The sequence below is a fragment of the Eubalaena glacialis genome, chromosome 13, assembly GCF_028564815.1.
Source record: "Eubalaena glacialis isolate mEubGla1 chromosome 13, mEubGla1.1.hap2.+ XY, whole genome shotgun sequence".
Taxonomy (NCBI): Eukaryota; Metazoa; Chordata; class Mammalia; order Artiodactyla; family Balaenidae; genus Eubalaena; species Eubalaena glacialis.
In genome coordinates this window covers 23,701,844-24,202,175 of record NC_083728.1, presented here as the reverse complement: position 1 = coordinate 24,202,175, position 500,332 = coordinate 23,701,844, and the positions used below count along the sequence as shown (strand labels likewise).

At 46.3% G+C, this 500,332-nt stretch overlaps 6 protein-coding genes and 2 non-coding genes across 25 annotated transcripts; 5 read left to right on the top strand and 3 right to left on the bottom strand.

Annotated features, from left to right (window-relative positions):
* Positions 1-20,559: 20,559 nt before the first annotated feature.
* On the bottom strand, positions 20,560-20,666 carry LOC133104601 (U6 spliceosomal RNA). Its single transcript, XR_009703662.1, has one exon. It is a non-coding gene; the product is annotated as a U6 spliceosomal RNA (small nuclear RNA).
* Positions 20,667-22,249: 1,583 nt separating this feature from the next.
* Positions 22,250-156,264, top strand: PHF20 (PHD finger protein 20). Of its 6 annotated transcripts, XR_009703173.1 has the most exons (19): positions 22,250-22,294; positions 42,407-42,522; positions 59,651-59,822; positions 60,696-60,780; positions 76,684-76,763; positions 79,739-80,126; positions 84,408-84,521; positions 85,310-85,498; positions 86,416-86,595; positions 111,654-111,932; positions 128,639-128,737; positions 129,400-129,564; positions 130,542-130,720; positions 138,140-138,239; positions 141,188-141,383; positions 146,719-147,124; positions 148,890-149,073; positions 152,272-152,478; positions 153,713-153,792. XR_009703173.1 is itself a non-coding variant. In XM_061208295.1 (18 exons), the coding sequence occupies exons 2-18, from the start codon at positions 42,440-42,442 to the stop codon at positions 153,853-153,855; spliced, it is 3,039 nt and encodes a 1,012-aa protein (XP_061064278.1). In that variant the 5' UTR covers positions 22,250-22,294; positions 42,407-42,439; the 3' UTR covers positions 153,856-156,264. The 6 variants fall into 6 exon arrangements, 5 of the variants coding, with proteins under 5 accessions (XP_061064278.1, XP_061064277.1, XP_061064279.1 ...); XM_061208295.1 differs by lacking the exon at positions 152,272-152,478 and having other exon boundaries at positions 130,545-130,720; positions 153,713-156,264; XM_061208294.1 differs by lacking the exon at positions 152,272-152,478 and having other exon boundaries at positions 153,713-156,264.
* LOC133104608 (U6 spliceosomal RNA) lies at positions 138,647-138,749 on the bottom strand. Its single transcript, XR_009703666.1, has one exon. It is a non-coding gene; the product is annotated as a U6 spliceosomal RNA (small nuclear RNA).
* Positions 156,265-157,723: 1,459 nt separating the features above from the next.
* Positions 157,724-158,600, bottom strand: SCAND1 (SCAN domain containing 1). The gene has a single exon (XM_061210173.1). The coding sequence runs from the start codon at positions 158,512-158,514 to the stop codon at positions 157,975-157,977; it is 540 nt and encodes a 179-aa protein (XP_061066156.1). The 5' UTR covers positions 158,515-158,600; the 3' UTR covers positions 157,724-157,974.
* Positions 158,601-158,797: 197 nt separating this feature from the next.
* On the top strand, positions 158,798-336,770 carry CNBD2 (cyclic nucleotide binding domain containing 2). Of its 4 annotated transcripts, XM_061210170.1 has the most exons (15): positions 158,798-159,052; positions 161,433-161,486; positions 181,392-181,529; positions 183,962-184,015; positions 188,492-188,655; positions 192,056-192,212; positions 192,723-192,874; positions 194,781-194,919; positions 204,620-204,734; positions 211,192-211,369; positions 213,340-213,460; positions 221,432-221,595; positions 286,514-286,564; positions 301,156-301,244; positions 301,490-301,534. In XM_061210170.1, the coding sequence occupies exons 1-15, from the start codon at positions 158,849-158,851 to the stop codon at positions 301,492-301,494; spliced, it is 1,785 nt and encodes a 594-aa protein (XP_061066153.1). In that variant the 5' UTR covers positions 158,798-158,848; the 3' UTR covers positions 301,495-301,534. The 4 variants fall into 4 exon arrangements, with proteins under 4 accessions (XP_061066153.1, XP_061066154.1, XP_061066152.1 ...); XM_061210171.1 differs by lacking the exons at positions 301,156-301,244; positions 301,490-301,534 and adding an exon at positions 336,681-336,770; XM_061210169.1 differs by lacking the exons at positions 286,514-286,564; positions 301,156-301,244; positions 301,490-301,534 and adding an exon at positions 227,163-227,489.
* LOC133103863 (cytochrome c oxidase subunit 6C-like) lies at positions 175,657-176,065 on the top strand. Its single transcript, XM_061209435.1, has one exon. The coding sequence runs from the start codon at positions 175,703-175,705 to the stop codon at positions 175,928-175,930; it is 228 nt and encodes a 75-aa protein (XP_061065418.1). The 5' UTR covers positions 175,657-175,702; the 3' UTR covers positions 175,931-176,065.
* Positions 301,159-392,534, top strand: EPB41L1 (erythrocyte membrane protein band 4.1 like 1). Of its 9 annotated transcripts, XM_061210160.1 has the most exons (26): positions 301,159-301,244; positions 301,490-301,560; positions 336,681-336,871; positions 337,788-337,952; positions 339,869-339,973; positions 340,583-340,625; positions 343,966-344,041; positions 349,807-350,025; positions 352,351-352,438; positions 352,977-353,129; positions 354,397-354,494; positions 354,761-354,936; positions 357,579-357,727; positions 358,604-358,639; positions 360,998-361,180; positions 363,525-363,629; positions 367,630-369,633; positions 370,140-370,247; positions 371,291-371,701; positions 373,462-373,566; positions 375,645-375,725; positions 380,230-380,316; positions 381,080-381,163; positions 383,162-383,242; positions 383,548-383,664; positions 389,071-392,534. In XM_061210160.1, exons 2-26 carry the CDS (start codon positions 301,500-301,502, stop codon positions 389,077-389,079), a joined length of 4,935 nt encoding a protein of 1,644 aa, XP_061066143.1. In that variant the 5' UTR covers positions 301,159-301,244; positions 301,490-301,499; the 3' UTR covers positions 389,080-392,534. The 9 variants fall into 9 exon arrangements, with proteins under 9 accessions (XP_061066143.1, XP_061066146.1, XP_061066147.1 ...); XM_061210163.1 differs by lacking the exons at positions 358,604-358,639; positions 363,525-363,629; positions 367,630-369,633; positions 370,140-370,247 and having other exon boundaries at positions 301,176-301,244; positions 357,582-357,727; positions 375,642-375,725; XM_061210164.1 differs by lacking the exons at positions 358,604-358,639; positions 363,525-363,629; positions 367,630-369,633; positions 370,140-370,247 and having other exon boundaries at positions 301,177-301,244; positions 357,582-357,727.
* A 3,131-nt stretch (positions 392,535-395,665) lies between these two features.
* AAR2 (AAR2 splicing factor) lies at positions 395,666-415,673 on the top strand. 2 transcript variants are annotated; one of them, XM_061208446.1, is made up of 4 exons: positions 395,666-395,716; positions 398,429-399,237; positions 402,890-403,119; positions 414,337-415,673. In XM_061208446.1, exons 2-4 carry the CDS (start codon positions 398,481-398,483, stop codon positions 414,502-414,504), a joined length of 1,155 nt encoding a protein of 384 aa, XP_061064429.1. In that variant the 5' UTR covers positions 395,666-395,716; positions 398,429-398,480; the 3' UTR covers positions 414,505-415,673. The 2 variants fall into 2 exon arrangements, with proteins under 2 accessions (XP_061064429.1, XP_061064428.1); XM_061208445.1 differs by having other exon boundaries at positions 395,671-395,951.
* Positions 415,674-500,332: the final 84,659 nt, after the last annotated feature.

The window sequence follows — 500,332 nt, the reverse complement described above, 5'->3', positions numbered from 1 at the left end:
GTTTCTTTTAGAGGGTTAATAGATTTTGCATAATTAGTAATATTCCCTTAACTTCTTTTCCTGAAAACTCAGATCCTCTTTTCATTTTTTATTTTATTTTTAAAAATATTTATTTATTTATTTATTTGGTTGCATCGGGTCTTAGTTGCGGTAGGCGGGCTGCTTACTTGCAGCTCGCCAGCTTCTTAGTTGAGGCACGTGGGCTCCTTAGTTGTGGCATGCATGTGGGATCTAGTTGCTGGGCCAGAGATCAAACCCAGGCCCCCTGCATTGGGAGCACAGAGTCTTAACCACTGCGCCGCCAGGAAAGTCCTTTCATTTTTTAAATGTTGAAAATCACCACATTATATTGACGCATAATATATCAGAAAAGACAAGCTAGCCTTTGCCTCTCTTTTCCCTGTAAGTGTTGTTAATTGTGCCAATATTAAAGCATAGGTGGTGGCCCCTTCTTAATTTTTTTCTTTGTTTGGGAACATGACAGAATTTGACCTTAACCTCTAGACTTCTTATTTGAGAAGAGAAAGGTTTTAAGCTCTAAGTCACTTGAGTATTGAATATCCCTTAAATTGTTTTCTGTTCCAGGAATATCAGAGTGAACCTGGCAATTGAGCACACAATCAAGGAACACCTGCTGGAAAACTCAGTCTCTAAAACAAAAGTATTTTTATACATTTAAAAGAAAATATTAACATAATATGCTTTTCATTCTCTTTGCAAAACTTCTCTCACTCTGTCTGGCTCATGGACTCATTGCCCTTTCATCATTTTGTTCTCGAGTCATTTGCAGTGAAGGTCATTGGGTTAAATCATCACCAGCACCAAGAATATCATTCTATCTTAAAACTTATGAAGAGGAGACCACAGCATAACTAAGCGCCAGGGATAAAGGAGGTAACAGGTATTATCCTTAGAGAATTTGGCGGAAAATTAAATATATTTTGCGAATGTGAGTTTTTTAATGTCCACGTATGATTTTTATGGACAGGGGATGCTATTTTTCACACTTGCATTTTAAAAACTAATATTCAACTTATATAGTAAGTGCATTTTTATCCAGTTTTCCTTGAATCTTTAAGACTGACGTAGAAAATTTGTTTGTAATTTGTTTGTTTTATTTATGAATCTAACTAAATAAAATTTTAGAATCATCTTCACTTTTTCTGTTAATATTGAGTTGAATTCCAGTTGAATGGACTAAATTCCCTTCAAAAACTCAGTCCCATTTATGTTAGACAAGTTTCCTCAAATTTAGTATGCTTTTATTAATTTAACATGATGTATTATTTTTGAGTATTTTAAAACTTTCCCGGGCTTACCTGGTGGCGCAGTGGTTGAGAATCTGCCTGCTAATGCAGGGGACACGGGTTCGAGCCCTGGTCTGGGAAGATCCCACATGCCGCGGAGCAACTAGGCCCCTGAGCCACAATTACTGAGCCTGCGCGTCTGGAGCCTGTGCTCCGCAACAAGAGAGGCCGCGATAATGAGAGGCCCGCGCACCGCGACGAAGAGTGGCCCCCACTTGCCGCAACTAGAGAAAGCCCTCGCACAGAAACGAAGACCCAATACAGCCATAAATAAATAAATAAACCCAAAGTTTAAAAAAAAAAACTTTCCCAAGTATGTAAACAATTCTTCTAAATCTAAAAAATTAAAATCACAAATAGAGTGAGTTTTAAAACTTCTTAAAGTATTCTAATGTAGTCTCATACCTTTCCATCTCAAGTCAATTACTCAATCACACATTTTTTATTTGAATTTCTAGTATGCCAAGTTCCCTTAAACATTACAATTTAAATACAGATACTACAAACTATTCTTAACCTTAATATGAAAGTTTTAAGACTTTAAACTTACCTGTATAAAAAGGACACTTAGAAGGGTTTTACTATTTTTGAGTTTAACATTCCAAGAGAATTCAGATATTATCTTAGCGGACCAAGGTTCCTGATGGGCGAGAGTTTCTGACCTGGACCAAACACTGTGTTTGCATGGTTTCCCAGACAGTTTCCAGCAATTCTTGAGCTACTGAGGGCACAATGAGCTTTTATTTCCCCCCCCTCTTAAGTCTCCATAACAATGAGAAACTCAATCCCATTTCATACTGATGGAGGTAATTTTGCCACCCATATGACTTGCCTGATTTGAGCGGATCAAATCATGCCCCTCCCCCACCCCCACTTTGTACTTGATTTTCTAATAAATCTACTTAGAGATTGAATTTGGCATTTGTTTCAAATACTTGCCTGTCTACTGGCCATAATGTCAGTGGCATTGTAGTGACATATCCAAAAGGAATTTGCATAAATTTGTAAATGGTTGGTCATTAACAGATGAGCCATTGCAGGGTTACATCACCAGTCACTTATTTGTCCTCCTGTGCATCCGATGAACAGAAGGATTGTGCAAGGGGCTTCCCTGGTGGCTCAGTGGTTAAGAATCTGCCTGCCAATGCAGGGGACATGGGTTTGAGCCCTGCTCCGGGAAGATGCCACATGCCGTGGAGCAACTAAGCCCGTGTGCCACAACTACTGAGCCTGTGCTCTAGAACCCGCAAGCCACAACTACGAGCGTGTGTGCTGCAACCACTGAAGCCTGTGCACCTAGAGCCTGTGCTCCACAACAAGAGAAGCCACCACAATGAGAAGCCCACGCACCATAATAAAGAGTAGCCCACACTCACCGCAACTAGAGAAACAACGCAGCAACGAAGACCCAGCACAGCCAAAAATAAATAAATAAACACTATTTTATTTATTTTTTGGCTGCGCCATGTGGCTTGCAGGATCTCAGTCTCCCAACCAGGGAGTGAACCTGGGCCATGGCAGTGAAAGCCCGGAATCCTAACTACTAGGCCACCAGGGAACTCCTGCAAAACACTATATTTATTTATCTATTTTTTCATTTATTTTTGGCTGCATTGGGTCTTTGTTGCTGAGCATGGGCTTTCTCTAGTTGTGGCGAGCAGGGGCTACTCTTTGTTGCGGTGTGTGGGCTTCTCGTTGCGGTGGCTTCTCTTGTTGTGGAGCACGGGCTGTAGGCGTGCGGGCTTCAGTAGTTGTGGCTCGCGGGCTTAGTTGTTCCGCGACATGTGGAATCTTCCTGGACCAGGGATCGAACCCGTGTCCCCTGCATTGACAGGCAGATTCTTAACCACTGCGCCACCAGGGATGTCCCGCAAAACACTATTTTAGATTGAAAATAAAAATGACAAAAATTCAATAAAATATAACTTAAAATTTAAAATACTCTTTTAGAGGTTTGTGGGGTTTTTTTTTTTGATTGAGGTATAGTTGATTGACAATATTATATTACTTCCACATGTTCTACATATTGATTCAAAATTTTTATAGATTATACTCCATTTATAGTTATTATAAAATGTTGGCTATATTTCCTGTTCTGTACAATATATCCTTATAGCTTATTTATTTTATACATAATAGTTTGTACCTCTTAATACCCTACTCCTATCTTGCCCCTCCCCTCTTCTTTTAGAGTTCGATCTGTGAAATGTGCCATTTACTGATTCATTCTCTGTTTATTTAGTACCCTCTGAATTTTTGGCACTCAGTGGACAATTTGTGAGTACCAAATAAATAAAAAACACAGTCTCTTTCCTTCAAAAGTTTCTAGATTAGTTAGAGAATTCTTGAAGGAACAAAATTATGTTCAAGATAGTGTTTTGTATTAAGAGTTTATGCAAGCTCAATGCCTTGACCATCATAGAACTAATAATAGCATGTTTATATAGCTCTTCACAGTGTATAAACCATTTTTATACATTATCCCATTTATTCCTCTAAATTTTGTTTGTTTACTTGAATTGGATGAAATAAATTGATGGGATCAGACTATGGTGGAAGTGATCACAGAATTTTCTGCAAATTGCTGATTGACATAGGTCATCAGAGCAGTTAAGGAGGTTTGCTTTTTTTTTACATTTTACTATGAAAATTATCAGAGAGGTTGAGAGAATAGAACGTATGCCTACCAATTATTTTAAATTTAACATTTTTCAATATTTGCTTTACCACGTATCTATTCATCTACCTATCCCTCTTTCCATCCTTCTATCCAGCTTAATTTTTTAATTCTTTTCAAAATTACAGACATCAGTACACCATCATCCCTAAACTCTTCAGCTTTGCATATTTTAAACTGAGTTTAGTAGTTCACAATTCTTTTTTTTCTTTAATGAGGTAAGTTTTACATACAGTGAAATGCAAAAATCTTAATTTTACCAATATATGAGTTTTGACAAATGCATACAAATTGGGTAATATTAATTTTATTTAAAATGAAGGAATGGCAGAAGCAAGCTTAGAGGACCAGAGAAAGCAATATATTTTATTCCAAAATATTCTGATTCGACAACCAGAGACGTGGATAAAACATTGCAAATTAGGAGGCAGAGTATTGTTTTAAAACATCTGCTAACGGAAGCAAAAAGAAATGTAATCAAACATAACATTGCAAAAGTTTTCAAATTTAAGCAAATTTAGCAATGGAGAGGAAGATCCTGCTGACAAGGCATCACAAGATGGAGATATACCTTGAAAATGACGGACGAAAAACAAAAGAAGCATCAACCCACAGTGATTTTGAATGAAAAGCATGTGATTCTGTGATATGAGTGAATGAAAATGAATAGCCCAGAAAGGCAGCATCTCTGAAAGTGTGTCTCTAACAGACTCAAAAAGAATTTTTTTTGGGAGCAGGAAAAAACGTTCCTTAACAATCATTTTCTGGAGGAGGCCCAAAGAGACATGACTTGCACAAACATCTACAAATAACCAGGTCCTAACTCAAGATAGAAATGAAGCATCAGAGTTGGAATATGTGCAGTATGAACATGACTTGCGTGCAGTGGTTGTAAAAGAAGCAAGAGATTTTGGTAAGAATATGGAGAAAGTGGAACCCTTAGACATTGCTAGTGGGAATGTAAAATGGTACAACTGTTGTGGAAAATAGTTTGGCAGTTCCTCAAAAAGTTAAGTATGGGGACTTCCCTGGTGGTGCAGTGGTTAAGAATCTGCCTGCAAATGCAGGGGACATGGGTTTGGGCCCTGGTCCGGGAAGATCCCACATGCCGCGGAGCAACTAAGCCCATGTGCCACAACTACTGAGCCTGTGCTCTAGAGCCCACGGCTACAGCTACTGAGCCCATGCATCACAACTACTGAGCCTGTGCTCTAGAGCCCACGGCTACAGCTACTGAGCCCATGCACCACAACTACTGAAGCCCGCGTGCCTAGAGCCCATGCTCCGCAACAAGAGAAGCCACCGCAATGAGAAGCCCTTGCACCACAATGAAGAGTAGCCCCTGCTCGCCGCAACTAGAGAAAGCCAACAGACAGCAACGAAGACCCAACACAGCCAAAAATAAAATTAAAATTAAAAAAAAAAAGTTAAGTATAGAATTAACCATACAACCCAGCAATTCCACTCCTAGGTATAAACACAAAAGAATTGAAAATATATTTTCAAACAAATATCTGTAAACCAATGTTCATAGCAGTACTATTTATGATAGCCAAAAATGAACACAACCCAAATGTCCATCAAGTGATAAATATATAAGCTGAATGTGGTATATCCATACAATAGAATATTAGTCAGGCATGAAAAAGAATGAAGTACTGATATATGCTACAAAATAGATGAACCTCAAAAGCATTATACTAAATGAAAGAAGCCAGACACAAAATGTCACATATAATTCCATGTATATGAAACATTCAGAATAGATAAATCCATAGAGACAGAAAGCAGACTAGTGGTTTCCAAGTGTTAGGGGGAGGGAGCAATGGGAAATGACTACTTAATGAGTATGAGATTTCCTTTTGGGATAATGAAAATGTTCTGGAACTAGCTAGTGGTGATGGTTACACAACATTGTGAATGCAGGAAATGACAAAAATTGGATAGTTTAGCATGGCTAATTGTTAATTTTCTTTTGTGTTATATGAATTTTACCTTAGTTTAAAAAAGAAGAGAAGGAAAGAAGGAAGGAAGGAGAAAGAAAGAAAAGGAAGGAAGGAAGGAAGAAAGGAAGGAAAGGAAGGAAGGAGGGGAAAGAAGAAAGAGAGGGGTCTTCTAAGGACCTCTAGAATCTAGAGCAAGATGCTACAGGGAGATAAAAGCCCCCCAAATCCCTGCTTTCTAGAACACATCTCATGTTTCACTATTTTCAGGATATTGCAATAATTTTAAACAAATGTATATTGAATTTCTATTATGTGGCAGTCACTGAAGTAGGCACTGGGAAAACAAACAATGGAGTGCAAAAAAAGTCATGGTCCCTGTCCTCCTGAACCTTACAATCTAGCTGGAGGAGGCAGGCTTTGATCAAAAGACTGTATCAGTAAATGAAGATGTACAACTGTGACAAGTGCTACAAGAGAGGTTTCTGGTGTTATGAAAGTATATTTAGTGTGAGAAAGAGCATTTAATAGGTGGAACATTCTAGTTAAAGAATAAAATCTGCAGAAGTCCTTGTAGCAACAGGGAGTATGGTGTCTTTAAGGACCTGCCAGAGGCCATGTGGCTATAGCAAAGAAGCTTGTGAGGATCCAGACCATGCAAAGCCACCTTTTTATTTTTCTTTCAGTTGTATTGAGATATAACTGACATACAGCACTGTGTAAGTTTAAGGTATACAACATAACGATTTGACTTACATACATCGTGAAATGATTACCACAATAAGTTGAGTGAACACCTATCATCTCATATAGATACAAAATTAAAGAAATAAAAAAAATTTTTTCCTTGTTAGAGGAACTCCTAGGATTTGCTCTCCTAACAACTTTCATATATAACACACAACAGTGTTATTAATTATATTTATCATGTTATACATTACATCCAGAGTACTTATTTATCTTTTAACTGGAGGTTTGTACCTTTTGACTGCTTTCATCCAATTCCCCTTCCCCCGAACCCCTCACCTCTGGTAACCACAAATCTGATCTCATTTCCTATGTTTGTTTTCTTGCTTGTTGTTGATGCATAATTGACCTATAACACTATGTTAGTTCCTGTTACACAATATAATGATTCAATATTTCAATGTATTTCAAAATGTTCACCATGATGTCTAGTTATTACTTGTTACCATACAAAGATATTACATATTTATTGACTATATCCCCCACACTGTATATTTCATACCCAAGACATTTTGCAACTGAAAGTTTGTGCCTCTCAACCTCCTTCACTTATTTCTCTCCACCCCTGATCTCCCTCCCCTCTGGCAACCTCCTGTTCTCAGAATCTATGACTCTGTTTCTACTTTGTTATGTTTGTTCATTTGTTTTTTAGATTCCACATATAAGTGAAATCATACAGGATTTGTCTTTCTCTGTCTGACTTATTTCACTTAACATAATACCCTCTAGGTCCATCCTTGTTGTTGCAAATAACATGAGTTCATTCTTTTTTGTGGCTAATATTCCATTGTATATATATACCACATCTTCTTTATCCATCTTTTTTTAAAAATATTTATTTATTTATTTAGGCTGCACCGAGTCTTAGTTGCAGCATGGGGGATGTTTTACTCGCGGCATATGGGCTTCTTAGTTGCGGCATGCAAGTGGGATCTAGCTCCCCGACCAGGGATCAAACCCAGACCCCCCGCATTGGGAGCGTGGAGTCTTAGCCACTGGACCACCAGGGAAGTTCCTCCATTAATCTGTTGATGGGCACTTTGGTTGCTTCCATATAGCTTAGCTATTATAGATAATGCTGCAATGAACATAGGGGTGCATGTATCTTTTTTTTTTTTTTTGGCTGCGTTGGGTCTTCGTTGCTGTGCACAGGCTTTCTCTAGTTGCGGCGAGCGAGGACTACTCTTCCTTGCGGTGCGCATGCTTCTCACTGAAGTGGCTTCTCTTGTTGCGGGGCACGGGCTCTAGGCGCGTGGGCTTCAGTAGTTGTGGCACGTGGGCTTCAGTAGTTGTGGCACGTGGGCTTAGTTGCTCCACAGCATGTGGGATCTTCCCAGAACAGGGCTCGAACCCATGTCCCCTGCACTGGCAGGAGGATTCTTAACCACTGAGCCACCAGGGAAGTCTGCATGTATCTTTTTGAATTAGTATTTTTGTTTTCTTTGTATAAGTACCCAGGAGTGGAATTGTTGGATCTGGTAGTTCTATTTTTAGTTTTTTGAGGACTCTCCACACTGTTTTCCATAGTAGTGGACCAATTTACATTCCCACCAACAGTGAACAAGTGTTCTCTTTTCTCTACATCTTTGCCAACACTTGCTGTCTTTTTTTTTTTTTAATTTATTTATATATTTATTTATTTTTGGCTGCGTTGGGTCTTTGTTGCTGGGCGCGAGCTTTCTCTAGTTGCAGCGAGCGGGGGCTGCTTCTCATTGCGGTGGCTTCTCTTGTTGCCAAGCACGGGCTCTAGGCGCACGGGCTCAGTAGTTGTGGCTTGCGGGCTCTAGAGCGCAGGCTCAGTAGTTGTGGCACACGGGCTTAGTTGCTCCGCGACATGTCGGATCTTCCTGGACGAGGACTCGAACCCGTGTCCCCTGCGTTGGCAGGTGGATTCTTAACCACTGCGCCACCAGAGAAGTCCCACTTGTTGTCTTTTTGATGATAGCCATTCTGACAGATGTGAGGTGATATCTCATTGTGGTTTTGATTTCCATTTCCATGATGATTAATGATGTTGAGCATCTTCTCATGTGCCTGTTGGCCATCTGTATGTCTTCTTTGAAAAAATGCCTTTTCAGATCCTCTGCCTAGTTTTTAATGGGGTTTTTTTTTTTTTTGATGTTGAGTTGTATGAGTTCTTCGTACTTTAACCCCTTATGGGATATATCATTTGCAAATATCTTTTCCTGTTCAGTAGGTGGCCTTTTCATTTTGTTGATGGTTTCCTTCACTGTGAAAAAACTTTTTAGTTTGATGTAGTCCACTTTGTTTGTTTTGCTTTTGTTTCCCTTGCCTGAGGAGACATATCCAAAAAAATATTACTACGACCGATGTCAAAGAGCGCACTGCCTTTGTTTTCTTCTAGAAGTTTCATGGTTTCAGGTCTTACATGTAAGTCTTTAAATATAAACAATTTTAAAAATTTGAATTTATTTTTGTACATGATGTGAGAGACTAGTCCAGTTTGATTCTTTTACATGTGGTTGTCCGGTTTTCCTATGCAAAGCCTTCTAAACCAGGTAAGGTGAGTCAGTTATTAGCTATTGTCTCAGCTCCAAATTCACCCTTCTGCTCTATGATTTCGGGGCTGAGACTCTGCAAACAATATTTCTCCTTTATATGCTGGCTCTCTGTTAAGCTCTTCCAATAGAGACTACTAGAGTGATATAGCAAAGCTGGAGGAGGAAGGATAGAAGCCTCCCTCTTACTTGCTTCCTATTTCTATCAGTTGCATCCCAGCAAAGTGTCTTAATTCCGGCAGTGGCAGTTCCCTCCCATTACAACAGCTGAATCAGTTTGCAGTTTTTCCAGCACTTCCAGAATCAGTATAGTTAGCACTGACTGCCCAGTGCCTCCTTCACACAGGTCTTGGTCCCAGCCCCTCTGAGTTCAGAAGCACAAGCACCCACCAAGCTGTGCCTCCTCTTCAGAGGTCTGTTTCAGTTCTGTTTGGCACCTCCTCTAAGTTTATGTGTTTTAATAATTTCAACCTCTTCCTTTTGTTCCCTCAGCCCTAAGTGTTGTAGATGTTCCTACAATTACTACCTTCATGATAGCTCAGATTTCTCCTTTTACTTCTTCAGTTATGTGGTTGACAACCCATTATATCAAATTGTTTCTCTTCAAATAACATGTGGTCTCTACCACCCTACATGACCTTGACTGATATATAAGCATCTGATATTTACTCTTCAAGGTCCAGTTCAAATGCTACCTTCTTTGCGTGTCTTTTCCCATTACCCTCAGTTAAAATTATTCTTCCAGTAAATTCTTAATGCCTTTCTTAAGGTCTATAGGTTTTTGTTTTCATAATCATATGCCAAGTCACACCCATACGCCTAATAACACCCCTCTGTGGCCCTACAATTACACTGAAACATCTTCACTCAGATTAATCCTGTGGATCCAACAAATTCACTTACCAATTCTAATAGGGAAGGGTAGGTGATAGAGCAGGTGGGAACAGACACGGGCTCTCATCTGTTCCCCTACATATTATAATTCTGTGCAATTTACTTATACTCGCAGTTAAGTTTGTTTCCCCAGCCTCACAGACTGCTCTGAGGATTAAGTAAAATAATATGGGGAAGATTAAGTAAGATAATGTATGTGGAGCACTTAGCACAGTGTCTGACTCACAGGAAACATTCAATAAACATGAGCTATTATTTTTGCTATTAGTTTATGATTTATCCAGCTACGTCTACCAAGACCTTTTCTTTAAGTAAAAAAAATAATGCCTAATTACAGTTATCACACTCCCCTTTGCAGATTCCCCCTTTCTCTGTCTGTTCCAGTCAACTGGCCTCTTTGCTCTCCCTTAAGTACCTAAGGTATGTCTGTGCTTCTTAGAGCCTTGACACTCCCCTCCAAGACAGATGCAGGTCTTGCTCCTTCCTATTTCCTTAAGGTTATAATCAGATGTTACCTTCTCAGTGAGGCCTTCCCTGACCATCCTATTTAAAATGGTAGCATGGAGGGACTTCCCTAGTGGCCCAGTGGGTAAGACTCTGCGCTCCCAATGGAGGGGGCCTGGGTTTGATCCCTGGTCGGGGAACTGGATCCCACATGCATGCCGCAATTAAGAGTTTGCATGCCGCAACTAAGAAGCCCACATGCCACAATGAAGATCCTGCTTGCTGCAACTAAGACCTGGTGCAGCCAAAATAAATTTAAAAATAAAATAAAATAAAATGGTAGCGGCTTCCCTGGTGGCACAGTGGTTAAGAATCCACCTGCCAATGCAGGGGACACGGGTTTGAGCCCTGGTCCGGGAAAATCCCACAGGCCATGGAGCAACTAAGCCTGTGCGCCACAACTACTGAGCCTGTGCTCTAGAGCCCGCGAGCCACAACTACTGAAGCCAGCACACCTAGAGCCCGTGCTCCGCAACAAGAGAAGCCACTGCAATGAGAAGTCCATACACCGCAAGGAAGAGTAGTCCCCGCTCGCTTCAACTAGAGAAAGCCCGAGTGCAGCAATGAAGACCCAACACAGCCAAAAATAAAATAAATAAATTTATAAAAAAAATAAAATGGTAGCGTGGGGACTTCCCTGGCGGTCCAGTGGTTAAGACTCCGGGCTTCAAATGCAGGGGTTGTGGCAGGTTCCATCCCTGGTTGGGGAACTGGGATCCTGCATGCTGAGCGGTGCAGCCAAAAATAAATAAATAAATAAATAATAAAAAATAAAATGGTAGCGTGCCATACTTATTACCCCTTTTAACTTACTTTTCTCCATAGCACTTGTCATCATCTGACATATCATATATTTTATTCATTTATTTGTTCATTGTCTATCTCCCACCATTAGACTATTGAATTACATTAGACTATTTGAATTACAATTTCATTGTAATTCAAACTTCATGAAGGCTGACATTTTTGTTTATTTTGTTTATTATATCCCCAGGGCCTGGAATAGTACCTAAGACTACCGATGGTGTTTTGATAAATTTGCTCTTAAAAAAAAAGAAAAAGAGGGACCTCCCTGGTGGTGCCATGGTTAAGAATCTGCCTGCCAATGTAGGGGACATGGGTTCAAGCCCTGGACCGGGAAGATCCCACATGCTGCGGAGCAACTAAGCCCGTGCACCACAACTACTGAGTCTGTGCTCTAGATTCTGTGAGCCACAACTACTGAGCCCACGGCGTGCCACAACTACTGAAGCCCATGCACCTAGAGCCCGTGCTCCACAGCAAGAGAAGCCACGGCGATGAGAAGCCTGTGCTCCGCAATGAAGAGTAGCCCCACTCGCCACAACTAGAGAAAGCCCCCGCGCAGCAATGGAGACCCAGACCCAACGCAGCCAAAAATAAATAAATAAAATAAATAAATTTATTTTTTTTAAAAAAGAAGCGTGATGTATAGAGTTTGCCAATGTTCATAGTGTAACTATTTCCACTATGGCCTATTTTAACCTAGCAACTGAATATTTAATAATCAGCTCTTGCAAGCCAGTACAGCCTGGCTCCAGCATTCAGCTGTATGTCTGTGACATTGAGTGCGTTATTTAACCTGTCTTAAGTCTCAGTTTTCTCAGTGAAATATCTGTGGGATAATAATAGAACCTGCTTTATAAAACTGTGGCAAAATTAAATGTGTTAATACAAGTAAAGCATATAAATCAGTGGCTGACACATAGTTTAATTTTTTAAAAAATTAATTAATTTATTTATATTTATTTTTGGCTGTGTTGGGTCTTCGTTTCTGTGCGAGGGCTTTCTCCAGTTGCGGCGAGCGGGGGCCACTCTTCATCGCGGTGCGCGGGCCTCTCACCGTCGCGGCCTCTCCCATTGCGGAGCACAGGCTCCAGACGCGCAGGCTCAGTAGTTGTGGCTCACGGGCTTAGTCGCTCTGCAGCATGTGGGATCTTCCCAGACCAGGGCTCGAACCCGTGTCCCCTGCATTGGCAGGCAGATTCTCAACCACTGCGCCACCAGGGAAGCCCCCTAATTTTATAATTTTTATTATAATTATATATTTATTATGTGTACTTTTCTCCATATCCCACCAACAATGCTTTTTGCTATATTTTCCAATGTTTCTAACTGATTAAACAGGTCTATCAAGTTCTATGGCATTCTTTGATCCATGGCTACCTAGTTTGTTGGCTATGATTTGCTGATAACCAACAAGTATAAGATTTTGGCAAACATTTCTCAAGATATTGACTTATTATTGTATTTCCCCCGTGTTCGTGACTATACATTGATTTTGACCACTTGCCCATTGGCAATTCTCCTATAATGGAGTGGAATAGAGTTTCCCACTGAGGGTTTGGGGAGCAAAGAGGGGTCCAGGAAGCCTAATTGTGTATTCTACAGCACTTTCTCAATCTGTTCCAGAACTCTCAAATTGCCTGTATCTCCCTGCCTTGAAAATGTCTGTCTGTAAAGATGTTTGTGTTTTATTTCCTTTAGGAAGTTGGTCTTGATCCTGCCCACCCTTGTTAGACTCAATCAATCCCTCATTATTGCTCCTCTTAGACTGTAATTCAACTTCCTTGCTTATGCATTTGCCTTCACTACCAGATTGTGAGCTACTCTGGGAATATCAACTGCTTCTCCTTTATCTCTACCCCCCAGCTCCTAACATCCTACCTGGAATGTGCTGGTTGTGTAACTACTGTTTGTTGAATTAGTTGGTGCTGCTTTGAAGATGCATCAGTACAGAGCCAAACTGAGGAAGGATGAAAGAACTTCTTAGAAATAAAGTACATTGCCCAATGACAATTAAGTATAGAACAAGCAGGGCATGTTCTTACACAGACAGGAATTCTTCATGATTTGAAAGTGGGCTGTGTGGGCAAGTTGGAGAGTCAGAGGAGATTCCATTGGAAAGATTGATAAGGGCTAATTTGTGAAGAGGTTTCCATGCTCTGCTAAGAATAGTGGCAGTGGTGTGCTGCAGCAGACTCATACCAGCTTATGAGTAAATAAGTGTCCAGGAATTTTGTGAGCCAGTTGATCTCATATTAGTAGTCTTAAATCAGCCACAGTGTGAGTATTTATACTACAGATATCACAAATGTTACAAATCAACCTTTTCTTTTTTTCTCAGAGAGCTAGTTGTTCATAGGCCACTGAAAAGTTTTGGACATCACATTAAAAAGGTTGTTAAATCTCATAAGATTGTTATAAAGATTAAATGAGAAAATACATATGTAAAGTACTTAGAATGCCTGGTGTAATGGAAGCACTCCAAAAATATTATTTAGTATTATCATTCATGCAAAATATTAAGCACCTGTTTTATGCTGGGTAGCATTCCATGTGCTGGGGATATAGCAATAAAGAAGACAAAGTCCCTGCACTCAAGAATTTCAAATTCTAAAGATATGAAACAGATTATTAACAGAAAAATAAATATGTAATATACTGGGTGGTGATAAATGCTTTGAAGAAAAATAAATGAGATTAAGGGAGATAGAGAAAGACAGGATACTGTTTTATTTAGGGTGGTAGGGAAAGCCTCTATGATAAAATGACCCTTGAACAGAGATCAGAAGGAAATGAGGTGCTCAGTCTTATGGGTATCTGGGGGTAGATTTTTCCAGGCAGAGGGAACAGCAAGTATAAAACCACAGGGAGACGTGAGATTAGTGTGTTCAAGAAAAAGCAAAGATGCTAGTGCAACTGGAGTGAGCAAAGCAGAGAGAAGAGAATTTGAGGTCAGAGAGCTGGGGAACACAAGAGGCAGATGAAGAATGGCTGGTAGGTAAAGATTTTGAATTTACTTTCAGTTAGAGAGGGGACAACATTATAACGGTTTGTGCAGAGGAGTGGATGATTTGATATGTTTTTAAAGGGTCACTTTGCTTATTATTAGTATTATGTTAGAATGGCAACTTGAATAGTTTGTAGAATTGGCCAGATTGGAGAGAGTTTGAGAACAGAGGAACTAGAGGAGTCTCAACTGAGAATTTGGTGAGTTCAGGATTAATAAGCATGAGACCTGGAGTTAAACTGCCTGTGTTTAAATTATTCTTAGCAATGTGACCTTAGATGAATAACTTAACTTCTCTGGGCCTCCATTTCTTCAACTGCAAAATGATGATAATACATAGGACCTCTCTTCATGGGTTATTGTCAATATTAAATGAAATAATTCATGTAAACGGCTTAGCACAGTGCCTGGCAAACAGTGAATGTTCAATAGATATTGTCATTATTTTTTTTTCCCAAAGGGATAAAAATTTGAAGTAGAATAGGAAGGGAGACAGGCAAAGGTGAGTGTGGTGTGCAGGGGTAAAAGGAAAATTTGGAAACTCTATAGGAAATATAAATATAACTTATTTCTCCATCTGGCCTTTGAAAAGTCAGAGGTTTTACCCCTGTCTTCCCTGGTGGGAAGACACAGGCTCTCTAGAGCAGGGAGAGTTCAAAGTGTGTAGGATCCAGCTCTCTATGTATTCATAAGATTTCAACATTTGGGGTTTTACGGCACCTTTAGTTTCTACTTTAGCCAAGTTTTTGCCTCTATTTTACCTACTACAACTGTAGGAGTGGGAAGAGGAAGGGTATGTAGGGTAAATAAATCTTTGAAAAGCATAAAGGCCTTAAAAGTGCTTATGAAGTAGCAAGGAAAAAAAAAAAAGACAGTGATATAGGCAAGGAAAGCCAGGGAAGTGGAATAAGGTGTGAGCGTACCTGTGATTACCCGTTTTTCCATAATTGTCATCCAACGACTTTTTTGGAGGTACTATTTAGAGCGTGGAATTTGGAATCTAGATTGGACTTCAGTGACTTTTTTTAGGCCCAGGGTTACTGTGAGCTGGGTTGGGTAGGGTGATGTCAAGGAGGTTAGATTTCAAACTCACAAATGTGCAACAACTGAGAAGCAGGGGAGAGATTTTGGGTCTTAGTGAGTCAATAAGCAGGCAAGAAGGAGTCCAGAGGGGTGTGAGGGGCAGAGCATCAATTATCAATGTTCTTCACCTCCCCCCCTACCTTTTTTAACCTCAAATGCGCATAATTGTACTAATACATTCAATCATACATTTGCTTCTTGGCACACAATTTCCATTAAGTGAGACACAGCCCCAGATTTTCCTCTCTTTTTCCTTTTTTGAATGTACAAGGCTGTTTATTGAAGCATTGTCTGTAAGCAACTGGAAACATCATTGTGAATGATCCTCAGTAAGGGAATTGTTTATTGCAACATTGTTTGTAAACATTGGAAACAAAGTGAATGGTCCCTCTTTGAGTTATTCTTCCTTAGCCTCCATTCCCTGTCTCATTTCCCTATAGCCCTGAGACCATCCATGTGTAGATATATATTCATGGATAGAATTTTTTTATGTTGTTGAATTTATAGTATTTTCCTTAATGGCTTGTCCTTTGCATGTCTGATAGATATTTACCCCTACATCAAGATCATCAAGATAATTGCTAATACATCTTTTTTAAAGACACATAGTGGGAATTCCCTGGTGGTCCAGTGGTTAGCACTCAGCACTCTCACTGCTGGGCCCTGGGTTCGATATCTAGTCGGGAAACTAAGATCCTGCAAGCTGTATGGTGGGGCAAAAAAAAAAAAAAAAGACACATGGTGATGACAGGTGTGACATATATGGTTGTGGAAGTGGGTTGTACACATTCCTAGCTGGATAACTGGAACATCACTCATTTCACTATCAAGAATGCAAGTAAGTGAGAATAACATTATGGGAATAATCTTGAAAGCATTTCTATTTCTTAAGCTATAAATAACATTGCAGATTTTAAGTGTTACAAGTAAAGATGACTTGTAACACATCTTGCAACTGTGGAGTTATATTTTGGGGGAATCTATAGTGGGTAACTTGCAATCTCTATCAAAATTATAAATGCATATACCCCTGTGGCTCAGTTCTCCCATATCAGAGAATAGATTACAGTTCTGTCTGCACACATGTGTTGAACTATTTCTAAATGGAACATAGTTTTTAAATTGCCAGGGATTGGAAACAACCCAAATGTCCTTAAATAGGGGACTGATTAAGCAAGTTATAGTATATCCACACAAGAAATACTATGTAGCAGTAAAATAAAACAAGATAATGAGAAGGTTATTTTTATACCATTGTACAAAATGTACAAGGTGTCCAAAGTGTGTTTAGTGACAAAATTAAGGTGGAGAACACCATGTATCAATGCTTTCTTTTGTGTAAAAAGTTCAAAATATATTTGAACTTATATTCAGCTTTGCTTATACTCATAAAGAAATACTGGGGCTTCCCTAGTGGCACAGTGGTTAAGAATCCGTCTACCAATGCAGGGGACACGGGTTCGAGCCCTCGTCCGGGAAGTTCCCACATGCCGCGGAGCAACTAAGCCCGTGAGCCACAACTACTGAGCCTGCGCTCTAGAGTCCACGAGCCACAACTACTGAAGCCCTTGCACCTAGATCCTGTGCTCCGCAACAAGAGAAGCCACCGCAATGAGAAGCCCGCGCACCACAACGAAGAGTAGCCCCCGCTCGCCGCAGCTAGAGAAAGCCCGCGCCCAGCAACGAAGACCCAATACAGCCAAAAATTTTAAAAACAAAAAACAAAACAACAAAAAAGAAATACTGAAAGGATTCATAAGAAAGTAAGAGTTGGTGGTGCAGTGGTTAGGACCCAGTGCTTCCACAGCAGGGGGCATGGGTTCGATCCCTGGTGCGGGAGCGAAGATCTCGAAGATCTCGCATGCCGCAGTGGCGTGGCCACGAGAAAAAAAAAAAAAGGAGCCGTTACCAATGGAAACAAGACAAATGAGGAACAAAAATTTGAGGGAGACTTTGTATTGTATACCTTTTATATAATTTCTGGCATTCGAATCATGGGACAGCATGACTATTTAAAATTAAATTACAAGAAATCTGGGGAGTGAACTGGAGTCTAGCAGATTTTTAGAGACTGTTTCTTTAATTGACTTCTTTATAGCTTCCATTCCAGTAGTCCCCGGGGCTAAACTCCTCCCCCTTTCTCTTTATCTCTAAACTGGCAAAAGTTTCAAGCCACAAGAAACAAGTATTAAGTATGCTTAAATTACAGGGAACAGTGCTAGGTACTGGGACTCCCAAGGGACAAAGGCGAACAGAACATAGTCCCTGCCCTTGAAGTGGTCCAGGTGGATTTTATCACTCTCTTTAGTGGCTATAACAAGAATAAAAAACGTCCTTCTCTCCCTGCCCCTACCCCTTCCTTATAATCTTGCAAAACGCTGGAAATATATTGGAATTCCTACTTAATTCTCCTCCCCCCCACTTGGAGAGCAGTAAGGCCTGAGGAGCTCAGGAACTTTCCATCAGGCCCAGATTGGAGAGACCTCAGACCAGGGGAAAGACTCAACCCACTTCCCTTGGGCCCCTGGTGCCTTGTGGAGGTTCTTGGACCTCAGATGCTGCTGTGACTGTGGTTTCCGACTTCCTGAGTTCTCACACTCAGCTTGGTGCTGCAGATGTCATACCCCTGTTCCTGCTTTGGAGACTGACATGCTCAGGCTTGGTGATACTCTGAGTACATGGGATCTGTGGGTGTGAGTCACAGCCAAGGGGCTTGCTTTTCTGTTTTAGTTTTCCCCTTTTCCCTTGACAGACTGATTGTAAATGCCTTGGTGTTGCATAAGGGCAGAGTATAAAGGTTTGCTGGGTAGAGGTTGAGAAAGATCAGTTTTCTAGTTGAATATCCTATCTCAGGTCTTTAATTCTGCTTTTCTTTAGCTAGGGACATTGAATACTCTAGACAATGAATCTAGTAAGAAAGCAATTGGAAAATCATTTATATAGAACTATGCAGTTTACAGTACACTCTCACATGTTATTTAACTTAATCGTGACAATTCTGTGAATGAGGGTAAATATCATCCCATTTTACAGTTGAAGAAAAGTGATGCTTAGCGAGAGAAAGGACACTTCCATGCAGGTATTGAATATCTCTGGTGCTACAGTATATTCTCGTGTGTATGTAGGGTTTCATTGTGGAGCTGTCATCTTATGTGCTGGGACCACAGTTCTGAAATGGTTGGAGAGATTCTACTCTCTGGAGTTGAGGCTGCTGTACATTCATTCTATCACTTGTTCACTCAATCACAACTATTAATTGAATGCCTATCTAGACAAAGAAAGGTTCTAGGTAAGAAAGAATTGGGAGGTTGAGACCAACTACTAGTGAGATGCTGGGGAGGACCTTAAGGCAGAATGATGGAAGCTGCTAAAGAGGCAGTGGTGAGACCTGGAGTTTAGACCAGAACTTTGCAAACTGGGATTCTGTGACTAGCAGCCCAGGACTGTTCAGTTCAGAAGCAAGCAAGCCAGGTTTCCGCAGGTTTTTTTTTTTTAATTTGTTTACTTTATTTATTTATTTTTGGCTGCATTGCGTCTTTGTTGCTCCACGCAGGCTTTCTCTGGTTGTGGTGAGCAGGGGCTACTCTTCGTTACAGTGCGCGGGCTTCTCATTGCGGTGGCTTCTCCTGTTGCGCAGCACGGGCTCTGGGCACACGGGCTTCCGTAGTTGTGGCACTCAGGCTCAGTAGTTGTGGCACTCGGGCTCAGTAGTTGTGGCTCGTGGGCTCTAGAGTGCAGGCTCAGTAGTTGTGGCGCATGGGCTTAGCTGCTTCGCGGCATGTGGGATCTTCCCGGACCAGGGCTCGAACCTGTGTCCCCTGCATTGGCAGGCGGATTCTTTTTTTTTTTTTTTTTACTTTATTATTTATTTGTTTTATTGTTGGTTGTGTTGGGTCTTTGTTGCTGCGCACAGGGCTTTCTCTAGTTGCAGCCAGCTGGGGCTACTCTTCGTTGCGCTGCGCAGGCTTCTCATTGTCACGGCTTCTCTCGTTGCAGAGCACGGGCTCTAGGCGCACGGGCTTCAGTAGTTGTGGCGCACGGGCTTAGTTGCTCCGAGGCATGTGGGATCTTCCCAGACCAGGGATCGAACCCGTGTCCCCTGCATTGGCAGGCAGATTCTTAACCACTGCGCCACCAGGGAAGCCCTCCGCAGGTTTTTTAATCAGGAAAAGCTTAACTCCCAAGGTATTTTATTCATACTTGTATGAAGTTATTTTTGTCTGGCCAGCGTCAGTCCTCCCCCTCTCTTTTCATTTGTGGGGCTATCCTTAGGGGCAAATCGTTCCTCTCTTCCCCTGGCAGCCTAGACTAATCCATGTGACCTGAGATTGACCAATCAACATCAGCTCCCCGCCAAGACTTTGCCTCTTGAGTGAGTGACTCAAAGACAAAGGGATGTTAGGATTGAATCCCAGCTGTGATGCGTGGTGCTGCTGGCTGCAGAAGCTGCTGTTTCTTGCTTCTTGCTGGAGCTGCTCTGTGCCGCTTATTTTCCAAACCTGCCCTCCTGTGCATGCTCTGGGCCCCCAAACATCCTTGTAATACATGTTTCTTTTGTTTGTACTTGCAACAGACAAAAAGAATTTTAACTTACAAATTGTGATGATTTCTTTACCAGGATGTAAACTCCTTGAGAGCAGGGCCTAAATCTCATTCTGTTCTGTGTCTTTTTTTTTGGCTGCACCGCCAGCATGTGGGATCCCACCCACCAGGGATCAAACCCGTTCCCCCTGCAGTGGAAGCACGGAGTCTTAACCACTGGACCGCCAGTGAAGTCCCCTGCTCTGTGTCTGTGATGCTCAGCTCAAGCCTGGGTCTCGATATGTGCAGGTTGAATAAGTAAAGAAACATGTTATATTTGTATGGGGCTATGGATTCGTGGCATGACTTCGGTTGCGGGGCAAAAAAATTCTCTATATGCTACAATAGCCACTAAAATCTGAGCAATTTCATGATAATAAACATAAACCCAGAGGATCCTGGGAAGGTCCTTTCTTCCTGTATCTGAGCCCTTAGCCGAGTTCATGTAGGTACTTTTGGTCCTCAAATTCCAGAAGGTGTTTTAAATTTTTTTTTAAATATGGAACACTTCACTAATTTGCATGTTATCCTTGGGCAGGGGCCACACTAATCTTCTCTGTATGGTTACAACTTTTGTATATGTGTTGTCAAAGTGTGTACAGCTGAACCTTTTGTCCCTGGTTTCCTAGAAGCTCTCCCTAAGCACCGCCCTCTGCCCTGACTACCTCAGCTCAGGAAATCCTCTCTTCAGCCTCCAGTCCAGATTTGAAAAGACCTCTCCTATGGAGCCAGGTCATTAAAGAAGAATCTACTCATTATTTTCAATTATCATTTTTTCCCCCAAATATTCTCTTTCCTTTCATTCCTTCCACAGATACACAATGAGCGTCTACTATTTGTCAGGCTCTGACAATTCAGTAGATACAAGATAGTTCCTAACTCTAATTTTGGGGAAAAAGACAAATAAAACCAAGAGAACAAACAAATTAAATAATTACAAACTATGTTAAGTGCTCTGATGAAAATTAACAGTGATAAGGTAGAGAGCAATTGCCCTGTACGAGGCAGGAGATCAAGGGGAGCACTTTCTAGCTAATGTAGTCAAAGAGAACCTCACCGAGGAGATGACAAACTGAAACCTGTTAAAGGGTTAGTTTTGCAAAAACCAACAGCCTAGTCAATGGCCCAGTGCCTGGACAGAGCTTGGAGAGAACCATAGAAATGACAGCAAGTCAATGTGGCCAGAGAAATAGCAAGGGTGGAGGATGTGATGGAGAGATTGGTTGTTCTAAGCAGGGCAGTGACATGATTACATTTACATTTAAAAAGTGCAATCTAGCTGCCCTGTTTTTCCAAAGTAAAATAAAGTCATTATTGCCTTCCTAAATAACAAATGTTAAGCATTCCTCTTTGGAACTTCCCAAGTCCCGCTGGGAAAACATCTCAGACCCTTGGGGGGTGGCTGCAACTCCGACCTGGTCCCCTGAGGCAGAATACTGCTCCTCTCCACACCAGCAATTGGAATCCTTTCCTAGGAGCTAATGAGGTGAAGCGGAGTGGGGGGATGAGTGCAAAGGCCCTGAGGCGGAAAGGAACCTGGCTTGTTAGAGGACTTGAAAGATGCTGAGAACTGAGAATGTGGGAGAGCTGAATGCGTGCGAATGTGAGAGAGGAAAGTTAGGTACAGACTCTGAAGAGCCTGGCACACAGTGAAGATTTAGATCTTAATCTGAAGAACAGTGGGCAACGGACTTTGAGCAGGGGATGGCTGTGAATATAGTTGCGTTTTGAAAAGCTCCCGCTGTCTGAGTGTGAATGCATTGGAAGGGGGAAGAGTAATTGGGTGGAGAGGACAACCATCATCTAAGAGAGAGGTGACGGTGGACTAGACTGGAGTGCTGGCAGCAGGATGGAGAGAAGTAGGAGGCTTTGAGATGCATTCAGGAGGCAAAATTAACAGGTGATGGATAGTGTCCAGTCCTGGGCTTCGTGTGATCACAGTGGATACGAGTGAGAGGGGACTTCGTGCTCCGGACCCGGGAGCAGGCCTGTTCCCGCGCCTCAGGGCAGTGGGCGTGTCCCGCCCGAGCCGTCGCCACGGTGATCGGGTGGGGCGTGGCCGGGGGCGGGGCAGCTGAGGCGCTGCGTCACTCGGTGGAGTCGATGGTGCGTGTGTTGGGGGGGGTGGGGGATACGCTGGGCGCGTCCCCGGGGTCACGTGGTGCGCAGCACGCAGAGTCCTTCAGTCGGTTGGACCCGGAGCGGAGCAGCCGGAGCGGGGCTGTGAGGTGAGCTCGCGGCAAGGCGCGGCGAGGTGAAGCTGGCTGGCTGGGGCAGGGTCGGGTCGGGCCGGGCGCGTCGCGCGCGCGCCGTGCGGGCGGGGACGGTGACGGACGCCACCGCTGCTCCAGTCTCCTACCCGGCCCCGCTCCCCGCCTGGCCCGGCTTGCCCAGCCGGGAGGGAGGCCCGGGGACCGCTGCTGAGAGCGTGGCGGGCGTGCGAGCGGCGCCCAATCCCTAGGGCTGCCCGCAGGAGTGACGGTGGCTTCGGCCAATCAGCGACTCCCGAGGGGGCTGGACCGCGGGGTGCGGGGCCCGGGGCGCGGAGCGGGCCGTGTTGGGGGTGGGGTGTAAGCGCTAGGGCCGGAGCCTGAGCTGTGTGGCCCTCGAGAGCTCCACCAGCAACCCCTGCCGTTGCCTTGTGCTTTGGGAACGCGTTTTCTTTTATTGACTCTTTTATCCTATTCTGGGGAGCACACCCCTTTCTCAAGCGCCAGACTATGGGAGTGTCCCCTTTCTCTATAGTTTTTAGAAAATGTGGTCGGTGCACCCCCTTTCTTAGGCTCCAGCCCTGGGATGTTATCTAAATTTCCAAAGCCTGCCCAACTGAGGATGTATCCCTTGCCCCACGACCCCCAAACTGGGAGGACACTCCCTTTTCGAGCCTCCAGTCTGAGTAAGCATCCCCTTTCAAATTTGGGGGTTCTTCCCATTAGCGAGTCTTAAATCTGGGGTCCAATAACCAAAATTTTGGGGGTACTTATATTCGCACAAAATCGAGGAAGAATTCCCTTTTCCAGGCCCCAAATCTGGCAACGTGCTTTCCAGAATTTCTTAAATTTAGGGGCTGCTTCCTTTCCCTGCTCTTTCAAAATCTGGGAGTGCACCTCATTTTCAGAGTCTACCGAAAATGAGATCCAAATCCTGAAATTTTAGGATACATATTTGTGTTTACACAAGGGAATTCTCTGCTTTTTCCAGTCACTCTGTTCTTGGGGTTGCACCGTTTTTCATGAGTTCTCTAAATCCGACCACCTTATTTCCTGGGGGAGATTTTCATATCTGAAAGTGTATTTGTTTCCTGTGCCCTCCAGATGTACAGTATGCACTACTTTTGGTTACACAATTCTCAGGGTGCAGCCACCTTCCTGGTGCTTGTTAAATCTGGGACGGCGCACCTTTTTTCTGAGTTCGTTCATTTCCATACGATGGTCCATGGTTCCTGAGCTTTTCTGCCATCCAAGATATTTTCTTTCCTCAGCTTCCTTCCCTCTTTGGAACCCCGTTTCCCTTTAGGTGCTCTCCCTGTTAGGGCAGTGCACCTATTTCCTCTTCCTTCCTCTGGTGAATAAATATCTTCAGCACCACACTTTCTCTGCTTCTGTGGCCTTTTTTCTGTGCACACTTCCTAGTGTTACCTCCTGAAGTCCCCTCCCCCTAGGGGAGGATCTCCCCGCCCATCCTAAAGGGGTTGCCTGCATGTTGTCTCCCATATGTCTGCTTTATCTTTTACTTTTCTGCTAACAGGAACTCTTTTCTCTTGGCTTGCCCTATCCCCGGGCATTTTTCTGGTTTCTTTCTTTCTTTGGACACTGCTCTGCTTACTGGTGGCTGTAAAGATTTTCCCTTTTCCTCCCCTTGCTCTGGAAGTGGCTTCAAGTCCAGGGCTGCCGGACTCCCCAGCACTGGATTTAAACTGGAAAGGAATCCCCTTGCATTTCTTTGGTTATTCACAGGGCTCTTAATCCTCCTGGTGGTTTGCTTCCTATAAGATTCTGGTTAGATGGGTACTGTTTTCTCCTTTGCTTTATTTCCCTTCGTTGGAAAAAAACAAAACCAAAAAACCCTCAAGAGATTCTTTAGTCTTGCTTCCAACTCATACGGTTCCTCCCTACATTGGCTTTTTTTTCTTCCTTTTATCAAGAAAGGGGGTCATTTGGAGGAATCTCGTGGTCACTCTTTTGTTGTTGTTGTTGTTCCTGGGGGAGAAGTGGGAGATGGATATTTACCTCTCCCCGTAATCCTCTCACTTATCTGCCAAGCCTTGCCCCCAACCCCCTCCTTAAAATCTGCAAATGTCTGAGACTTCTCCTCTCCTAAGAGCCTCTCAGTAGGTTCTTTCTTTTGTATTTCCCTCTGTCTTTCCAGATCTTACTCAGGGCTTCTCAGCGGGAACGAACCAGATTAATTTCTCCACAGCTGGAATCTCAAGTGCTTATGGGATAATGACACCTCTGACCTTTCTCCCTTTCGGGAAGTACTTGAGTGTGCAGCTGTATGAGGCCTCAGTGCGGGAGAGAGTTTGAGCCCGAGAAGCTACCCTGGCAGGACAAGGCAGAAAAATACTGCATTTTCAGGACCACGTCCTTCTGAATCTCATTTGAAGATTGGATGTTTGCCAAGCACCTGCTTCTTAGGGATGCTGGGGGATTTAATGATACTCCCAGGAACCTGTAGGAATTAATGGGGCTTGTGGTGAAGTGCTCTGAACTCAGTGTTGGAACTTGAATAAAATGAATCATTATTGTATTTTCAGAACAACTAAGCTGTTTTAAATTTGATGTGCATGAAAACGCTAGAGCTGTGTTATTTCAGGAAGTGAAATGGATCCCACATTTATATCATGTGGTCATTAGTAAGTACCAAATTCATTAAAAAACATTGGAGGTCTGTCTGAGCAGTACCTAATAAAATATGGTATACAGAAAGTGAACAGGTACTTTGTCTCTTATTTGCCTGTTTGGTACTCTATCTGTATAGTGCTATATATAGTCCACCCTTAAAGTATTCTGCACCAGTGCTGCTCAAACTTGAATGTGCAAATAAATCACCTGGGGTGGGGAGTGTCTTGCTAAAATGCTGATTCTAATCCAGTAGGTTTAGGGTGGGGCCTGAGTATATTCTTTTCTAATTCCCAGGTGATGTTAATATTACTGAACTACACTTTGAGTAGTTAGGTTCTGTGCACAAAGTTAAAGATTTCTCTTTGAAAATAGGAAGGTGGTGGTTAGCTTTAAGCTGGGATATTATTTTCCATTCTCTCTTTATCTAGATGCGCATTCCTTAGAGTTTGTACAAGTCCCCTTTGGAGGACTACTATTTATATTCATTTGTAGTTATTCTAGCATTTAACTTTTAAAATCATGGCTGGAACTTCTCCAGGAGTTTGATACCTATGTATTTTGTCAAATTTAAATGCTTAACTATTTCTTGGGACTTCCCTGGTGGCGCAGTGGTTAAGAATCCGCCTGCCAATGCAGGGGACATGGGTTCGAGCCCTGGTCCGGGAAGATCCCACATGCCGTGGAGCAACTAAGTCTGTGTGCCACAACTACTGAGCCTGCATGCCACAACTACTGAAGCCCGCATGCCTAGAGCCCGTGCTCTGCATCAAGAGAAGCCACTGCAATGAGAAGCCGGCGCACTGCAACGAAAAGTAGCCCCCGCTTGCTGCAACTAGAGAAAGCCTGTGCGCAGCAACGAAGACCCAACGCAGCCAAAAACAAATAAATAAACAAATTTATGTAAAAAAATAAAAAATAAATAAATAAATGCTTAACTATTTCTTGATTGAAGGTAAATATAGCCCTTGACATAAAATCATTCTAGTGAATCCCATGTAGTAATCAGCCAGCTTGCCTCTCTGGTTCCTCATCTATTACCCTACCATGGGTAGTGATTCTGAGATACTCCAAGTCAACAGGGTCACAGGTATTGGAATTTCCAAGGAGTCCTTCTCGATTTTCTAGGTCCTGGAAATGGGCCTGGGAGATGCAGGTGCCTGGACCCTGCATGGAAGCCACTGACTTGTCTCTGTATGGAGCTTCACAAAGGTGAATGCTGGTGGGAATATGACATTATTCTTTGGTGGGAATCATGGCTTATGATGCTCTCTCTCCTTTTGTATCCACATCTATTTTTAAGTCTTAGTGGGTTTTTCCTTTCTAAGTGTCTTAGATCATCTGTACCTATTTCCCTGGCTATCACCTGTCGTGGCCTTTTCCCAGCATGATCCTATTCTGGGCCCTAATCAGGACAAACCTGAATGACTAGACTATTTTGTGTCCTGATCCTCTCCCTTCCCCCCATCCCTCACATGAGTGTCAGATAGATCCTCTTCAGTAACGGATTTGATCTGGATTTGGCTCTAGTCCCAGCTCCTCCACTCACTGTGAGACCTCAGGCAAGTTACTTAATACTACTGGACCTCATTCTCCTCATTTGTAAAGTGAGGGGCTGATTATCTCCAAGGTCTACCCTGCTCTGAGCCTTTGTCCATGCCTTGCTTAGAAACCCAGTGTCTGTGGGAGCTTGTAGCAGATCTGATTTCCTTCACGTGCTCTTTTGGGCATGCTGCCAATCATTTCCATGTCCGAGTCACTTCTGCCACTGCCTCTTTTCTAGCCGAGGCAGCCACCTTGTCTTCACACCCAGCTTCAGCATTCTTCTGCCTCCGTGTCCTCTGCCATTTCCATGCTTTATTTCATTCAGAACTGTCTAAGCTTCTCAAAGAAGTCTTCTTTGAATTCTCCATTCAATGTTAGCTACTTCCCTGAATCACTAAGAGGGAGTCTGTAGTTGACATGCAATTTTGTTTATTTGAAAGTTCTCTTATCTGATGTGTATTTTTAAAATGTTTTTCCCTCCTCCTCACCCCAGCTTTCTTTTTTGCTTTGAATTAGCAGAGTAGGTAGAATGAAATTTAAAAATGAAGCAGGTAGTGTGCCTTTGGCTGGAGTTTGGGGAAAGTGAATGTAATGCGTTTAGCCATCTTCTCTCAAGGTCTCAAGGAAATCAGCTAGCTGGTTCTTCATCCTGGATTTTAAAGGTGCTTAAACACCCTATCAAATTTGAAAGTGTATCCTAAGTTCAAACTTCATTTTTTTAAAACAAATTTATTTATTTTATTTATTTATTTTTGGCTGCATTGGGTCTTCGTTGCCTGCGCGTGGGCTTTCCCTAGTTGCGGCGAGCGGGGGCTACTCTTCCCTGCGGTGCGTGTGCTTCTTATTGCGGTGGCTTCTCTTGCTGCGGAGCACAGGCTCTAGGCATGCGGGCTTCGGTAGTTGTGGCTCGCGGGCTCTAGAGCGCAAGCTCAGTAGTTGTGGCGCACGGGCCCAGTTGTTCTGCAGCATGTGGGATCTTCCCAGACCAGGGATCGAACCCGTGTCCCCTGCATTGGCAGGTGGATTCTTAACCACTGCGCCACCAGGGAAGTCCCCAAACTTCATTTAAAAATTACTTCTAAATGCTCTTCCTTCTAGGAACACACTCAGCCACAAAACCTGACAAGAAGTTGCTAAGGACAATGATAAGAAATTTAAATTTTAAATAACTTCAGTGAGTAAAGCTAACAATTTGAGAACACCTGATTATTCTCAAGGGCAGCTGCTGATGTTGCCTGGAAATCAGGGATCAAAGATGTATATAACCTCCTAATCCCCCTTCCTCATCTTTCTAGGAAGTGATGGGATGTTGACATGTTTCTTGATAAACGTTCTTTTTTTTTTTTGATAAACATACTTTAAACCAAAATGTGTGTTTAGTCAGAGCCTCCTTGGTTAGATTGTAAGCTTAGAGAGGGAGGATGCTGTCCCTGTCTTATTCATCTCAGCAACTGACCTTTACAGGTTGTTGATTAACTTTGGGGTAACCTGTTGAAAATTGAAACCTTGATTTGTAATAATGCTGTGACAACTTTGCTAGATCTTGTGCTAGGTATCAACTGTCCTTTGCTTTCTTTGGCCAAATAATGGAAGAGGTGAGCTTGTAGAAATCCCGTAAAATTTTAGCAGCTGGGTATGAGTCACCAAACATAAATAGGGCAGTTGTATGAAAGGGAGGTGGTTCCTGAATCAGTGGACTTAGGGGAAGGAAGAAGAGGAGGGGCCTGGGAAAGGATTTTAAATGATGGTTTTATTTGATAAGAGCTTTTCCCTTGTCAGGAACATAATCCTAATATTTTAAAGACTGACTCCCAGGCATCTTAGATGATGTAAGAGGTCTCATCTTGTCCTAGTAGAGACCTGATTTTCAAGAGGTCTCTTTTTCCTGTGGAAAAGGCACGTGGCTAGGTGGATTGACGTGCCTTCCTTGCTTATACAGGTGCTGGGATTTATAGGTTGTGGAACCCTAGCCTGGAAATGTGGGCATTTTAGTTAACATTTTTTGGAGCACTCTGTTAGGTCTTATTGAATCTTTACAATTTTTCCATTATCCTCATCTAATAGACAGGAAAACTGAAATTAAGTAATTTATTTGTCCAAGGTCATTTGGCTAATGACCCAGGTTGCTTTGCCTGCAAGCCTGGTGCTCTTACATCCTCCTCTCTACAGCTGCCTTACCTTTCTCCCTCAGGGTTGGAATAAGTCACATTAGTCACAATATCAAACAGGTGGCAGCCTGGAACGCAGGACCGAGGCACTGTTGAGAGAAGAGTTGGCCTTGCCACCTCATCTCAGATTCTGTTCCTGACTATGTAAACATCCCTTAATTGTAAAAGCCAAACTCTCCCAGCTGAGGCTGCATTTCTCCCCTTCTTGAGGCCCCGGTGCATGGCTGGTTTGGTCTCCTTGACAGTCTCTAAGTCTCATGGAGTGGTGAATGCTGTCCAAAGTGCTTTGATGAGTAGGACGTCGGTCATGCTGTGACCTATATGAGAATTACACATCTGCAATTCAGAAAGGCAAGATAGTTTAAGAGGCCACCTTTCATGTCCAGGCTGCGTGGTATGTGGTGGTGAAGGACCAGAATTTGGAGGCAGAACGCCCGAGTTTGCATTCTAGCATCTGCCACTCTGTTGGGGCTACATGTCATTTGGGCGTGGGGCTCAAACGTCTTGGGACTCTCCCTGTAGCACAGACATTGGAGGCAGACTTCCAGCATGGCAAGTTTCTAACATATCTGGACCTCTGTTTTCTTTCTCAAGTATCATCATAACTACCTCACATCTATCATTGTAAGTATGAGTAAATGTTACCCTTGTCTCTCCATTTCCTAATCTGTAAAATGGGAATAAGAAAATGTAATTTATAAGATTATTAAAACTTGGTGAGCTGTGAAGAGTTGAGTATATGTTACCATTATTTTGTTTTATTCCTCTTACAAAATGTTTGTAAAATCCCCTATATTAATTGTGTTTTTTTTATAATTGAAGTATAGTTGATTTACAATGTTGTGTTAATTTCTGCTGTACAGCAGTGATTCAGTTACACATATATATACATTCTTTTTTTTATATTCTTTTTTCATTATGGTTTATCATAGAATACTGAATATAGTTCCCTGTGCTATACAGTAGGACCTTGTTGTTCAAAGGCCTTATTTTTTTCAATTTTCTAAGTTTTTTGGCCGCGTCTTGCAGGATCTTCGTTCCCGGACCAAGGATCAAACCCGGGGCCCCCTATCCACTGGACTGCCAGGGAATTCCCTCAAAGGCCTTACTTTTGAACGCAGTATAAATACAGTGGGTTTTGGAGGAGGTCCTGTTTCTCAAATCCCAGCTCTTCCTCCTAGCCAGGTGACCATCGGCAAGTTATTTGCTCTAAGCCTCCTTTCCCTCCTCTGTAAAATGGGATAATACTGCTAACTTCTCTGCATTGTTGGGAATGAGATATTTGTCAAGGATTTAGCCTGTGGTGAAAACTCAGTAAAAGCCACTTTCTGGTGTTAATAATAAAGACCAGTAACAAAAGTTGACTGTTGAATAATTTTTATTTATCTTTAAAGCCCCATGGGCAGTGAATCAGTTGTAACTTAGGAAAATGTCTTTGGAGGTCCCCTGGGGTAATGACTCTATCTCCAAATTATTTTCATTTGTAATATAGTGATGCCTCAATTAAGGAATCCTGTAAGAACAGTTTAGTCAGGTATATTTAAAAAAAGATTCCCTTCCCTAAAAGGAACCCACACAAACCTGCTCCAGAGCTGCCTTCCGCCATTTATAGACTGGAGCCCTCCCTGTGACTGAAAACCGAGTACAGCTTTTCTTAGACTCCAGGGGCAGAATTGTGGTCTGTCTTCAGGGGCCTCGTTCCCGGTGCTTTGCCTTCCTCTGCCTTCCCCCATGGAGTGATAACAGTTCCTGCATTTACCTGTGGATAGCATTTCTCAAAGAGCCTCCATATCATTGTCTCCTTGAATCCCTACATCCCTTAAGGTGGGTGATACAGGTCTCTTTCCTGTCTTTCTTCCTGTTTTGCCAATGAGGAAGCTGAGGTTATCTCATTTAACAAGCATCTGACTGCCAAGTAAGGGCGCTGCTTGTTAGTTGCTGGGGGTGCGTATGAGGAGTTAAATGCCTGAGGAGAGAGAGGCTCAGAAACAGGCAATTTCAATGTAGGGTGCTGGGTTGTGGTCCAGATGGCAGGCAAGGCTGCCATGGGCGAATAATGGAGTGGGCCCTGGCCCAGCGCCCTTGGCGAGGTGCTGATGGCTGAGCCCAGTCTGAAGGACCAGGCAGAGGAAGCAGCACTGCAAGGAGTCTTGGTATGTGGGCGGCATGAGGGCTTATTGTGTGCTAGACTCTGTGCTAAGTAATTTTTATCTTCACAGCACCTGTATGAAGGTATGAAGTAGGTACTGGTACAGTCCCCATTTTACGGATAAGGAGCCTGAGGCTCAGAGAGGAAATGACTTGTGCAAGGTTATCTGGAAAATGGTGGAGCTGGGGTCCAAACCCAGGCAGTCTCATTTCGGAGTTCTGGCTCATAACCACCATACGCCGCTGGCCCTCTGCTGAGCTTGTCTGCTCCTCTCCTTGTAAGCTCCCGTTTCTAACAACCCCAGGTTTGGTTTGGTCATAATGGCTAGCTCACTGATGGCCTTGATGCTGCACTAGTAGTTTGAAGTCTGTTCTGTAGGGGAACTACTGAGCTTTTTTTTTTTTTTTTTTCTTCATTTGAGATATAATTGACATGTAACCTGAAGTGTTTTAAACAGAGGAGTCTTATTAGATTTGTGCTTTAGAAATACTACTGTAGCAGCATTGATGAAGAGTAGCCACAGTGCAGTAGTTGGCTAGTCAGATTACCTGGGTTCAGCTCCTTGTCCCAATACTTGGTAGCTTTGTCATTTGGGCAGCTTACTTTCTGAACCTTAGTTTTTGCACCTCTGAAACAGGAATAATAGTAATCCTCATTACAAACCTATGAGGTAGATGCTAAATGAGACGATGTGTATGTAAAGCACTTAGAATACTGTATGTCATAAAATAAGCACTCAGAAGTCAGTTTGTAAGACAATATTGATTTGGATCTGGGGAGGGTGTGGCTGGAGGTTTTGAGCTCCATTGAGAGTTGTTGCGGTAATTGGATTAGAACTGATGGGGACCTGAACTCGGCAACCACTGGGCAATGGGAGAAACCTAGAAGTAGATGTGACAAAATGGTGACTGAGAGTGAGATGCAAGGGTGATGCCCATGTTTCTAGCTTGGCACATTGGCCAGTCTTGGAGCCTTAAACTGTGATGGGGAGAAAAGGTGAAGGAACTTGTGAGGATAAGATGATTAGCTCGGTGAGGTTGAGTAATGTGCCAAAGGTCATTTAGCAAATATATTCTGGAGTCAAGCCTGGGCACTAGGCCCTTTCCATTGTTTCTGGGAAGATCCGCTGATTTAACCAATTCATTCTCAGTAATTCGGAATGAACCTGTGTTTGCTGTCTGTCTGAATTTTAATTGTGTAAGGAAAAGGTTGGCTCTTAGAGAAAGTATTTCAAGTGTCTGGGAAGAGGGTAAGGGAATTTTTTGGGGGGGCCTTTTTCTTTCTTCCTGCCTCCTTACTTTCCTCCCCTCTTCCCTTTGTTTCCTTCCTTACCCTCTCAAGTGAAAGAGGCTAATTCAGCTCTTTTAGTGTGACTTGGGCAAGGGCCTGAAGGAGTGGTAATGGTTGGGTTTAGACCCAGTCTTCTTTTTTTTTTTTTAATTATTTGCTTTATTTATTTATTTTTAAATTTTATTTATTTATTTATTTATGGCTGTGTTGGGTCTTCGTTTCTGTACGAGGGCCTTCTCCAGTTGCGGCAAGTGGGGGCCACTCTTCATCGCGGTGCGCGGGCCTCTCACTATCGCGACCTCTCTTGTTGCGGAGCACAGGCTCCAGACGCGCAGGCTCAGCAATTGTGGCGCACGGGCCTAGTTGCTCCGCGGCATGTGGGATCTTCCCACACCAGGGCTCGAACCCGTGTCCCCTGCATTGGCAGGCAGACTCTCAACCACTGCGCCACCAGGGAAGCCCTAGACCCAGTCTTCTTTCTGTGTTGTTGAGGAGAGGATAGTGATGGAGGGGCCCTAGCTCCTACTTGAACCAACTTGTCACTTCCCTAGGACTAAAGATATGCTCTTTTATGTTCTTTGTATTGGATACTATTTGTTAATATTGCATAATAATATTGACTGTAATCCTTTGTGTCTGATGTCCTTTTTGCTAGTGCTGCTGCTATCACGCAGCCATTTTATCACCAATATTGAATATTTAGTGTGTACTGTGCTAAGCACTTGACATCCGTTAGCTCGCTTATCCTCAGAATCCCAGGACGTAGGGGTTATTAATCTGCTTTTATAGATGGGCAAACAGAGGGAGGCTCAGTGATTTTTCTCATCTTCACTTAGCCAGCAATGAGTGGAGCCAGGATTCGCCAGAATCTGAGTCTGAAACCTGTCTGCTCCCATCCCTAAGTACTCCCTGGCCTTCCTCCAAGACAGAACTTTGGCAGAGTCCCCTTGGAAGCTTCCTCCTGTGAGACGTAGGTGTCACTGGACCTGCTGATATTGTTTATGCTTTTCTGTAACAGTGGTGAGGGCTGCAGGGAGCATCTCCACCTCCTAGGCTCAGGGCTGTGAGGGGAGCGGAGCTCATTCCTTCCTGAGGCACCTTGCCTCTAGGACTTCCCCTCTACCTAGAATTCTCTTCCTCTGGATCTTCACATGGTTGTCTCCTTGTCATTTATTTATTTTAAAGGTAGATTATCTATCTCCTTGTCATTTATTTATTTTAAAGGTAGATTTATTTATTTATTTGTTTGTTTATTTTTTTATGGCTACATTGGGTCTTCGTTGCTGCGCGCGGGCTTTCTCTAGTTGCGGCGAGCGGGGAGTACTCTTGGTTGCGATGTGCAGGCTTCTCATCGCGGTGGCTTCTCTTGCTGCGGAGCACGGGCTGTAGGCGCGCCGGCTTCAGTAGTTGTGGCTCGCGGGCTCTAGAGCGCGGGCTCAGTAGTTGTGGCGCATGGGCTTAGTTGCTCTGAGGCATGTGGGATCTTCCCGGACCAGGGATCGAACCTGTGTCCCCTGCATTGGCAGGCGGATTCTTAACCACTGCGCCACCAGGGAAGTCCCTCGCCTTGTCATTTAGATCTCTGCTCAGACCTCAGCTCCTCAGAGTTCTTTCTAACAGCCTTATCTAAAGTGGTCCTGCCGTGTCACTGGCTCACATTGTTTTGTTGGGTTTTCCCCCACAGAACATAGCCTCCCAGAAATGATCTTATTTGTATTTGTGTTTATCATGTTCCTGCCTTCCCCACTAGAGAACAGGGCCGGGGGTGTCTCATCCTCCCAGCATCTATCTCCAGCACCTGGCACATAGCAGGTACTCAGTAAATATTTATTGAATGAAGGAGGCATAAAGATGGTTTTTTTAAACATTTTTAAAAAATTTTTTATTTATTTATTTTTGGTTGCATTGGGTCTTTGTTGCTGCGCGTGGGCTTTCTCTAGTTGTGTTCTCTAGTTGCGGCGAGCAGGGGCTACTCTTTGTTGCGGTGCGCGGGCTTCTCATTGCGATGGCTTCTCTTGTTGCGGAGTACGGTCTCTAGGCGCATGGGCTTCAGTAGTTGTGGCTCGTGGGCTCTAGAGCGCAGGCTTAGTAGTCGTGGTGCACGGGCTTAGTTGCTCCACGGCATGTGGGATCTTCCCGGACCAGGGCTCGAACCCCTGTCCCCTGCATTAGCAGGAGGATTCTTAACCACTGTGCCACCAGGGAAGCCTGAGGCATAAAGATTTAAGCTGGTCTTTCACTTGCAGTGTCCCTCAGTTTGAAAGGCACCATCACCCTTTAATGGAGGTTGAATTGCAAGCCTGGTGTAAGCACTATTAGATTATTGTAAAGCCTGTTCTGTAGTTTCTGGTGGTTGACATTCTTTCTAGAGTTTATTTTCCCTTAACCCTGTCTAGAGCCGACTCATTGAAAGATCTTGTTCCATGCCCACCTATCACAAATTCTTTGTTACTTTGAGCCCTCAGTACCTGTCCCCGAGCACAATGCAGTTGCTGAGACAGGACCTCCAGTTACCATGGCTACAGTACTCTTAAACCTCTCCCAAAATAAAATCCAGGGTCCATGTCAGTACAACATTAAATATAAATGCATTAGGAAGTCAGAAAATTCTGCTGCCGTTTTTTGAGTACCTACTTTGTGCTAGACATATAGGGGCTTTGCAAATCTTTCTTTTTTTTTTTTTGGCTACGCTGCACAGCTTGTGGGATCTTAGTTCCCTGACCAGGAATCGAACCCACAGTCCCTGCAGCGGAAGCACGGTCTTAACCTCTGGACCGCTACAGAAGTCCTGCAGATCTTTTCCTTTTAGCACCCGAGATTAATCGGGTGCTAAAAGGGGCCATTAATCCTCATTTGATGAGTTAAGAAAGAGAATCCGAAGATGCAGCTCATAGACTAACGTGTGGTAGTGGTTAAGAATCTGGAGCTGCAGGGCCTAGATTCAAATCCTGGCTCAGCCCCTTTCTATATGGGTGTCCTAGGGTGTCCCTCACTTTTCCCTGTTCCTCTCTGTTTTATCTTTACAACGAGGATTAATAATAGTACTTGTCTCTGTGGTGGTTGTAAGGATTACATGACTTAACGTTTGTAGAATTAGTTATTATTACTATTGTCAGTGTTTCTTATGTAGGTCTTGTTCTGCTCTCCTTTTGTAAGGTTGGTTCACATCTTTATCATTTTAGTAGCTGAGTAACATTCTTTATTTAATTTATTAGGCATCTATTGAGTATCAGTCATTCCTTTCCCTAATGGAGCTTAAAGTGTAGACCTACTACATTAGGTTTTATTTAAATATTCTCTTACTATTATTATTTTTAATATTTTTATTTATTTTTTGGTTGTGTTGGGTCTTCATTGCTGCGCGCGGGCTTTCTCTAGTTGCGGCGAGCGGGGGCTACTCTTCATTGTAGTGTGTGGGCTTCTCATTGCCGTAGCTACTGTTGTTGTGGAGCACGGGCTCTAGGCATGCGGGCTTCAGTAGTTGTGGCTCGTGGGCTCTAGAGCGCAGGCTCAGTAGTTGTGGTGCACGGGCTTAGTTGCTCTGCAGCACGTGGGATCTTCCCGGACCAGGGATTGAACCTGTGTCTCCTGCATTGGCAGGCGGATTCTTAACCAATGTGCCACCAGGGAAGTCCCTCTCTTATTATTAAACATGTAAGTTATATCTAGCTTCCCCAGCATCGTATGTAAAGAGCTATTGTTTTTTTCTCGTTTTCACAAATGATTTATTTTTATCCTGGATTGTATCCTTCTGATTGAAATTACTGACTCCAAGTGTAGAAGCAGTTTTACAGCTTGTTCCTTTCTTCCAGATTGAGGTATAAAAAGATGGCCATGGTCAGGGCCTCAGGCAGTGGGTCAAGTGTTCCAGTTTTCTCACAGCTGGGCCATTCTTAGGTGTTGTCCTTTCTGAAAGATTAAATATTTCTGCTTGCTATAATGGTGTAATAATTCTGTCACAACATTTGAAAAGCATCCAATTGCTTCATCTTCCTGTATTCAAACTATGTTTATGTTTAAAGGCATGAGTATAAGCATAGCATGGACTTTGGTAAGGGAAAGAGGAAGGGCCTTCAAGAAATGGTTTGTCTACCTCTGGGAAAATCCTGTTACCTGTGGTAAGAGACATGTCTCCTGCCTTGGAGGACCTTGAAAGCAGTTAGCCCCTCTGAACCTCAGTTTCCTTTCTGTACGATGGGAATATCACATTTAGTCCTAACTACATCATTTGGCAGTTGTGTAGGTCCAGAAAATAGTGTAAGGATGAAGGCCTTTTACATATTTAAATAATCTTTTTTTTAAAGATATGAAGAAATTTAAAGAAGTAATTCAAAATTAAAATTTTACCAACTAGATAATCCCTGCTGACAATTAAAGTAAAAACAAAGAAGTACATTATTTTTTTAATGTATTTTTAAATTAATTAATTAATTAATTAATTAATTAATTTATGGCTGTATTGGGTCTCCGTTGCTACGCGTGGGCTTTCTCTAGTTGCGGTGACCGGGCTTCTCATCGTGGTGGCTTCTTTTTGTTGTGGAGCACAGGCTCTAGGCGTGTGGGCTTCAGTAGTTGTGGCGTGTGGATTCTAGAGCACAGGCTCAGTAGTTGTGGTGCACGGGCTTAGTTTCTCTGCGGCAATGTGAGATCTTCCCGGACCAGGGCTCGAACCCGTGTCCCTCGCACTGGCAGGCAGATTCTTAACCACTGAGCCACCAGGGAAGCCCCAGAAGTACATTCTTATGGTTAAAAAATTCTAACAACACAGAAGGGTAAAAAATGAGAAGTCAAATTTTCATGCTCCTTTCATTAAGGGAACTACTTAAAACAGTTATTTTCTTCCTTCCAAGAAATAATTTTATGCATATACTATAATAGATCTGTCTGTTTGCATTAAAGAGATAATACCAGACACAGGCCTCTACACCATGCCTGTTTTATTTGACATTGTATCTTGTAGATGGCTCCATATCAGCATCTACAGATTGCCATTTTTAAAAAATTTAATTAATTAATTAATTAATTAATTTTTGTCTGCATTGGGTCTTCGTTGCTGTGCTCAGGCTTTCTCTAGTTGCGGCGAGTGGGGGCTAGTCTTTCACTGCGGTGCTCAGGCTTCTTATTGCGGTGGCTTCTCTTGTTGCGGAGCACGGGCTCTAGGCACACGGGTTTCGGTAGTTGTGGCTCACGGGCTCTAAGAGCGCAGGCTCAGTAGTTGTGGCGCATGGGCCTAGTTGCTCTGTGGCATGTGGGATCTTCCCGGACCAGGGATCGAACCCGTGACCCCTGCACTGGCAGGCGGATTCTTAACCACTGCACCACCAGAGAAGCCCAGCCATTTTTCCTTTTAATAGATGTACAACATTCCATTGTATAGATGGCCATAATTCATTTAACTAGCCCTCTGTTTTGATGGACATTTTAGCTGCAGAAATTACAAAACTATATTGTTCATCCTTACAGGTAATTTGGCAGACTTTGGGGGATGTATCTGTCGGATAAGTTACTGGCAATGGGGACTGCTGGGTTGCAGGTATTTGCATTTTGTAGATAGCGCCAAGTTGCCTCTAGAAAAGATTTTCCAATTTATGCTTCTACCAACAGTGTATAAGCATCTTTTTTTCCTCATCCCTGAAGACACTGGGTATTTTACCTTGAAATTTTTAGTCTGAGAATTGAAAAATTGTTATTTTGATTTGCATTTCCTTTAATTTAGGGTGAGGTTATGTGGATAATATAATATCACATGCTTATTAGACCTTTACATTATTCCCCGCCCCCCCCCCCCAACCTCCCCCTTCCCTGGGAACCTGCCAGTTCTTACACTTTGCCCATTTTTTTTTTTTTAAATAAATTTATTTATTTATTATTGGCTGTGTTGGGTCTTCGTTGCTGCACGCGGGCTTTCTCTACTTGTGGCGAGCGGGGGCTGCTCTTCGTAGTGGTGTGTGGGCTTCTCATTGCGGTGGCTTCCCTTGTTGCGGAGCACAGGCTCTAGGCGCGCAGGCTTCAGTAGTTGTAGCACGCGGGCTCAGTAGTTGTGGCTCGCGGGCTCTAGAGCGCAGGCTCAGTAGTTGTGGTGCAGAGGCTCAGTTCCTCCATGGCATGTGGGATATTCCTGGACCAGGGATCGAACCCGTGTCTCCTGCATTGGCAGGTGGATTCTTAACCACAGCGCCACCAGGGAAGCCCATACGCTTTGCGCGTAAGTGAGTTAACTTTTTTCGTTCTTGGTTTGTATGCACTCTTTGTTAATAAAGGAAGTTAGCCCTTTGGTCATATGTGTTGCAGTTATTTTCTCCCAGTTTGTTGTTTGTGAAAGTGCCCTTTAAACTGTATTATACAGTGTACATTTAAAGTTTTCATTGTCATTGATGCAGGGGCATTGACTGCCTATACTGTATTTAAGGAAATAAACTGGGCTCTCTGTCTCCTGTGTAGCAGTGAGCTCACATTGTAGGAAAAGTTGTTTAAAAAAAAAATTTTTTTTTGCCATGCTCCGTGGCTTGCGGAATCTTAGTTCCCTACAGGGATCGAACCCATGCCCCATGCAGTGGAAGCGTGGAGTCCTAACCACTGGACCACCAGGGAATTCCCTGTAGGGAAATTTGAATGTAAAGGAGTAGTTTGAAGTCCTGCCAAGGTCTTTAAGTGGAATCATTTGTGAATACAGATTGCATCAGATTTTTTCTCATAGTTTTTCTGGATGTCCATACTAAACATATTTCCTTTTCCTATTCTGGAAGCTAGAGCTTTTTGGTAGAAAAAAACAGGCCCTGAAGAATGGGTAAGTTAAAAGCTACAGAATCTTAGCTCTCTTGCCTCTTGAGAAAAATTTGTGTTTAAAACTAAATGTGAAGCAACGAAGACCCAATGCAGCCATAAATAAATAAATAAATAAATAAAATAAATTTAAAAAAACTTAAAAAAACCCCTAAATGTTAGAAGTAAAAACGTACTTCTTATGTAATCTTTTAAATTCCTGCTTCTGTCTTGAACTCTCTTTTACTCTTTAGTAGATTTGTCAAATTAAATTGAGACTTTGCGGTGATTGTCCCTCACCTTGCCCTTTGTTAGAGCTCCTTCCTCTCTTCTCAGATTTGTGTTTGTCTTCCTGGGTGGACTGGAGCTGCGACTGAGTTGGATTTCTGATTCCTGATTTCCAGCACAGTGCCTTACTGACAGTGCTCACTAATGGTTTGTTGAATGAATTAACGTGAAATTTAAAAACAAACTCTGCCATCCCCAGAGGAGTGGAGGGAAGATTTGGGCATGGGTCATAAAAGCCAGATTAGTCCTTAGTCTTGTTCTGTGTGATAACAGATAGTGAAGCTTCAAATAAGTGGCTCAGGGACTTCCCTGGTGGCGCGGTGGTTAAGAATCCGCCTGCCAGTGCAGGGTACACGGGTTCGATCCCTGGTCCGGGAAGATCCCACATGCCGCGGAGCAACTAAGCCTGTGCACCACAGCTACTGAGCCTGCGCTCTGGAGCCAGCATGCCACAACTACTGAGCCTGCGTCCCGAAACTACTGAAGCCCGTGTGCCTAACATGCTCTGCAACAAGAGAAGCCATCGCAATGAGAAGAGTAGAACCCGCGCACCGCAACGAAGAGTAGCCCCCCGCTCGCCGCACAACGCAACCATAAATAAATAAATAAAACAAATAAGTGGGTCAGAGTTGCAGTGAAACAGGTTTCAGTTCATGATAAGGAAAACCTTCGACAATTCAGCCTCAAGAGGAATTGGTTTTCTTGAGCCATTGAGAATAATTTGCTCATTTTCATTCACTGCCTTGTTCCCACACTCCTGTATTTTAATGGAAGGCATCCTAGGGAAGTTGTGTGGTAAAAGAATTAATTCAGAAATCAAGCAGACCTGGGCTTTTGTTCTGGGGCTGGTCACTTAGCACCTGAACCTTAGCCCAGTTACTTTAAACCTAATTTCTTCATTTGTGATAACAGAATTATTAGTAGCTGCAAACTATGTAGTCCTTACTTTGTACCAGTGTTCCTTAAATGGATTATCTCATTTAGTTTTCACACCCACTGCCTGGAGATAGGTACTATTATCACCATCCCCATTTTAGGGAGGGGAAACAAATTCAGAGGGATTAAGTAATTTACCCAGATTCATTCAGCTAATAAAGGGTGGGGCTGAGGATTAAAGGCCAAGCATTTAATCCTATTACATTACACTGTATTACATGACATCTATAAAAGGGAGCTGTCTCCCTGCATGAAGTCTGATAAATACTAGCTGCTCTGGTGAGTTTTCTTTTTAATTTAAAAAAATTTATTTATTTATTTATTTATTTTTGGCTGCATTGGGTCTTCGTTGCTTCACGCAGGCTTTTCTCTATTTGCGGCGAGCAGGGGCTACTCTTCATTGCAGTGCGCGGGCTTCTCATTGCGGTGGCTTCTCTTGTTGTGGAGCACGGGCTCTAGGTGCACGGGCTTCAGCAGTTGTGGCACGGGGGCTCAGTAGTTGTGGTGCACGGGCTTAGTTGCTCTGCAGCATGTGGGATCTTCCCGGACCAGGGCTCTAACCCGCGTCCCCTGCATTGGCAGGCGGGTTCCTAACCACTGCGCCACCAGGGAAGCCCTACTCTGGTGAGTTTTCAGTGCTCTGTCTTTATTCTTGTCTGGCTTCACCTTTTCATATAATCTGAGAGGTGAAACTATTGGTATACATGAAGTCAAAAATAAAAAGATAATTTGAGGTGGTGTTTCTCGTAAGTCAAAGTGAAGACTCTTCTACTGATTGGATTTACTTGTGTCAGCTATCATATCTCATTTTCCTGGAGAGTGTGAAGAAGTATAGCCAGTCAAACCTCTGACTCTCCCTTTGCTAGGGTCCATATAATCCAAATACTCTTACTTGACGTAGCTTTTCAGTTTATTAGGTTTCAGATTCCTTAGTTACGACTGTCAACCATTCCTTTCTTGGTCTGATATGCTTTGTGCGTTCTCCAATATCAGCCCTTCAGAATGAGTTGTTTAATGTAATGGATAGCTCATCCTTTACATTACATATATTTTTTCTTATGGAAAATTTCCATTATGAAAAACAATAAATTTAGGAAACTGTTTAAGAGGAAAAGATCACTTAACCTTTTTTTTTTCTTCCTGTCTTTTTTTTTTTAAGTGCACATGAATTTTTATTTGAGCTCAAAGGGGTATAATTTTACATCCTGCTTTTTCATGTAATATATTGCAAGAAAGTGTGATGGTATTACACATTAGATATGAGGACCCACTTTTTTTTTTTTTTTTTCCATTTTTAATTTTTTTGGGCACACTGCACGGCTTGCGGGATCTTCGTTTGAACCCGGACCCAGGGCAGTGAAAGAAGGCTCTGAGTCCTAACAACTGGATGGCCAGGGAATTCCCATGAGGTCCCACTTTTGTGATTATTCCTCATTCATCCATTGCAAAGTTTGCCCTCCTGGTATGAGGCAGATACTGCCCTGGCAGTGCAGGCTGTTGGGTTCCAAAGTTCAGTGGGAGAGAATTTACTCAGGGATAGCCTTGCTCTATGGAGGTCGCCTGCTCAAGTGCCGCAAGAGCTCAGATTGGCTACATCTCCATCAGAACCACCACTAGCCCCTAAAAATAAATTTTACTCATATAGAAAATGACCATCAATTCCAGTACCAAAAGGCTCGATAAAGAATTGGGAAAATATATCAATAAATTGTCAGAATGTACTCAAGAATGGGTAGAAATATAAATAAATCAAAAAATATATAAATAGATCAAAGAATGAATAAATAGATCTTTCTTGTCCAGCCTTCCAAAAGTAGGGCCAGAAATCAGCATTCAGCTTTTGTTCGCTTCCTTTGTAGCACTTAAAATTCATAGCAGTTACAGCTTGCAGTTAAGTCATTTGTCTGTTTACTGGCTACATTTTTGTTTTCCCCCAGTAGACTGGAGGCTTCATGAGGCCAGGAACTGCGTCTCTTTTGGTCTTGACGACTGTTTTCCTAAATAATCTCTCAGCAGGTATTTGTTGCATACTTCAGCAAATGATTAAATTTAGTTCTGAGAGTGATTGTTTTTTTGGTGTTCTGAGAGGTGCCCCTTATAGGTGAATTCTTGGTAAGCAGTGTTGAGGGAGGGTCTCTTTACAGTTCCAGAGACTACAGGATGCTGCATAATAGAGAAGGAGGAACCAGTGGAGGACACACCTGTGTTAGGATGAGGGCAGGAGTAAAGGAGGGCGCTGACAGGGTTTCCTGGAGCTTTGTGTTTTGAATAATGCCTGTTTGTCTTTTCTGTGTAGTGAGTGTTACTCCACTCTGGGCAGACTTTGCCTAAGTTTCATAAATATTTAATTGGCTTTTTCAGGAGAATAAAGGCAGCCCCCGTTGATGACTGAAAATGACAAAGCATCCACCTAACAGACGAGGAATCAGCTTTGAAGTGGGAGCCCAGTTGGAAGCCCGGGACCGATTAAAAAACTGGTACTTTTACATTTTTCTGTTAATTAAATCCCTTCAGTAAAGGACTTTTGCCAGCACTGATAAAGAGGGGCAGCCTGGGCTTTTCTGTAGTGTTTTCCTGCTCCCTGACTCTTGGAAGGTGGAAGGAGACTTAAGTCTAGAGCTGTCCTTTGTCTTTGGTGCCGGGATCCCTGTGTTAAGGGGACCATCCTGTTATATTTGTTTCCCTTCTCTGCCTGTTCATCTGAAGGAGTTATGGGAAGAAGAAGCAGGAGTGGCTGCAGGGAAGGGAAGATTAATAGTGGCAGCTTTCTTGCTCTTGGCTGCCTGTCTGAAAGATCAGGGATGGAAGAATGAAGAAAAGGGGTTAGATTGGAACAGCTTGTGTGTTGTGAACAACTCCTCCTGTTTTCTGGGTGTATTGTTGTACAGTTGAAACTCAGTCATCATATTTTAGGGATAATTAGATTCAGAGGCTGAGAGGTTGTAGTCCCGACTTTGTCATTGACTTGTGACCTCTGGCTGGTAATTAACCACTTTGAGCATCAGTTTCCTCTATAAATGTGAGTACTAGTAATATTGACCTCACAGACTTTTTTCTGAGAATCAAATAATAGGATATGTTGGAAAAGGCCTTATAAACTGTAAAATGATGGTTGTTGTTGAGGATATCCTAGAATTTAGTCATTTGTTAATGCTTAAGGTGAAAGTGGGGGTTTCAGAACTCAAACCTTTCTGTGAATTTTCATAAGGAAGGGTATAGTGCTCTTGAGGGTTATCTCAAAATAGGCTGACCAGCTCCTGGGGTGTAGGAAGAGAAGATGGGAAGGGAAGCAGGGGAAATGCCTGGGGTAGAAAGTGTCTCTGCTGCCTTTTGGGGCTGGGAGATTTGATATAAAAATTAGAGACACTTTGAACACCTAGTTGTTTTTAGGCTGTTTGTATTTCTATAATTATTTCCCTTTTTTGGTTTCCCTCAGTATTTTTTTAAGGCAGCTTAATCAAGAGAAAGAATTCTTTTTAAATTTGGGGGAAAAAAATAAAATATAGAAAAAGTTTAAAAGTACAGCTAACTATAAAATAATCTGTGTACTTATCACTCAGAATTACTGAATATTAACACTTTTATTTTACTTATATTTTAAAAAATAAAGGACATAAAACATTTCTGGTATAATGGAAGTACCTTTTATACCCTTCCCAATTCAGTTCCCCTCCTGCATTCCTTAGAGGCAGCAAGCGTCCTGTAGTTAGTTCTGTCCTTTCTGTCCATGTTTTACATTTTTACTGTATGTATCCATAAATAATACTAGTTAGCATCACTTTGGGTATTTTTAAAAAATTCCTATAAGTGTTCTCATTGTTTCTCTCCTGTATTTCATGTTTTTGTGATTTACCCATATTGATATGACATATTCATCCTAATTTCTTATTTATTTATTTATTTTTGGCTGCATTGGGTCTTCATTGCTGCATGCGGGCTTTCTCTAGTTGTGGAGAGGCTACTCTTCATTGCGGTGCATGGGCTTCTCATTGCAGTGGCTTCTCTTGTTGTGGAGCATGGGCTCTAGGCGTTTGGGCTCAGTAGTTGTGGCTCGCAGGCTCTAGAGTGCAGGCTCAGTAGTTGTGGTGCATGGGCTTAGTTGCTCTGCGGCATGTGGGATCTTCCCGGACCAGGGCTCAAACCTGTGTCCCCTGAATTGGCAGGTGGATTCTTAACCACTGCACCACCAGGGAGGTCCTGTGTGCAAGTTTCTATGTGGACATAACTTTTCAACTCATTTGGGTAAATACTAAAGAGTGTGATTACTGGATCATATGGTAAGAGTATATTTAATTCTGTAAGAAACTACCAAATTGTCTTTCAAAGTGGCTGTACCATTTGGCATTTCTGCCACCTAGGAATGAGAGTTCCTGTTGTTTCACATCCTTGCCAGTATTTGGTGTTGTCAGTGTTTTGGGTTTTGGCCATTAAAATAGGTATATAGTGGTATCTCATTGTTATTTGAATTTGTGATTCTCTATTGAAATATGTCAAATATATTTTCATATACTTATTTGCCATCTGTATATTTCTTTGGTGAGGTGTCTGGTAAGGTCTTTCGTCCATCTTTTAATTGGTTGGTTGTTGCTTTTCTTTTTTTGTTGGTTGTATTCTTATTGTTGAGTTTTAAGAGTTCTTCGTATATTTTGGATAACAGTTCTTTATCAGATGTTTCTTTTGTAAATATATGGGATTTAAGGCCATGAGACTGGATGAGCTTTCTAGGGCTGCACTGTCCAGAAAAGTAGCCACTAGCCACAAGTAGCTATTTACATAAAATTAATTCAGTTCCTTAGTCACCCTAGGCACATATCCAGCGCTCAGTGGCTAGTGGCTACCGTATTGGAGAATGAAGACATAGAAAATTTCCACTGAGAAGGTTCCATTGGACAGTGCTGATTTAGGGAGTCAATATAGATTAAAAGGAGGATTGACCCCTGGTGCCTTCCAGTGTCTAGATGTTAGCAGATGAAGAGGAACCAGCAAAAGAAACTGGGAAGGAGTGACCGTTGAGGCAGGAGGAGATCCATGGAGGTGTCTAGAGCAGCGGTCCCCAACCTTTTTGGCACCAGGGACTGGTTTCGTGGAAGACAATTTTTCCACAGACCAGGGTTGGGGAGGGGGCAATGGTTTAGGTGGTAATGGGAGCAATGGGGAGCGGCAGATAAAGCTTCGCTCGCCAGTCCGCCACTCACCTCCTGCTGTGCAGCCCGGTTCCTAACAGGCTGTGGACGGTAATGGGGTGGGGGAGGGGTGGGGGAGACTTGACCCCTGCTGTAGAGGACAAGTGGAAAAGGTGTTTCAAGAAGCAGGGAGTAATCACTTCAATCTTGTGATGCTGGTAGGTCACATAAAATGAGGATTGAGTGACTGTTGACTTGGTTACATCAAGGTTGTGGATGACCTTGACAAGAATTGTTTTAATGGAGCAGTGGGGACAAAAACCCTAATTGGCATGGGTTCAAGGAAAACAGGAGAGAAGGAACTGTGGTGTGATGCAAAGTGGGAGGAATCGGCCATTGATAGGAGCAGATAGTTCATTTATTATAAGGGGAAGAGGGAAACTGGGTATATAGGTAGAGATGAAGGTTTACTTGTAGAGTTGGTGATGGGAGCATGTGTTTTTTTGTATTTTTAAATTGAGGTATAATTTACAAACAGTAAAATCCACTCTTTTCAGTGTATAGTTCCATGAAGTTTGCCAAACTCATACAGTCATTCATGCATGCACCACCATAATCAAAATGTAGCATTTTTATCACCCCACAAAATTGACTTGTGTTCCTTTGTAGTCAACCTCTCCTGCAGCCTCCAGCCCTTGTCACCTACTGATCCGTCCTCTGTCCATATAGTTTTGCCTTTTCCAGAATGTCGTATAAATGGAGTCATACAATATGTAGCCTTTTAAGTTTGGCTTCTTTCACTTACAATGCATTTGAGATTCATCCATATTTTTGTATGAATCAGTAGTTCCTTTTATTGCTGAGTAGAATTAAATCGTATGAATGTATAGTTTATCTATTTACCTGTTTGAAGAAATGAATTGTTTCCAGTTTTTGGTGAATATGAATGAACATGAATACAGGTTTTGTGAGAAAGTACGTTTTCATTTCTCTTGGATAAATATCAAGGTGTGATTGCTGGGTCATATGTTAAGTGTGTGTTTGACTTGATGAGAAACTGCTGAACTGTTTTCCAGTGTGGCTGTTCCATTTTGCATTTCCACCAGCAATGTATGAGAGAGTCCCAGTTGCTCTGTATCTTTGCCAGCCCTTAGGGATTCTTTTCTTTCCCTCTTTTTTAGTTTTTATTTTTAAAATTGAGATATAATTTACATACCATTCACTCTTTCAAAGCATACAAATCAGTGGTTTTTAGTATATTCACAAAGTTGTACAACCATCACCACTCTCTGATTCCAGAACATTTTCGTCACCCCAAAAAGAAACCGCATATCTATCAGCAATCACTTCCCTTAGTTCTCTCCAGCCCTAGGCAACCACTAATATACTTTTTGTCTCTGTAGGTTTGCCTATTCTGGGCATTTCATAGAAACCAAATCAAATAATACGTGTTCCTTTGTGACTAGCTTCTTTCGCTTAACATGGTATTTTCAACATTCATTTGTGTTATAGCATATATCAACATTCTTTCTCATGGATGAATAATATTCCATTATATGGATATACCATATTTTGTTTATCCATTCATCATTTGATAAATATTTGTATCATTTTCACTTTTTGGATATTGTGACTAATGCCGTTATGAGCATTTGTGTATGAGTTTTAGTGTGGACCTATGTTTTCATATCTCTTGGATATCCACCTAAGAGTGAAATTGATGGGTCATATGGTAATTAGCCTGTTTAAGCTTATGAGGAACTGCAAACTGTTTTCCACAGCAGCTGTACCATTTTACATTCCCACCAGCAGTGGGAATTCTTTTTTGATTGTTTTTATTTTTTAAGTGAAATAAGTAAAATCTTCAGCTGAGATCTTGGTCTTGGGTTTGAGGAAAGAAGATAAGGTATGCAATACCATTTAGGAGAGTGAAGAGGGATAAGATGTGAGAAATGTGGTAGGATCGCTGGTGCCATCAAGTGCCACTAAGGTCCACTGGAAGTTGGTGGTCATGAAGTTTTTCCAATAAGCTTCAATAAACTTTTTACTTTAGAATAGTTTTAGATTTACAGAAAAATTCCAAAGAAAATACAGAGTTCCCATCTGTATGTACACCCAGTATTTTTATTTTTCTTTCTTCCTTCCTTCCTTCCTTTCTTTCTTCCTGCGTTGGGTCTTTGTTGCTGCATGCGGGCTTTTCTCTAGTTGCAGCGAGTGGGGGCTACTCTTCGTTGCGGTGCGCAGGCTTCTCATTGCAGTGGGCTTCTCTTGTTGCGGAGCACCGGCTCTAGGCGCGCGGGCTTCAGTAGTTGTGGCACGCGGGCTCAGTAGCTGTGGCTCGCGGGCTCTAGGGCACAGGCTCAGTAGTTGTGGCGCACGGGCTTAGTTGCTTTGTGGCATGTGGGATCTTCTCAGACCAGGGCTCGAACCTGTGTCCCCTGCATTGGCAGGCGGATTCTTAACCACTGCGCCACCAGGGAAGTCCTGTATTAGTTTTTAGATTTTCCTTGTTTTTGATGATTTTATTTATATCAGTATGGACTCAGACATTTATTTTAGACTTTGGGTATAATCCAGTACTACTTTATTTATTTTGTTGCTCTGTTTTTATATTGGGAGCTCTTTCATTTGGCTCTTTTGTCCTATTGTCGTACTCCCATCATAATTTTGTGTTTAACACTTCCTTATTTCTGGCACTACAAAATATCCCAGGCTCATCTTGTGTATATTTCCTGCCCTAGTCTGAGAATCAGCTGTTTCTCCAAAGAGCCTTGGTTTCTTTTATTGGAAAATGGTATTAGATGCTGAGATCTGGATTCTAGGTATGTCCCTTGCTACTGAGGGGTCGCTGCTTCTAGGTTCTGGATGATGATGATTTTGAGTAAAAGATAAAAACAGACAAGTTATACAGGACCCAACAGGCAAAACCTTTAGAGGCCCCTTGGAGCCTCCTTGGCTCCTCTCTTCCACTCCATCACCTAGGCCATCAGCTCATCCTGTCAGATCCACCTGCAGAATCTTTCCTGACTCCGACACTGGCTGCCACCTTCACCCTACTACTGTGGCCCAGGCTCCCATTGTGGATCTTGTGAACCCTGGCAGTAGCTGCCTAACTGGTCTCCTGCGTCCTTCTGGACTCCTCCTCCTCCTCAGGCTCTTTTCCACTCAGCAGCCAGTGGTAGGCCCTGGAATTTTAAAAAACTTTTTTGATAATGATTTTTTTGGCAGTTTACAGTTGTAAGACATTGAATTAAGAAGAGAGAAAAGATGCTACTCCTTAAAAATGTTTATTTTTTATTTTTTTAAATATTTCTTTCTTTAGGCTGTGCCGGGTCTTAGTTGTGTCACGTGAGATCTTAGTTTCGGCATGCATGCGGAATCTAGTTCCCTGACCGGGGATCGAACCCAGGCCCCCCGCATTGGGAGCCTGGAGTCTTACCCACTGGGCCACCAGGGAAGTCCCCAAAATGTTTATTTTTAAAGAACTTTCGTAGAGCTATAATTTATATTAGAGTACACATATTTTATGTGTGTAGCTTGATGAACTTTTATACATGGATATACCCGTGTAATCACCCAGATTAAGAAACAGACATTCTGGGCACCTCAGAAGACCTTTTTTCCCATACCCAGTCACACAGCCCTCCTCACCCCCAGGGGGACCACTATTTGTGGCCATGCATTTAAAGTGAGACCCATCAAGGACTTCTCTGGTGGTCCAGCGGTTAAGACTCTGCGCTTCCAATGCAGGGGGCTTGGGTTCCATCCCTGGTTGGGGAACTAAGATCCCACATGCCGCATGGGGCAGCCAAAAAAAAGAAAAAGAAAAATTAAGTGAGACCCATCAGCGTGTGTGTATTCTCCAGCATAATCAGCTGCCTGGGTGCAGGAGTGGAGGATGTGGAGATTCTGATTTACCTACAGTTGGGGTTTGTCCAGGCAGGTATGATGGAGGGCAAGAGGGGCCAGGGAGTTGAGGGTATATGCAAGGAAGTGAGATTAAAGGATAAGATTTCCAGGATGAGACTGAAGCGTGAGAGCAGGCAGAAGGGACAGCGTGAGCAAAAGTATTGAGGGTTCAAAGAATATGGTGTGTTTTCAGAGTCTGGAGAGGGGACAGATCAGGAGTGGTGGGAGACTGGGCTAAAAAGGAAGATTTTAAGCAGGAGAGAGACATGGTCAGATCCTTTCTAGGAACTGAAAAGTGGTGGTGTTTATTCAGTCGCCAAACATTTATTGAATGTCTCTGTATCTGGCCCTTTGCCAGTACTGGTAGAGGGGTATAGGAGTTAACCTGGATGTACTGACTATTCAATTGTGAGAAATGGTCAGCTTAGAGAGGAGAGATGAATTCTAGACATTTCCTGAGTTAGAAGTGCCCGATATTGATTAATGGAAGTGGTGAAGGGGTAGGAAAAGCGTTAAGGCATCCAAAACAGCACAGTTTTTCTGCAGCTTAATAGTCAGCCCTTTGTTTTACACTAAATACAATTTCCATCTCCATCCCCTCTCCACAAAGGCTGGAGGTGGCTTAGAATGTTACTTTTGTGCATAGAGGTCATTTGCTTCTGGTGTGTGCCCTGAGCCAGGAATAGAGAGGTACACTCTGATTCTTGAAGTAAATGATTGCTGTATGTTTGCAGAAAGGCTCTTTATATAGGGAAGAATCTGGAAGCAGCCTGAATGCCCAACCCTTGGGGGAAAGTTTAGGCAAATTATGGGCTACCACCAGGTAGACCATTAGGTAGCTAACACAAAAGATACCTCTGTGGACCTGTGTTACTACAAGCATGTTTGTACGTGAAGTCAGGTTAAGAGCAGAAGGCTCTTCACTGGGTTTAATGAGAAGATTTGGATACTGATCTTGGTTACGCCTCTTCCTAGTCACTCTCTTTGAGCCTCCATTTCCAGAAATGTAAAATGGGTGCAGTGATAATAACAGTTCCTTAAGCCCTCATGGGATGGTGGTAAAGATCCCATGAGATACCTTATGTAAAGGCAGTTTATAACCCCTAGAGTAAACTACACACATTGGTTATTAGTAGCCATGTGAGTGAATGCTGACCGGTGGGAGTAGGAAATCAGAGGGAAATTGTTATCCTTTCTGTTCCTCTTTTTCCCCCTGTAACATTTCTTCAGTTTGTATTTTTGGTGTGTATGTGGGGGGACCAAACAGATTTCTGCCAGGCACTGTCTAGCTGCTTTAATTTAAGCATGTGCACAGTGCGCAGTGTTGGGCAGCTTAATTTTACACAGAAGCAGCCAAGACTCTGAGCAGCAAGCCTTCCTGGGACTTGAGGTCATATATTGTGGACAAGCCAACGTTGTATTTCTGTGTCAGACCTGGACTGTCCTTTGCCTTTCTGGACATGCAGGTGGAGTTATTCCCTTTTATTTGGTGTGGGTTTCACTGTCCCACAGCCCTCTCCTTTCCTTGGTGGAGCCTTAGGGGAGATTGGCTTATCTGGTAGTTTAGAGTAGTGTGTCTCAAACTCAAAAAAACATAGGGACTGGTGCCTCCAACCTATGTACTATCTGTGGATCCCACTTTTAGTAGCATTGGGGCAAAATGCTACTATGTTAGTTATTTATTGCTATGTAACAAATTTTCTCAAAATTTAGTGGCCTAAAACAACACTAAATATTACCCTTTCAGTGTGTGGATCAGGAATTCAGGAGCAGCCGAATGGAGGGTTCTAGGTCGAAGTCTTATGTTTGTCTTAAGCTGGTGCTAGTCGCTGGTAGGGAGACTTCTGGTTGCACGTGGACCTCTCCATAAGGCATTTAAAATGTTCTCATGACACGGCACCTGGCTTCCCCCAGAATGGGGAAACCAAGAAGCAGCAGTGCTTTGTGTGTGTGTATGTGTGTTAAAATATACATAACATAAGGTTTACCATTTTAACCATTTTAAGTGTATAGTTCAGTGACATTAAGTGCATTCATATTGTTGTATAACCATCACCATCACCCATCTCCAGAACTAGGTATGTATGTATGCATGTATGTATGTATGTATTTAAAGTGTAGTTGATGTACAGTATTATATAAGTTACAGGTGTACAATATAGTGATTCACAATTTTTAAAGGTTATGGTCCATTTGTAGTTATTATAAAATATTGGCTATATTCCCTATGTTGTCAGAACTTTTTCATCTTCCCAAATGGAAACTGTACATATTAAACAGTAACTCCTCATTCTCTTCCCCCACCAGCCCCTAGCAACCACCATCCTACTTTTTGCTTCTATGAATTTGACTACTCTAAATCATGCAGTATTTGTCCTTTTGTGATTATTTCATTAGTATAATGTTTTCAAGGTTCATCTATGTTGTAGGGTATATATAAGAATTTTATACTTTTTTAAGGCTGAATAATATTACATTGTGTGAACATATCACATTTTGTTTATCCATTTGTCTGTCGATGGACACTTGGATTGCTTCCACTTTTTGGCTGTTATGGATAATGCTGCTATGAACATTGATATACAGATAACTGTTTGAGTCCCTGCTTTCAATTCTTTTGGGTGTTTGCCCAGAAGTGTAGAATTGCAGCACTTTTTATGACCCAGACTTGAAGTACTCCACCATCACTTCCGCCACATTCTATTTGTTAGAAATGAGGCCACATTCAAGGGGAGGATAATTAGTCTCCACCTTTGGAGGGAAGGAGTGTCAAATTTGCAGATGTATTTTAAAACCACTACAGCTGCCTTTGGAGAGTGATCATATAATGCCAGGTTAATAGCAAACACACACACTAAAATTCGTTAGTAGTACTTGATTATATGGTGGTCATCTTGATCAGTGCATCTCAACCTTTTTCATGTTGTTGCTCACTTCTGATCCATTTGTGGCATCTCAGCTGGGAAGCTCTAATAAAGATGGTTTAGATTATGGAAAAGCACAATAAAACATTCCTCAAGGAGACCTTGTGGACCACCAGCTCTGTGTTCACTAACACCCAGTGATCCATGGATTGCTATTGGGGGAACAGTCATTTAGGGCCAGCTGCCCATCTGTACGATAGGTGTGGAATCCATAAGGTTCCTGCATAGTTCTCTACACAGAGTTGCAGTTTCTTTTCTCACCTTCAGTTTCTTTTACTTCCTTATCTTCCTTTGCTCTTCTCTTCCTCTGTACCTATGCTGATTTACTTATATTACACCCTCTCCCAGAAACACTCTTCAGCCTCACTGCCTCCTTCATCACCTGGAAAATGCCTACTCATCTTTCAGGATTGAGTCAACTGTCTCCTTTTCACTAGTTGACTTGGCCCTCCTTCCTCAGCCTCCTTCCTCTCCCCCTCTGCCTTAGAACTAGCCTTTTGCTCCTTGGTACCCTATTCTATCTTAAGTAGTCTTCTGTAGTTGCACCTGTGATGCTTTATTACAATTATTTGTGTGTATAGTTATACATTTATTCCTCCTGAGGATACTGCAGTAAGAGATAGATGTCTTTAGGGGTGTCTATAATATCCTGGGGAAGCAGGCCATATAAACATAAACAAGTAAACAGAGGAACGAATGAAATAATTACAGATTGGGTCGAATGTTATTTATGAAGGAAGCAAGCAGGAAACTGACACAGATTGGAAGGAGACAGGGGCTACTTGAGATAGTCAGGGATTCTGAGGCTGCAGGAGGGCAAGGCTGTTTCCTGGGAAGAGTGGGCAGGGGAAAGTGATTCAGGTGAAGTGAACAGACCCGGTATGGGAAGGCAGTATATGTCTGAGGAAATGAAAGGCCCCGTGTGCCTTGTAACATTGTCTTCCTGCCTCTCTCAGCTGTTGTGATCACATGACTTTATAGATTTTGCTCTGTATTTCCAAACCCTGGTACACTTCCTGGCCCAGAGTGGGTACTCAGAAAATGTCAGGGGAGTTGATGAATTTCTCTTTCTCTAATTTTTGTCATTCTCCTTGTGTCTTTACATTTGATTGGCTACACTGCCCTTCTGTGGCTTCTTGGTTTAGTGACCAATTATACCACTTGCTTAAGATAAGGTCACCATAGTAACCTAATTTACTATGAAGTTGAGGTTATCCGACCTTTCCAAGTTGAATTTTATTTTATTTATTTATTTTTTGGCTGTGCCGCATGTCTTGCGGGATCTTAGTTCCCCAACCAGGGATTGAACCCAGGACACGGCAGTGAAAGCACCAAATCCTAACCACTAGACCACCAGGGAACTCCCCCAGGTTGAATTTTATTTTTATTTATTTATTTTAATTTTTTTTTTCTGCAATTTTTTTTGATTTTTAAAAAAAAATTATTTTATTTATTTATTTTTTGTTGCATTGGGTCTTCGTTGCTGTGTGCGGGCTTTCTCTAGTTGTGGCGAGCGGGGGCTTCTCTTCGTTGCGGTGCACGGGCTTCTCATTGCGGTGGCTTCTCTTGTTGCGGAGCACGGGCTCTAGAGCGCAGGCTTAGTAGTTGTGGCACACGGGCTTAGTTGTTCCGCGGCATGTGGGATCTTCCTGGACCAGGGCTTGAACCCGTGTCCTCTGCATTGGCAGGTGGATTCTTAACCACTGTGTCACCAGGGAAGTCCTTCTACCAGTGTTTCTTTATTTAATATTTAAGCAAAAGCAAATATACTGTGTATTCTTATTTTCCTCTTTTGTAACACAAAAGGTATAAGATATGCATGATTTTATAGCTTGACTTTTTAAAATTTGGAAATCTTTGTCAATTCATAGTTTGTTCCCATTTTTTTTTTTTTATAGCTGCATAATATTCTGTTTTGTGGATGTGCCAAGCAGCATATAAATCCAAGAACCATGAAGCTACTGGTTGATATCAGCCCATTAAATATTTTTCAAAACTTTTAATTTAAAAGTATTTATTTTTGCTTACACAGGTATTTTGTGACTAAATCCTTGTAAAAATTAAAACCACAAGCAAAAGTCTCTTGGCCATTCCCAATCCCTCTCTCCTCCCCAGAGCTAAGTTTTGTTTCAGTTTGGTTTTTAATGTCTGCTCCTTTCTGGCTAGTATTTCCATTAGAAATGTGACTCCCAGCTGCAATATTAGTTTGGAAACTAGAGTCTCATCAGTGGCTGTTAGTTACATGTTGAAGTTGGAAATTCTCTCTCCCCTTTTCTGTCTATACAGATTCCATTCACATCGCCTCTTTTGTTAACCTTGCTGCATCTTCTCCAGCTTCCTTTATGGTTGTTCCAGTATTTAGGTTGAACCAGATAAAATTACTATTTTTGTCAGTAAAAAGCAGTTGATTATCAGCTATTTCACGTGGTTCCACCATGTAGGTTTTTTTTTTTAATGTAGTTTTTTTTTTCTCTTAATTTTATTGGAGTGTAGTTGATTTACAATGTGTTGGTTTCAGGTGTACAGCACAGTGATTCAGTTTTGCATATACATATATTCATTCTTTTTTGGATTTTTTTCTCATATAGGTTATCACAGAATATTGAGTAGAGTTCTCTGTGCTATACAGTAGGTCCTTGTTGGTTCTAGTAGGGTTTTTTTTAATAAAAATTTTTTATACAGTTTTTAAAGGTTACTTTCCATTTATAGTTATTACAGAATATTGGCTATACTCACTGTGTTGTACAGTACATCCTTGAGCCTATCTTACACCCAGTAGTTTGTGCCTCCCACTCTCCCATCCCTGTATTTCCCCTCCCCCGACCCATGCCACTAGTTTGTTCTCTGTATTTGTGAGTCTGCTTCTTTTTATTATATTCACTACTCTGTTGTATTTTTTAGATTCCACATGTAAGTGGTATCATGCAGTATTTTTCTGTCTCTGTCTGACTTATTTCACTTAGCATAATGCCCTCCAAGTCCATCCATGTTGCTGCAGATGGCAAAATTTCATTCCTTTTTTCTTTTTTTAATAAATTTATTTATTTATTTATTTATTTTTGGCTGCGTTGGGTCTTCATTGCTGCATGCAGGCTTTCTCTAGTTGCAGTGAGCGGGAGCTACTCTTCGTTGCGGTGCACGGGCTTCTCGTTGCGGTGCCTTCTCTTGTTGCGGAGCACGGGCTCTAGGCATGCAGGCTTCAGTAGTTGTGGCACACAGGCTCAGTAGTTGTGGCATGCGGGCTCTAGAGTGCAGGCTCAGTAGTTGTGGCGCACAAGCTTAGCTGCTCCACAGCATGTGGGATCTTCCCGGACCAGGGCTTGAACCCGTGTCCCCTGCATTGGCAGGTGGATTCTTAACCACTGCGCCACCAGGAAAGTCCCTTGTTCCTTTTTTATGGTGAGTAGTAGTCCATTGTATATATATGTACCATATATTCTTTATCCATTCATCTGTTTTTTTTTTTAATTTTTAAAAAAATATTTATTTATATATTTATTTAGGTTGCACCAGGTCTTAGTTGCAGCCGACGGGCTCCTTAGTTGTGGCATGTGAACTCTTAGTTGCGGCATGCATGTGGGGTCTAGTTCCCCGACCAGGGATCGAACCCGGGCCTCCTGCATTGGGAGCGTGGAGTATTACCCACTGTACCACCGGGGAAGTCCCTCATCTGTTTTTTTAAAAATAAATATTTTATTTATTTATTTATTCCTTTTTTGACTGCGCTATGCGGCTTGTTGGAACTTAGTTCCCACACCAGGGATTGAACCTGGGGCATGGCATTGGAAGCGCTGAGTCTTAACTACTGGACCACCAGGGAACTCCCTCCATTCCTCTGTTGATGAACACTTAGATTGCTTCCATACCTTGGCAATTGTAAATAATGCTGCTGTGAACATTGGGGTACATGTATCTTTTTGAATTAGTGTTTTTGTTTTTTTTTTTGGATATATACGCAGTAGTGGAATCGCTGGGTCATGTGGTAGTTCCATTTTTAGTATTTTGAGAAACCTCCATACTGTTTTCCACCTTGGCTGCACCAATTTACATTCCCACCAATAGTGTACAAGGGTTCTCTTTTCTCTACATTCTCGCCAACACTTGTTATTTGTGTTCTTTTTGATGATAGCCATTCTTACAGGTGTGAGGTGATAGCTCATTGTTATTTTGATTTGCATTTCCTTGATGATTAGCCATGCTGAGCATCTTTTCATGTGCCTGTTGCCCATCTGCATTTCCTCTTTGGGAGAATGTCTATCCACAGAGTAGTTTTAAAACTTAGTTGGTGTCTGGTTCTTCTCAAGGGCAGGGGCCAGAACCACATACATTTTATAATTTCTTCCAAGACCTGGAATTGACTGGCCAGATCAAAGTCACTTAATAACGTTCTGTTGGCTGATGAATCTGAGCTGTCCCCAAGGCAGCTGTGCAGTTGTGAGCCACCAAGCCTTACTGGGTTGATCTCTAAGATCAACTGCTTGTCTTTTCTGTGAAATGGCAGTTGGGTTTCCCCATCCACCATGAGTGACTTGTATCCTTGTCACACTTTAGAGAAGTAGGGAGAACCACCTTCTTCTTAGGAAAACTTACTGACCCCTTGGTTATTCTTGATCCTCCTGGAGAGATTTGTGTAGACTGCAGACAGTGGGATGCCTGTGCCCTGTGAAGTTTTTGAACAAGGGAGTAGCTTTTGGCTAGCTAAGGGCCCAGAGGTCCTTCATACTCTGAGTGTGCGCAGTGGAGTTACTAGCCTAGGATTTTGCAGTTATTTCTGTGGATCCAGACTTACCAGACTTTTAGAAGGCACTGACCAAGTGCAAATTCAAAAGAATTTTTGTGGGGTTGTACTGAGGTGCCAACTTTTTATTTTGCCAAATAAGGATATTTAAAATAAATATCTAATTATATTTTTTATATTTAATACATGCTCATGGTACAACATTCAAAACAAACAAAAGGATATATATTGAATAAAATAAGTCTCATACTTCCTCTCCAGTTCCTTAACTATCCAGTTCCCCTCCCAAGAGGCAAACCGGGTTGCTTGATCATCCTTCCAGAGATAGCCCACGCATTTAAAAACAGGTACGAATGTATTGGCTCTCTCCCCTCCCCCAAATGAATGGTAGTGCATTCAATACCGTTTCGCATCTTGAGTTGTTCCCCCTCCCAACTTTTCTTAGAGATCTTTAAAAATCAGTACATAGAGAGCTGCCTTATTCTTTTTAATGGCTGCATAATATTAGTAAGGATTAAAAACAATTACCATTGTTTTAATTTCAAAAGTATATTTAAGCACCAAAAAGTTAGAAAGAATGTGATCTTAGTATAAAGGAAAGTTCTATAAATTAAATAAATTTAGTTCTGTGAAAAATTAATTCTGCGCGTTGGTCCAAAGACCTGTTTGAAAACTATTGCTAGAGATAGTAAACCACTAAAGAAAGGGCTTTGAATAGGAGTGAGTTAGGGAGGCTTACTAGTCTCTGGTAGGCTGACTGAATGAGAGGGCAAGAGGAATGCAGTTGAGATATCCATATCCTTCTCCTCATTTTATAGAGAGGAATAGACTTAGGGAAACCTCTTTTATGTCCTACCATTGTACTACTCAGTTCACGAGATCCTACAATTAGCTAGTCTGTTGTCAAGATAGCTTACATTTATGGCAGCTGTGTGTAAGTTGGATTGGAGTAGGGGGACTAGTTTCAGGGCTGTTTATTCCTTTTGTTAATATTTTTTGAGCAATTAATGTATGCATAATACCATTAGGGATTTTGAAAAGCATACCCTGTCAGTCCTGTGTGAGAAATACCCACATGAAGTGATTGGGGCCTGAACTTAGAGAGTGACTGAAATTGGAATGGGTAGCTGAAGTCTGAGAGCTTTGGGTTTGAAGAATTGACAAGACACTCGACCTTTGGGAAGAATAGGGAGAATAGAATTCATTTGCTGAATGTTTATTGAATGCCCAGTATCTGCAACCTACTATGGTTGGTTAACTCCAAGCGTACTGCCTTAGCAGATACTAGTGTAGGGTTGAAGAGGACACAGTGTACAGATGACACAAGGAAGCAGGCCTTTTCATTTAGGTAGCACATATTTATTAGGATAGTAGGGTACTAAGTGTTAGATGTAAGAAGAAGGAAATGGTGCGTGTCCAAGTTGTAGGGAGAAAATACGAATAGGCAGAATGTAAACTTTCTCAATCTAGAATAGCATTCTGATGAATACAAGTGTATTTAAGAGAACAATTGCATATTTATTTTTCTTTATTTTTAACCATTTATTTATTTTTGGAATGAGCAATACATTTATATGGTTGAAAAATGAAAAAGTATTAAAAGGTATACTGCAAAAGGTCTCCATCCCACTTTTGCCCCTCCCTGCTGCTATACCCAGTGCCCCTCTTGTATCAGTCAGGTTTAATGCTGGAAACAGAAACCATTCTGGGTACTTGAACCACAAAAGGATTTAACACAAGAAATTGGCTACTTACAAAATTGTTGGAAGAGTTGGAGGAGTGGGACCCAAGGGGGCTGCCCTTAGAGTATAAATTTGAAGGACCCATCACTGGAGCTGTGATCTGGAGGTCAGGAATTCATTACTGCTCCTGCCACCCCCACCATTGCTGCAGTGACTAGACATTAGACCCTTGCCACTGTAGACCAGCATGTCAGTATCACCTGGGAGCTTGTTTAAAGCTCTTAGACCTTAGCTCCACCGACTGAATCAGAATCTGCATTTTAACAAGATCCTCTGATGATTTGCATTGCATGAAAGTTTGAGAGGTCCTGCACTGGAGCACTGGGTCTGGCCGCTACAGTTGCTTCCAAATCCACAGGTCTCCATGACCTTGATTGCCAATTGTAAGGGGAGTCAAGCAAATGTAGTTGTTGGTTTCCCCAACTCTCAATCTAGAAGAGTGGATTGGAGATTGAAAGAGCCCATCTAGTGAACTGACCATACTTCCACAAGTAACCAGTGTTAGTTTCTTGTGTATTCTTCTAGATGTTTTATGCATATTTAAGCATGTATGAATATATATATTCTTTTTCATCTTGTTAAAAAAATAAGCAGTAGCTTACTTACCATACACAGTGTTCTGCACCTTGCTCTTTTCATTTAATAGTTCATCTTGGGAGAGCTTTCCATATCATGACATAGAGCCATCTTCTTTTTAACAACTTCATAGTATTCCAATATATAGATAACAAAATTCTTAAAATTGAGACTAACACAATCTGGGCTGCATGGTCATTTGAATTTTTTAACACATGTAAAATATAATCTAGTTGTTAAATGTTTGCTTCCTGCCTGGTTTGTGCTTGGGTCTTGTGTATATGTAATCTTGTTTAACTTGCACTACAACACAGTGTGTTGGGTATCCTTCTTCCACTTTACATGAAGGAACTCAGGCTCTGAAAGGTTAATTTAATCACAGACTAAGGAATATCCTGGATGGGATTTGAACCCCAGGTCTGTTAGCCTTCATAATTTTCAATTTGACACAATGACACAGAACCTTTAAATGATAGGTTTTATTTAGTACTTTGAGACCTACTCCTTTGGGAAGAGGTTTGGAAGGATATCATTTTGATTATTTTGGGTGGGTATTAAAGGCATTTAATTTTCTTTTTTTTTTCCTGACTCAGGTATCCAGCTCACATAGAAGATATTGATTACGAAGAAGGAAAAGTGCTCATCCATTTCAAGCGTTGGAACCATCGTTATGATGAATGGTTCTGCTGGGACAGTCCTTATTTACGCCCTTTAGAGAAAATACAGCTGAGGAAGGAGGGCTTACATGAAGAGGAAGGATCATCTGTGAGTAACAGATCTGGGCAATTCAGTAATTAGTGGGGTCAGCCATTAGGTACTTTATGTTCCAGCCTTTGATGTTTAGTGTGAAAGTCTATAGCAGCTGGGGACCATCCTTATTTAGGCTTGTAGTGCAACTCAGATCTCCATGGCCCCTGGGGGGGGGGGGGTTGTTGAAGAATCTCAGCTGTCATCTGTTTGTATGACGTGATTGATTTGACAGCTCATAAACTAACTTGGTTGAGACTGCATTGATGATGAGTGGGGACTTTATCTCTCCCTTTTACACCACTGTGTCCCTTTAGATCATTTAGTAAGCTCATCTGCTGTCTGATCATTTATTAAGCAATCATTCCATGTGGAGCATTGTGCTAGCCTCATATTAAGGTCTTTTATAAGACCTTGAAGAATATTCATTCTTCAAAATGTAGCAATACAAACTGTGGGCTGGGAAAACAGTATGAAATATTAATGGTGAATGAGTGCCTCCTTTGTCAAAAGACCCTTTAAAAGTGTGGATGGCATTAGGTGGCATGAATGCTGCTTCCCTTAAGATGAAGTAGCCTCTCCTTCCAGCTTGTGTACTTGGTGTGTTCCCTGGTGGTCCTGGGCTCTTAGACTCACTTTCAGGGACAGGATAGGATTATCATTGGTGCTGTGCTATGGCTGTCCAGAACTCTTAAAATGGCAAAAGTCTGTGTCTAGCCCTTTTGTTTTGGCTCCCAATGCTGAACAGCAGAAATATCTTCCTCCATCCCAGTAGCCATCTCCCCTTCCTGCCCTTGTCAATTTCAGCTTCTTTTATGAATTCTGTTACTATGTATGTCCTATGAAATTGGATTGGTAACAGGATCTTTTTTGTTTTTTAATATTTTTTAGGAATTTCAAATAAATGAGCAGGTCCTTGCTTGCTGGTCTGATTGTCGTTTTTACCCAGCCAGAGTCACTGCTGTTAACAAGGATGGTAAGGCATTTGAGTTGTAATTGTTTCTACTCTTGACGTAGGGGTGAGTTTGTAATATTGGAGTTTGAGAGTGTATTTTCAGTATGTATTTATTGCCTAGGAATCCTCTTTCTTTAAGTTAATTACTCTGTCAGGAGTTAAGAAGAAATTATAAATGGAGAGAAAGGTAGGTTAAAGAGGGGGAGTTTGGTTCTTTGCCTTCTAAAACAGTCATGGTTCATCTGTCACTCTGCTGGGAAGTGTGTAGGTTCTTGCGGTCTAGGAGTTCCTAATATAATAGATGAAATAAATCCCTAATATTCCTTTTAGTTATTTGTGAACAGCCTAGAAATGAAGCAAACAGCAAACTTTTCTTAAAAATGTGCTTTGTGGATGCGAGGTGATTGAGAGTGGTCTGTAATGTCAGAGATACTAGTTGAAATTGGGGTACTGGGATTTAGAGCACTGAGCTGGAATGCCTTTGCCAGAGTTTAGAACATGTGAGGAGTCAGGACTGGGAACATGTCCCAAAGAGGCTCATTTTGCTAATACAAAGGCAAGAGAAGAGGAGGGTTATGAAGGTAATATGTGTGGTCAGCATCCTGACACACAGAGAACACACTGGGGGTTCAAGTGATACCTTTTTTCCTTTTTTTACCATTTTCTACCAAGATGTTTGTGGTATGTCCATGATTCCTACAGTGAATGTTTAGGGCAAACAGACCTCTTAGTACCAGTGTTAGGGGTGACTCTAAGGCCACATTGATTTTTCATTCAGTGAAGTTATTCAAGTATTTATTCAGCACTCTGCTGGACTTTGGGGTGACCAAGAAGTTTTGTCTGAGAATGGGTTGAAATGGTCAAAAATGAACATAACATTTGCATGTAGCAGAAATTTTAGTTCCTCTCTTGCTACATTCACCCCACCCCCAGTCCCAGCAGCTGTTAGACCAGTGTGGGTTGACAGATGTAGGTTATCCTTGAACCACAGTTCTTCTACCACAGGCCTCCAAAGCAAGGTTGTATCTTCTAAGTTGTCTAAACAGTTACTGATCCTCCTGTTCATGGTTGATTAAGTCTTTTTGGATAGTCCCTTGTTTCCCTAAGTTACTTTTATAAGCCAGTGTTCAAAATAAAATCCTGTTACTATTTTTCATATGTATCACTTTAACCTAAAAATTTATTTTAAAGGAAAGCTTACATGTTATTAAACTGCTTTAAATCCTTTTAGTAAAAGACATAGTTTATTATATCAAACACTCATTAAATACAATTTATAGGTCCATTTTTATTAAAATGGTGACTGATCTCACTTAATATGGGGTAAATCAAGTCAAACTCATAGAAGAAAAAGCTACAACGATATACTGTACAGCACAGGTAATATAGCCAGTATTTTTTTAAAAATAAATTTATTTATTTATTTTTGGCTGCATTGGGTCTTCGTTGCTGCACGCGGGCTTTCACTAGTTGTGGTGAGTGGGGGCCACTCTTCGTTGCGGTGCACGGGCTTCTCATCATGGTGGCTTCTCCTGTTGCAGAGCACGGGCTCTAGGCGTGCGGACTTAGTAGTTGTAGAACGTGGGCTCAGTAGTTGTGGCTCGTGGGCTCTAGATGGCAGGCTCAGCAGCTGTGGCGCACAGGCTATGTTGCTCCGCGGCATGTGGGATCTTCCCGGACCAGGGCTCGAACCCTTGTCCCCTGCACTGGCAGGCGGATTCTTAACCACTGCGCCACCAGGGAAGCCCTGGGTCTGAAATCTTTTGAAGTGATCATTTAAGGACTAAAAGTCATTGGCCGAATTATTGGCCGTAGTTAATTAAGGTTTTTAAATGTCTTTTAAACTTTGGCAACCAGAGCTTTGCAAGTTGTTTTAAAAAGTCTTTTCAGTTTATTTCCTCCATGAGCTAAAATTGTAGGAGGGAGAGTCTTGAGGTAATTTGTTCCTACAATGGTTATTTGCTACCCTAATATATTCAGTGAATTTCAGTTAACTGGAGGACATTGAAAATGAGTGGATATTTTTGGGAGAACCTGTTTTCCCCAGAGTTCTTCGGTCTGAAGTCCTGTATTATGCTGCCATCCTTTCTGGTTCTTGAGATTAATTGGAAGAGGGAGGAGAAGGAGGGACGTGGGGGAGGGGCAATCCTGAAAGTTAATGGAACCAGCTGTGTGGCATTATTGCTACCTCGTGGACTGCGAAGGAAAGCTAGCCTTTGTGGGTGCTCAGATCTGTGCCTGATTTTGAGATGAAATAATGACTCTTAGGTGCTGCCTTTGGGTTAGGTTTTTTTTTTTAAAGGAATCTTACTTTGTGTGGTCAAAGCTGGCTAAGATTGGACAGATTTATTTATAAGGTTTATTCATTTATTTATTTATTTATTTTGGCTGTGTTGGGTCTTCGTTTCTGTGCGAGGGCTTTCTCTAGTTGTGGCAAGCGGGGGCCACCCTTCATCGCAGTGCGCGGGCCTCTCACTATCGCGGCTCTCTTGTTGCGGAGCACAGGCTCCAGATGCGCAGGCTCAGTAGTTGTGGCTCACGGGCCTAGTTGCTCCGTGGCATGTGGGATCTTCCCAGACCAGGGCTCGAACCCGTGTCCTCTGCATTAGCAGGCAGATTCTCAACCACTGCGCCACCAGGGAAGCCCCTGGGTTGGGTTTAATCCAGGGGAGCTGGCAGTTTCTAGCTCATGATTTATTCTAGTAGTTCAGTTGCAGGATTGGTAGGGACAATGCTGGACTCTAATTTCACTCCTTCCCTGATGTTTTCTGCCCTGCCTCCATTCCGTCTGTAGCAGGGGCCACCACGGCTTAATGGTGCTATGAGAAGAACCTCTGCAGGCAAGGTGGTGCCTTTATTTCCTGTAAAAGTTATTCTGTCTTTTTGGTGCTGCTAGGAGGAGGCTGGGGATATAGTGAAATCACTTTCTATAGCTTCATCTTGGGAAGGCTTGGTCTGATTTTTCTGCCGTTCTTAACCTCCTTGATGGTTTTGCAGAGGCTGAGCGTTGACTGAGTAGGCTGGTGGGTAGTGGCCCTAGCCAGAGTGGAGAGCACTGGCTGCTGGCATTGGGAATCTGGCATGACTGAATCACAACCAGATAGCAACTTTTATTTTTTATTTTATTTAATTATTTTTTTTGCAGCAATAAACTTGACATGTTTATTAATTAAACTATCACTTAAATTTAAAAAGTGCATAGAAAATAAACATGTTTAAAAACTCCTTTTTTTTTACAACTATGTACACTTTTTACTTTTACATTCAGTCTTTCGTTGACAGCTTTCAGCACTATTATTTTTTGAACTATTAAAGTATTTTCCTTCATCCCTGTCACAGGGAGTTAACACTGATGGACTTGAGACACATTTTTTCTTTTTTTTCTCTTTTTCTCTAACCAGAAGCTTGGAAGAACACAAGGAAAAAAAAAAACCCAAAAGATCTGTTTTACATGAATAAGTTGTCAAGAAATGTCTTATTTCTAGAAAAGAAGCTTGTCATCTGTTGAGTTTTTGATAGCAACTTTTAGAGTTTCTTAAGGGAGTTATTTAGCACTTGGAAACTGGGGAGAGCAATGCCATGTTATTTAGCCCTTTTCATCTGGAATGATTCCTTGGCAATGGCAGTTAAGCATCATTTTGTGTGAAGGCAGCCACACCTGGTAGCCTTGTTAGATCCTTGGTCTGTGTTGGAGAAAAAGAAGGGATTCTACCTCCAGGGAATCTGTTTGGAAGCCATCTCTGGTGAGTTGACCACACCTCTGCTCAGCTCCCTTTTTTATGCCGAGGATGTCAGAGCCGCTTGTCTGTCAGGGGGTTTGTGCCCCTGCTCTGCAAGGCATTCTCTCTGGGGGAAACTGAAAGTAGGTTCACATTTACAACAAAATGAGGAATCATTCCTTCCTGTTGATCTGTGGTTAACTTGAGTGCGCAGGCGGATCAGGTCCCTCTTCCTTAAAATTATGCATATCCTTGGGTCACGTGCCCCCCTCGTCCCCTCCTTGTACCCCAGTTCAATCTCTTTGTTCATTGCCTAGAGTCTGCATTTAAACTGGGAGATTTTATGGAAATGGTCTTATTTCTAGAGTCTCTGGTTGAAGCAGTTGCTATTTTTTGTTTTCTTCATGCTGTAACTGAACCTACATTTGAAATGTGGGAACACTGGGACTATGAGCAGCTTTGAATAGAGATAAAAGGACAATTTAGGCCCATACGTGCAGGTGCTAGCTTGGCTCCTATCTTCTATGGGGGGGAAGGGGGTTCTCTTTCAAAGTGACTTGGTAGATGATGGTAATTAGAACCACATATTGATCCCTTGCTCTGTGACAGTCCCTTTGCTAAGCAATTTCCATATCTGATCTTATTTAGTCTTCACACAAACGTGGAAAGGTTGTTGCCGTCAACCCCATCCACATTTTACAGATGAGGAACTGAGCTCACAGGAGAAACTGCTTGAGGTTACAGAGCATATAGATAAATGGTAGCCTGAGGTCTGAATGGAGGTCTGGGGTGCTCCAAGTTTCCTGAAACTGCAGTTCCTACAGTACCAGGCTGCTTCTCTGGAGCAGGGTTTTCCTTAAACAGCAGAAGTTGTCAGGGCCAGATGCTCGCTGGCGGAGTGCGTGTGTGTACGTGCACCTGATATGGTAGGGTGAGTGTAGATGGTCTGTACTTCCTGGAGCCGGGTGGTGTCTTGAGAGCCCTGATTGGAGACAGGCCCTGTCCCAGTCCCTGCTTGATGATTATAAGCAGTTCACTCTCCTTGCTCTGGACTCATCTGAGCAGTTAGAAATGGGAGAAGGAATTGGACTAGATGAGCATTTTTGGAAATTGTTGGCTACAGAACCTAAGCCCATTATGTAAAATTTCTAAGAGGAAAAGACTTAGGGGGAGGTTGCCTGCAAACATGCACTTATCCCATCCCTCTGCCCACCCCCTTAGGCACATCTGTGGGAACCTCAGGACTTTGAGAAACCATGTTTGAAAGCTCCTATCCATGATATTATGGAATTCTCTGACTCCTGGAGAATGAGCGGGATAGTAAAAGGGCCCTGAGTCACAGTTATGGTAGATTTCAAGAGCAACAGAAATCGGTCCTTTCTAGAGTCACCTGTTTCCTTGGTCCTAGAGAAGATGAGCTTTCTACACGTCTCTAGTTTTGTTCTTACATCCCTTCTGCTATTACAGACTTCTGTAAGGTTGTCTGATATGCTGAGTCCTTAACCCCCAGAGGGCAAAGCCAGGAAGCTTTGTTTCATCTGGTGAAGACAGGAGCTTCTTAAGGGAGCCTGAGGCAGGTGGCCTTTGTGTCAAGAATGTTCTTATTTTGGATTCTGTCATTTACATGTTTTTTGTTTGTGGCCATGGGAGAGCTCTGTTGCCAGCCACCCTTGGGAGGACTCCGTGGGAAGACATTGTTTTAGTTATGCATGAAACCATTAAAGTAGATTTGGGGCCTCTCTCCAGAAGTGGGTCTAGACCACTGTTGTCTGTGAGATGTGTTGTTTTGTTCCCTCTGATTTATTGAAGCCCAGGTTAGGCTGTGTGCATGATCAAGGGAGAAAGTTTCAAGATGATCCCTTGTAGTTCTTTGGAAGTAAAAAGGGTCAGGACCAGGATATTGTTATCTAAGGACAGTGGCCCCTGAGCACCTTTGGCCATAGTTTGGGTCATTTCAGAGTGGCCAGTGGTGCTCTGGGTTTGTGGTTTAGAATTGAGGCTGAGGGACCTGGGGAATAGGCAGTGTGGGGTGGTGGGAGAAGAATTAGTCAGAGGTCAGCAGACAGGCTTGGGTTCTGCTTCTAGCTCTGTTGTAGACTTCCATGGAACTCGGAGTCCATCCCTTCATCTAAGGCCTCCATTCTGAGCCTGCTGTCAGGACTAAGCTTCAAAACTGACTTCAAGTAGCTGAAAATGTTGGACTTTTGGGTAGCATTTTGTCCTTCTGGATGTTTGAAATGTCTGTAAAAATGGACAGTTTTCATTTTGATGTAACTGATGATGAACTTTGTTGATAAGATAGTTGAAAGTATAGACTTGGGTGGCTTGTTGGCATGCTTAATATTTAAGATTTCTTGAGAATTCGGTTCTTAAGGTCCCCACCCCCAAACCCCCATCCTTAGACTGGCCAGAGCTTTGCCATGGTTGCTTGAAAAGAGTCTGTTTAAAGTTCCACAGCCTTGCTTATTATCATTGCTCCTTTGCTTGCCAACACCCTCACAATAGAGGCAGGAAGACAGAAACCCAGGTCTTTGTTGTAAGTATTCATCAGTCATTGCTGACATGCCTTATGTAGAATACTTATCATAGCCTGTCATCTCATTGCTTGCTTTAACCAACCAACTATATATACCTGTATAAGTATTATTTATATATATATATATTTATATATATATAAATATATATATATATAAAACCAACTGTGTATCTTTGTGTCTGTCTTGTTTGCTAGCCACTTTTCTGTGTTGGTGACACTTGTGACAAATAATCACTTTTATTTTGTAATTACCAGGAGTAAAACAGTAGGTAGTTACTCATTGTTTACAACAGTGGTTCTCAGACTTCAGTGTGCACCAGAGTCACCTCAAGGCTTTATTAAACATTTTTTTTTTTACTTTTAAAAAAATTTTATTTTATTGACGTATAGTTGTGTTAGTTACAGGTATACAGCAAGGTGATTCAGTTATACCTATATATACATTATTTTTTTCATATTTTCCATTGTGGTATATCACAAGATATTGAATGTAGTTCCCTGTGCTATACAGTAAGACCTTGTTGTTTCTCCATTCTTTTTTTTTTTGAATTTTTGAATTTTATTTATTTTTTTATACAGCAGGTTCTTATTAGTCATCAATTTTTTTTTTTTTAATTTATTTTATTTATTTATTTTTGTCTGCGTTGGGTCTTCTTTGCTGCGCGCGGGCTTTCTCTAGTTGTGGCGAGAAGGGGCTACTCTTGGTTACGGTGCACAGGCTTCTCATTGCAGTGGCTTCTCTCTTTGCTGAGCATGGGCTCTAGGCGTGCGGGCTTCAGTAGTTGTGGCATGTGGGCTCAGTAGTTGTGGCTCGCGGGCTCTAGAGCGCAGACTCAGTAGTTGTGGCTCATGGGCTTAGTTGCTCCGCGGCATGTGGGATCTTCCCGGACCAGGGCTCGAATCCGTGTCCCCTGCATTGGCAGGCGGATTCTTAACCACTGCGCCACCAGGGAAGCCCCAGTCATCAATTTTATACACATCAGTGTATACATGTCAATCCCAATTGCCCAATTCATCACACCACCACCACCACCACCACCCCTGCCACTTTCCCCCCTTGGTGTCCATACGTTTGTTCTCTATATCTGTGTCTCAATTTCTGCCCTGCAAACCGGTTCATCTGTACCATTTTTCTAGGTTCCACATATATGCATTAATATATGGTATTTGTTTTTCTCTTTCTGACTTACTTTGTATGACAGTCTCTAGATCCATCCATGTCTCAACAAATGACTCAATTTCGTTCCTTTTTATGGCTGAGTAATATTCCATTGTATATATGTACCACTTCTTTATCCATTCGTCTGTCGATGGGCATTTAGGTTGCTTCCATGACCTGGCTATTGTAAATAGTGCTGCAGTGAACATTGGGGTGCATGTGTCTTTTTGAATTATGGTTTTCTCTGGGTATATGCCCAGTAGTGGGATTGCTGGATCATATGGTAATTCTATTTTTAGTTTCTTAAGGAACCTCCATGCTGTTCTGCATAGTGGCTGTATCAATTTGCATTCCCACCAACAGTGCAAGAGGGTTCCCTTTTCTCCACACCCTCTCCAGCATTTGTTGTTTGTAGATTTTCTGATGATGCCCATTCTAACTGGTGTGAGGTGATACCTCATTGTAGTTTTGATTTGCATTTCTCTAATAATTAGTGATGTTGAGCAGCTTTTCATGTGCTTCGTGGCTGTCTGTATGTCTTCTTTGGAGAAATGTCTATTTAGGTCTTCTGCCCATTTTTGGATTGGGTTGTTTGTTTTTTTAATATTGAGCTGCATGAGCTGTTTATATATTTTGGAGATGAATCCTTTGTCCGTTGATTCGTTTGCAAATATTTTCTCCCATTCTGAGGGTTGTCTTTTCATCTTGTTAATGGTTTCCTTTGCTGTGCAAAAGCTTTGAAGTTTCATTAGGTCCCATTTGTTTATTTTTGTTTTTATTTCCATTACTCTAGGAGGTGGATCGAAAAAGATCTTGCTGTGATTTATGTCAAAGAGTGTTCTTCCTATGTTTTCCTGTAGGAGTTTTATAGTGTCCAGTCTTACATTTAGGTTTCTAATCCATTTTGAGTTTATTTTTGTGGTGTTAGGGAGTGTTCTAATCTCATTCTTTTACATGTAGCTGTCCAGTTTTCCCAGCACCACTTACTGAAGAGACTGTCTTTTCTCCATTGTATATCCTTGCCTCCTTTGTCATAGATTAGTTGACCATAGGTGTGTGGGTTTATCTCTGGGCTTTCTGTCTTGTTCCATTGATCTATATTTCTGTTTTTGTGCCAGTACCATATTGTCTTGATGACTGTAACTTTGTAGTATAGTCTGAAGTTAGGGAGTCTGATTCCTCCAGCTCTGCTTTTTTTCCTCAAGACTGCTTTGGCTATTCGGGGTCTTTTGTGTCTCCATACAAATTATAAGATTTTTTGTTCTAGTTCTGTAAAAAATACCATTGGTAATTTGATAGGGATTGCATTGAATCTGTAGATTGCTTTGGATAATATTGTCATTTTCACAGTATTGATTCTTCCAATCCAAGAACATGGCATATCTCTCCATCTATTGGTATCATCTTTAATTTCTTTCATCAATGTCTTATAGTTTTCTGCATACAGGTCTTTTGTCTCCCTAGGTAGGTTTATTCCTAGGTCTTTTATTCTTTTTGTTGCAGTGGTAAATGGGAGTGTTTCCTTAATTTCTCTTTCAGATTTTTCATCATTAGTATATAGGAATGCAAGAGATTGCTGTGCATTAATTTTGTATCCTGCAACTTTACCAAATTCATTGATTAGCTCTAGTAGTTTTCTGGTGGCATCTTTAGGATTCTCTATGTATAGTATCATGTCATCTGCAAACAGTGACAGTTTTACTTCTTCTTTTCCAATTTGTATTCCTTTTATTTCTTTTTCTTCTCTGATTGCCGTGGCTAGGATTTCCAAAAATATGTTGAATAATAGTGGTGAGAGTGGACATCCTTGTCTTGTTCCTGATCTTAGAGGAAACGCTCTCAGTTTTTCACCATTGAGAATGATGTTTGCTGTGGGTTTGTCATATATGGCCTTTATTATGTTGAGGTACGTTCCCTCTATGCTTACTTTCTGGAGAGTTTTTATCATAAATGGGTGTTGAATTTTGTCAAAAGCTTTTTCTGCATCTGTTGAGATGATCATATGGTTTTTATTCTTCAGTTTGTTAATATGGTGTATCACATTGATTGATTTGTGTATATTGAAGAATCCTTGCATCCCTGGGATAAATCCCACTTGATCATGGTGTATGATCCTTTTAATGTGTTGTTGGATTTGCTAGTATTTTGTTGAGGATTTTTGCATCTATATTCATCAGTGATATTCGTCTGTAATTTTCTTTTTTTCGTAGTATCTTTGTCTGGTTTTGGTATCAGGGTGATGGTGGCCTCATAGAATGAGTTTGGGAGTGTTCCTTCCTCTGCAATTTTTTGGAAGAGTTTGAGAAGGATGGGTGTTAGCTCTTCTCTAAATGTTTGATAGAATTCACCTGTGAAGCCATCTGGTCCTGGACTTTTGTTTGTTGGAAGAGTTTTAATCACAGTTTCAATTTCATTACTTGTGATTGGTCTCTTCATATTTTCTGTTTCTTCCTGGTTCAGTCTTGGAAGGTTATACCTTTCTAAGAATTTGTCCATTTCTTCCAGGTTGTCCATTTTATTGGCATAGAGTTGCTGGTAGTAGTCTCTTAGGATGCTTTGTATTTCTGCGGTGTCTGTTGTAACTTCTCCTTTTTCATTTCTAATTTTATTGATTTGAGTCCTCTCCCTCTTTTTCTTGATGAGTCTGGCTGATGGTTTATCAATTTTGTTGATCTTCTCAAAGAACCAGCTTTTAGTTTTATTGATCTTTGCTATTGTTTTCTTTGTTTCTATTTCTATTTCTGCTCTGATCTTTATGATTTCTTTCCTTCTGCTAACTTTGGGTTTTGTTTGTTCTTCTTTCTCTATTTCTTAGGTGTAAGGTTAGATTGTTTATTTGAAATTTTTCTTGTTTCTTGAGGTAGGCTTCTATAGCTATAAACTTCCCTCTTAGAACTGCTTTTGCTGCATCCCATAGGTTTTGGATTGTCGTGTTTTCATTGTCATTTGTCTCTAGGTATTTTTTGATTTCCTCGATTTCTTCAGTGATCTCTTAGTTATTTAGTAACATATTGTTTAGCCTCTATGTGTTTGTGTTTTTTACGTTTTTTTTCCCTGTAATTCATTTCTAATCTCATAGCGATGTGGTCAGAAAAGATGCTTGATATGATTTCAGTTTTCTTAAATTTACTGAGGTTTGATTTGTGACCCAGGGTGTCATCTATCCTGGAGAATGTTCCGTGTGCACTTGAGAAGAACGTGTAATCTGCTGTTTTTGGATGGAATGTCCTATAAATATCAATTAAATCTATCTGGTCTATTGTGTCATTTAAAGCTTGTGTTTCCTTATTAATTTTCTGTTTGGATGATCTGTCCATTAGTGTAAGTGAGGTGTTAAAGTCCCCCACTATTATTGTGTTACTGTCGATTTCCTCTTTTATAGCTGTTAGCAGTTGTCTTATGTATTGAGGTGCTCCTATGTTGGGTGCATATATATTTATAATTGTTATATCTTCTTCTTGGATGGATCCCTTGATCATTATGTAGTGTCCTTCCTTGTCTCTTGTAACATTCTTTATTTTAAAGTCTATTTTATCTGATATGAGTATTGCTACTCCAGCTTTCTTTTGATTTCCATTTGCATGGAATATCTTTTTCCGTCCCCTCACTTTCAGTCTGTATGTGTCCCTAGGTCTGAAGTGGGTCTCTTGTAGACAGCATATATATGGGTCTTGTTTTTGTATCCATTCAGCAAGCCTGTGTCTTTTGGTTGGAACATTTAATCCATTCACGTTTAAGGTAATTATCGATATGTATGTTCCTATGACCATTTTCTTAATTGTTTTGGGTTTGTTTTTGTAGGTCCTTTTCTTCTCTTGTGTTTCCCACTTAGAAAAGTTTTTTTAGCATTTGTTGTAGAGCTGGTTTGGTGGTGCTGAATTCTCTTAGCTTTTGCTTGTCTGTAAAGCTTTTGATTTCGCCATCAAATCTGAATGAGATCCTTGCTGGGTAGAGTACTCTTGGTTGTAGTTTCTTCCTTTTCATCACTTTAAATATATCATGCCACTCCCTTCTGGCTTGTAGAGTTTCTGCTGAGAAATCAGCTGTTAACCTTACGGGAGTTCCCTTGTATGTTATTTGTCATTTTTCCCTTGGCTGCTTTCAATAACTTTTCTTTGTCTTTAATTTTTGCCACTTTGATTACTGTGTGTCTCGGCGTGTTTCTCCTTGGGTTTATCCTGTATGGGACTCTCTGTGCTTCCTGGACTTGGGTGGCTGTTTCCTTTCCCGTGTTAGGGAAGTTTTCGACTATAATCTCTTCAAATATTTTCTCTGGTCTTTTCTCTCTCTCATCTCCTTCTGGGACCCCTAAAATGCGAATGTTGTTGCGTTTAATGTTGTCCCAGAGGTCTCTTAGGCTGTCTTCATTTCTTTTCATTCTTTTTTCTTTATTCTGTTCTGCAGCAGTGAATTCTACCATTCTGTCTTCCAGGTCACTTATCCATTCTTCTGCCTCAGTTATTCTGCTATTGATTCCTTCTAGTGTAGTTTTCATTTCAGTTATTGTATTGTTCATCTCTGTTTGTTTGTTCTTTAATTCTTCTAGGTCATTGTTAAACATTTCTTGCATCTTCTTGATCTTTGCCTCCATTCTTTTTCCGAGGTCCTGGATCATCTTCACTATCATTATTCTGAATTCTTTTTCTGGAAGGTTGCCTATCTCCACTTCATTTAGTTGTTTTTCTGGGGTTTTATCTTGTTCCTTCATCTGGTACATAGCCCTCTGCCTTTTCATCTTGTCTGTCTTTCTGTGAATGTGGTTTTCATTGCACAGGCTGCAGGATTGTAGTTCTTCTTGCTTCTGCTGTCTGCCCTCTGGTGGATGAGGCTATCTAAGAGGCTTGTGCAAGTTTCCTGATGGGAGGGACTGGTGGTGGGTAGAGCTGGCTGTTGCTCTGATGGGCAGAGCTCAGTAAAACTTTAATCCGCTTTACTGCTGATGGGTGGGGCTGGGTTCCCTCCCTGTTGGTTGTTTGGCCTGAGGCAGCCCAACACTAGAGCCTACCCGTGCTCTTTGGTGGGGCTAATGGCAGACTCTGGGAGGGCTCACGCCAAGGAGTACTTCCCAGAACTTTTGCTGCCAGTGTCCTTGTCCTCACGGTGAGACAGAGCCACCCCCCGCCTCTGCAGGAGACCCTCCAACACTAGCAGGTAGGTCTGGTTCAGTCTCCCCTGGGGTCACTGCTCCTTCCCCTGGGTCCCGATGCACACACTACTTTGTGTGTGCCCTCCAAGAGTGGAGTCTCTGTTTCCCCCAGTCCTGTCAAAGTCCTGCAATCAAATTCCACTAGCCTTCAAAGTCTGATTCTCTAGGAATTCCTCCTCCCGTTGCCAGACCCCTAGGTTGGGAAGCCTGACGTTGAGCTCTGAACCTTCACTCCAGTGGGTGGACTTTTGTGGTATAAGTGTTCTCCAGTTTGTCAGTCACCCACCCAGCAGTTATGGGATTTGATTTTATTGTGATTGTGCCCCTCGTACCATCTCATTGTGGCTTCTCCTTTGTCTTTGGATGTGGGGTATGTTTTTTGGTGAGTTCCAGTGTCTTCCTGTTGATGATTGTTCAGCAGTTAGTTGTGATTTTGGTGTTCTCGCAAGATGGAGTCTTTTTTTTTTTTTAATTTTTGGTTGCGTTGTGTCTTCGTTGCTGCGTGCAGGCTTTCTTCTAGTTGTGGCGAACAGGGGCTGCACTTTGTTGCGGTGTGTGGGCTTCTCATTGTAGTGGCTTCTCTTGTTGCGGAGCATGGGCTCTATGTGCGCGGGCTTCAGTAGTGGCTCACGGGCTGTAGAGCACAGGCTTAGTAGTTGTGGCTCACGGGCTTAGCTGCTCCGTGGCATGTAGGATCTTCCAGGCTCACGGGCTTAGCTGCTCCGTGGCATGTAGGATCTTCCAGGACCAGGGCCGGAACCTGTGTCCCCTGCATTGGCCGACAGATTCTTAACCACTGCACCACCAGTGAAGTTCTCAAGCCCTTATTAAAACACATTTCTGTGTCACACTGCCAGAGTTTTTGATTCAGCATATTGAGGGTGGGGCTGATAACTTGCATTTCCAGTAATTTCACAGGGTTGTTGATGCTGCTGGTCTGGGGACTACACTTTGAGAAACACTGGTTACAGGGAGCCTGGCGCTGTGTGAGAAACTAGTGTCAGATGTGGTCTCTAGCGTTGGAGAGCCTGCCTTCGATTTGGGATCTGCCTTCTATATGAAGGCACCTAAATGTGAGGCTCTGCAGGCCAGGTACCAGATGAGTCTGAGAAGTTCAGAGGAGGGAGAACTCTCCAGTAGCAGGGAAGTCAGGAAGCTTTTACTGAACTATTGTGGTCTTTTGAGCTGAGTGCTTAAGGATCAATGAGTGGCACATTACAGGCAGGAAAACACTTTGATAAAGATGTGGAGGTGGAAATGTTACAAGACAGTTTCAGTGGGTGGCAAGTAGCTAGTCACTTTGTGTTGGTGGGTATTGTATGCTGGTAATTCGAAATAAGGTTTGGAAAATAATTGGGCTCAGATTGCTTGGACTTTGAACACTGAAGAGGGAGGGTTTCAGTAGAGGTGGCTAGCCATGGGCAGGGCCCTATTCAGGGCTGGAGGAGAGGGCCGGTGGGTGGGGAGAGAATGTATAAGAAGGAGGCAACCAGCCAGAAGATCTTAACTTCATTGTTGCATTATTCTGCTCCCAACCCTTGGGATTTATTTTATTTCTTCCATGTTGGGTAGTAAATTGGTCCTGAAAACTGACCATGTTTACTAGTGGTAAATCATTACATGACTACCAGTGGTTCATTGATAATCTTGACAAGATTAACTGTGATTTTTTTTTTTTTTTTTTTAAATAAATCCCTGGGACCAAAAAGAAAAAAAAAAGAGAGAGAGAGAGAGAGAGAGAGAAATGGGTGGGTTCTAAAATGCAGAAGTTTGAAAGTGTTGGTTTGAGTACAGCTAATGAGAACTTTTGTAGTTGGATGCGTTATTTGGGGAGATAAGATTATTTGTATTTCCAGTTCGTTTTTTAGCAGAGGGTGATTTTTGTTGGACTTAAAAAAAAAAAAAAAAGGAACAAAACTAACAATGTAGCGGTCACCATTTAGTGCTTTGGCCTAGTCTCTATTTTGAAACATTGTAATATGCAGCTAATTCATATGGATTTTGAGAGTAATGTGACCTCTAAAAACATAATACCTTTAGCAGTTGGTCGTATTTCTTTTAAAGTTTAAAAGATATTACTACTTCTAAGCCAGAAAATAAAGATTAAGTGATAAACATTAATAATTCACCAAGCAATAAATAAATCTGCATTTTCCTTATATCCTATTTTTTTTAATTGAAGTATAGTTGACATACAATATTATATGTTACAGGTGTAAATATAGTGATTCACAATTTTTAAAGGTTACACTCCATTTATAGTTCTTATAAAATATTGGCTATATTCCCTGTGTTGAATAATATATCCTTGTAGCTTATTTTATACATAATAGTTTGTACTTCTTAATCTCCTATCCCTATTTTGCCTCTCCTCTGTTTCCTTCTCCTTACGGGTAACCACTAGTTTGTTCTCTGTGTCTGTGAATCTGTTTCTTTTTTGTTATATGCACTACTTTGTTGTATTTTTTAGATTCCACACGTGAGATCATATAGTATTTGTCTTGTCTAATTTATTTCACTTAGCATACCCTCCAAGTCCATCCATGTTGCTGCAAATGTCAAAATTTCATTCTTTTTTCATGGTTGAGTAGTATTCCATTGTATATGTATATGTATATTTATGTACCACCTCTTTTATCCATCCATCTGTTGATGGACACTTAGATTGCTTCCATATCTTGGAAATTGTAAATAATGCTGTGAACATTGGGGTGCATGTATCTTTTCGAATTAGTGCTTTTGTTTTTTTCAGATATATACCAAGGAGTGGAATTGCTGGGTCATGTGGTAATTCTATTTTTAGTATTTTGAGAAACCTCTATACAGTTTTTTCCACAGTGGCTGCACCAGTTTACATTCCCACCAAGAGTGTAACACAGTATATCTTTCCATCTTCAGTTTCTTACGTCAGTGTCTTATAGTTTTCCATGTACAGGTCTTTTATCTCCTTAGGTAGGTTTATTCCTCTGTATCTTATTCTTTTTGATGCAACAATAAATGGGATTGTTCCCTTAATTTCTCTGATAGTTCATTGTTGGTGTTTCCTTACATTCTTAATTGTTTTACTGCTCTTTGTTCTTGGTCTAAGTCAGTGCAAGTTTTTAAGATTTAGTGAAGCACCATAAAAATGAGGTTTTTTTTGATGGATTTTGATTTGTACAGATAAAAAGATTTGTAAAGATAAAGAGGAAAAGGCAAGTGTACTATTATCTTGGACATAAGTAAGACTGAATGTGATTCTTGAACGACTTTTTAATTCCCTTATGTTTATTATTGTGGTTGGAGCTCCCTTGTGTTTATGCTTTGAAAAGTTTTGTTGCTTTCATGAAACTGCAAGTTAAAATCATATCTTTTTGAATTTTAGGTACTTACACTGTGAAATTTTATGATGGAGTAGTTCAGACTGTCAAACATATTCATGTCAAAGCTTTTTCGAAAGATCAGGTGAGAGATGTGGTTTTATGCTTTGTGGTATGAATAATGCTAATGTTATAGTTTAGTTTCTCAAAGATGTTACATTTGTTTATGATGACAAAATCTTTCCTTCATCTGACATGATTTCACCAGAGAGCAATACACAAGTTTTCAGAAATTGTAAATATTTGTCTCTCTCTCTGCCTTTTTCTTTTCATACCAATTCTTTTCAGAAGTGCCAGTACTTGAGTACCATTACCTGTTATCTGCCTTTTTCCCAAAGCACCTGGTTGTTATTCTTTTTTCTCTCTTCCTGTGCCCTGTCCACAGAGCTGTTTCCCCTCACAGGGAACTTGCTGAGTGGTTGAAGAGATGGAGATATTTTCTCCTCATCTGACTTTGTCCTTCAGCTCAGGACCATGGCTTGGTGGTTACGGAGCCGCCATTTGGCATAGATTTGGCAAGCACTTGTGCTAGATGTGCCTGGGTTGAAAATTTTGTTTCCTTTTGTCCCTTTCACCATCCATGTACTTGTCTAAGCACAGGTCCTGAGTTTTGATACTGGAAATACGGTGCACACAGATAGATTCTGGCCATCTAGAAGCGTTGCCTACTTTCTTCATGATTTTTTTTTCCCTTTTAGTTTTTTTCATATTTATGTCTTAATGAAATAGCTGAGGGGAAAGATTCTGATTGTAACTAATTGTTATTTACTTCTTTGGGTGGTTGTTGATATGACAGTATTTGGTAATCCTGGAACCTTCTAATAAATTCTTCTGAACATATATTTAGCAATTCCAAAGCATCATGATGCATGATATTGTTAAAGATAATCTCAAAAGTGTTTTTGCCTTTCTGGTTTTCCTCTTCAGAAAATTGACAAAATTATAAAGCTTTAGCCCTGAAGATATTTTCTCTTTGATCATTTGCTTCTCAGGCATCTAAGGAGCCACACAGCACTCTAAAGCATTATTTTCGCCTTCAATTTGGCAATTTTTGTGTTACGTTTGTGGAATGAGTTAATATAGATAGAGGACTGTATTAAGAACATGTCCAGAACTGTCAGATTGTATCTAGAATTTCCACAAATGGAAGTCTAGGGCTCCACATAACAAACGTTCATCTGTTTCCTCTGATTGATAGTACTCATGGTGCCTTGGCTTGGGGATGGGCACCTCACCCTGTATGGATTTGTGGGACTTCAGTCCTCAATTCCCAGCTGCCTCTGAGTGTCTCATGTCATCTCAGACCTGGCAGGTGGTCAAGCACAGGCCCATGGCTCCTGTTTGTTTTTCTTTTCCAAGAAGACATAGTGGTTTGGATAAATGACTTCTCAGCTAGGCCACTTACAAAGCAAAATTTCTTACAAATATCTGTCAGACAATTTTTAAAGCTTTTTTCATATAGTATTAGAGTAGATTTTTTTTTGTTTTTTGTTTTTTAAATAGGATTGTACTGCCCTAAGTGGTTTGATAATCTATATTTCAGGAACATTTATCTTTTTTTGAAGTTATAGAAACAATATATGTTTGCTGTAGAAAATTTAGAAAGTACAGAAAAGTGCAAAGAAAGTAAAAATTGTATAATTCTATCATCTAGATGCAATTGCTCATAACATTTTAATGTATAGCCTCCTGTATTTTTTTAAAAAGATATTTATGTATATATATTTTTCTTTTCCAAATTTGAGTCATATGTTACTGTTCTATAACTTGCTCTTTTAACAAAGTAACATTTTCCCAAGTTCCTAAGTACTGTATGGGAATATAGCTTTTAATGGCTAAGTAGTATTTATAATATGTATGTAACCCTACTTTGTGTAACCAGTTTTCTAATGGTCATTTAAGGATATTTGTAAATCTGGGTACACACGTCTGATTATTTTGTTAGCAGATTTCATTTCTAGGAATTCATTCTAGTTCAAAAGTATAAACATAAGACTTTTGACCTAAATTGCCAACCCCCCTTCCTGGTGGTTGCAATTTATATTTCTGCCAGCAGTTACTGAGGAGTGCTTGTTCTCAAACCTGGCTGCTTTCAGAAAATTTTGGGGACTTGAAAAAAATATTTTCTTTTAGTTTCTAACCACAGGGATTCTCCTTGTTTATTACTTTTCCCTCTGGAACAAATTAAACTTTTACTCACTGTGTATTTAGGCAGTCCTTCCTGCTCCTGGCAGAAATCTGTGTGCCAAGTGTGTGCTTGGTGCTAGGGATCCAATATGAACATGATGTGGTGGTCTCTGCTCTTCTCTTGAGGTCTTGAAAGAAAGATACTTACACAAATAAACTTAATTGTAGTTTTGGAAACTCCAGAGCTTTCAGAGCTGGCTTTATTATAAGACAGTATACTAGGACACAAGATTTTTAAGATGAATTTTGAAAAAGTAATTTAGGAGGAAAGTAACCAAGAAACAGTACTTTCTCCTAATGGACCAAAACTCAGTAGCTCAGGAACGCAGTAGGTGGCTTGTTCGACTGAGCACAGCCTTTACCCAGTAGAGGAAGCAAAGACCCTGTTTTTGAGATGGAAAATCTTTACAGCTTTTCGGTTCGCCTCTAGTTATCAGTTTGGGTTCTTCTCTACACAGGACATCAGCATCTGCTGGGAAACTGAGCCAGCCTCTGAAAGGCCCTGGGTCAGTGTAGTCATTCTTGGGAGGAGACGGACGGGGCATGAAGGCATCTCTGTCAAAAAGATTGCTTCCCAGAAGAGGTCCCTGGGGTAGTTGTCTGTCCCTTTAATTATTTTTTAGTGACTTCTAATCAAAAGGGAGATAGCATTGTGTCAGAAGGAATTGAACATGGCTGTTATTTTCTTTAAACTTAGGACTGGTTTTCAAACCTCAGAATATGGGTGTATATTTTCAGTGGCGCTTTCCGTTACGTGACCTGATACATGTCCTCTTTTAATTTCTTTGTCTTCATAAGTTTACAAAAAAACATCTGATTTTATATTTGCAAGTAATCCCAAAGTGTGTTTCATCGCTATTTTGCTCATTTTAGAATATTGTGGGTAATGCTAGGCCTAAAGAAACAGAACACAAAAGTCTTTCATCATCTCCTGATAAACGAGAGAAGTTTAAAGAGCAGAGAAAAGCCACAGCCAATGTGAAGAAAGACAAAGAGGACAAAGCCTTAAAGACAGAAAAGAGACCCAAACAGCCTGATAAAGAAGGAAAGTTAATCTGTTCTGAAAAGGGGAAGGTGTCAGAGAAGAGCCTTCCCAAGAACGAGAAGGAAGATAAGGAGAACATTTCAGAAAATGACAGAGAGTATTCTGGAGATGCTCAAGTGGATAAGAAACCTGAAAATGACATTGTGAAGAGTCCACAAGAAAGCTTGAGGGAGCCAAAAAGAAAGCGAGGCAGACCCCCTTCCATAGCTCCTACTGGTGAGTTTCCCAAGCGTGCAATGCCAGAGTGTTCTTCTGTGGTCCTTTGTGGTTCTTTATAACTTCTGTACTTCAAGCCTTTGTTTTTGTGACTGACTTTGAATCATCCTGTCATCTAAAAACAAGTCATGCCCATAGAGCTGAATTTTATGGGAGGCATATATCCAGGTGAACATAAGTTTCGGAAACATGTTCTTCACTGGGCTTCTGGGGTGACAGATAACTCTTCACTAGATACTTCAGCTTATATGATAAAGCCTAATAAGCTAATAACGCCTTTTGCTTTTGCCAATTCAAATGATTTCACTTTAAGTAAGCTTACTAGAACGTAGAATCAGGAAATAGCGTTTTCATGAGCGACATGAAAGGGGAAAGGAGAAGTAAATAGGTGTGGGCATCTGGAGGAGGCGACAAGAAAGAACACTGGACCTAGGAAGGTATTGGGTACATTTGAAATTGAGATCTCTGGAGAGTGATTATGGATCAGAAATTTTCCCTGTCTAAATAAAAAGCTGAGATGGCTAATTGGTAGAGTCAAGGTTAGAGGATTTAGGGAAGAATACACGATTATTTTAAAAAGTTGAAATATGGAATTCTTCTAGAATAGCCAAGAAAGAAACAAACCCTGAATTTCTTCCTAAGGCAAACATTCCTTCTCTAGATTGAGTGGCGTGAAGAACCCCCAGGATCTCTAGACTGAACACTGCCTATGATTATCTGGCAGTGGCCTTCAGACATTCTTGTTTACATGTTCTTTACATAAATATTGAAAAACTGTGAATCCCCTAGTTTTAAAGTGATACCTGGGGACTTCCTGGCAGTTCAGCAGTTAAGACTTCACGCTTCCACTGCGGGGGGCGCGGGTCCGATCCCCGGTCGGGGAACTAAGATCCCACACGATATGTGGTGAGGCCAAAAAAAAAAAAAGTGATATCTGTTTTTTTCTTACAAGTTTGAATAGCTGCCAAAGGTAAATTTAAAATATAAAATATGACAAAATATATTTTCATCAAAACTGTGGAACTACAGAGTTAGCTCATTTGTTGTTCCCTTATGATGTAGAATGCAAAGCCAGTCCTATCTATCAATCCAGACAGCTACACCAGACTTAATTTCTGTGGCAAAAACTCTACCTTTATTTACTTCAAATAAATGTATTAGTACTCGTTCCCAGTAGACAGCCTTCTTACATCTTCTAATTTTAAGGTATGAAATAAGACAATAGATTGATATCTTCCCAGATGAAGTAAGGCACTTCCCCCTTCAGTGGTTATAAGTGGGTTTCACTTTCAAGATCTGAGCATGCTGGAATTGTCCCTGTGCCTAACTAGAGCCTAGACCTGTGCTGTCCGATATGGTAGCTGCTAGCCACCTGTGGTTATTGAGCACTTGAAATGTGGCTACTCTGAATTGAGATGGGCTGTAACTTGTAAAATACACAAGGGAGGGAATTCCCTGGTGGTCCAGTGGTTAGGACTCTGCACTTTTAGCACCGAGGGTTCAATACCTGGTCGGGGAGTTAAGATGCTGCTAGCCGTGCAGCGTGGCCAAAACAAAACAAAAAACCACACTGGTTTTCAAATAGTACAAAACAAAACGAACAAACACCCAGGAATGTAAACTATCTCAATAATTTAAAAACATTGACTACATGTTGGAATGATGTTTTGGATGTATTGGGTTAAATAAAATATATTCTTAAAATTAATTTCACTTTTTTTAACTTCTTACAGTGACAACTAAAAATTGAAAATTACCTATGTGGCTTCCATTTATGGCTCTCATATGTCTATTGGACAGCACTGGCCTCATTGGCTTTCTCAGTAGGGTTCCAAGAGAGAATTAAGCTCTAATGCCCAAGGCATCTGTGACCTCTAATGAATTGACTTCTGCAAATTGAGAATGATACTAGAATGATAAACCACTCTTGGGAGAATTGAGAAAATTACCTTTGTGTTCTGTTTTCAAATGAGGAACCCTAATTGAGAAAGTCCGGAGGTTTTAAACCTCTGGGCAGTGTACCGTGTTAAGATGTGGGATATAATAAGCAGGCCTTTTTATTAAGTGTAGGATTTCACACCAGATAGGATCAATTTAATAGAGAACTGGAATTTTCCAAGCTTACTGAACACTTCCCTGAGGCATTCCTCCCCAGTCAGAATCTTCTGAAGCAGGATCTGGGAATGCTAATGGTTAACAACCTTCCCAGATAATTCTTACTGTAATAAGAGTTTGGGAAACACTGAAGTTCTGTATGGTCAGCCCAAGTTTGTATGTGGTGTCAAAGTGAAGAAGGTTTGCCAGTATCTAATATATAGTTCAAATCCCCTTTAAAAATTGCTTGGAATAAGTTCATTGACACGGTGCAGTCTTGAACTCTCTAGATTGTATAGACCTTATTGGAACAGGATCTGAGCTGTTTGGGGAAGGCTGTTTGTGTTTAATTTGGAATGTGTGTGATCTCCAAGTTCCCACCCTTGGAACAAAATAATGTTGGCCCATTGAGAAGACTGAACACAGGAAGAGCCAAAGAGTTCAGCATTCTCATCAGGTTTGCCTCCTCAGAGCTCAGCCCTGTCTCCTTTGGCCATTTGACATGGCAGGTCTGAAGCTGCTGGTCTTAGATGAGTCTTTTCTCTCCCTTCCCCCTTCCCCTCCCATTTCCTTCCCTTCCTCCCTCTTCTTTCTCCTGGCTGCTTCTTTATCTCATTTCAACCTTCATCAGATCCCCAGCCCTACCTTTGCCTCAAGCTTCCCAATTTCTTTCCTTTTCTTTTTTCTTTTTTTTAAAATTAATTAATTAATTAATTTTTGGCTGCATTGGGTCTTCGTTGCTGCGCACAGGCTTTCTCTAGTTGCAACGAGCAGGGGCTACTCTTCATTGCAGTGTGTGGGCTTCTCATTGTGGTGGCTTCTCTTGTTGCAGAGCACGGGCTCTAGGTGGGTGGACTTCAGTAGTTGTGGCATGCAGGCTCTAGAGCACAGGCTCAGTAGTTGTGGCGCACGGGCTTAGTTGCTCTGCAGCATGTGGGATCTTCCCGGACCAGGGCTTGAACCCGTGTCCCCTGCATTGGCAGGCAGAGTCTTAACCACTGTGCCACCAGGGAAGTCCCCCACTCTTTCTTTTCTTTTGTTTTTTTTCTTTTGCCTGCCTTTTGGATTCTCACCTTTCCTCATGGGGGAGAACTTCTTAAGTGTTAGGTTTAAAAATAAAGAGTGAGGGACTTCCCTGGTGGCGCAGTGGTTAAGAATCAGCCTGCCAATACAGGGGACATGGGTTCGATCCCTGGTCCGGGAAGATCCCACATGCCGCAGAGCAACTAAGCCCGTGCACCATAACTACTGAGTCTGTGCTCTAGAGCCCGCGAGCCACAACTACTGAGCCCATGCACCACAACTACTGAAGCCTGCGCGCCTAGAGCCCCTGCTCCACAAAAAGAGAAGCCACCGTAATGAGAAGCCTGCGCACCGCAATGAAGAGTAGCCCCCGCTGGCTGTAACTAGAGAAAGCCCGCGCGTAGCAACGAAGACCCAACGCAGCCAAAAATTAATTAATTAATTAACTTTAAAAAATAATTAAAAAAATAAAAATAAAGAGTGAATATTATCTAAGGGTTTAGCTTCTGCACTGCTAAATTATGTCAGGGCTGGATTTTCCAGTGTTAAGCAGCCTTGCCTGGCACTGACTATCATATGGCGTAGTCTCCTGAGATTTTTCTGGAATTGTTTTTAAGAGGTTGTAAATGTTGACATTCTTTTTGGTCCTTCAAAATTAGGACCAGTGCCAAGCTAACCAATTTAGTAAGTAGAGGTTGAAAATAATAATCAAACCATAGTCCCAGGGTACACATTTTAAGAATTAGCCTGCCTGGTGGATTTCCTGAGTATTGTATAAGCCAAATTTTGATAAGAAGATTCGATTGTGATAAAAACGACTTTTCTGTTGCCTTTGTACCCTCATATTTTAAAGCAGTCACGTTGGGGTATTTACAGAGAGGGTTTCAGGAGATAAATATATGAATAGAGCTGGGTCATAGGAGAAACCAAAAAGATTCAGGAGGTCAGTCTGCAGGGTGTCTGCGTCTCCTACAAGGAAATAATTTCTCACCCATTTCGCTTTTTTTTTCCCTTTTGGCTTAAGTAAGAATTCCCTTTGAGGGCCTATTTATCATGCAAGGATGTGTGTGGATGTTTATATATATGTTTTATTTACATATAATATGAGGATTGGTCACTAAGAAACTACATACATTTTTTGGTGTGGTTTTATATACCTTATAGCTGTGGATTCAAACTCTCAAACTTTGCAACCAATAACATTGGAATTGAGAAGACGGAAGATATCAAAAGGAAGTGAAGTCCCATTAAAGCGTCCTCGGCTTGACAAAAATTCATGTGAGTCTTCAGTTTGTGTATGTGTGGCTAGAACTTGACATCCATTGGGTTAATTCCCCTGTGTCCATCTTGTCCCCTATTCCTTATAGGCGCTGATGCTTGTCCTTGATCACAGGGGCTAGTGTGAGTGGGATGTGGTTGGATCAGAGGAGTTCTGCTAGAGGAAAAATAAATCTCAGAGCACAAGCTGTGTTAATGTTGGGGTCAGTAGTGTTGTCTCTATACCCATAAACTACATCTGATGTGAATTCCACTGGAAATTTAATGGCTTAGGAAGGGATGGATTTCATATGCTGAGTGAAACTTTAAAAATACTATCTATTGATTTTACTGTATAGTACAGAGAACTATATTCAATATCTTATAATAACCTATAGTGGAAAAGAATACTTAAAAAAATACTATTTATTGATTTTTTTAAAAGTACCCTGTTGGCTCCAGAAAGGATTTGTGATGGCTCTAAGGCTCTGTAAACTCACTGACTTGGGAGGTTAGTATGCAGACTTTTATGTTGGAAAGCCCCAAAATAAAACTTGTCAAGATTGGGACATGACCTTGGCACATATTTTCAGATCATGAATCCTTAAATTAGGAAAATTATATCCTGGCAGAAGGACTGTGCCTTTACTTAAAACTATAAACCAGGATAGGGTGTTTCCTTTCATCATTGATCTAATATCCCAGAAGTCTCTGGTTGAAGCCCTTATAGAGGCAGCCAGTCCAGAAATCTGTAGTAGCAGAATTATTTCTTCAGGTCTCTTGACTACAACTCTCTTAATGGTTTATAGCCCAGGAAAAGTCAAAAAACTACTCGGAAAACACTGATAAAGACTTATCAAGGAGACGGTCCTCCAGGCTGTCCACTAATGGGACCCACGAGATCCTAGATCCTGACTTGGTTGTATCAGATTTGGTTGATACGGTTACTACTGATCCTTTGCAAAACACATCATCTGGTACCAAGGAGTCTGAAGAAGGTAAGTCAGAGTCTGTTCTGGAATGGTCTTGCCAGCATGCTCCCTGTCTAGTGAGAACCAGTCTAAATCTGTCATTGTGTACTGCCTTATACAAGTTTTAGATGGTCTTGAAATCAAGTTATTGAATTGGCTGCAGTGTTTCTTACATTCTTCACTGAAGATTTAATAGACAAACTTTTGTTTGCATTTGTGATTGGTTTTGCTTATATATGTCTGAATGTTGGGTTGGAGGTATAGTGCTTGAAGAGCCCTGTTCCTGTCTTTGTCTTTCTGATGCCATCTCACTCCAGTCCCTCTGCCTTTTTGTTAATATTTCCAGCAGATCCTCCCTTCACTTTAGCTTCTTATTAGCCTTCTTCTTTGATATGCTCACAGCCCTGGCTATGTGTGCTGGAACCTGTGAATGTATTCTTGTATGCCATGAAATGAATGGTTTCCTCTAAAAGACCCTGGCTTTATCAGTTTTTTTTTTTTAAATTTATTTATTAATTAATTTATTTTTGGCTGCGTTGGGTTTTCGTTGCTGCCTGTGGGCTTTCTCTAGTTGTGGCGAGTGGGGGCTACTCTTCATTGAGGTGCACAGGCTTCTCATTGCCATGGCTTCTCGTTGCGGAGCACAGGCTCTAGGAGCACGGGCTTCAGTAGTTGTGGCTTGCGGGCTCTAAGAGCGCAGGCTCAGTAGTTGTGGCTCATGGGCTGTAGAGTGCAGGCTCAGTAGTTGTGGCCCATGGGCTTAGTGGTTCCATGGCATGTGGGATCTTCCCAGACCAGGGCTTGAACCCGTGTCCCCTGCATTGGCAGGCGGATTCTTAACCACTGCACCACCAGGGAAGCCCCTTTATCAGTCTTTTGTGGGACTTCTGGTTCTCAGATTATGTACATGTATATGTTCCCCAGTCTTTCTTTTTTTCTTCTAGGTCAGTTGAAATCTCCTTTGGAAGCTGGCCAGGTCTCATCTGCACTAACTTGCCACTCCATTGGGGATGGACTGGGGCCTGCAGGCTTGGAGTTGAACTGCAAGTCAATGGGAGAAAACACTATGAAAACGGAACCGGCTTCTCCCCTTGCTGAGTTACAAGAGATTTCTACGGTGGCAGGTTCATATTTAGAGTTAACATAATCCTCTTCTTATACTTTTGCTTCTCCTTTGATTGTGAACTAAAAAAAATGGATTTTCCTAATGATTTTTTTTCACCTTTTATTAATAATATTTTCTTATTTTAATGCTATATACATTTTAAAAATGCTGTATACTTGTCATTTCTGATATTGCTAATTTGGGTTTCCTCTCTTTTCTTGATTAGTATAGCTAAGGATTTATCGATTATTGTCGATAATTTCAAAGAACCAACCTTTTACTTTAGTTTTCTCTATTTGTTTTTTTTTTTCATGTCATTGATTTCTGTTTTGATCTTTATTGTTTTCTTCCTTTAAATGTTTCTAGCAAGGTAGGTCATTAATTTTAGATTTTTCTTCTTTTCCAATATGAGCATTTAAAGTTATAAAATTTCCCACTAAGCACTGCTTTAGCTACATCCTACGAATTTTGGTATGTTGTATTTTCATTTTCATTCAATTCAAAATATCTATGATTTATTTGTTGACTATGGGTTACTTAGAAGTGTGTTGTTTCATTTCCAAGTATTGGTTTGTTTGTTTGTGTTTTTAAATTGATTAATTTTTGGTTGCATCGTGTCTTCATTGCTGCGCACGGGCTTTCTCAAGTTTCGGCGAGTGGGGGCTACTCTTTGTTGCTGTGCGTGGGCTTCTCATTGCGGCGGCTTCTCTTGTTGCGGAGCACGGGCTCTAAGTGCGTGGGCTTCAGTAGCTGTGGCTTGCGGGGTCTAGAGTGCAGGCTCAGTAGTTGTGGTGCATGGGCTTAGTGGTTCCACGGCATGTGGGATCTTCCCGGACCAGGGCTCAAACCAGTGTGCCCTGCATTGGCAGGCGGATTCTTAACCACTGTGCCACCAGGGAAGTATTTTATAGATACCTTATTGTTACAATTTATAATGTAATTACATTATAGTCAAAGAACATACTCTGCAGGATTTCAATCTTCTTTGTTTTTGTTTTTGTTTGTTTTTGGCTGTGCCGCGCGGCATGTGGGATGTTCCCGACCAGGGATTGAACCTGGGCTGCGGCAGTGAAAGTCTGGAATCCTAACCACTAGGCCACCAGGGAACTCCTGAATTGTCCCCTTTGTAATGTGAAATATAACTCTGGCTTTGGTGATAGTCTTTTACTTGAAGTGTACTTTGTCTGATATTACTCCAGCTTTCAAAAAAGGTACTCCAGCTTTCTTTTGCTTTCTGTATGCATGGTATATCTATTTCTGTCACTTTTCTTTCAATATAACTATGTCTTTAAGTTCAAAGTGTGTCTTTTATAGATAGATAGTTGGGTTTGGATTTTAACTGCAATGTTTAGTTTAGTTACATTAAATGAAATTATTGATATGGTGCTTTTAAGTCTACCATTTTGCTTTTTGTTTTCTGTTTATCCTATGTTTTGTTCTTTTTCTTCTTTCTTGTTTTTTCAGGTCAATTGAATTTTTTTAAATCCCATTTTAATTCATCTATTAGCTTTTAGCTGTACTTCTTAGCATTTGTTTTAGAGGTTACTCTAGGCATTATGATTTATATATATATCCTTTTCATGGTTTATTTAGAGTTAATGTTGAACCACCTTATGTAAAATGTTGTATAATCCATTAACACCCCCTTTTTATGCTCTAGTTATGACATGAATTGTATCTATATGTGCTGTAAAGTCCACAATGTAGTATTATAATTTTTGCTCTAAACAATTATGTATTTTAAAGAATAATACAAAAGAGATAGTGCTTTACACACGTATTTACCATCTCCAGTGTTCTTCATTTCTTCTTCTTCCTTTTTTTTTTCTGTAGTGCAGGTTTCCTGGTGACATTCTTCTGGTTTTTGTTTATTTGAACGTAACTTTATTTAATTTTCATTCTTAAAGGATATTTTCACTGGATATAGAATTGTGGGTTTACAGTTTTTTCCTTTAAGTACTTTAAAGATGTTATTCATGGTCCGCTTTTGCTTCTGAAAGGAAGTTAGTAATCATTCATATTGTTGTTTCCCTGGTTGTAATGTGTTTTCTTTCTGGCTGCTTTCAAGATTTTCTTCTTTATCTTTGGGTTTTCTTTTAGGCTGCTTTCGAGATTTTTTTCTTTATCTTTGGTTTTTAGCAGTTTAACTATGATGTATTTAAATTTGTTTTAGTTTTATATTTAACCTGCTCGAGATTCACTGAACTTGAATATGAAAATTGATTTATTTCATCAAATTTATGTTAGACCTTTAGATACTGTCCCACAGGTCACTGGGACTCTGTTGTCTTTTTTGTTTTCATTTAGTTTTCCCCCCTCATTTTCAGACTGAAAACTTTTTGATCTGTTTTCAAATTCTTCTCTCAACTCCAATATGCTTTTAAGCCCATTCAGTGAATTTTTTATTTCTAGTACTCTTTAGTTCTACAATGTCCCTTTTATCTCCCTAGATTCTCTGCTGAGATTTTCAGTCTGTTTATTCATTATAAGCATAGTTTATTATTTTATTTTATTTTAATTAATTAATTTATTTTTAAAATTTAGTTTTGGCTGCATTGGGTCTTCATTGCTGCACGTGGACTAGCTCTAGTTGTGGCAAGTGGGGTCTACTCTTCGTTGTGGTGTGCGGGCTTCTCACTGCAGTGGCTTCTCTTGTTGCGGAGCATGGGCTCTAGGTGCGCGGGCTTCAGTAGTTGTGGCTCGTGGGCTCTAGAGCGCAGGCCTCAGAGGTTGTGGCGCACAGGCTTAGTTGCTCTGCGGTATGTGGGATCTTCCTGGACCAGGGCTTGAACCTGTGCCCCTGCATTGGCAGGCGGATTCTTAACCACTGCGCCACGAGGGAAGCCCATGAACATAGTTTTAATTGGTGCCGTCTACCAGCATCTAGATTATCCTGACGTTAATCCCCATTGATTGACTTTTCTCTATAGGTGACACTTTCCCTTTTCTTTATATGTCTAATGTTTTGGACTATATCCTGTGCATTGTGAGTGGTAAGTTGTAGTTTGGATTATGTTATGTTCCTCTGAAGAATAATGATTTCTTTGTTTTAAAGGGCAATTCATTTGGCTGAACTCAAACTCCAAGTTCTTTTCCTCTGCAACGGGCAGTGTCTGAAACCTCCGTTCAGTCTTTGAGCCTTAGTTGGTCTTCTTGAAACTCTGTACGTTCAGAGATCAGCCATAGATTTACACAGAATTTAAATGCATTAAGTGAGGCCACCCTTTTGTGGCTCTCTTCTTTCTAGGATTTTACCCCTCACTTTCTAGCTGTTGTAGTTGCCCTGAACTTTGTCTTCTGTTTCTTTAGCCAGTAAGACTAAAGGGTTTTAGCTACACAGTGCTACTTTCTGGAGCCTGCCTTTAGGTGAAAAGCCTCGAAAAATGGGAAACTCACCTAGCGCCCTTCTCTTATTCCAAGTATCCGACTCCTGTTTTCTGCCTCTCTTTGTTGCTCTTCAGTGCCTTTAGATATTTGTTTTTTTATAGTTTTTCCCCAGAGTTTATAATGGTTGTAAGCAAAAGGGTTGTTTCCACATGAGGTCTTCTACCATTACTGAAAGAGAAAACTCTACCTTATGATAATAGACACACAGTTTAGGAAGTTGTACATATCCATGGCTACACAGAGGGATTTTTTTCTCTGAAGTAGTGATTGCTTGTTGCATTCATAGCTATTTGGATGTTACTGGTAATTCAAACTCTTGGTTTTGGTAATGTTATGTTTGTGATAAATGGTCCCTTTTGATGGATATTTAGATTATTTCTGAGCAATAAGAAAGTATTTCAAACAATAATGTAGTGGTAATCCTTGAACATTTATTTTTGACTGCTTGGTGAATAGACCTATAGGATACGTTTTGTAAGTGTGATTGCTGGATTCAACGGAATGCAAGTTTTAAATTGCATCAACAGATCACCCTTCAAAAAGACCGTTCCACTTTATATAATGCCCAAGAGTATGGTAGAGTATGTTTTCCCTACATTCTTGCTATCTATGGATACTATTCATCGTTTGAATTTTCTTTAATTTATGTTAACATTAGAAACAAGGTTTTACTTTTTAAGTTGTATTTTTTAAAATGAAGTTTAGCAGTTTTTCATATGTTTATTGAATATTTTTATTTATTTTTGTGAATTATCTTTTCATATTCTTTGCCCACTTCCCATAGGATTATTTGTTTTTATTATTGATTTGCCAAGTGTCCTTTGTATATTATTATTATTATTATGAGTTAATTAATTTATTTTTGGCTATGTTGGGTCTTTGTTGCTGCACGTGGGCTTTCTCTAGTTGTGGCAAGTGGGGGCCACTCTCCATTGTCATGCACAGGCTTCTCATTGCGGTGGCTTCTCTTGTTGTGGAGTGGGGCCCTAGGCACGCAGACCTCAGTAGTTGTGGTACGCGGGCTCAGTAGTTGTGGCACGCGGGCTCAGTAGTTGTGGTACACGGGCTTAGTTGCTCCGCGGCATGTGGGATCTTCCCGGACCAGGGCTCGAACCCATGTCCCCTGTATTGGCAGGCGGATTCTTAACCACTGCACCACCAGGGAAGTCCCATACATTGGTGTCATTTTTATTTATTGTATTTCATAATACTGAAATCAAAGAATTTAAATCTACATTCTTTTTTCCTCAGTATTTAAAAAATATAGTTATGATCATAGTATGTGTATAATCAGTATTATTACATATGCATTTTCCCATATTATAAACTCCATATTAAAATCATTTTAATTATAATATAAGTCACCCTTTAAAAATCTTGATAAGATCAAAATATGTCTTCTACCCATGGCTCATGTTCCAAGGTTTGATCAACATTCATCTTTAAAAATTTGTTTATTTTGTAAAGTTTGACTTATCATTAATTGAAAGAGGTAGAATAGGGGAGAAGGGAATTAGTATAGGTAAATTCTGGTGTTTCCTAAATACCCATGAAGGCTGAAGGGCTTGTAGGATAGCCCTCTTGTGGACTCAGCTATATTCTGAACTAAGGCAGATTTAATGGGGGGAAGACATGGCCTTATTGGAGAATTTAGCCAGAAACAAGTTATGGAATCAAAACTCATGAGATTCTATTGATGACTTGGTTCTGGACCTGGGAAGTGTTCCTTTGGTAAAACTGGGTGGTCTGTAACTTTCTTCCTTCACTTGTGTGGAGAGGATAGGCCCTGTAGTTCCCAGAGCAGAGCTTCCTGGGTGTGTATGAGCCCAGAGGAAGAATGAAGAAACTTGTGGAGATTTGTGGGTCACGCATTGTTCGTGGAGATTTGTGGGTCATGCATTGTTCCTGGAGAAGAATGTGCAGACAAGCTTTTAGTGAGAGACTCAGGGAAATAGTGGAGGTTAAATGAAATTGTCTTCCTGTAGTTAGGGCCTGAAAGGGGAGAAGAGATGCTGCACACATGGATGTGGAAGCTCTGGTTGTGTATCTTGTTTTGCTCAGTTCAGTTAGAGTGTCCTGTTGACCTGCTGAGTAACAGGCGCTGTGCTAATAAGCATCAGTGGTGGAAGATCAGTCAGACTTAGTGCCTGCCTGGGAGGCATGACGTTTAAGCTGAATCTTGATGGATGTATAGCACTGTCCCATGAGTAACACATGAGGCTTAGGTATTCCAGTAGATGAAACTATATGAATAGAGGATGTAGCACATCTCTTATTAGGCTATTTGAAATGGAGAGAAGATAGTCAGTTGAATATTTAGTGATTCTGTATTTTGACACTACCTACTTGTGACTTTATTTAATATAAGCTGTCATGAAATCTATACACTTATATACTCATTTGTGTTTTATTAAATATATAAATTAGATTTATATTTAGTATTAAATGTAAGGTTTGAAATTCTTTGCCTTTCTTCTGGAAAGGCAAATTTCAAACATTAAGAGTAATTTAAATTTGGTCCAGTGGTTAGGGCTCAGCGCTTTCACTGCTGTGGCCTGGGTTCGATCCCTGTTTGGGGAACTAAGATCCTGTAAGCTGTGTGCGTGGCAAAAAAAAAAGGTAATTTAAATTATAAATAGAAAGTTTTACAGTGTTAAAAGGTTAATGACATTTAAATATTTTTTTTAATAAGAGTTTTATACTGTAAAGACTATGTGTCTACAGAATTGCATACTTCTGTTTGGATAATTTCAATTTAGATTGGAGGGGCAGATTTTCTTCTTTTTTTTAAAAAATAAATTTATTTATTTATTTATTTATTTATTTTTGGCTGCGTTGGGTCTTCGTTGCTGTGCGCGGGCTTTCTCTAGTTGCGGTGAGCAGGGGCTACTCTTCGTTGCGGTGCTCGGGCTTCTCATTGTGGTGGCTTCTCTTGCTGCAGAGCACGGGCTCGGGCTTCAGTAGTTGTAGCATGCGGGCTCAGTAGTTGTGGCGCACGGGCTTAGTTGCTCCGCGGCATGTGGGATCTTCCCAGACCAGGGATCGAACCCTTGTCCCCTGCATTGGCAGGCAGATTCTCAACCACTGCACCACCAGGAGGTCCCCTTCTTCTTCTTCTGCTTCTTTTTTTTTTTGGTCTTGATCAGATTCTGTGTAGTTAACATAAATGCAGTGGCAGAGCAGTTCTTTGAAAATAGTAAACTGAAAGTACTCAAGTATCATTCCTGACTCATCCCTGGTGCCTTTATGTTGGTCTTCTGTTCCACTGGGTCCAGAGTGTTATGCCTCAGCCATGTGAGCTTGTGGATACAAGGGCTCTCTCCTTTCTTGCTGAGCCTCCTCTCAGTGGCAGGGCTCCTCTCCTCAGCCTAGTTTCTCTCCTGTGGGGGAAATTATTAGACTTGATGCGCAAATTTGGTGGAAATTTCATCTCAGAATTTAGTAGTCCATGTTTTGGCATGGAGAACTCTCTATGACAGCCATGCCCCTTAACTCAGCAGACTAAGCTCTTCATTTTGCTGTCTTAAGGGTGGTGTTACATTAGACATCACTTGAAATTGGAAATGAATTGTTCCTATGCCACTAGGAAATATGCTGAGCAGATGAGATGAGTGAGAGGACTAGGTCAGAGGCTAAATCCCAGTGCTTGTTTTAAAGTTTTCACACACATACAGTTTCTGTCTCATGTCAGTTAATTTAGCTGCATCTCTGGTTTGTGGAGAAGATGGAAATAAGGTAAAGTGAGGGTGGCACAGGTGTCTTGGGAAAGATGATGGGAAGATTTCTTGTTGTCTTGCTTCTTTATGTTGCACATAGGATTTTCTGGGGAATAATTTTGAAACCACTGCAACTAACTGAAGCACTTGCCCATTTTCCAAGAGAGTGTATAGTAATGGTAATGGTCCAATTACCTGGATCTTGAGCTATGAGGAGTAAAAGCAGCATGGATCCCATTGCTGTTCTCTTTTGGAGTAGGCTCTAAGCTATTTGCTTTCATGACTTAAGTGCCAGAGGGGAATGCAGTTGAAATTGTTCTACTTGGGTAAGCATTTGTTTATTCTGTAAAACAGAAATTAGAATAGATGCCCTTAGAAGTTGCGATCTCAGATTAGTCTCTAAATCTGGGCCCAGCCTATTTGGTCATTCACAGATAACCAGGGCTGTTGGAAAATGGGCTGCCGTCCATTCATTCATTTCAGTCAGGGAATATTTAACAAGTACCTACTAAGTGCCAGACTCTCTTCTAAGCTGTGTCATTTGTGAATGTTCTACATGAACCATAGAATGAACAAGAGAGAAGACCCAATAGAAGTACAGGCTTATTCAGCTAATTTTTTTTTTTTTTTAACTAAATACCTGTTAGAAATGGGATACTACCACGAGGTGTAGTGTCCCATTGTTATGTTGTCAGTTATAAAATGAATAGGAAGTTATTTGTCACTGAATTATTAAACGTTTACAGATGATTGACTTGTAAATTAACCAGGTTAGTTTCAGTGTAATGCCTATAATAGTTCTTGCAAATGATTTATTTTTAAATTAACATGGTCCGGTTTAGTGTAATGCTTACAATAGTTTAGGTTTCAGACACTTGTGTTCTTCCATGTTTTCTTGAGTAGGAGAGTCATTGACTTATAGCCATTGTAGTTTGGGGAGTTGGGAGTGTCTGTGGTCTGTCATCAGACATATAGTGGTGGAACATTGGCTGAGAATTCATTGTTCTGGGGGTTAGAGAAATGAATGAGACATCTGGTCAATGTCCTTGTAGGTCTTTCTGTCCAGAGGAATGAATAAGACTGCAGGTACCTGCATTACAAGAGAGACAGTTAAGGTGGTGTCATGAGAAATACTTTAAAACTATGGGAGAGAAAACTGACAGTGATAATGTGTGCCTGCCACATGGAAGATGAACTCAGGATTAGCTTGTTGAGCCCTTACTATATGCCTGGGAGCTCTGCTGTCAGTGAATGGGGCACTCTTGGTCTTAGTGTTCATTAAATGCTCTTTTTATCTGACTATGGAGAGAGGTGATATTTAGGTTGGTGGTTTGGGGGCAGGGGTGGAAGAATATGGAACTTGCACAGGGCCTTGAAGGATGAGTATCACTTAGGTATTTGGAGATGGAGGCAGAGCAGTATCAACAGCATAATCATAGGGTGTTTTCTGAGACTATTAAGTGTGCTTTCTGACTTAATTGCAAGCTTCCTGAAGTGGGTTAAGGCTGAGCAGGTAAGTTGCTGCCAAACTGAGGTCAGTTGCTTTGAGTTGCTTTTTTATTTATGGAGCTATTGGAAATGCTTCGTTTGCAGGATAGGGAGATAGCCATCAAATGTTCACTTGGATCTCTGTTGGTAAGGTTGCTTTCCTCCTACTTAGCTGTTCTGTGGCCTTAAGGCATTTTGAAGTATTTTTTTATGAATTGTTTGACAATAAGTTGCAGACTTTTACCCCTGAATATTTTGATGTATATTTCCTAAAAAATGAGGGCATTCTCTTATGTTACCACAATTATCAAAATCAGGACCTTATTCAAACTCCACCAGGGATTTCATTGGCACCTTTTACCTCATTTATGGAAGTGATCTTGTCTTCATTCAGCACTTTCTTTTTTGGTAAGTTGCTTTTTTATATTCATAAATTTGTAGAGAAATCTAGAAAAGTACAAGAACAATGAAACTAACATTCATGTTTCCCACCACCCAGAACTGTTGGTATCTGGTCATGAGTGAGTGCCTCAGGTCCTTACTGTGGCCCGCAGTGGCCCTGCTTCTTCTGGCCACCTGTAACCTCTCCAGTTTCATCTTTCCTCAGTCTCTCTCCTTCCTGCTGTCTCTGCTCCAGCAGTAGGCCTTCTTGCTATCCTGCAAGCACAGCAGGTACACTCTCACCTCTGGGCTTTCATTTAGAACACTTATTATTATTATTTTTTTTATACTTTCTTGGCCGTGCCGTTGCAGCATGTGGGATCTTAGTTCCTCGACCAGGGACTGAACCTGCGCCCCTTGCATTGGAAGCGCAGAGTCTTAACCACTGGACCACCAGGGACATCCCTCAGCACACTTTTATTGAATACCTTTTATTCCCAGCCAGAGCAAATGGATCCATTGGAAAACTTATTTCATCAGTCAGTTAGTGGGTAACATTTATCATCAGATCATTCATTCAGCAATTGCTTGAGCATTTCTTAGGTACCAAAACTTTGGAAGGGGGTGAGAGGAAAGCTGGAATCGTTTATGAAAACACAGAAAGATGAATAAGTTATCTCCTTGACCTCAGAGAGACACTTACTTATAAGAATGGATTGTTCTGGGGCTTCTCTGGTGGTGCAGTGGTTAAGAATCCACCTGCCAACACAGGAAACACGGGTTCGAGCCCTGGTCTGGGAAGATCCCACATGCCGTGGAGCAACTAAGCCCGTGTGCCACATTACTGAGCCTGCGCTCCTAGAGCCCACGAGCCACAACTACGGAGCCCAAGTGCCACAAATACTGAAGCCTGCGTGCCTAGAGCCCGTGCTCCGCAACAAGAGAAGCCACGACAATGAGAAGCCTGCGCACAGTGACGAAAAGTAGCCCCTGCTCATCACAACTGGAGAAAGCCTGCGCACAGCAACGAAGACCTAACACAGCCATAAATGAATGAATGAATGAATGAATGAATGAATGAAAGAATGGATTGTTCTGGATACTTCCAGTTGACTAGTGGTGAATAGCATTATTGATTGATCATTGTCCAACTTAAGCATTTCTAGATCTGCCATAATGTTGACAACTGTTTTTCCAAACAAAATTTCAAGTAAGTCCTATTTTTTGATGCAGTGATTCTTTTCCAACGTATATGATCAGATAAAGAATCTATTTTGAAAATTAAGGTGAAAAGGTATATTAATATTTTCTAAGATATTAAAAGTTAAATCACATCAGTTAATCATTAGTATTCTTCATTGAAAAACAACATGGCAGGAACTTAAGATCATCACAGACTGTGTGCACTTAGTATGGTCATCACTTTTGAGTCATAAGGAGACAGCAATGAAAGGTTTTATTTAATGATGATTTTTAAAATTTAGATTTGATTTTTCACAATTAGAACACTAAGGAATACTAATTCTTTATAAGTACTACTTCTTTTTTTTTTTTTTTTTTTTTAAGTACTACTTCTTGATGAATTTTCACAACTACTGTGATGTAAAGGCAGTTAGGACCCTTATTTAAAAATTATTAGGGCTTCCGTGGTGGTGCAGTGGTTAAGAATCCGCCTGTCAATGCAGGGGACATGGGTTCGAACCCTGGCCCGGGAAGATCCCACATGCTATGGAGCAACTAAGCCTGTGCGCCACAACTACTGAGCCTGTGCTGTAGAGCCCTCAAGCCACAACTACCGAGCCCTCGTGCCACAACTACTGAAGCCCTCGCACCCAGAGCCTGTGCTCCGCCATAAGAGAAGCCACGACAATGAGAAGCCCATGCACCACAATGAAGAGTAGCCCCCGCTCACCGCAACTAGAGAAAGCCCGCACATAGCAACGAAGACCCAACACAGCCAAAAATAATAAATAAATTTATTTTTTAAAAAATTATTATATGAAGAGTCATTTTGCTGGGTTTTTTCCCCCCAGTATATTTCAAAACCAATATATGCTAGGAAAAATTAAAACTAAGTAAAAGGGAACAAAACGTGAAAAGTCCTCCCTTACTCTTCTCACTCTTGAAGGAACCATGGAACAGTTTGATGTGTGGTCTTCCATCCTTCCACGCATGGTTCTGCTCATATGCAAACATACACATACCCATGTAGCTTTTTTTTAATAAATTTATTTTTTTAAATATATTTTTGGCTGCGTTGGGTCTTCGTTGCTGCGTGCAGGCGTTCTCTAGTTGTGGCGAGCAGGGGCTACTCTTCGTTGCGGTGTGCGGGCTTCTCATTGTGGTGGCTTCTCTTGTTGCTGAGCATGGGCTCTAGGCGCGTGGGCTTCAGTAGTTGCAGCACGCGAGCTCAGTAGTTGCGGCACATGGGCCCTAGAGCACGCGGGCTTCAGTAGTTGTGGCGTGTGGGCTCAGTAGTTGTGGCTCACGGGCTCTAGAGCGTAGGCTCAGTAGCTGTGGTGCATGGGCTTAGTTGCTCTGCAGCATGTGGGATCTTCCCGGACCAGGGATCGAACCCATGTCCCCTGCATTGGCAGGCGGATTCTTAACCACTGTGCCCCAGGGAAGCCCCTCATGTAGTTTTTTAAAAACACAATAATAGAATCATATTCTTATATTAGTCAATGGCTTGTCATTTTAATTTATAGTATTTTTCCATGTCAGTTCATAGTTCTTTCACGATTACATATGATTTATTTTGTTGGGTGCGTATTCCATAATTTATTTAACTATCCACTGCTGAAAGACATTAAAGGTATTTCTAATTTTTCACTATTAATTCTCCTTGTTTTATAGAAGAGCCTAGTACTTGGCAAGAAGGGGTAACTTAGCCAGAGTTAGAGTATCACATTTCCTAATAACTGGGTCATTCTGACTCCCATCTTCTGACTGAGTACCTAATGCCATGTGATGAGATGCTGGGTGCTATGTAAATCAAGTGACGTGAACACAGTCCCTGCCTTTAGAGAGGTTGCACTACTGTGCACTGTTCTTGGGGGCACTTGTTAAAGCAGTGTGTATACTCTGAGTAAGAGGCTTAGTAGGGTGGCCTACTAAGAAGAGCAGTGTGTGGTACAAGTGATGTCAGTACTCCAGGCAGGGTGGTGCCTTTGGAATTCTTTAATTTGAGGGGGGAGGAAGTGTTGATCTGGAAACTGAATGGTGTTCCTGGTGTGTTTTTTGGAACATGGGCTTAGTGGTGAGTACAGGACATCCAGAAAGATTGCTGGGAGAGAGGGGGGGTTGTTGAGAACTCATTCACCAGGAATGTGTTACGTAAGTAAGCAGGAAGGAGGGCGGGATCATCCTCAGAAACATCCAGCGAGGCCCCTGGAGGCCAGGATGCTGCTGTTTTAGTCACTGTTTAGAGTTTGCTGTCCTGAGCTGGTGCCAGTCTTGGAATTTCTAACTTGGGATGGAGTCATGATCTGAGAAATTAGTGTGAAGGAGGCTCTTGGGCAGCAGGAGGAAGAGCTGGGAAGGCAACACTATCTAGTCTAGAGCAGAAGAGGGGCGTTAGCTGCATATGGAGCAGCTCTGGCATTTGAGGCAGCTCTGCCATCTTGTGGAATAAATGCTCACTGATTTTTGTGAGGGCTGAGTATGGATAGCCTTGGCAAGGTTGCTTTCCTCACACTTAGCTATTCTGTGACCTCAAAGTATTTTTTAGATGTATTTTAAAGATGTTTTTATTTTGAAATAATTTAAGACTTATAAAAAATTGCAAAAATAATAGAAAGAATTCCTGTGTGTGTTCAACCAGATTCCATGCTTAGTTGCTCTGCGGCATGTGGGATCTTCCCAGACCAGGGCTCGAACCCATGTCCCCTGCATTGGCAGGTGGATTCTTATCCACTGTGCCACCAGGGAAGTCCCTCTATGCATTTTCATAATAGCTTTTTCCCCCTCTGTAACCATGCATGGGGTCATACAGTATGTACTGGGCAACTTCCTGTTTTCATTTAACAGTGTATCTTGAGATTATCCATATCAGTATCAGTAAGTACAGAGCTACTTCATTCTTTTAAATGATTAGGATTACATAGTGCAGACTTCCCATAAATTATTTAACTGTTCCTCTGTTTATGGACATTTTGTTATTTTTTTATTCTAAACATTTGACTGGACTAACTGTGAATATTTAAATCTGTTTACATTTCTCTTTGGTTGCTTTTTGTTGCTTTACAGCAGAGAAAGTTATTCCTTCACAGACCTGAAAAAAGTTATATTCATTATAGAATTTCAAGTACATGTCAAAAAGTATTAAACTACTGGGGTCATGTGGTGTCTTTGTTGACAAGAATACCAACTGTATTAGGGGTCACTGCTGAGGAAACACAAGACGATGAGCCTTATCCTCTGTCTGGAGAAGTGACAAACAGCAGATCCAGGAACAGATCCGCAGTGCTAAAGGTGGGGTGCAGTAGATAGTCATTTGTGCCAGGAGTTGATAGCATGTGGTCCCTGAGAGCCAGGGCCATCTGGATGCCTTCTTGCATTCGGAGTGAGCTAGGTCTGAGTGGAAGTAAAGAGTTGGCTGAGGCAGTGAGGAATGGCAGGGAGCGGGCACAGCCTGAGCAGAGGTGCAAGCTATGAGAGCATGAAGCAGTTGCTGGGGCCAGCAATTGGCTGGGGCAGCTGCTGAGGGCTCATTGTGGATTAATTAATGGGAGATGAGTTTGGAAAGCAAGATGGTGCTTAGATTGACATGGACTTAGAATTCCAGACTGAGTATTGCCAGCCAGAGTGAATACCATCATCATAGTCAATCCAACTGTGAGGTTTTGAGGTACTGGCAATGGGTATACAAAACAACTACTGAAGCCCGTATGCCTAGAGCCCGTGCTCCACAACAAGAGAGGCCACCACAATGAGAAGCCCGTGCGCCACAACAAAGAGTAGACCCCGCTTGCTGCAACTAGAGAAAGCCCACGTGCAGCAACGAAGACCCAACGCAGCCAAAAATAAATAAAATAAATTTAAAAAAAAGGGGGGGGTTATATAGGACATTATTTCTAAGCCAAGTTTCAGAAAACATAGTTTAAAAACCTTTTTTATTATAAAGGTGATATATGCTTATCATAAAAGGGAAAGTATAAAGCATTGCCCCAGCAAATAGAAAACGAGAGCTTCTGATCCTACTCTGTGTTATCTATTGCTGTGTGACAGTATTACCACAAACATAGTAGCTTAAAATAACATTTATTTTCTCACAGTTTCTGTGGGTTGAGGAGTCTAGGCACAGCTTAACAGGGTTCTCTGCAAGGCTGAAATCAAGGGGTTGGCCAGGGCTGTGTTCTCATCTGAAAAATCTACTGGGGAAGGGTCTGCTTCCAGGCTCACATGGTTGTTGGCAGCATTCAGTTCCTTGCAGGCTGTCAGACTGAGAGCTACAGTTGTTTTTTTTTTTAAATACTCTTCTTCCTCCCTCCCTTCCTCCCTTCCTCCCTCCCTCCCTCCCTCTCTTCTTTCTTTCTTTTCTTTCTGTTTATTTATGGCTGCGTTGGGTCTTCGTTGCTGCACTCAGGCTTTCTCTAGTTGCAGGGAGCGGGGGCTACTCTTCCTTGCGGTGCGTGGGCTTCTCTTTGCAGTGGCTTCTCTTGTTGCGGAACACGGACTCTAGGTGTGCAGGCTTCAGTAGTTGCGGCTCACGGGCTCTAGACCACAGGCTCAGTAGTTGTGGCTCGTGGGCTCTAGAGCACAGGCTCAGTAGTTGTGGCGCACGGGCTTAGTTGCTCCGCGGCATGTGGGATCTTCCTGGACCAGGGCTCGAACCCGTGTCCCCTGCATTGGCAGGCGGATTCTTAACCACTGCACCACCAGGGAAGTCCCAAGAGCTACAGTTTTTTTGTGGGCGCTCTCAGTTCCTTGCCACATGGGCTTCTCCATAGAGTAGGTCACAACATAGCAGCTTGTTGCATCTAGCCCGCAAGGGAGAGTGCCTACTAGTAAGATGGGTGTTACAATCTTACAAAACATAATTATGAAAGTGACATGCTGTCACCTTTGCCTGTTCTATTAGAGGCAAGTTATAGGTCCTGCCCACACTCAAGGAGAGGGGATTACACATGGGCATGAATACCAGGAGGCAGGATTATTAAGAGACATTTTATAGTCTATTTCTACCCTTCCCCCCCCAAAAAAAGAGAACATTCCTTAGAGTTATGCCATTATTAAAAGCAAATTCAAATTCTGTGGACCATTTTTCCCCTCATATACCAAGGTATAGTAGTAATTTGGGAGAGGCAAGAGCAGAGGGTGACTTGGGATTTTGAGCCTGGGAGCCTAGGATAGAGCTCTATGCTTTGCCTCAATTCTTCTGTACAAAAATCTGTTCAACATGAGGAAGAGCACGGCATTTAAATGGTAATACCCATAACTACTTGCAAATACTGATTTCCATACTACTTTCTAAAACAAAAATAAATTGGTTTCAGTAGTTTACCCTCTATCCCAAGGATAATTTGATTACCCCTGGCTTTTGAACCAGGCTCCCTGGAGGGTTTTTTTTTTTTTTTTTTAATTTATTTGGCTGTGCCGGGTCTTTAGTTGTGGCACGCGGGATCTTTAGTTGTGGCATGCGAGATCTAGTTCCCTGACCAGGGATTGAATCCGGGCCCCCTGCATTGGAAGCACTGAGTCTTAACCACTGGACCACCAGGGAAGTCCCACTCCCTGGAGGATTTTATTTACATATTTTCTGCCCTTTGTCACCTAGTAACTGCTCTCATGTTGACAAAGGACCATAGTATCCCTAGAGTGGATGATGTCATTTAGCTGGTGCCATCAGTGACGTATGTTCCAAATGAACTGTCCTCCCATTGGGAAATAGACACTGTGTGTGAGACTTGGGATTTTTGTAGACTGTGGCCCAGCAGGCCCTTTTTTAAAAATTTTATTTATTTATGGCTGTGTTGGGTCTTCATTTCTGTGCGAGGGCTTTCTCTAGTTGCGGCAAGTGGGGGCCACTCTTCATCACGGTGCGCAGGCCTCTCACTATCGCGGCCTCTCTTGTTGCGGAGCACAGGCTCCAGACGCGCAGGCTCAGCAATTGTGGCACACGGGCCTAGTCGCGCCGCGGCATGTGGGATCTTCCCAGACCAGGGCTCAAACCCGTGTCCCCTGCATCGGCAGGCAGACTCTCAACCACTGCGCCACCAGGGAAGCCCCAGCAGGCCCTTTTGGCAACCATTGACTCTCCTGTTTGCTTGACCATGCTTCCCTCACCATGTTTCTTTTGTCACAGGAACACCATTCTGGGGACGAGTGTAATATAATATATAAAAGAATTGTATTCTTTCTACTGTGAAATAATATGGGTATTATAACATGGAAGAATAGGGAAAAAAATCAATTTTTTTTACCTTGAAATCTCATATGCAAAATGGGTACCATTGTTTATATTCTTACAATTCTAAACAAAAAATACACTATTTTATATGTTATTCTTATATATAATTTTGTTTTGCTGAAACTGTTTCTTTTGAGGGTTTTCTTTAGCATGGTTATGCTGTGCATATTCTGTTTTAAAATTCTTACTTTTAAAATGTAAAACATTTTTACTGGTTGCATCATTTTGCTGTTCCTGTTGTGCTTTTATTAATTACCGCTAACACCTCAGTGTTTGATTAATAAAGTGGGGCAATTAGATGTTAAATTTTTTCAGGTCGTGCCCTGGTACATGGATCCCTGGCTGGGATTATGCATAACTTTGTTGGAAGCAAACAACTGTGAGGTCAGTGCCAACCCAGATGACAGCTAATGTTCAAGTAACCTATTGCAGTTAGTAATAGGCTTTCTCTTCTAATACCTCATGGAAACATGTGGGAGCCTTGTGAAATAAGTATTTTTATTCCCATTTAATGATAAGGAAACTGTCTTGGAGAGGCTAACTCTCTTGTTTGAAGTAGTAGTATGCTGAGAGGAGTACTGTAAGAGTAAAGAATGGAGCACATTCCTCATTTCAGTATTTTAGAATAAAGAATGAACAGAGCTAACTGTAATACAAATAGAAAGGGACAGATACTACGAGATTTGTTTTCCATGAAGTACTTATGGGAATTCAGAGAAGGCAGGATAGAATCTTTTTTGCTCAGAGACCAAGGAAAAAGCATCGTACAAGTAGGTGGCCTTTGAAGGCTGAACAGGGCTTGGTTTGCATGTGGGAGAGGTGTGCCAGAGGCCTGCGCTGGCTGAACTGGCAGTTTTCATTGTGTACACAGAGGGCTCATCTGGCTGCCATATGGGAAAATTAGGATAAAATTGTGAAGTCTGGAAAATGCAATTTTTCATATCTCTAAAAAATTTGTTGGGTTCAGTTTGCAAGACCTTCATGAAAAAGGAGCAGTTACTTAAGTCTTGGGGTATTTGATCTACTTCTTCATTTGTGAGTCTGAAGTTATAGTTTTTTGTTTTTTTAAAAAATATTTATGTTATTTATTTATTTATTTTCCTTATTTTTTGGCTGCGCCAGGTCTTTGTTGCAGCACGCAGGCTTCTCTCTAGTTGCAGCGTGCGGGCTCCAGGGCACATGGGCTCTGTAGTTTGCAGCACACAGGCTCTCTCGTTGAGGTGCGCAAGCTTAGTTGCCCTGCGGCATGTGGGATCTTAGTTCCCTGACCAGGGATCGAACCAGTGCTCCCTGCGCTGGAAGATGCGTTGTTTACCACTGGACCACCATGGAAGTCCCTGAAGTTACAGTTAATTGTGTAATTTATCAGATTTTGTCACAGGCTATTATCCACAATTAATTTATACCCTCTTTGCTGCTTGTCTCACCCTGATGCTTGTGTTGATTGTGTTTTCTCCACCATTGCAAGGTAGGTTATATTTACCGGCTTGTAATCAGAAGGGCTTGCATATCAATGAGTTATATATATACTTCACTGAGTTGAGTTTATGGGGAGAATCTTATTACTTCCTGAACTTCCGTGGTTGAAGATTCATAATTCTCAAGCCTTTCTTATTCCTTCAGACAAAAACCAGCAACTCATTTTGTCTTATTAAAGTTGCCATCTTGAGAAGAGCTCTTGGTTTGGCCAGGGGCTTCATGACAGTGACACCAGGTAGTGTCTTTTCTCCTGGGGAGTTTATCTGTTTACCTGAGCCTCTGTGATCCTAATACCACCTCTGAGGCAGGTGGCCACCTGAGTGCCAAGCTTGTTTACCTTTGGAGGACCAGCTGTTTCCACTTTCTGCTTACCTGTGAGAAATCAAGGGTTTTGCTTTTGGGGGAGAAGAGTTTTTATCCTGCCAAACTAAACGTATTTCCTTTTGAGAGGCTTACTGGATTGGTAGACTATCTGTCTTAATCCATTTGGGCTGCTGTAACAGAATACCATAGACTGGGTGGCTTATAAACAACAGAAATGTATTTCTCACAGTTCTGGAGTCTGGGAAGTTCAAGATCAAGGTGCCAGCAGATTCAGTGTCTAGTGAGGGCCAGCTTCCTAGTTCATAAACAGCTATATTCTCACAGTAACCTCACATGGAGGAATGGGCAAGGGAGAATTCTGGGGTCTCTTTTATAAGGGCGCTAGTCTTATTCATGAGGGCACTGCCTTTATGACCTAATCACTTCCCAAAAGCTCCACCTCCAAATACCATCACATTGGGAATTAGGTTTCACCATATGAATTTTGGGGGTCTTAGTATAGCACTGTCAGACTAGGTATATCTTTATTTCAGCAGATAGTTTGACCATATTACTTTTAAAATCTATCTATGGACAAGGAGGAAATAGATATATGAGTGCATTGGTAATCTGCATAGGTGAAGTTCAATTGGTTCAGGTAACTCTACCCAGAGTGTACATTAATTGATTGGTGTCAGCCTAAAGCTTGTTCTGAAGGCTGTCCTCAGCTCTGTCCTACTGGATCTTTATCAACAGCTTGGATAAAGACCTAAGAATACATAGGATTACAGAAACGAGTTATAAAATTCTTGGACTAAAATAATAAGATGGAGTTTATTAGGGTTAAATGTAACTTCCAGCGTATAGTTTGATAAAACTTTTGGGGGAAATGGAAATGCACTTTAATTTGTGTTTTAAAAAGACAAACAGGACAAAGTTCAGGATTTTGGTGGCTCAAGCTTGGTGTACTGTCCAGCACCATGTAATATAATTATTTTAAAAAATTTCTGGGAGGCTGAATTAGTGAAAGTAAGATGTCCTGAAAGGTGGGGGTAATAATCCCACTGAATGGCCATGCTAGGAATCTTGTGGTTGGTTTTGGATTTCACATTTCTAGTAGGATGTAGACAAAACTGAATGCTTACAGAGTGATGTGTCTCCCAGCCAGAGCTTATGAGGGCTGGTCAAAGGAATGTTTCACTCTGGTTGATAATTATAATATTGGGTTGGCCAAAAAGTGCCTTTGGTTTTTAAGCAAAAATAAAAGACACATTTTTCATTTTCACCAAGAACTTTATTGAACAACGTACTCACCCTTATGTTCCACTATCTTCTGCCATTTTCCAGGCAACTTCATAATTCCATCTTCCCCAAACTTCTTATCTTTTTGAGCAAAGAACTGTTCCAGGTGCCTTTTACAGTCTTCCAGGGAATTTTTCCATTAAGAGAATTTTGTAAAGACCGAAATAAATGGAAATCCGAAGGTGCAGTGTCTGATGAATATGGTGGATGAATCAGAACTTCCCAGCCAAGCTGTAAGTTTTTGCCTGGTCATCAAAGAAACAGGTGGTCTTGCATTATCCTGATGGAAGATTATGCGTTTTTTGTTGACTAATTCTGGACACTTTTCGTTGAGTGCTGCTTTCAGTTGGTCTAATTGGGGGCAGTACTTGTTGGAGTTAATCGTTTGGTTTTCCAGCAGGAGCTCATAATAGAGAACTCCTTTCCAATCCCACTGTATACACAACATCACCTTCTTTGGATGAAGACCGGCCTTTGGTGTGGTTGGTGGTGGTTCATTTTGCTTGCCCCACGGTCTCTTCTGTTCCCCATTACTGTATAGTAGGGGCCCCCAATCCCCGGCCGCAGACTGGTACTGGTCCGAGGCCTGTTGGGAACTGAACCACACAGCAGGAGGTGAGCGGCGGGTGAGCCAGCGAAGCTTTATCTGCTGCTCGCATTACAGCCTGAACCATCGCCCCCTCCCCCGCCCCTCCCCACAGGTCCGTGGAAAAATTGTCTTCCAGGAAACCAGTCCCTGGTGCCAAAAAGGTTGGGGGCTGCTGTTGTACAGTATCCACTTTTCATTGCCCGTCACAATTTGTTTTAAAAACGGAACATTTTCATTATGTTTAAGTAGAGAATCGCATGCAGAAATACTGTCAAGAAGGTTTTTTTTGCTTACCTTATGTGGAACCCAAACATCAAAGCGATGAACATAACCAAGCTGGTGCAAATGATTTTCAGCGCTTGATTTAGATCTTTTGAGTATGTCGGCTATCTCCCTCGTGGTATAACGTTGATTGTTCTCAGTTAATGTCTTGATTTGATCATTATCAACCTCATTTCAACTGGTTTGCCTTACCGTGGAGCATCATCCAGCGAGAAATCTCTAGCGTGAAACTTCGCAAACCACTTTTGACACGTTCGATCAGTCACAGCACCTTCTCCATACACTGCACAAATCTTTTTTTGCGTTTTAGTTGAGTTTTTACCTTCTTGAAATAATAAAGCATAATATGCTGAAAATGTTGCTTTTTTTTTTCCATCTTCAATATTAAAAATGGCTACACAAAAATTCACCAATTTTGGTAAGTTTTTTTTTTAATGCATGCTGATATGACAGCTGTCACATACAATCTAACAAAATTGTTTCGTATGAAGTTAAAGACAAGTGCAACTAGAGCCATCTTACGGAGAAAACCGAACGAAACTTTTGGTCAACCCAGTATCTGTCTCTTGCCACGTTCCATAAATGACATAAGCCTGTTTATCAAGATTATTTTGTATTTGAAATAATATAAAATAATATATTTTAATAATATATTATTTTATATATAAATTATTTATATATAAATAATATATTTTAATAATATATATAAAATAATATATATACTTGGCCTGTTTTGTGCCAAATCTTATAGCCCTCTCTCCAACTCTTTTGAAATGGGTGGTGGTATTCCCTTTTATAGATAGGAACCTGGATAATAAGAATAGTTTAAAAAAACCATACACAGCTTATTTATGCAGCTAATGAAGGGTAGAGCTGGGATTTAAAGTTGGGTTGTTTCCATTATACCATACTGCCTCTGGAATGAGCATGCAGTGAAGCTGGGAGTGATGGGCACTTCTGCCCTTCTGCTATGAGCAGGTTAATTTCTGGAAGGCTGTTCATAAGTCCCACTTGTTCTTAAGTCCAAAATGATACTATATACACATATATACATTCTTTTCTAAATATTCTTTTTTTAAACTTCTACTGGTCTTTATTAAAAGGAAAACTATTATCTGAAAACAAAGACCCAATGTAGTCTCAGGCTAAGTCTCATTGACAGAACCCCTCAAGCTACAGCCCAGGCACCTAATCTTGGCACTACAATGTTGTCCTTGACCTGCCCTCTCTCTCCCCATCCCAAACTCTGGGGATTCGCTTCCTACCAGGATATTCCTCTCCAGCCAGGCAAGATATCTCAGTCCCCAGGACGCCACCCTTCCTGCCAGGATGGTGGCCACAGGGTCATCCCCCTATCCCCGCCCCCTACACACCCGGTCAAGGTGAGTGCTACACACGCGGGGCCGCCACACTCTCAAATCCAAATGTCCTTGTCTTGTCAGCACCCTGGGTACACTTTAAACGTCTTTAAAGTCTCCAGCCTATTAACAATAGGGTCACTACAACAATAAGGCAGACGCAACCTCCTCTGAGCTCAGTGTGGTGGCGTCCAAAGCTCCTAAAATCCGAGACTTAGGTTCTCCCACCCCCACGTCACTCCCTGGGGCATAAGAACTACTACTGTCCCTCAGGCCTCAGCTCGAAGGTGTCTTCTCTAAGAAGCCTGCCCGGCACTTGACAGGCCGAGCCGGGCGCGTTCTCCTGGCGGCCCCGTGCCCCCTCAGTCTGGGCAGAGATGACACCCGGAGTCGGCGAGTGTGCCCGCCCCGGCCACTTCCAGGGCCAGGGGCTCCTCGGGTGCAGGAGGGAAGCCGAAGTGCGCAGTTATGGCGTCCACGTGCTAGGCCTGCGCAGGATTGGGCGCCTGCTCCTCAGACGGGAAGACTTTAACTCCATGAAGATAGGGGTCCCCCGGTGGCCCGTAGGCCTCTTTCCCGGCGCTTCCCGACGCCTAAATATTCTTTTCCATTCTAGTTTATCCCAGGATATTGAACAAAATGATAACTATATAGTAATAAGAGCCGATATTTATCGAACACTTATTATGAGCCAGATGTTTTTCTAGAATCTTTGCACATAATTCATTTAATTCTTACAACTCAGTGAAGTAGTTACTGTTATTACTATCTCCACTCTGCACATGAGGAAACTGAGGAGGCAGGAGGAGTGATTAGAGGAGCCAGGATTTGAACCAGGCTGTCCAGCTGCAGAGCCCACACTTTTTTTTTTAAATTAATTAATTAATTAATTTATTTATTTATTTATTAAACTGTGTTGGGTTTTCGTTTCTGTGCGTGGGCTTTCTCCAGTTGTGGCGAGCGGGGGCCACTCTTCAGCGGGGGCTACTCTTCATTGCGGTGCGCGGGCCTCTCACCGTCGCGGCCTCTCTTGTTGCGGAGCACAGGCTCCAGACGCGCAGGCTCAGCAGTTGTGCCTCACGGGCCCAGTTGCTCCGCGGCATGTGGGATCTTCCCAGACCAGGGCTCGAACCCGTGTCCCCTGCACCGGCAGGCAGATTCCCAACCACTGCGCCACCAGGGAAGCCCCGAGCCCACACTTTTAACCACCATCCTGTCTTTGCCTTATGCAAATGGCCCGTGTGTGTACACAAGGGTGCAAAGGTTTTGAATAGAAAGAGTGGTAATTCTTCATGGAATTGGTTCAAAGTTCTCATTATTTTTAACTTTTTTTTTTTTTTTTAATTCAAAGGTATTTGTATTTTGGTATTCTTTTCTATTATAAATAAGTTGATCTCAAACAGGCCTTCAAACACAAGCCAAAGGATGGCTGAGTTTACTGAAGCTGAATTTGACTGCTGAGGTCCTCAGGTGATAGTAGGCAGGGTTCATGCTCTCTGACCTCCTCAGACCTTAGCTTTGTTCACACAGTGGTAAGTGGAGTTTTCTGCAGTGATTTTTTGAAACATTGTCAGATGGAAAAGGAACTATTAGGTTCGACCATATGAAATGGTCAATATCTAACCTTTCTTAACCTACAAAAACGGCAAATTCGTATGGTTCAACTTAATAGGCCGAAGGGGAGGAAATTCCACAGAAACTGTTTGTATTTTAAGAAAGAATTTTAGGATATATTGGAGGTTTGAATTTTGAATTGCTTCACTGACTTTTTTGTTTTTCCTGTACAACTATTTGTATGAGAAGTATGTATTCCATTTCATTTCATGTTACTTTTTCTTAACTGTATCTGATTTGAACCTCTTCGTTATGTCTCTTGTCATGGATAGAAAGTGATTTAAGGCATTATGCTTTGGGATGTGTGTGTGTATATAATTTGTTACTTGTTTAAATGCCTATGTAACAGAATCCATCAGATCATCAAGCCTACCAGTTTTATTTATGTATGTATGTGTGTATGTATGTATGTATGGCTGCGTTGGTAGCCATTGCTGCACGCAGGCTTTCTCTCACTGCAGCGAGCGGGGGCTACTCTTCGTTGTGGTGTGCAGGCTTCTCATTGCAGTGGCTTCTCCTGTTGCGGAGCACGGGCTCTAGGTGTGCGGGCTCAGTAGTTGTGGCTCATGGTCTCTAGAAGGCAGGCTCAGTAGTTGTGGCACACGGACTTAGTTGCTCTGTGGTATGTGGGATCTTTCCGGACCAGGGCTCGAACCCATGTCCCCTGCATTGGCAGGCGGATTCTTAACCACTGTGCCACCAGAGAAGTCCCAAGCCTACCAGTTTTATAAGCATACCCTAGTGCTGATTTTGAAATGTAGAGGATGATTCAGATTGAGTTTAATAATTTTTTTTTATTCCTTCTGATTATGGAATGGTACTTGAAAAAGTAATCATAATATTTACCAGAAGTTCAGCATGCTATTCGCTTCTAATGGAAATTGTGTCATTGCATTTAGGAAAAATTTGATTCACTCAAGAAAGTTCCATCCATTCAGGATATTCTTGGGTGACTTAATCTGTAGAGTAGGAGTGATTTGAGTTTATGGTGATTGCTCTCATTAGGGTGAGGGCATTGTGAAGGGAGTCTTCAATAAACTGAGTTTCTAACACTCATGAATTCCTTGTGACAGCATTACTTTTTGTCATTGATTCATGACAGACCATTGCCTTCTGTTTATTTGGTTTGGGGAGAGGGTGTCAGACTTTTTTTTGGTCTCTTTGAATTTGATCATTGAGTTCTCCGAGTTCTCCACATGCCTTCCAGCTCCATTCAGTTGGTTGTCTTTTTTTCCTCTTCTTTTCTGAATCTTCTTGATCAGAGTACACGGTAGTGAAATCTCAAAAGCTCAATACTAAAAGCTTTGTAATAGTTACTCTCCTTGTGCAAAAACCATTGTAAGATCCTTTCAGTTTCATAAAGAGATCCCACCAGAATATTCTCTAGTCTTGTCTACACAAAGGTATCGGGATGGTAGAAAGTCTGAATCTGGTCCAACCTATGAATAACAAGTGCTAGGTTGGATCCCTGATTTTTTTTTTTTTTAGGATTTTCCCTTGTTCTTCTGAAACCCTGAGAACTTGTGTGGCTGCTTTAAAAAAGAAAAAAAAAAAGTTGATCTCTTCTTTCTAAAGATGAATCACAGTTGAGTCTGTTATTTACCCTGAAGTTACACCATTCTTTCAAACAGCAGTAGTCATTGATGTCTCCGTCTACATGTGCATGCTGCTCTCTCACTCTCTGTTGCCATGTGTTGTGTTAATGCATGTATTGTAATAGTTCGAATAAGCATGAGGGATCTTTGTTTTTGTTTTTTTTTTTTTCAGTAACAAATACTTGTAAGAAAACAGATGATTTTGTGACATCTAAAGCACCAGCTGTCGACCTAGATCACAAGTTTAGGTGCAAGGTTGTGGATTGTTTAAAATTTTTCCGCAAAGCCAAACTGTTGCACTATCACATGAAGTATTTCCACGGAATGGAGAAGTCACCAGAGCCAGAGGAGAACTCAGGAAAGAGGCATGTCCAGACGAGGGGCTCTTCAGCTTCAGACAAGGCCAGCCAGGAGAGCCTGACCAGGAAGCGGGTCTCGGCCAGTTCCCCAAGTAAGCATTTTGGTTCTGGGTTGTATCTGTATCATGAAGGGTGACACAGAAAGCGGGCGTTAGGTTGGTCTGGTCCAGTTGAATCCCTCAAAATTGAAAATGACAAGTGATCCTCAGAAATTGCCTTGTGGAGTTGTAGCCTTCCTGGAGGAAGTAGAAATACCTGACTCTCATTCTTACCTCCACCTCTTGCTGCTCAAGTTACCTTGAGAAAGTCACTTAGCCTCTGAAGGTCTTGGTACTCTTGGTATGGAGTGGGAACAGTCAAGGAAAGGGAGCTCTGTTAGAAGCCAGCAGGAGAACTAGTGCTCAGAACAGCATGGGTGCAGTCATCCCATCCCTGCTAACAGAACAGAAGAACTAAGAGGTGATGTGGGATTCTCCTCCTGGGTTCAATTTCGTCATAATTGCAACCGAAGATATTTTCTAACAACACTGTTTATTTTACATAGAAACTACAGTGGTGGTAGTAAGGGTAACCATAAAATCTCATGTTCACGTCTTATTCTAAAACTTACAGAAATTGAAAAATTACATGTTTCTTGGGAATTTCAGAATAATTAATGAGTTTCCAGGAAATTCTACAAGCTTCCCAGCTTCGTTTTACCTGAAATTGTAACATCATTATATATTTTTTGGCTTGAACTTCTCTGTTAAAATACTTAGGTATTAGATGGTATATGGAACTCCTGGGACATCTGACAGTGTTCCCAAGGGAGTACAGAGTCAGGTTTCAGACAGCAGGTCAGGGCTATGCAGACTAAGGTGATCTCTGACCCTGTGAGAGGTCAGTTCTTAGCCAGGTTGTGAAGACATAATGTGTCAAGTGGCAGTTTCTTAGTCATATGTGCTGTATTATCCATTAGAAATATAATGTGAGTCAGCCTGTAACTTTTTCTTGTAGCCACATTTTAAAACGTAGAAAGAAACAGGTGAAACTTCTTTCTTTTTTTTTTATATTTATTTATTTCGTTGAGTTGGGTCTTAGTTGCAGCACGCAGGATCTTCGTTGTGACACGCGGGCTTCTCTTTAGTTGTGGTGTGTGGGCTCTGGAGCTCGCGGGCTCATTGGTTGCAGTACATGGGCTCTCTAGTTGTGGCGTGTGGGCTTAGTTGCCCCGCGGCATGTGGGATCTTAGTTCCCCGACCAGGGAACGAACCCACGTCCCCTGCATTGGCAGGTGGATTCTTTACCACTGGACCACCGGGGAAGTCCCTGAAATTTCTTTTAATAAATTTTGTTAACTCAAAATATCCAAAATACTATCATTTCAGCATGTAATCAGCATAGAAATTACTACTTAATAAGCTATTATGTATTCTTTTTCTTGCATTAAGCCTTTAACATCCAGTATGTGGGACTTCCCTGGTGGTACAGTGGTTAAGAATCCGCCTGCCAATGCAGGGGACACGGGTTCAAGCCCTGGTCCGGGAAGATCCCACATGCTGTGGAGCAGCTAAGCCCGTACGCCACAACTACTGAGCCTGTGCATCTAGAGCCCATGCTCCACAACAAGAGAAGCCATCGCAATTAGAAGCCCACGCACTGCAGCAAAGAGTAGCCCCTGCTCACCACAACTAGAGAAAGCCCACCCGCAGCAACGAAGACCCAACGCTGCCAAAAATGAACAAATAAAATAAATTAAAATAAAAAATCCAGTATGTGTTTTACATTTACTGAACATTTCAGTTCAGACTAACCACATTTCAGGTGCTAGTAGCTGCATATGGCTGGTGGCCACAGAATTGGCCCACGCAGCTTGATTACTAGCTGTAGACTAGCTGTAGGCAGTCTAGCTGTGCACTTGGCGAGCCCAAGTATTGAGCTAAAAGGAGCTCCCTGAGGAAGGCCAGCTGGCTAGTAGTCATCCAGGAGGGGCTCCCCATGTGGGCTGCAGGGCATGGCAGCACTCTCCACCTTAGTGACTTCACCAGAGTCCTGCTCAGGTACCCACCAGTGGATGGATATCTCTCAAAACAGGGTGGTCTGAATCAGATAGCAGTAGATGATGCTCAATGCCAGGTGCCAGTTATTTATTTAAAACGAAGCCAACAGCTATCAAAACTCCTCTGTCTAGCTTAGACCTTGTTTATTGAGCATTGGAGCAGAGCACTGGAGTTAGAAATGCCTCAGGCTAAGATAGATTGACTTGTTCATTCAACGACTATTTATCGAATGCCTCTCTTCTGGGGAGTAAAAAGGAAACCTAGGTCTCCTTCTGCCTGATGCTCTTGGTTGTGGGTATTCCTGGCACAAAGAAGAAAGGACAGGCTCAGTTGTTAGATGGGAGCATCCTCTTGCCTGGGCAGTGCTTGTTTTATTAGGGCCACTGATTCCTTAGGGATGTTAATAATGTCTTCCTGGCCAGTCCCACTGGCTTTGGTGGCCATTTTGTGTCTTTTAGATAAGTTTATATCTCTCTGCCGTTGAATACATGGTTAATTCTGGGGGCAAGCTTATTTCTGAGAACTTGAGAGAGACCTGTCAGTGAGATCCTTTCCTCCCCTCCATGTGTCACCTGGCCCAGGTCTCACCTGGAGCAGTGGCCAACTCAGCTGCCTGGGAGTCACTGGGTGACTTGTTAAAAGTACAGATTTATTGGACCCTGCTTTACAGCATTCCAGTTCAGTGGCTCTAAGTTTAGAATCTGTAGTTTTTGTACACGCGCCCCCCTATATAAAAGTGACATATGATTGCTGTAAAATCCATACAAAAGAATACTAAGGGAAAAAGCCTCCCTCCCACTGGTAGCCCCACCTCCCTTGCAGATATAACTATTTTTAACAAACTCTTTTATAACTTTTCAGATATTTTCTGTGCGTATCCAAACTGCACATTTCTATTATGTCTAATAGAAAATATCTTTTTATATAGTTGGTATCATATGCAGCTTGCTTTTTTCATTAAAGATACCTTGGCACTCATTTCATGTCAGTATAGATACGTGGTTCTACCTCATTTTGACAGTGGCCATTATTTCATTGTATGGGTGTACTGGACTTTAAACATTTTCCTACAAAAAATTATGATTCACCGATTTTTTCACTCTTACCAAGTGCTAAAGCAAAGTAAACCTTCCTGAAGATTAATTTGCTCTTGTGTACGAATTAATTCATGCGATAAGTTTCTGGAGGCGGGATTTGCTTGGGAAAAGGGTATGCATATTTAAATTTCTGATAGATGATGCCAAATCACCCTTCAAAAAGCTTGTCCCAGTTTGTAATCTCCCACCAACTGGTTATGCACATCAGTTTCTTTACAATCTTATCAGTATTATCAAATTTTAAATTCTTGCTAATCTGATAGGTAAAAAATATTGTAGTGACTTTAGTCTTTTATTTTAAAAATTCTGGAATATTTTAAATATATAGAAAAGTACATAGGATTATATATAGCAAACATGTATGTATCCAACCCCCACCTACACTTAAAAAATGTTAACATTTTGCCATATTTCCTTCAGATTTTTTTTTAAGGGAAACAAAACACTAGGATGAGGTACAAACCCCCTGAATTGCTTTTCCTTTCTTTCCCTTTATGCTTTCCCAAATACATGCATATATGTTGAGAAATAATGTATAGTATTTAAAAAAATTTTTTACTGGAGTATAGTTGATTTACAATGTTGTGTTAGTTTCTGCTGTACAGCAAAGTGACTCAGTTATACATATACATATATCCACTCTTTTTTAGATTCTTTCCCCATATAGACCATTACAGAGTATTGAGTAGAGTTCCCTGTGCTATACAGTAGGTCCTTATTAGTTATCTATTTTATATAAAGTAGTATGTATATGTCAATCCCAGTCTCCCAATTTATCCCTCCTCTCCATATAGTATTTTCGAGTGTTATTAACATTTATATTGGTAAATTATAGAGTATTTTGTGTGTTTTAAAAATATGTATAAATAGTATCATATTATACTTACTCTTTTGGAACTTGCTGCTTTTTGTTTAGCATTATGTTCGTCTTCATCCCGGTTGAAACCTGTAGGTGGATCTCATTGATTCTTCAGCTGGTGTATTGTGGGGTTTTGGGCACGCCCATCCACCCTTGTAGGTGTAACTTTTTTTTTTTTAAACGATAGTTAAGTATGCCAGAGTTTCTTTAACCCCTTCCTACTCAGGGTCATTGAGGTTTCTAGTTTTTTACTTTTATAGATGATGCTTCAGGGACACTGCCTGTGTACACATCCCCTGTGCGTGAGCGTTTCTTTTGAGTATTTACCTAGAAGAGGAATTGCTAGATGGAAGGGTTTTAGTTAATGTACCAGAATGTACTTGAAAATGGTGGTTCTGACTTCAACATTCCTGTCAGCTCTGTGATTTGTCTATATCCCCACCAGCTTTTGGTATTATCTGACATAAGTTTGCCCAATCTTAGGAATTTGAAGTGATTATCTCCTTGTTTTTCTCAATGAGAAAAACGTTTGTTTTGTACTTTTTAGATGAGAGTCGGAATTGTTACAAACCTCCCCTGTTTCTGCTGGCTCCCACCGCAGCGCCATTCTCGGACAGCCTGAGATAGGAAACCGTGATGTGAGGGATTTGGTCTGCTCTGAGGACGGTTCTCTCTGAGCCCCTCTCTCTGTGGATTGGCCTGGCTTGCTGGTTGGCTCTGGTCAGCTGACCTCTGACTTTAGTCGGCACCCTCCCCTCCTCCTTCCCTTTTCAGTGCTGTGGTGGAAGGAAGGAAGGAACAGTGGTCGGGGAGCCTGAAGGTCTGAGTTTGGGACCCAGCTCTGCCACTCGAAGTTCTCTGGTATTGATTAAATCCCTCATCTTCTAGTATGTAACATGGAGGTTAAACTATTTGCCCCCCACAAAAATGCTGGGAAGGTCTTTATGTTAGGCATTTAAAATTATTTTGAAATGTGCACACGTGTTCAAAGCAGCACTGTTCTTAAGAGCCCTAAATTGGAAACAGCTCATGTGTTTATTCACGGTAAATAAATGTGTGAAGAATAAATCGAGTAAATAAATTGTGGTGTCTTGATACAGTGGAATACTATACAGCAGTGAGTGACTGAGCTACAGCTATACCCACCAACTTCTCACAAATATAATGTTGAGCCAAAGAAGCTAACATAATCTCATATATATGATATGGTAGGTATGTATATAAAGTTCAAAAACAGATTAAAATGAATCTGTTATGTTTGAGGTCAGTACAGTGGTTATCCTTGGGGGGTAGGTGGATGAATGACTGAAAGTGGGGCAGGAAGGAGACTCCTGGGGTGCTGGGGTTCTGTTTCCTTATCCGAATGGTGATTGTAACAGATGATCATGGTAACTGTCCGAGGAGGCACCTTGCCCAGTGTAATGCACCTGAGTACAGGGTGGGTGTTCCCGCACAAGAGGGTGTGCGGACCTCTTGTTTGGTTTTGGAATTCCTGATTAACTATACTTGAGGGTCTTGATTTGTGTTGAGTAATATGAGCAGGCTTGGAGTCAGCACACCTGAATTTGAATCTAGCCTCCACCCCTTGCTTCCTCTGTGACCTTGGGCAAAGAACTGTGAGCTTCAGTTTCTCCATCTGTGAAATGGGGATACCGACCTACCTCAGAACTTTGTTACATTAAATGACCTAATGTAAAATGCTTAGCACAATGTCTGGCCTACAGTAAACTCTTAATAAATACTAGGTCTTTATCTTAGTGAAAACATTAACCCAGGCAGTCAGAGAGCTGAGTTCTAAACTCAGCTGACCTCCGATAAGCTGCTAAACCGATAGACAAAGTGTTGCCATTTTGATAAAATGAAGAAACCTGAGTGAGTGATTTTCTACTTTTATGTACTGCATTTGGGTCTCATACCAATATACCGACATGGGATTTCTAAAATTCTCTCTCTTAATACAGAAGGATCCCTTTCACTGGGGTTTGGAAGTCCCTTGGTGAATTGGGGAAATTTGCCTGCCAGGTTTTAAAATAACAAGATCTGCTGTGGGTATACTTTCCAGGTTGGCAGGGGTGGACAGTTACAAAATGCTTTAGGGGGAACAGAAGGGTATTTTAAATCCCTGTGTTTTAACTTGTTACCCCCCTGCTGGTCCTTTGTAAAACTGGTCAATTTGGTGGCAGAGTGTACCACACAGGCCTCTCACCCATGTTGGGGTATAGCCTGGTCATTCCTGTACCCTCTCAGATGGAGAGCAGGTTTGTGCAGCCAGGAAGGGACATTTCCGCCCCTACACCCCCATGTCAGGTGGACACAGACCACACAGACGATTTCACAGCTCTTCCAGGCTTGATTGCTGAGATTGCCAGCAGTTCCCAGGCTGAAGCAAACTAGACCATTCATCTTGCTGTGCTCTAGCTGGGAAATTAAAAACCTGGCCACTCGTCCTGCCTCTGCCACTAACCAGCAGGAGCCTCAGTTCTCACCATCTGTGAACTGGGGTCAGTAGACATGTTCAGCCTTCATCACGTCGCTGGATATCAATGAGAGCAAACACAGAAGCATATTCAGCATATTCCATAGGCCCCAGCCCTCCAGAAGGCAACCCCTGTTCCAGGCATTGCCCTCACTTTTTTCACATCAGAGTCTCCTTCCGTTTCCTCATGGTTTTGCTGGGTACTTGATTAATCTGATGACTAAATTTATTAAGATTTGAAAGAATAAAACCAGCTAAACAGATCGTCTGTTCTCTCAGCACATCTAGTTTTCACCTCAACTTCTAAGAAAGCTCTTATCTTTAGGGGTGGAATTTCAGACAGTGGGGGGAGTTCAACTGGGGAGATGTTTCAAGGTGAGACTCTGACACCAGGCAGCTTGTGTCCTAGTTCACAGGCAGTGTGAACTTGACGCTATGCTTAAGTGAAAATCAAAATATTACAGAATGTGTGCTGCTTGGGACAGCACAATTACTGTACTGTAATTGGGGACAGTTATTTGGGGACAGTTACTGTAAAAAAGTACTCCCGTTATGCCAAGTACTCTGATTTTGGGAACTTGGGTTCTAATAGATTTCTCAGATGGAGATTTCTGGGGCTTCTGGCCCAGCAGGACCAGAAAACGCTCTGCAGAGATTTATTTTTTGGTCTATCCCCCCCAACCATTTTCCTGCTGGTAAAGTTAGGCAGGAGAAGTATTTCTGGTCTGAAGTCCACAGACTCTTATCTTAGTAGCAATTCTGCTCCTGTTCACTTGTGATCTGAACTCTTCAGAGATCTGATTTCCTCCTTTCCAAAATGATGATGTAGGACTAGGTATGAATGAGGCAGGGCTCTTTCATGTGGGGAGAAAAGCACATAAACAGTTACAGTGAGAACTGCTAAGTTCTATGTAAGGAACGTGTGAAGTGTTGTGGGAACACAGATTCAGATTTTGCCTGAAGAGCAGGGGCTGGGATGTCGAGAGGAGGAGGTAACATTTGAGTTAGGCCTTAAAGTGTGAGGGTAGGTAGGGGGTGAACCAGAAGGCAGGGGAATAGGAAAGGGATCCCTGTGCTGGGAACAAGCAGAACAAAGTTCAGAGGCATTGAGAGGAACAAACTGTCATGGATGTCTGTCCCTAAGGTACCCCTTCTGACTCTGGCCTTCAGATGTTTCCTCTTCCCTCAGCCAGGCCTTTAGTCACATAAGTTAATTTGGAAGGTCAGTTTAGATTTGCTTTTCTAAATGAGGTTTCATAGAATACCAGAATCCATTTAGTAAATTCTCTTCCAGGGGTGAGCTTAGGCTTCTTTGGTGCTTGTGTTTGATTCTGCATAGGTGAGTTCAGTCCTGAGTAGAGGTTTGCTGCAGAAAGAATATTTGAGGATCAAAGGGAGGCTCACCTGTGCTCATTACCTATTGTTACATCCATTTCATTCGTATTCTCACTCTGGGTAAACCTTGGCTTTAGGCCGAAAGGAGCCTTGGAGCACCAGAGTGGACAATTCTTTGTATCTTTTCTTGTGGTTCTAGACTGGCCTTCTCACAGAACCGTGCCCTCTCCCCTTAAAGGGAAGGGAGAAATAGGAGCTTAATTAGGATATAGATTATGGTGCCTTAAAGAGAATACCGAAGAAGCTGGCTTAAGAGAGAGGTTTATTTCTGTCTTTAGTCAAACTGCAGGCTCTCCACGGTGGCTCTGCTGTGGCTCTGAGGAGGTGTCCAGGTGTCCAGGGCCAGCTTCCTCCTCAGTGCCCCACCAGCCCAAGGTGTTGCTCTCTTTGTGTGGACCAAGATCGCTCACCACCTTGCCTGTCTTTCGGCAGCTGCGAAGGGAAAGACGAGGCATGCCTTTTTCTTTTAAGGGCACAACCCGGAAGTGCCACACATCACTTCTGTTCATATCCTATATGCCAGAACATCTGTACATGGCCACACCTCACTCAGGGGAAGCTGGAAAGTGTACTCTTTTCCCTTTGGGAGAAGTGGGTATTGGAGAATGCATGGCAGTCTCTGCCATATGAGCCAAGGTAGAAAAAGGCAGGGCTTGAGGAAGGGGTTTATTGGAGGGCCCCTTTGGGCCAGTGTCTGGGTGGGATCCATGGTGGGGGACTAATTGGAGATGAGGCTGGAAAAATAGACAAGGTGAGGGACTTCCCTGGTGGTGCAGTGGTTAAGACTCCGCGCTCCCAGTGCAGGGGGCCCGGGTTTGATCCCTGGTCAGGGAACTAGATCCCACATGCATGCCACAACTAAGGAGCCCACACGCCGCAACTAAGGAGCTGGCGAGCTGCAACTGAGGAGCCCACACGCCACAACTAAGGAGCCCACATGCTGCAGCTGAGGAGCCCGAGAGCCACAACTAAGACTCGGTGCAACCAAATAAATAAATAAATAATTTTTAAAAAAAGAAAAAAGAAAGACAAGGTGAAATGATGGTGTTAGGCCATGAGACCATTTCCTCTGATAGGTGGTGAAAATCCCTCCAAGAGCATACCCACGCCTGCTCTGCCCTTGAGTTGCCCTCCCCTCGTACAGGTCAGAACAGACTCTGGTCACTGCTTGTCCCTGGCACGTGGCAGTGCTCTGTGGTGTACAAGCAGTTCTCCCATAGGGGAGCGTGATGTCATTTTTTTCCTCTTCCTTCCTGGAAGCAGCAGTCTGATGTCCTTCTGCTATCATAACATAGTGATCTGAGGGAGAAATAGGGAGCAGGCTGTATAGAGGGAGCAAGGAGGGCTCTGGTATTTCTCCTGATGGGCACCTGCAGCCTGAGGAGAGGACAAGTGGCCATCTGGAAAAGCCTTGCCCTCCTCAGGCGACAAGCTGCTCTCTGATCCAGAGCGCTGACAGGAAGTTGCTCTGTGTCCAGCCAAGTCTGGGCATTCAGGAAGAAGCTCTGTAGCCAAGTGTCTGTTCTGTGGGTCATGGAACAATTGGTCAAGCTGTTCGGAGAGAGAACTGACCACAGACGAGTACCACCTTCCAGGGAGAGAGTATCGCAAATGAGATAACAGCTAATTTTTTGCCGGGCACTGTTCCAAGTTCTTTACTTGTATTGTCTTGTGTAATCCTCAAAAAAAAACCCCTGTGAAGGAGGTACTATTGTGACGACTTTATGGATTAGAAACTGAGGTGCTGATGAGATGGATTAACTTGAACCAGTATAGACACATCTAGCATGTAGTGGAGCCACAATTTGAATCTAGTTGCAGAACACGTACTCTCACTTTTAGGCTCTGCTGTCTTTTAGGATTCCACGGAAGGATGCCCTGGCCCTGGGCCCTGGGCCTTGGAGTGGGGAATAGGAGTGCCTCCCTGTAGGAGACTTCTGTGCACATGGGTGGTCTGAACGAGTGAGTGAGTTCTGCCTGTTGTCACCTTGTCTGCCCCTGTTCCTCAGGGACTCACCTGGGTTAGCTTAGTCCCTGCTGGGCAGTTCTCCCTGTGAGCTCTGTAACCTACAGCCACATGTGACTTTACAGTCTTCAGCCAGAAGCCAGGGTGAGCCTATGAATGCTTTCTCTCTTCCCTCTGTGTTCAGAGAACACAGGTTTCTGTAGAACAATTTCCTAGAATATCTCTTCTTTTTATCCTCAGTGCTTACTCCTCTAATTGAAGCCTCAGGAGTGGACTCTTTAAAGCTTAATATGACCATATTTCTGACCAGCTGCAGCACTTGGGATGCTTTTAGTTACAAGTAACAGGAAACCCAATTCAATTTGATTCCACGATAAAGGGGATGTGTTAGTTCACGTAATAGGGAAGTCCATGGGAGCTGTACTGCTCCAGGCCTGTTGGTTGTCTTATCGTCTCACCTCTCAGTGCTGTTTTCAGGTTAAACCCTTGTGGTCAGAGGATGGAAGCCAGTATCATTTAAGACTCCATGCTGCTTCATTCAAATCTAACAAGAAAGTAAGAGCATACCCTTTTAATAAACTTGGGACCAGAGTCCCGAGTTCGGGTTGGATTACTCCATTCCTGTCCCTGCCTTATGAACCAGTTGGCCGAGGCTCAGATTGTCTAAGCCTATGACTGTGACAAGGGGCATGGGATTACTCTTACAAGTTTAAGTGAGTGTGAAGTCAGTCTTGTCCAAATCCCTTAGATGCTGCACAGTGAAGGAGAGGTAGAAGAGATGCTGGGAGATACCCACAGTTTCGGCTGCACCCAGCAAAATCTGCACAGCCAGGGAAAGGGTGGTGGTGTTGTTGAACTGTAGAGCAGATCCATGCCCTGTGCTCATTTCCTGTATCAGGGACAGTGCACAGGGCCCACAGCATGGCCCAAGTCCTCAGACCCATAGGTCTGAGTTCATCTTTTCTATACACCAATTTATATGATCCTGCAGCTTCTCTGAGTTTCACTTCCTCCTCTGTAAAGTGGTAATCATGTTAAGGTATAGATGTATTTTATGCAAAATTGAAGTTGATCAGTTTGAAGTTGTGTGATACAAATAGCCTTATGTATAAAATTTGAATTAATACAGATCCTACCAAATTGACAAAATTCATCAACCACATGATTTCAAAGCTGGTAGGCCAATGAAACTGTGTTCATTATGCCTTTATTTTCTGGAAATATTAGTCGTGAATTATGTGGGTTTGAATAATGTAGGGTGTTCAGGAATCTTTTGTATGGAATGAACTTCACCATTCTTTTCTTAACTGCCTGTTGGGTTCCCTAAAGGTTGTGATGTTGTTTTATAAAATGTGAAATGCAAAAAAGATTGTTGTTGGAGAAGCCCAAAAGAACTACCATACTAGGTGATAACTGGGTATGCTCTGGCATTTGGCAATTTATATCCTGCATCTGGACCTTTCTGTCTCAAGGATCCAGAACCTAGGTGGTATCTCTTCAGCCAGTTCTGCTAGTGATTGGGTTAATGCTGTTAGCATTTCAGTAAGCTAATGGAGACAGTTACTTTAGTTTGAAGGTCATTAAAACCTGAGTTTACAAATCAAAAACTGGATTGGGCAATTGTTTCCCTATGTGTGTGGGTGAAGGTACATCAAATCCCATCAATCATTTGCTCAAATCCTTCCAGTGAAGTTACTCATAGTAAAGGCCAATTTCCTTGTAAAGCATAAAGTTTCATTTCTTCTGTTCCAATTTATATTTTATTTCCTTTTCTTATCTTATTGTACTAGATAGGATGTCTAGTACCATGTTGAAAAGAAGTGTTGAGAGGGTACATCCTTGCCCTGTTCCTGATCTTAAGAGAAAGCATCCAGTTCTCACCATTAAATATGAAGTTAGTTGTAGGTTTTCTGTAGATGTCCCTTATGAAGTTGAGCAAGTTTTCCTTTGTTCCTAGTTTTCTGAGAATTTTTATCATGAGTGAGTGTTGGATTTTGTCAAATGCTTTTTCTGCATCAATTGATACTATACATAGAAAATCCTAAAGATGCCACCAGAAAACTACTAGAACTAATCAATGAATTTGGTAAGGTTTCAGGATACAAAATTAATGCACAGAAATCTCTTGCATTCTATACACTAACAACGAAAAATCAGAAAGAAAAATTAAGGAAACAGTCCCATTTACCATCACAACAAAAAGAATAAAAATACCTAGGAATACACGTACCTAAGGAGGCAAAAGACTTGTACTTGGAAGACTATAAAACACTGATGAAAGAAATCAAAGATCATATAAACAGATGGAGAAATATACCATGTTCTTGGATTGGAAGAATCAATATTGTGAAAACGACTATACTACCCAAAGCAATCTACTGATTCAATGCAATCCCTGTCAAACTACCAACGAATGGCATTCTTCACAGAATTAGAACAAAAAAGTTTACAATTTGTGTGGAAACACAGAAGACCCCGAATAGCCAAAGCAATCTTGAGAAAGAAAAACGGAGCTGGAGGACTCAGGCCCCCCGACTTCAAACTATACTACAAAGCTGCAGTAATCAAGACAGTATGGTACTGGCACAAAAACAGAAATATAGATCAATGGTACAGGATAGAAAGCCCAGAGATAAACCCATGCACATATGGTCACCTAATTTATGACAAAGGAGGCAAGAACATACAATGGAGAAAAGACAGCCTCTTCAATAAGTGGTGCTGGGAAAACTGGATAGCTACATGTAAAAGAATGAAAATAGAACACTCCCTAATACCATACACAAAAATAAACTCAAAATGGATTAAAGACCTAAATGTAAGGCTGGACACTATAAAACTCTTAGAGGAAAACGTAGGAAAAACACTCTTTGACATAAACCACAGCAAGATCTTTTCTGACCCACCTCCTAGAGTAATGAAAAAAAAAACAAAAATAAACAAATGGGACCTAATGAAACTTAAAAGCTTTTGCACAGCAACGGAAACCATAAACAAGACGAAAAGACAGCCCTCAGAATGGGAGAAAATATTTGCACATGGAGCAACGGACAAAGGATTAATCTCCAAAATATACAAACAACTCATGGAACTCAATATCCAAAAACAAACAACCCAATTAAAAAATGGACAGAAGACCTAAATAGACATTTCACCAAAGAAGACATACAGATGGCCAAGCGGCACATGGAAAGATGCTCAACATAACTAATTATTAGAGAAATGCAAATCAAAACTACAATGAGGTATCACCTCACACCGGTCAGAATGGCCATCATCAAAAAGTCTACAAACAATAAATGCTGGAGAAGGTGTGGAGAAAAGGGAACCCTTTTGCACTGTTGGTGGGAATGTAAATTGATACAGCCACTATGGAGAACAGTATGGAGGTTCCTTACAAAACTAAAAATAGAACTACCATATGACCCAGCAGTCCCACTACTGGGCATATACCCTACATCAATTGATATATTATTTTTCTTTTTTAGCCTGTTGATATGATGGATTACATTAATTGATTATCAAATGTTGAACCTGCCTTGCTTGTATACCTGGAATGAATCCCAGTTGGTTGTGATATATAATTCTTTTTATACATTGTTGGATTCAACTTGCTAATATTTTTGCATTTGTGTTCATGAGAGATAATGGTCTGTAGTTTTCCTTTCTGTAATGTCTTTATCTGATTTTGGTATTAGAGTAATGCTGGCCGTGTAGAATGAGTTAGGAAGTGTTCCCTGTGCCTATTTCTTGAACACTGAAGGCCTTCCTGTCCTTAGAATCTTTGCATTTGCTGTCCCTGGCCTGGAAGACTCTTCTCCCAGATTTCTGCATGTTTTGTTCTCTCACTCCTTTCAGGTCTTTACTCAGATGTCCTTTTCTCAGCGAGGCATTCTCTGACCACAGACTGTTAAAATTGCAAATCTCCCCTTCCCTCATCCCTACTATTCCCTTTCCCTGCTTTATTTTTTCCATAGCACTAATCACCTCCTAAAATACTATATGACTTACTTGCTTTCTGCCCCCACCCACTAGAATGTAGCTCTGTGAGGGCAAGGGTTTTTGTCTTTTTTTGTTCATTGCCTTATCCCTCCTCCCTAGAATGGTGTTTGGAACATGGTGGATGCTCAAATATTTGTTAAATAAATGAATTTAAACCATGACTGATAATGTGGTTGTAGCCAAGCGAATGTGCAGAAATGAGTTGTTCTGTTTCTATTCCTGAGGAAGATTGTTTCCAGGATCAGAGGAAAAGTAAATATTGTTGATAGCTTTTATGAATGAAATTTAGGAGGCATTTAACCATGTTTTGCTTATCAACTGCATGACTTTGGCTTAGTCAACTTATTTCTTTGGGCTCTGGTTTCTTAATCTCAGAAAGAGTACTTTTGTAAATTAGACTAAGGTCTTTTCTAGAGTTCTTGTTTGTTGAACTTTGTTTCCCAGTTGCAGAGTATTTTAATAGGAAAGGAGCTTAGAGACCCTTAAGTCCTATGTTCTTTAGCCAGTAGATTAACTTCTACCTCTAGAGCCAGGCTTGCCAGCTGGGAGATGCAGCCCATCGTCCTCTCGTACAGTTCCTGGATGCCTGTTTGGGAGAGGGGCCTCGGAGGTAGTGCTGACTTGGTGCTGGAGAGCCAGATGAACCTGTTTTTAAATGTCTGTATGATGTCAAGCAGGTGTCATCACCTCACCAAGCTTCAATTTCCTCATCTGTGAAACTGGAATAATATACACAGGTGGTTGTTAGGGTTAAATGAGATGTTTGTGATATTTGCACACAAGTGCTCAGTTAAAATCAGTTGAACCTGACTGCTTATCCTACCCCACACTTGCTTTGTGATCCATCTTGATTCTACATCAGAATCACTTGGAGAGTGTTTTTAAAAACCCTGATGCCCTTGAAAACGTTACGCTAAGTGAAAGAAGCCAGGCACAAAAGGTCACTTATTGTATATATATGAAATGTCCAGAATGGATAAATTCATAGAGACAGATGCAGATTGGTGGTTGCCAAGGGTTGAGGGGTTGGGGAGAATCTGCTTAATGGTAAGTGGTTTTACTTCGGAGTGATGGGAATGTTTTGGAACTGGGGTAGAGCTGGTTGCACAGTATTGTGAATGTACTACATGCCACTGGATTGCTCTTTCTTTTTCCCTCCCTCCCTTCCTTCCTACCTACTTACAGCTTTATTAAAGCTTAATTATTGTTCAGTGGACTGCACATATTTAAATTGTATAATTTGATGAGATTTGGCATATATATATACCCAGCCATTACCACAGTAAAATGGTAAACATATCCATTACCTCCTAAAATTTCCTTATGCCCCTTTTTAATTCCTCCTTTCTACTCCTCCCCCCTCTCTCATCCCCAGGTAGTCTCTATTCTGCTTTCTATTATATAGATTAGTTTTCATTTTCTAGAATTTTATATAAATGGAATCATGCAGTATGCATTAGATTTTATTTATTTATTTATTTTATTTTATTTTATTTTTTGGCTGTGTTGGGTCTTCGTTTCTGTGCAAGGGCTTTCTCTAGTTGCGGTGAGCGGGGGCCACTCTTCATCGCGGTGCGCGGGCCTCTCACTGCCACGGCCTCTCTTGTTGCGGAGCACAGGCTCCACACGCGCAGGCTCAGTAGTTGTGGCTCACGGGCCCAGTTGCTCCGCAGCATGTGGGATCTTCCCAGACCAGGGCTCGAACCCGTGTCCCCTGCATTGGCAGGCAGATTCTCAACCACTGCGCCACCAGGGAAGCCCCTGCATTAGATTTTATATGGCTCCTTTTACTCAGCATACTTATTTTGAGGTTCACTTATGTTGCTGCATATTATTAATAGTTTATACTTTTATTGTTGGAGGTATTCCATTGTATGGATACACCACAAATTATTTGTCCATTCACCTGGTGATGGACATTTGGGCAATTTTCATTTTGGGAGATTACAACTAAAGGTGCTGTGGGCGTTCATATACAAGTCTCTGTGTGGACATAAGTTATCCTTTCTCTTGAGTAAATATCTAGGAGTGGAATGGCTAGGTCACAGGGTATATGTATGCTTAAACATATCTTAACACCTAAAAAGTAAGGCATGATCAATTATTTGAAATGCTACAGATATGTTTGATAAGATAGAAGAAACAAGTGGATTTTTGCAATGGTTAGGCTATTATTAACTTGAAAACTACAGTCTCAGTTGAGTGGTAGGTGGGAGGCTTTTTAGAGGGGAATTAGGAAAACTGAATTGAGAAGTTTGGCAGGGAGTATTGATAACTTAAGAAGTTTTGCTGTGAAAAGTAGCAGAGAATGAAGTTGTGGTTTTTGGAAGGTGTGAATTATTCCTTTTTAAGTGGATAATTTTATATTATATGAATTATACTTCAATTATTAAAAAAAAGAAGAAGAAGAATCAAGCAAACAAAATCCTGATGTTCAGGTTACACCTCAAGCCAGTTAAATCAGAATCTTTGTGGGTGGGACCTGGGCATTCACTTTCTAAAAATCTCCCTTGGTGATTGCAATATGTAGCCAGTGTTCAAAAGTAGTGATCTAAGTAGGGTTGGCACATTTTTTCTGTAAAGGGCCAGACAATAAATATTTCAGCTTTGAAGGCCATAAGGTCTCTGTCTTTACTCCTCAAATCTGCCATTGAAGTGTGGCAGCAGCCATGGTCAACATGTAACAAATGAGCATAGTGTATTTTCAATAAAACTTATTTATAATAACAGGCAGTGGGCCAGAGTTTGCCAGCCTCTGGTCTAAAGGCTTGATGATAGACAAGGGGCTGCAGAGCTCTGAGGAGGATGGAAGGTGACCTCCCAGGCAGAACCAGACCTGGAACTCTGTTCTACTGACTATTTTAGTTCTTCACATTGTGCATGCTTACTTACTTAAGCATAAACATCCCGGCATTGAAAACAAAATGTTAGAATGCCAGTACTTACACTTGTATTTAATTCTAGCTGCAAAAGACAAGGAGAAGAATAAAGAGAAGAAATTCAAAGAGTTTGTGAGGGTGAAGCCAAAGAAGAAAAAGAAAAAGAAAAAGAAAACCAAACCTGGTAAATTTTCCCCTGGGGCGTTTCACTTGGATTTCCTTACTGTAGGTAGGGAGGGGTTGCTTCTCCCCAGTCTTGGCCTCTGAGGAGAGGAAGGGCCAGCAGGCCTTTAATGGAGCTTGTGGGCTCAGCTGACCCCAGGTGCTACAAGGCCACATTGGTATTTAGAAAGCCCTCCCTCTTGCTGTGTTGGCCGGTGTGCTCTGTCACAATGGAAGCGCCATTGTAGGAGAGGATATGCAGGTGAATGACTGTATTTGTCTGCACACACAACTCTTAAACACACGTCTCTGAACCCTTTCAAGAAAGGATTCATTTCTTGAAAAGTGTGTGTCTAGCCCCAACAAAAATGCTGATTTTTAAGAAAATCAGTGTTCCAGTCTTGGGAGCTAAAGGGATGCCACATTTTATTCTCAAAGTATCTTCTGGCTTAGAAAAGCAATCTTATCAGAAAAAGGGGAGAAGGGTGATGGTGAGGAAGAAGCTTTTTGTTTTGAGGTTCTTGGAGGTAGCTAGAAGTATTAATCCCTAAATCTGTTCTAGCTGAATTGCTTCTGAGCATTTGAGCTCTTTGAACAGCAGAGCTGTTGGTTGGATGGGGTTGATTCTGGAATGCCCTAGTGATGTCTGAGGGTGCTAATTTCTTCCTGATCTTGTTCTTCCAGAATGCCCCTGCAATGAGGAGATCAGTGATGCCTCCCAGGAACCTTCTCCACCCAAGGCATTTGCTGTCACCAGGTGTGGGTCCTCACACAAGCCCGGGGTCCATATGAGCCCACAGCTCCATGGCTCAGAATCTGGAAACCACAAAGGGAAAGTGAAAATGTCCGGTAAGGAGGCTCTGCTGGCTTGATCATTTGTACAGCACGGCAGTCGGATTTATGGATTTATGGATTTATGTTGATATTGTAATCTACTCTCAGGCCTTCTGCAAGTAGTCTGTTAGGTCTTTTAAACAAGAAGTACATCAAATAAATAGGCCATTAGCCATACCTTCCCAGAACTTCCCTTCTCTCCAACTTTGGTCTTAGTAGAATGTCTCTTTGGTATCTCTAAGCCAGTGTGTCTATAACCAAATCCGTTATCCCCCAACTCCTTGCACACCTGCCCCTCCCGTTCCTCCATTTCTTGTTGGTGGCCTCTGCATCTAACCTGGTTGCTTGGGGAAATCTGAGTCAACCTTGAAGTTTCCCCTTCTTTAGCAACTTATAGGGTGATTGTGAGTTTAAAAGTAGTTAATAAGTATATGGAAAGTACTTAGAACAGTGGCTGGTATAGAATAAGTGATCAGTAAAGGTTAGCTGTAATAACCACTAATCAGGTACCAAGATCTAGTGATTCTGGTTCTGATTATCCCTGGAATCTGCCCCTTCCTCATTCCCCAGTGTTTACAGAGTTTTAAAGGTAGCTGTGGATACAGACTGGGCTGTAAGCCAGGTCACGGCTGGGTGGGGTGAGGTCAAGGAACACGTTTGAGTTGTTAGGGATGATGATCTGTGTGGCTCCTGTGGAGTTGCAGTTTCTCTGCCAGTGAGCTCTGTGACCTTGAGCAGCCATTTACCTTGGGCTTCACTGTCAGGAAAATGAGGAAATGGAGTTTAGTTCACTGCCAGGCAGCACATATCATTCGGGTTGTTAGTAGATGACAGGCCTGAGGAACAGATTGGAGTTCGTGTTTCCCAGCTCTGTGAAGGTTCACAGAGGAGAAGGTCTGTAAGGTCATTTCTACTCTTGACAATCTAGGGGTTTTTTAAAATTTTATAACTATAATTTTAAAAAGTGACTGTTGTTTTCCCTTTCCTCTCAGAAGAAGATAATCTGAGTGACTCCTCCTCTGAGAGCTTTCTTTGGAGCGATGAGGAGTATGGCCAAGACGTTGATGTGACCACTAACCCAGATGAGGAACTTGATGGGGAGGACCGTTATGATTTTGAAGTGGTCCGCTGCATCTGTGAGGTTCAGGAGGAAAATGACTTCATGATTCAGGTAGGTGGAGCTTCCAGGAGACACAGGTATAGAGGAGCACAAACTGGTCCTTGGAGGGAATTTTGAGGGAATACAGTCTGAGGCCAGCAAAAATAATGTCATGTCAGAAGCCCCAGGTAGGCAGTGCTGTCAGCAGCAGATTGAGCTTTGCTTACTGGCTCAGCTTCCTCTGCATCTCAGGCTGGTATAAATAGCCTATGAATAGAATAAGAGAGGACTTGAGGGATCACTGAGTCTAAACCTCTTATGCTCTGCTTGGGCCAGCTGGACCCACAAATGGGAAGGGCCTTGCCTGTGGTCACACAGTGAGGAGTTGAACAGTAGGGACCCAAATCTCTGGAGGGGCAGTTTGATCTTCCTATGGACCCATATCTTCTGTCTCAGGTAAATTTTCTTTATGGCCTAAAGAGATGGAGGCCAGTTTTATAACTTGTCTGTTTCTCATTCTTCATTTTCTTGGCATTTGTATTTGTCATCTCCGTTTCTGGGATGTGCCTGTTGGGGGGCCTTCCTGCCTGCTTGGGGAGAGCATGACTGGCCAGCACCTGCTTGTCTCTGGCGCTTCTCTTGCTCTTAATCACAGTTCTGGTGGAGGTGGCTGCTGCCTGGCTGACTCCAGGGAGGCTGAGTTTTTTAAGTAAGTCACGTTTATGTTGGTTAGAATTCTTCTGGGAGTTTCTTTTTTTTTTAATAGCCTTCATGGCAACCTCTGGGAATTCAAGGTACATGAATGGTCTCAAATAGCTCCTGATATTTATGACCTTTAGAATGCATTAGGTCAGTGGTTTTCAAATCACTTTTTCAGCATCAGAACCCTTTTCCCTAATGGACTCTTTTCACAGAACCCCCAAATGTGTAACAGATAAAAGCAGTAGTTTTGGAAGTTCAAAATGAATAATTTTCACTTTTAAGTTCAAAAATGTGAATGGCTGGCCTCTTCCCATGAGGTCTAATATGCAGGTGGGGTTGTGAGCGGTGGTTGCCAACTTGGAGCATTTCAGTGGCTCAGTTGGTTTCCTTTTTTTGTGAGACAAGCCTAATGAACATGGCCATTGTATGGGGACTTTTCCTAAACAGCATGCTGTGTAGTCACTTTGGTTAATCAGAGATGGGAAGAAAAGCTTTGTTCTGAGGACAGCGTAATACTAAGTTAGCCCAGCAGTACAGAATTATGTGTACTGGTGGGCTCTGTTGTCTTAACATTTAAGCTTGGAGTGTGCATTTTTTGTTTTGTTTTGTCTTCTAAAATAGTCCCATTTTGTAAAACACACCCATTTGTAGAATCTCTGAAGCTCAGTGGAATATAATTCAAAAACTTATGTAACATGAAAACCGTTGGTTTTTTTTTTTTTTTTTTTTTGCCCTCCAGTAGAATTTTTTTTTAAGTTTGGCTTTAAAAGGATGTTGAAGGGCTTCCCTGGTGGTGCAGTGGTTAAGAATCTGCCTGCCAATGCAGGGGACACAGGTTCGAGCCCTGCTCCGGGAAGATCCCACATGCCGTGGAGCAACTAAACCCGTGCGCCACAACTACTGAGCCTGCGCTCTAGAGCCCGCGAGCCACAACTACTGAGCCCGTGTGCCACAACTACTGAAGCCCATGTACCTAGAGCCCATGCTCCGCAACAAGAGAAGCCACCACAATGAGAAGGCTGTGCACTGCAATGAAGAGTGGCCCCCATCGCTGCAACTAGAGAGAGCCCACGCACAGTAACAAAGACCCAACGCGGCCAAAAATAAAAATAAATAAATAAATAAAATAAAAGTATGTTGAAGATCGTTAGTTTTCATCCTGTCTCTCTGGGTGTGTGCTCAGTTCTGGGCCTTGGCAGCCTGATTTGGTCCTCATTTGTCCTTAGAAATCATTAGTGGGTGAGTAACGAAGGCCTCTCCTGGCAAGGCTCTTCCAGCTAATCAGTATAAGAGATGCAGTTCTGAGCCACCACGGTACTTTCTCCATTGACTATTCTGTAAGTGGCAAGGATCATGGGGTGTTTGGGGTGGGTAGAGCTTGAAGTGCCATTTTGTGCTGTGAGGAAAACTAAGTTTGAAAAAATTGAGGCCACACCAGTTGTTACATGGCAGAGTCAGGAACTGAATTCCATCGCCTGCTTCCCAGGCTCCACATGACCTTCCCCGCAGCTCAGCTCAGCACTGTGGTTTCCTGTCTGGCATTGTGGTGGTGACGAGCTCACTTCAGAACACCTTGGGTTTTGTTGTAGAAGACTCTTCTTTGCTGTCCACTTGTTGTCCAGCTGGCTTTGTGTTATAGAGGGACAGTTTCTGACTATACCTGTCATTGTGAGCAGGGTACCTTTTTCCACTCAGTAACTTTAGCAAAAGGCATAAATTTAGAGGGAGCTAACTGGAACAATACAGTTTAAACTTTTAAAATGTATTCATCTAGTTTTAAATATATTCATCATTTAGGAAAGTTCAAATCATTTTTTCTTAAAATAAATTTTAAACTTACATTGATAATTTGCACAACCCTAGAAAACATTTAGAATTTGTTCTCTAGAAGATTACTTTAGAGAAATAGTTTTCTTTGATCATTTTCATTATTTGGTAGCAGTATTGCTCATGTGTATTATTATTTGATTTTATTTACCAGTGCTAATTTAAATGAATGGAAGGTTAAAATCCTACTTAGTAATCATGAATGTTTGAGAAATCTGGGTACCACATAAAAAAATGAACATCAGGAAACCCATTTAATATTTAAATTATTTTAATTGCTCTAAGGCAGGTTTTGGCAAACTTTTTCTTAAAGGACCAGAAAATAAATATTTTAGGCTTTGGGCCATGTGATCTCTGTCACAACTACTCAACTCTGCCCCAAGCATTCAGAGGCAATCCAAAAAAATGAATGACCATGGTTATGTTCATATTATACTTTATTTACAAAAATAGGACTCAAGCTGAATTTGGCCTGTGGGCTGTAGTTTGCTGACCTTTGCCCTAGAGCAACAAATACATAAAATTAGGTGCTGGACCCCAGTGAAAATTGTGTAGCAGCTTTAATAAGAAGCCCATTTTAAAAACTTTATTTGCTTTCGCTGGAGGCAGCCCTTGTCATCTTCTTAGGTATCACTCCAGAAACATTCAGTGGCTAAACAAGCGATATCAAATATATTCTCTCCATTTTTTTTTCTTTCTTTTTGTGATAAAATATACATAAAATTTACCATCTTGGGGCTTCCCTGGTGGCGCAGTGGTTGAGAATCTGCCTGCCAATGCAGGGGATACGGGTTCGAGCCCTGGTCTGGGAAGATCCCACATGCCGCGGAGCAACTAGGCCCGTGAGCCACAGTTACTGAGCCTGCGCGTCTGGAGCCTGTGCTCCGCAACAAGAGAGGCCGCGATAGTGAGAGGCCTGCGCACCGCGATGAAGAGTGGCCCCCACTTGCCTCAACTAGAGAAAGCCCTCACACAGAAACGAAGACCCAACACAGCCATAAAAAAATAAATAAAATAAATTAAAAAAAAAAAAAAAAGAATGAATGAAAATTTACCATCTTAACCATTTTTAAATATATGTGGCATTAAGTGAACTGGCATTGAGTACATTTACATTGCTGTACAACCATCTTTTTTTTTAACACAATGTTATTTTAATACATAGTGTTTTCAGTATCTTTTTTTCATTTAATAATATATGTTGAAGACCATTCCATTTTCAAATCTAAAAAAGCTTCCCCATTCTTTTTAATGGTTGCATAATGGGTGGATCATCATTTATTTAACTCTTCCCTTGTTGATGGACGTTTGGATTGTTTCTAATCTTAGCAGTGATGTAATGAATAATTTTGTGTAAGTATATCTGTGGGACCAAATTTTGAAAGTAAAATTCCAGGACCAAAGTAGGCGTGCATTTATTATTTTGACAAATACTGTTGTCATAGCAATATTCTATAAACCTTCCCTGGTGTACCAAAAAACAGTCTTACCAGCGCCCTTGTCAGTACAGAGTACTATCAAACTTCTTTATCTTTGCGCTTCAGATAAGTGAAAAAACAATCTACTAGTATAGCCATTTTGTAATTTAATATACTTAAAAAATTTTTATGATTGTGGTTTTCTGCATTTTCCAAGAACTACAAAGAAGAAAACAAGGATTACTCAGATTATTTTTACCCAGGGATAAATCACTGTTGTTATTTTAGAATACACACATACACATGCATATATAAATGAAAATTATACTCTATAAACAGTTTTTCATGAGAATAACACTTGTGTGATGAAAGTAGTAAATGCTTATTGTAAAAACTTCAGGCAATACATAAAGGTATGAAGAATTAATTGATATTTACATGTAATCCCAGAATCTAGAAATACTAATGTGTATGTATATTATTAGGCTGGTTTCATTTGACATTAATTTATATTAATTCAAGTTCCCTTACATTACTTTATTCTTATAATGGTTGCTTTGAACATCTTTTTATTTAAGATGTGTTTTTTTCCTTTGACCTGCCTGTTCATGTCCTTTATTCAGTTTTCTGTTGGATGGTTGGTCGTTTTCGTACCCATTTGCATAAGCTTTTTTTTTAAAAAGATTTATTTATTTATTTGGCTGCACTGGGTCTTATTTGCGGCACACGGGATCTTTGTTGCTGCGTGCAGGATTTTCGTTGCCGTGTGTGGGATCTTTAGTTGTGGTGTGCGGGATCTTTAGTTGTGGCACGCTGGATCTTTTAGTTGCGGCACGTGGGATCTAGTTCCCGGACCAGGGATCGAACCCGGTCCCCCTGCATTGGGAGCATGGAGTCTTAACCACTGGACCACTAGGGAAGTCCCTGTGTAAGCTTTTTGTAGATATGTTTTTGTATCAGCTGTGAGAACAGTTACAAATATTTGTACCCACTTTGTCATCTGTCTTTTGGCTTGTCTTACAGATTTTTTTGTTTTTGTGAGGTCAAATATGTCAAACTTTTCTTTAATGGCTTTTGAGATTTGAATAGCAGTTGCTTCCTCATTGGAAGTTCATAAAAATTTATAGAAAAGTCAATAAAAGAATTTGTCATGGTTTCTTCTGGTACTTTTGAGGTTTCATTTATTTTTTGAAAACCATATAAATATTTGATCCGCCTGGAATTTATCCTGGTATAAGGTGAAGGCTCTCTCTACCCAGTTGTCCCAACACTATGTCTTATTATTGAAACGCCGCCTTTATTTACTCTATTTCCGTATGTAGTTTGGATCTCATTCTGGATTCTCTCTTCCATTGATCTCTCTGCCTATATATTTACTTGTACAATTCTATTTTAATTATTATACCTTTATAATATTTTAAAAATATCTAGTAGGGCTAGTACCCCCTTTGTTCTTTTTAATAAATTTCCTGGCTATTAGAATCAGCTTCTGTATAGTTCCAGAGCTATTAATTTATTATTTTGTTGGCATTACATTATTTTTATATATTAATTCAAGGAGAACTGACATCCTTATGATAATGACTCTTGCTATCCAGGAATAAAGTACAACTTACCATTCATTGACTTAAGTCTCCATGTCCTTCAAATATTTAAAAATTTTCTTTACACAGACCTTGCATGTTTTTATTCTTAGTCTCAGATTTATTCTTAGATATTTTATCTTTTCTGTTATTGTTCTTGTTCACTTCTAAATTTAAACTTTTGGGGAATTTCCTAGCGATCCAGTGGTTAGGACTCAGTGCTCTCACTGCTGGAGGGCGGGGCCCTGGGTTCAATCCCTGGTCGGGGAACTAAGGTCCCTCAAGCCGCGTGGCACAGCTGCCCTCCCCCCCCAAAAAAAATTTAAACTTTTATTTTTAATATTTATTTAAAAAATTTTTTCACCGCACCACATGGCATGCGGGATCTTAGTTCCCCAACCAGGGATTGAACCCACGCCCCCTGCAGTGGAAGTGCAGAGTCTTAACCACTGGACCGCCAGGGATGTTCCGATTTAAACTTTTTAAAAATGAATAATGTATATTAGCCAGACCCACATGAAAAACGTTATTTTGAAATTTTCAACTTAGGTGTATTTGATTCAATTTTGGTGTATCCTAGTTCTTAAGAGACGAAGTCATTGGTGGGAGAGACTTTCATTCTTAATTATTAGTCTGTTTTCTGCTACTAACTGCCTTTGTTGTCTCACACCCTTTTCTTTCCCTCTGAGCCTTTAGTTTCCTCATTGGAAATGGAAGAATCTGGATCACATCTTATATGAAGTCTCTGTTCCAGCTCTGCCCCTGTTAGCCCATAAAAGCCCTTTGATGCTGGGGCCTATCTGACTCCAAGTGGCTGAGGACTGTGAGCTTTCTCCCTTGGGGCCAGGCTGGTGGCCCACCCTCCAGACCATGTTGGAAGCTCGCTGTCCACTTTCCAGAGCTATCCATTTGGTTGGGTAGTTAAAGGTTTAGGGCCTTGGTTTGGAATTGCTTGAAGTGTCCTAGTATCTCCTTTGGCATCCTTTTCCTCTCCATTCCCTCCTCTGGACCCTTAGCCCTCAGGCCAGCCACACGTCTGTCTCCCAGTGCTGCCCTCATCCTCTGCTCCTTTCTTTCCCTCTCTGCCTCCTGCCCCTTCTCTCTTTCCCCCTTCCCCAGGGAAGGCAGTGGAGCCTAAGGGTTAAAAGAACTAGCCTTGCAGTCAGCCAGGCTTGTGTTCTGATCCACTGTTGCATCTTCTCAGCTGTGTGACCGTTGGTAAGGTTTAGAAAGAACAAATGCAAAGTGCTAGCACATGTTGAGTCCAGGAGGCATCAAAGTGAGTTAGCCTACCCATTCGTAGCAGTAATAGGCTCTTAATACATAAAAGCTGTGTGCTGGGCTCTACGATATGGACTTTGACATGTGACCCATTGATTCCTCACAAACAGCCCCACACGGTTGGTAGGAATAGTATCCTATTTTGCAGATGGGGAAACTGAAGCCCAGGGTGGAGAAGTGACCTGTGCAAGGTCACACAGCTAATGAATGTCTGAGCCAGAATTCAAACTCAGGTTTTTGTCTTTCTAAGTTAACCTCCCTCTAAGGACTTAAACAGTTTTTCCTCTCTTTATAAAGTGATCAGAAACATGAAAGCCTCTAGAAATGGGAGGGTAAATAGTCATTTTTCTGAGATCAGTACTGTTTAATTTAAATGTTCTTCATCTGTGCTGTCCAGTACGGTAGCTACTAGCCTCATACGGCTGTTGAGCACTTAAGATGTGGCTAGTGGGACTAAGGAACTGAATTTTAAATTAGTTTGTTAACTGAAATGTTAAAAGCACAGGTGGCTAGTGGCTGCTCTGGAAGAGTGGTTGCAGCTCAGCTCCCACTCCCTCCTCCTCCTCTCCCTCCCTCCTCCTTCCGCCTCCCACTGCCCCTTTCCCCCCACAGGTGGGTCTTATTTTTGGATGGAGGATTCCTTCTGAGTTTAATTTTTGTTGCTTCTTTAATTCTAACAGTGTGAAGAGTGCCAGTGCTGGCAGCATGGGGTCTGCATGGGATTACTGGAAGAAAATGTGCCTGAGAAATACACCTGTTATGTTTGCCAAGACCCTCCAGGTAGAGATTTCTGGAGTCAGGGATATTAACAGTATGTAGCCTTTTCCTTAGCACAGCTGGCGGTGAAGCAGCCTGAGTGTCTGTGGTCTTGAGACTCATTTCTTCAGCATCGGCTAGACTCTGCCTCCTCTTCGCCTTTGTTGCTAGCTCACCTGGTGGCCAGCTGTCCTGAACTTGGCAGTAAGAGAGCATGTATGAAGAGGTTCACCTAGTGGAAGGCCTGGCCTTGAGCTAGAATTTTGTTGTGGGGGGGGAGGGTGAGTGGGTGGGTAAAAATCATATAACATGAGCTCTACCCTCTTAACAAAATTTTAAGTGTACAGTACAGTATTCTTTATAAACTATAAGCACAATGTTGTATAGCAGATCTCTAGAACTTTTGCATCTTGTACGACTGAAACTCTGTATAAACAGTGGAACGCTGTACCGGTTTGCATGTCATCCTTGCGTGTTGGCCATGCGAATCTTTTCTCTGTTGTTCTAGTTTTAGAATATGTGCTGCCAGAGCAAGCCCCTTTTCCTTTTCTTGAGAGTTCATGAGAATGTGGGCTCTGTCCTTGGCTTTTCAGGGCTGTTGAAGGGTTGGAAACCGGCCTCTGCTCCCTCTGGTGGCATCTGCCTTCCATTGCATCGTTGCCACCTGGAAGGGAGATATGCCCTTGAGGGGAGGGGAAAGGTGTGTTTGCAAAGAGCCTGTCTGCCACCCAGAGCAGTGAATTAATTCCTTAGGATCAGTTCGTTTCATTGTTCCTTGACCGCAGGGCTGGCCTATGGCTCTTGGGTTCCCCTTTCCAGAAATCTCAGGGGTGGATTATAAATCTGTGGTTCTTGTCTTGCTGTCAGTGGGATGTGACATCGTCTCCATTCATCACCTGTAAGGTTGCTCCCCTTGGGTCCAGTCCCATGATCCCCTTACAGCTAGACAACGCTGGAGAGCCTCTGCTTCTGTTATTCCTTTTTGTCCTATGAGGTGGGCCTGGTAGGAGCTCCTATTCCTATTTCTGCTTATGAGGAAGAAATTGATGCCCAGGGAAATGAGTGACTTTCCTAATCTCATGAAGCAGATTGGAATTAGAACTGACTGGTGGGACCAAGTCTCTTGACTTTGCTGGTTGTATAGGGAGGGACTGGGCTACCACAGTTCATTTTCCAGCAAGTAGGTCCCCCTGGGGCCTGATAACCTCTATTGTGACACTGTGTCTTCCTGTGCTAGATTAGTCTATAGACAGAGAGCAATCTGCCTCTGTTTTTCCCTTTATCCCAAGGAAAGAATATGGTCAGAAGATTAGTCCATAAGTCATAGAATATAATTGATGGGCAGGATCTCAGAGACCACTTAGTTTAGCCTTGACATTTAACAGGCAAGCAACAGGCCCACAAGGGACATGATTGGCCTAAGATCACTCAGACAGTGAGTGCTAGATAGGAGATGACAACTGGTGTCTCTGACCTTTGTCTTGTAAAACAGGTAGTGCTGCTTTGAATCCTGCTGCTCAGGCTGCCTCTGTGGCAGCTGCCTCTGAGACACCACACATAATCCCCAGGGCTCCTTTAGGGCACCGTTTAAAAATCTCTTTTGTCTACTTTATTGTCTCTCACTCTTTCTGTCCACTCTTCTCTTTTTAGAAATCATATACACCATCTTCATCAATCCCTATGCACTTTCTGAACTTTTATAACTAAATTGCCAAGGCTGGGAATAGATTCCTTGAATTGAGCACTCAGTGACTGTCACATTTATTGACTATGTTTGATTCTGCAGTCTTGGGCCAGAAGTTTAATCTAACAGATCTCTTCTTTAAAGGTTACTTAAAGGTGTTGTTAACAGAGTGGAGGTGTATCCCCACCATGTGTCTTAGAAAAGCCGGAAAGAGCGCCAGGATCTTGATAGGGTTTGCCTGGGTTATTTTAGGATCTTTATAGCCATTGAGAGGTGAACAACAGTCTGATTGGAAGCTGTTCCCTTGGCTTTTACAGCAGGAAACACTGTGCCAAGTCACGTGTGGTTGTGTTTTCAGTCCTTCCTTAGGATCCCTGTAATGAACAGAACCGCTGAAGCTGTTCGGTTCATCTGTCATTGTTACAGATGGGAAATGGAGGTCCAGAGAAGGGAGTGGGGGGCCTGACCATTCATTTAGTTAGGCGGTATGTGACAGTTGGAGGGGCACTTGGGGCTTCTTTCCATTTGATAAATCCATTCAAGATGCCTTTTGCCAGACACTGAGGATATAACCATGAACAAAACAATTCCTATTCTTCTGGCTTTTAGTGGGGTTTGGACCAGAAACGGATGTCAAAATAAGTCATCTAAACAAGAACATGTTAGGTAGGGATGAATGCTTTGAGGGGGCAAAAGCCCTCAGATCGGGTATGACGAGGAGGCACGGAAGAGGCTCTCGTACTTTGGGAGGTAACCAATGGCCTCTCTGAGGAGGTGGTAAGGAGCCAGTCCTGCAAAGGCCGTGGGGAATAGTGCTCCAGACAGGGGTATGGGTGCTAGAGCAGAGACCCTAAGACCAGAAAGAGCTTGAATGTGTTCCGGAAAGGGTGGGGCAAGGAGGGCAGGAAGGAGCCCGGTCCTGCCGGCCTCCTTAGATCAGTCAGGGCTTTGGGTTTTCTTCTGTGCACGATAGGAAGTCATCGAACGTTTTAAGTGGGAGAGGGAATGATGTGATTTAACTTTAACAAGATATCCAAGTTCCCGCTCTACCTCTGGCCAGTTGCAGAGATCAGGAAATTTATGTACTTTTCTCACTACCTTATCCCCAACACCTAGTGGAGAGCCCAGCATATAGTAGGTGCCAAGTAAATGTATACTGGATGAATGAATGAACAAAATGAACACACCAGTCCATCCTTCCAATAGTTTGTGTGATAATTGTGCGATGGTGAAATGGTCTGGGTTTCCTTCAAACCAAGGATTAACTCTCTCATTGTTACTGCTTTAGGTCAGAGGCCTGGCTTCAAGTACTGGTATGACAAGGAGTGGTTGAGCAGGGGACATATGCATGGCCTGGCATTTTTAGAAGAGAACTATTCCCACCAGAATGCCAAGAAGATTGTGGCCACCCACCAGCTTCTCGGCGATGTGCAGAGAGTGATCGAGGTTCTGCATGGCCTGCAGCTCAAGATGAGCATCTTGCAGTAAGTGTGGCACCTGCAGCTTTGGGGATGAGTCTGATTTGGTGTGGGGAGAGGGCAGGATAAATATGAGAAATTGGAAAGCCACAAAATCAGTGATAAGATGGATAAGTTTGAGACTTTTATTTAAAATTCTCAGTTACATGATAAACATTCTTTTTAAAAAAAATTAACTCTATTGAGGTATAATTTACATATAATTAAGTTCACCCATTTTAAATGTTCATTGAGCTTTGGCAAATGTATATACAAACACTACTTTAATCAAGATATGGTGTGTGGGGACTTCCCTGGCAGTCCAGTGGTTAAGACACCACACTTCCAATGCAGGGGGTGCAGGTTCGATCCCTGGTCAGGGAACTAAGATCCCACGTGCCACATGGTGTGGCCAAAAAATAAAATAAAATAAAATGCCTTAGAAAAGAAAAAGAAATGGTGTATTTATAGTTTGTTTTTTGTGTTTTTTGTACCATTCTGAGTTGTTTTTTTCTATTTTGGCTGCGCTGGGTCTTTGTTGTGGGCTTCTCTAGTTGCAGAGCATGGGTTTAGTTGCCCCGCAGCATGTGGGATCTTAGTTCCCAGACCAGGGATTGAACCCGCGTCCCCTGCTTTGGAAGGCAGATTCTTAGCCACTGGACCACCAGGGAAGTCCCCGTTCTGAGTTTTTGGGTTTTGTTTTTTAAACTGTGGTAAGATATACATAAAATAAAGTTTGCTTTCTTAACCATTTTTAAGTGTACAGTTCAGTAGTGTTAAGTACATTCACTCTGTTGCAGCCAATCTCCAGAACTCCTTGTGTGGGGCAAAACAAACTCTGTACCCATTAAGCAACTTCTCTCCATTTCCCCTCCCCCAGCCGCTGACAGCCACCCTTCTGCTTTCTGTCTCTCTGAATTTGACTGCTCTGGGTACTTCATATAAATGGGATTCTACAGTATTTGTCTTTTTATGACTGGCTCATTTCACTTAGCCTAATGTCCTTAAGGTTTGTCTATGTTGTAAGTTGTATCAGAATTTCCTTCCTTTTTAAGGCTAAATAATATTCCATTATATGTAATACCACATTTTGTTTATCCATTCATCCTAAACATCGTGTTTTGGTTTTTTTTTTTTTTTGGCCACACCTCGCGGCTTGCGGGATCTCAGTTCCCCGACCAGGGATTGAACCTGGACCGCAGACTGTGACAATGAAAGCCTGGAATCCTAACCACTAGGCCACCAGGGAACTCCCATCCTAAACATTCTTGATTGGTAAACAAAGTAAAATTGAAAGCTGTTGAGACATTGTTGGTGGGCCCGCTCTCTAGCGTAGTGGTTGCGCAATAAATATGTCTCTTGATGTTTTGCTCATACAGAAAAGTTTTAGGCCTTTTGGAGCTGGACTTCTGTTTAATGGCCAGGATTTGGAGTCAAATTGAGTGTGAATTTCCTTCTGTGGTTGTATCCTACCTGTCAGATGACCCAAGTTCACGTAAGCTCTGAAAGAAAGAAATGTGGCTTATATTGGGGTCTGTTGGCTTTTATAATCTGCTCCCACTTTACCACATAGGGCAATTGGGCCTTGAGTGGGGCAACCCCTCTCCCGTGGTTTCCAGGGGCAGAGCCAGGACTAGAACTCAAGTCCAGCTCCCACCAAGTACTTGTCCTAATCTTTCTAACTGCCTCTCCTCAGTGGTTCCAGGAATTTTCTTTTGGTGTTTGCACAGTGTGTGGCAGGGATAGCTTCTCTCCTTAAATTCTCCCATGAACCTGCCCATAGGGTGCCATTTTAATGAAGTCATCAACAATGCAAACTCTAGTGCCACAAGTGAGTTAGACTTGATAGGCCAGTTCCCGACAAGGTTTCCTTTGTGCTATAATTAGTCCTGAAGGTCTCTTGGTGTCAGGTGAAGCAGAGTGTCAGAGCCCGGAGATGACAGAATGGGGGTCTGCTTTCTCTTGCATTCTGGTGCACAGAGGCCTGGCTTCAAGTACAGACATGGCAAGGAGTGGTTGAGCAGGGCACATTCAGCAAGGGTATTTGTTGATTTGGGTAAAAACCAAGCTGCTATAACAAAACCAAAAAAATAAAGGCTAAAACAAAATGGAATTTTCTTTCTCACATAAGGCATGGTCCAGAGGTAGGCAGGGGTCCAGGCCAGGTAGGTGGCCTTTCTCCAAGATTCCAGCTATGGACGTGGGGACTTGGGTTCCTTCTGTCTTATTGCTCTGGCATTCTATTAGGGTTCATCTCACCTGCGTGGTCCAAGCAGATGCATCTGTACCTCAACTCTGCTCTGACCCCCAGGAGGGGGAGCAAGTGGTTTCATGGACACACCTAACTGCAGGAGGCTAGTAGCAGGTGGCTGTGTGCCCTGAGCAAACTCAGGAGTGAGGGTGGAGGTGGGTGTAAGAGAAGGAAAGGATGGTTACTGGGGAAATTAACCGTTACTGTGACGGTATCTGTTGAGGTGAACTGAATCAAGTGACCCTGTTTTGGATGTCTTAGACTGGGTATTCCCTCACATTTTATAAAATCAGAAAATTTTCTTCCATATAAGCCAAGTGAATTTCTTCTTAACGAGATGCCAGAAATTGACTGAGACAGGTGGAAGGTGAGGGCAAACCTCAGATGATGCTCCTGATTGTAAATGTTGCTATGTTTCTTTTCATTTGAGGATTCAGTCAGATGGTGTTCTCTTTCTTCTCACTGAAATACCAGTGCTCCAGCCCTGTCCCATATTCCAGAACCTTGTTCCTTCTGAATCCCCATTTAGATCCTTCATCTTTATTTGTTTTTAAATAAATTTATTTATTTTATTTATTTATTTTTGGCTGCATTGGGTCTTTGTTGCTGCTCACGGGCTTTCTCTAGTTGCGGCGAGCGGGGGCTACTCTTCGTTGCGGTGCATGGGCTTCTCATTGCGGTGGCTTCTCATTGCGGAGCACGGGCTCTAGGCGCGCGGGCTTCAGTAGTTGTGGCTCGCGGGCTCTAGAGCACAGGCTCAGTAGTTGTGGTGCACAGGCTTAGTTGCTCCGTGGCATGTGGGATCTTCCCGGACCAGGGATCGAACCCGTGTCCCCTGCATTGGCAGGTGGATTCTCAACCACTACTCCACCAGGGAAGCCCCTAGATCCTTCATCTTTATAGCAGTGACTTTGTACTGGAATTAAATCTGACTTCTCCAAGAAGTTCAGGAGGGAGTATAGGGAGATCTTGTTAGTCATTATATATGGAGAAAAGAGCCTGGGAGACAGGGAGGTGGTCCCAGTATGTCTCTGTACACCTGGATAGTCTCTGCTATCACAGGCTCTGGGTCTTCATTCTCAGAAATTTTGTTCCTAAGTGACCTGGTGGATTCATTTTCAAAAGCAAACGTAAAACTGGGAATAACTTCAAATGTTGTCATTTCAAAAGTAACATGCATGGCTGTGCATACCTTCTTCATGATTGACAAGGCTTACAAAGAAAGGCCAGGGTCATCCTTGTGTAGTAGCTGGGGCTTCAGATCTTAGCTGGGAGGATGAAAATTGTAGGAGGGAGGAAGCAAAGACTTTTGTGATTTTCGTGCAAGAACAGGTCCGTACTGTGGCCTCTATGCTCCAAGTTAACAATTTCAGGCTACAGTAGACCTGAAAGTGAACAAGGACTCCCATTTCCTCTGATGCAGTTATGATGTCAGAGGCATGTCTGGGGTCCTAGGTTCCTGGTACAGGCTGTGAATACCCTGTTGGAGGTGGCCAGGGACCCAGGCTGCCTCGATGCTGGTGGTTTCCTCTCCTTCCCCAGTGGATCGGAGTGGTATTGGGGATTGCTGGGGTGGGAGAGCCGAGAAAGGATAGTTGTAGCCCCTTGCGAACAGAATTTTAGGTTCTGTAAGATCATTCCATGCTGTCCTATTTATGGCCTATTCCATTTCTGCAGGAAGGCTTCAGGAAAGTGTGTGTGGGGCTGGGGGGGTATCTATATGGGGGAGTTGCTGGTGAGTTCCTGCTGATCTGGTTTCAGTGTTTCTCAGTTGGGACTGGTGAAGGTAATGTTTACAATTTTACCATGAGATATTTCTCTGTATGTGTGGAATTGTACCGAGCATTACAGGATATTTAGCATCTCTGAATTCAGTGAACTGAATGCTGAGGTCACATATGTGACAATCAGTAGTCATTGTGACAGTTGGAAAGGCTCCCACACATTTCTGCACATCTGTGAACCAAATGTGAGTAGTACCTGTCCGTCCTCCCACTTGCTTGCAAACACCCCTGCCAGCTAGGAACTGCCGGTAGCTGATGGGCCTTACTCGGGAAGCCCAGTTTTTCTTCCTCCGTCCTTTTCTCCTTTCCTTTCTTTCTTCATTTCATTTAATGATCCAAGGTTATAATGGAAGTTCTGGATGGTAAACAAGAGTTAAAAAGGTGAAGTTTATCTAGAGTCGTGGCTTTTAAACTTAAATATATATCCCACAGTAAGAAATACATTTTATATCACTCACAAGTACAAAACTGAAACTAAAATTTCACAAAACACCTACTCTTACTTAGAATGGTGCATTCTGGTATTTTCTGTTTTTCCTTTTTTACAATTGATTATGATCCAGTAAATTAAAGACTTTCTGTTGGGTCAAACCTCAGACGGTGAATGATTGTGGGAAACTCTGAAGTCATACACAGAGTTTTATGTACACGTATACATGTAGCAAGAGCTTTCAGATTCTCAGAAGTGTCTGTGGCCCAAAAAGGGAGCAGAATCCTTGTTCTTTAATAACAGATTTTCCTCTTTGGAATGGTGCGAACAGAAGATTTTGTTATTAATGGCCTATGCCTAGATGACTTCTGGTTACCACCTCCCTCCCGGGTCACCACCGGATTTGTGTAATTGAGTGCCATTGCATGCCAGGATTATCATGGCTGTTTATTAATAAGTTAAGGTTATTTTTAGTCACATTTGAAGAGCACTTTACTGCCAACAAAGTACTATACTTCCATTCAAATTAATTCACTTTATCTATAGCAGACGCAGTGGTTGCTGGCAGACAGGTAGCTGGTTAGCCAGATTTGCAGAGGAGGAAACGGGAATGAGGCTGGCTGAGTGACTTGGCCCAGCTGCACTGCTAATCAGCGGCTGAGCTGAAATGCAGTCAGGTCTTCTGACTCCCAAGTCCAGTCCCACTCACTGTGAGTGATACAGCAGGAGCTTGCCTGGAAGTGGTCTCCTCAGAGGCTGCTGATTTACATTCCTTCTTGTGTGGCAAATGGTGGCTTGTACCAGTTGGCCCAGGTGGGAGGTGTTCCCCCCTATTGGAAAGCCCCTGCAGTGGTCCCAGGTACTCCAAAGCCCTCTCCGTGTTTGCCCTCCCAACAGAAGCCGGGAGCATCCTGATCTGCAGCTGTGGTGTCAGCCTTGGAAACAGCATCTGGCGGAGGGGAGATCTCATTCCAAACACATCCATGTCACTGAAGCCAAGAGCAGGGAGGAAGCCCCAAGCTATAGAACTTTGAACGGGGCGGTGGAGAAGCCTCTGCCCCTGCCCTTGCCCCGGTCTGTGGAGGAGTCATATATCACCAGCGAGCACTGCTACCAGAAGCCCCGCACCTACTACCCTGCTGTGGAACAGAAGCTGGTGGTGGAGACCCGGCGCTCTGCCCTTGACGATGCAGTCAACCCCCTCCACGAGAATGGTGACGATTCCCTCTCTCCGCGCCTGGGCTGGCCTCTAGAACAAGACAGGAGCAGAGGGGACAGTGACCCCAAACCCAGCTCCCCAAAGGTATGGGGCTCGCTTGTACTGGTTCTTAATTCGGTGTTTGAGTGCTTGTACCTTCTCCTCCTAGGGCTAAATGTTCTGTGGAAGATGTTTATTATAGAGTTGTATTTACTGTAAAATTGTATATAAATTTGCTTATCATAGATGTTTTTTGGTCTGTTAAAATGAGTACAAAGTCAAGAGAGCCCACTTAAACCCCAAAGATCATTGGTTCTAGGAAATGTCCACAAAGTGGCAGAGTCGGGGGCGGGGTGTGGAGAGGTGGGAGGTAGCAGGGGAAAAGGGTTGACTGGAACTTGATAAATGGAAGTAAGTTAGGAAAGTGAGTTTTTTTCTTCAATGCAATTTATAGTTGCCCGTGGGTGCTAATCCTTCGCACAAGCAAAGAATGAGTCAGGTGTTTTGTTAGGCATAAGGTTTTCAGTACAATTCTATGCTGGCTTTACTTTTCACTTTGCAGCCCTGACATAGGGATAGTCCATTGTGTCAAAATATTTGCTGGTTTCATCAGTTTTCCCAAGAGATACTCTCAGTTTCTTGTTATTCAAGTCATTCTCTTTTGGAGCCCCCTGTGTTCTCTTGCCAGTGTTCACTGGTCTCATTCTGCCCTATCCTCAGTTGTCAGTGAGGGTTTGTGTGATTTGAGAGCTTCTCCACCCTTGTCATACTTACTTTCACAGACTTCATTGTGTGGGATGGTATCACCAGCATAAGTCCATTGCTGCATCTTGCCGAGAGGGAGCATCCTAGGTTAGAAGCCCCTCAAGGGTGGGCATTATACCTCGTTCAGCCTGTATCCTTGCCAGGGTCTAAACAGTGCTGGATGAGACTGGTGAGGACATAGTCTTTGGAGACAGACCCAGTTTCAAGTCTGGGCTCAGCCACTTTATATCACTGTGTGATTCTGAGCAGGTCGCTTCACCTCCTCAGACGTGTCTCCTTACCCCCTGTCGAGTGGAGCCAGTGGCAGTGCCCTCTCAGTTACTGTGCAGCATATCTGTGAAAAGCTCTCAGAACATGGCTTTGCACATAGTCACCCCTAAATAAATGTTAACTAGAACCTGTTTCGTTTCAAATGAGTGAATGAAAGGTTGCGGTCACAAACCCCAGAAAAGGTTTGTGATCATGCAGACTAGGCACATTGCCTAGAGGTGTCTGGCACATCATGAAAAAATCAGGAAATACTGGGCCTAAACAAGGCAGCTGGGGTTAAAAATCTCTTTCATTGGTAGCAGGCTGACCATAGGCCGGCACTGTGTTTTATAAACATTATCCTATTTCATCCTCATGAACCTTTAAAGTAGGATTTACTACTTCCTTCTTTCCCATGAGGGAACAGAGGCCCAGAGAGGTGAAGTAACTCATCCAGAGACATGCGTTCAGCAAGATATGGAGCTAGGACTTAAAGCTAGTTTGTCTGACATCCACATACTAACCCTTGTCTACATTCGCCCTGCTGTATTCTGATCTCAGGTTTCTGGAAGCCCTTCTCTGAGGCCTACTTCAGGCCTAGGGCATTGGGCCATTCTTTGGGAAGCAGCTGTGGGATCCTCTGAGCCGGAGGTCTGTGCTGCCCTGAGGTGGTTGTTATTGGTACAGCAGGCACGCTTCTGCCCAGTGCCCAAGAGGGGAGGAAGGGGGCAGGGAGGTAGAGAGTTGGGATATTCAAACTGCAACTGGGTTTTCAAATGATTGTGGACACTGGCTGGTTGGAAAAGGGGCTGGGAGCTGTCTCCATGCGGTAACTTCAATGTTGTTGCATCCCCAGGTGAGGGAATATGTCTCCAAAAAGGTCCTACCTGAGGAAGCCCCCGCTCGGAAGCTGCTGGACAGAGGCGGAGAGGGGCTGCTGAGCTCCCAGCACCAGTGGCAGTTTAACCTGCTGACACACGTGGAGTCTCTTCAGGACGAAGTCACGCATAGGATGGACTCCATTGAGAAGGAGCTGGACGGTAGGGCTCCCTCCTTGGCTCCTTGCCCTTGGCAGGCACTGTGGGCCCGCCGGGGTGAGCTGCTTTCTGAACCCCCTGATCTGGCTCTCCAGGCACAGCTGTGTTCCCACCTCCTCTCTGTCAGTCTCACCACCTTCATTCTCCCCTCAAGATGGCAGAGCCTTACTTTTAGTATTGATCGGGCACTTCTAAGGTTTGTGCGATGTCAGGGGTCCTGCCTCACTTTCCCAGTCCCTTCTGCCAAGGAGAGTGTGCAGAAGAGCTGCTGGACTCTGCCTGCGGGTAACGTGTGATCTGAGCAGATCTTCACTAAGCCAGTTCTGTGGGGGATTGAAACTTTGACCTATTTGAGCTTTTAGGATGTCTGAGGATTGATCTGAAAACACTTTTTATTTCAGCCTTTCTTAAAATCTAATATGAAGCCTTCTCCTCTTCATCAGTAGAGATTTAAGAACTTGACTAAGTCATTTACGTGGCCCCTGGGTATTTGTCCCAGATGTTAGTGGTAACAAATGGGCTTGGAGGACTGAACTCTTGATCCCCAGGATGTTGTCAGTTGGCTTTTTGAAGACAAACTTCCTTCTTGATTATTTGTTGTCTTATTCTCTTACTTCCTAATTATTTGTTTTCATCCTTAGAAAGGAGACTGATTAAGAAATAAATGTTCTGTTTGAGGATTCTGAGTACAGCCAGGCTGTTATTACTGTAATTGGGGATGAAATAACTCAGAAGAAAAATGCCATGTGTTATGTAAGCGAGGGCCACAAGGTGTGGCTGAGGCCAGGCCAGGGGAGGAGAGCTGCTGTGAGGGGAAGTGATAACAGGAAGGCTTCCTGGAGCTCCTGGGACTGAAGGGGAGCCTTGAAGAGAGTGATGTTTTCTGCTACGGGGGCGGTGACTGAGGGTAGATGATAAGAGGACTGGCTCGACTGGGAAAGGGTTGGCCCTGTTGGAGGACAGTGCGAGGACGAAAGCCTAACATGCCCTCATGCTTTCTTTCCTGCCCTGGAGGCAAACCTGCGGAACTGGGAATGGGAGGCCAGTCCAGGGTCCATTGTGAGGGCATTTCTGGAAGGTGGAGTGTTTCTGTCTCTCTTTTCACTTCTGAAAGGTTTCCTTGGGCTCCTTAGAACTGTAGCTGATGCCAGGTCTGTGAAAAACCCTGCTATTAGAAAGCTGAAAGAGGATCGAATGCCAGACTGAAAATTGTAGAGTTTCAGACAGTGGCGGTAGAATTGGCTCTGGGTCCCTGAGAAGAGGCTTAGCACCATGGAAACAGGACGAAGGTTCTGTTGTTGCCAAAGGAACCTGCCCCTAGGGGAGAAGTCAGAGCCTTCTTTCCTTCTTCCTTCCTCCCTCCCTCCCTCCCTTCCATTTTATTTTTGGCTGCTTTGGGTCTTAGTTGCGGCACGTGGGATCTTTTGTTGCGACGTGCGGGCTTCTCTCTCTCTAGCCGTGGCACATGGGCTCCAGAGCGCGTGGGCTCTGTAGTTTGTGGCACGTGGGCTCTCTAGTTGAGGCGCGCGGGCTTAGTTGCCCCGAGGCATGTGGGATCTTAGTTCCCCGACCAGGGATCAAACCCACATCCCCTGCATTGGAAGGCAGATTCTTTAACTGGACCACCAGGGAAGTCCCAAGAGCCTACCTACTTCTTAATCACTGACTTACCCCTGCCACCCAGCTTGGGCTGCTCCGGCCCTGAGTTCACTGAGTGGTCAGTGTGGCAAGGATGATAAGCCTGGGCTCCCTTCTCTGGCCTTCCAGAGGACTCTTGTGTCCTGCTCATCTGGGGCCACATACTCTGTTTTTGTTCTGATATTCCAGGCCCCGAGAGGTACTGGAAGCATGAAAATCAATTATAAAGTTTAAAGATTTTATTCAGGTAAACAGAGTTTGCATTGTATTTAATTAAGATTCATCAGAATCCCATTGTATTTCTACTATCTTCATTTCATCTAAATACCATCAAGAGAAACTGAGCTTTTATAGGAATTTGGATACAATATTCCTTTTTAAAAAGTCTGATAAGGTATTATATTGACTTTAAAAAATGTCATTGTTTCAGTATTAACCATTATTTAATAACGTATGTAGTTGTGTGAACAGTCTTATAAAACTAAAAGATAAAAGATATTTAATGACCATGAAAATACTGAACCTTTTAGCATTAGAAAGATTTTTTTTTTTAAATGTTACCGAAGTGAGCATTGGCCTCTATCTAGATGGTCTGGGGGAGTGTATTTGAAATGAAACTTTACCTTTATAACCTTCTGCCTTGCTTGGAATCATGATACTGTTGAGAAGCTGTTGAGCTTCCTTAAAAGAGAAACTTGGGGTGATGGTCCAGCACCTGGTGTGGAGAGAAGGCTGGCTTGCTGGATGCTGGGGTCCAGAGGAGGTGCTGCTGGCTCCCACAGTTCTGGGTCTGGTCTTCTTCGTTCCTGCTAGAGAGAAGACTTCCACCTTCGGGGCTCCAAACACTCCTCTTAACCAAGTTCAGAGACTATGAGTGGCCTAGACTCTTCCAGTCTGCACACTGACTGATGCTCTTTCTCCCTGTGCGTGCCTGCTGGGTCACCATGGTGTTGGGGGACGTCTTGGGTGAGCCCGAACCGGATCTGAGGTAGTTCCAGTAGCTTTAAGAGGGGCCTCTCAGCAATTGTAGGATCATCTTGCCAAGGACAGACTGACTGACATTTTCTCTTGGAATCAACCCAGCCAGCCTTGACTGCCTTAGACTCACCCAGATGGGCTCTTACGGCATTAACTTTGAGTCTTTTCTCCATTTACTTTTTTTTTTAAAAAAAGGATTTATTTATGCATGCATGCCAGGTCTTTGGGATCTTCGTTGCTGCGTGTGGGATCTTTAGTTGCGGCATGTGGGATCTAGTTCCCTGATCAGGGATCAAACCTGGGTCCCCTGCATTGGGAGCGTGGAGTCTTAACCACTGCACCACTGGGGAAGTCCCCCCTCCATTTACTCTTGTGCTCTTTAGCTGAGCAGTTCCTGTCTCTCTCTAGTCTGTGGACTGCTTTTTCTTTTTCTTTTTTAATAAGACTTACTGTTGTATTGAAACTGGTCACTATGGAGTTTTTCTTGCTCAGGAGGTCACTGGTCAATGTCATTTAACTTTGATCCTTTACTCTTGGTTTTCAAGTTCCGTCTGAGAAGTCAGTTTTATATTTCTTATTTTCAAGTCCTTGTACTTGTTGGGATCAGGAGGAGGGAAGGTTCCTCCTCCTTGGAACCCCCAAGTACCAACAAGAAATCTGATGGAGGAAGGTGAACTCTGCGGAGCCCGAGCGTTCAGTGGGGCGTATCGCTGGACTGTTCCTGCATTCTCTCACTGCCTCTGTTGAGAACCTACTATGTACCAGGCATAGCTGAGTGTTAGGGATATAATGGTGAGTAAGGCAGACTCTGCCTCTGCTCTCATGGAGCTTGATCTTATGTTAGAGACAGATATTAATTAAATCATCCCGTTATGTTTAATTACAAACCAGGATAAGTGCTCCAAAGGAGAGCAAGTGATAGCATAGCACCTGTGACACAGGGACCAGATTCAGAGTGTAGAGTTGGGGAAGGCTTCCCTGAGAAGTAACTTGCAGGGAACAAAGGATTTAGAAAGGTGGGAAGGAAGATGGAGGGCTGGTCTGAGGAGGGCAGAGGATTGTGTGTGAGGCTGCAGGCTGCTTGAGGAACAGGCACTGCATGGTCTTCCTCTTTCTGCACTCTGGCTCCAGGGTCCAGATGGTGCTCAGTAGAGGTTGGTGCACAGACTAGAAAGGCTATGGGCAGGCCGGGGTAAGCACAGGGCCTGCCTGGAGGGGCTGGCTCTTGTCAGAGATGCAGGGCTCTGGAATGGCCCCTCCCCAAATGCCAGAGCTTAAGGGAGTGGCTTGGGGAAGAACAAATACCTTTCTATAGAGAAATTTCTGCTCTCAGAAGCAAGACAGCTTTTTAGATATTGAACTAATTGTAGTCAAGTTTGTTAGTACCTGGACATTTTACATTAAGTATTTAGAAAATAAAATCAGAGTGTTCTGTGCTACTGATGATAGGAATCAATATGAAGCAGATCAGAATTTATGGAGACAAAAATAGACCTTTTCAAGTCCCTTTAGATTCTCATTTTTCTTAACAGAAGGCTAAAAACACCAGGCTTTCTGATTTTCAACATGGGAAAGCCTTATAAAGATGGGGCGGTAACACTGAGAAAGGTGGGTCCTTCCAAGCCGGCTAGACTATAGAGCTGCACGAATGCAGTAGTCACTAGCTATGTGTGGCTATTTAAATTAATTAAAATGGAATAAAATTTAAATTCAGTTCCTCAGTTGCACTAGCCACATTTTAAGTACTCAGTAGCTACATATGGCTAGTGGCTATATTAGACAACACAGACATAGCCCATTTCCGTCATTGCAGAAAGTTCTGTTGGACTGCACTGCTCTACAGCATTTGAGCTTTGTCCTAGGAGTAATACTTTGCAGAGAGGGTGATGAGTCAGTGTTGCCTGAAATGGCCCTCCCTCCCCGTCCCCCATGAGTGGTTAGGTGGGATAAAGTGCTGAAATTCTTGCTGACATTCTTGCATATCAAGTGTTGAGAACTCACCGGGTCCTCTCTCTTCTGCCTACAGTGTTGGAGAGCTGGCTGGACTACACTGGGGAGCTGGAGCCCCCGGAGCCTCTGGCCAGGCTTCCGCAGCTCAAGCATTGCATCAAGCAGCTGCTGACGGACCTGGGCAAGGTGCAACAGATCGCACTCTGCTGCTCAACATGAAACTGGGCACCCCACACTAATGGGGGCACAATCCTGGGGCACCTGCAGGAGGAGCTTCACATATTTAAATAAATAAACCTAGCATGCCGAATGCACGTGACACCGACTGACTTCAGGGATCTGGGCAGGGGTGTGATGGACTTGGACAAAGAGGCCGTTTTGGCTGCTGGAAGGGAGGGCACTCTGATCTCGAAGCCTACCAAGAAGGTAGCAAATAGACTCTTGGGATTCCCTTCTTCTGTGCACATTGTTGAATGGAGAGTGAGTCTTTTTGCACAAACTTCACTTGAAATCGTGCCACTGATGATAAATGGAATGAGAGCCAAAAAAGTTTAGTCGGAAACAGTTGTAAATTCAACTTGCAGCTTATTTAATTGACTTCTCTGTCAGGTTGGGGCACATGCCAAGCCTTCTGGTTTTCTGCCTGGCATGGATTTAGGCAGCAGGCATCATTTTCGTTTTTCCAGCTTCGTGGGAATGTTGTGACTTCACCATTCTGTGGAGGTTGGGAAGGAGCAGAGGCCTTGGTGCCCTGCCTTCTTAGAACTCTTCACTTTCTCACCACCTCTCTTGCATGACTTCATGGTACCGGGGACAAGTTTTGTATGCTTTCACCCCAGAATTGGCTGGGTTGTGTCTTTTGTAGCAGAACCCATACAGCCTGTGGAAGAACTAGAATCTCACTGTAATAAGAATCTAGGAGGAATTCCAAACTGAAGCAGGCAGGGTCTGGAACCCAAAGGACAGCATTTTCTACCCACTTCTTGACAGCTTACCAGTTCTATTTAATGTCCAAAAAATGGTTCCCCCAAATTTGAACTCTCACTGTAAAGATTTGTTACAAAGAATGTGGTTTGGGGAATTACCTTGCTTTGTATTGTTGTAAACAAACCAGATTCTACATCTGCTGCCGCTTTTCTCCTTCCCCGAAGGGTATATGTTCAGTAGTTGGCATTTTCAGAATTGTTTTAATATACTTTAACACTTAAATTTCCTGTTCGTATTATTTTGTGAGATCAAGGTGATTATGCTGCTTAAGGTCCAGGTACAGTTTGTACCTTTTGAGACAATATTTGTTACTCTTCCAGGTTACGGTTCCACGTGTAATTGTTTTGTTTTTCCTTACTAGGCAAAGTTAAAGAAAATGTTCCATGCTTTGAGGAGTGACCCATTTTACCATTTAGTTTTCCTATCACTAAAGGCAAAAATCAAAGCACATCTATCCATTAACACTCACAAGTTAATTATGGGTTTATGAATCTGTAATGTTATATGCTGCAAATATTTACTATGTAAACGTGAAGTAGCCAATATCTCAATAGCAATGACAGTATCTCCGGTGACCCTTGGGATGGTTAGGCTTTAAGGTACAGGTCATTGCAGTCACAAAGCCCTCTGTACCAAGATTTGTTTCAGGGTATGCTTTGTCTAGTAATTTAACTCACCATTTGATATGAAATGAATTTAGGACAAGTTGACCTGCTGTAGCTCATCCATCAGAGGGAATACATGTGGCTATGACATCTGTAGTAAAGCTGACACAATTCCTCTGTAAGAGGTTGTTTCCCATTGCTAATGTTGGTGTTTCTGGTGTGGGAAGAAATGCTCAAGGAGTATGCATGGCATCTGTGTTTTGCATAATTTATCAGACGGCCACATTATAAGAACTGTGTGAAGCTTGTCTGAAAGGGGAAGAAACAGGATGATTTTCTGTAGCCACAACTGTGAGGTATGGTGACTTATTAGATTACTGATTTTTCTTTCCTGAAAACACATTTGAGCATAACTTCTGGGGAAGCTGTAACTTTAAGGGAGTCAATCTCATGTCTTTTTCAAGATGAAAGAAGAAACTGAGTTACCCTAATTTTGCGAAGTGGCCATTATTGGGTTTAATGTATGCTTTTTGTAAAGGAAATAATCCCATTTCACTCATTGTGACCTTTGTCCTTAGGGAAGCAGGGGGTGACTCCAAGTTCTGGTAAACCCCAGTGTGCTTCCCTAATTTAAAGCCATGTTGAGGGGCTCCATCCCCAATTCCTGGGTCAAGTTGAATTAACCCCAGGCTGGAGCACTGGAAACTGTTATTTGCAAATATTACTGTTACCATTTAGAAATATGTACACTACCTAAGTTTTCTTTTGAGAAAAACTATCCACCTATAAAAAAAATTGCCTTGACAAAAACAGTTCTGGTTTGACTAATCATTTTGTTTAAGTGATGAGTGTATGCAAGGTGGACCCTTGATGAGCCAGCATTGCACTGTGGATACATGTCTATGTTTACGCGCTATTAGAACAGAAGGCGCTGTATATAGAAATGTTGCTTTGAAGCAATATTTGCAAAACATGCAAACTTCTGTATCTGTATTTGGAAAAAATAAAACAGGTTTTTGTTGCTACGTTTCAGTCATTTGTTGTAGTTACCCTATTTTTCTTTAATATAAATTTATTTTTTTTTAATATTTATTTTTAGCTGCATTGGGTCTTCGTTGCTGCATGCAGGCTTTCTCTAGTTGTGGTGAGCGGGGGCTACTCTTTGTTGCGGTGCACGGGCTTCTCATTGCAGTGGCTTCTCTTGTTGCAGAGCATGGGCTCTAGGCATGCAGGCTTCAGTAGTTGTGGCACACAGGCTCAGTAGCTGTGGCTCGCGGGCTCCAGAGCGCAGGCTCAGTAGCTGTGGCGCACGGGCTTAGTTGCTCTGTGGCATGTGGGATCTTCCCGGACCAGGGCTTGAACCTGTCTCTCCTGCATTGGCAGGCAGATTCTTATTAACGACTGCACCACCAGGGAAGTCCCATCTATCCTGTTTTTAATGTGCATTAATTTTCTATAAACATTACCTTTTAAAGGAAGTCTGCTTTTACATTCTAAATAGATGTATCTTCTGCAGGGAGGCAGATGCAGGCTTAAATCCAAAATCCCAAGGAAGTATGCAAAATACTTTTGAATTCATTTAAGTGTCTTTAATATTCAAAAGTAAAATGCCCCACACCACCCTCTAGCCCAGTCTGGCTCATGCTTTGTGATGTGAGCTGCAGGACTATTCAATTTTTGATTGTTGAAAGCAGTGCAGGGAAAATAGGTCTGGCCTGCCTTATATTAAAAGATGGGACCCACTGCAATTAGGACCCTTCTGAGGCCAAGCCAAACGGCCTATGAACCCCAATCAGCTCCTTCCTGGGTGTGCGGAAGACTCAAGGAATGGAGTCGGCTCTAAGGTTATATTGCAGAGCTTCCCTATTACTTGCCACATTGCTTCTTCCCTCCTAAACAATTATGCTTATTAAAAAAGTTAAGGGAGGCAGTTGGAGAGACATTAAAGTGAGTAGCAATCCATTAGTTCACACCAGATATGCTCCTTAAATCTTTCAAGAGCCTTAAAATTTGGTAAGAAAGGCGAGTATGGAGGCTTAAACCAGAGCTCACAAACAAGAACTAGCCTATCTCTGTAAACACCTGCACTAAACACTTACTAAAATAGCCCTATAACTTGGGCCTTTGGGGAAGTCTGTGCCCAAAGGGCAGGCTAATGGAGCAAGTTGGTGGCAGCATTGGTATAGCAATAGCCACTTAAATAAGCACTAGTAGAGCCAGCTATTTGCCGGCACGACCCACCGCCATCTACAAGACAACAGAACACTGTCATCTGTTCTCTTAGGGAGGAAAACAAGCTCAAATTCTAGCTAGTGAGAGGTAGGGGCGACGATGGAACACAGGCTGCTTGCTGGAGCCCTCATAACGTAGACTCCAACAAAACAAAGGAAACCCAAGTGGGGCGCTGGGGAACGCGCAGGAAAAAAATTTCCCAGATGTGGCGGCCCAGGCCTAACCAACACATAATGATCCCACAAAAGCCAACGATGGCCAAGTGAATGAGAAACAAAGGCTTTATTCTCATGGGCTCCCAAGTTGGTTTCGTCACCAGCCAGAAAGGAGGTTGGAAATAGGCTCGGGAAAATAAGCACGGTAAAGGACGAACGAAATGGACACACGAGACTGCAGGAACTGCCAAAACTCGTTTGTCATTAACGCGTAATGGGGAGCCAGGCTCAGGGCCTCGGATTTGATCATGGCTCTAGTCCAGAGAGCGCCCGGGCCCGGCCGCCCGCAGCTCTGCCGCTCAGCCGGTGATGCGCACGTCCGTGCGGCGGCGAAGCCGCCGGGCCCGCGCTGCCTCGGGCAGGATGGCGAGCAGCTGCTCCTGCACCAGCATCTCCACGATCTGCTCCTTCGTACGGATGTCGGGCCGCAGCCACTGGCGGGAGAGCTCCCGCAGCTGTCGGAACGCCTCCCGCGGGCCTGCCGCGTCCTGGTAGCGGAACTGCCGGAATCGCTGGCGGAACGTCTCCGGGCCGGGCCGGGAGCCGCCAGGGCCTGGGGGGGATCGCGGAGCGGCTTCGGCAAGCGGCGCGGAGGCCAGGGGCGCGGGCCCGAGGGGCAGCTCCAGGGCGGCGGCGGCCGCCGCGGGAGACGTAGGATTTGCTTCGGGGGCCGCGGCGTTGAGGCTGGACGACTCGGGGGCAGGCGGTGAGGTCTCAGGAGTCGAGGAGGAGCCCATGGAATTACGCTCCGGGCCTGAGCTCAGGCCGGCCCCTTCCTCTTTCCCCGACAGTGGCGCGAGGCTCTCGCTTACTGACAAGCTTGGCTCACTCGCCGCCATGACTCCGGCTCCGGACGTCACTCTTTGTCTGGCAGCTGTGGGCGCAGCACTGCGTCTGTGAGGGGGCGGGGTGAAGAGGGAGACGTTTCCGCTAAAGGGCGGAGCCCGCGCGACCCAGAGGGAGAGGGGCGGTGGGGGCCCCCAGCCTACCAGCGCCCGCAAAGCGCCTGGGGCAGCCGGAAGTGGGCGTCCCGGCTGGCTTCTCTATGGTGAGCTCGGCGCGCGAGCGTCCGGAAGCTGAGTCCGGGCTCCCGGAAGCGGCGCCCCCTCGCGTTCCTGAGTCGCGGCAGGAGGCTGTGGCTGCCGCAGGCCCGCCGTCCAGTCGAAGCGTGCAATGGCTGGCTCCGGCTGGTGGCGCCTCCGAGCACCAGTTCGAGGAGGAGGAGAAGTCGAAGAGTCGGAGGAGGAGCCGGAGGAGGGGTCGGAGGAGGAGTCGGTGCCGGAGCCGCCGCTCAAGCCCAAGCCCAAGCGCAAGCCCAAGTCTAAGGAGAAGGGGCCCAGAAGGGTCCCTATCCGCCTAGATCGCTTCGGCTTGCAGGTGACCTGCGTCTGCCCCTGCATGCGCGCCTCCTTACTTGACCCTAATTAGGATGATGGCGAACCAATGGCTCCCGGGGGCTGGCGCCCGGCAGGTGGCGGGAGCGGGACGGCTGTCGGGCGCTGGAGGAGGGCCCAACTCGGGAAAGTTCTCTCGCTCACTCAAAAGAGGAGGGCAGTACACCCGCCTTGTGGCGAGGATGACACAAGATAACGTGTGTAAGATCTTCAACACACGTAGTAAAAGTTGCCCTTTTCATGGCACAAAGTAAATCCTCAAGAACTTTTTGCCATTACGATTTTTTTTTTTTTGGCGTGGCCTCTGAAACCAAGGGACAGGTGGCTCTTTGGGTTTTGCTTTTAATTTCAGGATTACTAAATAGACTAAATGCGTAGCCTCATATAGTGGCCACTAGCCACATATGCTTACTGAGCCCTTCACATGTGGCTAGTGGGAATTGGGATGTGATGTAATGTAAAATACAGCCAGGACTTAGTATGAAAAAAAGATGTAAAATATCTCAGTAATTTTTTATATTGGTTACATGTTGGATTGGTAGTATTTTGCATATATTGGGTCAAATAAAATATATCATTAAGCTTAATTTCATGTGTGTCATTTACTTTTAAATGTGGCTACTAGAAAATTTTACATTACGTATATGGTTTTCATTATACATACGTTGAACGGTAAAACTGTGCTACCCTATTGGAGTCAGGCTGCCTTGGTGGAATCCCCGAAGGGTTTATTTGCCTTAGGCCAGAGTTGCTGAGGGGATTAAATAGTGAAGACTTTGGAAAGAAAGGGCTTTTTAAATGTTTGTCTTCATTTAGTAAATTGCTGTCTCTGAGCTACAGTTTAATTATCTGTAAACTGTGGATGTACTAGAACTAACCTCATTAGTAGTTATGAGAATTCAGTGAGATGATGCAGGTAAAAGCATGTAGCTCTGACAGCCCTTTGGTAAGTGATATTCTTTTTGACAACTGGCTCACAAATATGTTTTGTATGTATTTTACAGACTGGGAAACTAAGGGAGAGACAGGGGTCCCTTATGAAGATTTTGTATAACCCTTGCAGTACCTTTGATTTCTATGCAGAATGAGTGGGCCTCTTTAACAGCCATCAACACACCAGTGGCCCTGATGTAAAACTTGCTTCCCCCATAGGATGTGCTCTTGTAAATGGGTTGAAGTAGATCCTCACAGAACAGTTTCCACAGCCTGAAAACCTTGAAAGTCATCACAATGGGTCTTTAATGTTTTTAGTTAGTAATATGTAAAAATTGAGAGATTTCACGTGCAAATCTGGATTTCCAGTTTTTCTTGAAAAAGTGGACAAGCTGGCTGCACTGGACCCACCCACATTCCTGCCAGTTAACAATCAGCTGGAGCTGAGTCTCCTTCCTTTAGACAAATACTCTGTTCCACTCAGGCTCAATCCCCACTCACCATTCCCTATTGTTCTCTGAAACAGAATGTTGTTTCATGTTACATTAACATTCAGAAGAGTTCATTTACTATTGCTCTCAGGTTGTCGTTTTCCTTAGAGCCAGTATTTTTCCCTATTTTCTTTTCAAAGGTGGGAAAACAGGGGCCTAGAGTATGTGATACCTACCAGCTTCATACCTTTCCTTCCTCTGCCAGGCCCCTTGGCAGTTGGGTTTGCTGCCCTGAGTGAACCAACAGTCCTATTTCCTGTGTTGTAATAGGCAGGTGGTATCCAGGGCTAAGGGAGCCCACCAAACCCTGCTGTAAGGATGAGGGGTCCTGGAAGTCTTCACTCAGGAGGGGACATTTAAGCCTAGACTCAAGAAGAAAAAGGGTGGAGTTAGGGGCATTCCAGGTAGAAGGCACTGTCTGTACCAAGGCACAGAGTGAATGGGAGCAAAGCTTTGTGGAAACTGCAGGCTGAGGTGAGGTCTGGGGAAGGGATAAGAGCTGAGGTTGGAAGGTCAATTAGAGGTTAAATCATAAAGAGCCTAGAATTCCATGTTGAAAAATTGAATCCTTGTCCTCTTGCAGAAGGGAACGAACTCTTGTGGTACTGGGAATCACGAGTGTTAGAGCTCTAGCCCATTTCTTCCATCCCTATTGGAATCACAGGACATTAGAGATAGAAGGAGACATCTTAGAGTTCTACTAGAATTGTAGAATATTAGAATGGAAGGGACCTCAGAGATTAAATCCAAAATCAGTTTCAGTTATAAGCCCCCAAAATCTATTTTTTAAAAAATAATACCTCTTCTAGAAGAAGGATGCACTTACATACTTCTGCATACAATTTCAGGTAATTTCAGATAGCCTTGAACCCATCTGGAGGGCTCAGGTTAAGTTTAAAATATATATTTACATGCATTCTATTCTCCTGAATTTTGCAGGTTAAGAAATCAAGATACCAAGAGGCAAAGGATTGGTCCAAAATCAAAAACCTAGTAAGTGTTTCCAGGAGGACAAAATTCTTTTGACTTCCTAGTCCAATGCTCTTATCGTATTAGACATTTTTATTAGCACTAGGTTGGGAGCTCCCATGGGAATGGATGATAACTCATTCATCTCATATCACTTAGCTTCCAACACAAGGCCTGACTCCCAGCTGACACTCAGTAAATGTTGATTAAAGAGGACAAGCAGTGGATTGCAGACCATGCCTGTGAAAGGAGAGCTCCAATAATGATTTCCAGACTCTTTCAGACAGATTTTTTTCTCTTTTGATGGCACATTGTTCGGGGTTGTGGAACAGAAGCCTAGACACTATTTTTTTAAAAGCTTTTTATTTGGAAATAATCACAGATGCACAGAAAATTGCAAAAAGAGTGCAGACTTCACTTGGTTTTCCCCGGTGGTAATAACTATAGTACAATATCAAAACCAGGGAACTGGCATTGATATAATCCACAGAGTTTATTCAGTCTTCACCAGTTTTATATGCGCTTATTTGTGTATGTATGTAGGCCTATGCAATTTTGTCATGTGTAGATTAGTGCAACGATACCACCATAAATACCTAGAAATGTTTGATCATCACAAAGGTCCCTCATGCTGCTGCTTTATAATTACACCCATTCCTTTCCCATACGCCATATCCCCAACCGCAGTTAACACTAATCTATTCTCCATCTCTTTAATTTTTTTCATTTCAAAAATGTTGTATAAATGGAATCATTTACTATGTAACTTTTGGGGATTGGCTTTTTTTTACTCAGAATAATTCCCTGGAGATTCTTCCAGGTTTTTGTGTGTATCAATAGTTCGTTCATTTTTATTGCTGAGTCATAATCCATGGTGTGGATGTACCATGGTGTGTTTAACCAGACACCCGTTGAAGGACATTTGAGTTATTTCCAATCTGGGGCTATCACAAATAAACCTGCTGTGAATTCTTTTATAATATGGCCTTAGGTAAGTCATATACTCTTTCTGAGCCTGGGGATAATAACACACAGAATGGCTCTGAAGAGTCAATGAGAGAATATATGTAAAAGAACCAGTACCAGGTCTGGTATTATTTAGATGTTCTTTAACTTCTTACATCAATGTCTTATAACTTTCAGCATACAGAACCTGCACATATTTTGTTATACCTAAGTATTTCATGTTTTTAGTGCTACTATAAATGGTATTGTTTAAATTTTTTTGATTTTTAATTGTTTGATAGTATATAAAAATACAATTGAATTTTGTTTAGTAACTTGTGTCCTTCATTAAACCAGGAAACTCAGCCCCGCTGGGGTTGTTTCTTCAAGTTTTTACTACCCTCACTCCCAAAATCCACTTGGCATTATTTGCTTTTCAGATTCTGAAGTTGGTTGCTGTTTGTATTTTGTCCAGAGTTTTTAGTTGTAACGGATGAGGGAGAGAGGCTGTAATGGGATTACTCCATCTTGGTTGCCACTGGAATTCATTATTTATTCTTTTTTTTTTTTTTTTCACACACACACACTGTATTTTATTTTTACAAGAGATAAATAGACTGACACCAAGCATTGTACATGGATGACCACAACAAAAGCAACAATGATTGCAATTACCAAACATGAAACACACTCATACTATGTCATAATATTGACATTCAGTCCAGTAATCCTCCACTGTAACAGCTCCTTTACTTTGCAGTGAAAATTGATTTGTATATTCTTTGCCTCTGAGTCCTTGTGGGATTTTTTTTTTTTAATTCAAACAGAAAGTCACAAAAATTATACTCATCCTCATCAGTTCACTCAGTCCCATGTAATTAATTTTTTTTTATCTTGATCTTTTGTTAGCACTTTTATGAGTTCATCAGTTTTTCATTAGAGTTCTGAAAATGCTTACTCATTCAGTTCAGCAGTACAGTACAGTCAGTTACCAGAAACCTGTACTTGTCAGAGTCTTTTCCATGAATTTCTTGATGAAACCCTTTTATAGGAACATATTTGCAAAAGCATCAGAGTACACCCAGAACTGTCTGTAAATGACAAAAGACTTAAAAATGACCACAGTTAAAGATTTGATGAAAGTTCATAATAATGCAGTTGACAAGAAAATTAGTTATTTCTGAGATATACATTTTAAAGTAATAACTAGGATTATGACTTATAACATTATACCAGAACATATAAGATTTTTAGAAATTTCATGCAATGTCTGAAACATTCATATTAACATATTTCCATACAAATAACCCAATGAAAGTTTAGTATTAGTTGTTTTGTTTGTTTGTTTTTTTATACTGCAGGTTCTTATTAGTCATCAATTTCATACACATCAGTGTATACATGTCAATCCCAATCGCCCAGTTCAGCACACCACCATCCCCACCCCACCGCAGTTTTCCCCCCTTGGTGTCCATATGTCTGTTCTCTACATCTGTGTCTCAACTTCTGCCCTGCAAACCGGCTCATCTGTACCATTTTTCTAGGTTCCACATACATGCGTTAATATACGATATTTGTATTTCTCTTTCTGACTTACTTCACTCTGTATGACAGTCTCTAGATCCATCCACGTCTCAACAAATGACTCAATTTTGTTCCTTTTTATGGCTGAGTAATATTCCATTGTATATATGTACCACAACTTCCTCATCCATTCGTCTGTCGACGGGCATTTAGGTTGCTTCCATGACCTGGCTATTGTAAATAGTGCTGCAATGAACATTCGGGCGCATGTGTCTTTTTGAATTACGGTTTTCTCTGGGTATATGCCCAGTAGTGGGATTGCTGGGTCATATGGTAATTCTATTTTTAGTTTTTTAAGGAACCTCCATATTGTTCTCCATAGTGGCTGTATCAATTTACATTCCCACCAACAGTGCAAGAGGGTTCCCTTTTCTCCACACCCTCTCCAGCATTTGTTGTTTGTAGATTTTCTGATGATGCCCATTCTAACTGGTGTGAGGTGATACCTCATTGTAGTTTTGATTTGCATTTCTCTAATAATTAGTGATGTTGAGCATCTTTTCATGTGCTTCGTGGCCGTCTGTATGTCTTCTTTGGAGAAATGTCTATTTAGGTCTTCTGCCCATTTTTGGATTGGGTTGTTTGTTTCTTTAATATTGAGCTGAATGAGCTGTTTATATATTTTGGAGATTAATCCTTTGTCCGTTGATTCGTTTGCAAATATTTTCTCCCATTCTGAGGGTTGTCTTTTCGTCTTGTTTATGGTTTCCTTTGCTGTGCAAAAGCTTTGAAGTTTCATTAGGTCCCATTTGTTTATTTTTGTTTTTATTTCCATTACTCTAGGAGGTGGATCAAAAAAGATCTTGCTGTGATTTATGTCAAAGAGTGTTCTTCCTATGTTTTCCTCTAAGAGTTTTATAGTGTCCAGTCTTACATTTAGGTCTCTAATCCATTTTGAGTTTATTTTTGTGTATGGTGTTAGGGAGTATTCTAATTTCATTCTTTTACATGTAGCTGTCCAGTTTTCCCAGCACCACTTATTGAAGAGACTGTCTTTTCTCCATTGTATATCTTTGCCTCCTTTGTCATAGATTAGTTGACCATAGGTGCGTGGGTTTATCTCTGGGCTTTCTATCTTGTTCCATTGATCTATATTTCTGTTTTTGTGCCAGTACCATATTGTCTTGATTACTGTAGCTTTGTAGTATAGTCTGAAGTCAGGGAGTCTGATTCCTCCAGCTCCGTTTTTTTCCCTCAAGACTGCTTTGGCTATTCGGGGTCTTTTGTGTCTCCATACAAATTATAAGATGATTTGTTCTAGCTCCGTAAAAAATGCCATTGGTAATTTGATAGGGATTGCATTGAATCTGTAGATTGCTTTGGGTAGTATAGTCATTTTCACAGTGTTGATTCTTCCAATCCAAGAACATGGTATATCTCTCCATCTGTTGGTATCATCTTTAATTTCTTTCATCAGTGTCTTATAGTTTTCTGCATACAGGTCTTTTGTCTCCCTAGGTAGGTTTATTCCTAGGTATTTTATTCTTTTTGTTGCAATGGTAAATGGGAGTGTTTCCATAATTTCTCTTTCAGATTTTTCATCATTAGTGTATAGGAATGCAAGAGATTTCTGTGCATTAATTTTGTATCCTGCAACTTTACCATATTCATTAATTAGCTCTAGCAGTTTTCTGGTGGCATCTTTAGGATTCTCTATGTATAGTATCATGTCATCTGCAAACAATGACAGTTTTACTTCTTCTTTTCCAATTTGTATTCCTTTTATTTCTTTTTCTTCTCTGATTGCCGTGGCTAGGACTTCCAGAACTATGTTGAATAATAGTGGTGAGAGTGGACATCCTTGTCTCGTTCCTGATCTTAGAGGAAATGCTTTCAGTTTTTCACCATTGAGAATGATGTTTGCTGTGGGTTTGTCATATATGGCCTTTATTATGTTGAGGTAGGTTCCCTCTATGCCCACTTTCTGGAGAGTTTTTATCATAAATGGGTGTTGAATTTTGTCAAAAGCTTTTTCTGCATCTATTGAGATGATCATATGGTTTTTATTCTTCAATTTGTTAATATGGTGTATCACATTGATTGATTTGCGTATATTGAAGAATCCTTGCATCCCTGGGATAAATCCCACTTGATCGTGGTGTATGATCCTTTTAATGTGTTGTTGGATTCTGTTTGCTAGCATTTTGTTGAGGATTTTTGCATCTATATTCATCAGTGATATTGGTCTGTAATTTTCGTATTTTGTAGTGTCTTTGTCTGATTTTGGTATCAGGGTGATGGTGGCCTCATAGAATGAGTTTGGGAGTGTTCCTTCCTCTGCAATTTTTTCGAAGAGTTTGAGAAGGATAGGTGTTAGCTCTTCTCTAAATGTTTGATAGAATTCACCTGTGAAGCCATCTGGTCCTGGACTTTTGTTTGTTGGAAGATTTTTAATCACAGTTTCAATTTCATTACTTGTGATTGGTCTCTTCATATTTTCTGTTTCTTCCTGGTTCAGTCTTGGAAGGTTATACCTTTCTAAGAATTTGTCCATTTCTTCCAGGTTGTCCATTTTATTGGCATAGAGTTGCTGGTAGTAGTCTCCTAGGATGCTTTGTATTTCTGCGGTGTCTATTGTAACTTCTCCTTTTTCATTTCTGATTTTATTGATTTGAGTCCTCTCCCTTTTTTTCTTGATGAGTCTGGCTAATGGCTTATCAATTTTGTTGATCTTCTCAAAAAACCAGCTTTTAGTTTTATTGATCTTTGCTATTGTTTTCTTTGTTTCTATTTCATTTATTTCTGCTCTGATCTTTATGATTTATTTCCTTCTGCTAACTTTGGGTTTTGTTTGTTCTTCTTTCTCTAGTTTCTTTAGATGTAAGGTTAGATTGTTTACTTGAGATTTTTCTTGTTTCTTGAGGTAGGCTTCTATAGCTATAAACTTCCCTCTTAGAACTGCTTTTGCTGCATCCCATAGGTTTTGGGTCGTCGTGTTTTCATTGTCATTTGTCTCTAGGTATTTTTTGATTTCCTCTTTGATTTCTTCAGTGATCTCTTGGTTATTTAGTAACGTATTGTTTAGCCTCCATGTGTTTGTGTTTTTTACGTTTTCTTCCCTGTAATTCATTTCTAATCTCATAGCGTTGTGGTCAGAAAAGATGCTTGATATGATTTCAATTTTCTTAAATTTACTGAGGCTTGATTTGTGACCCAAGATGTGATCTATCCTGGAGAATGTTCCGTGCGCACTTGAGAAGAACGTGTAATCTGCTGTTTTTGGATGGAATGTCCTATAAATATCAATTAAATCTATCTGGTCTATTGTGTCATTTAAAGCTTCTGTTTCCTTATTTATTTTCATTTTGGATGATCTGTCCATTGGTGTAAGTGAGGTGTTAAAGTCCCCCACTATTATTGTGTTACTGTCAATTTCCTCTTTTATACCTGTTAGCAGTTTCCTTATGTATTGAGGTGCTCCTATGTTGGGTGCATATATATTTATAATTGTTATATCTTCTTCTTGGATGGATCCCTTGATCATTATGTAGTGTCCTTCCTTGTCTCTTGTAACATTCTTTATTTTAAAGTCTATTTTATCTGATATGAGTATAGCTACTCCAGCTTTCTTTTGATTTCCATTTGCATGGAATATCTTTTTCCGTCCCCTCACTTTCAGTCTGTATGTGTCCCTAGGTCTGAAGTGGGTCTCTTGTAGACAGCATATATATGGGTCTTGTTTTTGTATCCATTCAGCAAGCCTGTGTCTTTTGGTTGGAGCATTTAATCCATTCACGTTTAAGGTAATTATCGATATGTATGTTCCTATGACCATTTTCTTAATTGTTTTGGGTTTGTTTTTGTAGGTCCTTTTCTTCTCTTGTGTTTCCCACTTAGAGAAGTTCCTTTAGCATTTGTTGTAGAGCTGGTTTGGTGGTGCTGAATTCTCTTAGCTTTTGCTTGTCTGTAAAGCTTTTGATTTCTCCATCAAATCTAAATGAGATCCTTGCCGGGTACAGTAATCTTGGTTGTAGGTTCTTCCCTTTCATCACTTTAAGTATATCATGCCACTCCCTTCTGGCTTATAGAGTTTCTGCTGAGAAATCAGCTGTTAACCTTGTGGGAGTTCCCTTGTATGTTATTTGTCGTTTTTCCCTCGCTGCTTTCAATAATTTTTCTTTGTCTTTAATTTTTGCCACTTTGATTACTGTGTGTCTTGGCGTGTTTCTCCTTGGGTTTATCCTGTATGGGACTCTCTGCGCTTCCTGGACTTGGGTGGCTATTTCCTTTCCCATGTTAGGGAAGTTTTCTACTATAATCTCTTTAAATATTTTCTCAGGTCCTTTCTCTCTCTCTTCTCCTTCTGGGACCCCTATAATGCGAATGTTGTTGCGTTTAATGTTGTCCCAGAGGTCTCTTAGGCTGTCTTCATTTCTTTTCATTCTTTTTTCTTTATTCTGTTCTGCAGCAGTGAATTCCACCATTCTGTCCTCCAGGTCACTTATCCGTTCTTCTGCCTCAGTTATTCTGCTATTGATTCCTTCTAGTGTAGTTTTCATTTCAGTTATTGTATTGGTCATCTCTGTTTGTTTGTTCTTTAATTCTTCTAGGTCTTTGTTAATCATTTCTTGCATCTTCTCAATCTTTGCCTCCATTCTTATTCCGAGGTCCTGGATCATCCTCACTATCATTATTCTGAATTCTTTTTCTGGAAGGTTGCCTATCTCCACTTCATTTAGTTGTTTTTCTGGGGTTTTTTCTTGTTCCCTCATCTGGTATATAGCCCTCTGCCTTTTCATCTTGTCTATCTTTCTGTAAATGTGGTTTTTGTTCCACAGGCTGCAGGATTGTAGTTTTTCTTGCTTCTGCTGTCTGCCCTCTGGTGGTTGAGGCTATCTAAGAGGCTTGATGGGAGGCTCTGGTGGTGGGTAGAGCTGACTGTTGCTGTGGTGGTCAGAGCTCCGTAAAACTTTAATCCACTTGACTGTTGATGGGTGGGGCTGGGTTCCCTCCCTGTTGGTTGTTTTGCCTGAGGCAACCCAACACTGGAGCCTACCTGGGCTCTTTGGTGGGGCTAATGGCAGACTCTGGGAGGGCTCACGCCAAGGAGTACTTCCCAGAACCTCCGCTGCCAGTGTCCTTGTCCCCACAGTGAAACAGAGCCAGCCCCCGCCTCTGCAGGAGACCCTCCAACACTAGCAGGTAGGTCTGGTTCAGTCTCCCCCGGGGTTACTGCTCCTTCCCCCCAGTCCCGATGTGCACACTATTCCGTGTGCGCCCTCCAAGAGTGGAGTCTCTGTTTCCCCCAGTCCTGTCAAAGTCCTGCAATCAATTCCCACTAGGCTTCAAAGTCTGATTCTCTAGGAATTCCACCTCCCGTTGCCGGACCCCCAGGTTGGGAAGCCTGACGTGGGGCTCAGAACCTTCACTCCAGTGGGTGGACTTCTGTGGTATAAGTGTTCGCCAGTCTGTGAGTCACCCACCCAGCAGTTATGGGATTTGATTTTACTCTGATTGCGCCCCTCCTACCGTCTCACTGTGGCTTCTCCTCTGTCCTTGGACGTGGGGTATCCTCCTTGGTGAAGTCCAGTGTCTTCCTGTCGATGATTGTCCAGCAGCCAGTTGTGATTCTGGTGCTCTCGCAAGAGGGAGTGAGAGCACGTCCTTCTACTCTGCCATCTTGGTTAATCCTCTTCTCATTATTTATTCTGATACTCAAATTATCTCAGATTTGACCAGTGGGAGCCCCTTCAGGCTGACTTCTGTGTCCTTTTGATACGTCTCCATCATTTTTTGAGTATTTTCTTACTTTCTAGTACATCTTGTACCTTCTCTGTCTCAGCTCAGGATTCAGTCATTTCTCCAAGAAAACCTTGTTCTTTTAGTGGAGAATGGTGTTTAGAAACCAAGATTTGGGCAGTGGGTTTGCTCATTGCTGTTGGAATGGTCACTGCTCCTAGGCTGTCTCATGGACAGAGGGAGGGTATATATGTATGTATATACAGTAAGTGCACGTACATTTATATCTGTTTATTTCTACATCTATCTATATATATTGAAATCCATGAGTTCACACCAACACATTCAACTCCAGTCCAACACCACAGGGTTTATTCTAGTTTTCTCTCTTTCTATACATATAATTCCCTTCTTTGACAGAGAGAAACCTGGCTCTCACGATCTTCTTTGACCAGCCCTCCTGAATGTAACCAGTCTCCTGTTGTTGCACGCTAACCCTGTCCCCCACCACCATGCCCTCACCCCAGTCCCCTCACCCTGCTCAGGGCTCCAGCACCTTGTGCTACCCCACCACAGCCTCCCTCTACCCCCAGACAGATGCCTGCTATGCCTGGCCTCACCTAATGGCTTCTAAACAGAATCATTCAGGAAGGGTGGGGGAAGGGGAATGAAACCGTACCTCGAAACCTCACACCTTAGATGGGACTCAAACCCAGTTGCACCTCAGATGGGACTTGACCCACAGTCTCTGGCTTAGAAGGGTACTCGAACCCACAGTCTCCCGGCTGAAACCGCACACCTGGGCTCAGACCGTAAGGAAGCTCAGGTTCTTTACGTCTCAGCGCAGAAGGAATTCAACAAGAGGCAAAGTGATAGGCAGGAAGTAGATTTATTAATATAGGATGCTTGTGAAGGATACAAGTGGGCAGGGAAGAGGGATCTGCCCCAAGAATTAAGTGGGCTACATTTTTATAATCAAAGGAAAAATGAGGACGGGGAGAAGACCACCTTTGTCCTCTTCCTTTGTAAAGATGTAGCAGGAAAACGGGGCACAAGATGATGGTCACGTCCCAGGTCTTGGGTGAGTTCCTGGGACAGGCCACCAAGTGAGGGTCCTTGGCCTCGCACAGGAAAGAATTCAAGAGCGAGCCATAGTAAAGTGAAAGCAGAGACACACATTCCATAGGCAGAATGCGGTTCATCTTAACAGGCGAGAGCGGCCCTGGGAGAAACACTCCACAGAGTGTGGGCCATCTCAGAAGGTAAGAGTGGCCCAGAAATATGGGGTGGTTAGTTTTTATGGTCTGGGTAATTTCATAGGCTAACAAATGGGAGGATTATTCCAACTATTTTGGGGAAGGGGTGGGGATTTCCAGGAATTGGGCCACTGCCCACTTTTTGGCCTTTTATGGTTAGCCTCAGAACTGTCATGGTGCCTGTGGGTGTGTCATTTAGCATACACTAATGTAATACAATAAGTATATAATGAGGCTCAAGGTCTATTGGAAGTTGAATCTTCCATTATCTTGGGCCTAATTGGTTCTAACCAGTTTTTGTCGTATCCTCGACAGCTATGTCATTCTCTTCAAGGTTGTGCCCTGCCCCCTTCCCTCCTGTCTCAGCAATTGTGGTAAAATACACAAAACATAGAATTTACCATTTTAACCATCTTTAAGTGTACAGTTCAGTGACATTAAGTACATTCACATTGTCCTGTAACTGTCACTACCATTCATCTCCAGCACATTTTCATCTTCTTCAACTGAAGCCCTGAACCCATTAAACAATGACTCCCCATTCCTGCCTCCTTCCAGCCCCTGGTAACCACCATTCTACTGTCTCTATGAATTTGACTCTTGTAGGTACCTCCTACAATATTTGTACTTTTGTGTCTTATTTTACTTAATGTTTTCAAGGTTCATCCACATTGTAGCATGTATCAGAATTTCCTTCCTTTTTAAGGCCAGTTTTCCACTATATATATGGCACATTTTGTTTGTTTATCTATTCATTTGTCAATGGACATTTGGGTTGTTTCTCCCTTTCGTTTTTGTTTTTTTTTAAATAAATTTATTTATTTATTTATTTATTTATTTATTTATTTATTTATTTATTTTTGGCTGCGTTGGGTCGTCGTTGCTGTGCCTGGGCTTTTCTCTAGTTGTGGCGAGCGGGGGCTACTCTTTGTTGCGGTGCGCGGGCTTCTCATTGCAGTGGCTTCTTTTGTTGTGGAGCACGGGCTCTAGGTGCACGGGCTTCAGTAGTTATGGCTCAGGGGCTCTAGAGCGCAGGCTCAGTAGTTGTGGCACACGGGCTTAGTTGCTCTGCGGCATGTGGGATCTTCCCAGACCAGGGATCGAACCCGTGTCCCCTGCATGGGCAGGTGGATTCTTAACCACTGTGCCACCAGGGAAGTCCCTGTTTCTCCCTTTTGACTATTGTTTATAAAGCTGCCATGGACCATGGTGTACAGAAATCTCTTTGAGTCCCTGCTGTCAATTCCTTTGAGTATATACTTGTTACCCGAAAAACTGGGTTCGCCTCTTGGTGAGTATCGAGCCAAAAGACACAACCAAGCCAAAAATCTGGAGAAGGAAGGATTTATTATTACTTACAGTAAGTAAGGAGACCACTGGGGATGTTTCCCAAAGCAGTGTCTCCCCAGACAGCAAACTCGGGCAAGTTTTAAACCACGGGCACATGCATATTCATGAAGGGGTTTGGGCGGTCAACAGAGTCCAAGCTTTAGTTGATTGAAGTCACGAGGGTCAGAAAAGGTCAACATCATCATCCCTTAGGTTCCAGTTGATGTAATGGTAGAGCATTTCAGGCTGATCTTTACCACTGAAACAGAATTGGGAATCTTTAGAACTGATTTATAATCTTTGCTGTTGTTACATCTTGTGCCTAATGCTGAGACCTGTTCAAGGACAAGCCTTGTGGCCAGGCTTAGATCACAAAATGTCTTAGGTCAAAAATGATGTCTCTTATGTCAAGAAAGCCATGCCTGGTTCTCTTTCTCTGGGGACCCCCTACCCTATCTTCTTACATACCCAGAAGTGGAATTGCTGGATCATATGGTAATTCTATGTTTAATTTTTTGAGGAACCACCTTATGTTTTCCACAGCAGCTCCACCATTTTACATCCCCACCAACAATGCACACGGGTTCCAATATCTCCTCATCCTTGCCAACGCTTGTTATTTTGCATTATTTTTTAAAATGTGAGATGTTAAATAGAAAATTTTAAGGTAAGTTACCAGTGATCAAGAAATTCAGATTTTCAACAGATTTAGTAATCCTGTAATTTCATTTACACACACCACATACTGCATACATCATTCCAGGGGGCCAGCTGTGCTCATGGTGAAGAGGAAGCAGGTTCCTCTTGCTAATGAGGTGGTTTGGATAAAAAGCCCCAGGCTATTCCATTTGTGTGTGTATGTGTATGTGTGTGTGTGTGTTTAATTTTTTATTAGGAAGTCTAAGAGGCTTGCTCTGGTCTCTCTACTGACTATTAACTTCTTTTTGATAACCTTTTTTATCATATATGTTTGATCTTGGGATGAAGGTCTGTTTTATCTTTTGATGTTTTGATGAGCTGAAGAAGATAACTGGTCTAGGGTGCTCAACCTAACCCTCTGTAGGTAATTACGTTTGCAACTAACTCTTATTATTAGTAATTCTCATTCTTGATAAACCAGTGTAAATTCAGTAGCCTAGATACTTCATCATCTTTTTGCCTTTCTCTCCTTTCACTGATTTCTATTCAGTTGCAACCCTCCTAGTTCCCAGTTTCAATGAACCTGTTTTTACTGTGGCGCTCTACCAGTAGCTCTGTGTTCCTTATTGTACTGCACTGATTTTGTTTTATTACTTAAAAACTGATTCAGTCATTTGAATAGGTGAGATGTATATACATATAGATAGACAGATAGATAGTACAAAATTCAAAAGTCAGAAAGAGAGTAATTGGGACTTCCCTGGTGGTGCAGTGGTTAAGAATCCGCCCGCCAATGCAGGGGACACGGGTTCAATCCCTTGTCCGGGAAGATCCCACATGCTGTGGAGCAACTAAGCCTGTGTGCCACAACTACTGAGCCGGCACGTCACAACTACTGAAGCCTGCGTGCCCTAGAGCCTGCGTTCCACAACAAGTGAAGCCACCGCAATGAGAAGCCTGTGCACCGCAGCAAAGAGTAGCCCCCGCTCGCCGCAACTAGAGAAAGCCCGCGCGCAGAAACAAAGACCCAATGCAGCCAAAATAAATAAACAAGTAAATAAATAAATAAAATAAATTTAAAAGTTCACACTGACCTTTAAAAAAAAAAGATAATTGTTATACTTCTGCTTTTCTTCATCCTTTCCTATCCAGTTTTAATTATTATTGTTAGTTCCCTTTATATCTTTAAATGTGCTTAGACATCTGTTTCTATGTTTATCAGATTTAAAAGGTATCTTAAGATTTACAGGTGTAAAAGTTGAAGAAACCCATGTGCTTAACCCTCCCACTTTCTTGCCCTCTGTGTCTCCATACTTGTTAGCTATATTATTTCTTGGTTCCCTTTTAATTGTTCATTTCCAACTCCTTCACTTGCTTTTTGCAATCTTATCCTCTGTATTCAGCAAGGCTCACTTCCTTGTTGATGTTTCTGAAATTACCTTCACTTCTGAGGTTTTTTTTTTTTTTTTAATACTTTCTTTCCTGAGCTCTGCCAGTGCCATCTCCTCCAGTTGCTTCATCATCTCTTCTTTGAACTATAGCATCCTTGCTTTGATCTCTTGCTTTAAAATTCATTAAGCCCTTTGAGTCCTTTGTTGTTCATGATTATCATCTGTTTCATGTTAATTTTTTTTTTTTTTTGGTGAGTGCCTTTTATCTAGCATTTGTTTTCCTTGTTCCCTGCCTCCCCCGCTCCCACTTTTCTGTAATATATTTATATAGGTCTGGTGCTATTTATTTTTTTACTATAACTCCCCTTCAAGTGAAGTGAGTTCTTCCTGGTCAAGCTATTTGTTGGAGTTGTGCATGGAGAGGGGACTAGAGTAGAATTCCAGGCTGGCAGGAAGTCCTTTAAGGTCATTAGCGAAGCTCCTTAGGACAAGGGTTTTGTGTGAGTGAATTGTTTTAGTTTTTTCCTCTTCCCGGCAGATGGAGCTTGGCAGAGGCAGCGTTGCAAAGATGGCATGTCTGTGTGTTTCCCTGGTCCATGCCCTGCTTCTCCTTGGTGCCAGTGGTACCAGGGAGGCTCCCAGAGCCAGCCCTTGCATCACAGCCTCAGTGTTCAACAGAAGGTGTTGTTGGCTCTGCCTTCAAGGTGCATGACCGGGCTTCCCTGGTGGCGCAGTGGTTGGGGGTCTGCCTGCCAATGCGGGGGACATGGGTTCGGGCCCTGGTCTGGGAAGATCCCACATGACACGGAGCAACTAAGCCCGTGAGCCGCAACTACTGAGCCTGCGCGTCTGGAGCCTGTGCTCCGCAACGGGAGAGGCCGTGACAGTGAGAGGCCTGCGCACCGCGATGAAGAGTGGCCCCCGCTCGCCGCAACTAGAGAAAGCCCTCGCACAGAAACGAAGACCCAACACAGCCATAAATAAATAAATAAATAAATTTATTTAAAAAAAAAAAAAAAAAAAAAAGTGCATGACCTTCTCTGGAGGACTCGGAGCTCTGCCAGCTCTTTTCCCCTGAGACCTCAGTCCCAGGCCTTCTCTATTGACTTGAACCCTCTGTGTCTTTTCGGCACTTGCCGTTTCTTCATTGACACGATGGGTTCCTACTCTGAACACCTTTGCCAGAGGGCTTGTTCTGCCACTGGATTGCTCAGCCCAGAAATGCTGGCAAGTGAATGCCTTTAGGAGCAGCCCTTAACCAATGGGACAGCTCTGAGGGGTAGGGGAGCAAAATTTGCCACCCCAAAATATGTCTCTTTGGCATTAAGATTAATTTAACCTGATTATTTTTAAGAAACAGAAACCGGTCCATTTCTCCAAGGACGTCGTTGTTGAGCTGTCAAGGAGAAAAACTACCATGGCTTCCAGTTCTTTGACAAAACCTCAGATGCGTGGCCTTCTGGCCAAGCGTCTGCGATTTCGTATTGTTGGAGCATTCGTTGTCTCCTTGGGAGTTGCAGCTTTCTATAAGTTTGCTGTGGCTGAACCGAGAAAGAAGGCATATGCAGATTTCTACAGAAATTATGATTCCATAAAAGATTTTGAGGAGATGAGGAAGGCTGGTATCTTTCAGAGTGCAAAGTGATTTTGGAATATAAAGAATTTCTTTGGGTTGAGTTCCATGGAAGTTTGTCACTTACCTGTGTTCCTGAACTATGAACTACTAATATCTGGGCTAAGGAATAGTTTCTCATGATAAATAAACGATTAACAAATAAAAAAAAAAAAAAGAAAGAAACAGAAACCTCAGGAAGTCTTTCTTTTTACCTCCCCCTTAGCTGCCTAGAGAATTTAGATAAAGGGCCTGCTCCTGGAATAGAGCTAATGCCAGAGATACCTGCAGAGAATATGAGCTGAGTGTGGTAGGGGAAACGTGCAGGACCTTAGTGATCAGAGTGCATTGTGTGTCCCATTGTCTCTGCGTGGCCCAGGAAACATTTGTTTACCAAATATTTGTTTTTTTCTATCTCCGTGTAAAATTGCCTTCCTCTCCTTTGAAGTCCCAAACCACAACCCGCAACATCCTCTTTCGTTTTTAGCTGAAGAAGCTGAAATTTAAGGTGAGGATTTTGGCCATTTTGGCAAATTACTCAGTTTTCCCAGGTCTCTCCCAAGTATACATGTTATTAAACTCTTGTTTGATTTTTCTCCTGTTAATCTCCTGTTAATTGTCTCATGTCAATTTAATTCTTAGACCAGCCAGAAGAACCTAAAAGGGTACAGAAGAGGAAAATTTCTTCCTCCCTGACAGAGGCATGCTAAGCCCGTTGGAGCCCCAAATGCCAACAAGAATGACATGTTCGTTAATGTGTGTGCCTCTCTCAAAAATTGTTTTTAATGTATGACGAAGAGCAGATGATTCTTCTCCTTAGTCATCTAACATAACAAATTATATTTATGCATTCTCTATTGGCCATCCTTGCATTCCTGGAATGATATGCTATTTTAAAGTGTACTATTGAATTTCATTTGCTTAATATTGTATTTAAGATTTTTAAAACAATATTCATAAGTGAAATGAATCTCTAGCTTTCTCTTTTTATGCTACCTTTATCAGGTTTTAGTATCAGTATTCTCCTTGCTTAATAAATAGAATTTGATAGTTTTCCTTCTTTTTATGCTCTGGAACAGTTTAAGAAACATCAGGATTATCGGACATTGCCTGTGAAAACTTCAGGACCTGGTACTCTTTTCTTTTTTGGTGGTAGTGGTGTTGAGAAAGCTCTTTTACAACTTTCTCTATTTCTCCTATGAAAATTAGTCTATTAGATGTTTTCTATTTGGGTCACTTTGGTAAATTATTTTTTTCTAGAAAATGACTCATAAAATCCCAGTATTTAAGTGTTGACAACTAACTCAAAAATTTTTGAAAACTCTGTCAAAACTTGCCAGCAGGCTAGATATGGCCTGTAGACTACCATTTTGCAACCCCTGATTATAGTCAGAGGATTTTAGACCTGAAAGAGGCCATATAGATCCTATACCAGGGGTTGCAAATAGGTAACATGCTCACAGGTAACACAGTTGTGTGAGGTGAGGACTTTGGTGAATTGGAGAGCCCATTCCCCAACTAAAGATAAGAAAGTTAAGTTTTCACAATATTTTAACCAAAACACCATGTGGATCAAATAAAGCAGTCTGCAAGCTCAGTTTGGCCCATGGGTGGCTTGTTCGTGGCCTCTGCCAGTTTAACCCCACTTCCTGCCATACCTCCTGGGCGTCTCACTTTCCAGCCACATCTTATGCTCTCTGAACAAGCCCTGCCCTTCCTGCATGTATGTTTATAGCTTTATTCTAGTGAGACGACCACAGCTGGCAACAGATGAAGTTGGGAGTGTCTCCTTTTGAGGTTCCATCAGGTTTTTGGTTCTACCTACCGGCATCCTCTAATGCCCCTCATTAGCCTGGTCCTCTCCATGTCACTTGGATCCTGAGGCAACTCAGGGGCAACTCAGGGGACTGATGGGACACCCCCCTGTCCATATCTACCTCCTACTGTCTCCTTTGCTTTCCCCACGTCCTGCAGTCGTTTCTCTCTGAAACCCTCTAAACATTTGTAGGGGATCTTCTTATATTTTCTTCCTCAAGACTAGGTCTGGGGTTGGGGAGGCAAAAACTCCACACTGCTTCTCTCTCTTTCTCTCTTTTTCTGAAACTTTTTCTTCCTCTGTTTATTCCTGAGTTCTTTACATCTTTTCTCTAGGTAAGGGGGAAAAACCAGTTCTATCTCTTCTCACCTCTGTAAGTGATTAGTGTCTCACCCCAGGAGTGGCGGCCTTTGAATTTAGTAATTTAGAGCCTGAGTATTTCTTCCCAGCTGTCCAGCTGTCCTCACTGTATTCAGTACCCTTCCATTTGGCTATCAGTTTGGGGGGGCTTAGCCGGATAAGAATGGCACATCAGGCGGTAACTTGAAATCACAGTTTTTCACTGAGGATTCTAGTACAAGAGCAAGTTGGGATTATCAGCTGCCATCTTTGATCTAGTAGAAAAAATTACTTTATAACCTATATTCTTCACTTTTGGAAAGACCTCAGAGTCATTGAGTTCCAGTCACCAAATACCTTTTAACACTTGGCACCCCATTTGGTTGAGGACTTCCAGTTTGCTGAGTGTTCCTGATTTGCTGGTTTAACAAGATTTATAGGATAGTGCCAGGCACCTACACTCCAGGGTCCTCTCCAATTTCTAAGCCTCAGAGTGGTCCCCAGGCTGAGGTTTTGGATGTCCCCACCCCAAGCCCAGAAGCCTCCTACTTTCTTTAAGCTGGCCCTGTGACTCTGGCAGTCATTTAGCTACTTTGAGCCTTAGCCTCATGCAGGGAGTGGGTGTGAAGTCCCTCACCTTATAATAGTTGTGAGGATTAACTAAGATGATACCTATGAGTGTGCACTAAATGTTAGATTCCCAGATTCCAGTTACTTCCCACTGCCCTCTCTTCCTTCCAGACTCTTCCAGTGTGACATAAGGAGGTTCTGAGAATAGATTCGTTAGAATGAGGCTTCCAGCCACTGTTGGTTGGGGATGAGGAATGGAGAGGAGCTCTTACCTTGCCACTGAGGGAAACTTTGTGTCTAGTATAACTGGATTCTTGGGGAAAGACATGTGGTCCTACCCTTGAAAGGCAAAGGGGCTGTTGTGCCATTTGCCAACTCAGGAACCATGAAGAGATATATGATGTCCCATTCCTGGCAGATCCTGAAGAAGGAATTGGTGAGGAGTGTCAAGGGCCCCGGGAGGGAACAGTGGAAGACTGAACAAACAGGTACTTTGAGGAAAGGAGAGGCAGGTGTAGGAGGCGGCCTCGGATAAACGTGGCCACCCTGTACCTTTTGGAGTCACAAAGGAAAGAGTTCCAGATCAGGCTTCAGAAAGACTGAATTCTGACCCCTGCCCTGTAGCCTACTCTGCCCTTGGCATTGGCTACACTTTGAGCCCCTGAGAACTGCTCTGTACTCACCCTTCTTGCTATTAGGAGAGTCAGAGAGAATAAGGCCCAGCATCAGGGTAGAGTAATAGGTTAAACTTATGGACTCTGGAGCCAGACTTCCTGGGTTTAAATCCCTATCACCTATTAGTGGCTAATATTAGTATTAGGCAAGTTACTTGATTTGCTGTGCCTGTTTTCTCTTCTGTAAAGGGTGATGATAACAGTACCTACTACACTGATTTATTATTGAGGATTAAATAAGTCAATACATATAATGGGCTTAGAATAGAGCCTGACAATGGCAAATTGTATTCAATAAATATTAATTTTATTAATAAAGCTTTTCCCCATATTTCCTTTAGATATATAATTTTTAAAAAATATTATAGTTACAGGTAAAGCGCTTCACCATCTCACTCCCTTTCTCCTCACTGGCAACCACTTTCCTGAGATTGATAAGTACCCTTCCTGTCTATATTTAAAAATTTTTATTATATCTGTGTGTATCCATAAGCAACTGCAGTATGCGGCACATTTAAAAAAATGGTATCATAAGTGACATCTCATTTCACCTTTTTTCCGCTCAAAATTATGTGAGCTTTACCCACATTGACACACACTTTAGTGCCATGTCCAGTCCCGTGACTCTACCAGATGTATTTTTCTTATTTGTCCCTAAAACGTCTTTTACAGCTTGTTATTATGAACCAGAGCCAATCAAGGTTCATATTTTGCATTTGTTTGTATGTCTCTCTTTTTTTTATTTTTATAAATTTATTTAGTTAATTTATTTATTTGGCTGCGTTGGGTCTTTGTTGCTGTGCATGGGCTTTCTCTAGTTGAGGCGAGTGAGGGCTACTCTTCGTTGTGGTGTGTGGGCTTCTCGTTGTGGTGGCTTCTCTTGTGGAGCACAGGCTCTAGGTGCGCGGGCTCAGTAGTTGTGGCTCGCAGGCTCTAGAGCGCAGGCTCAGTAGTTGTGGCGCACGGGCTTAGTTGCTCCGCGACATGTGGGATCTTCCCAGACCAGGGCTCAAACCTGTGTCCCTTGCGTTGGCAGGTGGATTCTTAACCACTGCGCCACCAGGGAAGCCCTTGCAACTGATTTTTTGAAGAAACTGGGTTAGATGACTTGTAGATTGTTTTACATTCTGGATTTGTCTCTTTGGTGTTGAACTTGTTTCCCTGTCCCTTATACTTACTTGGCAGGTAGAAGGTGACTGCCCTTACTCCTCAATTCATATTGGGATGGAGAGGCTGATTTGTTCTCAGCTCCAATTCCAAATTCCCAGGGAAAAGATAGGATGGCTTATCTTGGATTAGGTGTTATATTAGTTTTCTTTTGACAGCTGTACCACAATTTAGTGGCTTAAAACAACACACATTGGGACTTCCCTGGTGGTCCAGTGGTTAAGACTCCGTGCTTCCAGTGCAGGGGGCACGGGTTCGATCCCTGGTTGGGAAATTAATATCCTGCATGCTGCATGGCGTGGCCAAAAAATAAATTAAAACAAACAAACAAACACACATTATCTTCTGGAGGCTAGAAGGCTGGCACGGGTTAAAATCCAGGTGTTAGCAGGGCTGTGTTCCTTTCTCGAGGGTGGAGGGAAGAATTCATTTCCTTGACTTTCTATCTTCTACAGACCACCCACATTCCTTGGCTCATGGCCCTTTCTCTGCCTTCAAAGCCAGCATTGTTGCATCTCTCTGACCATTCTTCCCTCAGATGCATCTGATTCCATCATGCAGGCTCTTCACATCACCCCTCACTGCGTGCCGCTGTTACTTGTGCACATTATTTTCTGGACCGAAGTGAAGGACTTGACAGTTAACTAAAGCTGTGCTGGTGAATGTTTTAACAGGCTCCTGGGGAGGGAGATGCCCCCATTTGTAGTAGTTGCCAGTTTCTGTGGCATAAATACTCCCACCATGGCCAATTTCAAGCTACCAATATGATTTCAACAGGCTTGAAAACTTCCTAAAGATGTAACTATGGTTCCAGCAACGACACTGCATTTAATCCTATTACATTTCACCTTGTTCAGCACTATCCAGCCTGCTGTTGACTGTTGAAAACAAATGGTTTCCACGGATCTTGTTTGTTTTGTTTCCACAGGGGCTGTACCAGCTCACCATGGATATCATTATGATGAACCGAGTGTGTAGAATGTTCCGCCGAGGCCTCAGGGGATTTCGGGAATATCAGATCATTGAGACTGCTCACAGAAAGCACCCTGTCTTCTCTTTCTGGGATGTAAGCTGCTGGGCTTAGCAGGTTTATACACGGTTTAAAGGGGTCCAATAAATAGCACCTCACTTCCCAGCCCAAGTTCTGAATCAACTGAGAGAGAAGACAAAGGGTAAAGCAGATGGGAGACTGAGCTGTCACTTTTATTAAAGACAAAACTTATATTGGAGAAGCTGATGGGTGTCATCAAGCCAGAGGGTTACCTAATACTAAATCCCAGAGTTGGACAGCCTTATCGACGACCCCAGTCACAGGCAGTGCTGGACCAAGGCAGGCATCCACTGCAGTAGCAGGGTCTCCTGCCCTATACTCACAGCAGGGAAGGGCAGAGCAGAATGTGGGCTTGGAGGGATGGAGAAGGGGATGATCATGCCCGGTTTCTCCTTCCAAATTCACCAAAGAGTTTAAGTCACTCCTTCTCAGTGTGAAAGGAGAGGGGCTAGTAGTGTTCTGCTAGTACAACTTCCTCCACGTAGAGAGAAACATCAAGAGTGGGGAAGAAGCCATCTCCATTCCAAGAGTGATCAAAACAGCCAGAAGAAATTCAGAAGCCACAGTGGAGCCAGGATTTCCCAAATACCTACCAACTGTTCATCTTCTCTGCCTTCTTTCCTGTCCCCCCCACCTAGACAAGAAGGGGACATTTGCAGGGCCTCTCTGGTGACCTTGCTTTCTAGATTTTCTGGAAGGTCCCAATTTCAAATATTTTATCCCAATGGTAGATCCTGAGCCCCTTTTTGGGTCAGGAAAGTTGATCACCATTCTGTTAACTTGTTCTGGGTCCCCAAGGGTGTCTTCATTACTATCCAGGGCTCCAAAGTTTCCCCAGCCAATACCTAGACAAACCCTGCCCAGATTCCTATTGTGCCAGCCGCGCCTCCCCACTGCATCCAGCGATTGCCTCCAAAATATTTCCCAGAATGGTTTCTGAAGCCTAGCAGCCAAGGAGAGGGGTGTGGAGGGGTGGTGATGGGGAAAGGAAGGTGTCTTAGGTTGGTTTCTGAGGGACCAGCAAGTAATGTAACTGTGTATATGTGGCGGAGTTTAAGATGGAGCAGGGAGTAGGCACCTGGGGGCAGCTTGAGGGGAAGGGCTTGCCCCATCTAAAGACATTCAAATTCATATATTTTGAAGACATTTTGGTGGCCAAACCAAACAAATCTGCAGCCAGGTTCTGCCCTGTAATTGGGCCATGAGATGAGAAGGGTTGGAGCAGGAGCGTCGTAACCTCAAGAAGGACCTTCTGACTCAGGGTGTCACGCAGTGGTGAAGCGAAGGGCCCTGGAGGCCAGGAGTCTGTGGTTACCAGAAGACTTGGGTTGGTGCCTGGGCAGCTGGAAGCTGAAGACCAGAGTCAGGCTTGTCATCACGGGAGTGCGAGGCTAAACCTAACAACATTGCTCTGTCAGGATGGCCTTGAGCGGAGCAGAAGCCTCTCAGGGACAGCCTATGGGGGTCATATGGCTTCCGGGCAGGGAGCCGGGGGGTTGGGGCATAGTGTCGGGCAGAGAGAGCCGTAGACTGGTTTTCAGTGGACTATGTGAATCCAGATCTTTCTAAACATCACGTCCTTCTTTCATTGGCCTCCTTGAGAAGCACCACATGGATGTGTAAACTATAAATGGAGGGAGAGGACAGGGAACTGAGTGGGCTCTGGGGAAGGACGTGAGGTGTGCCCAGAGAGATGAATGGGGGGTCCTGGTTTGCCCCAGGATGCTGTTCAGGGCCTTGTTTGTCCCTTTCCTCCCCTGCTACTCCCCCCTACATATCTTTTTCCTCTCTCTCTGCCCTTTCTCTACCCTTTCCACATCCTCTCTGCATCTGTTAGGAAATAGGGTTGAATTAGTTCATCCCTAAGACCTCCTATACCTCTTCTTCCTGGCCATCCTTCAGATGAGGACCATTTCCTCACTGTGTGATTTTTGGGCAACTTCCTTCACCCACTTCAGGTCCTCAGTGGAGCTGCTCAGTAATACCTGCTTTGTCCTGATGATGAAATGGAATAAGATAAGCCGTGCCTGGCTCGTTATAGGCACTTAATGAAGGTTGGCTTCATTTGTTCCTTCCTTTTTATCCCCCTTTTCTGTTCTTTTTTTTCTCTATACTTTCCTTTTTTTTTTTTTTTTTTTTGGCTTCTTTTCCCTCTTCCTTTTCTCTCTCCATCCTTCTTCTCTTTATCCTCCTTTCCCTCTCCCCACCCCCGTCTTTCTCTGCCTCCATAATAATACATTGTCAATGCTGGGCCCAAGTCTTCTGTGGAGCTGGGGCTTTTGAGCGGAGGTGGACATGAGAGGCCCAGCTGGTAGGAGGTTTCCCAAGGCTTCCTGCCTACCACAGTGGCCCAGGTACGCAGAAGAGTTTCAGTGCAAAATTCTAGAAACAGTCTTGCTGATTCTCCTTCCGCTCCGCAGCCCCGCTTCCTTTTTTTTTTTCCCCAGAGAAAGAAACAAGGCCGAATCACATTTGATACTATGGACTTCATTGCAGAGTCGGTATGTATAGACAACTCTGACCTTGCTGCTGGGAATTTTTTTTTTTTCTTGCATCATAGCCTGAAAGAAGCCCTGGGCTGGGTATCAGGATAGCTGGGTTCAGACCAGGTTCTGCCACCAACCCAGTGTGCCACCCTGAGCTAGCCACTTAGTTTCCTCACCTACAAAATAGCTGATCTTGGTGATCCCTTTCAGTTCTGACATCCCAAGACTGTGAGCCTCCCCCGCCACCCCGCCCAGCCGAACCCCAAACCCATTGTTGCTTTATAGCTGAGCAGAACCAGCACGGGAGATCGCCTGTGCTTGGACCAGTGGGAAAACCGTAGAAGGCAAAGGAGAGGGTGTGAGAGCCCCAGACAGAGGAGAAATAATCAGAGTGGTGGGAAAAGCACTGGCCTGTGTGTGAATTCTGGCTCTGCCCGAAACTTTCTGATAGATGCTGGGCACGTCTGTCTCTCACCTGGGCTCAGGTGGCCATTCTGAGAAGGGAACGCCTTCATGTCATTTGGACTATGTGATTTGTTCTCCGAATTTCAAGCACTATTATCTTCCTGGCTTCTCCCCACCAAATCCTGGATATTAAATTAAAATTTAAAATTTAATTTAAATTTTAAAGGGGCTTCCTTATTTATAGGGAAGATCTGAAGTTCTCACCAATGTAGACCTGACTTGACCCTGGCCTGGAGCAGCCATGCTGTTTTTTCTCTAGGAAAAGCAGGGAGAACAGAGCTTTATAACTGGTACCAGGACCACCTGTGCCACCCTGCTGCCTCCTCCTCCTTTGGAACTAAGGTGTGGCTTCTGTTGACTGCCTCCCCTGGGCATAATCTAATTTCTCATGCCCCATTATATATGAAACACAGTAAAGTCCTGCAAATTCTGAGTTTTCTTCAGTTTTTGAGACCAGCCAGTGTCCGACACTGCGCATTGAAGGTTACCCAAGTTTTGCCCTTCACACAAGAGAAACTAGGGGTCTCTCTGAGAGCCACAGAGCTCTGGAGATGGAGGCAATTCTGTGCATAGCAATAGAAGGAGAGAGGTGAGTACAGAGGAAAAGTCCATCATATAGGCAAGGCCTCTCTGCCTTTTGAATGGGTTATCACTGGCTCTGTCTCCAGCACAGAGATGGAGAGTAGAGACCCGATTTAAAAACCTGCCCTTTGAGTGACTGCGAATGGGTACCAGGTTTCTTTTTAGGGTGATTACAAGGTTCTAAAACCCACTGTGGTGATGTACCACTCTGTGAATACACTAAAAATTGAGCTGTACACTTTAAATGGTGAAATCATATGTTATGTGAATTACATCTTGATCAAGCTGATACACACACACACACACACACACACACACATTTTTAAACATATATAAGCTGTCTCTCAGACAACACTGGAAAACTCAACTTCCATATAGTCTACTAATGCAAACCTTCTCAGAAAGAATCCTAAGAATTATAGAGGCTTAGAATCGTAGACTCATTTATTATAGCATTTGTGAGACATTGGAAACAATGGGTACATTTCTAAAACATGGTTTAAAAGAAATATTGAGTGAAAAAAAGGCAAATTGCATAAACGATGTCAGCAGTCTAACATTTATGCAAATAAAAATAAAACAATTCTATACATATTCTGTGGGCACACGTATGAGTATATAATAGTATGTATAAATGGTTAACTCTGGTGGTGGGGAGCAGGTCTGGGTTACTGGTGACATGGTACAAGGGGATTTTAACTGTATATATTGTTCTGATTTTTAATGGAAAATAGTCATGTATTATGTTATTTTCAAAAATTTTATTTATGCATAAGAAAAAGGCAGGAAACAAGAATGCCGCATGTAAATGGCTAGTTCTGGGTGGTAGGATTATGGGCAGCCCCTCTTGTTTTCCTTTATCCTTTCTGTATGCTAGATGAACACAATGAGGAGATGGCTGGCCTGAAGTGAGTGAGGGTGACAGCGCTGAGAAATGGTGTGTGAGAAACAGGCAGGGCTCTGTTTGAATACTATTCCCTTTTCCCCATTCCAGATATCTTTATGAGCTCCTAAGGTAGGCCTAGATCTGTGTCTGGTGGTGGGGAATACAGTCAGCTCTCTGTATCTGCAGGTTCCACATCCGTGGATTCAACTGACCATGGATAGAAAATATTCAGAAAAGAAAAATTCCAGAAAGTTCCAAAAAACAAAACTTGAATACTGCTTGCAGACAGCAACTATTTATTGTATTTGCAACTATTTACATAGTATGTACATTGCGTTAGGTATTATAAGTAATCTAGGGATGATTTAAAGTATACAGGAGGATGTGCAAATACTACACCATTTTAGGTAAGGGACTTGAGCATCTGCAGATTTTGGTATTGGCAGGGGTCCCGGAACCAATCCTTCCTCCCCACCTTGTGGATACTGAAGGACAAGGATGACTGTGCTAGGTTGTGTAACATTCGCACGTTCCCTTAAGGAGCTAATTAGGAGTTAAGGTGATGAAACTTACCCAGGAAGTTAATAACAAACTGTCACTTCTGTAGGAATCCACAGAAGGGAGTCTCAAGGGTTAGGGGTGATAAGAAGGATTTCCTGAAGGAATTAGGGCCCTAATTGGGCCCGAAAAATAAGTTTGGTTCATAGAAGCCAGAGGCATCTGTTTTGCCATAAATAGACCCTATGATAGAAATTCTAATGGGTTATTGATAGTAAGAGAGAGAAAGGAGAAAGATTGGATTCAGACCATAAAAAAGACCAGCACTTCCATAGCCCTTGCTCTGCGCCATGCACGTTGTAAGCCCTTGACATGTATTAACCCTGCTATTTGTACATGTAGTTTCTGTTATCATCAGGTAGGGAAACAGGGGCTCCGGGAGAAGAGACTTGTGCCAGGACACACAAATGGGAAGTCCCAGGACAAAGTTCAAACCCAGGCACCTGGCAGCAGAGCCTGTGTGCTTTTAACCACTGTGCTACACTGCCTTTCCGAGGGAATATGCTAGGCTTCAGATCTGTCGTTGTGAAGATCAGAATTCTGCATCATGTCCCACGTTCCTTTTGCTTCTATGACAGTTACTGTTATGTAAGACTGCCGGTATTCATTCCTTCCTTCCATAAGTATGTATTTTGTTGAGTGTCCACTACAGATGAGACATTATTCTAGAGTGGGAAACAAGGTAGACAAGGCCACTATCGTGTTTCTATTGGGGCTTATATTCTAGAGCACCTTTGTCCGATGGAACTTTCTGTGACAATGGAAATGTTTAGTAGTCTGCATTATCCAAAACAGTAGCCAGCAGACACACGTAGCTACTGAACACTTGTCGTTAGTGTGACTGAGGGTCTTATTTTTTATCTAATTTAATTTAAATTTAAGTAGCCACATGTGGCTGTTGGCTGCCGTAGTGGACAGCGCAGTTCTACACGTGTGTGTGTGTGTGTGTGTGTGTGTGTGTGTGTGTGTAGGGTGGGGAAATGACAGATAATATCCACATTAACAAAAAAAGAATAAGGTCATTTCAGAAAGTATTAAATGCTTTGAAGAGAATGATTCAGAGCTCACAGAGTGCTGGGAAGGGGGCCTGCTATTTTAGCTCAGATGATCCAGAAGGAACTCCCTGAGGATTTGGCACCATATGAGCTGAGAGCAGAGTGAGGAGGAGGAGACGGCAGCCATATCCATGTGAAAACCCAGGGGAAGAACATTCTGGGCAGAGGAAACAGCCCAAGCAAAGATCTAAAGACAGAAGTGAGCTTGGCACGTGCAAGAGATGGGTAGAAGGCTAGAGGCTAGAGAATGAGGGGAGAGGCAGGAGGAGAGGTTGGAGGGCAGTAGGCAGGTAGGGAGTCAGGCCATGTGGGGCCCCAGGCTGTGGTAGGAGTTAACATTTTCTCCTAAGTGCAACGGGCAGCCAGTGCGGGATGTTAACAACTCACAGTGCCATTTCCCCGGCAGGTAGGAGTGGTGAGTGAATGGGTAGATCTGCCCGCCCCCTGGTCCACGAGTCCTGGCTCCTGAGGGTTAGCTAAGAGTCTCTGCAGGCTCTCTTTGTTCCTTAGGCTCCTGGAGCAGGCTGAGGTATAGGCTGAGGCAAGGGAGCTCTCCCCTGACTGAAGTGTGTCAAAGGGCCCCTGGAGCCCAGGGAGCCCCATTATTGACTTGGGGGCGTGGTCAATGAACAGCAGAGGTAGTATGATCAGTAGTTGGGGATACAGGCCTTGGCATGTAACAAATCTAGGTAATAATCCTGCCTGAGTGTCTTCATCTGTCAAAGGGGATAATAATCGTGCCTGGCTTCTTTAGGTAAAGATTCAATGAGACGGTGTGTGTAAGTTGCCTATCCCGATGCCTGGCACACAGGAAGCACTCATTACATGTCAGCCACTATTGTATGGGGAGTGGGAAAGTGTGAAAGCAGGAGTGTGGGGAGTTGCCTGCTAGCCCCTGGGGGAAACTGCTGGGTCCTCTGTGTCACTTTGGCTCTCTCTTTCCAGGGTCACTTCCCTCCAAGAGCCATTCAGATCACGCAGAAGAAGCCTGCTTGGAGGGCAGAGCGCGAGATCCAGTCCCTCTGTAACCTCCTGCAGGTTCTGGATAGTTACCGGAACTACTCGGAGCCCCTGCAGCTGCTCCTGGCCAAGGTCATGCGCTTTGAACGGTCAGTGAGGGGCACATCCCTTGGCCCCTGGGCTGGGGCTGGGCTGGGCAAGAAGGGCCCGGCTGCGAAGCCCACGACGGGTCTACCAGCCCCTCTGCGGGGTGTCAGCCGTGAGAAACCATCTGTCACTTCACCTTGGTGCTCACCGTTATGACTGCAGCCCACTGTGTCTCAGCCATTCATTGAGAATCTACCCAGAATTAAGGAGTCACTGAGTCTGGAGAGGATCTGGTTGGAACCTCAGAAAGGATCTAGTCTAATTCCCTCATTTTTCAGATGAGGAAACTGAGGTTGGGGGGGGAAATAAGTCATCCTAGTTCACCCAGAGAATAAGTAGCAGAGCCGAGACTCAAATCCAGGCCCTAAAAGCCAGAAGGGATCACAGATGAGGTACTACATCCAGGTAGGAACAACTAGGGCAAGGGTCTGTGAACTTGGATGAGAAAAAATATTATATCTGTATTTTCATTAACCTCTGAAATTTATAATTTCCTTCAGTCATGAATGTGGGTAACAAACCACTGCATACTATTTATTTATTTGGCTGTGTCGGGTCTTAGTTGCGGCATGCAGGATCTTTTGTTGCAGCGCGCAGGCTTCTCTCTAGTTGTGGCATGCGGGCTTAGTTGCCCTGTGGCATGTGGGATCTTAGTTCCATGACCAGGGATCGAACCCACATCCCCTGCAATGGGAGGTGGATTCTTAACCACTGGACCACCTGGGAAGTCCCTGTATAATTTTTTTTACCAAAATAAACTACAGGTATTATGACATATTCAGGTTGCTGCAGATTTCTCAAAAGATAATTTATATTTATCACATCTTTGAAATGATGGTAGTTATTAGATCTGCTGCTGGCTCTTGTTTTTCAGTGCCTTAATAAAGAGGCACATATATTGCTATATCACAAACTTGGTTTTTTCTTAACTGTAATTCTAATGTATATTATTTTATACATTTAAAACATTGTTCTGTGAAGCCTTCACCAGATTGTCAATTGGTCCGTGACACACACAAAAAAGGACCTTGTAAATCCCTTGTAGTAGAGAAGCCTAAGAGGTGCATGTGAAAATAGTTATTTCCAGGACATTTCAGTGGCCTCAGGGGGGCAGCCTAGCAGAGTATTTGAGGTAAGACCTGTCTTGAAAATCTAAGATGTAAGGTCACTATAGGTTTGTGCCCTATCTTCCTTCATAGCGGTCACAGTCTAAGACATAACCACAACTAACTACGGATTACGGATGACCCTTTATGACCCATGCAGGGTCTCTTTCACAGGTAATAAGCCAGGAGGAGGTAACCTTCCAGCTAGCTTGGCCAAGGGAGTTTCACAGAAGAGGTGGCATTTGAACAGGTAGATTTGACAAGTGGAGGTGTAGACGGGACATTCCAGGCAGGGGGAGCCATCTGCTTTGTTCTAGCCCAGTAAAGAAGAGAAGGAGTCACTGCTGTCTTAAAGTAAGATTCTATAGCAGGCAGAATGGCGTCACAGAAAGAAAAAGAGTCACAGGCTTAGAAGCTCTGGAATTTAATGCCCCGTCTGCTGTGTGACCTCAGGCAAGCCACTTAACCTTTCTGAGCCTAGTATCCCCATGAGTGATATAAAGATAATAATATGAATTTTACAGGCTTTTTGTGAACATCAGGAGGTGGTAATTGTTAAACCCCTCCGCTAGTTGCTGATTACTATTTCTGGGACTGGGAATTAGCAGATTAGATAGAATTCTTCCACTTGCAAGCGACAGAAAACCCAGCCTAAGGGAATGCATTGGTGGCTCATGTATCTGAAAGTCCTGGGATAGTTCTCCAGCTTCAGGCTCAGCTGGATTCAGGGGCTCAGTGTCACCAGGACCCACGTTTGTGTCTGTCTCTCTCCATCTCTTGGCACTTCATTTGCATAAGCAGCTTATGCAAGTGCAAATGCAAAGGAGAGTCTCTGTCTGAGACTCTCCCTTCATGGTGGCAAGCCGGCTGCTACAGCCACAGCTCCAAACTTCTAGCTTTCCAGGTTCAGTCCATTGGGAAGGAGAGAATACCTCTTCCCAGTCAAGTCAGAGCCTTGGGATTAGTTCTTTCTGAGCCAGGGTGATCTCACTTGAATCACCAGTGGGTTAGTGATGTTCCGATTGTCTAAGAGTCAAGAAAAGGTGTTTCCCACAAAGTAAAATCAGGGTGCAGTTGGTGGAAAAAGGTGACCAGATGCTTGGCAGAGAAAACAACAGATATCTGCTGTATGAGATATCTCTTCACTCCCAAAATGTAGGTTATGGTCTCTGAGGGTCTACCCTGGAATGAAGGCTGGCCTGTGCTCCCTCGTCCCCAGAGTCTTATTTCCTGGCTGAATATGCTTGCCTTCTCCCATCTAGTCATTGTCATCTGGGCTGTTGCCTCTTTCCTCTATTGATAAAGCCTCTGGTTTGTACATTGTCCTGTCTCATGGAGCTTACTGTTCTTTCTTTGAATATGCCAGGCCTCCAGCCATCTCTGTGCTTTTGGACATGGTGGTCCCTCTGCCTACGACACTCTTCCATCTCTCTGGCCACCTGGATGACTCTAGCCACCATCCTAGAGCCTTCTCTGGCCTTCCTAAACTGGGTTAAGTGCCCTTTCTCTGTGCTTCTGAATTAGCCTGTGCCTTATCTCTTTTAAAGCATTTTTAAACCTTATTTACTTCTTGTGCTTAACCAAAATTTTGAGAACAAAATTTGTATTTTTTATCACTACACCTGTTAGGCACCACTGGTATTTGTCTAACTTATTGAATGAATGAAGGAAATGAATAAATACTAAAAGAATTGAGATTTGATTTGAACGTGCGTTTGAAATACAGAAACTATCCTCCTCTGAGCTTAAGAACTGTTAGTTTGCTCTGAACCTGGGTACCTCTGCCCTAAAGGTTCCTAGTTGGATAGTGAGCTATTAGGGATCATAATAAGATCATTTATCCATCTCTTTCTAGGTATGCTCATCTGCATTTTACAGACAAGAGTAACTGAGGCTCAGAGGGGGGATATGAGTTGCCTAGTGTCCCACAGCTAAGGGCAAAACCAGAATTTGGATCCTGGTCTGACTCTAAAGCCAGTGCTCATAATCATTTAGCTACTCATCCATTGCTTCCAGCATTTGTTCATTCATTTACTCAACAACTGTTCATTGCCTAAGCAGACTGGCAAAGGCTCTGCTCTCCGGCAGCTTCCTCTAATGGAGGTGGGCTGCTGGACAAATGTTAGTGAAGGGGTCAAGCTTGATGGGGATGGGGCTGGGCTGTTCTGAGGTCCCTTCTAGTCCCAGTCTGTGCTTTCATACTCCAGAGCAGAGAGCACGGCCCGTCCAGATCTCCTCCCCCTGGGGACCAGACCCTGTGTTGCTACCAGATCAACTGGCCGTGGTCTTTTCCCAGGTTTGGTCGCAGGCGTGTGATCGTCAAGAAGGGCCAGAGGGGCAACAGCTTTTATTTCATCTACCTGGGCATGGTGGCCGTGACCGAGGACGAAGATGGCAGCAGTGCCTTCCTGGACCCCCACCCGACGTTGCTGCAAAAGGGCAGCTGTTTTGGGGTGAGCACGGGGGATGGGTCTGCGTTCCTGGGGTGGGGTTGGGGGTGTGACAGGACTCCTGCTACAACCTCTAGGCCAGGCCCAGTCCTGCATTTCACTCTGTGCAAGTCACTGCCCTGTTGTGGGTCACAGAGCCCTTACCTGTCCAATGCCAATTGAGTTGGAGCCAGTGATGTCCAAGTCCCACCACTTCGTCTGTGATGTTTAAGGAGTATGTTCCCTCCATAACCCTCTAGAGATGCAGTGACTCCTCAGCAAGGCCTTTCCAGCTTCCTTTCTCTGCCCTGGTCAAGCCAGTTGCCTCTTTTTCCACAGGCAGCATAATAAGAGGGAGGGGCGTGGGCCCATAGAAGCAGGGAGTGAGCAGGGGCACAGGACGGTCCAGGGAACCTGCAGTCTGGGGAGGAGAGATTTCTCAGGGGAGATGGAAGCAGGGAAGAGGTGGTCAGGGCTGCGGGCAGAGTGCCAGGGGTGACCTCTCACTTGCCTTTGCCCCTGTCTACCCAACAGGAAATGGGCTTTCTAACTTCTTCTGTGAGGAGGGCCACCGTGGTCTGTATGGAAGAAACAGAGCTCTTGGTTGTTGACAGAGAGGATTTCCTTGCTAATAAACTGGACCAGGAAGTTAAAAAGGATGCTCAGCATCGGTTTGAATTTTTTAGGTAACTCCACCAGCCAGCATCTTCCCCCTGTGTGTTTATTAGGTGCCTTTGTCCTAGACCCAGTGGGGAACACTAGGTGCTGTTCTCTCTGCTTGGAATGCGCTTTGGTACCCACCTCCCACCCAACTTCTCGGTCTAGCAAACTCCTAACATACCTTCAGGTCGCAGTTCAGATATCCCTTCCTTATGGGATAGTAACAACAGAATAGCTAACATGCATTGAGCACTTGCTGGGCCAGGCAGGATGCTCAGCCCTTTGTACCACCCGTTATATCTAACCTCACATTCAACCCATGATGTTCTTTCTCTTTTTCTCCCCAGTTTACAGTGAGGGAAGCAAGGCTCAGGATGGTGATGTGTCCAGAATGCCTGACTCAGAAGCCTCTGGGCTTCACCGCCCCGCCTCACTAACTAAGCCCACCTACCCTCACTCCAGAATAGAGAGGGTGCCCCCTCAGTGCTTCTACCCTGTGTTTCCTTAAAGCCCCATCCAAACTGTAATTCTTGATCATCTAATACTTTCTTTACGGTTTATTTGTGCCACCAGACAGTAAGCAGCACAGTGGCAAGGGCAGACCTGCCTTTTCCACCATCATCATCCCTGTGTTATCACAGTGCCAGGCGCATGCAGGTGCTCATTTAATTATCTTTAGTTACTTGCCTTGAGGAAAAGAGTGAAAATCAAATGGAGCATCTGCACTGGCACTGAGAATACAGGTTGTAGGGTTGCAGGGCCATAGAGAAGCGTGTTGAGCAGAGGGGTGGGCTGGAACTGAGAGAAAGCCATCTGCGTGAAGGGGCTGCAGCCCGAAAAGGGAGGGACTCGGTTCTGAAGGGAGGGGCAGTTCATTTTTTTATACAGTGGAAGAAAAATAGGACCGTGTTCTAATCTCAGCTCTTAGGCTTATCCACCATGGGACCCTAGATAGGTCACTTCACTTCTCTGGGCTTTAGTCTCCTGCGCAGTAAAATGGGGATAACAATTCCTCTCTCCCGAGGTCACTGTAAGAATCAGATGAGGTGATCGTGGGAAGTGCGTGGCTCAGTCTTGGCCCAGGAGGTGCTCCTTCTGTGGTGGCCCTGCTTTCCTCCTGTGTTTCCAGACCCTTCTCCTCCTTGGGCATGGCACTGACCCTGTTCCCCTTTGATGCCCTGGACAGAACTCGGTGGCCCCTCACCTAGGTTGAGGCCTGAATCACCCGAGTTCAGAGCTCATAATCTGTTGGAGCTGAGAAGATCTAAGATGATTTTTGTTGGCAGCCCCGTGGGGCCACCTGCGAGGGAAGGGAAGCCCCACGATCAGCGGTGTATGAGGTTCAAGATCAGCGGAAGGGGCGGTCACTGCCGGGTGGGCCTTTCACCACAGGGCACAAACAGGCCAAAAGAGGAGAGTCCAGACTTCCCCCATTCCCAGGCCCAGGGCTGAGGATTTGAAGCCAATAGGCTGGAGGAGACAGGGGTTGGAATGAGCTGCCCAAACCAAAGGTAGGGCCCGGACTGCTGGGCTGGGGGACAGGATAGCCAGCGAGCTGAAGTGAGGAACTCTTGGATACTCCTTGGAATGGGAATAGCTCAGTGGTAACAAGGTTGGCAGGGGATTCAGCCGGGAGAAGCTCCTGCAGGGAGGAGCGGAAGTGAAAGAAGCAGAGCTCCAATCACCCCGGGTGCCTCTGAGGCGCAGTGAGGGGAGCAGCTGAAGGGCAGGGCCTTGAGAAGAGGGCAGGCGAGCAAAGGACAAGTGACAGGAGACCGGCTGCAGGCTAGGCTAGTGAGCAGAGTGGGTGTGAAATCTTCCGCCTCAGGCCTTTGCAAGAGCAGGAGAACATATTCCTTTTCCGGAAATTGCTAAGTTCTGAGCCCCCTTGGTGACGGAGGGCGATGAAGTCTAACAGGCTTTTCCCATCAGGAAGATGGATCTGTTTCACTCCTGGTCCGATGAGAAGCTCTGGAAGCTCGTAATCCTGGGGAAGATAGAGAAGTTCTCATATGGGCAGCTGATCTCAAAGGACTTTGTAGAATCGTCCTCCATCGTGTTTGTGTGTAAGGTAAGAGGTCTGGGGTGGGGTGGTGAAGCTGGGAAGAGCGTGCCTAATCTAATGTCCTGTAGCCAGGTGACCAGCAGAGCCCTGGCCTTCAACACGTCTTTTTCTGAGCGCCCACGTCCTGCTTAAAAAGACAAAGGAGTGTTCATCGACAGGTGAATGGATAAAGAAGATGTGGCACATATATACAGTGGAATAGTACTCAGCCATAAAGAGAAACAAAACTGAGTTGTTTGTAGTGAGGTGGATGGACCTAGAGTCTGTCATACAGAGTGAAGTAAGAAAGAGAAAAACAAATACCGTATGCTAACACATATATATGGAATCTTAAAAAAAAAAAAAATGGTTCTGAAGAACCTAGGGGCAGGACAGGAATAAAGAGGCAGATGTAGAGAATGGACTTGAAGACACAGGGAGGGGGAAGGGTAAGCTGGGATGAAGTGAGAGAGTGGCATGGACATATATACACTACTAAATGTAAAATAGAGAGCAAGTGGGAAGCCGCTGCATAGCACAGGGAGATCAGCTCGTGCTTTGTGACCACCTAGAGGGGTGGGATAGGGAGGGTGGGAGGGAGGGAGACGCAAGAGGGAGGGGATATGGGGTTATAGTATGCATATAGCTGATTCACTTTGTTATACAGCAGAAACTAACACACCATTGTAAAGCAATTATACTCCAATAAAGATGTTAAAAAAAAAAAGACAAAGGACACACTTTGGCCTCCCTCCCTCAGAGGGTTGCTGTGAACGTTAAGATATAGCTGTTATATTACAAAGAGGGCAGGTGTGGGGAGGGTACCCCCTCCTTCAGCTCATATACATGTTTATTTACAAACAGATACATATTTAAATTATGCATTTGGCTCTTGAATTTTAATGATGCCAGGTCATTTATTTATTTATTTATTATTTCTTTTTGGCTGCATTGGGTCTTCATTGCTGCGCACGGGCTTTCTCTACTTGCGGCAAGCGGGGGCTACTCTTCGTTGCAGTGCGCGGGCTTCTCATTGCAGTGGCTTCTCTTGTTGCGGAGCACGGGCTCTAGGCGCGCGGGCTTCAGTAGCTGTGGCACTCGGGGTCAGTAGTTGTGGCTTGCGGGCTCTAGAGCGCAGGCTCAGTAGTTGTGGCGCACAGGCTTAGTTGCTCCGTGGCATGTGGGATCTTCCCCGATCAGGGCTCGAACCCGTGTCCCCTGCATTGGCAGGCGGATTCTTAACCACTGTGCCACCAGGGAAGTCTCCAGATCACTTTTTATAATTATAATCTCTAAATTGTCAAAGTGATACTACCACATTATACAACTTTCCAGGAAGAGGGACAAATGAGCTCATTACCACAGAATAGATTTCCAAAATCGAAATTGCTTAGCATCACCATTTTTATGACTCTTGGAACAAACTGCTTTTCACAAGGAGGGATCCACTTTCTCTAGCTCCCAGCAACATACAACTTTGCCAGTGCCACCAACCTCTGCCGTCATTCTTTCAAAAGTTTTAAAATTTAATATGTGGCAATTACTGCCTCATTGAGGATTTAACTTATGTTTTTTTCTGATTACTAGTGAGATTAATCATGTTTGTTTACTATCTAAATTTTGTGTTTTGTGAATTGCTTTATGTCCTTTGCCCCCTGCTCTGTTGGTTGATAATGAAAAGAAAACTTAAGGAGGTTGATATTGTCATTATTCCCATTTTACAGAGGTGGAAAGGAAGGTTAAGTGGCTTGTTCAAGGTCACGCAGTTGATGAGGGGCAGAGGCAGGGTTCGACCCGGGTCTGTCTGACCCCAAAGCTCTTCTTCCCAGAAGCTGGGACTTGGGATTTGAGTTGACCTTTCCATCAGTTGTTGACCCTGCTCAGATCTTAAGTAGTTCGTCATCATCATCATCATCATAAGAGTCACCATTTTTTTTGAGGCTCTTTGCTCCTGTGCTAGGAGTTCTACTAACATCATTAATCTTTTTTTGTTTATTTAGGAATAGGTAGTACTTCACATGGTTCAAAATTCAAAACGTTTACAAGAGTGATGTCTCCCTGCCCCCTCTCTCTCCCAGAGTATCCCTCCCCAGAGACCACCACCAGCACCAGTTTCTTATGTCTCTGTCCTCCACACGTTCTCTCTCTATACAGGTAAATGCGTGTGTATATGTTTTTTCCTTTTTTTTCATAAGTGGTGTCATCCTATACAGACTGTTCTGCACTTTGCTGTTTCATTAAGAGTATTTCTGTATGTTGTTCCATATCAGTACATAAAGAACTCATTCATTCTCTTTTACCACTCATGAGTATTTTACTGTATGGTTGTGCTTTATTTATTTATATATTTATTGGAGTATAATTGCTTTACAATGTTGTGTTAGTTTCTGCTGTACAGCAAAGTAAATCAGCTATATGTATACATATATCCCCATATCCCCTCCCTCTTGTGTCTCCCTCCCACCCTCCCTATCCCACCCCTCTAGGTCATCGCAAAGCATTGAGCTGATCTCCCTGTGCTATGCAGCAGCTTCCCACTAGCCATCCATTTTACATTTGGTAGTGTATATATGTCAATGCTGCGCTCTCACTTTGTCCCCGCTTCCCCTTCCCCCTCGGTGTCCTCAAGACCATTCTCTACATCTGCCTCTTTATTCCTGCCCTGCCACTAGGTTCATCAGTACTGTTTTTTTAGACTCCATATGTATGGTTGTACTTTAACCAGTTCCCTAATTGATGGATATTTAGGTTATCTCAACGTTTGCTATTTCAAATAGTGCTTTGATGAATAACTGTGTACCTAGTACCATTCTACCATAAATCTTCACCGTAGCTCTACCAGGAAGATATTATTATTCCAAGTTTACAGATGAAGAAGTTGAAGCTAAGGTGCCTTAAGAAAGGCCACCTAGCTAGTAAGTGGCAGAGCCAGAATTCTGCCCCAAAACTCCCATATTTAATATCTCCTGTATACCTGTTGCCTACATGTTAAGCCACCACAGACATTTGCCAAGTTTTTGCCAAGATCATGACACAGTGGCCCAGGCTCTGGAGGGATACAAAGGTGGAAAAGATTGGTTCTCTGGGGCTTCCCTGGTGGCGCAGTGGTTAAGAATCCGCCTGCCAATGCAGGGGACACGGGTTCGAGCCCTGGTCCGGGAAGATCCCACATGCCACGGAGCAGCTAAGCCTGTGCACCACAACTACTGAGCCTGTGCTCTAGAGCCCATGAGCCACAACTACTGAGCCCGAGTGTCACAACTACTGAAGCCCGCGCGCCTAGGGCCTGTGCTCTGCAGCAAGAGAAGCCACCGCAATGAGAAGCCCACTCACCGCAACAAAGAGTAACCCCCGCTTGCCGCAACTAGAGAAAAGCCCACGCGAAGCAACGAAGACCCAACGCAGCCAAAAATAAAATAAATTTATATATTAAAAAAAAAAAAAGAAAAGATTCGTTCTCTCTCCTTATATATCTTCTCCACTGGATTCTGAGTGTAGACAAAGTTGTCAATGCCGACTACCAAGTGATTAGTACAAACTCTGTGAAATACAAGAATTCAGGATGGGGAACTCTCTAAAGGCTCCAAGGAGGGCTTCCTGGAGGAGGTGAGGTGGGAGATGAGCGTTGAAGTATTGGGCCCTTAGACAAAAGTAGGGGGCAAGATTGGTTGTGTGCTGGAGCTGGCTCTTCCTGGCCTACGAGAGCTGATTGTTAAGTTCTCAGGAATTTTGCAAGTCAGTACACATGATAATTATTAAAAATTAAATTACATAAACCTACAATTAAATATTGAAAACGGGTAATAAATACAGAAAAACTTATCATTTCCTGGATTTATTATATTTTACTATTATCTATGCTCTTGAGGTTACTTTTGCCCATCGTATCCATATGGTGGAAATCTCTACCATTGTGCACATCTCTTCTCAGTTCCACGTGCAGTGACTTCCCATCGGTAGCTGAAAATCAACCATGGTGGGAGTATGTGCACACACAATGGAAACAGGCAGACGCTCTAAGTCAGGTCTTGATTTATGGCTTTGCTGATTGTCTTAAGAAAGCTATAGAGAAAATGTTTATAATGCAGATTAAATTTCAGAGTGGGCTGGGTCTGTAGCCATTACATTGTAAAGAGCAGAAAATTAAGGAAATGTTTTCCAGTATTTAAAAATGACTCATCATAGATTCATCATAGAAGTTATATAGTTGATGAACAGGTGAAGTTCTGATAGACATAGTGTTAAAGCTAAAAGAGGTTTCAATTTAATGAATATAATTTATAAGAGGGTGAGAAATAGTTTACCAGTAGAGTACAAGTCAGACTTAATAATATTAAATTTATAGATTGGGATGCAAATTCATTTGTCAAATTATGGTTGAATTGTGACTATAGACTAGCCACTGATATGAGTTCAGCCAAAGTCAATAAAAGCATTCTGTGAGAATCAATTGGCTATATGGAATTTCCAATAAGAGTGTGGTATATTTTATTATTATTTATAAATTGTGTGTAACACACCCTTCATAACAGTAAAATGTGTAGATGTGCATACATTTTACCCAAGAGCCGGTTGTTTCAGCATCACCAGGGATGTGTTTGTGTTGTGATTTTTGGGTTCAGTCCCAGAGAACCGTCAAGTCTAGCTAATGCAAGCAGGAAGGGATTTACTGCAGGATGTTAAATGGCTAACAGATTTACTGGTGAGGGGAGAGCTGAAGAAACAGGCTCTAGACGGAAAATGACTCGCAAACGACTTCAAATCAGACTCCAGAACTGGACTGTCACTGGTGCTGCTGCTCCTGCCAAGTTCAGGAAGCCACCGTCTCCACTAGCAAAGTGGATGCCCCACAGTTCCAAAACCAAGCCTTGTCCAGGTGCACTGGATTGGTGGAACCCAAATCCCATCCAGAGCCTTAGCTTCAAGGTACCTTGGGAAATGTAGTGTTTGGTTTCCAGCCTCTACACACTAACACTAGAAGGGGATTGGATGCACAGGATCTGACCCAGAGGAGGGCGAGGATGAGGATGAGGTCCTTGCCAGTGGAGGGGGGAAGAGTTTGATAAGTTTGGAGAATCCTGATGGTCATGTGAGGAGAGGTGGGAGAAAGCATAGAAGAGAAACTGGTGGTGGAGAGCCCTGAAGGCCAACCTGAATAATTTGCCATTCTTTCTCCCCCTGATATCTACTTCCTCTTTCCTAAAATATTGGGGTGATGGCCTCCAAAGCCAAGAATGCCATGTGTCTGCAAATTTAACTCTAAGCTCTTTTTTTTTTTTAATTTATTTTATTTATTTATTTTTATTTATTTTTATTTTTGGCTGCATTGGGTCTTCGTTGCTGCACGCGGGCTTCCTCTAGTTGCGGCGAGCGGGGGCTAGTCTTTGCTGCGTTGCGCGGGCTTCTCATTGCGGTGGCTTCTCTTGTTGCGGAGCACGGGCTCTAGGCACTTGGGCTTCAGTAGTTGTGGCGCGTGGGCTCAGCAGTTGTGGCTCACGGGCTCTAGAGCGCAGGCTCAGCAGCTGTGGCGCACGGGCTTAGCTGCTCCGTGGCATGTGGGATCTTCCCGGACCAGGGATTGAACCCATGTCCCCTGCATTGCCAGGCGGACTCTCAACCACTGCGCCGCCAGGGAAGCCCTCTAAGCTCTTTTGATACTGTATAACCAGAAAAGATGGGGGAGATGAGCAGTAAGGGATATAAATTCAAGACTTTCTTTACTCAGCATGATGGTTACATCCTGACCAGCAGAAGGTTCTTAATCTGGTTTAGCCTTCATTTCTTTATCTGTAAAATGGGACTATGTGCTTACTTCATAAAGTCTGTGAGGATGAGATTAGCTCAGCACATACTCACTCACCTCAGTCACCCTCTAATCCAGTGGTTCTCAAAGTGTTGTCGCTGGACCAGCAACGACACCTGGGAACTCATTAGAAATGCAAATTCTCGGGCCCACCCAAGAGCTATTAAACCCAAAACTCTGGGAGAAGGGGCTCAGTAATCTGTGTTCTGACAACACTGACATCTGCTTCTGGGTGATTCTGATGTGCACTAAAGCTGGAGGACCCCTGATCTAAGAGAAGAGTTTTCAAATTTTGGTAAGCATAACAAACTTCTAGAGTGCTTCTGAAAATGGCAGAGTCCTGCCTCACTCCAGAAATTCTGCTTCATTAACTCTGGAAATCTGCATCTGAATAAGCATCACAGGTGATTTCTAATGCTTGAACTTCATTCTGAGAAAAATAATACAGATGTCACAAAATGACAGCAGGTAGAGAGCCTCTTGCCTAGCAGATGAGTTGGTTTATCCCTTACAGTGTTTTGCTAAAACCTGATTTAATTGTTAATGTGAAGATTCTACATAAAAGTTCTGATTTCTGGCTTCTTTTGAATATTCAGAAGATCAGGCAATACCAGGCTATATTCTGGTGTGGCCACTCTGGCTGGAGTTGAAGTGCACCTGCCACCTCTAAAGGGACTGATCTTTTTTTCTCATTTTAATTTCCCACCTGACCAGCTGCTTAAATGTTCATCTGCTAAAAAGAGTTGTCCCGACTCCTGTAGTTTACTGATATTGCCACTAGAGGGAGAAATCAGCATCGGGTGACTGTGCGTCCTTGGGGTCGTGGCAAAGTTGGAGAACATGATTTCCGCTAGCACTGCAAACATAATTAATGCCCATAATCAACTCATTTTGAACAGTTTATCATTTGGGAACACATGGTGAAATTGTTTTTTCCACAGATACAGATGCGATTAAAGACCCATGAGAGTCTTTCCAGAGAGAACTGCTCATGTGTGTTTCTCCAGTACCTGCAGTTCCTGGTGGATAAATGTTTGTTGAATGAATGTTGAATAAAGCTCCTAGCACAATGCCTGGAATATAATAAGGGCTTATTAAATGTTTGATCTCTTCTTCTCCTTCCTGTTCAGCAGTAATCTATCTTGAACCTTAACCCTTTATAATGTGTCTTTTAGAATTCCTACTAAAAAAGATTAAGATTTTATAAAGTATGAAATACATAAGAAAAATGACGTATCTTTCTTGCCTCTCAGATTAGAAAAGATTAAAAGGGTTGTGAGAACCCAGTTGTCAATGTACTACAAAGATGTATTACAACAGGTTCTGTTATGCACTGTTGGACAGAGTGTAAACTTATCTAACATTTCCAGGGACTTCCCTGGTGGCTCAGTGGTTACGAATCCTCCTGCCAATGCAGGGGACACCGGTTCGAGCCCTGGTCCGGGAAGATCCCACATGCCACGGAGCAACTAAGCCCGTGCGCCACAACTACTGAGCCCACGTGCCGCAACTACTGAAGCCCGCGTACCTAGAGCCCGTGCTCCACAACAAGAGAAGCCACCGCAATGAGAAGCCCGCGCACCACAGCAAAGAGTAGCCCCTGCTCACTGCAACTAGAGAAGGCCCACATGTAGCAACGAAGACCCAATGCACCAAAAAATAAATAAATAAAATAAGTAAATTTATTAAAAAAACCCAACTTATCTAACATTTCTGGAGGGCTGTTTGGAAATATGTATCAAAATTTAAAACATGCATAATACCTTTAGGAATGAATCCCAAGGAGATAGTCAAGCATAGGTATTATATTAGGATAAACTGGATTAAGCCACAATTATTTTTAAAATCCTCAGATCTCAGTGGATTGACAAAGATATATTCCTTCCTCCCACTACCTGATCATAGCAGGTCAGCAGGAAGCCTTACTCCTCATGGTCACTCAGGGACCCAGGTCACATGGAGACATGGGCCCCTCTCGACCCATGATTCCATGATCAATAGAACAGGAGAAGGTAATATTGAGAGTCAAGGGATGGCTTTTATTTATTTATTTATTTATTTAGGCCTCGCTGAGCAGCTTGCAGGATCTTAGTTCCCCAACCAGGGATCGAACCCGGGGCCCCCGCAGTGAGAGCACCAAGTCCTAACCACTGGACCGCCAGGGAATTCCCTGGCTTTTAAAGTTTCTACCCAGGATTATCTCAAGTCACTTTGCTAAGGAAATTGGCCAAAGTGGTAAGAAGGCCATGCCTAATTCAAAGGGTAGAAAAGTATAATCCTGCCATGTGCCTGGAAGGAGAACTCAAGTACTTGCCTTAATGACCACTACGGGCGTTAAGATGTAAGTACAAGGTTATCAGTTAAAAGTTGCTGTCCACTGCAGGTCATAGTATTAATAGTCTAGAATTAAGCAATCCAGGGCTAAAACAGCTGTCCTAGGAAGTCATCAAGAACCCAGACCCCTTCTAGCTTCTCCCTTCATCGTCCACAGTTCATGGCTTTCATCCTAATGGTGACAATATGGCTGTTCCACCTCCAGCCATCACATCTGAGTTTCAGGCAGAAGGTAGTGGGAAGGATAACCATAGCTTTCCTTGGAGATTTATCCATCAGTCTTCCACTTATATCTCATTAGCCAGAATTGAGTCACTGCCAGCCCCACTGTAGGAGAGTTTGGGAAGATGGTGAGTTTTTATAAACTGGGGATTTTGTTGTCCTGAACGAAATCAGAGTTATATATAATACTGGCAAATTAGAAACAACTAAATATTAATCTTCAAAAATGTTTTCCTGAGGTGTAACATATATGCAATAAGGACCTCAAATCTAGACTTTTACAGCTTGATGAATTTTTACATATGTATACCCCTGTGTAAGCATCACCCAAATCAAGATAGAGAACATTTTCAGTACCTCAGAGGCTCCCTTATGTCCTTTCCCAGACAAAATGCCCCCACACAGGTAACCACTCTTCTGACTTCTGTCACCACAGATTACTTTTGCCTATTCTTTAACTTTGTGTAAATGGAATCGTATCGTATGTGCTCCTTGTGTCTGACTTCTTTTGCTCAACGGAATATTTATTTTTAATTTTATGTAAATTATGGCATACATAGAATAATAAGCAATCATTAAAAACAATAGCATAGAACCATATTGCTTGGCATAAAAAGATGTCCTTGATATATTATTGAGCTTTTAAAAAGGTTACAAGAGTCTGTTTTGCATAAAAGGACTTATTTATGAAAAATTGTATTTATACATCTTATATGCTTAGAGAGAAGAGTTTGAAATAATATTCACCAAAGTGTTACCCTTGTTATTTCTGGGTGTTAGGATTAACATAGTTTTAACTTTCTCTATGTTCTTCTTTGTTTGATTTGAATATTTTTTAATATATTCATTTTTGGAATGATTTTAAATTTACAGAAAACTTGCAAGAACAGAACAAAGAATTCCTGTATAACCCTAACCTGGCTTCAACAATTATTAACATTTTGCCACATTTGATTTTATATATATGTATATTTTTTTCCTGCCTGAATCATTTGAGAGTTAAGTATCATTCATCATATTCATTTACCCCTATATACTTAAGTGATTATTTTCTAAGATCAGAAATTAACCACAGAATAATTTTTGAAATCTAGGAATTTAACATTGATATAATATATAATCTATAGTCCATAATCAATTTCACCAATTGTCCCAATAACATCCTCAATGGTGATTTTTTGTTTTTTTAGTTCTCATGCCTCTTTAGCTATTTGAATTTTTTATGATGAATAGATAACATTTTCATTTTTAAAAAGGACCTGAAACCACTTGCATTAAGCAAGTAAAACAAAAGAGAGCTTGTCTTCAAAGCCTAGCCTACCTGGAGCTGGGGTTAACCCTTCTGCTTGTGTCTGTTGACGTGTCCAGGGCAGCTGTGAAGTACTGCAGTTGATAGACCTTGCAACCTCGCCCTTCTACCACAAGTGGATCTGGCAGCACCTGCAGCTGATAGACGACAGACCTCCCAACACCCACCTCAAGGGTAAGCCGACATCCACATCCAGCAGCCCGCAGCACGGCCGGGGGTGCCTGATCTTGCGGGTTCTCAGTGCCTGGTCCACAAAATCTTAGAAATCTAGAGCTGGAAAGGCCTGGCAGGATAGACATCCTTCTTCTACCAGCTGTGGAAACCGGGTCCACGTGGCCCTCCGAGGTGAGGCTCCTGCCCGCCCCTGCAGCCAATTTCAGCCTTTCCCCTTTGCTTCAGGTTCTCCCAGGGAGAGGGGTGGAAAAAAGAGAGCTTGGAGCTAGAGAGAGCCAGGTTTGAATACCACTGATTAGCAGGGTGATTTTGGTGAGTACTCAAGCCTCTGGGCCTGGTGTCTTGGGGTCTGTCGCTGGTGTCGTGGTTAAGAGCACAGGGCCAAACTATGTTTGAATTCAGGGTCCTTCTCTTACTAGCTGTGTGGATACTGGCCAAGTGATTCCGTGTCCCTGCACACCAATGCCCTCAGAGTCTGTAAAATATGACTCATGGTCCCTGCCTCATAGGCTTGTTATAAAATTAAGCAAATGAATATAAAATCCTCTTAGAACACTACCTAGATGCATTAGTATATAGTAGATGTTCACTGTCATCGTCACACAGGTTACTAGGAGCGCTGAATCACATCATGTGTGCACAGGGCCTGGGAGGTGCTCAGTAAATTTCAGCTCTCTTCTCATGTCAATTCTTTTTTTCTCTCTTTTCCATTGCTAATCCACCAGAGAAAAAGCTACATGCCACATATTTTCCCCCCCATTTTTTTTTTTTTTTTTACTATGGCAAAATACACATATCGTAAAATTTACTATCTTAACCATTTTTAAGCACGCAGTTCAGTGGTATTAAATACATTCTTTTTCTTCCCTGCCTTCTTTTGTACTATTTTGTATGATTCCATTTCATTTTCTCTGTTGGCTTATTAGCTCTAACTCTTTGTCCTTTTATTTTAGTGGTTGCTTTATAGTTTGTTGAACATACCTTTAACTTATCACAGGCTACCTTCAAGTGATATTATGCCACTTCACATACAGAATCAGAACCTTATGACAATATACTTCCATTTCTCCCTTCTCAGATTTGGGGCTATTGTCAAATATTCTACCTTCACATATTTTAAAAACCTTACAATACACAGTTGTCACTTTTGCTTTAAACAATTATCTTTTAAATATATTTAAATAATAAGAACAAAAGTATTTTATATTTACCTATGTGGTACCATTCCTGATGTTCTTCATGCCTTTGTATAGGTCCAGATTTCCATTGTACAATTTCCTTCTGCCCAAAGTATTTCCTTTAACATTTCTTTCAGCGTTTCTATGTCTAAAAATGATTTTGTCTTAATTTTTAAAAGAAATTTTTTGTTGGGTATAGAATTCAAGGTTAACAGGGGTTTTTTTGTTGTTTTTTTTGCTCAATATTTTAAAGATTTGCATTAAAGTCTGTCTTCTGGCTTGCATTGTTTTCAATAAGAAGTCTGCCAACCTTCTTATCTTTGTATAATCTCTTTGCATAACTTTGTATATCCTTTGTACATAATAATGCCTTTTTGCTATGGCTGTTCTCTTTTCTTCCAGTTTTATTGAAATATAATTGACATACAGCACTGTGTAAGTTTAAGGTATACAGCATAATGATTTGACTTAAATACATCATGAAATGATTACCACAATAAGTTTAGTGAACATCCATCGTTTCACATAGATACAAAAGAAAAAAGAAAAAAAAATTTTTCTTGTGATAACTCTTAGGATTTACTCTCTTAATAGCTTTTGTATATAACATACAGCAGGGTTAATTATATTAATCATGTTGTACATTACATCTCTATTACTTAGTATTTATCTTATAAGTAGATGTTTGTACCTTTTAAAAAAATTTTTTTTAATTTTTATTTATTTATTTTTGGCTGCGTTGGGTCTTTATTGCTGCCCGTGGACTTCCTCTAGTTGCGGCGAGCGGGGGCTACTCTTCGTTGCGGTGTGTGGGCTTCTCATTGCGGTGGCTTCTCTTGTTGCAGAGCATGGGCTCTAGGCACACGGGCTTCAGTAGTTGTGGTGCACGGGCTCAGTAGTTATGGCTCACAGGATCTAGAGCGCAGGCTCAGTAGCTGTGGTGCACGGGCTTAGTTGCTCCGTGGCACGTGGGATCTTCCTGGACCAGGGCTTGAACCTGTGTCCCCTGCATTGGCAGGCGGATCCTTAACCACTGCGCCACCAGGGAAGCCCCAGATGTTTGTACCTTTTGACCACCTTCATCCAATTCCCCCTCTGCCCTACCCCCTGCCTCTGGTAACCACAAATCTGATCTCTTTCTATGAGCTTGTTTATTTTTGAAGGGTAATTGACCCACGACACTATGTTAGTTCCCGGTGCACAACATAGTGATTCGATATTTCTGTACATGGTAGAGTGATCACCACTGCCCTGCCCTGGTTGGTTTAAAATTTTTCTCTTTATCAGTAGTTTTAAACAATTTGGTCACACTGTGCCTTTGCAAAATTTTTGTCATGTTTCTGTGCTTGGGGTTCATTTAGTTTTTTGGATCTTTGGGTTTATATTTTTCATCAGATTTGGAATGTTTTGACCATTATTTAAAAAAATTTTTTTTCTATCTTTCCTTCTTTCTCCTCCACTTTGAGGACTCCAATCACATGTATATTGGACTGCCTGAAGTTGTTTCACTGATGCTCTATTAATTTTTTGTTGTTGTCTTCTCTCATTTTTGATCATTTTTATTGCTATGTCTCCAAGTTCAGTAGTCTTTCTTCTGCATTGTCTAATCTGCTATTAATCCCATCCATGTATTTTTCATTTCAGACCTTGCAGTTTTCATATCCAGAAGTTTGATTTGGGTCTTTTTTTTTTTTCTTAAATAATTTCCATGTCTCTGCTTAATATACACACAATTTCCTCTTTAGAATACAATTATAATAACTATTTTAATGTCCTTGCATACTAATTCTGTTATCTGTGTGATTTCTGGGTCAGTTTCAGTTTATTGTTTTTTTCTCTTTATATGGTTCATATTTTCCTACTTCTTTGCATGGTTGGTAAGTTTTCACAGAATGCTAGAAACTGTGAATTTTGGGTGCTGCATATTTAAAAATTCCTGTAAATATTTTTGAGATTTGTTCTGGGATGCAGGTAAGTTACTTGGAAATATTTTGATCTTTTAAAGACTAGTATTTAGGCTTTGGTAGGTAAGATCAGAGCAGTGTTTAATCTAGAGCTAATTTTGCCCCATTCATGAGACAAAGCCATTCTGAATATTCCACAGGTGCCCACGACTTGTGAGGCTTTCTATTCTAGCTATTGAGAATAGGAACTATTTCTGGTCCTGTGTGAACTCTGATTATTTATCCCTCTAAACATTTTGGGTGGTTCTTTCCCCAGCCTTGGGTAGTATTTTTGTATCTATTACTGCATAACAAATTATCCCAAAACTTAGTGACTTAAAACAATATTTATTATCTCTCAGTTTCTATGGGTCAGAAATCTGAGCATGGCTTAACCAGCTGCCTCTGGCTCAAGTTCTGTCGTGAGGTTGCAGCTGTCTGCCAGGGTTGTGGTCTCATCTGAAGACTCACTTGAGAGGGACCCACTTCCAAGTTCACTTACGTGGCTATTTGCAAACCTTGGTCCCTCACCTTGTGGGTGTCTCTACAGGGCTGTTTTATGACATGGCAGCTTGCTTCCCCAGGAGTGAGAGAGAGCAACACAGAGTATACCCAAGGCAGAAGCCACAATCTTTTAAACCTAACCTCAAAAGTGACATCCCATCACTTCTGCTATATTCTATTTATTAGAATCAAATCCAGCCCACACTTAACGGGAGGATAGTACACAAATGTGTGGCCATCAGGAGGTGGGAATCACTGAGGGCCATCTTAGTGGCTGCCTAACCACTGGTGGTTTCTTAACATCATTCATGTATTGCTCAGTACTCAGCTGAGACCGAAGGGGACCCTTGGAAGATCTTCAGAGTTCTCTCTTTGTGCAACTCTCTCCTCTCTGGGACTCTGCTCTGTGAACTCCAGCTGCCTTGTCTTCCCTGGACTCACTTCTGTCTCATTAATTCAGAGAGATTGCTGGGCTCCTTCTGTGTTTCCCTTTCCTGCACCATTGCCCAGAAGGTCTCCAGGTGGTCGGCTGGGGCAATAGTAGGGCTCAGGCCATTTGTTTTCTATCTTGCAGGGATAATGGTTCTTCATGGCCTGATGCCCAGTGTCATGAAAGCCACTTTTTTCATGTATTTAGCCCAGTATTTTATTAGTTTCAGGTGGGAGAGTAGTCCCTGTTACTCTGTTTGGCTGGAAGCAGAAGTCTAGATCTATGGTTCTTAATAGCTGAGTTTTATTCTCTTGTATGGATATACCACAATTAAACCAATTACCTTCTACAGATATTTTGGGTTATTTCCAATTTTTTGCTATTACCCTACTGTGGTGAATTTCCTGGTGTGTTTATCTTTGCATACTTGTGCACAAAAACATATTGGATAAATTCTTAGAATTACTGGATCAAGTAATTGGTCCAGTGTGTACTGGCTATGCACATTTAAAATGTTGATAAGTATTGCTAAAATGCCTTCTAAATAGGTTGTACTTAGGGCTTTTTTATATATGCTTTGTTTTTCTAGGCCTGCTCCTTGTGTAGTTTGAGTTTATTTCTATTAACATTAATTTTAATACTAACACTGGAGAGGTTTTTTTTTTTTTTTTTGTCGTGCTGCACAGCTTGTGGGATCTCCATTCCCCGACCAGGGGTTGTACCCAGGCCACAGCAGTGAGAGCCCAGGATCCTAACCACTAGGCCACCAGGGAACTCCCAGAAGATCTATTTTTTAAATCAATATCATTAAGGTTTCATTTTCGTACAATAAAAGACACACATTTAAAGTGTGTAGTTCAATGAATTTTAACAAATTTACATCTGTTGTAACCACCACAATCAAGTTATAGAACATTTCCATCACCCCCGAAAGTTCCCTTGTGCCCCTTCCCAGTCAATCCCTATCCTTCACCCCTGGCCCTGGGCAACCACTGATCTGCTTTCCATCACTATAGGTTACATTTGTCTTTCCTAGGGTTTCATGTAAATGGAGTCATATAGTATGTACTCTTTTGTATCTGGTTCCTTTCACTCAGCATAGTGTTTCTGAGTGGTATTCTCTTGGAGATCTTTTTATTTTTAAAAAAAATTTATTTATTTTATTTATTTATTTTTTTGGCTGCATTGGGTCTTCGTTGCTGCGCACGGGCTTTCTCTAGTTGCGGTGAGCGGGGGCTACTCATTGCGGTGGCTTCTCTTGTCGCGGAGCACAGGCTCTAGGTGCATGGGCTTCAGTAGTTGTGGCGCATGGGCTTCAGTAGTTGTGGCTCGCGGGCTCTAGAGCACAGGCTCGGTAGTTGTGGCGCGCGGGCTTAGTTGCTCCGCGGCATGTGGGATCTTCCTGGACCAGGGCTCGAACCCGTGTCCCCTGCATTGGCAGGCGGATTCTTAACCACTGCACCACCAGGGAATTCCCATCTTGGAGATCTTTTTTTTTTTTAATTTAATATATTTATTTATTTATTTATTTTTGGCTGTGTTGGGTCTTCGTTGCTGCGCGCGGGCTTTCTCTAGTTGTGGCGAGCGGCGGCTACTCTTTGTTGCGGTCCATGGGCTTCTCATTGCAGTGGCTTCTCTTGTTGCGGAGCACGGGCTCTAGGCATGCGGGCTTCAGTAGTTGTGGCACATGGGCTCAGTAGTTGTGGCTCGTGGGCTCTAGAGCGCAGGCTCAGTAGTTGTGGCTCACGGGCTTAGTTGCCCCGCGGCATGTGGAATCTTCCCGGACAAGGGCTCGAACCCGTGTCCCCTGCATTGGCAGGTGGATTCTTAACCACTGCACCACCAGGGAAGTCCCGGGAGATCTTTTTAATAATGCTCACAGAGGACCTATTATGTTCCAGGCACTGTGTTAGGCATAGCACATACTTTATCTGTAATGCTTACAATAGTCCTAGGAGGATTCCAGGAGATTGAGACTTGTCCAAGGTTCTATGGCTGGTCATCCATTTATTTTCTATTGCTGCTCCTGCCCCCAGTCCCGGTTTGAAAGCCCAGAAAAATGTGATCTGTTAATGGAAAGACATGAGCTTTGAATCAGAAACACCTGAGTTCAAATACAAGCTTCAGCCCTTTCCTGGGTGTTAAACTCTGCTTCTCATTTTCTCTCTTAAATAAGGCTAATGACATTTGTCTAGATGTAATGGTTGTAAAGGCTCTCGCTCAGGACCTGGCACAGAGGGACAATAGTGGAAGCCACAGTGTTTTTCTTTCCTGTTTTTCTTAATTTCCCTGTGCATCAGACTAGCCACACAGGAGATTGTGATATACCTCCAGACACCTCCAGCACAACCCTCATGTATGCAAAGACCCATTAATGTGTTTTCCTGTGCTTTCTCTAACAGATCTGTCTCCTGTGGAGAGATTTAAGGAATTCCAGATCAGGTCATATCCTGTACAGGATTTTAGTTTTCTGAAACTTCTGCATCTCCGGAAAGCCCAGGAGCAACAGGGATCCAGCTTCAGTAGGAAGATTAAAACCTCAGGAAATACTCTCCCAAAGACCTTGGGCTCAAAGATCAAGTAAGCTTTGCCCTTGACAGATAGAAGGGTCCAGATTCTGGTTGAAAAGGGGGATATAACTTACAGGGCAGAATGTCAGGGATGCTGGGGAGGGGGCGGAGGTAGCAATCACAGCTTGACCCCAAAGGTTGGGATGTGTGCAGAAGGCAGCCTACAGAGGTCCTAGGTTTGATATGGGGGCTGCCTTCCCTGCCTCCAGCTCACAGGGCCCCTTTAGGTGGTGGCTGCTTCCTTTCTCAGGGAACCCATCTGAAGAAGAAGGGGCAGGACACAGTTTTTGGTGATGACATTCTGTCTGTATATCACTGGGCCTTTTTGACTCTGAGCTTCTTTTTTTTTTTTTTAAACATCTTTATTGGAGTATAATTGCTTTACAATGGTTTGTTGGTTTCTGCTGTATAACAAAGTGAATCAGCTATACATGCACATACATCCCCATATCTCCTTGACTCTGAGCTTCTTAAGAAAAGTCTGCTCATTTAAGGGAGGCAGTAGATAAGCGCTTTGGAGTCAGTCCAATCTGGGTTCAAATCCTGGCTTGGCCACTTATTTTAGCTCTGTGTCCCTGTGCAAGGGACTTGACCTCTCTAAGCCTCAGTTTCCTGGTCTGTAGCTAACAGCATCTAAGTCTCAGGTTTGTTGTAAACCAGCAGTTAAATGAGATAATGATAATTATAGCTAATACTTATGGAAATGACTCTGTGCCTGGTACTGGATTATCTAATTTAATTCTCCCAACAACCCTGCAAGGTAAGTACTGCTATTATCACTCACATCTTTCAGGTGAGAAAACCAAGGTACAGGGAGAGGTTAAGTTACTTATTCAAGGTCACACAGATAGAAAGTGGCAGAGTCAGGATTCAAACCTGAGCAGCTTGTTAGGGCTCAGTCTTGCTATCTGGTATGATCATCATGACAGAAACAAGGTGGATGCACAATGAAGGCTGTGCTTTTTGCCTTTCCTGGAGAGGAAGGGACACTCAGTGGGCACTGGCCTAGAGGCAGTTCAGTGCCTGCCCCTTCATTACATATGAAGTGAAAATATCATACTAATAATGGCATCAGTGTCACAATCTCCCTGGTGCCCCGATACCACTTCACTGGAATCCTTTGCCTGTTAACATTTCCAGCCTGCTTGCCTCCATAATGAGCACACCGTGGTTGCTTTGTTGTTTTTACCTCTGATGGATACTCTTTCCAAAGGATCCAGTGTTTGAAATCCCAATCCTAGTTCTTCTGAAGGTAGAGATGGAACAGACTTAGTTTCTCTGCTGTAAATAGTGAGGAAAAAGGGGACAGGCTGTCCCCACAGTAAAAAATAAAAGACATATGCTGGGCATGTCCTGGGAGGCAAGAATGGAAGCCTACCTTGTGTATATGTTGGGTGAGTTCAGCTATGTTCTCAGCTGATGAATAATCTTTTCCCTGCCTCTAATCCAGATAGCATACTTTGTCTCTTCCTTCTACCTAGCCTGAGACCAAAGAAAGCACAACAGGATTGCCTGTGTAAAAATCACTCCAACGTGAACAAACTACCCAGTCTACAGACCACTCAGGGAAACCCGTTTTTGTAAACAAACAAATGAAGCCATCTCTTCTCTGCCTGCCTGTCAAGAAGAGCCCCAACCTCTGCTGTGTCCCCAGGGGGACAGAGCTTACGCTTTCTCAAAGTAGCCTGTTCCATTTTTAGACAGCTCTGACTTAGAAATCCCTTCCTTGTGCTGAGCATTAAGTCAGCCAGCCTAGACTTCTCACCCATCAGGCCTGGCTCAGCTGCATGTCTTCTCCCTATTAAACCTCTCCAAGTCCTGACAGTCGGTCTGTCCCGGGGCTTGATTTTCTGTTTTCTCACCACCTGGGAGAAGGGAGGGATGATCTCAATATGCAGTTGAGTGGGGGCTGCTTATCCAGGGCTTCATGAACTGGCTGTGTTACAAATGAGTTCTCTTTAACAAGGTGTCAAATTTCAGATCCAGGTGTCCTCATTTCATCGAGTGTCCCATGATTGATACGAAGTATGGTGATCTCCCCAAGGAGGCTGCAGTGGGGGCCTACATGAAGATCCACACCGTGGAGCAAGGAGAAATCTTGGTAAGTGTGCAGAGAGCCTTGTTCACAATAGAGTATGTAACACGAAGGGCTGGGGGTGCTAAGTAATGAGAGTAAATGTTTAAAATCATCCTGTTCTAAATTCGGTGATATTAAGGAATATTGTTGATTTTTTTAAGATATGATAATGGTATTGTGGTTATGTTTTTTAAAGAGTCCTTATGGGACTTCCCTGGTGGTCCAGTGGTTAAGATTCCGCACTTCCATTGCAGGGGGCATGGGTTCTATCCCTGGTTGGGGAACTGAGATCCCACATGCCACGCAGGGCAGCCATAAATAAATAAATAGATAAATAAATAATAAAGAGTCCTTATATTTAGGAGATACATATCCAAATATTTACAGATAAAATGATGTGACATCAGGGACTTGCTTTAAAATAATCCAGGAACAAGGCAAGGATGTCCCTTCTCACTACTCCTATTCAACATTGTTTTGGAAGTCCTAGTTAGTGCATTAAGAAAAGGAAATTAAACACATACAGATTGGGAAGGAAAAAATATAGCTGTCTTTGTTTGCAGATGACATGATTGTCTATATAGACAATTATAAAGAATCAAAAAAACAAAACAACAACAACAACAAAAAAGAACAAATAAAACTTCCTGGAGCTAATAAATGATTATAGCAAGGTCACAGGGTGTAAGGCAATGAACAATTGTAATTTGAAATAAAAAACACAATGTCATTTACAATAGTAACAAAAAATGAAATACTTAGGTATAAATCTAACAAAATATGTACAGGATCTCTATGCAGAAAACTATATAACTATAATGAAAAAATTCAAAGAAGATTTAAATAAATGGAGAAATATTCTATGTTCGTGGATTGGAAGACTCAGTATTGTTAACATGTCAGTTTATCCCAACTTGATGTGTAGATTCAATGCAATCCCAATCAAAATCCCAGCAAGTTATTTTGTGGATATTGAAAAACTGATGCTAAAATTTACATGGAAAGGTGAATATAAACAAACTGATAAATCCATACAATGAAATATTATTTGGCAATAAAAAGAAATTAGCTAGGAAACCATGAAAAGACATGGCAAAATTAAATGAATATTTCTTTTTTTTTGGCTGCACCAAGTATGGCTTGTGGGATCTTAGTTCCCCAACCAGGGACTGAACCCGGCCCCAGCAGTGAAAGCCCAGAATCCTAACCACTGGACCACCAGGGAATTCCCTAAATGAATATTTCTAAGGGAAAGAAGCCAGTATGAAAAGATTAAGTATTGTATGATTCTAATTATGTGACATTTTGGAAAAGGCAAAAAAATGGAGATAGTAAAATGGTCACCAGAGGTTTGGAATTCAGGAGGAGGGATAAATAAGTAAAGCACAGGGGATTTTTAGGGCAGTAAAATTACTCTGTAATTACTGTAATGGTGGATACAAAACATTAAGCGTTTGTCAAAACCCATGGAACTTTACAGCACAGAGTGTACCTTAATGTATGCAATTTGTAACAACAACAAAAATCATTTAGGAGGTGGGGAGGGGGATCCCCCAGGAAGAAATGCAGACTGAGGAGAGAATCTAACAATATTACAAATCTATGAAACAACTTCAGTGAAGAGGATGGGAGAGAAAGGTGCTGACCTAAGTAACGTTGGAGATGAGTGGAGTCTCTAAGACTGAAAACAAAAGGAACTGCACATGAGCATTGTACTCTATGACAAAGTTTTTTCCATGGGTGTGTGGATTAACAATTCTGATACTGCTATACCTGTCTACTGAAATGTATCAATTAAGTAAATGAATGGCAGAGGGTAGGAGCCAGGTTTTTCACCATTGGAGTGGAAATATACAGATATGCAAGGGGAGGAGGCTAGAATGATCCATGTGGTAATGGGTTAGAGTTACAGACATCATGTGAACTTATGTCTATCGTAATATAGATACAGATGGTTCCATAAAGAAATATTTATAGATATATGTATAAACATGTATCTTTTGCTCTGTTAGCTGACAGGGCCTAAAAGAAATGACACACCAGTAGCAATGAGCACACATAGCGCCCAAATCTTGGTTCCTAATACCATTCTTCAAAAGAAACAAGGGCTCTTTGGTTGAGTCTAGAACCAGGACAAGATATATACAAGTGAGCCTGGAGCCTTTTGTAGTGCCAGGAAGTAAGGAAGTTCTGGGGAGAAAATCCCTACATTGATGGGAGTGGGCATATCAAAGGAACACAGGGGCCAACTGAAAGAGCTCCCAGTGGCCAAAGCTGGAACAATGTGAACAACTAAATAAAGTAGTATTGGATTATAACCCAAAGTACAAAATAAACATCTGTAAGTACATACTGATATAATGCATAAATAATGAATAAATTAATAAACAGGGGAGAAAAGACAAATCTCCAATGCAGAAGAATTCCAAATAATTTATGTAGATACTCTGCCCTAAAAGAGAGGGTATATAACTCACCACTCCTTAGGTGTGGGCTGCACATAGTGACTTCCTTCCAAAGAGTACATGATAGAAAGGAGGAAGAAAAGAATAATTTCACAGAGGAAAAACCATTGAGTGAGCAGTGCTTCCTCACTCAGGTGATCAAGGCCAAGATCAACAGTAATAAATCATGCTGATAGTATGTCCCCTTAATATGAGATGATAAAAGTGGGATGTGGTGTGATGAAAGTGGCACGCTGCGGTCCTCTTCCCAATAACCCATAACCCCAGTCTAATTGTGAGAAAAATCAGACAAATTCTAATAGTGGGGCGACCCAAGAAATACCTGACCGGTACTCCTCAAAACTGTCAAGATCATCATGAACAAGGTAAGTCTGAGAAAGTGCCACAGCCAAGAGGAGCCTAAAGGGACATGACAATTAAATGTAATGCTGTGTCCTGGATAGGACTGTGGAAGAGAAAAAGGAAATCTAAATAACTCGTTGGCATCAGTTATTGATTATGTATCCATATTCGTTCATTAATTGTAACAAAGGTATCACAGTTAATGTGAGATCTTAACAGGAAACCAAGGGCAGGGTATATGGGAACTCTGTAGTATCTTCTCAGTTTTTCTGTTAAGTCTAAAACTGTTCTAAAGAAAAGTCTATTCATGAAGTCATTACAGCGACTGTGACTGTGAACTTGTGTATTTTCCTCAGTGATCTATACGCCTCGCTATAGTAGGGATTGTCTCAGAACCCAGCACAGAGACTGTCAGTTATTAAAATTTCAATAAATATATGTCCATGAATAAAGAGAGTTCCATTACTCATGGAAATCTGGTAAATGTATGTCAGGAGCTCACAGAGCCAGAATCTGAATCTGAAACCTGAATCTGAAAGTGTTGAATAATATGAAAAAATAAAGGACATACAAAAGGAAAAAAAAAAAAGTCTATTAAAAAGTAATTATACACGGGACTTCCCTGGTGGTGCAGTGGTTAAGAATCCGCCTGCCAATGCAGGGGACATGGGTTCGATCCCTGGTCCAGGAAGATCCCACATGCTGCGGAGCAGCTAAGCCCATGTGCCATAACTACTGAGCCTGCTCTCTAGAGCCCATTAGCCGCAACTAGAGAAAGTGTGCTCACAGCAACGAAGACCCAATGCAGCCAAAAATAAATAAATAAAATAAATAATTTTTTTTAAAAAGTAATTATCCAGGGCCATCCCTGGTTGTCCAGTGGTTAAGACGTCGCCTTCCAATGCAGGGGCTGAGGGTTCAATCCCCGGGGAGCTAAGCTCCCACATGCCTGCAGCCAAAAAACCAAAACATTAAACAGAAGCAATATTGTAACAAATTCAGTAAAGACTTTAAAAATGGTTCCCTTAAAAAAAAAAATCTTGGGCTTCCCTGGTGGCGCAGTGGTTGAGAATCTGCCTGCCGATGCAGGGGACATGGGTTCGAACCCTGGTCTGGGAAGATCCCACATGCCGCGGAGCAACTAGGCCCGTGAGCCACAATTACTGAGCCTGCGCGTCTGGAGCCTGTGCTCTGCAACAAGAGAGGCCGCGATAATGAGAGGCCCGCGCACCGCGATGAAGAGTGGCCCCCACTTGCCGCAACTAGAGGAAGCCCTAGCACAGAAACGAAGACCCAACACAGCCATAAATAAATAAATAAATAAAATTAAAAAAAAAAAAAAAAAAAAATCTTAAAAAAAGAAAGTAATTATCCAATAGTGGAGGGGGGATGTATGGGTGAAACAAGCTTGGCCATGAGTTGACCACTGTGGGAGCTGGGCCATAGGTGCTGGCACTAGGTGGGCGGGTGACCTGTACGGGGAGGGCACGAGGCCTCCTGGTGGGTAGCGATGCGCCTCAGTCTTCCTGGAGGTGGGGAGACTGTCTTCTGATGTGTGGTCCTCGTTGTTGCCATGAATCTCCAGGGTCCTCACCCCGTGCTGTGCAGAGCTCTTAGTGCTCCTGCTCTGGCCTGTGCGCCCCCCGAGGCAGGGAGGTCAGCCCAGCACCGTCTGGGGCCCCAGGCCCTAGCACAGCCCTCAGTCAATACCGAGCAAACATTGCCGAGCTTTTCAGCAGCTCTTACTTTTGCTCAGTAAAACTCTGCCTCTACAATTTTTAACTAGCTCCGACCCCCGCTTACCCATCCCCCCAAGAACAAACAGAAATCAGCTTCCTTGCCACTTGGTGGCCTCTTAGATATTTAAAGAATGCTGTTTTGTTTTTCATTCAGCATCTGTGCCCCGTTAATTATTTTCTTACGCAGGGAAAACATTCCTCCATTCCTTCAGTCTTCATGTGATATAGTTCCCAGCCTTCTCACTTCCATTTCCCTGCAGTTTCAGTGTCTCAGAGTGAGGTGCTCAGGACTGGACACAGGCCACCTGAGGCCAGGCACCTGCCGTGCATGCAGCCTCGTGGGCTGCCCGCGGAGGAGCCGGGATGCCTGGCACCCTGGGTGCATGGAGGAACCACAGGGCAGACAAGGCGTTGCCTACTCTGGTATAGGGTGACAGGAGCGGGAGGCTGTGGAAGATGGAACAAGAGGGACTTGGGACTTGATTCTCTAAGCAATCCTGGAAGGCTCGGAGCAAGGCCCTGACTGCCTCATTCACCACACGGGACCCAGGGCAGAGAAACTCCCACCACCAAATATTCATTAACATGATCCTGTTGAAGAAAATGCCTGTGATGTGCCTTTGGTAAAATTCTGTTCTCCCTGCTTTCAAGGCCCTGGCTTCATCTGCAGGAGAATGAATGGTAACAGCTGTGACTGTATTCACCTACCAGGAGGTAGGAGATCACATTTTCCTTTGGAGGCAGGAGTGTAGAGCTGAGTCGGCACTGGAAACAGCAGAGCTTGGGGCCTGGAGTACAGAGACCCAGCTTTTGAGCCAGGGGGTGTAGGGGAACCAGCTTCTCCAGGGAACAGGTGGGCTGAGGCCTCAGACATGGTCAAGACTGGGCAGAGCAGCAGGGAGATGGCAGATGGGCCACCTCACATCTTTTAATTTTTGCTTCTAATTAGCTTGCTGTGTGGCCTTGGGCAAATCACTTTACCTCTCTGAATCTGTACCCTCATCAGAAAATGAGGACATTCACCTGGGTGAGCTGCCGACTTTAATGTTCTGTGATTCCATTGGAGCATTCACTCAGCAGATATTTCTTGAGGATCTATCATGCTCCAAGCATGGCCCAAGGTGCCAGTGTGGGCGAGTAAACTGACATTATTCTTGCCCTTATGGGGCTAATGATCTAGTCTGGAGACAGACAGTAAACAGATAAAGCAGCAAACACACAGAAAGTTTTAAATTGCTGTTGGGAATGGAACAGAAAGCTGTGTTGAAGGGGGTGGTCTTCCTAAAAGGAGTGGTCAGGGAAGGCTGCTCTGAGGCAGCCATGTTTAAGCTGGGACCTGAGTGACAAAAGGAATAAACTACAGACAACCTGGGGGGAAGTGTTCCAGACAGAGGAAGAGCAGGTTGAGCCTGAGGCAGGAAGCATGTTGAGGGGACTGGAAGGGAGGGCAGCATGGCTGGAACAGAGTAAACGAGGCAGCAGCCTCACAAGGGTGAGATAGCCAAAGCCTCGGTGGCCACAATGAAGAGTTCTGTTTTATCCTGGGCGCTTTGGGAAGCTACTTGAAGACCTGACTCCGGCTGGAATGTGTGGGGTGGATTGGAGGTGGATAACAGTGCCTGCTGACGGTGCTGCCCTCAGTGAGGCCCTGGACAGATGGCTGGTTCAAATCCCGGCTCCACCACTTTCTGTCCTGTTACCTTGGGCAGGTTAGTTAACTTTGTGCCTCAGTTTCCTCGGAGTGTAGTGGTTAAAAGCATGGACTCTAAAGACAGGCCCCTCCGAGTTCAAATCCTAGCTTTATTGCTTCCGTGCTGTATGATGTTGGACAAGTTTCTTAATCTCATCAGCATCCTCTGTAAAATGATGATCATAAAAGGACTCACCGCATGGGGTTCTAGTGAGGGTTCCATGAGCTAACACACCCCAAAGCTACAAGAGGGCCTGGGATTTAGTGAAGGCTCGTTAAACATTAGCTGGTGCTGTCGTCACCGTCATCATCATCGTCATCATTGTTATTGTAATTATAAGATACATGACCTTTGACAAGTAAGTTTCCTTTTTTGAACCTTATTTTCCACATCTGAGGCTGATAATCCCTATACCCCCGGGTGGTTGTGAGGATTACATCTACACGCATGTCTCTCCCACACAGTAGGAGCTGACTGAAGAGCAGCCATCTGGCTTCTGTGCAAGGCCTGGCGCTGGTCAGAAGGGCCTTTACGCCCAGCGCACTGAGCACAACTAAAGTGTGGGGAGCTTCGCGTCTCCCAGAGCATCCTCACACACACCACCTTGTTTGGACCTTCAACAGCTTCATAAGAAAGATAACACATCTCCATTCCAGTCTTACCAAGGAGAGACAAGGCCAGGGCTCAGAGTAGATGGTCATTCTTCAAGGTCTGGAACCCAAACAGTGGTGGTGGTGTGGGTGAGGGCGGGGAAGGGGAAGCTGTTCCAAACCCTACTTCACATCTCCTTTCAAACTGAGAATCCTTCAGAGACATGCAGGGCAGGTATTCTCACCTCTGTTTCACAGGTGAGCAAACAGTGGCCCAGGGACGTATAACTTTGCCCAAAGTCGCATGACAAGTAAACATATGGATCTTTCTTCTGAAGCCAGGATTATTCTCAATCCCACACGGCCTCTATAGAGCAGAGCTCTTGGTTTATGGCTGATGTCTTCTTAAGCCCAAGACAGCTGGGCATTGTAGGCTCTGGACCTCCCCTCCCCTCCTTGCCTGAGTCTTAATAGCCGAGAGGCTGAGTGAGCCCTGGATTGGGGTTTCAGCAGCAAAGACTCTGGTCCCGGCTTTGCCCCATCTCAGAGTGTCTCCTTACAAAGGGGGTTGCACTCTGTAAAGCTGTGCCTGTTGATCTCCATCTCCCTTCCAGATATAACTGAGTAGGAATCCACGCCAGGGAGCCCGAGGAGCAACGGGAGCCGCACAGGGACTGCCAGTGGCCCCAGAGCCTGTGAGGGACGGAAGGAACTAAGGCGACACACGCTTATGAAGGAAGCCCTGGAGGAAAGGGTGAGGGAGGGTGTGACAGCTGTAAAAGGGAAGGTGTAGAAGAGGAGGATGAGCAGTCTGTCATAGTCCTGAGGAAGAGAAGACGGGCTGGCCTGGCACAAAGAAGAGTCGAGACCGGACACCAGGGAAAGCTTGTAAAATGCCGTCGCCCGGCAAGCGACTGTGCGAGTGCGACTCTTGCAGAGCCTGCTGCCCGTGGGTAGGACAGCTGACAAAGTGCCTTGAGGGCTCTTCTAATGTGAGGAGCCCGAGGACTTTGATGTCATTAGCAAAGAGAGTTGTGGACTTCTCCCCGTCACTTGCTGAATGACCCCAGATGGATTCACCTCCTGTTCCGGGCCTTGTTTTGCCTACCCTGAAAATCTGCTTGTACAAGTGGATGGTCTCAAACTTTCTGGGGCTTCTTTTTTCTAGGGCCTTCACCAGATCCTCCTCCCGGAGAGCCAGCATGACACTCGGCCCTTGATCCTGGTGAGCCTGGGAGCTGAGGTGATACGGATTAGGAAAGAGAAGTTTTGTGAACTGATTGACAGTAAGACAATAGAAAAATTGTCGAAGTTCGAGATCAAGTACCCCAGGTCAGTGCTGGAAATGTGCGTACCTCCCACGAGATCAAATGAACAATTTTTTTGCCTCTTATTTTGGTAAAAGAAAGAAAAAAGTGATGATACCTAAAGCTGACACTGGTGGAATGAAACTGATAATTGTTGGTACACTCGAAATTGGCTCAATCCTTTTGATAATAATTTTAGATAATGTTTCAAGGGCCACAAAACTGTTCCTACCCTTTGAAGCAATGGTCTACCTGTGAATTTATCTGTATGTAACTAAATTATAGGGAAAGCTACATACACTAAGATGTTCGTAGCCGCCATATTCATAGTAGAAAAACAACCACCTTTACCCACATGTGTCACACCAGGGGGATAGTTTAGAAAACTGTGGTACATTCCCTTGATAGAAAGTAACTTTTATTTAAAAATCGTAAGTAAATGAGTGATAAAATGCTACAAGAAAAGGACAGGGTACAAAATTGTATATATACATACTATGACTATGCCTTTGTAAAACACATGAGAAAAATCTAGAAGGAAAATGAGCAAAAATGATAATATCTGTGGTATTGCCCAATTTGTAATAGTCATTCTCTCTGGAAGGTCGGACTAAAAGGGACTTTCTGGTTATAGTTATATATTCCTCTGATGTTTAATTGGTTTTGCAGTGAGTATGCATTTCTTTTATAATGAGGGGAAAAAAAGATATACTTTTTAAAGTTGTTGTCAGGGTAGTGACATTCCAAGTGGGTTTTTTTCCCTTTATTCTCCAAATGTTTGTTAATGATGATATATTACTTTTATAATTAAAAAAATATTTATCTTGAAAGATTTTATAAAAAAGATTTTTTAAAAAATTAATTTATTTATTTTTATATTTATTTTTGGCTGTGTTGGGTCTTCGTTTCTGTGCGAGGGCTTTCTCTAGTTGCGGCAAGCAGGGGCCACTCTTCATCGCGGTGCGCTGGCCTCTTCACTATCGCGACCTCTCTTGTTGCGGAGCACAGGCTCCAGACGTGCAGGCTCAGTAGTTGTGGCTCACGGGCCTAGTTGCTCTGCGGCATGTGGGATCTTCCCAGACCAGGGCTCGAACCCGTGTCCCCTGCATTAGCAGGCAGATTCTCAACCACTGCGCCACCAGGGAAGCCCCAAAATTTCTTTTTATATTTCCCTAGTTTCCAAATTTTCCAGAGTGAATACTTTTATAGCGTGGAAAAAAAAACTAATTTTTAGGTAAAAACGAATTTATTGTCTGGACCACTGCTCACAAAACTGTTTTGATCTAACACCACTATTACTAAAGAGTGTTTGAGTGTATACCCCCAGAATATATATGTGATATAAATAATATATGTTATTTAATTTATTTCTATTTATTATGTCCATATATTGCTATACGAATATATCATATATATTATAAACATGCAACAAATAGATCTTTAGAAAGAATAAGACAAAGATAAATATAAATGAAGTCCTACTGTTTTCTTCACACAGCCCAGTGGATCTCATTCACCTCCCTGGCTGACACCCTCACCCCCACTTTGGGATCCCCAGCCGAGACTTATGTAGCCGTCTTACCGCTGGTCCCCTGCCTCGGTCTCTCCCTGCCAGATCCTTTCTGCATACTTTGCTCTTGCTAAAACCCAAATCTGGCCGTGTTAAACTCCTGCTTAAAACCTTTCAGTGGTATCTCACTGCGTGTAGGATACAGTGCAGATTCAATGCCACGTAAATGGCCCTTCATTTTCTGACCCTTCAACTCCCCTGCAGCACCTCCTGCCACCTCTAACCCACTCCAGCAACCCAGGCAGATTGCCTCCTGGACCTGCACATACTTGCCTTTGCCAGTGCAGGCCCTCTGCCTGCAATGCCATCCCTCAATCCTGCTCCCCTCCCCTTTATTTTCTGATAAATTTCTTCTCATTCTTTAAGGTTCATCTCCTCCAGAAAACCTTTCATGGCTGACCCCAGGCTGGGCTAAGTACACCTTTCTGTGCACTCATAATCCTCCCTACGTAGCTCTCACAGTGGCCACACCACGTTATATTACAGCTGTTTACAGCTGTGTAGTTTTCGCACAGTTCTTTCCCCACCACTTGGTTAATTGCTTCATGAACGCAGGGATTGGGCTTTATCCACCTTTCATCTCTAGCACCTGTACAGTACCTGGCACATGGTAGGTGTGTGATAAACGTTGGGCGAGTGAATGAATAAATGGGACACACTCATTAGGGAAAACTGGAAAATGCTGAACATTTAAGAAGGTGAAGACCTTCTTAAATGCATTTGCATTCCTCCAACAATCTCAATTAGCATTTTATGTATTTCCTTTCAGTATTTATTTTTTACCGCATGGCTGTGTACCAAATAGGTATTTATCGTTCAGGCACACAAAGCTTCATAATGGAGATCATACCGATTGTACAATTTTGCATCCTCCCTCCTTTTTCTTTTCTTGTGGTGACGCTGTGATCAGACATCGTTTTGTGGGCAGGTGTGGGAAGCAAGGGATTTCTGTGGTTGAGAAAGAGGAGGTGTGAAGGCAAGCAAATCTGTAGAGTTGCTTCAGCAGTGTCCAATAAGCACATGAAAGAATTTGACATGGGATCTATATGACCTTGGATAAGTCATTTTCCCTCCTCTAGGCTTCAGACTCCAATCTACAAAACAAGAAAATTAGACTAGAACAGTGTTTCCCGAAGTATGGATCATATTCACAGAAGGCTTACAAGATGACTTTAGGTGGTACGCGGATTGTAAACAGCTATGTATTTATTCTAGTGTGAACTAGAAAAACATGACTAGCTCACTAAACCCATGATTTGACAAACTTGTTGCTTAGAACAAAGCCAAAGTAAATACTTAAGTAAAAGAAACTAAGTAGAATTTAAAAAGATCATTAATAAAAGAACAGATGATATGTAGCTATGGTCCAAATTGGGGCAGTTTTGTGAAAAAAAAAAAAAAAAAAAAGTTGTGAAACACTGGTGGTTCCTTGCAGTTCAGCGATGCCCCAATTCTCTGATTCCTGCGTACTACCAACATAAAAAATAGCTATTTAGAAAATAGCTACTCAAAAAAGGATTTAAGGAGCCTTAGCTTCTCACATAACATCTGGTACATGATGGGTGTCAGTTAATGTTGGTTGAATTGAAATTCAGAGAAGGTTTATGTAGCCTTGAGGGTGGCAGATGTTTGGGCACTCAGCATCTGTGCTGCCCAGTCAGCACTTTGCTGCAATCGTCTGCAATGCTGACAGATAGAATTCTCGCTTATTCATTAATTGTAGAACTCATGGTTTTCTAGACTGCTAAAGCAGGCAGAAAATATAAGCATTATCTAGCTCAAATGCTCCATGTTTTAATTGAGGACTGTGAGGCCCAGGAAAGGGGACGTGACATCCTGAAGATCACACAGTCAGTTGGTGAGACACCTGTCCTGTGGATGCTATGGGCTAGATTATCTGAAGCCTCTCCCCCATGTAGAATATGAACAGCTGAGTTCACAGGAAAGAAGGGAAATCTCCAAGGGCCCAAATGAAGAGCAGCCTAAAACCAAAGCACAGAGTGTGATCTAGTGCTGGATTGCCAGGCAGGCATGGGGTGGGGTGGTGGCTGAGGGCACCATGGGCTGAAGTGTTGCATCCTGCAAGGACAGATGACACTTTCAGTTCAAGCGAGGCAGAGAGTGGAACTGGAATTGCTGCATGAAGCTGAGGACTTTAGAAGAGCTGCCCCATTTAGTGAAAGACTAGACTAGAAATCAATGTGACCATCGGCATCAGGAGGTTATGTGGAATCTTGTCTGTCTTAACTTAGACTCTGGATCAAAAAAAAAAAAGAAAAAAAATCCCTTCATCTGTAAGCACGTGCTTGCCCCCTCATAGGTTTTGGTGAGTTCCTTCGCCCCACTGAGACTTAGTTTCCATGTTTGTGAAATGGGGTGGTCCTGAGGATCAAATGAGTTAACAAGTGTAAAGTGCCTGGTCATGGTAAGTGTGAAGCAGAGTTAGATATTGTTATTTATTATGTAAGAAATTGGGAGTTAAAGGGACTTTTTAGTTGGAGACTATCCAGTGGTGTGCTGGGAAATGTTCAACAAGCAGCTCTCTGGGAGGTGGGAGGTAACCTGATTGGAAGTGTTTGCTGGTTTCTGTGGTGCACATACTACCGCCATGGCTGGTTTTGAGCTACCAACCTGATGTCATCGAGCATGGAGTTGCTCTCGTGAGCTGGTAGGAGCTGACGCTGGCAATGCTGAGACCACCAGGACTAACTTGTAGCCCATTCTGACCTCTAGATTTTATATTAAGTTGATCTCTATGAATCAAAGTTGATTTTGTCCTGGTCAATATAATCTACCCAGAAGAATGCTCTAATGTGTTAGTGATTTATCAGAGTTGCCTCCTTAGGTGAGAGTACAGGTGAGTCAGTGGAAGTTGAGTGTGCCCTTCCCTTGCTGAGATCTCAGAAGAAAATAAACCAATGAGTCCTGAGCCCATTCCACCCTCCCCCACTTTCCTCACCCTCACGTGCTATGAGGGAAGGGGGCAGAGTAGAGCCAGGGCACCAAGACCAGTCCAAGGTAGCTACCAATGGACTTTCTATAGAGTGGCCTTGTCTGGCCATTTCAGATAAATGGAACTATGTATATGTGACTGGCTTCTTAACATAGTGTTTTCAAGGTTCATTCATGTTTTAGCATGTATCAGTACTTCATTCATTTTTATTGTCAAATAATATTCCAGTGCATGGATATACCACTCTTTTATTTACCCATTCATCAGCTGATGGACAGTTGGGTTGTTTCCACTTTTTGGCTATTATGAATAATGCTGCTATGAACATTCTTGTTCAAGTTTTTGTGTGGACATATGTTTTCATTTCTCTTGGGTATATAATTAGGAGTGGAATTCCTGGGTCATAAGTTAACTTTAACCTTTTGAGGAACTGCTAGACTGTTTTTTCAAAGTGGCTGCATCATTTTACATTCCTGGAAGCAATGTATTGGAACCCTCGCTCCAATATCTCCACATCCCCATTAACACTTATTATTATTTGTCTTTTTAATTATCATCATCCTAGTGGACATAAGTGGTATCTTGTGTGGCTTTGGCTTACATTTCCCTGATGGCTAATGATCACATACGTAATTTAAAATTTTCAGTAGCCACATTATAAGAAATCAAAAGAAATGGGTGAAATTAATTGTAATAATATATTTTATTGAATGCAGTATATCTAAAATGTTATCGTTTCAACATGTAATCAACATAAAAATTATTGAGATATTCTGCATTCTTTTTTTTGTTGTTCTAAGTCTTTGAAATCTGGTGTGTATTTTACACTCAGAGCACACCTCTAATTCAGATTCACACTTCAGGTACTCAGTAGCCACATGTGGCTCATGGCCACCACATGGAATAGTACAGGTCTAGGTGATGAAAGTGCGGAAAGGTAAAGGAGGCAGAGGGAAGAGTCTGGGAAAAGGCGCGGAGGTGGGACAGGGCTCAGTGTGTTCAGGGACTGGAAGGAGGCAGGGCTGGAGGGGCTTGTGTGGGAACCTCAGCATCTGTGCCTTGCCTTCAGCGATGAAGATGTGTGCCAGAAGTTCCTCGAGGAGAACAGCTGGAATGTCTTCCGGAAGGACCTGATGCGGCTGCTGGTGGAGCCTCGCCAGTGTCCACCATTCACCCCAATCCAGCCCAAGAAGAAAGGGATCTACGGCCCCAAGGCTGTGATGCTGGATTTGTGTAGCTTAGAGAAGACTAAACCTCGTCATCCCATTTTTATGGCACCCCAGAAATACCTCCCCCCATTGAGGATTGTCCAAGCCATTATAGCACCCCGGTACAAAATCCAAGAACTCCTGCCTCAGTATAAGAATGCAGGGGTCCTTGTTTAGAATCAATAAAAGATGTTGGGTTGACCCTCGTGTTTCCTGAATAACCACCATGGGAGTTGCGGGCCTTACAGTGGGGGATCCTGGGGGCTGAGCCATGGGTCCGGAGAGGTGTTTGGGGCCGCACCTGGGGCACTGTCTCTCTGGACACTTGTGGGACTGAGTAAGGGATGGCTGGGAGGCTGGGTGGGGATGGGTTAATCACTGGAGGTGGCCTCAGAGTGGGAGGGTCTTATCTGAGGAGACGGATGGGAGACATAGAGGCAAGATGGGGTTGCAAACTCAAATGCCTCGCAAGGCCGGCAGGTCTTCTCAAGGAGTGTAGCAGACGGACTGGGGCGGCGGCAGGGAACGGTGAGGACTGGGGCGCACGTTCCCCATCCAGGTGGGGCCGCTGCTCCGTAGACCCAGTCAGCTGATGCCATGCCAGGAAGTAATGCAGGCCCGGCACTGCCAATCTTTAGATTTTTCAGGAGAACCCAGAAACGCAGTGTTTCAGATGATTCCTACCGGTTTTCAAATGTGAGCAACGAACTCAAATTGTTTTTGAAATACTGTGTTAGGCAAACAGAACACATACGTAGGCTGCGTTGGGCCCACAGGCTGCTGGTTTGCCAGTAGCTTGTCAAGCAGCTCTGTCAGAATGAAAGGGTGTTGCCAGAGACTGGAGTGAGGCATGACCGTGGGGGGAGGTACAAGGAGCCAGAGACAGATGGGCAGCGTGACAGGAGCCGGCGTCCCGGGTCAAGGATGAGGAGTGAGCAGCCTGAGAGGGGATGCAGACCAGAGACAAGGAGGCGGTCGGTGGGACCTAAGGAGCTCTCCTTGGTCCCTCCGGCGGGGCCTGGAAGCCATCGGTCACTGGCCTGGGCTGGCTCTCCTTGTTGGTAGCGCTGGGCCTAGAACTCAGGGTGCCTGTCTCACTCCAGCCTCGGCACCACAGACCCGGGACCAAGTCACCTCTCTCCCTTGGGAAAACCCATGGTTTAGCTTTGAGAGCCCTGAGGGGCCTGGTAGAGGCCATGGCAGCACAAGAGCCCAGCCTGGCGGTGCCAGGAGAGACAGGAGCCCTCCCCCACCAGTACCCACCCCCCAACACCACCCCCGCGAGGAGCGGACTCAGAGGAACACCGGGCACTGAGCCGGCATCGGGAGCTCTGGAGAGCCCGGCTCTGCTTCTGTCCCGTGGGACCCCCTTGAGTGCCTTGAGTCCGTCACCTGCCCTCCGGTTTCCCCAGTGACAAAATGAGCGTGTTGGACAAGATCAGTGGTTTTCACGAGTGAGGGGTGAGTATAGTTTGAAAAGCACATTCAACATTATACTTTTGTTTGTTGAATTTAGAAGAAAGCTGTTTTCATGTTACACAGCAAAGAAGGAGGAGTAGGGAATTTGTCTGTCAGAAGAGCGAGTGGATGTAAGAGAGGAGAGAAGCAGTGGACTCAATCATCTCGACTTCCCTGATAGCTCCAGAGGGTCGAGGAGTCTGGGATGTCTGCAGCAGTCCTGGAAGGGCTGCCTGTGACCTACAAGGATGGGGTGGCATGGTTTGGGGACCAGGTAAGTTGGGGTGTCTGACTATATTTAGAGATCTCCTTGCGTGTAGGTCTGTGGCTCCAAGATGATGGTGTGGACGTTTTGTTCATTCATTTGAAATGTATTTATTAAGTACTTGCTCTGTAGCAGATCCAAAGGAGTATAAGAGGCAGTCTGCGTTCCCTCTTATTCTGTAGGCCAAGGGTCAGCAAACTCTTTCTATAAAAGGCCAAATAATAAATATTTTAGGTTTTATAGGCCTTATGGTCTCTGTTGTAACTACTCAACTCTGCATGGTGAAAGCAGCTTTAGTGTTCCAATAAAGTTTTATTTGCAAAAACAGGTGGCAGGCGGGCTTCCCTGGTGGCACAGTGGTTAAGAATCCGCCTGCGAATGCAGGGGACACGGGTTCGAGCCCTGGTCGGGGAAGATCCCACATGCCACGGCGCAACTAAGCCCGTGCACCACAACTACTGAGCCCGCACTCCTAGAGCCCGTGCTCCGCAACAAGAGAAGCCACCGCAATGAGAAGCCCGCACATCACAACGAAGAGTAGCCCCCGATCGCCGCAACTAGAGAAAGCCCGCACGCAACAACAAAGACCCAACTCAGCCAAAAATAAATGAATTTATTTTTTAAAAAAACAAAACAAAACAGGTGGCAGGCTAGATTTGGCCTGTGCGCCATTGTTTGCTGACCCCCTGCTCTAGGCAATAGGGAGCCCTTGAAGGTTCGTAATTTTATTTATTTATTTATTTATTTATTTATTTATTTATTTATTTATTTATTTATTTATTTATTTATGGCTGTGTTGGGTCTTTGTTTCTGTGCGAGGGCCTTCTCTAGCTGCGGCAAGTGGGGGCCACCCTTCATCGCGGTGCGCGGGCCTCTCACCATCGCGGCCTCTCTTGTTGCGGAGCACAGGCTCTAGACGCGCAGGCTCAGTAATTGTGGCTCACGGGCCCAGTTGCTCTGCGGCATGTGGGATCTTCCCAGACCAGGGCTCGAACCCGTGTCCCCTGCATTGACAGGCAGACTCCCAACCACTGCGCCACCAGGGAAGCCCGAAGGTTCTTGAGTAGACCTGACATGACCAAAGAAGGGGTGGGAAGCTTTTTATTGAGCATTTATTCTATGACAGCCATCTTGCTAAGCATCTGACTGGAGTCTAATGACTTGGGCTAAGATCCTAGGTCTGCCACTTAATGGCTGTTGAGGATTAAAAGAGGTGGTACATGAACAGCAAGGGGGAGGATTTTATTCACCAGGACCGCTGCGTCCAGCTTCCTGGGAAGTGAGAGAAAAAACTTCCAGCATAGGAGGCAGAGCAAGTTTTCTAGGGGAGCGGTGGGTGAGAAATTAGACTAGAAGAGCAGCCTGGGAGCAAGGGCACCATATGTAGGGGGAGAGGCTGTGAGGGCTGGGGCTTTGGGAAGTCTTGAGGGGAACAGAGAAAGAACAAAGCTTTTTCTGAAGCTACTTTGTAACAGATAGAAGAACTTGAGAATGAGAAATGCCCAAAGAGGTCTTCAAAGAGCTTTTCTGTGCACTGAGAATGTGTTTCTCCTTTGGCATTTTCTTGAGAAACCAAGTAAACATTTGAATAGCTCCTTTTTTTTTTTTTTTTTTTGAATAGCTCTTATTTATGATTTTATGCAATAGTGCTGTTTCTTTGAGTTCAGTTACCAAGCAGACAGTGGGCAGCATGAGGCCCTAGTTATGTTCGGTTACACATGTAAAGTCCCTGGTACATAGTATGTGCTCAATACACGTTAGATGGTATTAGTACCTTTTTTTAAAAAATTTATTTGTTTCATTTATTTTATTTTTGGCTGCATTGGGTCTTCATTGCTGCGCGTGGGCTTTCTCTAGTTGTGGCGAGCGGGGGCTACTCTTCGTTGCGGTGTGCAGGCTTCTCATTGCGGTGGCTTCTCTTGTTGCGGAGCATGGGCTCTAGGCGCGTGGGCTTCAGTAATTGTGGTGCACGGACTCATTAGTTGTGGTTCACGGGCCCTAGAGCGCAGGCTCAGTAGTTGTGGTGCACGGGCTTAGTTGCTCCGCGGCATGTGGGATCTTCCCAGACCAGGGCTCGAACCCGTGTCCCCTGCATTGGCAGGCGGATTCTTAACCACTGCGCCACCAGGGAAGTCCTATTAGTACCTTTTTGATCAAGATCAATTTGGCCATCCAGAGACTCTCTTCCCCCTTCAGTGGAATAGGAAGCCAAGGCTTTGGAAGGCTAAGCCTTCATAATCAATGATAAAGACCATCTCCAAGAGATTTGAGACAGGAGGGTGCTGGCTGTCATCTCACCCGAACCCCACACTCTAAGTGAAATGGTTAATGTCAATATTAAGGGGCAGCATTGGAGGGACAGAGCAGAGGCAGGTCACCAAAGCATTAACATGCACTGTGGGTAAGGGTGCTATTCGAAGGAAGAATGAGTGGGACAGTGTGGGGAGGGATGTGTGAGAACCTCCCAGCCTCCGGGCTGTGAGCTTCAGAATCCCTCCCCTCCCGCATACACTCTGCAACAAACAGCAGCGGATCAGAATCAGGCAGGGAGGAGGACACATCAGGATTTATTTGGGAGAAAAGCTCATTCAGAAGGAACCAGTTATGACACCCCTTGACACAAGTGTTAGTAATAAACATACTTTCAGTGCTACAGAGGTTCTTACTGCCCATCTGGCACAGATCCAAGGGCCAGGAAGCCCATAGTGACCCATCACAAGGGAGTAGGGCCCAGCTCAGGTACGGAGTGCTCCCTGTGTGCCCACATTGTGTGAGGCACTCCATAGAGGCTATCACTTATCCTGAAAATACTTCCTGGCAACTAACCAGGTGGCATTGTCCCCATTTGACAGATGAGGAGCCTGAGGCCCAGAGAGGCAAAGGCCTTCTCTAAGCTCACTCGCTACCAGGTGGTTGCTCCAGGAAATCTGAGAGCTTTCACTGCACCCCAGCACCCTCCCAGGCAGGAAGCGTCTCACCGTGTGCACTGTGACACCACCCTCACTCATCTATCCCAAAGGAGCCACCTGTTTTCAAAACAAATTCTGTACACACAACCCTGGAACTGTGCTGGAGAGAATATATTCACCCTCTGGGATGATTTTCCATATGTAAATAAGCCTAGTCATATTGGAGAGGCACACCCAGGCCACTCAAGCCAAAAATACAGCCCCCTCAAGCCAAAAATACAGCCCCCAGTACTGATAGCTTCCACTGTTTGGGGAAAATGAAAAAACCCATTTGAGAAACACAGGAGATATTGCCAGCATTTGTTATAGGAAGCGTTTAAGATCCCTCCTTGGGGTTGGAAGCAAAAAGCATTCTTTAAGTCCTCTATTCCTTTTATATAACTCATAGAAAAATCTTACCTTCCAGTTACAGAAGGTCTAAGGGGTGAGATGGGTAACTTCGCAGCCTCCATCGCACTCACTAGAGGCTATTTTGCCATGATGCTTTTCTGTCATTTGGGGATTTAAGGGGTTTAACCACAAGGGTGCTGAGTTGCAGAATTTGTAGTCACAGGTTCAGAGCTGACGATGAAGAAGAGTAATTTCTAGGTGGCTGAGAAGCAGCACCAAAGCTGGAACGAGGGTTTTTCATGGCTTCTAAAGGCTGTGGGCTTTAGCCCTGGGGACAGAGCCTGGGGATATTGGGAGGGTGGCACTTCTGGACAAGAGCTGTGTGACTTTCAGCCAGGCTCGTTCCCTTTCTGGAGCTTCACTACCGTCATCTGTAAAATTTGCAGGGTCTGGTAGGTGTTCTTCAGCCTCCCTCCAACCCCAACAGAATATCAGAAACAAGAAGAAAATGGATTATGGAGACCCTTGGTGAAGTGTGAAAATGAACAGCGGATGAGATACTAGTACTGTATTAATGCTAAATGTCCTGATGTTGGTAATTTTACTGTGGTTATGTAAGAGAATCTCCTTGTCCTTAGGAAGTACACACTGAGGTCCTTGGCCGTTAAAGGAGATGGTTTCTTCAACTTACTTTCAAAAGATTTAGAAATATATTGTGTGTATATTTAGAAGAGCAAAGCATATATAGCAAAATGATAACAACTGGCGAATCTGGGTGAAGGGTACTTAGGAGTTCTTTGAACCATTCTTGTAATTTTTTTTTTTCCAATTTGAAAGCAGTCACTGTTTATTAACTGACCAGATTACAAAAATAATCATGGTAGACACCTTAGTTCATCCTTCATTCTTGTAACTTTTAAAAAATTATTTTAAATTGTATAATACACATAAAATTTACCCTCGCAGCCATTTTTAAGTATATGTTTTTAAGTTCAGTGGCATTAAGTACATTCACACTGTTGTTCAACCATCACCACAGCCATCTCCAGATCTCTTGTCATCTTGTTAAAGTGAACCTGTGTACCCATTAAACAATGACTCCTCACTCCCCACTCCCCTCTGCCAGCTCTTGGCAACCACTGTTCTACTTTGTCTATGAATCTGACTACTTTACATACCTTAAATAAGTGGAATTATACAATATTTGTCTTTATGTAGATATCTTCTTTCATTTAGGATAATGTTCTCAAGAATCATCCATGTTGTAGCATGCATCAGAATTTCCTTCTTTTTTTTTTTTCTTCAGAATTTCCTTCTTTTTAAGGCTAAATAAAATTCCATTGTATGTACAATACATACCACACTTTGTTTATCCCTTCATCTGCTGCTGGACATTTAGGTTGCTTCCACCTTTTGGCTATTGTGAATAATGCTGCTATGAACATGGATGTACAAATATCTTTGAGACCCTGCTTTCAATTCTTTTGGTATATACTCAGAAGTGGAATTGCTGGATCATATGGTAATTCCATTTTTAATATTTTGAGGAACTGCCATACTGTTTTCCATACTGGCTGCACTATTCTTGCAATTTTAGTGTGAAATCATTTCAAAATAAAAATTACAACTCTAATTGACTTTATAATTGACTTTGTAATTAGGTAATAATTTATTTTAAAATCTGGTGAGAAGCTCCCTGATATACAGGGCAAAAGGGGGAAAATGCTATTTCACTAGAAATGACAATTAAAATGAAGAAGAAAATGGAAGAAGTCAATGTGGATTTGTATCAATATGAGCATTAGCCCTGATGATTGTAAAATCTAGCCTTGAGCTCTCTGACAGCCAAGGCAAAAAAAGAAACATAGTATTTCCTTATTTGAAAGGAAGAATCTGCTCAGTCCCTGAGGAGAGTAACAAAATTTTTTCTCACCCAAGGAGGGTAGGGAAGTTTGTCTTCACTCCCTTCTTTCAAATGTGCCTCCTACCCATTTTACTGGGAGCTACCTTCTCCCAGGGTGCTTTAAATTAGGGGCCTGTTTCTACTTGGCTCTGGACTTCCTGGCCTCAGGTCCCTTCTGGCACCACAAAGTCAGTATCTAGAATGGTTGGCTGCCGGTGAGGGCTGTTCCCCGCTTGCTCCCTTATCACGTTTATCACGTGGAAGGAGGTGGACTCATGGTCTTTAAGTCTTAACAACACTGATCATCTATGATTTTAATGGTTAGAAACTGAGACCATATCTTTTCCTGAGAGCAGGTTTTTATCTTGAAAGATACTGTCAGAAAGTCCTTCTTCTGGTCATAACTTAAAACTCATGCTACTGTTCAAGATTTTTTCTTGTTTTGTGTGGAGATGGAGGGGAATTGCTCATTGCTCTTCTGGAAGCCTCTTCCCCATAAAGCCAGACCTTTTCCTGTCCTTCTGTCTGATTTTACCGACATCACAGAGCAGGAGGAGCAGGCTTATGAGCAGGAGGTCTGGATTTAGGCTGCTCTGCTTCCGACCAGCTGTGTGACAGTAGGCAAGCGACTGCTCTTTGCCTCAGTTTCCCCATCTGTAACATGGGAATAATAAAAGCATCTGTTTCATAAAGTCACAAAGATTAACTTAAATAGTCCATATAAAACACTAAATTCAGAGTTTGACTCTCAGAAAGCAAATACCTGGGGTGGGAGAAAAAAGGGGACCCAGGGACAAAATGATACAGACAGTAGGTCTGTGAGACTTGCAGACCTACCGGGAGGCCAGCCCTGCCCACAGAGTTGAAATAGAAGAGTCCCACATATGGGCATTTCTCAGTTTAACAGATCACAGCAGCTGGGGGATTTGCACATGTAAAAAGCTCTCACCGGTGAATCATTCTGCATTTGCACATTGCTCTGTTATCATACACATCTTATCAGCTTCGATGATTACCAGCTCATGCGGTCCTCTGCCTTTTTGAGAGGAGAGCCCTGGAGCCTGCTGGCTGCCTATCTCCTCCTCCTCCCTTTATGCCAGTGCTTGTCTTCTGTCCCTTAGCTGCCAGGCTCCTGGCATCTCCATTAGATAGGGAAGCATATGGGAACTGGAAGGACTGAACTAAAATCTAGATGAATTCAACCAGTATATCTCCAATTAGCAGACATGCTGTAGGGAGAGGGAGCTGGTCCGGGCTTAGAGATACAGCACCAAACCAAACCAAAGTCCTTGGCATCAAGGAGCTTACATTCTGTGTCAGTGGTTAAAGAACACAAGAAAAATCAGGGTAACTGGGGGATGGTGGTGGGTTAGAGGTTACTACGTTGTAAAGGATAGTCAGGGAAGGCTTCTCTAAGACTGTGATATTGATGACTACAGGAAGTGAGGGGATGAGCCATGCAGATATCGGGGCAAGAATGTTCCAGGCAGAGAGAGAGCACATTTAAGCATAACAGCAAGAAGGCTGGTGTGGCTGGAATGGAGTCAAAGGAGAGAGAAATTGAAAGAGGGCAAGGGCAGAGAGGGACTGGAGGCCAGCTCATGATCATGTGAAGGGAGCCTTTGGAAAGTTCTTAGCAGAGGAGTGATATGATCTGACTACAGACTTGGGGTTTAAGCATGAGGGTGGCATGGGGAGACAGGGGTGGGGGACAGTTGGGAAGCCAGTGCCATAATCCAAGTAGGAGATTACAGTGGCTCAGATCACCATATTGATTGTGGTGGTGTCTCGATGGGGCTGATCGTGGACATATTTCGATGGTAGAACCGATCAGGGTTTGCTAAAGGACTGAATGTCAGGAATGAGAGAGAGGAACTAAGGATAACTCCAAAGATTTTGGTTTGAGCAAGTGGAAGGATGGAGTAGCCATTCCCTGAGACAGAGAAGACTGTAGGAGAAGTACATTTAGGGGCGACTATCAGGCGTGTGGTTTTTAACAGTTTAAAAAAAAAAAAAAGGATTTAAGGATGATGTGATAACACACGTAAAGCAGTTGGAACACCACCCGGCACTTCACACTCATGCAAGGTTAGTATTACCCCCATTTTCACACTGCTGGTTTGGTAGAAGAGCCAGAATTCAAACCTGGGTCTGTTTGGCTCCAAACCTCGGTTTGTTTCTCTTCTTAAACATCCTCAGTCTTCCATGATCCCCTGTCCTTAAGGTTTCATGTTGATACTGTCAGAAAGTTCTTCCTCCTGTTTAATGGCAGTCTGTCCTATTGCAGTTAGAGCCTGGCCCTTTGTTTGGGGCTCTTGGGTTATGTCAAGTGAGGTGAGCGAGATCCTGTTTTGCGTGGTGAAGCAGGAGGCACCCATGAGCTATTTGCCTCTTCAAGAGTTATTGGTAGCGCCGTGAAATTTAAATTCCCTTTTCATAGGTCTTTATCACAAGAAAGGTCATTTAAAACTTCACTGGCATCAAGTAATTCCTAAAACATGCTTTTAAAAATATAGACAGACAAGTAGTAGGTAGGTAGGTAGATATTTATCTATATAGATATAAATATTAGAAAAATTCTAAAAAATTTTTTTTCATAATCCCAAATTTTAAATGTATATAATGAGAATTGAAACATTTCCACTATTTCACCCATCTAATCTCATCTCCCAAGGATAACTTGACTAACAGTTTGGTACGTAACCTTCTCAAAGTTCACATACTCATACCCATTTCCTTATTTATTATTTTAACAAAAAAAAAAAAAAAGGAAGAAGCTATACCAGCTCTGTCCAGTAGAATTTTCTGCAATGATGACAATGTTCGATCATACATGTCCACCAGCCATATATGGCTACTGGGCACTTGAAATGTGGCTAATGTGACTGAGGACTGAATTTTTAATTTTAAGTAATTTTATTTTATTTTATTTTTTTAAAATTAATAGCTACTTTATTTATTTATTTATTTTTGGCTGTGTTGGGTCTTCGTTTCGTGCGAGGGCTTTCTCTAGTTGTGGCAAGCGGGGGCCACTCTTCATCGTGGTGCGGGGGCCACTCTTCATCGCGGTGCGCAGGCCTCTCACTATCGCGGCCCCTCCCGTTGTGGGGCGCAGGCTCAGTAGTTGTGGCTCACGGGCCCAGTTGCTCCGCGGCATGTGGGATCCTCCCAGACCAGGGCTTGAACCTGTGTCCCCCGCATTAGCGGGAGATTCTCAACCACTGCGCCACCAGGGAAGCCCTAATTTTAAGTAATTTTAAATAGCTATAGGTAGGTAGTGGCCACCATAATGGACAGCACAGTGTTATACATTTTGGTTTTTTTACTTAACAGAGTATCATGGACATTTCTTTTCTGTTTAATTTTATAAATTTTGAAATCATCTCACAGAAAAGTTGCAGTTAGTTACAATACAAAAAAGCCATTTGAGAGTAGTAAGTTGGGACCGGATGCATCAGCACATCCAAATAATTTAGTGTTTATTTCCTCAAACAAGGACATTCTCTTATATAACCACAACGATCAAAATCAGGAAATTGTCATTGACAAATTACAGCCATCGAATCCTCAGGGCCCATCCACATGTTGCCAGTTGTCCCAATAACATCATTTATAGCAAAGGATCCAGTTCACGATCGTGCAGTACACTTAGTTGGCATGCCTCTTTGGTTTCCTTCTATCTGATATAGTTCTCAACCTTTCTTTGACATTCATGACCTTGATACTTTTGAAGATTATAGACCAGTTATTTTGTAGAGTGTTCTTTCTACAAGAAAGGGCCTGTTTGATGTTTTCTCATGGTTCGATTTAGGTTATGCATCTTGGGCAGGAAATCCCAGAAGTGATGCTGTGTTCTTCCCATTGGATGTTATCAGGTGGTACAAGATTTCGATTTGTCCCATTACTGGTGGTAACTTATTATTGGATTAAAATGGTGTCTCCACTGTAAAGTTACTCTTGTTGTTTATTTCCTTTTCATTTTAAAGTGTATGTATGTATGTACGTATGTATGTTGTGGTTAAAAAAAAAAACCACGTAACATGAAATTTACCATCTTAACCATTTCTAGGTGTATAGTTCAAGAGTGTTGAGTATATTCACATTGTGAGAGAGATCTCCAGAACTTTTTCATCTTGCAAATCTGAAACTCTGTACCCACTAAACAACTCCCCTTTCCCCCTCCCCACAGCCCCTGGTAACCACCCTTCTACTTTCTGTCTCTATGAACTTGACAACTTTAGATACCTCATATAAGCAGAATCATACAGTCTTTGTCTTTTTGTGACTGGCTTATTTCACTTAGCACGATGTCCTCAAGGTTCATCCCAGTTGTAGCATGTGTCAGGATTTCTTGCTTTTTTAAGGCTGAATAATATTCCATGGCGTGTATATACCATATTTTGTTTATCCATTCATCTGTTGATCGAAATTTGGGTTCCACCTCTTGGCTTTTGTGAATAGTGCTGCTATGAACATGGATATGCAAATATCTCTTTCAGACCTGTTTTCAAATTTCTTGTATATATATCCAGAAGTGGGACTGCTGGGTCATATGGTGGTTCTAGTTTTGATTTTTTTTAAGAAACTGTCATCCTGTTTTCCATAGCAGTTGCACCATTTTACAATCCCACCAACAGTGAACAAGGGTTGCAATTCCTCCAGATCCTTGTCAACACTTGTCATTCTGTTCTTGTTAGTAGCCATCCTAATGGGTGTGAGTTGATATCTCATTGTGGTTTTGATTTGCATTTCTCTAATTATTAGCGAGGTTGAGCATCTTTTCATATGCTTGATGGCCATCTGTATGTCATCTTTGGAAGAATGTCTATTCAAGTCCTTTGTCAATTTTTTAATTGGATTTTTTTGTTGTCAGAGTTTTTTATATATTCTAGATATATCAGATATATGATTTGCAAGTATTTTCTCCCATTCCATAGGTTGCCGTTTCACTCTGTTGAGCGTGTCTGTCTTATTCCCTTTTAATAGGTATTTTGTGAGGAGGTGCTTTGGAACTATGTAAATATTCCCTTCCTTATCATACTTTCCATTTATTCATTTATTTATATCAGCATTGGACTCATGGCTTCCTATTTTATTCAGTGTATTATCTGTTATTATCATTTTCTATTTTGATGCACAAATTGCCACAGATTAGGCCAATGGAAGCCACTTCAAGCTGGCTTCTGGGGTCCTTTTGACCTGTTCCTATCATTCTCTGAGGCACTTTCTTGTTTTCTGCTGCCACAGGATATTCCAGGATGATCTCGTACTTTCCTGTTGCAGCAGTGGAATTAACCATTTCTCCAGGGACCCTGCTTCCTTTTAATAGAGAATGGGATTTAGAAGCTTCTGGCCCAGGCTCTGCTGCTGAAATCTGTGGCTTTGAAAAGCCCAGCATCTGATCTGGAGAGGCGCACCTCATCAACCAGCCAGAACAAAGCCCTCATTTACAGAGGGGACTGAGGCTCAGACGGGATCAGGTGGCCAGTGTTCCCTAGCTTGTGAGAGAGCTCAGACGAGAGCCGAGGCCTCTGACTCCCTTCCAGTGCTCTTTCCCTGGCAATACATGTTGTTAGTTATGAGGTGTGATCCCGGTGGGGCCTGTCCCCTCTCTGGACTTCACTTTCCTCTTCTGTCCACTGAGGGTTAGCTTTGCCTGGGGGTCCAGGACTTTCTGAGAGCTAACCTTTTCTCTTGAACTCTTCATGAGCCTACCTTCCCCCACCCCCCCAGACCTTTATGGATGACTCCACCTTTAATTACAGAGAGCTTCAGCTTTTACCTCCAGCTCTGGTGGATTGGGGTTGCAGACTGGTCCTAGCCTGGGATGAGTTGTCCAAATGCACCTGGTTCTCCCCTTCCAGGCCAGGGGTTCCAGGCATATGTGCCTCCCTGAAGCCCATCTCTGTCAGCTAACACCTGTCTCATAGGGGCGTCAACAGGAGAAGATGGCAATGGGAAGGGCCTCCTCTACCTGCCTTCACTGGCTCCCAGCCCACCCATGTTATACCAAGAGCACTCAGGGAAGCACCAGAAATGCCACCTCCCCACATTTCGAGGCCAGTGTCTCTTGAGCTTCACTCTCAAAGCTGGGTGTAAGAAACCCTCTGGTAGTCCATTAGAGAATATTTGATGCCTGATTGGGGTGGGTGGTGCTGCATCCAACCTTCACCCTCTGGTTTGGTCAGCTGATAGGAACCGCCAGCCTGGGAAGCCCTGACTGTTCAACTGATGCCGGCAGCAGCTACGCCATACAACTGTCTGAAAAGCTGAGCTTTTGGCTCTTTTGTATTCAACGGACATTTCCTAAGCACCTACTATGTGTCAGGCATTCTGCTGCACCCTGTGGTAAGATGATTTAAGCCAGAGCTCAATCCAGTAGAATTTCAGGTAACAATGACAGTACAAGTGGGTTCCATATGTCGATACAAGAGGCACAAGTAGGGGCTGCAAGGGAAAGGGCCTAACTTCTGACATTTGGTTCTGGCGTGTCAGGTTCTTGTAGGCAAGACTGTATACAAAATTTGAGGGCAACAAAGAATGATTTTGCTAGATGAAAAATGTGGAAAGGGGGGCTTCCCTGGTGGCGCAGTGGTTAAGAATCGCCTGCCAATGCAGGGGACACGGGTTCGAGCCCCGGTCCAGGAAGATCCCACGTGCCGCGGAGCAACTAAGCCCGTGTGCCACAACTACTGAGCCTGCGCTCTAGAACCTGCAAGCCACAACTACTGAGCTCGCGTGCCTAGAGCCCGTGCTCCGCAAGAGAAGCCACTGCAATGAGAAGCCCATGCACCACAACGAAGAGTAGCCCCTGCTCACCGCCAACTAGAGAAAGCCCGCGTGCAACAACAAAGACCCAATGCAGCCAGAAATAAATAAATAAAATAAATCGACAAAAAACGAAAGAAAGAAAGAAAGAAAAACGTGGGAAGGGCGCTATGGGCGGAAGGAATAGCTTGAGCAAAGCTGGAATCACCGAAGCGCAGAACTAGTTACCTAGAACAGCAAGGCACGGCGCTGGGGGTAGCGGGGCTTACATCTAAGCAATGGAAGGCACCGTAAGACATGACACTTCAGATACCTCATAGCCCAGGCATGAAGGGTGTGGACACTATGCTTCTATGGAGACTTCATTAAGGTTTTCAAAATAACATTTATTTCTTAAAAGTTAACATGTGCATAATAGGAAACCAAAGAACACAAGAAGCAAAAAACAAAGTCATCCATCATCACAAGCAGTTTACCATTTGATGTGTCCTTCTAGGTCTCGTTTGTGTATTTAAACACAACTAAGCATCCATTTTTATGTAATTAAGATCATACAGTTATGTATCATGCTTTTTCACACATCATGAATATTTACCACTTCAAAGTCCCAAAGCTATGAGTATTTTGATAACCAAAAATACACTACACCAACTCAATCTGGAAGGAAAAAAAATGTAATCCTTTCTTGGCGACAAAAACTTCAGAAAAGACAAAAATGGCAACAGGCCTCTAGATAAAGATATTGGCAGAGTTATGATTAAAATACTACATTCCCTTAACATTCAATTAAAAATGAGACATAAAGCAACAGTGTACCCAAAGTATAATGCTTTTAAGAGGATTCATTATCTGATCTAAACTATTAAAGTATTAGCAAGGAGGTATGTTTCCACTGAATTACTTAACAATGTATTCCTATAGTACAGCTAAGAGATGCACACACATCAGTGGTTATCATCAAAATATAAAAAGGAACATATCCACATACTTCCCTCCCTTTTATACTTCCTTCTGCTCCTCTGCTGCCAACCTAATGAACAAGTCCTGGTGTACATTTCTCAGATGGTTTAACAATTCCATGTCCAAGATGCTACTTTTTTATCAATTGTAACAAAGATATTTACAAATCGGTTAATTCACTAGCTCTACTTTTTATCATACATTGTCACCTCAGGACTCCTAAAAAGCCTATATGTTGCAAAATAATGAATGAACCTTGTCCATAATAAGCATTGGTACTTTACAAAAATGCACATTTAGACCTATGGTTATAACCTAAAACTTTCTTCTAGATATGGAGATATTAGCCAAGAGCCCTTCCCTTCACCCTTCCTCTTACCCCTCCTCCAGCATATCAGCGACTAAGTACAGGACTATATCTAGCTCCAAGAGGTGGATTAACATAGACGCTCCCAGAAGACACAGCCCTTCCTAAAAACCAACAAAAGGGCATTTATTAAGGGGTTATTTTACTACCTCTACTTTTAATATACTTTGGGCATTAGGACTTGCTTATTCTTTAATACACAGCAATTAACTAAAACATACAAATAGAACAATGGTTAGACAATCTGAACTTGTCTAAAGACTCGGGCACAAATCCCTTCTCTGTACTTCCTTCCCTGTCCGCTCCCCGCCTCCCCACCACCCAGTGAATAGTCAGCTTACTCTCCAAGGCTCAAGTTTAACAATTTCCACTCCCCCAATACAATCTTCCTATGAATTAACAGAAAAAAAATACTTAAAACGTGTTACTTTTAATTCTCTACTTTCAACATATGTTGTGCACTTTTACACATCTAGAAAGATTAGATGTTTCAAATACGGATTTAAGTTTGTCCACTATATATACATGTAGTAGCACTGAAGAAACTGCACACAAAGGCTATAGTCACAAAGTGTCTCCTAAACAGGAACACTCTGGCCTAGAATGCTTCCCCTTCTCATCTCTATCAACCCAGTGGACAATAATAAGCATCTGTAATGCTTAGAGGGGATTTTAACAATTTCACTTCCTCCAGTTGTTTTCAGAAGTCTTTCCTATGAATTTTAACACAAAGTGTACACAATGTATTTATCGGCTATTTTTGTCATACACTGGCAACCTCTTTAACATCTAGGAAGACTAGATGTTGTAAATTTGGACCTCTGTCCTTTATGTACACTATGTACACAGCCAAGTAAAACAAAACGCAGAGACATACCGGACAATGGTTAGTCTTGGTATAAAGCCCTTTACACTTTCTTCTTTCTCCCTGAACCAGCACAAATAAAATAATGTGTACTGCTCAGAGAGGTGGTTTGATCATTTTGATCACTCCATTTCTAAAAGACAGTATTTCATATGGATTTTAACAAAAGGATGTATCTACAAAATATGTTACTTCACTACATCTACTTTTAACATACTTTGTGCACTTCTAAACATCTAGAAAGACTAGATGTTTCAAATAAGGACTTAAGTTTGTCCACTATATACACAGTAGTGTTGAATAAACTACACACATGTAACAATGGTTAGATCTGAAAGTGTCTTCTACATAGGAACATTCTAATCTAGAACACTTCATTTCTCCCAGTACCTCCTTTCGGCCATCCATCCAACATTGGGCAAGTACAGGCACAGGTGTCACTTAGATGTGATTTACAATTTCACTTCCAAAGGTCCTTTTCAGAAGACGGCCTTTCAATGAATTTTAACACAAAGTGTACAAAATGTGTTAGTTTACTAACTCTACTTTTGTCATACATTGGCAACCTCTTTAATATCTAGAGACTAGATATTATAAAATTGGGACCCATTGGTCCAGTATATACAAAATATATACAGTAAAGTTAAACAAAATGCATGTAACATAGAGAGCAATGGATAAGTTGCAATGTTCTAGTAACTGCTAGCAAAACATCTTTTGCAATCTTCCCTCCCACCTCCCTAAACCCAATGAACAAGCACAGAGTATACTGTTCAGAGAGGAGGTTTAACAATTCCATTTCCAAAGACAGTATTTCCCATCAGTTTCTAAAAGCTATTTACAAGAAGCATTATTCTACTAAAACTCCTTTTAAATACATCAAGCACTTCTAAACATCTAGAAAGAATAGATATTTCATATAAGAACTTACTTGTCCACTATGTACACAGCACTGTTAAATAAAATTGCACAGATGTAACAACGGTTATAATCTGAGGTATCTTCTAAATATGACCATTTTGGCCTGAACCATTTCCTCCCTCACTTCCTTCTCTCCGCCGCCAATCCAGTGGACAAGTACATGCATGTGTAATGCTTAGAGGTGGTTGAACAAATTCATATCCAAAAGTCATTTACAGAAGACAAGCTTTCCTATGAATTTCAATAAAGTGGACAAAATGTGCTAATTTTACTACCTACTTTGTCATACACTGGCAACCCCTTTAACATCTAGAGACTAGATGTTGCAAAATTAGGACTCAATTTGTCCATTATATACACTATATACACAGCAAAACAAAATGAACATATAAAAAATGGTTTTGTATGAAAACGTCCAGGTATGAACACACTAGCCTATTTACCTTTTGCAATTCTTTCCCTCCCTGCTCCAAACCACTGAACAAGTATAGACAATAGTATACTGTTCAGAGAGGTGGTTTAACATTTAACATTCCCAAAGACAGTACTTCCTATGAATTTTAGCAAAAAGATATTTACAAAGTGATATTTTACTACCTCTACATTTAACATACGTTGGGCACTTCTAAACATCTAGATGGACTAGATGTTTCAAATAAGGACTTAAGTTTGTCCACTATATACAGAGCAGTATTGAACGAACCGCACACACGTAACAGTTATAATCTGAAAGTGTCTTCAAAATACCAGCATTCTAGCCATTCTAAGACCAACCCCCTTCTCTCTCTCCCCCCCTCCAACCCAGAGGGCTATAATGCTCAAATTTTCAGAAGACAATCTTTCCCAGAAATTTTAACACAAAATGTACAAAATGTATTATTTAGTAACTCTACTTTTGTCATACACTGGCAACCTCTTTAACATCTAGAAAGACTAGGTGTTGTAAATTAGGACTCATTTGTCCATTATATACACTATATACACAGCAAAGTGAAACAAAATGCAGGAACATAAAAAAGACAATGGTTAATCTTGCCTCACTATAAACACACTGGCACAGAGCTCTTTGCACTTCCTTCTCCTCTCCCCGACCTTGAACCAGTGCACAAACACAGTGCATACTGCGTACTGTTCAAAAAGGTGGTTTGGCCACCCCTCCCCCCCAAAACAACATTTCATACGAATTTTAACAAAAAGATATTTACAAAATGTCTTTTTACTACCTCTACTTCGAACATATATCAGGCACTTCAGAACATCTAGAAAGACTAGATATTTCAAAAAAGTACTTATTGTCAACTACATATACAGTAGTAAGGAATAAAATGCACACACAAAACAATGGTTCTAATATGGAAACGTCTTCTAACTGTGACCAGTCTGGCATAGAACCTTCTTTTCTTCCTCCTCAACGTCTGCCATTCCATGTCCTCTAACCCACTGGACAAACGTGGACCTCTGTGGCTCCTGATGTCGCCTCTAGAGGTGGTCAAACAACTCCATTTCGAAAAGTCATTTCCAGAAGACATTTCTTTTCTACGGTTTTTTTAAAGAAACAAATGGGCATTTACAAGACATGTGACTTTAACTCTATCATACGTCGGCAACCTCTTCACATCTAGAAGGCCTATATGTAGCGAAAAGTTTTCTTTCGAAAGGTTGGGGGGAAAGTTGAGAGCAGCTTTTTCATATTATATACACAGGCCTTCTATAAACGGCCAGTAAATCTTCCCAAAGGGTGGCGGGCACTTCCTATTGGCTGCATGTGGTACGTTATTCTACCATTTCTATCTTCCGACATCGAGGTCTTGGTAGAACGACGACCAACCGCCCGATGACCCGCTAACGTTCCACCCGTCGTCGACCGGGGCTCCGCTCACCTTCCGGGCCCGTTCAGGCCTTTGTCCGTCGTTGTCTGGACGAGGTGAGGTCTCGTCCAACTGGGACAGAGAGGTCACCTCAGGTCCCGGATCCGCGCGGGCTCCAAGGCCTAAGGGTGGCTGAGCTGGCGTCCACGCAGACCCCCCCCTTCCCGGGCCCTCGAGGCTCTAACGGCCCTCCGCGGCGTTCCAGTGGCCGCCATTCTTCTCGCCCTGCCACGCCCGACGACCAAAGGCGCCACGTCCTCGGTGGCCTGCCGGAGGCTTCGCCTAACCCCTGCAGCGCGGGGTCAAGAGACCCGGCGGTGGGCGGGATCTGGGCTCCAAGGGGCCGCCGCCATTAGGTCGCGGAGGTGGAGGTGGGGGTGGGGGTGGGGGTGGGGGTGGGGGTGGGGGTGGGGGTGGGGGAGAAGTTCGTTGCTGCTTCCAGGCTCGGGCCCTGCCAGTGGGCGGCTGCGGCGAGGGCTCTGGGGCTCGGCAAGACACAGCCTGAGCCTGTTCCGGGGGCCCCCCAGTTCACCTGCCGACCGGAGGCCGGAGGGCCTGGAGGGCCCCGGGCTAGAAGGCCGCGATCCGCTTCTCACCGCGCTCTCTGCCGGAACTGACTTGGCAGTTCTCTTTGCTGGCTAGAGAAGAGAGGTACCGGAAGTGCAAGCGCGCGGGACCCGCGAGCTAAGGTTCCGGGACTGAAACGTTCCGGCAGGGGGAAGGACGAGGGAGGTGTCACGTGAGGTCCGGACGCCCTCTTGGCTTGCCCTAACAAACGGTAATTTTTCAGAATTCCCCGAGCATGCGTATTTCTCCATTCCCTCACACCCCCACTGTTAAGACACTGAGGCTCCTTACAATCTTTCATTCGTTCACTCATTTACCCCCTATTAATTGAGCACCTACTGTGTGCCACATAAGCACTGGGGAATGCAGCAGTGAAGGGGGGCAAAAATTTCTGCCCCCTTGAAATTTACACTATAGTAGGGAAAACAGACAACCCTTAAAATGTGTAAAAGGGCAGATGGTGAAAGTGCTATGAAAAAATAAAAGAAGGGGAATATGAGGTGTGAGTGTGGAATGTGGCCAGGTGACTTTTGACCAGACATACGGAGGTGAGGGAATGGAGCCATCCAAGGGGATGTCGGGTGGAAGAGCCTTTCTGGCAGAGGGAGCGGCCAGTGCGCAGGCACTGAAGTTGAGGCGTATGGGGCTGGCCTGATCGAGGGACAACAAACAGGCTGGAGCAGAGTGAGCAGCGAGAGTGTAGACGTTAAACCACTCACATAATGCGAAAGACGGAAAAGGGAATTTGGTGTATTTTTCTGAGTGAAATGGGAGCCGTTGGAGGGCTTTGCCCTGCAGTATGGAGAAGAGCTGAAGTGGGACCCGAGGTAGAAGAAGCAGGGAGACCTGCTAATAGCCATTGCTGTCAATGGGGTGAAACTGGATAGTGGCTTGTTCCAGGATGATGGCAGCAAAGATGGCAAAACAGTGATTGAATTCATGATAAATATAAGATCCAGCCTGCAGGTTGCTGATAGACCAGATGTGAAGTTGAAAGAGAGAAATCGAGGATGGCTCCAAGGCTTCTGGCCTGAGCAAATAAGGGAGGGAATTGCCATTAAGTGAGATGGGAGAAACCATGGAGGAGGGAGTTTTGGGGAGAATATCTTGACTTCAGTTTGGGGCATGATAAGTTTGAGATGTCTGTTTGACATTCAAGTGGAGATGTCAAGTAGATAGTTGTATTTGTGAGTCTGGCATTCAGGGGAGAGTTGGAGTTGGATATATACTTTTGGGAGTCATCAGAATACAGATCCCTTTAAAGCTATGAGGCTGCATGAGAGAACCAAGGGTGTATGCAAAGAGAGAGAGAGGTCTCAGGCCTGAGCTCTGGGGCACTGTAATACGTAGAGATGAGGGCAATGAGAAAGAACCAGCAAAGGAGACTGAGGAGTGACCAGAGTGGTAGGAGAACAACCACAGAATGTGGTATCCTGGAAGTAAATGTGTTTCAAGGGAGACTGCTGATAGGTCATGTAAGATATGGTTGAGAAGTATACGTCTAGCTTTTATAATAAATGCCGTGAGGAACTTTCTTGTGGATTTTCAAACTTTGTGGAGGCTTTCTGATTTCCTTTGGATGCAATTTTAGAAATGTAAACAAGGATCAAAGCCTTGGTTCAGGCTTAAAACTTTTGATGCAGACCCAGACAGGATTCCCAGGAGGGAAATCCTACAGTCAGAAAGACCCCTCTGCTAGAAGGCAGAAAGCAGGAGTGGTGAGGCCAGGAGCTCTGGGCCCTGCGGCTCTAGTCCACAATGAGATGACAAAGGCCTGAGCCATAGGAGTGGCTACCGGAGTAGAAAACAGTTGGGGTGAGGGTTTCTAGCTTTGCAAAGTAAGGCGTCCCTGAGCTCCATACCTGGAGAGAAGAGGGAGGAGGGGAAGGAGGAGCCACAGATCATAGGGTTTCAAACAAGGACTGGCTGGCTTTGTGGATGATTGGAACAATAACCAAGACAAGAAGAAGGAAAGCCTCAGTGTGGAGTTCTTGGTCCCATTTCTGATCTCCCACCCTTCTGAGCAGCCAACAGCCTGGTATTGCTGGAACCTAAAGGTGATGATGGCTACCATGTACATATACTACTTTCTACTTGATATCTCTAGTTGAATGTTCCAACAGTATTTTAAACTCCTCTTGTGCAAAACAAAACTCTTGGGACTTTCCTGGTGGTCCAGTGTTTAAGACTCCGTGCTCGCAACGCAGGGGGCCCAGTTTCGATCCCTGGTCAGGGAACTAGATCCCACACGCCACAAAGAAGATCCCGCATGCCACAACTAAGACCCGGCACAGCCAAATAAATAAATGAACAAATAAATAAATAAATAAATATTTAAAAACAAAACGAAACAAAACTCTTGGTATCTCCCCAGAGCCTGCTCTTCTCCAAGTCAGTAAATGGTAGTATCATTCTCCCAGTTCCCCAATAAAAAAACTGGGCATCGTCCTTGATTCCACTCTCTCTCACTCCCTATCCCCCAACCATTACAAGTTCTATCTTCCTCCTAAATATATTTAAGGTACAGCCAATTTCCTGTGCTGTCCAACATAGTAGCCGCTAGCTACAGGAGGCTATTTTTTTTCTTTTTCTTTTTTTTTAGTATATGCGTTTCTTTTTTTTTTAAAACATCTTCATTGAAGTATAATTGCTTTACAATGTTGTGTTAGTTTCTGCTGTATAACAAAGTGAATCAGCTATATGTATACATATATCCCCATATCCCCTCCCTCTTGCATCTCCCTCCCACCCTCCCTATCCCACCCCTCTAGGCAGTCACAAAGCACCAAGCTTATCTCCCTGTGCTATGTAGCTGCTTCCCACTCGCTCTCTATTTTACATTTGGTAGTGTATATATGTCAATGCTACTCTCTCACTTCATCCCAGCTTACCTTTCCCCCTCCCCGTGTTCTTAAGTCCATTCTCTACGTCTGTGTCTTTATTCCTGTCCTGCCCCAGGTTCATCAGAACCTTTTTTTTTTTTTTTTTAGATTCCATATATATGTGTTAGCATACGATATTTGTTTTTCTCTTTCTGATTTACTTCACTCTGTATGACAGACTCTAGGTCCATCTACCCAGTAGGCTATTTTTTAAAAATTGAAGTATAGTTGATTTATAATATTGTGTTAATTTCAGGTGTACAGCAAAGTGATTCAGTTATATATTCATATTATTTGTATACTTTCAGATTATTTTCCATTATAGGTTATTACAAGATATTGAATATTGTTCCCTGTGTTACACTGTAAATCCTTGTTGCTCATCTACTTTATGTATAGCAGTTTGTATCTGTTAATCCCACGCTCCTAATTTATCCCACCACCCCCTCCCTTTCCCCTTTGGTAACCATAAGTCTGTTTTCTATGTCTGTGAGTCTGTTTTTATTTTGTATATACATTCATTTGTATTATTTTTTAGATTCCACATGTAAGTGATACAATATTTGTCTTTCTCTGTCTGACTTACTTCACTTAGTATGATATTCTCTAGGTCCATCCATGTTGCCACAAATGGCAATATTTCATTTATTTTTACGGCTGAGTACTATTCCACTGTATATATCACACCTTCTTAAACCAATCGTCTGTTGATCGGCATTTGGGTTGTTTCCATGTCTTGGCTAACGTAAATAGTGCTGCTATGAATATTGGGGTGCATATATCTTTTCGAATTAGAGTTTTCCTCTTTTCCAGGTATATGCCCAGGAGTGGGATTGCTGGATCATATAGTAGCTCTATTTTTAGTTTTTAAAGGAAACTTCATACTGTTTTTCACAGTGGCTGCACCAATTTACACTCCCATCAACAGTGTAGGAGGATTGCCTTTTCTTTACACCCTCTCCAGCATTTATTATTTGTAGACTTTTTAATGATGGCCATTCTGACGAGTGTGAGGTGATACCTCACTGTGGTTTTGATTTGCATTTCTCTAATAATTAGCGATGTTGAGCATCTTTTCATGCGCCTGTTGGCCATCTGTATGTCTTCTTTGGAGAAATGTCTATATAGGTCTTCTGTCCATTTTTTTGATTGGGTTGTTTGTTTCTTTGTTATTGAGTTGTATGATTTGTTTGTGTATTTTGGAAATTAACTACAGGAGGCTATTTAAATTTTAATTAATTAAAATGACATGAAATTAAGAATTCAATTCCTCAGCTGCACCAGCCACATTCTAAGTGCTCAAGAGCCACAGGTGGCTAGTGGCTACTGTATGAGCACAGATATAGAACATTTCCACCATGCAGAAAGTCATAGGACAGTGCTGCTCTATAGTCTAAATCAGCAATATCTCTAGTCTGGGTGACTCTAATAGCCTCTTAATTATTTTTTTTTATATTTATTTATTTGGCTGCGCTGGGTCTTAGTTGTGCCTCGCGGGATCTTTTTGGTTGCGGCTTGTGGGCTCTTAGTTGTGGCATGCAGGATCTAGTTCCCTGACCAGGGATCGAACCCGGGTCCCCTGCATTGGGAGTGCGGAGTCTTACCCCCTGGGCCACCAGGGAAGTCCCTATCTTCCTTTTAGAGATGAGAGGCAATGTAACTTATCTAGTTCTTAGGAAGAACTAGGATTCTAACCTAGGTCATGTGACTCCAGAGCTCCCTGGGAAGGCACTATAGAGGGTTTAGAGGCCTGAGCACACACCAGCCTGCAGCCACCCACAGTTCAGACTAGAAGCAGGGAAATTAAAAAACTTCTTTCTTGAAGGGCTTTCTATTTCAGATCAGGCCAGAGATTCTGGAGCATCACTCCTTAACCAGGAGGTAGATTCAGGGCCTGGGTCAGGGCTCAGGATCGTGCAGAGTAGGGCAAGCTAAATACTCCAGTTCAATGCTGAGCATCCTCAGTGGGGCTGGGGGACTGGTCTGCAGACCTCAGACAAGACTCTGAGCCAAGAGTGTACCGGGTCTGACCGCTGAGTCCACCACGTCTTTCTGCCTATCTCAGATTAAGGATGAAACACGGGAAAAAAAGTAAAAATAACGAGCCTTCCTGGCACTTCTCCTCGGGAAACATCACATGTCAGGCCTGTGACACGGAACGTGTTTGTTAGGCCAACGGTTCCAAGCTCATTCGCAGGAACGGTGCTGAGCTGCAAGCCACCCACGCAGCTCGTTTGGGAAACAGTGCAGCATCCATCCGTCCCGGGCCTGGGCATGCGCAGTTCCACCGTTATCAACATCAGCACGCATCTGCACTGAGACAGGTCTACCTGGCAGCAGGGCCCTGGGAATGGCTTGTGTGTGGGTGTGTCCCAGAGAAGCTGCTCATAGTCTCATCGTTATCATCACTGCCTGAATTTGGGACTTGGTTCTGCTTTAGTACAGATGTTTCTCAAATTTGAGTCATTCCCTAATCAGCTTAACAACTTCCTCCATACCGATGTACCATCAGTACCAGTTTTTACTTAATAGCTCTCTGTGAATTGACTCACTTAGCACAACCAGCACTACATTAGCCTTGTCCTCAGTGGTATTTGTGAAATTGTCAATTTGACATGCAGGTTATGTTTTCCTAAGATCTATTAAAGTAAATATACAACTCTTAAAAAAAGATAAGCTGAGTTCCACTTGAAATCATCTTGGTGTAACCAAGATGCAAAACAATTGGTGTCAAAGGGACATAAGAGACATCCCAAAAGAGCTCCCAATGGCCAAAGCTGGAGCAATTTGAGCAACAAAAGAAATAACATAGTACCAGATTACAGCCCAAAGTATAAACTAAATATCCATGAGTCCATACTGATGTCAATAAATAATTGAATAAATATATAAATGGAGGAGGAGGGACAAATCTTCCTAATAGAAGAATTCCAAGTAATTTATCTCCTCCAAGATGTGGCGCTTAATGCCCCCCTGAGAGTAGGCTGCCCTTAATGACTTGCTTTCAGAGAGTAGAAAGAGAGAAAAAACAAGTAACTTCACAGGAGAGAAACTTGGCAAACACTACCTTGGCCAGGTACTCAAGGTGATCAAGTCATATATTGATATCATGTACCCCTGACATGACGTCATGAAAAGGGCACTTTACCTCTGTGATATCCTTCACCGAAACCAATGATCCCAGTCTAACCATGAGAAAACCATCAGAGAAACCCAAATTGAGGGACACTTTCTAAAACACCTAACCAATACTCCTCAAAACTGTCAAGGTCATGAAAAACAAGGAAAGTCTGAGAAATTGTCCCAGGCCAGAGGAGACTAAGGGGACATGAAGACTAAATGTAATGTAATATGTTGGATGGAACCTTGGAACAGAAAATGGATGTTAGGGGGAAAGCTAGTAAAATCCAAATAAAGTGTAGAGTTTAGTTAATAGGAAGGTACCAAGGCTGGTTTCTCAGTTGTGACAAATGCATCATAGTCATGTAAGATGTTAGCAATATGGGAAACTGGGGGAGGAGTGTATGGGAACTCTCTGTGCTATGGGAAATCTCTGTACTCTGTAAATCAGAGATTTACATTTATTTTCTGTAAATATAAAATTATCTAAAAATAATTTTATTTTTTAATAAGGGGGGGTTATGTATACACTAGGGGTTTGGAGCATGAATTTTTGAAGACTTGTAGACGTGTGTATTTGTTTCCTGTGGCTGATGTAGCAAATTACCACAAAGCTGATACCTTAAAATAACAGAAATGTATTCTCTCATAGTTCTAGAGGCCAGAAGTTCAGAAGTAGTTTTACTGGGCTGAAATAAAGATGTTGAGAGGGCCATGTTCCCTCCAGAGGCTCTAAAGAAGAATCGTCCTTGCCACTTCCAGCTTGTGGCTGCCTGCATTCCTTGGCTTGTGGCCACATCACTGTGATCTCTGCCTCCGAGGTTGAATTGTCTCCTGCTTTTCTGTGTGTCTGTCTGCCTCTCTCTTTCTGCCTCCCTCTTACAAGGATATTTGTGATGGCATTTCGCGCCCACTTGGATAATCCTGGATGATCTCCTCAACTCAGCATCCTTAACTTAATCACATCTGTGAAGATTCTCTTCCCAAATAAATTAATATCTACAGGTTCCAGGGATTAGGTCTCTATATCTTTGGGAGGCCATTATTCAACCTACTACAGTCTGGCTGTGTGAAATTTAGGACTTCTGTAGTATCAATAAGCTTCCTCTAAAATTGAAAATAACAAAAATTATATAACTATTTTTAAACTGTTCATTTGGGTTTCACCTGAAATCATCTCAGTGCAACTGGTGGGACCAAGCAACACCTTGCAAAACAACTGTTGTAAGAGACTGGCCTTAGAAGTCAGAAAGACCTAAGTTCTAAATCTGGCTCCATCATACACAAACTTGTGACCTTGGGTAAGTCAGCATACTTTTTGAAGGGCATTCTCATCTTCTCTACAAGAGGAATGCTAAGCTCTGCCTAGAGGAATGCTGTCAGAACCCATAGACCATGTAGCAGATGTACAACACATATTCAGTCAACCTCCTCTTCATACCCCCTCCACTTTACAGAGTAAGTTACAGCTCACAAAATATTTTCTACATACAAAAACATGTTTAATTGCCATAATATTTCACCCTGTGAGATAAAGCCAAATATTCCTTCCCATTATGCAGATGGAAAAACCGAGACTCAATGTTAATTGACTTACCAACATCATCCAGTTGTTAGAAGGCTAGAGAAAACAGGTGTCTGAGAACATGATGGACAGGAGTCAAGAGGCAGTGCCCCCTTTAGATGGGGAGAGTTTGCCAATCTAGTCACTTGACTTGTTTTCATGACTTTCATTACCTTTCTGGCCCTTGTAGGCATTTGCGTTTATGACCCATGATGTGTTTCTAACTCCTGGCTCACATTGCTGGAATTTGTTCAAAGATCTTTCAACTTGAACCCCTGAGGGGCCATGCTCATAGGGTTCCCCACTGACAGCTTTCAGTGGCCTCTTGGCCCTGGCTTCTTTCATCTCACAGGCTTTCCCTTCTCTGAACTCTGTGAGACAGACCCATAGTTTGTCCCCTGGTTGGGCCAGGTTCCTGGTTTTGATAGCTCCTTATTCTCAGTCCTTAAAGCAGAGACTCAAACAGGAGCCTTATGCACAGGGTTGGGCATTCTGAAACAGACCAGGGAGGCCTGCTGAAGGGGACTCATGCTCTGCCCTCGGAGGTCACAAGGAAAGGGCCAGAGGGTGTGTTGAGGGCCCAGGAGTGAATGTCAGGAGTTAGGCTGCCTGGGTTCCAATCCTGGCTCACCCCACAGCCTGCTGACCCTGGTCAAGTTACCAACCCTTCTGTGCTTCAGTTTCCAATATGCAAAAAGGAAATCATCATTATTTCTCTCAAAGGAAAATTGTGAGGCTCAAGTGAATTACTGTACACGAAGCTGTTACTACAGAGCTTGGTACAAGGCGAGTGTTCGCCCTAGTCATTATTAAGCCCAAAGAACCCTAAAAGCCTCTTTGCATGGGCTGTTCTCTCTTCTCGATACGCACCCTATGCCTGGGGAAATCTGATTCCTCCTAAAGGAGAGCGCAGGGTTCTGGAGAGGAGCAAGGGATCCAGAGGTTCTGGGTCTCTGTCACTGTGTAGCTTGACGTGCGTCGTTCCTGGTCTCCCAATCAGCCTCATCTGTACAAGGGGATGACAAAAGCGCGAGCCGCAGCCTCTGCCGCCGTGCGGAGGGCAGCCTGTCCAACCCCGCCGCCCCTCCACTACACCGCCGGGACCTCCACTCCGCAGGCGCGGGGGTCGGGGGTGGAGGACCCCGGGGGCTGGGAAGGAGCGACTCCGGCCGAGTCCGAAGCTGCCATGGCAACGTCCGAAGGCTGCCGGGAGAGGGGTGGACGGGCGGTCCAGTGCAAGAACGAGGCCCCGCCCCCAAGGAGGCCCCGCCCACAACAAGGCTCCGCCCAGAAGGAGGTTCCGGGCCTCAGTCCCTGGCTTCTGTGGCCTCCGCGGCGCTCTGATTCCATCAGTGCCTGACAGACTGCCTCTGACTGGCCGACTGTGTCTCAGTGACCACAGACGCCATCACTGCCTGATAATCCGTGTCTGTCTGGCTGTGTCGGACTGAACACAGATTTCATGGATGCCTGGTGGACCAAGACCGCGTGATCTGTCTGCCTGACCGCAGTTGACTGACTGACTGACTGCCCTATCTGGCTGATGGCATCTGGGCCTGATGGGGCGTGTCTGACTGAGTCGATCTGCTTCTGACTGACCGGACTCCATCGGTGCTCGACAAGCTGTATCTGACTGACCGAGGCCCTCTGTGACTGACTGACCAGTTCACTGATACCTCTGTGCCAGCGTTTTGACCCCAACTCTGCTGAATGGGCTAAGCAGACAGCCTGAGCAGCTGATTCTGACTACGGCCAGGCCCGCGCGTCTGCCCGAGTCCCCTGACTGGCTGGCTGACAAGCTGGCTGGCTACCCTGACTGCACTGGCCTCATTACAGCCTCTGTGCCTGGTGGGGCCCTCCTGACTGGCCATCTGACAGGTGGGATCAGCCCGCCTGATGGGCGGACCGACCGCATCTGCCAGACTGCGGTGGCTGAGGCTGCGGCTGCGGCTGGCTGGTTCTGGCTGCTCGTCTGAGTCTAACTGGATCTCAGGCACCGGGTTCTGAATGACGGAGTCCGCCTGACTGTCCCTTCCTGACCGCCTCTGCCTGGCTCAGCTCGATGGACAGCGTCTGTGTCTGGCTGCACCTGCCTGACCGCCGCCTCCTCTACATTCGATAATGTCAGTTGAGTCAGACTGCTGCCTGAAGTACAGCTGACCAACTGAATCTGACTTGGCCCCTGAAATTCTCTCCCTGATGACCTCCTTCTCTCCAGCTGCCCAACAAATGGCTTCTGAAGTGTTACTTCTCCAGGGGCCTGGGGCCTAGACATTTTCAGCTATAAGTCTGGCCTTGCGGGGGGGTCCATAACAAGGCCGCCAGCAGGAAAGGGAACCCAGGATGGAGGCCCGTGGGAGAGGGAGGCAGCAGGAGCAGGATTCAAGGCCAGGTAGGGAGCAGCTGGGAGACGCTGTCGGGGTCCTCAAGGCCCTGAGCTCAGGGGTATAATTCTGTAACAGAGTCAGCACCTGGAGGAGGTGGGCTGGTGTGTGGCTGCCACAATGCATGACCCTGGAAACGTTGTTTCTTCCTGTTTGTGGGATGTTTCTGTCAGTGCCTTGCTGCTCTTGCAGCAAGAGCTCAGGTCTCCTCACAAACTCCCGAATTTAAATCTTTCCCATAGTGTGTGTGTGTGTGTGTGTGTGTGTGTGTGTGTGTGTACTGGCCACATCAACTGCATGGAATGGAAGAAGAGGCTGTGTACTAGAATAAGGGGAAAGGAAATACAGGGAATTAGATTAGAGGGAAGTAAAAAAAAAAAAGCAAGCATGTCAAGCGCATGGGTGTGCTATGAATTATAGCTCTTGCTATTAATAATAATAAATGAGAGCACTGGACTAGCTTATCTCGATCGAGCTCTAGCATTCTAAGATGCTGCCTTTTCTTTAATAACAGAGGTCTAGCAGCTTCATTGATTTCATTATAAGCTAAGGGAGGAATGGGAGGAAATAAACAGCTCTGCTCCCAAGGGCTCCGTCTTAGTTAGCTTGGGCTGCTATAACAAAATGCCATACACTGAGTTCTTTTTTTTTTTTTTTAATTATTATTTATTTATTTATTTTTGGCTGCGTTGAGTCTTCTTTGCTGCGCATGGGCTTTCTCTAGTTATGGCGAGCAGGGGCTGCTCTTTGTTGCGGTGCGTGGGCTTCTCATTGCGGTGGCTTCTCTTGTTGCAGAGCACGGGCTCTAGGAGCGCAGGCTTCAGTAGTTGTGGCACACGGGCTTAGTTGCTCCGTGGCATGTGGGATCATCCCGGACCAAGGCTCAAACCCGTGTCTCCTGCATTGGCAGGCGGATTCTTAACCACTGCGCCACCAGGGAAGTCCCAGACTGAGTTCTTAAACAACACACATTTGTTTCTCAAAGTTCTGGAGGTTGGAGAGTTCAAAATCAAGGTGCAGGTGGATTTGGTTCCTGATGAGGCCCTTTTCCTGGCCTGCGGATAGCTGCCTTCTCACCGTGTCCTCACATGGTGGAGAAAGAGAGGGAGCTCTGGTCTCTTTCTCTTCTTATAAGGACCCTAATCCCATTGTGGGGACCCCACCTGCAAAACCTCCTCCACACCTAATTACCTCCCTAAGGTCCCATCTCCAAATATCATCGCATCAGGGGTTAAGGATTCAACATATGAATTTGGGGTGGGGAGGAACACAAACATTCAGTCCATAGCAGGCTCTCACAACATGAAGCTGGATCTCAGCCAGTGTGGGCAGTGGAGCTTCCCCAGGGCAGGGGCTCTCAGGGGCTGGGAAAAGAGACAGCAACAAGTTGCATGGAGTACTTATACCTCATTTACTTATTCATTCATTCAACAGGTTTTTTTTTTTTTTTAAATATATTTTTGGCTGTGTTGGGTCTTCGTTTCTGTGCGAGGGCTTTCTCTAGTTGTGGCAAGCGGGGGCCACTCTTCATCGCAGTGCGCGGGCCTCTCACTATCGCGGCCTCTCTTGTTGCGGAGCACAGGCTCCAGTCGCGCAGGCTCAGTAGTTGTGGCTCACGGGCCTAGTTGCTCCGCAGCATGTGGGATCTTCCCAGACCAGGGCTCGAACCCGTGTCCCCTCCATTGGCAGGCAGACTCTCAACCACTGCGCCACCAGGGAAGCCCTCAACAAGTATTTTTTGAATACTATGTGCCAGGCACTGTGCAGGGCCTTCAAAGAGCTTAGATAGATGGGCTCCAGGAATCCTTTCCTGTGCCTCTCAACTCTGGTCCTATCAAGGCCAGTTACTGAGTACCAATTGCTTTCTTTTTGGACAACGTGCACAGCTGAAGGTGGAAGAGCTATTGTAGTGCAGTGGTTCTCAAAGAGTGATCACCTAAGAACTTGTGAGAAATGCAAATTCTTGGGCTCCACCATAGATGAGCTGAATCAGAAACTATTAGTACTCTATGTTTTAACAAGCCCTCCCAGTGATGTTGATGTGTACTAAAGTTTCAGAACCACTAGTGGAATGACTGAGTGTGTTAGCTCTGGTGTCAGACTGTCCACATTGGAATCTCAGCTCTACTATGTAAGAGCTGTGTGACTTGTGCAAGTTAATGCATCTTTCTGTGCCTCAGTTTTCTCATTTGCATAATCAGTATAATTATGATCACTTTAAACTCTTTTTGAGAGTATTAAGTCATATAAAGAAGTTAGCACATAATTTCAATTCTGGGAATGTATCCTGTAGACCTATTCCAGCATATGCTGGATGATGTATGTTCAGGATATTCATTGATGCATTGTTTATGATAGAAAAGAAACACCCTAAATATCTATCCATAGGGGACTGGTTTAATAAATCATGGTCCTGCCATACGAAGAATGAGGCAGCTCTTTATAGACTCATATGAAAAGATCTCCATAATTTTCAAGTCAAAAAGCAAGGTACAGAACGGTGTGTCTAGTATGCTCCCATTTGCATAAAGAAAAAGAATCTATAGAATCTTTAAAAATGCATGGATTATCTGTGAAAGCATACTCAGGGTACAGCGGGACAAGAAATGGGTGGCTGGAAAGAGGGGAAGGAAGGAAATTTATTTTTACCATACATATATCTTTTTATGACTTAAAATTTGCAGAATGTACATGCATTTTCTGTTCACAAAAATGAAGTTTTTTAAAAAAGGAACTACTTAGCATAGTGCCTGGCAGCGATGGTGGTGGCATGACAGCTCTAAGCAGATGAATCATTGCAGAAATGCAGCCCAGAGGTGTCCAGGGTGTGGCCACGGCCTCTCCTCCCTTCATTTTCTATAGTCCATGTTGCCCCATTAGAGAATCCTTGCACTTCAGAGATGGAAAGGGCTTTAAGATTCTCTGGTATAACGATTTTATTTTAAAGATGAAGAAACCAAGCCCCAAGAGAGGCCATAACCAGCCCAAGTTCTCCCAGAGGACTGAGGCTCAACCTGAGGCCTCTTTCGTAAGATCTTAAGACTAAGCTTTCAAAAATTCTGCTTTTAGAACCCCATCACCACTCTGCTTGGAAACCGTAAGGACTCCTCCACATGGCTGTTAAGACTAGTTGAGGTTTAGTTCCTAACCAAACTTTCTAGCCTTATTTTCCACCTTCTCCTGTGTTAATTCTCTACCCTAGCCAAATAGGTCTCTTCATTTACCCCAAATACTGCTGCTTTCCAGCCACCACAACTTGCCAGTTCTGTGCTCTGTCTGAAATGCCTCTCTCCTTCCTGTCTGTTTGTGGAGATTCTACCTACACCTACACACTGAGGCAGAATCACACCTAAATCACACTTCCTCTAGGAAGTCTTCCCTGATTACTCAAGCTCACGGAGCTCTCTTTTCCCTCTGAACTAATTTAAAAATTTCTTGTAAAACATCTACTTCTTAAGACGGGAATAGGATGGTTCTCTGCTCCTTGAACAATGGGAAGTGGACTAAGATAGAGCCAGCTCCTTATCCTGACTCCATTTCTGGAGAAAAGTGGGTAAATGACCTTGGCCCTCCTTATCGTCTCAGGGAAGCCCTGGGTGAGGATGCCACTGAGCCAGCCCGGAGCCAGGACCCTGTCTGCAGAAACTGCTGGGCCTGTTCCTACCCTGATGTTTACTTGGCCAGGAGGCCCAGCGCGATGAAACCCGGCCCTGTTGCCGAGCACCTTGGGAGGCCTCCCTCCAGGGTCCCTCTGTGCTCAGACAGTGGCCCTTTGTGGAGCAGAGGAGAAGGACTGAAAGTGGAGCCTCTGGAAACCCTTCCTCCTCACCCCACCCCCCCGCCACCCGCCCCCGGCAGTCATGGACCATCCTGCGCCTGGGTGGCCTCTGTGCAAGTCCACGGCTGGCGGAGTGAGGTAGGTCCTCCAGGCAGCCAGCTAGGCTGGAAGGGTGAGGAGGGGTCCCGCCAGGATGGCCTGCTGAAACAGAGGCTGCTTCTAATGGAGCTCTCCAAAGAGGAGACTGGTCTCCCTGTGGGCCAGAGTGACACTTTCACCATTCCCACCACTGCCAAATATGTCCCTAGGATTTAAGGCTGGCCCTCCCTTCTGATGTGGGTTGTCCCTTCTGCCCCTGTTTCACTGGACCCTATGCTTACTCGGGGGTGGGGTTTGGGGGGTGGGGGATGGGAGGGCAGATTGGGAATGCTTAGATGTCCTCCCAAAGCTGGTAGGTAGGAATCAAGGGGAGGGACTAGTGACCACAGGAAGGAAGGTCAAGTGTGGTATAGGTGAAAGTGCAATCACTGATCGGGGGTCAGGAGGCCTAGGACTCTAGTTCCTGCTGAGCCACTGACTTGCTGGGTGACAATAGCTAGTTGCTTTCCTTTCCTGTGCCCCTGTGTCACTTTCCCAGCTGCAAACTTATGGAGGCAGAGTAGATGAATGTCAAGGACTTTTGCAGTTCTGATGTTTCAAAATTCTGTGATCACAGGCAGGAAAAGGAAGAGCTGGACGTGGGTTGGAGGTAGGTAACTGACACAGTACTCTCCGTGGATTCACCAGCAGTCGCTAAGCAGCCTCTTCTCTGCCTCCAGGATTCTTTCCCCCTCTCGTTTCCACCCCACTTTGAGGGCTTCTTGTGATGAGATCTAGAAGCTGTTTGATTTAGATTTGTTTTATCCCATATTTTGCCCCCAGAGGGAGGGGACTGTGCGCAGAGCAGGAAGGGGGTCAGGAAATAAAAGAGAGAAGAAAAGTAAGAGGTAAGGGTGGTGGGATTTCCTTGGTGGCGCAGTGGTTAAGAATCCGCCTGCCAATGCAGGGGACACGGGTTCGAGCCCTGGTCCGCGAAGATCCCACATGCTGCAGAGCAATTAAGCCCATGCGCCACAACTACTGAGCCCATGCGCTGCAACTACTGAAGCCTGTGCGCCTAGAGCCCGTGCTCCGCAACAAAAGCCACCGCAATGAGAAGCCCGCGCACCTCAACAAAGAGTAGCCCCTGCTCACCGCAACTAGAGAAAGCCCGCACACAGCAAGGAACACCCAACACAGCCAAAAATAAAACTAAAAAAATACAAAATAATAAATAAATAAAATTTAAAAATAAAAGAATGACATAGCCATAGGACATGACAAAAACTGGTTAGAACCAAGTAGGTCCAAGATGGTGGAAGAGTCAACTTCCAGTAAACCTTGAGCCTCATTATATGCTCTTTGTAATATATTAGCATACTAAATGACACACCACTAGCACCATAACAGTTCTGAGGTTAACCATAAAAGGTCAAAACATGGGCGGTGGCCCAATTCGTGGAAATCTCCTGAAATAGTTGGAATAATCCTCCCACTCATTAGCCTATGAAATTACCCAGCCCATAAAAACTAACCACCCCATATTTTGGGGCCTCTTGTCTTCTGAGATGGTCCACACTCTGTCTGTGGAGTGTGTTTCTCTCTAAATAAATCCACTTCTTGGACTTCCCTGGTGGCGCAGTGGTTAAGAATCTGCCTGCCAATGCAGGGGACATGGGTTCAATTCCTGGTCCAGGAATATCCCACATGCCTTGGAGCAACTAAGCCCGTGTGCCACAACTACTGAGCCTGTGCTCTAGAGCCCGTGCTCCGTAACAAGAGAAGCCACCATAATAAGTCTGCGCACCACAGCGACACAACTAGAGAAAGCCCGTGCACAGCAACGAATACCCAGATCAGCCAAAAAAAAAAAATCCACTTCTTACCTATCACTTTGTCTCTCACTGAATTCTTTCTGCGATGAGACATAAAGAACCTGAGCTTCATTAAGTCCAGGGACCAAGTGTGTGATCTCAATTAAGAGACAGTAGGTTGGGCTTCCCTGGTGGTGCAGTGGTTGAGAATCCATCTGCCAATGCAGGGGACACGGGTTTGAGCCCTGGTCCGGGAAGATCCCACATGCTGCGGAGCAACTAAGCCGACGAGTCACAACTACTGAGCCCGCATGCTGCAACTATTGAAGCCCACGTGCCTAGAGCCCGTGCTCCGCAACAAGAGAAGCCACCACAATGAGAAGCCCACGCACCACAGTGAAGAATAGCCCCCGCTCATCGCAATTAGAGAAAGCCTGTGCGCAGCAACGAAGACCCAGCACAGCCAAAAATAAATAAATAAAATAAATATATTAAAAAAAAAGATGGTGGGTTCTGGCTGGGTTCGAGTCCCAGCCTATGGGTTCAAGTCCCATCTCAGTTGCATGGTTTCATAACCATATGAGTCAATTCTTTATAATAAATCTATCTATCTATTGATATAGACGTAGATATATAGAATATATATCCTACTGGTTCTATTTCTATGGATAACCCAGAGTAATACAATTTATGATTTTTATGTCTTGTTTAAGAAATTCTTCTGTATCCTGAAGTCCTAAATATGATTTTCTTTAGTTACTTCTAAAGATTTTAAGGTTTTGCTTTTCAAATTTAGGTCTTTAATCCAACAGGTTATTATTATGTATGCTATGAGGTAGGAATCCAATTTTATTTTTTTCCAAATGAATAACCAATTGTTCAGTATCACTTAAAAATAATCCATCTGTATTAATTTCCTAGGGCTGTCATAACAAATTACGACAAATTGGGTGGCTTAAAACAACAGAAATTTATTCTCTCACAGTTCAAGAGGCCAGAAGTCCAAAATCGAGGTGTGGACAGAATTGGTTCCTCATGGGGGGAGGGAGAAAATATCCATGCCTTTCTCCTACCTTCAGGTGTTTGCCAGCAATCCTTGGTGTTCCTTGGCTTGTAGACACAGCACAGTAGTCTCTGCCTCCATCTTCACATTGCCTTCTTTTTGTTTCTGTGTGTTTTCTTGTTTTCTTATATGGATAGCAGTCATTGGATTTAGGGCACACTCTAAATCCAGGATGAGTTAATCTTGAGATCCTTGACTAATTACATCTGTAAAGATCCTATTTCCAATAAGATCATTTTTTTTTTTTTTGGCTGCATTGGGTCTTCGTTGCTGCACACGGGCTTTCTCTAGTTGCAGTGAGCAGAGGCTATGCTTTGTTGCGGTGCACGGGCTTCTCATTGTGGTGGCTTCTCTTGTTGTGGAGTACGGGCTCTAGAGTGCAGGCTTCAGTAGTTGTGGAGCTCGGGCTTAGCTGCTCCGAGGCATGTGGGATCTTCCCGGACCAGGAACTGAACCCGTGTCCCCTGCATTGGCAGATGGATTCTTAACCAGTGTGCCACCAGGGAAGTCCCAAGGTCATATTCTGAGGTTCTAGGTAGAAATGAATTTTGGGGGGATACTATTCAACCTGTGACACCATCCTTTGCGAGCCTTTTGCAAATGTCATTTCTGTTGTATATCAAATGTCCATATATGTGTGGTCAGAGTGATCATTTTATAACGCAATTTCTGATGAAATGGTTATACTTTTTTCACAAGATCATCTTATTTAATCCTCACAACAGTTTTATGAGGTAAGTACTACTAAAATCACTAGGTTATGCTAAGTTATGATGTGACAACAAACAACCCCCAAATCTCAGTGGCTTACAACAAAGTTTTCTCCCTCAGATTACACATAGATAGCTGTGGGGCAGCTGTGGGGCAGCTGTTTGTTGGCTGCAGCTCTGCTTTCTGTGTCTTTTCACTCTAAGGTCCAGGCTGAAGGCACAGCCCCCATCCAGGTCATGCCATTCCAGTGGCAGAGATTAAAGAGTTTGATTTTAGACTAAAACATGCAATGGTTCTTCAAGTTTCTGCCTAGAACTGGCATGTATCTCTGCAGCTCAGATTCCACTGGCCAAAGTAAGTCATGTGATCAAGTCTGACATTGGTCTGGGGAAGTGTACTCCTCCCTCTGGAGTCACATGGCAACTGGCTAGAATGTGTAAGCTTACTGGGAAGGGGGAGAGCAAATAATAGGAGACAATGATATCTCTCCCAGAGGGGTTAAGTAACTTGCCCAAGGTCAAATAGCTGAGAAGGGACAGAGCCAGGATTCAAACTCAGGCAGTCTTTCTCAAAGCCATAGTGCACTCCATACCTCCCTATTGCCTGCTAGATGGTGTGCAAATACATCTAAGCTTTAGCGCTTCTGCCTGTGCGTTCCTGCAGCCTGGAGTGCCCCTCTACCTCTGCATGTTCAACTTACCCTTTAAGACTCCACTCTGATCTCAACTCCTTTGTGAACTTCTCTCCTTGGAATTCATCACCATGTACCCCCATCACTCTTTATAAGTATATATTATTTTGTACTCACTGTCCTATCCCCTCTGAAGGGTGGGAATGCATTCTGATTTCTCATGTCTCCTCTGCCAGGCCTTGCACAGTGTCCCCTAAATGTTTGCAGTATTTGGGGATGAGATGAGTAAGGGGGGGGCCCGAGCTGCAACTGGGCCGTGCTCCTGGGGATGAGAACACTTGGCCTACTTTTCCACCCTTCTAACCTAAGCTTAGCACCTGATGCTCCAGTGACTGGCAGGTCAGCTCTGCGTGACTCACTCTGTAAGCCTTCAGCACTGTCACCTCGAGGCCCTGGGCTGGGGTGTGTGTGTGCTGGTGGTGGTGAGTGAGGAGATGGGAGTTAACTTTTGCCTTTCAGAAATCCTTCCCTCCCCCTGCCCCAGGAAAAGGACAAGTAAAATGGTCTGGGCAAGTCCCTACCGATCAGGCCTAGGAAGACTGGGGAGGCCCTGGAAGGTGCAGGGAAGGAGGAAAGCACTGCTGGGTCATAGGAGAGGAACAGAGAACAAGAAAGAGTGTGAACTGCACGTTGAAAGCCTTTACTAACTTGTCCAAGTGACTTAATTTAAACTTTCTGAGCTTCCGTTTTCCCACCTGTAACCTGGAGACCGTACTGATCTTGCCCTCTTCCCTAAGCTGTTGTAAAAATACATAGTAAAATGCTAGAAGCCTCTAGGAATGCAGGCTTGACATCACACAGACCTGTATTGGAATCCCCCTCATAAACTATGCAACTGTGGGAAAATTGTGAATCTCCATGCGCCACGGTGTCCTCATCTATAGAATGGGGATAATAACTAGAGCTACCTCCCAGGGTGAGAAAGCTATGTAAGTAAAGTGCTTAGCACATAGTGCTCAATAATATTGGCTGTTTTCATATGCGTTGATGATACTTATTATTTAAGGGAAGGACCACAACCGGTGTCATTTGGGATCGTTAAAAGGAGGGGAACAGAGTCTAACTTTTCCTAGAACTGATTGCTTCCTTTAGCCAAATATGAGGTGTGGCTCAAAGGAATGAGGAAGCAGTTCATGTGGTGACAGCACACAGCACGCTGCCTTCACAGATCTTGGGGGAGGAGTAGAGAGGTTAGCTGACGCTCCCCAAAGATTGGAGGTCCTTGTCCCCTGACCCCACCCCCTACACATGCAGTCCATTGACTCCTCCTTGTCCCCTCCTACCAATCTCGTCACCAAGTTCTGGGGAGGCAGCCTTTGTAATAATAATGATAGTATGAGACTAGTGATATTGTTCCTTTGAAGCATATAAAGGCTGTCTACTACATTGTCCCAGTTAGCCTTCATAATCTCTTTCCCATAAACAGAATCCAGAGTTAGCAGGGACTTGGAGATTATTCTGCATTTCACAGATGGGGAAACTGAAGTCCAGAGAAGGGAAGGGATTTACCCCGTACCCCACAATAAGTTAATGGCAGAGGCAGGACTAAATCCTGTAGCTCCTGACTTCCAGCCCAGGGCCAGTGCTTCTGTCACCACACACCTGTCCTTGGCTTTCCATTCCCACTGCCACCTAATCTATTCTGTTATCTTCTGGACCACTGCAATGGTTCCTAACTGGTCCTCCCTGCCTCTGGTCCCTTCATATCAATCTGTTCTATATATACAGCCAGGTAACTGTCTGGAAGCACGGCCTTGATCTTGTCTTTCCCCTCCTAATAGAACTTACTCATTTTTCGGTTTGAGGGGTCATCTGATTCCTAGTTCAGCCTCCAGTTGAAGACCCAATCTTTCTTTGAATACATTTATTGGCAGGGAGTTCATCACTCCCAGGGTGGTCCATTGTTTTCTTGGATCGTGTTGACTGTCAGAGATCTTTATAATAAGCTGAAGTTCTCCTCCTGGATGTCCACCCACCGGAGCTGAGTGGAATTCTATCACATCCCTTTGTCAGCAAATTTGTGTTTAATATGAGCCAGGTCCTGGGTGGATTAAGTGCTGAGGGGAACAGAAAGAGGAATTAGACATGGAGAGGGGGGCTTAGGGGTTCGCAGAGGTTTTTATTTTGTTTACTAGACCTAAATGATAAGAAACAAATCAAATCCCCTTTCTGTATGACAGCCCTTCAGATGTTTGGAGACAGCCACTATATCCTCCAGTGCTTTACCTTCTCAAGGATATTTAAATCATTCACCACACAACATGGCATCCAGGTCCTCAGCATTCTGGTCTCTTCTAGACTTGCTCCAGTGTGACAGTGTACTTACTCCTCAGAACGTGGGGCCCAGAGCTGAGCCCCGTGGTCCAGGTGTGATTGGCCCAGGGCAGCATAGAGCCCCTAACAGAGGCTAACAGAGTTAGAACCACAGAGGTCTAGCCTTTTGTTTCTTTGATGCAGTTTATCATGTTCACTCTCCTCCCCTTCCTTTTTTTAAAAAAATTAATTAATTAATTATTGACTGTGTTGGGTCTTCACTGCTGCGCGCGGGCTGTCTCTAGTTGCCGAGCGGGGGCTACTCTTCATTGTGGTGCGCGGGCTTCTCATTGCGGTGGCTTCTCATTGCGGTGGCTTCTCATTGCGGTGGCTTCTCATTGCGGTGGCTTCTCTTGTTGCAGAGCACGGACTCTGCTCCGCGGCATGTGGGATCGTCCCAGACCAGGGGTTGAACCCGTGTCCCCTGCATTGGCAGGCGAATTCTTAACCACTGCGCCATCAGGGGAGTCCCTCCTCTTCTTCCTTTTTTCTTTCCTCCTTCCCTCCCTTCCTTCTTTCTTTTTTTTGTAGCCACATTGCATTGTTGAGCTTGAGGTCAATTCAAACCTGTAAGTCATTTTCACCGAAACTGCTCTTAATCTAGATTCTTTCTACCCTGTATTTTGGGCACTTGTCCAATATGGCAGCCACTAGCCCCATGTGACAATTTACATTTAAAGTACATAAAAAGAAAAAAAGAAAAAAAAAGTTAAAATTAAAAATTTTAAATTAATTGAAATTAAAATTTTAGTTTCTCAGTTGTAGGAGCTACATTTTAGGGGCTCAACAGCCACAGGTGGCTTGTGGCTACTACATCAGACAATGCCGATTTAGGACATTCCCATCATCACAGAAAGTTCTGTGGGACTGCTGCCGTTTGGACTGAGGGGCAGGAGTTTACATTTATCCCTTGTGGTACCTCATCTTGTTAGTTCCAGCTCAGCTCCAAGGCTGCCGAGATCTTTTGGAAACTAATTTTGGTTTCTGGAGTGTTTGAGGGCCCTCCCAACTTCCTGATGGCTGTAGATATGATTAGCATTTCATGCCTTCTTCTGCTTCATCTAAAACCACTGATAAAAATGCCCAGCACAGCAGAGAGAGGTGCAACCAAGCCCTGCACACGGCCCTCTGCACTCCAGCCTCAGTCATGCAATAGTTTAACAGATGAGCCTACATTCCAGGCCCTGTGTACTGGGTACTGGGTACACACAGCGAGACAGAAGATGGCAAGTAAAGAGTCCTGCTGTGGTGGGTGCCCTAAGAATTCAAATGCCTTTGCCTCGCATTCAGGCCTGCTTCTGTCTGGTCTGTGGTAGTTAAGTGCAGGCTTGGGAATCAGCTTCCTGGGTTTGGATCCTGGCTCTGCCACTTTATAAACTATGTAATGTCTTTGTGTTTCAGTTTCCTAAAAAATAACCTCCATCCCACAGTGTTGTTATAGGAGTAAATGAGTTAGTGCAAGTGAAGCTCTTAGAACAGTGCCTGGAATACAGTAAGTGCTCCAAACACATTAGCTATGATTAGTTCTCATGATTAATTATAATTTTCCCCTGGACAAGCCATACTCAGTCCTGCTTTGGGGTCTCAGTGCCCTCACTTCTGCCCTCTTTTAGTTTGTGGAAGTCTTTCCAGGCCCAAACTAGGCCCGCCCTCCTTGATTTCTTATGTTCTTAGCTGCTCACCTGGCACTTAGTATCCTATACTGGAGGGGGGATCGCAGTGAAGAACTTGAATAATTGTTGGGCTTCATCTTGGTTCTGCGCTGCCTGCTGGAGAGACCTAGGACAAGCTTTCATCTATAAAATGGGTTTGATCACAGCTGCCGCATAGGACCACGGTCAGGGCTAAGTGAGACAAAGTAGGTGAGAGTTCCTGCACTTAGTAGGCCTTTTCATCCAGTAAAACCGCTGAAAGTGCTTCTTCCACGTCTCTGTGTTTTATGTAGTATCTAACAAAGGAGGTCAGGCTCATTATTCCCTGCAGTTCTGGAGGGCCTGCCCCTGTCCCAGGAGCCCTGGGCAGGAATTCCCTGTTTCTTCTTCTATGTAATGTGGATATCTAATCTGTTCCCCACCTTCTCCTCGCTGCTATCTCGGGCTTGCTGACCTTGGGGTGGTTCCTCCCCCCATCCCCCCCGCCCCGAGCCTCAGTCTTTACTAGGACCTGAAGGAGCACCTATAAGGGCAGTGGTGATTTTAACTCTAATTTAGGAAAGCTCTTTACTTTGGGTGGGCGTCGGCGCCCAGAGCCAGGGTCCAGCCCTTGGGGATCCTCTCCCCAAGGGTCCAGAGGTATCGCCACCTGAGGGGGGGTAGGAATGCGCGGCGCGGTCTTCCTCGAGCTCGGGCCGCGGGAACAATGGGAGGGCGGCGGGGAGGCGGGTGGGCGTCGGCCAGGTCAGGGCTGGAGGTGGAGGAGGCCGGCGAGCTGGGCGCCGGGCCGTGGGGTTAGCCCGGGGCACCGGGCGGAGAGCCGACGCGTCTGGGCCAGGGAAAACCGAGGTTGGCGCTGGCGGGGACCAGGAGGAGGCGGGGGGCGGGGCCCGAGCCCACCGGGCTGGGACGGGAAGGGCGAGGGGGCCCGGGGTGGGGTCTCCTCTTCGTCGCCCCGCCGCTCGCCCCAGCCTCCGAGCTCCGCGGCGGCACAGGTAGGCGCCGGCGCACGTTGGGAAGCGGGCGGCGGGTCACCAGCGCCAGGCGGGCTCGCAGGGCTCAGCCCCCTCCGCTCCTCCTCTCCCCAGGGGCCCGCGCGGCCCCTCCCTACGCGCGGCCCCGGCTCGGGCGGCTCGGGCGGCGCTCCTCCGGTTGCTGGCTCGCTCGCCCGTGGCTGCCGCGGCGGCCGGGATCGCCGCCGCTTCCTCGCGGGGAGCCGGCCGGGGCGGGGCGGAGGGGGGAGACCGGGTGAGGGGGGCGGGCGGGGAGGGGGCTGCGACGCGGGAGGGAGGGAGCTAGCGAGCAAGCGAGTGAGCGGGGCATTTGTGCGCAGCTCAAGTGCGCCTCGGAGCCCGCCGAGCGGCCGCGGGACACACCGACCGAGGACAGACAGCGCCCGGAAGCCGCGCCGCCGCCGCCAGGTTAGCCGCCCCCGCCGCCTCCTCCGGGCCCCGGGGACCCCGCCGCGTCTGGGCTGGTGTGTGTGGGGAGGGTGATCGCCGAGGGCTCCAGGCTCGGTTTCCCGTCCTCGAGCACTGACAGGCCGGCGGGCAGGCTCGGGGGGCTGGACAGCACCGAGGCGGGGGGCGGGCGCCCGAGCCGGGAGCCCCGGACCTCGGTTTGTGCGTCTCAGTGCTGGCGCGGTATGTGTGTCGGGGTCCACGTCGCCGGGTGTGTGCTGGGTGTGAGCGCGCGTGTGCCCGTGGGTCTGTGCAAGTGGATGATCACGCGCGTGCGTGTGTGCACCGGGTGTGCATCTGTGTGTGTGTGTGAGAGGGTGTGTGCCCTGTGTGTCTCCGCGCGTCTGGACTGGGCAGTGTGTGTGCGCGCGTGTCTAAGCGTGAATGTGTTTATGAGAGGGTGTGTCTGAATGTGTAGCCGAGTGTATGTACATTTGGATGAGGGTGTGTGCCAGTGGCTTCGCTTGTGGCTGGAACCTGTGGCGGTGTGTGTGTGTGTGCGCGCGCGCCACTGTGAGTCCCCGTGTGTGCGCGTGTGAGGGCGGGTGTGCAGCCGCGTAGCCCCGCGTAGCCCCCGTGTGCGTGTGCGCGGCTTTGTCTCCGCACAGCCGGGAGGAAGGGGTGGGGGCGGCGGCCGAAGCGCTGCCGTCGCCGGGAACCGGGCACCTGGCCGGGGCAGAGGGCGGCGGCGGCGGCGGGAGCGTCCCCGCCGGGCCTAGACTCCTTGCCGGCCGGTGGGCGGCCACACCCCGGGGGCCGGAGGGAGCCGGGCTGACAGAGGGGCCCGCTGGAGCGGAGGGCGTGTCCTGCCTGGAGCCCGGGTGTGTGTGTGTTGGTGATGGTGGAGACAGCGGTCCCCAGGCTGGTGACCCAGTCGGTTCAGGGATCCATTTCCTGTCGTGGTGCGGGGACGGTCGGCCAGAGCCAGACCGGGCCTGGCCAGCTCAGCCGCACTCCCATCCTCACCCCTCCCAGCTCCCTGGGGTAGAGCCGCACCTTAGGTGCCCTGAAGGGAGGAGGGAGAACCACTCTCTTAAAGGGCCAGTACCCCCGCTCCAAGGAACGCCCCCTCAGGAGAGGTCTACTTTGAGAGAGGTCTCTGGGTGTGTCTTACTCCGTTCTCCATGTATCGGTGCAGCGCATGCACCGATGTGTGCATGTGTGTGTTCTCTCTGTGTGTTTCTTGTGCATTTGGGGGTGCAGATGTATTTTATCAGTGAACAGTGAATAATGCATCTCTTGAAGTCTATGTGTATGTGTTTTTTAATGAGTTTTAGTAAATTTGTTTTTATGTATACATAGCTGTTTGTATGTTAGTGAGTCTGTGCATGTGGGTTTGCAAGATAAGTGGCATTTTGCTGCCAACTGGAATAGGATAGAAAAATTCTGTCCAGGGCCACCCTGTTTTAGAAAAACTGGGTGAAAAGGCAGTTTGGAAATTTAGCCCCCGGCTTTGTGGGTTTCAGATGCTGGTACTGAAATGTAGGTAGACTGGGATTAGACTGGATATGAGGATAGAAACCGAGACTCTTACAAGAAGAAGGAAGTGTTCTGGAAGAAGGCTATCCAAGTGTAAGAATTCACCCTCCACTTCCAGTTCTTCTTCCCTAGAACTTCACCTCCCCCTCTGCTACTCAGCTTGCCAGGATAAAGTGCACAGGATTTGGAGTGTAAAGGGAGGGAGCTGGGAGTGTGAAAGGCAGGAGGGTGGATGGGTGATAGGATTGGGGGCCAACAGCAGATTTTTGCAATTTTAAAAATGTTTCCCTACTGAAGGCAGCAGAAGCTGGGGGAAAGCTGAGCTTGCTGTCCCCTTCCCTGAATCCCTTTCCCAGGGCAGGAAAGGCTCTGGTCTGCAGCTCAGGAGCCCTGGAATTTGGTGCAGGGGTCTCCTTTGGACTTTGGTCAAACCTTTCATGTTTTTACCTGTTCACTCAACACATTTTTATTGAGCTTCTCTATGTAAGGGTCTAAACCCCCTAAGCCTCAGTTTCCCTAGCTGAGCAGCTAGTAGGCTGGATTCTGAGACTTTGAGTCCCCTTCCCTTTCTCAGAGTGCTAGAGTTTGTCTCATTGTTACCCAGATTTAGGAATCTACCCTTTTAGCCCCCAAGGATCCTGGCTATGGGCCCCACTCACCACTCCTCCTTGCCCTTGTATATTCTAGTCTAGAGCAGTGGTTCTCAAAGTATGGTCACCCCACCAGCAGCAGCAGGGTTACCTAGGATCTAGTTAGAAATACAAATTCTTGGGGCTCCCACCAGATCTACTGAATCAATAACTCTGGGGGTGGGGCCCAGCAGTCTATGTTTTAACAAACACAGGAAGTCCTGATGCACATTAGAGCTCAAGAGAGGTACAGGCAGGGAGCTGGAACCTCCTATAGGATGAAACACCTGGAAAGCATCTCCTGCCCCTTTCCACACACATACCTGAAGTAGCTGACAGCCCTAACCTGGCCAAGTAGAGGTTCTGGCTTCAAGTCCCAGGTCTTCCTTGTGATCTCGGACAAATCATTTCTTCACAAAATAATTCAATGACTTGTTGATAGCATCTGCTCTGGGCTAGGTTCTGAGCAAGGGGTTTCCCTGCTCTGCTTCGTTTCTCCATTTCTTACGTTGATCTACAAGGCTTGCCCACCTCTCTAGAAACCAGTCACTCTGGCCTTCTTTTAGTTCATCCAGGCACCAGGAGCTCTTTTGCCTCTGGGATTTTGCACATGCTGTTCCCTCCGTCTACCACACCCTTCCCCTGCTTCTTATGTTGGTTAACTCCCACTCTTCAGATTTCAGCTGAAGAATCACTTTCTCAGGGGAGCCTTCACAAACAACTCCTTTAAGATAACTCAGTTTTTCCTGTTATACCTTCTTATAGCTCCCTGTATTTCATAACACTTATGAGAGTTTGTAATTATACATGAACTTGTTAGTTGTTTGTCTGTCTCTCCTCACTGGATTACAAATGCCATCTGGGCACAAACTTGCTTATCAGTCTTCCTAGTGCCCCCACACACTGTCTGGCTTATGACTGGTGTTCAATAGATTTGTTGAATGGATGACTTTATAATATGGGAGATGGTATTAAATGATACCGTTTGTCCTCTCAAGCCCTGACATTGTAATATCTAAGCAGGCTTCAGACTTTTCTTTCTTGGCTGCGTCAGATCTTAGTTGCGGCATGCGGGCTTCTCTCTAGTTGTGACGTGTGGGCTCCAGAGCGCATGGGCTCTGTAGTTGCAGCACACAGGCTCTCTAGTTGTGGCGCGTACTCAGTAGTTGTGGTGCACGGGCTTAGTTGCCCCGCGGCATGTGGGATCTTAGTTCCCCAACCAGGGATCGAACCTGCATCTCCTGAATTGGAAGGTGGATTTTTAACCACTGGACCACCAGGGAAGTCCCCAGGCTTCAGACTTTTTTGAAGTAGATTTATCTGTCTTTTTTACTGCTAAGTCGCCTGGCTATAGATTTGAGCCTCTATTGTGTGGCCAGGCCTATGCTGGGTTCTGCTCTAGGGGAGACGGGAAAAAGCTCTTTAGGAGATACAGCCTACCTTGTTTTCTGTGTCCTCCTGGATTAAGATCCTGCAAGAATGAGAAGAGGAAGAACACTGAATAAGGAATCTAAAGATCTAGGTCCACGTCTTGTTACCTGACTGTGGGCAAGTCACTCTTCCTTTCTTGCTTGTTTCCTCTTCTGTAAAATGAGGGTATTAGGATGGATGGTGTACCTAACATTGGTTACTAGCACTGGCGCTAGAGTGTGGAGCGCTGGCTTCGCTACCTACTAGTGGCGTGGACTTGGGCAAGTGACTTCATCTCTTCATTTTCTCACCTGTAAAACAGGATCAGTAATAGCATCCGTTTCAAAGGGTTGTTTTGAGAATGAAACGAAGTAACATAGGTGGAATGCTCGGCACAGTGCTGAGCACATAGTAAATATTTGGTAAATGGTAGCAATTGCTACTGTTATGGCTACTCCACAGTTCAACATTCTTGAATGCCTTTATACTGGGCCCTACGCCTACAGTGACAGCAATGAATACAACAGTGTTCCCAGGCTGAGTGTGTGGGGCAGACCTGTAAAGATGAACAATGTACAAGGTGGCAGGGTATGGCTGTTCATGGAGGAAAAGGTGGTGTTTGGGCTGGATTTTATTTTCCAGGTAGTTGGAGCAGCATGTGCAAAGGCACCATGACTTGTTAGGGGAAATACAAATAGTTCCATGTGGTTGGAGCAGAAGGCGGTGAGTGGTGGGGACAGGTGGGGTGAGTGGCTGGAGATAAAGAGGAATTTGAGGCCAGATCTGGCACAGGCTGAAGAGCCTGCGTCCTACAGGTTGTGGGGAGTTAGGGAAGAAGATTAAGCTAGCCAGGAAGGATCGAATTTGCATTTCAAAACCACAGCTCTCCAGGTGGTGGTAGAGGCTGGCCTGGGTGGAGGGGGAGGATGGTCCATCTGGAGTCGGGGCTCAAAGGGTGCTTATGTGCATGATGGAAGGGCCCAGTGGGATGGCTAGACACCTGGGACATGGAAGAAGCCCAGTTGATGGACTTCAGGCCAGCCTGAAACAGGGAAGTGAAGAGGAGATGAGAAGGACTCCTCCATGGGCCCCAGGCCTCCATTAACCTCCAAGGCTGCCTAATGAGTGGGAATCTGAAAAATGGAATTTAAGAGTCTCAGGTCTGCTGCTCAATGGACTCACTGTGTATTAATTTCCTAGGGCTGCTTAATGAAATACCACAATCTGGGTGTCTTAAAAAAGCAGAAATTTATTCTCTCGCAGTGTGGAGCTAGAAGTCAGAAAGCAGGGTGTCGGCAATGTTGGTTCCCTCTGAAAGCTCTGAGGTGGGGTGGCAGGGGCATCTGTTCTGTACCCCTCTCCTAGCTTCTGGTGGCGGCCAGTAATCCTTGGAGCTCCTTGGCTTGCAGCTGCATCTGCCTCTGTTGTCACATGGCTTTCTCCCCTTTCTCTGGTGTGTCTCTGTGTCATCTCCTCTTCTTCTAAGGACACCAGTCATCTTGGGTTTAGGACCCACCTGTATCCTGCATGACCTCATTTTATTTGAACTAATTGCTTCCACAAAGACTCTATTTCCAAATAAGGTCACATTCTGAGCGTCCGTGTAGACATGAATTTGGGGGGACACTATTCAACTCAGTACATACAGGAAGATGGAAAAGAGTGCAGGTCTTGGAGTCCCACAAGCCCAGGTCCCAATCCAGGCTTTGCAATGGAGCAGCCATGAGGCTTTTTCTCAGCCTCAGTGTCCTCTTCTCTGAAACGGGGACAGTAGCACCTGCAGTGCTGGGTTGTGGTGGTGAGACTCGGTCAAGATAACAGATAGAAGTGAGCCTAGTGAGGTGACGTACAGCAGGCACCCTGTAATTACTGCTTCTGCTTTGGCTCCCCCTTCTCTACACTTAGTAGCCTGGACAAGCCACTTAAATCTTTTTTTTTTTTTTAATTAATTAGTTTATTTGTTTTTGGCTGTGTTGGGTCTTCATTGCTATGCGCGGGCTTTCTCTAGTTGTGGCGAGCGGGGGCTACTCTTCGTTGCGGTGTGCAGGCTTCTCATTGTGGTGGCTTCTCTTGTTGCGGAGCATGGGCTCTAGGCATGCAGGCTTCAGTAGTTGCAGCACATGGGCTTAGTAGTTGTGGCTTGCGGGCTCTAGAGCGCAGGCTCGGTAGTTGTGGTGCACGGGCTTAGTTGCTCCACGGCATGTGGGATCTTCCCGGACCAGGGCTCGAACCCGTGTCCCTTGCATTGGGAGGCAGATTCTTAACCACTGCACCACCAGGGAAGTCACAAGCCACTTAAATCTTGCTTCACTTTCCTTATCTGCCAAATATGAATAATCATCGTCCAGCTCTACTTAACTCACCAGATTGTGAATCCCAGGGGATAATGAGAAAGCTCTTTGTAAACTGCTTTAGAGTTTGTGGCTGTGTTTTTAAATTATAATCGTCATCTTCATAATAACCCTTGGCCATTGCCACATCCATGGCACTCTCAGCAGAGCCCAGCTCGGCACACTCCTCTTTTGAGGCAAGTCCTCTTTGCCCCTTTGTGCTCCAAGGTATCCTACCAGCAGGATAGCTGCTGTCAGAGTTGGGAGAACCTTAGAGAAGCTCCTCGTCCTCCGTTGCCCTCATTAGCCAGAGGAAGGAAACATGCTCTGAGGGAAGTGACACCCCGCAGGTCACACAGCTGGTCAGTGGCAATTTGAACACCTCGTTTGTGGTTCCTGTTTAGAGTCTGAATGGTGCTTTTTCCCTAGTTGCAACTTCAGCCCCCGAAGCAGGACCTTGGGGCAGGTAGAGGCCTGGAGAGGGCTCCGCATGGGACCCGGAGGTGGGGATCCAGTGGGGAGAGTCCTGCTGAGTCAGGATCAGAATCCACAAGGGGGTCCCTGAGTCCTAAGTGAGCGAGTAGTGCCTCTGCAGGCTGAATGGGCTGGTGGTTTTGCTCTCAGCCTGGCTCTGGCCATCTCTGCCTGCTCCAGGGGAGGAGGCCGCCATGGGCAGGCAGCAGCCGCATGGGGAGCCAGAGCCTGGAGGTAACCCAAGGCTTCAATGTCCCTACTGACAGCCAGGGCGGTGCTTCTCAGCAGACTGTGTCCCTTTAAGCCTTGCCTTGGCGGGCCTAGGGAAGGCTCTGGAAAGGAGAGAAGGCTTATCCTGTCTTGGCAGTTTCCCTGAAGTCATCTTCCTTTCCCCCAAGCTGGGGAAGCCAGGCCGCTCCTCACCCTTGATTTTCCTTTCCCTTCCTCCCTCCTCTTCTCAGTTTTCTTTCTCTCCCTTCCCCTGCCTTCCCCTCCTCTCTCTCCCCATTGTCTCTCCGGGTTAAAAGTCTAAAGATAAAGCCTCCAGACCCAGTTCAGGTGGGTGGTTTGGGCGTTGCTTGAGGCCACCTAAGAATTAGAAAGCCTAGAGTCTTCCTCGTCAGAGGCTCACTCTGGTGACTGATAAACAAGTGCTTACGTTTATTGGCTCACCATGTGCCAGGCCCCATGCTCAGTGCTTTATGTGCCTTATGTCTTTTAATCCTTGCAACTACCCAGTGAGGCAGAGATTACGGTCCCCATTTTATTAAAGGAGGCTAAATAACTTGCCCAAGGCCTACCCAGCCCTCAGCCGGCAAGTCGCACAGCTGGGATTTAAAGCCAGATCTAGCCAAAGCCCAAAGGTGGTCTGGAGTCTTTCCTATACTGCCCCGGATGGAGCCTGTGAGAACGTTTAGGGGTCCACAGAGGGATGCACACTTGCTCAAATTTGGAGAACAAATTCTTGGCTCAGAGAGTGGGGTCTCCTGCTTCCTAAACCTATGCTGTCACCCCATCAGGGACTGGCCTTCCTACCAGGAAGGACAAGGCTCTGAGCCCCTCTGGTTCTAGGCAGCTGCCCACCTGTTGGAGAGATGCTGCATCAAGAGCAGGTAACAGGGCAGGACTGAAGGCACTTGGCTTTTTCTTTAGATGTTGTTTTGTCACTGGCCACCTTAGTTCTTCACTGATTATCTTGAGTCTCCCAATTAAATGAGCTTGTCATCTGCAAAGCATGATAGTTTTATCTCCTCAGAAGGGTGCTTGGGGGCTTGGAGGTCTTCTGTCAGGCTCGGTGATGGAGGGGAGGGAGGCAGAGGCTGCAGCCAGGAAACGGAGATTCAGGAGCAGAGTTGTGTTAGAAAGGAAAAGGAAGGGAGCCGGACCTGGCTGAGGGCCGGAGTGAGAGTCTGGAGAGAGGAAAAGAGCCTTTAGGCTGGGGTTGATAGGAACCCTCCTCCCACCCCAAGTGCAGCCCAGGAGTCCGGACTCCCTCCCAGGCAGGGCTGCTGATCTCAGAATGTCAATTCAGAATCTAGCCAGCTGCAGTCAGCTTGCTGGGCCTCCACTCACCCCCACCATGACCATGACCATGACCAGGGCCAGCTTGAGCAGCTGGCTCAACCAGAAGGGACCTTGATTAATGAGCAGTGGCTTTAAAACTTCTAGCCACGGAGCCCTCTCTGTGTTCAGTCTGCGAACCAGCTAAAAGGAGAGCGGCTGAGCACCCCGTGGTGGGGGCCCTGGAATCAGCCTGTTTTAATAGGTTCCAGTTGAGGTGACTGGGACACAGAGGGTTCTCAGACTGCCCTCGGGGAACGCTGGTCTCAGATGTTTGTGAACTTCCGAAATGGCATGCACAGTTCTCAGAGTGTTCCCTGTCCTCGGGAAAGGATCCACAGGCACCACGTGAGTCTTTTGAGTCACGACCCATAAAAGTTCAGAACTGCCGACTTCAGGGCTGTTTTGTTGAGTGGGAGCCTAATGACTGGAGAAAGGTCGCTGGGAGGTCATGGCAGAGTGAAGCACTGAAGGCAGATTTCTCCTACCTCTCAGCACATGGCTGGTTCTGCTTCGAAGGGACTGCAAACCAGTCTCTTCCCCTATCTGGGCCTCAGTTTTCCCAGCTGTAAAAATGAGGGTTGGACAGGATAAGCCCAAGGTCCCATGCAGCTTTGATCTGTAGTTCTGGAAGCCATGTCTCCTGCTGCCCAATTCACAGTCTTTGCCCCTTTCCTTGTTTCCTCCCCAGCGTCACCCACTTCTGGTGGGACCACCTCCTCCCTTCAGCATCTCCCATCTTGAGAGAGTCTGTACAGAGCCTGGATTCTAGCCCCTTGAGCCCCTTCTGGCAGACCATGTGCCCAGGCACTCAGCCCTCTCTCCCTTTCCATGCCCGCTTACCAGAATGAATCAGCTGCCTGGGAGTCTGGGGACGCTCATGGTGGCCTCTCTTCAGGGCCGGACACCTGGGACCAGTGCCAAGGGAAGGGGCTTGGAGAATGCATTTGCTGTGGCTCCTGGGACACACCCAGTGCTTACCTGTGTCTTTGCCCTAACTTCCTGGGTTCATCTCTGCCAGGAATGCCACACCCCGTCCTTCCTCAGTCACTGGTGAAATCCTGCCTGCCTTGTCAAGGCTCAGCTCAGATGCCAGCCTCTGTCCCCCAAAGCCTTGTGAGCCCTCCCGTCCCCAACCCCACAGGGAGATTTGTCTTTCCGTCCTCTGCATTCCCTTAGCACCTTATCTGGTCTCCTCTGGGGACAAGTTCTGCTTGCTCTTGGCTTTATCCTGGGACGTGGCTTGTCTCTCTTGCTAGATTGTGAGTTCCAGATGTCTCATGTAATATTCTGTGCTCCCAGCACCTAGCATAGGGCTTTGCACAGAGTAGGTACGCAATAGAAGTTTGTGAAGTTTTATTTACGGAATCTGCCTCTGGCCCTGGGCTGGGCTGGTTTCTGTGGGGCCCCCATGGCCCCATCACTGGCAGGTCACAACTTTCACATATCCCCTCCTTTATGTGTGGATTGGAGGGAGGCCAAGTAGGGCGGTGGATAAGAACTTAAATTCCAGTCTTATGACTCTGCCATCTCCTGGCTTTGTGACCTTGGGCAAATCATTTCACCTCTCTGAGCCTCAGTTTCCTCAGTTGAAGACAAAGGGGTAGGAATAACAAGTCTACGGGGGACTTGGGAGGATGAACTGAAATGATACGTGTAAAATGCTGAGATCTGAGCATTGTAAAGAATAAATGGTCAATAAGCAATTATAATTCATTATTTTTCAGGTAATGGTTATTATCATCGTTGTTTTAGCAGGCACCTACTGTGTTCTCACGGTGCTGGGGGGCAAGGGTGAGGGACAGAGAAAAATAATTGCAGGAGTTCCTTGGTCTGCAGGGTCTTAAGGTCACATAGGGCTGGTAAGCCTCTCCTCCGGGGAGCAGTGTCTGGGAGAGACATGGCTGAGTGACTTGAGGAGTGAGTGATCAGTGTAGACTCCGTGCTGGAGGTTTGAGCTGGATGGGCAAGAAGCGGGAGGGGGCCGTGGAGAGCAGGGAGACAGGTATTCCCTGTGGAGATAAAGGAGGCGAGCGCCAGGCCGGGCATGGGAGAGTGGGGCGCATTCTTGGAGCGATGCGGGCAGGATGCAGGAAAGGGTGGAGTGGAAGCCGAGGCAGCTCTAGAATCTCCACTTAGAAGGGCCTTAGGGTCAGCACCTCAGATGGAGGGGGAGCTTCAAGCTTTGTTTCACCAGGAAGAAATTGGGGGAATGGTAGCTCATGATGCCGCTACTGAGAACGACAGAGAGAAGACTGGAAAGGTGGGGCAGAAATAAAAAGTTGGGGCTTTATGGTGGAGGTAGGAGAGCCCAGTGAGCCTGCAGGGCCTTTGTCCCTCTGCCCAGGCTTGAGCTGAGAATGCTCAGGGGTGAGCCGCAGCTCTGGGCCTCTGCAGGCCTGGCTCAGAGTCTTTCTCGTAATATCAAGGCTGCCTGTTTCCCTGGCCAGGATCTGAACTCTAGTCTGTCTGAAGTTAAAACGCAAACTGATCCCAGAAATGTCAGAATCTCTAAATATCAGGAGAAGCGATCTCTTAATCCACGCCCCCTCACCTCCACATTACACAGATGGGAAGCAGAGGTCCAGAAGCGGGGTGCCCCCGCCCAAGAACGCAGAGTGAACGGGCCACAGTGAGTTTAGCGCCAGCCTGGTGTGGGGCTTTTGTCGTTTGTAGGCCTGTGTTAGGGGTTGGGGGAAGAGGGTGAGGAGGGGGCCCGAGGAGGGGGCCCAGGGAGGGGTGTAAATGACAAACAAATGCCAAATCAGGAGCCGTCTGTTGCCAGGGTGTGTGTGTGTGATCCCAGGTGAGTGGGATGTGAGTGGGCTGGAGCCATCATCATCCCGGGCTTTCCTTCCCGGAAAGGAAAAGGGCCACATAGGTAGGATCCAGGGGAATATTGGGATGTGGGGGAGTTCAGGGGGTGGCCTGAGAAGAGGAGGCTGATGCCAAGCAGCGAGGGACATGGCTGAATTACAGCGGCACAGAGCATCCCAGCCTCTTGGGCCTGGCCTTGTACAGCCCTGTAGGTGATACCGTAGTGTTATCCGTCACCGCTTGTTTATGGGGAAGAAGGAGGGCTGCAAAGGTCACAGCTAGGAAGAGCAGCGCCAGGGCTGGGGGACTTCAAAGCCATTTCCCGGCATGTCCTGGGTGGCTACCCTCCTGGTTCTCAGCCCAGCTTGGTCTCAGCAAGGACCCAGGACAAGTGAACTTTTGCCTTCCTTCATTTCTCCGCCATCACTCCACCCCCTTATTTGTTAATTAGAAATATTTATTGAGCACCTACTATGTGCCAGGCGCTGTCTGTGACCTTATAGAACTTACGCTGTCACCCCTTAGCTGCCCCACACTGGTAGGTTGGGACCGGAAGGAGGAGGTGGGTTGCTTCACTAACCACCCCTTTCTCCCTTCACACCAAGCCCTTCCCCTCTATCCCCTTCCAAGTCCACCTACCCCAGATGGGACTTTTTGCTGGAACTGCCTCCTGCTGAAATGGAAACCAATCAGAGTTAATTGTTAAACCTAATAACTGGCGAGAGTTTCACCCGGTTAGGCTGGAGGGAGGGGGCTGAGTGCTAGCTGTGCTCCCCAGGAGAGGGGTGGAGCTGCCCAGGTTTTTCTGGCCTATACCTGCCACCCTTTCCCTACTCTGGAATCTGCTGCCAGGGCCTGTTCCTCCCCTCCTCCCGGGGGGGGGGGGAGTTGGGGGGGTGGGGGGTGGACTGCCTCTTGGATCCTTTCCCTTGACTCCAGCTGAGGTGACCCTGGGAGGTGAATACAGGCTCTGGCCCTAGTCCAGGGGCCTCTGGGTGAGTGTTCTTGGGCGAGATGTGGGGGAGGGCCTGGCGCCGAGCCTCGGAGACCCAACCCAGAGGGCAGGCGGCCAGTGGACCTTGCTGGCTTTGCCTCCTGCTGGGTAAGGGTGGGGAGGGTTGGGAATCGTACCCCAGTGGCCTAAGCCCCGTGTGCAGGACCATCACCGAGTGCAGCCCATGCCACTTCCTTCCCTTTTCCCCTCTTCACTGGGTATCCTGTTAGGGGCCATTCTTTGCCATTTAGACTGGGACAGGAGGGAATTTAGTGGCAAAGGCTAGAAGCCTGAGCCCCAGACCGGGCCCCTGCCAAGCTTTAGGGACAGAGCTTAGGCTTCCAAGTCAGACAGGCTGTGGGTCAAACCTGGGGGACCTTGGAGTGGTGGCCCATCCCTCGGAGCCATAGTGCCATCTGAGCAATGGGTACTCTGTCCCTTTGTCACCAGCGCTGTAAGTATAAAGGCACCAGAGGTAAATATTAATATCAGGCTCCGTAGGGGGTTGGAATGAGTAGACACCATTCTGTTGACATTCAACTTTATTTTGGGAGGCCTAGCTCTGGCTTAGGGCCAAGGAGGCCACAAGTCCCGCCCTCTAGGACTTGACCGTTAGAGCTGCCCCATACAGTAGCCACCAACCACGTGAGACTACTGAGCACTTGAAATGTGGCTGGTGTCACCGAGGAACTGAATTTGTAATCTTATTTAATTTTAATTAATTTAAAAATTAGAAAGAATACTCCAGTTATTGGAAAACTTCTATGTATATTTGTGAACTTAGATTTGTACAAATACTTTTTCAACTGTAAAGGCGAAGAGACTCTAAATATCTGATGAAAATTTAGTGTCAGAATTGAGATGTGCTGTAAGTGTAAGGTGTACACTGGATTTAGAAGATTTAGTATGAAAAAAAAGATTGTAAAATATTTCAGTAATACTTCTGGATTTTTTCTTTTTTTTCGGGGGTGGGTCTCGAGGCTTGCGGGATCTTAGTTCCCCAACCAGGGACTGAACCCGGGCCCCCAGCAGTGGAAGCGCAGAGTCCTAACCAGTGGACTGCCAGGGAATTCCCTCAATAATACTTTTGATATTGATTACATGTTAACTAAATATACTATTAAAATTAATTTCACCCATTCCTTTGTACTCTTTTAAATGTGGCTACTGGAAAATTTTAAATTACATATTTGGCTTGTATTATGTCTCGATTGGACAGCGCTGTTCTAGCCTGAGTTGAGTTGGACATATTTGAATAATCATACAAGAAAATAGAGCCTAGTTATTTGGGGAGGTTTGGGGGTGAAGGTGAAGTCGAGATATTCCCCCACTCACCACCCCCCATACCTGGGCCACACTCCATGGTGGAATGTTACGCAGAATAACTCCATAGCCTCAAGGATAAAATCAGGGCTTCTGGTGTCAGACGAAGAGCCCCTGTCTGGGTGGCCATGCTATGCACTTGCTCTGTGGGTGACCTTAGGCAAGTCACTTCACTTTGCTGAACCTTAGTCTATCATCTGTAAATCTAGATTAAGGGTGGGATTTATCTCGTTGATGGAGGGGATCACCTGAGATATAATCCAAGTGCACGCTTAGCACAGTGCCTGCACATTTGCACGGCCGAGTCTTAGCTGTGGCAGTGGTTACTACTACTCCTGGTTGTGGGAGTTGTTGCTACTGCTGTTGCATCTGTCAGCTTGGATTCAGTTATTCCATTTGTCCAAATGGGACATGGGTCAGAGGGAAAGGAGAAATTAAAAGAGCTTGAGGGTGGGAGCTGCAATGGGGATTGCTTGCCTTTAGGGGAAGCTCCTTGGATCTTCTGGTTCTATAGGTGATCAGGCAAAGATGTGTGCCCATTTTATAGATGAGGAAGGTGAGGCCTGTTGAGGGGAAGTGACCTGGCTATATAGCCAGAACCTGAATGCAGGACTTCCCATGACTATTGTAGGAATATTGGAGCCAGTGTTAAGAGGCCCCCTCTGGGGCTTGTGAGAGCAGGGCCTGACCAGGAGTCTGGCGCTCATGAGAAATGGTTATGAATAGTCTTCTATAACTGCAAGGGATCTCGACACCATTCATTACAACTGTCTCATTCTTGAGTTGAAGAAACAGAGACCTGAGTGTGTGTATGTGTGTGTGTGACCTCCCTAGGATCAGCCAGCAAGTTGGTGGCCAAGCTGGAACTGTTTCTGTTTGTTTAGATCCAGCCCTCAGCTCGGCCCTGGCGGGACGGATGGCCCTGCTTGTCAGCCCCTCCTCTCCTGCCCAGTCCCCAGTGAGTGCTGAGAAAGAGGCTTTTGTTTCACCCGCTCCTTCTGGTTTCCTCTCAAGGTAGCTTCACCACCACCCTTACTCCATCTGCCCAGATTTGCATTTGTCCCTGTTCCAGGTTTAAAGGGCCCCGAAATCTGAAGCTTCTCCACACACATCTACTTTCTGGATAGCCGTGGGGGAGACCAGGGGCTTTTTCATCAAGAAGGCCTAGGTTCAAATCCCTCTTCTACCATGAATTCCCTCTGTCGCTCTGGTCAAGTCACTTGTAATTTTTTCGTCTCAACGTCTTCATCTAAAAAAGAGGAGCCCAGGGGCTTCCCGGTGGCGCAGTGGTTAAGAATCCGCCTGTCAATGCAGGGGACACAGGTTCGAGCCCTGGACCGGGAAGATCTCACGTGCCGCGGAGCAACTAAGCCCGTGCGCCACAACTACGGAAGCCCGTGTGCCTAGAGCCCGTGCTCCGCAACAAGAGAAGCCACCGCAATGAGAAGCCCGCGCACCGCAACGAAGAGTAGCCCCCGCTCGCTGCAACTAGAGAAAAGCCCGCACGCAGCAACGAAGACCCAACACAGCCAAAAATAAAATAAAATAAATAAATTTTAAAAATAAATAAAAAAGAGGAACCCACATGGTTAGCGTATAACCTGGCAGTTAAGAACCTGACCTCTGGGTCTCACCCCTGTGCTGATTCTCTAATGATCTTCAGTGAGTCATTTCAACTCCCTGGGTCCCAGTGTCCACATCTGTAAATGGCGGCTCCTCCTGGATTGTTGTGTTAAGGAACTGTGCTGAGTTCTCCACATGTAGCATCTCATTTAATCCTCCCGTTAGCCCTGGAAGCAGACACTACGACTCCTGTTTTCCAAATGAGGAAACTGAGGCTCAGAGAAGTGAGGTGACTTGCCCCAGGCCACTTTGCTAGAGAGAGGTGGGGGCAGAATTCAAACCGGTCTGCGTGGCTGCAGAGCCCCAGCTTAAACCACTGTCCTGCACTGCCTCCCGGGTCCCTCGGTACCTGGCCCCCAGGGTAAGCCTGGGCTCTGGGAAACAGTGGATGGGGAACCAGGTTGTAAGCTGCTGGGTGATGGATGTTACAGCTGCAGCGGCAATGTCCTCAGGCCCCTGCCAGCCTCTGGAACCGGGGGCAGGAATAAGTTGCTCGGGCACACAGCTTCTGCTTCTGCTGTTCCAACCTCAGCCCAGGTGGTCTTCCTATTTGCTCAGTTCTTGTGTTCTATGTGAAGCGGAAATACATCATCCCACCCGGAGATTACTGTTCTAAGTGTGTGACTCCAGGGGCCCCGAGGTTTCTCCCTCCAACGATCCTGCCCACTGTGTACTAGGCCAGGCCTGCAGTTGGGGCTTAAAGATGATTGAAAAGGGGCTTAAATACTCTGTGAGTGAATTAGACCAGAACAGAACATGAATGCTAAAAAGACCTTAGGGACCCCTGAGTCCAACCATGTTTATTTTATTTCATTTTTAAATTTCTTTTAAATTTATTTTTTGGCTGCGTTGGGCCTTTGTTGCTGCGGGCGGGCTTTCTCTAGTCGTGGCGAGCAGGGGATACTCTTCGTTGCGGTGCACGGGCTTCTCATTGCGGTGGCTTCTCTTGTTGCGGAGCATGGGCTCTAGGCGCGTGGGCTTCAGTAGTTGCAGCACGCGAGCTCGGTAGTTGCGGCACATGGGCCCTAGAGCACGCGGGCTTCAGTAGCTGTGGCTCATGGGCTCTAGAGTGCAGGCTCAGTAGCTGTGGTGCACGGGCTTAGCTGCTCTGCGGCATGTGGGATCTTCCCGGACCAGGGATTGAACCCATGTCCTCTGCACTGGCAGGCGGATTCTTAACCACTGTGCCACCAGGGAAGTCCCCAACCATGTTTATTTGACAGATAGGGAAACTGAGTTAAGGATAGGCCAGGTTGAGAGAACAATGGGTGTGTCTCGTCCTGGGTGCTGGAGACCAGGGGACTGACATGAAACAGGCGCCTGAGGGGTTGGCAGACCTCTCTCTCCCTCATCCCCCCAGATCTGGTCCACCGCCGAAGTCTGGAGATACCACCGCTCAAAGAGCTCTGGAATCCATCCACCTCATCCCAGCTCTGCTGTCCCCACCCAGCCTGGGCCCTTGTCACATGTCCCCAGACAGCCACAACAGCCTCCTAACTCACATGCCTACAGCTACTCTTGCCTGTTTCCAGTACATTCTCGACCCTACAGGTAAATGGTTTCTCATTGCTCTTAGTCTCAGGACTGAATTCTTTACCTCGGCCTCCAAGGCCCTTCATGGCCTGGCCCCTCCTGGCCGTTCCAGTTTCATATTTGTTACTTTCCCTTTTGCTCTGCATAGTCACACAGGCCTTTCTGTGTAACAGGTTCAGCAACTTCCCAAAGGTTCCTCAGAGAGTCAAATGCCAGCCTCTCAGTTTCCAGCTCCACGCTGGGTCCACGAACTCAGTTCGGAGGTGCTAACACTGTTTCCTCCTTCCAGGTGCCTGACTGCCGTCCTTACCCCCAGGGAGCTGGTGTGGTCGCAGCAGGGGTGAGTGTTACAGAGGCTCAGCCTCATCTTGGCTCTTTTGCTCGGGTTGGACAAATTTGGTCTTTCAGCCCTCAGGCTGTTTTAATATATTTTACTGCTGGGGAGGTGAGAGGGTTTGTCTAGGCCACAGATTCCTGGTGGGTTTGAAAAAGCGGGGCAGTGCTGAGGGTCATCTCTGGTTTTGGCTTGTTTTGAGGAGGGACTGCAATGGGTATTCATCAAGCACCTCTGTGTTAGGCAGCATGCTTTGCCCAAATTGCTGATCCATCCACCATGGCTGGGGACGGATGGCCTTGGACCTGGAAGCCGGATCTGCTGACTTGCAGACCTTGTTTTCTTTTGCTTAACCATTGTGAGGTTGTAGACTAGATTCAGAAGAGGGTGTTTTCATTCTGTTCTGCCACTGACTCCTGCGTGACCTGGGGCAGCCACCTCCCTCTCTGTTGGCCTCAGGGTCATATATACATTGTCAGGGTGGGGAGGTGGGGTCAGAGTAAATGAGTTGCTTTCAAACTTTCCAGCAGTGAAATCCCCTTTTCAAATGAACCCCAGAGAATCTCAGTGTACAAAACAGTAAAGGGGTGGGATTGCAGCCGTGGTCAAAGTTGCGGTGGGCCGGGGGACTCTAATTGGCTAACTCCTCAGCACCAGCAGCCCTCAGACAATGACGGAAACCCATCCTGGGCTCTGTGCAAGACACTTTGCAAACTGCTGGCCTGGGACATGTCAAAGCCCCTTTCCACCTCCCGGGTTCCGTGACACTGGCAGGGTGAGGGTGTGGAGAGGGAACCGGGCCAATGAAGTTATACTGATTGGGAAATTGCGAAGTATTATGCAAATGTCATTGTGGGGTTATTAGTAAAGCACAACTGCCAGGGCTGTGATGTTGTCATTCTAGAATCCTCTGGTTTTTACTTTTGATTAGATGTGAGAGTACCTAGGGGTACTCTCCTGTGTGTGTGCTATGTGTGTGTGTGCGTACGTGTGTGTGTATGTGTAGGGAGCAGGGGCTATGGGCGTTGAGGTGGGGCTGAGCCAGGCCAGGGCAGGTAGAATAGATGCCAAACAGAGCTGGGAGCGTGTTGCTCCTGGGGGTGGTAGGGACAGAGGTGCTTTAACGCCAGTTAAAAGGAGCGATTTGGCTCTTCCCTGCCAGCGCATGGGCCCCACAGAGATCTCTGGGCAGGAAGCACTGCGAACAAGGAATCCTCTGTCCACAGTCACGGAACAGCCAGGACAGAGGAGGTGGATTAGGAGTTCCCAGGAGGGGGCCTGCCAGGCTTTCCCTGACGTTTGGGAAAATGGGTGGGGAGAAGGGGAACTAAGTGTATGTGTACATGGTAGGGGGAAGGTCGCGGTTGGTTCATACATTTATTCCACAAGTTCCTTGAGTTTCTGGAGCCCTCCAAGGAGCCAGGCTCAGAGGCAGGCAACTCTGTAGAAGTCAGAGCTGAGAAAGGTGAGACTCTAGATATTAACCACCATCAGTTTACCGGAGGAGACAGGAAATGTGAGAGATGATAGATTTTCACAGGCAGCCTGGTGCAGTGGAGTTCATTTGGCCTCCGAGTCCAGAGCCCTGCATTCAAGTGCGTGCTCTGACACTGACTTGCTCTGTGGCCTCGGCCTCATCACTTCCCCTTTCTGGGCCTCAGTTTTCTTTTTTGGAGAATGGGGGTAGACACGGCAGTCTTGGTTACTTCTTAATACTCTTTTGAGTATCCATTAGAATAAGGTATTTCAAATCTTTTGGGGCAGCAGAATCCTGATACATACGCATTTGCAACAGAACTGCTGTGGTTGAATTGGCAGCAATTTACACAGAATCTTGTTGCCCTCCTTACTGCCCTTTGTTCTGTGGGTGTTTTTGGAGGTGCCTCTGCAGATCCCCAGGGCTCCGGGAAGCAGTGTGTGAAGGCCATTGGGTCAGGATGATTCTTTAGAACGTGCTTTGCAGACTCTCCTTTGCAGCCCAGATGGCAGGGATTGTGCTGGAACACACAGGAGCAGTCATAATACTGCCTCTGCCCTGCCCTGCCCATGGCCAGCACAGACTATGTCTTGGAAAGAGCCTGTATAATTGGGCCTGGGTTTTTCAGAAGCAAGTGACAAAAACTCTATTCAAAGTGGCTTTGAACTTCAAAGTGGACTTCAATGGATCCTGGGGCAGTTCATAGAACTGAAGGATGAAGAATCAGATAGACTCTCCATCTCTCTCCCATCACGGCTTGTCTCTCCTCTCTGCCCTTATGAGGAACTGGCTGTCCACTGCCCCAGCTTAGCAACCCAAACAGAAAGAGGGAACTATTTTTCTTCTAGGATCTACATATCAACCCAAGGGAAGGATTGGTTCAATCATTGTTGCAGGGGGATAGGGACATTCCCTATAGTGGCCAGGCCTGAGTCAAATGTCTACCTGTGTAGCAAATGGAGGAGCAGAGCTAACACCAGAAGAAGGGGGAGTGGACAGAGCCATCAGAACATATGAACATGTTAGTGGAATCTTGGGTTATAGGAGAATGAATAGTTTATAGGCCTGCAAAGCACCATAACTCCTCTCTTCAGTAATAGTAATACAAATATCAACAATGATAACAATAAGTAATGTTTATTGAATTACTCTCTCTATGCTGAGCATGGTCTATTGTTTTTCATGTATTATTTCATTTAATCCTCATGACAATCCTTTGGGTAGGTGCCATTACTCTCCCCATTTTATTGATGGGAAAACCGAGGCATAGCTAGTGAAGGTCACACATTGAGTAAGAGGAGAAGCTGGGGTTCAAGTCCAAGGAGTCTGTCTTCAGAGCTCACGCTCTGATCACTATGTCTACTGCCTCCTGTCAGCAGTTCAAGTGGATCCTACATCTACTTGCATGCTGCTCCGTGACACAGAGCTCATGACCTGCAGAGACAGCCCAGGCCCAGGTTATTCTGCTCTGGGAGTAGAGAAAGGCTTCCTTATGTTGCACACAGATCCACCTCCATAGATATCCATTCATCCGTTGTGTGGCTCTGTGGTAGGCTTTTCAGGAGATGTAAAGAAAACTCATCTGTGGGACTTCCCTGGTGGCACAGTGGATGAGACTCCATGCTCCCAATGCAGGGGGCCTGGGTTCGATCCCTGGTCAGGGAACTAGATCCCACATGCTGCAACTAAGAGTTTGCATGCCACAACTAAGGAGCCTGTGGGCTGCAACTAAGAAGCCCATGTGCTGCAACTAAGGAGCCGGTGAGCTGCAACTAGGGACCCCGTGAGCCACAGCTAAGGAGTCCATCTGCTGCAACTAAGACCCGGTGCAACCAAATAAATAAATAAATATTTCTTTTTTTAAAAAAGTGCAGATTATTAAAAAAAAAAAGAAACGAAGAAAGAAAGAAAGGAGGGGAGGGAGGGAGGGAGGAAGGAAAGAAGGAAGGAAGAAAGAAAGAAAACTCATCTGTGAACTTGCCTGAAGGGTCACCGTAACAAATAAGTAACGTTACTGAGCTCTCAAGCTGTGCCAGGCTCTGTGCTGAGCACTTAATGTGCATTGTCTCATTTAATTGCAACAACAGCTCTGTGGAGTAGGTATTATTATTGCCCCCATTTTCCAGAGGAAACTGAGGCTCAGAGAGGAGAAGTGATTCTCCCATGGTCAGGTGACTAATAAATGGCAAAGCTGGCCTTTGAGTTCAGGTTTGCCTAGCTCTGAGCCTGTGCCAGGAACCACTGCAATCACCTGTGCCCCCCAGAGGGGAATAAATAAATGTGTGCAGGTGTTGGCTGTGACACAGCCAACAGTGCACATTGCCACTGGAGAGGGACAGGAAACTGATGCTCAGAGAAACAGGGGGGCAGCGTGGGGCACAGCAGTCAAAATGTGCTTCCGGGAGTAGGGGACATTTGATCTAGGCCTTGGACGGAGCTGGATTGGGACGTTTGATTCAGGGAGGGCTCTCCAGGAGGAGGGAGCTGCCTGGAAAAAGGCGTGGAAGGGAGAAGCAGGAGTGGTTCAGTTTGGCCAGAACTAAAGAGCTGGGGTTGGGGAGGGTGACTAGCCCATCTTTCAGGCTTCCCAGAAAGACCCCTCCTTCCATACTATTCTCTTCAGAGATGTGAAGAAGTTTGATCGTCTCCAGCTGCACACAGGTGCCCAGATCCTTCACCTTTTATCCCACATAGATGGTGGACAAGGGCATCTGGGCACCAACAGGTGTCAGTCCTTCATTCCTGGTGGCGAATGATGGGAAGAGTGCTCCCCTGTGGTCCACTGCCCAGGGGTCAGCCTTTCCTCCAGGCAACACAAGCTCAAGGAACCAGGATTGTTTCTAAGAGCCTTGGTGAGCGGTAGGATTCCCCATCCCCTCCCCAGCCAGCAGGCTGAAGCATGTACCTCTAACCCACGGAGAGGCCCCTTTTCCTTCCCCCCGCCCCTTCCACACACAGCGGATCTCATCTACCTTGTCAGGAGATGGATAACGCCCCCAGGGCCTGGGCTCTGTCCTGAAAGTGCCTTCAGATTTTTTCTTTAAATAACTCAGGTGGAAAATTGGGGGAAGAAGATGTCAGCACTGGGAACCTCCCAGGTTTCACAGGATGGGAGAATGACAGGCATGTTTATTGAACTGGACTCACGGTGTGTCAGAGGCTTTATCACCCCCATTTTACAGAGGAGGAAAGTGACACAGGTACAGTTGTCACATGAAAGGTGACATCATTGTCTCTTGCAGGAGGGATGGAGGTGGGGGAGACTCAACAGGGGAGCACCTCCCACCCCCAGCAGCCTCCTCCCTGCTCTTGCCCAGAAACTCCTCTCACAGTGGTGGCTCGGAAATGCTGACTCTGGCTCCCCTGTCTGTTCCCCAGCCTCTCCCCCACGTGGATACTGACCATTTCCCCTGGCTTGCTGCCTGCCTGAGGGCTAGAGGGGCTGTCTCGGGGATGGGGGGGCCAGGCTTCACAAATGTCATCCAGACAAGATGCAGATGTCCAGTATTCCTTCTGTGACCCCTCTTGTCTCTGGGATCCCTGGATTTCTCCGACCCTTCTTGGAGGGATTCCAGCATTTCTGTAAGGGGAAAAGAGGTAGAAAAGGGCAGGGGAATTTTTTTTCTTGGGGCGGGTGGGGTGTTCTTCATCGCCATGGCTCTTATCACCTGGACCAGAAACAAAGTCCCTTATATTTTTCCTATAAGGGCTTTTCTATTCATCATCTCATCAGCTTTCCCCCATAATCCTGAGAGGTAAGGCAGGGAGGATAGAATTATCCCCATTTTGCGGAACGGTTAACTGAGGCTCAGAGAAGGTAAGTGACTTCTCGAAGGTCACACAGCTAATGAGTGGCAGAGCAGAGCTAGAAGATAGAAACCAGTGTCTGGAATCCTGACCTTTCTTCCTGTTGCTAATGGTTACAAGGACAGCCCCCTTTCTGGCCCAGTATGTGGGGGTCGTCCCCAGTTCAAACTTTCCCAAGCTTCCTAAGGCCTGCAGAATAAAGCTTCATCACCAGTTCTGAATCTGATCATCCCCTAACCCAGCCCGAGCCTACTGCTCTTGCCAATCTCGGCTGACATAAGAGGATGGCCTTTATCTTCTGATAAGGTGGATGAGATTAGACATTTGTTGGGGAGGATCCCTCTGTGGAACGTTGGAGGCACATGTTTCAGCCTGCTGCCCAGGGAGCAGATGGGGAAACTGAGGCCAGGGGCAGCACAATCGTTGCATTCAAGGCAGCTACAGAGGCAAGGCTGGGAAAAGGCTTGGGCTTGGGCTGGGCTGATATAGTGGGCCCCTTTCCCAGAAAATCCACAACTTTGTTTCACTAAGTGGAACACAGTGTCCACTGAGTGTTTACATTTTGCTCCACTTCTGCCCCAGAGAAATTCTTCCAGGGGCACCCTGGCCTTCTGGCATCTGGGCCAAACCAGGGAGGAGCCCTGTGTTCCTAGGAGCGTTGGGGCTTGAAGCTCAGCACTTGCTAAGTATAAATGGGGTTCAGGCAGGAATTAGTGGTGATGGTTGCACAACTCTGTGAATACAGTGTGGGCACGTTCTCTACCTCCAGACCTCCCTGGATTGGGGGCAGCAGGAAGCAAAGGCGCTGAGACTGGCTTCCTGGGCTTTATGGGGGCCTGGGGCAACTGTGTTGGCCTCTAGAACTCTTTGCTGACCAAGTTAGTTTCCCCATTTTTAAGTTGGGGACTAAGACTCAGACTAGGAAAGTAATTGACGTCAGTTGCTGACCCTGGATGCAAAGGGGGTGGGGCAGCTAGCAGTGGAGTGGGGGGCAGCATTATAAAACTAGAAGAGCAGACACTGTTTTCTTCATATGTGTGTCTCACATATGAAGAAAGGTCTCAGGAAAGATCTGAATGAATGACCTGGGCAGGTCCCTTTCCCTCTCCAGGCCTCAGTTTCCCCCTCGGGATCCACTGTCCACAGTCCTTTGTATTCCTGCTCTTCTATGATCAGTGAGTTGAGATACATGGTTGCCAAGTTTTCCTGGAGGTCAGTTGCCTCATTTGTCAAACAGGGACGACAAAATCAGCCAATCCTACCCATCTCAACGGTTACTGCTGCAAGGGTCAGAGAAGTGACCATATTGCTTTGGGCCACGGTCAGGCTTTGGCAAATGGGGAGTTGCTTTAGCAAGGTGACATGCTCCCACGGGGCAGTGGAATGAGCTGGAGCTACAGACTCAGACAGAGTTGGGTGTAGTCTGTGTCTGCTCCACCACCTATGGTGTGAATTTGAATACTTCATTTCTCTATGCCTCAGTTTTACCATCTGTAAAATGGACACAATAATAATTCTTGCTTCAGAGGTTATGGAGCCCAAATGAGAGAAGGCAGGCAACCTGCCTGGGACAGATTCAAGTGTTTAATAACTGATAGATTTTGCTATCAGTTTTTGGTGGCCATAATGATGATGATCATTGACCTTTAGAGATTGGGATTCTCTGGGGGCCAGCTGGGCTAGTGGTGGCAGTGTTATTGTTATGAATAATCTCATGTCTCTTTGGCACTTTACAAAGCATGTTCACATGCATCACTGTATGTGGCTTTCAGAGCATTCCTTAAGAAGGCGTCGCCATCTCCATTTTATTTATTTATTTATTTAAAATTTTATTTATTTTTGGCTGCGTTGGGTCTTCGTTGATGCGTGCGGGCTTTCTCTAGTTGTGACGAGCAGGGGCGTCTCGTTGTGGTGGCTTCTCTTGTTGCGGAGCATGGGCTCTAGGCGCCTGGGCTTCAGTAGTTGTGGCTCGTGGGCTCCAGAGTGCAGGCTCAGTAGTTGTGGCACACAGGCTTAGTTGCTCCGCAGCATGTGGGATCTTTCCGGACCAGAGCTCGAACCTGTGTCCCCTGCATTGGCAGGCGGATTCTTAACCACTGCGCCACCAGGGAAGTCCACCATCTGCATTTTATAAATGCAGTTGTGAGTCTTAGGAGAAGTGGCGTGCCCCTGATTTTAGCTCAGGTCTTCACGCTTTGGGAGCTCAACTCCTGGCCAAATGTGCTGCAGGGATCAGCTCTGGGTCTGGCAGCACCGACAGAGAAGTGGGGGATGATTGTTACTGACCCTCATTTTTACCCCGTAAGTTTTGGAGAGTGAGGGAGCAAGTGACTGAATTAAATGACAGAGTGGCTGGCTTGGTGGCCTTGCCAAGTCACAGAAACACACACACAGGTCTTTTATTTTGGCCGCGCTGCGCAGCACGCGGGATCTTAGTTCTCCGACCAAGGATCGAACCTGCGCCCCCTGCAGTGGAAGTTCAGTCTTAACCACTGGACCGCCAGGGAAGTCCCCCACACAGGTCTTTCAGTCCATACATTCAAGGTGATTGGGGGCAACCTGTCTCTCACTTTGGGGCCCAGGATTTCTGAAGCTGTGGGCCAACAGTGTCCCTGCTTGTTCAGTGCAGCCTGCCTGGATCCTGAGCCTCTTCAGTTTCTCGCTTCTGTTTCTGGCTCCCAACCCCCATCTCCAGGGCTGGGGCCTAGAAGTGGATTCTGCCTCCATTCAATCCTCCACTGAGTCTTGATTTAGTCAACCAGTGTGCACTGAGTTCCTGCCGTACACCAGGCACTGCCCAACGTGCTAGGACACAGAGGCGAACAGAGCAGGTACACACGTGATCCGTATTGAACGGCAGAACTTCGTAGCAGTCTCTGGCAGTTTCCAAGCAGTGGCGAGGAAGGTGTCTCTCGGCTCCTCCGTGGGATGCGTGATTTTGGATTTGGGAAAATGTGCTGTGGGAGGAAGCAGGTGCTGGAAGCCCTGGGCTGAGGGGTTCCCCCTCTGCCGTGGCCTTGCTGTGTGACCTTGGGCAAGTCCCTGCCTCTTTCTGGGCCTTCTCCTCCCTGTCTACCAAGAGAGGGCATTGGTTGAGGTACGAGAACAGTCTCTGACGTTTGTGGGGCACCTGCCTGGCCCATGTGTCCCAGGCTCACAAAAGCCCAGACTGATGCCAGGGTCCCTTCCTGCCAAGCGGTTGGCTTCTGGGTCTTGCAGGCCTTGGGAGTGGTCTCTGAACTGGGTTCTGAGCACTTGGGAAAAGTTGATTGAATCATCAGCCCCCCAAATAGTCTGGCCTGTGGGCCCCGTGTCCCCGGCTGGCACTAGTGCTGACAGAACAGGTTCCGGCAAGGCAGCCCCTGACACAGAAGCCTTGTCCAGCAGGGGCCCTGCATACTGGTGGGTGTAACCTCTTATGCTTTCCTTTGGGCAGGAGGTGATGAGAGGTGGGGTGGAGGTGGGGTGAGAGCAAAACTTAAAGGCTCCCTGAAACATGGAGTTGACCTAGCACCTCCAAGGGAAGGGTGGCGAGATTGAAGACTGAGAGGGCAGGTTTTCCCAAGTCCACACCGAGTGTCGAGTGCTGAAGAGCTACCTAGGAACGACGATCTCCTGCCCCCCTCCTCCAACAGTCACATCTTGTGCTCAGCTATTTCCTGGGTCTTGGTTACTGAGGTTGGGGGAGGGCAAGGGGTAGAGCATGTGTGTCCCCAACAAAGCAGAGAGGGTGGCGGGACTTCATCCTGGTGGCTGTGGTTGGGAGAGGAGAAGTGTTTGTGTGTCATTTTTGTCACATTTCCCTGCCTCCTGTCATGTCTCCCAGATAAGTTCCTGGGTCTCTTGCCCTGCTGGCACTGACAGCTGACATGCTGAGAGTCCAGAGGGGGAGGGGAAGCAGAGGGCAGGCCCTTGTGCCAGTTGGCGCCAGGAGGCCTGGCAAGTCCCGGCTGTGCCTGATTCCGGGTGACGGAGCAGTTCAGCACTGAGCGCCCACCCTGGCCCTGGGGCAGTGCCTGTGTCCTCCCTGCCCCTTAGCTCTTGGTGTCTGCAGCCTACTCACGCCCCTGTAGCTCTGGCCTCTGCCACCTACACCCCTGTAGCTCTGGGCTCTGCCCCTTGGCCTGGGCACAGGCACTGGTTTGGCAGGTTTTGCTGCACCCATGAACAGTGGGAGGGTTGGGAGCTGGAGCAGGGCCGGCCGGAGGAGGCAGTGCTGCCCTGTCCTTGCCTCCCTCCCCACCCACAAGGCCAGCCTCACCTCTGCCCCCGTTGCCATCTTTCTCAAGGGAGGCTGCACGGGGAGCTGGAAAGCAGAAGCTGCTCAGACTCCTAGTTCTTTTTTTTTTTTTTTTAATTTATTCATTTATTTATTTATTTTTGGCTGCATTGGATCTTCGTTGCTGCGCGTGGGCTTTCTCTAGTTGCGGAGAGCGGGGGCTACTCTTCGTTGCGGTGCGCGGGCTTCTCACTGCAGTGGCTTCTCTTGCTGTGGAGCACGGGCTCTAGGCGCACAGGTTTCAGTAGTTGTGGTGCGTGGGCTCAGTAGTTGCGGCTCGCGGGCTCTAGAGCTCAGGCTCGGCAGTTGTGGCGCACGGGCTTAGTTGCTCCGTGGCATGTGGGATCTTCCCGGACCAGGGCTCGAACCCATGTCTGCTGCATTGGCAGGCGGATTCTCAACCACTGTGCCACCAGCGAAGCCCTAGACTCCTAGTTCTGACTCTATCACTTACTCAGCATGTCACATCTCTTTCCCTTCTTGGACCTTAGTGTCTTCATCTGTGCAACAGGGTTTTCAGCTCAGTAATCCTCAAACAGCCACATACTATGATTCTAGTTCAAGCTCTGCCATGTTCTTTGCATCCTTAGGCAGGTCATAGCACACTGAGTGCCTCAGGTTCTGAGTGGGTAGAATGAGGGCCACAACCCTTGTCTGTTTCCTGGGGAAGGTGATAGGATCAGCCAACATCCTAGCAAGCAGCCCGTCTCCATCTATAGTCCGGCCTGCCCTTATCTGGCTCAAGCAGAGGGAGAGAGTGTACCTAGACTTGGGGCTTACTCCAGGGCGCCCACCACCCCGCCATCCTGAGCCCATAATTGCCTGGGAACCAGGCTTTCAGAGCTTCTCCATGAAGAGGTTGGGGGAGAACCTAGGGGGAAGGCCTTAGCACTTGCTGCCTCCACTTCCTCCTGACTTTTACATCAACTGTGGGTCCAGTTCAGGGGAAAGAGAGAAGGCAGGAAAAGTCCACCACTGCTGCAGCCCCGCTATGTGACACTGGGTACATTGTATCCTCTCACTGGTCCACATCTATACAGATCATTATATCCTCAGAAAATTCAAATTATGACAATGTATAGGTCAGAAGGAGGAATAGGAGTTAAAGCGGACATTTCCAGCCTGGGAAGGGAGTAGAGAGAGAGAGAAGGAAAAGAGGATTAACATTTACAGTGCCAGTTACTTTGCATACATTACATACATTATCTGTATTCTCAAGTCTCCTTTCCAAGTGGCAGGCAGAGTGGTCTTCGTAAAATACAAATCAGACCATATCGCTCAGGGTCTTTCCTCTGCTCCTAGAATAAACTCTGAACTCCTTACCATGGCTACAGGGCCCTGAATGAGCCTGTCTCTGCTTCCCCCTCTCCAGTCATGTATCTCCTCATTGGTCATTTATTTCTTCTCTCTGTTGATTTAACAAATTTTTCCCCACCTCAGGACCTTTACATGTGCTGTTCTTTCTGCTTTGAATTCTCTTTCCCTGGCTCTTTACAGTCTAGGATCCTTCTTATCCTTTACAACTCAGCTTAGTTAGACACCTTCCTTGCCGGCCCCACTGCACTGCTCTCTACCTCCGCCTCGATTCCTCACAATGCTTACCACAATTTGTAACCATTTGTCTTTTATTTTTAACAGCACGTTCACTCCACATTGCATGGCACCTAGTAGATATTCAGTAAGTATTTGTTGGATGAATGAATGAATGAGTTGTAGGGAAATGAGATGCTAGTTAAGTGCCTGGCTCAGGGCATGGCTCTTAGTAGGTGCTCAGTAAATGGCAGCTTTTAATGAGAACCAACATGGCTGGGATGGTAAATACTCACCAATTTATTGTGGCTAGAGCACGCATGTATGGGGCCAGCGGATGCAGTGGGAAATTAAGGTTGAAAAGATGAGCCAGGGGACTTCTCTGGCTGTCCAGTGGTTAAGACTCTGTGCTTCCAATGTAGGGGGCACGGGTTCGATCCCTGGTTGGGGAACTAAGATCCCACGTGCCGCGCAGCATGGCCAAAAAAAAAAGAAAAGATGAGCTGGTACCAGATCCTGGTGATCCCTTGATGCTAGGCCAGAGAGTTTGGACTTCCTGAAAGACATTGCTGGGAGTCACAGCTGGGCCATTTATGGGAACTGTAGAGCTCTACTTCTGAGCTGGGGGCTCAGACTCTTTGTACTTGAAGAGGTGGTGCTGTGTGGTTGGGGGAGAGCAGGGTTGGAGGCAACCTCAGAGGAACAGGCTGGGCCCTCTCCGGAGGCTCTCTGAGGCAGGCTATTCCCAAAGCCCAGAAAGAAAGGGCACTACCGGGAACAAGCTGTGTTTTCTGATACCACGTTGCCACTTCACTGTTCCTGGGGGCGCAGAGGACTGGGGCCACCTAAGAGCCCAATGCTTGGACTTCTATTCTGGCTCCTCGCCTTATCAACCACGTGACTTCTGCCAGCTTCATTCACATCTCTGATCCCATTTCTTCAGCCGTAAACAGGCTGCGTTAAGTACCTGCCTTGTAGGGTCTTGGCGAGGATAAATGAAATGGTGCCTGCACAGGGCTTAGCAGAGAGCCTGGTGCATACTGAGCACTCAGTAAAGGTGAGCTAGCTCCATCCAACAGTGGGGGGTTCAGAAAGGGCATTCCAGGCAAAGGGAACCTCAAGTGCAAAGAAAAAAATGCACAGGCATGAAACAGGAGGGTGCTTTGGAGTGGTGGGAGTTTGCTGCGCACGCTGGGGATGACAAGAAAAGAAAAGTGGACCACAGGCCGGCCCAGGTCCTGCAGCACATGTGTACTGGGCCAGGAGCTGGAACTTGTCTGGAGGGCGATGAGGGCCACTGCAGGGTGTTAAATTGGGAATGGTGTGATCTGATTTCTGGTGGCGGGAGGATGGGTTGGAAGGGCAAGGCTGAGGCCTGGAGGCCAGTGGGCAAGCTGTTGGCGTGGCCCTCACCACTGTTGGCAAGCTGCAGTGGTGGGAAGTGATGGGCCTAAACTCGGGCAAGTGGAAGGACAAAAGGGAACAGATGAGAGAGTGGGTGACAAGGGTGAGTGGATGGAGCACAGGGCCTGATTGGTGTGGGGCTGGGGTGGGGAGAGCAGCCGTATCCTGGATGGCTGCAGGGTTTCTTTCTTTCTTTTTTTTTTTTTTGGTGGGATCTTAGTTCCCCGACCAGGGATTGAACCTGCACCCTCGGCAGTGAAAACATAGAATCCTAACCACTGGACCTCCAGGGAATTCCCTTTTCTATCTTTTTTTTCTTTTTTTTTTAGGTTTTCTTGATAGGTCCCTGAGGGATCGTAGAGCTGAAAGCATGGCCAGTGCATGTGGGTTTGGATGTCAATAGGTTGACTTTTCTGGGAATTGAGAAGCTTCCTAAAAAACCTTTTTTTTGTTCTGACTCTCGGTGTGGAAAATCTTTCTAAAATCTGAATGATTGACTCCTCCCTGAGCGAAAGACAGCCTTCTGTGGGGATGCTGTGCACACCTCGTCCCTGCTGGGCTAGGGACTCGGCAAGGGAAGGAGTGCTGGCTTGGCCTGTAGGTGGCCAAAGCTGGGGGTTTTATCTGGAAGTGGTTTTTCAGAGTCCATCTGTTTTCTTGTGATTTTCTTCCTTCTTCTCAAAGTGTGTACAAAGAGGTCATTCCGGGGAGTGGAATGATTTATGTATTCCAAGGCTCTGGACCAGGGGCCAGGCAAACTTTCAAAAGTGGTATAAGGGGGACTTCCCTAGCGGTCCAGTGGTTAGGACTCTGCGCTTCCACTGCAGGGGGCACGGGTTCAGTCCCTGGTCAGGGAACTAAGATTTTGCAAGCCGTGCGGTGTGGCCAAAACAAACCGAAACAAAACTGAAAAATAAAACCCAAAAGTGGTGTAAGGTAAGCTCCTGCCTATGCCCTGCCCTCGGTAATTTTTTTGGTGAGTGTGGACTGGGAGCTGTCCTTCCAAAGAACCATAAGTCTTAGATTTTATACTTTACAGATGGAGGAAATGAGGCCCCAAGAGGAAGCGGATGAGACTTGCTCAGGTCCAGTTGTGAATGAATGCCGGAGCTGGGCCTGGACCGGGCGCCGCCCTTCCAGCTCCAGGCTCTCCTGTGGCTCTGCGGCTGGCACGGCCTCTCAGAGGCGTATGGGGCTGATGAGCTGAGGGACATCCACACAGGCCCCCAGCCCAGCTCAGGGGCACACACCTGGTGAGAGAGGACCCCCGCAGACAGGGCAGGACTCAGCTATTGTCCTAAGTCCCCAACTAAGAGGTCCATCCCTGCCCCTCCTCCTGATCTGAGATGGGTCCAGAGGCCTGGCTGGAGGTTGGAGGCTAAAACCAGAAGGATCGGGTTGGTTCCCTCCTTACGAGAAAAGGAGCAGAGAGCCCAGTCTGAATGGGGTGGAATACAGTCTGCATCCTACTTCAGCTGATTGCTGTGCTGAGCAGAGGCCTTTGTCTGCGTTGCCAGGGGAACCAAAGCTTCTGCCTCCTTCCGGGGCTGTGATTGGCTCCTGGTAGAGCTTGAGCTTTGGTGAATGGAGGGGCTTCCCTCCTGCCTACGTCTTCCATGGAGGTGAGAGACTAGAGCGAGGCTGCGGTCCCCATGGAAGCACCGCATAGGTTTTTGTGCTCTGCTCCTTCAGCTCTAGCGGCGATGGGTCCCCTTGTTCGTTCACTCTTTCATTTATCCCAGGCAGCATCCGTTCCAGGCCCTTCATTCTTCCAGGTCTAGGAAAACTAACCTATGAGACAGAGGACCTGGCAGAGCCACAGACTCACTCTTGGCCTTGGGCGGTTCCCTTCCCCTCCCTGGGCCTCAGTTTCCTTACTTGTAAAAACAAAGGCATTGGGCTAAACTCTACGGTCCTTCCAGCTCTGACTTCCCTGACCATACAGCTCATATCTTCTCCTTTCTGACTTCCCATCCTCCCGTCTGGCCTCTTGTTGAGCTCTGATCATGTTCTTTTTTGTAGGTGCCCATGCAAGATACAGGGCAGAATAGGGAGTTGCAACCAGCTCTTAGCATTGTTTCTTTTTTTTTTTTTCCCTAGGAAAGTTTTGTTCTCTGAAGCCTCTCCTAGAAGCCCCAAATCCTGCAGCCCCTCTTGTCTCATCCCCTTCACTTGGACCCAGGCTCGGGGTAATATGCCAAGGAGTAGCTAACGATGGATGCCCATCTCTGCTCTGGGCGGGGCGGAGCAGCAGGCAGGGCAGAGCGGGCTGGGGCGGGCGGGGATGGTTAGAAGAGCCCTGGGGCTCAGCAGTCCTGGATTCCAGGCCTAACTCAGCTACATGCTGGCTGGGTGACCTTGGTCGGGTCTCTCAGCTTCAGTTTCTGCATCTGGGACACAGGAGTGATAATGCCACCCTTGGGGTTTTGCAAAGGTTGAACGTGATGACATGCCTGCCCAACAGGAGGCACCGAGTCCCCTTCCCTGGTCTCTCCCCTAAAAAAGGTAAGGAGCTGGGGAAAGTCCAGACTGAGGAGGGCTGGGGGTGGCAGGGCCTGTGGTGCCACGTGGCAGACTGTAGCCGCTGCTGTTTCCTGGCAGTGCCAAAAAGCAGGGAGCAAAGTGTTGCCTTGGGCGGCTGATGTCTGAGTGGGGGAGGCCGTGTGTCAGAGCTAATGTTTGAATAACACTTTTAAGATCCTCCAGGGACCTCAGATAAGGATTTTTCAGATGAGCTGAAAATGGAGCAAAGTAATAAGGCTGAGCTCACTGGCAGGAAAGGGGGCAGCCTAATTGGTACTGGCCTTGTCTCACCCAGCCATGCTCATTACCACAGGCTGACTGGGAGAGTGGCCCCTGCATCTGGACTGTGGGCTGCAGCAAGGAAGGTCAGTTTTCTCAGAACGAGGGCGTAATGGGTGCTTCTTGTTGACTCACTAGATTGATGGTCAGAGGTGGCTTCTTAGGTCATTGGTCTTCAGAGGCTGGTTTAGCGTTTAGCCCTATGACCCAGCCTCGCTCCACCACTGGGCTGTGGGAGCTGCCGCCTGGGCTGGGCTGCCGCCTGCCCTGGGTGTGGTGGGAGGCTGGGATGGGACAGTGAAGTGGGATATGCGCACTGCTGGGGGCTCTTCCCTCCTCTGCTCAGGTCTGTCGGGCTCTGTGGTGAGGTGGGTGGACAGAGGAAGGGGCTTCTCAGGCAAAGAAAGCAGGCTGGTGGTGTGACTCTGGGCATGCTGGGTGCCTGCTTACACCACGGAGGCCCAGCATCTATGGGATGGGTCTCAAAGAGGCTGAGGAAAGGCCCAAGAAGTGAGTGTGTGTGTGCGTGCATGTGTGTGTGTGCAAATGCACCCACGTATGTGCTTGTGTAGAATGTGGTCCCCACGGAAACAGGTGGCAGAACTGGTGAGTGGTTATGGACCAGGAGTGCCTTGTCCTGAAGACAAAGAAACTCCTGACCGGGCTCTTCTACCTGAAGCCTCCTCTGCTTTGCTGGGCCTGGGCTGGGAGCGGATGGCCGTGGGGCGGCGCGTCTCTGCTTCTCCTGGGTGCCTGGCTTCCACTGGAAGTGCTGGTCCTGGGACACTGGCCACTCTGAGACTCCTCAGTGGGGAACGTGTGAGGGTCAATGACTGATTCTTCCTGGTGCCTGGGTTGCCTTGTGAATGCTGTTGGGGACATAGGGACAAGCATCTGGTCACCAGCACCTCCCAGGTGCCTCCTGGGGATCCCCACTTCCTTCTCTTCCCTCATCTCCGTGACACCACGCCCTTCTTTCCAGCTTCCCCACTACCTCCCTGGCCGGCTCGAATTTGCCTGTTCCCCCTCCTCTCCTTGACTGCTCAGTGTGTGGCGTCCTCAGGGCTGCATTGCAGTTGTTTTTTGTTTTTTAATAATCCCTTTTTTTAAAAAAATGAGCAAAGTAATCACAGTACAGAGATTTTGGAAAACAGGAAGAGGAAAAAAATGACTCCTGAGTATTGCTGAGAGTTTGGTTTCCTTCCAGCTCTTTTTTTACACAGTCATCGTCTTCCCCAGTTCATCTTCAGGGCTGTCCTGCGTTTTTCACTTAACGGTGGATGCGAAGCCACCTTCGGTGTCATTACAGAGGATTCCATTAAATACGTGATCCATTTACCCCTTTTCCTGTTGATGGATAGTCAGGTTGTTTCCAGTTTATTCTCTTGTAAATAACATGGCAATGAACATTGCCTAAAAGTGTTTTTTCTTTATTTCAGATGATGTCTCTTAGGGTGGGGTCCCAGAAGGGGAATTCTGGGTCAAACGCTGTGGATGCCTTTCAGGCGCTCAGTAAATCTTGCCCAACTGCTGTGCCACTTTACAGCCCCAGCGTCCAGGGTGATGGGACAGGAATTGCTCTGGATTCCTTTCAGGTCTGAAGAGCCTGTTCCTGGTGTCCAGCCCCTCATTCACTCTACGACGGGGGCAGAATAGGGCTGTGGAGTGAGGCTGCCTAGGTTCAGACCATGCTCCCCTCTTGACCTGCTTGAGTCTGTTTCCTCGGCTGTAAAATGGGCATGATGGGAGTGACCGCCTCGCAAGGTCATCGTGGGGCTTTATCAATCCGTGTAAAGTGTGCAAGCATACAGCCTGGCACTTGATAGATGCTGAGCCATGGTGACAGTGGCTCAGAGAGAGGAAGCTACCTAGTGACTCAGACTAAGCTGAGGCCAGCACTCAGGCTTCTGCCTTCCGGGAAGTCTCTTTCCCTGAAGCCAGCCTACCCCTGCAGATGGTCTGCCTTATGGGGATCAGGGTCCCTTTGTTGGAGAATGTGGTCGAGGGGCCAAGTCCGAGTGTAGCTGTAAGGTAGCGTCTCCCTTTCCTCCCAGAACCATCCGTTTTTCTGGAGTGCTGTTTCCACCAAAGGTGTCTCTCTGGCCTATTCCCTAGGGGTGATTCAGGGTATGTTCTGGCCCTGGGAATCTCCCTGGCTGGCCCTTGAGAAAATTTCATGGAGGATTTCAATCTTGGAGGGAAAAGTGGGCTCCAAGGCTATATTAATTTTCTTTTTTTTTTTTTTAAGGGTTTTTTTTTTTTGATGTGGACCATTTTTACAGTCTTTATTGAATTTGTTACAATATTGCTTCTGTTTTATGTTTTGGTTTTTTGGCCACAAGGCGTGTGGGATCTTAGCTCCCTGACCAGGGGTCCAACCCACACGCCCTGCATTGGAAGGCAAAGTCTTAACCATTGGACCGCCAGGGAAGTCCCCAGGCTATATTAATTTTCTATTGCTGTTGTAACAAATTGCCAGGGAAGTAGTGGCTTAAAACAACCTGAATTTATTACCTTATAGTTCTGGAGGTCAGAAGTCTGAAAGTGGACCTTATGGGGCTAAAATCAAGGTGTTGACAGGGTTGTGTTCTTTGTAGAGGCTCCAGGGGTGAATCCGTACCTTGCCCTTTCCAGCTTCTAGAGGCCACCCACATTCCTTGGCTTGTGGCCCTCTTCTAGTAATGGCATCATTCCAACCTCTGCTTCCATTGTCATACCTCCTTCTGTGACAGTCACTCCACGGCTTCGCTTTTTTACTTATAAGGACCCTGTGGTTGCATTGGACCCACTTGGATAATCCAGGCTAATCTACCCATCCCCCAATTATTAACCTAATCACATGTACAAAGTCCCTTCTGCTATGTGAAGTAATATATTCACAGATTCTAGGGATTAGGATGTGGTCATCATCGGGGGGCCATTATTCTGCCTACCATAGTGGCCAATTCTGGGGGCATCTCTGGATTAGTGGACCCCCAGGTACTGCTGGAATTGTGCCACCAACCTCCACGATGGAGGAAAGGTCAGGGGAACCCAGATCTAATTATGGTGCAGTTGGGGAGGGGCCTAAGAGACCGTATCACCAGGCTCTCTGTGGTGGAGGCCCCTGAGGGGAGGCAGTGTACCCTGCTGCAATGTGACAAAGGTGTTCCACAACGTAAGCATCAGAGAATGTAGCCCCTGGTCTTCACTGATAGGTGTGGGCCTGCTGTGAGGCACAGGAAGCCAAGCAGCCCCGTCCAAAAAGCGCCATCACTGCCATGTGTATATGTGTTTGTGTGTGTGGTTGGTCACTCATCTGCGTCTCTGCAGCAATACTCTTGGGAGGGGCCAAGGAACAACTCTTTAGAAAGGCCCTTTCTGTTCTTGTTCTAAGCAAAATAATTACACAAGTGACTAATTTTATCCCTAATCCCGTAATTACTTTATTATGTAACTGGTGAGAGGACTCCGAGCTGGGCCTATAGGGCCACTTTGGCTGCTGGCCAAGCTGGCCTGGTCCGCCAGCACGGAACCCCACCTTGCTTCTGCCCTGGGCCTTCCATGATGCCAGGGTTGCTGCTCTAGTTCCACTCTGGCTGAAGCCAGCTCTACTTTGGTATTTGGGGTCTAAAAGACCATCCTCCCTTTCCCCCAAATCCACGCACAAACACAGCTGCCTGGAGAGTAAGAGCTCGTGCTTATGGAATTAAGTCCGTAGGAGTCAGGAGATCTGGGCTCTCATTCAGCGTTCTCATTAACTTGCTCCATGACCTTGAGCTAGTCATTTCCCTCTGGGTCTCGATTTATCTGTAAAATGGGGCCCTTGCCAGCTTTAACATTCCATGATTCCATGAGGGGAGCTGAGAGAGCAAGAGCTTTGAGACGGAGGTACCTTCTTGCTACCTGCTGGCAGCATGCTCCAATCATAGCATTAAAGATCGCAGTACTGACAAGAGACATCATTTATTGAACAAGCACTGTACCAGGTCCTTTCTTAATATTTTTCTCATTCTATATTCAAATGACTGTACGAGGCAGGCTTTACAGAAGAGGAAATGGAAGCAATGATTGTATAGGGACTTACCCACCAGGAAGTGGCCGAGCTAGGACTGTAAGCTCTGCTCTTAGCTGCTGCCCTCCCATTCAGCTGGGAAGTGGTGGAGCGGGGGTTTGAACCCAGGTATGTCTGTCCCCAAAGTTCTTGCCTTTCCCATAAACCCAACATCCCAGAGTTAGGCTTATAGGGGTGACTAAACCTCTTGAAATTTGAATATTTAAACAAAGTTGACACAACAAAAAAATAGGGAAGGCAAAATAGGAAACTCCAGTAGACCAGGGAGACAGATGCCTCAGGGTTGCGTTCCAGCTTTGCCGCTGGCTCCCATTATGGCCTTAAGCAGGTTCCCACTTATCTCCAGTCTTCAGTGTTCCCATCTGTATGACGAGGGGTGGAATTAGATGGTCTCCAGAGGCCTTCCTGGTGTTGAGGCTCTGCGACTGTAGGTCACCTGGTTCCGGAAGTTGCCGTGGGGTGGGGGTCAGCCCATGGTGTAGGCCAGCGGGTAGGTGAGTTGGCAGCCCTGGTAGTTTCTATTATGTCCAGTCCCGTGAGAACAGAGACTGCTCAGATTTCATCCCACTGGGCGTCTGTAGAGCCACTTAGGCAGGTCACGGAGTCAAGAACACAGTGGAGGAGGTCCTTTCCTGCTGCTCCTACATGGTTCCTGCCCAGCTTGGGCTCTTAGCGCTATCTGGGGTCTGGGTCTGGCCTCTGCCTTGCTCCAAAGACTGCACTAGACTCAGCCAGGGACAGACAATGGCTGCAAGTCTTTGTGTGGTTTCTGTGGCGGGTGCCTAGAGGCCTAAGCATAATGAATAATAAAAGCTACTTTGTGTTTCTTAGGATGACCGCGTGCCAAGCACTTTTCTTGCGTTATTATGTTTGATTCTCTTAAAACCATATGACGTAGGTGCTATGGTCATTCCCACTTAACAGTTAAGGAAACAGACACTCAGAAGCTTGAGTAATTTTCTCCACATCACACAGCTAGTGAAGGACAGAGTGGGATTTGGGATTCTGACTGTAGAACCCATGGTCTTGGCCTTATGTCCTGGTATCCCATGGGCTGAAGGAATAAGCATGAGGTTAGGAATCAGCTGGTTTTTAAATCCCTACTCTCTGTTTACCATCTGTGTTTCCTTGGGTAAGTTACTTTATCTATCTGAATTTGCATTTCTTCCTCCATAAAACGTTAATACCTGCCTGTTAAGATTAAAGGTTACTGAGATGATGATGTACGACAATGCCCAGCATGTGGTAGGTGGTCCGTAAAGGCCTTTTACCATTTGCCCCACTCTCTCCTTCCCACTTTCCTCTATTATACCAGAGGCTCTTGCCACCCTGGAGTGCTCCCCACATGTAGCACATAGCTCGAGGCCTTTGCACATGCTGCTCTGCTGCCTGGAAGTTGCCATCTCTACACGTTACTCCTTCCTTCACTTCCTCTGGGCTTTGATCTTTCCCTGTTTCTCTGAGGATTCTGGGCAGCGGTAGAGGAGTGAGGCTAGATTTTCCCACAGGCTTGTGCTTCAGTGATGACCAGAACCACCACGTGGTGGGGCCAAATTTAGGATAGAGAACCCGCCCTGAGCATCCTGGAGGTGCAGGTCCCTACTGAAAATTCCTCCATTTATGCTCAACGGCTTTGCAAGGGTGTGCATACAAAGTGTGTGTTTCCTCTTTGGGTCACCCAATTTCTGTATTACGATACTCTCACTTTTTCAGTTCTTTCTCTAGCTTGGTCTCTTAGTCTTTTACTCTCTTTCTTGGTTTTCAGACTGGCACTTTTTGTTAAACATTTTTTATTGTGGTAAAATACTCATAACTTAAAATTTACCATCTTAACCATTTTTAAGAGTAGAGTTCAGCAGTGTTGGGTACGTTCACGTTGTTTTGCAGCCGTCATCACATCTCTCACCAGAACTTTTGTCCTGTAAAACTGAAACTCTATACCCATCAAACAATAACTTTCTATTCTTCTCTCCTCTCAGCTCCTGGTAACCACCATTCTACTTTCTGTATCTACGATTTTGACTACTCTACATATAACATATAAGTAGAATCATACAGTGTTTGTCCTTTGTGATTGGCTCATTTCACTTAACATAATGTCCTCAAGGTTCATCCATGTTGTAGCATGTGTCAGAATGTCCTTTTCTTTTCTTAAGGTCGAATATTCCATTGTATGTATGTACTGCGTTTTGTTTATCCATCCATCTGTTGTCGGACACTGGTGTTGCTTCCACCTCTTGGCTATTGTGAATAATACTATGAACATGGATGCACAAACATCTCTTCGAGACCCTGCTTTCGATTCTTTTGGGTAAATTTACCCGGAAGTGGAATTGCTGGATTAGACGGTTAGCACTTACTTTGAAAGCCACTGTTTATCGTGTGCTTACTATGTGCCAGGAACTGGGTTAAGCACTTGACATGTCTTGCCTCATTCAGTGCCTATATTCACTCTGTATTGTGAATACAATACAGTGATAGAATTATCCGCAATTTGCAGCGGAGACAATAAAGGCTCAGAGAGGCGAAGTTATTTGCTCAGTCTCCTAGCTGGGAAGCACTGGAGCAGGGCTTGGAGCTCTGACCTGCCGCCAGTCCTTGACCATCGTGCTGTACTGCCTCCCAGTGGCCTCTTGTTCTCCACCTGTCTGTCACATTTTCTGCCTCTGCTGTGTAGTTTCTCTCTCGTTCATGCTCACATTGTCATCCTCCTGCTTTGTGTGTGTTCACCCTCTCTGGAAACTTTGAGCAACTTGAGTAAAGCCCCTCTGATTGTTAGGAAGTTTCTGTGACTTGGAAACCTACAGAGGGAGGCCTGTAACTTGCTTTCTAATCATGGCTCTCTGGATTTACAGCTGCCTCTCTCCCAGTGGCCTGCAGGATCTCCTTCTGCGTCATGTGGTTGTGGATCCACAGAGAGCCTGCCCGGTAGGGTCAGTTCCCCCGGGGGCAGGGGCACTGTATCCCCCAAAGGGGCAGTGTGGGAAGGGAGAAGGCCCAGCCAGTCAGAGTGGGATTCTCCTGTCTCACTGGTTTCCTAGCAACAACACAGAGGTGGAGAATTTTATAGAAGGATGGAGAAAGAGAGGCTATGATGTGGGTTCCAGCACACTTGCCTTTTCCTGAACTTCAAAACAATCAGAGCGGACTTCCCTGGTGGTGCAGTGGCTAAGAATCCACCTGCCAATGCAGGGCACATGGGTTCGAGCCCTGGTCCGGGAAGATCCCACATGCCGCAGAGCAACTAAGCCTGTGCGCCACAACTACTGAGCTTGCGCTCTAGGGCCCGCGTGCCACAACTACTGAGCCCGCGTGCCACAGCTACTGAAGCCCGCGTGCCTAGAGCCTGTGCTCCGCAACAAGAGAAGCCACCGCAATGAGAAGCCAGCACACTGCAACGAGGAGTAGCCCCTGCTCACTACAACTAGAGAAAGCCCGCGCGCAGCAACGAAGACCCAATGCAGCCAAAAATAAATAAATAAATAAATAAATTTATAAAATGGGATAGCCTGGTTAAAAAAAAACAATCAGAGCAAAATATCCCCAAGTTTGGGTGATTTTACTGATTATCTAGTCCATCTAGACTTAAAATTTACATATTCATCAGCCATCTTTCTATAGTCCTTTTAAAACTGTTTTATTATGGAAAATTTCAAACATGAAGAAGAGTACTAGAGAGAATATTATAATGAACTTCCATGAACCCATTGCTCAGCTTTGACAATTTTCAGTAAATAGTCACTGCCCATCTACCCAACAGTGTGGAATTGAAATAGTTTATTATTCACATTTCTAGCTCCATGCATCACACACAGTAGTTGTTCAGTAAATAAGTAAATGCTGGATGATTACAAATCCTTTCCCCTCTCTGGGTCTCAGTTTCCCTATCTGTGTGGTAAGAGGGTGGGACCAGATGATTTCTAAGAGATGCGGCGTGGTACGGTGGTCAGAGCATACGCTTTGGTGTTAGACACACTTGTTCAAATTTTGTTCATTCCTTAGCTGAGTGTCTTTAGGCAGATTACATCTCAGGTTCCTCATCTGTAAAATGGGGATGCTAGCTCCTGCTTCTCAGGGGTGGTTTTGAGCACTGAATAAAGTAACTCTTTTGTGGCTAGTACTTATTACTGCTATTTTTAATATTAATATTCAGATGGGAAGATTCCAAGTATTTCAAAAATGCAAAAGTAAATTGGAATTGACCAGAATTCAAACCCTAGGATTCAGCTTCTTTTTTTGTCCCAGTCAGCAGATAGTCAGGAGCTCAAGAAAAGGGCAGTACAGCCAGAGCCAGTGCCCCAAATGTGGAGCTGGGAGCAGGCCCAGAGTGGGGGCCATGCAGGCTGATGCCATCTCCTCCTCTCCCTGCCCCTACCACACATGGGTGCCACAACCCCTGTGAGAGGAGCCTGCTGGCTGCCCCCTCCCTCAGTGAGACAGGCCCAAGCTGGAGAGCCCAGAGGTGGAGAGAGAGGTGCCACAGGATGTCTCGTTGCTAGGAGACCCGAGGAGGCAGCAAGGACCCGTTGCCAGAGCTGGAAGGGAATGATGGACTGGTGTGGAGATGCAGGGCATGTGGCCCCAGAAGGGCTTTTGTGGGGTTCTGGGTAGGGGGTGGTGGTATAGCAACTGTGAGCTCAGCTGGGAGGAGGGGCTCTGTAGAATTCGGCTCCTTAGAAGTGGGCTCAGGGTAACCTGTTCAGTTCTTCCATTTAACTCCTTCTATGTCGAACTCAGACCTGCATTTGAATCCTGACTCACTCTGTGACCTTTGGCAAATGTTGTGCAGCTATACTTGCTGGGCCTCATCTGTACAATGGGTATAATAATGCCTGTCTCACAAACCTTTGGGAGGGTTCAGTGAAATGTGTATAATAAAGTACTCTATAAAAAGGAAGACAGAGTATAAATGTGAAGATTCACTACCACTCTTATCTTTATTATAATAATTATTATTTCTCTTACTGTAAAATGAGACACACTCTCTCTGGGATTGGACTCTCCCTGTCTGGATGAGATTCATGAACAGGGGGCCTTGGAGGAGGGGACTTCCACTGTGGAGGCCTGTGTCAGGGGACTCTGGGGAATGGCTGGATGGGGCCCCCAGTTAGTGAAATCCCAGGGGGGCAACTTGAGGAAGGCAGCAAAGTTCAAAGCCCGAGGGAGACTTGATAAGAATGGTGGCTGAAGGTGGGGGGGCGGGGGCTCTGCTGAGATTCCAGGAAGGGCTATGATGGTTCAGGCCAGAACCTGTGAGTGAGGTGAGGGTTATGGGCCTTTCTTGTTGCCTCTCTCGTATAAATAATATATGTCCACACACGTACACACAGCAGAAAATAAACGATGAATTAAACCAAACCCAAACAAGCACAAAAGTAATTCCGCTATCATAAAACAATCCCTGGGAACATTATGTTTTGAATATTTCCTTCCAAGTTTTCTTTTTTCTATGTATGCATGCACATACTTTATAGAAATTGGGTCACATGTCCCATATGCTTTTAAAAACTCTGTATTATGTTATGAACATTATTACATAGAATCATATAGATCCATGACACTATATTTTAACAGCTGTATAGTGTTTCAGGATATGTGTTATCACTATTTATATAAAATACCCACTGTTTTTGGACATTTATATTAATTCCAAATTTCCACTTCACTCTGGTACACTAGACTCCTGTATACAACAGACAAATGTTCTTATGGCTACATCTTTGAGTATATCCATTAGTCTCACAGATAAATTCATAGAAGAGGAATTTCTGGATGAAAAGGTATGCACATTTTTAAGACTTATCATGCACTTTTCGAAAGTGCCCTCCAGAGGGGACTTCGCTGGCGGTCCAGTGGTTAGGACTCTGCACTCTCACTGCCAAGGGCCCCTTTCCTCCAGAAAGATGAAACCAGTTGATGGCTGCATTGACACTGTCCAAGTCTGCCTGGTTAACTGGGTGCCCATTAATAACCAGATTGCAGTGGTGTGGAGTGGGTGGCTTACAGATAGACTTGGGAGGGGAAGAGGTATCAACAGCCACTCTAAAAGGACTTGTGCAGAGAGAGGCCCCTGGTGGCCTGGTGGCATAGGCTGGGCTGGGCTGGGCTGGGAGAGGCTGTCGGTCTGGGTCGGCTGCACTGGCTCAGGCTGGGCGTCTTGCCCCTGGTGTGATCCTGGACTCATGCTGGTGTGATCAGCATGGTCACCAATCCAAGGCATTCATTCCAGAAGCCAATGCAGCCTCTCTGGCCATGCTGACAGATGTGGACATTCGCGTAGTGGGTAGTGATTCATCGGAGCTGGTGGTGGCAGTGGGAGCTCTGACAGAGTGGAACTGCTCTCACCCGTCCTGTCACTCAGCCTCTAAAAATAACCCTCACCTGTTCCAAGTGGCCGCACCACCAAGTGTCTGGAGGTGCAGTCCCTTGGCTGTGGCTGTGCGAGGGAGGGCATGTGCGTGGTGCTGTGTGTGTGTGTGTGTGTGTGTTTTGGGGGGTTGGAGGTGGCATCTAGGAGCGTCTTTAGTGATTGGCATCTGAGCCAAGGATTTGGGGTGGGGGAACAAGAGGCAGGCCAGACTCCTCCTCTTCTACCTTCTCGTGGCCGGGGAAAATCCGTCTACTCTTTGGGAAGTGCCAGAGACAGCTGGTGAGGCAGGGGTGTCTTTCAGGACTATGTGCTCACTCTCTGCTGAGTCGGGGGGGGGCAGTGTGGGGAGACTACCAAGGCCATATGACAAGGGTGGAGGTAGGCTCTTGGAGGGATGCATAGCATTTAGCCGATCAACAACTGAATCTTCTGAAAGCCCATTTCACATCTCATCTTTTTGGTGAAATTTTTAACATAGGGTTCCTTTAAATTAGATACAAATATAGCTGACTTCTTATCATGATGACTAGTGACCATCTAGCCAAGGTTTCTTAACCAAGTGTCCATGGACCCAAGGGGTGAACTATGCATGGGTTTCATGAGGTTTCTTGATGCCTGAAATCATAATAAGGGGTGTGTGTGTGTGCATGCGTGCGTGCGTGTGTGTGTGTGTGTGTGTGTCTGGATGTGTGCCCATGTGCATTTTTCTGGGAGAAGCTCTGCAGTTTTTATCGCATTTTCAAAGGAAACCATGACCCATAAAAGGTTAAGAACACACTAGTCCAACACCCTCACATTAGAGGCAAGAAAATTGAATCCAAAGAGGAAAATAACTGCCCGAGATCTCACAGCCAAGATCAGAAACCAGGTTTATTGACACTGTCCTCCCTGGCTAGTTCCCCGAGTCAGGATTGAGCTACCTGCAGTAGACAGAACCCCAGGTACCATTTCCTATGTCCTTTTGGCTGGCATGGATCCGAATGAACAGCCTTGAGGCTTTCAATGGCAGTGGGCAGCTGGGTGCTCACCTCCAGACATCCTATTCCCAGGTGGTCTTGTAGGGGAAGACTCCTGGGGCATCTCCTGACCTGCTTCCTACCGGGACATCTTAGCTCAGGACATTAAATCTGCCCCTTTTGCCTTGACATTCTCCCCTGGTGGAAATGCTCCCTTGACACAGGAAGTGCCCCTGCCTTCCGGGAGAAGAACTGGCACTCTGGGCCTGGAGAAAAGTAAATGGTGGGACGGGGAGTGGGCCTACGAATATTGTATGATGGACAGGCAGGTAGAGACAGATGCTGGTCCATTGTCTGTGGGAGGAATTCAACTTTGTACCATAGGAGTATAGATGAAGTGGCCCATGAGGATTAAAAATAATTAACATTCATTGAGCACTTCCTATAGGCCAGGCACTCTTCTCAGACAAGTACATGTATTAACTCCTTTAATCCTTGTAAGACTGAGGCACAAAGGAATTAAGCACAGCTAGTAAACAGCTGAGCCAAGACATGCAAGACATGGAGGCAGGTCTTCTGACTCCAGGTTGTAGAGGTGTAGAGTCTGGAACCAGAGTGGGCTCCTAGCCTCTATGCTGGGAGCATGCATCAGAATCAGGAGAGGGCTGATAAAAGCACAGGCTGCTGCTCTGAACCCCCAGTTTCTGACTTAGTAGATCTGGGATAGGGCCCGAGGATTTGCATACCAAGAAGTTCCTGGGTGATGCTGCTGTTCCAGGGACCACGCTTTGAGAACCATGGCTCTCTGCTTTCCTGCTTACTGATAGGAAGAGAGGAACCCAGGGAATAGACGTGGTTATTGATCTCACCTGGATTATTGCAATGCCTGCCCTGGGTCCAGGCCTCTCTTACCTCCAGGTACCTACCCTTTACCGGGGACAAATTAATCTTCCTAAAGCCCAGCTCCGATCATGTCGCACCTCTGCTCAAAGTCTTCTGGATTCTCTGCTGTGTGTACCGGCGCTGTCCAGTAGAACTGTCTTTGGTGATGGAGATGTTCTACATCTGCACTGTCCAATATGGTAACCATCAACCACACGTGGCTATGACTTTTACATTTTGTCCCATTTTAATTAATTTAAATGTAAATAGTCACGTGTGGCTACTTGCTGGACAGTGCAGGAAACCCTTGGTGTGCCATTTGAGGCTCCCATTGGCACTATATGCCATTCCAGCCCGAGCCTCACCCTTTGGCATCCTTGGTTCTGGGTCATTCAAGGCCAGTTTCCTGGGAATTCCCTGGCAGTCCAGTGGTTAGGACTTGGCACTTTCACTGCCTGGGTTCAATCCCTGGTTGGGGAACTAAGATCCCGCAAGCCATGAGGTGCGGCCAAAAAAAAAAAAAAGGCCAGTTTCCTGAGTCTACCCTGTACTTCCCAACCCTGTGCCTCGTTTTATGCTCTCTCCTCCATCTAGACTGTCCTTCTGGCCTGCCTTTAGTGCTCAACCTAAATGCTACCTCTGCCTTGAAACTTTCTTTGACACCTGCTCCTCTCTCATTTCTTTCTCCTCTGAACTCCCAAAACATTTTTTCCCTTTCTGACAACCTTTAGTATTTTAGCCTTCTATTGCGGTTGGCTGATATTGGTGTTTCCTCTCTTTCCTTAAACTTTCAGCTTCCGGAGAACGTGACCGTGTTTTCTAGCGAGCCCGCGCCCCCAACACAGGTCCCTCCAGGCACACAGAGGCGCTCAATAAATCCCACAAACCTTTGCCCTGGTGCCTTGGGGAAACAGAGATGGATAACGTGCCCTTCCTGTCTTCAAGCTGCCACAGGCTCTCATGAGAGTCTGATTTGTGCCCAGAGAACCACTGAAGCCAATAGTTATTTTGGGCAGGAAGATAAAAGCCACAGAGGGCCCAGTTGGCCAGGAGAGTCCGGCAAGAGCCGCCCAAGCAGAAGGCTGGGTTTACATACGCAGACGGCTTCTCTGCCCAGCCTGGCCTGGTACGAGGAAATGGGAACATCCAGACGTGGCTGCCTGGCCATCTCATGAAGCTGGGGATTAACAGTGATGCAGCGGCTGGTCTAGCTGTCTGGGGCAGATGGGTGGATGTAGAGAGGATTGCAAAAACTGCAGAGCAGTGCCAGCTTCTGGAAGTTGAATATTGGCTAGGTGGCACCTGGGCTGGGAATGTAAGCGCAAGAAAATGTTTGTAGTCTGAGCAGCGGACAGACAGCAGGTGAAATTTTGCTGGTCTGGCTTGGGGGTTTATGAGTTCTTTAGGATAGTCCCTATTGAAATGGAAAGATGGTTGAAAAGAAAAAAAACGAAACCCAGGTTTCTAGCTTCAGACTCTAATACTAAGAGTATTTCACACCCCCAAAATCTCTAGCATGGATTCATCTCTGGGACAAAAACATTAAAAAAAAAAACCTTATTGAAGTTATAATATAAATGCAGAAAAGTACACAGATCATAAGTTTACACATATTTATGTAACTACTTCCCAGACAGGAACTAAAACATGGCCAGCATCTTTAGAGTAAATTTGTGTTAAATCAAATGTATGCAGGATTAATGGTGGACAAACAAGCTCTGGAGTCAGGCAAACCTAGAATTGAATCCTGGCCCCCTACCTACTAGCAGTGTGACTTTGGACTAGTGGCTTATCTGCTGTGAGCTTCATTTTCTCCCCTGTAAAATCAAGGTGGAATATATAATCTCTGCCTTACAGAGAAGTCAGAAATTAAAAACTGAAAATGCACGCATATTGCTAGACACAGTGCCAGCACGTAGAGGAGTCCCAAAGGCTCTCTGCGATGCTGATGTTGATTGATGGTGTCGCTGCAGCATCTTCTGGCACAGGGGACCACAGACAAACACACATAGCCTTTCTCCTGTTGCCTCCCACTGCTCCCAGCCTCAGTGTGATCCTCTCCAAGGTCTCTTCTGACTGCAAGAAATCTGTGATGCTGTGATGATGCAAACCTCAGCTGACACTTCAGGCACCCGATGGGAGGCTGGGTGGATGTCTGAATCCAGTGGGAACGTGGCCAGATCTTTTATGTTCAGGCCCCAGGAGTATGGCTCCCAGACGTCTTAGGGGAGGGCTGATTTCCCAGGGACAGCAGGAGCATGGAGAGCCATTAAGAAATGTAGCCGAGGTGGAGTTTGGGTCAGCAGGACTCAGCAGGGTCCTGGCATCCGGGGTGAACTCCTGACTCGGGCTTGCTCCCTGGCCTCTGGCTCAGAGAGTGCAGATGTGTCCCAAGGGACACACACCATGCACATATTTTGAGCTGGGCACTGAGGGGAGAAATTCACACATCCCAGGGCTGGAGGGCAGAGTGTAGGAGGGAGGGGAGAGGCCAAGAGGTTCCTCCTAGCTGGGAGGGGTTATTGTAAAGAGGAGGGGATCAGGAAGGACTTCCTGGAGGATGGCTGAAAGAATGACCGTGGGAAAGGGAAAGAGGGTCTCCCAGGGAGAGAAAAGAACCCCTGCAAAAGCAGAGAGGCAGTGCCAGCACCGCCGTGCCCTGGGGGCCCAGAACCATTCAGTTTGACTGAGCCTCCCCGCAGGGACCCTGAGGATGAGGCTGAAGAGGCAGGTGAGGCCAGGCTGTGAAGGACTGCAGAGTCAGGCGGAGAGATTTGAGTTGCTTCATCAGAGAATGTGTGGCCACTGAAGGTTCTTCCCGCGAGGGAGCAGAGCGGGACCAGCTCCTCAGAATATGCACAGTCATCCGACCCACATTGTTTTTGGCCAAAGATAGTGGCCAAGAGTTCAAGCCACTAGAGTGGGCTGTGAGAGCCTCTGGGGTGCGCAGCCCTGTGCAGGGGCCTGGCTGTGGGGGAAGTGCAAGGAGAGGGGGAGGGGGAGGAGCGATGGAAAGGAAGGGACAGGCAAGGTTCCCACCTTTGACAAACTGCAGTCTTGTTGGAGAGGTCAGAGAGCCTCATCACAACTGAACCCCAAATTCAGAAGTAGAGACAAGAGATGTGTGGGCCAGCAGGCTAGAGGAGGGACAGACTGGGTGGCAGAGGCATGGAGGGTGAACTTCCTGGAGGAGAGGTGACCTTTGGAGGCTTTGGAGGGACTGAGGGTACCACAGGGGCCTGCTAAGCCCTTCCTGGGTATTCTCTCATGTCATGGGAGCTTGAAGAGGTGGTGCTGATATTACCCCCATTGTACAGAGGTGGGAACTGAGGCTCAGAGAGGTTTAGGCCCTGCCCAAGGTCACACAGCTCCTGTACTATTAATGTAACTCCCCTGTCCTTGCCCCTGACCCCCACCCCGGAGGTAACCATTGCCCCCAGGCTCTTCACCACACTAAGGATGGAAAAGTGCTTCGTGCTTTGTGACCCTCTGGGCAGCTTCATCATCATTCCAGGCCAGAGTATGACCGAAGGCAGGAGTGTGTAGTTCCCACGGTCTGGGCTGGAAGGTTTGAGGGGATGGCGAGGTCCCTGGGGAATGTAGTGCTTTGGGAGGCTTCTTGGAGGAGACTGAAGGAGCGGCGGTAGGGGCAGCTGGAGCCGGGAGGTCCCTGTCAGGTGGGCATGGCTGCCCATCCCTCCACCTGCTCCCTACACCCGGACACAGCTGCCCTGCAGGGCCTTCCAGAGAGCACCAAGGATCAGTGAGAACAGCCTTGTCAGGCAGAACTTCCCAGGCCTGTAGATCACGCTGATCTGGAAAGTTTGGCTCTGGTAACTTCCTCCACAAGCTGGCCCAGCTCTCAGCTCCTGGGGCTGCAGCACAGCCCACCCAGGCCTGGCCGCCCTCTGGGACCAGAGCCAGAGGCCCTGCAGCTCTCTTGCCCTGGCATACCTTCCTCCCCATGACCTTGCCTTTAACCCAGTTCGGTTTAGGTGTCCCCTTCTGCAGGAACCCTTTTCTGAGCCCCATGGGCTGGGCTAGGACCTCAGAGAATCTAAACCTGTGCTGACCAAAAGAAATATGTGAGCCACACATGCGAGCCACATATGTAATTTTAAATTTTCTGGTAGCCACGTGAAAAAAAAAAAAGCCAAAAGAAACAGATAAAATTATTCTAATGATATATTTTATTAAACCTAATACATCCAAAATATTATAATTGCAATACAAAAGTTATTGAGATACAGTACATTTCTTTTATTAAATCTTCAAAATCTAGGGACTTCCCTGGCGGTTCAGTGGTTAAGACTCCGAGCTTCCACTGCAGGGGGTGATAAGGGTTGAAGCTCAGCGCTTGGCATCAGACAGATCTGGCAGTCACATCCTGGCCCTGCCATTTATTAGCTGGGTGAACTTTGGGAAGTCGTTAACCCCAAGCCTCAGTGACTCCAGCTATGAAAGAAGTTAATAATTTCTATGCCAGAGAATTGTTATAAGGATTAAACAACTGTGTGACTGGTGCCAGGCACAGAGCTAGTACTCAGAAAGTGTACTATCACTTACTGTACCCTCTGATGTGCACGTTTGTGTGCCTTTCTCCGCCACTGGACTGACGGTGAATGCAAGGACAGAGGCTACCCAATTCCTCTTGCCTTCCCCAGGCTCAGTGTGCACGTCACTGATTGCTGAATGAAAGAGTAAATCCTTGCACTACGAGTGCTTGCCACCCCACCCTGCCGACCCAGGAATCAAGGGGCCCCTGGTGTCTGGGAGTCGTGAGACCATTGACTACCTGGGGTGACCTTGGCAAGGTGCTGCTTTGCTCTGGGCCTTGGTTTCCTCATCTGAAAGATAAAAGGGGAGGGGTGGGAGGGGCCTGCCGGAGTATTTTGTTTGGTTTCTGCCCCACCAGTGGCCTTGGGGGACTGTAGCGGACACCATGTGTTTTGCCTTCCCAGCCAAGGGAGAGCATCACTTCCATCCTATTCCTGGCTTTCCTGTATCCTAGCACTTTTGCACCATCAAGTACCCTCCAGTTAAAATTTAAGAAGAAAGACTTTCTCCTGCTTCCCAGGCAGACCCGAGAGGGGATGAGGGGTCCTGTCCTTTCTCTTCTGCCAGCATCTGCTAACCCATCACAGCAACTCAGCGACAGAAGTAGGGCAGGAAGAATTTCTCCCACTTTATAGGTGAGAAAACTGAAGCTCAGAGAGGTCGAATCATCTACCCAAGTAACACAGAAAGAAGTGGCAGAGCCAGGGCTGGAAGCCGAATTCAGAAGAGCCCCTCTTTCCGGGGGGTGGGGTGGAGGCTCCTCATCCTGCACCTGGGGCCCTAGCATTTCTCCATAGGGGCTTTCACAGGATGTGGTTCTGGGTTGGGCCTGTGCCTCAGTTTCCCTGCCCTGGGAATGAAGGCAGCCAAGTATCTGGGGTAGTGATTTCAACTGATGCCTACAGGGGGCCGTGTGTTCTTCAGAGAGTTCCCCCACCCCCCCGCCCCACCACAATCAGATTTCTCTGGAAAAGGTTATTGTGGGGTGAAGTGGAAGATGTCTGGTCCAGAGAGTCAGTGTTACTGTGCAAGTGTGACCTTGGACAAGTCACTCACTGCTCTGGACCTCAGACTGCCTGTTTATAAAATGGGGGGGGGGGGGGTTGACAGTATGTCACAAGATGTGAGGATGGAACATGAAAGTACTTTGCAAACTAGAAAGTGCTGATAGAAATGTTAGCCAATAATAATAATAGAAAGAGAAATAATGATAACAGTAAAAGAAGCCCAGTTTTCTGTGTGGTCCCACTGACCTGAAGGGAATTGGGCCCTTCGGGTATAAAACCAGAACGATGGCTGGGAATGTTCTGCCTTGGTTTTTGGAATGTAGCCTGGATTCTTCTGGGAAAGTGAGAGGCTCCATCTAGCTGAGGAGGGTGGGAAAGTGGTCCTGCCCCAGGGGAGGGAGGGGAAGGCTCCTGCCTGGGGAAAGAAAGGAAGGGGAGGAGGGTTGAAGGAAGGAGAGTTGAACTAGGAGGAATGGAGGGCTCTGGCTGGGCAGCTCTGTCCTGCCCACAGGAACCCAGGGTTGGGAAAGGCAGCAAGCAGAGGAGGCTAAGAATCAACTTGGAATAAAAATACTTGAAGCAGGCAGTCAGAAATCTCTTAACAGATGTGTATATGAAACAATAAGTTCATCCGGGTTTAACTCCTAAGTTTTACTGGTCCTTTCACTCATTCATTTGAATAAATGTGTGGTGAATTGAATTCAAGCAGAGCACCCCAGAGTGGCAAAGTGACTTGCCCAAGGCCATACTCCTTAGGGCTTGGGGAGTTCCTGGGAAGAACTGAATTTTGGAAGCTGGGGAACGAAAAGTCCAAAGGCAAAGGAGAACATCTATAGGGAAGTCCGCCCAGCAGGACTCTGGTCCTTCTGGGAATTGGCCCTGTGCTGGTTTGTCCATCTTCCTGTCTCCTGTCTGGAGGGAGGGCATGTTCTCTAGGACTGGGAGGATCTGGTTTCCTTCGGCTCTCTGCTCTCTGACCACTCCTGAGCCTAGTGGGCAGCAGAGAGAGTGAAGGCACCGGAAGCTGTGTCTTGGGAACATCTGGTGAAGGAGTTCGTGACATTTAACTTGGAGAAGAGAAGGCTTGATTTGGGGGTGGGGAGAAGGGACATGGTTGCTATCTTGGGTTCTCTGAGGGGGGGCTGGGGAGAGGGCATAGCCTTGTTCTGTGGAGGCCCGAGAGTTGGTACTAGGACCTGGGGTGGAAGGTCACTGTGATGGAGCATCCACCTTGGGAGAGAGGAGTGGAGGGAGGGGGCTGCCTGTTGCTGGAGTGTGGGAGTTCAGATGGATACTGGTGAGGTGGACGCTGAGGGACACAGCCCAGTGGTGAGGCTGACACTGAAGGAAATGCAGCCTGCCATGGGGAGGGGGTGGTGGTGCGGATGGCTTGGTTCACACCTGGGTGGCGTCCCAGCTTTGGGCCTCTGTGATTTCCAGTGTGGTGGATTCTGCAGTGCCTAGAACAGTGGCCAGCACATAGTAGGTCCTCAGGAATGATTTGAAGAATGAAAGAATAGATGTGTATGCCTGGGATGGTGGCGATACTGGCTAGGGACTAGGGGTCATGTGGGCTGCAAATGTGGACCCGTGGGCAGAAGTCTTTGGGGATCATGTTGTGGGTTACACAACCATCTCTCAGGACTTCCCCACAAACTGGGACCCCGAGAGATAGGTACATCCACCCTTTCTTTCACTGTTGGCAAAGTGAGGCTCAGAGCAGGAGAGCAACATGCCCAGAGGTACTGGTTGACCCATGACAGAGCTGGACTAGAAGCCAGGCCGTTGGAGGTCCTCGCTGTGGATCTCCTGAGTTGGTCTGGAGGGCTTTCTGAGACAGCGCTCCTGGAGGGGAGGAGCAGGGCTTCACTTGGTTTTGAGCCAGGACCTCAGTGCCACAGGCCAGCTGGCCACCCCCCAACCCCACCTTCCTGGAGCCTGGATGCACACCTGGCACATCCAGAAACATCTGTACACGGGCCCACTCCCCACTGTTACACTTATGGTCATTGTCACCGAAGCACATATGAACAAATGCACACATACACACGCGGGATCCCAGGAGACATTTGCATGACCTCCTCCCCGGTGGGGGAGGAGCGCTGAGTCCCAAGGAAGTTCTGACCCGAGCTCTGAGCTGCCGGGGAGGTGAGGGTATTCGGCTGGGCTCGGTGGGCTGAGGCTGAGTCACCCCTTCTGAGTCAGGGATCCTCTCCTCTTCCTCTCTCCTCCGCCCCCCCCTCCCCCGCCGAGCCCCCAACAGGGGTTGGCCCGAGCGGGGACAGGGGCTGTCCTAGGCCAGGGTGGGGTCAGCGGAGGCGCCGGACTCGGCTGCCGACGCACAGTCCCGCGGTGGTCCGGTAACTGCCGCTGTGGCAGCGCCCGGGAGGAGGTGGCCTGGGAGCCTGAGAGAGAGGGAGAGGGAGACCGGCAGGGAGGAGGCGGAGGCAGGGGCAGGGCCGCCGCGAGGGAGCAGGCAGGCGCGCGGCGGCTGCCCCAGGGCTGGGCGCAGAGGCCGGGCGGGGGCGGGGACTGGCCGCGCGACGGGCGCCAGGCCCGGGGCTGTAGGCACGGTGCCCAGCCCCCGGCGCACGCCGAGCCGCCGCCGCCGCTGCTGCAGTCGGCATCCATCAGCGGGCGGGGGTGTCGCGGACCAGGCTGCTCCGCAGAGCCCAACGCGGCCCGGCGCGCCCGCCCCGCCCCGCGGCCTGCCGGCCCGCAGGAGCCGAGGGGGCGCCCCCCGCCCAGCCTGCCCGAGATGGGGACCCCCAGGCCCAGGTAGGCACGTGCGGGGGATCAGGTGGCACGGGGGGCTAGGGGCTCGGTACCCGGAGGCCCAGCCTCCAGCCCTGGGGGAGGTCGGGACCGACCGGCAGGAACTGAGTTTGCAGGCTCTTGGCCCTCCGGCCAGTGCGGGGGAGGTCCTTGCAGTTCCTCCCTACCTCCCAGGTCTGCAGCCTCCCCGAGGCCTGGAGAGAGAGGTGGGCAGGCGAGGGGGCTGACGCTTGCTGTAGGGATGAACGATTGTGCTGGGTGCTGGGCTGGCCCGCTCCGTTCTCCGAGATCACTCCTGCCGCCTCTGTGGAGGCCGAGAGCGCTCTGGATATCTCCGTCCAGGCTTCCGATGCTGCAGGACAGTCTCTTGGCTGAAGATTGGGATGCTGGGGAGCTCTCGCCCTCACCCTCACCCTCTGGTTACAGTCTTTTCCCCACTCGGGGCTCACTTCCCATCCCACCTCCCTTCCGAGTCTCCCGAAGCTGGGGGGATAGAACTTAGCCCTAGGACCACTGAGGTTCTGGCCTGGTGTTGTCCTGACCAGAGGCTTCCCCTACCCGTTAGAGGGAGAGGACTTGTGGGTCCCAGTTGTGTCTGGCACCTTCACACTTGGGGACATCCAAGGGCCCAAGAGGCTGGGATCTTGGGGGCAGGCATGGTTGTGGTGGCGAGTGACTACAGCCACCAGGGTACTTGCCAGATGCTAAGGCCACTGTCTGGCAGAGCTATGGCTGGGGGTGGTCCATGGGGACCGTAGGAGGCTGGACAAGGATGAGGAAGGAGCTCTGAGGATACTGGTCTCCTTTGCGGCACCGGCTGTGGTCTTTGCTTCCCAGCTCCCACCCCCACCCCCTCCCGCCCCAGAGCTCTGAGAACGCATTGGTGAGGGAGAGACACTGCCGTGCGTTCCTGCCTTCACTTCTGGATCCTCATATCGCCTCCTCTGCACCCAGAGGTGGGAGTGTAAGAGGGCTGGGTTTAGGACCTCTCTGAGGCCCTGTGCGGTTCAGCTGCTCCATCTCTCCGCCACCTCCCAGCATTAGGAGTCTTCCAGATTCAGTAGCAGCTGGGCCAGGTTGAGAGCTGGGGACGCGAATGATGCCCTCAGAAGCTCCTGGAAGAATCGGTGCTGCCTGTCCCGGACAAGGGTGTGGAGAAGAGAGGCGACTGTGTGCCCGCCTGCCCACCCATTCCTCCATATGGAGCCTGCGGCAGTGGCGGCCTGTGCCAGCCTCCTCTCTGAGCCACTGTGGCCCAGGGAGGCTCTGCCAGCTCCGTGCAGAGATGAAGCTGGCTTCTGCTGACCAGTCTGAGGTCATGCCTGCCTGCTGACCCCATGTACCAGATTTGTGTGCGTGCAGAGCATGGTTCCTTGAGGGGCCCCTCAAGGCAGTCCTGGAGGAGATCAGTGCAGGGGGCATTATTCCTATTAAACCCTTCCTGGGCCACATGGCCATTCCCTGGGCCCAGTTCTGTGAGCTTCATGGAAGACTGCTTCCCAGAACCAGCATGAGTGGAATGCTTGGTCCTGTAGTCCTCACTCAGTAAATATTGAAACGTTGAATGAGGCCTAGAGAGGAAGAATGACTTGTCCAAGGTCACAGGCAACTGGGTGAGAGAGCCAGCACTAATGTACCCAGCTCTTCTAACTGGTTTGGGTTTCTTGCAGCCCAAATGCCTGCTTCTCTGCTGCTGCGGCTGTTCCATACACAGGGCTCTGATGGGCTGGGCGTTATAGCCTGGAGCCTGAGTCTCCCTCTTAGGAGGGGCCTTACATTGGTCTCCCAGCCCTTGCCCCCAAAAGGTGAGAAGGAAAGGTCAGGCTGCCTCACAGATAATGGGCCAGGGCTGAGGCATAGGTGGCTGGTAGCCCTGGTCCCTCTTGGGAGTATCCAGAGCCAAGAGGATGCTGGTGCCCAGGCAAGTTCTGGGCCTGAGCGTGCGGGGGCAGTAGAGAGGGTCTCCTGACTAGGCCAGCTGAGGTAGGAGGTGTCTCTGTGTTCGCTCCAGCATGGGTGTCCTTGTGAGCCTCTTGGGCTTCTGTGTCCCCATTTATAAAAAAAGGATAATAATCTTTATCTGGAGTAATACCAATGATTACACAATCAGAGTGAGGACATTTACTGAGCACTTACTGTATGCCATGCACTGGGACGGTAAGTGCTTTGCATTATCTCACAGCAACCCTGACAAGTAGGTGCTATTATTATCTTCTTTTTACAGATGAGTAACTAAGGCTCAGAGAGATCGTGTTACCTGCCTGAGGTTACACAGCTGGAAAGTGTGTGGTTGAGTCCAGAACCCCTCTCTCTACCATGGCATTGTACCTGGGGCAGTGTCTGGGAATACCAGGTTGGTGTCCTGCAGAGCCAGACACCTGATGTGCCAGGGCTGGTCCAGATGGAGAGGTCTACATGTTGGATCTTGTGAGGCAAGGGCGGCTCTTTGGCCCGAGTGCTCCTGTGGTCCTGAGGGGTAGGGGCAGAAAGGTACTGGCTGGGAGCCTGAGAGAGGGGTTGGCTGTGGCTTTGTGCTTCCCGGCCAGGATCCCCTGGAAGTGGGGAATGCTCTGGACTCCCTGCTCCCATTGGCTATGAGGGAAGATTGGTTGGCTCTGAGGCTGGTTGGCCCTGACACTCACCCCTGCCACATTTGATAGGAACCCAATGACCAGAAAATACAAGGGAGGGAATGCAGGGGCACCAGCTGGGACTGTGAAGAGGAGGCCCTGAGGGGAGGGGACGGGAGCGTGGGTGGGCAGGTGGGGGTGGGAGCACGCTGGCACCACTTCCTTTGTGGGTGGGAGGCTTGTGGGTAAGAATAGTAGCAGCCAACATTTATCGAGCACTTACTACATGCCAGGCACCTGCTTTAAGGGCTTAACTCATACAATCTTCACAAAACCCTTTGAGGTAGGAATTCTTCTTCCTCCCATTTTACAGATTGAGGGAACTGAGGCTTAGCAAAGAAAAGACAGTTGCTCAAGGTCACACAGCTCGGTCGTTGGGGAGCCAGGATTCAAATCTAGGCAGTGTGAGTCAGAGCCACATTCCTGATGGCAATGCGAGCCGCCCACAGTTTCTTCTCGGAGGTCATACTCAGTTTTGTTCAATTTGAAAAGTATTCCCTGAGTACCTCCTGCAGGTCGTATATGTCCTCTGGGGAAGCATCCTCTCCTCAAGGGTCTCCCAGTCTAGCCTAGAGAGACACGGACATGACACAGGGGAGGTAAAGGAGGTGCTATGGCCTATGTCAGCGTGGATTCCTATTCTGGTGATCAGTGGAGGCTTCAAGGAGATTGGGGCCTTTGTGCTGGGCACCAAAGGCCAAGTGGAATTTTGATAGCTGTGGGGGTAAGGGCACCCACTCCCCTGGATCAGAGGGGAGGGAAATAGGGGCGTCTTTGAAGAATGGGCAGTCTGGTGTGCATGCAGCTGGTGCAGGGAGCTGGGGGTGCTGGGAGGTGACTCAGAAAGTCAGCTTGTGTTTGGGTCTTTGTCAAAGCTCTGGAATCTGCCGGACCTGCGCTCTAGTCCCAGCTCCACTGTGTACTAGCCACGTGCCCTCGGGCTATCACTTAGCTGATCTGAGCCTTGGCTTCCTCATCTGTCAAATGTGGACAAACACACCTGTCTGATTGAGACCACGTTAGGGTTGTTATGTAAAGGACCTAGAGCAGTGCTGGCGCACCACAGGGGCTCAGCTAACATCAATTCCCACCCCCTTTAGTCTCTCTCAAATGTCAGACTAAGGTGTTTCCACTTGACAAGGAGCCTGGAGGCTGCCGGAACCTTTGCGGGTGTTTGGTCTGCACGGGGCACGCGTTTGGGGCATGACAGAACCATGTCTGGGAAGGTCCCTTTGGCAACTGTAAGGACCATAACGAACGGGTGGGCTCGGCCTTGCAGGAAAAACATCTGCACCGTGGACCTCGAGGGCTGGCGAGGAAGGAAGGTGGAAACCGCACTGAGATGTCCCCTGGGGTGGTTGGGGGAGGAGCAGCTTGGGGTGGGGGGGCGTGCATTTGGTTTGCAGCCTCATGAGTTTAAGACGAAGGACTGGTCTCCCTTCAGTCATTCCGAAGGTTGTGCAGCGTCTTTGTGCATCTGGGTTTTTTTTTTTTTTCTTTTTGCATAATTTCCTTTGGATGAATCCCCATCAGACTTCTCCCATAATAGTAGCAAATTGGGACTAAGTGCCCGACAATAGGAAGATGATTGAGAACGTTTGGGAACATCCAGTGGATAAAATAATATGCAGCCGTGAACAGCCACAGAAATACTTATACTTTTTCATTCTATATGCTGACATCTTTCCGTGTCAGTGTATATGAAATCCATCTCAAAAATGTTCACAATAGATATGTAATACTTTTGTAATTCATTTTTCTTTTTTTAAAATTAATTAATTAATTAATTAATTAATTTTTGGCTGTGTTGGATCTTCGTTGCTTCACGCAGGCTCTCCCCAGTTGCGGCGAGCGGGGGCCACTCTTCTTTGCAGTGTGCGGGCTTCTCATTGCGGTGGCTTCTCTTGTTGCGGAGCTCGGGCTCTAGGCCTGAGGGCTTCAGTATTTGTGGCACGTGGGCTCAGTAGTTGTGGCTCATGGGCTCAGTTGTTGTGGCTTGCGGGCTCTAGAGTGCAGGCTCAGTAGTTGTGGTGTACGGGCTTAGTTGCTCCGCGGCATGTGAGATCCTCCTGGACCAGGGCTTGAACCCCTGTCCCCTGCATTGGCAGGCAGATTCCTAACCATTGCGCCACCAGGGAAGCCCCTGTAATTCATTTTTCAATGGATAAATCCTAGTTCATTTGGCCATCAACAGGGGGTTGATGGACATGTAAAGTTGTTTCCTATTTTACTCTATTCTGAAAAACGCTGACAATGAACTTTCCTAGCGTTTAAACAAAATCAAGTGAGAGAGATTCAGAAACTGCGAGATCACGAAGCGTTGCCAGGGAAGGTCTGCTGCTTCTCCTGACTTCTTTCCCCTCCTTGCCTCCCTTCTCAGCAGAGCCTGGAACCCGAGGGGGCAAGGACACTGCTCCAAAGCCCGTGTTTGTAACTTCAGTTCCGTGCTCCCTCTCACCAACTGCTGATTGGTGAGGTCCAAGCGAATGATGATAATAAACGGATCCTTTAGATTGTAAAGCACCCTGCACCCTCCCTGTGGGAGGGGTTGATACTGCTGTTATTATTTCTACATCCAGAGCAACGGTAGCTTTGGTTACGTGGTTGACAGCAAGTCGGAGGTGGTGGGATGTAGCAGGATCGAGGGGGAAGAGCATGGGGCTGTGAGTCAGCAGACCTGGGTCCAAGTCCCGGCTCTACTCAAGCTGAGTAGCTGTGTGACCTTGGCCAGCTGAGCCTGCCTGGGGAATAAACCTACCTATCTCGTGTGACCCTTGTGGAGCTCAAAGGAGACGAAGGCTGGAAGACAGCCAGCTCATTGTCCGGCTCGCAGAGGATGTCCCGCCAGAGGGAGGTCTCTGTCTGCCTTTGCAGTCGTCAGTGTGGTCCAAGCGGGAGGCACTTCTCCTTTCTGATGCTGTTACTCTGCAGTTCTGGGCATGTCACGTGGTCCCCGGCCTACAACTGCACATCAGTCTGTGGCTCCGCGGTGGCACGTGAAACCTTGGGGCAAGAAGCCAGTGCTGACGGGTGGCAGCCTCTTCACATTGCTTGGTTTTATTTAATGCGGTGCCCATGGGTACCGCAGGCCTCTGACAAATTGCCGTCTCCCCACTGCCGTGTACGGACCTGAGCAGCAGTGGGAATGACTGCAGGCCCACCTCCTGTTTCCACCCCTCTGACTCCATTAGGGGACCGGCTGGGAGGGCGGCACAGTCCCCCTCCTCCCTCCTCACAGGCGGTCATTTCATTCATGTCCACCTGGAGATTGTCACTCAAGGAAGTGAATGTTCCGTACTGGGGAGATCCCGATGGCAAGTAACATCATCCCCAGAGGGGAAGAATAGCAGGCTCTCTCTCTCTCTCTCTCACGGTGTTTTTTCTTCTAATTCTTTTCTTTTTCTTTTCTGACTCCTAAGTAATACATGCTCATAGTAGAAAAATTGTGTAACCCAGAGAACCCCCTTTAAAAAGCCAAAAAAATTCCTGCTCTAAGGGAATGGTATTGTTAACATTTGAGCCTTTAGACTCAGAACTCAAGATGAGAATTTCTAATATTTCTTGAGCACTAACTGTGGATTTTGGCATGTAAGTGCTTTACGGGCATGGGCCGATTCTGTTTTCATAGTAAACCTGTGAAGTGGGTAAGATTATCATCGTGATTTTACAGATGAAGACACTGAGTCACACGGAAGTTAAGGGAGTGTTCAAGGTCTCCAGTCTCCTATTTTATCCTTAACCACTAGACTAGACTGCCTCTTCCCAATTTCTCCTCCCCTCCCTCTCTAATTCGTGTATCTATTTAGGGTCAGGTGGTGTATCAGTCAGATTCTGGCAGAAAACAGAATTCCACTCTGATGCTTCAACTTGGAGAAGTTAATAAAGCTGCGAGCAGGGTTAAGGGAACCCACAAGGGGTACCTGCAAACTCACAGTGACAGCTCTTACCTCCCTTTGGCCTGAATGAACAGAGGGAGGGAATAGTGTTACCAGAATTCAGCAATGGCTGGGCCTGTGCAAGGAGCTGTCACAGAGGGGGTTCAGCCACCACCAGAACCACAGGGAGGGCAGTTGGGAAGATACACCCCTGTCCCTCTCTGCTTCCACCCTCTGACCTCCTGCCAGTGCCTCCCATTGGCCAAAGGCACCCAGAGGTTAGCAGGCAAGGGAGTTCAAAGGATAGTCCAAGGGCTCATCCTCCCGCTTCTTTGAGTAGGGCATGGTTCTGGGGGTGCAGATGAGGACCAACAGCCCAGGAGATGGTTGGAGGGGGACGGGGAAGATGTACACCCTGGTTTCCCCAAAAGAAAGAAGGATTATCCTGGTAACTCTGATCATTGAAAACATCATTCAGAACAGAAGAATCTCACTTTCTGCCTAGCATTCTCTTTGTTTTGGTGTTTTCCACACCCTGTCCATTTCTTTCTCTCTCCACTCCTTCCTACCATTAGTTCCTACCTGGTTCAGCATTCCCACAAACACCTGGGTAGAAGTCGTCAGTGTCTCAGATTTAGAACAGAACCTTCCTGGCTAGGGAGTGATTGTTCATCACCATGGGCACTCGTGGCTGTGTGTGCCCTTATGCTGTTCCTTTGCTATGTGTATGTATGCAAAGGCACGCTTCCGGTACACATGTCGTAAACATCTGTGATATACTCTCCCTTGTCTTTAGCGTGACTGTAACTTTTGTATTTCAAAGTCCTTTTGTTCTCTGAAACATCCTTTCTCTACACAGCCCTGCTCTGAAGTGGGAGGACAGGAGCTCTCATCCTTATTTGACAAATGGGGAAACTGATGCTCAGAAAGGGGAAGTGACTCACCCAAGGCCCATCAGATAGGAAGTGGCAGAACTGAAACAAGAAACAGTGGTCCTGATTTTGAATTCAGCTCTTCCAAGTGTATTTGCCTTTCAATCTTGGGAAGTTTTTCCTTAGCCAGCTTCACCCCTGGGAGAAATTATTCAGCACGAACCCCCTGAGGCTGCTGAAATGTCATGTAGTGGGACGGACTTTGGAGCCAGAGAGACTTGGCACACCTTATGACCTTGGGCAAATCGGTAGACCTCTTTGGGTCTCTGTGTCCTCATCAGTAAAATCAGGAGGATAATAATCAGGAGTTTGGATGGAAAAGTCAGCTGCGTAAGGTCTGATAGGTTGTCAGGACAGGCTGGCTGGCTGGTAGCCAGAAAGGCTCCCGAGGTGAATGCAGCCCAGGTCTCTAGACTTGTCTCATTGGTGTTCCATCCACCCATCACCCATGTGTTTTTCCATTTATCCATCTACCCATCCATCTGACCCCAGACTCCCTGGGTTTGAATTCTGACACTGCTATTTACTGGCTGCGTGATCTTGGGCAAGTTACTTCACTTCTCAGTGCTTTAGTTTCTTCTTTTGTAAAATGGAGATATTAAGAGTACCTATTATAGGTTATTATGAAGATTAAATGAGTTAATTGATGTAAGATGCTTAGATCAGTGCCTGGTAAATAGCAAACTCTATAAATGTTAGCTTTATTATTGTTATTTATTAAGAACTGCGCTAAACCCTGGGGAAAATGGCAAATGAGACAGATAAATTTTTTTTTTTTTTTTTTTTTTGGGCCACGCTGCACAGCTTGTGGGATCTTAGTTCCCTGATCAGAGATCAAACTCAGGCCTCCTGCAGTGGAAGCTCAGAGTCCTAACCACTGGACCGCCAGGGAATTCCTGAGACAGATAAATTTTTGTCTTTGTAGAGGAGGAATAGAAACAAGTAAGTCAGTCAATCAGTATAAGTTCCGTTTGTGAACTTATGAAAAAACCAAACCCGGCATGCTTGCTTCATGGGAACAGAGTTTCTGTTTGAGGGGCGATGAAAAATTTTGGAAATAGATGGTAGTGGTTGTTGTACAACATTGTGAATGTAATTAATGCCCCTGAATTGTTACACTTAAAAGTGGTTAAAATGGCAAAAACAAAATAAAGCAAAACCGAAAAACCAGCTATAACCAAAAAAATAGAAGGAGGGACCCACTTTAGACAGAGTGATCAAGGAGCACATAGATTGAGATCTGAAAGGTGAGAGATGTCAAGAGACAGGGGACAAGCCCACTGTCCCTGCAGAGGGACCATTAAGGGCAACCCCCAAGATGGGGGCAAGCCTGGCGTGGCTGAGGTGCAGACAGAAAGCCAGTGTGACACCATCATCACAGTGATGGTGGCAATAGGGGTGGGGAACTGGTGGGAGCTGAAGCAGGGGCTGTGTGCAGGGACCCAGAGCTTTGATAAAGAATTTGTGTTTTATTTTGATGGGAGGTCATTGGAGGTTTTAAAGAGGGCATCCAATGGAGTTTTGAAGAAATCCCTGTGGCTGCTCTGTGGAGAATAAACCCTAAGAGGGCCCGAGTGGCTACAGGGAGGCCATGGAAGAGATAGACCAGCCATGCAGGCAGGAGCTGAGAGTGGCTTGGACCTGGACGGAAGTGGGGATGGAGAAAAAGAACAAATCCAATTTACTGGGCTCAGAGATGCTGAGTCATGCTAACCCTGGTGGGACAGCTTGATGTATAAACTGGTCGATTCATTTTTAATGAGAGGTACAACTGCAGGCCAAGTGGATATTGCCTCTTCTGGGCAAGGACACCCTCTCCCTGCAGGCCACCGAGATGGAAAGCCACAGCGTCTGAAGGCTGCTTAGTGACCCCGGAAGGCAAACCCGGGGAGCCAGCCAGTGGTTGCAATGTTGAAGAGCATCAGAGGCTGACAGGCTGCTGAGCTGGCCCCAGAGGGGGCCAGGCAAGCATGCTGGGCCTCACTGGGCCCCTCTCTTCCAGACAGGGCTGGCGCAGGCACTGTCAGTATTTACTTCTCTGGCTGACCTTTCCCTTTTCTAATCCTGTGCATTTGGGTTTTCATATGTTAGTGTCATCAGTTAGGCTTTGCCGGCCTCTGTCTCCCTCTATCCATCTGTTCTGGGTGGGCACTTCTTTTTTGTTGTTTTTTTTCTGGCCGCGCCATGCGGCATGTGCGATCTTAGTTCCCCGACCAGGGATTCAACCCGTGCCCCCTGCAGTGGAAGCGTGGAGTCTTACCACTGGACCACCAAGGAAGTCCCTGGGTGGGCACTTCTAAACTCCTGCTTCGCAGACCACTCCCCACTCTGGCTTCCCATTACTGCTTGTAATTCTGGACCCTCTCAGGGTTGTTTTATTGGGTGCCCTCTTTATGTTATTTTCCTGAATCTCCATCACCCCCCCCTGAGAGGGAGGGAGGACTATCTCTGTTTTATAGGTGAGGTGACCTTGGCTCAGAGGAGTGAAGTCACTTGCCCAAGGTCCCAGGGTGAGCTAGTGGTGGAGCCGGGCTCCATGTCTAGGTCTGACTGACCTGGGTCTGCCCCCTGCCTTGCTGCCCTGCATGGAGGGGTCCGTGAGATGACTGTGTATGGAGTCCCTGATGCTGGGCCTGGCCCGCAGTGGCTCAGCAATGGGAGTCTTGCCCTTTCCAGCAGAGTAACACTTCTGACTCTTGCAAAGCTGCCAGCCCCCATCCCCCCACCCCGCTCCTTCCCTTCTCCCTGACTGCAGCCTGTCCCTCCTGCCAGGCTGGGTGGAGCTCACCTTTATAGGCTTCTTGTTCCAAGAAGTCAAGATGTCAAGGCTCCTCCCTGTCCTCCGCACAGCCCTACTTATTCCCACATCTGGGCGTTTGCCCACATAGTGACTCAGCCCAAGTGCCCTCCCTGCCATCACCTGTCTAGATTCTCCCTTTTTTCAAAACCTAACTCCCTCACCCTGCACTCCCTACCCTATAAGTCTTCTTTGGGAACTCCAGGCCATACTCCTGATCACCAGGTCCTAGAATCTTCTAGAGGCTGAAATGTACACTGGCAAATCTAAGTCACATCCTGGGTGAGTATCATCCTCCCGTGTTGCAATGAGCTCCACGGGAACCAGCACATGTCCCTCTGGGTCCCCTACAGTGCCTGGCCGGCTTGGCCGCCCAGCGGGCTCCATCAGTCTGTGCTGACCTGGGCCTGGGCAGAACTGTGCCCACGTGACTGGCTGTGGCAAAAGCCAAGGCCAGGTTCTTGGCTCACTTTCTGTGCCCCAGTGAGAGAACCATGCCATTATCCCTGGACTTGTGAGATAAAGAAGGATCTCATCATAGGTTTAAAAAATAATAATGTGATTTTTCTTTTTAATTCATAACTTTTTTTAGAGTTTAAACAGATTTTATTTATCTCTTTCTCATGCTGTCATACCAGGCCATGTGCATTGGAAAAATTTATTTTTTAACTTCTAGTTTTTTTAAATCATTCAAGAAATCTCCAAGTATAGTAGAAAAAATGAGAACTACAGTTAAACAGAGAGAAGAAAAAAATAATTTGTATACCTGCCTTCTAGAAACAACCATAGTTAATACTTTGCTGAAATTTCTGTAACTGTATGTGTGCATTAATCAAAACAGGGTCAATCTGTACAAACTGTTGTGTATCATGCTTTTTCACTCAGGTGAAAATTTTCCATGAGTCCATGATTTTTTAAAAATATATATATATTTATTTATTTGGCTGCATCAGGTCTTAGCTGCAGCACACGGGATCTTTCGTTGCAGCACGTGGGCTTCTCTCTAGTTGTGGCGCACGGGCTCCAGAGCTCATGGGCTCAGCAGCTGGGGCACACGGGCTCTCCAGTTGTGGCGTGTGGGCTCTGCAGGGCGCAGACTTAGTTGCCCCGCGGCATGTGGGATCTTAGTTCCCTGGCCAGGTATTGAACCCATGTCCCCTTCATTGGAAGGTGGATTCTTAACCACTGGACCACCAGGGAAGTCCCTTCCATGATATATATATATATTTTAAAAATATATTTATTTATTTATGGCTGCATTGGGTCTTTGTTGCTGTGCGTGGGCTTTCTCTAGTTGCAGCGAGAGGGGCTACTCTTCGTTGCGGTGCACGGGCTTCTCATTGTGGTGGCTTCTCTTGTTGCGGAGCATGGGCTCTAGGCGCTCGGGCTTCAGTAGTTGCGGTACACAGGCTCAGTAGTTGTGGCTTGCAGGCTCTAGAGCGCAGGCTCAGTAGTTGTGGCACACGGGCTTAGTTGCTGAGGGCATGTGAGCATGTGGGATCTTCCTGGACCAGGGCTCAAACCTGTGTCCCCTGCATTGACAGGCGGATTCTTAACCACTGTGCCACCAGGGAAGTCCCACTCAAGCCTCTTTTGCTCTCTGGGTCTCACCTGTAAAAGAAGAGGAGAAGACTGAATTATCTCATAAGGCTTCCAGCTCCTTTCCTCTGAGGTTCTCCCAGCACCAGGCAGTCATGCCAGCAGCCTCTGCTGGAGACCTGGGTGGTGAAAGACTGGGACATTTATTTAAGATTACTTCCCTGGCTATTTCCAAGATGATGCAGGCCCAGGGAAGGTTCAGAGAGTACGGGCTGAAATCAGACTGAGGCAGAGGTGGGAGTAGGTGTGCTGGAGTCTCTGGGGCTCCCTGGACCCATGAGGGGCATGTGGATTCTGCTTCTCGCAGCACAAAACATACAGATTAGTCTATGGGTTCTGGTTTTTTTTTTTTTGAAGCAAAGTGAAGCAGGCATTTATTTTAAGGGTTCTTCCCTGTAGGCCTTATCTAGCATTGTGGCTGATATCCTCCAGTGAGGGCTTAGAAGAAATCCAGAGCCAGGCAGATATGTCTCAGTTTGACACCACGAGGCTGTGAGCCCCCCTGGAGCAGCTCTTCTTGCTTTGAGCTCTGGCACAGAGTCAGCACTTAGTGTCATATAAGCAACAGAGAGCCTTTATTTAACTATGGCTTTAAATTATACCCTTAAAGCCCAGGGTAATGACGTGAGTGGAAAGCATTTTTGGGTGGGGATGAGGCAATGTGGACCAAGGCCTTCCCTTCCTCCTCATCTTCTTAACAGCGGCATCCGTAACAACAGACCCTCTCATTTGTGCTATGAGCTCCAGCTTACAAAGTGTTCCACTCATTATCCACGAGGTGGGAATTGAGGATGCTCGTGACCCCTCTAGGGCCCTAGAGATGTAGGGTGGCTGAGTGGTGCTCAGGGCCCCTGACTTTCTGTCCAGTGCCCCTTGCTTTGGGTGGGGCTGGTGGCCTCTGGAAGGCAGGGGGAGAAACTGAAGAATAAAAAGGAAACGTGGGGCTGGGGCTTGGAGCATGTGCACAGCCCAGGGTGAATCCCGTGTCTGTCTGTCTAACTGCCCATCCAAGGCCCCAAGGTGGGTGGGGTGAGGGAGGGACCTGCCAAGTCTCATCTGGGTCTTTCTCATTTAGTATGATGGATTCAGAGGAAGGCTCTAGACTCAGGGGTGAGGGTCCCTGCTCATTTCTCTGTTACCCGGTTTTAGCTCCAAACTTTTTTTTTTTTTTTGAGAGGTTTGTTTTCACCAATGGGGGTCAGAAATGGGTGCTTTTGCCTTCCTAAAAACAAACAAACAAACAAACAACTTGTGGGTTAAAAAAATATAGATGTATTTTTTAAATTATACAAGTAATTCCAAAGTGTATGAAGTAAAAAATGAAGCTCCCTCTCTTATCCCACCCTGTGGAACTCTCTCTTTTTCCTCTATCTACTTCTGAATTATTAACCTCTCTTAACAGTTTGGTAAGTATCTTTTCGAATCTTTTACTACATGTGTACAAACACAAAGATGTATTGTTGAGGTTATTGGTATTTTTTTTTTAATATAAAAATGGGACCATGCCATTCTTTCTTTCTCTCTCTCTCTTTCTTTCTCTCTCTCCTTTTCTCTCTTTGCAATTTGCTTATTCCAAAGAGCAGCTGGGCAACAGGTCCTTGATTCTCTGAAATCTCCTCACTTCCTGCTCTGAGGGAGAAATGATAAGAATAGTCGGTTGCAGAGATAATTTCTAAGTCCCTCACTTTTTGGATGAGTCCTAGTGAGACCAACCGACTGCCCATTTGTGGCAGATGTGGAGCCCGAGCCCAGTTCGCCTGACTTTGACATCATCAGGGCTATGCGTTTTTTAAGAGTACCTTCCTGCGTTATCCCTTTAAGTACATCCTGACAACATCCCTGTGAAGTCAGGGGGCAGGAATTATTGAGGCTTGGGGCATGAAGAGCCTTGTCCGATGTCAGGGCTGGAAAGGCCGGGAGCACAGGGCTCTTTGGGTTGAGTTCCATTTATCCAACATTGATTGAGGGGCTACCGTGTGCCAGGTGCTGTAGTGGGAGAGACAGCCTGGCCAAGGGCCTGACTGGAGGTGGTCACTGACTGTCCCTGGTGCTCTTGGCAGAGCGGGGCCGCCTGGAGAGACTCTGCTCGCCCTTAGGAAGGGCCCTGATTCCAGACCTGGGCCGAGAGCTTGGAGTCCCTGAGGAGCTATACGGGCACAAGGGTGGGTGGGGGTCTGTGACCTCGGCTGTTGCCACTGCCCCCTCGCTTCTCATGACTCTGTCCCCATCCTCACTTCCTCTGTCTCTCCCTCCCTCCTCCTCCTTCTTTCCGTGGCTCTTTGTCCATCTGTCTCTCTGCATGTGTGGTTCCTGTCCCCGTCACACCGTTCTGTCGCACCATTGCTGCCCCTCTCCCCCATCACATGCTCTCTCCTTCGTGCCAATGCAGGCGTGCTGGTCACCATGACAACAGAGACAGGCCCAGATTCTGAGGTGAAGAAGGCTCAGGAGGAGGCCCCGCAGCAGCCTGAGGCAGCCGCCGCAGCTACCACCCCTGTGACCCCCGCAGGCCACGGCCATCCCGAGGCCAACTCCAATGAGAAGCATCCGCCCCATCAGGACGCTCGGCCTGCTGAACAGGTGTGTGCCTGAGAGCACGGGATCCCTCTTCCTGCCCAGCCCGTCCTCCAGGAGGGAGGAAAGAAGGAAACTGAGATGTATTATTGACCCATTACATGCCAAGCACTGTGCAGGGGGCATAGTGTTCATTTTTATAATTAATTCTCTGAGACCTAAGAAGGTAACTATTGATTTCCCCATTTTACACTTGGGGAAACAGAGCCTCAGCAGGATGAAGTGAGTTACCCAAAGTCACATTGCAATAAAGTGACAGAAGTGCAAGTCAAATCTAGATCTGATTTTGAAAATCGGTGTTCTTTCAACCTTATTTTCCTATCCCCCAAGGCTGTCCATTCTAGCGGGGCAAGCCCAGGGTGACTGCAGAGCAAAATTCATCACCCTAAAAAGAGACAGGGGACTTGGGGGTTCATCTAGCCATTGAATTCACACCTCCCCTAATTCACAACTGGACCAGAGAGGGCAGGGACTTGGCCAAGGTCACTGAGGGTATCAGTGACAGAGTTAGGACTAGTGGGCAGGGCTCTGACCTCCCTTTCCTCCACTAGATCAGTCCCAGCCTCATGCTAGACCCAGTGACAGACTGAGAAGGAGGAGACCATGTCCTGATCACTCATGCACTGTTCTAGGCAGATAGGACACCTCTGGCCTCTGGGTGTGGTTTTTGTGGGATGCTCCCACCTGCAGGGGAGCAGTGGACCCCTCGTATGAGCCCACCCAATTGTACGCAGAAGCTCTGGCTCTCTTCCTGCACACACCCACCATAGACCGTGGTCACCTGGTGGGGGGGCTTAGAGGGCAGTGGCTCTCATTTTGGGGTCTGTCTGAGCCCCAGCTGCATCCTTATTGCATCTCATTTGGATGAAAGGCTATGGTTTCTAGCTCGCTGACTAAACCCTTCCCTTGGTTGGACCTGCAGAGCCTAGACATGGAGGAGAAGGACTACGGGGAGGCCGATGGCCTGTCAGAGAGGACCACGCCCAGCAAGGCCCAGAAATCGCCCCAGAAGATTGCCAAGAAATACAAGAGTGCCGTCTGCCGAGTCACTCTGCTCGATGCCTCTGAGTATGAGTGTGAGGTGGAGGTAGGGAGCACCACAGGCCCTGTCCCTGGTCGACCGTCCTCAGAGCCAGGGCAGGCCTCTGTGTGCATTCAGCCTGGGCCAAGCCAGAGGGCATCCACTCTTCATGGAGGCCTGGACCGACTGCCGCGTCCTGGGGAGATGACCCGGCCAGCCCTCCTGTGCACAGATGGTGGCACCGAGGCCCGCAGAGGGCTCTTCTGATTGCAGATAGTGTTAGGCGAGGCACAGGGCTGGTGCCAGGAAAAGGCTTCTCAGGGTGGCTGTACCTTGGCAAGGAGTCACCGTTTCAGGGCTGATCTGTAGCCTGGTAGGACCTGGGCTCTTTCATCTCGCCCAGCAGATGCTGAGGTTTCAACCAGAATCATTTTCATGTATATAACGGGTGTGGAGAAGGGTTCTCCCTGTGAAGCACCCTATCCAGGGCACCAGGACAAACTGGTCACTCGAGGCTTCCGTGGTGAGGTGTCCCCCAGGCATAGGGAGGTGGCCCATTGGAAGGACCCTCCCCCCCCAGGCTCTGGAGACACCCTGTGGCATGGCTCTGGCCCACAGTGGGTGGCTGGGCAGACATCTCCTCTCTGGGGTCAGCCCTCCTGGCCCCACATGTAGCATCTCCCTTTCCTGTACGGGCTGGAACTCCCACCCAAATTCTGAGCTCTCACTCGCCCCCTTCGAGGTTCTGCCCCGGTCCAGGCACCATTCCTGGCCTGTCCACGTGTATGGAAGAGTCCAGAGGGTGGCCTTACTGCTGAGAGTGACAGGACCCACCTCCCTTTCTCCCCCGATCCCTGGTCTTAAGGGACCGACTTCTGAGGCCTGGGAGGCTGGCTCTGTCGTCTTTGCCGGGTTGGGTTTTTTTTTTTTTTAACGTTTATTTCTTCCATAGAAAGGTTGCAGGGTGGACACCTTGCCTACTCCTGGGCAAAACAAAGGGATATCTTCTCCCTCTTTGCTCCTGCCCATGGTGGCCCCAAGGTGCTGTTTCAGCTGCCCTAGAAGAGTGTAAGGGTTTGGCCGAGGCCACTCTCTCTGAAGGTCTCCTCCAGGCTCAGGAATCCCTTGGTTTTCCAGCTACTCCCCACAGTCAGGCCTGGCGCCAGTCCCCGGTGGCCTAGCCAGACCTTGCAGGGACCTCACCTGGAGTCCGCTGCCTCTTTGGGTAGTGACTGCTTCACACGCCCCCTGCCCCGTGATCTCTTTATTGACGCTTATCCTCACCCCTGTGGGTTTGGGGTACCCAGCCAGGTTCTGGGCTTTGTCCTTCTGAATCCTCAGGCCCAGATGGTGTTCAGAGAGGTACCACGCCTTGCTGATGGGAGTTGGGGGGAGAAGGTGTCTCGAACGGTGCTGCTTGCAACTGAGGCTGATTTAGGCTCTGTGAGCCCCCGTGGAACCTCACTTGCTGCCTGGGTAGAGGTGATGCTCCCTTAGTGTAAGGGGAGGGGCCAGGGGAGGAGAGTCACTCTGTGACCCTGATTCCCAGGCTCTCCCCTCCTCCCCTGCCCATGTCCCTCACATGTCAGGTGGCTTGTCTCTTCCTCTCACACTCAAAACTCAGACTTTTGGCTTTCTGCTCCTTGGGTCCAACTTAGCCTGTTTCTCCTAATCACTGTACAGGAAGGAAAAATCAGTCACTCCCCCACCCCACTCTGGCTTTCCCCCAAGCAGGTCTGAGTTCTAGGAGGACCCCAGGAGGGCTTGGAAGAAGGCAGTTGGTGGTCTAGGCATTAGTGTCCCCCCAGGATTCCTTAGGACTTGGAGAGCAGAGCCAGGTGGGTGGCAGGAGTGCTGAGATCCTCCCCAGATGCTGGAAACCTCTTGCGGGTTTTCACGTCTTCCTGGTGGAGCCTGGGGCATCTCCCCGCCCCACCCTGAGGTGTGTTCCGGCCTCACGGCAGCTCTGCTCTTCTCTTCAGAAACACGGCCGGGGCCAGGTGCTGTTTGACCTGGTCTGTGAGCACCTCAACCTCCTGGAGAAGGACTACTTTGGCCTGACCTTCTGTGATGCCGACAGCCAGAAGGTACCTGGGCTGGGGAGCGGGGCTGGCTGGAAGGCCTGCCTTGGTTGGGGGGGGGTCTCTTCCCTTAGGCCCCCATTGGCCTGGCCACGTCCCATGGCTTCCATCAGCCCTCAGCTCTTCATTAGGTACCTTCTGTCTGCACGCCTCCAGGGTTCAGCCTGCCCTGTCCATCCTCAGTTCTCTGTCTCCCCTGTGCCCCTGTCCTTCCTTGGGGGCCTGCAAGTCAGCCTCAGATGGGTATCTGGAGAGCCGTGGCATGGCTTCCTGTGGGAGCTGAGGCACTCACCCCCAGCCCCTCTTCCCCACCCTTGGGAAGCTCCTGCCTGAGTTTCCTTCTTCCCACCAATCCCACTGCAGCTGCATTACCCGTTCACCGTGCTGCCTCCAAGCAATGCCAGGCCCAGGGCCCCGGGTCCCAAACCCTGAGTGAAGCCAGGCCTCATTCCCTCACCTCCCAGTCCCAGGGGAAGGGACCCAGACAGCTCAGCCAAGGAAGGCTGTTCCCAGCTAAGGGGCTGTTGGCAGACCATTTCGGGACGTTTCTCTCTCCTAGCCCTACCCAAGTGCACTCCTCCATCTCCCTCTAAAGAACTCTATCTTCTCCTACAGAACTGGCTGGACCCCTCCAAGGAAATCAAGAAGCAGATCCGGAGTGAGTGGCTTGCTGTGGTTGGAACTGGTAGTGGAAGGGTGGAGGGGGAGCGTCAGGCCTTGAGGGCCCTAGCTGTGCTGCTTCTTCCTCCTTTGGGAAGTGCGTTCGGACCCATGAGTTCGTTTGCTGTGTGTGGCAGATCTTGGGGAAGGCAGGGTATTGTTTTATAGATGAGGAGCCTGAGGCCTGGACAAGAGGAATGACCGTCTGGAGTCACCCAGCAGGTTAGCAGAGGGACCACAGCTGCCTTCAGGATGTCAGGGACCTGCAGAGTCATCTAGGACAAGGGGACAAACCGATGGCCTCAAAACAGCCACCCTTCTGTCCAGGGCCAGTGCGGGCTTCAGTGATCAGTGACCTTTGACTCAGCTCAGATTCCTTGTCCCCACAGTACTCTAGGCCACTGCCAACTGAGAGGAGTGAATGTGTCCTGTGTTTAGTGATGGATGACTGAGGCCCAGAAAGAGGCAGTTATTTACCCAAGATCACAGAGTGAGGTATGGGCCATGCCAGGTCTTGTGCCCTGGCCTCCCAGCACCATCCTGCACTCTTTTCAAGGCCTGGGTCGAAGACAGATGAGCAGGCCAAAAACCTGTCTTTTCTGGCCCAGAGGAAAAAAGGCATGTTGGGAGGGGCGGGGCAGCCTTCAAACACCAGAAGGGGGAGGTAGGTGGCCTCAGCCAGGGGGCATGCAGTGAGTGGGGACTTGGAGCCTAGAGGCAGCGGTGCCTCCACTGGGGGCTCCTCCCCTTGGCTGTGCTTGGGCTTCCTGGGCCCCTGGCTGGAAAGCTATAGCCAAGCCTGTTGCCGTGACAGCAGGCAGCTGGGCCTTAGGGATGCCAGCTGACTGTGCAGGAGGGGGCTTGAGGGATGCTTCCTGTAGCCTCCTGTCAGTTGGAGATAAAGAGGCAGGCTCACGGACAGAGCCCTCTTCTCTGGGGCCAACAGGGTCCTAGGCCTGGCCTTTATGCTGTCCCCAGGAACCCCAGCCCAGCTGGGAGGCCTGGCTCTCATGCCTGAAAGAATCAGAACGCACACAGTGGCTGAGAGTGTTTGAGGAGGACCAGGACCTTAGAAAAGAGAAGCTGCTGACAGAATCTTTGGGTCTCGGCTCCCTCCCCAGGGCAAGAAGTGATCCCCTCGGGTTATGAAGGAGCAGGGCTTCCTCCTTTATTTAGTAAAGCCACAGTCTCTGTTCCTACCCCTGCAGTTTCTACCCATTCACCCCAGTTCTGGCTTCTGGGGCCCCCACAGAGCAATTTTTTACCCACTTTCTTGATTTGTGACAACTCCAGCCTTCTGAAGGTGGCACCTGAGTCCTTATGTCCTGGCCTTCAGAGTTGGGTATATTTCCTCCCAAATCTCAGTGCCCATCACCTAGGGCACTGGGGGCAATTCCTCCACCTCTCTGGATTCCCGCATCTCCCTAGCAAGTGGATTAGTGATTACTGCCTCACTAGGTGGGGATGAAGGTTCAGTGATGTGAGTGTGGACAACAGCCAGCACATAGTAGGTGCTTCACATAGTAGGAGGCAATCTGGTGTGACGGTTAAAAGGACAGACGCGGGAAGTAGACTGCCTGGATTTGAATCCTGACTCCATCACTACTTCTCGTGTTATTTAATTGCTCTGTGCCTCATCATCTGTAAAGTGGGGGTAACCCTTATCTTTAGGGTTGTTGTGAGGATTAAATGAGTTATTAGGTGTTCAACACCTAAAAGGTGCCTGCCCATAGTAACACCCAGTTTGTATTAGCCATTATTATTATTATTAATTATTACCATTATTCTCTCGCTCTCTTTTTTTCTTGGCTGTGCTGTGCGGCTTGTGGGATCTCAGCTCCCCAGCCAGGGATTGAACCCTGGCCATGGCGGTGAAAGCCCGGAATCTTAACAACTAGGCCACCAGGGAACTCCCCCATTATTATTCTTGAGACAGGGGTTGTTTCCCCTTGAGGCTGCTGTTTCCAAGGAGTCAGCTGCAGTCAGGAGCCTAGGTTGTGGAGTCATATGATCAGAGGCTAGACCTGTTTTCTATCGCTGACTAGCTGGGTGATCCTGGGAGAATGACTTAACCTCTCAAAACCTTCATCTATTAAAAGGAAAGTCTACCTCAGGATCACTATAAAGATTAAATTCCAAAAACACGTGTAAAGTTCTTAGCAAGCCAAGCGACCAGCACTTAGTAAGTGTTGGAGACATGACAGCTGTATGGTGAAGATGGTGATGCCCACAGGGACAAGGATGGTAGTGATGGCATGGCCTCCAGCCCTTCATGTCCACAGCCCTGCTCTGGATGGGCCTCTCTTTCTCACTTTGTCAGAGGTCCCTTTAGAGCATGGAGCCCAAAATGTCCCAGGGGTGGTCTGACCATTGTTTTGGATTATGGCCTTTCATCAAGGCCTCCTCCCTCCCCCCTCTTCTTAAGTGGTCATCCCTCTTCTTGGTTTGCAGAGCTTGTTTCCAGCTGAAACCTCAGCGTTTATTTTTCTCTACCTTGTAAATGTGTACCATTGATTTTTCATATCTAAACGTGGAGGTTAACATTTACCCCTGTGAAATGTTCTTTGTTACTTTTAGCCCATTGTATTTGCTTTTGGGTCTTGTTTATAATCCAATTCTGCCATCTGAGATGGAGTCAACATCGTATAGGGCAGAGTTTTGCAACATGTTTTCTGAGAAACTTTAATCTGGAAGGATGCCCTGTGACAAATGGATGCAACAGGTCAAATGGATTTTGGAAACTCTTGAATGCATGTCCCCCTTCAAGAGGTGCAATGCACAGTAGCAGAGTGAGGGCTCTGAGAAGTCCAAAGTTAGGAAACCTGTTTAATGTGGTATTTTCTAGATTAATTATCTTCCCATTAATGTCCTGGGGCACAGACTTTGGTGTAGAGGGAAGAGCATGGGCTCTGGATCCAGGTGGCCTGGGTCTGAACCTCAGCATTGCCACTTCCTAGCTTGTGACCTTGGACTGGCCACTTTACTGCCTGGGCCTCACCGTCCTCATTTACAAAATGGGTTTAATCATAGGACTTACTAACAGGGATGTTGTGAGGTTTAATGAAGCAATGTTTGTATAGTAATTAACAGCATGCCTGGCATGCACCATTGTTTTCTTTCTTTCTACCTTCCTTCCCACTGCTAGTTCACAAGTCTGTTAATCTGGGCCTCAGTCTCCTCATCTGTCAAGTGGGAATAATGTGCCAGGGTCTCTTATTGGATTGTCCTAAGATGATTGTTATGGGAAGACTGAAAAATTGCCCATGGCATGGTGCATCTGGGCCACCCACGGGGGAGATGGGGCCTCTCTGATCTCTTCCCCCATCTTCTCCTCTCAGGCAGCCCCTGGAATTTTGCCTTCACAGTCAAGTTCTACCCCCCTGACCCTGCCCAGCTGACAGAAGACATCACAAGGTGAGGGCTGGGGAGGGGTGGTGGTGGAGGGGGATGGACACAGAGCCCTGGGTGACACAAGGTGGTATATGGGTACATGATGGCAGGTGCAAACCCAGATGCTTACTGAGGCCAGGCAGACAGCATCAACAAGGGAAACCAACTCAGTGCAAGAGAAAGTGATGCAAACAGTGGTCGATGGCAACTGACCCTTGACTTCAGAGGGGGAGGTGTCACGGGGAACAGTGGGGCTCAGTGTGAATTCAAGAGGACAGATGCCACTTAAAACAGTTGCTGTTCTGCTCGGGCAGTCACTGCCATGTGGGAATCAGGCCTGATAGTTGGAGTGAAGCTAGAGATTTGAGAGTAAAAACCACACTTTTTAAATATTGGCAACTAATTTAAACTCTTAAAAAGCATGGTGTGGGCCATCTCTGGGTAGGATAAACCAGACATGTCTGAAGACTGATGTGCTGGCTGGACCGCCAGGTTTTAACTTTGGGGATAGGAGGGATTAGAACACAGATGCCTTTGCAAGTGGGAGTTTGGTCCTGTGTGCTACTCTGTGCACATGGCAGGCGTGTGGGGGTCAAATGAGGCATGTGACCACCCCAGGGAGGCAAGCCCAGGCTGCTGGGGTGAACGTGGATTGTAAGTGCAGGCCTTGTGCCTCAGTGCCAGTAGATAACAAGGCTTAAAGATTAGAAGGGGGTGCAAAGCATCTCTCAGGATGAGAGCTTGCATGGGGCTCAGCCTGCCTCTGAAATCCAAAACAGGGAGGGGCCTTTCTCTTTATCTAAGCCCCTTCCAAAGAGATAGTCTTACTTTACAATATCCTGGGGCTGTGTCATCCAGTGTGCTGGGCCCTAAACACCCACCAACCATAGGATGTGGCTTGGAGTTATTCCTACAGCAAGAGAGGGAGCTACTAAGCCATCCTCTGTCTCCCATTGGGTCCCTCCTTAATCTCTGCCATTTGCCAGGCAATGGGCCAAGGTCAAGATACCGACTCTGGCCTTGGGAGATAAAACAGATATCCCTGGAATAGATCAGACCTGAGGCCTTGGCCTCATTAGCCCTGCTCTAATCCCTGAGGTCAGCTTGGGGCCAAGGTGGCAGCAGCAGGGTCTAAACTTCATTCCCGAAAGGGCTGAGAGCTTTAGACCAATACAGCCCCCATCCCCTGGTCTTGCCCACTGGTGCCTCTCCTCTTTGTGCTGGTCCCTGGACATTGGGCCTCTAGGGACACCAGGAAGGAAGTTAGCCCTGCCCGATGTGGCTGGCCTCAGAGGATGGGGTGATAGTAGCAGCTGATTTAGTCAAAAATATTTAGAACCCAAATAAACTGGTCAGAATGACAAAGTGACTGAAATGAAAGACTGATCAGTGTGTTTGGTAATGATTTCTGAATTTGGAGACCTTTGAATGATATGCTTATAAGCCCACACTCGGTGCCTGTAATGTTTGAGCTGCTGCTGATTCTGAGCCTCTGCCTTGGCTCTGAGCACACACTGAGGCCGCATATATTGTACTTTTGGCCAGAGCTTCAGTTCTGACTGCAAAATAATGTCGTGGAGCAGTAAAAACTATACTAAGTAAAAGCCACTTAAAAGGAAAAGAAACAAGTAATTGGAAAAAAATGGTGAAACATAGCGAAGTGGGCAAGAAAGTATTGCAGGCTGAGCATGAACTGGAATATTAAAACAAAAATACACAGTAACTTAAAAAGCAATAAAAAGTGCTTTGAAATGGTTCTAAAAATTGTAAAATCATCCAAGTGTGCATGAAAGTTATAAAAAAAATCATGGCCTCGTGGTTGGAAATGTTTCTTTTAAACCAATTTGGACAATTCGTTTAGAGCTGGAGCCAAATAAAAAAGTTTTGAGAAAACATTGGCAAACAGGTTTGTCCAGACAGTGGAATATGGTGCAGAAGTTAAAATGAATAAAGTCAGGTCACGTGTGCTGACATGGGAAGGGCTCTAAGGCACATAGTTGGGAGTGAAAAAGCAAGCTGTGTGGTCAGATATAGCATTTGATAGCATTTACATGGTAAAAACACCCATGAACCAAAACCACATGCATTTTAAAAAATTTATTTTATTGAAGTATAGTTGATTTACAATGTTGTGTTAATTTCTGCTGTACAGAAAATGATTCAGTTATATATACATATATACATATTCTTTTTCATATTCTTTTCCATTATGGTTTATTATAGGATATTGAGTATCGTTCCCTGTGCTATACAGTAGGACCTTGTTGTTTATCCATTCTATATATAATAGTTTGCATCTGCTGATCCCAAACTCCCATTCCATCCCTCCCCCACCCCCTCTCCCCTTTGGCAACCACAAATCTGTTTTCTATGTCTGTGAGTCTGTTTCTGTTTCATAGATAAGTTCATTTGTGTCATATTTTAGATTCCACATATAAGTGATATCATGTGGTATTTGTCTTTCTCTTTCTGACTTACTTCACTTAGTATGATAATCTCTAGTTGCATCCATGTTGCTGTAAATGGCAATATTTCATTCTTTTTATGGCTGAGTAATATTCCATTGTATATATGTACCACATCTTCCTTATCCACTCATCTGTCGATGGACATTTAGATTGCTTCCATGTCTTGGCTAACGTAAATAGTGCTGCTGTGAACATAGGGGTGCATGTATCGTTTCTTAATTACAGTTTTTTCCGGATATATGCCCAGGAGTGGGATTGCTGGATCATATGGCAACTGTATTTTTAGTTTTTTGAGGAACTTCTGTACTGTTTTCCATAGTGGCTGCACCAATTTACATTCCTACCAACAGTGTAGGAGGGTTCTCTTTTTTCCACACCCTCTCCAGCATTTGTTATTTGCAGACATTTTTAAAAAATTATTTATTTATTTATTTATTTATTTATGGCTGAGTTGGGTCCTCATTTCTGTGCGAGGGCTTTCTCTAGTTGTGGCAAGTGGGGGCCACTCTTCATCGCGGTGCGCGGGCCTCTCACCATTGCGGCCTCTCTTGTTGCGGAGCACAGGCTCCAGATGCGCAAGCTCAGTAATTGTGGCTCACGGGCCCAGCTGCTCCGCGGCATGTGGGATCTTCCCAGACCAGGGCTCGAACCCATGTCCCCTGCATTGGTAGGCAGATTCTCAACCACTGCACCACCAGGGAAGCCCCTGCAGACTTTTTAATGATGGCCATTCTGACCGGTGTGAGGTGGTACCTCATTGTAGTATTGATTTGCATTTCTCTAATATTTACCGATGATGAGCATCTTTTCATGTGCCTATTTGCCATCTATATGTCTTTTTGGAGAAATGTCTATTTAGGTCTTCTGCCCATTTTTTGATTGGGTTGTTTTGTTTTTTTCGTTATTGAGTTGTATGAGCTGTTTGTGTATTTTGGAAATTAAGCCCTTGTTGGTTACATCATTTGCAAATATTTTCTCCCAGTCCGTAGGTTGTCTTTTTGTTTTGTTTATGGTTTCCTTTGCTGTGCAAAAGCTTGTAAGTTTGAAAAAAAAAAAAAAGCTTGTAAGTTTGATTAGGTTCCATTTGTTTACTTTTGATTTTATTTCTATTGCCTTGTGAGACTGACCTAAGAAAACGTTGGTATGATTTATGTCAGAATGTTTTGCCTATGTTCTCTTCTAGGAATTTTGTGTTGTCCTGTCATATATTTAAGTCTTTAAGCCATTTTGAGTTTATTTTTGTGTATGGTGTGAGGGTGTGTTCTAACCTCATTGGTTTACGTGCAGCTGTCCAGCTTTCCCAGCACCACTTGCTGAAGAGACTGTCTTTTCCCCATTGCATATTCTTGCCTCCTTTGTCGAAGATTAATTGACCATAGGTGTGTGGGTGTAATTCTGGGCTCTCTGTTCTGTTCCATTGATCCATATGTCTGTTTTTTTGCCAATATCATGCAGTTTTGATTACTGTAGCTTCATAGTATTGTCTGAAATCTGGGAGGGTTATGCCTCCTGCTTTGTTCTTTTTTTTTTAAATAAATTTATTTATTTATTTATTTATTTATTTTTGGCTGCATTGAGTCTTCGTTGCGGCGTGCGGGCTTCTCATTGCAGTGGCTTCTCTTGTTGCGGAGCACGGGCGGGCTTCAGTAGTTGTGGCTCACGGGCTGTAGAGTGCAGGCTCAGTAGTTGTGGCACATGGGCTTAGTTGCTGCGCGGCAGGTGGGATCTTCCCAGACCAGGGCTTGAACCCTTGTCCCCTGCATTGGCAGGTGGATTCTTAACCACTGCGCCACCAGGGAAGTCCCTCCTGCTTTGTTCTTTTTCCTCAGGATTACTTTGGCAATTCTGGGTCTTTTATGGTTCCATATAAATTTTAGGATTATTTGTTCTAGTTCTGTGAAAAATGTCATGGGTAATTTGATAGGGATTGCATTAAATCTGTAGATTGTTTTGGGTAGTATGGCCATTTTAACAATGTTAATTCTTCCAATCCAAGAGCATGGGATATCTTTCCATTTCTTTGAATCATCTTCAATTTCCTTTATTAATGTTTTATGGTTCTCAGCATATAAGTCTTTTACCTCCTTGGTCAGGTTTATTCCTAAGTATTTTATTTTATTTTTGATGTTATTTTAAAAGAGATGTTTTCAGCAATAATGGAGCTTCTGCATGTAGAGGATTGGTAACTTGTTCCATGGTGGCAAGAAGGAAATCTTTTTTTTTCTTGCTGTATAATGTTTCAGTTTTAATAATTTTGAAACACTTCGATGCATTCAGAAATTAAAAATAAAAACCATAGATAAAAAAATAAAAGGGATTTTTTTTTTTTACATTTCCTTTCTGATATTTCATTGTTAAGTGTAAAGAAATGCAACCAATTTCTGTATGTTAATCTTGTATCCTGCTGTCTTGCTGAATTCATTTGTCAGTTCTAGCAGTTTTTGTGTGGTGTCTTTAGGGCTTTCTATATATAGTATCATGTCATCTGCGTATAATGACAATTTTACCTCTTCCCTACCAATTTGGATACATTTTATTTCTTTTTCCTGACTGATTGCTGTAGCAAGGACTTGAAATACTATGTTGAATAGAAGTGGTGAGAGTGGGTATCCTTGTCTTGTTCCAGATTTTAGCGAGAAGGCTTTCAGCTTTCACTGTTGAGTATTATATTGGCTATGGGTTTGTCATAAGTAGCTTTTATTATGTTGAGATATGTTCCCTCTATACACACTTTCATAAGAGTTTTTATCATGAATCGATGTTGAATTTTATCAAATGCTTTTTCTACATCCATGGAGATGATCATGTGAAAACCACATGCATTTCTATACGTCCATGGAGGAAAAAGGTCTAACACCACAGGGATAACAGGAGTGACCTCTGGGGGAGGGAGTTAGGACTGAGAATGGACATCAAGAGGAAATTCAGAATTATCTCTAAAGTTTACATTTTTCCCACAATAAGAGTATATTAATAGTATAATTAAAAATACATCACATTTAAAAAAAATGGTTAAACCAGCAAAGCAGTCCTAATTTAGCTTGAAAATGAGTTAGAAATTGAAAATGTTCCTATAGTAGGAAAAATCCCTCAAACTTAGAAATGAACAAAAATGCTTAACGTTGCATGAAATGTTACATAACCATCTTCTAGGATACACCCAAAGTATTAACACACGACATGCCAGTGTCTGGGAACATTCCTCTTCTGCTGCGCTGAGCGTTGATCAGTTGGTGCTGACGTATCAGTGGGCAGCTGCGCTTGGGGGAATCTAGGGAGGGAGTGGCCCCCGTGCCCATGCCAGCTCTCCCCTATGTCCAGATACTACCTGTGCCTGCAGCTGCGGGCGGACATCATCACGGGCCGCCTGCCCTGCTCCTTCGTCACGCATGCCCTGCTGGGCTCCTATGCCGTGCAGGCTGAGCTGGGCGACTATGATGCCGAGGAACATGTGGGCAACTATGTCAGCGAGCTCCGCTTCGCCCCTAACCAGACCCGGGAGCTGGAAGAAAGGATCATGGAGCTGCACAAGACGTACAGGTGAGAGGGCCTCCGCCCAGGCCTCCCCTTGCTCCTTGCCCTGTTGGCCAGAACCTTCCTGGCTAGGCCACCGGATCGTATGCTGTAAGTACCCCACCTGGCTCTGCCGCTAACGTGAGGTGTGTCTGAGAGCACATCATCTCATCAGATGGGAATGATGGTAACTTGCTATGTGACCTTAAATGACCGCTTGGGACCCCAGGTTCTTAAGCTCTTGTACTGGTGTAGTAATTCCCTGTCCTTAGCCTCTGAGAATCGGTCTCTTTAACTGCCAATTGGAGATGATAATAATGATTGTGTGTCCCTGGGTAAGTGTCCTGATGTCTCCGGGCATAAAGTTCAAAAGTTTACATTCTAAAGCCAGACCGTCTGGTTCACCTTTTGGCTCTGTCTCTTTCTAACCAGGGGATCTCGGGCTGGTCATTTCACTTCCCTGTGCTTTTAGTTTCCTCATTTGTTTATTGTGGGCACTAGTAAAACCTATGCTGTAGGGTCCTGGAGGGCCTAAATGGTGCATATTAGAGACACACTGCATGGTGGCTATTATTGTTGCTCTGTGATTTGAGGGGTTGAGTAGTTGATTGTGCAGTGGAAAGCAGCTTGTACCAGGAGTTACAAGATAGTTAACTAGTTGTGTGATTATGGGCTGGCTATTTAACCCATCAGCCCCATTTTTTACCTGTATTTGTAAGGACTTAGATTATCAGTGTTTCTCAACTACTGGTATTCAGGGCAGGAGAATTCACTGTGCAGGATGTTTGGCATCTCTGGGCCCCAGGCGTTAAATGCCCATAACACCCCCTCAGTCATTGTAACAACCAAAATGCATCCCCCATTTCCAAATCCCTGCCGTGAAGGTGATACCCACTCCCTGGGGGGACCCCTGGAACTAAATGGTCCTTTTAAGCTGGAAGTACTCTAAGTCCAGTCTTGTCAGGGAAACCCAATGTGATAAATGACGTGGAAGTGCATTGTAAACTGTAAAGTGCTATGCATGTGGGAGGGGGTATGGTGATATTATCTCATTGCTAATGAGGATGGAGGGAATGAGGAGGGTTGCATCCTGGGGAGAGAGGCCATCTGGAGAGACGCCCAGGGCCAGAGGTGGAGGGATCATGTATGTGGGGAAGAAAGCCTGCTGGGGTGTGATGGGACACGAGGTCTGGGTGGCAAACGTGTCTCTCAGAGACTTGCACACCAACTCTGATTGGCTAGTAACAGCTGCTGTTGTATTGTGTTGAGCAGGATACTGAAACCGTGCAGCCGGTTAGCAACGTCTGCCTGGGCTCTTTGTCATCCCTGTTGTAGGCAGCAAGGTATGTTAGGGATTCGCAAGAGTCCTAATAATTCAGAGAGGGAAGTTCAGATCAGTATGGTCTGGAGAAATCCTAACGGCCATCCCTTCAGCTGTAACAGCTCTTTTGACTTAAAGCAGATTGACTTCCAGTGTCCAGGTATCCTGCACAAAAGCTCCCCGAGGTAGACAGAGCACAGGAAACTGAGGCTATGAGACAGATGGAAGCGAAGTGGCTGGGAACATGAACCATGGAGCCACATTGTCTGGATTCACATCCTGACTTTGCTACTTAATAGCTGTGTGCCCTTAGGCAAGTTATTCAACCTCTCTGTGCCATAGTTTCCTCATCTATAAAGTGGGAATAGTGATATCTACCTTACAGTACTGTTATGAGGATTCAGATGAATTAATACATGTAAAGTGCTTGGAACAGTAACCAGCATGTAGTGCTCAATAAATGTTACTCAGTAAATGCTGTGAGAGCGTACGGTTTCCTGGCAGCCAAAGCAAAGAAGGAACTTGATGAATTACATAACTCTTCTTTTCAGAAAGGAGAGAGATTCCTCCTTTCCTCAAGGGCGATTAAGTGGTTTCCGATACCAAATTCTGTGAAAAATAGCCTTTGTGGGTAATAATTCAGGAGCCCCTGGGTGATAATGATAAGCAATGTCATCCACAGTGGTTTCACTGTCGTGAAGAAACAGAATTTATGGCTCCCATTTAATCCAGTGGCAGAATGAGGCAAAAATCCGGACTCCTGGCTGAGGCCTTGAACGCTTCCTGGAGAAAATAAGACTGGACCTGAGCTTTGGCAGGAGATGAGAGTTCAGTGGACTGAAGCAGGGGGCTAGGGGTGCTCTGTCCGGCACTGAGAGCAGAGGTGAGGGACCGGGGAGGCCCAGCCATACTCCTGCTCCAGAATGCTTGCCTTCCTGGAATCACAGGTTCTGATTGCGGTCATCTTCGGCTGGCAGGACTCAGGCCTTGGTCCTTCCACCGGCCACCAGCGATCACTTTCTTTCCCTTAGGGGCATGACCCCAGGAGAAGCAGAAATCCACTTCCTAGAGAACGCCAAGAAGCTTTCTATGTACGGAGTAGACCTGCACCATGCCAAGGTATTGCTGGGTGCCAGGGTGCCCCTAGGTTCTGGGGGGTGCACCCGAGGAACTACCAGGGCCTTCTAGAGGGCTTGGTGTGCCAGACTCTGTGTTACCTCCAACCTGAAGCCTTTTCTCTTCTCATTTCTCATAACTTGACGTTCCATAACCCTTTATTTCCCCATGACCCTTATTATTTTCTCCTTGTATTATATTTATTTATGAATCTGTCTGTGCCACCGCTAGATTGGGAGCTTCATGAGGGAAAGACATAGGCCTTAACTTATTTCTGTATCCTGAGCATATAGCATATGACCTAGTATGCATAGGTACCCCTAACTGTTTGCTGGGTGAATGAATGATTGAGTGATTGATAGAGAAAATGATTGAACAAGTGAGTGGGTGAATAAAGGACAAAATGAATGAACAAATGGCTCTGTGAGGGATTAGTCAGTGGGGCTCCAGCATGGATGCTCAAACCCTGCTCCTGAAGGCTCATTACAAGCAGAGCTCAGAATGGGGTTTCGGGGTCATTCCACGGTCCCTTCTCACACAGGACTCTGAGGGCATCGACATCATGTTAGGGGTCTGTGCCAATGGCCTGCTCATCTACCGGGACCGGCTGAGGATCAACCGCTTCGCCTGGCCCAAGATTCTCAAGATCTCCTACAAGAGGAGTAACTTCTACATCAAGATACGGCCTGGGGAGGTGAGCCTGCCTTGGGAATCCCTTCTTCACCGGGATCAACTAAAATGGAGGGGACCCCGGCAGCTGGGCCTGGGTTTTTTCCTACCCAGGATACATGGATGGAGGTGCTGGGTGCTGGGTAGGGAGACAGTCCTCTTTTGCTGGGGCTCTCTACATAGACTTTGCACTTTAGGTATGTGCCTGCACACACACACACACACACACACACACACACACACACGGGAGTATACGCATAAAGATAACCACATATATTCAGGTTATACAGATCAGGGAATGTATGTCCATGTCCCTGATTTGCTTACATGTGGTACTCATACGAAGATGCACACACACGACTACACACACATGCAAACATGAATATGCCCACCCTCCACATCCCGCCCATCACAGAGTCCACTTGGTTCCACCTCTAGAATAAATGGGAGCCCGTCTGCTTCTGTCCCTCTGTCTACTGCACCAGCCACCATCTCTCCCCTCCATCCCTACACTGTCCTTCTCACTAGTCTCCCGGCCTCCACTGCCACTCCAGGCCATTTTCCTCATAGCTGCTGGAGAGAGCTTAAAAGTCCCTTGCATCAGTTCATGTCAAACCCACCCCACTCCCACTCCTCACTTGAACCTTCTGAGAGCTCTCCTTAGCTCTTGGACTCAACTCCTAACTCTGTCTGGCCACCTGCCTCTCCCACGTGCCTCTGCCCCGCTGCCCCATGCCCACGGGCGCTCCAGCCCCTTCACCCTTCTCCGAGATCCTTGAATAAGCAAACTCTTTCCTGCCTGAGCCCTTTGCATTTGATGATCCCTCCACCTGAAATCCTCTGCCCCGCCTTCTCACATAGCTTTGGTTCCTTTCCCATCCTCCAGTTCTCTGCTCAGAGACCCCCTGTGTAGAGGGCATTCCCTGATCACCCTTTCTAAAGTAGCACCCGCCCCCCCGCCCCGTGCCTGCGCGGGCATCCCCTGTCACATCACACATCTCTATCCATTCCTTTGTGCCCTTATCAGTATCTGAGACGAGCTTGTTTACCCATTTATCATCACCCCCCACCCCCGCCGAGAATCTTCTGTCTTGGTCACCCTGGTGTCCCTGTTGCTTAGCTCTGGACCTGTCACAGAGTAAGGGCTTAATCCAGCTGATTGATTAAATGAATGAATAAATGAACAAACAGGCCAGAGCCATACAGGCCTGAGAAAGAGGTTCAGAAAGGATGGACTGGTGGTGAGGGTGGGCCCAGGCCTTGCTTCTGACCCACCCTCCCTGGTTTTGCAGTATGAGCAGTTTGAGAGCACGATTGGCTTTAAGCTCCCAAATCACCGGTCGGCCAAGAGACTGTGGAAGGTCTGCATTGAGCATCATACGTTCTTCCGGTGAGCCTGCCCCTGGGGTGTGGTAATGGGCTGAGGCAGAGGCTGTGAGTGGATGTGGGTGACGTCTGTGTTTTGTCAGTAGGAGGAGCTAGTAGGGACTCTAGGAAAGCCCTCCTCCTCCTCTTTCCCCAAGTCTCTCACCTTCTGGACCACTTAGAGTTGTCGTAGCTGGTGGGACAGCGGGATGGAAGACCAGCTGTGGTCCAGCCTTGGGCCTGGTGTTGCGCGTCTGATCCTCTCTCCTTGCCTCCATCCCTCCCCTGCAGGCTGGTGTCCCCTGAGCCCCCACCCAAGGGCTTCCTGGTGATGGGCTCCAAATTTCGGTATAGTGGGAGGACCCAGGCACAGACCCGCCAGGCCAGCGCCCTCATCGACCGGCCCGCGCCCTTCTTTGAGCGTTCCTCCAGCAAACGGTACACCATGTCCCGCAGCCTTGATGGAGGTATGCCCCACGCTGAAGGTGGCGGGGAGAGTGGCGTGTAGAGGGGGGTGGGAGCATGCTGGGTCCTGTAGAAGGAGCAGTGGAGGCGGTGAACACATCACAGTTGACTTGCACCAGGCATGGTGGCCCCAGAGCACTGCTGCACCTGGTGACTCTCAGTGGGTTAGTCTAGCCTACGGTACCACTTCTGCTGGAATGTGACACTGACACTCTGGGCTTCTCACAACTTCCCTGAGTTGCGGCCTTTTGGGGTCCCAGGTTCAGCCATATGGTTTCCTGGGCCCCCTTCCCAAGAAGCTTAGCAGTTCACAGCTTGTCACCATTCTGGAATGGTATATCGTAACTGCAGTGTGGAGCTGGTGATGCCTTACTGGAGGCGAAGGAGTTGTTCCCAATCATTTTTTTGGTTCCACTGGGCTCTGGGCTGATTGACATCTAACTGCATGTCAGTCTCCACTGCCCCCATTTCTCTTGAGTTGATAGGTGCCCTGACTATTAATGAGAATTGGCCATACATTGCCCTGTATCAAGCAGACCAGATTCTCAAAATGTGGCATCAGAACCAGCTGTGAGCTTGTAAACATGAGAAGTCCCAGGCCTTTACCTAATCCTACTAAATCAGCACCCTTTAGGGCCCAGAACTCTCCCAGGATATGCTCACGAGTTTATAGGAGAGGGTCAGAAGCCACATGGGGCATTGGGAGTTAGGCAGAGTTAGGTCTCAGCCTTGACACTCACCAGTTGCTCCATGGATGCAGGAGGTGGTCCATAAATATTTGAATGAAAGGGTGGGAGGCCTTGAGCAGCTTAACTCCCCTGGGCCTATCTCTTCTTCTGCAAAATGAATAATACCTACTTCATTGTGTTATAGGGAGAACTAAACAAATAATACCTCTACCACACCCAAAACAGTTCATGGCACATAGTAGGACCTTAATAAATTGTAGGACCACTAATAAATTATTATTGCTTTTAGGTTTATAGGGGGTAGCTTGAAGGTAGGAGATGGAGACTTTGGTGGGGGACCAGCAGATGCTCCCAGAACATATTGGGGCTGGCCTCCAGGCAAGGCAACAAATATTTTCTTAGTGTTAGATGTGTGCCAGGCCTTGTGTTAGGTCCTGGGTACGGTTTTTAGTATAAGTATGGCCCTTTCCTTTGAGGAGCTCACAGAATAGTAGGTTTGTCAGCATTCAACGTGATTCAGCTGGTGGGAGAAGTGTGTACAGAATACAGAGCAGCCCTGTGGAGAGAGGGTGACAACTGGCTAGAGTCTTGAAGGATGCTTAGGAGTTTGCCAGGTGATCAGGAGAGTCTGATACGTTTCCAGTAGTGTGGAGGTGAGTCCTGCCCCAGGACTCCCTGGCCGTGTTCGGAGGACATGCAGTTTTGCAAGGGTCCATTTGGGGCTCGGGAAGCTCCCTATTCTCCTTGAGTAGGTACAGTGCTGAGAGCTGAGATTTAAGCAAAGGGAAAGGAGGGCTGTGCTGTCTTTCTGTCCTCCCCTGTAGCTCCCATTACCATGCTGGGGGCTGAATGAAACCCAGGTTGTTCAGGGCAGCAAAGATTGGCCCAGAACTGGTGAAGTTCATTATCTAGGAAGCCCGGACTCTAAGCCAGGAGGCCTGGGTCCTTGTCCTGATTCACTGAAAGGTTACCAGTGGGACCTTTCTCCTTTCGAGGTCTCAATTTATCCTCTGTAAAACGGGGATAGTAATTCCCATCCTAGACATCAACACAGAGTATTATGTGGATCTAATGAAATAATGTGCATAAATGGGCAGTTTGTCAAGTGATATATATGAATAAAAAGGATAATTATTCTTTAAAAAAAAAATCTATGCCAATCCCGAGGATAATCTGTGCTCTGATGATTTTAATCCAGTATTTTCCAGCCATTTTTTCCACTGAGACACAAGGCCTGGGCATAGTCTGGGTTTTGCCCAGTGTCTGATGTAAAGTCTGTAATTCCATCCCTTTCTTTCCTGTTCAGAAAAGGACTTTGGAATGCCAATGAGTGAGAAAGATGTTATTGCAGGGATCCCCTTGATTTCTCCCTAATTTATAAAGAAGGTAAATCATGTGCAAACCTCAGGACTTTAACTTTCACTAATAAAAGCTAATCTCACAGTATCTGTGTATTGTTAAATAACGGTCAAGCGAGTATCTGCTACGACCACCACAACAAAAACAGTAACATTTGTGAGCCAACACTGATCGAACTGGCTCACTCTGAGCCAGCCCCTGCTTCTCCGAGACGCATTAACTTCTCTGTTCCTCCTCCCAGTTGTCTGAATTAGGTACTGTTTGTAGATGAGGAAACTGAGGCCCAGAGACGTTGTATAACTTACCCAAGATCACACAACCAAGAAGAGATGGATTTGAGATTTGAACCCAGGCTCGAGTGCTGTAGAAATCAGGGGAGGCCCTGGCGCTGGAGGCAGCTCTGGCTCTCACCACCTGAGTGACCTGGGGAAGGCCACTCCACTCCTCTAGGCACTGGCTCCTTATCCCCAGTGTGTTGAGGCTGTGGAGGTATCTGCTCTACGCCAGGCGTGGTTGGGCGGGCGGTGGGTTGGCTTCTGGTCCCTGTGCCTGGGAGATGACTCACATGGCTGCCCGGCCGTCTCTGCCCACTTCAGCAGAGTTCTCTCGACCGGCCTCGGTCAGTGAGAACCACGACGCAGGACCTGACAGTGACAAGCGGGAGGAGGATGGCGAGTCTGGGCTGCGGCGATCAGAGGCTGAGGAGGGAGAGGTCAGGACCCCCACCAAGATCAAGGAGTTAAAGGTACGAGCCCGGCTTTCTTGTGCCCTCTGACCTGGGGGTCAGGAGGCTGATCCTGGGTCTAGGCTCAGCCTTGGCCTTCAGGTGCCCCCAGCGGTGGCCAGGCACCCTTGCTGTGCGGCGCACCATGGACAGGGCCTTGCTCGTGGGCTGAGCTCAATACCTGGAATCCCCAGGTGGGGGTGGGGCATGATGCCCACCCTGTACCCTTTCGCTCCTTTTGCCCTGCTTTCCTGGAGGGGCACTCTGTTCCCTGGTGGACTCTGGCCTCCTCTTGCTCACTCCTAATTTGCCCTTTTGCCTGTGATCTGGATCTGCACAGCCCCCTTTCACCCATGATAGGGTGTCCCTGCAGGCCACAAGGGTGAGGTTCAAGTTCTTGCCACCCGCCCCCATTTCCCACCAACCTGTGTGCACGCTCACGCAGGCCCGCGTGGCCTCAGACTCGCAGGTGTTCACTCACAGACGTGTACCCCTTCACCCATAGGGTTATGCACCCAGACGTGCAGACAACGTGCACACGCACACGGGCATGTGCACACATGGGTGTGGTGGGTTTCCATCATGCAGCCCCACCTTGGGAGCACAAGCCCCTGAACACACACTGACAGCAAGAAGCATGACTGTCCAGAACCCCACGTCCCATCTGCCGAGTGTGATGGGCCGCTTTGCCTCCAGCCCTCCCGCCCCCTTCTTCGCCTTCCTGGGCTCCCTGCTTCACGCCCCGTACCTTCTGACGACCTCACTGCCCTGCTGGTGGCCCACCCAGCTTCCCAGAGTGCTCTGGGCTACCTGCTGGACCAGGCCAGTCGCGGTATCTCTAATCCATTTGCTCTACTGACCCTGCTGGTTCCTTTTCCTCCTCCCACGTCCCGCTAGCCGGAGCAGGAAACCACGCCGAGACACAAACAGGAGGTACTGCATGGGGCCTGTCCCCACCCACCCAGCCATTCACCCCCCAGCTCATTTGTCATCACCCCACCGTCCATCCCAGGCTCACATCCCAGCACCACCTCAACTTCAGCTTCTCCTCCACTCCCGGCCATCCTCCTCCCTCACCCAACCCCACCCTCCATAACCCCCTCCCCATCTTAAGCTCATCGAGAGACTCCAGCCCCCCAACCACCCATGTTTCCCTCCCTCCCCACCTCTCCCTCCCTTTCCCAGCTTCATGCTCCGCCTCTCCAGACCACCCCGTGCTTGCTTCCCCCCTACTGACCATCCCCCACTGTGTCCCCCAGTTCTTCCAGGCCATTCTGTGCTTTCACTGAGCTCATCTCCACCCCCATCCCCCCCCACTCCCGCCCCAAAGCCTTCCTTTGACTCTTCTCCTCCCTATACCACTGTCTTGTCATGCCTCCACATCTGTGTCCCCCCCGCCCCAAGCTTCTTTTTGTATCTGTGGGCAACCAGATGTGGGAGCGGCGGGTGTGGGGAGGGAGGAGCCTCCGAGCCCATCTGTCTTCTCAACCCCAGGTGCACCTCCCGCGGGCGGGGCCCCTGCTGCTCCAGCTCTGCCAGGAAAGCCTCCTCCTCCTCCTCCTCCTCCCATTTGCTGCTTCTCCCAACACCCTCATCCTGTGTTAACCATTTCTCCTTCCCTTTCACATAGTGTCCAACTCTTCCTTTGATACTTAACTGCAGGACAAGTGGGTCTGTTCTTGGGCTGCTGAGGGAAAGGCCGGAGGCTGGGGCGTCAGAAAGGCCTGGCTTTTGGGTTTCAGCCCCAGTTCTGCCACTGACTCTTTGAGGGTCTTGGTAAAGTCCCCTCAGTTCCCCATCTGCACAGCAAGGCATTTGGACTAGGTTTCCCCCAGGCCCTTACCCTTCAAGGATCCACTGCTCCCTTCAGCCTTGGGGAACACCACATGCCCACAGGGCCAGTGCGGCAGGTTCAAGATGGAAGGTCACCAGCCACGTCTAAGGTCCATGGCGGCCCAAACCCACCCACCTGTGCACCCTCTATCAGGTTTGATTTCTCAGACAGACGTTGTCCTGAGACAGCTCTGCTCAGGAAGGGATGCAGGAGGTACAGACAGATGTCTAGAGGGAAAGCAGAGCCTCAGTGGCATCGGTTTCCTTCCTTAGGTAACTTAGGAGTCAATCATAGTGGATCCTTGGATGCCAGAGATAAGCCCAGGGGAACTCTAGCCTTGTCCAGGGGCAAGCTTGCCTTCCAAGTAGTTGTTCCAGAATCACTGATCTGACTTTATAATAAGCTGAGGTTGTCTATTTCTTGTCCTGAGTCCTCAAACAGCTTTGCAGATAAGGGTCCTTGGGCTGCCAGCACACCTGCCCTGCCTCCAGAAGTAGGCAGACTACTGCTGGCTCCTGTGCAAAGGCTGGTCCTCACTTGACCTAAGGGCAGATTACTGTCTCATGCTGTACCGCCCAGAGCTCCGACTTGGCAATTTAATAGGGACACTCCTATGACTCCAGCTGTACCTGGCTCGGTTCTTGTGCCCAGCCTTGGGACTTACCTCCCTTCTTCCTGGTTTCTAATTCTAATCTTCCTGAACACCCCACAGAGCCCTAGTTTCTCTGTCTGGCTGTATCTCACCCTGTCTGCCCTTGAGGAGTTGGTACCCACAAGGAATCTGGAAGATCCTGGGTGGTTGGGAAAGGTAGTGGCTCACAGCAGAGAATGCCGAACATCATCTCTGCCCCTGGTGTGGAAGCAGGGCACATGTCTCTGGACGTCCTTGGATTTAGAAGGGCCCTACGGGGCCTGAGCAGTGGCACATGTTGGGCTAGGAGGGGCCTAGACTGAGGATCCTGCTAAGCACAGTGGTCCAAGTCGTGGCCAGAGGTAGGGACCAGGATCCAGGAGGCCAAGGAGTGGGCCAGAGCAGCCCAGTGAACAGGATTGGTGATTTCTCACTGTGCTTTGGTTGTAACCAGAGGGAAGTCACCTCTGCGCCTTGTGAAACTAAAGGGAACTTACCCAGACCTGTGGGATTTGGGTTGACTTAGGTGTTCCAAGGTCAGGAGCCAGGCAGGGGAGAAGAAAAGATAGTATTTGGCCAGAAGTCTCCTCTTCTTAACCTTAAGTGCTTTTTGCTCTTCTCTTGAGTGGTTTGTGCACCTGTTGGGGCTAATCATCCCTGCCCTGCTTGGCTTATGGGACGCTGTGAGGGTGAGACAGGGCCATGGATGGGAATCACCTTGCTGATGTAGGGCGGTGAAGGGGACCATTACCATTTTCACCACGCCTTGCATCCTCTTCTTGGAGCTGTTCCTCTGATACCTGACTGTCCTCTCTGTGCACCCTAGTTCTTAGACAAGCCAGAGGATGTCTTGCTGAAGCACCAGGCCAGCATCAACGAGCTCAAGAGGACCTTGAAGGAACCCAACAGCAAACTGATCCACCGGGATCGAGACTGGGAGCGGGAACGCAGGCTGCCCTCCTCTCCCGCCTCCCCCTCCCCCAAGGGCACCCCTGAGAAGGTCAACGAGGTAGGTCTCACCCGAACCCCTCAACTGGGGCCTTGGGTAAAGCCGGTGGGGAAGGTTGCTATGTACTGACTTACCCTCCCCCTCCACGCCCCGTTGCTGCGTAAGGTGGTGATGGAGATAGGGCAGCAGGTTAAGCTGAGGAAGACACATTCACTCACTCTTGGAATCCTGGGCCCCAGGGACCACCTTGAAAAACTCAAAAGACTCACTGTAGCGTGGTGTATTTCCCTTCCATCAGCCAGAGTGTAATGGGGAGGGGGTGCTGGTTAGAAATGCAGGTTCTGGGGCCCCAACTTGGACCTACTGAATCAGAGTATTTGGAGGTAGAGCCCTGGAATCAGTATTTTAAACAAGTGCCCCAGGTGATTCTCACACACACTAAATTTTAAGAATCCTGGTAGTTCTGTCCAGTAACCGGACCCTTTTGTGCCTATTGTGAAAACACAGATGGGGGGAGTGTTCCTTCCTAGGAAGATCCTCAGAGCCCACCAGAAGGGAACAGATCCTCTAGGAAAGTCAGAGCTGTTCCCGGTGCTCCAGAAAAAGATCCCACATGACCTGTCTTTCAGAGTGGAAAGCATGGGGTGTTTTCTCACTGAAAAAGAGAAAGATAGGATCTTGAAAATTCCTGTATTTATAATCCCAAGCTGGTATTTTTAGCACTGCTAAATCTTGGCACTCTTTACCCCCGTTTATATTAGGTGTTTTCTCTTCAGTGCTGCTGCTTACTGGTCTTAAACCCTTCTGAGGTCTAGACTTACAGTGTCTGGGTTTGAATTCTGGCCCTGCTGCCTGCTAGCTGGATGACTCTGGGCTTGTTACTTAACCCCTCTGAGCCTCCGTTAGGTAGAGATAATAAAAGTACCTAGTTCCCAGGACTGTTGTGAGCATCCAATGAGATAAAGCATGGAGGGGCCAGCAGAGGACCCAGATGCTCAATGTGAGTTACTGTTTCATTTGGAGAGCCTTGGGACTCTCACACAGAAGGTTAATTTCAAATCAGAATCCTTTTTAAAGTTGGGAAGGACCCTGGGTACCCAGTTGGTTCAAGGTCATCATTTTACACATGGGCACAGAAGCTCAGGAAGGGGAAGGACTTGATCAGTGTCATAGCTGATAGAAGAGGGGCCAGAATCTGATTTTCTTATGTCCCAGGCCACTGTATTTGCTATTAAATCACAGCTGCCTGGGGCAAGACCAAATCATATGAAGACCAGGAGAGAGTCAATTGTGCCTGTGCTGCCCTTTAGAGCTTTGAACATTGGTGATGCAGCTGTGATCTAATAAGTGAGCCTTTGATTGAATCAGCACTCCCGTGGCCTCGACATGCCGGGTAACAGAGGGCCTTGTCTAGCGAGGCTGCTGTGGTAGCTCCCTGGCTGGTGATTCACAACGTCAGGGATGCTATGTGGGCCTCTATGGCTGGTGCCATGGAAGGAGGGCAAATCTCTTCACCCACTGAGGGCTTCTGTGGTCACCGCTGGCACAATCAAGACACTGAAGACCCTGGATGGGGCCCATGAGGCTGGTCTAGTGATCCAGTTACACACCCCCCTCCTCCTGCCCTGAGAGACACTTGACCAGAGTGGCCTCTAGTCAGTCCTGAAGTGGATAAGGTGGGTGCAGAGGCTTCCAAAAGGGTCAGACTCTAGCAGAGAAAGGAAGGCTGGGCACTGGAGAGCTGGACTCTGGGGAGTTGAGGTGCCTCTGAGGAGCCTGGTATGGGGGTGCCCCACCTGCTGGTGATAGCTGGAACTGCCAGAAGATGCGTCTTATTAAAAGGTGGAGTCTATTCCACCTCCCATCCCCTACTGCTTCCCCGCAAGAAGTGTAGTGCATTGCTGGAGAGAAGTCTGGTCCAGGAGCTCACCTTGGAGCGATGGACCTTTTAACTGGCTTACAGGTCCCACTGGCATTTAGAGGCTCTTGAAGATTTGGGAGATGAGAGGAGCTGCAGCCAAGGACTGGACTGGGTCCTTGGGTGAGTGACATCACCCCTCGGAAGCCTCACTGCCTTGTCAGTCCATCTAAAAGGGGACCAAAATTGCCACTCCACAGTGTTGTTGTGAAGGTCGAGTGAAATAATGGATATAAAAGCACTTTATAAACCGGAAAGTGCTGGACAGTCCTGGGGCCACTGCTGATGGTAACTGGAATCCCTGATCCAAATATGGGCTCTCATGGCGTGGCTCCTTCCTGAACTAAGGATGCGGGATTTACAAAGCTGGGCTATTCACGGACTCTGTGTGTGTGTCTCTCTCCTGCTTTCTCTCTCTCTCCCTCTCTGTCTCTCCTTCCCTTCCTCCCTCTTCCCCTCTCCTCCGGCCCTGGGCCTCCCCTGCAGTCCCAGAGGACCCAGGACACCTCTCAGCAGGACTTGGCACCTGAGCCTGGGACGGCCACAGGCTTGGAAGTGTTCACTCAGAAAAGCCTCGCAGCGTCTCCTGAGGTTACTGTCGTCACCTCCCCACCCACCCAGAACCACCCTAATAATCTTAAGAAAACCCTTTCTCTGGGCTGAGGGGGTGGGCCAGACTCTGCCCTGCAGGTGGGAGCAGTGGGTAGCTCATGTTGGCCCCGTGCTGTGACAAGTGAGCGTCCCCCGTCCCAGGGGTCCACAATGGGCCAGCCCGTCCCTCATCCATGGTTTCTCAGGAAGGATAGGACTGAAACCATTCAAGGAAGACAGAATGGTCTGAGTCGCCTTTGGCTTAAAAAGGGCAGGTAGAAATGACCTCTCAGGTCCCGCTGAGGCAGGTGACCTGGAGGCAGGTTCTGACTGCTAAGCTTGGGATCAGGGATCATGGCACCTAAATACCTCTGCTCTGAGGTCTTGTCTCTGTTCAGAAGCCTGAGTAAGGTGTAGCAGTGACTAATTAGCCCCTCCATCCCCTGCTTCCATTCTCTAAACTCCCCTTGGAGTTTGGGTCTGTCAGGGTTCCCAGGCAGGCAAAAGTGGGCATCTTTCATCAGGGAGCATCCTTGGGGTTGTACAGATGTCGGTCAGGCAAGCATTCTAAATGAGGAGAGCATTGCTTCTCTGCCCAGGATGGCAGTAGGCCAAGGGTCCTCGGAACTTCCTGTGCCCCTGTGTGGATGCCGGGTGGAATCCAGGCCCAGGAGCAGGGGGCTGCATCCTCCCTCTTTGCTGGGACTTCATAGACCATCGGGATTGGAAGGGACCGATTGATCATCTGGGTGAAAATTCCTTCTCTCTGATAACCAACCCTCCTCTGTTGGCATAGTGTGTATGAGGGCATATACCGTTCTCTATTCCCAGAGAAAAATTTTGTAGCTGCTAGAAATGTCCTGGAACTGTAAGAGAGCCGTGAGTCAGCTACATAAGTGGTAAAACATAAATCACAGTTCTACTCTGAATTTTTCCTAAATGTAAAAATAAAAACAAAACTAGGAGCACTCTTGAGAGAAGTTGGACAGGAGTCAATAGCATCCCAAGGTTAGGGAAGCAGTGATGCCTTGGAGCACAGAGATGCGCGTAGAGCCACGCACAGGTGCCTTTACTTGGGGGGTTGCGGGGTTGGGAGGGCAACATGCGCCCTTCACCAGCATCCCTGAAAATTGTCCGTCCAGCCTCTTCCACAAGGGGGCTCTCCCTGTTCTTAACAGCAGTCCATTTTGTCTTCTTCAGTCATGTGTTGGGAAGTTTCCATATTGAATTATAACCTGCCCTTCTGAGTCACCTGCCTGTGGGCCTCGCTCTGCCCCCTGGCACCTGTAGTTCCACCCTGCATCCTCCTCCAGGAAGGCCCTTCAGAGTTCAGTGTCCCCCCTGCCCCCCAACTCCCACTTTCTTCCGCAGCTTCTCCCGTGGTTTCTAGAGGGCTCCTTGTCCTGGACCCCTTCCTCTGGGGGTCTCCTATAAATAGCAGGGCCCAAAATGTGACCCAGAGCTCCAGGTGGACCCTGAACAGCCCGGGGTCAGCAGAATCCTGGCTGGAGATTTTCTTCCTGTCAGCTTGTGTGGGAACAGAACTGGCCCCACTCCTGCTCCCAGCTCCCAGCTCCCGTTTCGTGGCCAGTCTTGCTGCAGTGGCTCCAGCTGACAGCAGGGGGTGCTCTGAGCAGGCACTAAAGGTCCCCTGGCTCAGTGGAAAGAATGGCCCGGCGGCTTCCCTGACATCATTTATCCTGTGAATTGGGTCAGAGAGCCAAAGCTTTCCTCTTTTTGTTCAGACTTTTTCTCTCTTCAGGATTTTTACTTGTTAGATGCAGAGCCTCTTCTTCCCTCTGGGAGCCTCAGTTTCCCCTTCTGAAATGAGGGTAACAGGACCTGCTTCACAGGTCGCCATTTGGATTATATTTAATAACTTCTCCAAAGGGCTGACACTGCCTGGCACACAGTAACTAAATATAAGTACATGTTTCCCTTTTTCTTACTGCAGAAACTTTCTGTTCTGTGCCAGCTCCCACCCCACTCAACCTAGTTTCTAAGCTTCTGGTTGCTAGAAACTAGTTTCTAGTTAGACGTGGGGCAGGAGTGTTCCACAAAGGGTCTCATGGACCATCTTTGGCCATCATTGCCGGGCTGATGATGTCAGTACAAGCTGAAATGGGAGCAGCTAAAGGCGCCTGCTTCCCAAGTAGAAGAGAAAGGAGGCTTTGTAGGCTCTCAAAGCTCTTCCCTCTGGGATGGTTCAAGTGTTGTTGTCCTGAAAGCTTAACAACCTGAAGTAGAATCTCAGAAACCCACGCAGATTTTGTCTGGCCTGCCCCCCTTCCTTTTCTCTCTCTTTCCTGTTGGCAAGATTCTCTTAATGAGGTTTGATTCCCCGACAATCACGGAGATTTTGCTAAAATGGAGCAGGGGGAGGGGTGGGGGAGGTCAGAGGGTTTATAATGCTCCCTTGATCCTTCAGAATCCTTCAGATCTTCTGGGATCTGACAGACTTCTCACCAAGTCATAACCTGAATTGGAGCCCAAGCACATGGGAACCTGCCCCCTGCTGTTGTCAGGAGCAGTTTTTGGCACATCTTACTGTGGAGCTTTTCACAGGACACAGAATCAGAGAATGGGTTCTAGGCCTGCCTTTGCCACTGGCTCACTCTCTGACCTTGGGCACGGTGCTTACTTTCGCCAGCCCTCAGTTTCCGCATCTATGCCATGAGGGGCTTGGGTCAGAGCAGTGGTTTCAAAGGAGGGAGGCACTTCGGGGCACTAGGGCAGCCCAGGCCTCCATCTTCCACAGGGGAACCCTGTATCTGTGTTACATATTGGATTGCCATCAAGATTTTGTGTGAAGAAAGTATTCTGTGGTTGCAAGAAGATTTAAATCCCATTGGTCTTCTTGCTTTTTTGGTGTCGTTGTTGTTCGCACCTCGCGGATTGCAGGATCTTAGTTCCCCAACCAGGGATCAAACTCGGGCCCCTGGCAGTGAAAGCACCGGGTCCTAACCACTGGACCACCAGGGAATTCCTGGTCTTCTTTCTTTTTTAACAATTCTAGAAGTCCATCCTTCCCTCCTAAGTGTTGCTTGAAAAACTCTAGGGGAGGTAGAGGGCTGTTTTGTTGATGGTTGACAGTGCTGTACTCTCAGTGCTTTTGACCAATGATGATGCTTGGATCTTTACATCTTTTCCTTCTATGATATGTTCTGGTCAGTCCTCTTCCACTCTTTCTGTGGATTTTGTTAGAATTCTCCAAGAATAGGCCTTGGTATTTGTTTCTTTGGGAATGAACTCCACAAAGTTCAAGCTGTTTCAGCCATTGTAGTGACTGGCACTAACCTCTAGAGCTGGCCGTTTGGTATATTTTGGTCTAATCTCTTTCCTTCCAATTAGCTCTTGCAGAAAGGTCTGATTCCAGGCTGTGGCCTGTGAAACTTAACTCAGTGCCTCCCCGACAACTTGACATTAGATTGCAGTTGGGACCCATATTCCATTGGTTGTAAGTCAGCAAGGCTCTCAGGCATCAAAAATCAGGCAATCTTTTCCTGACTCAACTAACTGTGACCTTGAAAAAGTCACTGACCTTCTCTTGGCCTCAGTTTACCTATTTGCACAATTAGGAGATTGGACTGCAGGAAGTCTTAGGAGTTCTTTTGGCTCTAGCCTTCAAAGATTCCATGTGATGTAAGCTACTTTCCCCTCTGACACTGGCAGCTTTATTATTAAAAGAGGAAGAGTCCTGGACCATCTGTGGATTTCCATTCCCTGATGGTTAACACAGGGAGGGTATGAGACCGCATCCCATTTTACCCAGTTAGGGTGGTGGTTGAGGGCATCAGTAGATAATTTGTTGGGTGCCTTGATGGGAAGAGTAGCCTTGATGAGGCTGACCAGCATTGTCATGCCTTCCTCTCCCCAGCCAGTTGACCTTGACCGAGGGGGCAGGTTGACCTTGGTCCCTTCTTGCAGAGGGAAAAAGTGAACCCATTCTTCAGGTGCCTGATATTTCATGTTAACTCTTCTTGCTCCAATTAAAACGCAGGGTTCAGAGCATTGGGTATTTATAGAAAGAGAGTACATTAGGCCAGAAGAACTCAGTCTCCTAAAAGTGACCACCACACAGCAGGAAGAAAGGGAGGCAGGCCTCGCAGACATGCTTGCTGACGGCAGACTCTCCAAGGTAGACGTCCTGGTGGACAAGTTCACCTTTGAAATGGCCACAGAAGAAAAGGTGGGAGCCAGAGGAGCAAACACCCAGCGACAAGGAAGAATGATCACGAGCCCTGAAGACTTCGAGTCAGCGTGGGGGAAATGCCCCTGGGTCAGGGAAGGCCCAGGAGGGGCTTCTCTGGCTGCAGGCTGCACGCTGGCAGGAACGCTCCCAGAGGGCTCCTGGTTCAGGGTGGACCCTGGGGAGGCAACCATCAGGAAGCAGCGGGCCTCCGGGGGTCAGCTGGAGGGCCCGGTGGAGCTGAGGCAGGAGCGGGAGGAGTTCCAGGCTCACGGAAGACCCGCCGCCCCGGCCACCGGCCCCGCAGAGGTGGATGTCCCCTCTCCAGCCTCCGACACGGGAGGACTCCGGTCGTTTCTGCTGGACCCAGCCTACACAGAAGCCAGAGCCGACTCGAGCGATGAAACCGACACTTCCTTTGCAGAGAGAAGCTTCTATTTAAACTATGGAGAGAAAGAGTCTGAAGACCAAGTCCTCCCTCCGGCCCTGGAGGAGAGAGAAGAGCACTTAGATGCCCCACCTGGCTGCGAGACCGGGCGGAAGCTCTCGGAGGAGCTCACGGAGAGCTCAGAGCTGGACTCCTCCGGCCCATGGGGCTCTGCTGCCGCTGTCGGCAGAAACAAGCACCATGAGGGTGAAGCCCACTCAGCTTCCTCAGAGGGAGGGGCGGGGCCCCCCAGGAACCAAGGACCAGATGACCTGGAGGTCTTTGTCAAGCAGCTCGGAAAGGGACCTTCTCCAGGGCTGATGTTTGCTGAGGACTGGGACGAAGCCCGGTGGGAGGTGGAAGGAGAGTCTACCCACCCAGCATCCTCAGTAGCTGCAGAGGAAGAGACCCCCCAGAGTGGAGGTTTGATGGGAAAGGCTGAGAAAAGTCCCCCAGGAGAATGGAACCACTCACCTCACAGAGGAGGGGGCGTGCATCCAGACCGCCAGGCCTGTGCCCTTCTGTGGCCCATCCCTCCTAGCGATGTCAGGAAGCCAGCCAAGCCGGACAGAGGCAACTTCCTGCCCAGAGGGAGGGGACCAGTTCACACCCAAACAGGAGAACCTGTGACAGAGGACAGCAAGGCCCCAGCGTTTCTTCAGATGGAGGTGATCACCCCTCTCCCAACCTCGCCCTGTCCCTTTGTGGCTCAGACATCTCCAGAGGAAGCTTCTTCAAGCCCAGCCCCTTATGGGTCGGGAGAGCCTGTGCAGCTCAGGGACCGCTTTGGAGAACAGTCCCCTGTATTTCTCAAACATGCCCATCCTCCTAAAGAGAGCCCGGAGCCCAAGGACCGAGTAGGGCTGGCTGTGACCCCAGACGGAGGTGAGCGCAGGGGCCCTCCCATCGCCAGCAGGAAGCCCAGAGTTGTCCCTGAAGAAGCCCAGGGGTTGCTGTTCCCTTCAGGGAAGCAAAAGGAGATGACCTCTTTCCAGGCTGGGGGTCAAGAGGGCTCCCTGGAAGATATTAGCAAGACCTCTGTGGCCAACAAGATTCGTATCTTTGAGACCCACGGAGCTGAAACTCGCTGGGCGAGTCAGGGTGAAACCAGGGCCTTTGCAAACGAGTTGTCTTCGGAGGCCTCCGTGGGGCAGGTCGAGCAACAGCGGAGTAGGCGTTTAGACCTGGGATTTGCTCAGTTCCAGCCCCCAGGGGACTTTGCTGCCCCCAAAGCCACACATTCCTCCATGATGCCGCCAGCTACCAGACACTTCCGGGAGGGCATTTCTACCCCATCCCCCCGGGAAGGATGCATGGACGTCGAGCTCGTGTCCCCCAGTCCAGGCTGTGAAACTACACTGGAGGAAGCTACTGGGGGAACTGGCCACGTGAGCCCCCGCCCCCATGCTGCCCCCAGCCCGGGAGCTGACCGCATGCCGCGTAGCTCTTTAAAAGCATGTTTCTGTGGCCCCTCGTCATTACTGCCACCAGAGGCTGCTTGTCCATCCCTATGAGTTCTTTTCCCTAAACGGGCCTGAGCATAGCCCAGGCGGAATGACGGGTTCATCTGCTTGGCCCATGTTAGCTTAGCCACACAGACCCTCGGCTTTTGGTGTGACCTGGTGCCCAGAGGGTCACACAGCGCTGGTGGAGAAAGTGGCACCCCCTCCAGCAAACTACACATTTGCTTTGCCTTGCTGCCCGCACCTGCTGGGTTCCTACCGTTTTGCTTGGCTTGTCCAACGATCTTCCTTCATCCTTTCCCTTCCCTGGTGCTCCTGCCTTGGGGAAGCTGACAGTCCAGAGGTTTCCATCCTTCACTTCTGGCTCCCTCTCGGTCCTAGTGCCAAGTTCCTTTCTGCCTCCTTAAGACTAACTGTCTTCTCTAATCCAGAACAAATCCGGAGACGCGGTCAGGCAAGAGAAGCACGTTACCAGCTTAGCAGCAAATCCCCCAGGAAAGGGGGGGCACCTGAGATTCGCCAGCCCCTCAGGCCCTCAGGTCTCTGCAGCCCCTCGGTGCCCTGATGACCTGGTCATCTTCGCCTGGCCAGGGTGCATCGCTGCCTTAGATCCCCACCTGCTCTGGCAGCGCCTCTTGTGGCAGCTCAACTCTGGCTTGTCTGGAATGTGTCCTCACACCTCTCAACCTTCCAGAAACTGGCTAAATGGAGGCTTGTCTAGCAAGTGAATCTCTAAGTGTACCGAGTCTCTAGAACCTGAAGCCAAGTACTTTAAAAATATTTGGTGGGGGTTAGATTGGTCTTAAAAAAGAATGTCGTAAAACAGCCAAAAATGTGTGTGGTGTTTAATCCCTGACAGGCCAGTTGAGAGGTATGTATGTCGGACAAGAGTTGCTGGTCCCCCTCCAGCACTTCCTTGGCCTGCTGTTGTCAATTACACTGATGGGACCAGAACCTCCACTCACGGAGCTCAGGGTTGAAGTGATGTAGCACCCAGCTCCCAGGAATTACCCCGTGTTGCTCCTCCCTCTAGACGATGCTGACCCCTCCCACAGAGACTCAGTGGAATTGACAAACCGTGTTGGCTTCCTCTTTGTTCCTCAAAGCTCTTGGCTCCAGCCTCTCTGCCTCCCTGTCCTGGGTGGTCCTGAATCCCTGGGTCTCCCTCCTTGGTTTTGCCTCCTTGATGTCCGCCTGCACGGATGGGCCTGGGGTCCGGGCTCCCATCCCTGCCTTGTGCGCAGTGCCGCTTCTGATAAGCTCCCAGATCCAAACCTTGGATGGGGCCTCCTGTCCAGGACCAACTGGCAGGATGTGTGCTTTGTACTTGCTTCTGCCGTCAGCCGGAGACCCTCGGAAAGGAGTGTCCTCACTCTTGAGAAGTGTTCTTTTTTTTTTTTTTAAGCTTATTATGGTGTCAAAGAACCTTTCCGGGGGTGTTTTTCTTTTCCTGACCTGCTCTTCCATTTGGAGCATCGAATGGCCCCGAGATTTCTTCTGTCATTCACCATCTTGATTTCTCTCTTTCTCTCTCTCTCCCCCCATCCCACACCCCCATTCCTTTGATTTTACCTGGCCATAGAGAGCAGGGCTGAGGGAGGGCTCCGAGGAGAAAGTCAAACCGCCACGGCCCAGGGCCCCAGAGAGTGACACGGGAGACGAGGACCAGGACCAGGAGAGGGACGCGGTGTTCCTGAAGGACAACCACCTGGCCATTGAGCGTAAGTGCTCCAGCATCACGGTCAGCTCCACGTCCAGCCTGGAGGCCGAGGTCGACTTCACGGTCATCGGCGACTACCACGGCAGCGCCTTCGAAGACTTCTCCCGCAGCCTGCCTGAGCTTGACCGAGACAAAAGTGACTCAGAAACTGAGGGCCTGGTGTTCTCCCGGGATCTCAACAAACGGGGCCCGAGCCAGGATGACGAGTCTGGGGGCATCGAGGACAGCCCGGACCGAGGGGCCTGCTCCACCCCGGATATGCCCCAGTTCGAGGTACAGTGGAGCATCATCGGGACCCGGGCCCACCGGGCACTGCATGTTCAGAGGGCCCTGGGCCACGTGTGAGAAGACTGAGCCGCCAGCCTGAAGCTCTGTTCCGTGTTGCATGACCGCCCCTCCGCAGAACAGCATGGTTCTGTGCTCGCATGTTCAGCAGCTCGGTTTACCCCTAACGTGCACTCCCGGGCGCTTTAACCCTGTGACCCCATCTCTTGCCTGAGGTCAAGTGATGACAGGCAGTCTGGTCCTACTCGACTCCTCCTCCCCCTGTCTGTGTTGCATGGCACCTGCAGAGACCGTGTGCTTGTGGACTCACGGGGGCGCCTGCCGCCTGCTCTGAAAGCCAGATGGTGTTTTCTGATCCCGGCCCTGGCTCCTCTCCGCAGGGCCTGGGGTCTTGGGGTAGCGGTGGAAACTCCTAGAGAAGAGGAAACGTCATCACCTGGGGGACACAGGGGTAGACTGCGTCTGGGCGTCTCTGCTCCCTGTCCTTCTTTCAGAGGATCTTTGTTCACATTATTCCTTTGCTCTCCCACGTCTTCCAGCCCCAGCTACCTCCCACGTTCCAGGCATTGAAACAGGAGCTCATCTACTCTGGGCTTTCACTCCATGCTGTACCCTCTGGAGAAGGTGTCTCCTCCCTTTCTCTGCCTTGCAAACTTGTCACGTTCCAGGGCCAAGTTCAGATAGCACTTAGCTAGCAAACGCTTTCCTGACAACCCTGGGCAGAAGTGTTGCTCCCTGCTCGGCCCCCTCGCTCTGCAATGCTTCTGCTTCCAGCGGTATCACAAGTAGTCAGGTTACTGGCTGACAGGTCTGCTTTCCTACCAGGTGGCAGCTCCACTAAGCTTGCACATTCCAGGCACTAATAATGATTAACTGAATGAATGGCTAGATCTCCGAGTTACAACCATCTAGAAGAATCCCCTCTTAACCACCCTCCCAACAAGCTAACTTTGATTCATTCATTCAGCTCACATATGTTAGCACCTGCTGTGTGTATAGCCATGAACTAGGTTCGATGGAGGACTCAGAAGAAACTAATCATTTAACATAAGACTTCTAGAGGAGGGGTTGGAAACTGGTGGCCCTGGGCCAAATCTGGCTAGCAGATGTGTTTTCTTTGACTTTGATTTAAAAATCAGGACATTGAATATAAAATCCAGGGATTTTTTTTTATATCATTAAAAAAAAAAAATCAGATGATCCGGTCACTCAGGCCAAACCTGAGTGGACCCCATGTGCTCTCCAGTTCACCCCGGTCCTCAACAAGCCCACCTCACTCGTTTACATCTCCTGCCTGGCCCCCCCCCGCCCGGGCCTCCGGGTGTGACTCCTTCTCTAAAGAACAGTTCAGAGAAAGCAGCTGGGAGGTGGTGGCATAACCATTGAAGTCATTCAGGACTATGTATATCAGGAAAATGCTGAGTGTGGGGCCTGGCACAGAGCATGTTAATTGAATGGTGAATGTTCTCTTAATGGTAGCCTGAAACCCAGCATGCAGCCACCACGAGGTGGTATGGCGGCAGGGTCATGGGCAGGCTGTCCGGGTGCTGCTGGTGGTTCTGGCTCCCCTCTTGGGCTGTCTGTGACATCACACCAGGCCTCTTTGGCCCTGGCCTTCAACCCCCTCTGGAGACTTGGTCAGCGGCAGTGGTGGGAGATAACCTGCTGACCCTATGCTGCAGTTGCCTGTGAGTAGGAGTCGTGCCAGGGCTTGAGATACAGCGTGTTCTTCCCTCGTCTGCCTACAGCCCGTGAAAACGGAAACCATGACAGTCAGCAGCCTGGCTATCAGGAAGAAGATCGAGCCGGAGGCTGTACTGCAGACCAGAGTTGCCACTGTGGACACCACCCAGGTAACCTGTGCCTTCCTGTGCACGCTGAGCCTAGGTACTGGGCATTTAAGGGTGGGGTCCCCATCATGGCCAAGCCCCTTGGCCAACTCTTGCTGCCTTGGCTCCCCCGGAGCCACCATTTTAACCCTGATGCTCTTCTGAGCTTCATTGTCCTCCCTGAGCTCCGGGTGTGGGTGGTGGGATGGGTTCTTATCCTGGGCAGACGACACCTCTTAAAGCCTCAATTTTCCCATCTGTAAAATGGGGAGGGTCATGTCTCCTTCATCCTCCTGGGAGTGTTATAAGGACTAGCGGTTAGTGGATTAGACCATGGCTTTCAGATCGCTTGAAGGAGGTGGAGAGGTTTCTTAAGATATCCCATGGGAAGAGGAGAGAGAACCCAATTCAGCTTGAGTCAGAGCAGCTCACATTGGGTCATTTTTTTGTGTGTGCATGGGGGTTCCACATCAGATTGACAAAATGAACAAACTGAAAAAAAAGATAAAATGTCGTTTGTCTTAGCAAGATGAAACACACTCAGTCCCCTGGAGACGCTGTTGTAAATAGACACAGATGCATTACTTACAGTGCATTTCCTAAGTTCCTTTTGTGGTTTTTAAGCTTTGAAAATGAAGACTAAGGATCTGATAGATGCCCTCTTGGTTCTTTCTGGCCAGGGGAACCGCAGTGCTGGGGGCTTTTTTGCCCTGGAGACAAGTCTTTGTCTTAAGACTAAGGAAAGATGTAAATCTACAAAATGTGGGCAACTCTGTCGTTTCCAGAATTTTTTCTCTCACTTTTATAACATGCATAGAGGTGTATGAGGCTGCTAGTGCAGCTGTCAAGACTCTTGAGTTCTGACAAGCTGTGTGACCCCGGGGCAACTTACTCCCTCTCTGCTCTATTTTGTTTTAGTAACATGTGTTGGTTTTGTTTTTATACAGAGAAATACAAAGAAAACTAAAAATGGCCCCAAATTTTACAGCTCAGTAACCCCTATTGACATCAAAACAAAATAACAACAAAATATTCACAGTTAATGAAATTCAAACAGAACAAAATGAATTTTTTTCTTGTGAGTCCTCCCAGAAAAAAAGACATATGCACATACCAACATATGTCCTTATATCTCTAGGTATTTATATTTTTTACACAAAAGAGATCATTCATTCTCTTTTACACTTTACCTTTTTACTTTTTTTAATAAATTTATTTGTTTATTTTATTTTTGGCTGCGTTGGGTCTTTGTTGCTGCACACGGGCTTTCTCTAGTTGCGGCGAGTGGGGGCTACTCTTCGTGTTGTGTGCGGGCTTCTCATCGCGGTGGCTTCTCTTGTTGCGGAGCACAAGCTCTATGCGCACGGACTTCAGTAGTTGAGGCATGTGGGCTCAGTAGCTGTGGCTCGAGGGCTCTAGAGCGCAGGCTCAGTAGGTGTGGCGCACAGGTTTAGCTGCTCCACATCATGTGGGATCTTCCTGGACCAGGGATCGAACCCGTGTACCCTACGTTGGCAGGTGGATTCTTAACCACTGCGCCACCAGGGAAATCCCTACCTACCTTTTTTTTCTTAATACTTACCTTGGAGATCACTCCATGTTGGCACATGTGGCCCCACCTCACTCTCCTTGTTCCCCCTTAGGAGTGGATCCTGATTTAGCATGCCTTTATCACCCATCAATGGACCTGTGATGGTTTTTGTCTTTTGCAGTTAATGTTGAATGCTGCAGTGAACTTTTTTGTTCAGACTTCCTGGCGAAATTTTCAAAGTTTATGTCTGAAGGGTGAATCCCTAGCAATGGGCTCGCTCAGTCAAAGAATACAGGCATTGAAATTTGGATAGAATGTATCAAATTATCTGGGATTATTTTCCCTTTGTGAAATAAAATGATTGGAATGAGCTGGAGTACCTGTGAGGCCCCTTTGTAGTTTGGTCTGTGTGTGGACGTACCCCCTCCCCAAGTGCATGTTTGCTCACACTGCCTGTCACTTGGTACCTGGGGATGCCACGAGCCCAGGTGGCAGATGTTGCAGGCGTATCTGGCACTCTCTCTCTCTCTCTCTCTCTTCCCTCTCTAACAACTCCTCCTCTGGCCAGCAGGTTGATGGGACTGCCCCAGGGGGGAAGGAGTTCATAACAACTACTCCCTCCATCACCACGGAGACCATATCAACCACCATGGTAAGTAGGACCCAAGACCTCCCTCTCTGACCAGCCCCATTGCCCCTGAAACAGCCAGATAACAAGCTAACCTTGCCAGCTATGGCAGGAAGTCCTCATCCGCCCTCACAGCATCAGGTGTGGCACACACAGTCAAACTTTTATTGTCTGACACACAGTCAAACTTTTATTGACTGGCCACAGGACATCCAGTCAGACCTGTTTTGCAAATTGAATAATGTAGGAGGTGGCATCCCTGAGTCTCAGTCATCTGGACCATCTCAGCTACGGCAGGGATAAAGAGAGGATGGTACTATTTGATTAACTGACTGTCGGCAACACAGGAGGATTGTGCCTGAAAGTCCTCCCTGAGTGAGGTCCATCCTCCTGGCAGCCATGGCTCAGGATTTGGGACTGTGTCCTGAGGGACCCTGTGGTTCTGCTACCTATTTGCTTCCTGACCCATGAAGGAAGGTCTTTAGGTGTCCTCATCTGTAAAATGGGAGTACTCCCCATTCTGCCTGGTTCACGGGCTCTTAAGAGAGTTCAGTAACATCAGATTCTTCAAATGATGACACAGCACAGCTAGCATTCAGCCACAGGTTATGATACCATGCAGTGCGCTCATGGGGTAAAACCAGAGCTGTGAAGTGGATGCTCTTTTTTCCCACCCTTTACAGATGAGGAAAATGAAGTTCAGAGAGGTACAGTGACTTACCCAAGGTCACACAACCAATACGTGGTAGAGCCAGGTCAAACCCAGGCATTCTGATTCTGGAAGCCCCACTGTCCACCTCAACCACTCTGCTCCCTCATCCTGACCGTTGTGAACAGTGGCTGCGTGGGGCTGGGGCTGGGGCTGGGGCCGAGCAGGTATCAGTGCCTGGACCAGATCTGTCTTGAGCTGTGGGAGGTTGTTTTCAAATGCTTTCTCTTGCCAAACCCCTGATATGCACATAGGAAGAAAATTACATTAATTTAGACTACCCGGCAGGAAGGTTTTGAGTAAACAAAGATTTTAAGAGAAATAAGCCCAAACCAGTTACCAGCTTGCACACTCTCTCCTGGTCACTCAGTTCCTCCTCTCCCCTCACCCCTTCACCACGTGGCATCAGGATGCTTATCGGGCTAAATGTAAATTCGTACCATGGTGAGCAGGCAGTCATATCATTCATTTACTCATCCATCCATCCATCCATTCATTTGTTCTAAAAACATTTCTTAATCTCTACTCTGCCCAGTATGGGGAGTTGAAGAAAAGATACTGCCTGTTAGAACTCATTCATCGAAATAATAATCACAGGCACATCTAATGGGCTGTGCCTTTGTGTTTAGGTCCTGGGCACACAGTGGTGAACAAGGTCCAGCTCTCCCACTTCCTGGTTGGATGACCTTGGGCAAGTTACCCAAACCTTTCCAGACCTCAGTTTCCACTTCTGGAAAATGGGGTGAGGGGAAATAATAGCATATCCCCCAAAGGGTTGATGTGAGGCTAAACTAAGGTAATCTATGCAAAGCCCTCCAAAGAGTGCCTGGCACATTACAAGTGGTTTGTAAATGTGAGCGGCCGTTATTTTTTCCTGCCTTTCCTAGGGGGCATAGGGTGTGGAGTGACACTGTAGGAGCTGGGGAAGGCTTTATCTAGGCGGTGACATCTGAGCTATTCTTGAAGGATAAATTAGGGTGCAGTCACGGGAGGAGGTCTCCTAGGCTGTGGGAACAGCGGATGTAAAGGCAAGGATGTGAAGGAGCATAGCATTTAGGGAAAGGAAGTGGTCAGTGAGGCAAGATGTCAAGTGTGTGGAGGGGGAGCAGGGGGAGAAGAGGCTGGGAAGGAAGGCTGGGCCAGGGCTTGAAGGGCCTCGAATGCCATGTATGAAGTTCCAACTTCATCCTGGAGACCATGGAGAATCACTTCGACTTTTTAAGTAGGGGCATGATGTCATCAGATATGTGTTTCTGTGTTTTAGAAAGATTACTCTAGCAGCCCGTGTGGAACATGCCTGGAGCAAAAAATTCCTTCCCTTGGGGGCGTGGGTCCCTTTTTTTATTCTCCTTCCTTCCTTCCCCTCCTCCCTCCTTCCCTCCCTCCTTCCTTCCTTCAGCAAATATTTATTGAACACCCACGATGTGTGAAGTACTGTGCCAGGCGCTGTGAATCCAGCTCTGCGGGAGACAGACAGCATCTCTGAGCCCACATTCTACTGGGAGAGACCGGAAGAGCAGGCAGGGAACTAGTTTAGGGGCGGGGGCAGGGCCAGGGTGCGAGGAGTTGGAGGCTGACCAGGAGGTCAGGGTTGAGGGTGCTTGGAGGGAGGAAAGTACAGGATTGGGTCACTGGTAGAACGTTCAGGTGATAGGAGGAAAGACGGGCCGCGACGCCGCTCACCAGCCCCGCTGGTCTCCGAGCGAGCGCGGCCCTGGGAACCTGTTAGAGAGGAAATTCCCAGGCCCCGCCCCAGACCTATTGACTCAAAAGCTCCGGGGCGGGGCCCAGGGGTCTCTGTTTTCACAAGCCCTCCAGGTGACACCCCTCAAGTCTGAGAAGCACTAATAGGAACAAGGAGCACGGCGGGGGGGGGGGGCGGGGTGCTCTTTAGCGGCAAGTGTGTGTCGGGGGTGGGAGGCAGCGAATTCCATTCTGGGTCTGATGAGTCTGAGGCGCCTGTGGGACGTTTCCAGGGGAAAGTGTCTAGGAGACATTGGTTTTCAAGTCTAGGGCTCAAGAAAGATCTGAGCTACAGATAAAGCGAGAGGGGACAGTGGCCTCGATGAGGCAGTGGAAGCCTTGAGTGGCTGAGGCGGCCCAGAGAGAGGCGGTGAGGAGGAGAGCCCGGAGTCCGCCGGAGGAAGGGCCGGGGGCGGAGATGGCGGTGTCACCTTAGCCACGAAGAGGGGCCGCGCCTCCTAGAGGCGGGAGAGGGGACTGGCTGAAGATACAGGAGAGGCAGGCGGAGCAGCTGGCACCTTGTGGTGCCTTGGAATGACCTGTGTCCCCATCAGTGTGAAGGTGGAGGTGAGGCTTTTCCGGGAAAGAGGGGTCAATGGGAGAAGAAGAAGCTTGAGGGGAGAAGGGCCTGGAGGGACAATAGGATTCAAAGGGGCTAGTGGCTGTTTCCTACCCTGGGAGAAAGGAAGCATTGAGACCAGAAGGCTGACCTTTTAAGGCCTGCTGCTGGGCCACATTCTGGGACTGCCTCTGAGAAAGTAAGTGCCTTGTAGATGGAATGCCAGGTAAACAGGTCACCGACAGCCTCAGCTGGAGGCAGGCCTCGGGGAAAGGCGGGGCGAAGACAGAGGGCTTCTGTCCTCACCCGTCCCCTGGCAGGCAGAGGTCCAGATCTAGTACCCTGCAGCCCACTGGGGAGCTGCAGAATGGACACAGCTTCTGGGCCCCTGGACAGACAAGGCTGAGCCCTGAGATGGGGCAGGAAGTAGGAGGTAGAGGCCGGCAGCTGGGCCCCTTCCAGATGTGGGCCAGTAAGTCTGGGGCCAATTCCAGGAGTATCTAGCAGTTAGACTCCAAGGTAGGACCAGGAGAGCTAGCTCAAGGGCAAGTGTTCCAAGGGCAGAGTGGCATGGCAGAAGGAGTGCGTTGAATTTGGAGTCTGACCAACCTGGGTCTAAATCCAGGCTCTATCACTCACTTTCAGGGGGGCTTGTACAAGCCACTTAACATGCCCTGACCTTCCAGTTTCTCAACTATAAAACAGGAATACTAAAACAATTTCCTGTGGTTGTTCAGAGGCTTAAATGAGATCATGCATCCTTAACACAATACCTAGCACATAGCGAGTACTCAGAAAACAGTAGTTAGTATGTTCTTAGTAGCCAGCCTGTACTCCTATATTTACCTGACAGATTTCCGTTTGCAAAGCCCTTTCTCCTCTGTTATCTTCATAATGTCTCTGTGAGAGTGGGACAGGGGTCCCCTTTTTAAAAACTTTCTTAAGACTTTATTTTTTGAGAGCAGTTTTCAGTTCGCAGCAAAATTGAGAGGAAGGTACAGAGATTTCCTGTAGACCCCCTGCCCCGGCACACACACAGCCCCCACCACCAACCCATTATCAACACCCCTACCAGGATGGGACATTTGTTATCACTGATGAACACACACTACAGGGGTTCCTTTATGTAGGTGAATCCATGAGGCCCGGAGAGCGGAAGTGGCTCCGTCTGGGTCACGTGGCTGGAATGTGGCAGGGCCAGGACCAGAACCTGGATGTCTCGACTCCTTTGTTAGTGCTTCCAGGGGGCAACACCGCGTCTTGTTCACCACAGTGTCCCTAACGCCAGGCACTCAGTAAATGTTTGTTAAATGAGTGGGTAAGTGTGTAAGCATGTGTGTGAGCGAGCGAGCGAGGGATGAACAAGAGCAGACTGGACTGAACGATGCCTTCAGCTCTCTGCTTCTGACGTCACTATTCAACCTTGTGGCCGTGAGAGCTGCATGGCCACGTGCTCCAGCCATCCTGAGGGCCCGCCCACCTGAGACCTGGCCCTCTGAGCACTATTGTTTCCCCAGGAGAACAGTCTCAAGTCCGGGAAGGGGGCAGCTGCCATGATCCCAGGCCCACAGACGGTGGCCACGGAAATCCGTTCTCTTTCTCCGGTAAGTGGGCAGGGCCAGCCCAGGCTAGGGGACTCCAGGCAGAGAATGTGGACGCGGGTCCACAGGTGGCCTGCAGCAAGTATGGCGTAGAGCATGGGAGGCTGCCCCTTTAAGTGCAGCACCAGGAAATGGCATCACATTCAGATGCCCACAGGGCTCCCTGGTCCCCACCAGAGTCTCATCCATTGGTGGTGCCTGGGATGTGACAGCTGTTTTGCATCTGCTCTCCTTACTGACCAGGAGGAGCAATGGACTGGGAGTCCAGAAGCTTGGATTCTGGACCCAGCTCTGTTGGTGGCTGCCTCAATCGCCCAAGTCTGTCACTGTGAGGTCTCTTGCAGCTCCTGTGTTCTCCAAATCTGTTGTTTTCATCATTTAGTCCCAGAGAGAGCACATTTCCAGCCCTGACAGGGTGGGGGATTGGGAGGGCTCTGTTTCCACCTTGGATCCCTCTGTTCATTCTTCTAAGATGCCAGGATTCTTAAATTCTAGGGTCTTGTTAGGATTCTGGACCTCAGGAATCTCAGCTCCTAGGAATCTTAGATTCCAAGGTTTGAGGATTTCATGGGTCTAGCATTCTGAAGATTCCAGTATTCCTGAGTTCTTAGACTCAGTGGCTCCAAGCATCTTGGCTTCCAAACTTCACCTTCATGGGACCCCCCCCACCCCGACTCCTCACTTGGTTTACCCCACCCCCGCCCCCGTCCTGCAGAGTCCAGTGTCCTCACCTGAGCCCCGGGTGGGGGGTGGTTATATTCTGCAGATCATCGGGAAAGATGTCCTCACCAGCACCTACGGCGCCACCGCGGAAACCCTCTCCACCTCCACCACCACCCATGTTACCAAAGTGAGTAGCAGCAGGATGTCGTATGCCCCCAGCCTGGCTGTGGGGCTCGGGAAGGTCATTGCCATGGCTCTGCCTTGTAACGTGGACAGAGAAGACCTGCGGCGTTCCCAGTTTCTGGAATGCTGTGAGCTTTGTTCTGTGATAAGGGTCGTCCTAGGGCCCACCTGCCCTTCAGTGTTGACAGCCAGGCTGGGGGGATGAGACCATCTCCTTGGAAGAAATTGTGAACCGTGGCGTTTGCGCCTTATAGATCCTAAGTGCTGGAGGGATTTAGAGGGGGGCGATTGAAGGAAGGCTCAAAGAATGAGGAAGGGTCTTCTGGAAAAAATGGGGTTTGTATAGGGTCTTGGGAAGCCAGGGCGGACTCGTGAGGGAGGATGCAGACGTTCTAAGCCACAGGGAAGATGGGAACAGAAACTGTGTGTTTGCTTATTCATTCACTGAGCAAATGTTAGCGAGCATCAACCTCATGCTGGCCTCTGGGCTGAGGGCTGCTGGAGGAGCTGCAAGCAATGCACACGGGGAAACAGGAGAAGCGGTCTCTGTCAGGAAGAAGCAGCACGTAGGGGACGTAACTGGGAAATTAGGTTGGACTGGAGGTAGGGGAAGCAGAATAGAGACAAAAGACAAATCCCAGGACAAATGTGACAACAGAGGGTCTGAGTCTGAGAGCCACTGGAAAGCCATCAAGGTTTTCAAGATGGGGAGTGACCCAGTGAAAAGGGGTTTAAGGAGAGGAGATTAGGTCCACCAGGATGTGCAGGCAGATGGGAGGAAGAAGAGAGAGAGTTATGGAGAGACTAGGGATGGAGGGCCTGGCGCAGGGTGCGGGGAAGAAGAGGCAGGGCCAAAGAAGGGAGACATTCCTGGTGAGACAGCCATGACTTAGCCCATGAGGACAGAGGGCTGAGGACAGGCTGGCCAGCATGTCCATGCCTGAGTGGCCAGAGCCCAGGGCAGGGATGGAGGCCTGGAGGAGAGAGGCCAGGGAGCCAGGATGAGTTGGAGGTTTTGCGCAAGCATCAAAGGAGGAGTCTGGTAGGCAGCGCTGGCCCTTGATGAGCACAGACTGACCCAGCCCTGCCCACTCCCATGCAGCACGGTCCCCAGAAAGCACCCACTCCTACCAAAAGCATCAGTGAGCAATGATGACTTCACTGAAAGCTTTATGGGAAGGTGTTCCATCACACACCCCACTGCATACAGCTCAGATAACTCTTCTTCCCAAAGTCCCTCCTAGCCCTGCCAACTGGGAGCCCCCCTCTTATTTCTGTCCACTCCAGACCCCAGCTGGGGTTTCCCTTAGCCACCACCCGCCTTTAATATGCCAAGCAAGTAGGTCCTGCCCCATCTTCTACTTCTAAACTTGCACCCGAACCCCACCCCTTCAGAAAACAGTGGCGGTTTTAAGCATATGTATAAGCATCATCAATGCAGTTTTCTAGTATTGTTTGAAGTCATTTAAAGTAGAACCTTGTCACCATTCACATTTCATTCATGTGTTCATTCAACAAATCCGCATTTAGCACCTGCCCTGGTCAGGTTGGACAGGGGAGTGGGGGAGGAGGGGATCCAGAGATGAACAAAGCACAGCCCCTGCCCTCATGAGCCCCAGCCTAGTGAGCAAGGCCAGGTCACACACACAACGTCAGTACAAGGCAGAGAGGCCCAGAACCATGAGAGATACGAACTTGCCGCTCAGGGAGTACTGAGGCAGGAAGGAGGAAGGATCGCTCACCAGGGTCAGGGTGACAGCATTTGAACCAGGCTTGGAAGAGCTAGAGGGGACAGCTTGGTAGTTGGGGGAGTGGCGGCAGCCAGGCAAGATGTGCAGTCTGAAGTCCCAAAACCAGAAAAAGGAAAAAACCAAGGGAGCTAGGAGAGAAGGCGACTGCTGGTTCCAGCCTTGCCCTTGAGGGATGCTTTGGACCGGTCCCCTGTCGAGGCTGCTGCCCCAGCAGGACCCAAGGCTGACCTCACCTCCCTCTCCCTCTGCAGACTGTGAAAGGAGGATTTTCTGAGACGAGGATCGAGAAGCGGATCATCATCACCGGGGACGAAGATGTCGATCAAGACCAGGTATGGGGATGGGGAGCATGGCTCCCAGTGGCACTGCCCAGGCCCCAGGCCCTCCCGTATTGGTTTACCCATGGATGGCTGCATTTGTGAGCAGAGATGTCCACTTCCTACTGACCCTGTCCAGAGGAGAAGCCCTCAAGGAAGGGGCACTGAGTGGGAGTCAGAAGGAGCCAGAAGACCTGAGCTGTGGCCTCTCCCCTTAACTCCTGGTCCTCAGCTGTGCGCTGGAGGGGCTTGTTGGTCTCCATGGCCTCTCCCGTATTCCACATGCTCTGACTCCTCACTTTGCCGTTGTTTTCCTCCAGGCCCTGGCTTTGGCCATCAAGGAGGCCAAACTGCAGCATCCTGACATGCTGGTAACCAAAGCTGTCGTATACAGAGAAACAGACCCATCCCCAGAGGAGAGGGACAAGAAGCCACAGGTGAGGCTCGTGGGGCTCAGCAGCCGTGAGACGGAGGAGAGAACGAGGTCCTCCGAGGGGCATTTCCATTTGAGGACCCACCAAGAGGCTTGGTCCCCAGCACAGCTCTGACCTCCCCAACCTTCCTGGTTCGGGGCTCCAAGTGGAGAGGTAGCTCCCTCAGATACGACGAATCAGAGTGCAGAGGGGAAGGAAGTCTGGTTCCTTGGTTTCTTTGGGGTTTCAGGCTCCAGACCCAGAAAAGTAAATCCAGAAGTGGTCAGAAAAGGGGAGAGAGGATTGACAGTGGGTACTGAGGTGGGACAGACAGAGACAAGCGTACCCTCACTGGCCATTGCCTGTAAGCTGGAAGTCAGAAAAAGTCCTGCCAGGCCCAGGGCCACATTCCTGTCTCTGACTCTCTGTCTCCATCACTGGTCACTGGACGTTGCCAGGGAGGAAGTTTTTTTTTTTTTTAATTGAAGTATAGTTGATTTACAATGTTGTGCCAATTTTATTTTATTTTTCAATTTTTTTAATTAAAGTATAGTTGATGCCAAGGAGGAATATGATGGCCAGAGCCCTTGATCCCATCTGTCTTGCTAGATTGGAAACCCTTCTCAGGCCACCTGGGGCGAGAATCTTAGGGACCCCAATCCTTACTCTTTCCTTTTGGGCTATCAGTGCCTTCGTGAATAAGAGGAATGAGATGGTGCTGGAGCAGAGAGGTCTTTTAGCAGCTGAAATTGGGGGAAGCTGGGGGAAGGGTTCTGGCCCCTGTAGAAATTTACTGAATTTTGTCAGACCAATAATAACAAAATCTCACAGACATTGAATTGAGTGAAATAAGTCAAACACAAAAAGTACATACAATGTGAGTCCATTCATAGGAAGTTCAAAAACAGGCCAAACTAATCAGCGATGATCAAAGTCTGAATATCGGTTCCTTCTGGGATGTGGCATTGACAGGGAAGAGCCACAAAGGGAACTTCTAGGGTGCTGGAAATGTCAGCGTCTTGAACTGGGGGGGTTGCATGGGTGTGTATATATGTAAAAATGGGTCAAGCTCCACACTTAGATTTGTATACTTTACTTACTTCACACCGTATACCTCAATGAAAAATAAATGCATTTCAAAGTCCCCCACAAACAGCAGGCCTCCCTTTTGTCCTCTTCCCTGATGAAGAAACCCAGTGTTTTCTAGAAAGATACAGAATGTTTCTTTCTCATCCTTTGATTACCACCCGCTTCGTGTCAGAAGGAAAAGCACTGAACTTCCTGCAGTGATGGAAATAATTTTCTGTGCTGTGCAGTGTAGGAGCCACTAGCCGTACATGGCTGTTGAGCACTTGAAATTGGCTAATCTGAAATGAGATGTACCTTGAAGGTAAAATAGGTGCCGGATTTTGAAGATTATGTATGGAAAAAGGAGTATAAAATAGCTCAATAATTTTTATATCGATTACATGTTAAATGATAATGTTTGGATATATTGGGTTAAGTAAAACACATTATTAAAATTAATCTCACCTGTTTCTTTTTACTCTTTTTCATGTAAATTAAAACATTTGAATTTTAATTTAGAAATTAAAATTTTCTATATAGCTGGAAAATTTTAGAAAACCAGAAATACTAGAAAATTTAGAAAATACTGTCTAGAAAATCTATTATCTAAAAAATTTTGAATTCCGTCTGTGGCTTCATTTCTATTGGACAGCGCTGGTCTAGAAGATGTATAAATTGATCACGGGCAGAGCCTGCCTCCCAGCCTTCCTCAGACTTTCAAGTAAATTGTCACTCCTGTCCTCTCAGTTGCCCAGTTATTGTTGCTTTTTGTCCCCCAGATCTCAGAGTGGTAGAGTGTAGGTCACTTGCCAAGCTGGTGCTGGGCTGGGAGTATCACCTGGGGAACACAGATACTAGAAAACTATTGCCATAAAGTCTGACTTAGAAGTGCTGGGCCAGGACCTGGGAATCTTTATTTATACGTTGGTCCTTAGGAAGTCCATGTGCAGCCAGGTGTAGGAGCCACTGATGCAAAGAACTCTGTGCTGGGAATCAGGACCTGACTCCAATCCCAGCCATCCTGCTGACTTGGCTGTGTGGCCATTGGGGTCTCAGTTTCCTCATTTGCAAAAGGAAGAGATGGACAAGCCCCCTTCCAGTTATGTACAGTCCTCTGGCTGTTTGTTTGCTTTCCTAGCTTCTCGTATCTTCTCCATTCCCCGTCTCACTCCTCCTCGTCTTTCCTGGGGCATCCCAGCCAGCCCCCCAGGCTCCTGCCTGCCCGCGTTCCCTGGCCATTTGGAGCTCTCGTCCCAGCCTCCACGTCCTGCCCACCCCATGCAGTCTTTCACATCTGCCCACCTCACTGCTCCCTTTGAGGTCTCATTCCCTCCTCCTCGCCCCTCTTTTAGTCCTTTCTTTGCTGCCATTGTCCCACGCATCACCACACACCCTCTCTCTCTCTCTTGGATCCTTCTGTAAAGGTCACCTTGTTATGTTGTCCTGGAGAAACAGAAGTTTCTCCCTTGCCTTTTCTGCCCACCTGCTTTCCCATTAGTTATCGCCAAGTAGGAACCACCTCTGACTTTTAATATAGTCAGACTCACTAATTCTGGGGGAGAGGTCTTCTCTGAATTAGAAAACTCTTTTTTAAAGTACTTGAAAAGTGTTGGCTTGATGGATGGATGCATCTTGGCACCCGGGATGATAGTCCTGACTCGAGTCTCGGTCCTGACCGTTATTAGCTGCGCAACTTTGCGCAAGCTATTGAACCTTCTCGGCCTGTGTTTCCTCATCAGCCAACTGACAATGACAATGACATAGCAACAATTGCGGTAACTTATGGAGTCCTTACACTCTTCCAGGCACCTGGCTGTGCACTAGGCACAGTACTGTCACCTGCTCATTCATTTTACAAAGAAGGGAACTGAAGCTCTGAGATGTTAGGCGATTTGCTCACAGATTTGGAGCTGGGAACACAAAGAATTGGTTAGAGAGGCAAACCTCATCTGTTAGACTCCAAAGCTGCCTTATGGCCTTAATCTCCTGACCACGCTGACTGTTCACAGTATCTATCTCATAGGGTTACTGAGATCATACATCTACAGTAGTAAGCACCGTGCCTGGCACATAGTAAGTGCTCAGTAAGAGTTAATTATGACTATCATTACTATTAACATAAAGTAAGCTAACAAAATGCTGCCCATTTGTACTCTGCTGTAATAAACAGAAGAATACATGATCATACAGTATTGTTTAGATGTCCCCGGTCCTTCTGAAGTGTCTATGGGCTTTAGAAGATATCCCACAAACCCAGAATCATGTTTACACTGAGTTTTGGGCAGGCACTTTATTAATCGATGAGGAAACTTAAGGTGAAGCCGGCACTGTAGGAAAAAATCCTCAGAAAGTAGCAGAATGGAGTAGAAAGAACACAACTAGCTTTGGACTCAGAAAGTGTGCCCAGAGGAACCTGCCTGGGCCTCAGTTTTCTAATCTACAAAATGGAGTTAATCTATAAACTGGAGCTGCTGTAATAATTAAACAACATCTATGAGTGTCAGAGTCCTCTCAGGCTGCTATAACAGAACACCGTAGACTGGGTGGCTTAAACAACACACACTTAATATCTCACAGTTATGGGGTCTGGGAAGTCCAAGGGCAAGGTGCCGGCCAGTCTGGTTCCTGGTGAGACCCTCTTCTGGTTTGCAGACAGCCATCTCCTCTGTGTCCTCACGTGGTGGAGAGCAGAGAGAGAAGTTATCTCTCTCACGTCTCTTTTTATAAGGGCACTCATCCTATTTATGAGTGCCTTCTAAAGACCCCGCTTCCATATACCATCACCTTGAGGGTTAGGGCTTCAACATGTGAATTTCAGGGGACATAAACGTTCAGTCCATAGCAATGATGTACCAGGTGGTATCTCACATACAGAAGGTGCTCGGCGGTGTGAAACTGCTTCCTTGTCCCAATAGTTTTGTCATGTTGAGGGGTTGATGAGAGCCCTGAGCAAGTCAGACCCTAAACTTCTATCACCAGCCTGGTGCACGAGGCCCTGTTTCCACGTGGGCATCCATCTTGCCAGTCTTCATCTTCTCTCCCCTCCCTGAATCCTCCAGGAACACCTGTCCCTGCTCTAGTAGATTTCTTTATGAAGTTCTTCCTCCTTGAAGTTCTTGCTGTGAGTGTGAAATCACGCCCATCTTACAGTCTTCTCTTCTCTCCCTGCAACTCACAGGCCAGATGTGTGGCTTCTGCTCCGTCTTTGTTCACTGGCCCGTCTCCTTCAGGCAAGACCTGTCTCCCAAACATTGCCAGCAAGAGGGCAGCACCCAGCCAGCTTCCCAGAGCTTTCTTACTTTCAAATTTTAAATTAAATGGGGGGGTGGGGGTGGGGGATGACCTATTCCAAAGCAGGAGCCTAGGGTTTTCGTTTCTGCCACCAACTTGCTAAGTCATTGAACCCTCTGGGCCTCAGTTTTCCCATTTGTCAAATGAGCTGAGAAGGATCAAATTTCTACAGCTCCGTTAGCACCTGACCATATGTAAGTGGCAAAGGACAGGGACAATATGCCACTTGTTAAGTGGTTTGGGGTAGTTGCTGTGTGTCAGTCATGGTGTTGGCCCCTGGAAAGACAACAATAAGTAAAACACAGCCCTTGTCCTCAATGAGATCAAATAGTATGTGGTTAAGTTAACAACAATAGTAATAATAAGAACAGCCGGTATTTACTTGAATCCTCCCTACAACTTCGTGAGGTGGGACCCATTTTACAGAGGGAGCAACTAAGGTCTAAAGAGGTTAGGAAACTTGCCCAAGATGACAGAGCTAGTAGACCGTGGAATGGGATTTGAAACTAGGATTGTCTGATTTCAGAGCCCATGCCCCTTAACCACTAAGTTTTGGAGTCAAACCTGAGTTAGAATCCAGACTCCAGTTTCTTTACTTAAACACTCCTCTCTGGGGTTTAACCCCCAGGACACAGCAGGCAGTGGCAAACAGAAGGGAAAGACAAAAAAAGAAGATCTGCAATCACGACTAAACATTTCTTAGAACTGAGAGCAGATAGGAAGACAAAATGAAATGAGTATAATCTTAGCTTTCAGTGTTCAAGGAAACTTGGACAAATTTTCCAGCCAAAGTAAAAGACCACCTGCCTGGAAACAACCCAGCAAACATGCATGGCCTTTGGAGTCAGAGAGTCAGACAGAGGTGGCTTCAGTTCTCAGTGGCCACTTTCTTACAAGCTGTGTGGCCTTGGACAAGTCAGTCTATCTTCCTGAGTCATAATAAAGGGCACACAGTAAAGATAGGGAAAACAACCTCTTGCCATGTATTTAAAGATGAGTGACAAAAGTTACTAACTCTTCTTGTCCTCCTCCTTCCTTGGCATCTCCTCCCCGCAACGCCTCTGGCTTCAGGAATCCTGACCTCTGTGAAGAGTTGCTGGCGTTTCTGGTCCAACCCAAGCCAGAGAACCGTAAAGAAGGGGCCTTTATTCTGGATTCTCCAACTCAACACCGACGTCCCAGCTGCGACGTACTGTCCCTGATGAGAGACTGGGAAAGGAAAAGCATATATATATAGATATATATAGATATAGATATATATACAGGAAACATCACGTCCTTGCACTGCTGCCGGGGCTGGCCGAGCATTCGGCCGACAGCAACGGCCAACATCTGAACGCCTACATTTCCTGTGCAGACAAATTGAAGAATTGGTAGGATTGTTCAGGAAAAAAAAAATTATAACAATAATCCCTTGCTCCGCCCCCCCACACCCCCTGCCACGCCTGTCCCACCTCCCCTTGAAGCCCCGCGGAACAACCAAGGCAAGCCAGACCACGCTGATTGTAGAAGTACAATGCGACCCGGGTTCTATACGTTCCATTCAGTGGACGAGCATTCCATTTCTTCTTCTCCTGCGTCTGTTGCCCACTCAAATGCAAAGGAAAACACTTTTGCAGCCAAGCAAGAGAAGCTGCAGCAGCAAGACACGCCCTGTCAAACGTTTTCCAAGAAAGAGAGAAAATTCCCTGCTCAGAAAGGAGGAGGAGGAGCACTAGATTCTTATTTTTTGGGTCTTGACACTGGGCTGCAAAATCCACCTTCCTTTCTTCCGCCTCCCCTCCCCGTCGACTGTCACACATCTTGTCAGTCATTTTCTGTCTGGGTTCCCTCCTGCCTCTCCCCCACCCCACCCCCGCCTCACCTTCTGTGTCCTGGTCCTGCTGAGGGCCACTGCAGATGACTCTCATTGGAAGCGAGAACAAGCAAAGCAAAGCAAGAATGTGAAACCAAGCCACAGGAGGTGAAGTAGACATTGTATGTTATGGGTTCTCATTATGAAGGTGCAGCTCGTAGATTTGTATGGATGTGCTTTTAAGTTATGTATATTACATATAACAGGAAACAAATATTAAAATAAACAGTGCTGGTAAGTATGAAGCTGACATTTTAAAATTATAATTATCTGACTGTGATTGATGTATCCCAAGGTTCCTAGATCTCACCGAACCGACCTTGCCAAGGAGACCCGGACTCTGGCTGTGGGTCGCTCACAGTAGGAGCCGGTTCAGTGTAGAAATACAGTGTGTGGTGTTTGTAATTGATTGATGGGTGGGGAGGGGCGGGGCCCCCAGGTGGAGAGGCAGGGATTTTGGCAAGAAGGAAGCAACACGGGTGTGGTTCAAGATGCCTTCTCCCCCCTGGGCAGTAGCGACCGGGGGCTGGTTTGTGCTCAGGCGTGGGGTCCACAGTTAGGATTCTGCTGCACAGGTCTCCCGGCTCAGTGCCCCCGCCTCCCTAGGAGCCTTGCCTCCTTTCTCAGTCTCTCTTTGTTTTGCCACGTCTTGCCTTTTCCTGACCGCATTGTGACAGCTAACTCCCATCCCGAGGGAGGTGACATACCCACCTGCCGCGGAAGATGGTGGCTTCCACCTGGCTGTCTGAACATCCCCAGCCCAGTCTTTTCCTTTACCACTCCTGTATTCTGTCTGACTCATTCTCTGCTTCCTGGGCCAAAGCAGCCATGGTAGAGACTGAACACAGGGCAGGCCCTGATAGGTCAAAACCGCACTCCCAAAGGCTTCGCCTGCCCCAGAGTAAGCTGAGGAGGATCTACGTATAAGACCCTGGCTTTAGAGACCTCGCCTTCAGTCGGTGTCTGCGCTCTGAGCCTGTGCCCTCGGAGTCCCAAAAATGGCCTTGAGACCACAGAAGCCCTTGGAGAAGACCCCCATCAAAAGCTTGGCGTTGCCCTCTGGCACACGTGGGCTTTCCCAGGCTTTCCTGACACAAGCTGCTTCCCTGAGCTTAATGAGGCCCCTTCTGAGGGAGTTTTTCCCCACTGCCCTTTAATTTCTCAGTCCCATTTCATTTCCCCCATCCTGCTTCTAAAGCAGGCGATAAATTCACTCAACAAATATTTATTGAGTACTTACTTGTGCCAGGCACTGTCATTAGGCTCAAGGAGAAAGCGTGGGGGGAGCAGAGGACCTGGGAAGACCCCTGAGCCAGCCTTACATCTCTAACCCCTCTGAGAACACTTCCGAATTCTCTCCAATTATCAGACATTGCCTAGGGATGTCCCAGAGAGGGGCTTGGCTTGCTTATTAGTTACCCCAGTGACACACATGCTTAGCTGCTTAACTGGTGCTGACCTGAGGCAGGACAAGAAACCAGAACAGTGTTTGCCTCTGTGGGCAGAAATGGGATGGAGAGAGGGCAGAGAGAGCCCCGCACCTGGGGCTCAGGTGGCACAGTCAGCCACATCCCCTCTGGGGCAGGCTGGTGGCCCACTCCGACTCCCCCCTGAGAGCGAAGGCACACTTTGAATGCACCAGGTTCTTTTTACAGTCCTGGGAGAGAAGCCACAGAGCCTCCTTCCTGTTCTCCTCAGCCTGAGAGCCCCCACTGTTTCTGGGCCAAGAGCTGGAGTGGCTCCACCCTCTCCAGGCCACCTGGAATTGGGCTCAGGCATCCCTGTCTTTGCAGGAACCAGGTGTCCTGAGCGCACAGGACATACCTCAGAGAGAGAATATTTGTTCTGGGTTCTGTGCCTGCCTTTAGACCCTAAGTGTGTGGCTTTAGGGCAGGGAAGATGTGACCAGGCTTAGCTTGTGGGCCAGCCAGGGTTTGTGGAGCTCTCCATCCCACAGATGTTCTGACCTTCCGCCGAGAGGCAGGCAGTGCCAGCAGGGAGGAGGGGAGCTGCAAAGCTGAAATCTAGGGCACTGTTTCCTCCCCAACCTCCTCTTCATAGGGAATATAGACGTTTGTCTTGTCTGTCTTCAACCTACTTTTCCTTTTTACATTTCTCATCCTTTCTGTGCCACCTCTCCACCCAGGAGACCATGTAGCATGGTGGAAAAAGTCCTGGAGGGCAGTCAGGAGTTCTGGGTGGCCATCCTGGCTCAACCCCTAACTCACCACGTGCCATTGAGCTAGTCCCATTCCCGCTTCGGGGCCTCAGTTTCCTCACGTGCAAAACGAAGAGGATAAAGCAGAGGCTCTCCATGGCCTTTTGCCACTCTGCCAGCCTGCAGATCTTTGTTTTCCCTTCTTTTGCTTTCTTGGGACCTTTTCCATCTGAGGGTATAGGAAGTGCCAAGACCTGTTTCAGTTTTTGAATCCTGCAAGCACATTCCAAGACTGGCCTGAAATTGCATGAACAACATCACTCTAAATATATACATTTTTTTTTTTCCAAAAGCACCTTCCCAACCAACTGCGATGCTGTCCTGGTCCTTTTTACTCGCACCCTTCTCTCCTCTCTTGTCCCCGCGCTCCCCCACCTCAGTGCTCCGTGCTGTATGCGTGTGCTCTCTGTTCTTGTATACTCAATAAAAGTGAAATAAATGTGTTTGATGCTGAACCACAAACTGCCTCGGCATCTCTCTCTCTGTCTCTGACCTAGGCTACCAGTACAAGTTGGCATTGTGGGAAGGGCTAAAGCTGGGTGGAGAGATCCCAACTGGGACACTTTCATTCAACCTACAACACTTTCATTCAAATATTTGCAGATCCCAATGTGGTCCAGGTCTTGGCTTTGGCTTTACACGTACAACAAGAAATAAGACAAAGCCCCTGACCTCCAGGAGCTCACAGGCTAGTGGAGGAAACTGATAACAAAACAGGCGAGCACTCAGAGATGATTCCAGAGTGGTCAGCACCAGGAAGGAAATGCATCAGGGAAGGGGATCGTCACTGAATGAGACCACTTTAAATAAGGTGGCCAGTTATGGCCTCCCTGAGGACATGATTTTTGAGCTGAATGAAGAGAAAGATCGAGTAAGGTGAAGAACGTGGGTGAGAGCATTCTAGGCAGCAGGAAGAGTAGGCATGCGGACCCAGGACACAGAGGGGCTTGGTGTGTGGAGACACGCTTGAAAGAAGAGCACCGCCATTGGGGTCTTTTCCTACATCTTCATTCATGGGAGCCGAATGGATAATGTATACAGCAAATGTTGCCATATCCCCATACATGCTACCTGTCCCGACGTTGACATCATTTTTCTTTCAATTGACTGTCTGTAAAAAAAAAAAAAAAATTATTTAAAAAGGAAACTATATTACTTCCACAAATGAGAAACTAGCATCACTTGGCAAAGGAAGGAGGTCTTCATAAAAGTAAATGCAAAAATATTAAAATTTAAAAACCATAATCCATGTGAAACCTAAATGTGTCCCTTGGGCTACCTAAGGTGCATGTACCAGCACTTTGCTTTCATTCTACCAGACAACTCACCCCAAACCACCTTTCTTTACTACCCCAAATCTCACAAGCAAGAACCACTGCTAACTCTTTGGTCCATTTTCTTCCAGTCTTTTCTCATGTATATGTATTTTTTCAGAGTTGAAGTCACCTTCTACATGCTGTTCTAAACACTTTTTTGGTGGGGAGGCTGTGACGCAAGGCATGCGGGATCTTAGTTCCCCAGCCAGGGATCGAAGCTGGGCCCCCTGCGGGGGAAGCCCGGAGTTCTAACCACTGGACCACCAGGGAAGTCCCCCATTCTAAATACTTTTAAAAACTTAAATCCTGAGCATTTCCCTATAACTTCAAACACTAAATACTGTCTTTTCTTTTTAAAGGTAATTCATTAAATGCTACAAAATGCTATGCAGTGAAAAGCAATTCTTCAACTCTCTCCAGACTCCTGTCCATTGTCAGAGGCAATTGCTTCCAGGAGTTTTGTGAATCCTTCCCTGAATTTTCCCTGTAGGTTTCCTTTAGTTATCTGTCACACCTGGGGTCCTGGAATAGGACAAGGTTTGCAAACATTGGGTTCCCACCCACCCTGGATCTGTGTCTCTGTCTCCCATAAATACAGAGTCAGCCTCCAAGCTGCTTAGGAATAACCTGGCTGATTCATTTAGATCAGTGACTCTTAACTTGTCTGTGTGTGTGTGCGCATATGTGTAACTTTGTCCCTCAAGGAACATTTAGCAATGTTTGGAGATATTTTTGGTTGTCACAGCTGAGAGGTGCTACTAGCGTACAGTGGGTAGAGACCAGGGATGCTGCTAAACATCCTGCAACACACAGGACAGCAGCCCTACAACAAAGAATTAACCAGCCCGGAATCTCAGTAGTACCAAGGTTGAGAAACCTGATCTGGGTGGACATGCAACCCATCAGCTGGGATTCCTGGGCTACCATCTACGGCTCCTGTGCCCATAGTTCAGTGCCCTGAAGTCTCAGAAGATGGTGAGTCCTGCTAGAATAGGGAGCTCTGAAAACAGACCAAGGAGCTCAGCACCTAAGGCTGGAAATGGGGAGGGGTGGGGAGGGAGCTGAGTTTCTTCATGCAGGAAATGGAACTGACATGACAGACAGATTGACACGCATGACTGTGACTGATGGAGGCCATCTCTGGCTAATCCAGCAGCAGCTCATTGTGATCAACCATGACTGCAGGGCCCGGTCTAGTCTGTAACCCACTAAGAGATGAGTTTTGACTGAGACAGATTGGCATGCCCAGCTGTCACTGAGGAAGTGTGACAGGCAAGCTAAAGAGCAGCAGCATGGGGACAAGAACAGACAGTCACCAGTCAGACCTTGGTTTGCCTCCTAGCCCGGCCACTCTGGCTGTGTAACCTCTTTGAGCCTCAGTTTTCTCTTCTGCACATTGGAATGCTAAGTCTGCTTAGTAGGGTTCGTGCAATGATTAGAAATCATACACCAAGTGGCCTGCCCTATGGATTTTGGACTTACCTAGGCAGCCCTCACAATCATGTAAGCCAGTTCCTTGTAATAAAGCTCTTATATACCTCCTGTTGGCTCTGCCTCTTTGGTTGAACCCTGACTGATACAACCACCCAGCACAGGGCTAGGCTCCAAAATAGAAGCCATTAATTAATAAAGAATTACCGTCATTAATTAAATGCATGATATATGTATTGAGCTGGGCCTTTGTGCCTGGCTTTGTGCTGGGTTCCAGGAAAACAGTGGAGAACAAGACAGGCAGGTTTCCTCCCTCAAGGTGCGTTTACAGCCTAACTGAGGTATCGTACTAGGCCTGCACTGTCAGAGGACACTAGGTTGTTATAGCTAGAGGGACCGATGTGGTGACTACTGCTGTGAGACTGGTTCTCTCTGGGCTGGGTTTCTGAAGCTCTCCTCTACAGCTGAGTATGGTTGGAATCTGGGACCGGGTGATAACGGGCCAGCTGTGACACTGTCACTCGGATAGAGATCGACTGACCTGGACCACGACTGAGCCTCTGTCTGTGGCTACTGGGCAGTCATGAACTTGACCCCAGCCTCAGAAACCATGACTGATTGAGACCGAAAAACCATGGCTGGTGGATGTGTTTCTGGAGCGGGATATAAAATGCATCGTTTGATGAAAGTTATTATCCACGGTTCAGAAGCGAAAACCAGTAACTAAAAGTAGCAAAATGCAATGTTTGATGGGGCGGAACCTGCAGACACGGGCCGTTTCTCCCGCGACCGAGAGATCCGCCCGGCCCCTTTTCCTGTTGCTCCAGTCCGGCGCCAGAGAGGGAGAACTTCCGGTGCGCTTCCGCGGTCCCTGAACCTGAGGCAAGACGGAAGTCGGTGAGCGCGGCCTCCTGTGCTCTTTTAACTCCTCTGCTTTCGTTGTCTGTGTGGTCCGGCCACCCCTCTTCCTAGCTCGGGATCGCGGAGGGCCCTGCACTAGGGCACCTAGCGGGGGGGACTGGGACATCCCCGTCTGTGGGCCGGTGGTGGGACCCACCTGTCTCTACAGGCCTTGCTCCCTGAGAAACCATCACCAGATACACCGTCGCCAGGACTTCCTGGGGCACCCGCGGTAACTTGCTTTTTTTCGTAACTTTAGAACTTGCGGGCCGGGGGCCTTAGCTCCGCCTGACGTGGTTCTGAGCTACTCTCTGTAACTTCGGCTAAGGTCTTTTCTCCGAACCGAGGCTTTGTTTCTTATCTACAAAATGGGTATCATGCTTTTATTAAACAAATGTTTACCAAGTGTCTAATATGTGCTGGAGATACAAAAGACCCACGTCTCCTGGAGATGACAGCCCTCTATTAACATTTGCAAAATTGCCGCTGTGATAAGTGACATGGAAAGATACAAGGCGCCGTGAGAGCGAATTACAGGAGAACTGACTTAGCCCCGGTCAAAGAAGCTTTACTGAGGAGTTGAATATTGAGCAGAGATCAGAAAAATGATTTGAGAAAGAGGGGAGGGAAGAGTTTTCTATCAGGGAAGCCTCCTGTTTGAGGGTCTGAAAGAGGTCAGTTTGGCTGCAACAGAGAGCGTGTGGGGGAAGCATGGTATGACACAAGCTGGAGGAGTTGCCAGGGACCAGACCACGCAGGCCTTCCTTGTAGGTCATGGTAGGAATTTAGTTTGCCAAGAGCCACATGAGAAGCCTCTCAGAGGATATTAAGTATGGGTGGTGACATGCTTAGATTAGTGCTTTGAGAAGGTCCCTCCAGCTACTGGATGGAGAAGGGATTGAAGGGGCGATCACTCTGTGGGTGAGGGATATGGTAGCTTAGATTAAGGAGGTGGTAGAGAGAAGTGGGTGGATGTGACTTTCTGCCTCCCAAGGCATCTTCTTTGTGCCAGGCCATGTGCCAGCTGCTGAAGATATAGTGAGGAGAATTACGGTCTGGTGGAAGTAGAAGGAAAGGAATGGCATTATCAAGGAGGGGCATACAGATGCCACCAGGGAAGATGGCTAAGTGATGAGCAGTTATTCTAAATGCGATAGCTGTTCATCTAGCAAATATTTATTAAGTACCTTCTGAATTCAAGATTAAGAATAGGAAAATGATATAAATTATTCAGAGCAGTGGCTTTCACACTTTTTTGATTGTGACCTACAGTAACAAATACATTTTATGTTGTGACCAAGAGTCCATACAAACACACAAAGCTTCAGAAAACAGTACTTAGCTTTAACATTTATGATGTACTCTGATTTTTTAAAATTCTGTCCTTTTATTTAAAAAAATTAATGCTGGTTGAGATCCCCTAAAATGATCTGTTGACCCATTAACAGGTTGTGACTTGCAGTTTGGAAAAATAATGCTGATTTAGAGTGAGAGTCATTTGTGGTGGGTGCTGGGTTAAGACAATAAAATATGTCCTTAACATTTTTGGAAAAGGGTTGCTCTTCCTTTCCTCATGGTTTTATTTTGTTTTGTTTGTTTAAATAAAATGAGTAAAAAGGATTAAACAGGCAGCTGGTCCTTCTGTTTGTGAAGTTTTGGGGCCTTGTTTGTATGTCTGGCTAGATTGGAAGTGCCTAGAGGGCAGTAACTGTCTTACTCTGTGAATGTTTCTGTTAGTTCCTGGCGAAGATTCTGGCACAGTGCAGGCATTCCGGGGTTATTTGTTGAATTGAATAGGTAGGTGTCTTGGGACTAGAGGGTTAGATAATTGTCCTGTTTAAATTAGTTCATGTTGGAACCATTCTCATAAATACAGAGGCAGTGTGTGTCTGCTCACAGAAGTTTTATCAGTGTGTCCTCATGGGTAGTTCAGAGGTAGACAAAATAGATGTTCTATGGTCTTTCTCTTCGGATCCAAGGCCAGCTGTGCCTCTTGGATCCCTTCTGGGTGAGCAGTCCAGAGCTGCTACTGACTGTGAACCCTTTGGGAAGTCGTTTCACTCCCTGGACTTCAGGTTTTTTATCAGTACGAGAAGAAGAAGGGTGTGGTTGTGGTTGAAAAGCTCTTCACTGCCCAAACCTTTTGTGAATTTTAGATGCTAAGCACCCACTTTCCACCTTTGGTCCATTTCTGGGCCTTCCCTGAGGCTTATAGGAAACTGAGTGGGTGCTTCTCAACTCTTCTGGGGACTCTCCAGCAATAGGTTTTAGACAGAGTTATATTTTAAGACAGTTTAGGCAGAGTTATAGTTTAGAATGGACCAGCCAAGCTTTCTCTGCCTTCATCCTCTGTTGTGAGAAGGAGATCTGAGAGTAGATCCTGAATGAACAGTGGAAAGAACACTGGCCTGGAGGGCAGGGTACCCAGGTTCTAATTGGGTCCTCTGTGACCTTGAATATGTCACTTTTCTTTAACTGATGTCTTTCCAGCTGTGAAGTGAGTGTTCTTGCTCATTAAACCAAAACACAAAACCCCTCTTCTCTTTGAGTCTTATTTTCTTCATCTGTAAAACAGTGCGGGGTTGTGGTGAAGATTAAGGGAGATAATTATGTCAGGGGTCTAGTTCAATATCTAGCACGTAGAGAATGCTCAGCAAATGAAGCATCCTTCCCCAGGTTCTGATTAACTCTGATGTATTTCTTTTTCAGCTGTTCTGGAAAACTAGAAAAGTTTTCTTTTTGGTCACTCACCACTGGTCCCATGGCTGCCATGCAGATGGATCCTGAGCTTGCCAAACACCTCTTCTTTGAAGGGGCCACTGTGGTCATCCTGAATATGCCCAAGGGGACAGAGTTTGGCATTGACTACAACTCCTGGGAGGTGGGGCCCAAGTTCCGGGGTGTGAAGATGATCCCTCCGGGCATCCACTTCCTCCACTACAGCTCTGTGGACAAGGCCAATCCCAGGGAGGTGGGCCCCCGTATGGGCTTCTTCCTTAGCCTGCAGCAGCGGGGGCTGAAGGTCCTGCGCTGGGATGCAGTCCAGGAAGAGGTAGACCTGTCTCCAGCCCCAGAGGCTGTGGTGGAGGCCATGAGGGCCAACCTCCAGGAGCTGGACCAGTTCCTGGGACCTTACCCATATGCCACACTCAAGAAGTGGATCTCACTAACCAACTTCATCAGCGAGGCCACAGTGGAGAAGCTCCAGCCCGAGAGTCGGCACATCTGTGCCTTCTCAGAGGTGCTGCCTGTGCTCTCCATGAAGTACACCAAGGACCGGGTGGGGCAGAATCTACCCCTCTGCGGCACTGAGTGCAAAAGCTACCAGGAAGGCCTGGCCCGGCTGCCCGAGATGAAGCCCAGAGCCGGCACAGAGATCCGCTTCTCCGAGCTGCCCACACAGATGTTCCCGGCAGGTGCCACGCCGGCCGAGATAACCAGGCACAGCATGGACCTGAGCTATGCTCTGGAGACCGTGCTCAGCAAGCAGTTCCCCCAAAGCCCCCAGGACGTGCTAGGTGAGGAGGAACAAGGCTTTGAGAGTGGGCCAGGGGAGGTGTATATAGTAGGAGGGCTTGAGAACAAGGAGTACATCTTGGGTATCTAATCCAGTGGTTCCTAAACCTGGCTAGGAGGCGGTCTTGCCCAGAATGCTTGTTAAAGATACAGATCCCCAGGTCTTACCCCTGGAGGCTGATTCAAGAGGTCTGGATTGGGGCCCCAGCAATTTATCTCTCTGTCTACCTAACAGACAAGCACTGTAGGTGAACCTGATGCAGACAATCCTGTGTTTGGGTGCTGATGGTGTGGCCCAGCCTCCCTGCCACCGCATCTTACAGATTGAGGTCCATAGAGGGAAAGGATTTGGCTGCTAAGTGGTGTAGTCAAAGTGAGACCAAAGCCCAGGGCTCCTGGTTCCCAGGCCCAGCGGTGTTCCTGGGGGCCTCCCACCTCCCCCCTCAGTTTGCTCCTGACTCTCTGAAGGCTTCATCCAGAACAGTGATTTTCTTTTTCTTTTTTTTTTAAAGGTCCAACTCTTTTTCTTTAATTTTTAAAAATTTTATTTTTAAAAAATTTTGGCTGCTTCGGGTCTTAGTTGTGGCACGTGGGATCTTTCACTGCGGTGTGTGGGCTTCTCTCTAGCTGTGGCACGCAGGCTCCAGAGTGTGCGGGCTCAGTAGTTGTGGTGCACGGGCTCTCCTCTAGTTGTGGGGCATAGGCTCCAGAGCACGTGGGCTCAGTAGTTGTGGCGCATGGGCTCAGTTGCCCTATGGCATGTGGGATCTTAGTTCCCCAACCAGGGATCGAACCCACGTGCCCTGCATTGGAAGGCGGATTCTTAATCACTGGACCACCAGGGAAGTCCCAGTGATTTTCTTTTAATTGTCATAGTTTTTATTGTTGTTTTCCCCCCTTATTACAAAAAAATAACATATATTCATCCTAGAAGAAAAACAAAAATAAAATTCCAAATCCCACCACCTAGAAATAACCATTTTTTTACACTTTGTTGTACTTATTTTCCATCTTTTAGATATATATTTATATGTATTTCTCAGTTTAATATATTTTTGTGTTTCCTTTTAGTCTTTTTTTATTCAATTATATGTGTTTTTATATATATGATATTTTTACAAAAACAAGACTACAGTATATTATTCTGTAATTTGCTTTAATATAAACATTTTTCCATGTCACTGAAATGGTCACTTCTCTTTAGTGGCTACTTATGTTCCATAGTAATTGAACCAACCCCTGTTGATGGATCTTTAAGATGTTCCTGTTTTCCCTATTATAAGTGTTGTCTAATGAATATCCTTGTGTGCCCTTCTGCATACATTTCAGGGTGAAATTGTTGGATCAGAGTGTGCATGTTGCCAGGAGAAGGTCATGCATCCTTGCCAGCTGGTGAGGCTGTTGCCCATCACCTTTGACATGGCATTTGATATGGCAGTTTAGCAAAGGTCTCTTCCTACTGGATAGTTGAAAAATGACATCTTGTTTCCATTTATATTTCTTCGATTACTAGTGACAGCAAACATTTGTCACATCTTTAATAGCTGTTAATATTTTTTCTTTTATAAGTTGTCCAATATTTACATATTTTTCTATTGGAAGATCAGTGAGAATTTTGAATAAGGGCCTTTTACATAATAGGCTTAGCTGATAAAAAGGGACATTTTATGGGGTGTATCTATTTTCATTTAATAAGTAACACTTGAAATTCTGGCTTAAAAATAAACAAAAAAAAAAACCCCAGAAATCCTGTTTTCTACCTCTTAAACATTTCAGTTCTTCAAAGTAATCTTGTGAAAAGGTCTGTTTCAGGGATTGCTGTATCTTCATGACAGCCCTTTGAAATTATTTCTGATCTCATAATTTAATTTTAGACTGAGCCAGAAATGTATGAATTTAAACAAATGCCCTAAATTCAGAGAATAAGCTCGTATTTTCACAAACTAACCAGGTAAAGCAACTGAAGAAGCAAATCATTAACCTCTAGAAAAGGTTAAATTTTCTAACCTATAGAAAGTTTAACTATATTTTGAAAATATTGATCAAATGTTCAAAATATCTAGACCAGGTAGCTATCCACACAAATCAAACTTGGTTCCACAAGCCTAGGAACAGAGAACTAGTTTTTCCAGGTCTCCAGAGGTGACAGATCAGACACCATGCGTTTAAAGAGGTATTTAGTGTTGAGTACATCTGTTCTTTTTATGGGCCACACGTAGATATACCACAGAAGCCCTCCTTAAATTTGAAGCCAGAGAGAGCGTCTCTGATCAGCAACAGTTTATCTTGGCAACTAGAGACCCAGCTGCTTGCCCAAGGACAATGGCTTCTGGATTACCGGGTCTCTGTTTGAGACAGGGATCTGGTGGGAATGTGGGAATAATAACTAAGATTTCTTGAGTGATACTTTGTGCCAGGCATTATGCTAAATGCTTTATATGTACTATATTGATTCATTTAATCTTCACTACAACCCTCAAATAAGGAAATTGAAGCATAAACAGATTAAGTAACGTGCCCAAAGTCACACAGCTGCGAAGTGGTGGAGCTGAGATTTGAACCTATGCATTTTGGCTCCAGAACCCATGCTCTTAACCACAGGCTTCTCATAGAGATCAAATCACAGAGCCCTGTGATTAAACAAACAAAAATAATTTGGCTGGCAGGCTAACACTGGAACAAGTACTCATGAATTTTCTTGTTCAGGGAGGCTCTAGGACTGTTCCCACCCAATAGAAATCTGTTTTAGGGCTTCCCTGGTGGCGTAGTGGTTAAGAATCTGCCTGGCAATGCAGGGGACATGGGTTCGAGCCCTGGTCCGGAAAGATCCCACATGCCACGGAGCGACTAAGCCTGCGAGCCACAACTACTGAAGCCATGCTACTGAAGCCCGTGCGCCTAGAGCTGGTGCTCTGCAACAGGAAAAGCCACCACAATGAGAAGCCCACGCACCGCAACTAGAGAAAAGCCCGCGCACAGCAACGAAGACCCAACGCAGCCCAAAATAAATGAATAAAATAAAATTTAAAAAGAAATCTGTTTTATCTTTCCATTGTTCAGTTGCTAAGCATTAGTTGTGTGACCTTGGGCAATTTGCTTGACCTCATCTATGAAATGAGGCAAATACCACCTTCCCTGATCACCTTGTGGAGTTGGGCTGAGGATTATGTGGTGTAATGCAGCATTTCCCTGGCCCTGAAGCAGACCGTGTGCATCAGAATCACCCGGGAAGCTTGTTAGAGCTACAGATACTGAGGCCCCATCATCTGTCCTCAACCAGGATCTCTGGTTTATTTTTAACAAGTTCTCTTAGTATTTCAGATGGGCAGCCAGTTTGGGGATCCACTTGGCATAATATCCATGGACACATTTTGTAAACTTGTTAAATGCTGGGCCAATACTATGTGTGCCTCTTCTCTTGCAGTCAGATATCACAGAAATCCAAAACCAGTTTGGTTTCTCATGGCTTGAGTTTATAGCAGTTCAGCAAACTTTTATTGAGCAGCTGCTAGGTGCAAAACCCTGTGCCAGGCTCTGGAAGAGTGACAAGGATAGAAAGCCACTTATTGCTGAGGCCCAGTGGAGCTGACGGCTTAGTAGTGTCAGCCAGTACTCCTCTCCCTCAGGATCATTTCTCCTCTCTGCACCTTTCAGGTGAACTCCAGTTTGCCTTTGTATGCTTCCTGCTGGGGAACGTGTACGAGGCATTCGAGCACTGGAAGCAGCTCCTGAACCTTCTGTGCCGGTCAGAAGAGGCCATGGTGAAGCACCACACCCTTTACATCAACCTCATCTCCATCCTGTACCACCAGCTTGGAGAGATCCCCGCCGACTTCTTTGTGGACATTGTCTCCCAGGACAACTTCCTCACCAGCACCTTACAGGTGAGCAGGCTTTTGGCTGACACCCAAGTGGGTCAGAATTAAGGCCAGGGTGTGTGAAAGTACCCTTGGAGGCTTACCTTTTTGTTTTTTGCTGTTCTTTCCTGAGCCAAATTGTCTTCATTTCAGTTTCCTAATAGTAGGCTGTTCCCTGGTTCTCTCTCTCCTACTTGATTATAAGCTCCTTAATTCCAGAGACCCTCTCTGTGTACCACCTTCTCCCTGCCTTGCCCCCCAAGGTGCCTAGCACTGGGGTACTTGGAATTTGAGTCAGCCCCACCCCTTGAGCAGCTCAGCTCAAAACAGTTTTTATTTCTGCCTCCCTGTAGCTGTAAGTTGCTGCAAACCAGTAGGACAGAGTTTTGAAGCTAGTTATTCCCAGGGAAACATCTGCAGCTCCTTAGATCTCATTTAGGCATTAAAGTAACTTTGATTTCCTGTTCAAACAAAATGTGCCAGTTTCTGCAGAGATTCTCTGACAGAAAAAGTGAAATTTGCTTTTAACTCAGCAATTAAATTTTCATTATGAGTGATAATTAGGGAAGACGCTTCAAACAACTTAAAATCTTCATCCTGTGCTATTTCCTCCCTTTGCAAACAGATTAGCTTCCTTTATGTTCTTGGGACAGCCTCTGTCACTCACATTGTATAACTTTCTCAAGTATAGAAAAGGCAGAAGCTGCAGGCTGTCAGTTTCCATACTTTCTGTTTCATGACTTTTTTTCTCACTGTGTGTGAGATCCCCACAGGCCTGCTCCTTAAAAGGTGGCTATTCACTAACCTCCCACTCCCACCCATGGTAAGGGAAGGAATGAACAGTCATTAAATGCCTGTTGGCATTTAATAGGCACCATGCTTATCTCTTTATATGGGTTCCCTCATTTAATCTCTCTGGAGCACGTAAGACAGGGAGGATTATTCCCATTTTACGAATGAGAACACTGAGACTCAAAAAGATTAAATCATTAATATAAGGTCACACAGCTGGTAAATGACAAGGTCAGGATTTGTATCCAGGCCTGAGTCTTGGTTTAAGGCCTATGCTTATGCCCCTGCATGCCGAATACAGGGTAGATCCCCCCTCCGAAAAGAGTCTTGATTGACATTAGTGGACACACTATCAGGGGCCTGTTTCTCAGAGGTACAGAATACTTTTCTAAAACCAGCATACTGTTGGAAGAGTCTCTGTGATCAGGCAGCTGACATAAACCTCTGAAGTTGAAGGACTTGTGTGGACCATGGGGATGAGTCAGTCAGGCTGATGGTTTGAGCCTGGTGTATTCCACTTCATGAGAGTTATAAAACTGCCCTTTTATTGGTTCTTGATATCACAGAGAAATTAAATCCCTTTAGCCTTCCTCTGCAGGGGAATTCGCCCCAGTTACTGGGTCATGGGTTGCAGAGCAGTAGGAGGCAGCAGCCTGCTAGCTGGCCTCTGGCAGCGGGAATACGTGCTGCCCTTGTGATATGCGCTAGTGCTGTCGTGCAAACATAGGAGGGCCACAGTGTGTCGTTGGCTGTCCAACCATTGTCAGCACGACCAGCAGCTGAGCTCTCATTGCTGAGGCTTTGTTGCCAGCAATGATTTACAAAGCAGAAAGGGCCCAGCTGGATTGCTCGATGTCCAGGTAGGGTGTGCAAAGCTGATGATTAGAAGAATTTTGTCTTTGGACTTTTCACCAAGAAAATTTGATGTCATTATTTGGAAAAATCCAGGACATGTGCCTTAAAAAAAATATATCAACACTTGTTTTTTAAGCATCCTTTCTTTATATACAACGTTCTCCTCAGAGTGTTGAGGAATATGTATATGCGTTAGCCTGTTTCTTAGAGGTATAGAACACTTTTCTAAAACCAGCATACTGTTGGAAGAGTCCATGTGATCAGGCAGCTGACATAAAACTCTGAAAGTTGAAGGACTTGTGCAGGAGCATCTCTTCATTGATTTAGCAGGTGTTTGCTGAGTACCTGTTGTATACAAGGCCCTGTTCTAGGATGGGAAATGTAGCTCTGGGCAAGACAGACAGAGTCCCTGACTTGGAGTTTAGATTTTGGTGGGAAAGTAAACAAATGAATTAACTAGATAACTCCAGGTAGCCCTAAGTGTTTTAGAAGACAGTACCCTTTTCTAACCCAGGCCTTTTGGTCTCATCTAGACTGCATCAGAGTTTATCAACTTCCATGTTTACCCCCATCAGTCCATCTGTCTCCCACACTGCCACCAAAATGCACCTCTGATCCTATTTCTCTGTGGTCCTCGTTGCCTAAAAAGTTAAAAGCCCAAACCTAGGTCATAATACCCATTCTGATCGGGCTCCTAATCTGTTCTCCAGCTTCTCCCTCCTTTCCCTATTTTCCACCATCAACTCCAGCAGCAGTGGTCTCCTTGCAAGTTGCCAGACATGCCATGCTGTTCCATGCCTTCCTCTTTTTTTTAATTGTAAAAAATACCTAACATGAGATTTACCCTCTTAATTTTTTAAGTGTACAGTACAGTATGGTTAACTATAAGCAGAGAGGATCTCTAGAACTTTTTCATCTGACACGACTGAAACTTTATACCCATGTTTCATGTCTTCTTAACTGAACCTGATTTTCCCTCCGCCTGCTATGTACTTGTTCACCCTACAGGATGCCCTCTAGGCATCCCTCTCTGTGGTGCCATCCCTCTCTGTGGTGCCATCCCTGATATCTCCCTCCTTTCCATACTATTAGCCTACTTTGTACTTGTCACTATTATATTGCACAGGCTGTGCTTGCTGAAATGTATATATTGTCTGCCTGACTTCCCCACTGAGCCATGGGCTTTTACCAGAAGCCTATTTTTTGTTCGTCTGGTTATCTGCAACACCTACTTGAGGCCTAGCACTGATCTCACTTTGTGTTATTGGGTGTTTTTAGTGCATAATTCCTGTGGCGGTGTGAACAGATGACCCTGCTATGACGGGTGTAAACAGTGAAGTCTGGTCAAAGGGCATTAGGAGCACCAGAGAGGGGTTGGTTGGTTCATTCAGACTGGGGTTGAGATTTGAGGAGACAGAGGGTCAGGAATGGCGTTTTTGTGAAGGGGAGCATTTGATCATGAGCTTGAAGGATGACACAGATTTCAACAGGCAAAATGCGGAAAGGGTATTACAAAACTTTTCTCTTTTTTGATGGCAAGTTACACTGACGCCATCTTGGCAGTGAGACCCTGTCACCCCACACACAGGCACTCGCTCCGGGTGTTTGTGAGTGAATGAATCAGCCCATAAAAGCCTTCCTTAGCCAGCCACCTGCTCTCCCCGCAGGTCATCAAGTAAGTGGAAACGGCTTTCTTACTTTGGAGTTTAAATGGCTGCTACCCATGGAGAGGGACTGGTATTTCTGTGTGAGCACTTAAAGACAGCCCCATTAGCTTGTGTAAAATCAGCCACATAATGCCCTCTGCCATTAGAGGCCCCTTTGAATAGATGCCACTGGTTTTTACAAATCCCATGGATTAGCTTGAATAAAAATTATTTGTTTTATAAAAATAGATACAGTTTTTTCTTTTATTTGAAGCAACTTGAGTCATCATAATTTGTTTAAAACCAATGAAAGGATAATCTGAATTTAATAGTATGTTATAAAGTGAATTATGTACAAAATAAGAATTCTTATTACTGATTGCATAGCATTTAGGCATATAGTCATGTAACCTGTTTTTTTTTTGAATACTTTCAGTCACAATAGGCCATATAGGCTCTCCGGCTTCATTTCTTGCCAGTATTCGAAATACTAGTGTCCATCTTTAACTCTCGAGGGAAAACACTAGCTCTGACAATGATGTCTGTAGTACCGGCATACCTTGGAGATATTGTGGGTTTGGTGCTGGGCTACCACAATAAAGTGAATATCACCAGAAGTGAGTCACATGAATTTTTTGGTTTCCCAGTGCATATAAAAGTCATGTTTACTCTATACATAGTCTATTAAGTGTGCAATAGCATTATGTCTTACAAGAAAATACCTTAGTGAAGAAGCACATTATTGCTAAAAAATGCTAACCGTCATCTGCGCCCTCAGTGAGTCGTAATCTTTTTTTTTTTTAACATCTTTATTGGAGTATAATTTCCTTACAATGGTGTGTTAGTTTCTGCTTTATAACAAAGTGAATCAGCTATACACATACATATATCCCCATATCTCCTCCCTCTTGCATCTCCCTCCCACCCTCCCTATCCTACCCCTCTAGGTGGTCACAAAGCACCGAGCTGATCTCCCTGTGCTATGTGGCTGCTTCCCACTAGCTATCTACTTTACGTTTGGTAGTGTATATATGTCCATGCCACTCTCTCACTTCGTCCCAGCTTACCCTTCCCCCTCCCCGTGTCCTCAAGTCCATTCTCTATGTCTGCATCTTTATTCCTTTCCTGCCCCAAGGTTCTTCAGAACCAATTTTTTTTTTTTTTTTTTTAGATTCCATATATAAGTGTTAGCGTACGGTATTTGCTTTTCTCTTTCTGACTTACTTCACTCTGTATGACAGACTCTAGGTCCATCCACCTCACTACAAATAACTCAATTTCGTTTCTTTTTATGGCTGAGTAATATTCCATTGTATATATGTGCCACATCTTCTTTATCCATTCATCTGTCGATGGACACTTAGGTTGTTTCCATGTCCTAGCTATTGTAAATAGAGCTGCAATGAACATTGTGGTACATGACTCTTTTTGATTTATGGTTTTCTCAGGGTATATGCCCAGTAGTGGGATTTAGTTTTTTAAGGAACCTCCATACTGTTCTCCATAGTGGCTGTATCAATTTACATTCCCACCAACAGTGCAAGAGGGTTCCCTTTTCTCCACTCCCTCTCCAGCATTTATTGTTTGTAGCTTTTTTGATGATGGCCATTCTCACTGGTGTGAGGTGATACCTCATTGTAGTTTTGATTTGCATTTCTCTAATGATTAGTGATGTTGAGCATCCTTTCATGTGTTTGTTGGCAATCTGTATATCTGCTTTGGAGAAATGTCTGTTTAGGTCTTCTCCCCATTTTTGGATTGGGTTGTTTGTTTTTTTGATATTGAGCTGCATGAGCTGCTTATAAATTTTGGAGATTAATCCTTTGTCAGTTGCTTCATTTGCAAATATTTTCTCCCATTCTGAGTGTTGTCTTTTCGTCTTGTTTATGGTTTCCTTTGCTGTGCAAAAGCTTTTAAGTTTCATTAGGTCCCATTTGTTTATTTTTGTTTTTATTTCCATTTCTCTACGAGGTGGGTCAAAAAGGATTTTGCTGTGATTTATGTCATAGAGTGTTCTGCCTATGTTTTCCTCTAAGAGTTTGATAGTGTCTGGTTTTACATTTAGGTCTTTAATCCATTTTGAGTTTATTTTTGTGTATGGTGTTAGGGAGTGTTCTAATTTCATTCTTTTACATGTAGCTGTCCAGTTTTCCCAGCACCACTTATTGAAGAGGCTGTCTTTTCTCCATTATATATTCTTGCCTCCTTCATCAAAAATAAGGTGACCATAGGTGCGTGGGTTTATCTCTGGGCTTTCTATCCTGTTCCATTGATCTGTATTTCTGTTTTTGTGCCAGTACCATACTATCTTGATTACTGTTGCTTTGTAGTATCCTCTGAAGTCCGGGAGCCTGGTTCCTCTAGCTCTGTTTTTCTTTCTCAAGATTGCTTTGGCTATTCGGGGTCTTTTGTGTTTCCATACATATTGTGAAATTTTTTGTTCTAGTTCTGTGAAAAATGCCATTGGTAGTTTGATAGGGATTGCATTGAATCTTTGGGTAGTATAGTCATTTTCACAATGTTGATTCTTCCAATCCAAGAACATGGTATATCTCTCCATCTGTTTGTATCATCTTTAATTTCTTTCATCAGTGTCTTACAGTTTTCTGCATACAGGTCTTTTGTCTCCTTAGGTAGGTTTATTCCTAGGTATAGTCGTAATCTTTTTGGTTTGAAATATTTTGAGAATTACCAGAATATGACACAGACACAAAGTGAGCAAATGCTGTTGGGAAAATGGTGCTGATAGACTTGCTCAATGCAGGGTTGCCACAGACCTTCAATTTGTGAAAAATGCAATACCTGAGAAGTGCAATAAAACAACATATGCCTGTGTTTTTGTCATAACACCAGCTCTGATAAATTTCACCTACCTACTCCTACACCTCCTGCCATCAACTATCACTTCTGCACACTTACTGTGCATTATTTCCTTTAGCCCTCACAACGATGCTAGAAGTTAAGTATATAATCCCATTTTACAGATGAGAAGACAGGAACAGGGAGGTCACATAATTTTGCCTGAGTTTGCCAGAGCTAGTGGATGGCAAGGCTGAACTTTGATTCTAAAGCCCACTGTGGTGGGCTCCCATATATGATTAGAGCCCCAGATGAAACATCCCAGATTCTTTAAACTGACCTCAGAAAACATGATTCTGCTGCTTTTCGCCTTCTTGGTAATTGTTGTGAAGTGATAGTCTTGCTTTTAACACCACTTTCTTCTTCTGCAAGTGGAAATAAAATGTACTACCTCTGGCTAGTTTCATTCTAAGTTGAATAATCATGTGGGAATTGAAAAAATTAGGAAATTTCATCTTTTTGGTCTAGCCACAAAATAGGATAAGCAGTGACTCAGCTATCTACCGTGGTATTTTGAATTTCTCAAGGTGACCTGACTGAACTCAATTTATTTAACTGGGGTTTAAAAGAAAGCTTTCACATTTCTGACTAAAGTACGATTTTACAATATATAGACTTAATGGTAAAAGTATTAATACCTTTTTTTTTAATTTGAAGAAAAATACCCAATGGGTGTGCTTTTAGTTCTAAAATGCAGATGTTTGTGAAATGTTATTATCCTATTTCAAAAGTATTTTAAAAATATCCAGGATTAATATTCGCATATTAAGATGATTCATTTCTCAGTGATTTTTAAAAGTTTACTTGTTTCACTTTAGTAAATAAAATAACCAGATCATTACTAAATTTATATAAGAAGGCATACAATTAATCTAAAAACAAGAGAATCAAAGTAAATTGTTGTTTGGAAACCAGATACTGTCTAAACATCTCTTCTGAATTGTGAATTTTTAAAATAACAAGTTTGTAAACTGTAGGGACAAAAATAGATCAATGGATGCCAGGGGCTAGGGTCAAGGGGAGGATTTGATCCTTAAGGGGCAGTGTGAGGGAATATTTTTGGAGTGATGGAACGGTTCAGTATCCTGATTGTGATGGTATATGGGCCTTTAAACTCATAGACTGGATACCAAAAGAAAAAGCTATAAACAGATACCTATCTTGATTACATCATATAGTGGTTGCATGGGTGTATACATTTATCAAAACGAATTGACACTTAAAATGGATGAATTTAATTGTATGTAAATTATGCCTCAATAAAGTTGGTTTTTTAAAACAGACAACCTAGGCTGTGACCTGGGTCCTGGAGACCTGCAGAAGGGACAGTTCCAGAAGCACCTGGTCTCCAAGCCCCTTGGTTCCCCATAGGACACTGCTGAAAATATCAAGGATATATTACGTCTGTGTCAAGACAAAAAGAAGATCTTGGTAGGGAAGAAGGATTTCGATTTCCCTACTGGGACTGGATCTTGCTTGACATTTATCACTTGCTCAGCATTTATCACCATCCTTATCTGTACAATGGGAATAGTAATTTCTTATCCTACCTCCCAGTTTGTAGTAAAGATTAGACTGACAAGTTCTTTAAAAAGGACATAGCGCTTTTCAAATTAGAAGCCTTATTTTTCAGACTGAAGGCTTCTGTTATACCTGCCTCTAGTTGATGTTACCCCCATGGCGATGTTGGAGAGGTGGGTGGGAAGGATGAATGATGAGTATGCACCCAGCCTGTTCCAGTCTCTCACTGCTGGCCATCCCTACATCTCATTCATATCCATTCAGGGAGCATCCTGTGGGCCCCAACTCTATGCCAGGCCCTGGGCGATCTGCTGTGTGGGTCACATTGATAATTAGGAAGTGACCCCTACTCGGAAGGGGTATTACCATTAATACTTGATCACTGTGATGCAAGCAGAGTGTGAGAAATGCCATAAGGGATGCTCAGGTACAGTACTGGGGGAACAGAGGTTGGAGCAGTTCCTTTCAGCTTGGGCTTTTATAAGAGAACTGTCACAAGGAGATGGCTTGTGAGCCGGTGGCATATTCAGGGGCCTGGTAAATAAGCCATGTCCTCCCCAGGACGAGTCCCTTATCTGTCCAGCACCGTCATGTAATTATCGAGCAATCATTTGGTACAGGCACTGTGCAAAAGGGACCCAGAAATAGATTTTCATAGAACCTATGATCTTCTTTGTTCTTTTGTTCATTAAACATCCAATGGGTCCTTTTTATATGGTAGACTCTGTGCCAGGGGAGTGGGATGCAGGTAGGAAAAGGAGTCTCTGCTTTGGAGTTGCTCCTTGTCTCTTGGGCGAGCTCAACGGTAAATGGACGGTTACTGACTGAGAGTGAGGCTATGTCCCAGGTAACCCTGGGCACCGGGGGAGCACAGAGGAGCACCTGTTCTGTCTTTGGTCTGGGAAGACATCCCAAAGGAGGTGGCATCTGAACTGAGCTTGGGTCACTAGTAGAAATTAGTAGGTGAAGGAGGAGAAAGCAGGGGTGGAGAGGGGTGTTATAAGCAGAGGGAAAAGCCTGTGTGAGTAGAGGCACAGAAGAGGCAATGGAGCATGTTTGGGCAGCTGCTCAATGTGGCAGGAGAGGAAGGGCTGTGTAGAGAGTAGTACAATTTACCGTGTAAGGAGGGAGAACAGGAAGAGGCTTTTGCTAATTCAGCCAGCAGGCCCCCCCAGGACCTCTGGGGGCAGACCCATGGGTGCACAGGGCCTCCAGCGCTAATGCTGTTTGAAACAAGGCTTCTCTGCTTCCCATACCAGGCCCCTCCCCAGGGTTCAGCCGGCCTCACGTTCAGTGCTCCAGAGAAAGCTCCATTAGCTGCCTATAGACAGGCCACCGGCTTCCCCACTGCCCTCTCACCACTGAGCTCACACAGCCCCTCTAATTAGTTATTGATCTGGTATTTTGTTGTAGCTGTGCTTCCTGCTCCTGTATTTAGTCGATTCCCAAGTAATGAAACCAAATTCTGTAACCCCCCACCTTCTGCTTCTGAACTCCCCTCCCCGTCACTTCTGTCCCTGCTACCACCTCAACAAAGTGTCTCCAAACAAAGACCACTGACCATGAGCCTCACTCCTCCTGCTAACAGAAAGACAGTGGAGAGGAGGGCAGGAGGGGGGTTGTCCTTGGAAGCAGCTGCAGAGTACACCTGTTACCTTTGTCAGGTCAAGGCCCCTGGAGCCCAGATTCCTTCCATGGTGGTCTGCGGGCCAGCTGTGACACGAAGGTGATGTGGATCAAATTGCTGCTTTCACCGTCATGCCTCTGTGTCTGGGGTGGTCTTGCAGGGAGCCAACGGGTAGTCTGGGAAAAACTGCTCCTTCCTTTCTGGTAATTTTGACCCAGCCATTTAACTCTCCTCAGCCTCCATTTCCATAAAATAGGCATCCTAGTGTGTCTTCCCAGGGCCTTGTGAGGATCCACTGGACTACTCTATGAAACTTCTTTGAGAACAATAAAGTAGTGTGAGAAGGAGTAATGGGTCTGCTGTCATTCTTAGAGAAGCGGTTGAGATCCGGGACAATCTGGAATGGAGTTTCAGAGGTAGGGAAAATTACTCTGTTTGCCCCTGCCCATGTTTATATTAGATGAAACTGAATTTAAAAGAACATCAAAACAAGGGATTAGTATCCAGAATATATAAAGAACTTTGATGACTCAACAACACAAATAAAAAAACCTGATCAAAAAAGGGCAAAGGACTTGAATAGACTTTTCTCCAAGGAAGATATACACATGGCCAATAAATACATGAAAAGATATTCAGCATCACTAATCCTTAGGGAAATGCAAATCAAAACCACAAGACACCACTTCACACCCATTTGGGTAGCTATTGTAAACAAACAAACAAAAACAAAATAACAGATGCTGAAGAGATTGTAGAGAAATTGGAACCCTCGTTCATTGCTGATGGGAATGTAAAATGACACAGCCACTGTGGAAAACAGTATGGTGGTTCCTCAAAACATTAAACAGAATTACCTTATGATCTAGAAACTCCACTTCTGGGTATATACCCCGAAGAATTGAAAGCAATGACTCTATAAGAGATATTTTTATATCTGTGTTCATAGCAGCATTATTTATGATAGCCAAAAGATAGAAACAACCCAAATGGCCATTGACAGATGAATGGAAAAAAAATGTGGTATCTACATACGATGGCATATCATTCAGCCTTAAAAAGGAAGGAAATTCTGGCACTTCCTACATGAGTGAACCTTGAGGACATTATGCTAAGTGAAATAAGCCAGGCACAAAAGGACAAATATTGTATGATTCCACTTATATGAGGTACCTAGAGTAGTCAAATTCATAGAGAGAAAGTAGAATGGTGGTTACCAGGGGCTGGAAGCGGGGAATGGGGAGTTAATGGGTGTCGTTTCAGTTGGGGAAGATGAAAAAGTTCTGGAGATGGTTGGTGGTGATGATTGTGTAATAATGTAAATATACTTAATGCCACTGGACTATACTCTTAACATGGTAAATATTCTGTGTATTTAGTACAGTCTTTTAAATGATAATTTTTTAAAATGTTTAAAATGGTAGATTTTGTGTTATGTATATATTACCACAATTTTTTAAAAAATCAGAGCTTTTAAGGGGAATAGAAACCTCAGATTGGCAGCCTGGGACCCATTTAGATTAGAGCAGCAGTTCACCCTCACTGGGTTAGGACCTGGGATTTTATGGGATCCAGGGGCTTATAAGCACTCCCATGCCTTTCTTAGTACCGGCTGGTGTAGCTACTGCCTCTTTTTCTAAGTTACTGCCCAGGTGCCCAGTAGATCTCCCCGGAGAGCAGGGCCAGGGTGATGGCCCCGCTGGCCTTACTCTCAGTGGGGCATCTCTGCCCAAGAGAGTAATTTTCCATTCTGGTCCTGCGCCAGCTTCTCAGCTGGGCTTGGACCTTCTTTCTTGGTTTGGGGGGAGCACAGTAGGTGTCCTGAGCCTGTGCCAGCAGCGGCTGATCCACCCACCCCGGAGAGCTGAACACCATGAGGAAATTTCCACAGCTTTCTCAGCCCCTCTGTGTTCTCAGGAGTGACTTATCCTCTGTTCTCTGTAGGTTTTCTTTTCATCCGCCTGCAGCGTTGCCGTGGATGCCACCCTGAGGCAGAAAGCTGAAAAGTTCCAAGCTCACCTAACCAAGAAGTTTCAGTGGGACTTTGAGGCGGAGCCTGAGGACTGCGCCCCGGTGGTGGTGGTTCTTCCCGAGGGTGTGGGGACTGGCTAACTGGAAAAGCTCTCAGCCAGAGGAGGCCCCTTCCCCACGGCTGTGGTCCTGGCTCCTCCATTCACCTGTCCTACTGGGACTTACTGGGACAGCAGCCCTGCCAGGTTCTACAAAGATGGAACCAGAATTCCCTCCTTCACCAATAAATAAGTTCCTTCAGTGCCAGAGAGGCTGTACCCCATCTAGAAGTCACATTTGTGGGTTCCCCGTCAGCCTGGCCTTGGTGCTATAACCTAACTGAATTCCAAATGGGCTCTTGGGAGAGACCTGCCTCAGCAGCAGCTTGCTTCCTTCCAGAAGAGAAGAAGTTGAGCCAAAAGCCCAAGAGAACCGATTGTTTATTCCGTAGAATGGTTAGAAACCCTGGACTGCCCAGGAGTCTGAGATGTCAGTTGGTGACTTTTTAAAAGTTAATCAGAGGGTAATAGGGAGATGAGCCAGGATTTCTGCCTGCCCCTTGTTGGATGGGAATACATCACAGAAAACATGGGTGTGTGACCACCCTGGAGCCCCAGGTTGGGGAGGGCATAACAGAAGACAGTTGGGTTGAATCTGACGAGTGGTCAGCTTTTGCTTTAAGTCCCTTTCTCCTGTCCAGAGGTCCCAGTGGATAATCGTTCAAGATCATTGCGGCCCCTGACCTCAGAGGCGTTGCTAGTGCCACACCCCTCCCATCTGCTCCGTTCTGAGGCCTCAGACCCAGAAGTGGGCCTTGGCAACCCTCTTGTATGGCCCCATTCCTCACCAGAGCCACCACGAGTGTTTCTGATGACCTGGAGATTCAACAACAAAGAGAAAGTTTCTTGCTCTGTACAGGCTTCTTTGGCCCTGTTGAAGTTCTGTGCCTTTATTCAGAGCTCCAGAGATGACCTGGTCAGCCTGGGTCCGCCCCCCGTCCTGCTGTGGGGCTGTCAGCCACAGGAGTGATGGTGCTCCGGTTTCCTGGGAGTCCTGAGGGCTCGCGCGTCGTGCACACAGGCCCTGCCACCCTGACCTCGAACTGTTGTCCTGTGATCGGTGTCCCTGCGCTGCTCTCTCCCAAGGCTGCGGCTCACACTAGGTTTCTGAATAAGAATCCCCTCCGGTTAAGACTTTCGGTTCCACTTGTCTCCTTGGAATTGTTTTTCCAAGAGCATAACATACATTAAAGTCTTGGAGTTGACACTAAATCCTCTTGTGTGAGTCTCTCTTGTAGTTCATCTGCCCAGTTCCCAGCGCAGCCAGGCACTGTCCTTAGATGCACATGTCCTCCCTACCGGGCACCAGGAGACCCTGCCCAACCTCTGCAGGCTCTGGAGGAGGCAAGTGGCCAGCGATGTCTCCTGTCACCAGCGGGGCTTCCGAGATGGGCACACCTGAAGGAAGGATTGAGGCCCTGTGTCTATATAGCAACCAGAAGGTTCACCTTTTGTGAATTTGCTGTTCTTTTTCTCCCCAAAGCCCAATCATCAGAACTACTGGGGAGCTTGTTAAAATTGCAGATTCCAAAGGAATAAAGCCCTGACCCATGCCGCAGCATAGACAAACCTTGAAAACACTGTGCAGAGTGAAAGAAGTCGGACGCAAAGACCACATGTTGTATGATTCCATTCTTATGAATCGTCTAGAGTCGACAAATCCGTAGAGACAGAGGGATTAGTGGTTACCAGGGGATGGGAGAGTGGGGAAGGGGGAGTGACTGCTAATGGGTACTGGGTTCCTTTTTGGGGTGATGACAAGGTTCTGGAAGTAGGTAGTGGTGGTGGTTGCCCAACCTTATGAGTATCGTAAAAACCCATACAAGTGTATGCTTTAAAATGGTGTATTTTACGGTGTGTAAATTATATCTCAATAATAATTTTTAAAAGTTCAGACTCCCAAGTCCCGCCCTACAGGAACTCAGAGGCAGTGAATCTGGATGTAGCCTGGGTTCTGAGGCACACTCAGTTTTGAGTTACTACCTAGAAGTAACAGCACTGCAATTTAGTACCTAGAGCTCCCCTGGGACAATTTGTCTCCCACTGGCCTTGTCAGGGCAGCACCTGGAAGTTGGATCATGTGACCTGTTCTCTAAGTTTGTTGGTCTTATGTCTACACAGACACACACACCCCCCCAACCGCGCCGGCTCACACAAATGGGTTAAGGAAAAGCAGCTACAATGTATAAGTGCTCTGTTCTGTTAGTTCACTTAATCCTCACAACAGTATGTGGTAAGTGCTGTTATCATCCCCATTTTACTGATAGGAAAATGGGCTCAGAGAGCCTCCGTCATTTTGCTAGGGTCCCACAGCTCATAAGGATTGAGCTCAAGAGTCAAACCAAGCCCGTTGGTGTCCAGGGTCCGCACTCAGCACTGCATTCACTGCTGTGATTTACTCCTTCCCTACCCTTGCATGTCCAGGACAGCCCTCCTTTCTTCCTGCTTCCCCAGATCTAGCCTTGGCCCTGTTGACAGCCAGCTGTGTGACCTTGGGCAAGCCACTTAACGTTCTCTGGGCTTCAGTGTATTTTTTTTTTTTTTTTTTTTTAAAGAGCTAAGGGTCTGGCTTTTTTTTTTTTTTTTTTTTAATTTATTTATGGCTGTGCTGGGTCTTCGTTTCTGTGCGAGGGCTTTCTTTAGTTGCGGCAAGTGGGGGCCACTCCTCATCGCGGTGCGCGGGCCTCTCACTATCGCGGCCTCTCTTGTTGCGGAACACAGGCTCCAGATGCGCAGACTCAGTAATTGTGGCTCACGGGCCTAGTTGCTCCGCGGCATGTGGGATCCTCCCAGACCAGGGCTCGAACGCGTGTCCCCTGCATTGGCAGGCAGATTCTCAACCACTGCGCCACCAGGGAAGCCCTTCAGTGTATTTCTGTATAAAGTAAGAGTTTGCTTGGACTGAAGATTTCTGGTAAAGATACTCCAGGCTCCTTCAGGCTCCCTCCACTTAAAAATGGACCCTTGTGTTTTAAATGTTTTCAAAGGGAAACTACATTTACATGAGATAATATGGCTGGGCTGACCAAAAAAAAAAAAAAACAATAAGTCTCTTGTTGGGGGCTAGAGTGACATCGATGCTGTGTCTTCTGCTTCTCCCAGCTGGCAGTCCTCTGTGTCTTTGATGAATAAAAAATGTGAAAACAGGGCTTCCCTGGTGGCGCAGTGGTTGAGAATCCGCCTGCCAATGCAGGGGACACGGGTTCGTGCCCCGGTCCGGGAGGATCCCACATGCCGCGGAGCAACTAGGCCCGTGAGCCACAATTACTGAGCCTGCGCGTCTGGAGCCTGTGCTCCGCAACGGGAGAGGCTGCGACAGTGAGAGGCCCGCGCACCGCGATGAAGAGTGGCCCCCGCTCGCCGCAACTGGAGAAAGCCCTCGCACAGAAACGGAGACCCAACACAGCCAAAAATAAATAAATAAATTAATTAATTAAAAAAAATGTGAAAACAAATTAATTATTACTTAATACTTGCAGTATTTTTGGAAAGCAGAAACCTTGAAAACTGAGAACCAGTGGCGTTGCTGATCTCTAAGCTCCCTTCCAGTTCTAACACATCTAAAAGTGAAGCTATTGGCAGGAGCTGGCCTGATTTTAAAATCCCCTCAAATGCAGGCCTCCTGGGGTCTGGCTCTTGTTTGCGAGCCTGCTTTATCCTATTAACAGAATCAGCAGAGGTAGCGACTTTCCAACCCCTTCTGCTGTCCCCGTGACAAACCCTCGCTGCTCAGAGACCCGGTCCGTTTAATTTCTTACCACTTGAGCAGTGGAGGAGTTCCCGCCACTGATTGCCTCTTACCATCGGTAATTATTTTCCCAACGTCATCTCCTTATAAATATTATTTAATATTCTCAGGGTGCTCTGACATGTTGGTTTCTCCAACTAATCAGACTTTGGCTTGACCAAGATGCCATCCCCTGCTGAAACGGGGGCTGGCAATGCAGAGGATGCCGTGGCAAAGCCATCACTGAGTCATGTCCGCCAGACTTAAAGCAGGACAGAGTTGGGCAGCTCACCTGAGCCACCTGCTAATACTGGGGGTGGCGTGGTCCTGTGATTCTGCAGAACCACCCCCGCTGACCACGGCACTGCCTCACCTCGGAGTTCACCACATCCGGCCCAGGCAGGCTTTGTTGTCAGTAGGCCCTTCTAGACCCTTCGTTCTCCTCAGCATCCAACGTCTGTCTCCGGGGTGGCTCATTCTCCCCACAAACCCTGGGCTCCTGCTATGCACTGGTCTCCCTGCTGAGATGGGGTTGAGAGCCAATGTAACATCAGCTGCTCCCTGCTGGGGGGCGGGGGAGGAGTGTGGCCAGCCCTCCCCCACCTGCTAGGCCTTCTGTCCTGTGTCCTCAGTCTGGTGCTCACCTGTGTAGACGCAACAGATTTCTCTGGAAAACAGGGATCCTCAGGGTTCTCAGGCTGTCAGTTAAAATGCTCGGTGGGAGGAAGGTGGGAGAAGTTGGCGGCTTCCCAGTCCAATGTCAGACGCCTGTTCAAAAGGAACTCCACAGGGGTCTCTTCCTTGGATCTCTGTCTTGCTTCTTCCCTCCCCCAATTTCTCCATTTTCCCTCTGTCCGCCTCCAGACGGTCTTACCTGGCTCAAGTCTGGACTCTACGCCGCTAAGGGGATGCCGACAGATGGAGTTTCATCTTGAGGAGAGGGAGCCATCCCATGAGAAGCAGAGAAAAATGTGGGACCTACACCAAAGAGCAGAGAGGCTGGGAGAGCTGTCTTGAAGGAGGGGGTCTCTGCATCCTTTAGAAGGGAGAGCTGGGACCCGTGGGAGAAACTGCAGGGGGCAGAGCTTGGCTTCATTCCTTTTCTACCCAAATAATACTTTCTGAGCTCCTGCCCCTGGGAGCTTACATTCCAGTGGGGCGAGGGAGAGGCAATAAGCGTAATAAATAGACTGAAGAGTATGTCAGTTGTGAGAAATGCTCTGGAAAAAAATAGAGCAGGATAAGGGAAATTGGGAGTCCTGGCAGGGTAAGGGGACATGTTGCAATTTAAATGGGGTGACGCTTGAGCAAGGATTTGAAGGAGGTGAGCAAGGGAGCCATGTGGGTATCTGGGGGAAGTGTTCCAGGCAGAATGAACAGTGAGTGCAAAGGCCCTGGGGCAGGAGCATGTCTGATGTGTTGGAGGAGCACCAGGGGGTCAGCATGGTGTGAGTGGAGTGATCAAGAAGAGAATGGAAGGAGAGAACATCTCGGAGGGTACAGAGCAATCAGATTGTCCAGGGCTTAGGGACTGGTGTAAGAATGTTGCATTTTAGTCAGTGAAATGGGATCTATTAGAGGGTTTTAAGCAGAAGAGTGACGTGGTCTGACTTTTGTTTTAACAGGATCACCAGCTGTCCTGTTGGACATAGACTGCAGGGGGCTGGGTAGAAGCAGGGAGACCAGTAAGAAGGCTAGTGCAGTGGAGGTGAGGGATGACGCTGACTCGATCAGAGTGATATCAGGTATGCACGCTGGGGCTGTTCGTGACTCAGATCAGGGAGGGACTGGATGTCTTTCAAGGGTCCTCCTAGCCTGATAACCTCTCCTCTGAAGTTTCAGAATCTGGGCAGAATACTGACTCGTTGGGCCCTCCCACCCCCACCCTACAAGTCCCCTGTCTACTGTGCCATCAGGGATCTGCCAGCCCTGCCTGTTCCCAGATGTCCATGGTACCTTAGGGCAGGCGAGGCAATGGTAAAGGGCTGGGGAGGAACTCACAGGAGTTCTGGGCAGTCGGGGTGGAGGCAGGGGACTCGACGGCTCTGTTGAGAAGCCATGAATGAGTCAGGGCCGCGACAGGCTCTGGTCACACCGCCAGCACCCGTGCGGCTGTTCTTGCTGCCAGCGAGCGCTGAGGAGGGTCACACTTGCTGTTCGGGGGTTCTCGTGGCTCACAGAGAGTTGAAGGCTGTTGGTACTAATTTGTCTTGGTCAAGAAGCGTTCACGCACCCATTTCCACCAGGGAATGTCCATGGACTTCGAGGTGACTAACATGAGCCGGCATGGAGGGGGGCGGTGCTCCCTCTTTGCTGCTGGGAACGTGCTGGATCCTTTATTCAGGCAGAGCCATAGGTCTTCAAGGAAGGTCTTATCATTCCTCATCGTACAGACAAGGAAACAAGGCTCAGAGAGGTGAGGCACAGGCTCATGAGTCTCAGAGCCAGAATCCCAGCCTGTCTAAGTCCGGCACGGCCCTGCCACCACACAGCTCTCCTTAATAAGAACGGTTACATAATCTGTGATAATTACCAGTGGATCCAAGGCTGCCAGCCTGATAACTGACAGTGTCAGCCACTTACAAGGGTGGTGGGCAGGCCCCACTGGACTCTTGGTTCATGACAGCTTCCTAATGTTTCCACCCAGACTGTTAGTGTCCGGATCTGGCCTTGGGTACAATGGACCAACTGGCTCGGGCGAGGTGGCACCTGGGTGTGGTAGGAGGGGGGAGCAGCATCTGGTCCAGAAGGAGTCTGCTTCTAGACTCTTTGTGGACCACTGGGGACCCCGAGGGGCTGCTCTGTCTGGGGTGCGCCTGAGTAGAGGCCTCTCCCACCCTGTCCTGCCAGAGTTGCTATTGAATTTGCAAAAGGTCTTTGCTTTACTGCCAGATGTGGGGCCTCTGAGGGGCTGATTTAATGCCCAGACATCCTCCGTGGATCAATAAGCTGTTTTGTCCCGAGTCTAGGAGCCCAAAGGTAGAGAACGGGATGTAGGGGATTGAGGGGGTGTCTCTTCTTCTCGATTTTTGAATGAAGAAGGCTACACCATTGTTCATTTCCCTTTTGGAAATTGTCTATTTATGTCCTCTGCCCATTTTTCTTTTGGATCTTCTCTTTTTTAAAAAATATACATTTGTCTTATATCTTAATATTAGAAATATTTCCCCCAATTTGCCTTTTAATTTTATGATGTTTTGAAATGTATACTTTACCTTTTTATGTCAAATATGCCAAGCTTGTTTTTTTGATTTGATCTTTTCCCCACTGCTTTAATGCTTAAAAGTCTATTCCCATATCAAGATGAAATATATACTAACCTATATTTTGTTCTAGTATTTCTCAGTGTTACGGTTTTTTATTCTGTATTTTGCCAGAGTCAAAACCATGTTTCCTCGGCCCCACTTAATCCACCCCCACTCCTACCTTTCACACCTCACATCCGTTCTCGATTTTTCCTCTCCAGATTTTAAGTCCTAACTACTGCCTCATGCCTCTGTCCTTTTCCACCAAGGGCTTCTCATAAGCCTTCCTGATCCCCTCACAGCATTTCCAGCCAGAACCATGGCCATATCTGGCCCTTGGTATTACAGTCTGGTGATGTGGAGTGCTTTTCTTGTTGCTTCCCAAGGCTAGAATCATTTGTTCATGATCCTATACTGCCTTGCTCCAAGCATGGGGCTAAGTGCATCAATGCTTTGGGTTTTTGGGTTTTTTTGTTTGTTTGTTTGTTTATTTTCTTATTTATTTTTGGCTGCATTGGGTCTTTGTTGCTGCATGCAGGCTTTCTCTAGTTGCGGCGAGCGGGGGCTACACTTCATTGCGGTGCACGGGCCTCTCATTACAGTGGCCTCCCCCGTTGAGGAGCACGGACTCTAGGTCCACGGGCTTCAGCAGCCGTGGCACGCAGGCTCAGTAGCTGTGGCGCACGGGCTCAGCCGCTCCGCAGCATGCGGGATCCTCCCGAACTACGGCTCGAACCCGTGTCCCCTGCATTGGCAGGCGGATCCTCAACCACTGCGCCACCAGGGAAGTCCCTAGTTTTTTTTTTTAAAGAAGATAGAATTTATTAGAGGGAAGGGTCGCTTCCAGAACAGTGGGCTGACTTCCTAGTAGTCTGGGAGAGTCGAGCCGGAACATGTGCTATAGATAAGTTTTTATAGCCAGAAAACAAAAGAATGGTCCGAGGTGAAAATTTTGTTTACTGCTTGGTCGAGGCACATATACCTTCCTTCTATAGGGTGGGAGTGGGACAGGGCATATGCCTTTCCTTATTTGGGACAGGTCCTGTTGCCCAGGTGGGCATCGCCCAGGTGAGCTCAGCAATTTCGTAACCATCACAACATGATGGGGAGGGCGATTAAGAGTCCGGTAGGGAGTGTAATGCTGAAACTTTTTCAGGCAGGTTTTCCTTTGTCCTTGAAGCACCATTGTCCTTGGAGCACCACATTCCCCCCTCTATTTATAGGGCCAATTCCTTGGCCCTGTTGTATACCCTGCTCATATCTACCTAACTGCCTAATTCCCTCTCAAGCATTTGGGAACCCCTTTTGTGAGAAGGGACAGTGAACTCTCTGGCTGCTTCCTGCTGAGCGGAGGCGTCATGGGGCCCTGGGTTCCTGTTGCCTGCTCTGTCAGGGTGTATCTAGGGAGGAGTGCGGGCCCCATGGAAAGTGATGGCGGCTTGTTCAAGGGTTGTATGAGTGTTGACTGGCTGTTATTCTTGTTGCATCACCATTTGGAGGTTTATTTGTTGTATTCTGGAAGAGACAAACTTAACAAGGAGGTTAAAAATACATGGCCCGAAGATTAGTAGAAGTAGAAAAGCCACTATAGGGGCTAGGAAAGAGGTTAGCCAAGAGAACTAGGACCAGATATTAGTCTTGAAGTCCCACCAGTCGAATCCCCCTGAGACTCCTTCCTTGTAGAATCCACTAGCTCTTTCAATAATGGCTCGAAGATGAGTCTGGACCTTGCCTGACTGGTTGACAAGAAAACAGCAATCCTCCTTTAACATTGCACAGGTCCCTCCTTGATTAGCTGTTAGGAGGTCCAGAGCTCTTCTATTTTGTAAAACCACTCCTGCTAGAGAATTTATTTGCTCTTGTAGAGTATTAATTTGAGCTGCTAGGTTAGCAGTCTCTTGTGTGAGTTCAAGAGAGAGCTGTCGGGCGGTGAAAATGGAGTTTAAGAGTCCAGCTGAGCCTGTTCCCATCCCTGTTAGGAGGATCGAGGAACGGCGAGTGGGACCAGAGAAGGAGGTCAGGGCTGAATAAGTAGCCCCAGTGTCAATTAGAAAGTTTACAGTAGCCCCTGCTACATCCAGGGTTACCCGGGGCTCCTCTGGTCTTATGGGGAACATAGGGGCTTGTAGATTGAGCCTTGGGCACCTTCAGTCATCTGCTTCCAGGAGCCCCAGATCTAGAGTGCAATCCGGTTCTTGATCCTGATAGTCAATTACCACTCACAGGGGCAATTGGCCTTGACCTCGGCCCAGGGGGCTGGGACCTGAAATACCCCGGGTGTTGAGTGGTTGTGGAATTGGCCTACCCACTTGAGGGTGGGAGGGACAACTCCTCTTCCAATGGCCCTTTTGGCGACGGTAAGGGCATGGCGTAACGGGTGGTGGGGTGCGGCAGTTCCTGACAGTGTGCCCCTGGTGACCGCACTGGTAGCAGGTCAGCGGTGGTTTCTGAGATGGGAGAGGGGCTCCCATGGGTCCCTGATTGGGAGGGACTGAGTAATGGCAAGAGCCATATATTGAGCGTGCTGTTTTAATTTTTCCTCCTCTCTTAGTTCTCGTCTGTTCCTAGAAGCCTCCTTCCTATTGTTGAAGACCTTAAGGCTGTGTCAAGTAAGACAGAAAATGGGGTCTGTGGCCCTTGCTCTAGTTTCTGTAATTTCTGTCTTATGTCTGGGGATGCCTGGCTTATAAAGTGAACTGCAATTATAGCCTGACCTTCAGGGGTCTCAGGGTCTAGGTTGGTGTATTTCCTCATAGCCTCTACTCATCAGGCCTGAAAAAGGGCTGGATTCTCAGAGGGCTCTTGTGTGACTTCTCTGAATTTATTATAATTGACAGATTTGATGATTGCCTTTTTCATACCTTCTAGTAGACAGGTAATCATGTAATTTCTCCTAGTGAGCCCTCCTGCTGGCCCATTTTCATTTGCCTGTTATCTCCATCCTGGGTCTGCCCATGGGACTCCCCCCGCTCGGTTCTCATTAGGATTTCGGGCATGTGTCTCATCTGCCTAGGCCTGAGCCAAGGCCCAGATCCTGGCCCTTTCTTCGTGAGTGCAGCAGGTAGTTAGGACCACATGAATATCTTGCCAAGTTAAGTCAAAGGCTATAGTTAGGGCCTGGAATTCCCTGATGAACATGGAGGGGTCCTGGCTAAAGGAGCCCAGTTTCCCTTGAATATGAGAGAGATCAGACATGGGGAAGGGGACATGAACTCTGATAGTACCTAGGTCTCCGGTAGCGACCTCTCGTAGGAGAAGCATACTGGGACTCGATTCAGAGCGTTGGGCTGCTCGTGCCCCTGTGTGGGGAGGGGAGGGAAGGTCTGCTTCCAGGTATGGAGGTGGGGTTGGGAAGCAGAAGTTTCAGGAGGAGGCTGGGGAGACCGGGGCCAAGAAGGCTCGTCCAAGATACCTGGTGGAGGGGGAGATGCGGAGGGACGAGGTAGTGAAGCTGAAGGAGGAGGAGAGGGGGGAGGGCGAGGCATTAAAGTGGTAATGGAGAGACACATGCGACAGGAGTCCCTCAGGCTCGGATTCTGACTGAGGGCCATGACGGCCTGGATATATGGAACCTCGGAATCCTTTCCTAGTTTCCGACAATAGAGATCAAGTTGGAGGACCGTGTTGTAATTTAGTGTCCCATTAAGAGGCCATTGTTCTTGTTCTCTCAGTTTGTATTGGGGCCAAGCCGTATTACAAAAGAAAATGGCAACTTCCCTGGTGGCGCAGTGGTTAAGAATCCGCCTGCCAATGCAGGGGACACGGGTTTGATCCCTGGTCCAGGAAGATCCCACATGCCGCGGAGCAACTAAGCCCGTGCGCCGCAACTACTGAGCCTGTGCTCTAGAGCCTGCGAGCCACAACTACTGAAGCCCGCGCACCTAGAGCCCGTGCTCCACGACAAGAGAAGCCACTGCAATGAGAAGCCCGCGCACCACAACGAAGAGTAGCCTCCGCTCGCCACAACTAGAGAAAGCCCGCGTGCAGCAACAAAGACCCAACGCAGCCAAAAATAAATAAATAAATAAATAAATAAATAAATAAATAAGCCTCTTTGAGATTGTCTGGGTCAAATTCCTTCCAATTCGTGAGTCTAAGGGAATAGGCGTACCTGAACACATTCTTAGCCTCAGTGCCGTAGAATGGGGGTACTGAGAATCACTGACGGGCAAAAAGGCATCCCTCTTTGTCTCAGTGACATCTCCGTGTGACTAAGGCACCAGTGACCAGAGAAGAGAATTCCCGGAAGCCAGGGGGAAATTGACTCACCGTTAGAAGACGGGAAGGAGCTCTTGGGACGATCTAGAGGCGGTGGGGTCCTTTGGAGTCAGTCCGAGCCGAGGAGAAAGAAGCAGAAGCGACAGAAAAGAGGACAGAGGATTCCTCCTTCTAACCCTACCGAGGAGGTGGTGGCCAAGGGACTGGGCGCTTTGTGTTTTGCTTTGTCCATGATGTGCCTCATGTTGCACAGAAGTTGTCTTGATGGGGGCAGACTCTCTAATAGCCTGGTCCGTTCCGTGACCCCCTTATCCTTTCACAGGAGTCTTCAAGCAGCAGGTGCCCTAATGGCTTTTAAATGCCTGACCCGTGCCCTTACGATACCCTTCGGCCTAGTCCTCAGTCAAAGGGAAGACAGAGGGATCCTCACCCGTTCTGGGCAACAGTTACTGGGGCGAAGTGAACCGTGAAGCCTTCAGAACACACCAGGGTGTGGCCCAGGCCAGCGTTCCTCCGTTGCTTCCACAGCAACTTGCCTGTTCACAGAGGGTCCCAAGGAATGAGGAGAGGAGGTGGGGAAAGAGATCCCCCCTGGAGATCCCCGTACAGGCCACCAAATGTCGTGGTCCGAACGTGGGTTGGAAAAGAATATCCAGACACAAGGCAGAACGTAAAGAAGATAGAATTTATTAGAGGGAAGTGTCGCTGCCAGAACAGTGGGCCGACTTCCCAGTAGTCTGGGAGAGTCTAGCCTCAATGCTTTGTTGATAGGAAGATTACCTCTCCCTCTTTGAGAAGGCTCCGTCGCTGCACTAAAGGCCCTGGAATGGCCAGTAGTTGCTGCTTTGTAGACTGCACAACCCATTTCTCTTCACCTCCCTTCTGGTGTCAAGCCTTCTTTGCTTTGAGGAAGCCTTTTTCTACTCCATGTCATCTTTGGTAGGAGTGCCAATCATGGGACCTCATTCCATCCTTCTACCCGCAGAGATAGACACATAACTTCAGCTAAGCCACTTGTCACCTTTCCTGGGATGCTTCTTCTAGAAGGTGCAGAAAGATACTGCATGCTTTTGGAGTTATGGTGGTAGAGGACTCTCAGCTGGACCTAATAGGGCTCATCATACCCATAAAAAAAAAAAAAAGAGTCCTTGTACCAGAAATGAGGATGAGGACAGCACAGAAGGAAGCTGAGATGAGAGATGAGAGTGAGAGAGAGAGAGAGCCAACAACATCACTGGAGCACCTGGATCCAGCACCACCTGCAGCCCACAATCCCCAGGATTCCTTCAAATGAGCCAATATAATGCCTTTTTTTTCCTCCCTAAATTTTATTTTATTGTGGTAAGAACATTTAACATGAGATCTACCTTCTTAAGAGTTTTTTAGGTGTAAAATACAGTATTGTTGATTATAGGTACAATGTTGTACAGCAGATCTCTGGAACTTAATCATCTTTCTTAACTGGACCTTTATGTCCCTTGAGTTGTAACTTCTCATTACTCCCTCCCCCCACCCTCTGGCAACCACTATTCCATTCTTTGATTCTATGAATTTGACTGTTTTTGATATTTCATACTATTCACAATAGCCAAGATGTGGAAACAACTTAAATGTCCATTGACAGATGAATGGATAATGCAAATGTGGTATATGCATACAATGGAATATTATTCAGCCTTAAAAAAGAAGGAAATTCTACAACATGTGACAACGTGGATGAACCTTGAGGACATTATACTGAGTGAAATAAGCCAGTCACAGAAAGACAAATACCTCTTTTCTTTAAGCCCCTTTGTGACAGGTTCCTGCCCTTGCAACCAGAAGATTCCTGACTAATTCGTTCTTGCATTTGTGAGGCTTTGACCTTCATTGCCTTCCCATCTGCAAAACTCCCAAGATGTCAGAGCTCAAAGGAGCACTAGAGACCACAGGCTGACCCTGCTGTTAGTGAAACCAAGATCCCAGGAGGAAAAAAGAACTCATTCAAGGTTACATGGTAAGTTGTTTTCTGCCCAAAAAGAAAAAGAGCTTGAACTCACCGGCCAGCAGCCTGGACCGTGCCGCAGGCCTCAGCCATGGCATTAGAGTGCTGAGTGGCTATCGATCTGTTGTTTTCGGATGCATCACCCAGGCAGGATTGCCGCCACCCCACAAGCATTTGTGCAGCCAAGGGAGAGCTCCAGGATGGGCCCAGGCCAGGCTGGGGAGGGCGTCAAGTGCTGCTGTTTCTGCTGTTCCAGACCCTGCAGCCCCTGTCAGGAGAGGGTGGCCATGATCGAGACCAGGGTTGCCATTTACTGAGCGCCCACTATGTGCCAGGCAGCATATTCAACCATAGCAGCAGCTTTACGTACATTTGCCTTCATATGGAAGACTTGCCGCGTCCATATGAAGGAAGTACTATGGGAATCCCCATTTCACCAGCGAGGAAACAGGCCCAGAGAAGTTAGGGAACTTTCTGATAGTCACACTGTAATTGAGCCACCCGCTTGGATTAACCCAGGCCCGCCTGACTCCAGAGCCCATGGTCTCACCCTTTGCATCAGGGGAGACAAACTCGGATGCTGACAGGGGTCAGGCAGGCCTGTGGCTGAGTGGGCGGGAGTACACCTCTGCTCCCCAGCTCTGGCCCAGGGCGGCCAATTCCAGGCAGACTTGTCAAAGCTTCCAGTTTTTCAAGAGAAGCCAGAAACCTGGATTTTTATATGAAACTTCTCTATTTTTAAGTGTTGGCAACAAATTCAGATTAAAAAAAACAACACCGTGCAAGCCAACCAAAAGCACATTTGCAAGCCTGTCGATTGCAACTTTTCTGCTTTACTCTACTCTTGTGTGGCTGGAGAACGATATTCTTACCCACAGGGGTCTCTGTCCATCCCCTGGTGGGAGAACTGATATTGTTAGACCCTGACCCTGCCCGGGTCCACACTCATTCGCTCTCGAATATGCCTCAAAGGCGAAGCACCAGAAGTGGGGGCTGGGTGGGAGCCGAGACAGCAGAAGAGACTTACTATTCAATTTTACAGGGGAGGGCGGAAGACCAAGTGAGGCAATGTAAATGGTCGACATCCCACAGTAACTCAGCGAAAGAGCTGCTGGGACTAGATCTGAGGTCCTTCTGAGCCACAGGTGTGGTGCTCTTATCACCGTATTACCCAGCTGATGGCCATTTGGCTAGAAAGAGGAAACACCTGGATTCTGGAAATGACAGATTTCCAGCCTTGCTCATAATGATAATACTAGGGAGGTTACTGAACCTTTCTGGGACTCAGTTTCCCCATCTGTAAAATGGGGGTAGTAACCACCTCTCAGGATAAGAGTGAAGAGCAAATGAAGTACAGAATGTGGGAGTGCCTGGCACACAATAAGTCTTTTTCTTCCCCATCTGTCCAGGACAGTGCCGAGAACCAGGAAGGCAAGGGGAAGACCTCGCTCATGCCCTTCACTCTTGGTATAGTCCTTACTGCCTTCACTCAGACTCTTCACTTGTATTCAGTCCACACTGAAGGCAGGCAGTGTCCCCTCTAATCGATTCTGTCAGAATCGATAAGAGGGGAAGGCGATGGGGAACTGGCCGTGCAGCAGGGGTGTGTCACTGTGAAGATGGGCCCAAGATCACAAGCCAACTGGGCTCAGTGGCCTCTGGGGGCAGGGCTGGGCCATAGCACACGATGCCCTGGGTGCTCCTCAGAAAGAGGCTCAACGCGTTTCCTGCCTCCCATGGAGCAAGGAGGGTCCCTGGCGGGCATTCGTGGAGGCTTCAGGCTCGTGGACTCGACGCCAATGCTGCCTGGAGGTGGCGACTCCTGGTGATTCTCTGATCCAGACAGGTTGTGCCCCGACTCACGCTGCCACTCCGGTCCCTCACCGGAGATGTGACGAATTGATCATGACACCCTTTCTTTCTCAATGTGATGCCCCAAGCAGCCTCAGCCAATGCAGGAAGCTGACATATGAGGGGAAATCTGCTTGTCTTTCCTGATCCAGTTGAAGTGCCCTTGTCTTAGAGCAAGGGGGAGACAGGCCCAGAGAGAGCAGAGGCTTCGTCCAAGGTCACCTAGCATGTTCATGTCAGGGTGGGCATCCCAGCTGCCCTGTGCAGCCCAGAGCGTGGGGCTGAGGCTGCTCAGTAGGGCAAGTGTCCTGTGGCCTCATCTACCTGCCCCAAGCTCAAGATCTGCATTCTCACCTGCATTCCCCACCAGGAAGCCGCAGCTCTGCAAGCATGTCGGGAGTCTTAACCCTGCCATAATCCTTGGACCAGTACTTCCGCTTCTCTGGGGCTCAGTTTTCTCCTCTGTCACATAGGGTATTGGCTGTGCCCCAGGCTCCTGCGAAACCCCAGTGCCCAGTCCCTGAAGGATGAGGGGTTGCGTGCTCCCCACCTCCCCAAGTAGGGCACTGAGCTGAAGATGCTCACAACCCCTTCTGCGCACTGCTTCTGGAGCCGGGGTCTGTGTGCCGGGCATGCACTGATGCACGATGACTCGCCAGAGCGGAGTCTTCCCCCTCCCGCCTAGTCCTCGGGGACAGGGGTGGGGCTGCACCTGCTTCATCTCCAGGTCACCAGCTCTCAGCCCTGGGCCTGGCACAGAGGAGGCAAGTGAGTGAATGAATGGGTGGATGGATGAATAATATCCTAACAGCAGTGCTCATCCAGTCCCCTCTGTGTGCCAAGCTCCCTGCACACATCATGGCTCATCCTGGCGGCCTCCTTGTGCCGTGGAGGGAGCCACACCCCCTCCCTGTCATCTGTTCACTATACGCACACGCCCTTCTCTCCAAGCCGTGGTTCCCAGAGCCCCCCAGAGCTCAGAGCTGTCCCTGAGACCCTGACCCAGGCCAGGCCAAGACAGCCACCCCCAAGCTTCCCTCAGGCATTAGCGGCCTCACCCTGCATCCTTGGCCTGGCAGGACCGGGGAGTCTCATCTCCTCAGCCATGAGATCAGCCCCTAACAGAATGATCAGCCCTTGGCCTCCCCGTGTCTGCTCAGCTTGGCGTGTCTTTGAGGCTCTCAACCCATCACCTAGCCTCAGAAACAGCCTCTGGACCTGAGGGTCTCCACAAGGCTTTGTACTGACTTACCCTGACCTCAGCAGGAATGCTCAAGCTTGAGCCTCATGGGCCTCAGAGTTCAGGGCTGAGACCCGTGGGGTGAAGCTATGGGAGGCAGATCTAAAATCTCAGTATGAGGTAGAACTTACAGTTAAAGCTGCCCGGAATGGAATGGACTCTTTGGAAGTAGTGAGTTCTCCGTTCTTAGAGGTATGCAAGTAAAACCTAGGCAGCTTAATGAGGCTAACAGAGATATCCACCAGGAGAGTAGCTTCACTAGGTGGTTGTGAAGTTCTCTTCCAGTTCTTTGACCACAAATCTCCTTTTTTCTAGGGCTTTCTCCTCAAACCACCCCCCCAAGACAGACACAAGCAATAGCAGACCCAATTCAGGGCAGAGGAAAGGGGAGTCCAGAGGCTAAAGGAAAGTTGTTTGTGAACACACAGCTGGGCTCAGGACCAGGGATTCTGGAACCCAGCTGCCTTTTTGCAGGGGCTTAACTGGTCCTCCCTGGATCAAGTCCAAGGCTGATGTGGGATCCTAATCTCCAAGAGATTCCCCCGATGGTGCTGAGTGTGAGGGCCAGGGAAAGCAATGGGCGTGGGGACTATGGGCTCTGGGTTCAAATTGGCAATATGTGGGGATACCTGGGGGACAGGCAGCTTTTCAGGGGCCAATGCCATGGACCTCTGAAGGCCTCTACTCCCACCCCTACGAGGAGGACTGGAGGGAGCATAGCCCGGAACTCTCTGGCACCTGCTTCCTCTCGCGGGCTCCACAGAGCTCACAATCATCTGTCTCTCTCACATGCTCCGTGCCGGGACAGACACAGCAGCACCCACATCCAAACCACTCACACACATCAGACGCACACACACGTTGGGCACAGGGACACCCACACGGAGACAGAGACACATCCTCCCGGAGCCACGCAGACACCCACGTGCACGCAGGCACAAACGTGGGCCCCCTGGCTGGGGAAGGTGGGCAGGCCGGGGGTTGTGCGCTGGGTCCTAGTTCTGGAAGTCCTGATTGTGTGGAAGCCATTTCCTGCCTCTCCCCATGACTGACTGCCCATCCGGGGCCAGCAGGGCTGGGGTCTGCAGGGAGGCGGCAGAGCAATTCAGCAGGCTCTCAAGTCAGCTAATCTGCGTTCAAGCTTTAGCTCTACCTCCTTCTAGCTCTGTGACCTTGGCAAGTCATTGGACCTCTCTGAGCCTCAGCTTCCTCATCTGGAGAATGGGCATAAACATAGTACCGCTTAGATCCAGTAATCTCTGTAGCCTGCAGGCCTGGCACATAGTGGGTGTGGAGTAAATGGAGATATTGCTGTTGGTTCAGGGCAGAGGCTCAGCTACCAAACGGCCGCTCACTGCTTGCAGCCCCGCATATGGTGAGGGCCCTTATTCATGAGCTGTCATTTCCACGTCTCCTTCAGGAGGCTACCTGAGGTCTGAACCCATGTGTCTCCCTTGCAGGGGCCCAAGGCTGCGAATGTGTGTTCCCCACCTGGTGAAGACAACTCCCAAGCCCCTGGCAAAGGTGGGGCTCAGCCTGAGGGGCTAGGAGAGGGATGTCCCCAGAGACAGTCTTTTTTTAAATTACTTTTATTTTTTGGCTGCGCTGGGTCTTTGTTGCTGCGTGAGGGCTTTCTCTAGCTGCCGTGAGTGGGGGCTACTCTTCGTTGAGGTGCGCGGGCTTCTCATTGCGATGGCTTCTCTTGTTGCAGAGCGTGGGCTCTAGGGCACAAAGCCTTCAGTAGTTGGCGGCGCACGGGCTTAGTTGCTCCGCGGCATGCGGGATCTTCCCAGACCAGGGATCGAACCCGTGTCCCCTGCCTTGGCAGGCGGACTCTTAACCACTGTGCCACCAGGGAAGTCCCAGAGACATTCTTTGATATTTAACAGTGAGCAGCCCCTCCGCTGGAACCTGAACTAGACTCCTAGCAATTTCATACCATTGCATTCTAGAACCATGGACTGCAAAATCCAGACAAAAACATATGCTTTGCCAGCATATGTTAGACTCTCAAGGATCTCAAAGCACAAATCTCGGAATCTTAGAGCTGTAAGGAGGCCTAGGAGATATCTGGTCCAGCTGCCTCACTCCTGGGATGGGATCCCAAACACGGAGCCTCCGAGCGGGAAGAGAAAGTTGAGTCCATCCTAGTCCAATTTGACAGAAGTGGCAACTGAGGCTCAGAGAGGGTGAGCCACTGGTGCGAGGTTGCACAGCAAGATAGTGGAAGTGTTGAGACCAGAACCCTGGTCCTGGCTTCACAGGCTTAGAGTTGGCCCATCTATGGAGGCCTGGAGGAGGTGAGGGAAGATGGAGGAGGAAACATTTGGACCAAAGCAAGGATTTTCCAGAGACTGTTTTTGAAAAATCAAACCAAAAAGAAAAATGGGAAAGGGTGCTGGCTTCCCTTTATTCTGCCTTGTCTTCCTCTGGGCACTCATTCTCTGCAGCTCTCAGCCGGCCCCCAGCTCAGCTCACAAGCTGCTTCCAACCGCCCACAGGCTTCCTAAAACGGTCTCTGCAAGCTAATTCCAGAGGGTGAATGGCAGAGAGCAGGCCTGTGGGGTGGGGGTGGGGGGGGGGGGCGCTTCCTTAGCTAGCGCAGGCGCAGGGAGTCTCCTTGGGCAGGCGCAGAGCTGGCTGCCCCCACTCCCAGCCCTCTCCCCAGGTGCTTCAGCCCCTGCCCGCCCTGCAGGGGAGTAGGGATGGGGTCCAGCGCCCACCACTCACTGTCTGAGCTCTCAGAATAGGCTATTTATTTTTGCTTCTTCAAAAATTAATTTTAAAAATTCTGTATGTAATAATACATATGTAATAATAAATATGCAGTAATATATATTTATCGTATAATAATTGGGAAAGTGTAAAGAAGTAAATTAAGATCACCTGTAATCAACTTCTGTCAGTGAAACAACCATTAATATCTAAACATATATCCTTCCAGATTTTGGATCAAGCACATATTATAGAAAGAAGGGCTGATTTCAGTACATAATGTTCTAAAACCTGTTTTTTCTTCCAATCATATATTCACAAACATCTGTCCTAGTCAACAATTGAACTTCTACAGCATGGTTTTTAGTGGCTGCGTAGCATGCTGCATATGACTACACCACACTTTACTCAACCAATCCCCAGTGCTGAAAATTTTAGCTTATGTCCCTTTTTTTCCCCATGAGAAGCAACGAATCATTGATTCTTGTAGTTAAATCTTTGTGTTTATCCTAATTATTTCCTTAGGAAAATGTTCTGGAATTGGAACGACTGGTCAAAGGACTTACACTTTTTAAAAAAAGATAAGCGCAAAATTATAACTCTATTCGCTCTTCCTACAATGAACGTGTGATAAAGAAAAATTAGAAAATACAAATGAAGAAAAAACTCCTTAAGTTCCCCTGATTCTTACCACCAAGCCGCAGTTAAGAATTTTGCTGTAAAACACTAGGCTTTTTCATATGTGTGCATGCACGTGTGTGTGTATACACACACACATATATATAATGTGATTCCACTGAACATGCTGCTTTGTAAAACTCTGACTACTTGTTCATGTCAGTAAAGTTACATTCACAGCGTCAGTTGTATCGGCCACATAGTATTTCATTGCAGGTATGTACCCTGGCATAACCGCTTTCCTACTGCTGGGGAACAGATTTCTGATTTTGCTCCAGTATGAACAGTTCTGTAATGAACATGCTTGGAGAAGCATCTTTGCTTCTCATCCACATCCATTCTTAGGCTCAATAGTAGTGAACTTGCTGGGTCAAGGGCTTTGTGTCCTTGATATTGCATCATTTCTGACCGTAACTCCAAACACCAAGCTGGCACAGAGGCTTGACCAGGCTCTGCTGGGGGCTACAGGGAAGGCCTTGCGATCTGTAGAACAGGCAGGCCTCCTCTCTTGGGTGGCTGCCTCTCTGCTCCTCCTCCCCCTCCCTCCTCCTCCCCCTCCTTCCTCCTCCCCCACCTCTCTTTCTCCCTCTCTTTCCTGTTGGCTCTAAGCTTGCCTTTTTCTCAGATGGCTCTTTCCTCTCTCAAGTCTGAACCGAGCGAGACCCCAGAGAACAGAGCAGTGCCATGAGGGATGGAGGGGCACCGAACGAGGAGAGGAAGTCCTGGGCCGGCCTGGTCCCCAGCAGCCAGGAAGCTCTAGGCAGAGCCCCCTCCACGCTCTCTCGGCTTGCTCTGCCCCATTGTCCAGGGCTGGCTCCTGGCCCTTCCTGCTCTGAGCACCTCAGCTAGGCAGTGTCACCTCCCTTCTGTGTTGGCCGCCCTCATTCTCTCCTCTGCCCAGGGTGACCTTCAGCCTCTGGTGGAGCTCAGCCCCCTTCATACACCCGTCAGGCCTGCCCCCCAGGCCCCCCATGCCCTGCAAGGCCAGCGGCTCCCATCCGCCCTACCGTCTCTAAGCACCAACTGCCAACTGGCAGTATCCTGGCTGCATCTTTCCTCTCCTCAGAGCAATGGTGACATGTCACACTTGCTCTCCAGTTGTCCACAGTCTTAGGTGAGTGGGGAGCTGGAGGCACAGAGAGGGGCACATTGACCCTGCCTCCTGTTATTATGCCCATTTTATAGATGGAGAAAGTGAGGTACAGAGAGGTTAAGGAACTGGCCCAAGATCTCATAGCCAGCAGGTAGCAGAGCTGGATTTAGAGCCCACGCTTGTCAGCCAGAGCCAACCAAACACTAATCAGGCTTTATATCATCCAAGCTCTGTGAAACCCTCAAGTCCGTCCTGGGCTCCCCAAAACCTTTCTTTCTCTGGCCTAGACCTTGGAACCCACCCCTTGTCTGGGCCAGAGAGAGGAAATCTGTAAGCCACCCATCTCCATCCAATGCAGAATGCTCCCTGAAGGCAGCTTTGTCTGTCTCACTCCCTGGCATTTTCAGTGCCTAGAATAAGTGCTTGCAGCGTAGTAATTGCTCAATAAATCTTTGCTGAATGAATGAACAAGATTTGCCCTGAGAAGAGGCGCTGTTTTGATGAAGTGGTGCCATCGCAGGCATGCAGTGCAGTTAAGAAAGAGGCCTGGAGCCAGGCTGCCTGGTCCAGTCCTCCCTGTGTGACACCGGACAAGTCACTCCACATCTCTGAGCTTCACTCTCCCCACCTGTAAAAGAGAGATGTCATAGTGCCTTCCTCCCATTTGTGGGGCCACTGCACAAATGCTCTGGGGATATCTAGCTGCTATTATTACTATGTTATTACCCAAGGACACCTACCACCCATATTGGAACCTGGGTCTGGACCAACGTGGTTCTCTCCCCACACCCCTGTCTCTGGATGTTCCCCAGGGCTTGGGGTAGGGGGTGGGGGCTGCTGCTGGGCTGGACCATGCCCTCCCCTTCATCCCTTGTCAGGAAAGAGGCCCTGTTGACACCCGATCCCAGCCCCAGCAGCTATTCTTGGTCCCTCCCCATATCACTCATCGCCAGGCATTTTCCCTCCTAAACTCGTTTTGCGTTTCCATAGGAACCGGGGGGAGGGTGGGGATGGGGGGAGGGGCCTCTCCCACGGAAGGGAACTTCATTTGAGGCCTTTGGGGAGCGGCTGGCAGCGCCTGGCGGAGCTTCTCCCACTGCTCCTCACCCCACTTTCCAGACCCCTCCCTGAACGGCGTGTTCCTCCGACCGTGATTTTTAATGCATTTATCCTGGCGCTTAATTTATCCCGCATTGTGATCAGATTTAGCCGAGAGCGCTCTCTGAGCGCGGGCCGGCCTGCATATTCATGAGCCGGTTCATTCATGCCACCTGAGAGGATGCCAGGTGCCGGGCGCCGTGGGCAGCGGCCTGGGCCCACGGATCCCACCCGCGGCAAGGGCGCCCCAGGGTCAGGGGTCAAGGGCCCGGACTGGAGCGAGGCAGGTGGCCTAGGGTACAGCCTGTGTGGGGAGTCACTGGGCGCAGGCTCTGGAGTCGAACTGGCTTTAAGTCCTTCTCTGCTGTCGCTAATGAAGTCGCTTCACCTCTCAGTTTACTCATCTGCAAAGGGGGCCGGTAACGGCACCGCCCTGGGTCACTGGAAGGCTTGAAAGAGAGAATACACGTCAGTGATCACGGTGGTGGGGTGGGATGGGGTAGGAGCGGTGTAAGCAATCAACACATTCTACCATCATCATTATGGTCACGGCTGAGCAGTCGTTCCTCTGGTCTGGTTCCCCAGGGAGAAATAGGGCAGCAGCAGGGTGGTGCCTAGGTCTGTTCTGGCGGGGGAAGGAGGGGGGTGTTTCTCCCCAGCCTGTGCCTGCCTGCTGATACCCTTGATAACAGCATTGGGAGGCCAGTCCCCAAGAAGGCAGCAGAAGCCCAAAGAAGCCATCCAGCCTCTGAGGAAAGGCCACAGATGTGGATGTGTGAGCCCTTCCCAGGGCCAGCAGGTCCTCAGGAGGCTGCGGCTCTGGAAGGAGGCCAGGCTCTTGGCTCCAGGTTCTTGTTACCCATGGGAATTTCTCTGTAGATTTACTCTGTTTACTATTCATTCTGTCAGTTTACTGATGCCAACCCCTGCTGGGCTCTGGGGACACGCATCCTCAAGTAGATCTCATCCCATGAGGGAGGTGAGCTCAGGGTAGGGAATAGTCAGGACCTTCATATGAAGCCAGATCAACTTCTGTGGAAATTTAGAAGTGAAATGGAAGAAGCCACCCCAGCTGGGGCATCAGGGAAGGCTTCCTGCAGGAGGTGGCACTTAGGCTGAACCTTGAAAATGTGGCTGTAAAGAGACAGGATGGAATAAGAATGTGTCTTGTTGTCTAAGGGACAGCAAAGGCCCGGGGATGGGAACTCGGCTTGGGAGGTGTTGTTCAGATGGAGCTGGGAGAACCATGAGCCCCAGGTGGAGGGTTCAGGACTGATTTCGGTTCGCCCCTGAGACAGGGAGCCAGAGGGGGATCACCTCTGTCCCTCACGTGTGTGTGCACTCAGAGGTCACGTTCCAGCTTGCTGGAGAAAAGAGGAGAGCTCCCGCCCTGGCTCTCCTGATTAATCTATAATTAAATCAGCACAGATGCCACAGAACCATGTTGTCATTAGGGGGCTGGTGAGGGAAACAGTGATTTCTCTGTGAACCAAGAGCCCTGCCAGGTGGCTGTGTATTAGGCCACTCACAGGCAGCCATCAGGGGTGAGGGGAAGGCAAGGGAGGCCAGAGCTTCAGCCAGGAATAAGAAAACCAGCAGATCACAGTTGGCCATTTACATAGTCTTCCCATCACTATCTTGGTTCATCACAACAGTGCTATGAGGGGATTGCCATTATTTGCTTCCATTTTACAGATAGAGAAACTGAGGGGCAGAGACCAAAGGGGTGAGATAGCCTGGTTGAGGACATGGGTTTTGGAATGAGAAAATCTTGGGTTCAGAATTCCCAGATTTGCCTCTTGCTGGCTGTGTGGCCCCAGGCAGATTGCTTACCCTCTCTTTTCCTCAATTTCTTCATCTGTATATTGAGGACAAAATACTATGACTTCAAAATAGTATTGTTGTAAGGATTGAATGAAGCAATCCGTGCAAAGAATTTAACACAGTGTTTGGCACTCAGCAAGTTCTCATCAAATGCTACTACTTATCATCACGATTTGTCTAATTGCTTACTTCTTGTCCATCTTTCTCACTAGAATGTGGGCTCCATGAGGACAGGGACTATGTCCATCTTGTTCACCTCTGTGACCCCAGCAGTTGTCACTTGGTAAATTATTCGTATCTGAGCCAGCAGTTGGTAGGCTGCAAAATGCCAAATAAACGATAGATACTATTTTCTCTGTGTTCTGCCTTGCTGTAAAAAGGATTCAAGGAGACAAGTATTGTTATTATTGTCATTATCTTTGTTATTATCACTGTCATGTCGCAAGTCTGCTATTTAGAGCTGGTCCTTCCTGAAACGGGTTCAGGAAAAGTCTAGAAAATGCAAGAAGCCTCAATCCACAGGTGGCTGCTAAGAAGTAAGGGAGCGGGTTGGAGAAGATCTGGCTTCTGGAGGAGTCATCTGGGGACAACTACAGAATCTGTTATCGAATTGGGGGGTCCCCTTGCTCACCACTTACCAAATCAATACTCACAGGTGTTGATGGAAAGGAAAGATGCCTTTAATCAGAATGCCAGCAATCTGGGGAGATAATGGACTCAATGTCCCTCAAAAACCACCTCAGAAGATTCTGCTTGGCCGTGAAAGTTTTAAAGGGAAGAAGGGAAGTAATCTCAGTTAATCACTGAGCTAGGAGGTCAGAGTCATCGCCATCCCCCTGCGGGCAGGCTCATGGACTTCTTGTGATCTTCCTCTAGATGTTATCTTGTTCACACAGTTTGGTCACACAGTTTGTTTGGGAGATTACTGAAGGGGAATCTAGGGAAGAGGTCTGGTCATCTGTTAATTTCTTATTCTTCATTTCTACTTCTTTGATCTATGGAAATAACCGACAAGTTAGGCAAACTATTGTTGATTAAAAGATTTGAAAGGTGTGCTTGGGCCAGAGATGAGTAGAGCATGGGGGTGCTTGGTTTAAAAGTTAGTTACTGGGACTTTCCTGGCGGTCCATTGTCTGGGACTCTGTGCTTCCACTGCAGGGGGCATGGGTTCGATCTCTGGTTGGGGAACTAAGATCCTGCATACCACGCAGCCAAAAAAAAAAAAAAAAAAAAGTTACAATATAGCTTTGCTAAAGTAACAAGAAAAGGGGCTTCCTGCTGAGGGTGGCTTCCTGCAAAGACCTGCGTACAAAACCTCTGGGCTACCCAGCAAGCCACAGCCTGGGTCGGGGGGTGCCAGGAAGAGCCTCTTCCTCTTGTCATCTGGGGGACTTTGGACTTGCAGAGAGATCAGAGGGGCTGGAGCCTGCAGCCCACTTAAAGCAGATTGGATCTAAGGGAATCAAACTTTGGTGATTCAGAGGGTGTTTGGGAATCATTATTATCTCTGTCCTGTGGGGCAGTGGTTTCCAACCTCTCCACTGGGATCTGAGGTTTGTTATACAAATAACTGTTAAAGTCCTAGATTCTCCAAGTGATTTACTTTAAGTATGATCATCTTGAGTAGATTCAAAGCCACAGAGACAACTGTGAGGCCCCGCTCACCTGCATCCTTGAGTGGAAGATAAAGGAATAGAGTTACCTGGAGCTCGCAGGACCTGGTACCTCTCACCCGTACCTCAAGCCATGAGTAACTGATGTCTGTTGGCAGTCACTTACCTGTGACAAAAGGGCTTGTATGAACATGGCGCTGTCAGGGGCTGGTGTGCCCTGCCCACGTTCCCGGAGGTGCCGGCTGATGGCCTCTCTGCCCGAAGATGTTCTCTGCTGTGTGGGCACACTCAGCCAGAAGCGCTGGGGCCTTAATGCCCCAGGAGCCACCCTCAACCATGGGGGTTAGGGGTGGGAGAAAGACTTCCTTGCCCCTCAGTGGGACAATCGCCCACAGTGGTAGCTTCAGTATTAGCCCTGTTCTTGACGTCCCTCCCTTTCCTGGCTCATTCTCCTCGTCGCAAGTAGACTATCGCACCCCAGTCCTCATCCAGGATCTGCACCGGGGGAACGTGGCCTAAGACACCCTCCAAAATCGTGTGTGCTTTCCTGACCTACAAAAATTTTTGAGAGGTGGCAAGGGCCTGCAGATGCTCAAGGGACTGCGTCCATCATGGGGGCTGTGATGACAAAAAATGTGGGAGCCTGTGGCGCTAGGTGGGGATGTGCTGGTCAGCAGATGGTTCTGGTAAAGAGAAGTTGATGGTAAATGGAAAGCCGGGTAGCAGAGAGCTCTGTATTGTGGCAGCTTCACCTCAAACCCTTGTCGGGAGCCTGATGCAGATCCTGAACTGAGGACTCTGTGCCGAGCCAGGAAGGCACTTGCTTTGCCTTAGTAATCACCGATTAAGCACCTGCTGTATGCTGGGGATACAAAAGGATAAAAAAGGTGAATAAGAGTGAGTATCCTTGCCCCTGGGGACGTCAGTGTCAATTGGGGAAGAGATATGTGATCATGTGAACTGAGGTTAGAGAGGAGCTGAGAAGACTTGAGAGGACTTTGAGAAATTCATCCATTGATTTAAGATACATTTATTGAGTGCTTAGGGTATACAAGGCACTGAACTAGGCCTTGTGGATGGAAGAGAGATGGGTTACAGCTATACTCCACTCAGGAGTGAGGAAAGGTAACTGACATTTATTGAGCTCTTCCTGTGTGCCAGGCACTGAGTAGGGTGCCTTCCAAAGTTCATCTCATTTCTTCTCACAACAAACCCATGACGAGGTAGCTATTCTTATCCCCACTACACAGAAGAGGCCCAGAAATGTGTTATAACTTATACGACCACACGGCTGGCAAGTGGCAGAGCTGGGATTCAACCTAGATCTGTTGATTCCTAGACCCCAATACTATTTTTTCCCCTTGAATCAGCCTGTGGTTTTTGTCTTAAATACCCACTGAGTGAACCAGTTTTAAAAAGAACAAAACCTGGGAGCAAACCAGGCCAGTCTCAGATGGAGCCAGAACATGCTTTTGCTGGAGTCGAGCTCCTGCTCAGAAGCCCCGTCTCATCAACAGGGGCCCCAGCCTGGTCTTGACCCCTGTCTGTAGGGAATCCAGGACACCTGGAAGCCGACCTCATTCCACCCTGAAAAGTCGTGGAGGGAGAGCTTGGTAGAGGCCCTCTCCCTGTGCTCACTGGGCCTCGGATGCGACTGATGCGGGATTCAGGGGGGCTCAGGGCTCAGACCCTCCCCCTCACCTCCCCAAGAGTAGTCAAGGCAGGGCCTGGCTGGTGGAGGGAGGATGCTCCAGTTACTGTTACTGCAAAACAAACCACCCTAAAACTTAGAGGCGCAAAATATCCGTTTAAGTATGCTCACAGACTCTGTAAGTCAAGAACATGAACAGGGCACAGTGAGGATGGGTGCGTCACTATGTCGGGGGCCTCCTCTGGGAAGACTCAGTAGCTGGGGGTGACTCGACAGCTGGAGGCTGGAATCACCTGGAATTCCTTCACTCACACGTCTGATGGCTGATGCTGCCTGTCGGCTGGGACCTCAGTGGAGCTGTCAGCCAGAACAACTACCTGCGGCCCTTCCATGCCACCTCTCCCTGGACTAGATTGGGCTTCCTCACAGCATGGCAGCTGGGTTCTAAGAGTGAGCATCCCAAAAGAGCCAAGTGGAAGTTGCAGCACCTTTTATGACCTAACCTTGGCAATCACATAGCCTTGTGTCACTTCTGCAATAATCACAAGCCCACCCAGTTTCAAGGGAAAGGAACATAGACCTTACCTCTCCATTGGACAGCATGTGGAATTGGAGATGTTGTTGTGTCCACCTCTGTCACATAATCTGCTACAGACATCATTTGCTACTGTAGGGCGTAGGTGGGTGTTGGCTGTCAAAGCTATTAGACCAGTTTGAGTGAGTGGCTGCCCTGAGTGGAGATGGGGCCAGCATCGTGAATGCTAGAATGGGAGGTGGGTAGCCTGAGTGGGTCAGAGAATAAGTAGCTTGACTGAGGTTGACTTCTGAGGTCTAGGCAACAAGGCTGGAGGTAACAAGGCAGGGCTTGATCTGGCAAAGAGGAACAGAGATTATTTTATTTGTTTATGTACCATCCCTGCATCAGTACAGCCACCCTTTCACCCATCCATTCATCCATCCATCCAACCATCCATCCTTTTATCCATTTACCTACCTACTCTTCTATCCACCTGCCCTTTCCTTTGTTCAACAGTACAGTTGGATCATATGCACATTGAACTTACATAAATTCAACCATATCCTTAGCCAAACAGAGAGAGGGAAAACTAATTTTAAAAGCACAATTGACTCTACCTGCCATTCCACTCAGTGGGTGTTTGCCCCTGAGGGAGCGTGAGCTGAGCCATGAGACTTTCCAGACCATCATACAGGAACATGCTACCAAATAGGGTGGTGAAAGCAAAACCACAAATGCCACAGTTTGGGAGGATTGATTGGATCTCATAGGGCAATTTTAACTGTTCATGTTTCACCTTTCACGCTGACTTCCCTACCTTCTGTATGGGATGGGACCCACCTCTCTGAGATGGGCTGGTCCCTGGTGGCACAGACACCGTAAGACCTGGTCCCTGACCTCAGTATGCTCTGTCTATGGCAAGTGCAATGGGACAGGCACGCAAACGGATCATTACAGTGTAATATGAAAAATACCATGACTGTATTAAAATACAAGTCTGTATAAAATTGAAGAAGCGGGCTTCCCTGGTGGTGCAGTGGTTAAGAATCCACCTGCCAATGCAGGGGACACAGGTTCGGGCCCTGGTCCGGGAAGATCCCACATGCCGCGGAGCAACTAAGCCGGTGCGCCACAACTACTGAGCCTGAGCTCTAGACCCTGCGAGCCCCAACTACTGAAGCCTGTGTGCCACAACTATTGAAGCCCGCATGCCTAGAGCCTGTGCTCTGCAACAAGAGAAGCCACCGCAATGAGAAGCCTGCACACTGCAACAAAGAGTAGCCCCCGCTCTCAGCAACTAGAGAAAACCTGGGGGCAAGCAAAGACACAATGCAACCAAAAAAAAAAAAATTAAATAAAATGAATAAATAAATTTAAAAAAAAAATTGAAGAAGCATCAAAGGGCACAAGACCGCTGGTGGTGGGATAGGAAGAGCATGAGGGAGGGCTTTGTGAGTGTAGGATGTTTGAACAAAATTTTTTTTTTTGAATTTTATTTTATTTATTTTTTATACAGCAAGTTCTTATTAGTTATCTATTTTATACATATTAGTGTATATATGTCAATCCCAATCTCCCAATTCATCACGTCACCACCAGCCCCACTGCCACTTTCCCCCCCTGGTGTCCATACGTTTGTTCTCTACATCTGTGTCTCTATTTCTGCCCTGCAAACTGGTTCATCTGTACCATTTTTCTGGGTTCCACATATATGCATTAATATATGATATTTGTTTTTCTCTTTCTGACTTACTTCACTCTGTATGACACTCTCTAGGTCCATCCACGTCTCTACAAATGACCCAATTTTGTTCCTTTTTATGGCTGAGTCATATATTCCATTGTATATATGTACCACATCTTCTTTATCCATTCCTCTGTTGATGGACATTTAGGTTGCTTCCATGTCCTGGCTATTGTAAATAGTGCTGCTATGAACATTGGGGTGCATGTGTCTTTTTGAATTATGGTTTTCTGTCTAAGAGTTTTTAAATTCCTATTATTATATTTTTCACTTCTGGAAGTTTGACCTGGTTCTCTTTCAAATCTGCTTGTTCTTTTGGGAGAGTCTATTGCTCCATATTCATGTTTTCAACTGGCTCTATTACTTCTCTAAACACATGGAATGTATTTATTTTATATTTTCAACCCTAGAATACAAACATCTGAAGTCTTTGGGGATCTGATTCCATTGTTTGCGGTTTCTCCCATCTTGCTCAGGGTGGCATGTTTCTTGAATGCTTTGAATCTTTTAAATTGTCAGTTGGACCTATATCTGTGGGGATTCACTGAAGACTAGATTGAGGGTATTTTCTTCCAGGGAGGATTTAGTTTTGTTTCTGCTGAGCACCTGGGAGCACCACAGAATTTATTTTTGTAATTTTTATACTTTCAAAAATTGAACTATTTCCTATAAAAAGTAATGTCCACAAGACTTTAGAGGGAACCATTATTCTAACTTCTACCATCATTGATTAGTTGTGAAACTTTATACAAATGGAATAATTCAGGATTCCTTATCTTGATGTAACACTGATGTGATTCATTTATGCTATTGTATGTGGTGAGAATCTGTGTACTATTCCAGTGTATGAATATACCACAATTCACTTATCCATTGTCCTGATAATGGACATTTAGGTTGTTTCCAGTTTGATGCTATTATGAATGAAGCTGCTGTGAATATTCTTGTATATTACCTTTGGTGAACACAAGCACTTATTTTTGTTGGATAAATATACCCAGGAATGAAATTGGTGGGTGATAGAATATATGGATGTTTGGTTTTAGTAGATACTGCCAAACAGTTTTCCAGAATTGTTGTGCCAGTTTACCCTCCCACAAGCCACATATGAGAGTTCCCAGTGCTCTACATCCTCACTGACCCTTGGCCTTGTGTGTTTTTAATTCTTGCCATTCTGGTGGGGACGTAGTGGTATTTCACTGTGGCTTTAATTTGTACTTTCCTGATGATTAATGCTGTAGAACACCTTTTATGTTTATTGGCCATTTTGATATCCTATTTGGTGTGTGTCCAAATCTGTTGCCCTCCATTTTTTGAACTTAGGCTTAATTGGAATTCATTGGAAAAGTAAAAATGGTGCATATTCCACATTATATAACACTTCCAGCAGAGCGTAGGGCAGTGGTGCACTGATACTGGCTCTTGGAAGTAAAAAATAGCCTGATTTGTAGCATTTTCTGATTTCTGCGGTGTAAATACTCCAACCATAGCCGATTGCAAGCTACCAACTGAATGGCTTACAAAATTCCTGAATATTTAACAAGCAGCTCTCATGAGCCAGTCTCGATCAGCTCTGGGACACCACTATGTCTGGGGTAGCACCTCTAATGAAACTAATTGATATTTCTGCAGCAAAATATGTAAATATTCACACTGATTGGTATAAAACGAGCCTCACATCAGTTGAGGTCAGTTTTTTTTTGCCTGCATATACGTCAACCACCAATTAACTGTAAAAGAACTTCCGGTTTACAGAGCTCTTTGGATTTTCGCACATAAAAGACTGTGGATCTGTAACTGCTTCTAGTCCGCTGTTTGAAGGTTTGCTGGTGCTGTTAGGGCACGTCAGGAAATCCTCTTGGACTTGTGTGCACAGCAGCAAACAATGATTTTGAGCTAACTGACCTCCAAGGTCCCTTCTAGTCCTGGAAGTCTACAGCTTAAAGTTCATGAGATATTCCATTAGTTGTCCCCTTGGCTTTATTTCTATCTTAGCATTGCTGTGGAATAGAGACTTTCAGAACATGGCTTCTGGAGCTAGTGAACCCAGAGGTCACATAGCTCTTCCCATAGAAGGTTCTGGCATCAGGCTGCCTAGATTAGAATCTCGGCTCTACCACTTACTTACACACTAAAATCCCTCTGTGCCTCAGTTTCCTCATCTGATCATGAAAACTGAGGTTACAAAAAATGGAATTCCTGGGGACTATCTCTGAGCTGCCTGCTGGGGGCTTCCTCATACCTGAGACCCCAGGTTGCACTGAGTATCTTGGACCAGTCAGCAGTGGTCGGTATAGGGCGGACACTTTGCAATGGCAACAAGAGGACCTACCTACGTTGCCCACACTCGGTGCTTGTGGTGTTTCTCCATCTTTCTACCTTGCTAATCTGTGCCCACAGTGGCTGGTTAGGGCAGCTGCTTGGTCAATGGTGCTCAGGCCCAAGGCCGATCCCCTCCCTCAGGAAATCCTGTCCTTACCTGAGAAACATCCCATCCCAGGCCTCCTCCTATCCTGACGAGAGTTTGAAATCCACTGCTGTGAGCTATCTCAGACCTGGTTTCTTCCTCTAGAGCCTGTTTGGAGCACCATGATTTGGCCATCTCCTCTCTCTGAAGGGCAGTGGATGGTGCAATGGACCTCATGTCCCGTGCTGTCCAGTCCAAGGGGAGCCCTCCTGCCCAGGGACCAGGGGATGGTGGCTGAGCCTTTGAGGTGTGAGTAGGTCAGTGGCCCCTCTTTTCAGGCCCTCATCATTAAACTGCTCTGATGTGTGCGTTTAAAAGTGGGTTGTCTGTCTCTTCCTTATAGAGTCATAGCAGCTCTTTGTCCAGGATACGAGCCTTTCCTTGGATACACATATCGGAAATATACCTTCTCCCACTCTGAGGCTTGCTTTGACCTCTCCTAAATGAAGGGTTCAAATTCAGTAAAGTCTAATTTATCATTCTTTTCTCTTATCATTAGTATTTCTTATACTTTTTCAGAAATCTTTGAGAAATGATGATATGTATCCATATTTTCTTCTGGAACTTTTATTGTTTCAGTTTCCACATACAGATCTATGATCCTCCATCGTGAATTAATTTTTGTGTGAGGTAAGGGTCAAAAATCTTTTTTTCTTTTTCATATGGATATTCAGTTTTGACAGCACTATTTATTGAAAATAAAAAATAAATATACTTTTTTTGTAAATATTTTTTAATTGAAAAATGCACATCCTTTCCCCCACTGAATTTCAGGGTCACCTCAATAGCCAGGTGATCATATATGTGTGCGTCTGTTTTTTGTACTCTCTGTTCTGTACTCCTGATCTACTTGTCTGTGTACTAATGGCACACTGTCTTAATTACTATAGCTTATTATTTTTTTTTTTTACTATAGCTTATTTTTAAATTAAACTTTTAAATTCACTTTTTATTGACATAAGATTATATTAGTTTCAGGTGTACAACATAATGATTTGATATTTATATATATTGCAAAATAATTGAACATTTAATTGCAAGATAATTGTAGGTTCTCATACAGTTGTAAGAAATAATGCAGAGAGATCCTGTGTGCTCTTTTTTTTTTTTTTTTTTTTTTTTTTTTTATTTTTGGCTGCGTTGTGTCTTCGTTGCTGCGCGCGGGCTTTTCTCTAGTTGCGGTGAGCGGGGACTACTCTTCATTGTGGTGCGCGGGCTTCTCTTTGCGGTGGCTTCTTTTTGTTGCGGAGCACGGGCTCTAGGCACATGAGCTCTAGGTGCACGGGCTTCAGTAGTTGTGGCACGCGGGCTTTAGAGCACAGGCTCAGTAGTTGTGGCACACGGGCTTAGTTGCTCCGCGGCATGTGGGATCTTCCCGGACCAGGGATCGAACCCGTGTCCCCTGCATCGGCAGGCAGATTCTTAACCACTGTGCCACGAGGGAAGTTCCCCTGTGTGCTCTTTACCCAGTTTCTCCTAGTGGTAACATCTTGCAAAGGTATAATACAATGTCACAACCAGGATGTTGATATTGATACAGTCTACCAATCTTATTCAGAATTCCCCAGTTTTGTACTCATTTGTGTGTGTGTGTGTGTGTGTGTGTGTGTGTTTTCAGTTCTATACAGTTTTATCACACATGTAGGTTCATGTATCCACCACCATCGAGATACACAACAGTTCCATCTCAGAAGAATCCCCATGTTTCCCTTTTTTAGCCACATCCACCTCCCTCTCACACTCTCTCCCCACGATATCAACCATCCCTAACCCCTGGCAATCACTGATCTATTCTCCGTTTGTATAATTTTGCCATTTCAAAAATGTTGTATAAATGGAATCACATAGTATGTAACCTTTTAGGATTGGCTTCTTTCTCTCTGCATAAATTCCCTTGAGATTCACCCAAGTTGTTACACTATCGATAGCTTGTTCCTTTTTATTACTGAATAGTGTTCCAGGGTGTGGATGCACCCCTTTGTTTAATCATTCACCCAGTGAAGGACATGAATTGTTTCCAGTTTGGGGCTATTATCAATAAAGTTGCTATGAACATTCATATACAGGTTTTTGTGTGAACCTAAGTTTCTACTTCTCTTGGATAAATGCCCACGAGAGTGCAATTTCTGGGTTGTATGGTGATAGCATGTTTAGTTTTTTAAAAATACCAACTTTATTTTTTAGAGCAATTTTAGATTCACAGCAAATTGAGTGGAAAGTACAGAGAATTCTCATATACCCCCTGCCCCCGCATTTGTACAGCTTCTCCCATTATCAAAATACCCCACCAGAATGGTACATTTGTTATATCTATGGATCTACATTGACACATCATTATCACCTAAAGTGAATAGTTTATATTAGGATTTACTCTGAGTGTTGTACATTCTGTGGGTTTGGACAAATGCATGACATGTATACCATTATAGTATCATACAGAGTAGTTTCACTGCCATAAAAATCCTCTGTGCTCTGCCTATTCATCCCTCCCATTTCCAGCTTCTGGCAACCACTGATCCTTTTATTGTCTCCATAGTCGCCTTTCCCAAAAAAGTCATATAGTTGGAATTATACAGTATGAAGACTTCTCATATTGGCTTATTTCACTTAGTAATATTCATTTGTTTCCTCCATGTCTTTTCGAGATGAGCTTGATAGCTCATCTCTTTTTTGCACTGAATAATATTTCATCGTGTGGATGTACCACAGTTATTTATCCATTCACCTACTGAAGGACATCTTGGTTGTTTCCAAGTTTTGGCAATTATGAACAAAGTTGCTATAAGTAGTTGTGTGGACCTGACTTTTCAGTTTATCTCGGTAAATACCAAAGAGTGCAACTGGTGGATCATATGCTAAGAGTATGTTTAGTTTAGTAAGAAACTGTCTTCCAAAGTGGCTCTACTATTTTGCATTCCCACTAGCAATGAAAGGAGAGTTCCTATTGCTCCACATCCTCATCAGCATTTGGTGTTTCCAATGTTTTGAATTTTGGTCATTCTAATAGGTGGGTAGTGGTATCTCATTGTTTTAATCAGCAATTTCCTAATGACATATGATGTTGAACATCTTTTCATATGCTTACTTGCCATCTATATATCTTCTTTGGTAAGGTGTCTGTTCAGGTCTCTTGCCTATTTTTAATTATTTTCATTTATTTATTATTATTATTGTTGGCCGTGCCATGAGGCTTGTAGGATCTCAGTTCCCCAACCAGGGATAGAACCCAGGCCCTTGGCAGTGAAAGTGTGGTGTCCTAACCACTGGACCGCCAGGGAATTCCCCTCTTGCCTATTTTTAAATTGGATTTTTCATTTTCTTATTGTTGACTTTAAAGAATTTTTTGCATATTTTGGATAACAGTCCTTTATTAGACATGTCTTTTTCAAATATTTTCTCCCAATCTGTGGCTTGTCTTCTCATTCTTTTGACACTGTCTTTCATAGAGCAAATATTTTTAATTTTAATAACATCTAGCTTATTATTTCTTTCACAGGTCATGCCTTTGATGTTGTATTTAAAAAGTCATCACCACACCCAAGATCATCTAAGTTTTCTCCTATGTTGTCTTGTAGGAGTTTTATAATTTTACATTTTACATTTAGGTCTATGATCCATTTTGACTTAATTTTTGTGAAGAGTATAAGGTCAGTGTATATACTCTTTTTTTTTTTTTCCTGTGGATGTTGTTCTAGCACCATTTTTTGAAGACTATCTTTGCTCCATTGTATTGCCTTTACTCCAACACCAGTTGACTATATTTATGTGGTTCTATTTCTGGGTTCTCAATTCTTTTCCATGGATCTATTTGTCTATTCTTTCACTAACACCACACTGTCTTGATTACTGCAGCTTTATAGTAAGTCTTAAAGTTGGGTAGTGTCAGTTCTCTGACTTTGTTCTTCTCCATCAGTATTGAGTTGGATATTCTGGGTCTTTTGCCTCTCCATATAAACTTTAGAGTTAGTTTGTCGATATTCATAAAATAGCTTGCTGGGATTTTGATTTGGATTGTATTAAACCTATAGATCAGGTTGAGAAGAACTGACATCTTGACAGTGTTTTCTTCCTATCCATGAATGTGGAATATCGCTCCATTTATTTAGTTCTTCAATTTCTTTTCATCAGTTTTAGAATTTTCCTCATAAAGATCTTGTATATATATATTTTAGATTTATACCTAAGTAATTCCTTTTGGGAGATGCTAGTGTAAATGATATTGAATTTCTTAATTTCAAATTCCACTTGTTCATTGCTGGTGTATAGGAAAGCAATTGACTTTTATATATTAACCTTGCATTCTACAACCTTGCTAAATTCTCTTATTAGTTCCAGGAGTTCATGTGTAGCTTTATTTAAAAAAAAAAACAACTGTCAAACTGTTTTCCAGAGGAGCTATACCATTTTACATTTCTACCAGCAATGTATGAGTCATCCAGTTTCTCTGCATCCTTGCTAGCATTTGGTGTTGTCGCTACTTTTTACTTTAGCCATTCTGATAGGTATATAGTCATAGCTCATTGTGGTTTTAATTTGCATTTCCTAATGGTTAATGATGTTGAACATCTTTTCATGTGCTTATTTGTCTTCTGCATGTATTCTTTGGTAAAATGTCTATTCATGTCTTTTGTCCATTTTCTAGTTGGATTTTTTTTTACTGTTGAGTTTTTTACTGTTAGAGTTTTATATACTCTAGACCTAGTCCTCCAAACTATAGTTTTCAATATACCCTGAAATCTAGTATTTTTTAAAGATTTAAAAATTTTTTATTTTATATTGGAGTATAGTTGACTTATAATGTTGTGTTAGTTTCAGGTGTACAGCAAAGTGATTCAGTTATACATATACATATATCCATTCTTTTTCAGATTCTTTTCCCATATAGGTTATTACAGAGTATTGAGTAGAGTTCCCTGTGCTATACAGTGGGTCTTTGTTGATTATCTGTTTTATATACAGTAGTGTGTATATGTTAATCCCAGCCTCCTACTTTATCCCTCCCCCTCCCATCTTTCCCCTTTGGTAACCATAAGTTTGTTTTCTAAATCTGTGAGTCTATGAAATCTAGCATTGTTAGTCTTACAGCTTTATTATTCTTCTTCAATATAGTCTCTACAATAGAAAGTCCTTTGAACTTTCATATAAATTTTAGAATGTGCTTATCAGAACCTTGAGAAGATTTTGATTTGGATTGGGATCTATAGATCTATGTGAGGAGAAATGACACCTTTCAAATAGTGAGTGTTCCAATTTATGAACATAGTATATCTCTCAATTTGTTAAGGTCTTATTTAACTTCTCTCTGAAAGGTTTTGTAATTTTCAGTGTAGAAGTCTTGCACATCTTTCATTAGAGCTATTACTAGGTATTTTATAGGCTTTGGTGCTATCATAAATGGTATTGTTTATTTAAAATTTATTTTTAATTGTTTATTGCTCATACATGTAAATACAACTGATTTTTGAATATTGACTTTTTATACAGAGATCTTGCTAAATTCACTCATTTTAATAGTTTGCTTGTAGGTTCTTTTGGATTTTCCACATACACAAAATGTCATCTGTGAATAAGGATATTTTTACTTCTTCTGTTCCAATTTTGTACATTTTTCCCTTCCTGATTGCACTGGCTAGCCTGTAATGTTGAATAACTATGGTGATAGTGGACAGTTAATCTAAAGGCAAAAGCATTCAAATTTTCACCAATAAGTATGATGTTAGCTGTAGGGTTTTGTAATGCCCTTTGTAAGATTAATGAAGATGCTTCTATTCCTAGATTGCTGAGAGTTTTTATTATGAATGGGTGTTAAAGTTTATCAAATATATTTTCCACATCTTTTGAGATGATTATTTAACAAACTCTATTAAAGTGGTGAATTACATTGATAGATTTTTGAATGCCAAACCAACTTTGCGGTCATGGAATAAATCACATTTGTTCATGATGTATTATGATTTTATATATGATTATATTTGTTATGTCAATATTTTGTTGAGTAGTTTTGCATCTACATTCATGGAGATATTGGCTTATAATTTTCCTTTCTTGTAATGTCCTTTTCAGAATTTGGTAACAAGTTTAGGCTGAAATCATCGACCAGGTCACGAAATATTCCCTCCTTTTTTATTCCCTAGAAGAATTTATAGAATTGATTCTTTTTATTTTCTAAACATTTGAAAGAATTCACCATTGAGATCATCTGGGTTTAGAATTTTCTTTATGGTAAGTTTTTTGTTTGTTTGTTTGTTTTTTTGGCCACGCCGCATGGCATGTGGGATCTTAGTTCCCCAACCAGGGATCGAACCCAAGCCCCCTGCAGTGGAAGCGTGGAGTCTTAATATGGTAAGATTTTTAGTTACAGATTCAATTTCCTTAATAGATATGACTATTCAAAACTGTCATTCTTTTGTGTCTGTTTTAATAAGTAATATTTTTTGAGGAATTTGTCCACTTCAATGAAATTATCCATTTTTTGGCATAAAATTGTTTACAATATCTTGTTACCTTTTAAATGTCTGTAGCATCTATAGTGATGTCCTTTCTTCATTCCTGATGTTGATAATTTGTGTGATCTTTTTACCTCTGTCTCTTCTTGATCTTTTTTCGGAGAACCAACTTTTGGCTTTGTTAATTTGGAGGTCCATTTTATTTATGTATTTATTTATTTATTGGTTGCATTGCGCAGCATGTGGGATCTTAGTTCCCGACCAGGGATCGAACCCATGCCCCCTGCAGTGGAAGCACGGAGTCTTAACCACTGGACTGCTGGAGAAGTCCCTGGAGGTCCACTTGAAATTAAAATTCTCAGCTTGAATTTTTTTTTGGTAGCTCATCAGTACTTACAATTCAGACCTAAAAGCCATGTGAGGGCCAGTCAATGTCCATACCTTTGCAGGGGTGATTTTTCTTTAATCTCACACAGATCTCAGGCTGAGACAGACAGTTGTCTTTGCTGCCTGCCTCTGTGAGGCAGAATTTCTTTTTGAATTCACCTTTTTTGTCTGTGATGTAGCCCTTCCTGAGTCCATAATTCATGCAGGATGATCTCTGACTCATTTGGCTCTCTGCCCTATGTGGGCCATAGCCTTTGTGTTACCTGAGCTGTAGGTGTCTGCGTGGCATCTCACAGCTTCAGTGTGGGTTTCTCATTGGTCTCATGTTCCCAATTTGAGGATTTCTCTACTTTCTTTAAGACATTCATTTCCATATTTTTTTTTAATCTAGGATTTTTAGATGTTTAATAATAGGAAGATTTTAGTATTTCAGACCTTCGGGCATTTGCAGTGGCTGTTCCTTCTATCTGGAAAGCTTTTCCCCCAGATACCTGCAGGGATGTCATATCCCCTTCACTCTTTTCCTCAGATATTACCTTCTCAGTGAGCACTACCTGACTACCCTATTTAAAATTAATAATCTGCACCAACTCTCCAACTCTAGCACTTCCTACTCCTCTTACCCACATCTACCTTTTTCTTCCTTTTTTCATAAAACTTATAATCACCTAATAAACTGTATCATGTCTTTCATTATGCTTTTTGCTTATTGACCAGTCCCCTATGCTCTAGGGAGGCTGGACCTTTATCTTTTTGGTTTACTGAAGTCTCCCAAATTCCTAGGACAGTGTCTGGCACATAGCAGGTTCTCAGTAAATATTTCTTGAATTAATTGAACAAATAAAGGAATGCTTCCAGAAACTGGAGCCCTCTTATTAGATAGAGAGAGAAACACGGATCTTGAGAGAGAAAGGGATTTGTCCAAGGTCACCTGGAGAGGTGGTGGCAGAGCCAGGACCAGAACAATTACCCTTGACCTTTGTCCAGCACTCCACAGTACTGAAGTACAGTCACAGCCTCCTTGGAGCTTTGCCCCAGCCCCCAAGGTGTGGGCAGCGCAGGAAAAACAGTCCTCACTTCACAACACTGTTGGCCACTTTTACTCCTGGAAGCATGGCCTTCCCCAGTTCGGCCCCACAGCAGTCTCTTGATCTTTCTTCTGCTTCTCTGCTCACATCATTTTAGCCTCTTCTGCTCAACTCTTTTTTTTTTTTTGCCATGAATACCTTTTGCTGAAATACTGTAGGACTCACTTTCACAATAAGGTAACCAAACTGTTTCTAATAGAGGAACCAAGTAACATCCAACTCTCCATGTACAGCATCTTGTCATTTCTAGAAAAATCCTTTCATATTTTTAAATCAGCTTCGGCTGGAAGGCCTGGGCTATTGATTGAAGCCCAGAGTGTCTCTGGAGATGTTGCGTGCGAGTTTTCATTGCTGCTTCGTTGGCTGGGAGCCCCACTGGCCGCTGAGGAGGCCACAGCCCCACCAACGGACGAGGAGGCCAGGCAAGATGAGCTGGAATGTAGGCAGGAGCTGGGTTCTGCACGTAGGGATACCCAGACTGTCGGTTTCTCATCCCTCCTAGATGGGCTCGGGAAGATGGTCGTTTATGTGCACCTCTTGGGCTGCACCCCACAGGCCTACAAGACCTGTGCTTGCCCAGCTTCAAGACCAAAGAAAGAGCCCAGAGTCAGCAACAGAGACATCAATGGTTTAATGAATGGGGGAGCTTACTTGTCTGAAGCAAGTCCTGGTGCGTGACACACGGCCGTGTGCGGTGGCCTGGGGGCAGGACATGGCAGCAGTCTTCACTCTGCTCAGCTCTTGAAGGCTGATGATTCTTAAGGTTCTGCCCAGGTTATTTCTTGTCTCTCTCGATGCCCTCTCCGTGAGTGACTTTGTCTACTCCATGCCTTCCCTCTCTCTGTCTCCAGCCCCAGCCTCTCCCCTGATTTCCCATTTCCCTGGACATCTCCTTACAAACCTCTGGTGACTGGGAGGCCGCTTGGGTGCAGGAGAAAAGCCTGGGTATCGAAGGCAGAATAGCTAGCTCCATCACCCACTTGGATCAGTCATTGCTGCTCTCTGAGCCTTGAATTTTCTCTCCGAGAAAAATGGGGTTGGCCTCACAGGTTGTTGGCGGGCGGTGGCTTCCAGGGAGTCTGTGGATCGACAGCCCTTTGAAAACTGTAAAATCCGGAGCCCGCAGGAGGAACAGCACCATGTGCCCTGAGATCCCTCACGTGACTCGGGCGCCCAGGTGGCCTTCCTCCCCTTTGCCTTTTGCCCACTCCTGCCCTCTCAAGGCTGTCCTATCAGCCGCCCACACCAGAAACCTGAGCCTCATTTTTGCCTCCTCCCCTCCCGTCGCCCTACATCAGGATCCATCAGCAACAACTCTTGATTCTGTCTCTTTGACGTCTCTCCCGGCTATTTCCTTCCTCTCCCTCTCCACAGCTGCAGCCTAGTCCAGGCCCATCACGTCTCTGGATGGTTGCAGTGGCCTCGGCACTAGCCTCCCTGCCTCCAGTCTCATGCTCTCTTGATGGCCATCCTCTACACTGGCCACCATTAAACAACATTGGATCACATCTTCCCTGTCCTCTAAACCCTGTAACAGCACCTCTTTGCCTCCCAGATGAAGGCTGAGCTGTTCACCTGGTACTCAAGGTCTTTCCTGATCCAACCCCTGCTCTGGCCTCAGCTCTGCTACTCTGCACACGCACCCGCACTCAACTGTTTGCTTTTCCTTGAATCCCCTGTGCCTCCTGCCTTTTGTTCATGCCAGTCCCTCCACCCAGCATTTCCTCCCTTCTTCCCTTGCCTGCTGTGGGGTTGTCACAGCCCCTGTAGTGCACTGCAGAGTAGGAGAGTGAAAGGTGTACACACAGCATGCAGGCATTTTGATATGACAATGATCCCACTTTTGCCAGAAATCTTTGGAAATAGCCTCTCCTCCCCTAGGCTTAACCATCAGATGTGAGAGTTGCCTCTTAAACCCAAGATTTAGACTAGTGTGATCAACCAGATGGGCTGCTTGGGTAAGGTCAACCAGAGGACACGAGGGTTTAGGGTTGACCAGATATCCACGGGGTGAGGTATGTCTATGAGATGCTTTGAGTGGGATTCACTAGATACTAAGACAGGTGGGATCTGGTCACCTCTTTGCTTGAGCTGGTGGTGTCAGATACCCTGGTGATGTCAGCCTTGGAGCCGGCTCAAGAGGACTGAGGCCAGAAAGGGGCTGAGACCCATCTGTCCACGTCCTTTCATTTCTCCCCCTCCACTCAAGGGTCCTTGAGCTGCCAGCTACCACTCCTTCCCAACCTCACAGCAGCACTTTGTTCAGGTCTCTGGGGGCCATTCCAGCAAGTTTTAGCATAATCTGGGACTTTATCCTGGTTCCATCACTTTCTCCCTGTATATCCTTGGATAAGTGAATTAACTTCTTTGGGCCTCAGTTTCCTTTCTGAAAAATGGGGCTCTTAAATCCTACCAACTGTGGTATTCAGAGGATCAGCTGAAATGGTCCCTCCGAAGCTTTTGATGTATGCACAGGAAATAAATGTCCTTCTGTCCCTCCCACTCCCCCTACACTCTATTTCAAGGGAGAAGACTTTGTTCCATTCATATCTGAGATACTCTTCCAATTCCGCGCGTGGCCCAGGGCCTAACATACGACAGGTGCCCGTAAGTGTTTCTGAATTGGTCATGTAAGGGAGGGTGACTTGGGGGGATAAGTAGTGCCCTGTCCAGGGCATTCGGACATGGGGTAAGGGCAGCACAAATGCACCTTCCCCTTATGTCACACAGGCTTTAGGTTTTGAACCCTGAAGACCCAGGTTCAAATCCTGGCTGTGCTCTTACTTGCTCTGAAATTTGGAGCCTGTGATCACCGGTCTCCATGCCTCAGTTCCTCATCTGAAAAGGGATGGGGGGGATCCCCAGGTCAAAGGGGTGTGATGAGGGTCAGAGCCGACACACAGTAGGTACTCAGGAAATGGGACCCAACTTGTCCTCCTCCTCCTCCCTCCCTCCCTCCCTTCCTTTCTTCCATGTGAGAGATGTCTCCAAGGAGACGAGAGGAACTATTTAAGGAAAAGAGCCGAAGGCTCTGGTGGGAGCAGATGGTAGCTCGGGCATCTGGGAAGCTGAGGCAGGTGGTCTGGCCCTTCAAGCAGACAGTGGAACCCAAGCACCTCCCGTCCCAAAAAGCACCAGGGCTGGCCCTGGAGGTGAATTTATGTTGAGGGGCAGAGAAAAAGCATTTCTGGCGTCACAGAGCAGGGACAGAACACTGGACCTGGCTGTGCTTTTGACTCACTTGATGACCCTAGAAAAGTCCCCGCCCTCGTCTCTTGGCCTGTGGGCGAGTAGGAGGCCCTACTGAGTGGGGTAGGGCAGGGAGAAGGTAGGATTGCGGGGAGGAGGCTGAGTTCCAGGCTGAGACTAGTGTGAGGGAAGGTACCTGGCAGAAATTCATTCATTCATTCGCTCACTCGTCCATTCATTCCATTCATATGAATGAATGGAGCGCCTTCCTCAGCCAGGCCCTGAGCACACTTCATTTCAAGCCCTCCTCAGAATATCCTTTTGTGATATTTTTTCCCCCAGTGTACAGATGAGGAAGCTGAGGCTCCGAGACGCAAAAGGAGTTGCCCTGGTTCACAAAGAAAGTCAAAGATTCTTGCCCAGTCTTGTCCCCATTTTCCATAGATCCCCACCACCTTCAGTTGAAAATCCTGATTCCTCAGAGGACTTCAAGGTCGTGATGATCCACCCCTGGCTGGATTCTGGCTTCATCTTTGAACTCTGAGACTTCAGCCCCAATGAGCTGCCCACAGTGGCTTGCAAGGGCCCGGCCTGGCCTCCAGGCCTTAGTGTACACTGTCCCCTCTTGCTGGAATGTCCACTCTGTCCTTCCTTTGCTCATCAGACTAAGTCCTGCACAGCTTGGGAGTCACCTCTTCCTGGACATCTTCCCACACTCCCCCGACAGTTGGTCAGGGCCCCTCTGGGAATGGTGGGTTTTCTTGGGTCTCCCCTGGAGCTGGCAAGGCTCCTGAGACCAGAGACATTCCTCCTACTACTGTGTATCCCCGGTGCCCAGCATAGGGCTTGGCCCAAGTGGTATCAGTGAGCGTGGAATGAATGAATGAACGAGATGAGGAACACCCTGGGGCTCCACTAGTAGCTCCACTCCTTTTGTTCTCCAGACATTTCCCAGGCACCTGCTCCATGCCAGGCTTGATGCCAGCCCCAGGGACAACAATAACCCAGGCTTGCAATTTACTCTGTGGTTTACAACGAGCTTCTATCATAAAAGTCACAACCACCCTGCAAAGTAGGTGTTCATGCTTGTGTCCATTTTCCAGATGTGGAAACTGAGGCCCAGTGAGGTTGAGTGACTTGCCTAGTCACAGCTAGTATGTGACAGACCCAAGATCTGAACCCAGGCCTGCTCAGTCCAGAGGTCACACTCCTTCCACACCATCAAAACAAAGCAAAACAAAGCAAAGGAATATGTGAATACTCAAAAAAATTGGAAAACATAGGAAAAGAGAAGGAAGAGTGAAGTCCTATATTCCGCCCCCCTTCGACCCTGGGATATATTTCATTAACAGTCTGGGAATCTCCTACTTACTTTTGCTGAGCGTCTGTGTTCAAGGAAGTGACTTGGTCAAGGTCACACAATACAAGCAGCAGGATGTGAACCCAGATTGCTGGCCACAATTTGAGGTGAATTCAATGTGGCCTCAGACCTCAAGGAGCTATATCTAGTTTTATGTAAGAGATGGAAGCAAACAGGTGTGTTTTACTTTGGGCTCCCCCCAAAAGCAGCAGCCCCTGAGACAGTGACTTGAGCACAGGTAGTTCATTTGGGAGGTGATCCTAGGAAGTGGGAGGGAGGGAGTCTGGAGAGTGAGACAGGAGAGAAGAGAAAGTCAATAAAGTGTGCATTAGCACATGGCCACTGGAATGCCATCCTGCTGGGGACCTTCCAAGGAACAGTGGAGAAGATGCCTCAGAACTGTCTCCCTGAAGGAGGAGCATTTACCCACTGACTCCTGACCCCATGATGGAAGGATGCTCCTAAGGGCATTAACTCCCCTGCATTTCCAAGTTGTCCTGTGCTTGGGCTCTTGTGACTTCAGAAAATGCTGTCTGTTTACAACAGCAAAGACGTGGAAGCAACCTTCATGTGCCCAACAACAGATGAATGGATAAAGAAGATGTGGTACGTATATACAATGGAATACTACTCAGCCATAAGAAAGAATGAAATAATGCCATTTGCAGCAACACGGATGGACCTAGAGATGATCATACTTAGTGAAGTAAGTCAGACAAAGAAAGACAAATATTATATGATATCACTTATATGTGGAATCTAAAAAAATAACACAAATGAGCTTATTTACAAAACAGAAACAGTCTCACAGACATAGAAAACAAACTTATAGTTACCAAAGGGAAAAGGGAGGGAGGGATAAATTCTGAGTATGGAATTAACAGATACTCACTACTATATATAAAACAGATAAACAACTAGAACTTACTGGATAGCACAGGGAACTATATTCTGTATCTTGTAATAACCTATAATGGAAAATAATCTGAAAAAGAATGTACATATCACTGAATCACTTTGCCATACATCTGAAACTAACACAATATTGTAAATCAACTATACTTCAATTATTTAAAGAAAAGCCATCAGGCAGAAGAATTGGAGAGACCTGTTGGGTGCCTCCAGTGGACCGGTGTCTGGGAGCTGTCCACCTTGGCTGCTGCTGGACTCCAAGGTGGGTGCCAAAAGCATTTGTTATCAGGTGTTTGAGACATGGTGTGTCTTTGCAATCATAAAGCATCTGGGGAGTCTACAGTTAACAATACTGTATGGTATACTTGAAATTTGCTAAGAGTGTAATCATAAGTGTTCTCACCACAAGAAAAAAAAAGGTAACTATGTGAGGTGTGGATATGTTAATAAACTTGATTGTGGTGATCATTCCACAATGTATACATATATCAAAACATCGAGTTGTACATCTTAAATATATACAATTTTTATTTGTCAATTATACCTCAATAAAGCTAAAGAAGAAAGAAAGAAAGAAATGTTTGGTAATACCAAGGGGAAAAAATAAAGTATTTGGGGTGACAAACTGGGAATGGGGAATGGGGCGTAGAAGTTAGGGAAGGTTTCCCCAGAGTAGGTGACATCTGAGTCGAATTTCAAAAGATGAGTATCCAATGGGGGAGAGGCATTCCAGGTAGAAGGACCCGCACAGGCTGAGATGTGAAACAGCTTGTCTTTGGGAGAAACTGCAGAGCCTGTACCTGAGTCATGGGATTTGACCAGAATTGAATTAGGAGAGGGTGCAAAAGACAAATGGTGAAGAGTTTTGATTTTTAATTTAATTTTATTTTTTAATTTTTTTTTTTTTTTTTGGCTGCCTTGGGTCTTCATTGCTGTGCGCAGGCTTTCTCTAGTTGCGGTGAGTGTTGCGGTGTGCAGGCTTCTCTTGTTGCAGAGCACAGGCTCCAGGAGCGTGGGCTTCAGTAGTTGCAGCACATGGGCTCAGTAGTTGTGGCTCGCAGGCTCCAGAGCGCAGGCTCAGTTGTTGTGGCACATGGGCTTAGTTGCTCCACGGCATGTGGGATCTTCCCAGACCAGGGCTCGAACCCGTGTCCCCTGCATTGGCAGGCGGATTTTTAACCACTGCGCCATGAGGGAAGCCCGTGAAGAGTTTTGAATACCAGGCTAACTCTGAATACCAGTTCAAACTTTCACCCCAGGTGGTAGGGAGCCAATGCAGAGTTCTGAGCAAGGGAGGGACACATCTGTTTTATAGAAAGATCTCTCTGAGGCTGGTGTGGAGGATGTATTGGAAAGGGAGAGACTGGAGCAGGAGTCCTGGGAGGAGGCTGGAGTGGTCCAGTCAGGGGATGCAGAGGCTGAGCCAGGGCAGAGACAGAGCAATGGGGAGGAGGGGCCAGACCCAAGGGCTGTGTAGGGGAGAGAGAGTTCATCGTGTGCAGTAGGGTGAGGAGAAAGAGGCCAACCCTCACTGCCTGCAGGGGCCCTGGGATTTTCCTCCCTCTCCATTTCCCCCAGGGGCTGACCAAGGCTGACCAGATGCCTGGTTGACCTGGAGAGCAGTGTTGGGGCCAGGCATCCCCAGATCCGATCTTGACGGATATGGACATTATCTGGTTTGGTCACAAGCCAAGACTCATCATTAGCTAGATGTGGTTACCACTCGGATCTAGTCATTACCAGAGCTGGTCATTACCCAAGGCTGGAGGTTACCTGCTGCCAAGTGGACTCTCTCCACTTGTTTTGAGTCATTCTGTCCTCTCCTAGGGTCTTTCTTGAAGTCTGTGGCTCTGCATGGTCTGAGCTGGTGGGCTGATGGCAGGGGTCAGAAGAGAATCTGACACCCAAGCTGCCACAGCCTCTTCCCCACGATATCAACCCCTTTCTGGCCCCTGGCTGGGTCAGGCAAACATCCCACAGTCCCACAGCTTCTGTTCCCTTCAGAGCCCTGACCGCTCTGTGCTGTGCTTGGGTTAGAACACACGTTCCCAAATGGACCATGCCTGTCCTCAACTCTCCCCATCTCTTTCAGTCTCTCCATCTCTCTTTGAGTCTCTGTCTCTATGAGTTTCTCTCTCTCTTTTTAAATACGGACCTCAGGGACTCATGATTGAGTTAAGAGCATCCTTGGCTCATGACACAATCTCAGGATTGGTCCATACACGGCCCTATGTAAATAATATAATACAATACACTATAAAACACAACATATGTGCCTGTGAACCACTGTCCCCTACCCACCCCCCCGCCCCAAGAACTAGAACAGAAACAAAATCTGACATCCACTTCTGTGCTCCAGCCCAGCCCATCCCCCAGCTCTCTGCCAGAGGTCACTAACATTCTGAATTTTGAGTTTATCCTTCCCTAGTTTCTTTTTTTTTAGTCTTCTTACATGTATGAATGCCTAAACAATTTATTTGTTTTTACTTGTTTATTATTTTTAAAAGTATACTGTATAGAAATGTTGTCTTTAAACAAAAAAGCCTCAATGCCACGTTGGTGAGAATTCATCCATGTTGTGTGTAGTTGTGATTCATTCATTTTAAGGGCTATGTGTGACTATACCACAATTTATTTATTTGTGCCTTCTCTCGTCAATTGATAATTGGATTGTTTTCAGATTTTCTGATCTTACGAACAGTGCTGCTTTGGATATTCATCTGCATTTCTCCTAATGCTCTTCAAAAATGTGTTGTGTTCCAGGGTTGGCATCACCTGGAAACTTGTTAGAAATGTAGACTCTCCAGCCCTGCCCTAGACCTGCCGAATCAGAATCTGCCTTTGAACAAGATCCCTGGGGGATTCCTATGAACATTAAAGTTCGAGAAGCACTGGCCCAGGCTACGTGTGCAGGGTTCTCTTGGGCACACGTATCCAGGAGTGGATTTGCTGGGTCACAGTGGTGTTGCAGTACAGAGAGCTGCACTGATCTACATCTTTACCCACACTTGGTACTGTCAGACTTTCTCATTTTTGCCAGTCGAATGGGAATAAAGTGGCAGCTCATCACCATCTGGACTTACCTCTCCCTGATGACTAATGAGGTCAGGCAACTCCTCGTGTTTACCAGCCATGTTTCCCTTCTGTGAAATGCCCTGTTGGTGACTTTTGCTCTTCTGGGCTCACACAGCTCTACCCCTGCCTTTGCACTTGCTATTCTCTCAGCCTGAAACAACTTCCCCCTTCACTGCCCAGTGTCAGTTCTTCCAGGAAGCCCTCCACGACTGCTGCTCAGGTTGTGAGCCTCTTCAGCCTCACTGGCAGGAAAACTTGGTGTCACTGTCCCTTCATTTCATCTCCTGGAGGCTCTTCCTCACCAAAGAGATTGCAAACCTTACGGCTTGGCCCCCACAGAGTTTTGATTTTTTTTTTTTTTTCAATTTAGTTCCATCATTTAAAATTTGGAAAATTTTGTATTTTAAAAAATCTGAAAAATTTTATATTAAAAAAAATCGGAATTGCTGATTTCTCTTCAAAAAAACAAGATGTAACCCCACTGGGCCTCTTTTCCTACATGGCAACAATCAGCTGGTGCTGAGTAGGGGCTGCCCCTGCCAGCCCGTGTGTCACAGTCCCCACACCTCCATGCTCACCGCCTGCTTCATGACCTGCCTGGGCTCCGTGAGCGTTTAAGTTTGTGACGCTTGCCTAAGCACACCAGTTGTTTATTCCTCTAAATCTCTCCCATCCTCTTCCTTCTCCCCATAGCTCTGTCTCTGTCCCCCGTCAGGCCTTCACACCTGTCCCCTGGACTGTCACACCAGCCTCCCCACGACCTTGCTTTTCTAGTCTTGCCCCTTCCAGTCCACTGACCATGTCACAACCCCACTCAAGAACCAACAGTGGCTCCCCATTGCCTTCCCAGGCATCCCCTGACTTTCTAAAAAAAAAAAAAAGCAGGGACTTCCCTGGTGGTCCAGTGGTTAAGACTCTGCGCTCCCAATGCAGGGGGCCTGGGTTTGATCCCTGGTCAGGGAACTAGATCCCGCATGCCGCAACTAAGACCCAGTGTAGCCAAATAAATAAATATTTTTAGTTTAAAAAAAGCATTATTACATTATGAATATTTCATGTTCACAACAAAGTCTAGAGAACAGCATTACAAACACCCATGTACCCACCACCCAGCTTAAGAAATAAACCATTTCAAGTGTAATTGAAGCCGCATTACATTCCCTTCCCTTTCTCCCTCTGGGTCACTACTCTCTTGAATTTGCTCTTTATCACTGCCATGCGTGTTTTTATGATTTTATGTAATACACTTATATTACATATGCATGTGTCCCTAAACAATATATGGTATTGTGTTGTGGGTTTTCAAACTTTATATATCTGGCATCAAACTGTGTCTTCCATCTGCAATTTGCTTTTTTCATCCAATGATGTATTAAAAATTTTTTTTTATTGTATTGAAGTATAAAATTCATACAAAGAGTACATGAATCATAAGTGTACAACTCTGAATTTTCACGAATTGCATCAACAGTGTGTTTTTCTGAGATTTATTTTCACGGATGCATGTGGCTTGCATTCACCTATTTTGAAGATCATGGTGTGGAGAGCTTTCCCACTGCCTGAATTCATCACTATTTACCCCACCTCTGCTTGATGGATAGCTAGGCTGTGTCGCTGTGTCCAGCTTTCCACTATTACACATGATGCTGCTATGAACATCCTTGTACAAGTCTCCTGGGACCCCTGTGTGAGGTGTTCTCCAGGGCAAAGCCTGCTCATCTTCAACCTGACCATATGTTGCCAGGTCACTGCCCAGCTCTTGGCTCTTGCTGGCTCCCAGCTCAGACAATAAGGTCTTCCCAACTGCTCCAGGCAGCGCATTCTCTGTGGCCCTATTGACACTCTGCCCAAACATAAACCACCTCTTTGCCTGCCACACACTCTTCTTCCTCCCCCTGGAACTCCAGACTCATTTCTCCTTCCAGGCCCTACTAAAGCTGCCTCCTCCAAGGAACATGACCTCATGGTGTCATCTCCTCTGAGTGACATCCTCTCACCACAGTTGTCAGGGCCCATGAAGACAGAGACAAACCTAGACCAGACAGTGGGAAAGGAGAAGGGAGGCATGGATGGGCAGATAGGGAGTGTGAGAAACTGGGATATGTGGCTGATTGCTCAGGGCTTTGATGGATGAATAGGAGTTTGCCAGGTAGAGATGGTGGGAAGGCATTGCAGACACAGGGAAAGGCAGAGAAGCACTGGAACAGACGTTTCTGGGATGAGGATGAGGCAGGGTGGGTGGGTGGTGGATGAAGCCAGAAAAAGAGCTTGTAAGGAGCCTTGAATGCCAACCTTTAACACCATTTTGACTCTGCATTCAGCTGGCATTCTTGGGAGATGTGGGAGCCAGGGAGAGTGAGCACATTCATTTGACACTTACTGAATGCCAGGCACCAGCAAGGAGCTTAACATCCATTATCTCCTTGTTTCCTCGATCCCAGTTGGGGATACTATACTAGTGTTGTTCCCATTTTAGGTGGAGAATCTGGGGCTCCAAAAGGACAGTCTCTCATCTCTGATCTCAGAGCCTCAGGAGAGGTAGGATGGGTACTCTGCCCGGTCCATCCGACTTCAGGGATTGTTTTTAACCCCCGTGCTGCCATAGGCAAGAAGACACCAGGGAGAGGTTTCTGCAAGAAACGGGTCACCAGGAGGGGGCACACGTTCCCAGCGGCAGGACCCCTAAGTTCGAATCCCAAGGGCCTCCTGACTCGCACGGTATGACCCAGACCAATCTCGTCCTCTGTGGGCCTCAGTTTCTCTTCTCCACGGGGCCGGCGCTCGTCAACCTACGTTCCCGCTGACCCACTCTGCAGCCTGGAGTTCCAGGTTGCCGCGCTACCGCAGCCCGCGCTGTGTGACCTTGTGCCAGTAGCCTGCACTCTCTGGGCGGCCAACCAGGGATCTCCAAGCGCCCTTCCGGCTCGCGACCCAGCGTCGCCGGCTGCGGCGACCCTCCCCCTCCCCCCCCGGGGTTGCGGGGGCGTGAGTGGGGGTGGGCGTTGGAAACGGCGCCCCCCCCACCCCCAGCCCCGAGCCGGTGGCTGCATCCGCGCCTGGTTTTGGGCGCAGCCGCGCGGCCCCCTCCCCCGCGCGCCTCTCCCCGCCCCCCGCCCCCCGCCCCCTCCCCGCCGCTCTCGGGGAGCCGGGGCCGCGCGGCTCCTCCTCCCGCAGCCGCATCTGGGGCGCCGCGCCGGCCAGAGGAGAGGCATGGGGCGCCCGCGGGCCGGGGCCGGGGCCGGGGCCGGGGCCTAGGCGAGCGGACCTGCGAGCGGACCTGAGCGGCGGCGGCGCAGCAGCGCAGCGGCCGAACGGGCCGGAGGCGGCCGGGGCGGCGGGCGCAGGTGAGGGCGCGGGGGTGGCGCGCGGTAGCCCGGACCCCCTTTCCGGGGCCGGTGCGCCCCGTCCCTCGGCAAGACCCCGAAATCCGGGTCTCCTCTCTGACAGACCTCCCTAAACCGAGGGGCGGCGCTGGCGCAGAAAAGCCCCCTCCCCCTGCTAGTTCTGTTTTCTGAGCCCCCGATCCGAGGGGGCGGCTCTGCGGCTGGGAAGCCCCCTTCTCTGGGTGGGATCCCCCAATCTAGGTCTCCCCCGACCCTCAACCGGGGGGCGGTGGCGCTGGGCCCGGAACCCTCTATCCGGGGCCGGGCCCCCATTCCACCTCTTTTTCCCGCGGACTCCCCCTTGTCAACCGGTTGCCAAAGCTGGGAAGCCTCTCCTCCGGCCCGACCCTCCATTAGCAGGGCGGACGGGGGGTCAGGTAGACCCCTTCCCTGCCCACCAACCTTGGAGCTAAGGAGACGGAGGGCTCTGCCGGCCGGCCGGCCGGCCGGCCCGGGCATTTCTCCATTCAACCCAGCTGCTTCCGATCCCGCCTCAGTAGCCCCGGGAGCCTGCCCGGCCGGCTCCCCGCTTCCCGAGCTCTTTCCCCGGACCTGGCATCTGGGGAGGGGGCAGGGGCACCCCCCACCCCCCCCACCCCCGCTGCATAGCGCCCCCTCCCTGTTTGCGTACCCGGGAGGGGCCGGGCTGACCCGGGCACCTGGGCTGGGGGGGGGGTGCTCACATGGCTACTGGAGGCCCCCACGTGCGGCGCCCCGCGGTGAAAGGGGTTCGCGTTCAGAGCGGGTGGCGGGTGGACCAGGTGGCCCGAGAGGCCAGCTGGGTCCAGATGTGCCGGGCCTGCTGGGAGGGGACATGTGCTACCTGGACATGTGATGGCCTCTGGCCTCTTTCGGCCAAACCTACCGCCTCCAATCCCCCTCCATCCTTCCATTCCTCTATCCCTCATCCCTCTCCCTTCTCCCTTCTTCCTCGGCGCTGCCTGTGTTGCAGAGCGGCTGCCAGAGACTGTTGATGTGGGGAAAAAATGAAATAGGGGAAGGGCTTATGGGATGGGGAAGGCCAGTTGCAGGGCTTGGGGGATGAAGGGGCGGAGGAGGTGCCCCTAGGATGGGAAGCCTCAAGCTTGGAAAGCAGGGCTAATGGGGGGAGGGTTCCTGGACCCACACCTGCCTGGAAGTGGAAATATCAGAGGGGGAGGGGGCTGCAGTCCCCAGCCTCAAGGGAGGCTGGGCTGGCCTGGCTCTACCCGGTTGCACCTCCCGGCCCAGCCCAGTTCCCTGGGGTCCTGGCTCCCTCTACCTCTGGGCCTTCGCTGGTGGGAGGGGGCTGTGTCTTCTGCCAGGCCAGAGGTGCTGAAGCGAGATTGTACAGGACCGTCTCAGAGAGGCTGTTGGAGGAGCCCAGTTTCTGTCCCACAGTGGGGACTGTGGGCTGCCTGGCCCCAGGGTGGCCTGAGGGGCCTGAGCCAGACTCCTGTGGGCAGCAGGACTGGGTGGGGCCGCAGAGCCGGTAGCCCGTTGGTAGCTGGAGTGTTGGGAGCCACCGCCAGGCCCCGGAACTGGGCTGTTGGCAGCCAGTCAGTGGCAGATGCCAATTGTATTCCCAGCAGCTCCTGGAGACACTGGCTGTGCACGTGGGGCAGGCGTGTGTGCTCGTGCCTGCGCCGTGGCAGGGGTGCGCCAGGGCTCCTGGGTCCTCCTGGAGCTGAGAGGCGGCCGCTGGACTTAAGCGAGCGTGCTTGTGTGTGGTGTCCCTGGCACCCGCCCCTCATTCATCCATCAGAGGCCAGGCTAGGCCTGTGCAAGGCGCTGGGGACATGTGATGGCCTGATGTGGTCCCCACCCTCAAGGAGCCCCTGTTTTGTCAGTGGGAGACGGTCTGTGCTGGGCACTGGGGACAGAAGGCAAGGTCCAGACTGGAGAGGAGGTGTGGGGTGGAGCGGGCTGATGGACGGCTGTTATGTGGGACCCAGGGCAGCATCCCGCTAGTGCCAGCCTTGCGATGGAGCTGTGGGTTTGAGGGCTGTGCCCTGAGCGCGAGGCTGCCTGGCAGCTGAGTTGGTGTTTTTGAAGACAGTCTGTGCAGCACTTGGAAACTAAGGATAGATTGTGTACTTTGGAGCTTTCAGAAGACTCAGTGACGTATTGGACGTACCGGGGGCACCCACTGGCATCTCGTTAGGTTCTTGTGTGGTTTATGGGCCACTGGCTTCATCAGTGCCAGCATTTCTGCATGATGGGGAGGCCCTGAGGAATTGTATAGGACATTCTGTGTGATGGGGGCAGTTGGTCTCTACCCTCCTATACATCTGTGATTGATTGATTGATAGATTCATTCATTCAAAAAAGCATTAAAAAATAGCATTGTCTGATTACAGTGCATTTAAACACTTTCACTTAAACATTCTGGAATGTGAATTCATAAAATCGTGAATGCAGATTTTTTTTAAGCACACAGTAAGTACTCAATAAATGCCCACAGCTCCCAGGATGAAGCCCAGCCTCCTTCCCCAACTCGCTACTCCTCTGGCCACATCTTGCACCGCTGCCCCAACTCGCTACTCCTCTGGCCACATCTTGCACCGCTGCCCCACCCCCCCACCTTTTGGCTCCGGTCCCCCTAGCCTGCTTTCAGTTCCTGGAACAGGCCAGGTTCCCTCCAGCCTCAGGGCCTTTGCACATGCTGATTCCTCTGCCTGAACCTCCTGCCTTCCTTCCCCTCATTTGCCTACTTAACTACTACTCATCATCCAGGTCTCCAGAAAAAAGCTTTCCTTGGTACCCAGGCCAGGTTGTGTCCCTGTCACCACCTTTACAGTCCCACGGGCCTCTGCCTTCACTGAGCCAGTCACCATGCCTTATTGTTGGATGTCGCTCAGTGTGGTTGGTGTGGGGAGGGCCAGGGTTATGCCTGCCTCTTCATGCCATTCCCCTGGGGCTGAGGACAGGTCTAGGCCATTCTCAGTCAAGGACTGGGTGGTAGGGCATGGTGGGACCCTTGGCCAGTCCCAGTCACCACCTTGACCATCCCTGTGGGTTCCTGGCCTCCAGCTGGGTCTGCAAACCTAGAGGCATTTGGCTGGGCTCTGATAGGCCTGTGGCCTCTAAAATCCCAGTACATCTAGGAGCCCCCAGAGGCTCTACAAGAGGGCGAGGGGCCACACTTGGGCAAGACCCTACATCTTCGGTGGTGTGTCTGTGCCCATCTTGCCAGGCATTTGTTCCTGAATCAGTTCATCTGCTCACATCATCACCTATTTACTGGTTCATCCCTTCTTTCTTTCACTAGGCCACCAGCTCCTTCACCTCTCCAGTTCCTAATCCTCCATTCTGTCTTTGGGCCACCAGTGCTTCCTGAGGCCTGCTGAGTGCCCAGCCCTGTGCCAGGCATGGGGACCCAGAGACCCCCCACAGGGCCCTGCTCTGTAAACTCTAGTCATCCTGCCAGGCCCCTCTCAGTGATGGAGGCTGGGGCTGCTCGAGCGCTGGGAAGGGGCCACTAGTTAGGACCTGCAGGGAGTGCTTCCTGGAGGACACACACTGGATCTGGGGTGGATTTTGGAGGATTAGAGGGATTTGGGTCGATGGAGAATGGCGGGGAAGGGCACTGCTGGCTGAGAGAACTGCATGGTTAGAGGCAAGGAGGCAGCCAAGTGCTGGGCAGGCTTGGGGTTGGTGGGGGTACGTGTCCTTCTAGGAGGAGGTGGCCTCCTGAGCGGGCTGGCCATGGAGGTGGGCAATGTACTGTCATGGTGGGTGTCCAGCCTGTGCCAGGAGCCTTGTTGCTGCCTTGCTGTGTGCTCTTGGATGAGACATGTTCCGTCTCTGGACTGCCTTAGTAAAGTGAAAGCTAGGGCCTGGTGAACTCAGAGGGGCCTTGCGTCTACCCACAGTCTGGAGTCTGTGATCCTGACAGCCCGGGAAGGGAGTCCTCAGGGGCCCTGCCTCTTCTTTGCGCGTGGGGAGGGCTGTCCCACATTGGGGCTTGGTGGCTTTGAGGGGCTGGGCGTGAGGCTCCGAAGTTCCTTCTAATGGAGGATCCTGACGGTTAAGGGAGTGTGGAGGCCGGCTCAGCTGGGAGGGGGCCCCTGCCGTGCAAACTCTCACTCCACCCTCTTTGGGAAAGGCTCTCACTAAGGAGGGGCTTCCTGTGTTGCACTAAAGACAAGCCCACTCCCCGCTTCATCAGACTCTTGTGGGGGGAACCCTTTAAAACTCAGGTGACTAGATTTTCTTTTGTTGTGGCCTCTGGGGGGGGGGGCGGGTGAAGACTGTTCTGCTCCCACACCCACTTCACAGTGTCTCCTGGTGGTTGCCCCAGGCCAGGACTGAGGCCTGTAGGGTGTGTGCGATACTCTACAGTTTGCAGAACACATTTAATCCCCTCATCTTCTAACCACCCCCAGGGAGGGGTACAAATAAAAGCAGAAATTGTTTCCATTTGACAGATGACGAAACTGAGGCTCAGAGCAGTTGGGTGGCTGCTCAGGGTCACTCAGAGAGTGGGGATAAACCCAGGAGTCCAGGAGCCCCCTGGACCGAGCCCTGGGGGTGCCGGCTCCGAGGGCCCCCCTTGCTCATGGATCGCACATCATTTCCCGAGCCGAGGAGCGGGACCCAGATCTCTCTGTGCTGGGTTTCGCAATGCCGCCTCCTCCTCGCCGAGCTGTCTGACGTGGCCTTTTCAAAAACCCAAAATGAATGGAAGCAAATTTTGTTTGGAAAATTCTGCTACACCCTATACCAGGGCTAGTTGCAAAACCAGGCTTGGGGATCCCTGCTGATGTCGATGATGATAATAATAATGACAACGGATCATTGACTAACACCCGTTCATGCCACAGAGCATCAGTGACCGTCGCCTAGGAGCCATGCACAGTGCTGGGCCCTCTGTTGAGTGAGCACCGCCTCTGAGCACCGTAAATCCGGCCCCTCTTTTTGTCCCGTCCCACCCTATGATTACTCTCCCCATTTTACAGACGAGGAAACTGGGGCAAAGAGAGCTATAGTAGGTTGTCCAATGCCCCACAGCTGGTGAAGTGGTGGCACCAGGATTTGAATCCAGGTGGGTTAGAGTTTAGAGTCTACTCTTAGCCCTGTGTTACGGAAATTCTAAAGTTCCCATTTGTTCAGCAGAAGTGATGGTGGAGGGCATGGAAGGTGGGTACTAGGCCGTGGGAGTCAAATGTGGGTGGCAGACCCAGATCCTGGTTTGAGGGCACGTGGACACACCCTGGAGGTGGAGCTCAGCCTGGTCTGAGAGTGCCTGTGGATGTCACTGGTCACTCAGCAGCGCCTCACCTCCCAGGCCCTGCTGGAGGCCCCGGGGGAAGCGTGCTGTTAGTAAGAGAGCCGTGGCCTGTCCCATCTCCTTTAGTTGCCACTAACACACAGTTCCGGTAGGTGGCCCATCTCCCCGGCTTCCGGGGGGACGTGGAGGTGACACGGGTCCTGAGAAGTGACCATGACTGCAGAACAGAGGGAGAACAAAGCGCTTGGTTCCTGGGGCCGTCCAGTGAGGGGGCAGACCCATCTCACACAAACACCGCAGGCCCCAGGGCCCAGTCACAGGGGTGCAGGCGCTCCTGAGCAGGCGGCAAAGCAAACACGGCATTTGTATTCCTCTCTTCAGCATAAGAAGGCCTGTGCAGGTGATCCGTCTCCCGGAGTTTACTTCAAAAATGGCTAAAGCGACATTTGGTACACGAGGGGGTCATCTTTAGAAAACACATGATGTGGGCGGGTTCTGTCTTTGACAATGTAGAAATGGGGCCAGCATCCCGGCACATAAATGGAGCACAAGACCACTTATTGAGTGCCTGCTGTGTACCTAGCACTGTGCTGCGCCCCACGACAGGGGCTCAGAACCACACCCCGCTGAGGTGCTTGTGATCGTGCAGGTGGGGGTCTGTGTGCTTCCAGGTGCCAGGGCCGGGGAGTGAGAACTAGGCCTCTAGTTCAGACATTTTTCTTTCTGCAGTGACAGATGAGCCCGCGGTGACAGAGGTGGGTCCAGGAGGCTTTTGCTTTGCAGTTGCTAGGAGATAGGGGCTTGGAATTCGAATGGTGAGCTAGCTTGCTGCTGTGTGTCACCGACTGAATCCCAGCACCTCTCTGAGCCTCATGGTCTCCATCTATTTGTGGGGCACTAGGGGTTAAGTCTCCGAGCCTCTCCCAGCTCAGCCCTCTGTGATTCCAGGGGTGAACCCAGCTGGGCTTCCCTCTGGGAGCTGTCAGGGAGCCCTCACTGTCCTCACCCCTGACCCTCTGCCTGGCTCCCCACCACCCCCCTGCCCCCCAGCCCCTGCCAGAGGGAGGGAGCCTTCCCTTCCGCCCACCGCGGGCTGACTGCGTGCAGTGACGCAGCAACTGAGGGCTCTGGAGCGCAGCTTGGAAACGGGGACCCGAGTTTGCTAAAGACAGGGGAAAAAAAGGTTCTTCCCACCACCTCCAGCTGCCTGCCTGCCTGCCTCCCTCCCTCCTCCGGCTGCCGCCAAGCCCTGGCACCTCCTTGGCTCTGCCAGATCCACTTTGGGGTGGGAGGCTCGGGGTTGGAGTTTCAGCTGAACAGGGCCCAAGTTCAAGTCTCTGCATGCTGGGGTCTTGCTGTGTGACCCTGGCATGGTTGCCTATCTTTTCTGGGCAGGGTGCACTGTGAGGGCCGGGCTTTGGGATTCTGAAGCTGAGCAGGCAGCTTTGCAGTGATGGCTCTGAGGGGGTCACCTGCAACTCGGGAGGTGTCCTGGCTGGACTCGGCCTGCTGTGGGAGGACAGGGCCCTCTGCCACCTGTGTTCTCCATGTGTGCACCCCGCAGTGAAGGGGGCAAGGTGCTGTGATCATCCCCATCTTATCTCCAAGGAAACTGAGGCTGTACAGCTGGTGTGGGTAGAGCGAGGATCTGAAGCCAGGTCTGTGGGACTCAGGCATCCAGGTGAGAAGGCAAGCAAGTCCCAGGCAAGAGGCCAGCGTGGTGACCATGACCACCCCCCGCCCCACCCCGCCGCAGTGCCCTCTCTGGGTCTCAGTTTCTCCATCTGTGCACTAGGAGTGGGATGGGGTAGGAGGGGTTGAGGCTGCCCCGGCCCATCTCTGGGCCCCAGCCTGGCTGTGCTGGGAATTTTCTGGCCGCAGCTCCGGTCCTCGAAGCTGAGGTGAGATGGCAGGGAGAAGGTGTTAGTGTCTCATGCCTCTTCTGGGTGTGGGGGGAAACCTGCCACCTTTGGGGTGTGAGAGATTCCTGGAGACCTGGGAGTGTGCAGGGCCTTCCAGGGACAGAGCGGGCGGGGACGGAGGCTGGTTGGCTCTGGGCAGCCTGGTGGTCTTGGCGAGTCATGGGGCCAGACCCACCTCTGCCTGTCTGTGCACCTGACCCTTGTCTGTCTGGTTCATCAGGGGACTCGGGGAGGGTGTGGGCGTGGACAGGGAGGTAGGGCCGCCCGTGGGCCCCTTCCCACCCCTGTGTGCGATATGTGTATGTTTGGGGGTGTGGGGCTGGTGTGACGTTGCCTCCGCTCAGGCCAGGGCTTTTGTGTATTGTCAGATCCTCCTAACACTGGGAGATAGATATTATCCTCCCTCTGGACTTCCCTTCCCTTTCTCCCTTTCTTCTTCTAAGTATTCATTCAGCAGACAACATGGAAGGTGCCTGCTCTGTGCCCAGAGCAGGTGCCAGGTACATATCAGTGAACTGAGCCCCCGGTCCCACCCCTCTGGGGCCCACAATCCTCTTGGGAGGCCAGCGGTCATAACCTAACCTCCCAGATGAATGTAAACGCACATCAGTGACAGGCACAGCTGCTGCAGAGAAGCACAAGGACATCTGCCCTAGACTGGGGCGGTCCGGGAGGGCTGCCCCAGGGAGGCGACACTCAAGCTGAGACCTGCAAGTGGGAGTTAACTGGTGCAAAGGCCCTGACCTGGGGGCAGCATGGGGAGCGTGAGGGTCTCAAGCCTGGAGGGAGCTCGGAGGAGCTCGATGTGAGGGGGAATCAGGGCCTGGTGGACCACATGGTGCACTGCTGATGTACAGCGAAACTGAGGCTCAGAGAAGTGAAGCAGCCTGTCCAGGTGGGGCTTGAAACTTGGCCAGATGTGGGTTGGACCCCTGAGGGGTCCTTGGGGAAAGCTTTTGGCTCTCACTGAGTCCAGCTCAGCTCGTTTGAGCGACTTGCCTGAGGTTCTGCAGCAAGTCATAGTGGAGCTGGGCCCCTCCTCCCAGCCTCTCGGGCTCCCCCTGCAAGGGTGCTTCCCACTGAGAGAAACTGGGGAGCCACAGAAGGTTCCGGAGCAGGGCAGACCCACAGTGTTCTCCTGGCCGGCCACGCCTCAGGCCTTCCCGGCACTGGCACGGAGTGTTGGCCATCTGCCTGCCTGCTGAGGCTGAGGCCAAAGCCGACGGACTCTGCTGACCCGGTGTGTCCCCACCCTCTGCTGACACTGGACGGGGCAGGGGCAGAGGCAGCCGGCAGCCTGTTTTGGGAGTGCGGGGGTGGGCAGGGGCACCACCGCACAGCCAGCAGCCCCGAGGCTTCCAGGAACCATTTGCCAGGCTGGGTTTGATAAATGACAAGGCCATTCCTGGAGGCTGGGGGAGGGGAGGCAGCCTTAGGCATGGAGCCCTTGGGGTGGGACTAGGGGTTCGGCTACGAAGCAGAAGTTGGGCCCCTTCCCTGCCCCACGTCCCCTCCTCAAGCATCTTTTGACTTCAGCACGTCATGGCCTCTCGTCGAGATGACTGTCCCGGCTCTCTCCTAGGTCTCCTGCCCATATACCCTCCACACACAGGCAAAGAGATGGATCCAGAACCACACCCGGCCCCTTACACCCTGTCATGGCCCAGAGCCCTGAGCAGTCCACGCCCCTGTCACCTGCCCCTGTCACACCCTCACCTACGGATCAGCTGAATGACCTGGGACTCCCAGAGCACACCATGTCCCCTGGCCCCCAGCCTCCCTCTGCCTGGAAAACCCTTCCCCAGAGTCTTTGCTCAGGAACTCCTATTCGTTATTTACCACTCGGCTTAGGCCTCATCCTTCCAGGAGACGGGCCCCCTTGTCCCACGTGGGTCACTCCTGCCCTCCAGGCAGGAGCCAGGCTGGCGCCTCTTGGTTCCCCTAGCCGTGCCCAGCCTGAGGCCTGGCACACAGTAGGTGCACAGCTCATAGGTGTCAGCCAAGCACTGTTGCGCCCAGTGACCAGGTGCAGACTGTGCCCCGTCAGGCTCCTGTCCCCCAGAGATGTCCGGGTCAAGCCCAGGTCATATGGCAAGTGCCTCAGACCAGAGCCCAGCCCGTACATCCCCCTGTGGCCCCTCGCGCCTCTCCTCCCCAACCAGGAGCGGGGGCGATGGCTGCATGAGCCCATCTGGGGCGCCATGGGGGTGCCCAGGGGCTGAGCAAGTGGGAAGCTGGCTGATTGGTCTCCCTCTTTTAGCTTGTGGACCCACCAGGGCTGTTTTTTGCCAACCTGGGGAGAAGCCCAAGTGTTTGAAAGGAGTACAGTTCTTGTTCTTTAAGCCCCTGAAATTTGGGGTCTATTTATCACTGCTGCCCAGTCCATACAGAGTAATACAAACACCTATTATGTGCCAGGCATTATTCAGGGCACTGGGCATAATAAAGAATTTAATGAAAACTGATATGTGAAAGCCTTTATCTTTTAAAATTTTATTTAATTAATTAATTAATTTTTATTTTTGGCTGCGTTGGGTCTTCGTTGCTGTGTGCGGGCTTTCTCTAGTTGTGGCGAGCGGGGGCTACTCTTCGTTGCGGAGTGCGGGCTCAGTAGTTGTGGCTTGCGGGCTCTAGAGCACAGGCTCAGTAGTTGTGGCGCACGGGCTTAGTTGCTCCGCAGCATGTGGGATCTTCCCGGACCAAAGCTCGAACCCTGCCTGCCAATGCAGGGGATTCTTAACCACTGTGCCACCAGGGAAGTCCAAAAGCCTTTAGCTTTGAGCTGGCGCATGGTAGGCTCTGTGGGTTAGAGGAGTTCTTTCTGATCTGTTCTTGTGTCTATAAACAGTCATAGGAAGCAGCCATAGAGGGAAGGCTGAGGTCAGGGGGAGGCATGAGAGGAAGGCACCCCCGCATGCCCAGCCTGGGAGACATAAATTGTGCCCTCTGGAACCAGCCCCCAGTTGCTCTCTGCCCTCTCCTCTGCCCCCCCTCAAGGCTGACCCTCTGTGTTAGTTATCTGGTGCTGCATAACAGATTATCCCAAAACTTAATGACTTAAAATGATAATAAACATTTATGATCTCTCTCTCTTTCTCTCTCATACATACACACACACATTCTATCTCCAGGAGCCACTCTGAGGGAATCTGGGGATCTATTTTTAGGGAATCTTACCCTGTCATCAGTGATAGGTTAAACCAGAGTGATGCTGGCTGCTTCCTGTGGGACGTGGGCCAGAACTTGGCCTTAGCCGTCTCTCCAGTACACCCAGTGACACTGGGTGAAGGGACCCACTGTTCTCTCACAGGTGGGGAGATGACGCACAGAGAGGGAGGGTGACAGTCCGAAGGTCACCCAGCCAGCAGCTGGTAGAGCCAGGATTTGAACCCAGACCAGCTGTCCTCAGCGTCCAGGCTCTGCACCATCCTGCCTAGGGTGAGAGTGGGTGAGGGCCGGGAGGTAGGCTCGGCTGTATGGGGCCTTAGTGCCTGTTTAAAAATGAAGCAGCGAGTGTTTATGTCCAGCTGTTTCAATAAACAGGGTTTTTTTTTTCTTTCTGCTTTTGTTTTTAATTGAAAGAGCAAAACTGAGTGGAAAGGTGGCGACTGCCTCAGCCCTGAGGACCCTGGGAGGCTTTTTGGAGCCACGGGCGCACCTCCCTGGGTGGCCACCAGTGAGCTCGTCCACCCACAGGAGGAAGTGAGCCGACTCTGAGGGTTGGCTCGAGTTCGAGTCTGGCTCTCCTCACCAGCTGTGTGACCTTCAGCAGGTCACAGAAACCTCTCTGAGCCTCAGTTCCCCATCTCTTCCCCGTGAGATAACACGTCACTGCCTTCCTCGGAGGCTTGGTGTGACGTTGAGGTGATGCAAGATGTTATGGAAAAACCCAAACAAACTTTTTGGCCAACCCAGTACCTAGGACAGGGCCTGGCACATAGCAGGTGCTCAAGAAAAAGCAGCTGATGTTGTGTTCTCTTATGACTCCCCGACCCCTACGCACACACACACTCTGGAGGCTTCTGGCGTTCCTTCCCCACACCCCAGTGCAGACCAGCTCACAGAAGGTTGGCCCGGGCTCCCAATGAGACCAGCTTGGAAGGGAGGGCCAAGAAGTGGACACTCCTACGTGCAGAGTGCCTGCACACACAGGGACGCGTGCTTATGACCATTTTACAGATGGGGAAACAGGGGCCCAGAGAGGACTTGCCTGAGGGCCTCAGTGGTGGAGATGGGGCTGAACCACAGCCTCTTTTTTAAAAATTTTTATTTATTTATTTATTTATTTTTTGGCCGTGCCACGCAGCATGCGGGATCTTAGTTCCCCGACCAGGGATCAAACCCATGCTCCCTGCGGTGGAAGCACGGAGTCCTAAACCACTGGACCGCCAGGGAAGTCCCGAACCACAGCCTCTTGGCTCTGAACCTAGTGCTTTCTGCTCTCCCACTCTGAGAGATCCTTGGGAGAGGCTGAAGAGAATTCTAGAAGCCCTCAGGGTGGCTGGGAGCCAAGACACTTGGGTTCTCCACCCCCTCACTGCCCCCAGACCCCCATGTGACCCTGTTGGAGTTGCCTCCCTCTCTGTGCCTTTGTTACAAGGTGGTGGGGAGAGTCTGGACTGCCTGGGACCAAGGCCTCTTCCCCCAGCTCCGTGTCCCCCTCCCCCAGGTTCCACCTCTGTGTCCCCTCCCTCCTCTGCTGGCCTGGTTTGTGTGTGGCCCACATTCAAGGCAGCTGCTTTTGGGTAGGAGGTCAGGCATTGGGAACCCTGCTTGGAAAAGCCCACCCAGGCCCGCCCCTGACCCTGGGCCGCAGGGTGGGTTTCCCCCTGCCAGGGCAGGGGCTGTGGGCCGGGCGAGTGCTCCTGAGAGGCTCTCCCAGCACTCAGGCCCACCGTGCCCCCCACTCCCTCCCTGTGTGTCCTGTGTTGGGAGCAGATATATTTAGACAGAACGCTCTGTTCTGTACAGATTCCACGTCCACTGCGCCTGTCGGGGCTGGGGAGGCAGGGCCTGCAGGCAGCCACACCTGGTACCTGGAGCTCTGGGGCTGGCTGGCTAGAGGAGGGCAAGCCCATCAGACGGGTTGCAGCTGACTGTGGACGCTGCCCCACCCCCCAGGACCACATCTCTCTACCCTCGGCCTCCAGGTCACAGCCACACTCAATCACTGGCTCCCCTCCCGCTCCCCTGCCCCCCACTTCCTCTGTCCCTCTCAGCACCAGGAGCACTTTCTCCCTCTTGTAGTCAGTCGGCAAACGTGGATTCGTGTCTGCTATGGGCCGCTCCCTTGCTGGACTCTGGGACACGGAGATGACTATGAGGGCCCACAAGGTGGCCACATCACAGGCTGGGAGAGGGATCACAGGCCACCAGGTCATCAGGATCTGTGTTGTGATAGCAGGCAGCCCTGGGACAAGGGCTGGGGGGATGATCAGCGAAGGTTTCTTGGAGGAGTTTTCCAAGCTGAGACCCACAGGTTAAGTGGGAGCGAGCCAACTACTGGGGCCGAGCAGGCATTCCTGGCAGAGGGAACAGCACGTGCAAAGGCCAGGAGTTGAGTGAGGACCTGGCTGCACTTGGGAGAGTGGAGAGCAGGAAGGTGGGCGGGGACCTTGCTGAGCCTCAAATGCCAGGTGGAGGGGCTTGCCCTTCCCTCCCCCCCCCCGCCCCCCGCCACGACCCTGGATGCTGGAGAGCTGAGGGAGGGTTTTCAGCAGGTCAGTGGCCAGGTCTGGTGTGATGAGTGTGCGGGGGGGAGCCGGCCAGCGGTTCTACCTGCCGGGCTGGCTCGTTTCCTGCGGCTTCCTGCGGCAGATGCGCTGTGCCCGGCCAGGTGGGAATCAGAAATAGCTCACCCGTGCTCAGTGCTCGGTGAAGTGGCTCCACCCACCCCCCTCACCTCCCCCGCCCCCAGCGCATTTCATCTGCACCTGGGTCAAGGACGGCTCAGCTCGGTGCTTGCAAGCTGGGTGACCTTCTCCCTCCGTTTATTAATACACCGCCCACTGGGGCTGCAGGCAGAGCTGGGAGAACTTTGTAGGGGGCAGGGAGGGTGGCAGACGGGGGTCCCCCAGACAGGAGAAGTGCTGAGGGGTTGGAAGATGATATCTGCACCCAGGAACACTATCCAGCCAGATAAACCCCAAAGTACAAAAATGAGAGTAAAAATTCCCCGGAAACCACCTCCCTGTGGTGACCATCGTCGACATTTCGATGTCAGCCTTCCAGAGGCCCCTCCAAGTCGATCTGACCTGGCAGGTGGATTCATTCATTCACTTATTCATTCCTTCAGCAAATATTTGTTGAGTGCCCAATCCACGCCAGGCCCTACAGTGGGCAGAGGGGACGTGGCTCTGAGTGAAACAGACACTTCCTCACTCTCAGGGGACTCAAAAAGCAGCTAGAACAGTGATGAGGTCCACAGGGGAGAGTCATGGGAACGATGGATGCAAATCAGAGGTCCCAGCCCAGGCTGGGGGTCCGGAAGGCTGCCTGGAGGAGGTGACACTTGGGCTGAGACCAGAGGGATGAGAAGACATTCCTGGTGGAGAGAACGGCAAATATGCAAACCCTGCAGTGTGAGGGCAGTGGTGTTTTCAGGGAAAAGAAAGGAAGAGGAGAAGCCTGGAATGTTGGGATGAGGAGGGAGGATGAGTTAAAGCATGAGGGGGGTGACAGAGACCAGACCGTGTGCAGCCTCAGGGGCTGTGGTCAGGTTGTGGTCAGGGTTTACATAAGAGCATGGGCGCTGGTGCCATAAGGCCTAAGTTCAAATCCCACCCTGCCACTTAGTTAGTTGACTTCAAGCAAGTTACCTAATCTCTCTGTGCCTCGGTCTTCTCATCTGTAAAGTGGGGCCAGTAATGGTCCCAACCTCATAAGACGGTTGTGAGGATGAAATGATGTAAAAAAGTGCTTAGACCAATGCTTGGTGTACACAAAGTACTCTCATAAATTTTAGTTCATATAGTTTTGAAGTCATCTGCAGTGAAATGCATATGTGTAGATGATTTTGCATAAATAGGGTCATATGAGTCCTGTTTATCTATAGCTACCTTTCCCCTTGATGCTGGCCATCTTTCTGAGTCAATGACTACAGAGTATTATTATATTTAAAAGTTTTGTATTGAGGTGTAACATGTGTGGTAGAGTACACTAACCTTAATGTATATATAGTATGGCTTGATTCATGTGTATATGTATATATAATGGAAGCAACCAAAATGTCCTTCAATGGGTGACTGGATAAACAAATTGTGGTACATCCATTGAATGGAATATTATTTAGCAATAACAAGAAATGAGCTATCAAGCCACAAAAAGACATGGAGGAGCTTTAAACACAATTACTAAGTGAAAGAAGCTAGTCCGAAAAGGTTACATACTGTCTGATTCCAACTGTATGACATTCTGGAGAAGGTAAAACTGTAGAGAAAGTAAAAAGATCAGTGGTTGCCAAGGATTCGAGGGGAGGAAGGGAGGGATGAGTAGGTGGAGCACAGAGGATTTTAGGACAGTGAAACTCTTCTGTATGATACTGAGATGGTGGATACATGACACTATACATTTGTCAAAACCCATAGAACTTTACAATACAAAGAGTGAACCCTAGTTTAAACAATGGACTTTAGTTAATAATAATGTATCAATATTGGTTCATCCATTGTAACAAAGGTACCACACTGATGCAAGGTATTAATCATGGGGAACTACGAGGGGGAAGGAGAAAGGATATATGGGAACTCTGTACTTGCTGCTCAATTTTTCTGTAAACCTAAAATTGGTCTAAAAAACAAAGCCTATTCATTTAAAATGTAAAAAATTTTTAAAAGAAAAAGATGAAAACAAAAATCACTAGTGGTGTCTGCGGTAGCTTTGGAGCTATGTCCCATTGGTTGTTCTGTCCGGGGACGTTTTTCTGCTCCGTGTGGGCTGACACTCCAGAATACCTCTGTGTTTCACTTCTGTTCCCTCTCCCTGCTCATGCCTGTGGTGGAAGCACATCCCCGTATTACTTAAAACTCTTCCTAAACATCATGTTCAGTGGCTCCCTAAAGCGAGAGGTGATTTAAATTCTAATGATGGAGTAGGAGCCATTCTATTCCTCCATTCGTGTTTGAGGAAAAGAATGGAGATGGAGAAAGCGATGGAATCATGGGATCTCAGGTTATGGGTGTTACATTTTAGGAGAAATGATTTAGCATCACAGCCTCTTACTTGGTACCAATGCATCTCAGAACCTCAGTATAGTTATCTTCAAATGACAGAATGAGGTATGTTTATACTATGGAAATAAATGATTATGAATCCTTGAACAGATGAGACTTAACATTTCAAGACTCAAAAAATGTTAGGGGGCTTCCCTGGTGGCGCAGTGGTTGAGAATCTGCCTGCTAATGCAGGGGACATGGGTTCGAGCCCTCGTCTGGGAAGATACCACATGCCGCGGAGCAACTAGGCCCGTGAGCCACAATTACTGAGCCTGCGCGTCTGGAGCCTGTCCTCTGCAACAAGAGAGGCCGCGATAATGAGAGGCCCGTGCACCGCGATGAAGAGTGGCCCCCACTTGCCGCAACTAGGGAAGGCCCTCGCACAGAAACGAAAAACCAACACAGCCATAAATAAATAAATACATAAATAAAAATTAAAAAAAAAAAAAAAAAAAAGAGAGAAAAAAAAAAAAAAAAAATGTTAGAACCTCTAAGTTGAAAAAAACCAGTCAAAGTATTCTAGTTTAATCCTTTCCCCCCGTTTCCAGTGTAACTTTATTTTCCTTTTTAAAAAACAGCTTTTATTGAGGTATAACTGACATACAATAAATCACACATAGTTAAAGTGTTCAAATTGATAGGTTTTGACAGATGTATACACCCTGAAACCATCACCATAATCAAGATAATGAACATATCCATCCCTCCCAAAAGTCTCCTCATGGCCCTAGGTAAGCCTACCTCTTGCTCCTCTTCCCCCCTTCCCCCCTCCACTGCATCGGGTCTTAGTTGCGGCACACGGGATCTTCGTTGAGGCATGCGGGATCTTTCATTGCGGCGCGCGGGCTTCTCTCAAGTTGTGGCACACAGGCTCCAGGGTGCGTGGGCTCTGCAGTTGTGGCACGTGGGTTCCGGAGTGCATGGGCTCTGTAGTTTGCGGCACCTGGGCTCTCTAGTTGAGGCATGCGATCTCAGTAGTTGTGGCGCCCAGGCTTAGTTGCCCCGCGGCATGTGGGATCTTAGTTCCCTGACCAGGGATGGAACCCGAGCCCCCTTCATTGGAAGGCGGATTCTTTACCACTGGACCACCAGGAAAGTCCCTGTTTAGGATTTTGACATCTATATTCATGAAGGCTATTGGTCTGTAGTTTTCATTTATTGTATTGAGTTTGTCTGGTTTTGGTATCAGGGCCCCATAAAGTGCAGTGGAAAGTATTTCCCTCTCTTCAGTCTTTTACAAGAGTTTGTATAGAATTAGCATACAAGTGTTTGTTTAGAATCACCAGTGAAGCCATCTGACCCATGAGTTTTCTTTGTGGGAAAGTTTTATCTAAAAATTCAACTTCTTTAATAAATATAGGGCTATTCAGTTTACCTATAGCTTCTTCCATGGGCTTTGGTAATTTGTATCTTCAACGAAATGTGTCCATTCATCTAAGTTGTCAAATTTATTGGCATAAAGTTGTTCATCATATTCCTTTGTTATCCCTTTTAAAAAATAACAGCTTTATTGAGATATAATTTATATACCATACAATTTACCTATTTAAAGTATAAAAATCAATGTTTTTAAAAAATTTTTATTGGAGTAAAATTGCTTTACAATGTTGTGTTAGTTTCTTGCTGTACAGCAAAATGAATCAGTCATTCATATACGTATATCCACTCTTTTTTAGGTTTCCTTCCCATTTAGGTTGTCACAGAGCATGGAATAGAGTTCCCTGTGCTATACAGTAGGTTCTCATTAGTTTGTGTATTTCATACATAGTAGTGTACATATGTCAGTCCCAATCTCCCAGTTCATCCCACCCCCCTCCCCTCTTGGTAACCATAAGTTTGTTCTCTACCTCTGCGACTCTGTTTCTGCTTTGCAAATAAGTTCATTTCTACCATTTTTCTAGATTCCATATGTAAGCGATATTATATGATATTTGTTTTTCTCTTTCTGACTTACTTCACTCTGTCTCTAGGTCCAGCCACGTCTCTCTCTGCAAATGTCACTATTTTGTTCCTTTTTATGGCTGAGTAATATTCCATTGTACCACATCTTCTTTATCTGTCCCTCTGTCGATGAACATTTAGGTTGCTTCCATGTCCTGGCTATTGTAAATAATGCTGCAATGAACATTGGGGTGCATGTATCCTTTTGGACCATGTTTTTCTCTGGATATATGCCTACAAGTGGGATTGCTAGGTCATATGGTAGCTCTATTTTTAGTTTTTTAAAGAACCTCCATACTGTTCTCCATAGTGGCTGTACCAGTTTACATTCCCACCAACTGTATAGGAGGGTTCCCATTTCTCCACACCCTCTCCAGCATTTATTGTAAAAATCAATGGTTTTAATACCATTGTACACAGTTGTACACCATTCATCACACCAAGTTTAGAACATTTCATCACCCCCAAAAGTAACTGTATCCTTATTAGCAGCCACTCCCCTTTTCCCACTACCCACTCCCCTACCCTCAGTCCTGGGCAACCACTAATCTACTTTCCATCTCTATTGATTTGCTTATTTGGGACACTTCATGTAAATGGAATCATACAATATATGGCCTTTTGTGACTGTCTTTTTTCAGTTATCATAATGTTTTCAAGGTTCATACAAGTTGTAGCATGTAACAGTACGTCATTCATTTTTATTTCTGAATGGTATTCTATTGTATGGATACACTACATTTTATCTATCCATTCTTCAATTTATAGACATTTATGTTGTATCCACTTTTTAGACATTACAAATAATGCTGCTATGAACATTGCATATAGGTTTTTTAAAAATAATTTATTTAGTTTTGGCTGCATTGGGTCTTTGTTGCTATGCGTGGGGTTTTCTCTAGGCTTTTCTCTAGTTGCGGAGAGCAGGGGCTACTCTTCGTTGTGGTGCGTAGGCTTCTCATTGCAGTGGCTTCTCTTGTTGCGGAGCACAGGCTCTGGGCGTGCGGGCTTCAGTAGTTGTGGCTCACGGGCTCTAGAGCGCAGGCTCAGTAGTTGTGGCACACGGGCTTAGTTGCTCCGCGGCATGTGCGATCTTCCTGGACCAGGGCTCAAATCTGTGTCCCTTGCATTGGCAGGCAGATTCTTAACCACTGCACCACAAGGGAAGCCCTGTATATAGGTTTTTGTGTGGACATATGTTTTCATATTGGGGTTATATATCTAGGAGTGGAATCACTGATTCATATGATCTGTATTTAAGCTTTTGAGCAACTTCCAGGATGTTTTCCGAAGTGACTGAGGGTTCCAATTTTTCCAGATTTTCACCAACATTTGTAACTGTCTGTCTTTTTAATTATAGCCATCCTAGTAGATGTGAAGTGGTGTCTCATTGTGGTTTTGATTTGCATTACTTTGATGGCTACTGATGTTGAGCACGTGTTTATTGACCATTTGTGTCTTCTTTTGAGAAATGTCCATTCAAATCCTTTGTCCATGTTAAAATTGGGCTACTTATCTCTATATTATTAAGCTGTGAGTGTTCTTTATATACTTTGGAATATAAATCTGCTATCAGATATATGATTTTCACATTTTAAAAAATATTTATTTATTTTGGCTGTGCCGGGTCTTAGTTGCGGCATGTATGTGGGATCTAGTTCTCTGACCAGGGATCAAACTCGGGCCCCCTGCATTGGGAGCACGGAGTCTTACCCAGTGGATCACCAGGGAAGTCCCCGATTTTCACATATTTATCCCATTCTATGAGTTGTCTTTTCACATTCTTGGTAGTGTCCTTTGTAGTCCTTTTTAATTTTGATGAAGTCCAACTTATCTATTTTTTCTTCTGATGCATGTGCTTTTGGTGTCATATATAAGAAACCATTGCCTAGTTCAAGGTTGTAAAGATTTACACTTGTGTTCTCTTCTAAGAGCCTTATAGTTTTAGCTCTTACATTTAGGTCTTTGATCCATTTTTTTTTTTTTCCAATTGATCCATTTTGAGTTAATCTTTTGTACATGGTGTGAGGTAGTCCAACTTCGTTTTTTTTTTTTTGCATGTGGATATTCAGTTGTGCCATCTCCATTTGTTGAAAAGGCTGTTCTTTCCTCCATTGAATGGTCTTGGCACCCTTGTTGGAAATCAGCTAACCATAAATGTGAGGGTTATTTTTTTTCTGGACTCCTAATTCTGTTCCATTGATCTATCCTTATGACAGTACCACCCTGACTTTATTACTATAGCTTTGTAATAAGTTTTGAACTTTATTATCCTTTTAATATCTGTGTAATCTGTAGTGATGTCACCTCTTTCATTCCTGATATTGGTAATTTGTGTCTTCTCTCCCTCTCTTTTTATATTTTCTTTCTTTGATCCATCTGGTTAGAGATTTTTCAATTTTATTGACCTTTTCAAAGAACCAGCTTTTGGCATGTCTGATGTTTCTCTATTGCTTTTCTATTTTCTTTTTTATTGATTTCCCATCTAATCTTTATTATTTCCTTGTTCTTACTTAGTTTGGTTTAATTTGTTCTTCTAGTTTCTTAAGGTAAAAGCAGAAGTCATTGGTTTGAAACCTTTGTTCTTCACTAATATAGGCCTTTAGTGCTGTAAAGTTTCCCCGAAGTACTGCTTTAGTAGCATCCCAGAAATTTTGATATGTGATGTTTTTATTTTCATTTTCATTCAGTTCAAAATTTTCTAATTTCCCTGTTGATATCCCTTTGACCCATGGGTTATTTAGAAGTGTATTATTCTGTTTCCCAATATTTGGGGATTTTCCTGTTACTGGTTTTTACTTTAATTCCATTGTGATCATAGAATGTATTTTGTATGACTTGAATCTTTTAAAATGTATTGAGACTTTTTTAATGGCCCAGAGTATGGTCTATTTTGGTAAGTGTTCCATGAGAAGAATATGTATTCTGCTATTATTGGGTGGAATGTTCTATAAATGTCAGGTCAAGTTGGTTGATGGTGTTATTCAAGTCTTCTGTATCCTTATTTATTTTCTGTTTACTTGTTCTATCAATTATTGAGAAAGTGATATTGAAATCCCTGACTATAATTGGGGATTGTCTGTTTTTCCTTGCATTTCTATCACTTTTTGCTTCATGTATTTTGCACTTTTGTTATTAAATACACAAATATTTAGGATTATTGTTCCTCTTGATGGATTGACCTCTTAATCATTATAAGATGACTTTCTTTATCCTCTAAACATACTTTTTCTAATGTAAATATAGCCCTCCAGTTTTCCTCTTCCTTTTAATTTTTTTTAAAAAAATATTTATTTATTTATTTATTTGCTGCCTGAGGTCTTAGTTGTGGCATGTGGGATCTTTCGTTGCAGTGCACGGGCTCTTCGTTGCGGTGCATGGGCTTCTCTCTCGTTGTGGCACCCAGGCTTAGTTGCCCCGCGGCATGTGGGATCTTAGTTCCCGGACCAGGGATCGAACTGGCGTCCCTGCATTGCAAGATGGATTCTTAATCACTGGACCACCAGGGAAGTCCCCCTCCTATTTTCTTTTGATTAGTGTTAAAATGGTCTACATTTTTCCATCCTTTTACTTTTAACCCACTTGGGTTTTTTTTATATTTGAAGTGCATTTCTTATAAGCAGCATATAGTTGGGTCTATTTCTTTATCCAATCTGAAAATCTCTGCCTTTTAGTTGGAGTATTTAGACCATTTACATTTGATGTGGTTGTTAATATGGTTAGGTTTAAATCTTTTATCTTGCTATTTGTTTTCTACTTGTCCTGTCTGTTCTTTGTTCCCCCTTTCCTCTTCTTCTGCCCTTTTTTTTAGGATTAATTAAATGTTTTTATGATTCTATTTATCTCTTGTTGATTATTAGCTATAACTCTTTGCTTTGTTATTTTAGTTATTCCTGTATGGTTTATAGTATATATCTTTAACTTATCACCATCTACTTTCAAGTGATATTATATCACTTCATGTATAATATAAGACTGTTACATTCTTATTCTATTATATTATGCATTTTACTTTTACATATTTTAAATACAACATGACATTATTATTATTTTTGTCTAAACAGTAAGTTATCTTTTAAAGAGATTTAAATAATGAGAAAAATAATCCTATGTATTATTTATGTAGTTACCATTTCCAGTGCTCTTCATTCCTTTTTGTAGATCCATATTTTTCTCTGGTATCATTTTCCTTCAGCCTGAGGGATGTTGACTTTTCTTTTAGTGTGGGTCTGCTGGTGATGAATTCTTTCAGCTTCTCTGTCTGAAAAAGTCTTTATTTTTAACCTTCATTTTTGAAAGTTATCTTTGCGAGACATAGAATTCTAAGGTGGCAGATTTATTTCTTTCAATACTTTAAAGACGTTGTTCCCTGCCTTCTCACTTGCATTGTCTTTGGCAAGAAGTCTGCTGTCATTCTCATCTTTTTTCCTCGGTATGTAACTTTTCTTTTTAACCCGATGGCTTTTTTTTTTTTTAATATTTATTTATTTATTTATTTGGCTGCACCAGGTATTAGTTGCAGCACACGGGATCTTTGTTGTGACATGCAGGATCTTTAGTTGCGGCATGTGGGCTCTTAGTTTCGGCATGCGGGATCTAGTTCCCTGACCAGGGATTGAACCAGGTCCCTTGCGTTGGGAGCGTGGGGTCTTAACCCTGGACCACCAGGGAAGTCCCTTAACCTGATTGCTTTTAAGATTTCCTCTTTGTCACTGGTCTTGAACAGTTTAATTATGATTTACCTTGGTGTAGTTTTCTTCATACTTCTTGTCCTTGGATTCATTGAATTTACTGGATCTGAAGGTTTACAATTTTTCACATGATAGAGTGACACTCAGGAACAGAGAGGAAGTACCAAGCCGAAAAACTTGGGGAAAGCCACTTCTGACTTAGTTTCCTTGTCAGGTAGGCTGAGGGATACCTGCATTTGGGGGCATTCTGTTTTCCTTATAGGACTTGCTTCTAAGATCAAAGTACACAGTGACAGAGTGGCTAAGGTGTCAGGTAACTGGGTACAACCCTTAACTTGTTGACTCAGCATCTCTTCTGGTTCCTTCTGTGTTGAGACATGGGGCTTCCAGCTGGGAGGACATTAGGCCCTGGCCAGTCATGCCCCAGATCCACAAGGGTGCAAATTGAGAAATTGAGACCCCCTTTTTTTAGGACAAGTTGGTATAGAATTTTTTAAAATTAGGATTTAAAAAGCTTAGAATTTTACATATGCTTGACCTGGCAATTCCAGCACCAGAAAGTTATCATAAGAAGACAGTTCAGATTATTAGAGCCAAAAGATGTGAGTTTGAACCTGGCTGGATCAGTGATCAGTTTTGTGACCTTGGACATATTACTTTACCTCTCTGAACCTACATTTGCTTATCTATAAGATAGGGATTTTAATCATTGTATTATCTTGCTGTAGTGAGGATGAAATGAGATCATGTGAGGGTTAAATGAGGTAATGTGTACCAGATACTCAGCATAGGGCCAAGTACAGAACAAATCTTGTGCTTCTGGGCAATGTTTTGATAATGATTATATATGGAAAATAAAAAGACTAGAACAACATGCCCAAAATATCAAAAATGGTCACCTCTGGGAGAGGAATCATTTTATTTTCTAAATGCTTTTCTGTTTTCTTCTAGTTTTCTACAGTGAACAAATATTGCTTTTATAATGAGGAGGAAAAAAAAGATGGCAGTTAAAACACAATGTGTGTCATTCTTCCAAAACTTCTTTTGAAAGGAATGAGAAACCCAATGGGCCAGGCTAAAGGTGGGAGCGGCAGGGCTGGAGAAGGGCCAGGTGACCAGTCCTCCACCTCCAAGGCCAGAGCCTGGGTTGGAATCTGAAAGGAGGCTGTGGAGGGAGGTGCTGGAGCATATAGAATTCAAGGTCCACTTACGGTGTGCCTCAGTCAAGCATCTTTGCTGCTCTGTGCCTCAGTTTCCTCATCTGTAAAATGGGCATATAAGAGGCTCTGTCTCATAGGGTTGTTGAGACTTTAGTGACTGTTTAGTTTTTAGCACAGTGCCTGGTGAACAGTAAGTGTCAGCTGTTGTCATTGTTATTATTACTATTCTTATTATAGTCATTCACCATTTTCTCTAGTGCAGGTGGTGAGGGGCGGGGACTGGTCAGTCCAAAGTGGGGCTCCATCTCCCTCACAAGATGAGAGATGTGAGAGAGACAGCTCAACCCAGCTGGAGACCCTTGGGCAGGCCACCGCATCTCTCTGGGCCTTCTCTCTGGGCCTCTGGTTCCCCCTCTGACCAGTGGGGACACTTGTTTCCACATGTGAATAATAAACGGGCCCCCATGTCCAATGCCTACACACCAACGGCACCTACTGTTGGTTCCCTTCCCTTCGTGGATGATACCTGTGTCAGGGAGAAGAGTAGGAGAGGCCATGTGGCCAGGCTGGGTGGGGTCAGGCACCCCAGCCACCTAGAGGCCGGTGCCCCAAAGCCCCAGATGTCCCTCCTCCAGCTCCCTGATGGCTGTAGAGGGAACGGGAGCAACATGGGAACATTAATCTTCCTCATTAACTCACTTTGCTCTGGAGTTGTAGCTATTAGCCCTGCATGCAGTCGGAGCAGGGGTCACCCAGACTGCTGGCCCACTGCCTGCCCAACCTCTGCCCAGTACTTGCTCTGTCCCCAGGGAGAGGGGCCAGAGGAGGGGGTTTCTCTAGCAGCAGAGTTCCTTACGTCACTAAAGACGGAGGCAGAAATGGAAGCCTTGACTTCTGTTCACTTACTGACTCACAGTCATTCAAAGGCTGTTTCTAGAGCACCTACTGTGTGCCAAGGAGACGGCACCTTCCGTATACTTCCCATGTGGCTGGGAAGAATGGGGGGCAAGTAGCGGGAGATGAGGTCATAGAAATAAGGGGGCATATAGCTGTAGGAAGGACTTGGCCTTTCCCCTGAGTCAAGCCAGAGTCATTGGAGAGCTTGGGGCGAGGAGGCGACGTGATCAGATTTGCATTTCATGAGACTTTTCATCTGGAGAAGGGGCACCATGAGGAGGCTGGCTGGGCCAGTCATCCCAGCAGTGTGGAGGCTGACCAGGGAGGCGTTGAGGGTTGAGGAGTGCGGTTACCATGAGGATGAAGGACAGATCAAGGAGCTGGGCAGGGCAAAGGGTTCATGTCCTTCCAATGAGTCCTTCCTAGTCTCTGTGCCTCATTTTCTTCACCGAGAAGTGCGCTAATCTACAAGACCCCTCTTCTGTCAGCCTGCAGCCTTTCCCCAGCCTGGTCCATGCCTTGTCCCACCCATCCCAGGCCTCGGCTACAGCGAGGAGCCAAAGCCATGATCATGAACCTCAAGGACTATAAGGTTGGCTTTGTATGTTAGTGTTGACCAGAGTTTGCATATATCTTAGCTCCTTTCATCCCCACAGCACCCATGGTAGGTAAACAGAAGTCCTCCCATTTTACGGATGAGGAAACTGAGGTGCAAAGAGGTGATGTTTTTTGCCCAAGGGCACAGAGCTAGTGGCAAGCAGAACAAGGATTTGAACTCAGGTCGGATGGATTGCCAAACCCATCCTTCTCCATTATTAACTGTTCCAGTGGTCCCTCCCAGCTCTCGGTTCAGTGAAATAAGCACCGGCAAGTGTTGGGCGCCTACTGTGTACCAGGTGCCGTGTTGGGTGTGTCACTTAGCATCATCTTCTGTCCCTGCCAGCCCCAGGAGGGAGTGCCCCCATTTCACAGGTGAGAAAATGGAGGCTCAGAAGGGAAAGGAGTTGTCCAAGGTCAGAGCTGGCCACCCGGGTCTCCAGTCTCTCCAGCACCTGCTATCTCATCCCAGCTCCCCCCCCACCACCAGTCAAGGTCCCCTCAAAGCCAATGACCTCAATTTCCCAAGGTAAAGCATCTTGTTAGCATCTCAAAGAACCTTCTGCCTGCCGCCATGTATATTCATGGAGGTTCAAAGAGGAAGCTCCAGACAGGAGACTCTATTCTTTCCTTCCAAGAGCAGATTCTCACCCTCTCAGATGCAGGAAATGTAGTCTGGCTGGGAAAAGACTTTATTTCTTTTTCCTTTTTCACCAGAGTTGGTAAAAGAAAACTGCTACCTCCAGCTCTGACGTCTGAACATGGTTGGTTCAGACTTTGCCTGGTTGGTTCTAGAAGTTGGGAGGGCATCAGAGCTGCTGGCTGAGTAGCGTCCTCTGTCTTCTCTCCAAGGCCATCTGGTCTCTCTTTGGAGTGACAGAGAGCAGAGGTCAGAGTGCCGAGGGGGCCTCGCATGCCAGGGTTACCTACTCACCCAGCTTAAAATGCACCACATAAATGTGGCTCTTCTCCCTGCCTTTGTGTATGTTTGAAAGTTTTCATAAGAAGTTAATAAAGGAGTTTTTAAAAAAACACTAAAAGCAAAAACCAAACAAACAAACAACCCAACTCTGTAGGCGGATGTCCTTTGGGGGGAGGGCCACCCCTTCTGGGCATGGCAGCCCAGACTTTCATAGTCTGGCTTCTCTAGTGCTGGGGCTACAACGAGGGTCTGCTCCCTGACACTCCCTCTTCACTCCACCCTTTGCACGTGCTCTCCCCTCAGGCCTCGCGAACTCCTGTTCATTTTTCAAGATATTTCCCATGTCACCTCCTCTCTGAAGCCTTCCCTGATTCCTTCAGGCAGTCACACCTGCCTCTCTCAGAGCCCCTTCCCTCACCAACAGCCCCCACCGGTGCACGAACAGTGCTTTAGGCACTATGCTCTGTTCTTTACCCAGGCTATGGCTTTGATTCCTCATGCAGTGGTCCCACATGTTCATGAGGAAACTTAAGGCTCAGAGAGGTGAGGTCACTTGCCCAAAGTCACACAGCAAGTGAATAGTGGGGTGAGGATCCAAATGAATGTGTGGCTACGTGGCCCAGCCCCCAAACCACTCCCCGCTCCTCCCTGCGTATCACACCATGGCACTTTGTAGCACAGGTCTTTCTGGCTTGATCGCCCCTGCTGGCCTGTAAGCCCCCCAAGGGTGGGTCCCAGGCCCTGGACCCTGTGTACCCAGCTCAGTGCTGGCACCGGGGAGGCCAGTGAAAACCTAGATCCGAAATGGGTGAAAACCTAGATCCGAAATCTTGGAGACCATTTTCCCTGGTCCCGGCCATTATGGAGTGAAAGCAAAGGCTTGGAAGTCTCATGGAACCACCTGTAGAGGCCTCAGGAGCAAGAAACCCAGGGAGGCTAGAAAGCCACCGCCCCCAGCTACCCACAAGGATGACCAGATATTTGGGGAGCAGTGGCTCCTTGGACTGCAGGGAGGGAGGGAGGGCAGGGTTCAGTAGACAGCAGGGAGGTCGTGGTTGCTGGATCGTTCAGCAAGCATTGATTGAGCACTTACTCTGTGCCAGGCACAGTGCTAGGCACTGGGGCAAAGCTGCAAACAAGCCGGACCCAGTCCGTACCCTCACAGGGATCTCATATGTGAGGCGGAGGGTAGCCAGTCAAGAAATTGACAGAAATGCTACAACGTTGGAAAGAATGATGGGAGGGGTCTGGGGAGTGGGGCAAGTATCAGAGGCTTTCAGGAGGTGGTGTTGAGGCTGAGCTCTACCAGGTGAGGGAGCCTGTCAGGGAGGTATGGGCTGCAGGGTCTCCCGGGTGGACTGTGCAAAGGCCCTGTGGTGGAGAAAGTCTGGGCTCACTCAGGGACAAATGAGAGGGGGGTGTCCCTGAGGGCAGAGGCGGGGGTGCCAGAGGAGGTAGGGAGCCACTGGCGAGATCTGAGGGGGTGACAGTAGAGGCAGCATTTGGCTTGAGCTTAGTTGCAGGGGCCCAGATGAACATGGAGACCCCGGGTAGGAGGCTGGTGTGTTTTTCAGGGGAGATAAAAGTGAACCAAATCAGGACAGGGGCTGTGGATGTGGAGGAGAGGGGCCAATTAGATTTTAGTGGCAGGGCGTGTTGGCTTTGTGTTGGGCTGTGTAGGGGGACAGGAGGGGGACACTGGCTCCCAAGACGGGGGCTGGGACACGCAGCCGAAGCCCTCCTTGTGAGGGTCCCCAAAGTGGCCCGGGGGCAGCTGAGTCCCTGGCACAGGGGGGGTCCCTTTCTCTGAATCCATCCCCTCCCAGCCTGTGTCTGGAACTGACGTGTCTATTGGAGGTGAAAATTGTGCCTCCCGCCTGCGCCCCAAATTGCCCCCTAGGGGTGGCAGAACGCCAGGTGCCCATTTTAATTCTCCGACTGTCGTACTGTTTTATTGTTCTTATTTGGGGTTTTATTATTATTGCTGCTAATGGTTTGAAAAAGCCTTTTAATTAAAGCTACAGGTTGGAGCTGGTGCCCAAGCCCCTGGGGTGGGTGGGAGGAGGCCTTGCTGAGCACTTGCTCCCTGCCTTACAGAGCTGGGGGCTTCTGCGCTGGGGTCTGGGGTCCCTTCCGCAGGAATACTAAGGCAGGAGGCCCTGCCATTGAGACCATGGCAGCAGCCACTGTGGGGCTTCAGCCTTCCTGTGATGCCACCAGAAGATTGTCCCAGGACAGGTCACATGACTTTTGTTTCCTGTTCAGAACCTTCTGTGGCTCCCCAGTGCCCTCTCCTGCAGGAGGCTGTGGGCCTGGTGGTGGAGAGCTTGTGGGACACATCTGGGTTTCAGTCTTGTCTTTGCCACGTACTAGCTGCAGGCCCTTGGGCAAATTGCTTAACGGCCCACAGCCTCAGTTTGCTCATCTGTAAAATGGGAATGCCAAGTTCTTGCCTCGTACATAAGGTTGTTAAGAAGAATAGAGACGATCCAAGCATCTGGCCCATACTGAGCACTCAGTGAGTGCTCAGGGTTATGTGGTTGTGATTGTCAAAACTGTGAGGATCACACAGCATGTGCTCTATAAACATGAGCTGCCCTTTATCACTGATGTTGTCACTCTTCTCTTTCTTTTCCTCCTCTTGTCCCGGAACATGCAGGAGACTGGACCTGCCCTTTACCTTTGCACATGCTGTTTCCCCATCTTTGGTGCCTCCCTCCGCCCTTGCCCATCCTTCCTGGGAAGCCTTCCCCACCCTCTCCCTGGGACCTGGGTTCTCAGAGCTGCCCCCTCTTAGGGGCCTGGTCTTCTGCCTTTAATTGCTGGTTTATTTCCAAGAGTTGCAAACTCAGGTGCCTGCATTACCTAGCAGATCAGGTCAAGAGGAATGTTATGGAGGGAAGGACTACAGCCCTTCTGTAAGACTCTTGTTTCTAAGGGCTGCTCCCATCTGTGGCCATCCGCCCACCTCCCCAGTTACATTTGCCAATCCAGTCCACACTTATTGAACATATATTTTTGTGTTGCCCTGAGCTGCAGGGTACTTCCTCCACTGACTTCCTCCATTTTCATCCTTGTAACCACCTAAGACATCTTTCTGTGCTCATTTGATGGATAAGGAGACAAAAGCTACAGAGCTGAAGTTTTTCACCACCAAGGTCACCCAGTTGACAACTGTTGATGCTCCATCTGGTGCTCACTCCCTCGACCAATGTTGGCAACTGCATCAAAATCAAATTTCTGCCCCAGGGCCGTTGCACTTGCCGTTCCTTCTGCCTGGAACTTTCTGGCCGCAAGATACCTGCAGAGCTTCCCCCCCTCACTTCATTCAGGCCTGAGTTCAAATGTCACCTCCTCAAAGAGCCCTGTTCCACCTTTTATCCTGCTTTATTTTGCCTCATGACAGAGGTCACACCCTGAAATATTATACAGTTGTTTGTTTAATTTCCATCTCTCCCAGTGGACTTCAAGGTCACTAGCCATGTTGATTTTGCTCACCTCTTATCTCCAATCCCCAGAATGGTGGCTGGCATACAGTACCAATAGGTTTGTGGCTGAGTGACTTTCCTGGTTTGCAGACTCTCCATGTGAGTGGAACTGGGGTGGGGGGGGCATTGGGGTTCGCAGTCCCAGGGGCAGGGGAACTGGAAGGCCTAGCTGTGCCCCAGAGGAGGCCGCACCATCAGCATCTCCTCCCTGCACTGGTTTCCTTTGCTCCCTCTGTGTGCCCTGACCTGACTGTGGCCCTGAATCCAACCAGAGTGGACAACGGTCCAGCTTTGCTCCTACCTGCTGGACCTTCTGGGGCTGCTGGAGCCCGGCAGACCCCACACAGACACCCCACCAGCACCTAGTCTCTGTCTCTGCCCTCTCCCTGCTGTGCCCACACCCCTGCCTCCCCCGAACAGCTAATCCATTGGAAGCTTTTGGACTTGGGGGTAAAAAAGGGGAGCTGGGAAAATGGGGGAGAGAAGGTGGGTAGGACTCAGTAGCTGCAGCATTTCCCACATTCTCAATCAGGATGACTAAACCCATTTTGCAAATTAGAAAGTAAGGCCCAGAAAGGTTAAGTTACTTGCCCAATGGACAGAGCCCAGATTCAAGCCCCACATTATTCACACGCCCATGGGCGGTCAGACGTGTTCCAGGCCTGAGGGCAAAGCTAGAACCCATGGAGTGTTTTAGGAGTTACTGCCCAGTCACCCAAGAATTCATTCAGATGACATTATTGGGTCCAGCGCCATGCTGTGGGGAGGGATCAGAGGGCAGTTGTAGGTGCAGTGGAGGCCGCTGGGACTGTTAGGGGTGGGCTCCGAGAAAGTCCAGATGTGGGTCTTGAAGGATGATCAGGCATCCCCTAGCAGTTGAGGAAGGAGGGGAGGGAAGTCCAGGTAGAGGGGAGGCTTGAGCCTTTCAGCCGTGAACAGAGACGCCTGATGGGAAGGTGGGTCAGCAGCCCCTTCTGTTTCGGGGCTACTGGGAGCTGGAGGGCGGGGTTTGGGCTCCTCTGGCATTTCCTGGCTCTGGGATCCTAAGGGTTGGTTGCTGCAGCAGAGGTAGGAGTTGTAGTGATAACCCCTCCCCTCTGAAGGAGGAGCTTCCACGCAGGGATGTTTAAGCCCAGCCTTCCCTTCCCCCCGTGTCCCGTGAGGGCCCACAGGTAGGCCCACTCCTCTACCCTCTGCACCTCTCCCAGGGGAAGAAGGCCCAGGCTGGTGTTGCCTTCCACCTGGGCTCAGGCGTGAGGGGAGCTGGTGATGCCGTGTGGCACCCAGAGGCCCTTACTGCGCCCAGGAACTGGGGGTCTGGCAGGCCTGAGTTCCTGCCCTGGGCTCCACAGCCCGCATTGTGTAGGCCAGTGGTTTATGCCTCTGAGCCTCAGGGGCCTCAGCTGTCCAGGAAGCGGGAGGGTCAGAGGAGTGAGGCGGCCACTTCTTAGACTGTGTGTGCAGTGGGAAGCATTGTCTGCTCAGAGCTGGGTGCTGGCGGAGAATCAGCCACGAGTGCAAGGGGGAGGCAGGGAGGCCCATCTGGAGTCTGCTGGAACAATAGTAAAAATCACCAATTTAGTCAACATTTATTGAGCACCACCTGTGTGCAAGGCCCTGTGCAGACTGGCCTCTGCCCTCAGGGAGCCAGTCCAGTGGGGGAGACAGTCATCAAATTACCACAAAAATAAATAAATGCAACTGTGCAATAAAGTGGAGGGTCCCAACTTAGTCGGGGGTTGGGAAGTTGAGCTAAGCTCTGATGAGTGACAGCTACCCACGTGGAGACGGAGGGAAGGGCAGGGGGAACAGTATGTCACAGGTGCTGAGGCAGGAGCAAGCAGGCCAAATTTGAACCCGGGAAAAGCCTACGAGGCTGGCGCTCGGTGAGCCAGGGGAGTGAGAGCGAGAAGGATGAGGCTGAGGGGGGGAGCCTGTGGCCGCAGCAGAGCTGGAGGCAGGAGCTGGGAAGGCAAGGAACCGGGAGTAGCCAGTGGTGTCTTATTAGCATATTCATGACCACGCCAACCCTCATGAATATGCTAATAACTCCGGGGAGGGGAAGGTGGGAGGTGGTTCTCCTCTCTGTGGTAGAGGGGGCCTAAGATCCCAACGCCCTCTCCTTCTGGAAATGGAGCCCCAAGTAGGGGTGGGGGGTCCCCCACGTCCCCAGGGTCAGCTCCTCCCTTCTGGCGGCCCGCCAGTCCCTGCACACCCTCCCTCTCTCAGGAAATCCCGGCTGTTCAGGAAGCGGGGATGGTACGGGAGAGGGGTGTCCCTGGGACCAACCCGCACACACGCTGAGGGCCAGGCCCCAACTTGTGACTCGCCTGCACGTGGCCGGCTTCACTTCAGTGACTCACGCTCCGTGGGGCACGTGGTGGGGTGGGGGAGCTCAGGGAGGAAGCCAGGGCTCCCTGCGTCACCAGCCCCAGGCCCAGTGCCTTGGACACGTGCACCCAGCTGAGGCGAGGGGTTTCCGCTGGTCTTGAGGCACTTCGGTCCCCGTGGCCACACCCACCCGGGCCTGACTGTGAGTCCCCAGGGGGCAGGGCTGAAAAAAGTGAGAAGAGAGAGGAGAAGCTGCTTTCCAGACAGCGCCCCCCTCCAGCCTCCCGTGAGACCCCAGGAGGTCCTCGCGGCTAGGTCTGGCCCCTCAGGGGGGCGGTCAGGAGGCTAGATGGGTGAGGGGGTCAGGAGCCAAAGTGCTTTGATGCAGGTGCTGCGATTCAGTGGGTGGAGGGGGTGGCATTATTAGCTGTCACCGAAGGAGTGAGTCAGGCACCCCTCCCAGCTTTGAGTCAGCCCCAGAGGGTGACGGCGAAGGGGACCGGTCAAGGTCACATGAGAGCAGTTCGGGCCAGACCTCCCCAAGCTCCTCCCACTGCTACCCCAGGCTCCTCCTGGAGCAGTTCGGCTGCTCCTTGGTAGCTCTGAGGAGAACCTGGGGCATTTCCGTCACCCTCTTTGCATAGAGAGGGAAACTGAGACCCAGAGAGGGGACACACACCCCGTTGTTCAGTCCTCTCTGCCTACACAGCTCTCTTTTCAGGTCCTTGAACACTACACCGAGCTGCTCCCTGCCCCAGGGCTCTCGCTTGGCTCTTTCCTGTCCCTGAAACCCTTCCCTATTCCTTCTTATCCATCAAGATTCTCAGCTTGCTGTCCTTTTCAGAGGGGCCTTCTGTAACCCTGTTTTGGCCCCCTGGTTTTCTCTGTCCCATGCCTTTGGGACACTTATCACGATTTATAACAGGTTTTTTTTTACCAGTTTTGTCTCTCTGCTTTGCTAAAAGGTAAGCTCTGTGAGCTCCAAGTCCACATCCATCTCGTTCAGGGCTCTAACTCAGCACCTGCCGTAGGACAACAATGACAATAGAAATACCCGGCATTTACTGAGCATGTACTCCATGCCAGGCACAACGCAAACCCCTCCAGAGGCCTTGATCCCTCAGTAACCCTTTGAGAGAGGCAGAGTTTCCATCACTCCCGTTTTAGAGATGAGGAACGCTCCTGCAGGAAGGAGACGGGATTTGGTCTTGGGCAGCCTGCCCAGAGCCTGCACCGCCATATAGGCCACTGGGCTCTCCCCCGTCACTCCCTCTGCTCTAATGCACACAGTAGGCGCTTGATAGATATTGGCTGGGTGAATGGATGGGAAGACAGTCTTCTCCCAGGGCCACCCAGACTTTGAGGGAAGAGCCAGCCTGTCACCCCAGCTTCCGCCTCCCAGTGTTTTCGGATGCTACTGGGGCATCATCCTCAGCACCCAGTGGGCACCACGACAGTTTCCCTGCTTCCTGCCTCCTGGCAGTACAGGCTCAGTTCCCCGGGGACACCTCATTAGGCTTTCTCCTCATTACTCTGAGCAGATTGAAGAGTGGGAACAGAGACAGCCTGTTGGATCCGGATGTCGGGACAAGAGGTTTAATTTCCCAGGAGCCCCTGGCAGCTGGAGCAGACCCCTGAGGTCGGAGAGGGAGCTGTGAACACAGGCAAAACAGCCAGTTGGGGTCTTCCCAGGGTTGAATGGAGCTGAGCGGTGGCCCTGCATGCCTTCTCCCTGGGCTGGGGTCTCCCTGGTGAAAGGGGCAAAAACAGAAGTTTTATGGCCAGGGGCCTTTACACACTTGCTGTGTGACCTTGGGCAAGTCACTCCTCTTCTCTGGGCCTCAGACTTCTTTTTGATAAACGGCAGGTGCAGGATGGCTCCAGTCTTCGCACACTGTGAGGACCTGGGAAGCTGAGGGGGCGCCTCCAGAGGGAGTCATGGGAGCATTTGTTGACTGAATGGGGAGGGGATAGGCAGGGTGGGCATGTGGGTGCGGCTGGGCGGGGGATCTGTCAGGACAAGGGGAGTCTGTTAGGGGCTGAAGTCTTAGCTTGGCAAGTACCCTAACCTTGAAGGCCAAAGCTGCCTTGCAATAGCCTCAGTCCCGCCGATGTTGATTAATGGCCACGAGATGCCTGGGCGCCAGCAGCCGCTGCACTTGGTGGAATTAGCTGTGATTTATGGGTTTGGGCCCCTCAGGGAGCAACTGTATGAGCTCAGAGAAGCCTCAGAAAAATGGGTCAAGCAGGGTGGGGCCTGGATAGAGGCAACCACAGCCAACTAGAAGGGGCTCAGAGACCGACTCCTCTGACCCATGGTCCTGGTGGGGAAACTGAGGCCCATGGAGGGCAGGTGACATGCCCAGGGTCACTCAGCAGAGGGATTCCTCAATGTCAGGACTTGTTACTCTGCCACTTGTACGCCCCAAGCTGCCTGGCGCACCCATTTTGTACCCTTGTCGTTTGCCAGCAAAGAGGCTTCTCCCTCTAAGTGGCAGCAGAAACCAAAAGCCAGAGCTGGTGTGCGGTGCTGGGGGGTACTTTAGACGTCAGGGAAGGCCGCTCAGAGGAGGTGACATTTTGGCTAAGCCCTGTGGGATGAGAGGGAGCCAGTTGTGTGAAGGTAGGAAGAGAGTGAGCCGGGTGAGGGACCAGCACAGGCATGAGCTCGGAGGTGAGACAGAGGCTGGTACGTTCAGGGAAGAGCGAGGAGGGCAGGGTGGCCACGGGGGCTGAGGGGGAGGGGCAGGGTTAGTGATGCTGGTGAGAAGAGTGGAGGCTGATTAGACCCCCGAGGGGTCTTCCAAGTCCCAGCCAGGCGTTCGGGCCTCCTCCTAAGTGCACTGGGAAGGCTCTGGAGGTATGTGAACAGCTCTGCTTTACATTTTCCAAAGACCCCTCCTGCCTCTATGTCAAGAGTGAATTGGAGGGGCACACGGGGAAATGGGGAGCCTGGGATGGTGGCTGCTGCCGACTTTGGGGCAAAGGCGAC

What these genes read in the sequence shown, in the direction of transcription:
- PHF20 (XM_061208294.1), top strand. Translation starts at nt 42,440, where the DNA reads ATGACAAAGCATCCACCTAACAGACGAGGAATCAGCTTTGAAGTGGGA. An exon ending in AAAATGACTTCATGATTCAG is followed by an intron (nt 130,721 to 138,139) that starts GTAGGTGGAGCT and finishes TAATTCTAACAG; the next exon opens with TGTGAAGAGTGCCAGTGCTG. An exon ending in CTCAAGATGAGCATCTTGCA is followed by an intron (nt 141,384 to 146,718) that starts GTAAGTGTGGCA and finishes CCCTCCCAACAG; the next exon opens with AAGCCGGGAGCATCCTGATC.
- SCAND1 (XM_061210173.1), bottom strand. Translation starts at nt 158,514, where the DNA reads ATGGCGGCGAGTGAGCCAAGCTTGTCAGTAAGCGAGAGCCTCGCGCCA.
- CNBD2 (XM_061210169.1), top strand. Translation starts at nt 158,849, where the DNA reads ATGGCTGGCTCCGGCTGGTGGCGCCTCCGAGCACCAGTTCGAGGAGGA. An exon ending in TAGATCGCTTCGGCTTGCAG is followed by an intron (nt 159,053 to 161,432) that starts GTGACCTGCGTC and finishes TGAATTTTGCAG; the next exon opens with GTTAAGAAATCAAGATACCA. An exon ending in TGGAGCAAGGAGAAATCTTG is followed by an intron (nt 213,461 to 221,431) that starts GTAAGTGTGCAG and finishes TCTTTTTTCTAG; the next exon opens with GGCCTTCACCAGATCCTCCT.
- LOC133103863 (XM_061209435.1), top strand. Translation starts at nt 175,703, where the DNA reads ATGGCTTCCAGTTCTTTGACAAAACCTCAGATGCGTGGCCTTCTGGCC.
- EPB41L1 (XM_061210160.1), top strand. Translation starts at nt 301,500, where the DNA reads ATGACATGCCTGCCCAACAGGAGGCACCGAGTCCCCTTCCCTGGTCTC. An exon ending in CTGACAGAAGACATCACAAG is followed by an intron (nt 344,042 to 349,806) that starts GTGAGGGCTGGG and finishes CCCTATGTCCAG; the next exon opens with ATACTACCTGTGCCTGCAGC. An exon ending in TCAAGATACGGCCTGGGGAG is followed by an intron (nt 353,130 to 354,396) that starts GTGAGCCTGCCT and finishes CTGGTTTTGCAG; the next exon opens with TATGAGCAGTTTGAGAGCAC.
- AAR2 (XM_061208446.1), top strand. Translation starts at nt 398,481, where the DNA reads ATGGCTGCCATGCAGATGGATCCTGAGCTTGCCAAACACCTCTTCTTT. An exon ending in AAGCCCCCAGGACGTGCTAG is followed by an intron (nt 399,238 to 402,889) that starts GTGAGGAGGAAC and finishes TGCACCTTTCAG; the next exon opens with GTGAACTCCAGTTTGCCTTT. An exon ending in TCCTCACCAGCACCTTACAG is followed by an intron (nt 403,120 to 414,336) that starts GTGAGCAGGCTT and finishes TGTTCTCTGTAG; the next exon opens with GTTTTCTTTTCATCCGCCTG.